The sequence below is a fragment of the Pholcus phalangioides genome, unplaced genomic scaffold, assembly GCF_987345545.1.
Source record: "Pholcus phalangioides strain wild (caught in Gottingen) unplaced genomic scaffold, Ppha-v1.0 ptg000004l_1, whole genome shotgun sequence".
In the NCBI taxonomy this organism is placed as follows: domain Eukaryota; kingdom Metazoa; phylum Arthropoda; class Arachnida; order Araneae; family Pholcidae; genus Pholcus; species Pholcus phalangioides.
The window spans coordinates 29,332,766-29,827,325 of record NW_028301597.1 but is presented as its reverse complement, the minus strand read 5'-3'; the positions used below and the strand labels follow the sequence as shown (position 1 = coordinate 29,827,325).

The following is a 494,560-nucleotide window of genomic DNA, read 5'->3' as shown; positions in this document are numbered from 1 at the left end:
TTTATCAGAGCGCTAATGTGTTACGGGTAGCAAATTAGTCGATAAAGAGAGATACGAATCGATGGATGCGGGAAGTAGCCTTTTTCAATGTTCAGTTCTGTTACATCAAGTTTTTTATTTGTTCCTTTGAGCCCTTGGAGGTCTTATTTTTTTTTCTATTAAGAGAGATTCGGCATTCTGTAAAGCGTTAGTAGTCCATGCCAAAGTTTCTGCATACTTCATTGATCTTGCGCGCCAAAACAAACTAAATGATATACAAGGCTTACAACTCGGATTACAACCTTCTTGATGTCGATTTCATACGCCACGATGGTTATTTATTTACTAGCTATAATATCCTGCGCTGTGCTCGGGTTTTTCCTCCATATACTGGCAGCAATAAAGTGACAAACTATTACAACGGAACAGACATGTCTGAAAGGCATTGTTTGGGAACCGTGGTAACCAAAGTAAGCATTCTGAAAGTCATTGCTGGGCCCCAAAAACAATTGTAGCACGACAGTTTTCTGTCCATTTCGGTTGGGCATTTGCCCAACTCTGACGAACTTTTTAAAGTAGAGATCTGCCTAAAATTGCAGATTTGAATGGAGAAAATAAATACACACACACATAAAATCAATTTTTTTTTGCAGTATATAGATTTATTGAGAACTCGTGAATCACATCCTGGAATGCTCCTAAATTTTTTGGTTCCAGTGAACATAGCTTTCAGAGAGATAATCTATATATATCTATGATCGTCATTAATCTACAAAAATTATTTTATAAAGCTTGATATATCCAACCAATTAGCTAATCGGTTGCATTTTCTCGAATGCAACTCACACGCTTATTGGTTGGATTTTTCAAGTTTTGTAAAGTAATTTTTATAAACTTTTATTTTGTATAAGGCCGGGATTACATTATAAAAGTTTTTTTTTATAAAACTTGAAAAATTCAACTAATAAACTCATATAGGTTACATTCGAGTGAATGTAACCAATAGGTGTTGTTTTGATTGTATTGGTATTTGGTAGTATCAGTTGTTGTTTTTTTTGCAAGCTTTGTAAAAGGTCTTTTATTAAACTTTTACATAGTAGGCCAAAGCCGGGATTACACTATAAAATTTTGATAAAAGTTCTATTATAAAACTTGAAAAATGTAACATTGTTACATCCTAGTGTAACCGATACGCTTTTTAAATTGCATTTTTGAAGTCTCACCATTTGCCACTGTGGTAATCGAGTGGTTATAGTAATGGGCTCGCGATGCGAGGATCCGGGTTCGAACCCCACAGTGGTGGTCGGCTGAAGTTGGTTTTCTGTGGTTCTCAACTTCAAGGCGCAAATGCGAACCGATCTCCCCGTTAAAAAGTCTCGCCACAGAGAGCAACAGTCCTACAACGATAAATCATTCAATCATAACACTTCACTCATAGTTAGAAAAACTGGTGGCAGATGGCAGCACTACACATAACAAGCATTACACAGAAACAAACTTTACGTCAGGTTGCACTACACGCACATTCCCGCATGTACCGATTCGTTGGAGGGTTACGTGGGGGGGGGGGGGGGAGGGAGGTGTGGGCTCGAGGAAAAATGGTTCGGGGATCCATGATGTTCTTAAGTCAGCCACCTCGTTGGGCAATTTGCCTGTTGTGGCGTTGTATTTGTATAAGCTTTGTATAAAAGAACTTTTATCAGACTTTTATATTGTAATCTCGGCCTAAAGAATTTGCCGTCACATCAAGAAGCATCCAAAGTTTTCATCTTTATTCATTTAATATGTTCAATCAAATTCTTATTGGCAGCTCCATCTTAACTATATTATTATTACAACCTATATGTAGGATTATGTTTGTGGAAAATCCATCCCAGCAATTCACCGCCGCGCAATTAGCCGAAACGAAAATTTACCGCTGGAAAAATTCATCGCGACGTAATTCTCCGGCATGAAAATTCACCGACAAACAATTGTCAATGCTACTTTGTCATCACACAAATTGACGTTTACGGAAGAGTAGATGACTTTGCCTAATTGACCGCAAATAATTTGCGAACTACATCAGATGCCTCTGAGAGCCACATTTAGCCCGAGGGCCATGTATGATGTGGGTCATATCTCTGGATGAACCCACACGTTTAGATGCCTTGGTTTTATGAGTGGTTCTGTTTGATTCTGAAAGTAGTGGGCACTTTTTCCGTCTTTTCACTTTTCTATGATTTCACTTGAAAAAATTTCTTATACACAATTTGTACTTATCGTGTTGTGTGTATTCACACTTTCCTACCGGAGCACCTTTCGCGGGCCGGATGGGGCACCGTGGTGGGTCGCATTTGGTACGCGGGCAGGAGATTGTGCACGTTCGCACTAGGTAAAGGTTAAGAAAAAAAACAAATTTCTCTAGCGTTTTTAGGAAGTTTGAGCTTCAAAAAGTAAATTTACGTAGAAAAGCTCAAAAATACTAGCGGCTCACCGACGGAAGTAGAATCGTCACGTACATATCATGCCGACAAAAGCGTCAACTATTCTTACTTACACACATAGAACGTGCGATCGCAAGAACCACTTTCACAAGTCTCAACGGAATTAATGCTTTCATGCGGCCGACTTTTTTATGTACAATATGTATTTGGCATGCATTTGTGTGTATTTCTAACAGTTAAGCTACCGTTATGGCCAATGTGATCCGAATAAATAATTTTGAAAGTATTCACACACCTTTTCAAAATTTTAAAGAGTATTTAAGAGTATTTTTTGTTAAAAGAGGGTATTTTTCTTATCAAGTGAGAGAAATTTGAATCAGTTTTTTTCACTTCTCAACGAAATTTGGACGAGTAAAATTGAATTTTGATGCGTGAATCACACATCAGATGCGTATTGGCAAACATTGGCTATGGCGGTCTGATTCAAGTATATAATCAGTAAAATATAGAGTAAGGGTCTTCGACATGTGGCCGTCGACATATTTTGCTTTCCAGATTGACACTGCATTTGATACGTCACCAGGACCGTCTACGGTTTAGGGGGGCCGAGGCACAAAACTAAATTTTAGGCCCTTGATTGCACAAAAATTCTTCCTGAAGGACACCCCTCAGATGCGGTCACCCCCCTCTTTTACAGCTAAATAATAATTTATCTTTGTATAATAAAAGTGTGCATTTCAACCCCTTGATAAACCTTGATCAACCGTCTTTTACTGATGCATTTTTTGTCCCACTACCTCCTATATACATATATAGGAGGTAGTGGTAGTGCTGGTGCCCGCAAAATAGAGGTTTCACTGAATTTTTGCGGAGGTAAAAGTCGGCATCTGAAACTATCATACTATCATGAAGCTCCCTGGTCGTGGCTGGGTGAGCCCATGGTTTAAGACGGCACTTCCATTGAGACACAATTGTATATACCATTAATGTACAGTAAAACCCCTCTTTTATGGACACCAGTGGGACAAAAAATATCGCCAGGGGTTTGAAATATCCACTTTTATTGTATAACGGGAAATTATATCATTTGGCTGTAAAAGAGGGTGTGACCGCATCTGAGAAGGTATCCGTTACCAGGGGGTTTTACTGTACTGCATATCAAGTCATTGTGAACCTGTATTCGATCTTTTTTAGTCCTAAACGACTCAGTATGACTTGCTAGACGCTGACGTCATGGAAAGTTCAAATTTGGCCCGCAATATCTGAGAGGTTAACCCTTTAATTGGCAAAGCATTGAAACATCCAGAGGAGAAAAAAATTGAGGGTTATATATTAAGCAAATGAGGTACCCCGTGAATGCTGTTACGTGACAAAAAAAATGATTTGCAATGTTTAAAAAAATACGGGAAGTTGCACTTCAGCGAATACACTGTATTTCATGATTTACATAGATAGATTCAAATGCCATTAATTGTTTTGATTCATTTACAGTAAAATCTCTCTTTCGCGGACACCAGTGGGGCAAAAAAATTCGTCCGTAAAAGAGGGGTTACCGTTAATCAGGAGTGTTTCAAATGCATACTTTTATTTCTTCGACATGTTTTATTGTTCTTCGACATGTTTGTTACATGTTACAAACTTTATTCTTATATAAAGGGAAATTATATTATTTGGCAGCAAAAAAGAAAAAAAAAAAGAGGGGTGTCCGTTAAGAGGGGTTTTACTGTATTATTCGATCTTACTTTTCTATCATTATTGAACAATACACAGCAATATATCTGGTATATATATCTTATATAAATGCTCCCTCCAAAATGCAAGTGTCGAAAATCGTTCTTGCTTGGCTTGTCAAGCAATATGCAGACATCTGTACGTTTGGCTCATTCTGCTGGTAATTATAGAAACTTCATGAACAGCTCACAAGCGAAAATCCAATGTTTAGGAGTTGCTGAGAAGTATCAATTTCGGAACGAGCTCGAAGCATACAATGCCTTTATTTGATAAATATAAGAAACTCATGCGTTGCTTTTTTTGAGAGCAACACTGACAAATAAAGGGTCAAAGAACGCCTGCTATAGAGTTTCCATTGAAACGAATTTTATACTTCGTGCATTATTTTAAACACGATCGTGTAAACACCATATACATGTAAGTATGTATATTCTAAAGGAAATAAATATTAATACAAACATTTGTTTAAAAAGGGAGAAAACAGCAATAAGGAAAGAAATCACGTGATCTTCTTTTAACAGGTGTCGTGAGATTGACATTATTGTGACTCGGTATATCTCGGTTTGTATGTTTTCTTCTTGCGATTGCATTGAATTGAATGAGACAAATAAATAAGGAATTAAGATGCGGGTTTGTGATGAAATTATTATTATAATTTCCAAAAAAAAGAAAGAATTTGAGTAATAATCACTGACTTACGAAACAAACATTTTTGTAGCATTGCGTTGCCACATTGCCAAATGTTTGTCCCGATTTCCTCCATAAGCCTGCATGGACTGTGGATTTATCTGGACGGCTATTTAAAATCAACTCTAACCTCTAGGCTGTGGACTAGCTAACGCAGAACTTGTTAATTCGAACTTCTACGAACTTTTCCCCTTGAGTCTTCTATCTAATTTAATGTTGAAATTTCTTGTTTAATTTGAACTTTTTTCGATTTTCTGGATAATTTGAAGTTGAAGGGAGAAAAAAAATCATGATTTCCGTATGAGCGAATTCAGTTTTGAAAAATGCCAGAGTTTGTTATATTTAGTCAAATTGTTAAGTAATAAATTTTCAAAAACTCATAAAAACGTTTGAAAATTCTGTTTTTCTATACTGTTTTTTTTTTTTTTTTTGTGTGATAATTTAATGCTCATTACAACATTGTTCAGCTGGAATGCCACACATCGAGACTGTGTACCACTTAATACCGATTATGCTTTTCAACCCAAAAAGATCAAGGTACAACATCCAAAATCTGAATCTTTCGTCGTCATTAAGAGTATGGAAAGTATCAGAACGTTCGGATTGTGTAATACGTTAATGAAAGTATACTTTCTTGATAAGCAAAATTTCGGAAACAGTTTCATAACGGATGATCATGAACTGTTTCCATAAGAAATGCTAATTCCAGAACAGTTGAATAATGTAGCAGCTAAGATCAATTATTATTATTACAAATTATTGAAGTTTGGGAAACAGTTTCGCGTAACTGATGATAAAATTTTAATAATTGATAATTATTATCCCGTGCGAACGTTGAGAGTTGACTTGTAATTTGTAGTCATTTTACAGATACAAGATTGATTACTTGGATGATTCGAACTTTTTCCCAGTGACTTTGGACTTCGTATTAACCAAATTCGACTGTAGTTGATTAGGCAGACAAAAATTACCAAACTTGGTGTTACGATCACATAAAGTGACATCAGGGAGCATCGGAGGTTCTGCTTGAACTTCAAGGAGATTTTGATTTTTGAATAAAATCTGGAAGGGTGCTCGAGGCTCCAACACCACGCATTTATTATGACCTTACGCATTTATTATACATTAAGATGACCAACGATGACCACGTTAATGATCAACGATGAAAATAGAATGAAGTTTATAATAACCGGGGCTAAACATCGTGAAAGTTTCAACTATCCATAAGTCCGAACTTAACTGTGTCGTAATGAGTTTGGGAAGAAAATAATTTTTTTTTGGGGGGGGAGGGTTCCTATAGACAATTTATGTATTAAAAATCTTATTTATGCATATTTATAAAAGTTGTCTACAATTTTAGGGTTTCAGTTTCACTCAGGCCCTGTTGGTCAATCCGTTAAGACGCCACCCGGGTGTCGCGTATGTGGTTGGAAAAAAAAAAAAAAAATATATATATATATATATATATATATATATATATATATATATATATATATATATATATATATATATTAATTACCTCGTTCACCCGAGAGTTGCAAAAAAATTTCGTGGCTTCTTTAAACAAATTTTAATCATCAAAAATATTATTAAGTAAACCTCTCTTTTGCGGACACCGCTGACACAAAAAAATTCGTCCGTAAAAGAGAGGGTGTCCGTTATGGACACCGGATTCGTTCTGGATTAGTTCGTCTATAATTTTAGGCCCGCGTTGACTCAGACCCAGGGGTTTGAAATGGATACTTTATTATACAAGGGGAAATTATTATTTGGCCGAAAAAGAGGAGTAACCGCATCTCCTTGTTGTCCATTAAGAGGGGTTTTACTGTTTATGCATATAAAAAATATGCAAAAAAAAAACAACTTTAAAGTTCGTCTATAATTTTAGGCCCGTGTTTGACTCAGACCCCATTGTCCCATCCGTTAAGACGCCCAACCCCTGGCCGAACGAACCATTTTCTGGTTCATAATGCACACAATATCACTATAGCAAATAACCATAGAAACATGTATAGCATAGTTTCCCAAACTTTTTGTTCCATCGCACCCTTCTTCAAAATTTTTTTTCAGTCATCGCCCCCTCCGACAGAAGCGAGCCCATAGGATCCTATGTTATACTCGTAGCTTCTATCGCCCTCCTGGACTGTCCCATAGTCCACCGGGGCCGATATTACCCACTTTGGGAAACACTGATGTATTGCAATAATATTTCCAAGTAATATAATCTGAGAGAAGTTTGTAACGCGATTTCTTTCATTTCCTTGGGGAAGAAGAAGAAATTCTCTCAAAAATATTTAAAGCACGCAACAAGAAATATTTCATCAAGGTAAAAGCTGTAGAAGTAGTTTTCGAACAAATACAAATATTTTCATCTAAAAATGGGAGGGGGGGGGGAGAAGAATGCATGAATAAAAAGAAACAGATTTTTTCCCAGAGACAGATGTTACATTTTGACATTCAATGACGCAGTGCATATTGTTCTATAAACCAGTAAATGTGCGCGTGATTTTGCCTCATTATCCTCATGTTGAAACAATATGAGATTCCAAGAAAAAAGTTTGGAAAAAGATCACATTCTCATTCACTTATACGCACACACTTACGTCTTTTATACTTCGTGCATTTTGAAATCAAGAATTAAGATTATTTTCATGACTTATAAATTACATTACGATAATAATGACTCTAATTATCATGATTAATTATAGTCAGATAAATATATTTATCTCACATATTTGTCCAATATTTTTGGTTTTATTTAGTGAATTACCTTATGACTTGCATGATTTTTCGCGATTGGCAAATTTTTAAGCAATATTAGTGATAGTCGGAAAACTAACTTACCTTTGACAATTTTATTTATTTATGTATTTATCACACAACCTATTAGGCAAGATTGCACTTACACTGGTAATTGGCAACTTTACTAGCCTTTGACAATTTTTTGAGTTGTAAAGGGCAACCTTATTGCCTTTTTGCCTTTGACAATTTTTCGACTGTAACTGGCAGCTTTACTCACTTTTGACAGTTTTTTTTTACATTAATTTATATCTTTACTCGATTTTACAATTTTTTTTTGGCTGTAATTGATAACTTTGCTTGCATTTGACAAATTTTTCGGCTGTAAATGACAACTTCAATATACTTGAACTTGATGGGTAATGTCTTTTTAATTTCCGGATAATGTCTCTCACAAGCACTCGAGATAGCAAAGCCCGAAGCAATTCGAAGGACGGCACAGATTTATTTCACAGAACAGCTATGTACACGTACTTACAAGCAGTGATTTGACGAAACACGCTTACCAGAGTAATAGAGAGAATACCAGAATATTTAATGAGTCCCAAATTCGCGCGAGATTTGAATTTTGCGCCGTTTGTGCGATAAAGTGCTGCCAACGAGAAAAAAGACAGCGTGACAGCTGACAGTTCAGTGTTATTAAAAATGGATCGCTACGCGAAAGAACAACGCGTTTTCATTGTTGAGCAATATTTTAACAATAATGAAGGTTTGACAGCTACAGTTCGCAATTTTCGTACAAAATATGGTCGGAATAGTGATTTAACTTCATCAACTGTGAAGAGATTTATTAAAAAATGTAGGGAGACTGGATCAATTAGTGATCTTAAACACTCTGGCCGTCCTTCAACAAGTCGTTCAACACAAAACATCTCAGTTCGTGAGAGTGTTGCTGAGAGTCCAGGGGCATCAATTCTTTTTTCTTTTGGGGTTTTTTGAAATCTAAGGTTTATGCCAACAAGCCCACGAACACCCACACCTTGAGGAAGGAAATTGAACGCTGTATCAACGAAATTCAGCCACATTTACGCAAAACGGGCATGGAAAATTTCAACAAAAGAGTGAGTATGTGCCACCAAAGCCGTGGAAGCCATTTACCCGATATGCTATTCCATACATATAAACTGCATACTTTATGAATCAATAGAAACCAGTGTTTATATAAACCTGTGTTTTCTATCAAAATTACTTCTTGGGTGAATTTTTGGACACTCTTTATATAGGCGAATAAAGGTTTGAGAGTGTTCTATACCATATTCTCGCGGCATCTTTACGCTTCTCTTGTCACTATGGCATCGCCAGATCATTGGAGCTGTCACCAGACTTGCCAATTTTTTCGTCAATTTGGCGAGATTAACAGAGAAATGCAGTCATGGGCATCATTTTCTCAGCCACCTTGTTGGGCATTTTGCCTGTTGTGGCGTTGTATTTGTATTTGTATAATGGCTATTTACAGGCGAAAAATGACACAATAAATGATAAATACTGACTATTTACATAATTTTCTTAACATTGATATGCATGCGCATGCTAACATGACGTGCTTTAATAGCCACGTCGTGAACTGAATTTTGGCTCCCATCATCATCAGAATTAATGATCACTTGCGTCCGATTAACTTATGTCCACCTCGTAATCTTTTTCCAAATGTTTCTACACTTCTCTTTCTGAAAGTTTTTGAACCATTTCATGTAAAAATGAAAGACTCAACCAATAGTAAATGCAGTAAAGAAAAGGAGCCTATGTTTTTCAAAGCACTCGTTCTTTCAGTGAAAGACTCTGAGCATCGAACTGAACAATCTAGACGCTATAAGAGCTTATCTTTTCTATCTGCATGTATCAGACACAGAAATGAGCTGACCAAGTCACACATGAATAGGAAACCTACGAACTCAACACCGGCTTTGGTCTACAAAAGCAATGTTGATTATGTGTGTGTGTGTGTGTGTGTGTGTGCGCGCGCGCGCGCGCATACATTAGTGTATAAATAAAAAGATCTTCAATATCTCTCATCTTCCTGTAGAATTGTCATTTATCGCATTTTGAAGATGTTCATTTTAGCCTCCACTCAGTTTTTGTCTTTTTTATAGCGTTTCCCGATGGTTTAAAAACTTATCTTTAAATTTTGGGCATAACCTGTGGAAAAAATCAAATCATTCTCCATGGAAACCTATGAGAAATCACGTTTCGGCTTACGAAGGTATCGACTAACTAACTCGAATCATCTTCGCAAGCTGAGGTGTCACCGTACAGGGGTGTAAAAGAGCTTTTCTTTCTTTCTTTTCAAACTTAGAATGATAAGTATGGCTTTAAAATGCTTTAATAAGCTATCTTTTCTACTTAAACTGTGAAAGGAAGTAAGGTGCTTTGCATCAGTCCGGCGTTGTGAGTGGTTCTATCTATCTACTTAAACTGTGGCGCTGAACGGTGGTTTTTTTTTCTTCTTCCAAATGCGGCCCCAAAAAGGTTTGATCTCGATAATATCAAACATTCATTTCCTATGGGCATTCGGTTTTTCTCACAGCATATTTCCCTATTCTCTCCGCTTTAATGGTATCTACGATCTTTCTCATCGCACAGTCCTTGTAATCCAAGGGCATTTCTTCGTATACGTTATCATCCCATGTCTAGACTTTATATAATCCGATACGTTCTCATATTCCCAAGACAGTTTCAAGAGATTTCATTTACATGGTATGATTCAGATTTCCACTCGATAAATCCCTAATAACTAGTCTCGCTTATTGTCAGCATTACCTTCCTTCGAAATATCGAAGGAAAAACTTTAAGGTATTTCATTTTATTACAAACAGCATTTTTTGAATTCGACGGAATAAATCTAGATACGCCTCTACGTTTTAATTTAATGTCTACAATATTTCTGACATAACAGTCATTGAAGCGCATCATTGAGATTATGTGACTATTATGGAAGGTGAGTTTCAAGTTAAGTACGGCATTAAGAGAATGAAACCTCGTGAATGAGTCTATTTGTGAGCGGAAAGCTACATACGACAAATTTAGAGGTCACAAACTGAAGATCTAGTAAGGTTTCACATCTGGCCTATGCAACTGAACTATAGTACTTCTACTACTACTAAACCGTACATGCAGCTCGTACACGTTCCTCTGCGGAATTTCTAACGAATCGGTACAAGCCGGAATGGGCGTGTATCAGAGTGGCCTCTAACTCACATGTTTATGTTGTCAGAATTGTGCTTGTTTCGTGTTCTGCTCGTGCTGCCAGCTCGCTTTCATATTTTGAAGTCAGCATCATGTTACAGGTCTGCCTGCTGTTTGCGGAGAGACCGGTTCGCATTTGCACCTCGACGTTAGAAAACCTCAGAAAATCAATTTCAGCCTACCACCACTGTGTGACAATGGGGTTGGAACCTGGATCCTCACGATGAGAGTTCAACATAATGCTCATACAACCGCACATCAGTAATTATTATCATCTTCAGACAGTGGTTTGGAGTCTGACCAATGTGAGAAGTGTCCGGCTTTGGACTTTGTCCGTGACATGAACAGTCTCAAAATAAATTCGTAAATATGCTTTATTCTTCTACTTACTTTAAAATCCCCCCACCATGTTCAATTTTACAAACCACTCTTCAAGAACTCGACAAAAAGTAAATAGAGTATGTTAAATATCTTTTGAACCCTGAACATTTGTGATCCCCGGGAACGTGTCCCGTTTGTCCTTGCAAGAAAAGGACACTGTTTGTCAATGCGTAATTTTCCTATATAAAGAACATATATAGCATGTCAAGGGTTCCGCAAAGGGTAAGAAGGTCAAAAATCTCTGTTTCAATGGGCCGAACACTTAAAACGAGATCGTAACAAATCTCAAAAGTATTTCACACGGCCATAAAAACATCATCTACGATTCCTATTGATGCAATGATTGATTTATCGAGAGATATCCAGATGTATTTCAAAGTCGAGAAGAAAGATTCCGACATAGATAAATAAATCATCGACTGGAAGTCGTAAAAATTATGTACGATGAATGTTTTTAATTAAAAAAAATATTTTCGGGGTGCTTTCACATCATATTTATCTAAAAGAAATAAGAAATATAGCAAAGAACTTCACTTAAACCCATTTTCACTCAGTCCAAATACCGCCTACGATATTTTCTCTGCGACGGCGACGTTTCGATGAAAATGACCCGAACCCTTGAGTGTTACTCGATACGACGACGTTGATAGATTAAATCCATACATAGTTAGAACCTGAACTCTCTCTGACCTGCTGTAACTCTCGCTTCAATTACGTAAGCAACCTTTTAAAGAAAATAAGCTAAATGTATCTTGTATATATTTCCTTTCGGATGATAAGAAATAAATCGTAAGTAAATAGAAATAGAAAAAATTTACAATGAAAACCAATGCCTTTCCTTCCTACAGTAGAGCCTGGATATAACAATGCTCTATGGGAACGTGGAAAAACATCCGCAATATTCGATATTGTTATAACCGATATATATTCGAGTCAGTGAGAGGAATCAATTTGCACAAATATTAATGATATTCACCGAGACTTGAGTAAAATATTATAGACCAATACTATTCCATTTGTTGTGAACAAATGGAATAGCTCACCTCTGGCGCTCGTGAATTCTACCACAATCGATACGTTTGAAAATAAGTACGATAAATAGACATGGGGGATAAATCGAGAAGCTATTACTACATAATCGATATTACTATATAATCGATTTATGGGTAATGCATTATCAAGTCAGTAGTTCTCAAAGTCTGCGTCGGGGATGCTAGGGACGTCCCACAACCTATGTCGAGACAAACTGTCAATGTATGCCTGTTCAGTCATTTGAAGTGGTTGTTTACTGGGGACTGTTGTGGAAAGCCACGGATAAACGTTGACTGAGGCAAGGGAACAGAGAATGGCAAAAGTTTAAGAATCACTGCTGTAAGCAATCCGTCAAACTGTCACAGGCATTTCAATGGTCCTGGGGCATAGGCAGCAGGTCTACATCATGCAACAGGGCCCCAAAGCTTGTATCTTCCGCGTGCCTCAGGCCGAAATTTTCACGGGTCTCTCTACGGAGTGATTACTTAATCCCCCTTGCCACAACTTACTGGTGAACCGTTGATCCTAGAGACATACATCAGGGGAAAGTATACAAATTACGTTTAGAACTCAGATACGTCATTCGTGTTGCAAAGGGTTATATAGTTATTAAAATACAAAAACTAACTTTGTATACGGACACCCTGTCCTAAAAAAACGTAATTAGAAAGTTGCCCTGTTTCTCCTGAGGCCAACAGAACCAATACAACTTTTCTAAGAGCAATATTCACTGAGATACTTTTAAATTTAAAAAAATCGGAGGAAAGTTATTTAGTATTTTGATCACATACCGTAAACACGGGTTACTTTGGACTACTTTTACAAAACTTTCTGCTAATTTTAATCTTATGCTAGAAAAAATAACGAATAATAAATACTGAGAACTAAGGCAACTTTTAGATAGTTCAAACCTTTCTCCAGGATTACACTATAAAAGTTTGATAAAATTATTTTTGTAAAACTTGAAAAATCCAACCAATAAAGCTCATAGGTTACATCCGAGCAAATGCAACCGATAATCTTTACTAATTGAATTTTTCAAATTTTATAAAAGAACTTTTAGAAAACTTTTACAGTGTAATCCCGGCCTAAAAGACTGTGATATAAAAAAAATCCACTCTCTCTCTTTTTCTGTAATATTTTTATGAAACTAATTTATGAATTTTTATTTTTTGTCAAAGTTGCCCCATACGTAAGGGCAACTCTTAGTCCCACATTAAATATTTCTATTTAAAAGCACTGTAAAATAAATTTTGTCGCTCGGTTGCAATAGAGAAGCTTTTATCATGAATATTTTCTTTCGACATCACGTCCCCCAAACGATTTTCTACAGAGCTAATCTGTTCACATTTATATATTTCTCGGAATTCCAGCGTTAATAAGAAAGATCAGTTTGTGTGTCGAAGAGACTTTGGTAATGTTTCGAGACCGATACAGCCAGTTGTTTGAGAAAACCGGTGGCTATGATTTATTGCCGCACCTGATCAAATAACGCTGTCTAAACTCAGAGCTATTCCCGAAGATTTTTGTGTTTTCTATCACGTATGAGGAAAAATTGTCGATTTTTTGTTGGAGCCCTTTCGTAACGAAGTGTCGAAAACGGGAAATAAAATGAAGTTTCCTCGCACTTAAAGAGGGCCGTAACTAGGATTTTTGTCGCACGGAGAAAACATTATTTTGCCGCTCCCACCAAGAATTGAGCAGTCTCCCAAATAATTGAAAACTTCATTCTTTCTGACTTTTTGTTATATATATTTTTTATTTTTCACTGTGATATTTCATTTCGCCTCTGTTAGCGAGCAGTAGAATGCGTTGTTTTACCACCACTAAAAGACAACTTTTACAAAAATTGGAAAATTCTTCGAAAATGTTCCGTCGCCCCGGACCTCTAATTTGTTGGGTACAAACTAGATGAATGTCATCAAATAATATTTTTATATTATGCCGTCATAGACAGGGTCGGTGGAAGTGTTTCGAACCTGTGAGTGCTCGCCTTGAGATTCATGTAGGAAATTATGAATTCTGAATCAATTCTGGGTTGCTCACGGACCCATTCCAAAAAATTTCCGTGGATGCTCGAGCACCCACAGCACCCCTGGCTCAATCGCCACTGGTCATATAAGTGGCGATATTTTATTTTACAATTATTTAATAATTACAGTGTAACAAAATAGTGTCTTACCGGAAGGCCTAACGGGGCATAAATCTGGGGCCATAGCTAGATGCTTCGTCACTCGGGGTCACTCGAACCCCAGGAGTTGAAAAATGGGACATACTTGCGGGAGTGGCCATTTTTAATCTTCTTTGTGTCTCTCTCTCGTTCCTATTTCAGTATACATATTGCCAAAACAAGTACGGAAAATGAGAAGCAAAAATGTTTGGGACTTTGAATTCTCTAAGACGACCAACGAAAAGAAAAACGATCAGAATCTTCCATTTGCATCATGCTAGCCGTACCAAATTCAGATCTCCGATTCCGAAACCCAGTTCTGTACTATGCACAGAATGTGCATGAATGTACCATTCATGCAAAGAATACAAAAGTATCAATTTTGTCCAACTCAACTGATTTACATCAATAGAAAAAGCAAACAAACGAATGTTTTACTTTGGCTTTCGCAATCATTATTCAAGAGAGACAACCACTGGCCGCTACTGGTACGATTCTGATTACGTCACTGAATTTTTTTTCGATATATCTACACGTCTCTAAAGAGAGGGAGAGAGAGAGAGAGAGAGAGAGAATTACTTTTGAGGATTATACCGATTCACTTCGCCGCTTATTCAGGAAGGAACCATGCTATGATGTGGGGGGAATCCCAGAGTAATCCATCTGTCCTTACTCTCATTTTTCAATGAACGGTGCTCCAGGCACCGTCCTATTAAACAAAAAAGGAAAACCGGTAATAATAATGGGTGCTTTTTAGTGTAATACTTCGGTCATCATCTGTGGTTTTTTTTTCTTGAGGAAGAAGTAACGTAAGTTAATATTTGGAAGTTGTGTTTAGAATTTGCCGCTACACAGGGAAATGGTGAAGCAAGAAAGACGTACAAATTTCAGACAGATGATGATGGTTTTTTTTTTAAAGTACATTTTCGAGCGCTTCCTCATCTGATAAAGGTTACAGTGAGAATTTGAGTACGTTATATAAGTTGTAAGTTTTTGGAAATACTTCATATGCGTGTATACGATATGATTTATTAAAAAAGAAAAAGAAACTGTTATGCTCTGGTGCTTATGTACTACGTCTTCCTGCTGTGTAATCCAAGATGTTAGTGTTCTCAATAACCTGTATAGAAATCATCATTTTGCGGTTTTTTTTTAAACATTTTTCCATGGGTGCTCAAAGCCACAAAAGGACGGAGAGCATAGTTGAGTTCGGGGAGAAAGATTATTGCCACTTGCGGAGGTGGAAATTCGCCCCCGTTCAACATGCACACCCTCGGTGATTCGCCTCCCCCTCATTCGATGAGCCTGAATCTGCATGTTTGGGGGGGGGCAGAATATATAGGGGGCAGGACAGACGGTCATATATATATATATAGCAATTATAAAAGAGTAACCGACAGAAACCAGATTTACTTGGAAAATTTCAAAAGTCAGCGCCAAAATAGCAGCTTTATACACATAACTCGAAATTATAACATTAGAGCTAAAATGAGGAGACGTAAAAAAACAAATTAGAAGAGATTGAAAAATTGGAAAAATATGGATCAATGAGGAGGTCGTTCTCAAGGGGGAACCCCCCACATTGCTCCAAACTGCAAAAATGTTTCTAATGATTTTTCATTTTTTCAATGATCATCTCATTTTTAACCGATCGCCACCCCCCCCCCCCAGTTGTCGCCCCGTTTAATGCCTAGCACTCACACTAGCTGGGAACTAAAACAGTGGTTTTTAACGTGACATCTGTGAAAACCACAATCAGCAACAGCTATGTCAAATTGATGGGATGGATGAGTCCAGGCCCCCCGGTAGTCCGACGGCCGCAAGAAGCACGCTGCTCCCTCCAGGGGGCACACGCAAAACCCACCTTTCGGAGGGCCAGGGCAATACCTTCTAGAGCAGAATACCTTCTGCTCTAGACGGTATTGGTTTAGGCCGGAGTGTTATGACGTCACAGCATCGAAAATATCGCGGGCGAAGGCTTTCTGCTCTAGACGGTATTGGCCAGGGGCGTACGCAGAACTGACCTTTGGTGGCGGCACACCAGGCTTGAGAGGAGCGCAATGAATTTATTCCAGAGAATTTTCGTTTGTGTATCTTTTTTCAAAAGCATTTTGAATTAACAGAAATTGATTCACATAGCACCTATTCATTCCACATAGCCTATATATATAGGTGAAATATTTTTTTTATTCCCCCTACCTTCTGCTTATGCTTCTTGCTCCCTCTAGTTGCGGGCCTCAAAAAATTCACAGCTTCAGACCGAGTCAGTTCACCACCCTTCAACAAGGACCGTCTAAACCAGCCATCTTTGACCTGTAGCGTGCCCACGAGCGATATTGTGCTCTGAAGCAGTGAGAGTGCCAAGTGTTGGTATCTGATTTCGTGTGTGCTCGCAAGCACTTGATCAACGCTTCAATTACACACCATGTAAAATATGCATTCAAGAATTACAATAACGCAGATTTCAGGCATACGTATGTCAACGTTGCCGCGGTACTTACTCGTTGTTTGATGATAAGTATGTATGGGCAATGCTCGCGACAAAGGTTGAAGACTCCTGGTCTAAACGAATGGGCAGAACACAGAGCCGCAATCTAGGGAGTGCAGGTGTGTCTGTCGCCCCGGGCGCTGGAACTAGTAGAAAGACGCTGAGTGAATTTTGACCCCACAGAATTTTGTGGGATAGGTTTGAGCACCCCAGAAATAAGTCAGAAATGACAATTTCCTGTTGAGAATAAAGTTTCGTTTCTGGTTGAGGTCCTGGCAGTCCCGTAAATAGGCTGTTGCGACTGGGGTTTGCACCGGTGTTCTGAGGTGAATGCATGGGCGGAGATACGGGGGGGGGAGGCGTGGGAGACATTGCCCCCCCCCCCTGAGTCAAACGTGGAGTCGACTGATCTAATGTATATATGTGTAGATGAATTGACATCATCATCATCGTGCCCCCCAGCAATAATGTCCTTGCCCCCCCCCCCAGACTTCCAAGTCAATCTCCACCTATGGGTGAATGGGGAGCGGGCGGGGGAGCTCAATAAAAAAATAGGCATTTATTTTGCACAATAATAACACAGGGTCCCGAAAAAGCACGCTACGGTCCTGGGCGGATTTATGGTTTTACCTCCTGTGGACTGTATAATTTTGCCGTTCCTGATACCCAAGTCTGTCTAGTATAGGTTTATCTGTAGGTTTTCTTGACCCCCCCGATTTCTTAAATTTGCCTACCTTATGGTTGTTTGCACGCCCTCTAGGACCACTTTTCTTTTTCGGTCGTTCACGTGATCTCTCGCTCTCTATACAAAGACGGATTTTTGATTTTGCTACCTTTCACACATTCCAGTCTAGTTTTCTCGACCACTCATTCTTCAAATATGCCGCTCTTCAGAACTTGCCCTCGGCTAGTCCCCCCTCCCCATAAATATGCTTATACGGATGGGCCCACCCAGGGGCACAACTAGGGGAGGGTCACTGCCATCTTGAAGCATGGGTCCACTCAGGCACGGCCCGGGGGGCCTCAGGTGCAGATGGGACCTCATGATAATGAGATATGATTAACATTTTCGAGATTAAGCACGCAAATTGGTCAACAGGCATTTCTATAGTCAGTTATTGGGGGGAGGGGCACAGAAAAACCATTTTGTCAGGGACCCGAGGACGCTTCTAAGACAGTATTGGGGGATGTCTGAAGCCCAGGAGCTGAATCGGTGAAGGCTCCAAGTTTAAATTGTTTTTTCCATTCAAAATTACGGGGGGCGGGGGGGGGGGGGGTTGTCAAAATGGACACCTGCCCTAAGCGACATAATAAATCTTCGTTTCTAATTGTGGCCCTGGGCCTACACGGGTTAGTTATTTGAGACAGTCTGGCCCTTGCACCAGTGCCGCCTTAGCACCTCAGCCCCACCCGGACAAGACCAATGGGTCTGAAGCCAGGACCGTGCATCAGGGGGAAGGGGGTGCCCAGTGCCGTCTTAACGCATGGGCCCACCCGGGCACGGCCCTGGGGCCTCAAGAGAAAAGTGGGGCCTCACAAAAGTGAGATCTGGTTGAAATTTTCCAGAATTTGCCAGTAGGGCCTCGGAAAAACCACTTGGCCCGGGGGGGGCCCCCCTGATCCTCTTAAGACGGCCCCTCCGGGGGGGGGGCCCGAAGAAAGAGATTTTACTGAATCTTCCTGCCTGGTCAGAAATGCCTCCACTTACAAATTTTCATGCATAATCTCTAAAATCTTATTCAGATCTCATTATCGGGAAGGCCCCCCTCTACCCTTGAGCCCGGGTGGGTCCATGCGTTGGAGACGGCACTGCCTCAAGTGCAGGGGGGGGGGGCTGTGATAATAATGCGACCTGGTGATTAAGCACGTGAATTGGTAGGCGAGCATTCCTACTCAGATAGGGTGGCCCCCAAAAAAAATCGATTTCCCCGCGGGCCCCCGGGATGCTCTTCCACACACTCCGACGATTCAGTAACCGCTGACAAAACGACACGTCCACACAGACAAGACCCTGAGATGAGAAACACCTCCTCATCAATTTTACGATTTTTCCAGTCATTATTTGTCTTAAATAGCAACGACCGATTGATTTTCCCCTATGGAATAATACGATGCGGATCGTAAAGATCCGATATGTATTTCTCGTAAATGTACGATTATCTTCTTACAAACATTACACATTTGTTTCCTCCTCCGTTACCACTGCGATTGCCGGAACCCGACGGCCGCGTCAAACACATGTAACGTATCTCAAGGATTTTTTCTTTTATTCATTTCCTCGTAGGGATTTAGAAAAAAAACAAAAATGGTGAAAAAGAAACAGAGAAGCATTTTGTGTAATGACAGATGTAACGACACTGTCTTTAGTTGATGCGGCCGTTGTTGCGGGATGTCTCTCTCGTCTCGAGGAAATAGCTCACCATCAGCTGCTGCTGTCCTCCAGCTGACGCTGCTGGTCCTCCATCTAGCAGCATGGGCTGAATCTTCGTCCCTGTACGAAGTCGACGACCCTCTCTGGGAGCTGGACCCCAACAATTTCCAGAGGATCGTCTACGGCAAGAGCAACGCGTGGATCGTCGAGTTCTACAGCTCCTGGTGTGGACACTGCATCCGCTTCGCTCCCGAGTGGAGACACTTCGCCAGAGACATCGAGAGTGAGACATTCTTTTGATTTTGAAAATTTTCGGTTTCTGCCCCCCCCCCTCCGCCTGTGTGTTACCTTAATTTTGTCGCCCTTCACCCATTCTGGTTTAATTTTCTTGACCGGTCACTCATTGAATTCGCCGCCCCCTTCCCCCCCCCACCCTGTAAGTACGCCCATGTCTAAGTCCTCCTTTTGGTCACTCACGTGCTAGTCATGTAATGCTGTCTCAACATTATGGGATGCTTAGAAAAATGAGAAATAGTTGAATTTTTCAAGAATTTGTCAGGTATGCCCTCAGAAAAATCACTTGGTCCGGGGGGGGGGGGGGCTAGGATGCTCATGAAACTGCCCTGTGCTTGTGTACTCTTTTGATCACTTACATGCATGCCCCCTCCCAAAGGTGGGACTGACAGGACTCTGGGATAATTACCATCATTTGTTTTTTCATTATAAATTTACTACAGAAGGGCCCGTGAAAAGTCTGGATGGAGACCCACTGAATGTCCCGGCCTAGGGGCCCTGTGCCAGCATGTGGAAGCCATGTTTACATGCTTAAGTACTCTTTTTGGTCACTCACATGCTTGCTGACTCTTTTGGTCACTCCTATACTCACAAACCCTCTAGATCACTCTTTTGACCAATAGCCGTCAAAATTCCCATAATTTTTTCTGTTTTAGTTGTGGCTGGTTTTATTGGTCAAAATAGTGGCACCATCTATTGTAAAAATTGGAAAAGTGATGTTACTAAATGTGCCTGCACCGGTGTCTTCCTTTCTCAGTTTCAAATCTGGTAACCATAAAGGAGGCAGATAGCTTTAGATGCGAATGGAAGTTAGGCTGGGATCTTCAACTGTAAATGAAGCCGAGGTAGACATCTTCGGCTGTGAGTGGAGCTGAGGCGCACATCTTCAGTACAAATGAAGAAGAGAAAGACATCTTCAGCTTAAAATGAAGCAATGAGATAGATTTTTAGCTGTGAATGGAGCAAAGACATATTTACATCTGCGATTGGAGAAGGACATGCGCAGATCCAAAGTGGTGACTTTTTGCATAGGTTCTTTGGATAATCCCATATTTTATGGGACAGACAAATCTCCTCCATAGTATTTGGCTCTTGGGAGGGGTGATTATCCCTTCACTACCCCCCACTGGATCCACGCCTGGAATCAGACAATTGACTTTACTGGGGGACTACATAAATTTTGCCACCCCTTTGCCCATTCTAATCATGCTTCCCCCCTCCCACCATCTCTAAGGCCCTCATATGGTCATATGCATCCTTGCACACTTTCTGAGTCAATGTTTTGGTTGCTCACTGATCTGGTGCATCATTCTTTTGGTAGCTCATGAACATGGTTCCTTACTCTTTAGGGCACTCACATGCTTTCAAACTCTAGCATGTACATTCCCAACCTATGGCTGGGGGGGGGGGGGTAAATGTGTTTTCAGAGTCATCTGATGTGGCCCATCTGAACTCATTTTGTTAAAACCAGCACATTTACAGATCACCATAAAGTGACCTACTGTGCAGTTGCACGTAATTTTTACAAAATTAAGTTTGTCCCGGAGGCCAAGGTTGAGCATATAGGCCTATGCTGTAAGAAAATATGGTTTGCTCCGAAAAAATTATTTGGTGTTTGTAATGCAGCTTAAATTGGCCCATGTGCTTTGTTAAACTATCAAATTTTGCCTATGCTGTATCTAAAGTTCTCGAGGTACCCACCGTAACAATCGGCAAGTACTTGGGTTTATGGTAATTGATAAATAGTTAATATAAATATCAATTTATTTCTTTTATTTACAGACTGGAAGAATGTTGTTGAAATAGGCGTAGTAAATTGTGCCGATTCAGATAACACAAATCTATGCAGGACATATGATGTACCCGGCTATCCAACAATAAAGGTAAAATTTAATTTTTGCTGCTCCGTAAATTATTTCTCTTATCTATTCATTTTTTTGCCAGTTTGCTAATTATTCCTCTTATTTATGAATTTTTTGCTGGTCTGCAAATACTTTCTCTACTTCAGCGGTTCTCAACTGGTGCTCCGTGTGCAACTCCCAGGGGCTCCGTGGCGACTCTAGGAAAATTAAATGAATCAGTAGATTTGATAGATAAGTAACTAAGAGAGGCCTACAAGGTTCTGCCATAAAAATTATTTATTAAGTTATTTTCGCTGGCCCAGTTTTAAAAAGGTGAAAACAATAATAAATAACTGATTAACCTATAAACTTAACTGCTAACCTATATAACTATGCTTTCTATAATGTAGTTTATTCCTACTCCCGACAGACCAGACACGACCCAGGCTCTGTCCCTCCCGGGATATAAGCCTTTTACCCATGAGGGTTGGATCGCACTGGGCGAAACAACTATTCCTACTCCTGGCACATATTCAGTCTTGTAACGTAAAATCCTGTATAATGGTACTTTTCTCTGGTTGTTAGAGTATCACTTTATGCAGGAGTTTCACTGTGCAGTTAAAGCATCCCAAAACAGTTTTGAATTTGACTTGTTTCTGAATTTTTTATTTTGTCTATGTTCTTTGTACGAACTTTTCCTTCTTTTGCAAACAGTTATTTCCTAGTCAAGTCGGTTCCGGAGATAGAGGTACAAGAATTGAAGGTGGCCGTGAGATGTCACACATTAAGCACTCTTTGATTGAATTCCTCCAAGAGAATGGAAATAGAACTATACCTTCTCACTGGCCTAATTTGAGAGAAATCGAGTAAGTATTCAGTTTTAATTACTGTCAGGTCACGGTTGAATGATTTCCTTGGTTCAATCAATTTTTTTTTTCTCAAGTGCCTTTGTGAATATTTATGGTCATATCTCATGTAAGAACAAAACTCCCCTATCCGTTGGTTAAATTGTGTTTAGACAGTACATTGACCTACGTTAGTTGATAGCAAAGTCTGGATGTTTCACAAGGTGTCTCAAAACTTATCTACCTCCAAAATCAGAGGGGCTACAGCGCACATCTTGGATCACAAATGAATTTTCTGGGTAATTTAAAGTGCGCCCAACGGTGCCAAAAAAGGGGAGAAAAAAAATCCAAAAGTGACCTAGAAGCGAGAGAGGAAAAATATCTCTTGTGCACATAATACTGTTAGTGAGGGGAAAAAAAAACTCTTTTTTTTTGTTTTTTCTTCCGTAATTGCTTGTGACTAGAAGGGGGAAAAATTTCCCTTTTGCTCCTCATGATGTGATCAAGGTTGTCATATTTTGGAGATCTCTCAACATGGAGATTGCACACACACACACACACATATATATATTCCCTCAATAACTGGATTTTGACCTTGGGTTCCCATTGCAAAAATTGTTTGTCTTGATGTATACTATCACCTCTCTCATTTTAATGGTGGAGTTCTGGGACACTCATGCACATAAATATTTGTCTTTATATTTATATTCATTTGTTGGCTTTTAACTGAGGAATCAAGGTATTCTTATAAAATCAGTTCCATGCACATATTCGCTTTTGATTTATACTTGAGAATGATCCTAATTAAACTGACAACTTTCTTGCAGGAGCTTCAGTTTGACAGATTTTTGGAAAGAAGTTCAACCCACAGCAAACACAGCATATATTATCATCGAAAATCCAGATTCCTATCTGGGAAGAGAAGTAGGTTTTCCCTTATCTGATGCTACTTCAGATTTAATTAATTTACATTTGGTTGTAAGTTCATTTACCAATGGTGCAAAAAAATGTGAAGAGCAATTTAGATATTTAAAAAAGTTACCAATTTAGCTGCGACAGAGGTTCAACACTTACTAATTGGTATTAGAAAACATGTACAACAAAAAATCAGGACATATAGATGAATGAAGGGGTAGAGAAGACATGAAGTAATAGTTCAGTGATGTAAAATTATATCATTAATTTTGGGAGGGAGGGGGAATATATAAAGGGTTGAGAATCGGTGATCTAAGTCACTAGAGTGAAATTTTTCATAGCAGAGCGTTCTTTCTAAAAACGTCCCAAAAATCAATTTTTCTTGAAATACTTTTTTGCTCATAAGACACTTTAGAGAATTAAGTGTCTTACAAACAGAAACCATTAAAAAAAAACATGCAAAAATCTTTGGAAGCTTTCAGGGAAGAAAGCTAGCTTTTTTTATGAAAAGTTACACTCTAGTGGCTTAGACCGTTTTGGTTCTGAACCCTCCACATGATCCAAACATTTTTGCATCATTTAAAATATTTCTTTTGTCTGGATCTTCAGAAACAACTCCTTGTGCACCACAGAGTATGTCATGAGGCTTACAAACGTAAATAAGAAACATTATATGATTCAGAGAAAAACTTGACATTGCAATACAGCTTAATGCAGAAAATAAAAGATAAATCATATCATCTATATATATGTGCAATAAAAACATGATGCCAATTCAGAAGCACAATGTGCTACCAACAGATGTCATAGCATATCAATGTGAATAGAGAAAAAAATTACACAATATACACACACATCAAGATTGTGTAAATTTTTTTTCCTATTCACACTATCTTATGGCGTCTATGGCAGCATATTGCACTTCTGAACTAGCATCGTGCCATACAATTACATGGTTTAGTTTATATAGACAGGATGCCAGCACTAACCCCATTTCACTGGCAAACCATTGATCTTGGAGGTATACTTCCAATAAGAAAAAGTATCTAAACATTTAGACCTCAGATGCATTATTTAGGTTTCAAGGGATTCTATAGTTATTAAAGTAAAATTAAAAATTAACTTTTTATACGGACACCCTGTGCCCAAAAATTCAATTATAAAGTTATTGCCCTGTCTCTCATAATTTTCTCTCCAAGAAAAGAAGTTCCATGTTTTTAAGAGGCAATATTCGCTGAGATATTTGAATTTGAAAAACTGAAAAAAGGTGGAAGGGGAAAACAGCATAAACGAGGGTAAAAAGTTTTCTTGTTATGTTTTACTATTTTTTCCGAACTTTCTCCTTTTTCAAATTTAAATATCACAGTGTATATTGTATTTAGAAACCTGACATTTTTTTAACTGGCATCAAGAGAGAAATCAAAAATATTTTTAAATTGGGTTTTTTAGGGATAGTATTAAAAGTTCATTTTTTTAATAACTATAATCCCTTGCAACATGAATGATGCACCTGAGTTAAACATATTATTCGGATACTTTTTCTAATTTGAAGTATGTATGCCTCTACAATCAACGGTTCACCAGTAAAATGTGGTGCATGCTGGTAGATAGGCACCCTGTATATCTTTTATTTTTTGTATTAAGCTTTATTGTAATGTCAAGTTTTTCTCTGAATCATGTAATTTTTGTTACTTACGTTTGCAAGCCCCGTAGCATACTCTATGGTACATGAGGAGTTGTTTCTGTGGATCCAATTAAAAAACATGGTTCAAAAATGTTTGGATCATAAATTTCCAAAATCAATGACGTTACTACCATTGACCTATTACTTCTCTACCTTCATCCTTCTGTCTGTTCATCTCCTTTATTATACATGTGTTCTAATAGTAATTATTACTTGTTGAACATCTGTCATAGCTAAATTGATAATTAATTAAATATTTAAATTGCTTTTCACATTTAATTTCCATACACATATTTTTATATGCTTAAACTCAACCATAAATAGTTTATGTTTATCTTCAAATTCTTCAACATTTGTTGAATTAGTGTTTAAAATCATTCTTTTATGCAATATTAGGTTATCTTGGATTTGTCCATCGAAAGAAATGTCATTGTTCGTAGAACGCTGAACACGAACAATCAGTTATTGGCTGAGCTGGATCCAGATTATTCTAATACCTCACTTGTTTTCATTAGTGTGGACAAAAATGGCCATAAAGAGGTTCTATACAGGTAAGTATAACTGAATATTTATAGTTCTTATTTACAAATCTTGATCTTTATAAACACATTTTATCCTATTCAGTGTTAAGCCTTCCTCACGCTGGAATACTCTAATTGATCTTGGAGTAGTATTTAGCTATATTTAGTATTTACCGCAATACTGGTTGACTAAATGAATAGAGTGCCCCCATTCATCCTCACATGGCATAAAAACTTAGCAGACAGAAGAAATTTAATTTTTTTTCCAGTTCGCCACCTTCACATGATTACAAGAAAATTTGGCAATTTTGGCATTATTTGATGACATTTATTGATAACTCGACTATTTATTAGTGTATATATGTTACTGCCAAAGCCAGAATTGTGGCCAATATGCAACAGGGCCAGCCACTTTGCGAGTTGGCTAAGAGTTTTGGCTGAAGTCAGTCTCTTACCAGTGATATTTTCCCTAACGAACTCGAGGCGACCACCGATAGACAGCGCCTTCACTTCCAACCCATCTCACTAATAGCAGTAAATTGCAATATAGCGATATGGCCAGAGTTGGTGTTTGGCGAAGTAGTAGTCTCTTACCAGTAGTGCAGAAAATCGTCTTGTATTTGAGAGGAATGTATGAGTGAGAAATCACTTTTCACTGCAAATTTAATACTGTTGTCTTGTTAAAAAGTTGTGAAAACAGTGTTTCCCATAACATACTTAGTATAAGTGAGATGCAAATGTGGTTATTCAGATCAGTGGAAAATTCAATTTTTCTGTTTTAGATCAATCAACAACATAAATGGTTCAAAGGTACGGGACAGCATATTTGAAATGGTTACTGGAAATGAACGGGTTAAGAAACCGCCTGAGGTATCAACACCAGATCCTGATAGTGACACGTAAGCATTACCTGTATTTATAACATTAATGAATTTCAGTTTTACGTGGTTGCATAAATAACAATTTAGAAATAATTCAAAAACTTAATTACACAATCATGTTACCATAAATGTGATAAATCAAAATGAAATAAATAAATAATAAATATAAATAAATATTATATATAAATCAAAAAATAAAAATGTGTTACCATAAATGTTATGCATAATAACCAGATTGATCATATGTACGGCAATAACCACATCAGAGAGGAAAGACACATAATTATAATATTTATTTTCAAGATCTTGAATATTTGCTTCTTTAATGTATTTTAATTAATGAAAATTTTATTTTATTTCCAAAACAGTCCTGTGTAAGTATTTTCAATTTTTTTTTTTTAATGCAGTGTTACATCAAAAAATAATAAAACTCATGAATCATTATTGATAAACTTGTTTATATATTTGTTGAAATCATAAATCTTGTTTTAATGCTTAGGGTTTCTCATAACCATATATTCATGGTGGACATAGAGAATGCTGTACGATACGCACTGTACCAGGAAGTGTCTGCTCATGAACTCATCAGTGGTGAAAAATTATCTGCTTTAAAGTCATTCATCGCAGCAATTAAAAAGGTATAGATTACAAATATTAATCTTAAATATGCTAATAATGCAGTATTTACATCTTTTTTGTATATATATATATCTTAAAAAAAGGAAGTAGCATTTAAAAGTTAATACAGAAATTGGACTTTATAATTTGGCTGTGTGCTAGTCCAGCCCATTCAATAATCTAGCGTTTTTTTAGGCGGGTTTTCTTCGAGTACAAAAGAGGAAAACATGTTACTGTATATCTTTGCGCAGAAGTTTATATTATTTAAATGGTCTTTTTCAATTGACTTCCAGTAATCCTGCACACCCTGGTCAGATATGTGCTGGATTAGTGAGAGTCTACTGTAGTTTCAAAAGAACAAGGGGAAAAAAAAATAAATTTTAGAAGCATGTACTGATAAAACTTTAAGATACATATGCCTCACAAAGTAGGATGTTTTGTATTGTTCTGCAAGGAACCTTCAACTGACTGAAAATATGGCACTGAAAATTTTTCCTTAAAATTTAACGTGGAGAAAAAAGTTAACCATTATGAATTTTACTTATCTATTTTTATGATAAAGAAATATTCCATCTCTATGTGTCATCATTGACTTTTACTCCATTTTTGCTCATTAGTCTAAACTGTACTACCCATTTTTACACAATTTATTTTTACTTTCAGTATTTTCCTGGAACAGTAAATGTGAAATCCTATTTGACCAAACTCAATGAATGGATCAGTAATCACAGAGGTAATATTACTGGAGCACGATTTGCACAGAAGTTGGATCAAATAACGGTAATTTTGTAATATTTGCTTGTTTCTTTGTGGTTTTTTGTGTAGATAATTTGATCGGAGTATCAAATATATTCCATAGTTCAGGGGTTCTCAAACTGTGTGCCTCCCTGTGTGATGACCCTGATAAAGGTTTTTCAAAAATATTTTCCATTAAAAAGCTCTGGGGAGCCAACAGATCTCATGGATAAGCATGGAATAGGGAAAAGGGGTGCCTTGAGTGGAAAAAATTTGAAAACCCCTGTCATAATATGAAAATTTTGAAGTTTTTCCTTTAATGAACATCACATAGTAGTCTAGTGTAGTACACGAAATGCAGAAAATAAGTCTGTTAACCCTTTCACACTACTAAATTATAAAAAAAAAAGAATTATCATGTAAATTCTTTAGTAGGTCATTTTAGTAATCATCTAATTAAGGCCTAAAAACAACAAAAAAATTATTTAGTACACAATGATTTAATTAACCTGGTACTTGAAAGTTTTGTTATCACTATACTGCATTACACAAAAGTGTGATGCAGTAAACACATTTACAGAGGGGGTGAAACATGTAATGGAATTTTATCAAGTAACATACTATAGAGTATTAATTATAGAGATGGCTATGAAGTGGTTAGAACAACAATAAGAATGTGATGCTGTCCGATTGCTCTCTTTAAAATGCTTGCGAGATTTAGCAGTAAAATTGAGTGTCTCTCAACTCTAAAGGAAAAAAACATTTACTTTTCTTAAACTCTACTTTAATGGACATTTTGAACTTGTCAAACTAGGCCAGTCAGTTCTGTTATTTGTAAGATGCGTGATACAAAATGTATACAGTTTTGTGTTTAATATCACCATGCCTTTGTTTCATATTGCTCCTATGACACTGGTACAATTTTTTTTTTTCTGTGAACGATCAGTTATCCGAACACCCCCAGTCCCCAATTGTTTCAGATAATCAATGCCCTACTGTATTATTGAACATAAACCAATATTCCCACACTTGTGCTGTCATTTGGTAATTGGAAGGAATTACACAGCCTTCATACTTCAAAATACCAATATCCAATAACGTATGTATGGGATTAAAAAGTTAATGTTACTTTAAAATACTATCAGTAGTAAAAAACGTAAAGATTTAAAAAATATATATGAAACTGTTTTATTTTTATGCGATGTCTCATTCATTTTGCTTTAAATTGGAGATACGATTAATTTCTGTCGATTAATTTATCATTTACCTACAATTTTTGCATTTCTTGCATTTTTCAGACCGAAACTGATTACTTGCCAAAAATGCGTCCATATGTTGGCTGTAAAGGGAGTAAACCAAACTATCGAGGGTATCCGTGTTCATTGTGGACTTTATTCCATACCTTGACTATTGAAGCGTATGAGGAATACCAAGATAATGCAATGTGTAAATGTTTTGCAAATTTTCCAATACTTATAGTGATGTTAATGTTGAAAAATTCTATATTCCATCATCTACTGTTACAAAATGTTTTGATCTGCAATTTTCTATGAAAAGCTTATGTATTGAGAATAATCCCCAATTTGGTGAAAAAATAATATTTTGATTGCCGAAAGATCTGTTATTTTTGAATGAGCAGTGCAATTGTGAAAAATAACTTTCCTCGTCACTTGGAACCTTTCAATCTAACTTTCTGCACCATCTCTTGCTCAAAAATTTCAGAAAATCATTCGTATCTATCTGGTTTTTGTAGTCCACGGGTGTAGTTTTAGATTAAAACAGAGGAATAAAAAAGTAATCCTACCCAAAGGTGTGGAGGAAAATCTTCAATGCATATTATCAATAAACAAGCGGCAGAGGAAAATGAAACATAGAATTTTTGAAACACAAGAGTAATGCAAAATTTTCCAAACTCATGAACACAAAGGAGATTTCTGAAAATGAGTTACGGTAACGCAGTGTAAATCATAGTTGACTTGGTCATCATGTGACAAGTTAAAAAGGTTTCCCTCCATTGAATTTGGTATTGCACTAATTACAGGAATGATAATTAAGTTATCAAGGTCGCACTGTACTCTGAAAGAAAAAAAGCTTTGGGTTATAAATGAAGCAGGGATTGACTAATGTCAGGCACCAGGTCGCCATGGTGACTATAAAATCTGTATTATCTAAAATTTTCTATATCTAATCACTAAATCAGTCTAAGAATGTCAGAAAATTTTCTGATTTCATAATGACATGTCTTCCAACATGAAAAGAGGATCATGTTAAATTTCAGGAAAGTTGAAAAAATATTGACTGTTTTTCTTGGGGGGAGGGGGGAACCAACTATTGTTTAGTCCTGAGAAATTTGTCTGGCACCTAAATTTTGTTTTGCTGATTTGTCAAGCCCTGGTTTGAAGTATCGAAAAATTAGGTAATTTGCATATTAAAACTTCATAAATTTACCCTGTAGTAACATAGAAAATACCAAAGGAAAGATATAGATATAGATAATTAAAATTGACTGAAAATTGAAAATCTCAATACACATTTTGATTGCCTAGGTAAAAAGCTATCATTTTGTTTTGTGGAATATTTCTTAGATAAAAAATAGTCAGTGGCAATATTCCACCCAGCCAAAATTACATTCACATGAATGCCGAAATTGCATATTACTTTCCACAACTTTGTACTTTTTACCTGGGTACTTGAAGCATTATTTCTTGAAGGGATATGATTGCCTATGGACATGTAGTTGTTATTCTTTAATATTTATATTAATAACTTTAACTGAAATGAATGAATTTGTTTTGTAGTGATAAAAGATTCCCCGCAGAAGATCCTACATGACATTCGAGGCTACGTCAAGCATTTCTTTTCTTGCCAGCACTGCTCAGAACATTTCCAGAAAATGTCTTCAAACCTCGAATTGGAAGCAGCTTTTCCAAGAGACAGTGTGATATGGTTGTGGCAAGCCCACAACAGAGTGAACAAGAGGCTTGCGGGTGATGTGACTGAAGATCCCAAGAACAAGAAAATCCAATTTCCATCGGAGGACTCTTGTAAGAAGTGCAGGATGGGCCCAGATGTCACATTGAGTGATATTCCATGGGACCAGAGTGCAGTGCTCAGATATTTGCGCTATTTCTACAAAAGGGAGCGCATTGAAATCATCAATGAGACAGATGACACAGAGAATGAGATAGCTGGTAACCAACCTATTGGTGGCTTCACCATGGATAATAGTGCTTTGGTAATGTCATTTAATAACTCTTATAATAATAAGCCACAGTGGAATTTTCGCATTTTCACTAACATTGATGTCAGTTTGTGCTTTTCTTTATACCTCGTATCTGCTTTACTGTTGATTGTGATATACCTGCTGTTTTATCGTTTAAGCAGGCGCAGAAAAGTTCGCTATAGAAATTATGTTATGGTATATCCTTAGGTTTAAAAAAATATTGTTATGGACATCAGAGATATTTAATATATGTGATATATACAAGGATCATTTTCACGAAATAGAACGAACTGGTGTCAGCAATTTACATAAAATTTATTGAGTTTTAGAACTTTTTTTTTTAGTTATTTCCTACTGGTATTTACCATATTCTAAAGTGTATAAAGAACCCTTTTCTGCCAAAAAAAGGGGTTAAAAAAATAGGGTGTTTCTCATACATGAATAAGAATATAGACATTAACAAATTCTTCACAATTTACAATGAGAGTGACTCTGAGGATGATAATGAACTACCTGATGTGGCTGATGGTGATGTATTACATGAGGAATTTAATGGTTTTAATGATGAATGAAAAACATTCTTTTTATTTTAAGATATAAAAATCTTCGAAAACTTTTTCCGAATTTTATATAATCTAAACAAATCAGGGGATTTCTTATACATGTTGAAATACAATAACCTACATTTTAAATGCATGCCCATCTCTATTATTTTCTCATCTATAGAATTTTGTGATAAGTTAAACCAAATTCGTTTTTTTTCCCCCACAAAATGTTTTTCCTCCTAAAATTCCTAATTTGTTGCTAAAATTTGCTAATAAGAGGAAATTGGATGCTTCTATAAACCTCATGTTAAACTTTTTCATGAAATCATTTTAACAAACGATAAATTACATAAATGTCCAGCAAATATCAAATTCAAGGAAGCATCTTCGAAAAAAAAAAACTGCTTTAGAATAGTCGGACAGCATATGGTAATTAAAAATACAGAAATGTCCAGTGAAATATAAGTAATATGGTCACCTTATGTATTACTTCTTATCAGGGTTTAAGCTACGGCCACATTTTTTGCAAAATGCGAAAGAAAATTGTGGAATGGGAAAGAAGTAGTAGCCACTTTTGCAAAAATGCGTACAAGAGGTACAAAATGATTAGAAATCCAACCTTCAATCATTAGCATTGTACCATTTTCCTAAAGCTTCCCTCCCCCCATTTCCGCTTTTTTGCTAAAGAAATTTTTTATCTAGCTCAAACCCTGCCTCTTAGGCTAGTTCTTATCATTGGCCGTAAAAAAAATGTCATGCAAAAGTATGTTTGCCAGATTTTTAAGTGGGTTACAGGTATTTTTACCTATTGGGGGGGGGGAAGACATGATTCCCAAATATCCAGGAGTGAGACCCTTTCTACTTCTTGAACTTGTAGAATGATTTTGATCAACAGTAACTCTATTAAATTTATAGGATATAAAATTTCATGAGTAAGGTGGATTTTTGTAACTCTGGGCTGGATACCCATTAGCTTTCCTCTCTTATGGATTGGGGAGGGGGTTTCTATAGGCTCTACTGGGTTCTGAAATGTCATGTTTTTGCTTTGCTCACCATAATTTCACTTGAATGTTTCACATCTGTATGTTTTCACTTGTTTGTGTCCCCCCTTTAATCACTTTGTTGTGCCCTAGCATTGAATAACCCCTAGAAGGGTTTCACTATGAGGTTGGAGGTGATAAATATTGAAGAAAATGCAGATCTCTTGGTTGCAACATTATATCGTGGTAATCTCTGATCTAAAGACTTCATGTTCTGATGAAACATTAAGTTATAAATCCCCAGGTCTATGTAATATAAGACCTGTTTCGTGATGCGCCAGAGTTGGTACAAGCTGACATCATGTGTAACATCATTGCTCAAACAGAACCGAGTGGGCCCCGGTTTGTTACCTTGTTAATCAAGATAGTTCGCAGTCGCTGAACTGTTCATTTTAATTAATTATTTCCAAAATTATCTTTTCGATTATTGCCAATAGTATCTGTTTATTTATTAGCTTGCTTCGTTTAGCCATTTTTACATTTGTATTAAGTTTTGCCAGGACCGTCTTAAGAGCATCATAGGCCAAGTGGTTTTCCTGAGGCTCTACCTGGCAAATTCTCGAAAAATTCAACTACTTCTCATTTTTATGAGGCCCCCGGGCTGTGCCCATGCGTTAAGACTGCACTGAGTTTTGCATATCCATTTCAGTTGAATCACATATGTTAACTTTTATTGGGTTGATTGAAAGCCAGCTCGAGACCAATAATTTAAATTATATTTTTAACTTTCTGATAATTTTTGATTAGCTTTTTGTTTTTATTTGAATTGGGTGTAGCTTTTAGAAGCCTTGGAATTCATTATTACCAATACAACAGCAACATAAAAACATGGGAAGCAGATATAAAAAAAATCTTAATATATAATGCTTGAAGTTTTTATTTTGAATGCTAATATCAAAAGATATATTACTTTCCAATTATTTTTTGGATTTAACAGCCATTTCTTAGCTTATAGAATATAAAAAAGATTTCAAAAATACCTACCACACATCTACTTGTGACATTAAAACAACACCATGAATGAGATAACTCACTTAAAAACAGTAAAATAAGCAACTAAAATGTGAAAAGCCACTTCAGTTCAGCTGTCTCGAGTGCTGATGTTGTCGTCTGCTGAAAAAGTGTTTGAGCTGTGACGTCACACAACTCAAATCATATATACGTCACATAGCTCTAACACCACACCCACTGAGCCAAGTCATCAAGCGCGACTTCAAAGGGATGTGCAACAGCTCATTGTTCAGGGAGGTGATCTGGCTTCAATAATTTAAGACATAATTTCTTAATTTAAAAAATAATTTTTTATTGACATTGTTAGATATTAACGGCACACAGGCCTAATTGACTTTTACATGCTTTGGTGTTTAGCGATTGACTGATTCTTCTATTTTCCCTCCTGCACACACACACACAGATCGTCCATGATGTCACAGTGCTCAGTTCTTATTTGTTGGAGGTGGCACTGCAGATGAAACAGGTCTTATACTATATAGCCCTGATAAATCCCACCACAGAATTGACAAAAATTGAAGTAAGAAAGGCAGAAAAAAAAAGAGTGTGGGGGAAAAAAATAGTTTGAAACATGAGTGACTGCCTCTCTCTCTCCAAGTTGAAAATCAGCTAGCGAAATATATAGAACATGTGAATGTTAAGCATCAGTATCTAGTCATTAGTGCTGAAATATCAAACTCAAATTTGCCTATCTCTCAACATACTCTGGAATGAAATTAAATTCATTCCGTGAATTTTGAACAAACTCAACTATATTTTGTGTATGGACAGGCAAAAAAATGTCACCAAGATTTTTTGTGCGTTCCAATTTTGTCCTATTTCGTGAGAATGACCCAAAAATATTTTTATGTTGAAAAGATCTGTATATATATATTTTAATCACGTGGGAAAGCTTGTCGAAATTATTCGTCAAAGTGGAGAGACTAATATATTTCTTTTTTCTTGTTCTAGTATTTTTAATCTATATTTTTATCAATCATCCAATAAAAATTTTTGTGCAGTGTTTTGAAAATTTTGATTGTACGGATTGAGCTGAAATTGATATTTATGAGCTTCAAAAGCTCGCAAACAGCTGATCTGATTGTTATTCATGCAGCATTATTGGTGTTGCAAAAATTTATTTTATGGGTTCACACCTGATAAGGTTTGGGGAAAAAAATGCTATTAAATTTATGATAGCAATTGTTTGTTGATGAGAATTTTTTAGTAAACATAATGAGAATTTTTGTCAGAAAATATTTAAAGCAAGGGATGACTGCCTTTGTTTTTTCCAGAGATACAAAAATTTGTATGTTTGAGAGTACCGAAGGCATTAGTCGTTGTGATCAAGAATGATTTGTTGGCCAAAATATTATGTTGACTTCCCAGTCTTGTTATCCTTGTTTTGTTTGTGATTATAATTGTTTGTACAGTAAGTTATTTTTATCTCGCACTCAAAATTACATCAACATATTTATATAAAGAATAGATGTGACGTATGCAACGAAATTTAAATTGGATTCTTCCCATACGTTTTTGTGAAATGTTTTTAGCTTAATTAGTAAGTATGCAAGTCATTGTTGTAAGTTGTTATTGTAGCAAAAGAAAGTTTTAAAGCATGATTTATCTTTATCCTCCCATTTAAGAAAGATACAGGGCTCCCACTCAAAAAATTAGGAAAAGGTGCCCCATTCAGACCAAAACATAATCACAGCACAGTAAAAAAACATCGCTCAAGAAATTTTTTTTTTTCATAGCATTATTTCAGGATTATATAAATCTAAAAAAAAAAGTGACAAAAATGACTTGGTAACAAAAACCGGAACACTTTACTGTGCTGTCCCATCCTTTTTTTAAAGGGATTTGCTTACATTTTTTACTGTTCATTTTTGGAAAATGAAGCCTTTTAATTTCTAGCTCTTTGCAGAGTTTTGTAATGCCTCTGCATGTTGTAAAAATACAGAAGACAATTGAATGCTACTGGGCAACATCAGAAGCACAAAACCTAGAATAGGTCTATGTATCCAACTGTTTTGTTGTGCAACCTGTATATAGAATGTGCACCATAATTTTGAATAATAGTGTTAGTTACTGTTCAGTTGGCCCAGGTCTTTGACCCACCTGCTCTCCTCATTGAGACACTGCCACGATCTGGTAAGAAGGCCATACCATACAATGAATAGTCAGAGACCATGGAGTAGTAAATACAAAATTACTTTTTCCATCCAGACAAATGTTTGACTACTCAAAACATTGACACAAAATGAGTATTTGAATCCTCAAACTAAGCAAAAGAAAAATTAATAAACCAAATGGTCCACACAGATTCCTTAATAATCCAGGGCCATCATTTCAGCTTTTTCCGGGGGGGGGGGGGGAGCAAAGCACATGTACTCAATGTATGTATATATATTTGTATATATATACCATTTTTAGTGTGTTTTTGAAAGCCACCCCCCCCCCCCTAAATGACGGGCCTGAAATAATCTGAAAAAACAATATATAACTTTTGCTTTGGCATAATCATTAATTGCAATCTACTGCATTTGTATTATTTGGCAATATATCTGATTCCCCCTCTTCATTTAAAAAAAATTACTCAAATTTTGTTGACAGAATTTGATAAAAAGGTAGGATAAAAAAAAATCTAGAAAGTAGGACAAACACATGAAGTTGCACAGGATTGAATGCACAGGAAAAGGGAAATTCATAATTTGACAGAGAAGATGTCACTTCTGATTTTTTTTCAGGGAGGGGGGATATTTTTAATAAACACTATCTGATGTTTTTTAGATGAAATAACATTTTTTTCAAACAACCCTTTCACATTGGAAAAATTCTAGATCAGTGTTTTCAAAATTGGGTGATATTGTCTCTTTGATGGAGCAGATTAGGAAGGGGGGGGGGGATAGAAACTATATATTACACATGGATACAATAAGGATTACCATTTGACTTTGAAGGCCAGACCTTGATACCATTTTAATCACAGGCCTTTTGGGATCCACAGTGAAAGAGCGTAATGTGTGGTAACTGCTGTTTGACCAAACAGCACTTGTATGAACAATAATTTATTTCATTTTAAAAAAATTAGGTTTGAGATCATGGGCCACATAACGAATAATGGTTTCCATAAATATTGTAGGTTTGCTGAATCCTCTGAGAGAGTAAATATTTGAATAGCAATTCTTCTGGTGCTTTATATTGTCATAATGAGGTTGTTTTTTTTTAAAGCTTTTTGGGTGATATTTAAAATAGATTTGATTCCAAAAAAATCCCATACGTTAGGATGGCATAGAATATTAACGTTGTTATAATAAGTTTCTCGTCAGTAAAATTTTATTTTGCATGTTTTTTCACAGTAAAGATCTCGTTATCTCCTAATATGTGGTTATTGTCATTTCAGAACGACGGGACTCGAGATATTCCCCAAGTTCTATTCCAATTGCTCAGTGTGTTACCCATTTTAAGATATGCAAACAGTTTGTGAGTACATGGATATGTATAATATAATATCGTATAACTTGCATTTTTTCTTAACACAAACCTGTTTTAATTTCCTTATTAGAATTTTTTGAATGTTATAAAAAACACCTTTTTAAACAATGTTTTTTCATGCACAGATTCCTACATGTGAACTTGAAATATTACTATGCGAATACTCATTAAATGTTTGTGGACAAAAAATTGTTTTCATTTTTAATTTTGTTGATTTCATATTTTTTAATAAAGATTTAAGCATTAGTTTTGTTGTTCATGTTGTAGTTTTGAAACTCAAAGTTAAGAAGATTATGAAATGTATCTACGACTTCATGTTCTGCCATGGTTTGGGAAATTCTCTTCACCTTTTGGCCTCATCTGTGATGTTCATCTTCAGAGTTGGTATTTTTCCCTGCATAACTTCATCTTCTGATGCTTATAAAGAGAATCACCAGAAATACAAGAACCAGCTATTAATGATCATTTTATGGGCAATGGTTAAAAATCATGTGTGTCGATACTTGAGACCATGTGATATGAGAGGGGAGAAATAATTTTTCCTCTGTACCTTATCATCTGGACAATTATGGCATACATTTAAGATATTTTTCTTTTTCGTGGCGCTGACATCAAGCTCTTATTTTATTATTTGTTTTACTGCACTTGTGCAGGATATCGGAGGTTCCTGAAAAAGTGCAGAACAATTGGAATTATGCTCGCTTCCCCCTCGACTTTGGTTATTTGTATACACACACGCACACACACATGGTAGTTAAATTATTCAGTTTTCTGGGACACACTATTATTAATCAAGGTCAGCAGTTCCAAAAATTTTACTAATTATACCTCACATCTTGTTCATATTTTTCTTCCAAAACTATGTGTAACACCTTATGACAGTGGTTCTGTGGTTTTCAACTTCAAGGTGCGAATGCAAGCTGATAGTTCCATTGAAAAGTCTCGTCACAAAGAGCAACAGGCCTACAATGGTACAAATATTCTAACATTATACTTCACTCCTTTCACTTCTGAAATATAGATGAAAAAATATGTATTCTGAAAAGCGAAACAACACTGTATATGCACTGACTGTTAGGTACACCCATTCACACTTCCAGCACAACTCACTTGGTAGTAAATTGTCTATGGGGATAGACCAAAGTTGTGCTTGGTTTGAAAGAAAAACAGTGGTTCTCAAACTTTCGTCACCTGTGGCTCCCTTACTGAGTTCATGGCTCATCTTTGGCTTCCCAGAATAGTTTGGTAAATATTTTTTCCATATAAAAGAACCATTTCAAAGCATAAGTAGGCATAAATCAATGGGTGGACATGGGTGTTCAGGTGTGAGAATAGTGGGGGAAGGAGGTTCTGTAAAAGAATAAAGAAATTCAGTTCTATGAAATAGAAATGTGTGTTTTCATCTCAACCTTCACAAAATCTTACATATTACAAATTGGAAAAAAAAAACCACGTATAAAGGAACTGAACATGAAATTAAGATTGAAATTGTCGTGGCACAGTTTATCTGAGCACGAATAATCAGGGTTCTACTGTATTTTGACATCTGAATTTTAAATTGAATTTGATTGTGATGAATTCCTTATTCAATGAGAAAATTATCATTTGCATATTTTTTTCCGCAAGAAAAATTTACTGTTTGTATAATAAAATTATGGCATTCAATATTTTTATTTCATTGGGATTATTAAAACACAAATGTACAAACGCAACTCCATCCCAAGTGTAAAATACCAAGATCCAGATCTCAATGTCCCACTTGTCTCCATACACATGGAGTGAAAACGATGTTTCATTGAGCCTGTACCAAAAATTTTTCCCTTTCCATATGCAACACGGAAAAGGAACATCTCTTGGATTATTCTTTATAAGCATTAGAAGATGGTAGTCCTCTTAGGGATATTGAAGCAAGTGAGAGAAGTATGTCTGATTGCACCAAGCTGTTCCTTATGTTTGACAGGCTTCAGTTAAGAGAATCAGACATGACTTGTCATTTGCTGTAGAAAGACGTGTCTGCTAAGACAGCAGTTCTCAATATTTTTTTAAAGCCCAGAGCTTTTTTGGTATACAATTTCAATGGTGGAGCACCATAGGTCTCTTTTGTTTATTAAAATTTACTGATTTTTTTATTTTTCTCGAGTGGTTGCAGAGTTGCTAGAAAGTCCACACCAAGTCCCAGTTCTCAACTGGGCACTAAGATACGGGTAGACCATGACTTAAAGTCCCTGTAGCTGTACATATTTCATCAAACATCTGCCAGGGAAAGCATAAGACATTATTTGCAGTTTCAAGTCATTTCCGTACAACTGAAAACACATTACAAATTTCTACAATCAGTGTAATGGTGTCAATGAGCTGATAAAAGAAATAGAATCACAGTGACATGATGATTGTCTGCATTTTAATTGTTCAGTCAAGTTTTTCTGTATTTTTCCAGTTATTTTGTGAGCTGTCATTGTAATTGACTTTTACTGTATGCATAAAACAAGTGTTTTGATCTGAAATTCAAAAAAAACATGCATAAAGCTACAGCAATTTATTATCCTTAAAATATATTTACAGTTTGTATACAGCGTCTTCATACAGTGCTTTTGGAAAATTAAATTATTGCACACGTCAAGGTGAATACATAAATACATGGCACGAACAAAAGTATGAGTAATTTTTTAAAATATGAATCAGTTCACCCCACAATGTTCACCGGAATAAATTAACATAAATTAAAAATATATTTGATCAACACAATATATTTAGCCTTCATCAAAAAATATCACATAGCGAAGGTGGTAAATTTAAAATATTCATTTCTCTTGAAAAATTAACGGATCTGTATATTTTCATTATGTGTTGTCTATTTATCAGATGCACATTTTCTCATAATTGACGAGATTTCTATGCAAGCATCAATTTTATATACATGAAATCTCTGAATTTAAAAGAATATACAGGGCGATTCCATATTTCCCCTTGTCGCATTTTACTGGTGAACCGTTGATCCTAGAGAGGCATACTTCCAATTAGAAAAAGTTCCCAAATGTGTCTAACTCAGATACGTCATTCACGTTGCGAGGGGTTGTAGTTATTAAAATAAAGTTTACTTTCTATGCGGACATCCTGTCCTCTAAATACCCAATTAGAAAGTTTTTGCATTATCTTTCCTGAGGTCAACGAAAGAACTTCCACATTTCTATGTGAAATATTTGCAGACATATTTTAATTCAAAAATTGGAAATAAGAGAAAGAAGCATTGTCCGTTAGTTTTTGCTGTTTTCAATTTTTCTCCAATTTTTGAATTCAAATATCTCTATGAATATTACGCCTAGAAATGTGGAATTTCTGTTGTTGGTCTCGGGAGAGAAAATGCAACAATTTTATAATTGGGTATTTTGAAGACGGCACAGAAAGTTAACCATTTTAATAATTGTACAACCTCTTACAACATGAATGACATACAAGTGCTACATATTATTTGGAAACTTGAAGGCATGCGTCCAGGATCAATGGCTCGCCAGTAAAATGTGGTAAAAGGAATTATGAAGAGAATCACCCTGTATATTATTTTTCTTAGTGATATAAGATATTTCTTAAGCAAAATATAAGTGATACAGTAAAACTTGCTCTACCTTATTATTTACTCATTTTGTTCAGAAAGAAAACATGATTATTGATCAATATACTATATAAGGTGGTGAAACAAGATTTCTCAACCAATATGAGCACTCTTAAATTTGTCAGGTTAGTGCATGTGCTCTTGAGTTGAAGAAATAAGCTTCATTTTTTCACAGAAGGAAAATGGCCTGGAATAACTATTTTTTACCAGTGGATCTTAGAAACCCAACAGAATATTAGTAACACATGAAAGCTTTTATTCACCATAGATGTAGACAATTTTAGGTAACTCCAAGAGGTTAAAAAAAACCAAGACAAGGAGAACAGAAAATTGTAGATAAGTCAGTCTAGGATTTCAAGAAGTCCCACAACACTAGTTGTCATCGTCATTAGATGGTGTTTAAGTTATGCCACTGAATACACTGAATTTTATTTCTAGTTACAAGTCCAAAACTTTTCAGTAGCTGGTCACTGATAACCAATCATAGTGCTTTGTTAGAATGTGTTTGGATAAGAGGTACAGATGGGGCATCAATTTAAAATTCACAATGACACATAGGACTGTAACTATGATTTTTGTCGGGGAGGGGGGGGGGTTAAACATGCTTTTCCAATCCCCACCACAGTAAAATTCAATTATTTCATTCTGGTATTTTTATTATCTTTTAAAAGTTGCCCCCTCCATAGTTCCAGCCCTGATGACAAAGCAGTGCCCCATACACTAAAAGTATCAACACATGCTGGGATCATTGGTGAGTCAGCTGTTGAAAATTCTTGGACTTGTAGCTAAGAACGAATTACTGAATTTTAATATCCAGTAATGGAACTTGCATTACTGGCTTAGTGTAAGGAAAATGAACTTGTGCCAAGGATCCTTGGCCGTGAAGTGACCCTTCACACCTCTCAGAACCTCTTTCAACTGACAATGACCACAAAAGCCTTACCAATTACTTACATTAGGTATAACTGTTCCTTTTTATTTGCTGTAAATAGGAATGTAAGAAAAATTTCTGGGGTGATTCTCTCCCCAGTTGTGCTTTTATTTAAATAAATGGGTGTTATGGAAAAACATTTCCCCACCGGCCCCCTCACAGGTTAATTTGTTTTTTTCCCAATAAAATATCTGGTTACCAAATTTAACTACCAGTGCATCATACAATTGTCTATAGCTATTGAATTATATCTACCAGAAATCAATCATAGAATAACAATTATACATAAAAAAATATACATTGACAGCAAAATCTTGAGCAAAATGGAACAATTATTTAACAAATTAATTGCCTGCAATAGATTACAGTACTAGTTTATACACAATAGAATTTTGTGTAATTTAGTAGAGTTTCTATAATATCTGAGGTGAATTGAGCTGAGACCACCTTAGCCTGAAAAATTGATTTTCCAAAAAGCAATATAATATTCTTTCTTATAATAGTGACCATGTTGTAAAAATATACTCATATGCAGGGTGGATACTGTAGACCGCCCAATAATTATGTACGTGATTCCTTGTGAAAAACCAACGTGGGAAAAGTGTTTTCATTTCTTTTTATTTGACCGATAATTGTGGAGTTATAACACATTAAAAATTGACGTCACTTTCGAATCCTACCAAATTCATCGAACTTGCACCAAACGTTTAACTTGCTGTTTTTAAGCAGATAGCAATGATAGTAATCAAGACAGCCAAAGCTGTGCAAACCAGTTTTTTCTGTGCCTTTTTTCTCACAAAATTTGGTTGAAAAGGGAGTTGATTTTGGGGAAGCAATTTTTCCAATAAATCTCTCATTTGGCTAACACTTTACATATCTGGTGATAAATTTGCCAATATAGGGAGTGGGAGGTAACACATAATATAACAAGGCTAACATCACTACACAAAGAGGAAAAAGCACCAATTATGAAAGAAAATAACCAAACTTGGCTTTTAACAGGATTGAATATTTCAGTTCATTTTTAATTAGCAGCAACCCGCTGCATGGGAAAACCTTTTTTCCCCCATCAGGTGTTTGGCATTAGAAAACTGAAATATCACAAGATTTCAAAACCCTTAATTATTCATCTGATCCTAAAATAAAAAAACACTTTTCCGTATTAGTTTTTCGCAAGGAATCATGTGTGTAATTATTAAGTGGTCGATAGTATCCATCCTGTACACACACATTTAGAGACACCCTAGACAATTTTTTTTCAAGTTTGCATCGAAAACAATATCATTGTTCAGAGTTGTTTTCTTTGGATCACTGCATAATCCTCCAAGCATGAGTTGCAGTTTGGCTATGCCACATAAAGTGATATTAGCCAATTCTTTTCTTTTAGGTAACATTTAACTTTTCTCAAATTATCTGGGACTAGGGCTGGATAAATATTGCCCAACGTGTCTGGGGTATGTATTTTTTCCACCAAACTGCTCACATGCTGATTCACACATTTTTTGGCAAATTTAACCCCTTTACACAAGGGTGCTGACATGAAGAAAACATTCGGAGGGGGCTAATAGTTGCCAGTTTTCCCTTATATACGAGACTCAAGCATGTACGCGGGAGGAGGTGTATTGCATTGCACATTCATTAATTCATTATTTGGGGGGGGGGGTGACTGAAATAGCCCAAGCCTCCAGATTCCGGAACCTGTGCCTTCACATACAGGCTTTTGGCAAGAAATTTGGATGATCTGTATTTTGAGCATTCATGATAAATCCCAAAAAAACTGGGTTTTCTTGTCTGCATGTCAAAAATGTTGGGAAAAAAACAATGGATTTCTCTTTCAGCCCCTCAGCTTTTCCCTATATGTTCCATTTCTCTTATATATATGTGTGTGTATAGTAGAAAGATACATTATATATATATATATGGGGGGGGGGTGTCCGGATCCATTAAACATGAGTATAGAAAGAGGTAAAGAAAAAAACCAGGGTGAGCTGGAATGAATTTCTACCATTTGCATTTGAACAAGATATCTAGTCCCTGCTCATTAAGGATGTGAAGTAAGGAAGGCCTGGTGAGGGATTTGTAAATTTTTGAAAAATTTTCCAGATTTGCCCAAAATTCTGAATTTTTTAGAGACTACTGAAAAATTAAATTTCCAGGGGTCGCTTAAATAATCCAGGCAACTTTAAACCACTTCAATAAACATTAAAAAAACAAATCAGTCAAGTGTTAGCACACCAACATTTATAGTGTAATCCTGCTTGAGCAGGATACACACATACCCATGTGTGTCAAAGCATTTCGAATCAACTTCAAACAGGTCTCATCAGAGTACATAAAATGGTCGTAGAGTGCAACAGAATGGAGATTGCCAAATGGCGATTTTAATCATATTTGTTTCAGCAAGCTGTTTTTGCTACAAATGATAGTTATTCAGGTTTATATATATATTTTTAGATAATATGTGAGAACTGAACATACAATTTTCATTTAGCATTGAAAAATAGTTTAAATTTTTCAATGAAACAATCTTCGCTATTAGCCAGAGGAAAATTATTAACATGCCAGCATGTAATTGTTATGGTTGTGCATCAGTAAAACTGTTCGAAGTAGCAATAACATATAACAAGAAACTTACAGATTATATAAAATATCGTGAAATGATTCGGTTTGCGTTGCGATTCGCCTAGAAAAATTCATAATCTAAATAATTTTTTTTCAAAGCATAGCAATTCATACAATTAGAATCTTAATTATTCCGAATTAAAGCAATCAATGATTTTATATTTTTCTTGTGCAAAGCATTCGTTTCTAACAATTCCTAATCCAACAAAAAAAGTTTTTCAGAAGAATAAATATTTTTTTCTGGAATGTATTGCAGTGATTTAATTTGCATGCGTGATGTATAGCATACATCATGCACATTTACGTCTCTTACGGAAACAATTAAGGGGGAATGTGTTGAGATACACTCTCTCTTGTCATGTGCAGCAATGTCGGTTTTTCCCATTGCTCATGATGAGTCTTTTTCTTTGCTTTCGTGACTGCTCTCTTTCTTGGTCACGTCCTTCAATGATGACCATGTCTTGTGGAGCCAGGTGTTTTTTGATGCTTGGATCTCTGCATTGGCACTATTCAGGCGATGGGTGAGGTCCTATTATCAAACACACAATGATGAGCAGTTAGGCTAGTAGTTCTAATTGATGAAATTTCTTATATGAAATTCCACAATCAAGTTTCAACACACACAAAAAAATCTATTGGGTTTGATTACCTTATGCAGATTTATTAGTGATTATATATATATTATAGGTAATGATTATACTGAGACAAGTTTAAGGCCATCTAAATGTATGTGACTTCTGGGAGTGTACAGGTGCTTAGAAGGCCTCAGGATAAAAGAGCATAGCTGCCAAGTCTCCTGGATTTTCTGGTAGGCTCCCAAAATGGAAAGAAACTCTCTTGAATTGTGACCATGATTGAAAAACCTTACTTTTAGGTAGCATGAGCGATTTATTTCTAAGACTTACCCAGAGAAAGTCTGTTGCTTCATTCCCCCCCCCCCCAAAAAAAAAAAAAAAACATAGCATGCATATATTGTTGCCTTGTGTCAAATCACATAGAAATGCATCATTTTGATGAAGAAATAATGAATTTAGCTGAATGACATAGACCATACATCCCTTTTTGAAGCCCAATGGCGATTTTTTTGTTGATGCATTTTTTATTTGAGTGTAGCAATGAATGATAATTTAACTTACTATTGGACAATAATTGGCATTTTTGTGGTAATAAGTGATGACCAGCAAAGTGTCACATTTTACCAATTTTAAAAATCCCTATGATTCTATTTTCACTTTAATGAAATACCCCTATTTTTGAAAATTTAAAAAAAAATTCAAAATGCCAAGCATTGCTATCAAGGAAAATTGCTATCAATGCAAAAAATTGTAGGTCCCAGTCCAATTGGCCTTTGCATACAGAGAATGACTGTAATGTAACAAAAATTATCAAATGATCAAAAGTTCATTTTACTTTTGCCTGTGAATAGTTTTTGTAAGCGATTCGGATCTTCATGAAAATCTACCTAATTCTCATACTCCAAGGTTTTCAGCTATGAAAGAGGCCTACGATTTTTAAAGAGCGAATATATAAATTGCTAGGTAGCTCTCACAGAGAGAGGAGCAGGGTGGTCCTTGATGCTGTTACGACCACCCTGGACAGGAGAGGTTTTCCTGTGTATTCATAAAGTATATACTAAAGTTTTATTGAACCATAATATGATGTACCTGGTTTTTGCATTCCACTTCTACTAATGCAAGTTTAGTTTGTGCGAGTTCCAGCTCTAACTCTCGTATTTGCTTTTCAGCTTCCAGCAAATCATTGCTCTTTAGTTCATCTGTTTTAATGTTATTTTTCACCGTTGGAATAGAGTCTTGTTCTGCAAATAATTTCTTGGAACAATGTTCACATGAAGACACTTCGTTCTGAAAAATTAAAAATCATACAACTAATATGCAATTGGTACCAATGAAATAAAATAAACAGTATAAAAATATATTACACAATAACAATTACCGGATATACTCGTGTATAAGCCGACTCGTATATAAGCCGACCCCCACCCCCCCATTTCACGACCACCAAAATCGCAATAAATTTGGAACCCGTCTATAAGCCGACCCCAAAAATCCATGCATTTCAGAGAAAAAAAAATTCTTATATTTTCATGCAAAATTAATAGTTTACGGAAATTTACAATAGAAAACGATTCAAACTTTTTAATCCGTTTCTTCTGAGTCTCCAAGCTCATGGTAATCCATCAGATCATCACAGGGGGTGCGACATCTTCGTTTTCATCTTCATCTGGGCTGTCATCGCCATTGCCCCTTTAAAGAGGATATCATCTTCAGTTCCGCCCATCCCATTGCTGATGCTACACTTTTTGAAGGATCGGATGATAATTTCGGTGGAAACAGAATTCCACGCCTCATGTACTCATTGGCACACTAGGCCGATGCCAGGTTTCAAGGCACCACTTTTTGTAGTTTCTTTATCATCGGAACTCATCCATTTGATACACAAATTCCTCAAATAGTCTTTGACTTATTTATACTCACATAAGGCTTTCCAATCGACATTAGCCCACCTGGTATCAAAGCCAATGATGTTTTCGATTTCTTTGCCTCGTCTTTAACATTATCGGGGTTTTGAACATATCCCGTACTAATAATGCCGGTTTCGAACACTGCTACAAAAATGACTACTGATTATGGGGTCGAAATTTTCTCATCAAAAACTGACCCGAGTATAAGCCGACCGCCCTACTTGAGGAACGAGTTTTTCCACAAAAAAACTCGGCTTATACACAAGTATATACGGTAATTAGAAAATAATATAGTGTAAACTTTCTATAATGGATATACACAGGGGACCCAAAATTTTCTCAGTTAACTGAATTTTTCTATTGATAGATAGTGTAATACATTAAGAGCAGGATATAAAATTAAACTGTTTTTGAAGGTAGTTGGTCTATAAAAAATACATCAAAATGTTATATACCTTCACTCGCATCATGTATTCATGTAGAAGATTTTGCTCATTTTCCAACCTTCCATTCAGCTGACTGCATATCTAAATATTGAAAAATAATGCAAGACTTAATTCGACAAATACAATTTTTGATTTTTGCCATTTTCAGACCTGCCAACTTTCCAGATTTAGCCTGGCTATGCCGGATTTTAGAACATTTATAGAGTTTCCAGATTGCGAATTAGTATTGGTAGGCTTCAACAATTGCCATCAACATGGAAACAAATAAAAACTTGAAAAATGAAGAAAAGAAACAAGTGACTGGCCTGTTCACATTGAAAGTATTTTTTTCATACGTGTTTGATTGCAAGGCAGCTGGTAGAAAATTTAATAGGTATACTATGGTAATAGGTATTACTACGCCGGCCAATATTTTATAGTGGAAATGACAGAAAATCAAGATCTAAATACCAGATTTCACTAGTTGGGGGCGAAATTCCTAATTTATTTCTAAAAACTGTCTCTGGCTTCTATAAATTTATGATTATTAGAATGATTTCACGTAAAAAAAACTTTAACACAACAAAAATGTGCAATAAATGTCATTCAAGGAAGCGGCATTAAAAAAATTGACATTCTTTTAGATTAGTCGGACAAAAATACAGGAATGTCCCGCAAAATATGGTCACATTATGTATTACTTATGTTGGTTCTTATTATGGCCATAAAAAAAAAAAAAAAAATTTGCATGTAAATGTATACTTGCCAGATTTTTAAGTAAATTGCCAGATTTTTGTAAGGAAGTTTCAGGATTTTAACTTTCTGAAGGTTGGCAGGCCTGCATTTTTTAGTAATTTTTGCACTTAAAATTAAAGATGTTCAAAAATCTTGAGACTTAGCAACTTTGGTCCCATGTATATCTGAAAATACATGGCAAATACATGACCAAAAAACCCCCTTATACCCTATTTCTGTTCTCAATTTTTTTTAGTATTTCAGAAAGCACATTTTTAGTGTAATTTTAGTATAAAATACAGCCGTATATAATTACAATAGTTTTTTTTCTAGAAGGAGTTGATTTCTTGTCTGTGTGATTTTCTGAGAGCTGTTGAAATTTTTTAATGTTCAGAGATTTATAAAATCACATAAAATTGAGAATCGAAAATAAAATTCAATGAAAACTATTCAACTTTGCTAAGCAAGAATTTATCAGTTTGTAACTAATATTAAAATCAACAAAAACTGTATATTTTATTCTTAATTAACCATTTTAGCTAATTAAAAAAATCACTATATTTAAATAACTGCGGCGATGTATTGTTTCAATTAAAAATACGCCAACAGCACCCATTTGCATTCATATCTAAAAAAATATATTTTTATGTAGGTGAACCATGGAGGGTTAAGCAAGTAAAAAATGATTAAAATCAATAATTTCAATCAGCGAATTGTGATAAATTTCTTTTGAGACAATAAACAATGACATGTTTCACTAATTGACATATTTGAGGCTGCACAATAATCTAAATTTCTATATCTCTTCTATAATCATTATTATTTTATGGAAGTGCTATTTTCTCGGATGAATTTCCCTGAATTTGAAGAACACATTTTTTTTAAAATATATTTTAGTGCAACTTTAGAATCAGTGTTAGGGGTTTTTCATTCTTTTCTGACACTCTTCATGAAACACTCCGTGTATTTAATTAACAAAAACATTAACATTTTCATACTTGTTTATATTCTGAAATAATGGAAGTATTCCTGCTGATTTCAATCTCTGCTTGTTGAAGCTCTCGTCTGCATAGTTCCTTGAGCTAAAAATAAATCAATGTGAAAATGACGACTGATAAAACTTGATCTATTTCACTGATACAAAGAAATGAAATATTTCTGTAGCTTCTATTGAAATACAGTGAAACCTGTCCGATTTGGGCACCTACGATTCCATTAGTATCTGTCCATATTAGAGAGGTTATCAAGATATGGTAGTTCAAGATAAAGTAGTATTTTGAGGTACAGTATTGTGGACATTCTTTGTTTCTGAATTATGACCGGTTCCGTTCAAAACCATCCCATGCAGAGAGAAGTCCAATTGACAAATTTTACTATATTTTATTTTAGTATAAAACCCATATATATATATATAGTCGAACCTGATAACGAACTCCAATTCAACTAATTCCATGATTTAACAAATTTTCTGACATTCTGATGGAAATAAATACCAGACTAACATAATTATCAAACTTCTGATAGAAATAAAATTGTCTGTTTCTTACAATTTGCTAAATCTGGGTTCAATTGTATACAGTCAAATCTTGATAAGTTGAATGCGCAACGGCCGACAAAAACTTGGAGTTATCGTTAATTTGACTTATCAGAAATTGAGATTTCAGAATGGGAAAAAGAAAGATTTATTTTAAAATAATGGCGCTATTTATGAATATCGTATCAATAAAACATGTCAAACTACTGGAGATGAAGAAATTCAAGAAGATAAGTTATTCAATCTTAATCATATTTAATTATTGAATGAGAATAAATTTAGAAATAAACTCGAGATGCACATACTACTACTACTACTAAACCACACACATACATCTGGTACACATTCCTTGATGTAATGCCTAACAAACTGGTAAATGTCAGAATGTGCATGTATGTGTTTCTGTGTAATGCTTGTTATGTCTAATACTGCCATCAGCCATCAATGTTTCTAACTATGAGTGAAGTGTAATGATTAAACATTGTACATAATGTATTATGGAAATGGATGTATACACAACAGTCATATAAATGGAACAAATTTTAAATAAAGTGTATACATTACTTTCTGTCAAAAAATGTATTGAATTTTTTTAGTCGCTGTGGTGGTCGAGTGGTCATAGAGACAGTCTTGCATTGCGAGGACCTGAGTTCGAATCCCACAGTTGCCACAGTGGTGGTCGACTGAAGTTGGTTTTCTGTGGTTCCCAACTTTGAGGCGCGAATGCAAGCCGATCTCACCTTTAAAAAGTCTCGCCACAGAGAGCAACTGGCCCACAACAGTAAAATCTTCTATCATTACACTTCCCTCATATTTAGAAAAATTGATGATAGATGGCAGCACACTACATATAACAAGCATTACACAGAAACAACTTTACATTAGGTTCACAACATGGACATATACATTCCAACATGAACTAATTCGTTAGAAGTTCCGCAGAGGAATATGGACGAGGTGCATGCGTGGTTTAGTAGTAGTAGTGATTTTTTTAACTGCATTTTTTTCTTTCTTGTGAGAAAGCCATTCACTTTTTGCAAACAGATAAATGAATCTGCTAAATTATATATATATATATATATATATATATAATATTGCTATTGCTAAATTCTATTTTTTAAATTTCCTCTCACTCCCAAAAACTTTGACTGAAAGGAAGAAAACTTTGAGTAAAGGGAAAATTTTAACACTAAAATATGGAAAAGTTCTGGGGCCAAGTGAAAACTTTGAAACAGATACAGAGTTATCAGAGTTCGACTTATCATAGATTGACTGTATATATTTTCATGAGAACAGGCAGATTATTTTTATTCAGTATAACAGGGTCTTTTCGCATTGCAATATATATATATAAATTGTTTATATCCAACATCAGGGGAAGAACATCCATATGGCAATCTTACAGTCCACACTCATTTTTCAAACTTGAAAAATTAGTTCTTAACCACTTACCCGTGTCGCCCAAACTGGGTTCAATCAATTGAGAAGTACAATGTCATTATTTTGATTTTTTTGTTAGGAAAATATTAGTTTTCTTTTCACTTTGAAAGCCATATTAAGTTCTTTAATCTTTCTTATTGATGTAATGCACAAAATTAAACAGGGGAAAAAAGATACCATCCACTAAAGCTGGAGCTGTTTGGTCACATGTTCATAAGAAAACCAGCTTTTGCACTGGTTTTGATAGAAAACACCCTCTAGTGGTGAATGTATAAGCTATTTTGTTTTTGATGTCAATTTCTTTCTCCCTCTCTTCATCAAGATGTGAATTCATTGCTTTCTGACGAGTAGTAAAGGCTGAGGTTGTAGATAGTTTGGATAATGCTAACTTTAATTATGAACACCCAGTATTCATTACACTTCACGTAAAATAATTAAACTTAGTTATTAATTAATTACCTGGCTGACTTCAGTTTCCAATCTTCGCTTCTCATCTTCTACTTCAGCTTTACCCTTCTTAGTTATCTCAAGCTCTTTGCAATATAAGTCTGCTTTATCTTGAACCTTTCATTCCGAAAGAAAATTATTATTATACTGCTATTAACACTCAAAAATTTAATTATCAAAATAGAATTAAATAATGATTAAAGAAAATTATGATAAACTTGATAGGCAGAGCCAGTCATGACAACTGACTCTAGACAATCTATCCATCATTTAAAAAATGATAATTTAATTCTGAAAAATGTGAAACATATCAACACGAACTGCTATCAAATGAATGACTGATTACCGTTTTCAGGTCTTTACTGAGTTGTAATTTGACAGTAATTAACTCATTGGCTAATTCATCATTTTCATGTTCTAACCTCATATTACTCATCTGGTATCGATTGTTTTCACGCTGAAATGAAAATAATATCAAATACAATGAAACCTTTATATTCACGAGAGAAGTCCAAAGAAAAGGCAAATACACTGAAAAAATATGAAATTCCTCATGCGTTTTGACGCACTATAAGTGCCGTCTTCAGAGGAAATTTATAATAACCACAATCATGCTGATCAGAGATCCCACTTGAATTGGATACCAAAATTTAACTCCCTCTTGTTCAGCAGAAAAAATATATGTCTGTACAAGTCAAGTATTGTGGTCAGAATAAAGATGAGCTCCTGCTTGGTAATTATTTTATTGGCTTGTATTTGAATTTTCTTACAATTCCTGCTCGTAATGAACCTAAGCCATTGCGCTGTGATCAGTGGTGTTCTAATCAAATAACTATTTCACAAACAACCAATCAGAACATTGCATTAGACTTACATGCAGGCACTCAGCTTCATTCTGACCATGACAGTTGACTTGTACACAGAGGCAAGAAAACATTCAGGTAGCTGAAAGTTGCTGGTCGTCCAGTATATACGGGACTCAAGCACATATGCGAGAGGGGAAAGGTGTATTGCATTGTTTTTTCACAAATAATTTATTGGGAGTGGGGCTCAAATGGCCTGAGCTCTTATGTTCCAGTACCTAGTGTACAGAAGTATATTTTTTTTGCCGGGCAACCAGGAATGAAGTTTTGGTACCCAGTCCAAGTAGGATCCCAGGTCAGCATAATAGTGGTTATTATATTCATCCTCTAAAAACAATACCTGTAGTGTGTAGGAATTCATGAGGAACTTCATATTTTTTCAGTGTATTTGCCTTTTCGTTGGTCTTCTTTTGTGATTATATCAGGCAAAGGATTATTTATTCTTCTGAATCTCTATATGCCTCACAATTTCATGGTCCAACAATTCAACATCAGTTTGCTGATGGTATTGAATTTTTGTGTGGCACTACCATAATTATTTTCAAGATAACATAAAAATTGTCATTGATAAGATTTAATAGAATAGATGTTATAGTTATAAGAAATCTCCCAAGACCAAAGAGTAATATCATTCAAGAGATTATTTTTATATAAAGCAGAGGTTCTTAATCTTTTTGCGTTTCCCAGACAACCTGTGATAATAAAATGAAGGCCATAGACCTGCTTACAAAAGAGAATATTCAATATATATACCAATGTAAAAGTCAAGATTGTTTTTCCATCCAAGCTCTTCCTGAAATCCCTCTAAGGATATCGAACGGGTCTGTGGAACCCAGACTATGAACATCTGCTTTTGAGAATACCTTACAGTGAAACTTTGATGTATCACTTTTAATATAACATACTTCAGAAATGAAAATGACTTTCAAGAACATAACAGAAGTATAGAGAGAGCATCTGGCAATATACAGGATGGTTCAGATGTCCTGATCTGTTTTGAAAAAAAATATATAAAAAGCTGTTAAAGATAGAGACACAAATGCCTTAAAAATTTTTTCAAAGTTTTTATTTACTTCCATCCTTACTTCTATTCTTTGTGACACCCATGTTACAAATAACATGGCAAGAAATGCTGTATAGGCTTGACGTTTTCCACGACACAAAAAGTAGGCATGTAGATATTTTGTAGTAAGTAAAAAAACTTTAGAACCTTTTCTTTCAAATTCTTTAAACCATTTTTTATGATCTCTCTCTCTCTCTCTTTAACAGCTTTTTTTAAATATTTTTTCAAGAAAGGTCGGGACTTCTGGACCACTATGTATATTATTACTTTTTAATGCATGCTCTTGATGTGATATTAAAAATAAAACTTATTTCAATAATTAACAAGGTTTGCACACTCCTTAAAAATAATTGAAAAAAAAAATTACAATCATTTTTTCAAATGATTGTAACCATTTTTTGTGTGTAAATCTCTTCCATCAAGTTTTATCTTTCTCCTTCTAAACTATGGTCCGCTGAGGCGAAAACAAGCAGAGCAACAACGAGTTACAGGACAATGTTCAAAATAGGGGCATATGATCATGCATACCAGAGGAATTGCTGTGTTTAAAAAAGTATACCCCTAAAAAAAATCTGGCAGCAAAACACTGCCCTTAAAATACTTCTTCATAATATTTCAAACTATTAAATAAAAGTCAGTTGCACATATGACTGTGCTTTCTGATTTTTTTCTATTGAGTATGAATTTCGATACTGTTCTAAACATTAAATGATTTCTGCTTAGATATCATTTGCATGCTAAATGGCAAGGTGCATGTCATAAAAAAATTTAAAAATGCTGGTACAGCAAAAAATACTTTATTCTATGTCAAAGTATCTTCCCTTAGATGATAATGCAATGGTCCCATTGTTCAGTCCACTTTTTTAAAGCATGTACAGAAGGTTTTTCTGGAAGTTCAGTGAACCCTACATTGCTGAAATAACTAATTCTCCCACAGGGCTTCTCCTTCAATGTTGAAAACTGCTATAAATTGCATGATGCAAAATCTGGACTGTAAGGGGGTTGTGTTTCAGTTTAAAAAAGTTTGTGACAGCACATATCAAGAAAACAATGTGAACTAGTTTCAGTTTTGCAAACTTTATTGAGATAGCCTACTAAGGCTAAAAGCCTTTTCTACTTATTTCGAAAGTGGATTGAATGATGAGACCATTGCATTATTCATTTGAGGTAAGATATTTAAAAAAAAAGAATTATTTATTATTTTCTATGCATATATATATATATATATATTGATTTCACTCGAAGTTCTTATGGAACGCACCTTATGCAATGGTTGGTTTTTTTTAAAGACCTTTAGAACTTGATATTGTCTGCATGTTAAAATGGGAACTACAACTGTTCTTAAAAGTTATATACTGTATCTTAAATAAATTAATATTTCAAACTCAAATTAAGCATGAATAAATATTGAATATGAGTAAAAAAAATTTAAAATTGAGATTTTTTTCAACTGTGATATTAATGCCCTTGAAATTTTAAATGTTGCCTGGAAAGTGCTTGAATAGCCCTTAAATTTTTTTACTTTCAAAGACTATGAACCGCAATTGATTATGGAAAATAAAAATCAAGAAATTAATGTTTACCTGAAGTTTTTCAACGGGGCTTTCATGCATTCGTTCATGTTCTTTCATTGACATGAATTCCCTGGAAAACTTCTTCAGGTTTTTAATCTGCAACAAATGAGAATATAGGCAAATATATGCCAATATTTTTTGGCGATATTCATTAATAAAAATCAGAAAATTTCCAATATCACCAATAAATGTAACCTTTAGTTAGATCATTTGAAACAATTTTCACACCAAAATTCTCAAAAGACCAAAAAATATATGATTAAAGAGAATTACCTTCAGACTGTTTGCAGTAGCCATCAATAACCTTGCATTATCTTCTAACCTATACTTTTTGGGAAGCGATACCCTAAAATACTTGAGTACACCTTCAAAATCTAAGGCAAGTAAATCCCTTTTTGATAACTGCAAATTATAAGGAGATATATTCAGAAAAAAAAACTTGAAATATATGATACTGAATAAAAGAATATACAAAGTTGAAATTTCAAGTAATATTACAGAGCATAAATGCAAACAAGAGAAAAAGTATCATACATTTTCATTATAAAATTTGATGTAAATAACTATTTGTATAACTTGAATAACTTACTGCCATATTCGCCCACAGCGTTTAAACTACAATCGCAGGTAAAAGATTTAGAGATAGACACAGATTGGTAAATATCTTGAATTTGACCAATCCTTTCAACTGCAGTGTAATTTAAACTCTGTCAGTGAATACGGCTGTTGCTTTTTTTAATAAAAGAGAAACAAATATTGAATGCACCTCTCTCTTTCCATAAATCCTTGAATTTTTCACTCCATTAGAAACTATAAATTTCTACTCCATACAGACGAATGCCATTATAGCGGAAAAAAATCTCATTTTAACAAAAACTTTTCTAATCTCCCACATAAGTTTTCAAAGGAACAATTTAAAAATCTGGAATTCCTTTATAACAAAATTTCGTTACTACGAAGTAATTTCTCGGGTCTCCTGGAATTCGTTATAACAGGATTCGACTGTATAATAACAATGTTTTGGTAGCACTGGATATTTGTCTTGACTTTTCAAGATAATAACATAAACTTACCATCAAAAGTGCAAGGGCTACTTGAAATAATATATTTATACCCTGTAAAAAAAAAAGAAGTCCACAATCAAGTTGCTTTATATATAAAAAAAAATTAATACAGATATTCTATATATATACATAATTGATTTTATGTCTGTCTGATCTCTATACCAATATACAACTTTAGACTGATCTCTGTAAAATTTTGTGTATATACCAAACAGCACTCAACTTGAACAATAGGCTACTTTAGACTTATAACCCCATCATCCCGATCCCGGGTTCGAATCCCTGCATGTTCAAGTTTGTTACTTCTCCTTAACAATTGCACAAATCAGAGCAATTTCCAATATTCCAAATATCCTCAAAGTCTTAAGGATATTTGAAATATTAACAGAGCTGGGGAAAAAAACTGTGACAGCAGTGGGTCTCTACAATTACTTTTAGAACGTTTACTTTGGTTATTGTAGTTCCCGAACAATGCTTTTCAGACATAGTTATTCCTTTACAACAGTTTGTCACTTTTTTAATGCTGCCAAGTATATGGAGAAAACCTGGGCAGAGCCAGGTATTATAGCTAGTAACCAATAAATCTACTATGTTTAAAAAAAGCAGAATAGCCCCCCCCCCCTTCATGAATCAAGTTGATACATTGATATGGACTACTACTACTTTAGCGTGCATGCACCTTGTACACATTCCTTCGCGGAATCTCCAACGAATCGGTTCATGTTGGAACATGTTGTGTGAGTGAATGTAAATGCATGGTCCTAATGTGTTTATGTTTTTAGAATTCTGCTTGTTTCATGTTCTTCCTAGTGCTGCCATCTGTGTTCCTGTATTTTAAATTCTTGAACTTTCGTAAGTACAATGTTGTAGGTCTGCCTGCTCTCAGCTGAGAGACTTTTTCAAATGGAAGACCAGCTTGCATTCACATGCGCCCGAGTAGTGTGGTAGTAAGATGCTTGTCTACCACCATGAAGGTTGCTGTCATGGTCCTGGGTTCAAACCTGAGTGAGGATATAGATAAGATATTTCCCTTAACAAACTTGAGGCGACCACAAATAGACAGTGCCTTCATTTCCAACCTATCACATTAATGGCATTAAATTGCAATATAGCGATATGGCCAAAGTTGGTGTTTGGTGAAGTAGCTTGCATTCACACCTTGAAGTTGGAAAACTGCAGAAAACCATCATTAATATGGACTACATTCCCATGTAACTTTTTTTCCTACCATTTTCAAACCTTCAAAAATTGTAACACATTACAAACTATTGGAACTAAAGAAATATAGAAAATATATTCAAATCCACCAGTAGCCTTTTTGCCCAAGACTCTGCCAAAAAGCTGAGCTGGAAGATATCTCATCAACGAGATAAGTCCAGTGGCAGAGTTCTGGCATTCATTCAGCCTTTTTAGCTCAAGAAACCGATCTTTGACAACATCATTAGTTTATGTGCATACAAATGCAGACCTTGAACAAATACTTACATCCAACAGGAAGATGTCAAGGATATAGAAGACGACAAAAAGAGGGAACTTGGCAGTAAATAAAGTCAAGAACCATTGAGAAGCAAACATGTGAGCCTCTATGCCGAGGTCGAGGAAATGTGCATAAAGTTCAGGTAGATGAGCCTATAAAAAAATCAATTTTCGTAAATTACAAGATTTAAAATTACTTCTATATTATTTGGGTTCTGAAAAATAATTTTCTACTTTGAATTTTGATTACCTCTATGGACTTTTCCAGTTGGTAAAGCTTCAAATGTAGCTCCTCAAAACCATTCTTGAAGAAATCTCTCAACTTATAGTCATACATTATTTTTACAAGAACACTAAATGCTTGCTCTTCTGGCATCTTAAAATATGAAAAATAACAACACAGAATAACTTATGATGGAGATTTATAGAAATACATACATACACAACAGAACTCATTGATTATGATATCATGTCTAAATTAAGTATGGAATCATTTTTGGAGCTACTGTGTTTGCTGTTTATAAGATGCTTGATAAGATGTTAATATAATAATGAATCATATGGTTTGGAAAGGTTTTTTTTTTAACTGCTTAGGAAAGGGTCCAAAGGTGCCGTCCACAAAAATTATGAAAAATTAAAGTACATTCATCTCACCAAGGAAAACATAAAAACAAAAAAATTAGTGGTAGAATGCAATTATTAAAACTGCAAAAAATTATTAAAAATTACAACAGTTGGCTACTCATTGCCTCTAATGCTTCTTGGCGATTTACCTATAAAAAATTTTCTTTTTACCCTTTTTTCTCTACACCCTCTATGAAAAACCTCTCATTTTTCTTCCTTTTTTGTTTCCTCTTCCTTTTTCTGTGCTGTACCTGGTCATGTGTTGTTTGAATGACGTCACTCTAGGGTTGCAGAATTTTAAATTCATTCTTAGCCTCTATTGCCATTCAGTATATTAATATTTAAAAAATTTTTTGGGTGGCCCATAATAATTCAGCAGAATTTTTTTAATGTTTCTGTGCATATTTAAATGAGCAGAATCAGTACTAGGTTTTTGGCTCAGAGTAGAGCAGCTTACTTTTTCAATCTCTGATTAAATTTGAATTTAAACACAAAACTTTCTGTGCACCAAACTCCAGTGTTAAATTAGGGGTTATCTTTGACTAAGTGTAGCTTGTTGGATGAAACCCACTTCATTTGTAAAAAACACTGCATTTCTCAGTGCGATTTTCGTCAATGAATGATTCTAGCCATCGGCAATAACTTAAATGTTTAATTGGATCAGAAGCTTTTCTTGAACATCACAAATATGGTAGGTGTTAAACTTTGATTTGTATGACATTTGATATTTTTTTACTTTGATTTCTTCAAGTCTCCGTGAGCAGTCCATATGAAAAATCCATCTGTAATGCCAGCTTTCTAACACTCTTTAAAAGTGAGTTCAACATTTTGTCCTTTGCTTTGTGCATTTTTTGCTGGCCTAGCAGAGATGGATATCCACTTCTCTTCCAGTCTCCACCATTTCCAGTTTTTGGGAAACAGGATTCTAATCAGAAGATTGTTGTCTTGCTGCATGCAGAAACATTAGAAAATTCATTTCTGAGCTCCGTGATAATGGCTTCAAATGAGAGTTGAAAAATATTGCTCAGTCATAGAAAAATTATTTTCTCCCGCAAAAAAAAAAACCGATTGCGTCACACAGCAAACTAAGAGCTGCTGAGAGTATCAGTGTGTATGAAATGTGGGAAAAAAATCACTTTTGATTTAGAAGTGCTGCCATTTATCAATTTGCATTTACAATTAGTAAAATTTGAAAAATTAAATACTTCACAGCAGATTCCGTGACTTTTGGAACACCCGGTATAATAAGTATAAACTTATAATTTTATGAAGAAAGGGTTATGATAGCTATGAATGTTAATTTTAAAAATGCAAAAAAAAAAAATTGTCCCATTACAATGACTCTCAATAATTATGAATTATAAAAATATATTTTTCAAAATTAATTGTAGAAGAATGATTGAAATCACTCACATGTAGCAGAAGAGCGGCAGCAAGGTATGATTGGCCTTGACAGTATCCAATTTCTGAGTCATATATTGCATATGCCTAAAACAATAGATTTCCACTTTCATTACCATGGTAGAAGTTCATTATATGATTTATGAAAAACATTTTTAAGACCAAATAATCAAAATCATAATCCTCATTTCATTATTTATAGTACACAATGGTGAAAAAGTTTTCAACATATATAATTGGCGAGTTGAAGATCTGGTTTTCCCATGCATAAAGGCACCTATGCAATCAATACTCATTTCAAAAAATATTTTGAAACACGTTTCATGTGGGCCTATGTAAAACTCCTCTTTTGCAGACACCAGTGGGACAAAAAGAACTTGTCAATAAAAGAGGGGGTATGCATTAATCAGGGATTTGAAATAATTATTTGGCTATAAAAGAGGGGGGTGACCATTAAGAGGGGTTTTAATGCATTTAAATCGTGCAAGTTATAAAATACGTGAATAATTGGATTTCTAATGAGAATTCTTGTCACCCAATGTTGAAACTAAAAGAAATAAAAGGTTTTTATTGATCAGAGTTTGAAGGTTTACCTTGCAGATTTTATACAACGAGTCTTGACCAACGCTTCCACTTTCTCGGAAATGTTCATGGGCTGGAAAAGTTCTGTTTATATCTCTTTGAATCACATTACCAGCAGCACATTCCTGTATCAAATATCCAAATCAAATGAAGTTTTTAACAAGATTAATATTATTTTCAATACAAATATATTTCCTGACATTATTTAAACCATTTAAATTATTTAACCATTTATTTATTTAAACCATAAACAAGATTAATATTATTTTCAATACAAATATATTTCCTGGCGTTATTTAAACCATTACTGACTCTTAACTTGTCATCGATATAAAAAATATTAAGAGCGTACACTAACCTGCCCAATCAGTGTCCTATATGTTTCAATAATCTCTTTATCATCTGAGCAGCCAGCCAAAAGTGGCCAAATCTCTCCTCTGAGTGCTTCTGGGATTCCCCTTCGCACAAGAACAGGCAACTGCTTTGGCCTTTGTTTGAGATTTTGCCTCCACTTGGACAAAACATCACTCCAACCCTCAAGTTCATATTCCGAGCATTCCTTGCTAACTTCTCCAGTTCCACTCAACAGTGGCTCATCATTATCTAGAATAGAGCCATGACAAAAACTGATATGAATGATATGAAGAAAATAAAAAAAAAATTTTTTTTACAGCACACATAAAATTTTGAAGCTACAAAATATTTTTTTATAAAAGGAGTTATTTTTTGCACCTGATTCGGTTTCTTGTTCAAGTTGAGACGTGATAGAATGAGAACTTCCTCTATGGTTCAGATTCCAGAGATGAGGATTCTTTCTCTGGTTTGAACTTTGTAAACTCATCACTTCATAAAGAGGATCTGGTCCATTCTCATTTTCTACCTGTAGTGGCAGGAAAAAATAATATTTCTTTTTTGCCATCAAGTTTGTGGGTGGGGGGGGGGGAAGATTAAAGTCAGAATGGTGTAAGTTTCATTTTCAACAATTCTGACCGAGTCCAGAAATGCAACTTGGAGGTGCTAAGTTATTGAAAGAAATGAATTAAGTCTTAGCTTCAACATTTTACCATTATAGATTGTGAAATCACAAAATTTTTATCATGGGACTCTATGAAAACAATTCTAGTAAAAAAAAAAAAAAACCCTTCTTTTTCTCAAAATGAGGATTAATTGACTTACGCCACTGACTTTAACCCCCTCCTCCTTATATGTGTCAAGTAATGTGAAATGAATAATTATTTCTATTATCTAAATTACTGTAAAGCAGTGGTTCCTCAAAGTGTGTGTCAATCAACTAGGAAGAGGGGTTGCGAGAGATTCTCCAAAATGAAAATATTCAAATCAGAAATTGATTTTTATTTCAAAAATATGTCAAAACTAAATAAATGCCTTTATTCAGCTGAGCTACTTACTATGTATCATACAATGTAATTTTATCTACTCGTACAATAATCAATATATCAAGTTAATACTTATACAGGGTGTCTCAGAAGCCCAGTTTACATGGGAAATACAAAAAGTGGGTTTAAAACCTGCTTCAAGAATTTTCACCAATGACTGCTCTTCATTTCTTTCCTTACGAAGGAAAAAATTCGTCCAGCGGGTGCGAGAACTCCCAATGCTACCACAATATTTGCACATGTGAATGTGGCTAGAGAGAATCACCCAATTTCAAAATTTTATATTATTAAAAACACATAATAAGTAATACATGTAAATATAAGGAGAAAAATGTCTGTTTTATAGATCAGAAAAAATAATTTAAGGGTTGATTTCATATGCAGAATCATTTTAAAATCGGTTGATTCTTTCTTAAATCACCCTGTATACGAAAATCAAGAAGCATACACCTCACACACTACACTTCAATCTTACATAAAGAACACTAATTACATAAAAAAACAAAATAAATATTTATATGATATTAAAAAAATCTTTGAAATCAATATCACCTAATTAAAATTGAAACAAGTGTTCTGAAAAGGGTTTTCAGGACAGCATGCTTACTGGCAAAAAATCGGAATGGCTTGGAGAACAGGGACATACGGTCAGCCTATGGAAGGGGGTCACCGATAAATCTTTTGGTCAAAACGGGGTCAGGCTTCAAAAAGTTTGGAAACCCCACTGCTATAAAGGATTCCCAAAATTTTCTTTTGTTTAAAAGAAAATTTCCCATTTAATGCCGAGAATTTTCATTGAAACTAGTTTGCGGATATTGCATATATAATTCAGCTATAGGTTTTTTTTTAAACTGTGCCTCCCTGTTCAGTTGCTTGAGCAAGATGTGAAATTGCGAAGGTACTCAGTGATACGCTTTTTCTATGCATTAGTTGGATAGAAATAGTGTACAGAGAGGTGAGTGTATAGCATTTGTGCAGCACAACAGGTTTTGGGATTGAATCCCTTCTCAAGCTGAGATTCTTGTACATTTTAATGGTAAAAGACTTAAAAAAACCTCTTGGGGAAAGGGGAAGTTGGACCCCCTCCCCTTTAAAGAAAAAATCCTGCGTATGCTACTGGGCAAGTGTATGTTATCAAAGCTCACGGAAGCTGCTACAGAAAGAACTTTAAAAAAACTCTGGGTCAAACAAAATTCTCTCTTAGACATTTTAGTGTCTTATAAATGTTATACAACTAACACAATTCACACAAATGATATATCCATGAATCTTTCCTGAAAGAGATATCAAATTTATAACTTCATACGTTGGCTAAACTTGTATAATTAAGTATTCATTTGTAAATGCTGGACAAAACTATTAAACCATAACAGCTGAACAACACGGACTGTTGAATGAAAATTACTCACTTCCTTTACCCTGAGATAGAACTGCTCGTGTAAAACTTTCCTAGTTAAATGCCAAAACCTTTCTGTAGGTAGGAAAATTTTGGCTTTGGTCTCTATCACAAATCGTACTGGCTCTTCGATTCCAGCAAAAACCAGGTCAACTGCAACTGTGAAGTAAACCTGATGATCTGAAAGATTAAAAAAACCTTGGTGTGATGCAGGAATTATTTTAAAAATAACTTTATCAGTCCAATACGCTATTTGCAATGCATTAAATGTTCTTCTACAAGCTAAAGAATAAGTTTATATAAATTTTCTTCTGATATTGTGTAATTTTGCAAGTTACATTTCATCAATTTTTTTAACATTTCATTTAAATATTATTTTCAGTGGCATTGGAGCTGTGGGTGATCAGCACCCATGGTAATTTGTGACCCCTGAAATTGAATCAGAAATCAAAACTTCCTACATAAAGCTTAAAGCAAACACCCACAAGTTTAAAACATTTCAAACACCTCTTGATTATTCTGATAGCAAAAAAACTGCATATCAGTTTGCATTCACGTCTGGATTGGAATAAATCAGCTACTGAAGTTTGATAATTTCTGATCATTAAACCACAGAAGCTTCATCAATATTCAGGAGTGAAGCTCCTCTGAAAATAAGTATTTATACCAAGAAAAATATGCATTAGGAATATTTTAATTATCACTAACAAAGCAAAACTGAACATGAAAAAAAATAAATAAAAGAAACTAAACTTCGTACCTCTTGGAGTCACTGTGTTAAGTATCTCAAAGGCAGGATCCATCGGGTTCCAACTGGCTGAGATATGGTATAATGCTTTCTCGCCACTAAGAACTCTGTTCATTACCACCTTTGAAACAAAGATTGAAATAAAGACTTGTACAACTTGAATATTTAGAGGTGACATACTGCATAAATAAATTCAATTGAAAAAATTCATTGATGACATTAGAACTTAAAGTTAAGGGTGTCATACGTTACAAAAATAAGTAAAACGTTCTCTTGGTCAACCAATATATTTTGAATTTTTCTTCTACCAGCATGTCTTCAATTCAGTGTTTCTTTCCTATGTACAGCTCACATAATGGAGTTTACTTTATCCCATATTAATTTTTTTTTTACAGAAAAATAACTTTTTGCGTATATAAAGTAAATTACCAAATATGTAAGCATCAAAATTTTGCTACATGTGAAAATTTGTTGTATGAAAGTTCATTAAATAGAGGCACACATTGTATTTAGCACCCATGTTTCATGGAAAAATTTAAAATGATTTAATGCAGAGCAAACATTAACTTCCGTTTTGGAATTGAAAGGTTTTGCTGCTACAAATAACAATAGCTTCCATTTATACATTTTTACTAAAAAAAAGTTTAAAATCTAGTTTTCATGCTGCACATCCCAACAAACATTTTCCCAGTTACTTATTATGATTTTTCACTTGGTTTGGCTTCATTAGCATATAAAAAATATCTTCGACAAGCTACAGAGGGAATTTTTAAATTTCAGTTACCTTCTTTTAGCTACAAAATTATGATTGATCACATTCTGGGGGAAGTATTTTGCATAAAAATCCATAGTACTGTTTCAGCAATGTGTTTTTTTGAGTTAAAAATTTTTTGATGACAAAATTATTATTTTTACTAGTCAAATTCATCCCGCAGAGAGCAGGCAGACCTACAACACGATACTGACATAATACAGAAATTCAAGCATGCATTTCCATCTTTCTTTCAGAAAATGGATGGTAGCGTGAACACGAAACAAGCGCAATTCAACAACATAAATAGATAAGGGCAGTGGTTCCCAACCTTGCATTTCAGACACATGTATATGCCTTTACAATGGTTTGTCACTTTTTTAATGCTGCCTGTATTATGTATAACAGTTTATTCTTTTGTAATGGTTTGTCACTTTTTTAATCCTCCCAGTAATTGAAGAAAACTCGGGCAGTGCCGGGAATTGTAGCTATTATTTATAAAATTGGATTTAGCACTCTGACTGACAGAGCTGTTTTTTTCTTCAAAAATGATTGTTGATGTTAACTATTGAGAAAAGATAATTTTTTAAACATTTTTTTCAGTAGCAATATGGAAGGGGGATATGTTTATGTTTTTCAGTAGCAAAGCATAAGTTAGTTTGCTATAAAATTTTGGAATAAGGTATGTAAAATGGGTTTCCTTCACTGTTTTATGTATTAAGGGAATATTGTTTTATTTAGAATGTTGTAGTATATATTTGATGTCCTTGATAAATTGAATACAAATACAAGGCCACAACAGACAAAATGCCCAACGAGGTGGCTGAGAAAAAGATGCCCATAACAAATATGGATAGCATATATTACTAAAATACAGCAACCCAATTAAAAATGCAATTACAAAAATTATAAACAATATTGGGTTGTGGGATTTCGAGATGGGTTTTCGATGGTCATTTCACTGGTGCAGCTTAAACACAGAAGGGATATCAAAACTGTTTTTTTTTTCTTTGCACAGGTGAGAATTTTGAACTGAACCACTCCGTTAGACCTTCCTAAAGCCACTGTACAGTCGTGTGGGCATCGTGCTAGACTCTCACCATGAAGATCTAGGTCCGAACCTTGTTGGCAGCACAGTGGTGGTTGATTGAAGCTAGTTTTCTGTGGTATTCTAACTTCGAGATATGAATACGAGCTGGTCTCCCATTTTGAAAAGGTCTCTCCCAGACAGCAAGAAAATCTTCAACATCAACATGGTACTTACATAACATGAAAATTCAAGCGCTTACCATCTTTACTTCAAAAATATGGAAGATAGATGGCAATACCAACAAGAACACAAAACAAGCACATCTCTCACAACATAAATACATTAGAGGTGTCACATACACTCAGGACATACAAGTACATTCCGACATGTACTGATTCATTAGGCATTCCCCAGAGGAATGTGTACAAGGTGCATGCATGATTGAGTAGTAGTAGCAGTCCTTCCTATAAAATCTCCTTTTATTCTGTCTGATGTATTTTCAGACCAGGTGGAATGTGTATTACTGTTGGGAAAAGAAAACAGCTCACAGGTCTGACACCTCAACGTGACACCCAAATTAAGTGTTAAGTAACTGGGAAACTGAAATCAGTATTTGATTTAGATTATTCTTGCACACCTTTTGAAATAACATTTCATTTTCCATATGATAGGATGTATAACTAATATTCACCCAAAAGTGGAGCTAACGCCTATCTGCATATGAAGAAGACCTGTCCCAAACAGTGTTTACTTAATTAAAAATGAATGAGAAAAAATAAAATGAAAATAAAAAATAAGAAAATTCATAAAATACCTTGATGAAATCAAGATATCAAAATATAAGAGGATTTAGTTTTTCATTTACCCCTTCCAAAGGATGGAGATCTGTGTATCCAAGATTGCGACCAGCAGATATCAAAAGTCCAAAACACCTATAATGGAACCAAACTATTAAATGAAGTGAGTAAAAAGAATAAGTTTGAAATATATTTTATGAATTTGTCATTCACACAGTAATGATTGCACTTTTTCTTTTCTCCGCAACCCACCTTTGTATTATAAGCTCCTCCTTGTTGTTGGAAATTTGATTGACAGTGACTGTGACCATTTTCTCAAGATCACACCTGAGCTTGAAACAGTCTTTGTCCATTGGACATGATACAAAATTTCCCTGAAATCGATAAAAGTTCATCACACATGAAAAAATTTGAAAAATCTGCTGCAAAAAATATAAAGAAGTATAATTGAACTGAAACAATAATACTTGGTTGTTTTCATATCAAAGAAAACATTGATACCTACAACATGGCTACAGGAATATAATGGGTATCAATGTTTTCTTTGATAAGAAAACAGCTACTGTTGGGAAGAGAAAGCAGCTTGCAAATCTGGCAAACGTCGCCAACATGATATCCAAATTAAATGTTAAGTAACTGGGAAACTGAAATTAGGATTTGATTAATTACATATAATTATAAAAGGACATACTTTAAGGTCCTCTTCCTTTAGGTCAAGCACAGTCTCGTAAACATATATCTGCTGATTATTTTTGATTGACATTCCAATAGGAGCTTTTTCTGAAATAATTGAATCAACCCTCATCATCTGCAATTTGGGAACTCTGCAGAAAGCTGCTCTAAATGTTTGAAGAAGCTTCACGACCTGAAAAATATTTAAAAAATGTAAAAATTTTTGACAGCACAAGTAGTTTTACAAATACAAATACAACGCCACAACAGGCAAATTGCCCAACGATGTGGCTGACTTAAGAACATCATGGATCACTGAGCCATTTTTTGGAGGCCCTACCTACTACTACTACACCACACATGCACCCCACCCACAACCCCCCCTCCCCTCCCCGCGGAACCCCCCAACGAATCGGTACATGCGGGAATGTGCGTGTACGTGTAGTGAAACCTGACGTGGAGTTTTGTTGTTTCTCTGTAATGCTTGTTATGTGTAGTGCTGCCATCTGTCACAAGTTTTTCAAACTATGAGTGAAGTGTTATGATTGAATGATTTATCGTTGTAGGACTGTTGCTCTCTGTGGCGAGACTTTTTAACGGGGAGATCGGCTCGCATTTGTGCCTTGAAGTTGGGAAACACAGAAAACCAACTTCAGCCGACCACCACTGTGGAGTTCGAACCCGGATCCTCGCATCGCGAGTCCGTCACTATAACCACTCAACCACCACAGCGGCAACAGTTACAAAACGAAAAGCATAAACTTATAGACTATATAAAAATCAATGACAAAGTTATTGAAAATTCTGCTGATTTTATATTTTGTCATTAAATTTCAATACATCAATGTAGAAATCTACTGGCATAGAGAACCATGTGATATTCTTAAACTCTGTAGATTAAAGTAACTACTCACGGTTTCAGGACTATCACATTTGAAAACATGGCACTGGAAAATGGCAGTTTCTGCACTACTGCCATGGCTGCATGCAAAAGCAAAACATTCTTTTTCTTTAGAATCTGGAAGACCTCTTGCGCAAAAAAGTATCCGATTAATTGCAAAGGTCGCTATTTCATTGGTGCTATCAGTCTCTAATAAGCTACAGAGAAAAAAGTTGACAAATCAACATATGTTACATATCCAGATTACGAAAAACTAACTGATAACATTCAAAATGTAATATCCACTGTGAAATATGTAAGTATGTATCAACAGCACATCTTCATACTTAAAAATAGTTGCGAGATAAATTCCAATATGCAAACTAGTGATTAAATCATATTTTGCACACGTTCACCTGAACATAGTTTTATGTTTATATTATACTCACATGACAGCCCCTTCAGAATGACTAGGAACTGACAGGGTGATTTGGATCGCTTGCTCCAGTGGCTGGTCATTAAGAATGGCCATATTACGCTGTATCTCTTTCTCGCTGCGTGGAGCATTTATTGCAGCACATCCTAGATACGTGACATGTGGAAACAATGTGCAGTCTGTGTCTACAAATTGTAACGACGATGACCTAGAAACACTGCCTGAAAACAAGCATTAAAGAAACTAAGTTTTATAATTGCGAGTGATAGCATGAATGAATGTCAGAACTCTGCCATCGAACTCATCCTGTTGTCGAGATCTCTTCCAGCCCAAGGCAGAGTCTGGAACACTTTATTATTAAGCCCCAAAAAAAGAAAAAATACAAACATATAACTGGTATATATATATATATATATAGTGGATCCTGCTTATGTTTTTCAAAAAACCATCATGGAAAACATTGTAAGTGGGAAAATGCTTTAAACAGGAAATATTAATAAGAATTTCTTATAGTTAAGACCACAAAAATTAGCCGTACTAAGTGGGAAAATGTTATAAGCAGGATTTATTTAATATAAAAAAAATATGCAAACCTATAAAAGTACGACAGTATATTTTCCTAGGCATTGGGTACTGCAGCGATTAACAGATTTTTACCATGATAACAGATGAAATGGAGTTGGAAATAGTTGGAGAATGTTCCAGAGTTTCGTTAAAAGAATGAATGTCTATTTTATTAGAAGTAATTAGAGTCACCCCAGTCATCTGTTATCTTACACACGTCATATACATAAAATAAATTTGATTATAAGCGAGTTATCTCGATTAACACCTTGTAGGCAAGCAAATACGATTGATGAGTGTTGTTAATTTCTGGACAAGAAGCCAGCAACTGGGTTGAGTTCATTCACTCTGATGAATCAGATGAAAATATAAAAAAGTATAGATTTTGTGGCGGGGGGGGGGGGGGGAAATATATACAATTAGGGACCACCCAAGCCATCTGACTTAGCACCTTCATTTGGTGAGCATTATACATCAATGCAAATGATAGCAGCAAATGTTGAAATTTTTTTGCTAATCATGACACAATGTTTAAAAAAATTAGACATTAAATAATTCAATTTTGTGCAACTTTGTGATGAATTTCTCAGGATGGTTGAAACTTAAAGAACATTACTAATGATTTTTACCATTGTCAATTGGACTGGGCGATGATGACTCTGTGGTACTATGTGGTAATTCATCTTGCACCGCATTCCCTTCTTTACCATCTTGGTCCTGAAATTTACCATCACCTTTAGCAACAAGTGATGCTGGTGAAGCAAGAGGATGGAACGTTACAATTTCTCCTTTTAGATGCCGATCCATACGTACTCCCGCTTTATCTGCTATTTTGTCCTCAGACAAAACTCTCCTGTCTTCCATCTAAAAATGCAATAAATTAAATTTACAAAAAATGAATCAGATAATATATAATATATAGGCCTAAATTGGGTTGAATTGAATAATATATAGGCCTATAGGGTTTTAAATTTGATAAATATACAGTGAAACCTCTCTTTATGGTCCCGCTCTTTTATGGCCAAATAATAATTTCCCCATGTATAGTAAAAGTATGCATTTCAAATCCCTGATCAAAGGTCATCTCTATTTTATGGACAAATATTTTTGTTCCATTGATATTCGCAATTTTAAAAATTTTAAAAATTTTACAAATTACCCAAATTTACTTTATATATATGCACAGAGCATAATTTTTGCATGTTCGGTAAATAAGGATGGGAAATAGTTTGTAATTGAATATTAGACATGATAATGTATTACTAGCTTACTTTTTCCAGTTGTAAGTCCAATGTGTCAGGTTTTTGAAGAGATGTCGCTTGTTGTGAGGTTTGATCAGTCTCACTTTCACCATTGCTAATGACTACGAATTCCTCACTGGTTGTGACTGAATCTGAACTTTGCTCCATGTCTTTAGCCATTTCTTATGTTTTCACTACCTTTGGGAGAAAAAGGGTAAAGAAAACTTTTGTATCAAAAGCAATAGAATAGTCCTTTTATTCATTAAAATATTTTTTAATCATGGTGACAAGGGGAAGTTTACAGAGTGTTCTAGTCTACTATAACTACTAAACAGTACATGAATCTCGTAAACATTCCTCTGGTGAATTTCTGAAGAATTGGTTCAGACTGGAATATGCTTGCGGCTTTTACATATTTATGATGTCTGAATTATTTGTGGTTCAAGAAGTGCTGACATCTGTCATCCATATTAGAATTTAAAATTTTAGATGCACTAATTTTCGAGTTTATGAAGTAAAGTATTATGTAAAAGGTCTGTTTGCTTTCAGTGGAGATGACAAGAATGGGAAAGAACCCTAGCCTGGAGATCAAAATAGTATTTAAAAAGATTTTGCGCTATAAATTTATTAGAAAATCAATAGGAGGACTTGTTAAATATCCTGACCTGGGGCCCCCCCCCGCTTAAGGATAGGGTGGGGAAAGGCATAATTAGATGATCAATAAAAATTAATTGGAGTTGGTGATTGACAAATGCCAGTATTCACTGACTGAGTTTAAACTACAATGGCAGGTTAAAGGATTAGAGATTGGCAAGGATTGATAAAAATCCCGAATTGAACCAATCTGCGTCTATCTCCTATCCTTTCACCTGCTATTGTAGTTTAAACTCTGTTGGTGAATGTGGCCAATAACAATTTTCTTACCAGGGTTGTCAAAAATAACTTGCTGATGATAGTAATTGAATATTCCAATGATATCTTTTGAAACATGGTGGTGAATTGATTCATTTTTAACATTGACATTTGGACAATGCTTGCACAGTAATGGTTCATTAAAAATTCTCTGCTAACAATTATGCAGGGCTTGACTAACCAGAGGCCCCAAGTTACAATGGTGATTATAAAATTGTATCGGTGCCTATAAAACTCTCTATATTTGATTGCAAATCAGTGCGCATTTGAATATGAAACAAAATTTTTTTGATTTCATAACGATGTGTTCAACAGTTTGGAAAAAGAAAAAAAATTACTTAATATTTCTTTTTTTTTTTGGAAAAGAAACTTGGCCTAGCTCCTAATAAATTTGACAACTACCAAACTAGTGCACCTCATCCGTATTCTTCTGCGGAACTTCTAACAAATTGGTACATGTTGGAATGTGTGTATCTGTGTTGTGAACCTAATGCAAAGTTTGTTTCTGTATAATGCTTGTTATGTGCAGTGCTGTCACATAACAAGCGTTACAGAAATTACAAGAAATTTGACTGGGGCGTCTAAATAATTTTTTTTTCAATTTGGCAAGCCGTGCAACAATATATAAACAATGGTCAACTCTAACACACATATATACGTTAGAGGTCACACATATACTCAGAACATTTTGGCATGCACCAATTTGTTAGAAATTCTGGAGAGGAATGTGTATGAGGTACATGTATGGTTAGGTAGTAGTTAACTTGAACACACGTCATGTGATTACAAAACATTCTTTTTTTCCTCATTTTTTTATATAATACACCAGTTGTAATAATTATGCAATAATTATGAACAATAATTTCTGAGAACAAATTTCAAAAATGTTTCAATGAAATTTGCAAACACATAAGTTTGCTTTTTTTTCACAAACTTACTGCTAACCATAGACTATGTTGATTGTAACAAATAAAACTCATCTCAAACAATATTGTTGTAACTATGAAAATTCTCTTCCCAACATGTAGATTGCAACTATGAAAATAAGAAAATTCTCTTCTAACAATGTTCATTGAAACTTGAAAATGAAAATTCCCTCGTAGTATTATTCATTTTTTTAACAATAAATTTTTTAATGATAATTTTCTTGGATGAAGTTGACATCACTGAAAATTCTCCTCTAACAATATGGATTGTAACAATGCACAGTTTTTAACAATATTATTATTTTCTTGAATGAAGTCTCATTATGATAATTCTTCTTGACAATATGGGGTTGTAACAATGAAGTGTTTTTAACAATGTCAACATAATCATGAAAATTTTCTTGGATGAACTAGATGTCGTTATGGAAATTCTTTTCTAACAATACAGATTGTAACAATGAATAGTTTTTTAACAATGTTAATATTTTCACGAATGAAGTCTCACTATGAAAGTTCTTATCAATATGGGGTTGTAACAATGAACTGTTTTTTTAACAACATTAATCTGGCAATGAAAATTTTCTCAGATGAAATTGATGCCACTAAATATTCTCTTCTAACAACAGTTTTTTTAACAATGCTGATTCGAAAATGAAAATTTTCTCAGATGAAGTTTATGTCCCTAATGAAAATTTTCTCAGATAAAGTTTACGTCACTAATGAAAATTATCTTCTAACAATATGGATTGTAACAAATGAACAGTTTTTTAACAATGCTAATGCGATAATGAAAATTTTCATGAAGTTGATGTTGCCTGAAAATTCTTTTTCAACAATGCTCAATGAAACTTGAAAATGAAAATTTTCTTCTAACATTGTTCATTTTTAACAATGTTAATATAGCAATGAAAACTTTCTCTAACAAAGTTGATGTAACAATGAAAATTCTCTTCTAACAAAGATGTTCGGACAAATAATAGCAACACAATTTTATTTACCTTGCCTAGTGGAATACTGATAAAAATCCCATCAAATTAATGACTTTGCATACATATTTTTTGCATACTATTTTTTCAAAAAGCTAGCACTTTTGTTGGTAATCAAAGGCAGCATATATTTAAGCAGCTTTAGAGAGCTTGACCTGATTATGCAGCTTCATAATAATAATGAAATAATCATTTCTCTTTGAATCGGATCCTTTAAAATTGTTGTTTTAGGGCTTTTCGATTTATTGAAAAAACTGTATTTGAAAAATTATTCAGTAAGGACAAAATTAGAATTTTTTCATTCTCCTGTAACAATTTCAAAATTATCATGATTAAATATGTTAAATGTTGTAAGCATTAAAAACGCTTTAAAATATTCAATTTCCCGCACAAAAATTTAATAATAAAAACCAACAAATTTCATGAAAACAATAATATGCACACTGGATGTAAATAACTCACATCTCGAGCATTAACATGTTTTCAACACGCTTTCACATGAATTATGCGCATGATTATGTGATGAAAATTTTACAAAATCATTTTGTAATGATAAAATTTTTTTACCAAGACACACCGATGTGGGTTTAAATGGACAAATTGTTGGCCATGTTTTGGTTTTTTCTTCTCTTCTCCTTTGGGAATCAAAACAAACATTTTTTAAACGACGGCGCATTTAGTTTTGAAGGTTTAAAGTCCGTCTTTATAAATAAAGGGGAAAAAAAACCAAAACTATAACGTATTTTTACGATTTTTCTTGTTTTGTTTTACGTGTTTTATCTCAACAAGTAAGAAATAAACATCTTCGCAGGTGTTTCTTGTGTATTATTTGACATCCATCCACACGGAGGATGAAAAAATATATAACAGGGAGTGCCGCAAAATGTGTCGTGCAGTCGCCGAACTACCACATTTGCAAGTTCATCTGTTATGCCCGATGTGACCATATGTCCCGTATTTCTCTAAATAGTCAGTAAAATAAAATACAGTTGTTTTGTTTTTCTGGATGTCCCAACTTTTTTTGGCAAAAATGTTCCACTTTTTCCCGTTTTTTGGTTGAAGTTTTCTTGAATATGTTATTTTCATAACAACTGGTGCAGGTAATTTTAATTACTCAATAGCTTGAGTTGCCGAGTTGACATTATTTCCAGTGATAGATATTTGTATTTTCTCTGAACAAGGTTGCCATCGCTAGGGCCAGGGCCGCAACTAGATATTTTGTTATCCGGGTCAAGCATGCATTTTTGCGACCCTGTGTTATAATAGAAGAAGCAGTTAAAGGGTGAATTCGGCGCCCCTCCCTAGTCCAGCGCCAGGAGCATCAGACCCGCCTGCTCTCCCCCACCCTATTGCAGCCCTGGTCCAGGGCCGTAGCGTGCTTTCTCGGGGACCCACGACAGAGTTTTTTGGGAGCTCTCTTCGAAGGGTTATATTCAGAAAAAATACGGGTTTGGGGTCCCCACATTCGGGTCAGGGTTCCGGAACGTTGCCCTCTTCAGAAAACGAGTCATTTTTACAAAAAAGTCGGGATGACCAAAAGGGGAATGTCCCGGGAAATACAGGATGTACGGTCACTCCACATTTTGGTAATTCGGACGGAAAATATGAATATGGTCATGTCAAACTTTTTTTTTTTCAGAATCATTTATTTATATCAAATTCGATTTGTTGCTGTACCTCATTTTCAGCCATTTCTCAACAACAATAATTATTGCTAAAATCAACAAAGAAATCCGAAAATTTGCAACATCGCTTTTTTTTTCTGTGTTGTTTTCGGGGCGACCCCAGTCATTATCCGAATTTATGAATATCCCGTATTTTTCTCGTGGGAATATGGTCAGAAGAGTGAAGAATGAATGGGATAGATGGTGGGAGGGGAGACGGCTTTTTTCGTTATAGCCAACCAGCGTTTTCCTAGTCGACCTTGCCGGCTCTTTCAAACATTTTCTTCCCACCTTACTTTGTATACACAGTTAAGCATTCGAGCAAAAATAATATAACGGTTACAAATATATATAGAAAAGCAATTCACACAACAATTCCTTATGTAAATTCAAGTATCCTACATCAAGTGTAAGAAAGAAGAATGAATATTTGAACAAATAATCAAATCCATCATCTTGAAATATCTCTTTTCTTTCCGTTACCGATGGCGAAGGTAAGTGTTTATAGTTGTAGTGACATTTAAATGGCGGAAAGGGGGGAATGTTTACCTGTTATAAAAAAAAAATGTTTTTAACACATTCGAGTTTAATTTGAGCGCATTTATCTTAGAATAATTTACAAAAATGTTTGTTTTTTTTAAACAAAATTTTTTTAATGTATATTATATAAAAGAAGCCGCTTACAGAAACAAATGTCGTAATTGTTCTTTTAAGGTTTGACAATTTCCTAGGGTTTATGGAATAATTATATGAAATTTCAATGAGAAAATTTGAATTATATTTAGTTTCAAGTTTTTTTTTATATTGATATAAATCATCATTATTTATTGGTTATTATTATATAAATTATATTCTAAATATTATATCAATCCTTTATCAGTTCATCTATGAATTATGTATTAGTTATTACTCAACAATAATTATTATAATTAATTTATGATATTTATATTAGAGTGAATAGCACTCATTGAAAGAATTTGAACTATAAAACAAGATATATATATTAAATTTGCAATTTCAGTGGCGTATCCAAAATATTATTTTAAAAAATATGAAAAGGTTGAAGAATTTGAATTTTGATTGAATAAATTTTTAATTTGTTAAGGGTATGTTTTAAAAGCTTATGGTGACAAATGTTGTGATTGTTTTTTTAAGGGTTGACAATTTCCTTGCCTTCGGTATATGAGACCATTAATAGAAAAATTTCAATGAAAAAATTTGAATTATGTGTAATTCAAGTTTTTAAGTTTTAAGTTGTTTTTTTAAATTTCCGTACAAAATCCTTAATTATATATTGGTTTTCATATGAATTATGTTTTATAATTGTGTAATAATTATTATATTAATTATTTTATTAATTATATATTAATTTTAAATTGATTTTGTTGTGTAGTAATTATTACATGTATATATTGTGATATATGATTCATATTGGTCATTAGTACTCCTTGAAAGAACATTTGCGAGTGATAAAAAAACATATTAAATTTGAAATTTCGGTGGTGTTCCCACAAATTATTTTGAAAAATATGAAAAGGGAGAGAGAGAGAGAGAGAGTGAAGAATTTTTGAATTTTGGTCAAAAAAATTAGAAAAGATTCTTATTTAATTATTATTCTTAGCCCCAAGTCTAGGGGCATGATGATGATAATGCAATTGATATATACACAAATACATTAGATCAGTCGGCTTTGTCCTTGACCCTGGGAGGGGGGGGGGCATTACCCCCCATCGTCAAAGGTGAAGTTGACTGATCTAATGCATATATGAATTGACATCATCATCATAGTGCCCCCTCCCCCAGACTTCCAAGTCTATCTCTGCCTATGCGCCGCACTTGTTCAAGTGTGGTAATTTTTTCATTACTTCTGAGAGATGGCAACACTATACAGGTTCAATATATTATGTTTGAAAATTTTTCCCCCACTTTTAATTTTTTCTAATACCTTTATCAAAGAAGTAATCAACAAATAACAATCAAAACATTTTTCGATAAAAGAGTTAAAAATTGGACAATCCAAATCAAATCTTTTATCAATAATGTAAAAACTTCTTTGTAATACTGTATAAAATTTTTTTCTTCATTTCTATATTTAACAGAAAGAAAGTTAAAAGCACTTTGTTTCCCTCAAAAAATAAATCATAATTTTTTATAGACTTTCAAGTCTAGGGGCATGATCTCTCTCCTATGCATTTATGTTTCAGTGGCGTACCCATAAAAATTATTTTGAATAATATCACACGAAAAGATTGAATAATTTGAATTTTTATTAAAAAAGCTTGAAAGGATTATCATTTCGAAAAAAATTGTTGAAAAATTATGATTTGGTTTTTGTGAGTAGAAAGAAGCCTATTTTAATTTTTTTTTGTTAATTAATGAAATGCAAAAAAGTGAAGCCATCAAAAAGTGTTTACATTTCTGACAACATTTTTGATTTTGATTATCCAATATGAATTGAAAACATGCTTTCTTTGTTATTTATTTACTTGCTTCTTGGTAAATACATTTATGTAAAAGAAATTAAAAGGGAAAAATATTTCTGTGCATATAAATATTGGATATGTACAGTGTCGCCCTCTTTCTTACACAAAAAAAGTAATGACTTTAATCAATGTAATTTTTTTTTAAAATGAAAGAATTAAAAGAAAGAAGCCCAAAAAGACAGAGAATTTTTTTAAACCAAAAAATAATTAAATATGTAGTTAAAATTTTTTTTTATTAAAAACTAATACAGTAAAACCCCCTTTTAACGGACACCCCTCAGCTCTCAGATGCGGTCATCTCTCTTGTACGGCCAAATAGTAATACACGGCCAAATACTGTAATAACTTCCCCTTGTACATATAATAAAAGTAAGCATTTCAAACCCCTAATTAACAGTCACCCCTCTTTTACGCACGAATTTTTTGGTCCCGCCGGTGACCGCAAAGGAGAGGTTTTATTGTATTATTATGTATTTCTTTTCTACTTTTTGTGAATAATCAGCAATCACACACGCACACATAATCCGTACCATTTTTAATTTATATTTTTATATATTTTTACATTTAATAATTAATTTTTTATGCACAAATGTGGAAATTATCGCTTACAAACATAAATAATTCAGAGATAGATGGCTTTTTCTCAGCCCAAGATATCAAGGAAATATTTTATTTTCTGTGTATTATGCTGAGGTGAACTGGGAAAGAAAAGGCATGGCCCAGAACCCAGGGCCTTGTTACTGTCCACTTTTATTGTATCATCGAGAACATAACATGTTGAATCAGCGTTATCTTCAGGTCTGTCTAGTCACAAAAAATTCTCTCGCGCAGTCCCCGCACTTGGCGACCGTTGGCCACAGTCTTTGGTGAGCCGCCGCACACTCCCCCCCCAGTAGCGAACTTACGGTTCGAAACGGTCCGGGAAATGGACAGTTCGTCCGGAACGTGTTTTTCTTGTCTGAGGAACGGGAGGCGTAGGTAAGGTAATTCTTGTTGGTGACGGACTGGAATCGTTCACGTCTGAAGCCAGGAAGGCGGGTTTCAGTCTGTCCAGAGAAACTGTTCTTTTTTTTCCACGGACATCGATGTCGAATGTCTTTTCACGTCGTTGAATCACTTGAAATGGTCCGTCATATGGAGCTTGAAGCGGCTTTCGCACTCCATCGTGCCGAATGAATACGTGTGAGCAGTCTTTCAAATGAGGGTGGACGAAAATACTTTGTGGTGCATGACAAGATGTTGGTCGCGGTCGTAATTTTGTAAAATGTTCTTTGATAGTCTCAATAAGTTCTTTTGATGATGTTTCCCTCGGAGTGGGATCGAATATTTCTCCGGGAAGTCTGAGACTAGTGCCGTATACCAATTCCGCGGTGGTAGCTTTCAGATCTTCTTTGAAGACGCTACGGAAACCGAGTAATATAGTGGGCAAAGCAGTACACCAGTGTTCTGTGTTATAGGCTTTGATGGCAGCTTTGAGGGGTCTGTGTAGCTCCTCTACGAGGCCATTTGCTTGCGGGTGATATGGTGAAGACCGTATTCGTTGAATTCCTAGTACTCTTGCCAGTGCTAGGAAGAGGGAGCTCTCGAATTGACGGCCTTGATCGGTTGTGATTTTGGATGGCACCCCAAAGCGAGATATCCATGTTGCGTAGAATGTGCGAGCTACAGTCTCGGCGCTGATGTCTGGAATCGGGACCGCCTCCGGCCAACGTGTGAACCTGTCGATCATAGTTAGACAATAGGCATTGCCACCAGAAGGAGGAAGAGGACCAATGATATCAAGATGGATGTGATCAAATCGCTCAGTTTGGTCAGGAAATAAACCTAATGGGGTTTTCGTGTGTCGTGTTATTTTGGACTTTTGACAAGGTATACATTGTCTGGACCAGTTATTACAATCTTTATTTAATGAAGACCAAATGAAGCGAGTCCGAATCAATTTAGTTGTAGCTTTAATTCCTGGATGGGAAATATTATGAATGGTCTCGAAAACCTGCTTACGAAACTGTTCTGGTATGTATGGTCTAGGTGTGCCAGTGGAGAGATCACAAAATAGTGAAGTATTTGAGTCTGGCAAAGTCACTTTTTTGAGCTGTAATCCTCGTGGATTTTGTAAAAGATCAGTTAAAGTTTGGTCGCGTTCTTGTGCTTTTGAAATTTCGTTATAGTCAATAGGATTGGGCATTGAAATTGATGTTATGCGGGAAAGTGCATCTGCGGGTATGTTTTCGCTACCTTTTATATAGTGTATGTCAGTAGTGAATTGGGCAATAAAATCTAATTGCCTGCATTGACGAGGGGAAGCCTTGTCTAATTTTTGCTTGAAGGCATATGTTAGTGGTCTATGGTCCGTGAGTAAAGAAAAGTCCCTAGCTTCTAACATATGCCGAAACTGCTTTATAGAAGCATATGCAGCCAGCAATTCACGGTCGTACGCGCTGTAGTTGCATTCCGCGGGAGATAATTTCCTAGAAAAAAATGCAAGAGGCTGAAGCTCGTTGTCAACCACCTGAAACAGTGCGCCGCCAATGGCAAAATCGGATGCATCTACCTGAAGTACGAGTTTGGCATCGGGTTTCGGATGTGCTAAAAGGGTTGCGTTGGACAATAGTGTTTTGGAATTTTGAAATTCCTTATTTGCTATGTCAGTCCAAGCAATTTCTCTGTTGTCGTTTTTTTTTTTTGACCCTTTCAAATAATTATTCAGTGTAGTTTGTGTATGTGCTGCGTGTGGTAAAAATCTACGAAAAAAATTGAGTAGTCCAAGGAAACGTCGTAGTTCTTTAATTGTTCTTGGTCTTGGATAATTGAGAATCGGCTCAACTTTTTCTGGCAAGGGTTTGGTGCCTTGTTTGGAAATGGAGTGGCCTAAGAATGATATCTCCGCAACACCGAAGACACATTTGGAAACATTAATTGTGAGGCCATAGTTATTGAGCCGCTGCAAAACAGTGCGTAAGTGAACCTTATGTTCAATTTCACTGTCACTGAAAATCAAAATGTCATCTAAATAGACATAACAAAATTTCAGATCACCAAGAATCTCATTCATAAATCGTTGGAAAGATTGGGCAGCATTACACAAGCCAAAATTCAGGTAAGGAAATTCAAATAAGCCGAAAGGTGTGCAAACAGCTGTTTTCGGAATGTGGTCGGAATGAACAGGAATGTGAAAATACGCGCGCACAATGTCAAGTTTTGAAAAACAACTTTTACCGTGTAATGCATTTGAAAAGTCCTGAATGTGAGGAATGGGGTACCTATCTGGGACCGTGCAGGCATTGAGTTTGCGGTAGTCACCCACTGGACGAATACTGCCTGAACTTTTTGATACGACATGTAATGGTGATGACCAGGGCGATTTAGAAGGCCTACATATTCCTTGATTCATCATAAATTGGAATTCCTCCTTAACAGCATCATAGAGCTTGGGATTTAATCGCCTGGGTTTGCTATGTATAGGCGGGCCGGTGGTTTCGATGTAATGTACAGTGTTATGCTGAACAGGCTTCACTTTGTGCGACACTTTTGTCAGTTCAGGAAATTCTGCCAAGATTTTGTGATATTCCGAAGTTTCGGATATTACCTTAATGGAATAGTTTTCAGAGTTATATTCAATTTTTCCAATTTGCGAAAGTTTCGTGACACTGTCCATTAATCTGCGGTGTTTGAGATCAATTAAAAGTCCAAAGTTGAGAAGAAAATCCGCGCCTATGATCGGTATTGGTACGCTTGTAATGAGAAACTTCCACTCAAAACAACGTCTTAATCCAAAGTCAACATTGAGAACTTTGGTGCCGTAAGTGTGTATCTTAGAGTTATTGGCAGCAAACAATTCAAATGAATCAGGAACTATTTTTGTGTAATGTTTTGTGAGTGGAATGCAAGAGACGTCAGATCCTGAATCAATTAAAAATCTCAAATGGGATCTTTTATCAAATACATAAAGGCGACAAGTTTTCACGGCCATCGGTGTTGACGTCGCCGATATATTATAGTCGACGGCCGTGTTTAGTTTCCCTGTTCCTTGGTTTGAAAAGAGCACGGTTGTTGACATCTGAAGGCGTTGTTGCCGAATCTAGCATGGTAATAGCAATAGCCGGTTGTTTGTGATGAGGGAGTGAAACGACGATAAGGAGATCTGAACCTCCGTCTAGTATAGTTTGTTTCTCTCTCTCTAGACAAGCGGTCGAGTTTTTTGCTAAGAGAAGCTATCTCCGCTCTCATGGCACTCATTTCTGTCAGAGGGGAGGGATTATTGGGTTCAACGTTGTTGACATGTAGCTGCGGGGTCCCTGTGCGTTCCGCTCTCCGAATGGCATAGATGCTGTTGTTGTATGTGTCTTTACTAACTTCTATTATTTTGTCGGCCATTTTCGCTAATGTCTCTAAGCTCTCTGAGCTAACTGATAGGATGGCCTGTGTTTCTGACGGCATACGTTGGAACCATAGAGTTTTTAGAAAATCGTCGCTTACAGATTTGCCGGCTAAATCTCTCATTTCCCTTAATAGGTGTGAAGGTTTTTTGTCCCCCAACTGTAGTTCGGACAACAACTTGCGTACTTGACAAGTGTTAGAATCAGAGAATTCTTCGATTATCCGTTGTTTAAGAGTCTCATACTTGTTTGTTTCGGGTGGGTTCAATAAAATATCTGAAACGGAAGCGAGCGTTTCTGGATCTATAACCGCAATCACGTTATTGTATTTGGTAGCGTCGTTAGTTATGGCGGATATTGAAAAACAACTTTCCACTTGAATGAACCATAACTTTATATTTTGCCGCCATATGGGCGGGAGTTTCAAGGCAACGCGACAAATTTGTAAGTTTTCTGGTGATGGGTCAGGTGGCGAAGGGTTAGGAGAGTTATCGTTAGGCATTTTTGGATACAGACTTTTATGCGAATCTAGTTATATAATTGCGAAAATAAAAATAAGAACATTTGTTATCCTGACCAAACAAAATAGAGCGATCACAAAAAGGTCCTACCCTGATCTTAATGGCATCGGCGGTGCTGCACACATTGGGCTTCGGCAGAGTAGATTCGTCATCTTTATGTCATCAGAAGGTTGCTTCGGTCTAGGTCACCACTGTTACTGTCCACTTTTATTGTATCATCGAGAACATAACATGTTGAATCAGCGTTATCTTCAGGTCTGTCTAGTCACAAAAAATTCTCTCGCGCAGTCCCCGCACTTGGCGACCGTTGGCCACAGTCTTTGGTGAGCCGCCGCAGCCTTAAGGCAAGAGGGCCTGGGTTCAAGTTCCGGTGGAGACAAGATGACTTTTCTTTCCAGGTTCACCTTAGCAAAATATCCAGAAAATAAAATGCTTCCATAAATAATTTAGTTACAGCCGAATCCCGTTTTAACGAATACCGTTATAGCGAAAATCTCCTTTTAACGAACACTTTTCTAATCCCCACATAAGTTTACATAGCAACAATAAAAAACCTGGAATTCCTTTATAACGAAATTTCGTTACAACGAAGTAATTTCTCCGGTCTTCTGGAGTTCGTTATACTGTAATAGTATCCGACTGTATCATTGACAAAAAAGTAATCGTAGCGAATTGTTTTTGTTAATTTAAAAGTGGTTTTGTATCTTTATTTGTGCTCGTATTTTCCTGCGCATAATCCGTGGATTGAACGTAAAAAAAAAAACCCACCAAAACAGGATGGAATAATAATAAATATTCTTATATAAAACTTAATTATAAACAATAATTTTTTAAAGATTTATAGCTGCAATTGAAACTCCACCAAAACGGGGCGAACATCAATTTCCATTCCTTCAGATTCATTATTGACGAATGAAAATTTTTTTGCGGACCTATACGATGATGTGTTTAGATTGAAGAGTAGATTATACGCTTTCGCTTGAAATTAAAACAGGGTTGTCACAGAGCGCATCGGGCAAAGAGATTTTTCTGAGGCCCCCACCTGGCTAGAAATACCTACTTATCTGTTCACATACTTACTCTCGATAATTGCAACCAAATCTCATTAGTATGAGCGCCCCCCCCCCTCGCATTTGAGGCATCCGGGCCGTACCCGGGTGGGCTCATGCGTCGAGACAGCACTGAAAACCAATGGGTAAAATGGGTAAAAATGGTTTCTCGACTTCAATAATAACTTTGTTCATTTACGCAGCCATGGTTCCAGAAAAATGAGTTTTTCAACTGTGTTAAGACATATTTAAAAGCTTCTTGATGTACTTCGTTTATAAACCCGGGCAACAACCCAGTGCTTCTGCTAGTTACGGTACAATAACTCAATTGTTAATGAATATTACACTCAAAAAAGGATAATAACTATTTTAAATGAGAAATGTAATGTAAAATTCTCCACGAAATATTTTGCAATATTTACGCTCATATTAAAAGTAAATCATTGAGTAAAATCATTGATAACGTGATCAAGATCTAATTTTTGGGTTATCTCAGCTTCAATACACAATCACGATAGAAATGACAGTTTTTCTTGTAGTAAAAGACTTGGATGAACTGATGATTTCATCATTTTTAATGAGAAGAATGATCTTTCTCTAGAACAGTTTGATATTGGTGATGTTGCTAATGATGATTGATTCAATGCTGTCTCAACATTTTTTTGGAACCGTCTCTTCTAAACCTCTAACGTTATTTAACATTGTTGGCATTGTGTCACCATCCTGAACCAAGGTTGAAAATTGTTGCAGTTCATCCGGAAATGTGTTTGCAAGATCAAAGGCATAAAGTTTTGCATAGAAAGAATACAGGATGTTCTGTTAATGGACAGATTCTGTTAATGGAGGCCAAGCAAAGGGGCCCGCGCGTCAAATCCACCTCGAGGTAATTACGTACCTCGCGGAAAAAATGTGCAAGGGCACCATCATGCATGAACCACATGCCTCCCTGCACTGCGGCCGGCACACTTTGCAGCAATTCCGGGAGGACGTATTGCAGAAAAACAAGGTACGTTGCCCCATTCAGGCGTTCGGGCGGAAAGTTTACCTCCCCAAGAGATAATAACCGGATTCCTGCGCACACGTTAACATTAGACCTGTGTTCAGATTTCCACGGTACACTGGCACGGGGATTATCCATCGCCCACATGTGTGCATTATGTGTGTTGACAATGCTTTCTCGCGTAAAGCTGGCCTCATCAGTAAATAAAACAGTGTCAGGAAATTGAGGATTAGAATGTGTGGTGACGTCAAGCATCCAGCGCAACTGCTCACGACGGGAGTAGTCATCTTTGGTTTGGAGTTGTAAAATTTTTTTAATTTTCTGAAATTTTACCAAATATAAAATTAATAAAAAACTGAATGGCTTAAAACATGGGACCCTGGACAAATGCCCATGCGAAAAGTGGGCGCTGCACAAAAGGGATCCAATCTTTCAGGTCCAATCAACAATGATTTGATTTTGAGCAGCGTTCTCTATCGACAAAAATTTAAACTAATTTTTTATTTGAAAAATCCCCCTTCGCGACAATAATTTTCTTGCAAATCGGATTCAATTATAATTTTATGCATTTCTAAATAATTTGCAAATTTATGAAACACATTATAATTAGTTTAAAAAATGTTTTACTTCTAAGTTAAATATAAATTAAATTGTGCAAAACAAATATTATATATTAATAGTTAGTGCGTTTTAATTTTCTGAAAATCCTCACTCTTGAAGATTATACGGTAATGTGAAGCAGAAGTATGCATGTGAAATGCATTTTATCACATACAAAAACACTAGCTATATGGCGCTTTGCCGGGTTCTAATCAGATCATGGCCAGCCTCCACCGCTTTGCCTCAATGAAGCGATTTTAGCAGGTGGGGTTGAAGAAGACCTGGGCCATGCTGGAAGCTGTGCATGTATGTTTTATGAACCTATCGTGAAGTCTGTTTCCGTGTAATGCTTATTATGTATAGTGCTGCCAGTTGCTGCCGATTTTTCCAGCTATGAGTGAAGTTTGATAATTGAAGTGTAATGATTGAACAATTGTACCGTTGTAAGATCTGTGGGAGATCAGCCAACAACTTCTATAGCAGAAAGCTTTTGCGCGAAGCTCATAACGTCACTGAAGTCGTCGATTTAAATTATAGTCATTGAATATACTGCAGAAAAGGTAAAGATTTCGCATACGGCGGCCTGCTTTATCCAATCGCTACAGGTGAAATGGACGACTTCAGTGACGTCAAAGCTTCGCGAGGAGGATTTCTGCTACAGAAGGTGTTGGATCAGCTCGTATTCGCGCCTCGAAGTTGGGAACCACAAAAAACCAACTTCAGCCGATCACGACTGTGGCACGGGTTTTCGAACAGGTTCTCGCGATGTGAGTCCGTCATTATGACCACTCAACCACTACAGCGGCTTCTCCATATACTGGCGTCATAGGAAAAGTGACGAACCGTTACAGAGGAATAAACGTGCTTGAAACGCATTCAAGCGTGTATATATATATACACACACACACACACACACACACACGGGTCATTTGCCTAGTTCTGTCGAACTAGTAAGGTCGACAACCGTTCAAGTGTGGTCCTGTTTAGTATATATGCAAAATTTAACAGTGGTCGGTTTAAAATTGTATATTTGTACAGAGAACATACAGACACACAGAAAATCAGTTTTATAAATATAGATTACAGATAAACGAGGTAATACAGTGTACAAAAATTTGTATAGTAGAGAGTAGGACTTTTGATTAATCTGAAAAAAGTAGGGCAGCTCCCCTTTCTCCACGAGAGAAACGGTCCAAAATTTTTTGTTCTTGGTAACACCTTTTTATGTTGACAGGCTGACATATATTTTGAAAACTTTTTGATCTTCACTCTTAAATTCACAGTAATTTTTCTTCAAAAATTTTAAATGCCAATACAATTTTTTAGTCGCCATGGGAGCTTTGCGCCTGGGATCTCTCAAACCTGGCTCATACACTTCGAAACAGAATACGCCGAAAACAGCGACATACGCTAATATAGTGGTACAAGTATTAACAAGTCCCAGGCGTCAGTTCGTCATGGCGACTGAAAAATTAGCATTGGCACCTTATTTTTTTATGAATGGAAACTAAATTAAAAAAAAAAGTTTGAGGACTGCACAAATCATCAGAAACTGTGTCAGCGAGGCTCCTAGCACTGAATGTGGTCGCTGAATTCCAGGCAGGCCGAACAATACTCGATTTTGGGCCGATTTCATCGGGGGGGGGGGGGGGAGAAATGCTTGGCGCCTAAATGCTTTTTGGATCTGTCAAGAACTGCAGTAGTACTGAAATATGTAACAAAATTAGAATACAACTGAAACCAATTGGTTTTGGCTGAACAAACCAGGGTTGGTAAAAAAACCGGTTTTTTTGAAAAAAACCACACTGATGCTGTGGAAGTACCGAAATGATGTGGTTGCACAAAATAGATTATACTGCTGGCCAAGTACAGCATCATCTACTTGCACATTTTGCACTTTTTTCTTTTGCGGAAGAAACTTCCATTGCTTCAGGAGTATCCATGCAAATTTTCAAGTCATTCTGATCGGTACTTATTGTATAATTTTGGAATCAAAACCTAAATTATAATCACCCTGCATATAGTTGATTATTTTTCATAAATCTGTTACTACTATACAGTAGAACCTTGATTAACTGGACTTAACTGTGTGTGTGTGAAAGTATAAAAAAAACAAATATTGAATATTAAGACTGGGAGATATACAGTAGGAGATGTGCTACTTCTTATGGGAAAGAAAATGAAAATGTATGTGAGGTAATGTAACAACTAGTACACTAGTCTTTGTCCTTTAAGGACAGCTGGTGTCTTTATTAGATTATAGAACCACCTGCCCCTAGCATGATGGTGTCACTACTGTAGCTGCTTCTTTGTGAAGGGAAAAAGAAACCCTGGGAGATAATACACTACATTTAGATGTGTGATGCAATCCTTATTCATGAATTTGCTAAAGATAGAGCATCAGAATGTAGCCAAAGGTTAGAAAATGCAAGAATGAGAAATTTTGGCTTTTATATATAACTTTAAATGAATAAGATACTTCATATGAAAAATATATATATATTCTGGCCAATTTTATGAGACTTTTTGAAAAAAACCACTTATAAAATCTTACGTCACTTAAAGATATAACATCAGAATATACCCCAAGGATATAAAATGTGGTAAAAATGAAACATTTTGGCTAATAATGAGCCAATATGATATTTTTCAAGGAAAAAAAATGATATTTAGGCAACTTTTATTTCATTTTTTGAAAAAATGTGGTGTAACCAAGTGGTTTTTTAAAAAAACCACTTGGTTAAAACCAAAAACAACCCTGGAACAAACTGAAGCGAACTGGCTAAAAATAATTTCGAAAGAAAATGAACAAGCTGCAGCATTTTGTCATGATTGATTTAGTATCAATAATTTAATTTATTCAAAAGAAAAATTCAAATAAAAAAAATTAAATTTGGAAGGTGGTCTTTTTAATTAACTGAAAGTTTTTTTTTTTTTGGGTGTTTTTAATTTTCTATTTTTAGTAATAGAAATTCTGTTTGCGTCACGGGATATCAGATGGAGATCGAATGGTTTACTACTCCTGATTCCCTTTGTATATATATATATATTAAGTGAGTGTCATACCGATCACGCCTTAGAAAGAGGGAGGATATATATATATATATATATATACGTATATAAAATTTACTATTTAACTTCAATCAAAAGCACAGAGTTAGATACAGCCCGTCTCAAAAGTTCAGACACTACAGATTTTTAACTGCGCCATGCATCCCGTTTCAAATTTTGATTTCTTTTTTTTTTTTTTTTTGCTTGTGATCAAAATGCAAGAAACTACTTTAAACTTCGGTCATTGTCAAGGAAAATAAGTTTTAGACTTTTTAAACTCAAAATTTCTAAAAACAGCTGTCTCAAAAGTTTAGAAAAACTTCCGATTAATTTCGAATATTGTGTCTATATGGTGTAATAGAGACGTGATAGTTTAAAAGTGGGAAGCTGTCGGATCGGTTTTCATTAAAAAATAATTCCCGAAGTGGTCACATAGTTCGTACGATGAAATCCTTTGAGCACTCAATTTGAAAGCAAAACGAAAGGCATTGCTTTGAGCAAGTCGAAAGGAAGTGTCCGACGTGTATTGACCCAACGTGTGTCCCGAAAGGCAATACCCGATTGTGGTAGGCAACGCTGTACAAGTTTACGTGAAAACAAAACCGTTGGAGAAGATTGGGTTCAACGTATAAAATGGCCTTGCGTGAAGTTATGAAAGACTCAGGAGGGAAAATTTCAACGGATACAGTTCGTAGACAGATCAGAGAAACTTGTATTTGATTCATAAAAGAGGGGTTAGTAAATCGCCTGTCACAAGGAAGCACCAAAGACAGAGAGATGGAGGAGAAAGAGTGAAATGTATGTGTGTGGGCACGAAATCATGTTTTATGGAGACAGATAACTTGGTATTCGCCCAGCGCGACTCAACCTGATTGGGTAAAAGGCTTATATCCCGAGAGGGACAGAGCCTGGGTCGTGTCTGGTTAGTAGTAGATAACTTGGTATCACATTAATAGAACCAAAATTTTGAATTCGCATGTTCCGGACGGATTTTTTTCAGCAGACAGTAACATAGAGCTCCGATAATAGTATGTGCAGCATTTGTTTCTAATGGTCAGGCTTCCTTAACTTTTGGAATGGGTCGCCAAAACTTTGAGGCTTAAAAGAGATCCTCTAGAACAATTTGCTACTCATTGGATTAAATTAAGGCGAACCAAACTTGACAATTCAATTATAACGTGTCTATTCAAAGATCTGCTTCCACAAAAAAGCTCTTTAATCGCTGAAATTTATCGGTTTCAGACTGGCCATCGATGAGTCCTGACTTGAATCCTATTAGTTAATGTATGGGACATACGATAAATGTGTTTGCTAATAAACTACAGTATTTGACTATTGATGACTTGAAGAGCTCTATCGAGGATGCATGTCACAGTTGTGATGGTGAAACACTACAGAATTTAATTAAATCCATAGAGGATAGTGTGTTTGAGGTTATTAGAAAAAGAAGGAAAAGTCTGGTAGTTATTAAAAGCTTGTAATTTTGGTAAATCTGAATTTTCTCTAAACTTTTGAGACAGAAATTTTTTATATTTTCAATACTATAAATATTCTCAGTGTTCTTTCGTAGATTCTTTTTTTTTTAAATTCTATAAATGCTTCAGGTATTACCCTTTAAAAAGGTGCTGATTTTACTCGCCGTATTTTTCTTGTTATTTTAAGAAAAGTGCATTATCTAAACTTTTGAGACGGACTTTGCTTTTCCTCATGTGAATTATCTTTTAGTACATTTAACATGAAATACGTAAATTCCTTTTTTTTATGAGCTGAAAATCTAATCAAGTTTCGAACATACGTCTAATTAATCTTATTAAACATACACGTGGAAAATCTTTTTTTTATTTTTCAGTTAAAATATCCAGTAAAAGAAGATCAAAGCTTTTAATGAGCTTCATCATCATTTAAGGATTTTTCTTATGCTATTAAAAGGCATTAAGTTAACTTGATTAGCTAAACAAGGAACAGAATATTTCAAAAAATTAACTTTTGCTTTAATAATGCTTATGATTTAAATAACATAGTTTTTGTACTCATTTTCCTAGCTTTGCTCTTGATTTTTGAAATTTTGGAGAATTATTGTGTGTGTGTGTGTATATATACTGTATATATACAAGTAATTCTCAACATACAATATAAAACATGCTAATACAGTCGAATCCCGTTTTAACGAATACCGTTATAGCGAAAATTTCGTTGCAACGAACACTTTTCTAAACCTCCACATAAGATTGCATAGGAACAAGAAAATTCCTTTATAGCGATTTCTCCGGTCTCTTGGATTCGACTGTAATAATAATAATTGAAAAAATTCTACGGGGCCTCAGGCCCATTACTTGAAGTGAATGAAGTGAAAATCTTGAGATGCATATAAGTAGTGGGAAAAGGGGGTTACTGGAACAAAGGACTTAGTACAGTCAAGGCTAGGACCGGAAAAAGGCGCAAAAGGCGTTCGATGTACGCATGCGCGTCAGGTGCTTCTTGGGGGGGATTATTCATAGGGTCCTTGAACTTCGGGAATATATTCTACAGGACTTTTTTTCATACGAAAATTATAATTGATCCGTTATAAAAGAATACCCAATATGATGTTCTCAAGAAAATCGCACCTGTCCCCTACTTTCACTTTCGGAGAAGATCGTTATGCACCTGTTCACCCGGGGGACGTTCTCAAGAAGGTGCACCTTGCTCGACCTACTTTTACTTTCGATATTGAACACCTGTTAACCTGTGGGAATATGGGATATACTTTTTTTTCAAGGGGGACGTTCTCAGAAGATGCACCTTGCTCGACCTACTTTTGCTGGCCTTTCCTTTGGATATAGAACACCTGTTAACCTGTGGGAATATAGCATATACTTTTTTTCCAAGAAAACTTTCACCGCTGACAAAAAGCCACTTTTACTTTCGGTCCGAACACCTGCTAACGCACTAGCATTCTCATATTAAATCACTGCATTTTCTTCCGCAAGCGGATAACGCCAACTACCTATTTATACAGGTGCTACCCTCATTTTCAGTTGCTTCATCTGCTGCTCCTGAAGTAGTTCCACGTCTTCACGAACTCTCGTGTAAGTAAAAATTTAATATTTCTTATATTCTATTTTATTTTCGTTTTAAATAATTATAGATAGACGATAAAATATTTTTCATTATATTTTCAGTTATCTGCCATGGAAACAACATCCAGCAAGGATACTATGAACGCCGTAAAACGTGTTCAGAAGGAAGATGAGACCAACTCGATGAAACGTCCGAAAATAGCACCCAGCGAAGTGAGCATGTTTCCCGTATGTGATGGCGTACACCTATCGGTAGTCATCTTCAAAAATACTTTAAAAGTTCACTTACGAATGTTTGAATCTGGTGGAGATGGATCCCTTATCCCTACAAAGAAAGGGATATCGATGACGCCCTACGTATTTGAGACCTTACGGGAGATGATGTCGAATGAACCCCGAAAAGTATTCTTTTTTGTGGTATGCGAAGATCTGTTGGTGAAGTCAGACGGAGAAAAGGTGTTGCTTCAACCGATTTACAAAAAAGAAGACGGTACATTCAATACGGCTAAGAACTATATAACAATCTACCGCGATTGTTTCATGAAGTTAGCTGATCCGGCAGCGAAGTGCTCGTCGTATTTAAGACGTGTGAAGTGCATCGACTTCATGCAGGATTGCATGAAGAAAAACGGATCATTTTCAGAGACCGCGGATCCTGAAATTGCATATGCTGAAAAACTCAGTGACATGCTCGAGGAATGTATCAACGACATCTTCCAATGTGATGGATGTGATCTTGATGCCCCGGGTCAGAGTTCTCATGATTGTTTAAGCCAATCTTTTGACATACGACTCGTGCGATATTTCAACCGGGCGTTCGCTAAAATTAACATGAAGAGTATTGCTAGGGATTTGAATGTTCATCCGAACTTTTTAAACAAGTTAGATTTTGAAAACTTTATTTTACGCGTGAAGGACCTCTATTCACGTAAAGATCCCCTACCCTGTTGGATGCTATGAGGGAAATAGCCCCATCAACTTTCTTCTCCCCCCCCCCCCCTTAGGTGAATAAAAACCCCATCCGCTTGATGAACTCTCCTCACTTGAAAGATGTCGGATCTTAACGAAGATTTTCTGGACTTTGGCATACCTCTTGACGAACTGAACGCGTTGTGCGACTTCTACGAAATCGAAGAACATTTTAGCGAAGTGCAACCAGACTTCTTCGATACACCGTCTTCTCCGAAAAAGCAGAAAGTTACTGTAAGTACTTTTGATATTATTACTTCAAATTTATTTTACAATTAATTCTAATTAGTATATATTATGTTTGGGTTTGAAGAAAGACTTGATTTTGAAATGTTTAAATTTTCCGGTTCAAATACAGGGATTTTTCTCTAATACTGGATTACACGTTACCCATATGGAAGACTGGTTGAACTCTAAACATTAGATCCAACCCAGTAACATTTTAACTTTCACAAATCAGAGTTCAAATAATAGGAAGAAAAAAAAATTTTCGTAGAATTTATGAAATTCTGTCATTGTGCATTTGAATCAAAATATTTTAATAGACAATGAATTCCCAAGTTTCTAGAACATTGCAAAGCATTGACGGTTACTATATTATGTATCCAACTGAGTATAAATTCTCTTATATTTTATTGAACAATAAATATTTATCAACACCGAAAAAAGGGTTTTATAATGGGGAGGGGGCTAGTTTTGATTCAAAATAATCATACTTTGGTCACATGAGATCTGAAGTATTTGGGGGGGATATCATTATATATAAATTGATTTTGTGTGTGTATATATTCTCTATGGAAATCTACAATTTTAGATCGATCGTCGTCAAATTTTGCATATGTACCAAATGGGACCCGACTTAAACAATAGGCTACTTTTGTCAGACCTGGGTAAATGGGTTAAAAACTGTCTGGCAACAAATGGGTTTTGGGTCTCAACAATTACTTTCAGAACGTTTACTTTGGTTACCGTGGTTCCCTAACAATACGTTTCAGATATGCCTTTATTAATGGTTTGTCACTTCTGTCAGTGTATGTATAATAGTTTATGCCTTTATAATGGTTTGCTACATTTTCAATACTCCCAGTAATGAGGCTTTTCGAATAGACGTTATAATCATCATCGCTTTGAGGACCTGGAAAATGGTGATCCTCATTGAAATCAGTGTTAAAATTGCTGATTTTACTATAGAAATGCAGAAATTTAGTGGGGTTTTTCACCACATAAATCATTTAAAAAATTGTATTGAATTCTCAAGTTTTGAAATATTGAGTCCGTTTAGAGATACGAAGCCCAAAAAAATTAAATACGAAGTAATTAGTCGGGACTATTTTCGAGTTGGATATTCATGCAATAACATTGCTTTCAACTTTTCATTTATATCTTCTCAAGCATGAAAATTAATGTCTCCGTTAATATTCAACTGCATAAATTCATATAGTTTAAGTTGTTTTTTAAATTAATTATGGACCCATAAAGTGCATCGAAGAAATTCCACAGCTTTAACCAAGCATTTGCGGAAGCTGAAATAGGCAGATGGATAACTTGAAGTTCAAAAAGAAGGGTCGAAATACCTAGCTCTCTTTAAGAAAGGAAAAAAAATATATATATACATTTCTACGTTTCTGAGTCATCATATTGGTTAACTTAGACACGGTTTGCATGTCCCTCAAAGAAAGAGGGAGATATCAAGTGATCCAAAAAGCTTCATTGAAGAAAACCCGGGCAACGTCGGGTATTATAGCTAGTATTTTATGAAGCGCAAAACTTTTCCGGATTGACGTTTGTTAGCGTTAGATTTTTCTACTCGTTTAATCAAATCTATTAGACATATTTTCAAAATTCGTATTTACCCATTAACGGAGAATAACAAAAATAATGAGGATACCACTTCAGCCATTTATTGACAAAGGAAAAAATTAAAATTTCGAATGACAAATTTCCATACCAACCGGCGTTAATGGGTTAAGAAACGAAGTAAAAGTTTTATAAAAAAGGACCGGTATTTTCTGGTAAACCAAGATCTGATCTTGGAGAATGAACTCCAATGTTTCCCTAAGAGTTTTCCTGTGAATATTACTTCAAAGTCGCTTATATACTCAGTGACTCAAATCGATATGCTATATGAGAGATGTGAACAACTTAAGAGTTACATTAATTGAGAACAGGTCAGAAATATTTTTTTCCCAGAAGAGAAAAAACTTAAAAACCATAAATCAAAATTCCACATTTTTATGCATATTAAACAGATAATAATTAACCATGTCTGCACAAGGCAACTTCAGTATGGATAGTGAATGATATGTCTGACATAAGAATCGATTGAGATAAAAATCACATAACGATAAAATTAATGTCTTTCTCCCATATCGTCAACCATGACCGTTTCTTTCATTATAGTGTTTGATGTTGCCATTTAATCTTATGGGTACCTGATGTTTACGTATTTTGTTTTTCCATAAGACAACTATTTTTATTTATATGAATAGTGTATTATTTCAGATAAAATGAATAGATTTTTTGTACCCACTTCGTCAGGTATTTTATCTGTTTGTATTATTATTTCTCAGACGTTGTTGCATTTCTACTTTCAGGATGCGCAATCGAACTCTCATGAACAAGATGGTTGCTTGCCAGACACATCGAAACAGACGGTAAGTAATCAAATTTATAGATTACTGAGGAAAAAACATAAACATATGAAAGGATTCGAGAATTTTATTATTATTTCTCAGACGTTGTTGCATTTCTGCTTTCAGGATGCGCAATCGAATTCTCATGAACAAGATGGTTGTTTGCCGGGCACATCGAAACAGACGGTAAGTAATCAAGTTTATAGATTACTGAGGGAAAAACTTAAACACATGAAAGGATTCGAGAATTTTATTATTATTTCTCAGACGTTGTTGCATTTCTGCTTTCAGGATGCGCAACCGAACTCTTGCAAGACTTGTGGTAAGGTGTTTAAAAGGTTACATGATTTACGTCGACATACAAGAATCCACTCAAAAGAAAAAATTTTTACTTGTAGAAAATGCAGCAGACGCTTTTCCCGAGGCGATAACAGACGAAATCACGAGCGGCAATGCTTTCATGGGGCGGGTGCTCCCCCAAACCAACAGGAAGATGCGTTGAACACTTTCACAGTTATAGTGATAGAACCAACTTCCGATAACGCATATGACCCCATTCTTTTCTTTAACGAGGTTCGAGTCGAAATACAAAACATCATACTCCGGGAAGTAGGTGTGAAAAAGGCTCTTAAATTTTATATTGTGCTGAACGTTCTCTTCTCAAGAAGAACAGAATCCAATGAAATTGAATTTATACAACCTTTTTTCCGCTCGAGAGTGGAACTCATACATTCTGAGGATGAACTCGGTGATAAGATAGATTCAGCTATCAAAAAAATTCTGTCTTCGCTCGACGAGTTTACAAGAATGGGCAGCGGGTGGGTCTTTGATAAGGTTTTAAAATTAGACCTGAATATAGCTGCCTACAACCCATTAGCAGCAGCTTCTTACTTACCCATACCTCCATCAATCGTGAACAGAAAAGCGATTATAAACATCTCAAACACGGATAATAAATGTTTTATTTGGAGTGTATTAGCAGCCCTTCACCCCCAAGACGAGAATCCGCAACGAGTATCAAAATATCTACAGTTCGAGCATGAGTTGAACATGGGTGGGATAGAGCTCCCAGTCAAAATAACCCAAATAAATCGCTTTGAAGAACAGAACCCACACATTTCTGTCAATGTCTATGGGTTAGCGGATAATGAAATCTTCACGATGAGGGTGACAGAGGCAACCCAACGTCTTCACCACGTTGACTTGCTATACATATGTAACGAAAATACCAGTCATTACAGTCTAATAAAAAACATGAGTAGGTTGTTATCCCCTCTAACTAAGCATAAAGGTGCTCGGTTCTATTGTCCTTACTGTCTACACAGGTTTTCTAGAGAAAATTTGTTGGTCGAACATAAAGAGTATTGCAAACCTCACGGTCTACAACGAATATGTATGCCTAATGAAGATGAAAAATGGCTTAGATTCACTCAGCACCAGTATCAGCTACGTGTTCCTTTCACGATTTACGCTGACTTTGAGTGTATCTTAGAGAAAATTTCTTGCTGTACTCCGAACCCAACACACTCATCCACTACCCACACAGAAAAACATGTACCAAGTGGTTTCAGTTATATTATAGTAGGCCCTGACACCACACTTTATAAACCCCCAGTGGTGTATAGAGGAGAAGATTGCGTGCAGGTATTCCTTCACATGCTGGTGAAGGAGAACGCTAGCATTCAAAACATTCTTAACACCGTGAAGCCCCTTAACATATCCCAAGAAGACGAGAAAAAATTTCAGGATGCTGTTGTATGTATGACGTGTGAGAAACCGTTGGGTGGTGATAGAGTTCGACACCATGACCACATATCGGGTGAGTTCGTTGCAGCGTTGCATAACGCGTGCAATTTACAGCTGAAATATTCTAACCATGTACCTGTAATAATACATAATTTGAGAGGGTATGACAGTCATCTAGTCATGCAGGCGGCAGGGCTCTTCAAAGATCAGGATATCTCAGTCATCCCTAATAATTTGGAGAAATACATTTCTTTCTCGATTGGGGATTTACGTTTCTTAGACTCATTTCAATTCCTACCGGCTTCTTTAGATAAGTTGGTTGGCAATCTTACCCGTTCAGATTTTCGATTGACTGACAGCATTTTCGAAGATGCTGACCTACTTGTGAGGAAAGGGGTGTACCCGTACGAGTACATCGACTCGTTCTCTCGATTTTCAGAGACTGAATTACCACCCCGCGAAGCTTTCTTCAGCAGTCTAACTGGAACCGATATAAGTGTGGATGATTACACTCATGCACAACTCGTATGGGAAAAATTCGGCATTCAACATCTCGGTGATTATCATGACCTTTACGTAAAATCAGACGTGCTTTTACTAGCAGACGTGTTCGAACGTTTCAGGAACCTTAGCATGAGCTATTACAAAATTGACCCTGCGCATATGTATACAGGCCCTGGTTTGGCTTTTTCGGCATGTCTGAGGATGACCGATATTAATTTGGAACTTCTCACAGACATAGACATGCATTTGTTTTTTGAATCCGGTATTAGAGGAGGTGTTTCTATGATCACCCATCGTTACGCTGAGGCTAACAGCCGATACAGCGAACAGTTTGAACCCAATCAACCGACCAAAGAAATAGTGTATTGGGATGCAAATAACCTTTATGGTTACGCTATGTCCCAATACCTACCATATTCAGGTTTCCGATGGTTGAGCACAGAGGAAATATCTAACATAGACATCGCAAACGTTCCCGAGGACTCTCCGAAAGGCTATGTCTTAGAAGTCGGGCTAGAATACCCCAAAGAACTTCACAATGACCATAACGATTATCCGCTAGCACCTGAAAACATGGTGATAACAGAAAAGTTGTTTTCAAACCATATGAAGAGCGTGTGGGGGAAAATTAACCCGGAGGGGAAACCGTCCGAATGCACAAAGCTAGTTCCCAATTTATACGACAAAGAAAACTATGTAGTACATTATCGCAACCTCCAACTCTACCTCACCCTCGGTCTCAAAATAAAATATATAAAAAGGGTTATAGAGTTCAATCAAAAACCGTGGCTGAAACCGTACATTGACTTTAATACCGAACGCCGTCAAGCAGCTTCGAACGATTTCGAAAAATCGTTCTTCAAACTGATGAACAATGCAGTATTCGGGAAAACCATGGAAAACCAGCGGAAGCATGTTAACGTAAAAATTGTGCATAAGGAGAAAAAAGCTAAAAAATTAATTGCATCCCCAGCCTTTGAAGCCTTCAGAATTTTTAGCAATGGATTGGTTGCCATAAAAATGAAAAGGTTAAAACTGAAATTAGTTCGTCCTATGTATGTGGGTTTCGTAGTTCTGGACGTGAGTAAAATCAAAATTTATGATTTTCACTATCGGTGGGTTAAATCACGGTTCGGAGAAAAAGCGCAACTTCTCTTCACCGACACAGATTCGTTAACGTATGCAATCGAAACCCAAAATCTACACCGCGTGATAAAATCCAACATGGACGAATTCGACACTTCCAATTTTCCTCCAAATCACACCCTTTACAACCCTCATAACAAAGCAGTGCTCGGGCTGATGAAGGACGAATGCCCCGGTGACCCCATTCTATCGTTTGTCGGTCTTCGTTCAAAAATGTACAGCATTGTTACGGCTAAGGAAAACAAGAAAACGGCCAAGGGAGTCAGCAAAACCGTTTCCTGCAATCAACTGCATCATGAGCTGTACAAGTCTTCGCTTTTCGATCAAGTGCGGTACAGACATACGATGGTAAAAATCACGAACACTAAGCACCAACTCCACACAACCATGGTACGAAAAGTAAGTCTTTGTCCCCTTGATGACAAACGCTATATATTAGATGATGGGGTTTCAACATTAGCTTATGGACACCACGCGATTAATCCCCACGGAGAAGAAGAAAGTTGATGTAACCAACAGAAAAATAAATGCTTATTGTACATGTTTCTAAACGATTGTGTGTGTGTGTTTTTTTTTTTTTAACAACAGGAGACACAATTCAGAGAAGAAAATCTTTATTTCCAGTACGTTTTTTACAACTCAAGCCATCTTTTCATATATTTTTTATTTCTTATGTAATAATGCGGTAAACTTATCTCGTATAAACCTTGAAGAAACTCTTTCTCACCCGGAACAGGTTTCTTTTTTTGAATGCTCACGACACTGGATAACAGTTCGGAAATATTTGTATTATCTATCTCCACCCCTTTATACACAAGCTGACCGCTCGGTGACCATTTGATAACATTTGGGTAATCTTTAAGGTGACTTATAATTTTTCCCGATATTTCACGGTGAGATTTCGGTAAATTTAACAATATATCAGATGTTGCACTTTTCTTCAACGGCGGTTTACTGAGATCGCGCATTTTAGGTTCTTCTTCTTCTTCATCGAAACGGTCGAGTGGCGAATTGTTTCCTAAGGCAGTATTCCTCTTGTTCAAAATCTGTTGATAAAACTTTATTTTAACCTCGTTCGGTAATTCACTGTTCAGTATCTTCGCCATTTCAGTATCTAGTTCCGTAAGCTGCGGCTCTTTAATAACATGGCGGTTCATTCTATCTTCTGGAACAAGTACCATAACTTTTTTAGCGAATTCCATGTCCTATCAGACTTGAAATCAAACCGATTGCAGCGGGTAAAAGAACTTGAAGGAAACCACCTTTTTGTATGAGGATCTTTCTCTTTTTATAAAGAGGTGTTTTCCTCTTTGCTAACGTACGGAGCAAACCTTTATACTTTTGAAGTTTAGCTTTTTGGAGGGTGGATATTGGGATATTACCATGCAGTAAATTCAATGCACATTCACAAACGGTTTTGATGTCAGAATTTGGTAACCGCTTCAATAATTCTTTACGTTGTCTTTGAGGACATCCGCTTAACAATCTCAGCACTTGTTGCTTCCTCGCGGACATATCGTTGAATAAATAGTGTCGCTGACGTACCCAGTCTTTTAACGTCTCGGTTGATAGACATACTGCGTTTGCGTGGGTAACACGTTGGTGCGTAAACGCATTTTTTCATCCGTTTCTTGCCTAAGATCGATCGATAAATATGAATACGGAGATTTCGTTGCATCTGCGTAACTTTCTTCGAAAAAATTTAATTTCGTAGGATACAACTGTCTCCCCAAATGGGTGATTTGGTTCAAATCCCTCCGGTTTTTAAACAGGAAAATATAATGCGCGTTTAGCGTTATTTCCCGCAGTTTCTTATGAAAGAAATTCTGAGTTACAAAGATAACCGATAAATTTCGATGGTGGCTATACTTAGTAAATAGCTTAACCATTTTCTCTTCTCCCGATAACTCTGACATAAAATCATCGAAAATCAGTAAGGCATTGGAGACTCCCTCGAAATTACAATCGTCTCGGAATTCAACATCTCTAATTTCCTCGTGCAGTGGCTGAGATTCTCCGTAAAACCATATCACGCGTTTCGGTAAAGGTTTGATAAGCCTTTCACGATGTTCGAGCAGACCCTTTAAAAAATATGTTTTCCCGCTACCGCTTGCACCTGCACAGACGGCAGTGAATGGATGGTGTAACGTTAACGGTTCCATCGTGAAAAATGATGAGACATGAGTTGTGCAAATCAATTTTATTAAAAAGAAAAGTATTTTCTTACAAAGTTAAACACACGTAAATCGTTGTTCACATTGAAGCGAGATACAATAGAATTCATACTTTCACCCATACATTTACAGTACACGTAATAAATAACATAATAGCCACAAACTTGGGTATCAGCTGACTGCAGCGCCACGTCATTGTAGGTGAGTCGTTGATATCTTCTCAGAAATTTCGTGATATTACCTTTCTGAAAGTTTGAAGGATGTCTTCCGAATGAGTCAAAAAACTCCGCGGTCAAATTGTCATGAAGATATATAGCCAACCAATGTGTTCCAGACTCTGCACTGGTATCTGTGTTAACGATCAGAGCTGTAGGATAATTTCGTATTCTCGAAGGCAACGCGTCACTAGCGTAAACGTTCCTGAAAACTTTTTTCGTTTTCGGGTCTCTGCGGAGTGCTCGACGAATCTGTTCGGAATCCATCAGCCAGAGAAATCGCACAATACACTTCTCGATTTTGTTATCTCTATAAGGTTCTGAAACTCACCATATATGATTACCGAGATGGTTTTAGGTAGTGCTTTCGCAAACTTTAGTTCCACACGTAGATTACTATGTTTCACCAAGTGTAAGTGTCCGCAGTCGCTCTGGTCGGGGAGTAGGGAGAAACAAAATAGAGTGTAACCACTATGAAATTCTTCTCTGGTTATGTCTATGCCACGATCTTCCTCGACTCGAAACAGGTTATTGTAGGCTCTTACGGTGTTTCCGGTCTCAAAGTTAGGCTCTAGGGGTTTGTGGGGGACTGGTCGACCATCAACATATACGGAGACGAAGTTGAGATCGTAATGCTTGAAATCGAACGGGTTGCTTCTAAATGTACCGTTGAAAGATTCATTGTCAACTAGGCCGATGATAACTCGTTGAGGCATTGCACCCAGATACACATTGTCTTGGACGAATGACATGCTTCCCTGTGCCACAGAGTAAACCTTACAAAGTACTCTATTGATAGGGTATTTCGCAGTGGTCTTCTCCAATGCTTTAGCATGCCCGATGGCAACAGCTGGGTTAACTCTCACCTTCCTTACAAAGAGGCTGGCATGATCTATGTGCACGTTATAATCAGCTGTCGAGGATATTAGAAAAAACGATGGCTTCGAACGCACTAATCTAAGTTTAACATCTACCAAGTTGAGTAACAGTCTTTGTTGAAAAAAAAGTGAACAGTGTACTCTTCCCAATAGGTCGTAAGATCTGCTGTTTGCAATGTGTTTTGACCGCTCTTTCATACCTTCGTTATTTTCGTGGTCGGCCATGGAACCTGCAGTGTCCTTGTGGAAACCTTCCATAGTGAGGGGACCCATCTTCGCATCTCGACCATAGTTCAGCAAAGTTTCGATATAGGCTCTGTAAGGGTAGGTGTGAGACGAATTCGTGATATTCCTACCATTGAGAGAGACGTCCACTTGGGAGAAGAGGGAATGTAGCGGTAGATTCGCAGGAGAAACTAGGTCGGTATCAAGAAGTGGTTTACCGTCCTTCTTTGTGACCCTCAACTTGACGTGTAGTTGTGTGGAAGATAGGTCTATGTAATCTTCGGTGCTACCTGTAATGTTGAACTCAATCGGACCGTCTTTAATACTGGAAAGTGGGAGAAATTCAATCCATTCTCCACCTTCTATGGCGGTTTGAGTAGGGGGTAAAGCGAACAAATCTACTTCGCTTTTGAGACACTCGGGTGAGTTTGTCATGATGAGAGCCATCTTCTCAATCGAAAATATCGGGTGCTGTTGCCTTCCTAGCTTTCTTACGAATGACGTTTTTTCTCGCTAAGCGTTTCCTTTTATGTCCTCCGAGCATTGTTTTAACTTTCGTAGAAGCTTTATCACTCAGCAAGCGACCAGCCTCTTTTGCTCTTTCCACCGCAGCTGTTTTCAAATCTCTACCTTGTACGACGTCATTGGCAAAATCTACACCTGACCTGAGAACCTGACGGCCAAGAGCCTTCGCTCCTTTTTTGAACAAAGGCATAGCCGATCGGAAAAGGGAGCTGAATATTGAACCGAAACCGTAACCCCGTTGCAGTGGTATACCCTGATAATATCCAAGACCTTGACCCGCTTGGTTGACGTAATAATCAGTTACGCTATCTATACAACAGCGATACGGGTGGTAAGACATCATAAATGTTTCAGTCGGAAGTGGAGTTTAACTATCACCTTCCCACGTTCAAATGACACGAGATGACCTGTGTGCGTCCTTATATGAATGTGAACTGTTTCAAAACTCCTTCGGGCTAGAGGGATGTAGTGACCCCTCTCGAAGGCTGCGTTGACGATGTCGCCATCGTGTCCTTCGGTTTTTACGATTCTTAATAACGGGGCAAAGGTGTTGCCGACAATCTGCGGTTCGACTATATCACAATAAACGTACAACAGATGAAAGTCTAGTTTCGGATCAGCCGTGAAAGGCCCCTCTATCATCATTCCTTTTATCTCACCGGGTTCAAAACCTAGATTCTCTGCTATTCCTGTATGTAGAATTAACTTAGCACCTTTCCTCGTAGCCACCTTCACTTTTTTCGTGGTTTTGTTGAAAATCAAATCAATATCTTCCTTTCTAAAATTTCTCGTCATCACCTTAATCAGGTCTGTGGTACTCTCGTAGAAACCACAAGGGATGACACCTTTTTTTATCACTCCATCTCCAGAATTAAATTCAAAGCTGTTAGACCGTTCCGTTATGTTGTGGAAAGAATGGGGAAATATCAGCTCTGATAGAGCTACTTCCATATCCGAATCAAACTCTAACGCGCTGGGGAGTTTTGTGACGAAGTTGGAAAGGGTGTTATCAGGAAAGAAATTCATGCTCGAATCGCTTGGGAGCGTTAAGTAGAACGAAGCCATCTTGTTGAAATGAGTAAAGATGGATTGAGTCGCTGTATTTATATCCATGATATAAACTTTTCTGGATAATGCATCCACTTTACGAGTAGCTCTGTTTTACCTTGCCTCTTCCTTTTTCTTAGAATTTTTTCTATAGGAAAGGTGTCTTCTAGTGTGGTCTTCGTCATTTCATGTTCGTAAAATGTCCCTTTAATTTTTTCACCCATCAAATCTTTTAGTCTGTAGACGGGTATCTCCCTCGGTATGTATTCATCCACCACGAAAACTTCATGTGTAAAATTAGACTCGTATCCCTTTTCAAAAGGGTGTTTCGTACGAGAAATACGAACCTGGTCACCGATAAAAAACCTTTGTTTTACTTTTTTAACCTTTTTCTTCCCATAGAGGTTGCCCCACACCCTCTTTTCGTTTTCTTTATTAACTTCGGTAGGACTCATCATTATACTCCTGTGAAACTTATTATTATACCCAAAAACCAGATCTTGTAACACGTCTATGTATCTATGCGTGTTATTTTCTGTGAAGTATCGCCACATCCTCGATTTCAGCGTTTTATTGAACCTTTCTGCTATCGCAGCCTTTGTGACGTCATCCTCTGTCGTAAAGAACTTGACCCCTTTTTCCTTCAGAAACTTTTGGAAGACCTTATTCTTGAATTCGGTGCCTTTATCCGTTTGCAGAACATGTGGTTGCCTTTCGACAAATATTTGATCAAACGCTTTCACCACGCTCCGCCCCGTTTTGTCTTTGAGCGGGATGGCCCAAGCATATTTAGACAACACATCAATACACGTTAAGATATACTGATAACCGTCGTTGTATTTTACCAGGTTTCTCATGTCAACTAAATCAGCCTGGAATTGTTGATTCATTGCACCAACTATAATACGGTTCCTGGGGAACTTTTTTCTTCTTTCACGATGGAGTGTGTAAGATTTTTCCCCTTCTAACCACTTTCTTATTTTTGTTCGAGAAAATTCCCCTTTTAGAGCTCGATATAATGGTTCGACACCACCATAACTACCCTCACTCTTCGGATTTCGGTATACATCTTCCATTTTTTTTTTTTAATCGGAGTGAAAGTGGAACACGGGTTCATTCCTCTTTTATAATGAGGGGGGGGATAAAACCGGGACCTCCTGACGCGCATGCGTACATCGAACGCCTTTTGCGCCTTTTTCCGGTCCTAGCCTTGACTGTACTAAGTCCTTTGTTCCAGTAACCCCCTTTTCCCACTACTCATATATTATAAAACCATGTCTAAAAAAAAATCTAAAATATTTTAAATTCTAATTGAAATATGTTAGCTATATGTACATCAGTGGAATAGGTTACGTGTGTCCCAGAGCTGCTCTCAGCGTCTGGGGCTGATACTCGAGATACCAATTAATACCCCTCAATTATTCAATCCTGTCCTCAGGTCGGAGTAAATTATTATTTATTTACAGCTATAACAAATAATGTATATATGAGGATGTATTTAAATTACATGCCTATAAATCAGTACATTTGTTTTATGCTACTACTCCTTGAGCGAGAGAGGAATGGAGAAAGCAATAGGTCAAGACTTACCCCAGACTTTCGTCATCTTCCGCTTCTTCCACTTTCCTCCAAAAAACCCCGGACCACCACCTCTGATCAAGACCTAGTTCCTTCTGTCTCTTTCAACCACCTTCTCTCGTCCAATTTCCTCCTGTTTCCCTCTCATTGGTTCCGTCTCCTAAACGCCACACCCCCTCCCCTTTGGGTCCCAGACTAGAATCCCTTACTGGAATCTCGCTGCTGCCCCGATGTCTACATACCAATGATAAATCCATCTGCCACTCCTTCTCAAGGTACCACTGCCCAAAAGGGCAGGGTCAATTCTGAGAATCTACAAAAGGCGTTGGAGGTAACACCTGTGCATATAGGTGCCTCACCTATTTCTATACACGATACCTGAATAAAAGTCCAACCCAGTTCCCAGACTGTCTGGCGTCGTAAATAAAATTATATTCTAAAAGGCTTCATTAAAATTTAACTACAAATTAATGTAACAAGTTAGCGAGTAGCTTGTTACACGTGTGTGTCATCTTCATTTAATACTACTACTACTTAATGGTACATGCATCTCGTAAACATTAATCAGGGAAATTTCTAACGAATTCGTACATGCCGGAACGTGTTCTGTGTGTACGTGGGCGTAAGACATTTATGTTGTGAGCGTTACGCTCGCTCCGTGTTCTATTGGTGAGGCCATCTTCTTGCACATTTTGAAGTGCAAATGGCTAGTGCGTGAATTTTTATGTCATGTAAATATCGTGCTGAAGGAGTGCCTGCAGAGAGACTTTCGCAAATGGGAGACCGGATCGCATTCAAACTTAGAAATTGATAAACCACTGAAAACCAACTTCATCAATCCACCACTGTGCCGCAAATGGGGTTGGAACTTGGTTCCTCGCGATAGGAGTCCAGCATGATACCCACTCACACGATGGCCACATTTCAGTTAACTCTTTAATGGGCGAGGCCGCATATATCCGGCCAAGAAAAATCTTTTTATTTTACCAATGACAAGCCCAGATATTTTATAAAGCTGACTCTATGGAGCACATTTTTTCACCCCCTTCACTTTGCACCTGTTGAAAATCGGAAGAAGGCCTACTTTATTGAAAAGCTGTGGCATTTTAGTGATTTTAGTGATTTCTGCTATGCCGTTTAGAGGGTTTAATTCTGATTCACACGAAATATATTCATCTATAAAATAATGTTTTCAACTCATAAAAGCTTAGCAATATTTGAAAGTTTACTATAATTTTTTTCCATTCAGTAGGTCTGTGACTGAGTTTTTTCTGAACCAAATTGAAAAGATGGAACCTCCGATTTCTGATAAGAGCTCCAAGAAACGGCGACGGTCTTCCTTTTGGATGAATATTCCAGGATTTTCTCGCAAAGGAAAAGTCGAACATAAGCCTGATCGGGAGGACGTAACTTTAATCTCTGCGAATAAGATATACGCTAGCTTTCGCGGCACGCAGAAGAAATCCCAGGAAGATTCCGACTGGCTATGGCCAGATAAGGATTACGTTACTTTCGAAGACGTTGACTTATCTAATTTTCTGCGTGAACGAGAAGCACTAAAATCGAGAAGCAACCAGACTCCCGAAAAAAACAACAAAGACCCCAAAAACAAACATGTTCAGTTCGCTCCGACGCCTCAGAACAAATACCACATATACCAGAAAACACCAAAGCCTCGCAAAGAAGACAAGGAGAACGTCTCGCCCGCTATCGCTCCATTCGAAGAAAGCAAATTGAAAAATTCTCTGGCGCATAGGTTCAGCATAGGAAAATCTAACAGTAGTTTGAAAGACGGAAATGATTCGAAGCAGAGCACGTTACCTAGGACATCGACGAAATCCAAACTAGGTGATGGCAAAGACTTGTCCTTACAACACGCGAACATTTCAAGCATTCGAGATAGTAATTCATCGACAAGATTTAACAGTTTGAGGAGGCTGTCCCGCAGATTCACGGGTAAAGAAATGCTTCCTCCACCATCTCCAAAGAAAAGTCAAAGCTTAAGCAGAGTAGATTTGCGTATGACGGCTGACCCTCCAATAACGACACGTGCCCCTAACGATAAGCCAGCGATACTCGACATAATCGAAAACCATGAAAACACGGGAAATGCTTTTCTCGATACCTGGAATAACGTATGCAGCAGTCGGAGCGAAGCGAAGCAATCGCAAACTTATGAAGTGGTGGAAATCGGCAAACAGTCTATGGTCCTTCACGACATGGAAATTATTGATAGTATAAGAGAATTAGATAGAAATCGTTCTGTTAGACCTAAAACTAATCACTTGAATAGCAACCCAGAGGTTTCGAATCAATTTTCGAATGAGAATCTCCCTAAGGGTCTCAATAACCACGATAATTATAATGATGAAAACATCTTTACTCCTCCCTTACTTACCAAAACCGCCGATAGAACTCTGCTTAATGACCAGGGAAGTAGCTCCGGAAGTTCCATCAACGGCTTACAGTATAATAATGAACACGTGGATGGCGTCAAGCAACGTCATTCCTATTCGTGGATTCCCCCGTTCGCTCCTTATCTTACGAATCAATGCCCCCAACATGAAAATGAAATTGGTATCAGGAATGAAAATTACAGGCAAGTCCATTCCGGAGCCGTGAGTCAAGATCATCAATTCAGCGGTCCTTTTTATGACGCCAACATGCGTCGAAGCGTAAGATCTTACCCTAACGTTCATCGAACGAATGTGTCGGAGGATTTATTCCGTGGTAGAAGTGGACGCATGTCTATGCGCGTTCCTATGACATCGAGCCCCAACCACCATCATCAAAGGATTAGATTGAATAGCTGTCGTTTGAAAAAATATGACGGGGTTTCTTCATTAGCGGACGACGAATGTAGTTTCATCTGCAACTGCTTGAATTGCAACAAGAAATACGGGTCCGGGGGAGCAGACTGTAATGCTTTTAAACGCCCGTCTTTCAGAGAAAAGCTTTTCTTTCCGTATCATATCCCAAATTCTGCTACTGGATACTCTAATGCGCATGGATCGGTTCCGACTGAGAGCGAATCAAGACAGACTGATGGTAGAAGGCAGTGGTTTGAATGCAATGACAGTATGTGTAGTTCCCCGCCCAACGAGAAATCAAGGACGGATAACGATCGGATCACGACATCATCTGAAAGAAATGAAGCGGCACTCGATGAAGTAGATCCAAGCAAATATGAGGACAACAGAAAGAGCTGCGGTCAAGTTTTGCCTGGGAAAGTCACCCCAGAACAGAATGGATCACTGGAACAGAAATTTGATGTTGGTGCTTCTAATTCTGCCACAAGTAGAATTAAAGAGTCCGTAGTAGAGATACCAAATGGTAAACAACCAATAGACGATTCCTGTATATCAGTTTTACAGGAGACTCTGAAGAGCTTGCTTCTGAGTACTAGTGGCAATACTTCCTCTTTCACCATAAGTGGTTACAAAACGACACCCACGAAGAGTAAGCTAAACAAGATAGTGATTCATATTGAGAATAATAACAATGACAGTAAACCTTTATATCATGGGAAAATCGAAAACGAGAAAGCAAGTCAACCTGCACCACACCAAGACTCAGAAGTTGAAGAAAACTCGGGTTCAACGGAAATTGTATCCACTCGAGAACAGTGTCGACAGTCATCTTCTTCTTTACCTGATGTCAATGCAAATCGCAGCAGGGACGGTACTTCGAGATCTAGAAGTTCTAGAAGTTTGACAACGACTGTAAGTTTACCAACCTTGAAAGAAGCCAACGATCCAAAATCCAAAAGAAAAGCCATTTACATTCCAGCTGAAGACTCCTCAGAAGCAGAGCAGAGTGGGAAGTGTTCGCCGAAGAATACAGCGCAGGTACAAAGCGTTGATAACAGAAAGGGTGAACCAGATGACTTGAAATCGTCTGAAGAGGTCGCTGATGAGAATAACAGCCTGAACGAATCGGAAGCTAAAGCACTTGTAGAAGAAGCGATCAGGCTCGGCATGCCGAAGAAAACTACTGTGAAAGGGCCGTCATTCAATGCAAAATCGCCCCAGAAGTTCAAGGCCAAAGAAGTGCTGAGCGGGAAAGGTATGTGTATAAACCATTATCATAATCTTTATTATTGTATGATTTTTCTTTTTCGTTGACTAAAAAAAATATATGAGCAAGTTTCTTTCAAAGTAACTCAACTAAGGGCAGTATTCACTGACATGGTTTAAACTGTAGTCACAATTTTTAGATAAGAGATCAACATAGATTGGTTAAAAACCTGAATTTAACCAATTCGTGTGGATCTCTTATCAAAAAATTGTGACTATAGTTTAAACCATGTCGGTGAATAACATCCTAAGCGTAATAAAATTTCCATGTAGGTCAGTGAGGCTCTTTTACCCTTGAGGCGGACCCATCATTCACAGATGATAAGCGTAGTAGTCTGCTCAATCATCCTATGATAAGTTGAAATGCTTTTCTTGCAGTTAAAAATGTTCAAAATGACGTATAGATGGCGTGCGTATTATATATATATATATATATATATATATATGCATATATATACATATATATGTTCTAGTTCATTTATTTTATTTATTTTTATTTATTTCTATCATTTCTCTAATCTCTGACAGGCTTGTTTGTACTGTAGGGGGGGGGGTCGTTCAAGTATTACGTCATCATAGGGGGGGGAGGGGGTTTCCGATTTTCTGACTTTTGATGACAAGGGGGGAGGAGGGGTTTGGATAATGCTTACGTCATCAACCACCCTTTATGAAAATATGAGTTAGGATTCAGAGGGGCAGAGCTGATGACGAAATTTTGAGGTGGGGGAGGGGCTCAGCGTTTTGCTGACTTTTGCTGACGGGGGGGGGGAAGGGGGTCAAAAATGGCTATAAATTTGCGTACGTAATACTTGAACGGCCCCATGGGATGTGCGCATGGGCTATTGTACTTGTAGAGGTTCTGCCCTCATTCATTAGTATGGTGTTGATAACGGGTTCGAGCCCTGATTTAGTGTTAGTATCAATCCCTTTTTTCGATTGCACTGAATTTACAATGTCTGAGTTTGTGATTGCCATCTATCTTTCACAGAAGGAAACTGAAAAAAATGTTTTTTTTTGCTTCCGCGGAGAGAGAAGCATTTCTCAGACTATTCCCGTAGAAACAAAGGGTTAAAAAGATTTTTCCTCAAACAATCACTGTCATCAAAACTCGACTTTCACATTTTAGAAATTGATACGGAACTCGTTTCAATGCATCAATACACTGAATACATCTGGGATCATTACTCTGTCAGTGTAAGGCCCCCCCCCCCCCACTATTCCCCAGTGAAGAACACCTTCATCTTTAATTATTTTTTACATAGGCGATGCTCGCGATTCCATCTCGAACATATCTGTCACACTAAATTCAGGCAAGAAAAACTTTTCACATAGAGACTAGTTTAGCGTCGGAACAGATTTCCAATTCCAATTGTAGATGTATTGCCTGCTGTCAAATATCATCTAGGCGCTAATGTACGTTATAGGTATAAATACGTTAAAGGTATCTAAAAGCCACGACTTATAGTAAGAGAATTACACATAATTAGCTATAAAATTAAGTTGTATTGCATAGGGCAACTCTTCAAGTATTATATATTTGCAAGTTATTTAAGTTCAATGTGAGCACTCTTAATGGGTGCTCAATTTGATAATCTTGGTGAGCGTCTCTCACCAAGTGTTATCAAATAAACTGCTGCAGACAGCGATGGTAACTCGTGAGAAATTTCCCATATTCGTGGGAAAAATTGGCCAGAATTGGTCAACGTGGAAATTTTCTTGGCATTTGAGGGGAAAATTTTTTTTTTTGAGAGTTCATCAAAAAAATTATTTTTTTGGTTGAAAAAAAAAATTAAATGCAGTGCAGATGCTTTTCTAGCGTTGAATACCTGATTACATATTTTTACCGGTAGGTGGCAGCAGATTTTTCGGAATGTAAGGGAAAATTTTTTCGAAAGGGAAAATTTTGAGGAAAGTTTTGCTCCACGAGGTTACCGTCACTGGCTGCAGACATACGCTGTTTCAAATCGTGTACTAGGCTTCACATATCACTCAGTTCGGGCAGTGTTCAATACGCGTTACTGATTTACACTAAGCGAACTCTCACTGAACCTAATGTGTTGCGGCGTGTTTTCACATACTTCTACTACTATACATTCTTCTCAGAATCTGCTGACGAATTGGTGCATGCCAGAATGTGCTGTGTATACTGTCATACATTTGTACCATCGTCAAGTTTGTTTCTTAGGAATTGCCTTTTCACGTGTTCCGGAAGTTCTGTCATCTGTCTTCCGAATTCGATAGCAAACAACTCGGCAGTCTATTTTATCTGTATCACGTGCTATGCGTGAATTTCAAACGTTGTAGGCCTGATCGTGTGCTTTCTGTTAAAAAACTTTTTTTTAATGGAAGGTCAGCTCATATTTGGCGCCTTGAAGTTGAAAAATCACAAAAAATCAACTTTAGCCTACCACGGCGCCCTAACGCTGGCAATCAGTGCAACTACAGCGAAAAGTATATCAAAGTAGTTGTCATCAGTGTGCATGCGCTTCCTTGGTGGAAAGCTTCGAGCAATCCTCTATCTACGGAGCAGCACTTTAATAATTAAATATGTGCTGTGTACCCTCAGTATATACCATTACTTGTGAATACCTTTTACCCATCCAGTATTTTAAACCGGACGGCTCGAGAAAAAAATCTCTACCCATGTGGGGTCCATTTTCGGCACTCCCCCCCCCTCCGACCACGTTTTTTCTGTTCGACAAAGATTTTTGTTTGCGTTTTCAACACGGATTTGACACCCCTCTTAGAGTGGCTCACGGGTCGCACGGCCCAAGAGTCGCCTTGTTTTAGAACGTGCGAAACTCTTGATGATGGTTTTAATATGGTTCCAAGGAACTTAAAAAAGATATGAACATCACTCTAATAGCGATGTATTTTCATTACAATGCTAGTGAAAATTTTTCCATCACGACCCTGAAATTCCGGTTCAGAACCTGTGTGTTTTTGGTTGGGGTTACACCATTAAAGTTTTAAGCAATTATTTTATAAAATTTGAAAATAAAAACCCAAATAAACCTGTTGGTTACATTCGCTCGAATGTAACTAACAGGATTATTGTTTTTTTTTTTTTCAAGTTTTATAAAAGAATTGAAATCAAACTTTTATAGCGTAATCCCGGCCCTAGACATTCATCTAAATTTCCCCCCTTTTCTAAACATCAGTCCAAATACAGAAGATTAAAATCAATGAAAAAGTAATAAAAATTAAATAATAAGTGTCTTCCGTGTACCGTTCTGTATATAGTAGCTGAATCCATACGGTTAATTAGTTTTTGTCTTACAATAATTACAGAGCAATGCTCTCTGATGGCAATACACAAACAAATAGTATAACCATTTTAAATATGAAAGCTAAACAAATAAGATATATAATCGGAGTAATTTAATGACTCTTTTTTTTATTTGATGATCCATTACAGCTGACGACGAATGATGAAAAAGTTAAATGATGATCAACTGATAAACGAAGAAAGAAAACGTTCATTTCACGTTTTTTTTGGCTTTCAGTGATGTCATTTTACATGATAACTTCGTGATGATACTAATGGATGCCCTCGAGATAAATAGAACCTAGAAGGAAAAAGTAAACGTTAGAAAAACGGATCAATTACAACAACTCCCACACAAAAAGTAGCATTCGATGTAGAAAAGAAAGATACATATTAACTTCGACGAGAAACGAGTATTAAAAGCCCACGTAAATTATATAATAAATACAAATAAAAGTTAAATACCGTGAAGGAAAGAAATATTAACGAGATTATTTATTTATTCAATTCAAGCAATAACAAAAAAAAAAAATGATTTTAAATAAATTACATTTGCATTTTTCTGCTTTTTCTTTCACTGTTAGGGCATTTTTATAAATTATGGGATACTTTTTTGGCATTTTTACGATATTTTCTAACATTTTAAATTTTTTTGACAACGGGAAGGATTGAAAAAGTAGTATGAATTGAGCACTTATATATGAAAAAATATGCTTGAATTTCTTGGAAAATAGCATAAAAGATGCTTTTAGGCTTCCTAACCATAGGCGTAAATAGAATTTTGTCAGGGCGAGGGAAGGGTTAATTTTTCGTTTTTTACTGCAAGAAAACCCTATTCCACCCCCCCCCCCAGTACGCCAGTCATGGGCCCCCATGTTTAGGAACAAGGCCGTCCGGTCGTATTTTTCACCTGCCTCTTAGTAGTGAATTTCTTTGGAAAAGAAAAAAGAAAAGAAAATCGTCTTAGGCCCCAAGCTGGAGTCCTGTCAGCCCCAAACTTCTACAGAGGGCATAATGCCAGTGTTCCTAACCGATTTATGAATTATAACTCGTTTATTAGAAAAATTGTTATTTTTAATGAAATCTAAACGAGAGAGAGGGGTGGGGAAAAGTTGAGAGAAAATTTACATATGATTTTGATGTTTTCAAAACTTTTTCTTTCGACATTTGAACACCGGTTTTCAAGAACAATTTGTTCTGTTATTTTCTTTTCATTTTTTTCTCCAATTTCTATGGCATTTTTTCAAGTTTCTAGGACATTTCTTAAAGTCATTTTCCAAGATTTTTTAGGGCAACAACATCCGGGTCTTGGTAACAACAACTCGAATCAAATTTAAATGAAATATAAAAGCATTTATTTATATTTATGATCTTTGAAAATAATTAAAGTTTAATAAGTTGTCCGACATCTTGTGGTTGTTATTTAACAACCGCAAGAAAATAAAATGATAATATTATATGATAATAATATCATTCTTTATTATTCATAATAAAGAAAAAAATGATACTTGTATGTGTCTGTGTATTCCCTTGTATGAAACTTGTGCCATAAAAGTTTGAATAAATGATAAATTATCTGGAATTATTCTTTCAGCGAAATTGAAACTGAACATATATCATAATAGCGGCATGGTGACAGTACACAGTGAGTATATGCATTTTATTACTATTATTTTTTTCTTTCAATTTCGTTCCATCGGTCATAAAATATTTCATTGCTTGTCGTGAAAGAAGAAACGCTGTCTTTTATTATTTCAAGACATGTCTTGGGTTGTAAAAAAAAGAAAAAAACGGATGGAGGGGTTCATAAATTTGAAGTTATTGCTTTCTTTTAAAGAAAAACTGGATTTTTTTCTTCTTTTCTTGAAACGAGAGTAACAGTCTGGAAATTCTAAGAGGAAATCCTGTCATACTCTTGTATGGTGAAATTATGATTGAAAATGCATTACGTTTCGGTTATTTGAATTATTTCAAGTTAAAGTCACACATGTATTGTAATCAGTCATTGATAGCAGTTTTATTTCAATGTGTAGAAACTTGTTCCTTAACAAGTAAGACTATTAACTAAGTGAAGACTACTAAAAAAAAAATCTTATTGGTCACTATATTGTTGCTTCCATTCCTTTGACAGTTCCTTCGCCCAACCCGTATTATTATGCATGATGAATACTGTTGAAAACCATTGTCTTTAATTACGATGCAGTAAAACCTCGATGTAACGATATTCTGCGGAGCAAGAAAAAATATAGTTGTAGAGGGTTACCCTTGTGTCGTGAGGTAGCATCATCCTCAGGCGTCATCAAATTTATGCTGTTATTTGCGTCCCTTCTGAATTGGCGTGCTTAGTACCGCGATAAAATGAATTTAATGGTATTTATTTTCCTAGTATAAGAAATTCCAATTGATTAAGTGATGATTAAAAATTCAGTTAGTTGTTTTACCCTGAAAATTAGCTTCTCGCACAACACTTTTGTGTACTACACAAAAAGTAGATTCACGAAACATTATCTATTTCAGTATCTTCATTAATTTTTTTTTCAGTGATTCATTAACTTCGTTAACATTTTCGGAGACCCTTCTATGGTGAGGAATTTAAGAATATATAGAAGGTGATTTTGAATGAATTATAAAAATATTGTTATAACGGTTTCGAAATATTCTCAAAAAAATATCGTTACAAAGAGGTTTTACGTAGTAAAGGACATCATTGTATCAAGAGAAGTATAACATTAGACTATAAGCAATTCTAAAGATGATTCGAAAAAAAAAACCAAAAAACATTGTAGAGGAATTTATCGTTGTATCGAGTATCGTTATAGCAAGGTTTTTCACTGTAGGCCTACTTGTTTCTAAGGTCATGCGTAATTCACGAGCACTCGTATTATTTATCCAAAAAAAAAAAAAAAATTGTTCCTTGAATGACTACGTTTCTTGAATTCTAATTAAGACCCATTTAACTTCCTTATGTCTGCTTTCATGAGGTAACTTTACAGTTTTTGATATCGCTACGATATTTATCTGCTGTCGGTATATATAGGTATAAACATTTTCCATAACCATCGGTAAACCCAGTCACGTACAGGATTTTGCCTGGTTTAGTTTATCTCTATTTGACGTATCCGCAATAAAATTGATAACCTTCTTCGCTCGTTTTAGAAAAAAAGAAGGGAGAAGAAGTAATTGAAAAAATAAATAAATAGAAAATGAAAAGAACGGTAGAATAGATAAGAGAGAAATTACAGTAGATTTCTCTTCCATTCTTACACTACAAGTTTTCTTTTGTAGAAAGATATATTATATGTGAGAGGAAAAATCATTGACAGGAGTATAGAAAAAACAGGGAAGGAAAAAAAACCAATTTGGGTTCATAGGGTTTCAATGAAGTTTCGCGACTGTGAGGAGAAAAAAAAGAAAACCACAGAAAACTGGATTCAATTCCTTCCAGCGTTTGGACAGAATTTTTCGTCCGTGACCGTAAAGGGATTGAACATGCGCGTATGAGATATTTTTTATTGTCGTAAGTTTGAACTATGTGTGAATTATCAGAAAATTCGCAAGTGTGCACTGAATTTAAAAATAAGAAAGAAAAAGTATTATAAGTGTTGATAATAAGCTTTCATACCCCTATAGGGCATGATTGATAAATAGCCGACATACACCATAACCCCCCCAACAGAGCATGAATTGTGAATTTAACTTTCCTCGGTTATTGTAATTCTTAAATGGAAATGCTTTGTTGGATTCGAGAGTGCTTGTTTCCGTTTTTTCTCATTTGAGACCTTGAGTTCAACAAGATTAAGTCGGAAGAGAAAATGCGTAGTTATTAGTGGAATTTCCTCTTAATTAGACTGTCGCGCTCCGGTTTTCCCAATTAAATTAAATTTACAAGGCCAAAGACAACGACACAACAGGAAAAGTTTTTTTTGGAAACTTAGTGATTAAAATCTGACACATTCCTTCTGGGATTTTGTTCAAAACGTGCAGCAGCTGCAGCATTTGGTAAACATACTCTTACGCTTTTCGAAAACATGAATATCTTGTTTTCTTTCAAAGTTATGATAAACACATGATATACGTACAGAATTTCAGTTTCCTGTTAAATAGAAACAATATATTCGGGTACTGTATGGAATAGCTAAAAAACACATTTTTATGTCAGTTTGCATAGATAACGCCGATTGAGGATAAGTAAATTGTGTGTGACATTTATTACATTCTTAATTATTAAAGATTGAAGTTGCAATCTCAAGAATTGACATTACTCCTTGTCATTAGTTCAAATCGGAATAAATTTATTTCGATCTGAACTGACGATAATGAGTAATAGTAATTCTTGAGATTGCAACTTGAATCTACAAGAGTTTAGAAAATGAGATAACGTAAAGATGAATTTTGGAAAGAAAATTTGACTGCCACTGCGGGAAATCGAACCATTGTCCCGTTGCGATCCGGGTGAATTCAAACACCAAACATGACCCCCGCTCTGTCCCTTGTGGGATATAAGCAAGTCACCTTACGGCTGGGCCATGTTGGAAAAAGGAAAGCCCCGCCGGGTGAATGGGCTAGACCAATGTTTCGTAACCTTTTTTCACTAAGTGGCTTCCTTTTGACTATATCTTTTCTTAGTGGCTCTCGTTTTATCCAGCGATTTCTCACCCTCGCCAAGGAGCGGGACCCTTTCTACTTAATAAATTGATTTTTTTGTCAGTCAATTTACAGTGAACAAAAAAAAGGAGGGGGATGTCGGTTTCCTGGCCGCTCGACAAGAATTCACAATTTACACTTTTTTTTCAATTTCACAATTTACTCTTGTCTTGGTTCTATGCAGGGTTGTCTCAACATCGTGGGTTCCCTGGGTAAAATCATGCTCTGGGAGGCTCCTTTATTTGGCTGAAAGAACAACAGAAAAGTAACAACCTACATTTTTACGTACTTACTTTCTAATATCACAGTACCAGATTATATTGTTTGGACCAGCCCGTAAGGACATGATTCACTCGTTTGGATAGGCCTAGTTCTATGAGCAGTTTTGTTGGAATGTAAAAGTAATTACACCTTCTTTCCACCCATTTAAAAACTTTGTTTCTTGAAATATGGATATTTATATAGCTTTCTGTGGCACTTTAATTACCTGTTATAACTCCTCTTCAATTTGATTTTCATCCTCGGAAAAGTCCTTTGGAATATCTCAAGACCACAAGGGAGCCGTATGACTTCAGTTCGAGAACCCCGGCACTACACCACTATCGATACAGAAGCGGCAAACATTTTTCGTTACGCATTTTCAACGGTCACTTTCAACGCACTTTCAATCATACAATGGACAGTCAGGCTTAACTCAGTTAATATGTATACTAATAAATAATATGCCACCAGTGGAGGCGCAACGTATTCCCTCGCATTAGCCGGCATGCCGTGAAACTCAAGGGACACAAACTTTTTTGAATGTTGTTGCTGGTCCGTTCTCGGCAAGCCGGAAAAAGTGAGGTTTTTTTTATGGATAACGACCACCACTATATAAATCTTCTCGCTAACTTTTCCCGACATAACTCTGCCTCTTTTGAGGTAACGGAAGTAAGGTGCTTTGCATTAGTCCGGGGTTGTGAGCGGTTCTATCTATCACAATAAGCATTTAGCTAATTCAATGGATTTTAAGAATGAGGATATTTAAGAATTTTCCAGAACGTGTTACTCGAATTTCCCGGCATGCCGGCAAATAGGGGAGAATGCAGTACATACTCTGGTGATTTCATTTTCTTATATTCTTATATGAGTCAATTCAGAAATACCTTTAAATTTGCATTTAATTTTTCTGGATGCGACTTTCACATCACAGCTGCTTACCAGAAAAATTATGGTGACTAATTAAAATTCATCTTAAGTGAAAGCAATAGTTTCAGAATACATAAGTCTTAAATAATTTGGGGATCATTTTTTACTTGGGCTTGTTAGCTCATATGCTAAGAGGCCACTTTACATTACATTGTCTTCGTGAGCCTGAATACCATTTTCTAATACTGTTTTTTTACTTGGGCCTATAAAAGTTTTATTAAAGTTCTTTTATAAAACTTGAAAATGCAACCAATAACGATATTGATTACGCTCGAGAGAATGTAACCAATAGGATTATTCATTGTTTTTTTTCAAGTTTTGTAAAATACATTTTATCAAATTTTTATAGTGCAATCTTGGCCTTCTTTAGCAGCGCTCGAGGTTTATCGAAAGTTTTAATTTGGCTCTCAATGCCCGAAAAGTTTGCAGAGTTCTGCTTAAAATCTACAAATGCAGATCAGCCCAATGGCGATGTTTGGTCTTTGCTTGTATTAGGAGAGCAGGCACGAATCCAAGGCGATGTACCGGAAGCGGCGATAGAATGTGTAGTTTCGTCCCCTATTTTACGGGACAGGCATATTCCTAAATATTATCCAGCTCTTGGGAAGGGCTATTGCTCCCATAGCACCCTCCCTCTGGATTCCCATTTTGAGGGAGAAAGCCATAAATAACCCGATTATCACATGAAGGAGCACACTCCAAAACTTCATCAACGGAGAGATATTCCAACTTAATCAAACGCGTTTTCCAATTGGAAATGAAAACGAAATTATAATATCAAGCCAACCATATTTCGCAATATAAACAGTCTGAAAGATCTTATCCTACGCGGAAGGGGGGGGGGGAAGGAAGGAAAAAAAAAAGATGGAACGTGCCGATTCCAGAGAGATATGGCTTCCTTACATATTTCTCTATAAGATACCTGTCAAGTTAAAAACTTTTTTCCCCGAGTTTTATTTCTTATTTACTCTGACCGACTTTTATATATCGGTATTATAAAGAAAACATTTCTTTTTGCCCTGTTCCGGAGTGAGGACTGGAAACCTTTGTTCTTCCCCCGCACATGTCTATCCTCCTTGACACGTGTTGCGAAAAAAAATAGTTTCCCATGTTCCTGTGTTTTTCCGGGCGTATCTTTTTCCCGTAGAAACCGATATCCGAGGATGAGAAAAGGGTTGGATGTAAGCACTGCATTTTTTCCATGTTTTTATACATACGGTATTCCGTAGGAGAAAAAAGCAAAGCCCATCATTTAAATCTCGCCCACATCTTTCGTGTCTCTCGGGATATATATATTGCTGTGTATTTTTTTAAAACTATGTATATATTCTTCCTCTGACGGAGGTTTTAAAAGGAAGGAGATACCTATCCTGTGTAATAGCCCCTCGAAACGTCCTATGTGCTGTCATGAATGCTAAAAATATTTTTCGATGAGCATTTTCGAATTTTGCATTCGAAGAAATCTCGGTACGTTTCAACGTTTTCATATACATGTACCGCATATTTTTTCCCCCTCCATTATACCCCTCTGCGTTTTTTATTTTTTACTTCACAGATAGTTTTGTTTCATCCTCGAGTTATTATCTTTGAGTTTTTTCCTTATTTTTAAACTCAAGACCGACAGATACGTACAGCACTTCCAGATATTAGTTTTCATGTTATTAAACGAGCTGTCGGAAAGTAGACGTTCGTATTGAAACTGTTGTCATATGCTGCCTCTATTAATTTTGAAATTGAAATTCTCGGTGCTGTCATATTGAAGTTGGTTTTGAATTTCAAGTCAAGGTCTAACTCGACATGGCGTGCGAAATACAGGGTGGTCCAGAAGTATGGGTCAGATAATGGTCCATTATTTACGTTTGCGGCAGAATTGCCTGATCTCTAGGAAATCCGATGACACCCCCCCCCCCCCATAAATTTCCGTGACACCAGGCCCGTCATTTAGGTTGAAAATACACTAAAAATGGTATATATATATATATACATACATTGAGTACATGTGCTTTGCCCCCCCCCCTCCCCCGAAAATGTTTGTCCCCCCCCCCGGAAAAAGTTGAAATGACGGCCCTGCGTGACACACCGCTTGGGAATCAAGCTCAATGACGATATAATGCAATCCTGAAGTACTTTACTGTACACCTGACTAACCTCATGGCATCGGTGCTAAGGTAATCAGTTTGGGAGTCATTGCTCAAGAATTTCAGAAGCAGTGAAAACACATGGGACGAATTGATAAATTTTATAATGATGATACACATCTTTAATGAAGTGATGACTTCTGCCTTACTTTTCACAAATGTTTGAAGAATCATGAGTATATCTATTTGATACGCTACGATCACGTTGATTTTTATGCATTTTTATAGGTATTGCAAAACGTTCATATGACTATACACGATATTGTGAGAAATATAGATTAGTTAGAGACACAAAGAACTATATCGTGGGTTCATGCAATAAAATTTACTGTTATCATACACACTGATAAATTTTGTTTTGTAATCTGTTTTTCAGTCATCAAAGCTGTTAAATTAACATCTGTGAGGACACTTGCTCTCAATCCTTACATAAAGGTAAGAAGAAACGAGAAAGAATTTCTTATAAGTAAATACCTGTATAAATATTATTATTGTTCATAGTTTATTTAAAATAATCTTTAATATCTTACATGATTATTTGCTCAGTTAAGAAAATGTAGAAATGAATATTTTATTCATTTCTCTGAACATAATCTTTAATATTTCAATCAGATTTAAGTAACCTTTATTCTTAATGGACTGGAACTAATCATGTATAATGTAATCATTTTACTGCTGCATGCCTTCATTTACTTGGTAGTGATTCGCATTCAGGATATGGAGGTAAACGGAAAAGTAGAAAAAGAAGGATTAGTCCGTTGAGAAATGAATTCCGTCTTCTTGACCCAAATAAATACTTCAATTGCGCATGATCAGTGAATTAATAAATTAAAGTTTATAGGGAATTTATGTTGTTTTCTCGACCGGAAATATACTCAGAAATATATTTTTCTGGTTGTTATGACGATTCGAACTTTTGGAAAGAGAAGTAAGTTGTGTCTCCTTGAATCGGACCAGGTTCTCTCGCATAACTGTCTTTTCATATAGAACGCATTACTAGCGTGATATGCTGCCTGATTGTGGGACCGAGAATCGGCCGTATCAGAGAAAATTCGATTCATCGCGCGATATTAAAAACTAATGCCAAATTAATTACGAATATATTGTATATTCAATCTGTTCGATATGCCTAAATTTGCTAATTCGAAAATTTGGCATATTTGCAATAAGCCTTGCAAAGAAGAGGCTTTTTGCAATAAAAGCCAAATTTTCCAATTCGTCTACGATGATACAACAGAGAGGGATAACTAACTAGAATACTACTTAAAATAAAGCAAAAAATTGCAATTAATAATAGAGTAATTCTTTTCACAGAGCCAATATAGAGCGGATTTGCACATGCATATACCCGTGCGCATTGGTACACAAACCTATGAGCAAATTCCTATTAGAGAATTTTGCCCACTCGTAAAAAAAATAAATATTTTTAGACATTAAAATTCAATACAGCACGTAGTTAATAACAAAAAGACTGTAGATATACAGTAACACGTGAGACATACTGAGCGAAATAATGTCCGAAAGTGAAAAAGTTTATGCACCAAAGACCAGGGTCATATCTAGGAATGAAGAAGGAGGGGTGGGGGGACGGGGATGAATGAAAATTTTCTACCTTCCTCACTGTGAAAGTCGATGGTATCATAACTGAAGTTTTTCCTTAAAATTTGTCACTTCCTTATGACTACCGCCTAGGGCAACTGCCCAATTTTCCTCACCTCTCGCTTCTTGCCCTGCTAAGGACTAAGAAGAAACGACATTTTTTAAGTCCGGATTGGAAAGATTCGATTTAAGACGGATCGCCGAGTGTGATAATTCTAATGTAATTTACGGTAATATTTTCTTTTAATAAGTACATGACTTGAATAACACATTTTCTTTTTATACGAAATTTTTATATGAATTCCAAAACCTACACATTCGATATTTCAGGTATCACTTCATCCCGACGATACCCGCAAAGCACATTGGAGGACTAGCGTCGTGAAGGAAGAAAACAATCCTGTCTTTGATCAGAAATTCTCTTTGTAAGCCAGTTTTGAAATAAAATTAGGCCTATATATTAATAATGCATTGATTTATACATAACGTCATAATGTGTAAAATATCGGTCCTCTCTATGGATAAATCTTAAAAATTAATTTATACACCATGTTTAAAATGGCAATTCTTTTTATAGTGAGATCACGGCCGAAGATTCCAAAAAACGCTTGATTTTCTCCGTATGGCACAGGGACCTAGACAAAAAGTACGAAAATAGGTTTTTCGGATTGTAGTTATTTCTCAATGATTTTTGTTGTTATAGTACTGTATAATAAGGACTTTTTTTAAATTGATGATTAAAATTAGTAGAGGTATAACAGTGTTGTCGTAATAACTTGAATACTTTTTCACAGGAGAAGTGAATTCCTTGGTTGCATGTCGTTTGGGATGCACCACGTTATGGACAGTAATCAAGTGAGTTTTGACAAGATAGTAGTTTACACGTTTGCTATATAATCACAATAACTCCTGAAAGGTCGAAAATACTAATTATGAATCAAAAGTTTTATGCAAAATAAAAATTTCGCCTCCTTATGACTCGAGTGTACCGAAAACTATTTTTGCCAACATAATTTCAAAACAACTTTGAATGGTTTTGAGACTTTTAATAATGTTTTCACTCATGCCTCTTAATTCTAAACTCTAAACTTAAATTATGTCTTGATTAAGGTTAATAAAATTAAAGAAGAACGATTTTTTAGCATGGAGATGTTTATAATACTACTTCTACTCAACCGCAAACACGCTCCTCGTAAACATTCCTATACGGTCGCATTGGCATACGCAAAGGGGGGGTTTGGGGTTATAACCCCCCCCCCTCCTTGAGCCAAGATTATAGTGTTATTTTGTAGGAAAAAACGTAAACACTCCCACAAGGAACAAAAAATCTGAAACTCCCCCTCGAGAAAATTATGCTTATGCCAATGTACGGTGGTACATGCTGAACGTGTTGTGTGCATGCATATGCGTAGCACTTATTTATGTCTTTAGAATTACGATTGTTTGAATTTTACTGGTGCTGCCATCTGTGTTACATGTTTACAAGTGAAAATGATGAAGACCTGGACTTTTATGTTACGTAAGTATCGTGTTGAAGGTTTTCCCATTCTCTGCGGAGAGGCTTTTCCAAAATGGATGACCGGCTTCCATTCACGCTTCAAAGTTAAAAAAATTGCAGAAAACCAACTTCAGCCAACTACCACTCTGCCCCCAACGGGTTCAGACTTTATCAAACAGTAACAAACGTTATCTTTGCGATGAGAACCCAGCACGATGCCTACATAGCCACTGCCTTTTATACTGCTGGATAGAATATTAGATTTTTCTTCCATCATATAAACTATTAAATGGTTTTTATAGGTCGGTAGATAATACCACGTAAATCATAGCCGTAACTAGGATTTTTTCCGCTCGGGGAAAACATTATTTTGCCACCCCCACAACTTTAAAATTAATTTTGTAATGGTGTTCTTTGTTCCCACTTATGACTGCTACCCCTTAAATTTTGCCTCCCGTAGCAGTTGCTTCCCTCCCCTGTCCATCCTGTACTTAAGGCTCCGCGTAAAGAATAACAATACAGCAACTTGTTATATCACGCATGTCAGGACACCAAAGAGAGCTTTTTTTTTTTTTTTTATATTTCATCTAGGTTCTAATATCAGTTGAGTTTTTAACAGCGGCAGCGGTTGTAACGAAAGGGAAGAAATATTCGAATGTAATAAATAGCGAGGAGTACAACATATGTCGAATAATAATAATAAGTAGGGTGTGATAATATGGCTTTTATTGGTATGCCAAAGCATACACTACTCATATCCTCGGTAGGATATGTGTAGCGTTTACGTCACGCGTCTTTAAGTTTTAACACCGCGCCCTTTATACTACTGGATATACGGCGTGGTTTTGAGTCGCGTCGATTTTTTTCGTCAATTTTCAAAGGACCTTGCCAGCACAGCTAGCCAATCATTATTCTTTATGAAAACCCACTTAGGAGAGAAGGCATTCTTATTTTTTCCTCCAGATGGTGACGCTATACCGGAGACTGACTATTTTTCAATAACAAATTCGCAGATTGTTTGAAATTAGTACATGAACATCTAGAATTATTTTGCTTTGTATAAGAAGAAAAGAACGAATCTTGAAATATTTATATTCGTATGTCATTAAAAGTGTAAAAAATGCATCAGTGAAGTCAATCTTAAAGTTGAACAAAACGAATATATACGCATAATATTGAGTAAAAGCATACGAAACTAATCCCACTTGATGAGGTATTACCAGTGAGCAGTGAACAAACGCCTTTTCTTCAAAACTTTAGTTAGTTTAATAATCTCACGTTGTACCGGAATGACAACGAAAACGCTTGATAATAATGCTCCCACGTGTATTTATATACTCCCACGTGTTTGGTATCATCTAAAGGCTCTAGGCACCTATGTTTCCATCCGGCATTCCGAAAGATAAACTGATTTCCATCGCTAAAAGTTAATTATGTCTGGTTTTGTGGCATTTATTGTTACAATATGCGTTCGCATGTTTGTTTGAACGTAAATATCCTTTTGATCAAATTCGATTGATCTAGCGAACAGTCATTCATTAGAAACCGTCTCTTTCCTCTCCGGATCGCGCAATTTACAGCATTTTTCGGAGAAATACGTGAATTTATTACTACTACTGCGTCTTCTCTTTATGCTTGAATTATTATAATATAGTTTTACGGCCATACAAGTTTTTTTTTCTGGTAATTGTTTAGAGCCTGAGTGGTTGGTACAGGTTGTTGAAGGAGGTTATCGGTACGAGGAAACATTTCGCCGCTCGTCATGGTTGCAGTATATCAAAGTTTATGGTAAGTTATTTATGTTTATATAAATTTCGTGAAAACTGTGTACGCAGGAAAATTTTAGTTGGCTTTCCGACTACGGTATTGTTTATTATATACTCTAAACGGAGTTTGTGCGTTTTCTGCCATGAAATTTCCTCGGAGATTTATGAGCTGTCCAAATAAGAAGGGTATCCGGTGTATTATACGGCATGTATCGTATTATTTTCCATACCGTTACTCCTTACGTTTAACCTGCATAAATTTGAAATTTTAACTGTATATTTTAAATGATGTTGAGAAAAATTCTCTCTTTATGTATAATGAATTTTTTTCAAGTTCGTAAAGGGAGAAATAGTATGGCACAGTTTCAGTGACGCAGAATAAATTCTTACTCAAGTGCATTTAATCTAAAAAGCATTTTTTTTTCTTCTAATACTTGAAAAGAAATACTATCTGTGGATGTCAGCACATTTAGAAATATGCAAATAGTTTTGATGTTAAAAATTTAAAAGTCATAGCTTTCCTCTTTCCAAGATCCGAAAAATAATCTGATAAAAATTCTTTTGTATTATTTGAATACCCTTTTCCACAGCTAAACAACGCTTTAAGAAAATGCACAATTTGGAACAACAACTGTTTGAAAGTCAAATTTATCTAACATGCTTCAATTATTTTATGTTTCATCTTCTATAATGATTAACAAATCTAACCTGTCAGTATTTGTCTCAACAATTAGTACGTAATTCCTGAGGAGAACAGGATAGTGATTTTATATAAAACTTTTTAACAATGTCTAATTGATTTTTCGTCTGACTGTATGTTCTGATTAGAGGTCTAAATTTTTCTTAAGATTTCCACCGAATTTTAGCACATCATATATAGTGTGACCACGTAAAGATACCTCTAACTTTGTATGGCTTTATGGTGAAAAGAGAGTGTTTATTGACTTACAAACGGTTTCCGGGTTATTAGGCCATGGTCTAGGAGATTTATTTGGAACTAAGTAGGATACTTGCTGTAGTAGGAGAGTTGCTGCTGAAGTTATTTCGACCCCCTCCCCCCCATTTCTCCCTATTGAAGCATGAACCTTCTCTTTTCGTGATGAAGGTCATAGAAAGTCACAACTAACACCAAACATGGCCCCCCACTCTGTCCCTTGCGAGATATAAGCATATACATGATATAAGATATATACATGAAATTTTTTTTTACATACACAGTTTAGTAGGTCTTGGTAATCCTAGGTGAATAGGACCGAAGCTACCTCGGATTACTGAAAATTCGGATTATCCAAAAAAAAGAAAAAAAAAAACCAAACAAAAACAAACAGAAATCGACTTTTGGAGGGCTATTCTCACCTATTTTAATCTTAATTAAATGGCTTAGTTCAGTGCTTCCAAAACATTTCCACTCATGGCTTCCTTGGTCTTATCATCATTTTTTTTTTAAAACGTGATCTTCACGTATTCCCAAGGGATCAGCATGATCCGTCCAGGGAATTTATCTGTGGCTCCAGAGGATAGTCTAGAAATAATCGCTTCAAAAAAGAACTGAACAGGCACAAGTCACTATACCAGGGGCATGGCCCCCACAAGGGGTGGGCTGACAAGGCTCCAGCCCTGGGGCCCGTGAGGATTTTAATCTTTTTTTTTTTTTCACGCTATAAATTCATCATAAAGGAGGCCCCGTGAAAGTCTGGTCGGGGGGCCCGTAAAAGATCCCAGCCTAGGGACCCTGCTTCAGGATGTGGGGGCCATGACCAGGGGTATTCGACATATGGCCCGCGGAATACTTGCTCCCGCCGAGCCTTTTTTGGCAACGTGTGCAGTATAGGTTGATGACCTACGGGCCTGGCTGTAACGTCAAATGTGGGTGACCAACGGTATGACAGCGATTGAAGACCTCTGCACTATACCAAGTACCCGCGACTCGAAAACTCATAGAAGCCGCTTCGCACACTTTCAGAATCACTGGCTTAGTTAATTAAGAATAGATCGGTCAAGACTGATGGATTCTTTATAACATAGGCTGACAAATGGCCGTCATATCCTTGGGGTCTGATATGAATGTTATTTTATTATTATTATTTTATACCTAAAATTTATTGTAAAAGGGGCTGTGGAAAATTCTGATGGGGAAGGTGGGGGAACCTAAGACTCCAACCTGGGGTTAAGACCCTTCCCTCTAAAAACTTAAATTACTTGCATTCGTTGAAATAATCGAACAAAAGAAATGCGCAAAGCTCTTTGAGAAGGAAATTTTGAAAAATTCCGTCGCATTTCGGATTATTTGGAACCTCGAATTATCGAGACTCCACTGTAGCAACTTTATTTATCTTTTTAATACGATTCTGAAAGTTCAACAAAAATCTTTTTCTACATAATTGGATTTTTACATCAGCAATATTTGTTTTTATTACTTATTATATGATATCCCATAATATTTGATGATCTAAATTAAAATTGCACGAACACTTATAAAAAGATTTTACCAGTGAATTCTCTTCCGAAATATGAATTTGAATATTGATTTAACATACTACTACTAATATAGCACTAATTTTTTCTCAGAAAAATAAAACTCCACGAACGAATAATATCTTCAATTCATATTAAAAAGGAATACATTTTTCGAAAAATATTCCACTTCAATGTTTGCTGTAAGAAAATAAACGGGGGCTTTGATTAGTAGAAATTCAATACAATTGGTAGAAGTGCGAAAAATTCAGTTGATAAAAAAAAATATATGTATAAAATGTGTTTTATTTTTAGGGATTAAATATCCAAGTAAGTGCTTTTGTTGATAAATTATTTTGATAAATTTTTGTTTACAGTTGAATTCTCAGAAATCCTTTGATTCAAAATCGAAGTGAAGAAGTTATGTATGAACGAGGGGGAAGAAACAAGACATAAGAAGCTTTTATATTAAGGATTTGTTGTAGTAGTTTTTTTTCATAATTTGTTACCGTATGTTCCGTTTTCATATTCACGGTGTTTGTTAGTTTCGTTGAGCGATTTTAATATTTCTTTTTATATCTAAAAATTCTGCATTAGTTTTTTTTTTTCGTATAAGTTTTATGTTTACAGCATAAATTTAGTATTAGTAAGATAGAATTCAACATTCCAAAAAATGAAGGATTTATTGTTAGTAGCTTATATGTGTTTAAAGTACAAATGATTTCATTTTGATGGCTTTTAATCATGTTGTACAATTTAAGTATTGGAATAAAATTTGTTGCTTTTTATGGCTTTTCTATATTTGCTGTTGTTTTGAAAATTGTTTAAGGGAGATAAAGATTTAGATTTGAAAGATACAGTAGATCATACACGATCAACTCATGGCCAGCGGGCCAAATGTGGTCCTCGGAGTCATCTGATGTCGCCCGCGATCACAAACCAAATTCTGTAAATATCAAATAAGTGGCACATTTATATACAGATAAATTTAGTGACCCTTCGTACACATTTCTAACACTTAAGGGACCCGCGGTGCAGTTCTACATCACATTTAAAGATCACTTAAGTGACCCGTGGCGTATTTACAAATCACTTGAGTGCCCGGCCGCACAGTTCCAGAGCACTCAAGTTGACTGCTTCACATTTAAATGACTTAAGTTAAGTGTCCCGCGGCACATTCCCAAACCCCTTAAGTGAACCGTGATATATTTACAGATCACTTGAGTGACTCGCGGCACATCCCCAGATCACTTGAGTAACCCGTGACACATTCTGAGATCACTTTAGTGCTCCGCGACACGTTTTCAAACCAACGAAATGGCAAGCATTCTCCTAAAAGTTGAACACTAGGGTGGGTCAAAAAAATGAAGGTTTTTTATTTCCAAATCACTATAGTGCGGAAAAGTTGCCTCCTTTAATAAGAACGACGAAAAAAAAATTTTTTTAATCGGTTCATATTTTCCGGTCACGCATCGTACTTAAAATTTACGGAAATTGAAGAAATCGAACATTTTTCTTAAATTTTTCAATATTAGTTAAAATTTTACGACCGATGCGTAAAAGTTTGTTACGCTTATTTCATGGTTCAATAAAGTAAAATATAATATATATATATATATATATATATATATATATATTTCAATGAATATTGGTCGCGCAACGGGTTTGAAAAATAAGAATTATTCAAATTTTTGCAACATTCATTGCTCAGATTTTCATCCGCTTTGTCAGGACAAAACGACCGAGGAGGTGGCTGCACGTCGAGACCCACTCACACCCTACCCAAACAACCATCCAAAGTATGTATGCGTGTGTGTGTGTGTAATTTACATTAAATTTCAAAACTAGTCACCAAAATTGACGCGTTCAAAATCGGACTTTTGGGAGAGATCAGGCATAACTAGTCTTGATAATAGCGTAGATCTGATGTATACATCTCTGGGGTTTCATGTCTACATACTTTAGTTGAGGCCTCAATAACAAGTTTGATATATTTCTCGACGGTCGGAGAAACTTTTCGATGCCTCTGATGTGGTTAGTGTAGGAATTGATGAATGATGTAATATCATCCCGTACTTTCCGTAGCACTGCCGGAAGGATACAACAGGCAAGTATTCCAGTTATTAATTCCAGTGTAATCGGTAGCTTCAAGATCTATCTTAGGTAGAACGAAGTATCGAATGGTTTTTCCTTTAGAGACGGACTATCTTGCTTTCAACCCTTTATACCCGACATTATGAAAAGTAGAATAAGAAGAAAATTATAATAAATAAAAATTATATAATAAAGTTTTTGAAACAATTAGTTAGTTCGAAACAAATTATCTAACCTGGTACTTTTAAGGACCGTCAAGGTATAAAGGGTTAATGTTCTATATCCAAGCTCTCTCGAATGTGTTCTCTGTCATCAACTATCATAGCCAACATTAAATTTTCAGGGTGTGCAAACAACACAATACGTTCAATTATTGGATCAAAAATTTTAAGTAAGTCGTCAAATAAATACCGCAATGTTCGAACTGCTGGGAAAAACATGTTAGCGCGTCACTGAAATGACTTTTCATGCAGAGTCACACAGGCATGTACGATTTCAAGATGAAGAGAACTTTAGGTTCTCAGAAGGATTTGGCTAAGTTATGTAAGCCTTACCACTCTATTGGCCGCATTTAGCCAACTTGAATGTGACAGACCGCCAGTATCTCGAATTGACAAATCCTTTGGACAATGTCCCGACTTTATTGCTTTGGATATGTTTAATAAATACAACATTCCAAGTCTTTGCTCAGCATCTTTCTGTCTTCTTCTAGAAATCAACAATCTACAGATTCATACTCCACCACAGAGAGCTTTCACATCCTGTAAGCTGTTATCCAATGAGCGCAGAAAAAGATTTTGGCCCTGTTGGATGCACCATCTATATCTGTGGTTTCCAACATCGAGGCGCGAATGCGAGCTTATCCTCCTGTTAAAAAGTATCTCAATAGAGAACAACAGGCCTACAACGGTACAAATATTCAATTATTTCACTTCACTCGCAATATAGATGGCAGCACTAAAAATTCCCCCACAGCACTGCGTAACGCTCAGACTGTCGCGCACACACATTTTGTTCCAGACTCCGTAACGAAGCTGAGCTGAGAGAGATAAGTAGGTGGTCCGGTGGCAGAGTCCTGGCGTTCATTGATTCATTGCACCATCTATATGCTAAAAAATATGACGGAGAGGGAGTTCGTTGAAACTGAGTAGATACAAAATTCCTTAAAAATTTTTAATCAGGTGTCATTATCTGTCATGCCAGGTTCAGTTTGTATCATTATCGTCTATGCTTATGTAATCCTTAGCATCAGGGCCGAAACTAAGAATTTTATTAGGAAAAGAGGGAGAGAGCAAAATCATGTTGCCGCCAAACCAAAATATTCGATGATTTTATACCGGTGTTGTTGTTCCCACCTAAAATTTATCCGCCGTGGGAGGGGGGATAGTTCCCCCCTTCACCCTCTCTAATTAATTCCGGCTTTGGTCAGCCTTTCGATCACGGAATCCATACAGCTTGTATACAGTTTTGTAAGTCTTGCATATCATTTGGAAATTCGACGCTTCACACCGATTTCTCTCTTGGATATTAAGCCTACTTTTCCAAGAAGTTTTGTATAAATTTCAGAAAGCAACCGCTTTACTATATGTGTCTTATCAAAACCACAGCCAATCTAGATTTTTTAATGTGTATTTTTTGGCATTTGGGGAGGGGGGGGGGATAACGGAACCACGATTTTTTTCCGTTGAAGACAGCTTTTACTGTATAATGTTAATTACACACACACACGCATAATTTGAATGGTTGTTTGGGTAGGGCGTGGGTGGAACTCGACCTCCTTGTGATGAATTCTGGGGTCGTCTTTGTTCTGAGAAATGAATGTTGCAAAAATTTGGTTAATTCTTGTTTTTCGAACACGTTGCGCAACCAATAAACATTGAAATATTAGTCATGTTTTAATTTACTTTACTTTATAGAACCATAAAATAAGCAGAATAAACTTTTGTGTGTCGATCGTAGAATTTACGCAACCAAAAAAATCTTTAATTTACGAAAAGCTGTTATTTTTGTGTGTGTGTGTGTGGACACAGCCCAATCCAGTTCAAAGTGTATCTGTTACGGTAAAAACCCGAAGACTAAGACGAAGACAAGTTGGTGAAAGCCCGAAATACTCTTGCAACGTTTCCATTTCAGATATTAACCAAGTCGAAGCCCGTTTTTGATGAATAAACCAACAATCATGAACTAATTAGTTCCTGAACTTATTATTTCTTTATTAATTGATAATTATAATTATTTAGTAATTATAACTAAATAATTAACATTAACTGGATTTTTGTCCCTCAGCAGTTTTTGTATAGCTTATGAGAGTTTTGTGCTGGCCAGCCGAATTCACAGGGCCTTACTACTATAAGATGCGGGTCTATGTCGAGGTGGAATCGACATAGGACCGCAAAAGGTTGAAGCAGTGGTTCTCAACGTGGGGCCAATGGCCTCCTGGTCGAATTGAGATATTCTAGGGGGGAAAGGGGTTGGCACGGGTGAGAATCAGGTGAAAGGGGAAAACCTCGAAAAGTGGCGAAGGTGGCCACAGACAGCAGCGAATAAATAAAGCTTTTTCAAGTGAAATACGGTGGGTAAAAAAATGTGACTACAGTCAGAATCCAGCAGAGCTGTTCGTAAAACCAGGGCTATCTTAACCATTTTTCCCATGTGCGCATGAAACGGGGCCTCGTATCCATAGAGGGCTTATACGCTGAGATCTGGTGCTACGATTTTCAAATGTAACGTAACTTACGTAAATATGTAATTGTTACTTCCAGCTAAGTATGGAACCTCCAAGAACATCACTTTGGCCGGGTACCCATGATGTTGAGAAGGCCATGCATAAACCTCTCATAAGAAGGAAGCTCACTGAATTCTAGCCCAGAGTGGGAGTGGGGTCCACGGTGACGTACCAGGAAATTCGATATATTGAGTTGGCTCATTGGATCGTCCCGTATTTTACACGCATTTAGTTTTTCCATATCATTCAGCACGAATAATATGGGAAAAGTAGGCAAAAATTCGGCTCTTAAGAGGAATGATCACCTTTCTTTGGAACTATGCCCAGGGTATTAAAGATCGATCTTATAATATTTTTGTTCATTATAATTTGATTTTTATTAAATTCAATTCGATATGTAGAAACGGTCTCGCTCTTGGAGAAGGGCAAAAGGTCTTGGATAGGACGGAGAGCCACGAGAAGAAAATATGGTCCAATGAGGTCCATGAGCTTGGAAAGGTTGAGAAACAATTCTTTAAAGCTTTCTGGGGATGATTTGTAAGGTCCACCTTTTTCCAAGCCATGCCATAATCAAGATTATTTTCGATGTGCATGCAACTCTACAAATTTTCGTAAGCAGGACCATATGTCCCGTTTTTATGAGCATTGTTTCCTTTCCTGCAAAAGTGTATGTACGTATATCGGTAAAAGTTCATCTACTTACACCATGTTAGGCATAGACACCGGAACCTGATGTAATTATATTATACAATGCACGTCCCACATGAGGACAATCCTAAATTTTGTGCATATGAGACGTCCAGCAAATACGTCCAAAGATGAAAAACTGAACAGAAAAGCATTGTATACAAAGTCATCAAATAGTTATAATTTCAAGAGTGCCTACCTTACTAAATATAGGTTTGGCAGCCTACAAGACCATCATTGACAGAAAAAAAAATTGCTTAAAAGTTCGAGAGAAATTCTTTTTGATTCAAAAAGGAATAGAATTTCTTCAATCTTTTGAAAATCGTTCGCGTGCCGCAGATTGGCCAGCCCTGTTGTATACACACATGCATTTGCTTATTCTCTTCACAATTCCTACAGTCTATGTAGCAAATCAAAAATCCATATAATATCAAAAACATGACTGAATTTCTTTTATGGTTTATACCTTAAAGAAATCGATTCAAATGTAAATAAAAAAAAATTATTTGTTTTAATGTATTGTGTTTTTCTCTTGATATTGTCTTAAAAGCTCATTTTACTTTGCTTGGAGGGATTTGAATTTGAATATCGCTTTAGAAGAACTAAAAGAAAAATGTCTCTGCATTTGGGAAATTAAGGCAATAAAAAATTGCAAAGGATCACTGAACTCCGGATATTCGACAATAATCAGATTTAGAATAACGCTTTGAAGCATCAGGAAATGAAGCTTCTACACTTTATATAAATGGGATGCCGTTTTGTTATGAAACATATCATGATCAAACGCGTACTCGAACTCTAGATCAAAGTCACCATAAGGATCGATAACGTCCTTCCGGCATAACAATAATAACAATGATCTACAGCGATTTTACAGGAGAGAGATGTGCACCTACACCGATGTTGGAACCGTGGCTAATTGAGATAAAGTGCCCTCTATTACAAATCATCCCACACTTTTCCTTTTGTTGTTTCCTCCGAGGCTGTTAGTAATTCATATATTTTGCATACCAATAGACCCGTTCGGAAATTAACGAGATGGTTCTGGATATAAAATATGTCGAGCGGTCGATGGGTGTTAATAAAACTGTCACTTCGCTGGAAAGAACCACCCCCCCCCCCTCCATAAGTACTTGAAGTTATTAACTAGGGAAACGAGACATTGTCAGTTCACGGATGTGCCTAGTTTTGTTAATGGTTATTGTGGTTTATTGAACGTTGATATATTGTGATTCAGAGTTATTATTTGATGAAGATGTTTGTGTTATTTTAAATAGAATGCGAATGCTACGGTAAATGTGATAAATCGGTTATTATGTATAATAACCGGTTATTATGCACATTTATCAATCGCCTTGGTAAGATCGATAAATTTATCATTTTACCGGCGAGTATGCATAATATCCAAGCCTCGTTGGTAAATTTGGTAAGTACTGAAAACACAAGCATTTTTACTGGTGATTATGTTTAATAACGAAGGGTCGTTGGTAAATTTGATAAACACTTGAAATTTATCGTCTGTAATATGATATCACGTATCTGTGATTATGCATAATACCCTACTTCAGTGGTTGTCAACCATTTTTGACAAACGGAGCCATTTTTAGTAGGCCTATACAATTTCTATGGGGGAGCCCTGTAGGTCTCTTTTTTTTCATTTATTTACTGTTTTGTTTTATATTTCTCGAGCGGCCGCGGAGCCCCTTGGTAGTTCACTGGGTAGTTCAAGGGCTCCATGGAGCACCGGTTGAGAACCGCTGTCCTAGTATAATTGGTGAAGTTGAAGAATATGAAAAAAAAATTCCAATTGAGTCTAGTATGCGTGATGAATATGAACAAATTTTACGATCGCACCCCTATATAATGTACTTATATGAACTATCTTGTATAGTTTATCACATAGTACGATTTATTATGTTTACGAAAGACGCGACGCTTGGGCAATGTGAATAATCGCCGGTAAAAGTGATAGATTTAGGGATATTTATCAAATTTACCAAAATGCTCAGTGATTATGCATAATGACCGGTTAATATGTATAATTATATTATCACATTTACCGTGTGACACATATATTTAATACCAGAAAAATAATTTCGCATAGCTTTTTTTTAAATAAAAAACTTGCTTTATGAAGTTAAATATTTTTCGAATTAGTCAAATGAGAGTTACAGAAAAATATTCATTACAGAAAATATTCATTACTTATTTTCATATTCAGAAACAAGTTAAAAGTTTTTTATGGTATTTTTTCAAATCGATTTCACCAAAAACTTCGCATAAAAGGTGCAAAGGGAAACACCTTTAACTCCTAAACAGATCAAAAAGCATGCTTCGTGTAAAACCTATTCAAACAACACGTAAATCTTGGACTATTTTACACGGTGATGCATATGTATTGTGAAAGAAAAAATATTTTTCATGCTGTCAACATAGTCCTCAGTTTATGTCTAGAAATATTTCTTCTATCATTAAATGAATCACACAGAAAAATATACATGTTTCAGAGAGAAATATACGCAGATATAAATTTCAAATCATGATTTTATGCATTTTCAATATATTTAAGTATATATATCGCTTAAATATATTTAAGCGATATATAGAGAATATAGAAGCGATATTTTAGAAATAATTTCTACTTTCGGAGACTAGAGAAGATATAAACAAAGTTAATTAAAGATTGTTTCAGATCTCTAAGTACATTTTAAAACCGTGAAATATATACGGTTTGAAGACTTTATTCATCCATGTAAAAGTCGAATGTGAACGTATACATATACAGTTATGAAGAACGTGAGTAGGTGGAGATTGGCAAATTTAGCATCAAAAGCATCAAATATTCCTTCTGAGGTACCTACTTGAAAAATATTAAATGTTTCAACTTGAGATATCTCCGTGAATATTCCACTCACGAACTAGAAACTTATTTTACCCATCAAATGCAGAAAAAATTATTTTAAAAATAAGTATGACTGCATAAATGTAATATAATAGGGACTGCAAAAGAAAAAAAAATAATTTTATTACATACAAAAAAAAAATTATACATATGCAGGGTGGTCTGTTGATGGACCGAAAAATTCAGAGAGCTGTTAGTAGGCATTAAGAGGAACCAAAATTTCAATGTAACATGGTGTCGCAAACAACGTTGAGAGGATGTGAAAATCGCGAAAAACACATGCAGGTTTCGACGTCACGCTGGACCGAAAAAAAATTACAATAATAACTACAAAAAGATTTATTTGATTAGTTATTAGAAGAGTTGTTGGAAGTGGTGGCCGCTGCAGTCATTGCACAGTCTACAACGACGTAAAAATGATTCCCGGACACGCTCGAAGATACCAGGTGTGCTTTTGATGTCTGCCGCAGTGACGACAATCCGCGCTAGGAGATACTTCGATTCTGTGGAGATCCTTCCACAGGCGTCGCATAAACGAGTGATTTAAGGTGATCCCGTAGGAAAAGGTTACACGCATTGAGATCCGGCGAACGTAGAGGCCAAGCAACGGGTCCCACGCGTCCAATCCACCTTCTTGGGTATGTAACAGGTGCGGACAACGCCTCATCGGATATTGCTGTTGGTACATCCGCTGTGCTGATCGCCCATTGCCATCTGCTCGACCATAAATCAGATGCATATCAGTGTATTTCTCGTTCGTGTAGTCAGCCATCAGTACGATACTCATTGAAACAGACAACTAACTGCTATCGCAATAGCGCTAATTTACGTCATCCGCAGCGCGTGATCCTACACCAGCGCATGCGTTTCACGACGCTGCTTACGTCAGATATGGTGAGCGAACCCACGAAAGCATTCAGCGATCAACTGACATCCACCTTTCATCTCCTCTGGACTCAGAGCCTGCATGCGTTTTTCGCGATTTTCACCCTCTCAACGGGGTTTGCGACACCATGTTTCATTGCAATTTTTGTTCCCCTTGATACCTACTAACAACCCTCTGAGTTTGTCGATCCATTAATAGAACACCGTGTATATTAGACATTATTTGAATAATTCGATTTTGAATGCGATTTGGAAAATATTTGAAAAATTTTATAGTTTAAAATATATTTCTATGATTTAATAAGTTGAAGGGTGAAAAGATTTATGAACATATTTGAGTTGGGGAGAGAAAAAAAAATTGTATTCCATTCTAACAGTTAAAATAACCAAATTATTTAATGTTAAAAATAAGATAAAATTGTTATGAACATAACTAAATCATGGGAATATACTGAAATTAATGTTGGATTCTAAATTCTGGGTTTGAGAAACAATTGTAGATTTTGCATCTTTTGACTTTACATTTCGAAAATGTTTAAACTAGGATATTAAAAAGAACATCAAGAACAATATATCAATCCTCAAGAGAAGAATTTAGCTTCGAGATGTCGTAGAATACAGCTTAAGATTTCTCTTGAGAAGAACTTTACGCGAATTCGAGGAAGAACTTTCTACATTTCAATACAAATACCCAAGAGCCAAAACCTACATTAGAGTTTCGATACGACTTTATGACGGCGAATTTATATATATTCAGCATCTCCGTTTCCTCTGCTAAAGAAACATTTCTTCGATAACATAGACGAAGATAAACCTATAAATACAATAGTATTGTAGAATACTTGATAACGGATCTTCAAGGGCTTTATGATGGTCTATGGCTCACATAATGTTGGCGATATGGAAGATATTTCGCGATTTTTGAGGAGACGTAAAACGGTACGATACAAATATCTCACAGTTTTACTTGAAGTTTTCTCCCGAATTGTTTTAAACGGAAAATCTTGAAAAATATATTTAAAGATCTGCATAAGAAAATTTCTTGAATTCATTTCATTCTTTTCTACAATACTATGGGCGAGACGTATAAATATTGATTACAAAAAAATGAAGATGAAAGAAAAAGCGAAACTAAAAGGAAAAAGACATTTTCTTTTTTTTTTTCTCCAGATGTAATGGCTAAAATGTGAAGATGTTAAGAATTTATTCAGGCAAATTTATTCAGAAACAAGGAAAGGTTTTTAACGATCGAAATCCTTAAAGCGAGATAAAAGCTCTCAAAACTACAATCTTAATGGTTTTTGTTTTCTTTCCAGCATTAAGATTATTTTTTTCATGGAAAAGAAACATGTTTAAATTGCATACCGTAATCTAGGGGGTGCACAACCTTTTCATTCCGCGGGCTAGATATGCGATATTTCTGCCGCTCAACGGGCCAGAAACCTGCACATATAATCCATGACCAGTATTTTCCGGGAAACCCGTTTATATCCCGTATTTTCCCTTATTTTCAACAAAGATGAAATTGAATTTTTGGAATAAGGATTATACAGGGTGGGCAAGAAGTCCGTAAAAACATTAAAAATTCATAAAAACCGGAAAAATAAATAACCGAAATAAAAAACGGTTTGCAGGGTTAGCATCGCTAGGTCACGGGAATGTTTTTAAGACAGGGAAAAAATAACTAAAAAACATCCGATAGGTGGCGCTGACGTAAACAAGTCAAAGAAAATATACTCAAATAACGAACAGAATGCCTCCAAAACGTTTATTACAGCAATATGTGTTCCGCTTGATCACCATCTCATTTGCATTTTTCCACCGAAGTCACTCGTAGCAGCGCCACCTATATGCTGTTTTCTGAGTTATTTTTTTTCCTGTTTTAAAAAAATTCCCGTGACCCAACAAAACTTTTTCATTTCATTTATTTTTCAGATTTTTTTGAATTTTTAAAGTATCTGTGGACTTTTGTCCACCCCGTATTTCATGACTGAAAATTACATTATTATAATTATGAGTCTATCGTAATTAATTATAGTCATATACATATGGGTATGATTATAATTAATTATTTATTCATCTTACATATTTGTGAAATATGTATTTTTTTTGTTGAATTGCATTTTTACTCAATTGCGACTTGCACAATAGCTTTCTATTATTATTCCACAGAGAGCAACAGGCCAACAACGGTACAATTATGCAATCATTACACTTCACTCATAGTTAGAAAAAACTGATGGCAGATGGCAGCACTACACTCAACAAACATTGCACAGAAACGACTTTACGTTAATTTCACAACACATACGCACACATTCCAGCATGTTCCAATGCGTTAGAAATTCCGTAAAGGAATACATGAGTGATAGCTTCCTACTTCCTTGTAGATTTTTCAGCAATTGATGGCAATTTTATTCGCCGTACACAATTTTCCAACAATTTTAATGATAGATGACAACTTGAGTTGCCAATTCCTGTTCGTTGTAATTGGCATAATTAGCAAGTATACTTGATTTAACAATCTTTTTGGTGGTAAATGGGAACCTAATTTGCCTTTGATAATTTTTGTTGGCTTTAATAGGGAACTTTAATTGCTTTTGACAACTTTTTTTTGGCTGTAACATTATGTGCATTTGACAATTTTTTGGCTGCAACTTTACTTGCCTTTGGCAATTTTATTTGGCTTTAATTCGCAAGTTTTACAATTTGACAGTTATTCTTTGCGATAATTGGCAATAATCTGTGTAGATCGCGATTTCCCGTATTTTTTATAAAGGAAATATGGCAGCCAAGGCATTTATCATGTTGTGCATATTGACAACACTACCGGAACACTTTCCAAGAGGCGGATGAAACCCCTTGGCGTACCTCATTTGGCCCGCGGGCCGTAGGTTCCTCACCCCTGCCGTAATCAGTCTTATGAAAGTCTCATTATTTTACAAATCCGAAAATTGGGAATATGAACGTCAATAAATTTTTTTACAAATTTAACACATCGCAAATAGGGGATGGGGGGGGGGGGCGGAGATATCAGTCCAACCTCGTCTAACTGATAAAACTCGTTCTTCAGCTGCAGAAAACTGCCGAGTATAGGGTCCTTTGGTTAATTTTTGAAAGATATGATGCTTGATCTTTTCCCTTCCCTTGTCTTTGTGTAATTTAAGTAGGTGATAACATTTTGAGCAATTCTAACATTGAAATCTTATCTCTATGACAACCAGTTCATGAGATAAATACTGCATCAGCACTTACAGTACACCTTGTATATAGTCGAACTCAGTTAAAACGACACCATAGATATAATGTCAATAATTGACGGTCGATTGATTTCCATAGGAAACGATGGCAATAAGACTTATTTTTCCTTATAACATGAATGAAAAAATAACGACCTCGGATATAACGACACTTCTTCGTCGCTTTCTCAACTACAAACACAAGACCACAACACGCAAAATGCCCAACGAGGTGGCTGAAGAGATCAAATGCAATTAGAGCTGAGCATATGGTGTTTATTTATCCTCTATTGTTCGATTGATATCTAGTGATGACAAAAAAAGATTTATTTTACATGCTTTGACAATTCAACTTGCTTATAGGTATGACCCATATACGGGTTTTATTCCCGTATTTTTCCGGACTTTTCAATAAAAATGTTCATTTTTCAATGATGTTTACTTTAATTCTTACTCTTTTACTGAAAAATGGTGTGATAGTTTACATATTTTAAGAATTGTATTTGATTAATATTCAATATATTTATATTCATATATTTAATATTAATTCATATTCATTTATATTCATAATAATATATTTAATATTAATTCATATTCATTTATATTCATAATAATATATTTAATATTAATTCATATTCATTTATATTCATAATAATATATTTAATATTAATTCATATTCATTTATATTCATAATAATATATTTAATATTAATTCATATTCATTTATATTCATAATAATATATTTAATATTAATTAATATTCATTTATATTCATAATAATATTCATTTCTTCATATTGTCATATGCCTATTATTATGAATATTCAATTATTTGTCATGTTCAATTTTTTTTTCTTTTCCGTGAAATACATTTTGTCATTGCATACTTGCTCTGTAGCACTTCATTTCTCGCCAAGGGCTATTTATGCGCAATAATTTCCAACTTCACCAACAACTGGTCAAACTTTTTGGCGATAAGTAGCAATAGCCAGTCGTTATATGTGATCCAAATTTCTGTTTTGTTCTCGTTCTCCCGCCCCCAATTTTCTCGCTAAAATATGTTCACCCTAATCATAACGACTTAAAAAACTTTGTATACAGGGTGTATTGTAAGTCAAAATTATCATTTTGATCAAAGTCCTAATTAAGACATTATCTCATTAACCGTTTTTATCGTAGCGTTACAATCTCGAAAAGCTTCTAGTTTAGAGAGAGAAAAAATACAGTGTGTCCCAAAATTAAAAAAAAAAAAAATCCAAATTTTTATATGGAGACCTTGTTTCAAAACCCCCCACTCAGAAAGTTGCTGCCTTGTCTCACCTGAGGCGCAAAAAAAACAAACATTTCTATGTGCAATATTCGTTGAGATATTAGAATTCAAAAATCTGAGAAAAGTTGGGGAAGAACACCAAATAGGGGGGGGGAGGAGGAGGGAGAAGCGTTGTTCGCTAGTTCATGCTGTTCTTTTCCACCGTTTCTCAGCTGTTTGAATTTAAATGTCTCAGTGAATATTGCACTCAGAAACGTGAATTTTTTTGTTGGTCTCAGAAGAGACAGGACAACAACTTTCTTATTTGGTTTTTAGGACAGGGGGTCCCCCTATTACAAATTAAAATGTTTCACTTTGTGACACATTGCATATTTTCACTCTCAAAATTGGTACGGGGTAATTCTAAACACATTTTGGGCATGTTTTGAATGGAACCATACCTCTACAATGAACGATTGATGAGATAAAGGAATAATTAGGACTTACAGGACATCCTGTATAGAATTTCATTGCATATCTTATAATATTTTTCCATACCTGAAAAGTCATGAAAACTTTAACCTCGGTGAAACGACATGAATATTTGTTTATTTATTTAATACAAATACAAATACAACGCCACAACAGGCAAATTGCCCAACGAGGTGGCTGACTTAAGAACATCATGGATCCCCGAGCCATTTTTTGGAGGTCCTACCTACTACTACTACTACACCACACATGTGCCCCGCCCACACCCCCCCGGAACCCCCCAACGAATCGGTAACATCGGTAACATAAGAACATTAATTTATCATCATTTCTTCATTATTTAATGACCACGAATATGTGTCGTTATAACGACAAGTATCCGTGGAATATTTATTATTCATAATATTTTGTCCCATATTCTATCTGACCAATTTTTTACTTAGGGGCCGTTCATGTATTACGTCAACAAAGTTTTAGCCATTTTCAACCCCCCCCCCCCCCCCGTCAGCAAAATTTCGTCAGCACTGCCCCCTACCTCCTAACGTATATTGGTGGGATCAGAGGCGTACGCGGGAAGGAGGTGTAGAGGACTCGTATGCGCCCCTCTCAAAAGAAAATTTATTTTTTTAATGTAAAAAGAGCACTTTTTTTAAATTAAAATTTCAAAGGAAAATCCCTTTTATATGTATAATCATAATCTTATAATCAATTTCTGTTAATTTCAATGCTATTTGAAGGCTAAGAACTAAAAATTTCTTTTTAAGAAATTCATTGTAACACACCATTTAAGACATATAATGATAAATCCTTGGCCCGTGGACCAAACGTGGCCCGGGAAGTTAACTGTTTTGGCCTGCCCCCTCAAACCTAATTTTGTGAAAATTAACTAAGCGGCGCATTTTTACAGATCGCTTAAACGACCCGTGGCCCAATTCCTGAACGTTTAACGGGCCCGTGGCGCATTTTCAGATCACCGGAGCAGGACCGTGGCACATTCACACGTCACTTAAGTAACCCGCGATACAGTCCCAGAACACATAAGCGATCCGTGGCACATTTAGAGATCCCTTGAGTGGCATGTGGCATAGTTTTAGAGCACTTAAGCGGCCCCAATGTAGTTCTACATCACTGAAGTTACCCCCACGGCACATTCCCTAACTATTTAGGTGATCCGCGGCATAATTACGGATCATTTGAGTGATGCGTGGCATAGTTCCAGAGCACTTAAGTGGCTCGGACACATTTCCAGAGCACTTGAAGGATCCGCCAGTCATTTAGAGATCACTAAAGTGGACCTGTAGGGAACTGATTAGGGAGAATATTAGTTCTGATGGCCACAAACTAACGAAAGGTTTTTCTCGTTTTTGGCACACAGAGTAAGATGGCATTAAGAATATTTCATATTTTGATAAAGTTTGTTTGATGACGTAAGCATCATCCACCCCCTTGTCATCAAAAGTCAGCAAATCGGAAATTCCCCCATCTATGCTGACGAAATACTTGAATGACCCCTTATACAGAATTCAATCGATATTGGAAAAAACAACAACAAACAAACTTTGAGATATGCTCTCCCATTCGATCTCGAATGATGATCGAAGCTTTTCGATGACTACTATGGCTTCAGGCATTGAGAGGATTATCACTGAACTTGTGGTGATTCATTCCGACTTATTCCGAAATTTCATCATTCACACTCTGGTGAATTCGTTCGCAACTCACTGTCCGGAAAATATTTACGATCATATTTATTTAAAAAGAGAAAAATATTGTTCGAAGTGTGTTTTTAAAAGAGCAAAATTCGTTGTTATTCGTAAAGAAATTAGAGCGTATATTTGCATTCTGATAAAGAGTCTTCAGCGAGAAATCTCAGAAAGACAGGTAATTTTTTCTCCTTTATGATAAATACGTGATAATTTGGAAAATTATCACGACTTAATTATCAGGATAATTATCCTTTTCCTGACTTGAATTGGGGGGGGGGGGAGTGCATAACCTTTTCAGGTTAGATCATGTGGGTCTGAAGTGCAGTGCCACTTGCAGCGTGAGCCAGAAATGTTTAAATGAAAGGGTGACCATAAGATCTGTATTTTAAGGGACATTCCCCCGTAGTTTTGACCGTTCAAAGCTTTTTGAACTAGCTTTTAAACTAGACTGATTAAATTTTTATTCGTGACTCGAATGTCGATGTCTCGATTCGTTCATCCTAAGGTGATAGCAACTTAACGGGGGGGGGGGGAGAAGGAAGACGTAGGATGGGGTGTCTCCACTTCAGGGTTAACGTGCCAACTGCCCATTGTCCATTCTACCTATTGTACTTGATGCTCAACGGCTAACTATCCAAAGTGAAAGAAAAAAAAATTACCTAAGTGACTTCAAAAGCGAAAAAGGACAAATCTTGCATAAGGAGTCATTCAAGTATTACGTCAGCATCGGAGCGGGTTTTGGATTTGCTGACTTTTGATGACAAGGAGGGAGGGGGGTTTGAAGGTTGCTTACGTCATCAATCACCCTTTTTGGAGATATGAAATATTCTAAGCTGCTGACGAAATTTTGCTGACAAGGGGGGGGGGGTCAAAAATGGCTAAAAATCTGCTTACGTAATACTTGAATGGCCCCTAACTCTCGGAAATAAAGATTTTTTTATGTAATTTCGTATAAATGTCACAGAGCTTATAAAAAGAAAAAAAAATGTTAATTTTTATAATTCTGATGATATTCTGAAATAAAGTAATTCTGCATTTTTCCGAATTGACGGTTTTATGTATGATGTCCGGTAAATCTGATTCATTCGATTATGACATCAAATTTACTAGGACTGGGAAAAGGTGATTCCGCTTAAACACCGGAAAAGTGATAAATTCGTACTGGCATTGTCATATAGCCTATATACTGCATATGTGAAACAGGGGGTGTTAAGTTAAAATGATTTTTTTTTTAAGCTAGGCAACTTTTTGAACTGAAGAAATAATTTTAAAGCTGCTATAACTTTTTCCAATGAATTAGAAAAAAAAAATGATTTCGATGGAAAGTTAACTTAATTGCGTAGTGTAATTTTTGTGCAAATATTTCATCAAAATAAATAAATAAATAAATATATATATCGTTATTATACGATACTATATATCGTCGTTATAGTATCTATAACGATGTATATAATTATATACATCGTATATATTAATTATATACGATGTATATATACATATATATATATAATAACATGTCCTGACTAGTTCACTCACTGAATGATTCATCATCGTCAAGCCAAAACGGCTGGAGCTATCTATATTTATGAAATTTGGTCAGTAGTTTTACTTCATGGCTTACGCCATGAAATAAAACTACTACTAAGAAAGAGTAACTACTAATAACACTAAGAAGGAGTTTTTCGAAATTCGGCCCTTAAAATGGTCAGGAGGGGGGGCTGAAAAGTTATATGGGGCGATCACCGCTGAGCTGAAATAGCTGAAGCTATAAATCTGATAATTTGGTCGAATGTTTTATTTTATAATTTAAAAAAAATCTCTAACGAGGGATTTTTCAAAACTCATACTGTAAGGGGTCATAAGGGGGAAAGGTGGATCAAAAGTTATATGGCGCATTCATCGCTGAGCCCAAAGCGCGGGAAGCTATGAATATGAAATTCGCTCAGTATTATGTGACTCGCCAATACGGGATTTCTGGAAATGCTACCCCACAAGGAGGTCATGAGAGATTCAAATATTATTGGAAGGAATCATCGTCGAACAAATTTTCAGATTACCAAACAGCTATAAATGAATTAATAAATGCAAAATTTTTTCATTAAAAGAAAAACTGTTTGCATACAAACGAACTCAACCGTAGCCATCCGTAGCATATTTTTGCCTATCCTACAAATTTCGTTTAAATCAGTTTTTATTTAAGACACTCGTATATAGTTTTGGAATTACCGAATTTTTTAAAAAAAGGTTTCGTTGTAACAGTGGTGGTATAGTGTTTGTTTTTTTTTTTCCACTACGCGATAGAAATCCGATGAGAAATAGACAAGGAATCGCGACCGCATCATAAAATACTTTAGTGATTGGGGTACTTAATATAGAGTGTATTTCTAGGAGCTCTATCTATGAGAAAGTTCTTGTTACGTCGATCAATCGTATTCCTTTTAGTGTTCAAACACGTGGGCATTTTATCCTGATTGGCAGTTGTACTCTACTTGACCGCACACCAACTCCGGTCATATATCGTTATACGGCAACTTCCAACCTGTGGAGTTGGGTGGGAAATGAAGGTTCCATCCATCGGTGGTCGCCCTAGGCTCGGTAGGTAAAGAACTTGCTTCTGATGTTCAATGCGTTGCACGCAGTTAAATTCTGTCGACTATTTTGATTTAAGGATGAATGGGAGGAAGAACGAAACGGTACCTATCCACTCGAATCATGAATTAAGATTATTTTCGTGACTTATAGATTAAATTACGGTAATTATTGTAGTCAATCAAGAACATCCGTGTCACGTATTTGTTAAACATATACGTTTACATAAACGTAAACAAATACAAATACAAATACAATTGTATTTGTATTTGTATTTGTTTACGTTTATATCCATTGCAAAACTCCAAGTGTAGCCCTCTATTTCCCGCCATTGGGGATATTTCCAGCAACTTTAACGCTAGTTGGAAACTTTAAAACCTTTCGCATTTTTTGGCTATAATTAGCAACTTTTCTTGTCTTTAACAAGTATTTCTAGTTTTAATTGGAAATTTTACTTCCCTTTGATAATTTGTTTTTTTGGTTGTACAGTATTAAATTGACAGTAAATTACAGTATTAAAGTTATTGACAGTAACAATTTTACTTGTCAATACTATGTATAGGTAATGTAGCCAAATACAGGCAAGTAAAGTTGGCTGTATTCGGAGACTTTACTTGCCTTTGACAATTGAAGGTAAAAAATGGTAACCAAAAACATTCAAACACTTTTTTTTTTTCACGTGTTTCAAATAAGAAATGCTTTATAATGTTGTCAACGTTAAAAGTACCTAGTAGTCCCCTTACTCAGTGGTTCTGAAACTTTTGTCATCCGCAGCTCCCTTCCCCTACGCGTGGTTCATCTGTGGCTCCTCTTCGTGGCGCTCTTGACAAAGGTTGGCGACACACACTTTGAGAAACACTGCTCTAAGTGGTTCAAAATAGAGCATGTAAAGAGATCACAAGTTTGAACGTCCATACGGGCTGCAAAAACAGCGATCGTTTTGAGATTTACCATTTTCTCTTTTGGCAATTGCAGTGTTTATCACTTTTACCCTTCAATTCATTTTACGTAATTGGCATTTTTATTTGCCTTTGACATAGTTTTTAGTGATAATTTGCGATGTTTCGATGGATCTCGATTATCTTTTATTTTTATGGAGAAAATCAGAACACCTTTGCCGACTGAATTTGACCCGCAGGCCGGAGATCGAGCGTCCCTGACCTTCAAGTCGGTTATTGTTTACTTAACGTAATAACTCTTGGCTACAAAATATGCTTTTAAAATTTAGTATTGTGCAGCCAAATGATAATAATTTTTACGCTTTGTTAACTCTTCTCAAACATCCTCTATTATAAGTCTACGATACTTTATGAAATACAATGACATTTCATTTTACTTATTATGATCTTGAACTTGGTTGCACAGATTGTTGACTAAATAAGCATCAATTAACCGCTTGATATGAGTCGAAAAAGAAAAAGCAATAATTTTAACTTCACTCCAAATAGAAATATCACGAGTTTCTATAGTTAAGTGGAGAGATAATATCTCCTAGGAAACAGGGAAAATTAAAAATTTGTTTTCTGAGCTCTTTCAATAAAGCTTACATAATAGCGCTATTTGTCCGTTCCAAAACTCATGGTATACAGTCCGTCTCAAAAGAATAGATAATGCATTTTTCTTAAAATGGGAAGAAAAATATGGCGACTAAAAATAGCATCTTTTAATGGATAATAACTGAAGCATTTATACACTTATAGAAGAAATATTCTACGGAAAAACATTTAGAATGCTCATAGTATTGAAACTGCAAGAAATTGCTGTCAATAGTTTGGAGAAAATTCAGATTTACAACAGTTGCAGGCTTTTAATAGCTAATAGAGTTTTCATTTTTTTTTCTAACAACCTCAAATACACTATCCTCCATGGATCTAATTAAATTCTGCAGTGTTTCACCATCAAAACTGTACTATGCTTCCTCGATAGAGCTCGTGAAGTCATCAATAATCGAATACTAGTTCATTAGCAAATAAATTGATCTAAGTATGCCCCATGCTTTCTAATAGGATTCGAGTTAGGACTCATCGATGGCCAGTTTAAAACCGATAAATTTTAGCGATTAAACAGCTTTTTTGTGGCAGCAGATCTTTGAGCAGACACGTTATAATGTTGAATTGTCAAGTTTTGTTCACCTTAATTTAATCCAATCAGTAGCAAATTGTTCTCGAGGATCTCTTTTAAGCCTCAGGGTTTTGACGACTCATTTCAGAAGCTAAGGAAGCCTGAACACCAGAAGCAAATGCTGTCAATACCATTATCGAAGCTCCATCTAACTATCTGCTGAAAAAAATCCGTCCGGAGCATGCGAATTCTAATTTTTTGCCCCACTAAATATGTTACCAAGTTATTTTATTATTATTATTTTTTTTAACGTGATCCTCACGTATTCCCAAGGGATCAGCATGATCCATCCAGGGAATTTGTTAGTGTTAGTAAACATCCATGCCCGAACCGGGATTTGTTTCCATAAAACACATATTTCGTACCCATTTCAGTCTCTCTTCTCCACCTCTCTTTGGTGCTTCCTTCCGGCAGGCAGTTTCGTAACCACTCTTTTATGAATCAAATACAAGCTTCTTTGATTTGTCTATGAACTGTATCTGTTGAAATTTTCAATCCGGGATCTTTCATAATTTCACGCGAGGTCATATTTTGCTTTGAAGCCAATCTTCCCACGGTTTTGTTTTCGCGTAAACTTGTAATGCGTCTGCCTACCACAACCAGGTTTTGGCTTTTGGCACAAACGTTGCTTCAATACACGTCAGACACTTCATTTCAAACCACCTGCTCAAACCAATAGCAATGCCTTTTACAGCCTTTCTTTTTACTTGCAAATGAAGTATTCCAAGAATTTCATTGTACAAAATATGCGACGACTTCGGCAATATTTTCTTTTTTAATGAAAACCAATCCGATAGCTTTCCACTTTTATACCATCACGTCTCTGATACGCCATATGGACGCACTCTCCGTGATTTGCATACAATCGAAAGGCTTTCTAAACCTTTGAGACATCAATTTTTCAAAATTTTGAGTTTTAAAAGTCCAAACCTTATTTTCCTTAACAATAACCGAAGTTGAAAGTAGGTTTTTGCGTTCTGATCACCAGAAAAAAAAAATTAAAAATCAAAATTCGAAACGGTATTCACATGGCGCAGACAAAAGTTTTTTTAGTCTCTAAACTTTTGGAACGGACTGTAATCGCCTCATTTAACAAGTTCAAATCCATCAAAAAATTAAATTCAATTAGTTCTGAGAACATCACAGGCTCTCAGAATTTTCTAGACGCTAATAATCTCGAATGTTTAAATTCTGAACAAACATGTACTTAATTCAAATGTATAATTGATCACTGTCTGTTATTATGCGTAATATGTATTGTATAAGATGCACATACGTATTGTAGAACAACAATATTACTCGAATGTATCCAGAACGCTCGTCAAGATGAAACCCCATTCTGTTTGACATGTTCGCATGTGAATAATGTGTGTATATAGCTTTAGGGATCAACTCGAGGATAATTACCCGAGCATTGAAGTTCACCCACTCTATATATTATATGTATCCAGGAATTGAGAAACACACACACGAACTTAATATTTCACTTACACGGAAATATTTATATCTTTGGCATTATGTAGTGTATTACGTTGCATATGTGATTATCAAAAGTGCGTATACAGGGTGTTTCAAATTGTTTGTATGCAAGACTATATTTGCAACCGTTGATTTGATTAGTATACTTCCAATTACAGAATAATTTTTGAATGATTCGCTGTTTCTGAAACGTCGTAATTTCTTTCAGAAGTTATGTACAAAAAACAATAAAAGAATTAATTTTTTATGCATTTCCCCCTGCTAAAAGAGTACGTATCCTATTAGTAATCTGCAGAACTTGCTCTGAAAATCGATATTTGCTAAAAAAACTTAAACGTTTTTAAATGAAATATTTAATTTATTCAGATATTAAAGATGGGAAATTGCCATGATTTGGTGATTCATTGGCTTGAAAATCTTGAGTTTTAGGGACCCTGCACAAGTGTTTTGATCACAACTATTAGTTATATTTTAACTATTAGTTATTTTTTTTAGATTATATAATTGTGTATTAAAGAGATGAATGCTCTTGCATCGCTCACTGTATCAAATAATTCTCCCCCCCCCTCTTTTGAGCAACCTATAAATTTCACTAAATTGAAGTTCTAGTACAAGGAGAATGAACAAAATTGATTTCTTTATATTTTTTATACATAACGCTCCCTGAAAAAATTACGACATTTTGAAAAACTGCATGTCCTTCAAAAACTATTTGTAGTTAGAAAAATATTTCTAATGCTAACAGTTTAAAAGATAGTCCTGCGGACAAACAGTTCGAACCAGCCTGTGTACATCGTGATAATTTGGATTCGAGTTGTTTGTGAGATTTTATAATCAAATATATGCAGGGTGCCCTGTAAGTGCTAATGCGACCTTCATCTCATCAATCGTTCGTCGTAGAAGTATTGTTTCAGTTTGAAAAATGCTCAAAATGTGTTAAAAAATAACCTTGTATAAATTTTCAGAATAGAGATAGGGTCACAAAATAAAACATCTAAATTTTTTAGGGCCCCCTCTAACTTCCAATTGGAAAGTTGTTGCCCTGTCTCTTCTGTGCCAAACAACAAAAATTCTATGTTTTTAAGAGCAATATTCGCAGCGATATTTGAATTCAAAAATCGGAGGAAAGTTGTTAAAGAACAACACATAATTTGGATTGAAGCGTTAGAGAATATTGCACTTAACATGTAGTATTTCCTGTTGACCTCAGGAGATACAGGACAACAGATTTCTTATTGGAAGTTAGAAGGCAGGGAGACCATACAAAAATTTAGATTTTTCATTTTGTGGCACACTGTATTTACACTCTCAAAACTGGTACAAGATAATTTTTGAACGCATTCTGGGAGAATTTCTAAAATTGAAATCATACCTCTACGACGAACGGTTCATGAGATAAAGACCGCATTAGCCCTTACAAGACACCCTGTATAAACGAACTAAAATTACGTATTAAAAAACGTAAAATAACTAGAAATTGAAATTTATTTTCCAGCTCATATCTAAGATCAAAGATCGTCGATAAATGATGGAAGGTGAGTTTGATTTGTCTTTATGTTTCCCCCCGTATCTTATCGAGCAAAACAGGAAACTTTTTTTGACCAATTACAAAATCCGTTTCAACTCGGGGAAGGAAGAACTTTACACTCAGACCGCGTTTCACACAAAGACGAGTAAAATGTCTGAAACAAATTGACAGACCACATTTGTCCCGTATTGCTTGCCCCAAAATTGCTTTAATTTTGGTTCCGATATTTTTAATATATTTCCCCGTTTTTTCCTCCACAATTTTTCCACAAATTTTAATAACAATTGGGTGTGCCCATTTCTGGCAACGCCTTCGATGACAATTGGCGATTTTACCTTACTTCCCACATACAGATCTCAGTTTAGCATATTTTTCTCAATGAAATATGATTATCTGATTATTTGATTATTATTTTCGTGAAATACATTTTTTACTGCGATTAGTAGCAGCCATTTATTCCCCCCCCCAGTAGTTTTATGAGTAGCAATCACCATTAGTATTAATTAGCAAACTGTATTTAAGGCAATAAATTGATTTTTTTGGAAAAAATTTGTGATATTCTGTACTCAGGATCGCATTTTCCTCAATGATGTATTGTGAACTTAACTATGAAGGTATAATTTGAACCCATATGGCTATTACTAATATCAATAACCATGGTTGAATGACTGTTCATTTAATTACAATTAAATTGCCAAGTCTGTGTTCGGACCACCTCTGGTCTTCGGACTACAGGTTGAGAAACGTATACATAGACTGTCTGAGGTGGTTTCAAACCCACTAGACTCTCCTTCTTTCTGGAGACGGATATTCTATCAACTTGGTTTTGACCCCCCCTTACGATTTTAATTAGCTCATTAATTGGATCATGATCAACACCATTGCGCTCATGATAACAAATGAATTTTATTTCTTAAAATTCTTTCGTTGAATTTCTATTTTAATGATAGAAATGACGGGAGTTAATTCATTTTGAAACAATCGATTTTTTTAATTCAAATACATTTGTTTCATTTCATTATCATGGAAAAAATTAATTAGTTTTTTTTCCTCTCTCAATTATTTGATAAAATAACGAGAGATTCTAGAAAATGGAAATTAAACAAAAGTTTTAAAAAAATATATAGAAGGTGGAGCAAGAAATTAGAAATATGTCGCTATAAAATTTGAGATAAAGTATAAAAAATATATAAAAGAGAATTCTTATTAAACTGAAACATCTTTCGCAAGAGGAGAAAAATTCATTTTAATTCTTAACAAAATTCTCGGAATCAAATTAAACGTGGTTCATTTTTTCTGTCTCCCAAGAGAAACCTGAAGAATTTGAATTAATTATTTCAGGACTGAGGAATTCATTTCGCTTGTCTGGTACAAAAGGAAAGCGTTTCACGGTGCGTATGTTTGTATTGCTTCAGTATTACAAACGTATAATTATATTTTCACAAAAAAATGCCAGTATTAGTTTCATTAAATTTTTATCATGTTGTTATGACAAACCTTGATGAGTTATTCAATTTTTTTCGCATTATTTTCCCATAAGTTTAAATAAAATGTCTTGAGAATGTGATTTCTAGGACTTAAAACTATATATTGATAAAATATTCGGTTTTATTTATTTAGACAGAACTAAACAAAGCAACGCAAAACAAAACAAGACAGAAATACAATAACAAAAACGAACACTATTTGATCCAGAGAGGTGATCCTTCCATGGGTCATTAAGAGTAACTTGTGACAAGATTTCAATATGAAAGTGTACAAAAAACAGTGATAATTAATAATCAGTTTAACACAATTTTGAAAGAAAAATCACGATGTTACCCCACCCATTGTCTTTATCCCATAATATTCATACAATACTTTCAAGAGAAAAAAGGAAAGATAGATTCAATGAACACAGTATTCCTGCAATGTTTCATGCAAGAACTCAGCAAAACTCCCTACAGGTTACCAAGGATCATTGTAAAAACCAATAATATTAAGTGAAGAGAAATAAACTTCATATATATTTTGAAATTTCATTCAACATATTTGTATAAAACACTATAATTAGACAAATACATATAGTAGACGTTAGATTTTGGTTCCTAACTTTAAAAATATGAATAGTAAAATATAATATGAAAATTTTCCAATGATACAAAAGTCAATAGATAATTTTATAAATCATACTTCATACTCAAATAAAATGTAAAAAAAAACATTCTTCGTAAAACGTGTTTAAAGTTTTTAGTCACAGATTACTTGATGCAAAAACGCAACATTAAAGTGGACGTAACTTCGGTTCCAAGCGTCGCTTAAACAAAGCAATTCCTGTTTTCTTTACAAGAAATTGGTCTTTCATAAAAAATGAAAATAAAAAAGTCGATAATTTTCTTTCGAAATGACATTTTAAACGTAGTCGAATACCTTAATTAATTCGAGTGAACTTTTTAATTTTTTTAAAATGGTTAATTATAGGTAAAATATACAAATTACATTGCTTTTAGTGTTATCTATAAACAGATAAAATCTTGCTTAACAAAGTTGAATAGTTGCTACCCTTAACTTAATTTGTAGTCCCCCCCTCAATTTGGTGTGGTTTCACTTTTGAACACTTAAAATTTCAGCTGCTCTCAAAAAAATGGCACCAACAAGGGATCAACTCTTTCTAGATAAAAAAGTATTCTACTTATATAGCCGTATTTTGCACTAAAATGACACTAAACGATATACTTTCTAAAATACTGAAATATTTGAGAATATAAATTGATGTGATGGTTCTTTTTACTGTGTATTTGCCTTGTACATATATATATTGAAATATACACGGGGTCGTGGAGAGTTGAATGTGCTTAATATGAATATACACACACACGTCATTAAAAAAATTTATTATTACCAATAATTATTGTAGATCGTATATATAACATAATTTACATTATTTTCCCATATTTCAAGATCGTTATCCCAAGATCACCGACGGGATTTGGATTCACAGTCGCTTGGACAAAACCCCCGCAAGTTAATCTTGTCAGTGAAGGTAAATCTGATCCAGATACATATACGCGGGATACCCAAAAGTAACCGGAATTTATTATTTACAAAAATTCTTCAATTTCTCTGAAACTACTCTCTTTTAGAGCTAATAACACTTGTCGAGTCTTTTCTTCCATTGTTCAAAACATTTTTTTAAATTTGTCTGTTGTGATGCTAGAGAGCGACTCCATCGTTTGCCGTTTCCATCTACCTCATCCATGTTGGCAAAACGCTTGGTCCTTTTTCATCCGCAGGAATAAAGAAAAGTCACACGGAGCTGAATAAGGTGAATAGAACGGGTGGGACACTGGAATCATACCGTTTTTTGTTAACAATCGGCGCATTGTGAAGGAAGTCTGAAACGAAGTATTATCATGATGCAGAAACCACTAGCCCGTCTCTCGCAAATCTGGCCTTTTTTGCTCGAATTGTCGTGCAATCTTCTTAGCCTTTGGCTTGGTCGTCAGTCAATATTTTCTCTTTGTTAAAACGCGAAACCATCCGTACACTTGAGTTTTATCCATACTAGCATCACCATATAAGCTGTTTCTGACACCCCAACAGTTACTGCTGCTTTTCCACCGAGCAAGATGAAAAGTTTCACTGCCCCGCACTGTTCACTTAAGTCTGTCATGACCATAAAACGAGGAACAAGCTAAAAAGCTTCCACGCAAAAAAAAAAAAAATTCATGGATTCCTAACACAACTTTTTCAAGCACCCAACTCTACTTGGCACACTGGTTTAGAATGTGTGACTTTACGCCGATCTAGTGGGAGAACCGCGTACTACGGATGCTCCACTTACGTAGGGCGATTCCGGTTACTTTAGGGTACGCTCCCGCACAGTGATATAATTTTCTGATGAGTGACTTGAGTAATTTTTGAAGCTTTCACAGAAAAAAGAGTCTGTGAAAAATGTTTTCACATCCAAAATAAATTTCATTTTTATGAGAAATTTCTTTCAGCTTAAGAAAGTGAATGGTTTCCAAAAAGGATTGAAATTTATGCGATAACTATTCTTCAGGTCTCAATTTACACCACTATCCTGTTGTAATGCAAGAAAGATTTTTGGAAACTCATTGCAACATAAAGACCCTATAGATTACTTTTATAAGGAATTTCATATTCTTTTATGGGGAAAAAAAATTCAAATCTACGTAAATTAAGAATTTTTTCTACGGTAAAGAAAAGTTGTTTTCCTTACAAATTAGTTATTCTTGCAAAGAAAACATACAACGATTAATATGCATTATGCAAATCAGTTATTATTAAAAAAATAATGTTTCGATGAATTCTCATGTATATACACCAATTCTTTTGAGTAATTTTCATTCATATTCATAGCGTATAATATATGCTCAATATATTATATGGCCAGAATATGTTTCGTGAATTTCTGCGATGAGACCTTACAATGGCTTACGATTCCTTTGAAAAACTTGATGTTTTTTTAGAATTCTTCCCTTTTCCTAATATATTGCATTACGGGTATTTCTAGAAGCTCATGTGCGTAACCTATTCCATATATTCATTTATTAAAAATTAATGAGCTTTTTTAAAGAAAATACGAATTGATATTTGGAAGTTTGAAGGATATTTCGAACTACAAAAGAACTCATATATTAAACTGTTTTACAAAAAATTAAAGAAAAATAAATACTTTTGCAATTTATATTAGAATTTTGAAATAATTTTTTTAGTAAATGATGGTGCTACGAAATTTTTGCTTTTCACAGGAGGTCAAGCGGCAAGACGAGGGCTTTTACCGGGAGACAAGCTTATATCTATCAACAAGACAAAAATCTCCAAAAAAGGGAAAGATGAAGTCACTGAAATTGTGAAGTAAAACTTTTTTATTCATTAAGTCTTGAACATTAAGTCTTAAAATCGAATCTCATGTCTAAAAGATCAATTTTTGAATTTTTCTGTAATTTATTATGATGATTTAAGTATTTGGAATATAATTTTTCGAATACAGAATTTCGAATATAATTTTTTAAATGTTTTGATATGATTTAAAGAAATATTTTGAATATGAATTTTTATATATTTTGAACGAATTATATTTTTGTATAAATTCCACTCACCAGTATCAGATGATAGCTCATTATTTAAATGATATTTGACAGCGAGTAATTTCGTAACATATATTATTCACACAATATTAAATAATGTGAGTAAAAATAATTACACATAAACCTCAAAAGTTAATTTTTTTAATCAATCTAATAAAAATGATATAACTTTGTAGAAAAGAAACAATATTGATTATATAGAAATTCTTTGAAGAATGAAAAGTTTCAGACATAACTATGAATAACAATTTAGTTTCTCACACTAGACAATCTTCTAAAATGGTGAGAACTTTTTCACACAAATCTCCTTGATTCTTAAACATCCTCTTAACAATGAATGAATGAATCTTAGAGCATATGTAAAAATAAAGACATTCAAAGAGATATTTGTGGTTTCAAAAATATATACATATACTTTTCAATATTTTTATTTTTGTAACTAGGAATGTGAGGAACGAGATGGAACTAGAAATTTATCGAGAGGAAAATAAAAACAGGAATGCTCGAAGATACGCAAGTATGAGAGAATCAAGAGACAACAGAAATATCCAATTTGTATACGCCAGGGTGAGCTTATTTATTTTATATACAAATAAATACAAATACAACGCCACAACAGGCAAAATGCCCAACGAGTTGGCTGAGAAAAAGATGCCCATAAAAACTATAAATTTCAAATTTAGCCTATTGCCATGAATTTTCATCTTTTAAATCAGTTTTTCAACCGCTGGTCCCGGACCGGCACAAATCCATGAGAATTTCCTGCTGGTCCACGCGAAATTTCGACCAATGCATATAGCGCAGGGGCTTCTTAACATATGGATGATGACCCAAACTTGGGTCAATGGTCTCCCGAGGTGGGACGTACGACTCCGCCTGAAATCCAGTTTTTTATCCATTTGTTGCACACGGTCGCTACATCTTACAACCGGAACCCTAGGCTGAAATCTTTGACACCTCCCTCATAGTGAATCTATAGTTTAAAAAACAAAAAAGTAAAGTTTTTTTCCCGGGCTGGCGTGCTATCAGCTCAACCCTTGTGGAAGTGGAGGATGTATTGCACCACATGTTTCAGACGCGTCTGGAAGATTTCGGCTGCCTGGGCTCGGACCCAGACCGGGCCCACTTCAACCATGATTTTATGTACAGTATTTTTGGAGACAGTTCGGCATCCAACATGGCATGACCCCTTATTACAGAAAATATTAACTTATAAAACTTAAATAAAGTTTATTCTCTAAATACGTGAAATTACGACATGAAACAACTATTATTTGAAATTCAGGAGTGATGGAATTGCAGAGTTAATGAAATTTTTTTCCAGAACTAACGAGAAAAATCTAAAATGAATGAAAAATAATTGGAAATTAGTGGGAGAAAAAAAATCTCAGAATCCTATATGAAAGAAATAACTTCAGAATTCGGGACAGCTTTCAACATTCTGGGGCACTCCTCGTTTAATTCTTGTCGCTGGATTCAGGTCCTGCTGACCCACCTGTTAAAACACCATGAACTTTGGTTTCACTTGCTGCCATCTACATTCCCAGTCCTCATGCGCCTAAAAAACATATGGCCCCGTAAACTGATTATTGTACTCCAAGACATCTTGTGGGTAGAACATTTCAAAAAAGAGCAACTAAAACATTAATTTGATACCAGTGTTACCTCCTTCTTCAGAATTTTTTTTTCTCCCAACGCAATCTAACCCATAGGATCCTGTGTTATACCCGTAGCTTCTACCGCCCCTCCCCCTAGAACTTTCAATCACCCCCATGAGGCGTTAACATCCATGTTGGGAACCACTGCTCTAAACGGCAGAGCTTTTACCGGGAGGTATGGTTCTAATTTAGGAAATATTCAAAATGTGTCCAAAAATCACTCCGTACCTGTTTCGAGTGTTAAAATACAGTGTGTCATAAAAATTCAAATTTCCATACAGCCCCCCCCCCCGTTTTCTATTTTCCCAAAATCGTTGCCCTGTCTCTCCTGAGGCCACAAAGAACGTTTTAAGAGCACGTTCCCACGTGTGCTCCATCACGTTGCATGCTTCTAAGTGCATTATTCGATGAAATATTTGAATTTAAAATTACGGAGAAAAGGCGGGGGAAAAACATTATAAACTAACGGACAATGGTTCTTTCCGTCATTTATTCTGTTATTTCCTCATATTTTCTCCGGGTTTTGAATTCAAATATCTCAGTGAATATTGCACTTATAACGTGGAATTTTTTTGTTGACCTCAGGGAGAGACGGGAATAACTTTCTACGTAATTGGAAAAATTATATCTAGAAGACAGAGGGACCGTATGATAATTTGGATATTACATGACACCCCTGTATTTTCACACTCGAAACAGGTACGGAATGATTTTTGGACACATTTTGAGTATTTTCTAAATTAGAACCATGTCTCTACGACGAACGGTTGATGATATATAAAGGCCAAACTATGGCTTACAAGACACGCTGTATGAAATGGTAAAAAAATAATTCCTCGAATCATCTTATTTCCAGCAGCCGTTCAATCGATCATATCAAAGAAATTTATGAAAATGAGTAATAAAAACTTGTAGATTTGCATATAAATTCCAAAAACTGCCTTTCTTCCCAAAGCTATTGCCAGGAAATTTTTTTATAATAGGATATATGAAAAATGGTAGTATTAAACACGTATCTATTCATAGCCATTTTTTTTTTTCGAATTCATCCTCTAGGAATTGAACACGGTCTCTTGGAAAAGGGAAAGAGTTCTATTGAAGATATTACAATGCGAAGAGAGTTTGCTTTCGACACTGAAGCTGGGTAAAGACATGTATATCATACCATTAAGGAGACAGAGCACTTTAACAACGCCATCCGAAATGGATCTGATGTTTGGAAATTTTCAAGAGGTAGCTTTCATTTAAATTTATTCAGTTATTCCTCCCGTTCAATTCGATTGTGATAATATAATGAATATGTGTATATAAATAGTAAAAATAAGAACCGACTTTATGCAGGTTTATTCGATCCACGAAAGGTTCTATGAGAAGTTGAAAGACGGTACGGAAAACGATTCTAGACAGGCTGGTGCAGTTTACAAAGAACAGGTTGTCTGATTAATTTTATTTTCTCATGAATAAATCATAGTTGAAGTAGAACAATTTAAATGCGTTTCAATTAATTAGAATTTTCTTTAGACGTATTTAAATGATCGTATCGTTCAATTCCTTTTTTCATGTAATCGAATTTTTTTTCCCTACTGACAAACAGCTGAATGAAAGACTGACATGTTTAGGAAAATACATGAGAGATCTCCCTTTGGCGAAAATTTTGTTGGAATATAAGCTCACGAATTTGAAGTTTTCTACTCTTCTGAAGGTATAATCTAGAAATACAAATATTTACAAAATCAAAGTCAAAACAAGCATTTTCTTTTACACCAGACTTTAACCCTTTGACTACCGCATTATGAAAAGGAAGATAACTAGGAAATGTTAATCAAATATATAAGGTAAACTTATATAAATGAGAACTGGGGGGGGGGGGGGTAAGTGGAACCACATATGATTTTTAAAATTCAGTTTGCTTCTGGGAATGGTCTCTTACAGAATATTTCTTTCGTCCTTACTCTATTTTGAAAAGGTAAAAATGTGAAAAGGTATTTGGCAGCCTCAGGTTGCCTACATTAAAAAATAAAATTAATAATGAAAATAATAATGAAAACCGAACACTGTGAAGTCAAAACACTAGCCCTAAAAAAGACTGATTCAAAAAAAAACCTGCTGTCAAATTTTCAAGAAGGTTCGTCGACATTTCCGACGTAGGTGCTAGATTGAACTTGAACTAATGAAAAAAGAGTGGTTCAACTTACCTCAGTTTGCCTGCCTTAATAGAAAAATATAACGACAATAATAAATATTTTTCATGTAAGTAATTTGATAGGTCATATTTGTTCAAAAAGTAACGAAAAAAAATCATTTTTTTAAACAATTAGTTATTTACATAACGAAGTATGTATCTAACCTGGCACTTTGAAGCATAATACAATTGAATAATCGACGTAGATTTACCCAAAATTCCAAAAAGAACCACGACTATACGCGTTTCGGAACGACATGAAGTTCCTTCATCAGTAGCAGAAACAAAAAAGAAAGAAAAAAATTGAAAAACTCCTTATAGCGGGAGTTTCTCGCTAATGTAGACAAGAGTCAAATTCAAAATGAACCGGCAACAAAAGAGTAGAGTAAGAGAACGGAAAAAAGAAAAATGGCGGAACCAATCGCAACCGAGAACGTGATAGTGATGCTGATGGAGAAGAATAATTATTGTAGAAACTGTTGCCAGATTTTTGAGAAGGGTAGGGTGCTAGATAGGTCGTTGACCAACTGGTTTGTGTTTTTGTTGATGTGGAATGATTCGAAGAAATCCAAGTCAGACGGTGAGGGACATTTTTTGATGATTTTGGCAGAAGAGCCAAATCATCAGAATGTGTAATCAATTAGAATTTGTAATATAGATGGCACACACTAAAAAAAATCATTCACACTATATATATGCATTCAGACTGTTAAGTGCACGTACTCACACTTCCGGCACAACCCAATCGGTAGTGAATTGCCCAAGGCGATAGACCGGTGTTGTGCTCGGTTTGAAAGAAAGAAAGTTTTTTTTAAATATTGGCTACATTTTATATTTTCTCCGAAAGATTAGTAAACTACCGGAAGAATGACTAAAAGACAAGAAAATTTGCCGGGAATTCTTAGAAAAGAGACACTTTGCAAATGATACCTGACACCAACTTCGAATTATGCAAAAAATTTGAAAAAAAATTGGAATTAAAGAAGTAAATTCGATATTAAATTAAATTAAAAACTCTTCATCTTAAAATTCGAATAATCCAAAAAAAAAATTGAATTAACCAAGTTCGATTATCCAAGTTCTACTATACCACGGTATTTCTGACCAAACTTAAATTGCTTCCATACAAAATTATTTGACAAAAATAAATTCGTAATCTTGATTGTGTTATCAGGGAAAAAAAAATTTCACATGCTTAAGTACGTTTTTTTTTTTTGCAGATTCTCAAGAAACAAAACGAATCATTAGACTTGCTGGATCTTATCGAAAAGCCATTCAAGGTAGGTAGGTCTATATAACTTCAGAAGAATTATGAATGATATGCAAACTTCATTCAGTGATATGCAAACGATATTTTGACGTGAATGCATAAAAATTGAGTATCTGGCATAAACTGCTAAAAGCAGAAGAACTTGAGCATTTCGTCACAGAAACTGGTGACGCTTAATTCGTGAATCATTCAATTGAATTCGATTTGAATTCATTCAAACGCTTAATATCTTGAATCCTGTGAGAATACGATATCGTACTGTTTTGTTGAGATCCAGGAAATTTCGTCCCCGGTACATTTCACCCGCCTGACCGTATGAGTGACTGAGTGAGTGAACAAGTAAGTGGCTGAGTGTGTGTGTGTGATCGAGTAAGTGACCAAGTAAGTGGCTGACTGTGTGAGTGATTGAGTGAGTGACGAAGTAAGTGGCTTACTGTGTGAGTGAACAAGTGATTGGGTAGTAATCGTATGAGTGATCAAGTTAGTGCTCATATGAGTGATCACACTCACTCGGTCTCTCATACGGTTACATACTGTCACTTACTCATACGATCACCCACACATTCACTTGGTCACTCAACACTCAGTCAATAATGTGGTCACTCAATCGCTCACATAGTAATTCATATGGTCGCTAACTTGGTCACTCCTACACCCAAGTACTTTGTACCTATCGGCCACTTGGTCTCTCATACAGTTACTCGGTCACTCACTTGTTCATTCACTTGGTGACTCATATGGTCAGTTTGCAACTCATACGGTCGCTCACCTGATCGCTCAAACAGTCACGCTCTTGGTCACTAACTTGATCACTATTATGGTCATTCATTGGTCACTCATACTGTCATTAAAACGCTCACCCACACAGTCACTCACTTGGTCATCAACCACTAACGTCATCAAATGTCAGAGGCGAAATGTCGGAATCGAAATTTCCGCAAACCGTTTGGTTGGACTGTTCCTTTCTTCAGACTTGCATAGCGGAACACCGATACAGTGCAATGGAGTAAAGTCGCGCAGTGTATTTCAAATCAATAAAAGTATGATACACCGAATTGCGAGCTACTGAAAAATTCATTTTTTCCCTAGAATAAGAAAGTCTTTAGACGCCCTTTATTATCTTTTGAACCGTACGTTATAGAGGTATACTTTCAATTAGAAAAGTGTCCAAATAACATGTCCATCTCAGATATGTCGTTTATTTCACTAGGGGTCGTATATGTACCAAGATACAAAATTTAATTTTTGTACGGTCCCCTCCGTCTTCTAACTTCTAATTAGAAAGATGTCTCTTCTGATCCCAACACAAAAAAACATTCCACGTTTCTAAGTGCAATATTCATTGAGATATTTGAATTCGAAAAACGGAGGAAATTTGGGGAAAAACAGCATTATAAATGCGGGTGAAACGGTTTTTCTGCATTTAATACCGTTTTTTTCCCCCAAATTGCAGTCGTTCTTTTTCCAAATTCGAATATCTCAATGAATATTACACTTAGAAACGTGGAATTTGTTTGGTTGGCATCAACAGAGACAGGACAACAACTTTCTTATCGGAAGTTAGAGGTACATATCAGTACCTCCTAGAAATAGAAGGCCTCTGCAGTGTTTGCCATAAACGTCATTCAGACTACCTAGCAAGTTTGCCACATTTTGAAACACAGCATCTTATTTCGTTTCTTCTTATTTTGGCGTAGAAAATATTTCTGATTGGCTCACAAATACCACATAGTGATTGGATGTGGGGCATAGAAATCGCCAATTCTGAGATCATTTCTTTTCCTCATAACGATGATGCTGGCACGAGCAGGGAATTTTTTCCCCCTGAATAATTTGAGGGAAAATGGACTACTAACTGACGTCACAAGCATACTACGGAGGCCTTCTATCTCTAGGAGGTGATGTACATATACGGCTCCTAGTGAAATAAATAACATATCTGAGATGTACATGATATTTGGGTACTTTTTCTTATTGAAAGTATGCTTCTATAACCAACGGTTCAAAAGATAAAGGGTATCTAAGGACTTTACTCCACACCCTGTACAAGGTGGGAGCATATACGTCACTTATTCAGAAATATATGACATACATATTTGCTATGGGCTTCTTTTTCCTCAGCCACCTTTTTGGGAATTAGCCTTGTATTAGCTTAAAAATTCTCCCTGTACACGAAATGATTATTTATGAAAATATGCATAGTGGATTTACCATAAAAACTTTTTTTTGACTGAAAATCTAACAAATCACACACAGTTACATTTTAGTTATTAATATTTATATCCATACCCAAAGCAAAATGGTGAGCAAGTGAAACTGTTTCTGAATGTACATTATCTGTTTTTTCTCCTGCTGAGATATTACCATAGACATCGAAACAACGTTGGAAGTATTATTATTATTTTTTTCGATTGTAAAATACATGACATCAATCTTCTTCAAGTGATTCATATTTTGACAGGCAGTCCTTTCTATATTTCTCATTGGAAAGAGCCACGAGACTGTGAAATATAGAAAAATAGTTTCGAATTATAAAATTGTAGAAAAGAAATCCAAATGTGAAGAAAAGTTTTTCGAAGGAATGGAAACGAGTTTCTCTAGAAGGCTTAACATTGAATTCTGTATCTCTGTAATATATTCTGCATTATTATTTCTCCAAAGATAATACTGGATAAAGAGTTGTATCAAATGTGACGTTAAACTGACTATTCATTCTTCTTGGAAATATTGAAAATAATGGAGATTTATCTTTGAAATACGTAAGTGAAATAAAAATATTATTTTCTCTTTGTCCGTGGGAAGATTTTCGATGAAACAAATTATCTAAGATTTTTTTTGTTAAACTGGAATTGCATTTTCGGTTACTTATTTTATTCATGACGTGCTTCAAATTGGGGATTCTCCTGGATAAAGGCCGTAGCTCTATGTTAGCATTTTTTTTGGTAAATTAAAAAAGTTTAAAATTTCAATTTTCGAATTGTGCTGAAAATTTTTTTCCCTTCTTTTTATGAGTTTTTCACTCATTTGAGTTTGTCAGTTTTAAAAATTTCTCCTGTAGACTATTGTTATATCGAATAAAACGATGACTCATGAAAGAAAAAATCAGTTAAATTTCAATACCATTTAATATTTAATCAAATGATCATATGAAAAGAGCGAGTTATATTTACACAAATAAAAAGTCAATTAAAAAAAACCATTTCCACGATACCAAAATCTGCAGAATACATAGACAGAATACTATATGTTCAATTATAATAATTTTAACTTGATGTTGGAATAACTCTCCTTTAATCACTCTTTATACCTAATTTCGCCATCTTCCCCCTGTTAATTCCTCATAATTTAGGTTTTAATTAAATCTCTATAATTTACTAAAAATGTGGTAAGAATTTCTTTCCTACCTTTCCTCCATCCCTTTCATCACGGATGATCGCCGCTCCTGATGCTAATCGATTGCAATGTGTAAAAACAAAAATCTAACTACATCGTTTTTTTCAATTTGATTTCTTGCACTAATCAATCTGCTTTAATTTTTCAAATATTCCAAAAAGTAAAGTTTTAAGGGGCACCAACCCCCTATTTCTAATTGGTAGTCCGGCTTCAAAGAAAGATCGATATAACACTATGGAGAGATTTTTTGCAATCTCGGAGCAATATCTTTTACAAGCATACTGCAGAACTATGAATAGGGCAAATTATTTTTTCAAAGAATTATTTTACATAAAAGAAATCATAATACTGTTTCAGCATTTCGTTTTTCAACAAGAAACGTAAAGTTGACATTTATTCGATGACAAAAATTACTGTTTTTACTTCTCAGATCCATCTTCAGTGATAACTGGGTACAGTGCCATAACTATCCGTTCCTGTGCAAGAATTTGCATTTAGGCCCCTTCTGGTCCATTCTTGGGCCAAGCAAAATTTTGTTTTGTCAACCCTAGGGGATAATGAGCAAGCCAGACGTCCGGAAAAGTATGCCGACTTCTCAAACATGAATTCATTGGTACTTATGACCCGAAATAGGGCCAGGCATCACCTTAAAATTCTGGTTTCTTAAAATTCTGTTCATTTAGGAATATTTTGAGCGTTTTTTTGGGTCCATTTTTGATTCTGATGCATTGCTTTTTGTTTTTTAGATCTTGCTATGAGTGGTTGGTTATGATACGAGTGTGTATGCTTACTTATATGTGCGAATACTTTATCAAGTATGTCTCTTCAGTTGAGTTGAGAACCGAATTATGTTTTGATTATAGAAGTTGATTTATAAACTAAATTTTATCAAGTATTATATTTGCCTGAGTAAGGGCCACGGTTTTTCTTGTATTTTTTTTAATGGTGACCCATAAAAATTCGCACAGTTAAAAAACTCATAAAAATTGAAGGAGAATTGGTGTATTTTTGAATGTGTTTTTTTTGTGAGTATGTAAGTTATTCTACGAAAGAGGATTTTTTTTTGCACAGAGGAAAAAAAAAAGTTCTTTCAAATTTTTGTCAATAGAGGGAACTACACGAAGATGAAACACCAGAAATATGCAAATCGGAGTGCTATAAATTTCAGAGTGTACGATTAACAGCTCCTTTCTGAATTTCCCTGTTACTGGCGCTTACATTATTAGGGTTTCCATTGTGATGTTCGCAGTAGTGAATTGGTGAAGTGGTTTTTATCTCAATCAGGAAGCGCTGGCTGAAGCTATAGGAACGTTTCGAACAAACAAGGGATTGAAGAGAGGTTCAGTTCTAATTACCCCTACCGGGCTGGTTTCTCTGACCCTCTATCGATAACAATTTAAACTAAATTTTTTTTTCTGTACCAAAGAAAGCCCTCTGTCGGGACAATAACTTTTTTGCAAGCTGCATTCAAATACACCAATTCGAAACAATATGCCTATTTATGATACACCCTGTTTTATGGTGTACATCAGTTTTGGGGCCTAATCCATGAAAGTGGCCCAGTGTACATGACCATAAAGCTTGAAAATCATTTTTCTTTCATTCTATTTTTAATTCAAAGTTTTATTTTGACTCTTATTTATTTTCTGTGAAATATCTATTTACGGAATTTATTTTTTGAATATATATATATATATATATATATAAATAATTTACCGTTCATAATAAACTTCATTCGATGAAGATATTTTTTATTTTGTTAATCAATTTGCCCAGCACCCGAATCAGCCAGTAGTATATGACGAGTACGTACATAAATATCGATGTCCTCAATTACACTAGCGAAGTCTGAAGAGAATAATACTTATTTTTGAGTGAATTGGAACTGAGCAAACACAGAAATAATTCTTTTGACACATAATCAAGGAAAACAGTTAAAATTTGTTACATAGTGTAGTGATGAATAATATGCATTTGATGAGGTGAAATCAATCGATTGCTTATCGTAAGAAGTAAATATTTATTCGTACAGGGTGCATAGGTAACATCACGCACGGTATTTTACTGGCGAGCCGTTGATAATAAAGGTATACTTCCAATTATAAAAAGTATCCAAATAACGTGCAAGACTCACATAGGTCATTAATGTTGGAGGGGTTGTATGGTTTTAATAGAATAAAAACTTTTTATACGTAGTACGCCCTGTCCTCAAAAACCTAATTAGAAAGTTGTTATGTTGAAACAGAAAAAACTGGATGTTGTGAAGATATTTATTTTTTGAGATGTTGATTTTTTAAGGAAGGGGAAAAAAAACTCATCTACCGGGAGTCGAACCCGGGTCTCTCGTTTGCCGGAAGAGTGCTCTCATTACGAAGCTACAGAGGAGATAGGGATTAGACTTCCCTTCATTGGACCATATACAGTATATGCCGCACGGAACCGTGCAATGGACTGACGATCAGCTAATAGCTCATGGACGACAAGCCAACAGATGGCTATATATATGGCATGATGTCGCTCTCCACTTGTTAATGCAAAAAATAATCAACATCTCAAAAAATAAATGTCTTCACAACATCCAGTTTTCTGTATATCTTGTATTAACAAGTGAAGAGCGATATCATGTCATAGAGAAAGAAAAGTTGAGGGGAAAACAGCATAAAGGAGGGAAAAGGCGTTTTTTTATAGTTTTTGCTACTTTTTATCGCCAACTTTTCCCCTATTTCTGAATTCAAAATTTCAGCGAATATTGCACTTACAAGAGTGGAATTTTTCTTGTTGGCTTCAGAAAATACAGGGTAACAATTTTCTAATTGGGGGTTTTTTGAGGACCGGGTGTCCGTATAAAAAAGTTAATTTTCTTTATTTTAATAACTAAGCAACTCCTTGCAACATGAATGAGTCCTCAACGTTATTTTGATATTTTTTTCTAATCGGAAGTATGCTTTCAACATCGACGGTTCACCAGTGAAATGACATGCTCCCTGTTACCTATGCACCCTGAATATTAAAAAAAAGCCAATTTGATGCGAGTTCACCTACAATACGCTTTCCTTTATAATTTCCGATAGTACCTGCAGCAAATTGTACAACTTTTGGAGTCACTTTTGTCATTCACTGCAGTTGGACATCAAGATTACATTGATCAAGAAGACGTTGTCAAAAGTAAATGATTTTTCTCTCTCTTTCATCGATCGATATTTTCTTTTGAGGCTGAATGTCATTCTATTAAGACAGCGTTCTTCAACAGCTGGTCCGCGAAACATTTCGCATAGGTACTGATTTTTATTTTTTTCCTTATATTCGCAGACCATTAAAATACGTACACCACAACGGGCGCTACATAGATCAGAGTAGTGTCAGTATAATTTAACTCGCCCGAGTGGCGTGGTGGTAATGATGCTCGTCTACCACAGTGAAGGTTGCTGTCACGGTCCTGGATTCGAACCCGAGAGAAGATGTAGATAAGATATTTTCCCTAACGAACTTGGGGCGACCGCGCCTTTTCCAACTCATCTCGTTAATGGCAGTTAATTGCAATATAGCGATATGGCCAGAGTTGGTGAAGTAGTAGCGGTAAAATTTAACTGAAACTGCCCAGTTTTTCATTGAAACTTGGCACATACGTTAATTGGACCATAGAGGAAAAAGATAACTGCCATAAAAAGCGACACTTTATCAACTGGTGGTCAAAAACTGAATTATTTCTCTTATCGAATCTTTCTTTTTCCCATGTGTGGTCCATGTATTCTACATATACGTACCAAGTTTAATCAAAATACCTTCATAATGGCCGCTACATACGTCTGAGTAGTGTCAGTTTATTTATAACCACCATGTATGTCTCTTATTTATTCATTTTGTGCCGGCCGTCAAATTATTTATCAATACATATTTATATTTATTTATCCTGATTTCTGCAGTTTCGTGAAACTGTTCAAACACTTCCCCCCTGTCCGCTGTTGTGAAAAAGGTTGAAGAGCGCTGTTTTCTAAGAGCATGGCACTAAGCACATTCATTATTAATTGTTTATTTTCCCTATAAGGATTCAGAAATTTCGAGAAGAGCATCACGGACAGCATCCAGAAAGAATCATACGTCGATGCCGATACTGATGGCCATTCTCTTCCCGATGCAAATGAGCCTTATCCGAACCTGGAAATTCTCCAGAAGAATGTCGTCTTCACTGCGGGTTTGAAAGTAAAAATTCATTCGTCTTATACTGTAACTTATTGTTATGAAACGTACCTGGAAATAATTTCTCACGTAGATCGTATTCTGACTAAAAATCTGAGAGATTGTAAGTTTTACTGATTCACAGTATCCATGGAATGTTTTTAGATACTTTAGATACTTTAGATACTTTAGAAGCACAGCAATTTTTTTGAGCTGTGAAAATGTGCGGATCAACTAAATCTGAATTGACACCATAATTTTAACGAGAAAATAAATTTTAAATTTTGTTACATTATTTGTTTTTATGTAATTTTAATTTTTCACGATCAACTTACCTAGACTGTTCAGATTTACAACGAGAAAAATGCATGTTTTTATTACATCACAAATGAGCAAAATCTAACAAGATAAATTTCGAATCTAAACAATAATCACTGTAAAAATATAACTAAAATTAGGTTAGTATAATATGGTTAAAAGTAAGAAAAATAATAAAAGGGGGGTATGATTTTACAGGGTGTCCTGTAAGTGCTAATGCGGTCTTTATCTCGTCAACCGTCAGTCGTAGAGGCATAGTTTCCGTTTAAAGAAATCTTCAAAAGGTGTTCAAAAATCGCCCCGTACCAGTTTTGAAAATGAACATGAAGTATGTCGCAAAATAAAAAAAAAAAAAATCTCAATTTATATACGGTCCCCCCTGTCCTCTAGCTTCCGATTATAAAATTGTTGCTCTGTGTCTGTGTTTTCTGAGCCGAACGAACTCCGGTCTCTCGGGCTTCGAGTCCCCGTGGGGGCAGTGATGAATTTTCTTCCTTGTAATCTTCATCTCCACAAATAACCAGTCTTTCGATGAATCTTGTATTGTAAATCTTATTTATATTTATCTAAATAGTGCGACTATATGCATTTTTTACACACAATCTGCTTAAAGCTTCAATAGAAATTATTACAAGTAAAAGCTCGCTTCGGACGAGTTAGTCACGGGCTTCTGCCAATTAATTTCCAGCGCAAGAGGTTAAATATGTAAAATAGATACAACACTATACTATCCATAAATTTTATCAAACGAAATTTCGCTGTGGGACCCATCAGAACTCATTCTAAAGACATTGACGAATAAAGAATCCGTGACGAATTTTTTTGGCCCTACTGTACTGAAAAAAAAATTTAATTTATCCGTGAAACTTTTCTCTTCTCAAATTTCTTCATACTTCAACATGAGACATTAAATTCCTCTTATGATACGACGTGCCCTGTCCACTCAGACCATAAAACAAAGACGGTATCTATTGCAGTCTTCCTGAAAAAAAAAGAAAAGAATAACAATACTGATAAGACATTTTTTTTTGGTGCCAAGGGGTTGCTTGTCACATAAATTTAAAAAAATTATGGCAGTGATTGGCTTTTTACCACACATTACGCGTTTTTTTATTCTTTTCGTAAGAAAAACTTCGAGAAGTAGTAAAGTGACCTCGATGAGGTTATTATTTCTTAACGACTTTCGATGATCGATATTGAAGAGTTGAGTTTAAAAAGACACCAATAAAAAAATGGCATCTTTAATAAAAATCTCGAAACTTGTTGAGAAAGTGAAGGTTTTATTTCGGGAGTTAATGAAGCCTTTTTTTATAGGTTTTTTTAATGATCTTTTTTATGTTTCTTTAGTGGTTTCATAAAATATATTAATTTCAATATACTGAACAGCTTTATTACCAAAAAATATGGCATTTTTTGATCGTTATAAAAGGAGCTTTTCTTTAGGAAGTATATGTATTAGTTTGTATTTAAATACAAGGAAACCTAGATATAACGATAGTCTGTGGACCAAGAAAAAATATCATTGTAGAGACGTTATCGCTATATCGAGAAGTAGTCTAGTAGTATTACTATCAGTCGCCATCAAATTTATGCTTTTGGCATCTCTTTGTAATTGGCGTTGTTGGTACTACTATGAAATGCATTTATAGAAACAAAAAGTTATAATTGACCAATTATAACTGTGGTGGTCGAGTGGTTATAGTGCCGGACTCGTGATGCGAGGATCCGGGTTCGAACCCCACAGTGGTGGTCGGCTGAAGTTGGTTTTCTGTGGTTCCCAACTTCAAGGCGCAAATGCGAGCCGATCTCCCCGTTAAAAAGTCTCGCCACAGAGAGCAACAGTCCTACAACGGTAAATCATTCAACCATAACACTTCACTCATAGTTAGTAAAACTGGGGGCAGATGACAGCACTGCACATAACAAGCATTACACGGAAACAAACTTTACGTCAGGTTGCACTACACGTACACTCCCGCATGCACCGATTCGTTAGGGGGTTACCGCGGAGGGGGGAGGGAGCATGTGTGGTGTAGCAGTAGTAGGTAGGGGCTCGGGGATCCATGATGTTCTTAAGTCAGTGCCACTTACTTTCGGAAGGTAGGTAATCCAAAACAGGGCCGCAACTAGGAGGGAGGGGGCAGGTGGGTTTGGTGCCCAAGGCGCTGGACGAGAAGGGGCGCCGAACTCACCCTTTAACTGCTTCTTCTACAAGGCAAGGAGCGTCAAAATGCTGGCTTGCCCCGGTGACAAACTATCTAGTTGCTGTCCTGGTGCAAAATACCGATGTCATAAACACCCTTGAAAGAACAAACACTAGTGAGGGATTCAAAAGTATATCAAAGATGACTTTGAGTGAAATATAAATAATATCGTTTGTAGGGGTTTATAAAAATATCGCCAAAAATATGTTATAGAGGGATTTATATGTAGTGAAGGATATCGTTGTATCGAGAGGAGTTCAACATTATACTATAGTCAATTCCAGATAAGATTTGAAAAAAAAAGAATCGTTGTAGAGGCATTTACCGTTATAATGATATGGTTGTAGCGAGGTTTCACTGTATGTCTGTTTTTCGGCTAGTTTATTCGTACCAATGATACGTTATAAATTCCAAAGCTGATTAGTCTGAGACACGTAAGCGTCTAGAACCAATTCCGGATAGACACACGAATGTATTAACGATTGACTTGAATCCAAATCTGCCAAGTCAGAAGCTCGAACAGGGTGCCAATCAATTTGGCAGCCACGTGGCGTTAAATCCTTATTCGTTCAGTCCTCCGGTGCTTTCTCTTCCTTTCGCAAGGAATTCTCTGGGAATTAATATCAGGGTCCAAGAGGATTTATAGTCTCTTAATACTTAATTATAGCTCCTTATATCCTTTCTTGCTACCGTAGGGAGATTCCGGTGGATGCCCACTAGTCTCCGTAAGTATCACCAGTCTTTTGTACAAGTTCATATCCTTTTTTGAGGAAAGATGGTGAATTTTTCGTATGTGTTGGAGTTCTGCAAAATAGCAAAACTATCACAGGGAAATTATATGTGTATCACATACGGGAATTCTGTGGATTTTTTTCATTGTCAAAGTGCAGACAGCTGATATTTTCACAGCAAATATAAATAAACTTTTATGCTTATTGGGTAATTTACGAAAAAAAAAGGTACAAATACAAATAAATACAAATAAAATGCCACAACAGGCAAAATGCCCAACGAGGTGGCTGAGAAAAAGATGCCTATTACAAACATGGACGTCATATATTTCAAAAACACAGCAACCCAATTAAAAACACAGTCAAAAATTAAAACACACTGGTAGTGTCCATGGTACCCACCCCAAGAGAGATTTTACTGCAATATCAAATTATACATATATATATACACAAAAGGAAAAGGAAAAAGAAATTGAATTTTAAGAGAGTGAAATAGAAGCTATGCAGTGGGTCTAGCAGAATTTCGTCAGCTCTGCTCCCTACCTCTTAACACATATTGGGATCACACACGTAAGCGGGGGGAGGGGGGGGGATCTCGTGAACAGACAATCAAAAATTAATTTTTTTGCTGCAAAAAAACTTTTTTTAAAAATTAAAATTTTGGAAGAAAATACCTTTATATGTCTTATTATAATCAATTTCTGTTAATTTCAATGCTATTTGAAGGTTAAGAACTCAACCCCCCATGGAGCTGACGTAATACTTGAATGACCCCTATGATGAATTTCTGGTTTTTCAACAGACATTTTGCACGCCCCCTCCCCCAGTATCACACCTAAAAGTTGCAAATAATAAACAAAACTTAGCGCACTACTACAACACACTTTATCGTTTCCAAAACGATCGCGGTTATGCAACTTAGGCTGTAAACACGACTACTGCATCTCGTCCGGCACTACATATAATTTCTGACAAGAACTTTGTTCCCACCTAATATATCCAAAGGAATTCAGTTCTTGTTTGTCTATGTTTTTCATGATAACTAATTAAATTATACAGTATGTTCTGTTAATGGACCGACAAACTCAGAGGGTTGTTAGTAGACATCAAGAGGAACAAAAATTGCAATGGAACATGGTGTCGCAAACAACGTTGAGAGGGTGAAAATAGCGAAAAACGCATGCAGTCTCTGAGTACAGAGGAGACGAAAGGTAGGTGTCAGTTGATCGCTGAATGCGTTTGTGGGTTCGCTCACCATATATGACGTCTCACCATATCCTATGGGGATCACTTTAAATCACTCGTTTTGTGATGCTTGTGGACAGATCTCATAGCACGGATCGTCGTCGCTGCGGCAGACATCAAAAGCATACTTGGTATCTTCGAGAGCATCCGGGAATCGTTTTTACGTTAGTTGTAGACTGTGCAATGATGTCAGCGGTAGATACTTCCAACAACACTTGTAATAATTAATCAAATAAATATTTTTGTAGTTATTATTGTACTTTTTGTCGTTCCAGCGTGACGTCGAAACCTGCATGTGTTTTTCACGATTTTCACCCTTTCAACGTGATTTGCGACAACATGTTCCATTGCAGTTTCTATTCCGCTTGATGCCTACTAACAACCCTCTGAGTTTGTCGGTCCATTAACAGAACACCCCGTATATACGTACACGCATACGTATACATAGTTTGTAACAAAAACTTTCCATCAATTTTATTTTCTCAGCAATTTCAACTCATTTATCCTGGGAGATATTGGATTTTTGTCGGCCAGCTGCTGAAAGTCGAGGGAAAATATTACGTTCAAGTGAGTTACATTTCACCTTCCTACCTTTTTATAAGACACTTTTTTTTGCATATGAATTTTTGTTATGAAACTTTCGATTGTTTCATCCTATCCTACTGTATCACAGTTAGTACGCAAATATGATAGAATTTCCATGTTATGTAAGTATCGTGTTGAAGGTCTGCCTGAAGGCCGATAGTCCACGTGAAGCGACTTGAAGCGATAATCAAGTCGCACGAAGTTGTCTGTATTCGTACGACTGATCCCATTGCACAGAGAAAATGAGAACGTCAATCATTAGCAACGATTTTCAGCTGGTGATTTCCGGCTACACCAGCAGACGACAGAAATTTCCGATTCAAATGGGATCTTGCGCTTCTTGCCGCATCTGCGCAGATGCAGTACAGTTGTTAAATCTTTTTCCGCTCCATTTCCTCTGTTGTTTTCATAGTCTCCTCGGTACTCTTTTTTTTCCCCTTTCCCGCGTGAGCATGGAAACTGAAAATTCATAATCACTGTTCATGGGTTGTGATGATAAGTTATAATCAATTAAATAACATTATTTGTTTATTTATAATCATAATGGTTTCTCCGAGTTTGTATGAAATGCTTCGTTAAGTATGAACGTTTCAGTATTTCCTCAAGATTATTTAACGAAGAAACTCGTCTGCATGGAGTGCAGTCGTGAACTGAGTAGAGTGTACAGTTCGCTCTTAGTGGGCGAACGACTTCAGACGCCCTTTGACAGCGGGCTCAATGTCAGCTGTTGCCACCAGCTCGCAGCTTGCTGTAGCTTTCAATTCCGGCCTAAGAAGTGTTCTTGCTACAAGGTTTGATAGCATTTGCAAAGCAAGGGGAGCCAATCATTCACTGAAGGCCGTATATGTGCTAAGATAAAAAATTAGTTTTTTTTATGTGGTTTCCTTGCTCTTTAACTTTTTTCCAATGGAAAAGTTATTGCCCTGTCTTATCTGAGCTCAACAAAAATAAGAATCCACGTTTGTAAGTGTAAATATAAACGGAGATATTTGAATTAAATAAAACTGAAAATGAGGGAAAGAACAGCATATTTTATGGGAAAGACTTGAGAAAAAACAAAACGAAAAATTGAAAAACAGAATGAAAAATTGAAAGATTCTTTCAAGTATGAGTTTATTAAATCATTTCTAAATTCCTAGATGCCTCCATCAACTTTCAATGAGCAATATCTCGGCGAATATTGCACTTAGAAACGTGGATTTCTTTTTGTGCTGACGACATAAAAAATTTCTCTTTAATAGAGTTATAAAGTTATGTTATGAAAGAGTGATTTTAAAAGCTAAATTAACTTTGTTATAAATAATGAAAATTATATCGTACGATTCAATATATCATAGTTTACAGGTAGTGATAAAATACGCGCACACTACCAGAAAAGTAGTGGAAACAAATCGTAGCTTAAGAAATATATGAAGGAACTCACATTTCTTTCAGTACTGGGCACTTCTTTTATCCGATTCTCTGATATTAACTCGAAGGACAAGACAAGGAGTGCTCCTCGTGCTCGAAAACCCCTTGATGTTAAACGAAGTGAGGCAGATATCATTCGATGTGCCCCGATGTGGTAAGAAAAAAAACACTTATTTCCTCTTGTAGACCGATTATAGACCGATTCCCCGCTATATTATATCTGCAGTTTTTGAATATTTTACATTGCTCAACATGGATTTTGTTCTCAAAGATATTTCAGCGATTTTTGGATGATTTTGGAAGGACGCTGATTTCGAATTTGGCATTGGTTTCGTGAGATTGGCTCTAGTTTTTGACATGAAGTGAAAATTAATTTTATTAATTTTCAACAGTAATACCTAAGCAGCATTCATAAGAATATTCATTATCTCAAAACCTGCAGGCAATTCGGCAACACCAGCACCAATTTTGAAATCATCAGCCTTAATATACCCTAAAACCATTGAACATGGAAATGTTTTTTTTCATTTATTGAGCAGTGTTATCAAACAAAAAGCTTCATTTATTGACTTCCAAACAGTCAAACATAATCAACAAATATTTCTGTTATTTACAGAAAAAGAGTTCCACATCACCTACCAGAATAAAAAAGTAAGTAGGAATAAAACTTCCATTCATTTTGAGTTTCTTTATTAATTTCGTGTAATTATCGTTGATAGAAAATCAAGCTTGAGAATAATCAATATTCAAAAAAAAATGCAAGTATATATTTTTATAATTAATTTATATACAATGTTTGGTAAAATGAATGTTGAAGTATAGTATCTCGTTATTAGGTGAAATGCTAAAAATTTTCTTGCTCCAGAATTTTTAGGCATTTCATTCTACGTCAAGTTTTCGAGAACTTTCTACTTTTGTATAAATGAGATGTTGTTTTGATAGTTTCTTCCGGGAAAAGTCTCAGGTGGAAGAAATTCGTTTCTCGAAATGGCGAGGAAAATAAAAAAAAGTAGAAATTCCTCTACCTGTAAACAGTCATTGGAAAAGAGAAATTCAATACTTCGTCCTAAAAGATCTTATCACACGTGAACAGAACGAGCTCAAAATACTCGACGTAATTTCGGTATTTTTCCGTCGGTCTCTCGAAGTTGTTATAAAGAGGCTCAAGTAATTTTCTATCATCTTAAGGATAAATTTTCACAAAGATTATCAAAAGTTATTTCTTTCTTCAAATTTCTATGTCTATTTTGAAAAGAGATTCCACAAAAGTCAAGAGAGTGAAAATTCAATGGGATGTTCAAGTATTAGATATTTATTTTTGGAATAATTCGTGTATGAGGTACTCGAGAAATTTTCCGAACTAAAGACCAAATAGAATGAAATTAATATCAACATCTACATGAAACCCATTTGTGATAAAACCAGAGTAAATGGTGCATATATTGTTTTTTAGGAACTAAGGTTGGTATGTATGAGTGACCATAAAACCCGTATTTAGTGGGCTAACACAACCACCCGACGTATTCGTATTTGTTTGACTGTTTTTATATTAATACCTCGATTTAGAGGGTGTCTCATAAATTAGTAAGTTTTTAAAAATCCATTAAAAAATGAAGCAATGCGTATAATTAAATGCAGATTGCTAAACACCCCGAGGAAGGGGGCGGGGTTGTTTGTGAACAGAAAAAAAATTGATCCGAATTTTTGTCGGTAAAGGGTCGTCTGCACGAAAGCAAATCACAGATTTCTGGACCTGAACCATTTCTTCAATCTCTTCTGTATCCGAGACGTTTGTAAAGCTTCAGTCGGGGATTCTGCCGCGGTGGTGGTCGGTTGAAGTTGCTTTTTTGTGGTTCTCAACTTCAAGGCGTGAATGTAAGCCGATCTCCCTTTTAAAAAGTTCCGCCACAGAGAGCAACAGACCAACAAACAATACAAATGTACAGTAATTCAATCATAACACATCACTCACTTCCCTTCTGAAATATAGATGACGACACTTAAAAATCTAACACAACACTACATACGCTCTCAGACTGTTAGGTACACACACACAGTTACACTTCTGGTACCACTCACTAGGTAGTAAATCGCCCATAGATGGTGATAGACCTGAGTTGTACTCGGTTTGAAAGAAAAGAAACTCGGGGATTCTCTTGGCTATGAGGTAAAACCACTTCACCTATAGTGCTTTATTCCCCGATGCCAACATCACTATGAAAACAGTATGTCAGCGCCAGCGTCAATCAAGAAAATTCAGAAAAAAAACGGTTAATTGTACACCCTGCATTTTTTATTGGACTCTGATTTGCATATTTTTTGTGTTTTGGTTTCTTGTAGCGCCCTCTATTTAAAAAGTTTTTGACTGTTTTCTCTCCCTTCGCCTAAGAATAAATTTTTTATCACAAAAATGAGAAACCTGCCTGGTTTTAATTTATACAAAAATTGCCACGTTTTTGACAAATAAATTCAATTGGTCGAATGGTCGACGCGTTTCGGCTCTTAAATGGAGAGCCGTCATCAGGAACCCTTCGGACGACCAGACGCGCGTGGACATCACCCCTCCACGACTCATTCGTGTGAATTCTGACCACGAGGTCCTGATGACGGCTCTCCATTGAAGAGCCGAAACTCGTCGACCATTCGACCAATTGAATTTATTTGTCTTAAAAACGTGGCAATTTTTGTATAAAATAATTTTTTAGCAAAATCCATTCAAAAGAAAACTACTTGAATTTTAATCAATTTGTAAACTATTTACAAATTTTTGGGACTCCTTGCATTTCATGTATGGTATTAACGAAGAAAATCATTATCGTTTGCTGAAATCGCCATAGATTATTTGCAGGATTTTTACGACTGTAAATGTAAACTCACTTAAGAAATGCATTTTAATTGAGTATGGATTTATTTCTCAATTTAAATGGATTTTTAGCCGTTTATTTATAACTTATTGCGCGATTTTTTTGTGATAATTAGCAAGTTTTGGTGGCACCAATCTGTGACCGTCGACGAAATATGGCCACCTTTCAGATCTTGTTAACAAGTCGTTATTATAGCAGTTTGACTTGACGTTGATCTGTATGGCCTTGTAGAAATGAGTTTTATGGACCGGCAGTTCTGGGTTAGAGGTCTATTAAAAGTACCGTCATTTTGTGATGGCTTGAAATCGTCGATCCCGGTGTAATTTACCACTGCGTTTTATTAAACCGTTCATCACGTCCAGAGAAAATTATTCTTGTTCGAAATAATCCAAAAAAAAAAATTCATTATTTTCAGGATGATATATTGAGTGAAGAAGTTGCTTCTTCAGGTCAGAAAATTTGTCATCAGCCAATGAAGACTTTGGTTTTTCGAGCTTCGTCTTTTGCTCTAAAACTCGTCTGGAGAAAGATGCTTACGAAACAGATACGGGAGTTGGCAGTGACTAGTCGTGCCGGAATCGAAATGCCGCTCACTCGTAGTGACGAGTCGTTGCTTCAAATGCGACAGGTAAGAATGGGTGATTTCTGAGGATTTTTTTGTATACGTGGGCGGATTGAATATAAACCGGGATTTCATTCCAGAAAAGTAGGGATAGGATGATATTCGTTGATGGAATTTTTGTATTGTAATGTAGAGACTTACTTTTAGAAGGGATTTTTCAAAAATCAACCCTTTAGGAGGGATTCCGATAGTGTTAAGGACCAATCATCACTGAAACGATAAATATGAAATTTATTCAGTATTATATTTTATAATGTAGATACCCACTAAGACGGGATTTCTGAAAATTTATCCCCCCAAGGGAAATCATGGGGGGGGGGGGATAATCATGAGCGTAAAGGCTACTTGTAGTTAGTGTAGATGTCTGCAGTGTCTTACCACATCTCGTCACCTGCAGCAGCTCGCATCTGTACTCAAGAGCACAGTGAGTGCGCATCAGCTGCGCAACGAATAATTAGAAAATTTCTGGCTAAAAAGGGAGGTGTTAAACCACCCTAAGAGGAGGTGTGAAGCGGGGGGGGGGGTGAGAGGAAAAAATATCCTCCAGCAGCAACCATTGAGGATGTTTTTTTTCTTTGTCTCACTCATTTCTCTGCTGAAGAATGAACACGCTCTTTCCATGATGAAGGCCACAGAGGATCATAAGCCATATTTACGTGGTCAGATAGTACAGCATTAGCTATGGGACAGCTCTGTCCATCATTGAGGTTGCCCTAGACCCCGGAGTACCAAAAGTGTCTGCTAGTGGGTGTTGCCGCTGTCGTGGTCGAGTGGTCAGTGAGGGAGTCACATCGCGAGGATCCGGGTTCGAACCCCACCGGCGCCACACTGGTGGTCGGCTGAAGTTGGTTTTCTGTGGTTCCCAACTCCAATGCGAGCCGATCTCCCCGTTAAAAAGTCTCGCCACAGAGAGTAACAGGCCTGCCACCTGACAACGCGATGAGTCCCTGGCGTTCATTCATGCTAGCGGGTGTTCATGCAATTCTCCACGACAATGCAAGGCCGATCACTGCTACATTAACAACGGAATAGCTGAAAGCGGTTGATTGATCAGCTTTGGAACATCCTATCTACAGTCCGGATTTATCTTATCCACCGACTTCATTTGTTTGGACCGCTTGAAAAAACATTGTGAGGACAGCGATTCGAAGATTATGCAGGAATGGAAGAGCACTTGTCGAATTGGCTGCACACATATTCTCTCATTTCTTGGAGGAAGGGATTTAAAATCTGCCAATTTGTTATGAAAAATGCACTTCAGAACTTAGAGATTATGTTGAATCTTTCTATTCCTTTTAAGAATTATAAAATAATTCCAGTTCATATTAATGTGCTGTCGAACTTATATGCCCTCATTTAATCATTATTTTTAACTTACACGTGTCTTTTTTTTCAATTAACATCATTTTACACATATTATTGCAGGACGATGGTATGTCTCTGACGAAATCCACATCACTGTCAGGTAACGAACTGAAAAACAAAAATCATTCAGATAGAAAGGGTATGAGTTTCAACTTGAAATACACAAAAAGCAGTTCAACAAAATGTGGTTCTAAGTTATGCGAGCACGGCAGAAAATTGTTATCCATCTGTGATTTGTGCGAAGATCAGGCTGATGTGGAAGCTGTTCTCAAAGAAACTTCGTTCAAAGGAGACGATGAAGACCAAAAGAAAGCTCCCATTTTGTACATAGACTCTTCGGAAGATATCAGTTCCGGTACAGAATCTAACATTTACGCCGAAGATAAGAGCTCTCTCCACAAGGCCACATCCGAAGATATGGCATTGGACGACGCCAGTGGATACGGGACCACCACCACCAAAGGTTATAATATCTCATCCTCAAGTCAAGTGAGAACGACCGATAAGATTACTCAAACAGATTTGGCCTGTTCCCCGTCTTGCGTATTGGTCAAGAAAGATAGAGTTTCAATAGCAAAAAGATGTGCCTTACCCAGATTCGGCACTTACGAAAAATTGGCGGAATCTGATCGTCACAATCGGAACAGCCAGTCTAAACTTCCACGCCTGAGAATGGGGACATCGTTCTGTCATAAGAAGAGCGAATCATTCAGCAATACCGTAGATACATCGCAAGAAAAGGCGATGTCTGTTTGTCCCAAAAAAGAAATTGGTCAGGCTTCTACTTCATCATCGTTACGTCATGAAGAGTCGCAAGAAGACATGTCAGCCACATCAAGTTTGCCTGAATTGTCATTGTTCCGCTTCAGAGTGAAAGGCGTGATGAAGCCGACTGCTCTTGCTAAAGACTCGCCAAAGGTAAGTCTCTTCTTTCATTTCAGTTTTGTTTTGCACAATGAATAGATCTATTTCATATACACATTCCAGGTTTTCAGTTACAACTAGTTTCCATACAATAGCGATTTTTTTTAAAGATTATTTTCGTCTATTCGTGCTTTCTGTAGTAAAAAATTTCCAAAGATTTTTGAGTAGAGACTGTTACTTTCCCGAAATCCTTGATTTTAATATAGAGAATGGTTACAAGTCTACTTTCGCAGAGGAAGATTTTTCGCAGCCACTTGTTATATTGAAAATGGAAATTTTGAATTCTGAAAACCTATACTGATTCCACACGAGTTTTGTGTTCAAATTCCTCACAATCAGGGAAATATCCTTATTATTACTATTATTATGACTTGAATGGAACACATTTTGTTTCCTCATTTTCTCCTCCTTCTAATGTTGTTTCCGTCACTTGTGGTTGTACCAGATGATAGAGAAATATTTCACAAACCCTCATCAAAAAAATTTCAAGTATATTCATCCAAAATTCTGTCGTAAAGCCGGCTTTTCCTCAGAGCCGTTTTTTTTTTTTTGCGCCGCATGGACCGAATATTGGTGAAATGGTTGAACCGCGTGAACCATTTCGCGTCGGCAGAAACGCGTAACTTCATCACGCTACGCGTGTTTGTTTTCCTAGCGTGGTGAATCATTTGTCCTGTCGTCTGCATATCCACGTATTTCTGCAACGGATCCGTTCATAATCCCGACAAGGTCGATTTTTGTACAATGAAAGAGGGAGACTGTAAGGAAGGGAAAGAAAACACAACAAAAGTGTAGAAAAGACGAAACGCGCGGCGCACGACGCATTTGACTCCTCCAGAAGCGGTTGCACATTAGTAAAATGCGTAGGAATAAAACTTATTATGTCGCCATGGCAGTTACTGCACAACTGCAAATACAATCGGCAGAGTAATGACGAAGAGGTTATAATGTGCCACAAGGGTACCTCGGTCAGATGTATTATGGCTTTGGCTTTAGACTTATTAGTTAACCCATTCTAGTTTACATATTACCGCACACAAGCACCAACTGTTAAATTTCTTAAGCAAACTTGGCAATTCAACTGATATTATTGCTGAAAAAATATTTACCAACATCATTCTATATTGACTTTTTCTATGCGGTGCATTAATCAAAAACCGGTCACCTCAATCGAAGAATCACAACAGTTGTATTTTATATTTGATAGGTGACAAAGCAGTAATTCTAGTTCAGTGATGTTTCTTTCATATAATATATGTTCAGGATTCCTCCTTACTGCATTTTACTGGCAAAATGTTTAATCTAGAGGCTTACTTCCAAAAAGGGAAAGGATCCAAATAACGTGTGGAACTCAGATACGTCATTCACGTTGCAAGGGGTTGTATAGTTATAAGAAAATATCTAACGTTTATACTTTTATACGAGCACCCTGTCTTCAAAAACCAAATAAGAAAATTGCTACCTTGTCTCTCCTGAGGCAGAAAAAAAAAATCAGCTTTTCTAAGTGCAACATTCGCTGAGATATTTTAATTCAAAATTATGGGGGGAAAACTGGGAAAACAGTCATAAACTAACGGACAATGTTCTACGGGTTCCGGGATGTTTAAGGGTTCCGTGGCGATTGATCATTCGGAACCCTAAGAAAGTTTTCCGCGGAACACCAGTTGAAAACCCATGCTGTAAAGGGCAATTTAGAATGAATAAAAAAATCTATTTTTTGAATGTTTCAAATGGTATGCGGCCCCCTTAAACAAATAGAAGAAACAAGATATTATAATACGAACACGACAGAGAGTTGCCACGAGAAAAACATATATTACATGCATTTTTTTTTAAATAGCGAGACGAGAGAACAACGTAATTATACGGAAAGAATAGAATTCCACGAAATTCCACTCGTTCGAGTGTCATTTGTTCCCGGCGGAGATGAAAATCTAAATGAGTTGCGGTTGCTCGTTCTCAACGTTAAATATGTTGTTGTGGATTAAACGGAACTCCGTAAATTGCATGCACACAACGAAACATCACACACGAAAAACTAAAAGACGCAGCTGCTATACTCTTTTCGTATTTTTACTGGAATAAGATGATTCCGGTCACTGAACTTCTGCAATGCAATTATTATTATGCAAATGAGATTAAACAGTATAAATAAATAAATAAATAAATTTACACTCCACACACGTGCCGACAATTTACTCAAATTCATCTGCTATTCAAATTTATTAAATGAGTTGTGACGAAAATAGCGATTGTTTTCGCAAATGTTCCGGAAGGAACGAGAAAATGTCATTAGAAGAGTCTTGATAATTGCTAGATATATAAGATAATTAAAAAAGTAAACTTATCTTCAGGACATTGACTTCTTTCTGCCTTTTTTTTTTTATTCCCAATCATCACGAAAAAAAGGGATAAAAACGTGCAAAAAGTTAGAACCATTTCAAGATGGGGGATTTCGGGCCGAAACTACAAGTTTGTTGATGAGTTTCTTCGAGAAAATATACCAACGGCCATTTTTTTGATGACCATTCCTTGGCTATTCTGTCTTGGAAGTGCTAAAGTGACCAAGCTACACTTATGAAAGTTATAAAAAATAACATTTTTTTGCAGTTTTTAATGACAGCAATTCAGTCGTTTGGTGGGAAAGTTTTATTGTTTTCTCAAAGTCCATTTATATATACAGTATATACCGGCAGTACAAAGAATACAAACGAGTGTCGTGGGTACCATGTGGAATGATAAGATTACAGCCGTGAGGGCATTGAACCTATTTCGTGTCCCCTATGACCATTTTTTTGGTAGGAATCTCGCGATCTAGGAATCACCACATCACGGTTAATGTTTCAGAAATGCTCATGTCTGGAGGCGTTTGTTAATCGTACAAGACTTTCATGTTCCCGTTTGCAGCACTTGAATGGAGAATAAGTCGATGCTTATTAGATATTCATTGAGAATGCACAGGGTGTTTCAGATAGGACTCACTTACTTTGAAATTGTACAACTTGGAAACAGGGATTGATAGAAAGATGAAACAAGAAGTTTATTTGATCGGGCAGATCTGATATTTTAAATACACCGGTTTGGTCCTTTCCATATTGAGCCATACTGCCTTTCGCAAAAATTTTTGAAATCACGTTGCAATGGATTTCTAATGGTTGAGTTGTCTGCAAGGACATGCAAAAGTGAAGAGTGGAGATTAAAGCAGCGTTCTTCAACCGCTGGTCCGTGGACCGGTGCCAGTCCTCCGCGAGAATTTCCTGCCGGTCTGCAAAGCATTTCGCCCGACATGTAGCCACTTTATCATTTTAGATTTAATAAATAAAATATAGTTTATAGAGTCGAATCCCGTTAAAATGAACTAGAGTCTGAAGAAATCACATCATTATAAAGGAATTTCTAATTTTACGATTTTCTGGAAAAGTTCTTACTTAACATAAGTTTGAGGTAAATAATATTTTTTTTTTATAAAAATAACGTGTGAAAGCCGAGGAAACAACAAATTCCTCTAAAAGCAGGGGTCTTCAACCTGTCTCGAGTCACTAGCACTACTCTAAGTCCATTATCAAACAAAAAGCACCCCTTACGGCAACTTTGACCTACTCATGCCTGAAATTTACATAACTACAATCCTTGAATGAAATTTCTACTTGATGTTTAATTGAAGCGTGGATCGAGTGCTGTCTGTCACAAAGTCTGTCATAAGTATTTTCAAAAATACTTATTTTCGCCATATTCATTTACTTTTTGGCAGGACGCAATATTTTTCTCCCATTTCCGCCAGTCCACCGTTGTAAAAAGATAGAAGAACATTAGTTTGAAGCCGCTTGAAAAGCTTAAATTGCGGTTAGTTTTCCAAACAGGCGTGTTTACAATTCCAGGCCCCTTTTCTGGCCATCAAACGTACTACTTGTGTAACATCTATCTCTGTTTGTAGTTGATTTTACACTGCTGGACAAAAAAAATTTTTTTTCATGTTCTTAAGGAAATTTTAAAATTTTAGGGATATATTGCGGCTGCTGATTCCGAGTCTGGCATTGATTTTGTCAGATCGGCTCTAGTTTTGAGATAATGCATAAGGCTACTCTAAAAAATGTGATTTGCGCGTTGTTTATGCATTAACATTGAAATTTAATTTTCCACTTTATGTCAAAAATTAAAGCTAATTTGACAAAACCAATGCGGATTCGGTATCAGTGCCCCAAAATCATCCTAAAATCACTGAAATATCTTTGTCAATGATTTTACCGTATTTATTTATTTATTTATAACGCACAGTTTCAATGGGATTTGTACGTTGCTTATGGTGTTGTTATTGAAATTTAATTTTCAGTTTATTTCAAAAACTAAAGCCAGTCTGACAAAACCAATCCCAGATTCGGAATCAGGACAAACTCATCTTAAAATAATTGAAATATCTGTGAGAACAAAATCAGTGTTTTATATACTATTATGTGATAATTTATATGATAATGTGATTCGTCTACAGTTTTGAAATGATATAGTAAAGCTCAGCCGTTGGCCGGCGAAGGATTGAATTGCTGAGGCTATATTCTATATTCCTTTTTCTCTATATGAAAACACCGCATGCGACAAATATTGCACAATTCGTGAAACTCAATTCAATGAATATTTCTCCATAATGGCATTAAGTTCTATAGAAACAAAAATTCTTCCGACATTGCGACTCGGAATTATCCATCTATTGTCTTCGTGTTAATCAAGTACATCAGTTAGTGGAACTGACATGGTATATAGTAAGAATAAATAGTGTACCGTTTGATTTCCGTCTCGCGAAGTGTCACCGATGAATCGAATTAATGAAGTGAATCGCCTGTTTTCTCGTTAGAATTTGTTTCAATATAAACCATGTTTAATTTTAATTGAACTTGAGCGTGAAGAGAAATTTTCCCGTTACACCAATCAAATTAGAGCTGTCCCGTATTTTCCTCTCCTTCACGTCCTTTGGAATTGAAATGCTTCTGGCGTGAGAATAATTAGCCGTGAAATTCCGGTCGGATGGATTTTTTGACAAGAGAACATTCAGGAATTTTTCACTCCCAGGAGAAATCCTTCGAGTTTTAATTCTCCCGGAAATTGCAATTTCTTTTTTCTCGAAATGCACTATTTTTCCTATGCTTAGGAATCAATTGCACATCTACTTATTTTTCAGAGTTTTTTTTGTTCGTGGAAATTTACATTTGACAGTCTCAAGAGCCAATGAAGATCCCTTCATTGCTTCCGGAAAATGTTTAGTCTAGAAATTATTTGAAAAATAAGTGTTTATATATATCTGTCGAAAATTTAAATTGTTGTCCCAGTTATGAATTCATACACGTGGACATGACACATCTCTTACGATATTTTAATAGGCGTCTACGTTTATAAGTTGTTGTTTTCGAAAGATTCGTTTAAAAACAGGAAGTGAATTGGACTTATTACGGCTACATTTTTGCTTTAAATGAAAGAGCAAAAATTATGGTTGTCACGGATGAGTTTTGTTTTTTTGTTTTCATATATGGAGGTATTTGTTCGACTCGGGACTTGGTACTTGAGAGGTTTCGGGCCAGATGGGACACGTGGGTAAATAATTCTTTGGTCATTGGACCATTCTGACCAAGGCTGCAACTGACATAAATTCCGTCTTAGGATAGTCCACTATAAGTGCCAAAACCGCAGGAAACTGTTTCTACTATGGACATTCCCCTCATCAATCCAGCTTCCAATAATGGTCAGAACATGATATCTCCAAAAAGAAGGTTTTTTTGATATAAAAGTAAGTCTTGTTAATTATAACTAATTAGAAGTAAGGTAAATGCACAAATACGAGTGTACGGCTAAACAATATGTTGATGTATGATGTCTTCATTGGTATTTGTGTGTATGATTTATTTTTGATTTTTTAAATGACAATGAAAATGCTTGTATCTCAAAACTGTGATTTTGGAGGTGTTATGTTCTGACCAAACATCATAGAATTATTATAATTGGATAAGAGAGTTTCTGATCCGAGATTCCTATTTAGGTATCGAATTATCCCGTGAAAATAGTAATACATTTTCGTCTTTCTCCTTTATATGCTTTAGATTCAAAATTTCAGGAAAAACATTTGGAGGTATCCGAAAATTTTGCCTCCGACATTTCGCCCCAGTACGTTTCGTCCCCCGAAATTTCGGTCCTGACATTTCGCCTTCCCTGATCGTATGAGTGACTCAGTGAGTGACCAAGTAAGTGAATAACTGTATGAGTGACGATATAAGTGAGTGAGTGGCCGTATGGGCGATGAGTGAGTTTATTTCTTTCAAACCGAGCACAACTCAGGCCTGACGCCATGGGAAATTTGCTACTAATTGAGTTGTGCCAGAAGTGTGAATGCGTGTATAGTGTTGTGTGTGAATTTTTAGTGATGCCATATCTATATTTAAAACTGTGATTGAAGTGTGTAATGATTGAATATTTGTGCCGTTGTGGATCTGTTGCTCTCTGTGGCGAAACTTTTCACGGAGAGATCAGCTCTCGCATTCGCACCTCAAAGTGAGCGACTGCATGAGTGACCGAGTGAGTGCGTTACTGAGTAGATGAGCGATTTTATGACTAACCGAGTGAATGTGTTACTGAGTAGATGGGTGATTTTATGACTAACCGAGTGAGTGTGTCACTGAGTGGATGAGTGATTTTATGACTAACCGAGTGAGTGTGTTACTGAGTAGATGAGTGATTTTATGACTAACCGAGTGAGTGTGTTACTGAGTAGATGAGTGATTTTATGACTAACCGAGTGAGTGTGTTACTGAGTGGATGAGTGATCTAGTGATGACGTCTGGTGAACTTTTTTTGCCCTCGCACGGGACAATTTCCAGCTGGATTGTTGAGGGGAATGTCCATAGTAGAAACAGTTTCCTGCGGTTTTGGCACTTATAGTGGACTCTCCTAAGACGGAATTTATGTCAGTTGCAGCCCTGGAAGCACTAAGTTTGGATTTTCAGTGGAACCAAATGATGTGACGAATTTTAGAATTTTAAACAGACATTTCACACGTCCCGTATTACACCTAAAAACTGCAAACAACAAACAAAATTTTGCGCACTACTAGAACACACTTTATCGTTTCCAAAACGATCGCGATTACTTAAATTAGGCTGTAAACACGATTACCGCAGCTCGTCTGGCGCTATGCTATCTATCATTTCTGGCAAAAAGAACTCTTCTCTCCACCTATAATGTGCAAAAAAGAGACACATAAGTTTGACGGCGATCCTAAGTTCTGAAACAGTTTGAATTGAATCATATATTTTTTTCAGAAAAATCTTATAAAAAATCGTTTCGTCAAGTCGTAAACCTTGCGAGGAATCAAACGATCCGATGACCGAGGATAAAGCTTCCAAGCTGAAGGATGCACAAAAGAGCTTCTCAAAAACTCACGCGACCGGGAAATATTCCCAATATATGACTGCAGAGCTTTTTTTTTTCAAAAATCCCGCAGACTATTTCTACAAAAAAAATCTGAAGAAAATGTTTCCGTTACATAACTCTCTTCTCAGGTTTTGAACTTTTAGTGGGAAAAAGTCAGACGCAAAATAATTGAAGTAGAGAAACGCAAAAAAAAAGGAATAACTTCTTTACCCGATGGGGAATCAAATCGTAAAAAAATACCGGAGATGAACTTTTAGCTGCGGGCATATTTCACTGGAATGATACGATTCCAGAATCAATGCCTGTATCCTATAAAAATATGCGTATATCCTGGATTCTTATTTCTTTTTTTTATGGTATGAGAGCAACGCACTGACTTTACATCAAGCAGGAATATATAAATAAACGTGAAGTATCTGAGAGATGGTTCAGCAATGCTTTAAATAATTTCTTCGGAATAAGAGAGGTCTTCTGAAAAACCATTAAAACACATAATGCATACATAACTGATGTAGTATTTTTCATGCTATATAGGATTGTGCCTGAACAGAAAATTCAGTCTATTGAAGAGGATTTTGCATTGCGTAATCATAATAACGCTAAATAATTTGAGCTTTATTGTTCCCGTTATAAGCAATGTGAATTTTTTATTCGGATGATTTAATCATTTTGTCGACCGACCAACTCGCGAGCAAGAAATCAAACCGAAGCATTGATCACTACTAGTACTACTTGAGCGTACAATGCACCTCGGTAAGCATTCTTACGTCGAATTTCTAACGAATCAATACATGTGGGAATGTGTGTTCTGAATATTTATGTTTTGTTATTGAATCTGTTCGAGTATGCTTGTTATCTGAAATTACAGTAGACTCCTGGCGGGCTGCTTATAAACAATCCCTGCATTTCTAGCTATTGTAGAAATTTATCGCATCGTGATTGGACACATTTAATTGCGTTCGAATAAGACATCCACCATTGGAATAATGGTTATAGTACGAGACTCACGTACCGCGAAGGTTGTATGTTCAATTCGGTCTGAAACCCATCCAAATTTTTTCCCATCCTCCCATCTTTGTTGTCATTTACTGATTCACTATATATATATATATATATATAATGTTTCTGTTTCTGATTTAATCAAATGCGGTTTACGTGCATCGAGAAGACAATAATAACGGCTCGCGAAGCGAATGCCCAGTAAAGCTGGGCCGAGCTATCATTTACTTATTCAATTAAAAAAATGCTTTTATTTTCCGTTAGTGAACTTTTGAAATTCAGTTTCACCCAAAACTTTGACTCTCGTGATGTCTTGCTAACTTTTGCTCGCAGTAACCATCACCGGCGTGCTAATGCTTCCTGTGTTAATAAGAAAGTAGAAACTATAATTACGCCTCCGGGCTATCCGGCCTAATAATGGAAGTGTGTGGGCCGGAGTTCTATAAACACTCACTTCCTACAAGATTCTTCGAAAGACTGGTTATATTTTTGGAGATGATGATTACAGGAAGAAAATTCATCTCTGCCCCTCGAGGACCCGAACCCCGGTCTCTCGTTTACCAACTAAGCTATGGAAACAGAACATTTCTCTTGTGGAGAAATATTCACATTTTCATTTGCCGGAAGAGTGCTCTACTAAGCACTCGTCCGGACCCACAAGAGACTGGGCTTCGTATGCCCGTGGGGGCAGACATGAATTTTCTTTAGGTAATCATCATCTCCAAAAATATAACCAATATTGAATCTTGTATTAACAGGTGGTGGAGAGGACATTTCTACATACTCCCTTCCTACCCACACCCATACCATCAAAAACATTTTTTTTATACAAAAATGTTTTTATTATTAATCCACTCTTATTTCATATTTTCTGACCTCGAACTACACACGTTAAGTACATAATAAATGTTTGTTATGTACTTCTGTGTGAACAGTTCTGTTTTCAAAATTTACTACAGAAAAAGGAAGTCCTAGAATAAAAATATTGCACTTATTTCAAGACAACAGTGATTTTCACCCTCGTGTGGGATCATTTTCATTTACTATTATTGAATGAAGGACCCATTAAGTGTTTTAAAATTGTAATTTATTACTCCAATTTTATGTGGTATGCAAATTATGAAAAAACAACACAATTTGAATTTCATGGGGTGGCAGCGTAGAAATTGACCTTCACTGGAGGTTGTCCATTACATCAAAAAGGGTTAGAAAACACTGTTGTACAGTACAAATGCATACACTTTCGAAATGAACAAAGCATAATTGTAGAACGTAGGGGTTATTTAAACTCGTACTTTTCACTGTAAAATGATTACACAAATGTGAACAGGCAATACTGTAATTCATTAATGTATTATTATTTTTAAACTAGGCAGGATATAGTCGAGAGTTTATTGTACTCCCAAATGTATCGGAGCATACAAATTATTTCGCTATTCCTACTACAATATACAATACACAAAAGGTGCTCACTACCATGCTGGACATGCACCTCGCATAGCTTTCTCTGGGAGTTTTTAACGACTCAGCACAAGCCGAAACTTGTGTTCTGAGTGAATGTTGGAACCAACTTAATGTTGTCAGATTTATGCGTTTCGCGTTCTAGCGGTGCTGTCATGCTTTCAGTATTTTGAAATGAAGACGGTAAATGCGATATACATATGTAAAATTCAAACACACAGACCACAACAGGCAAAATGCCCAAATAGTTGGCGTATAGAGATTTCCATAAAAAATATGGATACCAAAATATAAGAAAAATACAGAAACCCAAAGTAAGAGCAATTATCACGAGAAAACGAATACACACTAAAATAAAACTAATGATTATATGATAAAACACAGTGCTCATAAAAAATTATGTTTGTCTTATCTTAGTATATATTGATGGCTTCTCAATTCATTCCAATATTCTTATCGTATTTCTTTTTAAACGTGCCAATTGCGTCAGAATTCATGAGCCCCGGAGGTAAAGTATTCCATTTATTCATAGGAAGCTGGCACGTGGAGGCCTCTATTAGTTCTTTATAAAACTTTTACCTTTTTCTAAACATCATATGACAGTGGTTCTCAAACTTTTGTTACCAATGGCTCCTTTGCCATGGTTCATCTGAGGCTCCCCATAATAGTTCAGTGGATATTTAAACTTATAAAAAAAACACCTCAAAGCATAAATAGGTGCGAAAATGAATATCTCCAGCTCGCCGCAACGCCCCCGACAAAGGATGGTGACGCTTTTAGTAGCCACGACGCACACTGAGAGAAACACTGTAGGTCGTAGGGAAAGAGAACCTTTAGGTGCCAATAGCCCTCGTAATTTTTTAAGACTGAGATTATGTTCCAGAGATTTTCCAGCGTCTGAAAATGCAATAAAAAAACAACAGATATGTTGTTTCAATATGCTCAAAAAAAACTGACTTCATTCAACTAAACGGCATGAAAAAATAAATTTGAATCTATTTTTGAGAAGCAAAGTGTTCGATATTCTCGAATCATCACAAGCGAACTGTTTCTTATTAAAATCTTTTCAAACTTGGGGGGGAAGGGGTGGAGTTGGTCCCAAACAGATATTTGGCGTGTTTTGAAATCCTTGTGACATAATTCGCAATTTCTCCGTGATTTGCCAATAATTGGCGATGTCTCGTATTTTCTCGTATTTGCGAACCGATTTTCCCGTATTTTTCTCAAGGAAATATGGTCAGACTATTTAGTGACAAATAAATTTAGGCACAAATAAATTATTTTTTAATTAATTGTATTTTTTTGCAACAAAAAGTTATTTTTCCGATTCGTATATAATTGATTTATCGTTAAAAAGTCATTTAATTCCCTTGAGCGAAGTAATTAAAAATTTTTTATCTTAACCCATTTTTGACCGCTCCTCAAATTCATGAAGAAATTGCACAATTTTTTACACGTGGTAACTGGTTACTTAAATAACATTAAGAAACATGAGAAGTTTCAAGAATTAATTAGGATATTAATTTAGCACGTTTTTTTTTGTAGTTAAAGTAAATTTACAAGTAATAAAAGTTAATTAAAATAATTAGTGTTTATGATATTGGGAAACCTCATATATCATGTGACAAAAAAAATTTGAGAAAAAATTATTTTTTCTTATTTTTAAAAAATTAATTTGTTCATGATCATGGGAAGAAAAAAATTTCCAGATCAAAAAAATCAGGATAAAATTTCCAAAACTTTCATTTTTGAAAACTCTAAATTAATATTTATATGAATAAAAAATTGAATTTCTTTGTAAACAAATTTAAAAAAAAATATGGCGCACTCATCGAACCTTTCAATTTCCAAAAATCGTTCGAAAATTTGAATAAAAATGAGTTGGAAATTTTTTTTTTAACAAAGTGTTGCGCAATTGTAACGTCAGTCAAGAAAAGAAAAAAAGGGTTAAAAATATCAAACATATTCCCAAATAATTTAAGAGAACATTTAAATATACGAATCGTTGAACTCAATACAATATCAATATACCTTTTCTTTTGTTTAAAAAACTAATTTAAATGCAAATGTAAGTAGCGTATATGAATGACGCTCGTTATCAAGCTCCAGTAATAAAATAATTAAGCGAACTGCTTCAATTAATATCAAAGAGCAAAAACACGATTCTTCACGACTTCAAAATAATACGATTTATTACATTATATAAACCAACCATAAATCATGATTGCTAGTCTTTTCTGGCGCGGAAACGAAATTATGTGTCTATCCCTATAATCTGATGAAATTTTGATTATAATTTCAATAGTGAACCCAGTATATACTTACCAGAACGCATATTTCGATTTGTAATTAAAAGAATCAGCGGATTAGAAGAAATTCCGTTGAGCTATAATATGTACTAAATTAATTTACTGCCTGAAGTTTTTTTTTTCCTAAATGTCATCAAATTTGAATAATCATATAAAAATCAGAATTTTTTATAGATATAAAATTTATACGGGAAAGAACTGTGTTTCAATTTCAGATAAAATATATACGGGAGTAGTATAACCCTGAGGTTTTCTGGCTTCAATTTCAAACCCTGAGGGTAATAAACATTAGAAATTAATGATCACTGGAATGAAGTAATTAAAATATTTTATCCAAGAAATATCAAACATATTTCGCAATAATTCAAAAGAATACTTTAATACGGATCATTGCATCCAATGATTTAATACTTTCATTTACTGGCAAAATTAATTTAAATATAAATTTAAGTAGCTTACAAATTACACTACTATACGATTAATTCAATTATTAAAGTGATTAATATATATTAATTAATTATTAATTATAATAATTGTTAAGTAATTATTACTACAGTAATTCAATTATTGTCTCAATTAATATCAGAAGGTAACGACACGACTTTTTAGGACTTCCAAATGCGCTCGATATTCCTGATTTCTGGCATCGAAAGCTCATGTTTGATGTCTTTTTACTCTTTATGTTAGTCCACGCATAAAATTCAACATGGAATAAGGTAGATTGACATAGAAAAGGTATTTATTACATTATGCGATCCATAACTAGATCCATAACTACTGCGAGTGTTTTCAGACATAGGCATGCTCAAACTGTTTTGATACCAATTTTTACGACAAATCATTATTTTTTAATTAACCACATCAATGTCAAGGAGAGATACGAGTACTATCATAATAATTATGATCTGTATTTGATCATATTTCAATATTGAATTCACTTTTGTGTTTAAACGTACATAATTTGATTTTTAACTAATTACTACATCAAATTTATTCTGGAAACAACATTCAGAATACTTTTTTTATCATTGACATAGTCCATCTTTCATTGCAGTAGTTTATGTTATAATTTCCGTACTTGGTGAATCGGAGAAAAATCATTCGTATTTGAAGTCCTATAATCCGATTTCTTTGCAGACATAAAATTTACAAGTAAAATAATTTTTTTCGAATTTGTATAAAATATATGAATAATAAACATTAAATGATCATTTAATTCACTTCAATAAAATAATTCAAATCTTTTTAACTTACAAATATTAAACATGTTTTTCCTAATAATTTAAAAGAATATTTAAATACGAACCATTAAACTCAATATATAATATTAATATACTTTTTTTTGTTTGAAAAAATTAATTTTAATACAAATGTAAGTAACTTAAGAATGACGCTCATAATCAAGTTCCAGTAATAAAATCATTAAGCGAACTATTTCAATTAAAATCAGAGGGCAAGGACACTATTCTTCACGACTTCAAAATAACATCGAAATGCAATTTATTACATCACACGAACCATATATGAATGAACCATAATGAACTATATGAACCAGAAATCATGATTAATGGTAGGTTTTTCTGGTAAGGAACTGGAATTATGTATCTATCCTTATGCTAATCAAACTGATTTATTTGAATGATGAGTTTTTAAAAGCATATTTTAATTCTTAATTATAAAGAATTCATTCCGTTTAATTAATCAGTGTTAAATTGAGAGATTTATTGTTTGAAAAAAAATCTATTCAAAATATTTTTTCATCATTGTTATAAATAGCGTCATTTAAATTCGAATAATCGTATAATCCGATTTCTTTACATGCAAAATTTACACGTGAAAAAATTATTTCGAATTTATACAAAATATATGAATAATAAAAGTTAAAAAATCATTTAATTCACTTGAACGAAGTAATCAAAACCTTTTATTTAAAACATATTCCCGAATAATTTGAAAGCACGTTTAAGTACGAATCATTGAACTCAATATAATACGAAAAAATTCAGTAAATGTAAGTAGCTTATGTGAATTACACCATCATGTGAAGCTTGAGTAATAAAATCACTGTGTTTCAATTAATATCAGAGGGCAAAGACACGACTTTTTTACGACTTCAAAGCAATATCAATATTCCTGATTTCTAGCATCAAAAGCTTATGGTTGATGTCTTTTTCACTCCTTATGTTAGTCCACGCATAAAATTCAATATGGAATAAGGTAGATTAACATCGGAATGCGATTTATTACATTGTATGAACCATAAATCACGATTAATGCTAGGCTTTTCTGATACGGAAATGAAGTTATGTGTCGTATCCTTATGCTGATCAAATTCTGAATATAAGTTTTTTTATTACGTATTGAAACGTCTTTTATTGATACCCTTTTATCGAAGGCTTCAAAAGACTTATTCTTATGTTTTTCTTTAACATTTTCTTTTCCCCGCATTCTTAAGAAATTATTTTTCTTTCGATAATTTCTCAGGTCGTAGACCCCCCCCCCCTCACCATTCACAGAGAGATATACATTCCTTTTTTTCATTGATGCATTTTTTCTTTCTAAAGGTAACATTAACTGAATATTTTCTTTTCAAAGAACTTTTTAATGGGAATTTCCTTTTACTTTTTTTTGGTTGATGGCAATGCTTTGAAAATTTCTATAGAATCATGGTTTTGTTTTTTTTTTTCGCGTGAATTTAATTGAAATTGAGTTTCATTTTGGATTTCAAAAGAAAAATTATGTTCACAAGTGATTTAGGGGAAATCTAAGATCCTAATAATGACTTAATTGGCAGAACAAAAAAGAAATACAAGTTACCTCGTCTGCTAAGAGGAGAAATTTTTTCCTGGAAATTACACTTTTTTTTTCAACATTACCTAATTGAATTTTATCAAATTAATCGATTGGATAGATGTTTTAATGTTAACTTTTATCAAGTTCTTTTTTGTGGAATTTTATCCAATTTTATGACATTTTATCAAATTGTGTGAGATTTTATCAAAATAATAGTACCGGAACGTTATTTCACATCTAAAATGTATAATGAAAAAAAATGTTGTGTGTATACAATACGTACAATATGTAAAAGTCCCACAAGCCTATTTAGAAGGTTACTTAATCCTTAAAGTGGCTGGCGATGACGAGATATCTTGCCTCGAAAAAGCCTCCTTATTTTGAAAAATTTTCCCTACACCACTTAGTTTGCACGTGCTGAAAATTTGAGGAAAATCTACTTGGATAAAAAAAATATATTGCATTTTTAGGGGGGTTTAGTGATTTCTAATTGTCGCTTAAAGGGTCAAACATTAAGATTTTATCTACCATATTACGAAAAAAAAGAAAAAGAAATAACAATGTCGTAGTTTTTGGTAGGTCATTTCAATTCTAACTAAAACCCAAAAAGAAAAAAAATCAGAAAGTTAGTAAATAACAAATTACTCAATCTAGTAATTTAATCCCTTCATCTACACTCTTTTGACAAAAAATGAGGATGAACTCTATTTGACTTATCGGAGATAAATCTGGTAACTTTGTCCTAACATAACCACACGTTAGAAAAAGAAAGAGAAAGAAAAGATATAAGAAAAGGGAAGGAAAAATTATTAGAAAAGAAAAAAAATATAATAGATAAGAGAGTAGTTTAGATTGTAATTTATAGATTTGAGTATTCTCACTGACGAGCGGCTTAAGCTTTCTGGTTTTCAGCAGTGGTAGAAAAAAAATCGAATAGAATGCTCGGTTTCATTATTGAAAAGGTCTCTTCACGTTCTTCTAAAGTCATTCTTTGTTCCTCCTACTCTGGAGTCTGTCGTGCCATGGTCGCAATTTCCTCTTTTAAAATATTTAAACTTCTGAAACTGCATAGGCAGAATTATTCTCACTTTAATAATAATCACACTTTTCTTTCACATGCTCTCTTGCTTACCGCTTTTTGATGTGCATGAGTAAAACTGGTGCGGCCACGACTTTAGTTTATATTGGTTGGCACCCAAACATTAAAACATAAATGTAGATATCATTCCATTTCCCCTCTTCGATTAACCAATAAAATTAGAGCTTTTAGTAGACGTATCTCGCAGATACACTCACTTTCTTTGTGTGTGTGTGTGTAAGGGTTCGCGTATAAGTAGCTCCCTGGGCTACTCATAATTCTTGAGCAGGGGACCCCCTTTAAAATGTTGAAAAGGTCGTTAGGTTTTGGTGACCGTACCTACAGAGGAACATAGACTTAGTTGAGACGGGTATGGAGAAGAGCTACGCGTGCTCTTGTTGGCACACACAAGGCTTGAGCTATGAAAAAAAGATTTGATTTCTTGAATATGTTTACATCGGAGGAATGCAGGCGTCGGGGGGGGGGGGGTGGGGATATGGTCGAAGCGTTTAAAATTTTTAATGGGATCATAGAATGCACCCCACGAGTCATTAATTCACCGTCAATCCATTGCTTCGACAAGGGGACTCTAGTGTAATTTAGTAAGGGACAATTTGAGGTTGTGGTGTTACAGGGAGTTTTTAACTAATATGGCTGTTAATAAATGGAATAGTTTTTCGCCGGGGGGTCGTGAATTCTAACACACTAGATGCGTTTAAAAAGAAGTACGATATAGTGAGGCAAATTAAGAAGCTGTTCATGCTTAAATAAGACAATCATAATCTTTTTTATGGGTAGTGTATTCATCATATATTATTAATTATTATTATTAATTTCTTTTGGTGACATATGCAGTTATATTGGGGTACTTTGATGATATTTGACACCCATATTTTTTATGGACATGATTTTTTAGCCACCTTTTTTTGCAATTTCACTGTTGTGGCCGGTGAAAACCGGGTATTTGTATTTCTCTTTGCACCCTCACCCTTTGTGTTTTCTCTCGCTCTTAGGCCGTAATTACATTATAAAAGTTCCATAAAAAGCCTTTTATAAAACTTGAAAATTGCAACCAATAATCTTATCAGTTACATTCAAGCGAATCCAACCAATACTTATTGGTAGCCAATAAGCCAAGTTCTATGAAGAACTTTTAAGAAAGTTTTATAGAGTAATCTCGGCCTTATATGAATATAGCATAAAATGACGGGAAAAAATCATTGAGAGGAGCATAGAAAAAACGGGGAGGGAAAAAAAAACAACTTCGGTTCATAGAGTTGCAATATAGCTTCGTGGTGAAGAGAGAGGAAAGAGAACATAGAGAACTGTGTGTGTGTGTGTGTGTGGATTGAATTTATTCCACTAGCGTTCGGACGAAATATTTCGTCTGTGATCGTAAAGGGGTAAAAGTAAAGCAATTAAAAAAAAAATACCAATTCAAATATGGTGAATAATGCAGTGGCGTGAATATTTATTCATTCTACAAATTAATGAAACCACTCGTTCAAATTGCAAAAGAGTTCAGTTCAACAATGTTTACATACAATCCACAACTCAAAATATACTGACCATATACTCACAAACACCTGTCGCAAATTTCCTTCGTATTTGAAACATAGGTATTAGTAGACAAAAATGCTAATATCAACTAAAATCTAGACCAATAATAAGCACTGAGAAAAATACTTTGTATTCAAACTATTTCCTTAGTTTTACGCCTTTGGTAAAGTATCAACTGCTTACAATGGCGACCACGAAAGTGACTTTTTATGTTCTTACTGAAAAAACTAAATGTCTTGCACTTGTGCTATCATCTGGTAATCGTAAAGATGTTATACATCAAAGTACAAGCACCCAACAACGTATCTAAGGAATGTTATGCGGTTAACTCTACAATGCATGTGATTATTTTATTATTTTCGAGCTGATGATTTTTTCCATAATTAATGAAGAGTACAGAAAACCGAGGAATATATTTTTAAAAAATCTATTCCGAATTGTACTCCTCATACAGGATCTTAAAGAGGACGTAAAATCGCATATAAAATAAATGTATTGAAATATTATTACTTTCCAAATATATAAATACTTTCTTTGTGATTTAAACTATAGAAAGAAAAGAAAAAAGAAACTGGGTTGCAAACTTCAACGTAAAGAAATGCAAATAAACCATTTGGACCCTGCAGTGCACGATTTACTTTTCCGACAGGCTCTAAAGAAGATTTACATTTCTTTTTTTGAATTGAGGAGTTTTACTGAAAACCCTGAATGACTTTCGAACGAAAATGAAAAATAGGAAAAATGAATCTCTTAAACTTGAAGTTGCCAATTGACAACGGCAAAAAAAACCATTTAAAGTAGATGATGCCAATCGGCAACAGTATGCACTGTAAGGTTAAAAAAAGAGTACACCATCAGTAGTTAAAAGGTTTAAGTTGGGAAATCCCTGACAAAGATTGATTAAAAACTGTTACACAGTCGTTAACACAACGCGCGCAATTTTCCGTTCAAAAGACACACCACTGTATATTCATGAGTGAATGCTTTGATTTCCCAAAGGACGTACACACTCTCTCAAATTAGGTACGGGATAGTCATGAAAATTTCATTGCCAGGTAATTGCAAAGTCAGCGACGTCTTTCAGAAGCTACCGAGATGAAGGACCTAAGACTCGATGCTTCTCAATACTGAATTTTACTCGATTCGATCTGTCCTATTCGATTAATAATGTGTACTTCAAAAAGATACCTGCAACTACCTAGAAATCCGGAAGCGATGTATGCAAACCACTTTACTAGTGAAATTAAAGTTTTAATTAACTCCTAAATATGAATACGGATTTTCTCTCTCTCGCAAGACTTGATCGATACTGTTTCACACTGATTCGTTCGAAAAATCGCTTTCTGTAACTAATTACGGTGTTGCAAAGATTCTCTAGGCGAATCACTAATTGAAAATGGCAGAGTTGAATCTCTCAGTTGTTTCGACTCGAAGATATAGAGACACTAACAGAGATGCGTATTTATAGGGGGAGGGGTCTCAGGTCAGTGAGTGACCAAGAAAGTGACCCAGAGAGTTTTTAAGCATGTTAGTAACTAAAAGAGTGACCTAGATAGTTTGCAAGCTGCCAGTATTCGAAAGAGTGACCTAGAGAGTTTGGAAACATGTTAGTGACCAAAAGAGAGTTCTCTAGAGAGCGGGGGATCAGCTCAGTGAGCGACCAAAAGAGTGATCTAGAGAAGTGTTCTTCACCATTTTTATAGCTGCGGAGTGAACAAAATAGTAAGAAAAATTTGCAGATCAGAGTAGAAATGAGAGAAATAATTTCCGGACATTCAAAAATTGACTATGGAAAATAATTCGCGAACTGCCAAAAATAAAATAAATAGGAAAAAACAATTTGCGTACCAGTTAAAAGAACATGGAAAATAGTTTTCGAACTGGCAATACACATACATATTTTGAAAACCAATGATGATTATATTTCAGCGAATTTTTTGGAATTGAAAATCAAAATTCTCAACAGCACAGCTTTCATTGGTGAAACAGCACAGCTTTCATGACAAAAGGAATGACTTCCAATTCAGAGTCAATTTTTTGACTTATTTTAATTCTAATATAAACAAAAATTTGTTTAAAAAATATAATTTTCTCTCAACTCAGCAGAATAATCTTCATTTGTAACAACATTGGGGATTATTTTGATGCGATAGACAACTTTAAGAAATCCGTAGTTGGCAACAGCGCTAGCCGTGTCTTCACTTACAAATATTTTCCACAGAAACAGCACCGCGTGAGTTTTTTCATCAACTAACAAGAATAATTTTTGCTGTTTGCAAAGGGGTGAGCTTATTTTACATGTTGTATTTTCAATTATTTTCCTACATCTCTAGTTTATTGTTCACACTTTATTCATGTTAAAAGTGTGTTTGTACGGAGTGATTCGATTTTCGCTGTAGATTTCGTTTAGTCTTCTGATGAGGATTTGCATTGGTAAAAACGTAGGAGCACAAGCACTTTTGTTAAAGGCTCAGGCCTAAAGTCATTTCAGAAACGTTTCTGCTATTTCAGCCATTCTCTATGGTGTTTCCCCCGAAGATGAATCCAGAGATAGCTTTGTTTCCCCAAATCATTTTTCCACTTTGTTTCGACTGAATATTTTAAATTACTTTCTGAATTCGTTTCTGCACTAAGCTATTTGCTTTCAAATTTCATTTCCGTTGCTATTTTAGCACATTATATATTCAGGCTGCCTTAGGCGCTAATTATTAGTATGTTATTTTTTTTGTTTATTTCGTTTAAAAAAATTCTAATCTGATTTAAAATTTTATAATATATACAGGGTGGTAACTATCGACCGCCCAATAATTACACGTGATTCCTTGTGAAAAACTAATACAGAAATTTTTTTTCCGTTTTTTGATCGGACGAATATTAAGTGAGTTATAAGTTTTTAAATTTTGCGACGTGCCCTTTTTGTAACGGCAAGTTATGTGCCAAACTCCGAACGAAAGTACATTTCTTCGCCAGCAGCGGGTTGTCACTTCTTGAAAATTAACTGAAATATTCAATCCCATTAGAAGCCAAGTTCTGCCTTCTTCCTTCACGGTTGGCGTTTTTTCCCTCCATGCATTGCGATATTATAACCTTGTTATTGCGTATAACTTACGTATTAGCTTCGTCTCCTATGTTGGCAAATTTATCACCAGATTTGTAAAGTGTTAGCAAAATGAGATCTGTTTGAAATTTTTTTAGCCAAATCAACACTTTTTTGCCAAAATTTGCGGTAATTTACAATACAATAAAAAAATTATACAGAACTTTTGGCTAAATGTGGCAATTTGTTTCTATTCAATATCAAGTCAAATTTTTTGAGGGAAGGTGCATACAGTGCGTACGTGTTTGCTGCGTGATCGTTATTTTACGTTGTCATTTTAATCATATTACATGTTGATCAATGAAACGGCAATATTTCTTCTGATTTTTTGAACTTTCATCGAAATTGTTACGCGTAAAGGGCTTCAATGCAGGATGTAAAAATTATAGCTTGACGAATGTGTGACTAGTGAAAACAGTAAAAAATATAATAACGATTCAATCGGAAACTTTTAATCAAACTTATTATGTTATGAATTGATATATTCAAAACAATTTCTGGTTTCGGATTTTTTCTATTAGTTACACTGCTCAATATTGATTTTGTTCTAAAAGAAATTTCAGTGATTTTAGGGTTATTTCGGGGCACTTGATTTCGAATCTGACATCGGTTTTGTAAGATCGGCTCTAGTTTTTCGGATAAGGTGAAAGTTGAATTTTAGTGGTAATACCATAAGCCTGGAGCGCATCTACTGGGAGGGGTGGGCGATGATCGGTGTGATCACCCCTCCCCAAGTAGAACGTGATAACTCATGAAACTTTCGGAACTTTTATATGATAATATTCCATTCAATCAATCCGTTGAAAATTACCTGTATGATTTTGTGTGATTAAATAACAAATTCAAGAAAACTTCGACTAAAAATTCGGGACGGAGAAAAACAGAAAAAATCGGGACTACTCCGGGAAATACTGGACAAAATGAAGGATGTATGGTCACCTTATTTACAATGTATAACTCATTTTATTTATTTATTATTATTATTTTGTAAAATCACTCTCCCAAAAGAGCGCTTGATCCGCTCATGCCTTAAGCATTGACATATGCAAATCACATTGAAACTGCGAAATGCCAAGGTGCGAAATGCATTTAATAAACCTAGTATCAGTACCTAAAGGTCACTGATGTCTGGTAATGATGTGTTGAATAAAATAGGAAAGTAAATAAAAAGTTGAAAGAAAAATTTCCACGCAAAAATTAGTGACTGCAGACTATATTGAAATATTAATATTATGCATTATATTTCAAAAACTAGAGCAGATTCTGCAAAACCAACACCAGTTTCGAAATTAGCAGCCCCAATATACCCTAAAACCATTAAAATTTCCTTTGGGAACATGAAAATAGTTTTTTTTCTGGTCTAAAATTTTGCTGTTTTTATCTATTAGGGACAGTATTATTCGGAAAAATAATTTTGAAGAATAACTTCAGCCCTCTCAAAATTTTTTAAGGGCAGTTCACACAACATACAATATTCTTATATGCAGAATGCCATCAAATTAGAAATTATAACCATAAAATATTTATAAAAAAATTAATAAAAATAAATAAAAAATAGACTCTGTATTTTCTGGAGAACAAAACAAAGTGACTAACCTTATCTATAACCTCTGCAAAGGTGGCGTTGTGAGATGTAAAGAACATATTATACAATATCGCTTTCCTGAAAAGTGTGAGGAAAAAAACTTGTTCTTATATCTCTTTCGTTTTCTGGATTTCTGTGTGCGGGTTGATATATTTTTAGCATTTCCAAAAACGCCAAGTTATACGTTTGGTGTACGATTGATGAATTTGGCAGAATTTTGTAGTGATGTCATCAATTTTTAAATCGTTATAACTCATTAATTATGGTTCAGATCAAAAAACTGAAGAAACTTTTCCATATTAGTTTTTGACAAGGAATCACGTGTGTAATTATTGGGCGGTCGATGGTTACCACCCTGTATACCTATATATATATACAGGGTGTTCTGTTAATGGGCCAACAAACTAAGAGGGTTGTTAGTAGAAATCAAGAGGAACAAAAATTGCAATGAAACATGGTGTCGCAAACCACGTTTAGAGGGTGAAAATCGTGAAAAACGCATGCAGGTTTCGACGTCATGCTGGATACAATAATAACTACAAAAAGATTTATCGATTAATTATTACAAGAGCTGTTGGAAGTGGCGGCCGCTGCAACGACGTAAAAATGATTCCCGGACGTGCTCGTAGATATCAGGTATGTTTTTGATGTCTGCCGCAGCGAAGACAATCCCTATGGTATAATGTCTCATCGTATATTGCTTCTGGTACATCCGCTGTGCTAACCGCCCATTGCCATCTGCTCGACCGTAAATCAGATGCATATCAGCGTATTCCTCGTTCGTGTTGTCAGCCATCATGGTCATTGAAACAGACAACTAACTGCTACACGTGCTTACTATCGTAATAGCGCTAATTTACGTCAACCATTGTGACGCTGCTTACGTCAGATATGGTGAGCGAACCCACGAACGCATTCAGCGATCAACTGACATCCACCTTTCGTCTTCTTTGCTTCCTTTCGTCTCAGAGTTTGCATGCGTTTTTCGCGATTTTCACCTCAATGTGGTTTGCGACACCATGTTCCATTGCTATTTTTGTTCCTCTTGATGTCTACTAAGAACCCTCTGCGTTTGTGGGTCCATTAACTGAACACCCTCTATATTTAAATCTGAATTATCTAGCGGCCAGAATAGTGGACAAATTTTTTTGCGGACTGGCATTGGTCCGGCGAACCAGCGGTTGAAGAACATTGATCTAAAGAATGAGAATCTAGGTAGGTGAGCGATCAAAACAGTGACCTGGAGAGTGTGCAAGCTTGTGAGTGAGAGAGAGAGAGAGAAAATAAATGACAAACAGTATGCGAGCGACCAAAAGAGTATATGGCCCCGATGGTATCCCAAACAATATTCTCAAATTTGGCACTGATGAAATCTCAACGATATCTTCAACGTCTCATTAAACTCATCAATCTTGAACTCCTTAAACACCGAAGTTTCTAATTATAAATATTTGGGTGTAATTATTTCTGCCGACCTCCGTTGGAATCTCCATGTTGATTACGTTTTTCATAAGTGTCTCCAAAAACTCTTTTTTTTTCTTCGCCGAAACCTCAAAAACTCCACCCGTCACCTCAGATATCTCTGCTTCCAAACCGATATACTTTCTGTACTCTCATATGCCTGTGAAATCTGGGACCCCCATACTCTCTCCAAAACAGACAAATTAGAATCTATTCAAAATCAATCCGCCCGCTTCATTTTAAACTGTTGGTCATCCTCTGCCACGTCACTGAACTCAAGCGCCAACTCAATATGCAACCGCTTTTTACCCGTAGATATATCTATCGATTATATTTCTTTTTCAAAATCCTTCACGGCCATTTTCATTTTCTAACTCCAGCTTCATACTTTTCAAAAAGAATTAACCATTCACAAAAATTGAAACCCATCTTTGCGAAGAATATGCAAGTGACTAAAAGATTGACCTCAAGTATATGTGAGTTTTTAAGTGGCCACATAAATGACATAAATGATTTAGAAAGTGTGTATATGCATGGGAATGACCAAAAGAATAACCTCAAGTGCGAGAGACCAGGCCGGTGAGCGATCAAAAGAGTGACCAAAACCGTTTGCAAGCAAATGCGTATATTAATACAGTGTCTAAGTACGTGAGCGACCAAACAGTGGCTAAGTATGTGAATGACCAAAAGAGTGACTTAGACAGCCAGGGAGTGAGGGACTAGGTCAGTGAGCTACCAAGAAAGTAGCTAAGGAGTATGTGCACTGTGGTTCCCAACTTCAAGGCACAAATGCGAGCCGATCTCCCCGTTAAAAAGTCTCGCCACAGAGAGCAACAGTCCTACAACGATAAATCATTCAATCATAACACTTCACTCATAGTTAGAAAAACTGGTGGCAGATGGCAGCACTACACGTACACGCGCATTCCCGCATGTACCGATTCGTTGGGGGGGGGTGCATGTGTGGTGTAGCAGTAGTAGGTAGGGCCTCCAAAAAATGGCTCGGGGATCCATGATGTTCTTAAGTCAGCCACCTCGTTGGGCAATTGGCCTGTTGTGGCGTTGTATTTGTATTTGTATGAGTGACAAAAAAGTAATCTAAAGAGTGTGTATATGCAAGAGAATGAGAAAAACGAATAACAGAGAGCGAGGTTGTTTACTGTCATACCAGGTCCGTGAACAACGAAAAGACTCACCAAAAAAGCCACCAAGAAAGTGTAAAAGCTAAAAGAGTGTAACTTAGAAATAGTGGCGGGAGTTAAAAAAAACGGGCTGTATAGCCGAGGGCGAGAAATTGAGGAATAAATGGTCCAGAAAATTGAACTAGAATGGGAGAAGGGAGGGAACCATAAATTCACCTCTAGACACTAACCCTTTCCAATGTAAGTAAAGTCTAAAATCTACGTGATACCTTCCATAATACTCGATATACAATACTCTTATTTTCTGGAACTGGAATTAAAAAAAAAGGAGCAAGTTCCTCCTACTCTTTCATTTTCGAGAATTTTCGTTCAAGTAACTTCAAGATCTTCAAATACGCCGATAAGGGACCGTTCAAGTATTACGTCAGCAGATTTTTAGATATTTTTGATCCAGTCAGCAAAATTTCATCAGCTCTGTCCCCTACCTCAAATAGGAGGGCATAGGAGGGATTGTCGTGCCCCCTCCCCCAAACGATCAAAAATTCATTTTTTGATAAAAAAAAAAATAGTTGAAGAGAAAACTTAAAATTTCGGTAGAAAATACCTTTATATATTATTGCAATCAATTTATATTAATTTCAATGCTATTTGAAGGCTAAGAACACAAAATTTATTTTTAAGAAATTCATTGCGACCCACCCTCTACGCCATAAATGCTAAACCAATATCCCGCGGACCAAATGTGTCCCTCGGGGATGTGTGATGTAACCCACCACCTCAAACCTAACTTTATAAAAATGAACTAAGCGGCGCATTTACAGATCCCTTAAGTGGCATAATTCCAGAGCATTTGAGTTGTCCATGGGACACTCACAGATCACTTAGCTGACCCGCGACACAGTTCCAGAACACTTAAGTGGTCCGTAGCACATTTAGAGAGCCCCCCTCCCTGAGTGACACGTGGCATGGCTTTAGAGCACTTAGGTGGCCTCCAGTGAAGTTCTACATCACCCAGGTTACCCGCGCACATTCCCAGATTACTTAAGTGATCCGTGGCATAATTACGGATGACTTGAATAACGCGCGGCACTGTTCCAGAGCACTTGAGCGTCCCACGACGCTTTTTTAGCGCACTTTAGCGACCCGAACATATGTCTAGATCTTTTGAAGGATCCACAGAATATCAAGAGATCACTCACTAAAGTGACTCTGTAGAGCACTTATCAATAGGAAGAATGCTAGTTCAAGTGCCCATAAACTAGCGAAAGTTTTTCTTATTTTTGGCACACCGAGTAAGATGACATTAAGAATATTTCATATTTTTGTAACGGGTTGTTGTAAACGTAAGCATCATCCAAACCCCTCCCACCCCCGTCATCAAAGTCGGCAAACCCGGACCCCCCCCCCCCCCCCCGCCATCGATGCTGACGGAATATTTGAATGACTCCTAAGGACAAATGAAAATATAATGTTAAAAATATTTTAAAGTTGAGAGAGAAGGTTGTCGAACCCTTCTACGATTATTAGATTTTAAAATTTATTCCTCAAATTTGACGTGCAACGAAATTTATGACCTGGATAACTTCGTAATAATTTTATTACGAAGCATAGCATCTGTTCTGTTCTCATAGTGCTCGGAGTTTGGTTGAAGTGGTGGTAACCGGCTGATGTATGAATAATCAATAGTTTCGCGTAAAAATTGATGATTTTTCTCTTTATAGAAAATACAATTTTCCCCTGAAGAAATCATTGACGTAATTTCCCAATATCCGATGTTTTGGAAATTCTGCTTCATATTGTTGGACTTACAAAGTATATTCGGTCAATATTTTTACATACAGGGTGTTCCATAAATTTGTAAATAGTTTAAAAATTCATAAAAATTGTTGAACGAATTGGTACATTCGAATGTGGTTATTATTACGACGGGTATTTGTTTGGTGTGGAAAAAAAAAATTTAGTTTACATTTTGTCGGTAAAGGGCGCTTCATGGAAGCAAATCGCCGGAAAGGTGCAAAGTTCCGAAATCCAATGCAAATCTATATAGACGTCAAAACTCTCAATCATTCATGAATGCAGTTCATTTCTGAATTTTCCGGTTACTGACGCTGACATGAGGTGTGATGTTGGGCCATTGGTGGATAATACACTGTTGGTGAAGTTGTTTTACCTCAGCCGCAACTGCCAGCTGAAGCTTTACGAATGTTCCGAACACAAAAAAGATTGAAAGTGCCAGAATTCTGGGATTCACTTTCGTGCAGAGCCCTCTATCAACAAAAATGTGAACTACTTTTTTGCAACAAAGGAAAGATTCCCTTTTTGAGAACGATTTTTCTGGCAAATCGCATTCAAAAATACATCAACTCCTTCCGTTTTTATGAATTTTTAAACCATTTAGAATTTATAAGAACACCCTGTAGTTCTTCTCTAAGAGTATTTTCAAAAATTTCCGAATACTTCGGATTGGTTATCTATAAATGAATGAATGAAGGAGATTTTTTCTACTTACATCATAAAATATTTTCTGGCCATTTTGTGGGAGTGACTATTTCCTTACGTAGATAAAATGAAGGCAATTTTACGCTAGAATTTCAGGAAATATTTGTGGTGATTGTGTACATCACTTTTTTTTTACATTTATTGTCTGATAAAAACCAATATAGAACCTTGTTTTGGAAAACATGTTTTTTCCCTCGATGTTTTCCCATACCAAACATGTTTACGACAGTAATAATGTGATATTTTTTCCAATCGCAATTTTTCGCTTACAGATAGATGTTCATTATGTTGTATATATCTCAAGTTTCAATCATTTCAGGAACGCTTATCTCGAGCCATTCATTTCGACGAATTTATTTCTGTATCAGATAATGATGTGCGTTCGTTCTTTTGTTTTGTTGTGGCTCAGAGATGGCCTAATGATCGAAGCGTGAGTTTCAGATTCCCGGTTCCAAACAAAATGGATGGAATAAAACGAGAAAATGAAGCAAGTTTAGTTTCCCAGACTAAATAGTTAACGAATGAACTTTATTCCTGCCATTTACTGCGCGCAAATCATCATTACATTATTCCAAACAAAGTACAACTTTTATCGATGGAAAAAAAAAAGTGATGTCTAGACTCATTTTCGATAACTAGAATTCATTAAAGGAACATGGTGACATCAAATTATATATATCCCTTCGCATACCATCTATTGACAACAAATTTGGTTGATTTGTATTTAATGAATCGCCGATAAATCTGGTAACCTTGTTCTAACGTCTAATCTAACCGCATGTTAGAAAATAGACGATGAAGGGTAAAGCAAAAAAGAAAAGGAAGAAAAAAAAAAGATTCATGGAAAACAGTATATAATAGATAAGTAGATAAGAGAAGTATACAGTAGATTTTTCTCTTTTCACCCTCACCCTATGTTTTCTCTTTCGCTCTTACATGTAAATAGTACAAAGATACATGATATGTGGGGTGGGGAGAAATCACTAACAGGCGTATAGAAAAAACAGGGAGGAAATAAACAACTTTGGCTCATAAACTGACAATAAAGCTTAGCGGTGATGAGGAGAGAGAAAAGAAAACACAGAGAACTGGATTGAGTTCATTCAGCACCTCCTAGAGTTAGAAGGCCTCTGCACTGTTTGCCATAAACGTCACTCAGACTACCTGCAAGATTGCTCCATTTTACAACACAGCATCCTATTCCGATTCTTCTTATTTTGGCGCAGAATCTTCCTGATTGCCTCACAAATACCGCATAGTGATTGGATGTGGGGCATAGAAATCGCCAATTCTGAACCCGATCATTTCTTTTCCGCACAACGATGATACTGGCACGAGCAGCGAATTTTTTCCCTGAATACTCTGAGGGAAAATGGACTACTTACTGACGTCACAAGCAGACTGCGGAGGCCTTCTGTCTCTAGGAGGCGCAGGTTTATTCCGCTGGCGTTTGGGCGAATGCGTACAATTCGAATCCGACCGAATATACATGCCTATGAATGGAGCTCAAATACATGTCACCCACGACGCACTGGTAATAACTCTTCCCCCTCCCCTTCCCCGGGTTTTTGAATCCGTATTAGATAGAAGCTCAAACCATTTATCTGTCAAGCGGATTATATTTGAAAAGAAAAACACAAGTTTTTTCTCAGCCACCTCGTTGGGCATTTTGCCTGTTTAGTGTTGTATTTGCATAAAACAAGAAAAAAGATTGACGATGTGACTAATGCACAAAACAGTTGGCACCCGGCTGGAAAAACATCCGAAAACTTACATGCAAGCCGTGTAACACAAAATAATAGATGACTGAATCAATATTCTGTATGCTTATATAGGAAAATATCATCACTGGATTTACTTATTTAAAAGAAAATGAAAGCAAATTTATTTATTTGCATGAGAAAATCAAGTGATATATATTTTCTTAAATTGAAATTTGAGAGAAATACGAAAATTCAAATGTGGTAATCAATTACAAATTTAAATGAGTGAAACTGATAATTATATAATTTTTCGCACTGTACTGGCATCGTAAAAGAAGTCACCGTGTAACAATCCACCTCGCTTGTAGAGTCATAGCCCATTTACGGTACTGGACCGGACTTTGGGCAGACCCAGACCAAGCGTAGTGTGGGGCAGATCATGCGATTGAGGAAACCGGAACAGATCCTGATAAAAACCGGAAAATAACGCAAATTTACTGACAAAAACATGTTGTAAAAGTTAAGGCATTATAGTGTCGAATTGTAAGGCAATGGATAAAATCACCTACTGGCAATAAAAGCCTTGACCTTACACGGTGCAACTCGATGTAATTGAACCTTTTTCTCATTGAAGACCGCTGAAATTAAGAGAACATTTTCGTAACCGACATTATCGGGAGAAATAATTTTCTAACCGGCGAAAAAAAAAATTATGAGGAAAATTTCTTCTTACCTTCTGACTCATTTCCTATTTATAATTTCCTATTATAAATACAGTCGAACCCTGTCATAACGAACTCCAAGAGACCGGAGAAATCACTTCGTTATACCGAAAAATTTCGTTATAAAGGAATTCCGGGTTTTTGCTTTGTTCCAAACTCATCTGAGGGATTAGAAAAGTGTTCGTTAGAACGAGGTTTTTTTCCTATAACGGTATTTGACTGTATGTAGAACCACGTTAAGGTAAAATCTCAACTGTCACCTATTGAATAAGAACAAAATTATCTGTTATAATCCTCAAAATAAAATAGATGCTCGTTATAAACCAATGTTTAGCATTAAAATATACAATATATAGTACGAAACTATAATTTTTTTACGCTTCATATCGATGTAAATTTTGTGTGCCAAAATATGTCCTCCCCAAAGACTTTCGAGTATATCTTCGTCTGGTGAAAAACTGTGGCCGTGAGAAAGCCTGCACAAGTGTCAAATGTATATATGTACATATTTTTTCCCTACTGAATTTTGAGTTATTGCCCTTGAAATAGCATTGAAATTAACAGAAATTGATTACAATAACAAAGGTACTTTCATTCGAAATTTTGATATCTTAAAAAAAAAAAATTTTTTCGCCTGGGGGAAGTCATACGAGCCCCCTATGCGCCCCTCCTGCGTACGTTTCTGATCCCACCAATATGCGTTAGGAGGTCGGGGCAGTGCTGACGAAATTTTGCTGACGGGGGGGGGGGGGGGCAGAGTTTTGCTGGCAAGGAGTGGGGATCAAAAATGGCTAAAAATTTTCTTACGTAATACTTGAACGGCCCCAATCGCTATGGTTTCAGGCAACACTATCATAAAGATATTAATTAATTAATAATAACATTGATACATAATCTAGTTCAGTTACATAATCTATCTAAAAACAAGTCCGGGGGTTGTGAGCGATTCTATCTAAAAACTAGATTACAGTATTTATATTCTTCCCAAAAAAAAAATTCAATTTTTTTTGAAACTTTGTAAAAAAAACTTTGTAAATTTTTTTTCAAAAGAAGGTAATAAGTGAATCAAAATTTTGATATTTTTTTTAAATTGAAAAAAAAAATAATTTTAGTATGATTTTCTGTAGTTGTCTGTTATTCCTAATAATAGACATTTGAATAGAATGAAAAAAAACCTGTTAAAACCCATCACAGGCAAAAGTGGTTAAAGTGCCTCCAGGAAGAAAAACAAAGCATCTCGTTGTCACAACTTTTCAAATCACCGCTTGAAGATCAAAAGAGTGTTGTCACTGTGACTCCGGCATTGAAATCTTGCACGTGTCAGCAACAGTCGGCGATGATTTTTCCTCCACACAAAAGTTCGATCTCTTTTCTGTGAAGTTTCTTTTGTTCGAAGCATTTCACAAATTCGTTCATTTCAAAGAAAGGAATAACTTCGCATCGCTATATATAACACACACAATCTAAAAATTCCCCCCCGTTTCCACCGCAGCAGTTTTTGCAAGAAATAAGAGAAATTCCCTCTTCGGGAGGGAAAAATAATGAGAAACGATTTATTTTCTTATATAAAAACATCATGAAGTTTAGGATTCTTGTACTTTAACGACAGTTTTATTTCTTTGTTTTTGTTCCGTTTCGAAAATAGTGTTTTTTTTCTTTTTTTTTTAATTTCATTCTCCCTCAAGATCACGGTTTTCTTGGAGAAACATCGATTTTATTTATTTATTTTTTTCTACCGCGTTTTAACTGCGAACAAATTGCAACGTCTCCTCAAATATTCATGGTGTTGTTAAGTATTGCGATAGAGACCAACTGGAAAAGAACTTTCTATTTCACCCGTAAATCCTACTCCTTTATTCTAGTGTCCATAAGAGAATAGTTAGAGATAAAGTTATCTTCTTTTTTTCTTCCAGAGAATGTGGTCCAAGTACGTGAACAGTGAACTCCGAATTTTTCTTCATAACTCTATAAATTAAAGCAATTTTTTTTTAAATAAATTTTTACATTTGTTTTTTGTAAATTACATTAATAGTTACGTAAAAAATATTAATTTTTCCGGAAGCAAAATATTAGTTTTCCATTAATAAAATCGTAATTCGGCTATTTTGTGCAAACTAGGTTCTAGATCGGGGGTGCACAACTGGGGCCCTCCAGATGCGGCCTGTTAAAGGACTTCATCCGGCACGTGAAAGTTGTTCCCTGTAGAAAAATTACACGTATACACAACATGATAAATATCTGGGCTGACTATATTTTCTTCATAACAATACGAAATATCTCTACTCTCCGCCCCCCCCCCCCCCGAACCAAATGGGATCACAAACCCTGCTTTTTCTGAGCATCACCCTTTCGGGTAAGGGCCAAAAAATCACGCTTCGGACCTATTGACAAATAAGTGACATGTCATATATGACTAATAATGACTTATAAATGACTAATTAATTGTGATAATCATCAAAATATAATTTCTAATTCATGAAAATAATCTGAATTCTTGATTTTCGAAACTTCAAGTAATCCTTGTTGAAAATAAGGGGGAAAAACGGAACATTTCATAAAAAAGAGTTGGAACGGCCAAGATTATGGGATTACTGTATGCCGTAATATACAAGTTTCTGGCCGGCCCGGGAGTGAAAGAAATACCGCATATGTGGCCCGTGGACTAATAACGTTGTGCACCCTTGTTATAGATGATACATAATATTATAATTTAAGTGAATGCTCTTATGTTTTTAGAAAGTTATTTTTATTGAGAAGGTATAATTCAGTGGGATTATATGAGACCCTTGGCACCAAGGGTCCATCTTGGCATATTCATCAGTTTCTTGGCAGAGTGTTTTACTAACTTGCTGAAATTTTGTTGATTGAAATGAATGTTTGTAACACAGCGGGTCTTATATGAAAATGATGAGAGACATCATTAATGCATTGTGATGATTGACGCTCAGCTATGAGGCCGATAATTAACTTATCTGTACACAGGTCCTATACTTTATTTTTTACTGCTCTTTCAGGCAATTCCGGTGCCCCCATAAGGGCCGTATCGTACTCTTTGGAAAACACTGATTCAAAAGTATTTAAACTGTGAAATGATTGACTCTGTTTTTGAAATAAATGATTTGTATTTTTTTAATATAATTCTGGTGTTGTATTAGTGGTTATAAAGACACTCCCAAATTGTTTAATTGTTACCGCAAGGAGCCCCCCATCGAGGTGTTAGCGCACCAACCCCTCGACGAGTATAAAAAACAAACCTGTCGTTCGGAATCGGCAATAAATTGTAGGTCCCGGTCTAATTATCCCTCGTGTGCAGAAGATGACCGTGGTACGACAAAAATGATCAATGATCAAATGACCCAAATTGTTTGCACAGCAGATGTCTCAGCAACAGTTGACATTATAGAAACATACTTTCAACTACAAAAACGTTTTCAAAAAAGGCGGGCAGTTACTTGAAATCTCAAAATTTGTTTGAGGGGGGTCGTATACTTAAAAAATAAAGAAATTAACTTTTTATACATTTCTTGTTCTGAAAAACTTGAAGTGTACATCCCAGTCTGAAAAGCTATTTGCAAAAGCACTCCATATTTTTAAATGCAATACTTATCAAGGTATTAAACATATCACTGCATTGGCAAGTTTTCATTTGCTCATTAGTTGCCATTTTTAGTGAGCTGTACACCGATAAAATGGACTCAACAATTTTATTATTGTTCACCATAAATAACAATTACATATTTTGACACTTATTCTGACAATTACAGAATTTTTACAACTTTGAATTTAATTAACGTTTCGCAATTTCTAGAACCCACCCTCAATCACTGGTGATAAATGCTGAAAACTTCAAAGTCAAATATCTCCGTTAATATTACGCTTTAAAATATGCAATTTTATGTAAATGCCGCATTTACATCTCACTAATGGGAGGTTTTAGCATATAAGGGTCTATATAAAATGTTAATTTTCTTTTTTTTTATGCATATGACCCCTTGGGGAATTCAAGACATTTTGAGTAACCACACATCATCTAAAAATTTTTTCGTAATTGAAAGTATGTTTCTCTAAAGTCAATGATTGCATAGATTGCTGTGCAAACAATTTGGGATAGTCTGTATAAGATAAGTATTAAATATTTCTCAACTTGCCTTTCCATAATGCAATGGATGCATTGGGATAGCAATAAAGACCTCTCGAGCACAAAATTCGACAGGAGCATTTGGTTATTTTCGGATTTAATATGTCCGAATTACAGCATTGACATTTGGTTATTAGGGAAGCTTCAAATTTTCTTCATGTTGTAAATGCATGTCTTGATGTAAAGAAAATGCTAACACGAGTAATGCATTTCGGGATAATGAATAAAGATGTTAATGATTTATTTTTGTTTTCTAAATGCTGTTTTGAAAGAAACAAATTACAACGATGGTTGCATACTGAAATGTTCGAAAATTTCCGAAATCTTATCATATCCATTTTATCTTCATACACCATGAATGATGCATTTCTTGAGAATTTTTATAAAAATTTGTATTTTCTTCTTTGTCTACACACGAGTGAAATTTCGAATTATTCCGGGGAAACTACGTAAGGGATGTAGCGCTTAATTTGAAGGGAAAACTCGGGAAAATCTAAAATCTCTTAAGACACGCAAAATCTCAGAAATGAGTCTTAAAATAAAATACTAATAGTTAGAGGAAAGAAAAAGAGTTCCCAGAAAATGGTTCATACTTCGTTTCGTGACATTGTTTAATACTGTATTCTCGGCAAGAAGTTCCGCGAAAATGCTTTCATCTTTCCATTCGAGTGAATAAAATTAATGAGCTTTATTTTTTTTCTGCTCTTGAAACTTAAAAATTCTGAGAAATTAATTGGGAACGAAAAAAAAAAAAGAAATCTATGTCTAAATACACTAATTTTTTAATGGTACGGAAGATCTCTATGGCAGGATTAAAAAAAAAATTCCGAAAATTCCCAGTGTTCTTCTTGTTAATGAAGAGAGAGTGTGATGTATGCAATCGGTTACGTGCTAAGGTCAGCGTTTATCATGCATTTTTACGAGGAAAACACTGAAGATTAACGAAACACACACACACACACAGGCAAGCCATTACACAAGAGATTTTATAAACTTGCGTAATCACTTGCTGATTGCATAACCTACATGAATAAATTTTTGTACATAAATTTTCCTCACCATTAGTAACACCGCGTGAGGTTAATCCTAACGACTACTACTTCTGAACCCCACATGCACCTCGTTAATATTCTTCTGCGGAATTTCTAACGAATTGGTATATGTTTGAATGTGTGTGTACGTGTAGTGAACCTAACGTGAAGTTTGTTTCCGTGTGATACCGTCATCTGTGCCATCAAATTTTCTAACTATGAGTGAAGTATAGTGACTGAATAATTATAGAAATGTAGGGCTGTTGCTCTCTGTGGCGAGATTTTTTTTAACGGGGGAGATAGGCTCGCGTTCATGACTCGAAGTTGGCAACCATGGAAAAGCAACTTCAGCGGACCACCACTGCGGCGACGGTGAGGTTCGAAACGGGGGCCTTGGTTGATCCTGACTATAGATTTGCTTTCCTTGACGTCTATTGCAAAGTATTATAATGAGTCACAGACCAGACCAGGTTTGAACGTTTCCGTCGCTGTCTAGCGACTTACAGAAAGGTCTGACGAACCCTGCCCCCGAGAATTATTGAACTTTCCTATGATGAGCTAAGGCGATACTTCGAGATTGCAGACTGTTTGACATAAACTGCTTTTCATACTTATCAGCAAACGTTTCAACAATCTCTTCGTTTGTATACCACAGTTGGTATTGCCCCTTTGTAATTTTGTTTACCACTGGACATTTCCGTTTACAGAGTTTCCACATCTTCCAAAGTGGAACACCAGATGTGCCGTGGCTTCCGCAATGAAGTTGACGAATCTTTCATTGACATATTCAGTTGTTTTTCTTGTCTTATATTTCTTTTTCTAATCTGTTTAAAGTGGTTTAGACATTTTCTTCTAGATCATTGCCAGAGTTTTCGGAACCCGTTTTTTAGTCAGATTTTGTCCCGCAATTCTTCAGAAATGTCAAATCTGTTCTCTTTTGATTTGATCTTTCTGATGGAGACATGTATAGCTGCTTTAATTTGTTCAGTCACTTCAGCTACTACATTTTAAATATTGTTTGTCGTCAATTCTGCAGAGTTCCACTGGTAATGTTTCGGCGTGGAGAGAAAAATTCTCCAGTTGATATGGGATATATATCCTTTGGTCTAGTTTTATCAATGGTGAAAATAACAGGGTTTTGATTGTAATTTGTGATTTTTCCACTGTTTCATTAGTAAATTTAAGACGTACAAACTGAATGTGCAGACACATCAGTGACGTCAGTTTCATCAGCGGCAATGTAAGATTCTGGCATTTGTTTGTTTACAGAATCATTATACGATTTGGAAAGCTCAGATGGCTTGATAGTCGTCGAGAGGATCATCAGGATTATAAACTTGTTTGTTCAGTTTCTGTATAACAAGCCATGTAATTTGCATATATTACAAGTACAAAATAGTTTGGAGAAATGTGCAGGGTATCACATAAAAAATGAAAGAATTTTGAATACATTTCGTGAATAAATTACTTTCAAGAAGAAACCGGTGCAATAGGAGTGATTGGACTGAACCTTTCTTCATTCTATTCTGTGTCCGAAACGTTCGAAAAGCTTCAGCTAACGAGTCATGGTTGAGGTAAACTGGCGTCACCACTTGTGCGTCAAACACCGGTGTTAAATAGCACAACGAAAACCTTATGTAAGCGCCAATAACAAAAAAACTTTCTTCACTTGAGTGGCGTGGTGGTAAGGTGCTCATGTACCACCGTGAAGGTTGCCGTCAGATCCCAGGTTGGATCCGGGGTAATGATCCATGGGTGGCCAGCTTCTTCTCTCTGCTCGAGGGCCAACATAATGGGCAGACGCAGTGTTGCGGGCCGCATTGGGGGGAAAACTCAGGTATATAAGCCGCGTAAACAAAAGGAAGTCAACTCCGGTGTATAAGCTACACCCAGTATGATTGCTTGCTATGGCATCGGGAGGTCACAAACATTTTGACGGGATTTATCAACAAATTAACTAAACTCTTCATTTGATTAAATAGTAATTATAAATAATTAATAATGAATTATTAACTGAACTCTCTTCATTTTTTTTTTGGAAAAGAGTATTTATAGTTATCTCACAGACAGTGAAATCAGCGCAGAAGGAAACTGTGCAAATAGCTACAGCGTGGACTGCGATTTCTTACCAGATCAGACTCAAATGCGTTCCCGCATACTCAGCTCTTAGGGCTGATGGTGGGATTGTAGACGTACGTGTGTGTGTTTTGTTATTTTTAAAGAGGTTTTGTGTGTTGAATTTCAACTTTCACTTGCATATCGAGGTGCCGTAGATGAGCCTTTTTAATAGCTCGCACCCACTTCATCATCGGTCTGCCAATTAAATACAGTAGTGCATTGAAGCCATGGTTGGTATAAGAGAATAGGGATGATGGCAATTTTCAAGAGTCATCTCACACCAGCTCTAAGATGGGAAAAATATTTAGAAATGTGGCTGGAATACATCTTTACCCTGGCAATTGACAGCCACCTCCAGAAGAACTAATGGATATCATATAACATACGATATATATTACATATAAAACAGCATCAATATAATCATATTGATGCTAACTAATTATATGTGATTATATGATGTAATATGAATAAATGACTATAGAATCGCCATACAATGAGTAAGATGATAGAGATGCAACATGTCAATAGTGATGTCTTTAATGCTATATGAATATGATGATGTAGATAAAAATAATAATGGATATTTTAACTTGAGATAAAATAGGGAATATAGTGTCTGTAAGAGAGTCAGAAGTATTTGCGATAACATATGCAGTGTATGAATTCTGACTGTACCAGAAGGTATGTAACTTGCATTATATGGCTAATTTCTCATTAGCCATATAATACAAGTGCATGTCAGAGACTCATTTTGGGTCTGGACATCGAGAAAACTTTTAGGCTCTTTGAGACTAAAAGCATCAGTACTATTACAATTGGAGATTTCACGAAGATGCTCTTTCATAGTCGGAGTTGTGATGAAAATCATGACAGCTTTTTGGAGAGCATTTTGACATGTAAGATGAGACATTTATTGTTTCAATCTTGGTATCTCTGCGTATATGTCTATTTCTGATGAACCCGGTGAAACTTCGGATTGTTAAGTTTTGGAAACGTTCTAAAGCAATAATAATTCCATCATACATCCAGGCAAGAGCTGCGTAAAGTAATGTAGCAACTATGATCAATTTATACAAAATGAGTTTGTTGTTGATAAAAAGATCCCTTATTACGTTTGCAATTTTTTTTATGAATATCTGTGGCTTGTTTGGCCTTTTTTTAAATAATTTCAGAGCAGTTGACAAGCGAACGAAAAACATTTATCGAAAATTACACCAAGGTATTTATGTGTATCTCAGATGGGTGTGAATAATGTTTCCTTGCACGTTTATAAATGCATACGGGGTAAGTTCAATTTCTCCAGTTGCCCATGGAAACAGTTCTTCTAGTATTAAATTGGGGCCCCGTCTTGGAAGGAAGTCAGGATGCACCAGTACATACAGGAAGTTAGGTGAAATGCGATAAAAAATTGTTTTTATCAAATAAAAAATAACTTTTTATCTCCATTAACCGTGATTTTGTCAGTTCAAACTGATATAAAAAATATAATAGTTAATAGTTTTTTTTTAATGTGAACGATTTATGTGATAGATGTTGGCCACTTCTAATATAGATAACACTATATTTTGCTTAACGAGCTTGAAGTGATCACTGATAGGTGACGCTTTCATTTTTAACACAACTCGTTAATGGCAGTAAATTGCAATATAGCGATATGGCCGGAGTTGGTGTTTGGTGAAATAAATTAAGAAAAATTAAGGAGAATGAGCTGCTATATATATATAAATCGTACACGATGCATTATATAGGACTCTGATTTGCATATCTCTCTAGTGATTTTCTTTTGTGCGGCACCTTCAATTCATAAAATATTTGAACTGATTTTGTTTTGCAGTACTACAAAAAAATCCTCCTTTGTGAGAATAACATTTTTTGCAAACCGCATTCAAATATTACAAATTCCATCAACTTTTACGAATTTTTAAACTATTTACGAATTTAAGGGGCACCCTGTACGTCAATTGGACGTCAACGAGTAGAGAGAACAGGGTGAGTGAACAGGCTGACGCTTTTAAAAAATAAATATCAGATTACAGATCAGAATACGAGTGTTTTCCGGTTCCTGGCTAAGTCAAAACTTGGCGTAAAAAGTGGCTCTTAAGATCCCTGTGAACATCAGGAACCCACTTGGTGTAAAAAAATTGATTCTTCATTAAGGGACGGCCAAAAGTTTTAGTTCATAAGTTGTCGATATTTTTAGAACAAAATCTAACGGACAGATGGCACGTGAGATTAGCAATTGAGAATATATATAATAGAATAAATGGAAATTATAACACAATATTCTTGAAATATCCCCCGTTAGCCGCAATCACGTGCTGCATACGACCTAAAAGGTTGAGAAACGCTGTACTAAGGGAAATGAAATCTTTAGTTGTCCTCCGAAGACTTGCGCCATCTTGCATGGCTCCGGAATGTCTAGGACCAGGGTGATTAGACCGAAATTCGACGAATTGAAGGTGACTCAGTCAAAGAGCTATCTGTCTGACGTAATATTTTTTTCTGACACTCAATGGGAAACTTCCTAAATGAACTTCGCGGCCTATTCCATAAATTTTCGGCCAGAATTTTTAATACTGTATTTGCTTATCCTGAAATTGCTTATCAAAAAGATCATTTGATTTTAGAATATGTACATGCAGGGTGATTCAAACTCAATGTACAAACATTTAGGGGAGGTAGAAAAACACGAAACAAAATCACATAGGAATATGTGACCGGAAACCCCTACCTGATCAGCTGGAAGGTAAACGAAGATGCAGAAACGACAAGCCAAAAATGGGTGGAAAAATTCTTTATTAAGCGATCCGTTTTAGCATCGTTCGGTCACGGGAATTATTTTAAGATAGGGAACCCCCCCCCCCCAAAAACAGCCGATAGATGGTGGTGGTACAAGCGATTTCGGTGGAAATATGCGAATGAGACGGTTATAAGAACTTGCGCTCCTAATCCACAATCAGTTCACCGTTAAACCGTGTATATGAGCATGCATGCTGAGGGCGAAGGATAAAGCTTTGTTGGTGAAGTTGTTCTACGTGAACCAGGAATCGGCGACCATTGCCTTGCGTAAATGCCGAGTTCAGAAGAATGTGGGAACTGGAATAGGGCCTTTAACAGCAACAGGCTTCATGAAGCTTGTTCAGTGGTTTGGGGAAACTGGAACGCTAGAGTGTAAGAGCCTTACGACCATGTTTAAGGATGGCACGTTCGCCGCCTGTTGCAGCCAAAATGGAAGCGTTAGCGTCCGAATCAGCTGCAGGGACCAGCAGTGCTCGTGCCACTGCCAGACGCTAGGGCTTACCACCAAACTCGGTACGCAATATTCTTCATGGAATCCTTGATCTGTACCCATACAAATTGCAGTCGTGCCATGAACATTTACCATCGGATACCGTACAGAGGGAAGTATATGGGCTTTCTCTAAAATCGAACAAAATCCCAACTGGGTCTTAACATCTTGTGGACAGATGAAGCTCATTTTTCTCTTCATGGCGACGTTAATACCCATAACTGTCGCATCGGGGAGACATATAATCGACGTGAGTAAACGCAGGAGCCATTAAATTCCCCAAAAGTGACAGTGTCGTGTGGGTTCACAGGTTCGTTCATCATAGGACCTTTCTTCTTTGAAACACTGCCTCCAGTAAATTGGTGGAAAACGACTACTGTGAATGCGCAGCGTTATTTAACGTTTCTGCGCGAGAAGATCGTGCCATGTTTGTGTGAAAGAGATGCGCTTTCTACCGTCACGTATTACGCAAAATAGAGCAACTAGTCACACTGCTATTCCGGTCAAGGCATTTCTGATACAGACGTTCGGGGAAGACAAAATCATTTGCAGACGTTGGGGGTTCCCATGGCCTCCTCGGTCTCCAGATTCGACACCGGCTGACTTCTGGTTATGGGGATATTTGAAATCCCGGGTGTATCGATCCGGTCCATCCAATCTGTAGGAACTGAAAGATACGATCCGCCGAGAGGTGGCACGTATACATCCGGACCTGCTGCACTCCGCCATTGCTGTATTTGTGACTCGCCTGCAATGTGTTATCCACTGTGGTGGTAGTCAAGTGGAACACATACTGCTGTAATAAACGATTTGGAGGCATTCTGTTCATTATTCGCGTTTCTTTTCTTTGACTTGTGTACGTCATCGGCTGTTTTTTGAGGATTTTTTCCCGTCTTAAAAAAATTCCTGTGACCTAGCGATGCTAACCCTGCAAACCGTTTTTTATTTCAGTTATTTTTCCAATTTTCATGAATTTTTGAAGTTCCTACGGACTTTTTGCCCACCCTGTATATAAAATTTTTCTTTCTCTCTGTCTGTCTGTGTATGTATCTATGCAAATCTATAATTTTAGATCTATTGTCGCCAAAGTTTGCATATATATATATACCACACGGCACCCGACTTTAACGATAGGCTACTTTAAAAGTTTGTCAGAGCTGGGAAAATGCCCGAAATGGGCAAAAACTGTCGGACTACAGTGATTTCTGGGCGTCAACAATCACTTTCGGAATGTTTGCTTTGGTTACCGTGGTTCCCTAACAATGCGTTTCAGACATGCATGTGCCTTTACAATGCTTTTTCCACTTCTTTAATACCACCAGTATTACGTTTAATAGTTAATTTCTTTATTCACTTTTTCAATCACACTTTTCCTTAGTGACTTTTTCAATCTTCCCAGCAATTGAAGAAAACCTAGGTGGCGCCGGGTATTATAGCTAGTTTTATATACTATATATATAGATGGACATTTCATTCTGCTCTGAGAATTACTGGCAAGATGCGGAAATTCCCCGTAAGAAAAGTGATGAGAAAAATATAAAAATATGTGATTTTTTTTTTATACTTCCGGAAAGTTCAAGGTACTCCGAAACGGAAACAGGAAGAAAAGGCAACGATAAGAAAGACATCGGACAAAATTTTACAGTTGAGACGCATCTTATATTTTTCCAGTAGTGTCATCATCAATCTCCATGCTGCAGATGCGACAAAAGTACACGTACATAGATTTCCTTTTTCTTATCCGAATGAATGCTTTAACTTGAACAATGAGGAAACTGTAGCCGAGACAATGAGAAGGGATATCTGAAAATATCGGACTGCGTAGTGAAAAGATCATCTATGAGAGAGTTGATTGCTTTTCAGTAGTTACAGAGAGAGGGTGGAAAAATCCTCTCGGCAGTGATAACGGAAATATCGAACGGAATACTTCAAACCCAATCAACATCTACGTTCGATTAACTTTAAACTTTTCTAGTTTTGAGATATGGTATTTGTATTGATTCTGATCCGTATCTTGTTCTAATCCAAAGGTAGAGATATCGAATATTGTACCTTCAGAGTTCAGTATACAATGCGTCTTACTTTAAAATAGAAATCTGAGTCCATTATATATATGTTCAGGGTTACTTATGGGAAAGTATTCATTCCAATCGGTGATTGTCGGTGCTTTTAATTTCTATAGTTAGATTTGGTAAAAACTTGGTCGACGTGTGCACTGTACAGTTGGAATATTAGAGATAACCCTCTCAAAAACTGGTATCTTTGTGTACTCATGGGAAATGAAGGGGAAAAAAAGGTATTTGAGAGCACGGGTTCCTATTCCAGCTAATTTTTCCCTATTAATGTTATACAGTCGAATCCGTTTTAACGAATACCGTTATAGCGAAAAAAAAATCTCGTTTTAACAAACACTTTTCGAATTTCCCAGATAAGTTTACATAAGAATAATGCAGAAAACATGGAACTCCTTTATAATGAAATTTGGTTAGAACGAAGTGAATTTTCCAGTCCCTTGGAGCTCGGAACAAACCATACCGAGGGAGAAAAGGTAAGAATATAATAGTGAGTTAAAGGAAAAAAATGTTCTTTTTAATGGTTACCTCCTTCTCCTAACCAGAACATGGCCCGCCGCTCTGTCTCAACGAAGACATATAAGTAGGTGATCAAAGACCTGCGTAATTCGAAGTCCGAAGACACCGAAAAAAAGTTCGAATTATCCAATTAATCTCTCCTGGATCTGTGAAATGACTACTAGTTGAAATTTAATCATCAACATTCACATAGGATAAGAATTATCAATTATTAAAATTTTATCATCGGTTACGAAACTGTTTCCCAAAGTTTAATAATTTATTATATATATTGTTGAAGTTCCATTTTTTATATATGAAAAACTAAAAACAAATTAATTATGCGAACTGGAAAGAGAAAGCAAAATATATAAACACTGAAAATTTCAAAAAGAAATTAATCGAAGAATTCAAAAATGAAAAATTCAAATAATAATTGAAATTTCAATGCTCTTGCTTTTTGCTTTCTCTTTCCAGTTCACATAACTAATTTGTTTTCAGTTTTTCATATACAAAAAAAATGGAATTTTAACGATGCTTTTTCACTACACTGCATATTACAGCTGGCGCTGGTATTGGTGGGTTTCGACAAAAATAAAATTTTCATAATGTACATATATATATATTTATTTATTTATTATTATTATTATTTCCACTGTTCTGGAATCAGCATCACTGGAGAATTTCATGAACATGTTCAACCAGCCTGATTTATGGAAACAATTCATGATCATTCGTTATGAAACTATTTCCCAAATTTGCTTATTATTCTTATGATATCGAGGTAACACACTTTCACTAACGTATTACAATCTAAACTTTATCATACTTTCTACTCTTAATGACGACAAAAAGATTAATATTTTGATTACACCTTGATCGATATAGTTTGAAAATCATGATCGATGCACTCCAGCTGAAAAATGTTGAAATGGGCATTGGATTGCCACAAAAATGAGTAGAGAGAGAAAAAAACAGAATCTTAAAACTTTTATAAGTCTTTAAAAATTTGTTGTTTAACAACTTGATTCAGAAAAGCACAAAGCCTGGCTTCTTGTAGAATTTTTCCGAACTAAATTTTGCTCATACAAAAAAATCATGTTTTTTTCTCACCAACTTCGAGTTGTCCAAAAAATTCGAGAAAAAGTTCGAATTAAACAAGAAATTTTTGACATTACATTAAATAGAAAACTCGAAGGGGGAGTTCGTAAAAGTTCGAATTATCCAAAATTCGAATTTACCAAGTTCTACTGTATCACTGTTTCAGAGTTATTTCATTTGAAAGTTATTTATCGTCTGTGGCATACGCAATACATAACCCGTGAAAATTCCCCCACACATTATAGTAAATTTTTTTGGGATGCTTAGGACCGGCCATCTTTCAAAATCAGAAACAATAAATATGTAAGAAAAAAAATATAATTAATGAAATCAGCATCTATGCCGACAGAGAACAAATCAGAAGAGTGTCATTCGAATAATTGTTGCTTTCAACATTAATAAATCAAAAAATTTTGAATTTCATGCTTTAGCAGCCTGAAATTGCCCAAAGGTAGAATTTTAGTCCATGTGTGCTGAAAGGATGGTAAAATTGCATTAGAAACCACCGAAAAATACTACTACAGTACGAATTGAATTAATTCATCACGATTTTACTCGTCCACACTCTCGGACAAATTCAATGATTGATGTCATTACTAGGCGAGAAAAGCGCCTGGAAAACACCCATTGATTAGAATAGCCGCTGATGATCGTTATGTTTCTGGGCGTGTTTTCGACGAATCTGAAGAAGATTCTCACAGTTTGGGACTGATTAAGCGACTGATTCATTAGCGGCATTCCACGAATATTAAACCTACAACCACTGTGTGTGTGAGGATATCACCTTTACCCTTTTGAGTTCCAGTTAATTCCAGTAATTTAAATATTTGGTACGAATACATTGCATCTTGTTGAAGTTTTAACGAAATCTACAATGATTGAAAAAAAGTTATATCAATATTGAAAAAAAATGTCTATCTCTTATAGAAAAGGTCCGATCCTCGTTTGAAAAAATTGTAGATGAATTTTTTGAGAAATTGGATAGGATTTTATGCTAGGATATAGTCAATAGTAACATATGGAATAATTGCTTTAGGAAGTGCTTGTCAAACAAATATAAAGAAACTAGATAATATACATGTTACGGTAAATGTGGCAAATCCAAAATGAATAATCGCCAGCATTTAAATAAATTTGGTAAATTCCTCTAAATTTTTATCGCCTTTATCTGTGATTATGCATAATACCCTAGTGTAATTGTTGAATTTGATGAAATGAAAAAAAAAATTAATAAGTACTGAATATTTAAGAAGGTAAATTTAATAAATAGTAAAAAAAAAATTCACTTTTACCGGCGATTATGCAAAATACGCAAGCGTTGCGTCATTGGTAAACATGATAATTCGTAGTATATGATATACTATACATGATAATTCATTACATCGGGGTGCAATTGTAACATTTGTTATCATTGTCTCGGGATCCAAATTTATCCATCGCACATACTAGATCTATTTGGAATTTTTTCCATATTCAAATTTACCAAAAACACTAGGGTATTATGCATAATCACCGATAAAGGCGATGAATTTCAAGTATGTATCAAATTTACCACCGGCACTTGTTTATTATACATATTCACCGGAAAAAGTAATAAATTTATCAAACTTACCAAAACGAATGGTTAGTATGCTTAATAACCGGTTATTATGCATAATAACCGAATTACAACATATACAATAAAATATGATCCAGGCACAACAGCACACAATGATAGAATGTCATAAACTTAATTCTGAGATGAAACTATAATTTATAGGACAATTTCATCCTTAAATAGTAAGTGAAAGAAACGAAGCACAATAGAATCTCATCTAGATTAAATAACTTCGAACCGATGATCTAGATTAAATAACCGAAATCTACCGAAAACAAAATAAAACGTCATTATTCCGAAAGATCACCCGTGGATTTTCTTAGGCTTTCAACTCGGTTTTGTGGAAGAATAATTTCCAAAGTTGTGATTTTGTTGTTGTGATGTCTCCCGAAGAAACTTTAAAGTTTATAGGACTTACCCACTACAAGTCGCTAAATTTATTATGGGACATCGGAAACAAGGATTATACGAACGAAACCAAGAGAAACGATGCATATACGATTTTGTCTACGAAATACGGCATGAATGTTAACGATGTGAAAGACAAGATCCTGTTTGATCCAAAAAAAAAGTCATTCAAAAATAATAGTTAAAAATAATTATTTTGGTCATGCATGGGATAAGCTGCTAGTAATTAAAAAAGTACGGAATAAATTTTAATGTATTTTCATTTCAGTATATACACTGAGTTTATACAAAGATCTTGGTTTGGGGGGCTACTTCACTACGCCACTCGGACGCGAGGGAGGCTAGTTCAGGATGTGAAATTAGTGATTATTCTTTTGAAATAAAATATTTATACAGGAATAACTTACAAAATGCAAAACTGATAAAAGAAATGTTTGTGTTCAGAGGCGTATTTACGGGGGGAGGGAGCTATAGACCAGGACGGAGATTTTAGAGGTGCAGAAAATTTTATCAATTGATTGTTAAGAAATATCAAGGTCAGTCAGATAAATTTGAAAAATATGAGAAAAATCGCGAATGGTCTAGTATGTGTGATGAATATAGTCGGATCCCGATGTAATGATAAAGAATGTTACATTCATACCCCCGATATAATGAATTATCATGTATAGTATATTATATAGCACGGCTTATCATTACCTATGACGCAAGTATCGGGGATTTTTCATAATCACCGGTAAAGTGATAAAATTTATGGAAATTTATCAAACTTACCGAAATTCTCGGCGATTATGCATAATAACCGGATTTATTATATTTTTCGTAACATCTATATGGATTGGGTGAAACGCGGATCGGTAGGAGATTCCCAAGGACCGACTCCTGCCCGGAGGAATGGTTGAAGAAGACTGATATAAACTATCTTCATTATAAATTATCTGCTGATATAAACATAAATGCTGATATAAACAAAATAAATGACAATATGATCAACAAGAATTACTTCAAAGAGTTGATTACTATTTCTCGTTAGTGATTCACTTAATATATTGGTCAAAATGTCAAGTAAATTTAGAAAATTTCCATCCCACACGTGTGTTTAATGACATTTAAAAGTTAAATTAGGGAAAAGTTCGGTGTAATCACACACACACACACGCTGTACCAATCAATGTGATTGAAAACCAAAACCGTGAGCAAATTTGTCTCGAAACCTGAAAAGTGTGGGAAAATTAATTAAAACGAGACTCGCGTGAAAGAGCTACTTATTCGGGTAATGAACTATAGAAAGGGGAATATATATTGGAATTCATTCTGTGTTATGAGAGTATTCATCACACAGCATATTCCGTATACACGGGCAAAAGCTTCGTAGAAGTAGCAATGAAACACTCGTGTCGTGTTCGTTCACTACAAAGTAAAAAAAAAAAGGAGAAAAAATCTGATATGTGTGTGTGGTTGCAAACACGTGGGCATAAAAAAAATGTATTTCGTAGCTCAAATAATTGCATTTACTCATATATGTACCATGAAAAAAAGTTTTTATTTTCTAAAAGTAATAGTATGTATGAAGTTTATACAAGATTCCTCGAGAAACTGCTTGTATTTTGGAGATGAAGATTTTTTAAGGAAGGAAATTGAGCTTTACCTCCCCGGGGACTCGAACCAGCACCTCCTAGAGATAGAAGGCCTCCGCAGTTTGCTTGTGACGTCAGTAAGTAGTCCATTTTCCCTCGGAATATTCAGGAAAAAACATTTTCCTGCTCGTGCCAGTATCATCGTCGTGAGGAAAAGAAATGATCGGGCTCAGAATTGACAATTTCTATGCCCCACATCCAATCAGTATGCGGTATTTGTTCCGCAGAGGAATATGGACGAGGTACATGTGTGGTGTAGTAGTAGTGGTGGTATTTGTGAGCCAATCAGGAAGATTCTACGCCAAAATAAGAAGAAACGAAATAGGATGCTGTTTTTCAAAATGTTGCAAACTTGCTAGGTAGTCCGAATGACGTTTATGGCAAACCGTGCAGAGGCCTTCTATCTCTGGGAGGTGCTGCTCGAACCCCGTTCTTTCGTTTGATGGACGAGTGCTCTACCCTTAATCTATGGAAACCGATGGAACGTTTTTCTTTCTTGGAGCGTATGCATGTGTTGAATGGTTCCATGCGTTGACGGCGGCAGCAATCAACTAATAGCTCGTGAATGACATAGGCCACGAGATAGCGACATGTATGTAGAGATTCCTCGGCGCTTGTTAAAACAAGATTCCTCGTAAGACCGGTTATACATTGGGCATCTCTACATACATGTCGCCATCTGGTGGCTTATGTTATTCACATGGCCTATGTCGTATTTACCGTAACATCTATATGAATTGGGTGAAACGCGCATCTGTAGGAGATTCCCACGGACCAGCGGTTGAATGAAGAACAAGGCAAGGGCTAATTACACATACTACATCACCAAACACCAACTCTGGCCATATCGCTATATTGCAATTTACTGCCATTAGTGAGATGGGTTGGAAGTGAAGGCGCTGACTGTCGGTGGTCGCCTCGAGTTCGTTAGGGAAAATATCTTCTCTATTGCCGCTCTCTCTTTGCCGCTGTGGTGGTCGAGTGGTTATAGTGCCGGACTCGTGATGCGAGGATCCGGGTTCGAACCCCACAGTGGTGGTCGGCTGAAGTTGGTTTTCTGTGGTTCCCAACTTCAACGATAAATCATTCAACCATAACACTTCACACATAGTTAGTAAAACTGGGGGCAGATGACAGCACTACACATAACAAGCATTACACAGAAACAAACTATACGTCAGGTTGCACTACACGTACACGCACATTCCCGCATTTACCGATTCGTTGGGGGGTTCCGCGGGGGGGGGGGTGCATGTGTGGTGTAGCAGTAGTAGGTAGGGGCTCGGGGATCCATGATGTTCTTAAGTCAGCCGCCTCGTTGGGCAATTTGCCTGTTGTGGCGTTGTATTTGTATATCCTCCCTTGGGTTCGAACCCGGGATCCTGACAACAACCTTCACGATGGTAGACGAGCATCTTACCACCATGCCACTCGGACTAATTACACCTCCTGACAACCAATTAACGAGATTAGTGATCATAGTTAAAGCAATTTTCACAGTCGTGTATAATGGCATATCGGTAAGATGCTCGTCTTCCGCTATGAAAGTTTCCGTCAAATTCCACGGTTTCGAATCCGGGCATAGAACGTCAGAGACTAATTCTTTACCTGCCGAGCCTGGGGCGACCACCGATAGATGGTGTCTTCATTTCCCAACTTCACTGGTTGGAAATTGCCGTATGGCGATCTATGACCCCGGAGTTGATGCATGATAAAATAATCATATATTTAATGCACAATATTAATAATAAACATGGAACGGCATTTTTAATCCAAGTACAGTATTCGCATCATCCCATGATGTACATTTAAAAATAGTCTTCAAGTCTCAGTGATAGCAGCAATGTAACGAAAAAAATAATTCCTAATTTTTTTTTTAAATGTTGAATTTAGATTTTTGAAATTTAAATAATTTTTCATACTTTAAAAATTCATAAAATTCCAACGAGTTGTCAGATATTTAAGTTCGAAGTCTCTTTTACCAACACGTGTCGAATAAACATTTCTGCAGAGAATTTTTGGTGAAATATTTATATATTTTTTGTAAATCTTAGGGGATGAGCTCAAAAACTGCAATCTGAGAAAATCGCGTTAAAATTGTTTCTTATATATTTTTACGCTATAATTCATAATTTATTTCTTTTATTATGAAAGAACAAATCGATTGACACAAAGTTTCCAGTATTTCATTTGCATATTAATGAAATATTTTTGAAGTCATTTTTTAATAATTTGATTATAAGGGTAGTCGGACCCCTTAAACATTCTATATGATTGCTGAATAATATTTGAAAACAAATTAAAAAAATATTAATGTTGAATTCCATTACGGTATCCGCCTACCTTTCTTGTCACTTTTGAATAAAATGGTGCTGGAGTAAACTTTAATAACATTTCTTACAGAAAGTGTCTTGAATTGGTGAAAACAATAATAAATTTTGGACTACGTGTGTCATTTCCTATGCAAAAGTAATTTTTATACGAAATTTTAAGAAAAATTCATGTAATATTCGAAATACGATTGTGAAAACTTCTGTCAATGAAATATTTTATTATTTTCACGGTAGATTCAGCTAATGATGATGCAGATTATAATTAAAATTTAATGATGTGATTAATGTATGGTATGCTCGTAAATTACACCCAAAATGATAAAAGGGTGATTTTTTTGAAATTTCGTTCAACATTATCGTGTATAAAACACTGTAGTCAGATCATGCTCTAAATGCGGAAATTTTTTTAATTAGATTTTGAGACATTTGGGGAACTATATAAAAATTTATTCTTTAATTGTAATAACTTTACAACCCCTTGAAACATGAATGACATATTTGAGTACAACACACGTTATTTGGAAACTTTTTCTAATTGGAAGTATAACTCTAAATTCAATGGCCCGCCAGTAAAATGCCATACCCCCCCCCCCTCCCCTGTTTGCTATGCACCCTGTATATTCGAGCAGAAAACGTACACATAATAATACACATAGTAGCATTCCAATATTAGCCCCAAAGGCAGCTAGAATACATAGTGCGTTATAAAAACGACGAAGATAAAGTTGAAGGTATATTGCTTAGTGCTAAAAGAAATCAATAAAACAATAAAATGAAATTTGAACATACGAAACTGAAAGAAGTGAGGAAATTGATAACATGAAAATACAAATCCATCTGTGGGAGGAAACACCACAGAGATTAGCGGAAATAGCAAAAACGTTTCTGATTGCACTTTCAGCATAAGCCTAAACGAAAGCACGCCCCCCTACGTTTTGTAATGTAGCGCATCAGATGTTAGCCCAACTAACAAGAATTAATTTTGGTAGACGAATAATACAATCAACAACGACCTTTCAAATATATAACATAAATAAAAACTATGAATAATAAACAACAGATGAACAAAATAGTTGAAATACCGCGTGCAATAAATTCTTACCCAGCGAGAAAACTTAGTCTTATTCATCCATTTATAAACTCTCAAGTGTTTCCTCCGATGTAGATATTTGAAAATGAAGAAGGGGAAAAAGCCGCGTTGCCAAAAACTATGGTTCTCTTAAAGTTGTTAATCAAAATAATCTTCAGTGCTGTTGCAAATATACTTAATTTTATTCAATTGACGGAAAATGATATTTTTTGGAATATTTTTGCTTATATATATTATAATTGTAATTAGTCACAAAATTGACTCTAAATTTTAATTTCGTTCCTGTTGTCGTAAATACCAATGAAGGCTGTTTTATTATGAATTATAATTTTCCAAGAAATATGCTGAATTATGATAATTTTTCGTTTTCTTCAGGTTAAGAGCGTTCAGATATATCTTACTACTGATTACATGAAAATTCCGAAAATTTAAAATGATCGAGTCATCTCATATATATTTAAAATCATTAATTTTTTATTTAATAATATGAATTTTCCGCATATTAGTGTAGAAAAATAATCTACATATAAATACAGGGTGAGCAAAAAGTCCGTAGAAACTTTAAAAATGAATAAAAACCGAAGAAAATAACCGAAATAAAAAACAGTTTGCATCGTTAGGTCACGGGAATTTTTTTTGACAGAAGAAGAAATAACTCAAAAACAGCAGATAGGTGGCGCTGGTACAAGTGATTTCGGTGGAAATATGCAAATGAGACGGTTATAAGGACTCGCGCTCCTAATCCACAATCAGTTCACCGTTGTACACCGTGTATGTGAAACTGCTGCACTCTGCCGTTGCTGGATTTGTGACTCGCCTGCAATGTATTATTCCCTGTAGTGTTGATGGTGGTCATGTGGAACACATACTGCTGTAATAAATCATTTGGAGGCATTCTGTTCGTAATTTGCTGAATAAACCCGTAAACATGGGTTAATTATAATTTAAGTTCCCGTACTCTCTTGAGTAGTTTTTCCTAAAAAATACTACTCATCCGAATACAGTGAAATTTCAGGATACCTCAATTGGAGCATGAGGGAAGAGATTTATACAAAAAGTTCAATTTTTGACCATCAGGTGAATATGTGGAGCTTTTTTTATTGAATTTTTTTTTTTTGCATTGTCCATATAGCATATACAGTCAAACCTCGTTAATGAGTCACTCTTGGGAGAGCAAAAATATGACTTGATAAGCGGAGTGACTCGTTAAACGGAGTAAGCCATAGTTGTTCCAATTCCTGCATGAGGATGATTGGGACTTCCAAAAAAAGGATCCGGTAGGCGGAGTGACGTGTTAACCGGGTGACACACTAACGAGGTTTGACTGTATATCAAGTTTCAATGGAAAACCTCCATCAGAACGGGTGCTTCGTAGGTGTGAGTAGTGGCAGTATACTATAAATATGGGTCTAAATAGTTTTAGTACTGCTAAAACTATTTAGACCCATACTAGCACTAACTATATTTGTACTGACACTACTCCGACCTATTTAGCACCCATTCTGGAGCACGTATTTCATTGAAACTTGTTATATACGCTATATGGATCATGGAGAGGAAAAAAAATGGAAATTCAATGTAAAAAAAAAAGGATAACTCAGTGATTCACCTAGTGATCAAATATTAAACTATTTCACATTTTGATTTATAAATCTTTCTCCCATAGTATCATCAAGATATCCTGAAAATATTTCTGTATGAGTGGTTTTTGAGAAAAACTACTCAGACTGCAGGAACTTAAATTATAATCACCCTGTACATCGATTTTTCGCATTTTATCCTGGAGGTACACTGAAAATGTGGGACAGGAAAGTAAACATGTACCTTTAGTATACTTGTAGTGGAAGAAGTATGAGTGAAACATTTTCCGAACTTCATGAAAAACAAGCTCAATAAATTTCAGCTATAAAATCCAGATGTTCGAAGGGGAAAGAAATTCTCATAGAGCCGCAAGTCATGGCCCCCGAACATTACAGAACCATTTGACTTACGTTGTTAAGAAATAATGGGATATTCTCCTCACTATTCACTTTATATAGCCAAGCATCGGCTCGTTTATTTTCTAAGACAGGTAAATGGAACTTTTCAACTATCTTTTCACTTTCTTATAGTATCGTTAAAAATGAAAAAAAAAAAAATTGATGTGTGAGACTAAACATAATCAATAAGAGATGATGTTGGGAGACGCGGAAAGACATTTGGAAAAGTAAAGAGAGACGTTAGGAGAAAATGTAGGGAAGAGGAAAGGGGGGGGGGCTTCTAAACTGTGCTATCCAAAAATGTCCATTCACGCATCTCCTCCTGACCAATCCATACCTGCGCAGGTTGGAGCTCAAATGTGGCTCTGTCTGCGCAGCTTGTAATCATCTCACCTGGATCTATCCTTGGGTGTTTTTTTTTACTCTTTTGATTCCCCGCACCAGTCACTTGAGGATTTTTTCATATATACAAACACACATACCTTGTATATAGAACATTCTTAAAGAATGAGATTTGGAAAGATATTCTAGAGCGTCAAAATATTAAGAAAAGATATTTCTCCATTTCTTTCTCTGGAGATGGAATCTTTTTTCCCCCGTAGACTCAGAGATTTTTATTTCAACAAGTCGACGCGATCTCTGGACTTTTTATTGCTAGCGTTTCAAGTTATTCTCCGAGCGTTGCATAGTGTATGGTGGTGATTATAATTAAAGTTCCCGTACTCTCTGCGGTTTTTTTTGCTGAATTTTTCTTTTTTCCCATGGACCATATAGCGAATATACCAAGCTTCAATGGGATACATCCTCCAGAACGGGCGCTACATACATATGCCGGAGTAGTGTCAGTATACTGACGGGTGCTACATTGGTCTGAGCAATGCCAGTGCAGTAGAATCTCGATTATTCTGCTCGCGACTATCCTCGTATTATTTGGCCTAGTCTTTTGGCGCCATGACGTTGCCAAATAATCGGAGCTGTCACCAAACTTCACTAAGTTTGTTGTCAATTTTGGCGAGATTTGCAAAACAATGCGTTAATTTTCACTTTTATATAAGATTATATGACTATTTATAGGAGAAAAATGACATATTCAATGATAAAAGAACTATTTATAAAATTTCCGTAACAATATTTATATATTCTTGGACTTCCTTTTCTGCGAATAAATTTTTAAATCGTACAGTACGTAACATTTACATTATGTGTACATTTATGACACATTTACTGACCTGTACCAAGAGATGAAAAAATATGAATAGGGGTGATTTTTGTATTAAAATGATGTTTTTGATGGCATGGGAGGGGGGGGAGTAGGAAGAAGTGAGCATATTTATAGAATTCCGGCCTATCCGACCTTTCTGTTATCTGGCCCGACCTTCCGCCACATTAGGCCGGATACTACGGATTCTACTATACATACACTGAAACTATTCCGACCTATGTAGCGCCCGTTCTGGGAGAGGTATTTCATTGAAACTTAGTAAAATAAATTAAAATGGGCCACCTTTTCACATGGTGGTTGAAAATTAAACAACCGGGGCGATGGGAGAAATAAAAATTGAAGAAGGCGATGGGACAAAAAAGGTTGGGAAACATTGTTGAGCTACAAAGAGAGCTCAAATTGAAATTCGGTATTTTCTATAACTAGTTTTCGTGAACTCCACTCGTTGCCTGCAGGCGATGTGCATCTCTGCACCTGCCCATGGTTCCCCCATATCTTTCTATTGATATATCACTCATGACTTGGTGTGGGTGGTTTGCTGGTCTTAGATGCCGTTGGATTTTTCCACCGTGGCCCACGTCTCATGAGACAGAACAGCTTATATGCCCTAATGGGACAGAGCGGGGGTCACGGTTGGCCTGGTGGTATTTTCTAGCAACTCAAATCGGAAAAAAAAAGTTTAACTACACAAACTGTTTGCGCAGCATTTAGGGGCCATTCAAGTATTACGTCAGCATCGAGGGGGGGGGGGTTTCGGATTTTCTGACTTTTGATGACAAGGGGGGGGGGAGGAGGGATTTGAAGGTTGCTTACGTCATCAACCACCCCTTTTTGATATGAAATATTCTAAGCTGCTGACAGGGGGGGGGGCGGGGGTCAGTGTTTTGCTGACAAAGGGGGGGGGGGCAAAAATGGCTGAAAATCTCCTTACGTAATACTGAAAGGGCCCCTTACTGTCGAGTTTTCCCTTTTTTTCATAATACAGTGCCATCTGTGGTTGGAATTTTGAATTACATATTTTCTAATTTAGCAAAAAGAATTAAAACACGACGCCAACATAAACTATTTTAATGAAATTCGCACTTCTTTTTTACGTCGATAGGTTGACTTTTAAAATGTGCTACGCACTTTTCACCCATCCTTCACTGTGTAGCCTATACTTTGGAAACAGGATGTTTCGAAGAAAAAAAAGCTAGAGATAGGTTTTTGTGTGTGCGTAAATGGTTGAATCTTGCCTTCGACAGGTTTGTAACAAAGTATAGCGCTAGGGTTGCGCCAAGAAAAGAAGATGAAATCCTTTAACAGCTGAAACTTGCCGGTAAGAGAAGGGTTAATATTTCGGAATAGCAGTTCAAAAGGACAAATCAATGAGTGGAAGAGACCGCAAAGTCAGTGAATGACTAAATTAGAATGTGCCGTGAAGCAGGAGCACTTCGTCGAACAAAAGATTCGGATTCTCGAAGAGATTAGATATAGACCATATCCGAATTATCGTGTATAAACTATTTGGCGTGTTTTCGGACCTCGTAGTTTGCGTTGAAAGTTTAAGGGAAACGATGGCATTTGAACTCGGAACGGATGTCGCTGAGAAATTCATCGGAGACGGCGAATACGAAGTGATCGTCAAAGAAAAATGCAGCTACGAATGGCGGTTCCAAGAGGCTCTCTCTGCAACAGGAAGAGACCGCGGCCGGAATTTACCCAGAAACAGCCCGATATTTCACGCCAGCGATCCAACTTGCACATGGTACCTTGTGTATCTAGCTGGTGAACGTGGGGAGAACTTCACGTTTTCCTTGGTTTTGAACTCGGCCGAAAGATTAAACGTTGTCACAGCAGATTACGAAGTGGAACTGATTACTTATCAAAACTGTATACACAGCTTGTTAACCGGGCGGAGCATGTTTTCCCCCGGACTGGCATCGCCCACGATCGTCTTGAACATGATTCCCAATCACGAAGACAGATTCTACGTGAAGGTGAGGGTGAATGCAGAAATAGAAAAGGTGGAAATCAAGCCAGGAGACTTGATCCATAAGAGCGCACAGTGCAAACTCATCAATGACTTCCGTACCATGCTCGACAAAGAGACCCTCAGTGACACCACCATCAAGTTCCTCGTCAACGGGACTCTGGTTGACGAGGTGAAAGCTCACCGGAACATCCTGGCCGCCAGATCACCGGTATTTGCTGCTATGATGGAACAGGACGTGCCCGTGGAACAAGGCAGGGTCATCCAGATCGCCGACTTCAGTCCGAACGTAATCAGGGAGATGTTGGTGTTCATGTACACCGGTCGGATGCAACACGAGACCGTCAGACTGGTGTCGGACTTGCTCAGGGCCGCGGATCGGTACGACGTGTCCGATCTCAAAAACATTTGCGAGTTCATCCTCGTGAACAAGCTACGAGTAGGAAACGCCATTGAGATGCTGGTACTCGCGGACGATTGCAATGCTAAACGACTCGGAGAGAAGTCGATGTCGATGATATGCGAGAACATGCAAACCATCGGTTGTCTCCCGCAATTCGCCGCTCTGGCCATCGAGCGACCTCATCTGGCTAGTCAGGTGCACGCTAAGATGGCTTCCATCAAAAACACCAATCCGTAGCTGTGTGCCACTTTTTTATTTTGTGAATACACCTGGGAGAAAATTTTCCGTTGCAAATTTTACCGTTGTAAAAAGCTTTAGTGATGTCAGCAATGATCAGACAACATTTGGCAATGTTTATGCAAATTTACAACATAAAAAAGTTAGAGAAAATAAAATCAGTTTATATTACATGACGTCTGATGTATTATGAATATGCTGCTGACGGTATATATAATAATGAGGTGCAGTAATACCTCGGCTTAACAATTTTTCGAGAACAAGTTTTCGTGCTAATCAAAATTAGTCCAATGAGTTACTGTTACTTGAGCAAAAGTAATTTATTACACCTAGGGGAATCGCTCTCCAGATACACCTCCGTTTCTCTTTCAGGAAGATTTTGAGCCGTTTCATGTAAAATGCATGATTATAAGCTTGGAGAAAATGCACTTTAAAAGAAAAAACGATTTATATAGACTATTTCATAGACTATTTTCTTTAGAATGGTTTTAGTGTATTGTTCAAGTGGCTCTCTCTTAATACCAAACTGAACAATCTGGACATTCTAGGCACTGAACTTTTCACTCTGCATTGTGTATGAGAGAAATTCTGTAAGACTAAATGAATGAACGTCAAGACTTTACCACTGGACTTATCCCGTTGCCGAGATCTCTTCCAGCTCAGCTTCGTGGCAGAGTCTGTAACACTTTTTTTGTGTCAAAAAAGGAAAACAGTCAAAATTTTTACAACATAATTTCCCCGGACAACTGGGGTTCTGTCGCGATTAACAAATTTTGTGGTGATTACAGACGAGATGGGGTTGGGAGTTGGAGAGAAGTTTCGGGGTTTCGTTAAGACGGATGAATGTACGTTTATTAGGATGGGGGTATATTTTAAAAGCAATTTGGGGGGGGCCCCTAGCATCACCTCCTAGAGATAAAATGCCTCCGCACTCTGCCTGTGACGTCAGTAAGTAGTCTATTTTCCCTCAGAATATTCAGGGAAAAAAAATTCCCTGCTCGTGCCAGTATCAATGTTGTGAGGAAAAGAAATGATCGAGCTCAGAATTGGCGATTTCTATGCCCCACATCCAATCACTATGCATCTTTTGTGAGGCAATCAGGAAGATTCGACGCCAAAATAAGAAGAAACAAAATACGATGCTGTGTGGCAAACTTGCTAGGTAGTCTGAATGACGTTTATGGCAAACACTGCAGAAGCCTTCTATCTCTAGGAGGTGATGCCGCATGCCATCTCATCTGTTATCTTACACTTGCCATATTATATAAACAGGATCCAAAAAAAAAAAAAACACGAAATGACAATCTTATTGTGAAATATAAAATATCCATCGGAGCGAGTCATCTCACTTAACTCCTTATTGGTGAGCAAATGGGTTTGATAACTTGCGGACTAGAAGAATTCTGTAAGACTGAAATTTTACTGTTTTCTTAAGCAAATTAGACACATTTTTATCGCTTCCCGTTCCTGTTCACAAGAAAACTTACTAATAATAAGGAGAAGTTAATAATAAGAACTTTTCAAATGGGCCAGTAGTTTTTTTCAAATTCACAACACATAATACTGTAAATTCATAACAGGTTTCATACTCATGTAAATTTCATAACAGGCTTCATACTCATGTAAATTTCATAACAGGCTTCATACTCATGTAAATTTCATAACAGGCTTCATACTCATGTAAATTTCATAACAGGCTTCATACTCATGTAAATTTCATAACAGGCTTCATACTCATGTAAATTTCATAACAGGCTTCATACTCATGTAAATTTCATAACAGGCTTCATACTCATGTAAATTTCATAACAGGCTTCATACTCATGTAAATTTCATAACAGGCTTTAGCTTATATCATTGCTAGTTGACCGTACATACGCACCTGGTTCACATTTTTCTGAGGAATTTCTAACGAATCGGGTCATCAATGTTGTGAGTTTATGTGTGGCCCCTGACGAATTTATGTTGTCAGAGTTTTGCTTGTTTCGTGTTCTTGCTGGTGCTCGTAGTTTGAAGCAAAGATTGTAAATATTTTAATTTCCGTGTTATGTAATCTCGATATAACGTTACTCTGTTAACCGAGAAAAAATATCGTAGGTAGAAGGTTTGTCGTTTAATCGAGAGGCAGCAGTATAACATTAGACTGCAGGCGTTCCCAAAAAATGTTTGAAAAAATATCGTTGTAGATGGATTTAGAGTTATATCGAGTATCTTTGTAGCGAGGTTTCACCGTATTTTGTTGAAGGTCTGGCTGTTGTCTGCAGAGAGACTTTTCAAATGGAGGGGGGGGGGGCGGATCGCATTCGGTCCTTGAAGTTGGAAGAAAAACCGCAGAAAATCAACTTCAGCCGGCTCCCACTGCGCTCGAACTCTGATCCCAACACTGAGAGTCCAGCACGACACCCACAACAGCTACGGGTGGCGCAGTGGTACATAGATGCTCGTCTATCACCAGGGAGGCTACCACCAGATCCTCAGGTTCGATCCTGGGTAAATCTGCACACCTAGAATATAAATTACATTCTTAGTCTCTCAAGTGGAGAGAACAATATGCCGATTATATCACATATAGCGCGTCACCTCGTGCACTTTTCTCACATTACAGTTCATGAACCCGACTGCATAGCGTACTTCAGTTTTTCATCTTCCTTTGAATTCTCCATCATCCCATTGTGAACTTTATCTCAGCCTTCACTCGGTATTCATATTTTTTACACAGCTTCTTAGTGTTTTATGAAACTTATCTTCAAATTCCGGGTCGTTTCTGGAACGAATTAAACGATTTCACATAGAAACCTTTGGAAAATCGCGTTTCGGGTAACGAATGTGATTCCGGAACGAATCATCTTCATTAGCTGAGGTATCGCTGTAAGTGTAAATATCATTCTTATACGGAAGTAGATGAATAAATGGAACATAAAAACAATAATTTTAACGTAATTAGATGGGGATATGCATCGAGTTATAATTGCTTGTTTGCGATAGGAATGTTTATAATCCATAGTGTGAATGTGAGTATGCAATTAATTAACTAGAAAGACGAAAGTTTTTATTATCATCTCCTTGTTTACAAACACTTCGTTGTATTTGATGATGTCTTTTTAGAAAACGCTTCAGATCATAAATTTTTCTTCTCGTTATTCTTACGAGAAAAATTATTGCACCTATAAATGTAAGGGATATCTTCACGACACGTGCCGGAAGTTTCCGTCAATTTATTCAAGGAAATATTTATGTTTTTATGAATAAAAATTTGTTTTCTTGAAAGTAAATTCGATAGAAAGGAATCCAGATGACTGATAGTGATAGCGCCAGGCCGAGAGACACCCAGGTTCTGTGACAATAGCTCAACTCATGACCCGCGCGCCAATTGTGGCCCTCGGGGGTCATCTGATGTGTCCCCCCCCCCACCCGTCTTCAAAATTAATTTTGTAAAAATCAACTAAGCGGCGTATTTGCAGATCGCTTAAGTGACATACAGCAGTGGTTCTCAACATTTTCAAGCCCGTGGCCTGATTTTATTCATTTTTGTGAATTGAGGCCCGGTAAAACACACGACCAACGTAAAATGAACGAGAAAAAATAGAATGGCAAAAAAATCACTCGCGGCCCGGTATGAATGATATCAGGGCCCGGCGGTTGAGAAACACTACCTACAGCGCAGTTCCACATCATTCAAGTGACCCGCGGCACACTTCTACAGCACTTAGGAGGTCCGTGGCACATTTACACAGATCATACATCTTCAGTACATTACAGATTTACAGTGAAAATTGTAGATCTTTATAGATCTTGACGATAGTATTCACTGTCCACTCACAAAATATTAAATAACACTATAATACTATACTTTTTATAGACTCAATACTATTTCATGCATTTTCCAAAGGGGACCTTTTTCTAACATTCAAAGTCAGCCATACCTGGTTGATATTTGTATCAATTAAAAATTCAGATCGTAGTCACGGAGGCCTTATTGGATGACTTCAATATTTGGAGACATTGTGTTGCGTTCTTTTGCCAAGGGGTGCACAACTTTCTCGGTACTCGGGCCAGATAACCAGTATTTCGTATTCAGATGTAAACAAATGTCACGAAACAAATATCACCTCAAGGTGCACCAAACATTTCTCTACACACCCATATGGTTTTTTTCTCCGAAGCAAAAACTTCATTTTTTATTTTTTTTTCAGCTAATTTCCCGATTTGGACCACTGTGCGCCGCCACGGTGGTGATCTGCTGAAGTTGGTTTGGCTGTGGCTCCCAACTTCGAGCCGTGAATGCGAGTCGATCTCCCCGTTAAAAAAAAGTCTCGTCACAGAGAGCAACAGCCTCACAACGCTACAAATGTTCAATCGTTACACTTCACTCCCAATTTTAAATATAGATGGAAGCACTAAAAATTCACACGCAATACCATTAAAACGCGCTCAGATTGTTATGTCACACTGACACTTCCGGCACAACGCAACGGTAATAAATTGCCAATATTGACTGACCAGATTCGTTGTCATAAGAAAAAAAAAGAAAGAATAAATATATTGCAAGAATTTTCTTCTTCTTTGACCTCCAGTTAATATAATGACTGGTTCATTACGCTAAAGAAATTTGTTTTGCTATTTAAATAGCATTTTTTGTAATTTTTGGGGAATTTCTCTTTTTGTTTTTGACTTTTTTCCAAATTTTTAGTGACATTTTTTTGTTTCTGGTTATTTTTGAGGATTTTGGATTTGATTATCACTGTAGCCAATCGTAGAGCCTCTCTGAAATACCAAGCAGAAACATCAGCGAATATTACCATGGAAACATGGAATTTTGTTTTGTTGGATTCAAGAAAGACAAGCAACAACTTGTAATTGGAAGCTACAGGATGGGAAGGACAATAAATTAAATTGTATATGTTACGACCCTTAGTAAAATAAATGATGACATGTCTAAAATAGAATATTTTATTTGGATATCAAGGAAACAGTTATTTTTCCAGATATTTTCAAAATATCCGGAAAAATAACTGTTTCGTTGATATCTCGGGCTGAGAAAAAGCCATCATTCTCACTCTAAACCAGTGATTCCCAACGCGGGCGTTAATGCCCCCTGGGGGGCGATGGAATGTTCCAGGGGGGCGGTAGAAGCTACTGGTTTAACATAGGATCCTATGGGTTAGATTGCGTTGGGGTGGCGATGGGAGAAAAAAATTTCTGAAGAAGGGGGCGATGGGACAAAAACGGTTGGGAAACTATGCTCTAAACCGTCCCACCCGGGGGCCATTTCCTGAAGTTAAGAGAGGCTACTAATGCCTCTACTTCAGCACCTCACGCCACAGTGCGTGAAATAAGGAAGGCAGGGTCATGTCTCCAGTGGTGTAGATGGTAGCATGCTTGTCCGGTATGCGGGAGGGCATGGGTTCGAGTCCCGGCGGAGACGTGATGATTTTTCTTTCCGAGTTCACCTCATCAAAATATCCGGAAAAAAACTGTTTTCTTGATATCTCGGGCTGAGAAAAAAACCATCTTTCTCACTTTATTTGGATACTTTTCCTAATTAAAAGTGGTATTGTGTATAACCATCGATTCAGAGTGTACCAGGATGGGACTTGACACCCTATATGTCAAGGGTGCTCACCATGGGAGGAGATATGGAGGGGGGGGGGGAGGTGTGGTGAGCGTCAAAGGTGAAGTTGACTGATCTAATGTATATATGCATATATGAATTGGCATCAACATCATCGTGCCCCCCCCCAGACTTCCAAGTCTATCTCCGCCTATGGTGCTCACTCAACCTTTAGGAGAGTGCGGGCCATTCTTTTAAAGGTTTGGGTATGAACTCGAGTCGCTTGACACTCAAGTAATCTATAAATGTTCCACAGATAACTCAAATGATATGTAAATATGTTGCAGGTCACTTAAATGATCTGGAACTGTGCCGCGGCGTAACTTGAATCATTGTAGAACTGTGTCGCAGGGTAATTTGAGTAACGTAAAACTGCACTTCGGGTAGGTTAATTGCTCTGGAACTGCGCCATGCGGCACTTGAGAAGTATGTCGCGGGTCACTAAAGTGATCTCGAAAAGTGTTGCGAGCCCCTTGAGGGTTCCGTGGGTCACTCACACAATGATTTGTAAATATGCTGTCACTTTAGATGTGTAACTGCACCACAGGTCGCTCAAGTGATCTGGAAATGCGCCTCGGACAGCTTGAGTGATCAAGTTCTCTGAAACTGTGGCACTTAAGTGCTCTGACACTGTTCCGTGTGCCACTCAAGTGCTCTGACACCGTTCCGTGTGCCACTCAAGTGCTCTGATAGTGTTCCGTGTGCCACTCAAGTGCTCTGAAACTGTTCCGTGTGCCACTCAAGTGATCTTCTAATACATCGCGGGTCATTTATGTGATTGGGAGATGCGCCGCGGGTCGCTCGATGATCTGTGAATATGACGTGGGTCACTTTAGTGCAGTGGAAATGTGCCGTGGGTCACTTTAGTGCAGTGCAAATGTGCCGTGGGTCATTTGAGTGATTTGTAAATATGTCACGGTTCCCTTAAAAGTTATCTGTTTATTTCCCCGTTACTTCATTTTTATCAAATTAGGTTTGCGGTCGCTTGCCACATGTGGTCAATCTGAGAGCCGCATTTTTGTCCGCTAGTCATGCGTTGATCATACGTGATATATATTATCACGTACGCATTTGTATTCGGTATTTTCAGGCGTCTGATTCTACAATTCCCGCATTAATTATCCTCTGTAAACTCGCGAAAGTTCTAATCGCGAGTTCAGCATCAGCGAATGAAAAGCACGTTAAGATAAAGGGCAGCTTTGATAAATGAAGGCAATACGCATTTTTCATTTATTTTTAGTGGTACTTATTTATACGGTTGTTTTCTTCAATTTCCCAAAGAGCAAGTGAGAAATGATGATGCTGCTTATTATCTTGCTTTTGCGCCGTTTTCAAGTCATTAATTTTACTCAGCCTCCTTTTAAGCAGTTGCGCAAACGTATTACCAGAGGAATTTTATTTACGCCTAGGCTTTGAATGATGAGGGGGGGAAGAGGGAGAGCATTTGGATTTTCAAGTGCTTGGGAATAATGCAGCAGTAACATGCAGAGGGTGCGTTTATGTGGTTTTGCCGCTTTCCTCCCATTGTATTCTGATATTTTCTTGACTAATCTGCCCTCGAATTTGCCACTCTGTGTATAACCCAATTTGCCTCACCCCAGCACTGTCTGTAACTTATCTAAGTTAATATTTTGATCGCTCTCATGCTCATACACTCTCTAAGTCACTTTGTTATTCGTTCACATGCTTGCACACGGATTTGGTCATCCACATGCTTGCACGCTGTTTTGGTCACTGGCATGCATGCACACTGCTTTGGTCATCCACATGCTTGCACGCTATTTTGGTCACTGGCATGCATGCACACTGCTTTGGTCACTTGCATAGTTGAACACGCTTTAAGCCACTCTTTTGGTCACTCAGTGAGTTGGTTCTTTGCTTTATAGGCCACTATTTTGATCGTTTATGCATGCTTTATGCCGTTGTTCTTTTGTTTTGGTCACTCACATGCTTGCACACCACTTTCGATGCATGCTCACTGTTTTGGATATCCTAAACATACTTGCACACGATTTTGGTCACTCACATGCTTGCACGCTGATTTTGACACACAGATGCATGCACGCTGTTTAGGTCACTGGCATGCTTGTACACTGTTCTGGCCATTCGCATGCACGCACATTGTTTTGGTCATTCACATACTTTCAGTTTGGCTAGCTCTGAATTCAACTCTTTAATACCCAGAGAGAATAATTGGGAGATTCGTGAAAATCACGAGTAATTTGTGTTGGAAGTGGACACACACGCACGCGCACGCAAACACACACACACACACACACACAGAGGGAGAGTACGGTGCTATCATTAGAATTTAGTAGCCTGCAAATAATTATGAGCAGTTGTGCTTTTTAATAATACTAAATTTGCTTTTGAAAACGTTTATCCCGTACACTCTACATATAGAATTTATTTTCTGTACTCCTGCCTGCGTATATTCTTGATACAAATCTACAATACCTGAAATGGTAAAAAAAACTGTCTGACAATAATGGTTCCCAGGCCTCAACAATGGCTTTAGGGATATTGACTTTACCTGTATATCGTGGTTCCCAAGCATTGTGTTTCAGGTACACTTATAAATTTGCAATTGTTTGTTTGCCTTCCAGCATATGGAGAAAACCCAGTGCGGTGCGGATATTATTGCTGGCTTCTTATATCTCAATGCATTGTTACTCAACAATAAAGTTTGGTAGAATGAGTTATCTAAGTAAAAATACACTGTGAATAGACAACAATTAACAGTGATACTAGTATCTGATTGGACAGGTTTTTTTCAGTTTTTTTTTTTTTTTTTTGTATATAAACGAGTGCTGATTGTTAGGTTCGGGCTCATTCATCGTTTATTTAGAAACTTCAAATAAGGGTGGGTTTCTCTAAATGTCAATTAATTTTGTTGGTTTTCTTCATCTATAGAGATTGTGGTTTCGAAAAGAATAGTTGTGGTTATGGAACTTTTTGATCCTTCGAGAGTGGAATGGTTCAATTGGGGTTTTCGGGAAAAAGTATGAATTTCATTTTCTTTGTAGATACGACGATTAATGAATGTCGGAGGTGGAGGGATTCTCTAACATGGAGCCATTAGATCATCAGTTTGTTTCGGAATGAACAGTCTACATCGATATTAGTTTAGCGGTGTGGAGAATTGGAGTTGGCGTGGCGAGTGAGCTCCCACGAGGCTAAGGCGAATATTTGACACTTTTGTGGCGGGAAGGAACTGGTGCCACCAGGATGAATAGGCAATGAAGGAGGTATTTTATAACGCTCGGGTCTGAGTCAGACCAGAGAAGTCGCATCCATAAGTTTGAACTAACAAAATACCGCGAAGGATTAAAGAAATACATTGATGATTGCAAAAATCCCTTGAATTTTGTGAAAAAATTCGCTCGTACTGCGTACTCTACCGGAGGGTGTCGAGAATCGTGCCAGGTGTGGCAGAATTAGTATGCTTTGGTCTTATTGTTGCCTTTGCAAAGTGAGCTTCCACGAAGAGAAGCATTGCCTTCGAACGTTAAACAGCGAGATAATTCGAATAAAAAAGCAGATATAGCAGTAGTATGGATGGAAAGAATTTAAGAATTCAGAATTACTTTAGAAAGGAATAAGAATTCCTTTAGAAAGGAATAAGAATTCCTTTAGAAAGGAATAAGAATTCCTTTCTAAAAAGGAGACTCCTTATAAAAACACGAAGCATTCATCATGACACTGAAATTCACGTTAAAATCCATAGCTGTCACCCACAGGAACAACATACCTGTAATTGTGAACTCATAGAAAGAGTTTACGAGTATGAATATCTAGGAATAAACATTCAAGATGACCTAAAATGGAGTGCTCATTGCAACAAACTTGTCAAAAAACTTAGATTACACACAGTCCTGATATATAGATTGAAGTACCTAATAGATGCAGACTTTCTAAAAGATATTTTCTATGCTTGAGTTTTCTCGATAATAACCTATGCCTTATGTGCTTGGGGAGGTGCATACCAAACCAACATTGAAAAACTAAGCAACATATATAATAAAATAAGAAGTATGATAATGGACACATATCGTGAAAACAATAATAATATAAATAGCTATATTTTTAACATCAGACAGCTATATATTTACAGAATGATTAACTTCTTAACAAGAAACAACGAATGGTTACAGAGAAAAACAAATAGAACCTCGGTAAGACTTAAAAACGAATATCAAATACCAAAAACTAAAAAAAACATCTCTTCCAGAGAAGTTTCTCTTTCAATGCACCTAAAATAATGAATTTTTTCCAATCGGAGTACCAAACAACTAACAAAAATTATGAAATATATCAATATGTAAAAACGTCGAAATAATGAAAATGATATTTTCCTAGCATTATGAAATGTTTTGATTGCTCTATTTCATTTTCACATGTCCTGCCAATAGCATATCTATATAGACACTATTACATAAATTATGTCTTGCACACTGAATCACCTACAATATATATAATTCTCGAATTTTTTGCGAAACCTTCACAATTGTGAAATTACAATCGTCTATTTTATATTTTTTTCTCTGATAAACTTTATCCCATTGCTTTATGTCTTCATGCAAATAGAAAACCTAACATTGTAATGTACTTTGGTTCAAATTGGCGGCTAAACAAATAGAAATATTCAAAGGAAGAGAGAAAGAAAAAATATATATACACTCATTGCCATAAAAATTTGCGCACCCAGAAGAAGTCGTCAAAATGAAACGAAATTTCACACATGTAAGTACTACGTTGATATAAGTAAGTGATTAGAAAATCCAAGAAAAAGGATCATTTATTGCAGAAAAAAGTACAGATGAACAGAAGTTTTAGTACTCTCTTGGACCCCCTCTAGCGCGAATGCACGATGCGATACGAGCGGGCATTGAGGCATACACGTTCCGTATGATGTCCTGAGACATCTCGTTCCACAGTTGCTGTAAATGCGCCTCTAGTTCGACCAACCTCGTAGGGTGTCCAACTTGCCGTCCCAAATGATCCCAGATATGCTCGATTGGTGACAAATCTGGGGATAGAGCAGGCCAGGGAAGGGTGGTAATGTGGCGGAGGCAGTCTTGTGACATCCTTGCTGTGTGTGGCCTAGCATTGTCTTGTTGAAAAATGGCTTCTGGGAGCCCTGCCATGAGTGGCAACACATGTGGCTGAAGGATGTTATGGACGTACCGCTGGGCTGTCATTGTGCCATGGATCAATATTAGGGGTGACCGTGTATCGTAAGCAATGGCACCCCATACCATGACACCAGCTGTGGGAGCGGTGTGTCGCTGTAAAGCGAAGGCAGGAGTGAAGCGTTCACCACGGGGCCTCCACACACGAACACGATTGTCATCACTGCTCAAGTTGAATCTCGATTCGTCGCTGAAGACGACCTGGTTCCATTCCGTTGCAGTCCAATCCCGTCGTGCTCGACACCACTCCAAACGGAGGCGTTGGTGGGTGTCATTGGCAGCACACGTAATGGGCGCCGTGATACCAGATGTCCTTCAGCCAGGCGCCTTGCGATGGTTCGGGAAGACACAGGGGCCCGTAGTGAAGCTGCTGCCTGTGTCTGGATAGCGGCCAATGAGGCAGTTGGCTCTACGCGTGCGTTTCGGATGATGTGACGGTCTTCTCGATGACTGGTCTGTCGAGGGCGTCCTGAACCTGGTCGCCGTGTAAATGACGTCTCTTCTGTCTACTGGTCCCAACACCTCCTCACAGTAAAATCAGAATGGCCTAGTTGACGAGCTACTCGCCGAGCTGACCATCCAGCTTCCATCATCCCGATGATTCTTCCCCTATCGAACTCTGACAACTGCTCACAAGGTCTTCGACGGCGGCGTAACGGCATGTCTACCTCAGCATTTCCTTTGCAAACGATTAAATACACTCCAGCAAGCTCTGCTTACCTGTTTTATATACTCCAAGGAGAACGAAGTTCAACGCCCTTTAGTGGCATTACGCAATGCGCAATCACGCCAATGCATTTCTAATCATTTGCATATCTGCCCGACATGTATCTTCAGGCCAACTTTCGTTTCGATCCCACAATTATTTCTTGGTGCGCAAATTTTTATGCAATGAGTGTATATGTATCACTCATTGCATTACTTTTACTATTATTTTTTGTCTCTTATTTCTTATTTAATTATTTTTTGTCTCTTATTTTGATTGTGTAAACAGAGAAGACATAAATCTTATAGGCTTCCTGGAAGGACAATTGTCCCTTGGGGCCACACAGATGTCTTTATTGTTTGTGCGCGCGCTCAATTTCATATTTATATTTGTGCATTGTTGAATTAGTAAAATTAAAAAAGCACTAGCAATTATCTGTATCTGAATACGTGGTCGAACCCTGCATTAAATCAAGTATGGCGTGTGTCAAACATCCAATTTAAACCTACACAGCTAGGCTATAATGTACAGTACCAACGTAAACATTCCAAAAGTCCACGAAATCGTTGTTGCCTGACAGTTTTTCGACCGTTTCAGACATTTGCCCAGTTCTGACGAACTTTCAAAATAGCCAATCTCTCAAGTCAGGCTGCTTTGTATTAATGCAAAATTTGGCGGGGATTGAACCAAATTTATAGATTTGTATTGACAAAATACACTCATCAACACAGACAAAAAATCAGTTTCATAAACAGTCGGCCCCGCTTAATCGGATAACGGAATAAGGGATACCCCGCTTATACGGATGAATCCTCCGGCACCAAAACTTCTCCTAGAGACAATGTTAAAGTTCTATGCTTAATGTATGATAATTTCAACGAATTTACCCGTTTAATCACTTGCCTGTGTCAGATACGGGCATCCGGTTCTTCCCGAAATTTACTCGGCCTTGCTTAGCACGAGCATCGAAATGTTTACCTCTAGAGGGCGTAAACGAGAAGTAAACATTTGACTAAATCTGCGTAAACGGTATATGGTTTCATGCAAGAGCAATATAATGATATCTAGATACATAATCTTGTAATCTAATTACGTAGATAGATAGATAGAACCGCTCACAACCCCGGACTGGTGCAAAAAGCACCTTACTTCCGTTACCTAAAAAAAAGGCAGACTAGTGTCGGAAAAAGTAAGCAAAGATTTTTAGCGGTGGCTACCCTTGCCCCGAGCTCGCAAGTATCGAATCACACGCGTCGTTCTCCCCATGAAGACAGCCATCAACTCATTGCAACGTACAAGTCATTTCACTAAAATGGATAACTGAACCCAATGACTGGGGAGAAAAATTGCACGAGCGCCCAGTGACACATAAGGGCCGGAGACCTCAGCCTGGGATTTCAAAGAAGTGTGAAAAAGACTTGTGGGTCAAGTAAGAAGACGCTGACATGTTGAAGTGGGAGAGATTCGAGAATGGTCTAAAAATACATAAAATATATATATAAAATATATATACTGCGCCTCTCCGTCCACAGTGCTGGACAGATTTGTTTCCCCTTCCTTTTACGGAAAATGCAATATAAACACACAGAACCTCCACTACGACGGGAATAATCAAACAGAGCCTCCGTTGTCAGTGCTGGGCATCAACATTTGATTTACTCACATATATTATTTTACATTACAAAAATTTCCCTTTTTTATACTATTGGGAATTCACATAAACATTACTATGAAGGAAACAGTTATTTTCCGGATATTATGCTGAGGTGAGCTCGGAAAGAAAAGTCATCACGTCTCCGCCGGGACTCGAACCCAGGCCCTCTTGCATACCGGGCAAGCATGCTACCATCTACACCACTGGAGACACATGAATCTGCCTTCCTAATTTCACGCACTGTGGCGTGAGGAGCTGAAGTAGAGGCATTAGTAGCCTCTCTTAACTTCAGGAAATGGCCCCCGGGTGGGACGGTATTTCCGAGCTCACCTCAGCATAATATCCGGAAAATAACTGTTTCCTTGATATCTCTGGCTGAGAAAAAAGCCATCTATATCTCTCTAATTACTATGAAGGTAATACATATTCACTATGAGCTCATACAAATATTCAAGGTTAGAAAATTATTATCGTACTATGAATGCGATCTAATTACGTAGATACATAATCTCGTTCAGTTACATAATCTATCTAAAAATTAGATTATTTATATCCCATGAAAAAAAAGTTCAAGTAAGAGCTCTTCAAATTCTTTTTAATTTCCAAAAAAAAGCAATAAGTCAATCAAAATTTTAAGATTTTTAAATTAAAAAATGAAGTATGATATTCTGTAATTGTCTGTTATTCCTAGTCATAGACTTATGAATGGAATGAAAAAAACAATAAATAAAAGAAGAAACTAGACATTTTCTGTGCTGAAAAAAATTTAAAACCTATCAATCAGGCAAGTTGTGTGTTAATCGAATATTACGCTTCATACGTCAACCTCTAATACAGATCAACCAATATATGCACACATAATGTTTTTGAGTGAAACATTTGGAATTAATGGAAAATATGTTACTAAGATTAAAAAAAAATTCGTAGAGGTACGATTTCCATTTAGAAAATACTCAAAAAGCATTCGAAAAGCATCAGTTTTGAGAGTGAAAATACAGTGTATCACTAAATGAACTATTAAATTTTTTATACATTCCCATTGCTCTCTAACTTCCAAGTAGAAAGTTGTTGCCCCGTCTCTCCTGAGGCCAACAAACAAAAATTTCACGTTTCTAAGTGAAATATTCGCTAAGACATTCGAATTATACAAAATCGGAGAAAAGAACGGCAAAAATCAAACAGCCAACGCTCCTTTCCCTCATTTTTATGCTGTCCTTTCCCAACTTTTCACCAATTTTTTTGAATTCGAATACCTCAGCGAATATCGCACTAACGGCCGTATTCACCGACAGAGTTTAAACTACAATCACAGATTAAAGGATTAGAGATCGACACACGGATTGGTTAAAATCCTGAATTTAACGAATCCGTGTCGATCTCCAATCCTTTCACCTGCGACTGCGATTTTAGTTTAAACTTTGTCGGTGAATACGGCCGTAAGAAACTTGGAATTTTTTCTGATGGCCTCACTACAAGCGGGGCAACAACTTTCTAATTGGAAGTTAGTGGACAGAGAGACCATTAGATTTTTTCTATTTTGTAACACACAGTGTTCTCACTCTCAAAACTGGTACAGGGTAATTTTTCAACGCCTTTTGAGCATTTTTTAAATTGAAACTATGCCTCTACGACGGATGGTCCGCATTAGCACTTACAGGACACCCTGTATATACGATTTTGGCTATTTTTCCAAACAAATCCCACGTAATTTTCTCATCCACGTAACGCATAAAAGATGGAGTTCCCCTTTAAGGAATTCTTTTCTTTAGCTTCGAACATTTGACACAAGTCCTCCCTGACTTAGATTGATTAGTTTAGTATTTCTCTCTGTGAGATGTCGTGCTCTTGAGGCAAGAATACGGAAAGAAGAAGTACTAATAGGATTTTGGTTCCATGTACTGCAAGGAAAAAGACATATCGCATGGAAATAGTTTTCCGAGAGAAAACCTAGTTCAAAATTTGCGTCAAACATAATCTGGTTCTCTTCGACAGTTACTTTAGTTTAGATAAAGTCTTTAAAATAAATAGAAACAACAACTTCCCGATTTTAGTTTCGTGACAGGTTTCAATGTTGAACATGGTAGTTTCTTTTTGGAAAGAGTTTTAATTTTTCGTGAAATAGTTTAGCGGTAGGTGCTACAGAATTTGCATTTGAAATGTAAAAATTCTGTTGGAGAAAGAAAAAAAATTATCAAAACAAATATGTAGAAAATGTGAATAATAACCAAGAAAATGTGATTATTCATTCAGCTGCGATAGTTTCACTTCCATTTAAATACTCATCAGGCACCAATGACGACAAATGCCAATTAAACTTGCAGCTCTCTATATTGCACGGGAAAAAATTTACCCGTTATATTTTGATAAAAGTTCACCGAGATATCGGTGAGTCAAATTCGTGATTTTTACCGTGTTTTTTAGAAGTTTTAATAATTCATAATATAGTAATTTTAATTCGTTAAGAAAGTTACAAAAATGGTAAAAAAAGATTCAATCACTAATGTTCCGGTGAATGCTCATTGCAATAATTAAGAATTAAATTTTATTTTTGATACGGTAAAAAGGTGCGGAAATTTTGTATATTTTATATAACTTTTATTTTGAAATCAACATACAGGGTGTCCCGTAAGTCCTAATTCTTCTACCTTCTCCTCATCAGCCGTTCGTCCAATATAAAACTATGTTTCATATTTAAGAAATGCTTCAAATGTGTTCAAAAATCATTTTGCACCAGTTTCATCAGTAAAAATACAGTGTGCCATAAAAGAAAAAATTCAAATTTTTATAAGGTATCCCCGTTCTCTAACTTCCAATTAGAAAGTTGTGGCTTCGTCTCTCCAGAGGTCATCAGACAAAAATTCCGTGTTTCTAAGTACTTCGAGGAATATATGAATGCTCATATACTCATATATACGTGCTATATTCGCTGAGATATTTGAATTAAAAAATCGGAGAAAAGTTGCGGAAGAATACCATAAATGAGAGAATACTGTTCTTTCTCAACTGTTCTATATTTTTGAATTCAAATATCTCAGCGAATGTTGCACTAAGAAATATGTTATTTTTGTCCTTAGGAGAGACAGGACGACTTTCTACTTGGGGTTTTGAAGATAGAGTGTCTGTATAACAAGTTAATTTTTTTATTTTATTTTATGACACACTGTATTTTCACTCTCGTAGTTGATGCAGGGTGATTCTTGAACAAATTTTGAGCATTTTTAAAATAGAACCATACCTTTATGACGAACGGTTGGTAGACAAGCATCTTACCACCACGCCTCTCGGGCGCTAATTATCTAATTAACTGTAATTTAGAAGGAATGACTGATGGAAATTATGTTGTTCCTTCCAAAATGAGTTGCCTTGAATCACTTTACCCGAGGCCCCGTTCTTCCACACAAAGATGTTGTAAAAATTAAATGCCTTCAGAACAGGGGGGGGGGCAGTGTTGTGACCGTTGAACGTTATACAGAGCGCCGAGGTCAAAAGAGCCCTATTCTCCTTCATCGTGGAGTAACACAATATTACTGTTCCGGATAATTTTCCACAAGACTTCGAGATTGCAAAACAAGAAGCAGTTCGACGGACAAACACAGATTTATTGCCCCTTACACGTATTTTACAACGTAATCAGAGAGCTAACAACTTTTTCGCAAAGTTAAATCGCAACTGACTTTTCATCCAGTCTCTCTCTATTAGAGACTGCCATCTCGTGAGCGCCACACTATTTGTAGCCATGGTGGAAACTTCGAGAAAAAGAATGTTCTACAAAATTCTATTTTACAGTCTCCAAGTCGGCGGCGCCACCGTACGGACTGTCTGGAGGGCCGGGACCTTCTAGAATGTTCTTCCAGCCCTCCGCTAGTTCTCAGCCGATCTCATCATTTTCCGATGAACCGAAACCCTGGTATCAATTCTCGTTGCCAACGGAAGATTTTCAGATACATATTTTGTATGGAGGAGATCTCTCTCAGATGTTGGTGACACGAACTTTCTTGTTTTTCGAAGTAGTTTCGAGATAGTTCCTTGATGTGGGAATACATAGACGACAACTTTAAATCTTTGCTCAGATCGGTGAGGCGGAAAACTTTTGGTGCTCCAGAGCGAATCGCCGGAGGACGCGATTCTGGAATCGTTGTAGTTTGTACATGTGACATTTAGATAGTAAGGTGCTTTGCATCAGTCCGGGTTTGTGAGCGGTTCTATCTATCTATCTATTCCCCCATTAATTGCACTGTGTTCCTATCATTGCTGACAGCTGACATAAGCGGGTACTGGCTCCTCGTATCCGGGGGGAGGTTGCACCAGGGGGTGTGTACAGTGGACGGGGAGGATGTCTACCTCCTCCTTTCCGCTATTATGTATGGACATACATATAGTTTTTTCATTGAACGAGGGGGGGGGGCGTGTGATCGCCCTCCTCCTTCCCCCTGTTTCTGCCTATGATATATGAATTTCCTCTTGTTGCTGAGTTTACAGAAACTTGGGCCACCGATATTATTTCACGCCTAGCACGTTTCGTTCCCAGTACATTCTGTTGGTGCCTCTTTGCTCACGCAAGTCATGAAAGCACGTGTGCTGTGGTCGCTCGCCGTCTTCGAATGAGTCAATTGTGATTTATCTGTACTATTGTGCAATATCAACACGTGTTGTCCGTTTAGTGGCAATAGAGGCGATCTATCTCCTGCAATGAAATCCTATGTTTAAACCGAAACATCAAATTAGTCCCCTAACAGTACATTTGGCTCTCGGATGTTTCATCCTCCATCCCCTGGCTTTTCTGACTCATTCTTATGGTTACACTCACTCATTCATACGTTTCCTCACTCGATCGCTCTTTCTCAGTCGGTAACTCAACCACTCACTCGGTCATTCATACTGTCGTTTACTCACGCACTTGGTCACTCATAAGGTCACTGACTCGCTTAATCGCTCACTCACCCGGCCATTCACCCATTCAGTGGTTCTCTCACACGGCCACCCCCCCCCCTCTCATTTGGTCACTCATAAATTCACTCACCCGCTCACTTGGGCACTCATACAGTCAGCATGACTCGTTCACTTCCTCATAACGTCACTCACTTATACAGTCACTAAAGGCCGAAACGCACTACACTGACGTGGCATAATCATCACGTGACGTCAGTGTAGTGTGTTTCGGACTTAGCCAATTGCTCACTCACTCAGTTGGGACGCAATCGAAGAGCGAAACGTCGAAATCGAATTTTTCGGATCCCTTTCGATCTTACCATCCATCTCATTTCTTTTTATTATATATATATATATATCTCATATCTTCCTATACAAAATCTATGATATCTTTCATTATTTTATTTTTAGAATCACCCATAAAATTAAACATTTCTTTCGAAATATTCTTCCTGTAAAACCTAGTATATTTTAATAGGGGCTGTAACCAAGTCCAATGACACATGTATTTTCTTTTACTTTGGTATATAGCCTCAAACATATATAAACATGAATTTGTTTTTCACTTTAAGTAGAAAAAAAATTTAATAAAATACTTACACAAGACCGTATTCCTCAGATATGTTCCATCAACATCCAATGAAAGACTTTCTCTTATCGGAAAAATCTTATCTTTCACCAATAAAAAAATTTCTCAAGTAGAGGTATCTTAGTTTTACTTCAAAGAAAATTTAACTAGTAGCATTCTATTTGTAAAATGATAAAAAAGAAATAGACCAAATAAAAAAGTTTGTCGTTTGGGTTATACGTACAGTATGTATTGACTTGTAGCTAGAGAGAGAGAGAGAGAAAGAAAGAGAGCAGTTTCATGCGCATCGAAGTTTTCTGGAAAAAACCAGGAGTTTTTGAGTTTGTTTGAATCCGGAAGTGAATAGAATCTATGAGCAAACACGAGAAAACTCTTGTTCGATTGAGCCAATATTACATTTTCTTCTTTCATCACAAGGGAATGAAGAAGCAAAAATAGATAAGGCTATTTCTGGGAACGGACTTCTCTCCTACGGATGGTTTAAATAAAAAAAATTACAAGAAGGGTACTTGAAAAAAATTGCTGAAATGTGATTAGGCTCTACAAACAGAAGGAACAATGGGTGAAGAAAGAAGGACAGGATTGAGAACTTTGTGTAAAGTACACACACACATATTCAGTCTGTACGAGATTAAATGTGTAATCCTATATATTTGGGAAGCAGAGCCAAGTCTGTATTATTAACACATTTTTGTGCGTTAAGGCTGAAAGTCCGCTTATTTTACACAAACCACGCCGCTTAATGTGATCACATCGGGATCCGGATTTTCTAATGGCAATAACCGAATGATAACTATAAGAGTGGATCAAATGGAAACAGAACAGTTAATATAATTTGGTTCATTTTTGTATGAGTGTGGCGAGGTTGTGTAGAGGTAGAGCGGGAGGTAAGGAAGGCAATCCCTGCTGCGGAATGGACTTGCCCTAGGCAGTCACGCGGGATCACGTGATATGTACTGGTGGTCGGCCGACGGTATCATCCAATAGGCAAACGGTTGTTCTTTCATTTGCGTCTGGGGAATGCTTGCTAGTACAGGAGAGCAATGTGGTGTTACTCGTTTTTTCAGAAGGGACTCATGTGTAGGCCAGACCAGACCAGAATGAAATTTTTCTTCCCGGGCCTGGCCCATAAGGGCCATCTGCGGGTTTACAAATTGTAGCCTCGGGGGCTTCGTATGAAGGGAAAGACGAGATCGTATATGTACGTGTAAAAGTGAGTGCATGTATGTGGAAGGAAAGGGTTTTTGTCAAAATCGGTACTTCCCTTGGTAAATCCAAGTCCCTCATTTAAATTTAAATTCGAATTTTTGCAGATAAAATGCCGGCAGCAACCTTCTTGTGTTAGTACGATTACGATTATGTTTTGCTGTGAAGAAAGCGCGGATGCGACAAGGTTCGCTTCGCTTCTGCTCGCACGGGATTGGTCGGTGCGGTTCTGCTCCGTGGTTGGCTGGACCTGTAATCGATATCGTTAGTTACAAGAAGGTAAAAAATAGAGATAGAATTATGGTGTTTTATTTCAAAGTTCAGAAATTAGTAGGAGAAGTCAAAAATAAAATAAAAATGACTTTTTTTTAAAAGAATATTTCGACAAAATTTTTTTGGAGAAGGATTTTTTTTTGAATTTTTTATAGAAAAAGATGGGTGAAAGGAAATGAAGAACAGTTGAGAAAATCCGAATAAATAAAATTTCCTGGAATAAAATAAAGTTCAGTGAGAGCTCACTCACTGAGTGAGAGCTCGCGTCAGTCTTTCACCAAAATATTTCCCGCCTCGACGAGAAATCTGTCGATTATAGCTCTCCTATCTTTTCCAGAGTTCATCTTCATGATGTCTTCGAAGCAAGACTTCGCGAATTCATACATTTCAAACGTAGAATTGTAACTGACCGCCGAGTCAGAGTCAGAAGTTCCCGTCGTGTCGTCTGCGGGTGTTACTGTAGGGGGTCTCGGCATTGACTTCTGCAACCTTCTCGTCGAGCGGGATGCTGGTGGCTGTCGGCTTCGAAGAAATCTCTTCGAAGTTTTCCCTCAAGTCCGTAGACTGTCGGAGGTCCGTAGATTGAAAAATTGTTTTCGTGCAACTCGGTAGACTGACTGCTGAAGTCCGTAGAGCTAGACTTTCTACCTCTATGGCCTTTTCGTCGCCTTTTTTGGGCGATTTTCACCAGAGTTTTTCTTGGTGTCAGCACGGTTTTCAGTCTTTGTTGGCGGACTCGAACTGTTGGACTTGTCGTTTCCATCACTCGTGCATGGTGAATTCCGTCTCTTGTTGTAATTTTCCCAAACTTCACGGGGCAGAATAGTGGTCTCGCCGTAATTTTTTGTCGATTTCGTCACGGTTAGTGTTGGGATATTAACCTTGGGCGCCGGTTGACTGCGCTTAGGTGCCGGGCGTTTATTTTCGGCCCTCAATTTCTTGGTAGCTTCCTTGAAGGCGTCACACTTCCTGTACTAAGCTGGGTGGTTTTTTCCACAGTTCACGTACACCGGGGGAATCTTTTCCTGTGACATTTCCGCACGGCGAGTCGGGATGGGAATTCACACATTTAATGCACCTTGGGGGAAAAACACAGTCACTTGCTTTGTGCGACCATCGCTGGCATCGTATGCGCCTTGTGGGCTGCATGTTGTTAGGCCTTTTTTTGTAAGGCGCGATACTGATGACGACGTGTCTTAGACGGCAAAGTTCAGCAAATTTGCTGGTTTTTTCGTCTTTAGGGATAGTAATTTTCCACATAGCGAGACGTTGATGCCTTAAACTTCGGCGTTTAGATGTAATTTGGAAGATGTCCAATTTGGTGAGTTCATTTTGAATGTCTTGTGCACTTGTAATTGCCATCGAGACCTCTGAGTACGAAGTTGGCTTACTTTTCGCTTCTTTTGCGAAGTTCAAGACTTCAATGTTTTCGCTACGGCACAATTTAAGTACTGCGTCATGGTCACGGGGGCTTTGAAGCAAAATTCTGTAACTATTCGCAAGATGTTTCACTTCGAAATTACTGTTGCACACCCTTTCAATGGAGGGGGCGAGCTTAAACCAGCCGCCCTCTTTTCGGATTTCGATGGGAAAAAAATTCTTTTCTTGTTTGCTTTCCTCCGGAGTTCGGATTGAGGTTTCGTTGGAGCACTTAGGATGCGATTTGTCGGTTTGAATCATCTGGAGTGTGGGGGCGGAGCTTCTCTGGGCTTCTCCGTGCTCGCGCCGCGGCCTCCGACGTTCTTCGCCATCCGCTGCAAGTCCCGGTACCGCCAGGCTAGGAACGACTCGAACATCAGGAGTAGGCGGAGTCTTTTTCAGAGCAGACGCGTATTGATTGGTCGCTTGGGTGCATTGCTTTTGAAGGTGCAATGCTGTCGTGAGAAGGTTGTGTCTCTTCTCGTGGCTTTTCCTGTTTTCCTAGTGTCTTTTTCCTTGGATTTGATGCCTGAATTTTCAGGAACTCTTTGCAGGACAGAGCATCGGTCTCGCTGATCTGAGATTTTGCAAAAATCAGACCACAGCTGTCGACTTCTAACAGATCCATGAAGCTTTCCCATTGAATTTCGTTGATGTCAATCGGATATGAACCTATGATTTTTCTCTTGCGTAACTCGAAGATATTATGCAGGACGGCGTCCCCTCTGCATGTGCGATGGAGATTAGCACTCTTCTTCATTCTCTGGAATGAGTAGAATTGCCGTTCTGAAAACTTGAGCAGTTCTCTTGCAGTTTCGGCTCGTTTTGAGACATCGGCTTTAGTGTCCTCAGAGAGTTGGACGACTTCAGTCCATCTCCAGTTTTGGGGGTCCATCATAATATCGTGGAGAAAACAGCGAAATTTAATTTTACTTGACATCTTAAGTTACTAGTTAAGCTTAGAATTTTGATTAAGTTTCAATTATGAGTTAGGCTCTGACTGGGTACGGGCCGTAGATGACTAAGTCAGTCTAGCATGTGAGAGCAAAAAGTTTTGCGACCGTCCCCTACGAAATCTGGGGGTCTTGTGTGTATTGAGACTTGTGTGTAGGACTGTCTCAAGCGTTTCCGCGAGGGACGGGGAATCTTGAATGATGATACGTGATCTGGTGAAAGTCCCCTCGTCATCACGGACGCTTTGAATAAAGAAGTTATCCTTATAATCAACCCAAACAGACGACGCACCATAAGAGACATCAGCAAGAACATGGGAGTGCGTTTTGGTTCCGTTCATGCCATCATTATAAACTCCATTGCAGGAAAGGAAGAGCACAATCCAATTGGAAATCCTTGTGAAAGCCATGCACACGGGTCAATGACACATTGCATATTCACCGTACACTGCTTCGTTCACCGATATACTTCGTGAACTCCAACTTCTTCTGCCACTAAAAAAAAAAACTAATAACACCACATTGCTATTCTTTACTCTCAAACATTCAGCAGACACGGATGAGCGCTTCACTCATATTTGGAAAAACTGATGGGAGATAGCGGCACTACACATAACAAGCTTTACACAGAAACAAGCTCCACTCCAGGTTCACTATATGTTCAAGCACATTTCATCATGTACCGATTGGTTACAAGTTCTGCAGAGGAATGTGGACGAGGTGCATGTGTGGTTTAGTAGTAGTAGTGGTATAGACTCAGATGAAAAACAACGGATTACCTGTAGGATGACACTGTTGGCCGACCACCAGTACATATCACGTGATTCCGCGTGACTATCTAGGACAAGTCTATTCCGCAGTAGGAGTCGATTTCCTGACCTTCTGCTCTAGCTCTACATAAATTTTCGCCAGAATCATAAAAAGAAAACCAAATTATAACAACTGTTCTGTTTTCATTTGATGCCTTATATATTTGAAAAAAGTTCTGTTAGCAAGTTCATCATAACAGGTATCGGTGAAACGGGACAACTGAGTTTTTCTTTCCTACATTGTTGGTTGCTAATTGTTCAACAATTTCATTTTATTATATCCTAAAACTGGATTTTTTTTCTTTTGAGCTAAAATCTTGCATACTACTGGTTCAAATTACTGGTGAACCGTTCATCCTAGGGACATACTTCCGATTAGCAAAAGTATCCAAATAATTTCTGGACCTCGAATAAGCTACTCGTATTGCAAGGTGTTCTATAAAAATGAAAATTATCAAAATAAAATGAAAAAAGTATTAAAATAAAAAAAGGTATTTTTACACGGACACCCTGTGCTCAAAAACCTAATTAGAAAGTTGCTTCCCTGTCTCTCCTGAGGCAAAGAAAACAAAAAAAACAATGTTTCCAAGAGCAATATTCGTAGAGATATTAGAATTGCAAAAACGGAGAAAGTTTGGGAAAGACAGGATAAATGCGAGTAAAATGCGTTTTACCGGCATACGTTCTAGTAGTTGTTGTTATACTAAATGCCTAACCGATAAAGATACGTTTGTTACGCATAATAACCAATTTATCACATTTATTGTAACATAAGCATTTTATATCAAGGAAACCTATCAGACTGTGCAGTTAGTAATGGTAATCGACTCGCATACCACAGTTGCTCTATCTCCTATTTCTTTTAACATCAGTGTATTGTAAAAATTTATGTAGCGACTATTTTAATATAGAAAATGGATGGAAAATAAAAATATAGTACACATCTTTATGTAAAATGAACTTGGTCATTGAGAAAATATTATTAAATATTAATGACCATCCGAACAATTATATTAGTACAGTAGAATCCAGACTATCCGGCCTAGTGTGGTGGAAGGGCTGGCCGGTCGCAGTGCAGGCTCTGTGTGTATTCGGTGTGTGTGCATATTGCATATTCTGTAATAGGAAAGGCAAACAAAACTGCTCAGCACTGTAGATGGAGGCTTTGTTTCTTCGTTTCCCGTCACAGTCGAGGCGCTGTATATATGTAATTTGTATACATTGCGTATTTTGACCATTCTTAAAGCTCTCCCACTTGAACATATACCAGCTTCTTTTTCTTTCTTGCCCACAAGTCTTTTCCACACTTCTTTCGAAATCCCTGGCTGCGGTCTCCCACCCTTATGTGCCACTAGGCGCACGTGCAATTTTTCTCCCTATCATTGGATTCAGTCACCCATTTTTGTCAAATGGCTTGTACGTTGCATCGAGTTGATGGCTGTCTTCATGGGGAGAACGACGCGAGTGATTCGAAACTTGCGAGCACGGGGCAAGGGGAGCAACCACTATAAATCTTTGATAACTTTTCCAATACAACTCTGCCTCTTTTGAGGTAACGGAAGTAAGGTGCTTTGCATCAGTCGGGGTTGTGAGCGGTTCTATCTATCTATCTAACATTATAAGTGCTCATTTCCTGCTCCCACCATACCATCAAAACATCATTTTAATGCCAAAAACCACTCCTACCCATATTTTATGATCTCTTGGTACAGGTCAGTACTTTATGCATAAATTTATATATTACTGCCAAAGCCCGAAATTGGCCAATTCGCGAAGTGGCCGGAGATGCCTGGCCAAAGTCCGATAGCAACGACATGATTCGAAGTTATCGCCAAGTTTGCGTTCTTTTTCGCGATATAACTATGGCAACCCATCAAACCGCAGCCACGATGTGGTGACCGTTTTTTTTTGCCTCAAAATTTGACAAAAACACCTACACGTCTATATTGTTATTTTTATAGCTTCCTCTGAAATTTCTCTTTTTTTTCTCCCGTTACGGGAAGCAATTCCGATACACCTACTCTATATATGCATAGCTATGTATCACACGTTGGCGATTAAAAAAAAATAGATTGGTCCCTACGAAACCGATGGGTGGTAGAGGATCAAGAAATCGAACGTTCGTCAGGGATCTTCGGCCACTTCGCGAATTGGCCGGCCAAAGCTTGAATAAGTTCTGAAAATCTGACTTTGACCAAAACTGTCTGCCAATTCGCGAAATAGCCGCAATTCGGTCTTTGGCATTAACATATACATGATGTAAATGTTTGTTATATACTGTGTACTGTACGTTTTAAAAATTTATTACAGAAAGCAAATAATATAAATATTGTTACGAACATTATTTAAATAATTCTTATTTATCATTTATAATTTCGTTTTTCGCCTGTTATTATCTTGTGTAAAAATGATAATTAACACATTCTTCTGTATTCCCGATTATTTGGCGACGACATGGCGCCAAGAGATTAGGCCGGATAGTCGAGATTCTACTGTATTTAGAATTATAATGTACATCTTATCTCAGATAGCAACAAAATAAAATGATTCTAATTCCATAGAGACATAATATTTCGCATAAAAGTATTGATATTCCACAATATTGCTTTTTGGAAATAAATTATTAAAAAAATTAGGAGCTAAAGAAATTTTATACTTAATCCAATGAACAAAGACGTTTCCTTATTTGTAAAAAAAAAAATAACATACTTAAAACATTTAATTATCTCATGTTATTATATGGGTTTATCTTCTCTATACTTTTGTATTTCGAAAGCATCTTTCATATTTAGCTATAGTAAACAATTGGTTTTTGTTTTTTTGTTTTCAAATGAATCTGACGCTGATACTTAATTTCGGAAAGAAACATTTGAAAAAACTTACTTTTGAAAAATTATATTTGCAATTTTTTTTGTCAATTCATTAGATTATATACACGGGGACACATTTTCTCAATTCTAAATGAAAATTCACAAATTTTTTTTAAACGAGGTTTGTTTGAATTTCATTCAAATTTACTGGTACTAAAATATTCAATTTATTAGAGGGATTATGCATATTTCTTATATGTATATATTCATTATTTCTTACAATTATATGTATATATATATATATATATAATTAAATATAATATTTTGAGTTTTTCAACTTTTTTTTTTGCATTTTTATTTTCAGTATTTCTTAATATACAGGGTGATTATAAAAAAACTATTCCGACATATGGGCCCCTAACTATCATACCATTCACAGAAACTGAATGAAATTTTGGCATAAGGTATTTTGATGTATGCGCTCAAGAATGATATGGAAAACAACAGCGTCACTCTAACAGTTACGGTTACAGTGAGAAAATTTCGAAAATATCAAATGGCAACAACAAGTTTTTTGTATTGGAATGTGATCTCCATTGCGAAAAACCCTAAATAGCGTTCGAACGGCAACTGTAGCATGAAAATCACCGGCGGTAGATAGGCTAAAAGTGAGGACAACCAATAAGGACAGAGAAGCAGCATAAAATAAAGCATTTTATTGTGTTTTCCACATGACCTTGTGGAGGACTAATCAGGCTGGGATCTCAGCCGAAGAAACGGTGTGACGAATGAAACGAACATTAATGCTCTGGTGCACGGCAAAGTCCTTTTTCCTTGCCTAGCTCCGGGGATTTCCGTGCTACAGGTGCCATTCCAACGCTATTTAGTGTTTTTCAGTATGAGATCGCATTCCAATACAAAAAACTTGGTGTTGCCATTTGATATTTTCGAAAGTTTCTCACTGTAACCGTAACTGTTAGAGTGACACTGTTGTTTTCCATATCATTCTTGAGCGCAAACCTCAAAATACCTTATGCCAAAATTTCATTTAGTTTCTGTGAATGGTATGATAGTTAGGGGCCCATATGTCGGGATAGTTTTTTTATAATCACCCCGTATATATATATATATATTATAAGAGAATAACTTCATAAAGCATGTATTAGTATATGAAGTTGTATGTGTGTAGCGTACACTTTTATATTATTTTTAATTATTTTTATTTATTGTAATTTAATTAGTTAAGTTAACAATGAACAATTGATATAAAATTATATTAGTAAATATTATATTAATTAATTTCTAATTATTTCTCTATTAACATTATCTCTTCATTGACTTTAGAGATAGATGCCAGTTGAATATTTTCTGGGTGCTAATTATCGTTTTTTCCTATAAAATAAATATGAAATGTATTTAACATTGCCATACAGTCAAACTTCACTAAGGAGTCACTTGGGAAATTTGAAATATGACCATTGCAATAATGTAAGCGGAGTGACCCGAGATAAACCCATGTTCTTTCTACTGCCTATTCCTGCATTCATGCTCATGAAACCACCATTTTTTAATTCAATTATTCTGTCATGGGGGAGATTATTCGTTTAAGTTCATTATATTAATTTATATTATGTCCTTTAATTTTGCCCTTTATGGGGTCATTTCTACTGCAGTAGACTTTTTTAAATGTTATGTGCTGAAACCTACTCCATTAATGTAAAAATATATATGCATTCAAATTTGGTGGTACGAATTTGAATCCGAATTATTTGTCATCAAAATGTATTCTAATGAATAAAAATTACATTTATTCGATAAGTAATTAATAGTTATTAGTTAGGTAATTAATTATGGTGATTAATTAATGACTAATTAATAAATTAATTAGATATTATTTTACGAGACTTAGTTCGTCCTGCCTTGGAGTGTGCCGTAAAATTTTGGAGACCGTACATACATGAGACAAAATTTCCACCGGTTGGATGGAATGGACCATGAATTATTAATACACCGTCAATCAACTGCTTCGGCAAGATGACACCAGTACCGTTTAGTAAGAAACAATTCCAGGTTGTGGTGTCTCAGGAAGTTTTTTTTCCTAATAGAGAGAGAGGAATATTAATAAATGGAATGGCTTACCTCTGGGGTTTGTGAATTCCCCACCCCCAAATTAAACACAATTGATATGTTTAAAAAGAAGTACGGTAGACATATTGGGATAAATTGAGAAGCTATCAATACTTAGATAAGACAACCATAATCTCTCTTTTGTTCTGGGCAGTGTATTATAATATTATTTATTTATTTATTTTAATTTTTTTTAATGCTATATGCTTTTATATTGGGTTGCTGTATTTTGGTTGCATTTGTGTGTGTGTGACAACCATATTTTTAGGGGCATAATTCTTTCAGCAGAGCTCATTGGGCAATTTGCCAATTTTGACCTTTGTATTTGTAATTAAAATTACAATTGAAGCAAGTATTGACGTTTACTAAAAAGTATAAAAAGAGTTTTAAAAGTTATTTGTGTTCATTTATCGAAGATTTTACGTCATAAAGGGGGAGGGAGTGAAATCTCACTTTGGCTTCAAATTGGCTTTTCTCGCTGGGCCACCTTAACGCATGCGCACACCTACGTATGACCTGGATGTCCAAGGTGCATACACGGTCCTCGTATTAATGAATACCAAAATTGAAATCAAATAATTTTCTGTTACATGTTGAGTTTCATGATGCGGCTAGATAAGACACAAAACGATGTAGCATATATGTAACATCCATGTATACGCAATAGATATACACACATAACCATCCTTCACGCGTTCCTCAAGGATCTTGGTAGTTCTTGTGACCTAAATACGTTTGTATAAGCGCGGTCTGTCTATGACAAACGGTTTGCGTAATGAAGTTGTGGACAGAACAACGAGACGGGAATTCCGTTTCAGACAAGTATGTTCATAATATTTCATGTCAGAACCAATGTCTCAAGGGACATGGCAACAAAATCTCTCTCTCCCTTCTGACAAAGTACAAAAGTGCGTGATGTGGACGGGGACATCTCTTACCTACTCCTCATTTTCCCACAAGGAAATCGCTTCTTATCACCATCCGTGTTTCGAATCCTCTTCCTCCCGGTTTGGTTCTGCTTCAAATCGAATTCCCGATAATTCACTTTCCAAACGTGGTTTTCCTCTCCACGTCTGTGGCAATAGCTTTTACCTGAAGATAAATAGTATAATTTTTTTTTCTTTCCATCTTCTCTGAAGAAACATATTTCTTATTTAGAAGAATCCAATGCTTTTTCTTTCCTAGTCGTTATCTGGAATCCAAAATCAGACACCATTCTTCACTTCTGAAGAAAGCAATAAGACAGCTGGGAAATATTGGTATTCGCAAGTAGGAGAGTACAGTATATTCCTTATCTATCTGTATTTCACGTGATATTTTTTCGGATAAAGTAGTAATATTCTGCTTAACTCCATTACGAGGGCACCATTTCATTCTCTACTATAGATTAGAAAAAATATATATTACCGGAAGAAATCAGATGTGAGATAGAAAACTCTCTCCTGAAGTAATTAATTTTACTGAATTATCTCTGGAGATATATACATAATTTATAATAAGATAAACTAATCAAGTTTGGTTCGTGAAATTTTTTATTTAATTGGTGTTATCAAATTATAATCATCATTGCATACGTTTTAACGCAATGGCGCTCAACGTTCAAATTTTCCAATAAAAGGTGTTAATGTTGAAAATGAATTTCTGGGGCATTTCCATATGGTAATATGAAAAATATATGGTAATATATGGTAATGAGAGAATTGAGAAGGTACAGTGATTTGATGATATACAGTGTATGTTTAATAATTGACAGGACACTAGCAGAATAATTATTGAACAAAGATACATTTCAGTAACCAGTGTTTCTTTGATGTGTAATAATTAGTTGAGATGTGATTTTCAAAAGGCTTAAATTCGTTACCAGAGGATGGTGAATTCGAGTTTTCCAATAACCTCTATTAAAACTCGCTTAGATTATCTTCTTTTACAGTGAAAAAAGCCCCCGATATAGAATTTTCGAGGTCATTTATAGGTTGCGATTTATATGACGAATATTTGACTCTAGGGTTCGAAAAAATAATGGAGCCTTTTGATAGCTCAAGGTTAATTAATAATTGGAATAGATGAGAGTAAGCACGTTGTTTCTAAACTAGCTGTCCATGGGCCAACACAACTAAGGAAACCTACGTTCTACTAAGTTGATGCAAATATCCAATATTGCCGTATGGCATTGTTACCTGTGGCATAAGATCATAAAAGTAGCCTATGTATTTGTGAATCCACTTGGATGAACCTGAATCCACAGTCCATTTTTATATTTACTGTGATTTTCTGGGGTAAAACTTTTCATAGTTTCGTAAGAAAAGAACCATGTCTCAAAGTTCCTAACCCGGGCCATCGAGTTTGATAGGGATTTTAAATATTTTTGTGAGCGATTTGTCACTTTCTCAACGTTTCTCAACGTCAAGTTTAGTTTGATTGACAGCACGTTTACATAAGAAAAATGTGCGGATGATTCATTTAACCTCTATTGTTCAGTGTATATATGAGTATGCATGGCAAATACATGGTCGAAGAAACTCTTTTATACCGAAAGAGGGTTTTCGGCCATTTCTGTTTTTCTCAGTTGTTTTGGTATTTCAGTGTAATTTCAGAACAAAATACGGCTATATAAGCACAAGAATATTTTAGCCAGAAAGAGATGATACCTTGTCAATGTCCTTTTTTTGATAGCTAAGTAAGATTCTATCTGTTTATAGGCAATATTGAAAAATGTAGGCAAACCAGGGCCGTAATTTCAACTTTTTCCGACGGGGGGGGGAACTTTTGCTGGGGGGGGGGGGGCAAAGAGCATGCACTAAAGGTACGCATATATATATATATACCATTTGTAGTGTATTTTCAAAAGCCCCCTAAATGACGGGCCTAAGGCAAACTATATGTTTTAGTCTGAATTAACCATTTTACCTAATCAAAAAAAACCATTTTAGCTATATAATCAAACAATAACACAATGAAAATGTAAATAGTTGAAATATTTACTTATAGCAGTGAAAAAAACAACACCCGTTCTTCTATACGGCACCTTTCTTCTCAGCTATTACTCGTGTATAAATGGGGTTTCCTTTCCATGTAGAGCATTTCATTTCTCCACAACTCGACTTTTGTAAAATAAAAACTAGCGCTAATTGTTAGTTTTTTCTGACATTTTCATTTTTTGCAGCAGCATCAGATCCATTCAAATTGGCTACTTTTGTTCAATTTAAAATTTTTTTTGTTTAACAGGGTGAATGCTCAGGGCGAAGAGCATTCACCCTGAATCGTACGCATTTCGATTTGCATCGAATGTGTGTGATTTTGAATTTTCGTTCGATATCGAATACAAGTTGTTATTGCATTTTGGGTGATCCTTCTCTCTCTCTCAAATCTTCGGAAATCCACATTCCTGATAAACACGAATAAAAAATGGTAGTTTTCCTCTCAGTCAGGAGATCAACGAACTTGCTCGATATACCCATAAAAAAAACCTAATTCATCATTTCTTTACTGTGGAAAGTTTTTTTCCTCTTTCACCGATCCTACTGTTTGTATTTACTCAGAATCCAGATCAATCCGAATCCGAATTCCAATCTTCTCCATATATGAGGTTGAGGTTTTTTTACTTTTATTATTTTTTTATCTCATACTGTGTGTGAAACAGCATTAATAAATACTGTACGTATAGCAGCGGCTGTTGACCTTCCATGAAATAGACTATATGAGATAGAAAAAAAATAGTAAAAAAACCCAGATATTTACACACATTTGTATATGGGAAAGAGGAAAAGTGTAAGATTTCCGAAACTATTTCCTTCGATATGGCTGCTGAATATTTGGCGAATGGAAAACAGAAGCAACAAAATAAAACTCGGAACCTCGTTTATGCGACGTTCGGAAGCTCTGGTTAAAACGTCGTATAAATGCGTGAAGCATACAACTGAGACTTCTTTGAAAAAAATGAACCCCCCTCTAATAGACGTACAAAATATTACAAAATTCAATGTGTTTAAGGAGGGTTGAAGTTTTTGTGCGCAAATTTTCCGCACAAAAACATATTTTCGATTTTTTAGTTTTCAAATAATATGAAATTTTCTGCATCTAACTGTGTTCAAGTTTTTGTTCTATCTGTAATAGAAATATATATTTTTAAAATAGTTTAATATAAACTGCTTGGTAGGCATTATATATTCTAATATTTTCAACGAAAAATGTTCTTTTCTCGAAACTAAGTTTTTTGTTAGATAACGAACCTTTTTTCGAACACCACTCATTCAAATGTCTTGTTTTTTTTGTCTCTCAACACTATGGTGTTGTATACTTTAATTCAGCGGTTCTCAACAGGTGCTCCGCGGCCGCACGAGGAAACTAAAAAGAATCGGTAAAATTAAAAAAACAATACTTATAAATATTTTTAAATAGTAAGAACAAGTCAATAACTTCGATGAATAATTAAAAAAAATTGTTGATGGGGCTCCAGCATAGAATTTTTTTTACTTGAAAGGGCTCCGCGAGTCAAAAAGGTTGAGAACCGCTGCTTTAATTAATATAAAATTATTTAAAAAAAATTTATGGCCCAAATTTTGGTGGTTTTTGGAAACGTTGCGTGCTGTTGATGTTAAAATTCGAGAAAAAACAACTAGTAATTAAAATCCTAAATGCTCGTGTTAAATAATATTAAATTCAATAGAATCAAAATTAAATAGTATAAGATTCATTAACAAACGAGATATTTTATGGAAAAGGAACGGCTAAAATTACGGGAATTTACCGTATAATACGGGTCATATGGTCACCTTATATATCCCAGTTCCTTTCCCGCGAGCAGCAGAAATTACTCTAGACATCTGGCCCGCAAATGTTTGTGACCCCCTGGTCTATAGTTATCGCGCGCATATGAGATGGATATAAATGATGTTTTCTTGAAAGCTTCTGAGTTCGATTCGAAGTGAAAACATCGAATAATTGAGGTTATGCTTCGAATAAATGAATTATTTTAGCATGAAAGTGTGTGTAAGGCCGGGATTGCAATATAAAAGTTTTATAAGTCTTTTACAAAACTTGAAAAAAAAAAAGCGACCAATAAATGCCGATTACTTTCACTCGAATCTATACTGATACGCTTATTGGCTGTTTTTTAAAGTTTTGTAAAAGAATTTTTATAAAACTTTTATAGTGCAATCCCGGTATAAGAACCAATTGCGACGGAAGTCACACGTCGTATAAATGCGAAAGGCGTATAACTGCGGCGACGTATAAACGGGGTTCCATTGCACATATATTTAGACGAGTTTGCGTATGGGAACTTTTGACATGTAAGCAAAATCCCGGAGAAAAATATGTTTATCCTCCTAAGATCCTATAATATAGGAAGTTTTTGTATATTCTTGTTTTCGAGGAATATTCGTCCAACCAGGACGGAAAAAAAGGACAAATGATGGTTGTTTTTTGCCGCCCTCCATCTAGAATTACTATAGAGGGAATGGAATAAACAAGCTGCGTATATTTGTTGAGGTTTAGTTGATGGAATCCTTCAAGGAGGAAAATAAAAACTACTACTACTATACCACTTCTTGTGTACCGACACTATTTATTGCTTTCCACTTACCCGGATGGAGGATTTAAAAAGATTGTTGTTTCGCTTTCGGGAAAGAGACGTCCTGAATATTCCAGGATGTTTAAGGGTACCTATAAATTTAGGCTTTACATATACGGCCATTCTTTTGGTTATAAATTTTAGGGCAGGATATTTTCATTTTGAAAACGAGATTCTGCGAGATTGCGGGTCCAGTTGATTGTGTTGATGATTCATGGGACTTTCAAAATGGAATTATACCAACATTTTTTATGAGCGCGTGCCACTTTCCGGCTTCGTTACGGGGTCACTTAAATACACGGTTTCTTATAAAATCGTAAAATTTCAAGGAATTTGTATATTTGAATGCGGTTTGCGATAAGGTTGTTCCACCAGGGGGGGGGGGGTGCATCTTTCTTGGTACGGAAAAAAATCTTTTTGGTACAGTTTCTTGGTACAGTTCAAATTTACGTCGATAGAGAGCGCTGCACGAACGCAAATCAGTGGATATACAGTCGGATCCCGTTATAACGAACGCCCAGAGGAATCACTTCGTTAAAACGAAATTTCGTTATAAAGGAATTCCAGGTTACCTAGCATTGTTTCTATGTAAACTTACTTGGGGGAATAGAAAAGTGTTTATTAAAACGAAATTTTCGCTATAACGGTATTCGTTAAAACGGGATTCGACTGTAATTGCAAATCAGAGTCCTATAAAATGCAAGGTGTACGGTCAATGGCTCATTTCTGAATTTTCCTGTTTTAATGGCGCTTACATAATTTTTTCATTGCGATTTCGTTTTCATTGTGATGTTGACATTGGCAGATGAAGCATTATTGGTGAAGTTGTTTCAGCTCAGCCACGAATAGTCTACTGAAGCTTCACGTATGTTATCGAACACAGAAGAGATTGAAGAAAGGTTTTCAGGTCCAATCACTCCTGCCGGAATAGTTTCTCTGGCCCTCTATCGGCAAGAATATAAACTAAATTTTTATCTGTGAAAAAAAAAAAAAAACCATCGTAAGAAAATAATTTTTTTTGCAAACTGCATTCAAATATACCAGTGCCTTTAATTTTCATAAATATTTAAACCGATTACAAATTTATGGGACACCTTGTACTACAAAACTGTCTATTAAATACCACAATGTTAAAAAAGAAATTTCAAAATAGTACTAAAGATCAATACCGTTGGTTGCTGGCCCCAAGTTAAACAGGAGCCCCCGCCCCTAATCGTTGAATATTATTTTCCATTAGAAATTTTGTAGATAATTTTTGTTTAATTTCATTTTCATACTGGTAATTTTGATTATTGTTTTACTGTGAAAATCCAGTATTTACAGAAGAAGCTGCAAAAAGGCACAAAATATTTTCATGATTAGAATCTCCGACAGCCCTGAATTAGGATTATCATTTTTCGGTGGTAATAATCTCCCGGGAAGGAAATAATTTGGAACAAATTTTGAATATATTCATATTTTTTCTCTAACTAATGCTCATTAAGATCTAGTATCAATTTTAGCTTCGTGGGCCACATCAGATGACTTCAGGAGTCGAGCATGTCTGGTTTGTACAGTGATTTGCAAATTTTTATCAGGCCGTATTATTGGCATTTTTGGAGAAACTTATCGTTATGAATGCAGTTAAAATTCCTTTCTCATTACACATACCATTAAATTTTAATTAAAAAAATTCAAACAAAATAGTACACCGTATTTACTCGCGTATAGAACGACGTTTTTATTCAATTTTCACTGCTTCAAAAAACTTGAGTCGTTCTATATGAGCGAGCTAAGTTGTGTTACTTAATTCGTTGTGTTATTTTAGTACAATGTAAGCCGCTTAATGTGATCACATCGGGGCTTGGGGATTTCTGATAACAATAACCAATTTATTGCCAGATGTGTGGAATAATATGCTTTTAGAGCTGATATCTCAAAGTCATTCAGGAAATGCTACTACTAAACCACACATACACATCGTCCATATTCCCCTGGGGAACTTCTAACGAATTGGAACATGTTGGAATGTGCGTATCCGTGTCGTGAACCTAACGTGAAGTTTGTTTCTATGTAATGCTTTTTGTAGTGCTGCCACCTGCCGTCTATTTATTCGAACATTCAGGATATGATGCATTTCAAATGCATTTGACGGGTTGGAGGATGATGTTTCGTTGCAGCGAGAGTGAGAAAAAGAGGAGAGCTGCAGCAAAGTTTCCGTGTAGAGTAAAAGGAGAGAGAGTTCGATCGCACAAATAAATCTTTTTCTAGTCGCGAGCACTGCCTGTCACTATCATCAAGAGAATACGGCAAGTATACGACAAGTTAGACATACGAAATCATGAAATCAGAAGGTGACTTAAGGTGTCTAATTGGAACTTCGATGAAGTGCTCGCGAGCACGAAATCAGGCATGGACATATAGAGCACTACGGGTCTTTAGAGAGCACCATGGTGCTCGCGAACAACATTCTGAATATGCCTCGAGTAGACGAAAGATGATAGCGTTACACAAACGTGTTTTTTTACTTTAATACGTGCATTTTCATGTCGTTTTCTGAGAATAAACGAAATAAGGAGTTGCATTAATACATCTATGTCTCCTTACTTTGATCTCTAAAATCGTATCTCGTCGAATACGCAAGTAAACACGGAGCATTCACAATTTCTCAATTTTCTTCTCGACTTATATCACGAAAATTCGATTCGATTTGCATTCACAGAACCGTCCAAAAAATCAATTTATATGGAATCAATAACTCGTAGAATATTTTTAACCCCCCTTTCCTCCAGGGCTCAGCGCAGGTTGGTAAAGAAACATTAAATGCATCCATTGACCGTATTATTTTAAGTACTAACAGAAATATTCACGCGGATATATTCAAATATAATATAATATATACATAATTCAAATGTTTAGCGAAAATTGAGCTAAAAAAATTCGAAAAGTGTCTCATTAAACCGAGTGTTTCCATTTGATATACAACTTGCCGAAGAAAACTATTTCGCTTCAAGGGTAATGAACATATTATTTATCTTTTTCCTTTTTATGCCCTGGATTGCAGATACCGTATTAGATACCTATACACATACATCGATTGCGTTATCATGTCTGGGATATAATTATGATGCCAAGGCCATACTACATAATCACGTTTATTCAGCTCACAAGATATGAAGATATTTTTTGGTTGATTTTGATTGGGGGGGGATATTAATTATGAATCTTATCTTTTGAATATATAGGCCATTGATATTCAGGAAAATTGTAATTTTCCAAAGGGATTATAAAGTTGTTTCTACACTTTACACCAGACATCTTTAACGTTGCTTGCGAGTGCCACGGTGCTTGCTCCCTCAGGCACCCAGCATGCTCGATGCTCGTGTCCGATTTCGTGCTCGCGAGCACTTCAGAGATTTTATATATATATATAACACACACACACACACACACACACACACACACACACACACACACACACACACACACACACACACACACACACACACACACACTCTCTCTCTCTCCAATTAAACACCTTGTACGAATTACTTTCACGGATTAAAACAAAGATTTTGATTTCATGCATTCGTATGTTAACCTTGCCGTAAGGGTGCTCTTTTTATTTGATGATAGGTACAGGCAGTGCTCGCGACTGGGAAAAGGTTGAAGACATCTGCTTCACACCAAAAGTTGCTCAAACTTTTAAAGAGCGCGGGCCATTTCATAGTTTTGAAAACGTTTTCGAGAGCCACTGTAAATGTACTGCAGGTCACTTATGCTGTTTGGGATGTCTCACATGCCTTTTAAGTGATCTGGAAACGTGCCGCGGGCCACTTAAGTGTATAATAATGTGGCGCTAGCCAAGTGATCGAGAACAGTGCCCCAAGTCACTTAATTGGTCTGTAAATGTACCACAGGTCACCTAAGCGGTCTGATAATGTACTGTGGGTCACTTAAGTGGTCTGCAAATTAATAGCGGGTCATCGAATTTATCTGAAAACGTACCACGGGTCATGTAAGATAAGAATGTGCCTCGAACCAAGTGATTAGAACAGTGTGCCAAGCCATTTAATCGGTCTGTAAATGTGTCGCCGGCCACTTAAGTGGTCTGGAATTATGTCGCGGGCCACTTAAGTGGTCTGAAAATATGTCGCGGGTCACTTAAGTTTGAGTACAGTGAATATGTCGCGGGCCAATTAAGTGATCTGGAAATATTCCGTGATTCATTTAACTGATCTGCAAGTGTTCCTCGGGTCACTTAAACGGTCTGTGAATGTGCCGCTGGTCACTCAAGTGGTCTGCAAATGTGCCGTGAGTCACTTAAAGGGCTATGTGGCGAGTTCTTTTTTTAGAAAATTAAATTTGAGTTCACTGGCCCACATCAGATGACTCATAGGGCCACATTTGGCCCCCCGGGTCATGGGCTAAGCATGTATGCTTTATACTGAAAAATCCTTTGAGCTGGATATCTACAATGTTTTTCCTTAACAATCTTGAGAATAAATCTTAGATAGCTTAATATTAGATTGCTTACCATGTTCTTATAGCTTACTTTGTATAACAAAGCCCATTCATTCTATAATTTATAATAAATTGAACACGGAATTTAATCGAAATTCAAAATGCGTGAAAAGTATAATCATTAATTAATGATTAAATTGTTATCCATTAAAAGCAATTTCCTTTTATTCAGAAACACAAATTTTATTGCGTATTTATTTTCATTTGGGAAATTATTACCACAAAAAAGTGAATATAATAAAATTTAATATTCCAAAGAAATAAAACATAAAATAATGGGAATATTTTTGTAGTTCCAATCAAAGGGAATCAATCATTTAAATAGAATACATGCAATATGTTGCCAATACAAAGATTATAAAAGCAATTAACTATTTAATTTTCGTTCTAATTCTTAGTTAAAAAATCGAATAAACTTGTTTCTTTAGTAAGATAAATTTTTTTGTGCTTAAAAATCATCTGAAATTATTTGAAAAATAATATTTATTTTTACACGCAATTTTTTTGGCGATAAGTAGTGTAACACGCATTTATTTTGATTCAAAAATTAACACCATAAAAGCAAATTATAAATAATAAAATTTATAATTTGAAAGAAGTAAAACTTGATAAAAGAATCGCAATATTTTAGATAAAGAATCACATATGTGATTCATAAGAAGATTATTAGACAATTTATCAATGAAATCTTGTACAGATTCATAAAATACAAATACAAATACAACGCCACAACAGGCAAAATGCCCAACGAGAGAGGATAATAAAAATAAAAAATCTAACAAATTTATTTTTCAAAAATAAAAGAAAATTTTTAAATCAAATAATTAATTTATCAAACTTATTTCAAAAATTATTTCAGAGTATTTTTTTCCCCTCAAAAATCAAAAAAAGTACAAAATATATCCAGATTCTAGAAATAGAACTGATAAATTTGTTGATTTTTTCATCCAAAATGGTTGACTTTTTTTATAGATTTGCTCTGAGATCATGTTTCCGAAAAAAGTTTTATGTTTCTTGAGCTTTATTCCCTATTTAGGAAGAATTCAGAGTAGTGGATGCTTAAATTTGGGAGAAATTTTTCTGAAGTACTTCTTTTACACATAGTTTAATACAAAAAATTATCAATTCACACCGATTTCTTTGTTTCTTTTAAAAGACAAGCGGTATTACAAATTTACCGAATTTACTATAAAAGCAAAGCGAATGCATTAAAATTTGAAAGAAATAAACATAAGAAATTATTTTAGAACATTTTAGTAGTTCCAATCTTAGTGAATCGATCATGTTAATAAAATACGTAAAGTATGTGATAAATATAAGCATTATTAAAGCATTCAAATAATTAATTTTTATACCAATTCGTGATAATCAAAAATCTGCCAAATTTCTAGGAAAAAAAAGAGAAAAATTTGTTCCTCAAACACATTTAAAAAATGATATTCTAGAGATAACTTTAAAAAGAAAAAAAAATAATTAATGCATTTTTTGTACAATTCCAATCAAAGGCATTTAATGAAATGAATAGAATACATATGCGATTAATCAGAAAAATTAGTAAAGGAATTGATTAATTAATTCTCACATAACAAATCATCATAATTAAATTCCACTGGGTTTATTTCCAGGTAAGTAAAAGTGAAAATTTATTTTTCTCCAAAAATTGATTAAGTACAGTATATTTCGAAAATAATTAAAATTGCTTCATGTGTTAACCCCCCCCCCCGTATCAAAAATCGGGAAAATTCTATTGAAATCTAGAATTTTAAGATTAGAACTTTTAGATTCTAGAAATAGGCTCAATAAGTTTTTCATTTTTTCGTTCTAAGTGACCGATCTATTGCTCGTTCTTAATTAAACTTTATTATTGCAAAATTTTTACTATGATACATGTCCACGAGTTGAGTTCTATTTTTGATTCACGGAAACATGAGTGTAGAGCGAATGCTGAAATTTGACAAAGTATTTTCAAGTATTTCTTTTGTATATGTGTTACAGTGAATGCGATATGTAATAGTGTTATGCTTATTTGCGAATCGTATTGGTAAGTTTGATAAATTTACAACTTTTAAAGGTGAATGTGCATAACACCCAATCCCGTTGGTAAATTTCACAAATACTGAAAACGTTAACACTTTTATCAGCGATTATGCATAACCAAGTGTCAGTAGTAAATTTAATAAATAATTGAAATTTTTTTTGTCTACTTTATATCATCATATATCTGTGATTATACAAAATACCCTAGTGTAATCGGTGAATTTGATAAACATGAAAAAAATTCCAAAGGAGGAAAAAACCATAAAACGCAGTAAAATTTATAATTTGAAAGAGAAAACAAAAACATTTGAGTAAATTTATAGAGTTGAATAGAAAGTTGTTTTGTACAGAAAGTGAATTATTTATATAAAATAGAATACATGTGATTGATAGAAAATTAGTGAAAAAATTGATTAATTGCTTCTCCTAGCAAATCATGATAAGCAAAAACTAGTAAGTGTATTTCCAAGAAGTAAGAAAAGAAAATTTATCTTCCCGAAACATTGATTAAAGCAGAGAAATAAAATAATAAAAATTATTTCAGATGTATTTAAAATAAATTCAAAAGTCAAGAAAACTCTGTTAAATTTTTGAACTTCAAGATCCGAATTAGGGTTCTAGAAATAGCCTGAATAAATTTTTTATTGATTTTCTCGTTGAAAGTGACCGATTTATTTATAAACTTTCTCTTATATAATATGTTTCCGAGTGGAGTTTTATTTGTTCTTGAGTTTTATTTCTGAAAACTTGAAAGCAGTGGAGTCTTAATTAAGTTTTATAGGTACGTGCCTGTGAGTTAGTCTGTGAATTTTGGTGAATTTCAGTGACAAGCCAACGCCTACGCGTAACTTAACAATGACGTCGAAAGCGCGCAAGAATTAAATTTAGAATTTCACACTGGAACATTGATCGAAACCCACGCGTTATTCCTGTATCACAATGATCGATTCCGAAACTGTTTTAATCTCAACGTTGATAGTAATTAAAACATAGATTAAAATGTCTCAAGAGCTTAAGAATACAAAAGATTCTTAGACTTCGAAATTCCCAGAAGAACAATACAAGCTTGAAAATAAACTAATTTACCATTGTTAAAATTAATTTTTTTATGTGTGTGTGTGTGTGTGAAATTTTTTTCAAATTCCCATTGTTTAATCACTTTTTTATACAATGAAATTATAATATTTAAGGAAAAAGTATTCAAGGTTAAGATATAATTCCAAAAATTAAACAAAGAACTTCCTGAAACAGAAGCAAAATCCTTCGCCTGTTTCCATGTTCAATGACAATAGAAAATATAATATCACGATTCAAAACTTTTCCCATGAATGTCATATTCAAAGAAATTGCTTCTGAATGGAAATGCAATGATAAAATAGAATTTTAAATTGAAAATGAAAAATATTACATTTTTTCTTCATTTTTTGGAACGGTTTTCCTTTTGTCGGAAATATCTTCACGATTGAAAATATTCAGTCCGACATGAAGACGTAAATAATAAGGATGTGGTGAGATAAAATATGTAAATAGATATTTAGAACTGTTTGTCTGTGGCTCACGATTTCACTCATAAGACTATAAGACCACAAAAAAGAATGTAAAAGTTTCTTTGTTATGACTTTTGTTTCGTATCGTAGTAAATAAAAACCGTGCACATTTTGTTATTTTATAAAAAATCATTGGAATCATATCGAATTGAAATTTAGCAGTTGAGTAAAAATCGGTTTTTTTAACAAAAATGATGAAAAGTTGTAATAGCGTAAAAGGATATTTTAACTTAACTAGTTCGAATTTACATGCACGGTACTTATCTCATAGATTGAAATACATTGTTGTGAACAGTGCATAATTATTTTCTTTGTTATATACATTTTCTTCAGTGTGTATAATGAGTAGCTCGTTTATAAATCGGTTCTCCAAGTAGAGAACCAATTTTTTTTTTTTTTAGAAAAAGGCATTCGAGTGAACTGTCTGAGATGGTTTGGAACCTATGAAACCACCGAATACTAGTCTTCGAACGTTTTCTATCATTTGGTTCTCTGTATATTCTTCCGTTATTAAGTTGCATTGGTTGATATTGAGGAATTGTATCGAATTATTTTGAAAACTATATAAACGAAAGCATTTTTGAAATAAATAGTCATAACTCTTGAAAATATGTAATGTGTATGATCTGATAGATTTTTTTCAGAAAGGATTGAAAGAAAATCTCCGTAAATTACAAGGAAAGAAATAAACCGATCAAGAGATAATAAAAGTAAATTAATCGAAAAGAAATCCAAAATAAATTGATAACAAAGCATAATTACTCATTTAAAAAAAAATAACACAAAAACAAAATGAATAAAATAAATTATTGGAGAAACTAAAAAAAATTAAACAGTTATATATATAAATATAAATAAGACGCCACAACAGGCAAGATGCCCAACGAGGTGGTTGAGAAAAAGTTGCCCATAAAAAGTTGAGAAATAGTTGCCATTATGAATGTCACATACATTAGAACCTTTCGATAACGGACACCCATGGGACTAAAAATTTTGTCCGCTAACGGAGTGCGTTCGGTAATGGGGAGATACAATGTACAGAAAAACCTCGCGTTTATACGATTTTCACATTTATACGACGTTTGTCTTTGGTCACAATTAGTTCCAATAAATGTTAATGGTTAAAATGTATGTTACTGTGTATATATAAAAAGTGACATCGTGAATATCGATGCGGTAGTTATGCATAATCACCAATTTGCTCAAAAAGGAAAGCTTGATTTGAAATTTCATTACATTTATCACTTTCACCGGCGATTATGCGTAATTCCCAAATAAAAATGGAAAGTGCTATAAATATGGAAAAATTTGTAACCGTTCATCCCTTCATTAAACCCATTAATTATTTTTACGTGCACTACACGTATTTTGCATTACTGAATTAAATTTAAAAAAGTGTGAAGAAGATAAAAAACATTCATAACATTACCAATTTTGTAATGTTCGTTTTCTTCACACGTATCAACATGTGCAAACAAACCCAACATCACCATTCGGAATAAACTTCCTGGACCATAGTTTTGTTCCGTTAACCAAGTTATTAATTGCCGGATTATCACATTTAGCAATACGAACTTGGGATTATACATAATCACCGCTGAATATGATAAATTCTTGATTAATGGACAATAAATTGATAAAAGAAATCAAGGTAAACAACAGCTACATTTTTGCTCTTACTCAAAGCCTTAAGGCCCGTCCACACGAGGCAAGCGCTCCTCGTGTGAAGTGAATTATTCAAAAATAATAGAAAAAATTTAAAAAAATAATAGAGAAAAATCTTCGAAAATAATTTAAAAAAGTTCTCATAAAGAATAGAAAAAAAAATCAAATATACTGAATTAATCAAAAAATAAAAATTAATTAATCAGAATGAATATCGATGAAAAATCAGTAAATAGGAAATGAAAATGTGAATTGAGATTTTTCTATGAAAAAAGAAACCTATTGCATTGCATTAATTAACTAGTTAATTTATTTAAATATTCTCATTTCAAAATAAAATAACGAAATATACATTTTGCGCAAATTCTAATTAATATTGCTTCAAACATTTTCATTAGTTCTCATTTTATTCTTCAATTCTAAAATTAAAGAATAATCCTAATGAACGACCTCAATTTCCTCACACGTAACAAAAGAATAAACTTTGATTTGATTCTTGAACACGATTAACCACAACGAACATAAAATTGGAAATATCTCTCTAAAAAGGATTCTAAAAATAGACCTCAGATACCAAGCCCAGAAAAAAAAAAGACAGTATTTTTTCATTCTTGTTTCCTGATTTTGTAGGCTTCCATGATTTAATATACGCTTCCAAACAATCTTTCATAAAGGCAAAGAAAAACTATTCTGAAAATGAAAAATTCTATTAACTTCAGCCTGGTTATTATGCAAATTTTTCTTAGTAGACGTCGCGCATAACATTTTAGAGTTTATGGGGGAAAAATCTAAAATTAACTGTCGGCAGCTCGCAAGAAGCTGAATGTTAGGCAATGTTTTCCCGGATATGAAAAAAAGCTTTATGCCTAACATTGGGGACGTGTCTGAATTTTTAGAATAAAAAGAGTTTGAGAGAATGATTTACTTAAAAAACAGCTCTCTAAGCCTTCTTTAAGTTGAATGTAAGGATAATGTAAGCTTTTTTTCGTGTTGCATCAAATAAACATAATAAAAAGCTTTGTATTAAAGGTTTTTCAGAGAATAAGTTTTTTGTATGAAACGCAATTGCTCACTAATCACCAAAATCATATCTAAACACATATCTAGCCATGTGTTGTTTCTTCAAGATTAATGCGAACAGATGACAGACTTTTGGTTGATTTTTAACGTAGATTAAGAATGAATCATGGATGGCATTCTTTTTTGGAATTGCTCCTGCAAAAGCGAGGTCGTAGAATTAGTTTAATTTATAAGTTAGAAGTTATATGAATTATTAGAATTAAATAATAATTGCAATTTTAAATAATATAATTATTATCGATGGAAACTTGAACTAATTTTTAATTCATATAATTTCAAATAATAAATATGATTTAGAATTATATGAATTGAAAAAAAATTAGTTCAAGTTTTCGTCGATAGTGGGTGCTGAACGAAATAAATAAACTCAAATTCAAATAAACTGATTTCTTCAATTTTTATGAATTTTTAAACTATTTACAAATTTATGGGACACCCTTTTACATCAATGATGGAAACTAATAAACGGTTATCTATACCGCTATGAGAACTATGAAAAATTTCTATATTGCATCTTATACAAGTTTTCTTAGAGATTATTAACAATAATGATGAAATACAGGAGATGATATCAGTTTATGTGTAAGGACTAATACGATTTTTTGGGAGGGACTGGAAACACACACAGCAAGAGTAGGTATCAATGAGGAAAATGAAAAAATTCACCCCTCCGGTGCAAAATTGAAGATGAAGAATGTGTCATGGGATTTACGAAATACCAGACTCTACATGATTGATTTCCTAGACTTTAGTGTGAGATATTGATTGACACTTGGGTACTTTTTTTCTCGCTTCGGAGTTTCTTGGTTGATGGAGATTGAAGAGAGTCCAGTATATTGCAATGGGTATAGTACAGTCAGGAATACGCGCATATATTGTCCACAGGGTCAATGCCTCGAATCAGAGGGCATCGCTGATTAAATTATACGAGATCTGAGAAGACGCTGCAAAACAGATGAAGGGAGTTTTCTAATGGAGGTAGGAAATGGGTAATTCATTACTTTAATCCGAAAATATGACACCTCCACTAACGGACGCTTTTTTGAATCACATCGACGGGACTCAATGTATTTTGCTATCCATTAATGGACACTCCTCGTTAGAGGACACGATTTTCGGTCCCATGGGTGTCTGTTATCGAGAGGTTCTACATAGAATACGACTTTGAAAGAGAGTCTGAAAAAATACCGTTTCGAAAAGAAAAAAAACTTAATACTAATAGAGCAACCGCATTGTTGTGTTCCCGTTTGGTGATCGGTAGCTCCGTCGATAAGATACTTGCCTGAAGTACCAAAGGATGTTTAGAGGTGTCGCGAGTTCGATGCCCATTCTTGACAGCAACTTTCCTGACACAGCGGTACAACAGAAACAGCGGCATGACCACAGGAAAGGATTTCTACCGCAGAGAGTCCCACGCCGAATGGTTAGCGCAGCAGCCTCTCGGTGAGTACAAAAAAAACGATGCCGTTCGGAATTGGCAATAAATTGTTGGTTCTGGTTTAATTAGCCCTCGTGTGCAGAAAATGACCGTTTTTGAATGATGAATGCTCAAAAAATGTGTGTGCGCGACAAAAATGATCGAATGTTCCCGTTTGAATGAAAAATACCGAAGAAATGAACAAGGTGGGTGTTCCCCCTTTCTTTAGAAACGACCTAACTTTACATTGTAATTTCTAGCAAAAATATTCCCTTTTGAATAAACCCTGTTGTATCCGGTAGAGCTCATCCCAAAGATTCAGAAACCGTTGGAATAGTGCATTGGGAAAAAAATGGAAATATTCCCTTGAAAATAAGCTCTTGAAATACACGCAGCAGTTATAGACGCAACTGTATTGGGTCTGGTGGTAGAGACACTGATATTTCGTGGATAGTACACGCTATTCTGGAAGAAAAGCTCCTTTGGTTTTAAGAACAATCAATCCTTCACGATGCCTTTCACCTCAGCGTCAGAGGTAACTGCGTCTTGTCCTATCAGATGCTCTTAGAGGGAGCCAATGAATGGAAACCGCAATACGTCTAGTCCAGTCTGTCGGGTGGTTGTTCCAGCACTTTCCAAGGAAATTTGATGAGAACGACACGTGACCAAACATTATCGTGCAATAACTCAATACCTGTTCTCAACAGTAAGCGTTAGAACAGGCACTTACCGCTTGTGGTGCTACATCCATGACGCGATTGGCGATGTCAGTCGTGTAAGATAAAATGCATGTCTGTCTCGAATTGAAACTATACGCAACTGTCACATACGCCCCAACACGTCCTTATGGTACTACGCAGATACTGTAACGTCTGACGGTTGTTGGTGGTTTCATAACGTAACATAAATAAACTTGATCCGCGTCGTACCCTGGCCATCAAGATGGTCAACGGACGTTAACGCTTTTAGTCCTGCTTTGAATGTCTTCGGATTCTGTTGGAGTTCCTGCTTCTGTTTCTATGGACCCTGTTGGAGCTTTTCATTTCTCGCGATCCTTTGGGGGTTCCTGCTTTGATGTCTTTGGATCCTGCTGGAGTTCCCGTTTCTTGCCCTGCTTCGAATTTCTTTGAAAAATCTATTGGAATTCTTGATTTAATTTCTTTGGAACCCGTTGAAGTTCTTACTTTAATCTCTTTGGACCATATTGGAGCTCTTGCTTTAATTTTTTTGAATCATGTAGGAGTTATTGCTCAATTTCTTAGGATCCTATTGGAGTTCTTACTTTCTCTAAATTTTGTCTGGGTCCCTGCTTTAAGGTGTTCGGATACTGTTGGAGTTCCCGTTTTTTGTCTTGCTTCCAATTTCTGTTGATTCTTCTGGAGTTCTTATTTTAATTTCTTTGGATCCTATTGAAGTTCTTACTTTAATTTCTTTGGATCATTGTTGGGGATTTAAGCAGAGATATCGTTTGAAAACATGAGCTACTCATCGTTTCAACAATAACGAAATAACTATTTAATGTAAAGCAGAGATATTAACATGACTTACACAGAAACATAACACGACCATCACACTACAGCAACCAACAAGCAACTAGCCAAAGCGTATTAAAGACGCTTTGCAACTAACTCAGGTGGGAAAACATCGTGACCTACTTTCACTGCTGTAGTAGCGCCACCACAAATGAATTACAGAGGAGCAATGAGGGTGAAGGAAACCTTACAAGTAAACTTAGGATCATGTATGGAGTTGTTGCTTCAATTTCTTTGGATCCTGTTGAAGTTTTTGCTTTAATGTCTCTGAATCAATGGAGATCTTGCTTCAATTTCTTTGGGTTCAGTTGGAGTTTCAGCTGTAATTTCTTTGAATTTGGTTGGAGTTTCTGATTCAGGTTCTTTGGATCCTGTTGGAGTTCCCATTTTTAGTCCTGCTTTGAATTTCTTCGGATCCTCTTGGTACCACATTAAATACTGGTGTGATAGGTTGACTGGACAGCCAGCCAATTTGTACGGTTCTTATTTAACCGGATTTCTTTAACCGAACGTATAACGTCATGCTGATTCATATTCAATGTGCATGTAGCATTTTTTCACCAGTCCTAGTCATATTTTGATCGCACTATAAACACATAATTAGGAGTTTATTTGATATAAATCATTGATGATCTTTCCGACCATTAGATAACACACACGAGGAATTTTGATGGAACTATAATGGTTGGGAAACAAATAATATTAACTACTTTTAATTCCACGAGCACAGCTAGTAGCTTTCCCTAAAGTTCCCTTCTTGATAAATTACTTCCATTCTCGTTATCCATATTCTACATGCATTAAAATTATTTTGAAATGTCTGGAATTTCGTATTTCAATGATAAGTGGAACATTAGACAATGGCCTGATCTTCCCGGACGTGAAAACTCACAAAAAATTCGCGTCGATGGGGAAAATTTCTACGAAATAATAATATAAATAACGTTATCCGGAAGAGACTTCAATCTGCTGAAACAAATATAGCGGACGTTCCACAGGAAAAGTGAATTTTTTTTTCAATCTATCGGAAAGTTCCTGAGAAAGGAAAGACTGGGGGAAAAAATATATAAAATCGCCGGAAAAGAGATGCTTGGAGCTAAACCAGAGGAAAAAAGTACAGTATTTGGCTGATCTGACAAAAAAAAAAAAGAAGAGATACTCAATGGGGTGTGTGTCTTTTTTCTAGGAAACTCATAATATGCTTCTTTCATCGTTATTTCTCTTCAGGAACTTTCATTCTTCAGAAAAGATAGCTTCGAAAACGAGACTGATGACAAAACAGCCAGAAAAACAGATGATTCTCTTCTCAGAACCAACTGACGAATCGATATCGCGAAACTTTTTTAATGGACTGATACGAGCCTCTACTCGAAGTTTCGCTGGACTTTTTATTCTCTAATAGGAAATCCAGCGAGATCGACTTGAACACCAACCAGATTTCTGTTAAACATTTACGACTAAACCTCACCTCGGATTCATTAAAGCTGAAAATAAATGGCATTGGAATTATCCAATAACGATCATTTTATTCGGTACGATGGGCCTTTGCAAAAAGGTTTTTTTTATGACAATCAATAAGTACTTCCATTGAAAAAGGGTCATGTAATTTCTGGGAAAATAATTGATGCATGATACTCAAAAAAATGTTTTATAAGGTGTTACTTTTACCCCTTTTCCCTTCATAAATATTTTCACTGAACCACATTAGAAATAGCATTGTAGAAAAATCACTAGATTCCTGGTAAAATGTCGCATTTGTTTTTTCAAAAGGTAAGGATTTTATTAGATTTTCAGTAAATGTAAATGGCTTTCCCATAGGAAAAAACGTAAGTCGAGAAGTCAACCTTCAAAATTCTTTGACCTCGTTATTACCAAAATAAAATACCTTTATTTTGGTAATGATCATGACCGCTTTTCTCAAATTTTGATCGCTATTTGTAACTATATTTTTCAAAATTGGAAAATTTTCCTCCGTGACTTTCGTCCAATTTGTTGAGAGGAATCCTTTGGAGCAAAAACGAAAATTTTGAGTCAATCCGTTCATTTTTAAAAATAAATTCTACCTAGCTGCCATTTTGCCTGCTGTTGAAAATTTCGTTGCTCAACCGGAATTTAAGTATACTATCAATGAATGTTTTGGAAAAAAATAAATCATCCATTTTTTTCTCTTTTAAAACCAGGTTTTTCGTATTACATTTCAGGCGTAAGCAAATATACGGGGTGCTTCAAAAGATGAGTAAGTTTCTGAAATGTGATAGAATGCACAGAAATTATCTATTTTTTGTCTTAAAAATACTTAGTGGAAAATGGGGGTGCAAAGTTGCTAGAGTACCATTGAGCGTAAAGCCAAGGAGGTGAACCTTATTTAATTTTGGACCATGCATTTTGCGGCCGCAGCTTTAGCGGGTGATGCATGGCTGAGGTAGAACAACTTCACTTATAGTGAACATGAACAGGAATTTTCAAAAATGGCTGTTACTGAACTGAATTCGTGTACACTGAATGGGACCGTACATGGACGGTCAGAATTAACTCAGGCCAAGTTCAGTGCGCACGAGCTCCAAGGAAAGATTGAGACATTTGTTGTCTCTGTAGTCTAGTGGTCTAGGGCATTCACCCGGAAAGTGAGAGGACGTGGGTTCGATTTCCCGTAGGCGCAGTTGAATTTTCTCACTTTCCGAAATATATCTTCGCATAAACCAGCTGTTGAAAACCTTATGTTAATCGTATACCCTGCATTTTATAGGATTCAAGATTCGCATATTTTCAGTGCTTTTCTTTTGCGCAGCGCCTTCTATCGAAAAATATACAAATATACAATATACAAAAAAATACAAACAACGCATATACAAATACCACGCCACAACAGGCAAATTGCCCAACGAGGTGGCTGACTTAAGAACATCATGGATCCCCGAGCCATTTTTTGGAGGCCCTACCTACTACTGCTACACCCCCCCCCCCCCCCGCGGAACCCCCAACGAATCGGTACATGCGGGAATGTGCGTGTACGTGTAGTGAAACCTGACGTGAAGTTTTTTTGTTTCTCTGTAATGCTTGTTATGCGTAGTGCTGCCATCTGCCACCAGTTTTTCTAACTATGAGTGAAGTGTTATGATTGAATGATTTATCGTTGTAGGACCGTTGCTCTCTGTGGCGAGACTTTTTAACGGGGAGATCGGCTCGCATTTGCGCCTTGAAGTTGGGAACCACAGAAAACCAACTTCAGCCGACCACCACTGTGGGGTTCGAACCCGGATCCTCGCATCGCGAGTCCGTCACTATAACCACTCGACCACCACAGCGGCAAAATATTTGAGCTGAATTATTTTCTGTACAAAAAAAAACCCCTACCAGATAATACAATTTTTTTTTTTTGCAAACTGCATTGAAATAGACCAATTACTTCAATTTTTATGAATTTCTAAACTATTTACAAATTTATGGAACACCCTGTACAAAGATGTGAATCGAAGATTATGAAATTAGCCACTTTAGATCAATGTTCTAATTTTCGTTAGTAGCGATGTCTTCGAATTTTTCTTTTAAAAGTTTTCATTAGAAATGCTGATGAAATCTGAAAGATCGATATTTTTATTTCACAATACTTTAATGAATTTTGTCAATGTCGCGACATTTTTTTCCTCCCCATGTGCATTAATTAACTAAAATGCACATAATCAGTGGAAATGCTGAGATTTGTTCAAAAAGTATTGAAAATTAGAATTCTTTCTCTTGAGTTCAGAAAAAATAGGAAAATGAGATTCATATGGGATAGCAGGTAGAGGTACATTTTGTACGTTGCCAATCCGGTATATCGACATTAGAGTTTCCAAATTACCGACATTTTGAAACCTTCGAGAATCGGGAAATCGTATTTCCCAAGAATTCTCGGCAATTCCCGAAATCCCTAATTTACAGTTGAACCCCGTTTACACGACTCCCGTCATTTGTACGTTATTTTTGGACTCGATTGCTCTTCATACTTTTTAAAGTTAAAATATTTCATTTATGTGCCACAACAGGCGTCAATTACACGACGTTTTCACGACATAAATCCCATATTTATAATTAATTGATTATTACTATTATGTTTATATATTATACTATAAATATAATAATAATAATTATTATTATCTGCATACGAAATTCAAAATGAACCTTTTGGTAAATAATATTTTCAATGATCGTTCTACCACAGCAGCGGTTCTCAACTTTTTCCGACTCTCACGGAACAATTTTCAGTGTAAAATTTCTATGGCGGAGCCTTTCAGGTCCTTTTTTTTTAAATTTCTTTATGAAATTTATTTTATTTGCCTCTAACGGCTGCGGAGCCCCTGGGAAGTGCACACGGAGGTTGAGAACCGTTCTATATACAAATACAAATACAACGCTACAACAGGCAAAATGCCCAACGAGGCGGCTGAGAAAAAGATGCCCATAACAAATATGGATGTCATATACACTCATGTCCGTAAATTAAGGATAATACCAGCTCCGGCAAATAAAGGTTCAGAAACAAAACAAACGTTACTTATTCATAAAGCCCATTTATTAAACAAAAGATAAAGAACAAAAACGATGGTGTATGTATGATACCATTCACAAAAACTACGATTTTTGCTCCCTGGAGCAATTGAAAGAAATATCTCCTTTACAAAAACTTTCTATTACATGGTTGGTATGAGGGTTAATACATTGTATGTCTCCCATGCGATGAAATACAGTACGTACAACGCCTAGGCATGCTGAGTATCAAATTATCGATCTGATCTTGGGGAAGATCACTCCACTCAGCAAGCAATGCTCTCCGAAGTTCCGGTACACATGTAGGAGGTGGTTGACGGGCTGCAACTCGTCGGCCAAGCATGTCCCACACATGCTCTATCGGATTCAAGTCAGGTGAGAATGCTGGCCATTCCATACGGGTTATATCCTCAGATTCAAGGCATTCGTTTACGATGTTTGCTCGGTGAGGTCACCCATAAACACAAATTCTGCGCCCATGGCACCCCTAAACAAACGTACATGTTGTTCCACAATGATGTCCCGATAAATTTGGGCTTTCATGGTTCCGGTTTGAACACGCAGATCTGTTCTGGAACCCAGTATAATTCCACCCCCAAACGAGCAATGCTGCACTACCGTAACGGTGTCGTTCAATGATGTTGTCTTGGTGGTAACGGGTACTTGGCGTTCTCCATGTGAAAGTCCGACGTGAATCAGATTGCAAGCTAAACCTGGACTCGTCGGAAAACATCACAAAGCCCACTGTGACGATGTCCACATTGCATGTTCTCTACTCCAGGCTAATCGCTGCCGACTGTGAGTTGCCGTGAGCGGAACACATCTGACAGGCCTGCGTGGCTGCAGATAGCTGACGAGACAGGTCGGATCCTCTGCTCCGTCTGCTTCTTTTGGCATTTACTGTCGAATACCGGTCTTCATTCGGCGTTGTAACTCGGGGGCGACCTGTACTGTAACGTCTACTGACATTTCCGTTATCTTGGAATCGTTGCTAAAGACTAGAGATGACATTAAACAGTTATTTTCCGGATATTATGCTGAGGTGAGCTCGGAAAGAAAAGTCATCACGTCTCCGCCGGGACTCGAACCCAGGCCCTCTTGCATACCGGGCAAGCATGCTACCATCTACACCACTGGAGACACATGAATCTGCCTTCCTAATTTCACGCACTGTGTCGTGAGGCGCTGAAGTAGAGGCATTAGTAGCCTCTCTTAACTTCAGGAAATGGCCCCCGGGTGGGACGGCCATTTCCACCAAAAAAGCCATCTATATCTCTCTAAACCGTCCCACCCGGGGGCCATTTCCTGAAGTTAAGAGAGGCTACTAATGCCTCTACTTCAGCGCCTCACGACACAGTGCGTGAAATTAGGAAGGCAGATTCATGTGTCTCCAGTGGTGTAGATGGTAGCATGCTTGCCCGGTATGCAAGAGGGCCTGGGTTCGAGTCCCGGCGGAGACGTGATGACTTTTCTTTCCGAGCTCACCTCAGCATAATATCCGGAAAATAACTGTTTCCTTGATATCTCTGGCTGAGAAAAAAGCCATCTATATCTCACTAGAGATGACACTTTGGGCAATTCCAAGTTCCTTCCATCTGCGTACGCCCACATTCCAGGCGGCCGATAATTCTACCACGTAAAAACTCATCCACATGCGTCCTCTGTGTCATAACTATTCGCTTATGGCACTGAGCACCTTACAGAACTCTTGTGAACAATTTTACTTCTTTGCCACCATTCCTTATATACCCCCCTCTTACACTCTCGTCATTGTGACGTACTATCGGCATCATCTGGTGGCTTCCTGAAATTTGCATATCATTCTTGCAGATGTGTGTGATAATTCTACAGGTGAAATTTTTACTTTAGATTTCGATTTCCGTGTGATTCTGAATTATCCTTAATTTATGGACATGAGTGTATTTCAAAAATACAGCAACCCAATTAAAAACTAAAATTATAAACAATATATACACATGATAAAATACTATACAATGCCCATTATGTATTTATGGTTGTCTTATTCTAAGTATGGATAGCTTCTCGATATACCCCATCTACTGAAGCATGGTTTTTTCACTTTTTTTTGCAGAAAAAAATATCTACAAAAAAATTGAAAAATTGAAAAGAAATTTCAATTAAGATAATTATGACACAAAAATCAAATTATCATGCATGGCACGTTCTAATAAATAAAGTCATTTAATGAACAATTAAATGTTTAAAAACCCCAATTTTTCTGTGGGTAATTAAAATAAAAAAAAAATCTAAACATCTCTAAATTGTGTTTAAAATTGTTTGCGAAATATTTGAAATATACAGAAAATGACTCATTTTGAAATTTAATGATTGTTCCTGTCCCTTCTTTCAATTTATATGCATATAAATATATGTAATATTAATCAGCGACTCCTATAGAAAATCATTCTTTTATTCAAATTCTTTTTAATCAAATAAGTTCATGAAAGGAATATAACTGAATTTTTTTGTGACTTCCAAAAAATTTGAAAACCATTTTTTTACATCATTATCGCTATGAAATTAATAAGTTTTTTTTATTATTAAATATTTCCGAAATTATTGTGCGCGTGTGAACGGTTTTTTCTTCTTCCTTTATCATTTATTGTAACAATCATTGCATTTCAGAGATAAAACACCAATGAAAAAGAATGCATTTTTTTGTGTCTTCGGGTGGAATTAAATTTAATGAAACAAATATATACAGTGAGTTAGTAACTGATAGAGCGATTTCTTTGTAACTTTTTACCAAACGGTCTTTCCACGAATTTCGTCCATTAAATACAAAAATACTAAGGGACTCAGAATTTAATGTTTGGGAATAAGACATTTATAAAATCAATATTCAAATTTTCTATCTTCAATTTTTTAAATCCCTAATAATTACTAACTACAGAGTCTCCCCATATACTTATAAATAATTTAAATTCATAAAAATTGCAGAAATCGGTATATTTGAATAGTTTGCGGAAAAAATTACTCTGACGAAAGGGATTCTTTTCTTTGAACAAAAAGAATAATTTCCAATTTTTGTCTATAGAAGGCGATGTACTAAGTTCCGGCAAGGGACCTGGACCTTTCTTCAATCTCTTTTGTGTCCGAAACGTCAGCACAGCTTTGGCCGGCGATTCGGAGCTGAAATAAATCAACTTCACCAATAGTGGTTTTCCCATCAATGTCAACATCACATTTAAAACATTGCGTTTGAGCCAGTAACAGGAAAATTTTGAAATGAGTTGTTAGTCGTACATCCTGCATTTTATAGAACTTTGATTTACATGGTTCCTGTGATTTGCTTCCGTGCAGCGTTCTCTACCGACAAAAATTTGAACTGATTTCTTTCCCCTATACCAAAAAAAAAAAAAAAATACCCTTTCGTAAAAATAACACCCTTTTGGTTAACTGCATTCAAATATACCAATTTCTTCAATTTTTATGTATTTTTTAAAAAGATTATGAATTCATGAGGCATCCTGTACTACGATTTATAGCTAAAATTAAAGTAGAGGGTAACAGAAAAAGTCCATGTTTCTAAGTAAATATTCGCTAAGCTATTTGAATTCAAAAATTGGAGAAAAGTTATGAAAGGAATTAAAGGAAAATTAACGGACACAACGTCCCTCACAGGGACACAACTTTCCAATTAGAAGTTAGAGGAAAGGAAGGACTGTATAAAAATTTAAATTTCTAATTTTCTTGGCACAATGACAGAGAACTTACTGTACTCACAATGATACAAATATCATTCAATGTGATTATGCTATAACTTGGTCATATTTTTTTATATTTTGCGCATTTTATGTTTTCAAATTTCTATTTTATGTGTTTCTACGGGGGTTTTTTTTTTTGTTTCTTTTTTCAAAAATGTATTAATAAATGTGGTACGTAATACCGATGTAATAAAGATGAATGATTAATAATGATTATCTAATAAAGGTTCATAAATAATAAACAAAATGAAAATAGAATACAGGGTGGGCAAAAAGCCCGCAGAAACATTAAAAATTCATAAAAACCGGGAAAAATAACCGAAGTAAAAAACGGTTTGCAGGGTTAGCATCGCTAGGTCACGGGAATTTTTTGACAGGAAAAAACCAAAACAAACAGCCAAAAACAGCCGATAGGTGGTGCTGACGTACAAAAGTCAAAGAAAAGATGCGCAAATAACGAACAGAAAGCCTCCAAATCGCTTATTATACAAATACAAATACAAATACAAATACAACGCCACAACAGGCAAAATGCCCAACGAGGTGGCTGATAAAAAGATGCCCATAAAAATATGGTTGTCATATGTTTCAAAAATACAGCAACCCAATTAAAAATGCAATTAACACAAATTACAAACAATATATACACATGATAAAATATTATACGATGCCCATAAAGATTACTTATGGTTGTCTTATTCTAAGAATGGATAGCTTCTCGATTTACCCCAACATGTTTATCGTATTTCTTTTTAAACGTGTCAATTGTGTTACAATTTACTACCTCCGGGGGTAAGCTATTCCATTTATTAACAACCCTATTGGAGAAAAATTCCCTGCGACACCATAACCTTGCATTGTCCCTCACCAATCGATACTGGTGTCCCCTTGTAAAAGCAGTCGATTGGCGGTGTACTAAAAGTTCATGGTCCATCCTATCCATCCCATTGAAAATTTTGAACACTTCGATCATATCTCCTCGACACCTGCGTTCATCCAATGTAAACATATTCAAAAAATGAAGTCTTTCTTCATAACTCAAGCCCTGTGTGCCAATAAGGACACGCGTAGCTCTTCTCTGCACCCCTTCAACCAAGTCTATGTCCCTCTGTAGGTATGGTCTCCAAAACCTTACAGCATACTCCAGTCCAGGACGAACTAAGCCTCGAAAAAGAGGAAGAATGACTTTAGGAGAACGCGAAGAGACCTTTTTGAAAATGAGACCAAGCATTCTATTCGATTTTTTGACAACCGCTGAACAATGTTCAGAAAACTTAAGTCGCTCGTCAATGAGAATTCCCAAATCGGTGACTCTAGTTGCATCCGGGATAGTGACACCATTCAACTCGTAAGAGAACCGTGGGTTGTTCGAACCAAAATGAGCGACCATGCACTTATCTACGCTAAACGTCATGCTCCATTCATTTGCCCATGCTGCAATCTTGTTTAAGTTGGTCTGGAGCAACTCCCTATCGCTTTCATTCCCGATTACCCCCATTAGCTTCACATCATCTGCGAATTTGCTAGTAATTCCATCGATACCCTGATCGAGTTTATCGATAAAAAGTGAAAAAAGTATGGGGCCAAGGACACTTCCCTGAGGAACTCCACTTGTGACGTCTGTCCAACCAGAGAATTCCCCGTTCACCATAACTCGTTGCGACCTATCTCTTAACCACGATTCTATCCAATTCAGCAAGTTGCCCCCTATTCCAATCTCGTGTAAACGCTTCAAGAGTTTGCCATGTTGGACCCGATCGAATGCCTTCTGGAAATCAAGGTAAACAACGTCGACATTTTTGCTCTTACCCAAAGCCTTAGTCACGTAATCATAGAAGCAAAGGAGGTTAGTTACACATGATTTCCCCTTCCTGAACCCATGCTGATTATCCGACAATACATTATTCTCGTCTATCCACTTCACAAACTGCCTTTTGATGATAATTTCCAAAATTTTCGAGAGGGAGCTCGTCAAACTCACTGGACGATAATTAGACACCACTTCTCTACTACCCTTCTTAAATATCGGAACAACGTTAGCCAGTTTCCAATCTCTCGGGACGATACCCTCAGCAACACTACTCCTGTATATCTGTGCGACTGGCCCCAACAATTCATTAGCACCTTCCCTGAGAACCCTGGGATAGATATCATCTGGTCCTGGTGCTTTGCTTGCACATACATTTCTTAGAAGATTTAGGACCTCCACGTCTTCCACTTGAATATCGTTGAGCGTTTTATTACCCCATGCAACACCCGTATATCGAATATCATTATCTCCATTAAAAACCGACGCGAAAAAGTCATTGAAAGCACTACACATGCCTACATTGCTCTCTACTTTTGAGCCTCCTATCGAGAGGGGGCCAACTGTCCCCTTACATCCATTATTGACGTATCGAAAAAATGATTTTGGGTCAGAGCCAATGTTATCTGCCAACCTAGATTCAACTTGCTTTTTACTATCCCTTATCGCTTTCTTCAACAGTCTTCTTTTATCAGTAAACAATGATAGGTCACCTCGTCCACTTTTATACTCTCTGAATGCTCTTTTCTTTTCAAGATAAAGGTTCCGCACGCTATCCGTGAACCATAGAGGGTGTGATGTACAAACACGCTTTTTTCGAACAAAGGGTATGACGTCGTGCAAAACAGAGGACAGCTTCGTACTAAATTCTTCCCATTGACTTACCACCCCTACTGATTCCAACCGGTCTTTGAAAACTTCCGCTAACCTTCTTCGCAAAACATCAAAGTTAGTTCTCCGAAAACAAGGAACCAATCTTTTGTTATCAACCTTACCCGAGGAAAAGTTACAGTGAAATCTGACGATACGATGATCACTGGAAGAAAACTCTTCCCCCACCGAAACATGTTCAACTAGATCCTCAGAACTAGTAAGAACTAAATCCAAAATAGCAGTACCCCTAGTGGCTTCTGATACATGCTGATACAAAAAATTTTCGAGCACCAACTTAAGAAAGTCTCTTTCATACTGATTTCCAGATGAAAGGAGCAGCAGTATGTGTTCCACGCAGCAGTATGTAAAGGATTATTGCAGCAGTATGTGTTCCACGTGACCACCAAATCAGAACATGGCTCCCACTTTGTCTCAAACAGGGATATAAGCGGTTAACGAAGCCACGTTGGAGAATAAGAGGAGGAGGAAAAAAATCTAAAAGAAAAAAATAAATAAATAAAAATAATAATAACAATAAAGAAAAAATAATAATAACAATAAAGAAAAAATAATAATAACAATAAAGAAAAATAAAACATGACAAACAAACAAGAATAATTACAAGATCATTATCAATAATAATAAGACCATTATCAATAATAATAAGATCATTATCAATAATAATAAGATCATTTATCAAATTTACCAACTTCGCTTGATTATTATGCATATTTACCGCTAAAAGTGATAAAGTTAGAGAAATTTTTCAAACTTACCAAAATGTTCGGTGATTATGAAGAATAGCCGGATTTATTACCTTTAACGTAACATATAGATGACAAAAACATAGGCGTATGCAGAATTTTCTCGAGGGGAAGGGTTTTAAATTTTTTTTAACGTTTTCTCCTGCAAAATAACACTATAATCTTGGGTTGAGAGGGTTTGTTAGAACCCCCTCCCCACCCTCGCGTTCATCAGTGGGCAAAATAATATATTTTCTTGTTTTCTTTCTCTTTTTTTTTGTTCATTAGGAAATTCCCCACGAAACCCTGTAATATTAGGACGAAAAGTTAGATTTTTATGGGCGAAAATCTGGAGTTCGGAAGCTAGTGAAACACCTCGTGTGAAATTTTTATAATAAAATATACTCTTTAGATTATTTCGCAATTTCCTCTGCACAGATTATAGCTATAGAAGTTTTAATCTACCAAAATAACATTCAAATGTGTGTGTATGTGTGTGGGCCGCATGATTAGTTTTAATGAAGCTTTACTAAAGCCAAAGCTTTATCGCTAATAGAGAACTTGCTTTTCGAAATTTTAATTAACGCAGTGAGAAAACTTTCGCGGGGATAATTAAATGTCATTCGGGGACGTCGATGGAGCGATACAAAAATAGCGCCAGTTTTACTATGATAAATTGGAATCCGCTAAAGATTACTTAGTTAACTAACAGTCTTTGTATATCTGCGTGTGCTTCCGTGTAGTTCAACACGATAATAAGTCTTTTCTGTGGAGACCTTGACAGCTCTTGAGAATTATATACAAATAGTGGCCACAATGAATCACTATTTCCTGGAAAATGCCAACCCCCTCTTATTACGGTTGCGTCGCACTGACCGAATTCACGAGATGCAGTAGAGAGTTCACCTTCGGATGATTTCACAATTTCAGGGAATTACTACTAGGAATCGCGAAACGCTTTACCCCATCATTTTATGAATTTGACCGCTCGAGATATGGAATTTGGAGAATCTAAATGAGAGACACAGATGATGATAATCTTGGGGTTGTTTCTAGAAAATTTAGGCTACATATTAGATTAGTTCGAGTGATTGATGCCTGTTCATGTTTGAACTTGTTCATCGAGTAAATGTTCTTGCCTGAATGTATCTCAACCCTTCATTTCCATTCATCGAAGACAGATAATAACTAGAATATCTGCGATTATACGGAGAACAAATTTTGTTTGTTATGTACACGAATTATGGGATAGAAACCAAATGTCAATTTTACTCTAGAACCGCGGAAGCGGCCATTTTAACCGCGAAACTACTTTGACATGCTTTTACACGCAAGTGAATGAATATATTCTAGATTTCTTAGTTCAGTGGTAAAATGAACAACTGTAGCGGTCATTTTGACTATATGATTGCAAAACATGCTGAAATGGATAATCTTTTTTACGCAAACCTTATACTGAGGGGGGGACAGATACTCTATTACGTCGTTTGCTTTTCCCGGCACCTATTTTGTACCATTCAAAGGTACGTTTTTGAGGAAGCTCGTTGTCGTGTGTTATCTACTAGTTCACTTAACGCTTCTACGGATGTTTGCGTCTCTACTGCATTGGCTGCGCTGGCACAATGTCGCACGATGAAATGAATCTTCATTTTTTTATGATTTTACCCATGGACGATTCTTATCACATTTTTTGTTTCTTCACAATTTAAATTCCCTACAGAGGTGGAATCCCACTAAAGATCCCAGTCAAGTGACCCTGCTGGATGATGTTGGGACCCACAAAATGAATTCATTCAGTGCACATCGAAAAGCTGTCTTGCGTATGTATTTTACCTCGGTATTTGGCAGCTATTCACGGTTTTTTCCATTTTATTCATGCAATCATTTCGCAAATTCGGCAAATACTAGTTATACTTCAAACCTTGACAGTGAACTGCGAAGTGAAAATGAAGCCACAAATTACAAGAGCTCAAAAAATATTATATTAAAAACCTCTTTTTAAAGTAACAAAATATGGGATCATAACAAGTCCTTTTGTGCAAAATTCCAAACAAAATGGTGCGTAAACAATAATTTATTGCAGAAATAAGTCAAAAAGACTGAATAGACACTTTTTTGAGAAGTTCCGGTAAAGAAAAATAATTTATGATCTTTCTACTGCGGTTAAAATAAATGACCGCTACCATTGTTCTAGTGTTAAAGACGAATTTTTCAACTGAAAATAGTCCGAATTATGTTACCATGTGCTGGTTGGTTGGTTTGATCCAGAACTAACTGTCACTGATTGAACTGAAAACTCCTTTTTGGGAAATTTAAAAAAAAAATATATATATATATATATATAGGGCACTGCACGAAAGCAAACCACTAGAAATATGAAAATAAGAGTCCTATATGAAATGCACAGGCATTAAACAGCCCATTCTGAATTTTCCTGTTACTGGCGATTACATAAATTTTTTATTGTGATGTTGATATGGTAGATAAAGCACTATTGGTGAAATTGTTTTACCTCAGTTACGAATCACCTGTTGAAGCTTTACGAATGTTTCTGGCACAGAAAATATTGAAGAATTCCACAGAATTCTGTGACTTACTCTCATGCAGACAAAAAAATTGAACTTTTTTTTTCTTTTCCTAAAATAAAAACTCTCCCTATATATAAATAACTTCTTCGCCAAACTCATTCAAATCTACCAATTCCTTCAATTTTCATGACTTTTTGAACTTTTTGCAAATTTCTAGGGCACCCTGTATATTGTGAAAACTTTTTAACATTTCATCAGAAGTTTTTTTTCACTCTCAAAGGAAATATAGAATTGTATTTCTCTCTTTCTCTCTTTTAGACGAGAAATCAAGTAATTTAAATCTTTATTTCCAATTCTATCTACCATATTCTGAAATTAAACTTTCGCAGCGCCATGAATGAATTTTATGTATCTGGATTATAATCATCAAACATTTTAGAGAAATTGCTTGAAATGAATTCAAAGGAATATCCGGCAAATTGTGCCGAATCTAAATTTCTCTCCTCTTGTGATCTTGAATTAATGAACTCCCTCCTCTAATTCTCAGTATCCTGACTGATTTAGATGGCTCATTAAATAGTCATTACTCGAATGCCATTCGGTATCATACGACGGATAGAATATGATGGATAATAATAATAAGCAATTAATAATTGATTTCATTCCGGCAACGTGAGCGTTAAATACGGAACGGAATTAAGATTTTTCTTGGAAGAATTCATGAATATTGTATATTTATAAACACACGTACACCACAGCAATTAACTTATCGGGATAGATTATAATTAGGCGTGAAACGTATTTCTCTGACGCAACACTCGAGACTTTGTATTCTTTGGATGAGATCCACTTTTCTGGAGATTGGGGTAGAATTTTCCCGAGAACTGTACACACTAACGTACTTGTAGGAATATCATGTTAATAAATCAGCGGAACGGATCGGAAAGAGAAAAGAAACATCTACACCGGTTTCTCATTTCCAATGTCGAATCGCGTGCGATGTTCTGAAAGTAGTGGATTACAAATTACAATAAGGGGGGTGCGGGAAACGGTAATTAAAATCCAAGTTTTGTGTGCTCCGAGACTGTTAGTAATGAGCAACGGTTGTTACGGGCAACAGCTGGTATCAGAAAGATTCAGTATATAAATGAGCTGAATAGAGGGTGATTCCATAATTCCCATTGCAGCATTTTACTGCCGCATCTCGTTGTATCTAGATGCATACTTCCAATTAAGAAAACAATTTAAATAACGTGTAGACTTCGGATACGTCATTCATGTTGTAAAGGGTTGTATAATTATCCAAATGAAATGAAAAATTAACTTTTTTATACGGACACCCTGTCCTAAAAAGATTTTGCCCTGTCTTTCCTGAAGCTAAAAAAAAATCCGTATTTTTAAGTGCAATTCGCTTGAATGAAATAGAATTCACAAATTAGAGAAAATTTGGAGAAACAGCATAAGAATGAGGAAGAAAGCATTTTCCGTTAATTTTTACTTTTTCTCAATTTTCTCCATTTTTTATGAATTCAAATATTTCACTTTTTAAAACCGTGGATTTTGTTTTGTTGGAATTAAAAGAAACAGCTCAACAACTTTGTAATTGGGTTTTGAGCACCGGGTGTCCACGTAAAAAGTTATTTCTTTATTTTAATAAATACTGTCGAATCCCGTTTTAACGAATACTGTTATTGCGAAAATCTCACTTTAACGAACACTTTTTTAATCCACCGGATAAATTTACATAGGAACAATGGAAAACCTTGGAATTCCTTTATAACGAAATTTTGTTGTAACGAAGTGATTTCTCTATAACGGGATTAGACTGTATATAATCCCTTGCAGTATTAATGACGAATTCGAAGTCTACACGTTGTTTAAATACTTTTGTAATTGGAAATATGCCGCTGGGACCAACGATTCACCATAATGTGCGGTACAAGGTGTTAGATATGTACCTTGTGTATAGCTATACAAGCTGTCCCAAATTCTTTGCTCAACAAATATCTCTGCAACCGTTGACTATACAAACATACTTTCAGTTATAAAAAGTTTTCAAATGAGGTGTAGTCAGTTAAAATCCCAAACTTTGTTTACATAGCATACAATAAAATGAAGTTATTTTCGCTTTTATTGTTGGTTTTTAAGGTTGGTAGTACGATTACCCGAGGAGGAATGCTACTTTTCTTTCCGAAGTCATCTTTGCTTTGTATCCAGTCATCTGTATTTAGTACAAGTTTTTATTTCAGTCTTTTCCATATGATTAGTCTTTGTTGTCCGGACTATAGCTAGTAAGCTATTGTTTACCACCTATTCATCATCCTGTAAATACAGAGGAGGGAAGATGTGCTAAGCTGATTAAATCCAAGGGAGACTTAATGCACCATCTTTTACATTCACATTATCTTATATATAAATGTGGAAGTATGTCTGTTATTTATATACAAATCTTCAATTTTAGACCGATCATCGCCAAATTTGGCATATATACCAAACATGGCCCGGATTCAACCACAGGCTGCTTTAAAAGTTCTTCAGAGCTGGGCAAGTGCCCCGAATGGGCAAAAACTGTCGTGCAACAATGGTTTCTGGGCCTCAACAATCCCTTTCGGAATGTTTACTTTGGTTACCGTGGTTCCTTAACAATGCGTTTCAGACATGTATATGCCTTTACAATGGTTTGCCACTTCTTTTATGCTGCCAGTATTATGTATAATAGTTTATTATAATGGTCTGTCACTTTTTCAACGCTCCCAGTAATTGAAGAAAACCCGGGCATTGCCGGGTATTTTTGCTTAAACTATAAACTCTCACCTTCATTTTGTTCTGAGATTTAACCTCGAATGTGTGCTCAATTTTTTTCCAGCTGATGATTTTGTGTTATAGTTAAGGAAGGCTTTCACGTATTGAAAGCCGAAAAAAATAATTAAAAAAAATCTATTTCAAATTATATTGCTTATAAAGGGCCGTATTTAAGACGTTAAGACGTGCAAAGCCTCAAAAGTCACACATAAAATGTATGTATTGAGTAATATTATTTTCAAAATGTACAGGGTGTCCTGTAAGTGCTAATGCGGCCTTCTTCTCATCAACCGTCCGTCGTTGACGCATAGGCCCAATTTAAAATTTACTGAGGCGGCGTTCAAAAATGATCATTTACCAAATCTGAGAGCGAAAATACAGTCTAACAAAATGAGAAATCTAAGTTTTTATACGGCCCATCTGTCCTCAAACTTCCAATTAAAAAGTTATTGCCCTGTCTCAACTGAGGCCAAAAAAAAAAAAAACACCACTTAAAGTTTCTAAGTGCAATATTCGCTGATTTATTCGATTTCAAAAATTGGAGAAAAGATAGGGAAAAGAGCTCTGTCCGTTAGTTTTTGCTGTTTTTTCCAAACTTTTCACCGATTTTTCGAATTCAATCATAGGGATTATTGCATTTAGAAACATCAAATCTATGTGTCCTCAAGAGATACAGAGCAACAACTTTCTAATTGGATGTTAGAAAACAGGGGCACCGTACAAAAATTTGGATTTTTTTCATTTTGCGACATACTGTATATTTTTACTCTCAAAATTGGTACAAGGTAATTTTTGAACGTCTTTTGAGCATTTTTTTTTAATTTGAACTATATCTCTACGACGGACGGTTGATGAAATAAGGGTCACATCAGCACTTACAGGACACCCTGTATAACTATATTCTTTGTGATTCAAAAAAGGGAAAAAAACTGTAGAAAGAAAAACAATTAAAGATTACAAACGTCAAGATAAAACCAAAAAAAACTGTAAAAGAGTGAGAATTCAATCTCAGATGCACTGCAACAAACGAAGGGGGTTGTTGTCATTAATTGTGACATAAAAGGAAATTCAAAATATGAAATTGGAACAATATGGATGGCCTCACCTTATGCGCAAACATAATTCTGAATTTTTATCTTTAAACTGGCTGCAGTAATGAACAATTAAAGAACCCTTTGCACATATGCAAAGCTACGCATTTAAGGGTTAAGACGCACATATTTTTTAAATAGACAAAGAATCGCATTTTTTGCCTAGATCTGACATTTAGATCAGCGTCTTGAGTTTCATTAGACCTCCCAGTTGGTTGTGATTGTTTAATATTGTTTGATGCAAGTTCTTTTTTCAAGTCGTTTTTTCCAAGTTCTTATTGTAAAACATTTCAAAGCCAAATCTGCTAATTGTCATTGTTTAAAATACACCCTATTTATCATTTGGAAAATAATAAAGCTATGTGGTGAGATTAAATGAGACTGGGTGATTTCTTTGAGGAAAAAAAATTAGGTAAAGTTATATATATAAAATCTTTAGATTTGCAACAACGAATTCACAAGGCTTTGAGTTTGAGAAATTTCTTCAGTGTCTCCAAGCTCATGAACAGAGAACAGAGAGAGAGAGAGAGAATATCTTCAGTACAGTCCGGAAATCAATACTGATTAAGCAAACGAAGTGTAAAAGACTGTCGTGATAAGAGAAAATTACCTGCTTAACGACCAAATACTGTCGAATGTCGAATTACTATTACATTTTCCACGGAAAAGTTTTCCCAGTAAAAGACAGGGAGTCTTTGCTTCTACAGAGAACTTAATTAAAAACTGTCCAGAGATCGATGTCCAAGAATTGGAAAAAGACGAAGAATTGAAGCATGAGGTGGATCCCATATTCTACGATTTAGCTAATTAAACGAAATAATTCCCATGCACGTAATTTCCTGTCTATGTCTTGATCGAATTGTCCAAGCAAATTATCGAGGAAATAATCATCCCAGCACGGTGAACCTCACGAAAATCACAAAACGCACGGCTCATTTTCGGTATCGATACACGACAACCAATACTATGCAAATTTAGATGAAAGTTATATCTTGGGTCACGCTAATATTTTAACTTTAACTTCACTGCGTAAGTACATGAACTCTATTAACTAAAATATGTGCAGATTCATATTAAAATATGTTCGGGTTATTATAAAAATGTGTTTATCCGTAACTCTATTAAATTTATAAATAATTTTGAAGAGGGAGAGCAAAAAAAAATTCTTCGATAGTGTGGCAGGTGTAAAAAAACTTGCACAAAACTGTAATTTGAACTTGAAAAATATTCTGTCAGGAGATGCAAAACTAAATGTCTCTAATTAAACGTGAAATAGTTTTTTTGGTTCAAAAGGATACGTAAAGTTCATAAATTGTCTGTAAAATGTCTGGATTGCACTGAAATTCATGAAGTTTATAATTTGGAATATAGTAACAAACTTTTATATAGTTTCTATCAAATGTATATATTTTTTTTATGTTTTATTGATTTTCTTAAAATTCTACGAAGTTCATTCAATATACGTTTTCATGCGCATAAATCCAAATACATAGATACATGCATAAAGAATTTAAATCCTTTATCTATAATTACAAAATTAGTTTTCCATCTTGTGTGTGTTCGCTATACAAATCTATAATTTCCGACTGATCATCGGTCTAATTCTGCATATGCATGTTACTGTAAACGCGATAAATTGGTAATTATGCACAATAACCGGTCATTATGCGTATTTACCAATGTTCTTGGAGAGTTTGATAAATTTATCACCTTATCCGGCGAATATGCGTTACACCCAAGAGTCGTTTGTGAATTTGATTAGCACTAAAAAAACTATTACTTTTACTGGAGATTATGCATAATAATCAAGTGTCGTTGAAAATTTTTATAAATACTTGAAACGTATTACCTTTATCTGTGATTATGCATATTACCCTAGTACAGTTGGTGAATTCGATAAATATGAACAAAATTACAAATAAGTGCAATATGTGTGACTAATATGATTTTACCATCGTAGCCTGATGTAATACATGTACGAATTATCATGTACAATAAAACCTTATCGTTCGCGGCCGCCGGTGGGACAAAAAATTCGTCTGTAAAAGAGGAGTGACCGTTAATCAGGGGTTTAAAAAACAGATTTTTATTATACACGGGGAAATTATTATTTGGCCGTCGAAGAGAAGTGACTGCATCTGAGGAGTGTCCGTTAAGGGAGGTGTTACTCTATAGTGCATCGTACAGTACGATTTATTATGTTTACCAGCGACGCGCCGCTGTGGTGGTCGAGTGGTCATAATGACGAGCTCGCATTGCGAGGATCCGATCCGGGTTCCAACCCCACCGTCGCCATAGTGGTGGTCGGCTGAAGTTGGTTTCCTGTGCTTCCCAACTTGAGCAACAGGCCTACAACGATTAATTATTCAATCATTACACTTCACTCATAGTTAGAAAAACTGGTGGCAGGTGGCAGCACTACACATAACAAGCATTACGCAGAAACAAACTTCACGTCAGGTTTCACTACACGTACACACACATTCCCGCATGTACCAATTCGTTAGAGGTTTCGCAGAGGAATATGGAAAAGGTACATGTGTGGTTTAGTAGTAGTAGTAGCGACGCGACGCGACGCTTGGGTGTTATGCATAATTGCCAGTTAAAGTGATAATTCTTTTAGTACTTATTATCAACGACGCATGGGTACTATGCATGATTGCCAGTTAAAGTGATAATTCTTTTAGTACTTATTATCAACGACGCATGGGTACTATGCATAATCGCTGGTAAAAGTTATTAATCTAGGGAAATTTGTCAAAGTTACCAACTGCGCTTGGGTACTATGCATGTTCGCCGGTAAAAGTGACTGATTTAGAGAAATTTATCAAATTTACCAACGACACTTATGTAATATGTATAATCGCCGGTAAAAAAAAGCAAAATTTAAGGACAGTTTTTAAACTTACTAAAAGGTTCGACGTTTATAAATAATAACTGGTTATTATTCATTATAACCAGATTTATCACATTTACCCTTTATACAATGGTACTTTTTACATCACTTTTCTTATGCTCCCGTATAAGCAGAAAACCTATGCAGCGCCAGGCACACTATCATAGCTAGCTTTTAATAATAGTAATACATTTTAAAGTGCAAAATAAATTTTTTATTTCGAATTAAAATAAATATGTAATGTTGAATTTTTCAGGGTTTTTTTTCAGAATCACCAAAAACAAATTATTCTACATTTTATCAGAGTAGTTTTAACATGTTCGAATTCTTCGAAGAATAAAGTGAAAGTGCTTTTAAAGGTTTATTCAAGTGAAGATTCAGTATTGGTCTATAGACATAGTGGAAATAAAAAGAAAGACTTTTGCATATGTATCACTTTACATACGCCAGAGGTATAGGAAATACATTGGAAGAATCTATGATATTCCCATCTATTGCCCGAAAAGGATTCGTAACGAAAATAGACGGAGAAATACGACACTTTCTAGAAAATTCTAATCCTCTTCTCTCTCTTCCGATTCTCCGCTTCTTCAAAAAATAAGCACAGTGCTATTTGATTTCCATGAATTCCATTGAAAAGCGAAAATGCTGCGTCAAGCTATGCAAAAATATCATACCGTACTACCACTAAACCGTACATGCACTTCGTGCACATTCCCTTACGGAATTTCTAACGAATCGGCACATACCGTAATGTGGGTTCTGAGTGTATGTGTGGCCCCCCTAACGTATTTATGTTGTCCAGTCCCGCTTTTTTCGTGTTCGTGCTGTCATCTGTCTACCATTTTCGGAAGCAAAGATGGAAATGCTTGAATTTTTCATTTATTATCAGTATCGTGTTGTGAATCACGATACTGACTATACATGATTATACTGTATATAATACATTGTATATCATACCGTACTGCATTTCAAAGGTGGAAAAAATGCCTTTGACGTCAGGAGATAGGATTGTTAGTTTCTTACGAATTATGAATATTTCCAGTACAAAACACTAATGTTTCCAAACACAGTCGAACACGGTTATAACGTCCTCGGTTGCAATGACAGCCGCTGTGGTGGTCGAGTGGACGTAGTGACGGACTCGTATTCAAACCTCACCATCACCGCAGTAGTGGTCAGCTGAAGATGGTTCCCAACTTTGAGACACGAATATGAGCCGATCTATCAGTTAAAAAGTTCCTCCACAGAGCGCAACAGGCCTACACCGATACAATTATTCATTACACTTCACTCATAGTTTCAAAAATTTATGGCAGATGGCAGCAATACGTAAAACAAACATTACACAGAAACAAGCTTCACGATAGGTTCACAACACACACACACACACACACACACACACACATTTCCCTGCATGGCCCAGGTCTTTGGCAGCCTGCTAAAATCTCTTCATTGAGACGGCGCACCATGATCAGGTTAGGAAGAGAAAGAGGTTGCAATGATACCACAAATATATATACAGCCTCTGTGATTGGAAATTCATTTTGATTTTCATAGAGAATAGTGTTGATGAATATTTGGGTTAATACATAATTATATAAATATGTAATATTAATAATATGTATGTATTATGTATTTATACATAATATTCAAATATACAGGATGATTCCATAATTCCCCACTACCGGATTTTACTGGCGAACAGTAGATACTAGAAGCATACTTCCCATTAAAAAAATTATCCAGATAACGTGTAGAAATCAGGTACATCATTCATGTTGCAAGGGATTGTATATTTATTAAAATAAAACAAAAAACTGGTATACGCGGACACCCTTGTCCTCTAAAAACAAAGTTAGAAAGTTGTTGCTCGGTCACTTCTGAGGCCAACAGGCCATTAATAAGCCCCATGTTTCTAAGTGCAATATTGACAGAGACATTCGAATTCTATGGGGGAACACCCTTTGCCTTACCCTCAAAGTGATGCTGATGATGGTGTCTATTCAAAAAGCTCTCATTACTGGGAGAATTGATTAAAGTGGCAAACCATTATACAAATACAAATACAACGCCACAACAGGCAAAATGCCCAACGAGGTGGCTGAGAAAAAGATGCCCATAAAAATATGGATGTCATATATTTCAAAAATACAGCAACCCAATTAAAAATGCAATTACAAAAACTATAGACAATTATATACACATGACAAAATATTATACAATGCCCACCCATAAAGAATACTTATGGTTGTCTGATAAACCATATGCCATTATAAAGGCATAAATATACATATACTGACAGCGTTGAAGAAATGACAAACCATTGTAAAGGCATATACACGTCTTAAACGCATTGCTAGGGAACCACGGTAACCAAAGTTAACGTTCGGAAAGTGATTGTTGAGGCCCAAAAACCATTGTTGCCCGACAGTTTTTTTGCCCATTTGGGGCACTTGCCCTGCTCTGACGAAATTTTATAGTAGCCTATCGTTCAAGTCAGGTCCCATTTGGTATATATGAAAAATTTGGTGACGATCGATCTAAAATTGTAGATTAGTATGGAGAACATACATACATACACACAGACAGACAGACAGACAGACAGAAAATAAATTTTATATATGTACTACCTATAATACCCGGCGCTGCCCGGGTTTTCTTCAATGAGGCTTTTTTGGATCACGTGTTATCTCCCTTTCTTTTTCTTGAGGGACATACAAACCGTGTCCAAGTTAACCAATATGGCGACCAGCGCGATTCATGAAATAAACAAATCTAGATTTACACAGAAACGTAGAAATGAATATATATTTTTCTTTTTTTAAGGGGCGCTAGGTATTTCGACCCCCCCCCCCCCATCCTGAACTTCAAGTTATCCATCTGTCTGTTCCAGCTTCCAAAAATCCTTAGTTAAAGCTGTGGAATTTTTTCGATGCACTTTTCACGGGCTCATAACTAATTTTAAAATAGCCTAACCCTCATGAATTTATGCAAATAAATATCAAAAGAGACAATATGGAGACATTAATTTTCATACTTGAGAAGATATAAATGAAATCAATGATATTGCTCGAATATCCAACTCAAAAGTATAGGTTTGGCTAATTACTTCGTATTTAATCTCCTGGGCTTCGTATATCTCTAAGCGACCCCAATATTTCAAAAATCGAGATTTCAATACAATTTTTAAAATTATTGATGGGGCGGAAAATCCCACTAATTTCCGCATTTCTACAGTAAAATCGACAATTTTAGCACTTATTTCTATGAGGATCACCCTTTTCCTGACTCTCAAAGCGATGCTGATGATGATTATGACGTCTATTCAAAAAGCCTCATTACTGAGAGTATATTGAAAATGTGGCAAACCATGATAAAGGCATAAACTATTATACATATACTAACAGGATTAAAGAAGTGACAAACCGTTGTAAAGGCATATACACGTCTGAAACGCATTGCTAGGGAACCACGGTAACCAAAGTAAACGTTCGGAAAGTGATTGTTGAGGCCCAAAAACCATTGTTGCCCGACAGTTTTTTGCCCGTTTGGGGCACTTGCCCTGCTCTGACGAAATTTTAAAGTAGCCTATCGTTCAAGTCGGGTCCCATTTGGTATATATGCAAAATTTGGCGGCGATCGATCTAAAATTGTAGATTTGTCTAGAGAACACACACACACCCACACACAGAAAATCAATTTTATATACGGGGTGATTATAAAAAAACTATCCCGACATATATGCCCCTAACTATCATACCATTCACAGAAACTGAATGAAATTTTGGCATAAGGTATTTTGAGGTATGCGCTCAAGAATGATATGGAAAACAACAGTGTCACTCAAACAGTTATGGTTACAGTGAGAAAATTTCGAAAATATCAAATGGCAACACCAAGTTTTTTGTATTGGAATGCGATCTCCATACTGAAAAACACTAAATAGCGTTGGAATGGCACCTGTAGCACGAAAATCCCCGGAGCTAGGCAAGGAAAAAGGACTTTGCCGTGCACCAGAGCATTAATGTTCGTTTCATTCGTCACACCGTTTCTTCGGCTGAGATCCCAGCCTGATTAGTCCTCCACAAAACGAGAAGAAGAAACCAAGAAATGCGAATTTCGGGTTCTACGTAAGACACAGTCATGACTGACGTCGTCACGCTAGGTGAAAGAAAAGGCGCTGCGAAATGCGAGCCACGTATGTTGCTTTCTGCCATTCCGAACAAGATGCCGCTTTCAGGGAAAGAACGTGGAGAAATCGTAAAGATTTATTACCTGAATGGACAAAATGCCGCAGAGACATTGCGTGTTTACCGCAGAAACCATGGATTACGGCGAGGCCCGTGCACTGTCAAAGCTGTACGGGACTTGATTCATAAATTTGAAGAAACTGGTTGCACATGCGATCGACCTCGGTCTGGACGACCTTCCGTTCCCGTGGAAGCTGTTGTAGAAGTTCATCAGACGATAAGCACAGTTCGTCCCGCAAGTGCACGCGGTGTTTCACGTGTTCTAAATCTGCCGAATTCAACTGTCCGCAAGATTCTGCGCTCTGTTCTAAACATGTTTCCGTATCGATTCCAACGTGTCCAGATGTTGGAAGCGGGAGACTATCAATTACGGCTGGATTTTGCGAATCAATTCCTTATCCGGTACGATGAAGATAGCAGCTGGCCTTTAAGCATTCTGTGGACAGATGAGGCGCATTTCTCGTTAACTGGTAACGTGAATTCGAAAAATTGTGTGCACTGAGCAGACAATAATCCACATGATGTGCTTGCACGTCCATTACTCGAGGAAAAAGTGACTGTGTGGTGTGGTATAACGAGTACGTTCATCCTCGGCCCTTACTTTTTTGAAGAGGCTACTGCCGGTGATCTGCAAACATGTACAGTAACGAGTGCTCGCTATCTGGACATGTTAACTCGTTATGCGATTCCCGCATTGCAACGGCAAAATGCTCTATCTGAAGTTGTGTGGATGCAAGATGGCGCTCCTCCACATGTAGGGTCTTCAGTCAAACGTTTCTTAAGTCAAACGTGTCTTAAGTCAACAGTTTGGTGACAGAGTTATCTCCCGTCATTTCCCGTCTCCGGGTCCACCAAGATCTCCTGATCTCACACCAATGGATTTCTGGCTGTGGGGATATCTGAAATCCAAAGTGTATCAGTTTCGTCCGCAAACTGCATCTGATTTGAAAGATGCCATCAGAACTGCGATTCAAGAGATTCCTATTGCCATGGTACGTGCTGCAGTGCTATCCACCATCTGCCGCATGCAAAGTGTCATCGTGTGTGAAGGAGGTCATGTGGAAAATTTGTGAAACCCAATAAAATGCTTTATTTTATGCTGCTTCTCTGTCCTTATTGGTTGTCCTCACTTTTAGCCTATCTACCGCCGGTGATTTTCATGCTACAGTTGCCTATTTGGGGTTTTTCACAATGGAGATCACATTCCAATACAAAAAACTTGGTGTTGCCATTTGATATTTTCGAAATTCTCTCACTGTAACCGTAACTGTTAGAGTGACACTGTTGTTTTCCATATCATTCTTGAGCGCATACATCAAAGTACCTTATGCCAAAATTTCATTCAGTTTCTGTGAATCGTATGATAGTTAGGGGCCCGTATGTCGGGATAGTTTTTTTATAATCACCCCGTATATAGATTTATCGCTATTATTTTCTAAATTTTCCAGTTTTGGAATTAGAATTTCTTTGTGAATATTGCACTTAGAAACATGAAATTTATTTTGTTGGCCTGAGAAGTGAACGGGCAACAACTTTTTAGATGGAAGTTAGAGCATGGGGGGACCGTATGAAAATTTAGATTTTTATTTTGTTTCACACTGTATTTTCACTGTCAAATCTGGTATGGGGTAATTTTTGAATGCCTTTTGAGCATTTTTTAAATTGGAATTATGCCTCTAAGACGAACGGTTGATGAGATAAAGGCCGTGCCTTCACTTACTGGACATCCTGTATACTGTCGCTTCGTAATGACAAGATTAGACATATTTAAAACGTAAAATTTATTAGTTATATATTAAGGAGGAAGTATAACAAGAAGAAAGGATTCAGAGGGGCAGAGCTGATGACGAAATTTTGCTGACAAGGGGGGGGGGGGTCAAAAATGGCTAAAAATTTGCTTACGTAATACTTGAACGGCCTCTAAGGAGAAGATTTTGTGTTCCACTTTCAGAAATTTACTCATTGAAGTTTTGAAAAATGTTTAGTAATTACTGGAAATGTACCCAATAATTTTAAACTAAGAACAAGATGTGCATCACAAGTGTTGCATTTTATTGTGCTGTGCTCGCTTTAAATACGATGCACTGGGCAATGCATAGACAAGAAACAAATATATCATAAACAAACAATCTATAAAACAAAGTTTTATAGAAATACTGGTTTTAGGTTTCTACCATGTTTCAAATTGGAATAATCGAAAAAATAAAAGTCGTTTTCCGTATTACCCGAATGTACTATACGTTCCGAGTCCGAAGTCTATCAATTAGTGGCGACTAATATGTAATAATGTCAGTCATACATTGTCAAGTTTTATCAACACTATTTCCTTATGTGCATGCCACAAAAGTTAGGTAGATTAGACCCAATTATTTTATGATCACTTTTTAGTATTAAATCCCTCATTTATATATTGCTCGTCATATAATCTATGAGTAATATTTGGCCATTCAATTTGCAAATTTTAAAAGAATTGTACAAAAAAAGAAATAATATTGGGAACGGTTTCATCACATAGTGCTCATACCATCATGAAATAAAGATAATTCGAGCAGTTTATGTAGACAATAAATAAAAAACTGACAAGAGTTGTATTACCCGATTGTAACTTGATATAATTAATTAACGGATCGATATACTTATCATATTATATATTCCAAAAGAAACATTTTTTTAAAAATTTCTATGCTTTGAATTGATATAGAACCTTAATTGATAAAACCAAATTAGCAGGCTTCAGAAAATGAAAGGAAAAAATATATAAAGGGAGGAGGAAAATTAAGCAGATGTCATTAGAGTTTTTCAGATAACTATTATGTTTGATTAATGATGATAGTTTGGCCTGGGTATAAGAAAAATTAGCAAACTGCATTAACGATACGAGAAATTAAATCGAGGAAGAAATAGGATCAAGAGAGAGACAAGCAATATCCGGTTTAAATCCCTAGAGGAGTAATAAAACAGGAACTTTTTCCCCCTTTAAACTCTTGATTCATTATTCAAAGTTCACTTGATTTTTGCATCATTTCAACTAATTGAAGTTTTCCCAGCTTCAAGATAAGGGAAAAGAAATCAAATAAAACAGTATATATAAATATATATAAATTTGACTTTTTTCCCGCCGAAGAGTTGATTCAGCTTGAACGATCGATCGATCAATGTCTAATCGATCGATTTAAGAAGATTGGTTCGAGTTGTTTGACAGGAAAGAGATCGAAATGATAGATTGCAGTAAGTAAAGGAAAATAATATTTAAGAGTGTGGTTACTCAGTTTTTTTAGTATACAATATACACTTTAACTCGGTTGTGATTATATCCAAGGAACTACAGAATCATGACGTCTAACCGGACAGTGTTATCAGAGATAATGAATACAAAGAGTAGAGTCAGAGATACCGATTCGTGGAATAAAATGTAATTTCTTTTATAGTTATGATTTTCACGTATTCCCAAGGGTAAAGCATGATCCGTCCAGGGAATTTGTTGGTGTTAGTAAACATCCATGCCCGAATCGGGATTCTAACCCAGACCTGCACGGTGAGAGGATAGCTCCCTAACCACTCGACTGTCAGGCAGCAATACTTTTGGATCCTAAGTTGTCGTCCTCGAAGAATTATGACAATTTAAGTGCATCTCAGCCAGGAACGAATAAAAACAAAAATCAGCGACGGAATACAATTATTAAAGCCACAAAAATTATTAAAAAATGATAACAGTCGGCTGCTCATCGCCTCCGCACTTTTCTTGGCTGATACTTATAAAAGAACTTTTTTTCACTGTCTTCTCCTCTCTCTCTCTTCCAGCTTCTCTGTTCTACAAACTAATTATTCCTCTTTCTTCTCCCCTTTCTATGTCTATGCTGTGCCTGATCATGTTTTTTGAATGACGAAGCTTTAACACTCTAGACTTGCGGGATTTTTAAATTCATTCTTGGCCTCTATTGGCATTCAAAAAATATTAATATTAATTTTCTTTTGAGTAACCCATAATAATTCCACCCGGATTTTTGATACTTTGATTTAAACGAATAGAATCAGCGCTAATTTTTTCAAGTCAGACCTAAGTTTCTCCCGTTATAGTGGACGTGTTCCATTGAAACTTGGGATATGTACCATGAGAAAAAGAAAAATGCGGCGAAAGCGCCACTTTTTTTCTCTTGGTGGTCAAAAATTGTATAAATTGTATTTATTACATAGATGTCCTGTGGTCTCATTAAGATATCCTGAAAGTTTTGCTGTATTCGGATGAGTTAGTTTTTCTTGAGCAAAAGCTAATCCAATGTGAAAAAGCTTGTACCTCTTAAACATTGTTTCAATAAGGGAAAAAAAATTCCAATTTATTTTAAATTTCCCTAGACATACACAAGAAGAAAGAAAAAAATTCTAAAAGAATTGATCATTTACATAATATTACTCGTACGAAACAGGTCATACGTGAAGAAACACAAACAGTGAAGTTACGGTATCGAGAGATAAAACCTTTTACTGCTTTTTTTATGATATAAGATTCAATGATATATATATCTATTTATTTGTAGAATTTTATACCGGGTGTGAAGTGTGTTTATCCGAAACCAATCTGAGATTGCAAAACTGTTTTCTAAGCATTCGGATGTTGCAAAAATTCTAATTTGAGAGCTTGAATTGTGTGCCTCCGTTTTTTTACTACCGTCGAATGTCTGCTTGGTGTCTGGAATCGACAGGATTCGGAAGGAATACGTTTTTCCCACGACGTTAGGTTGACACTTATTACTTTCGCAGTGAATTTACAGTCCCTAGATATACTTTTTTTTTTACCGTCCTGGAACAATTTCCGATACTGTAAACGGTTTCTCTCGGATCTTACGTAATTCTGTTACATTTTAGAAGTGGGTTTCCAAGTTATTGGAACTTTTCAGTGTCGTCAAGGTCAGGGTTGTGGACGTAATTATGATGCCGCCACGTGCCGGCCTTTTCCCGAACGACGACCTCTTTGAGAAAGTCGAGTGAAAGTGCCACTGACTCTCCATAAATTTATAGCTCAACTTTTTTAATAAAGGTCTGCCGTGAAAATCGTTTTATTCAAGCGTTAATGGAGTGAGATCCGTTATCGGACGATATTGTTTTCATTCTTAAGAGGATGATGTTCTCGTGGTTAAATGACCCGAGAAGATAGCTATAACACGTGCCGGGTACTCCATCAAAAGTTGTATACTCGTAGGGTATAGAAATATTTGAATAATTTAGTCTTCCTGGTGATTTTGTTTGCCTGACATTTTCATGGCCGTGTTGAAAATTTACATTCCGACCGTCTTGGTGTATTTGATCATCAAAATTCAATGGCCTAAAAATTTGATACGAAAAATATTGTATACGTTTACCCCCCAAGAGTTGTACATTTAGCCCCTCTAAAACAGAAACCTTTTAAAAATTCAGAATACAGTGTTAGCGAAAAGTCCTCGACTCATTTAAAATAATAATAAAAAATCGCCCAACTGACATAAAAAAGTTCGGTTTCTACCGTAATACTTATCATTGCTTAGAGGTTCATTCCAACTCTCACTCACAGGGGGTGCGTCATGACAAAACAGTCGACAGAACACATAAATTGCAACACAAACAGTGCATAATTCTACAAGTTATTTGGATAATTTTTCTGATTGGAAGAATGCCTCTAGGATTAACGGTTCGTAAGTAAAATGTGGTGAAGGGGAATTCAGTAAGCACCCGGTATAGCCATCGGTTTAAAAGTTATTTGAGGTTAAACAGACTCAAGTACAATGGAAAAGACTCCCTGTAAAATGGAAAAATTTCAAAAAAATAATTTGAATTTTTATGTTGATAACTCCGTTAATATGGGGAGTGGGTCCTAATATACCATTCTTTCTATAATTTCTGGAATTTTACCAATAATTATATATATATATATATATACAGGGTGTCCTGTAAGTGCTAACTGCCAGCACGGCCTTTTATCTCATCAACCATCCGTCGTAGAGGTATGATTCCAATTTAAAAAATTTTCAACAAATTTTCGAAATTTTGTACAAGTTTTGGGAGTGAAAATATAATGTGCCACAGAACAAAATAAAAAATCTAAATATTTATACGATCCCTCTTTTCTTCTAACTTCCAATCAGAAAATTGTTGCCCTGTCTCTCCTGATGCCAACAAAAAATGTCATGTTTCTAAATGATATACGAGTCACAGAGATATGCGAGTTATGAAAACAGAGTAAATTTTGGAAAGAATAGTGTTAAACGAGGGTGAAACGGTTTTTCCGGAGTTTATAGCTGTTTTTCCCCAGAACCTTCATCCGTTTTGCGAATTTGAATATCCCTGTGAATTATTGCACATAAAAAGGATTTTTTTTTTTGGCATCAAGATGGCAGGTCAACAACATTTGGCAGGATCAATCAATCATTTGGCAATCAATCAATCAATCATTTGGCAGGTCAACAACTTAGTAGTTAGAGAGCAAAATAGGACCGTATAAAAATTTAGATTTTTTTCATTTTGTGACATACTTCATTTTCACTCTCAAAACTGGTACGGGATAATTTTTGAACGCCTGTTGAATATTTTTTAAATTGGAATCATACGTCTACGACAGACGGTTGATGAGATAAAGGCCGTGCTAGCACTTACAGGACACCCTATATATAGGTATATATATTTTATGTATTTCGGGAAACATGGTGTTAGTATCGACGACTAATTACTTTAATATTGAAAAAAATTATCTCGATTTGAAAACACTTTTTACTATGATGTAAAAGAAAACACATTTAAAAAGACACTGAATAATAAATTAACAAGAAATGTTTCAAAGTTGAATGAAAATCACATATTTCAATTTTTAAATTACCACGATATGATATTGATTTGATGCGGAAAACATATTTACGGTGGCATCTGAGAATTTATAACAATAATATAAACAATACATAATATAAAACACTATTAATAACTGTTATTTTATGCAATAGATATTAATTTTTTTTTAAATCAAATATATCAAATTTTTAACAATGTGAAATTAAAACACCACAAAAATCAATAAGTATCTGCAGAAGAGAGTTTTGTTTTAAAATCTTTTGAAATATTTTTTAGCTATGGGTGAACTTTGAATGCCCTCTTGAGAACAAAACCGCAAGTATATCGAAGCGAAAAACCCTCTCCATTATTCAATGAATCGTTCATGAGTACTCCTAATGAGGAAATTTCAGCATTTAATTGAAATTCAATGATAAACGCCGCTTTTGAAGGAAAGTGAAAATAATAATAATAAGCGCACTATGCACTTATTTCCAAGTGGCGTAAGTAAAACAATTAAAACAAGCGAAAATTTTTCCTCGAGAGCATGTTTTCGAAATGTCCGAGTGTTGCATTACTGATAGCGTAAAGAATTATGATTCTTCAAACAGGACAAATGCATTAACGTTTAAAATCCTCGACGACAATCCCTTTAGGGATGGGGGGGGGGTGTGTTTGAAAGAGAAAAGAAGGGTATTGTTACTACTGATAATAACTACGGTTGAGTCGGATTACTTTTTGGTAGGCAAACAGTGATTATTACGATTCAGAACTCTTTGGATAGCTTAAAGGGATTCAAACATTTTAAAATTTGCTGAAAACTATCGGCAACGCGTGAAGACCTGTAATTTTGCTGTGATTATCATTAATCTTTCGAAAAAAACTTAACACGAAGGGTAATTCTATTCTTTTCCTCCCTCGATTGCTGCGATTGCTGGAATTCTGAAAATGTTGTAATCCACTTCTAGTAATTGGAAGCAGTTACTGTTTAATGGCCACTTCTATTTTCTATCATTTTATAATTTAAAAAAAAAATGTTATTTATTACTAGGGCTGGTCTTTCTTCCTTTCAAACCGAGCAAAACTCAGGTCTGTCACCTAGTGAGTTGTTGTGGAAGTGTAACTGTGTGTGTGTACCTAACAGTTTGAGTGTGTGTGTAATGCAGTGTTTGATTTTTCCGTGCTGCCATCTATATTTCAGAAGTGAAGTGAGTGATGTGTTATGATTGAATTAAATTTGCGCTGTTTGCAGGTCTGTTGCTCTCCTTGGCGAGACTTTTTAAATGGGAGATCGGCTCGCATTCGCGCCTTGAATTTGGGAACCACAGGAAACAAACTTCAGCCGACCACCACTGTGGCCACGGTGGAGTTCGAACCCGGAACTTCTGGACGCTAGTCCACTCGACTACCACAGCGGCAATCAGACTAGGGCTGGTCTGATCAATCGATTAATCGTTTCGGTCTATTGTTTTGATAGCAGTTAAAAATTTCTTTGAGCTAATTGGCTTGATTTATATCCGATTAAAATTCAATTGGAATTTTTATTAAAAGTTTATAACTTAACCTGATTTATTTGGCTAAACCGATTGAGTGTATTGAATTATGTTCCTACACGTAACATTTCAGATATGTAACCATATTTAAAAATATTTTGATCACATTTTTCGATATGGCTAAATACAATTCGATTCAACAAAAAACTGGTGATATTGTAATTTCGGTTTCAAATTGAGTTTGCAGAAAGTTTCAGCAGATAGGACCAAAATTTATATTCTCTCCACTGTGAACAGCTCTTTAGTTATTCTGGAAACATCAGCTCCCTTTCCGCCAACGATTTGAGAGCAGTTTCGCAAGGGAAAGAAGTAACGGAATGAAAATCAAAATTAGTTTCGAAATCAATGAATAACCTAAAATAACTCTGATTTAAAAAAAATCCAAGTTGAGAATCTGCAGTATATGTGTGACAAGTGTGTTCAGCATAATAAATAGCTTCAAGCTTGCGGCCTCCATTTCTTAATCTATCTCTATATTTGTTTACATTCACACATAATTAGCGGAGAGAGACATCGTGTTTTTTATAGATTTTAATAGACTCTCCAATAACTCTATAGACAACTGGTGATTTCAAGTTCCAGTGGGCATAAAACTACTCTCATATATAGCAATAATCCAGTGTGAACCAATCTGTTAGATATTCCTCATGGGATTGTTTACAAGTTTCGTGTATGGTTAGTTAGTTAGGGTCAAGAAGAGTTTACGCCGAAACAGACTACACACTGACGTGACGTGAAATTAATTCTGAACGTCAAATGATTTCCACGAATCAGAATTCATAACATCTATGACGTGATTTCGGCCTAAAAAAGAATCTAGTACATAGTTTCCCAAACTTTTTTGTCCCATCTACCCCGCCGCTGTGGTGGTCGAGTAGTTAGAGTGACGGACTCGCGATGCGAGGATCCGGGTTCGAACCCCACAGTGGTGGTCGGCTGAAGTTGGTTTTCTGTGGTTCCCAACTTCAAGGCGCGAATGTGAGCCGATCTCCCCGTTAAAAAGTCTCGCCACAGAGAGCAGCAGGCCTACAACGTTACAAATATTCAATCATTACACTTCACTCACAATTTGAAGTATAGATGGCAGCACTGAAATATCATACACAACACTAGCTACACACTCAGACTGTTAGGTGCACTCACTTTGTTCCAGACTCTGCCACGAAGCTGGGCTGGAAGAGATCTCGGCAACGGGATAAGTCCGGTGGCAGAGACCCTGGCGTTCATTCATTCATTCATTGTCCCATCTACCCCTTCTTCAGAAATTTTTTTCTCCTATCGCTCCCCAGCACAATCTAACCCACAGGATCCTATGTTGTACCCGTAGCTTCTACGGCCCCCTTCGAACATTCCGTCGCTGCCCAGGGGGCGTTAATGCCCACGTTGGGAATCACTGATCTAGTAGATTATTAATAGCGACTTGTGCTTGAACCATCCCAATGCAAGAATGGTGTCCAGCTGAAATTGTTTTTCTGTGGTTCCCAACGTCATGGATCGTACGCAAGCTAATTACAGCCCCGTTAAAAGCCCCAGCGCAGAGAGCAAAATGCCTATAACAGTACAAATATTCAATTGAACTTCGCGTACACTTTGAAATATAGATGGCGGCACTGGAAAAATCAAACGCAACACTAGATATGTACTCAGACTGTTAGCTGTTAGATACATACTCTCACTCTTCTGCAGTGAGAGTATGCAATTGAGCATGGTGACAGGCCCGGAGTTGCGCCAGATTAAAAAAACAAGATTTTCCATGTTAAAAACAAAACTTGCAGAGATAAAGTTTCAAATATTCATATATTTTATGCAATAAATTAAAAATAAATTTACAAAGACAAAATCGCGTTGAGACTGTTCGAGCTAGACCTGATTTCTGCATGGGCCCCACTAATTTAGCACTTTAAATTTAAACACAATATCTTTGTTGAAAAATCACTTTTTTTCCAAAGTTGAGGTCTTTAACGTGTGCTTTTTTCCCTACCCAAGGCCCCTCACAAGCGAAAAGTAGGATGAGTCTAAATTAAAAATTACTAGTATAAATCAAAGTGTATACCAGTTTATTTTACTAGAATAAGCTAAGTAAAATAAAAGCTCAAAAAAGATAAACATTTCTATTTTTGCAATCCATAAATTTTATTAATACTGTAATTTTCCTTCATATTATAATATGTAAATGTTACATTACTTTAAATTTATTCGATTTTCACAGTATTGCATATTGAAACTGACAGCACTTCGGTTAAGAGTCGTCACTCCGCTTAAGCTGTCATAATTTTTCGATAACATGAGGTGATGACTTATCAAGGTTTGCTGTAGTTGGATTCTAACGTCGCCACGTTTTTCGGCAGAGAACGTTCTACATAATAAATTAAACCTTGGAAGCTTTCATCAATCTTCTATCCACAAGTTTATTCTTCATAGTCTATCTCCAGGTTTTCTTCTCAGACATAATAAAATCACATTGTGCCTAATAAATTGCGGGGGGCGGGGCGCATGAAGGGTGTTCTCAATAACGGTGGTTCCATGAGAGAGACCAAAGCACACGAGTTAAATTTGTCCTAGTCACTTTTGCTACCCTTTTTGCACAAAGCCAAAACAAAAAAAAAAATTTCATGCGTTTTCTCTTACCCTCCTTTCCCATAGTACGACATATACATACTATATTGGGTACGCAGGAAAGTCCCTTTGTCCTGGAATAACTCGCGAACCGTTGACCCTGGAAGCGTACTTCCATTGGAAAAAAATCCACACAAATAACATATAGACTTCAGATATACCATTCATATTGCAAAGGGTTAGTACGAGGATGATGTGTCACTCTCCGCTGTCCATACGAATGTTTTTAACCGCTAGCTGAAGCGAAGATGAATTTAGGAGAGAAAGAAAATTCAACTGCCTATGCGGAATCCATATCCACGCGCGGGCCGGGTGAGCTCACTAGACTACGAAGGTAACGAAGCTCGATCGTTCCATAGAGTTCGTGTGCATCGAACGGGACCGTGCATGGACGATCAGACCAAACTCAGTACTAAGCTCACAATTGCTGACACTGCCACCTTCGTGTGGATAGCGGAGAGTGACATCATCCGGTCCGACCGTCCATGTACGGCCCTGTTCAGCGCACACGAGCTCTATGGAAAGAATGAGATTCGTTGCCTTTGTAGACTCGTCCGGCAAGCGAGAGACCGGGGTTCGAGTCCCCGTGGGGGCATTGATGAATTTTCTTCCTTGTAATCTTCATCTCCACAAATAACCAGTCTTTCGATGAATCTTGTATTGACAAGTGGAGAGTACGCTTCATATGCTGTTCTTTCTCTCATTGCTAGCGATTTTCAAATGCAAATATATCAATGAATATTGTACTCAAAAATAACGAATTCGTTTTGTTTGTGGCTCAGGAGAGACAAGGCAACTACTTTCCAATTTGATTTTTTAGGACAAGATCACCAAATAAAAAGTTAATTTTTTATTTTAATAAATATATAACCAATTGCAATATGAATGGCGTTCTGAAGGGCTACACGTTACATGGATAATTTTTTTTCGAATTTGAAATATACTTGTAGGGTCAATGGTTCACCAGATATTTCAGGATAAAGGGACTTCCATATGTACCCTGCATGTGTAAGCTAAATAATTCTTAAACTCCATACATCAATTTCCCAATTATCTTTCACAATACAGAAATTTCTGTAGACAACATTGCACCTACGAAAACCTCTTTTGTTCATAAAAACGAAATATTTTTCGATTTTACTCATCTATTCCGCTTTCATAACACAATACATGGAAAAAAAAATCCATGTCTATTCTCTCATCGATAAATACAAAAAAAAATGTATTTTAGTTTGATATTTTCTACTGTATAAACCGATATATAAAGTCCACTTTAGTGTATTCTTTTATATAAATCCGATCAAAAGCTGCAATATTTACTGTATTTTTTTCCCACATTGTTATATCGAACACCAGACTTCAGCCAACCAATATTTTTGAAGTATTTTCGTAACAAAACGTCTTAAACTCGCAAAAAGAAAATAGTGCGAGTAAATACGCATTCATCTCCAAATGTCATAATACGTAGTAGATATTTTCTAGGGGGTGGGGGGAATCTTTTATATTGTCTTAGAATTTTTATAAAAGTTCCATTTTGTTTTTCTCGAGCTTTAATATAAGCTAAACCGAAATAATACTTTTTCGTATGCACGTGTCCACGTGTTTTTCTATCGAGTTTTGTTTTGAACGAGAAATTCGATTATCATATTGACCCACTTTGTCGTATTATTTAGCAAACAAGAAGCCCCGTTTTTTTTAGATAGATTTATTTATACAATGTTTATCCTATTCGTATCGTTCGCATTTCTCTCGGAATCGATACTATTCAATTCCGGAATGGATCCGTTACAAAAGCTTTATTGCACACTCATTGGTGTGTTAAGCTAAGAAGTATCTGGAGCAATTCACTTGATTGTTTTCGGACGAAATCTGGGGACCTTGCAACGTGTTACGAGCTATACCGCTGAGTGTTAAGGACGAATAGGGGGAAAAGAAATAATAAAGTGATACGAAAATAGATTCCATTTATCTTGGTACAATTTTGAATTGAAGCACGGTAATTATATTATTGTCGTGTAATATTATTCCCATTTCTTAAATTGTTGATACAGAAATGTTGATTAAGATATTCGTATTTCATCCGAATGGTGGCTTTTATAGGAAAGCTGTATTTTTTTGGTATCTTTAGAAGCGCGGAATTTTTCCGGTAAATAAGTCGCTGTGAAATTTTCGTGACAATGTATTAGTTTTGTATACGCGGCACCGTTTTTAATTTAACAAACGTGAAAAAACATTTAAAATTTTAATAAAACTAAATTTTGTTGAAAAAAGGGGAAAAAATGGCTTTATTCCAGGATAATGTCTAATATATTCACTCAGCAATATTACGAAATTCCCAAAATATTATATCTAATATTTTAGGGGTTTCTTTTTTTGGGATGGGGGGAATTTCGTAATATTGCTGAGTGAATATATTAGACATTATCCTGGAATAAAATAATTTTTTTTTTCTCCTAACTGTATTTGAAAGAATTATGTAAAAAATTAATAATAAAAATTCATTTTAATTTCTTGAAAATAAACACCATTTATTAAATCGTGGATTTTGTATTAGCCGCGCAAGAGCTGAAAGTTATGTTTAGAGGCAAAATATAAGCCACGGCATCATTTGAATATTCAGCAGAAAAACATTCTAACGAATTAAATACACGAAATTGGAAAAATGCAATTTTTACATATACAGTCGAATCCCGTTATAACGAACGCCCAGAGGAATCACTTCGTTAAAACGAAATTGCGTTATAAAGGAATTCCAGGTTACCTAGCATTGTTCCTATGCAAACTTATTTGAGGGATTAGAAAAGTGTTCGCTAAAACGAGATTTTCGCTATAACGGTATTCGTAAAAACGGGATTCGATTGTAGGAATAGAAAATTTGAGCATTTTATACGTACGGACAGTTGAAACCAAGAAACTGTGCATTTACGCTAAAATCTAGACCATATTTTGTTAGAGATTGTTTAAGATGGGATTCTAAAAATCTTTTCAAGGCACAAGCATCCCTAATACCTATGTCACAAGATTCACCCATATCCAAGTCCAAAATATGCTAAAATTCAATTGACCATATGTTCAATTGAGGTGTAGATCAATACCTCCTGGATAGATAATCGGGCACAAGTACCAAATACTCGAATGCATCAATGAACTTGACAGCACGTCGGTGCTTCGAGAGCGGGGCCATAACTGGGGGGGGGGCAAAATTTAGGGAGCACTTTTGGATGGGATCAAAGAACACCGTGTTAAAATTATTTAATTTTGAAGTGGTGGAGCGGCAAAATAATGTTCGCCCCGGAAGGAAAAATCGTAGTTACGGTCCTGCTTGAGAGCAATAGGTTGAAATCGAATTTGTTGGTTGCAGGTGATGTAGTATCCAGTTTGTTGTTTATTAAGGCTTTTCGTCATAAGTTTGGCAAATTAAACTTGATGAAGGCAATTAAAAAAAAATTGATTCCTAGTATCATCAGTCTGTGTGTCATGGAAAACAGATGGCACCACCATCAATACACAAAACAAGCGCAATTCTGTCAACATACATAGTCCGGGCCACACATACACCCAAAACACACATTCTGGTGTGTACCGATTCGTCAGAAATTCCGCAGAGGAATGTGTACGAGGTGCATGTACAGCTTAAAAGTAGTAGTATTGTGTGTGTCAATGGGTGATGCTGTATTTATTTAAATTTCTTTATTCTTATATATTTCTGATGTAGACGCATTATCATGGTTGTTCACCGAAACACATATTTGTGTAACACGGTGACATATTTTTGAATACACAATATCGTTTTCGAAAATCGATGTAATTTGATGGCGTTTTCTTCACTAGCTACACGCAAACTCGTCCTACCAACTGCCTTTTTTCACCACACGAAGAAGTGTGCTATCTTAGAATTATTTTAGAAAAAACCCCAATTTGGATATGTGTACGTTATGTGTTTAAAAGAGGGAGAGAGAGAGAAGTATTGGCATCTATCAAACCATCTAAACGACAAACTGATAAATGAGTGAATATTTCTCTTATTCGAATATAATGCTGTGGGGGTACTTATGTTTGACTGTTGAATGAAGTTCAAGTGTTCAGTTTTTCTGGAAAATAGAATTCTGTTTTAAAACTTGCAAAACTAAGCATTGCTTGAACCATTTTATGCAACTAATTAGTTCCAAAGAAAGTAAAAGATAAATAAATTTTAGGTTATTTTACGGTAATATGTACAAAAGAGCAATTTTCAGTATTTCCGATATCGTGAATTCTATTCTTTAGTAACAGATGCAGACTGAACTATTTCAAAAAATCTGTAAACATCTATAAAACGACGAATTTTAGCATTTTTCAAAAAAATGAATTTACCAGTTATTTTAAAAAACTTTTTTTTTATTATTATAGCGAATCTTAGAATTACCTCAATTTCTGAGTGTACGTTTTCTTCTATTTCGAAATAATTTCGTGAAGTTGTAAATTACGAAAAAGGAAGCATCTTGAAAATAGTCGCAGCCCGAACGTACACACATCTCATCTCAAACTATTAAAGGAATTGGGATGGGGGAGCCCCCCTAATGGCAGTAAATACTAGAAAAAGAAAGTATTTCAAGGGCAATGGTAATATTTCTAGAGAAGCAATTAATGTTTCTGAGTAATCATAAATAGCAAACATCGTCGTCGTGGAAGAAGAAGAAGATTGAAAAGAAGAGTTCGTTCCGATCAAAAATAAGAAAAGAAAACTATTTTGCGATATAAAAATAAGAAAATTGTCTCGTAAGTGTTTTCGTTTCTACGAAAATAATCTGAAGTTTATTGGTCGTAACGAAAAACATTTTTTTTTATTATTATGACTTTCCATCGTAAATACTTATTTGGTATTTCCTTCGATACTAAGTACGTTTCTTCTTCGCTGAAAAATAAAATAAAATAAATGTATCCTGAGACATAAAGTTTACGTTTTACAAAAAAATTATTTGGTAAAAACGTAAAATCATCTTGTACTAGTGGAAAATTTTTTTTACCAGAGTTTCAATGTATATTTTAGTTTTATTGGGGCTCTCAAACAAAAAAGCTGGAAAAAAATTTTCATGGTTACGTTTTTACAGTTTAACATTTTCTTTATGAACATCTATTTTGTACATGAGACATGTACTTGTGCAATGGAGTAATATCCGGATTGTAAATGTAGTACAGTGAAACCTAGCTTTTTGTGGACATCAGTGAGACGAATACATTCGTCCGTAAAAGAGGGATAACCGTTAATCAGGGGTTTGAAATGAATACTTTTATTACACGAGGGGAGAATATTGTTTGGCCTTATAAGATGGGTGACCTCATCTGAGGGGTGTTGTCTGAGGGTGCCTCATTGCCCGTAAAGAGGGGTTTTACTGTACATGATAATAAATACAAGCTGTCCCAAATGGTTTGCATAGCGCACATCTCTGCAACCTTTGGCTTTAAAAACACACATACTTTTAATCACAAAATTTTTCAAATGACGTGCGGTTGCTGCACATATCTTAAATTTCCCATCGGGTCGTATATGTAAAAAAATAGAAAATTAACTTTTTATATACTCAACTGTGATCAACATCCAAGCAGTGAAATGTAAATGCTGCTCAGAGAAATCATTTACAAAAAATTGAATATTTTTAAATACAAAAGCAACGCCACAACAGGCAAAATGCCAAACGAGGTGGCTGAGAAAAGGATGTCCATAACAAATATGGATATCATATACGCTGTAATTACAGCAACCCAATTAAAGATGCAATCATAAAAACTAAAGACCATATTATACACATACATACACATGATAACATATAATACTTTGTCCATAAATAAATATTTATGGTTGTCTTATCCAAGAATGGATAGCTTCTCGATTTACCACATGTTTATCGTATTTATTTTTAAACGTGTCAGTTGTAACGTAATATTAACTGAGATATTTGAAGTCATCAGCATTGGTCGCCAATGATTGAGGGTGTGGTTCAGAAATCGTGAAGCGTAAATTAAAATCAAAGTTGAAAAAATTCAGTAATTGTCAAAATAGTTGTCAAAAATGTTACTGTTATTTATTGTGAATAAAAATATAAAATGATTGAGCTCATTCTATTTGTATAGTTTCTAAGAATGATAATTTTTGAGCTAAGAAAAATTGCCAACCAATGGTAGGTATATATTTGATATCTCGAGCACGATAGAGCACGCATTTAAAAACATGAAATTTTAAACGACTTTTTATAGAGGGAATCTACATTTCAATAATTGGTAATTTTAGTGCACGGGGACTGTATAAAAAGTTAATTTCTTGATTTTTTATTCATACTACCCCTCAAACAAATTTTGAGGTTTCAGTAACTGCACGCCATATTTAAAAAACATTTTGTAACTGAAAGTATGTTCTCTAAAGTCAACGGTTGCAAATATATCCACTGTGCAACGTGCAAACAATTTGGGACAGCCCGTAGAGCAATGTTTCTTAATCTTTTTTCGCCCATGGCCTTCTTTGAACCATATTTTTTTCTCGTGGTCCCCTTGACTATCCGAGCCAATTATCAAAGCATTGTTGGAAAATAGTATCGTCAAGACTATTGCTGTAAAGTGGTATTATCAAAGTTGGAAAGTAGTCATATTAAGAGTATTATAAGAAAGAGAAACTCTAATATATTCTCAACGCTGATTTTAACAATAGCACTGTGCGAAGTTATTGTCACCAAGAATATTTTTGGAAGCTGTTTGTTACTAGGAGCATTGGTTGAAGCTAAAATCATAAAAATCATTATTGAAAGCTAACGTCATCAAGAGCATTGTTGGAAAGTAATATTATCAAGAGCTGATCCTGTTATTATATGACAATAGCATTGTGTTAAGATATTGTTACTAAAAATATTTTTCATTCTGTTGTTGCTAAGAATATTTTTGGAGGCTATTGTTACTTAAGAATGTTTTTGATTCTATTGTTATTTAGAATATTTTTGGACACCATTGTTTATTTGGGCATTGTTGGAAGTTTATGTTAATAAAAAATTTCTGGAAGCTTATTTTACAAAGAGCATTGTTGGAAAGTGTTATATCACAGAGAACATTGTTAGAAAGTGTTATATCACAGAGAACATTGTTAGAAAGTGTAATAATAGCAAGAGCATTGCTAGAGAAACATATCAAGATTATTGTTGGAAATTTTTCAAAAACATTGTTGGAAATTGATCAAGAACATTGTTGGAAATTAATCAAGAACATTGTTGGAAATTAATCAAGAACATTGTTGGAAATTAATCAAGAACATTGTTGGAAATTAATCAAGAACATTGTTGGAAATTAGTCAGGAGCATTGTTGGAAATTAATCAAGAACATTGTTAGAAACCATTCTTACTAAGAACATTATTGGGAGCTAATATCACAAATACCATTGTTAGAAGCTACTGTGACAAGAGGAATTTTTTGGAGATACTTTTTTTTTAAGATGATTTATGCGTACGATTATTCAACATTGTTGCAATCGTTACACTGTATTAAATATAAGGCTGACAGAGATTCCAACTACAGTAGCATCAACATAATGCCGATAAATGAGGAAATTTCTAAGAAAAATGACCTGACCAGAGCCACCGTTAGCGGACGCTGGGCCTGCTGCAAAAATATTTTCGGGCTCCTTAGCCCCGATTTTTATAAATTTCGTGGAGAAGGAGAATTTTTCATCCAAAGATTTATTCATTGTCACAGAAGATACGGGAATGCCGGAAAATAAAAGTTCTCAAAAGAAAGTCCTGAATTAATAGTATAAAAAATCCCCAGAATTGATGAGAAACCAGTATTTATGGGAGAAAAATGATCCGAGAATTGATGAAAATTCAGAATAAACGAGAGAAAAGATCCTAGAATTGATGAAAACTCAGAATTCATGAGCGAATTAATGAAATTAATGAGAATTAATGGAAATTCAAAATTTATGAGAGAAATAATACCAGAATTGATGAAAATTCCAGAATTAAAGCAGTTGGAGCTCAGACACCCTTTTCACTACGAAAAAAGTGTTTTTTTTATGTATGTATATTTTTTTCACTTCTATTACAGTAAGAAAAGAGCCCCACAAACTGCTGGGTCCGTGGGACCGCATCTGTCGCACACCCCCTAAGGACGGCTCTGGACCAGACACGGTGTTACATAAATCTAACTAGAAGAAACACACACACATACAAGGGCTGTCCCGTTCAATCCTAGGATTTACATTCTCCCAGAGATCGATGTCTCCACGCAGTTATCAGTATAAATAAACACAGCATCACTGCAATTAAGTGTCTTCGCTCCCACGAGAAGTTAAACCTCATACAAGGCGAGAAATATGGTCGTCTTCAATAACTGACAAACTACTGTGTAATTTGGTTGTGCTTGGACATCACCGAAGGAATTCCAGGATGTTCTCAAACATCGACCGCTTAAACAATCAAACAGCATAAGGTCGATGTCCTCAAACTCCAGGGCTACAAACGTCTAAGACACAGCCGTGCAATTTCGCATGATATATACACTCATTGCGTTAGTGAGCTCTGGTCGAGATGAATTTAAATATTTGCGTGTCGGTTGTAGCGAGGGGAAAATAATTGGACTGTCTGAGCATTTACAAACTCAATTACACTAGAATTTCTCGACGTTATTGTCATGAATTACAGCTTTTTTTATACAGGGTGGGCAAAAAGTCCGTAGGAACTTCAAAAATGAACAAAAACCGGGAAAAAAAACCGTTTGTAGGGTTAGCATCGCTAGGTCACGGAAAGTTTTTTTAAGACGGGGAAAAAATCATAAAACAGCCGATAGATGGCACTGGTGCAAAGGACTTCGGTGGAAATATGCAAATGAGATGGTTATAAGAACTTGAACGCTCCTAATCCATAATCAGTTCACCGTTGTAAACCGCGCGTGTGGGCCTGCTGCACTCTGCTGTTGCTGGATTTGTGACTCGCCTGGAATGCGTTATTCCCTGTGGGGGTGGTCATGTGAAACACATACTGCTGTAATAAACGATTTGGAGGCATTCCGTTCGTTATTTGCATATCTTTCTTAGAATTGTGTACGTCAGCGCACCTATCGGCTGTTTTGAGGGGTTTTTTTTTTGCTTGTCTTAAAAAAATTCCCGTGACCTAGCGATGCTAACCCTGCAAACCGTTGTTTATTTCGGTTAATTTTCCAATTTTTATGAATTTTTAAAGTTTCTATGGACTTTTTGCCCACCCAGTATAGTTTTTATTAGTTCTCTTATTATTTTTTTTTACCTTTACGGAATAATTGGGAGATATGTGACTACTTTAAGTTAATAATACACATGCATATAGCGTTACTTCAGACCGAATTCCGCCGAGGTATGTTTACGACTTGCATATACAGTTAAGTAATAGTGGGTATCTTAAACCGCCACACAAGTGTCTCGACTTGCGAGTCATCGGAGTTACGAGCAAAAATTGACCACTGCAAAATGCTGCAACCTGTAGGTAAACAATCGATTTAAACCTCTATAGTCAAGTGGATTATTTAAACATATAGTACATGACAAATACATAGTCAAAAATATGGAATTTTTTTGGTATTTTAGAAACCACATCTTTTAGTATCATTTCAGTGGAAATATGACCATATTAACCCATTTGTGCTCACGGGTATGTTTTTTTGAAAACGTTTCCAGCACACACCTTTTCTTGTTTAGTTGTACTCAACTGGGTCCACAAATGGGTCAAGTACAATACTTTTTTAATTTAGAAATAGTAGATTCTTTGTTGGTGTCATTTTTTGAAAGCTGCTGAAATTTTACGTGTTCAGAGATCTATAAAATCGCACCAAATTGACGGAATTGGAAATAAAATTCAAGTTAACGACTGTTCAACGCTAAACTGGATAAGCCAAACGAATTGGCAGAGGCAAATAAAGTTGCCAACTACCGCTGAAATTGCTGAAAAATCGTCACCCATGGAAAACGATGGGTACTGAAAGTCAAAATCTAATTCATAAAAGAAAAGTTTATGCTTGACAGATATGTGTGAGGTGAATGTATTTATTTAACTATAATTAATTATGATAAAGTCATAGTTTATAGTCATGAAAATAACCTTAAACCTTGATTTTAAAAATTCAACTAAATTCCCGGTAATGTACCAATGCAGAATGTCCAATTAATGTCCAATTCAGATAGTTTCTAGTTTAATATTCTAATTGTTATTCGATTGCGTGATTTTACATATCAATATCTCCACTTGGCCGCGACGCATACTTTGAGAAACATTGTCCCAGTCTGCAATGGTTTCTCAAACACTGTTCTGAACTATATTGGTTTCTTAAGCAACGTCAGAGCAAAAATAAATATTTAGCAATATTCAGGGCAACAAAGAATGTTCTAGTGAACAATTAATCAACATGAACGGCTAACAATTCAACCAGTATTGTCCAGAGTTGTTAGTGCTCTGGCTAAACTCTCGAGCAACTACAGTGCATTGTAGTACAGCTCGAGCATTCCCAGAGAATCGATTCCGAAATTACAATTCCCCACATAACATTTTACGAACATAATGCAAGCTGGTGGTAAAAATTGCAAAACGTCCCATTGATGTTTTCTAAGATATTTATAAACAATGCAGTTGAGTATTCCCATAACACAATTGTCTGCTGGCGCTTTTCACGGTCATTCGCGTAATTACTCGTTATTTAATGCCAGGCTAATGCTTCACACATTCAGCTCGCACCAGCACCAATTATGTTAGTAAAACTCTCCTTTGCATAAAGCAAGATTTGATTAATGAATGTTCTGCAAACTGACACTACGTTGTACACATTATCCTCTCCAAAACCACTCTTCGAGTGGAGGAAAGTGTTCCAGCTCTGATAAACACAAGGTACTTGTGCGACTGCACGCGTGCAATTGGATCTCGCTGATTAAATTCACTAGACTAAGGAAAAAAAGCTCCCAAACAGTAAACACGCCCCTGTCCACACGCACGCAGCCCGATTTCCGCTAGTTTGGTCCCGGGGTTTATGCCACGCGCGTTTATGCAACCCGCCACGAGCGATCGAACAAATTGTTGCTTCTGTTCCATCCAAAGATTGAACTTGACCTCAGCTACATCATAGAACGAGAGGGAGAAAACTTCTCTGCGGCGTCCACATCACAAAAAAAAAACAGCTTCTCCAGGGCAAAATAAAATAAAAACAAACAAAATTCCTGTTTGTTTTGGCTACTGCCCTGGAAAACCCGATTCCGGACGGTTTTCGCGAAGCGCGCAGGTCATGACGTCACTCGTTTTCTAAGCATTCACCCACGTCCTGTCCCTCCCTCGTTAGAGCCCTTAGCTGTTGTTATATCCGGGGAAGTCCTGGATCAAAACTGGAGCCGGGAAAGCAGAACTCCGTCAGAACCGCTGTTGCGATCGGCCCGGAACAACCGCTCCGAGTGAAGTCGTTCCTTTCGTATCGACTTGCGCGTGTGATGATGATGTGGTGATGGTGGTGCTGCTGATGCTCATAACAACTTTGCTGCTCCGTGCTATCCCTCGCTAATTTTGTTGGTTGGAAAGTGACTTCGGTGAGCAATTGGTATTTTTGATAATTTTACCATGGTTTCTCTTCACCGTGGGAACTGAAAAAAAAATTGTAGAATTTTTCACCATAGAATTTCTGACAGAGTCGGACTTTTACACCAAAAACTATTTTCTCGATCAAAATACTTTCCTTACAACAACTTGATGAAATAACTGTAAACATTGCTACCTGAAAACGGACCTAATAACCTAGAAAATGGCTTCTACTTCCTGGTACCTCATCGCCAGCTTACCATCCGAAAAAGTAAGTTTATAAAGTTTTTTTTACGATATTTTTGATTCCTTCACATCAATTTCCGAGGTCATATTTCTTTTGAACTGAATGAGTTTGCCATTAAATTTTTAGACATGCGCATATTTCTAGTTTTCACAAAAAATTATGCAATTCAAGTTTTGAGATAAAAATCACAGAAAAAATTACTTTTAAGGGGGTTAGTGCACGATCCGTCGCTTCCCATGCTTTCCTACGGGAAAAATCTCTTTCCTTTCAGGAGGATTTTAAAAATTTTCTATCTACTTTACACACTCAATTTTTTTCACAAATACTATGAATATTTTTATGCAATTTAACACGAGCTTTTAAGATTTTAGTTGTTGGTTATCTTTTTTATCGAATTTTAACTTCAACAACTTGCAACTTTTTCAAAAATCACCAAATTTTATCCATATTTTGGGCCATAAAAGTTTTTAAAATAATTTTGTTTAAAAACCCTCGCGTTAAAGTATGTAACACCATAGCGTTAAGAGACAAAGTTTCAAGATATTTGAATGAGAGGTGTTGGGAAAAAAGTTTCCTTATCTAACGAAAAACGTAAGAAACGCCAGCCGTAAGAAGCCAGCAGTTTATATTAAAATATTTTTAAAATATTTCTTTTACATGTAGAACTAAAAGTTGAGCACAGTTGGGCGCAAAAAATTTCATAGTGCTTGAAAAATCAAAAATTCAAAAAAGTGTTTTTTGGAAGAATTGCGTGCACCAGCTCCCTTAAAAACTATAGAAATGAATAATATAAAATTCAAAATTCCCTAAAATTTTATTGTTCTTACTTTTTTAATATGAACTACCATAATTTTAATTTTTTTTTTACTCGAATGAACATTATAAAGTCGATAACATTATTTTAATCCTACATTGAGATTATATATAATTTATTTTTTTCTTTAAATGGAATTTTATTGCTTGCAAATTCCATTTGCTTCTTATCTACCGTCGGTACTTTAAAGTATTTTTAGATATTTTTTAGTACTTTTAGATTAAATAGCAAGTAAATATTTGAAAATCAAGTATTATTTTTGTATTTAATTAGAACTAGTATGACCTACCAAATAATTTATATAATAATTATTTAATATCATCATTATAAGTATGTTTTTATTCATTATCTTATTTTACTTTTCATAATGTGGTAGAAAAGGGTAAATTCGAACATCACTTAAAAAATGACGATTTATTTTATTAATGAGTACAATAAAATCCCTCTTAACAGACACCCAATAAGATGCGGCCTCACAACGTTTACTTTCAAATTATTATTTCTCCCGTACAATAAAAGAATGCATTTCAAACTCCTGATTAATGATCACCCCTCTTTTATGGACCTTTTTATTGTCCCATCGGTGTCCGTTAAAAAATGGTTTTGCCGTATTTTTTTAATTGAAATAAACTGAATTTTTCCAACTTCAATAAACAAAAATGGTTTGCATAAACTGATACTTGAACTTAAAAAGAATTAACCTGATAAAGAATGAATAAATTTTTTAAACCAAATATAAATAATTCCAAAATTAATTGAATCAGTTATGCATATTTTCCCTGAATGAACTATACAGATGATATTTCAAGGTGAAACATTATCTGTGGTTATTATATTTAACATATATTATATTAACATGTATTACGAAACATTATATTACGATGATGTGATTAGGAAGGAATGAAATAGAGAAATTACAAAATAAACAAAAAAAGACCAAACAAAATTTCAAAAGCAAAAACTAGCAATAAATTTTGAATTAAAAATAAAACTATAAAGAATCATTGAAAATATATACACCGATTCCTCCCCCTCTAATTTCATTATTCTTCACCTTTTATGTGAAATACCATAATTTTCACTTATTGTTTTACGCTAACGGACACAAAAAAGTCGGTAGCATTATTTATTTTAATCCCCATATTGAGGCGTATAATGTGTTTGTTTTTTAGATTGCAATTTTATTACTTAAAAAGTCCATTCTATCTATCGATGGTACTTGAAAATGCCAGATTAGAGATAATTTGTTATGTAGTAACTGTTTGAAAATTAATATTTTTTTTTGTCTTTAATTACAACTAGAGCGCCGTATTAAATAATTTACATGGTAGTTATTTATTTTCATCATTATAAATACATTTTTATTCATTCTCATTTCCTAATTCTACTTTTTATAATGTGGTAGATAGAGTTAATTCAAAATTTATTTCTTCCAAAATCCCGATTTATTTCGTATAAATAAGAATTTAATTTATATAAAATCATTTTTTTACTAACTTCAATAAGAAAAAATAATTGTCATAAACTGATAATTTAACTTAAAAAGAATTAAGTGTAAGAAAGAATGAAGATATTTTCTAAATCAAACATAAGTAATTCTAGAATTATTGCAATAGATTATGCACATGTCTCTTGAATAAACTAAAATCTTATCTTGATGTTTCAGTACAAAACATTTTCTGTAGTTATTATATCACGAATGTTTGCCTCACGTGAAGAAGGAATTCAATACAGAAATTTGGAAAAAAATTAGCGGAAAAAATTAAAGATACAGTGAGTCTGGAATAGAAAATCAATGAAATTACCATGAAATAATATTTAAGAACATTTATCAAGTTTGAATCCAATTTGAAACGAAAGGATAATTCTGATATTCTCGATTAGTTTTTCATTTGTCATCACCAAATTCTTATCATATGATAATTTGTAGTGAAAAAACACGATTGTCTTTCAGTCGTTCACAATGAATTATACAGTATAATTCAGCAGCTCTTAACCAGGTACTCGAGAGTACTCGGGAACGACAATAAAAGTGCCATGCAACAATGGTAACAACTTTGTTACAGTAAAAGAAAAAGACGTTTTGACAATAAACATGCACTTTTGCTCCTTTCATACGCACGAGAAATTGTGCATGTGCACCCAGACACATTTGAATTAGAATAAAATCGGATTTCACTATGAAAATATAAGAAAAATTTTAAATTTTCACACAGCTACTTCCATTTATATCCATAAATATAAATGGAAGTAGCTCTGAAAATTCAAGATTTTTCTTATATTTTTGAAGAAAATCTTCTGGAGATAGACGGCTTTTTCTCAGTCCAATATATCAAGGATTACAGATATTTTCTGAATTTTATGCAGAAAGAGAAATCCGTTTCCTTGATATATTGGACCGAGAAAAAAGCCGTCTATCTCTGCCGTCCCACCTGGGGGCTATTCGCCGAAGTTAAGAGAGGCTACTAATGCCTCTACTTCAGCGCTTCACGCCACAGTGAGCAAAATAAGGAAGGAAGGGTCGTGTCTCCAGTGGTGTTGATGGTAGCATGGTAATTTACATGAAGTTACGCGAAAATTTTTTTTCAACTTTTAACAATGCTTTTGCAAAACATGATTCATTCGTGAATAATTTTTTTTCTCTTTTTAACAACAATAATAACATCAAATTTATTACACATAGAAAAATTTCTTAGCAGAACGGTATTTGTTGTGAATAACGAATAGCTTTCTTGAAACTTCGATAAAATATTAGTTGAAAAAATTATAAAGCTACTAAACATAATTATATGAAACTGCATTAAAAAATTATGTGCACCTCTTTTTCGAGAATGCACCAGCTCATTTTTTCCATGAAAGAATTAATTAATTAACAGAGTCCTATTTTTCATCTTGGGCCAATAATGAAAAGACAATTTTTTCGGAAATTTTTCTTCAAAGAAATTTGAAAGAAATTCAAATTTCTGTTTTTATATTGTTGATAGCATTGAGGAGAACTAGTCAAATGTTTTTTTTCATTTTTGCGATTGTTCTTGGATTGCTGTTGTTGAAATTCCGATGGGTTTTTTTCAAATTTCATCGACTTTTGAAAAATATTATTATCATTTATAGTGAATAAATGTTATTACCATAAAACTATTTGTTATGGACAGAATTTTTATTGCTCTGACTAAAGCTGAGAAATACTCAGCATTTTCTTTAACCCAAGCAATTGAAAACGGGAAATTATCAAAAATTCATAAACTACAGTTATTTGAAATAATTGTAGAATTTAATTGCTTTCTTACATTGAAAATCGGAATTGTGCATTGCCGTCTTTGAAGCGTTTAATCGTTTATCTACGGATGATTTTTTCAAGTACTGTACCAGGTAAAATAATTTGTTATACAATGAATGTACTATGTGATTGTTTGAAAAAAAAAGAAGTAATTGTTATTTTTTTGTCTTTGAACTAAAATGACCAACAAAATAGTATACATGGTAATCATGTCATCATCCATTATATTTTTATTTATTATCATATTGTGTCTTTTTACTCTATTCTTCATAATGTGGTGTAAACTTCACTGTAGACTGCTCTAATTCTAATCGACAGTATGTATGATATACTGTATGTATATCAGTGTTTCCTAAAGTGGGCAATATCACCCCCTGGTGTGCGATGGAATAATCCGGGGGCGATAGAATCTTCGGGTATAGCATAGGATCCCATCGGTTCGCTTGATTTCGGGGGCGATGAGAGAGAAAAAAATTTCTGAAGAAGGGGGCGATGGAGCAAATAGTTTTGGAAATTATGCTATACGCATGGATCATACAGGTTGTCCGCTCCCATCGTTATCTGATGACCAATTCCTTGAGTGTCAGTCTTAGAGGAAATTTCCAACAACAAGAAATGTTTCAAACGGTTTTACTCGTCATCTTAGAAACTGTGTAAAACAAAAAAAAATTTCTTGAATGATTACAAAATTTTAATTTTTCATGTGGTCCATGGGTCCTATTATTTTCATTCAGTAAAAAAAATCTTGATGCGCTTGTATGCAGAGCAAAAAAGTAAAAATCGTTATTTTTACGATGAAAACTGGCCGGCTGATTAGAGTTGCAGCACCTTTTCCGATGAGAAGTGGTAATAAAAATTTATCTTGACAAGTAAGTTTTATTCATTCAAAAATTTTTTCTTCAGGAGCAGCCCTAACGAAACGTTGTGAAATCGAATAGGATCTAAATAAAACTATTTCAGTATAATTAGATGTAGATTTTTATACGGCCCTATAAATATTGGCTCTTGCGTTTTCTGATACGGAAACATGCTTCAGATTTATAAAATTCCAGGTTCCATAATTTGGTGAATTTTGGCGATAATAATATGTATTTTTTTTTAAATTTAATAAACAAATAATGCTTATAAGCATTAATTTTTTTTTCTCTGAAACTGATTTAGAAGACCCCGGCACCTTATAAAAATTTAAAAAAACAGACAAATCGTTTCTTTTTTTCACGTAAGCAAACTTCTAGGATGATAGGTTGAAATGGCAACATATATATACTTGTATAACTAGTTTACGCGGGCCCCACTCGTGGCCTGCAGGCGATGTGCGTCTCTGCACCTGCCTATGTTCCCCCATATCTTTCTATTGATATATCATTTAATGTACAAAAAGTGGGAAAGTGTGTGTTTGGGGGTGAAGTTGTATGAGGGATCCTGCTGCTGGTTGGCTTGTGGCTTGGTGTGGGTGGTTTGCTGGTCTAGGATGTCATTGGATTTTTCCACCGTGGCCCACGTCTCCTGAGACGGACCAGCTTATATCCCCTAGTGGGACAGAGCGGGGGGTCACGGTTGGTCTGGTGGTGATTGAAATAGCATTAACAACCAGATAACATGATAACAGATAACACGATAACAGATAGTATGATAACAGATAACATGAAAACAGATAACATGATAACATAGTTGAAATGGCTTGACTGTTCAGTCGGGTTTTAGAATTTCACTGATCCGCTTTATAACTGAAAATCACTAAACTCTCTGCAAAATGCCTCCTTTCTCCAAGAAGAATTTTTTCCCGATTTTGTGCAGCTGCCAAGTGCTTTCCCCACCAATACCTATAATGGAATCAATTATTTTCCGGATATTATGCTGAGGTGAGCTCGGAAAGAAAAGTCATCACGTCTCCGCCGGGACTCGAACCCAGGCCCTCTTGCATACCGGGCAAGCATGCTACCATCTACACCACTGGAGACACATGAATCTGCCTTCCAAATTTCACGCACTGTGTCGTGAGGCGCTGAAGTAGAGGCATTAGTAGCCTCTCTTACCTATAATAATAATACCTATAATAATGATAATAAAACGATAATGATAGGAAGAGAAATACTCTATATTTTTTCTATTATTTATACTACGACCAAACCACACATGCACCTCGTTCACATTTCTCTGCGGAATTTTTAGCGAATTGGTACCTGTTGGAATGTGCGTGTAAGTGTTGTGAATCTTAACGTTAAGTTTATTACAGTGTAGTGCTTGTTTTCTGTAATGCTGCCATCAATATTTCTAACTATGAATGAAGTGCAATGATCGAATAATTGTACCGTTGTAGGCTTGTTGCTCAGTTAGGCGAGGTATTTTTATGGGGAGATAGGCTCGCATTCACGCCTCGAAGTTGGTAACCAAGAAAACCAACCTCGGCCTTTTTATTATTTATACTGCACTCCTATGCCTATACTATCCCGTAGTGAAAGAGAAAAAGAACACCGTCTCTTTCCTTCTGTTATCGAAATTTGAACCATAGCTGACTCCACCTACGGGCAGTTGACCTGACAGGATTGGGGATGTGCAAAACACGTATCTAAAAAAGACACTACGTAGTATCTGGGCTCGTCATTGCCGAAATAAGAGGGTTTAACAACTCCCGTGACCTAGCGATGCTAACCCTGCAAACCGTTTTTTTATTTCGAGTGTTTTTCCAGTTTTTATTCAGTTTTAAAGTTTCTACTGACTTTTTGCCCACCCTGTATAATGTCTTTCTAATAAAGATGAGTCCTGCAATTTCAGAAATTTTAGATTGAACCACGCAAATAAAATGAGCCGTGAGATAAAAATCATTGAAAATTATTTTCCATGTTATTTCATGTGATTCCGTATCTGAAACATTTTCATCAATGGTAATAGAAATACAAGGTGGACGTCCTGGACACATTTTAAAAATTAATAACACATTGCAGCTGCGCAGACATAAAAAGGTGCGCTTTGCGCTAATATACTTATCATTGGGCCTAGAAGTATTTTTTGTTGTTGATAAATTGAAATTGAACCACTCGCAGATGGCGCTGTAAAACGAAAAACTCCAAACAACACGTAAAATGCAACACAGTATATAATTATTGTTTATGACAATTTGTATTCCGAGAAACTATCACAACTATCGAACTTTTTAGATCGGGTTACATCTGAACTGATGAAAGGCTGACTCATGTTGAAATGTGGTAGTTTTAATGAACGCAAATTCTCAAACATTAACTATGCTCACCTGTGAGAGAAATTCGAACTTTTCTTTTAATTTATCAAAATTTCTAGATCATGATAAGTATTTTAGTGCAAACTTCACTTTTTTTGGGTCAGTTGGTTGATTCGTTATGAATTTTCAAAATGTGTCCAGGACTTCTCGTTCATTCTGTATATTCTGATCCATATGTGAAGATTTATCAATTTACTTACCTTTATATATTTACATTTTTTAGTACTATTGCTATATGTGTCGAAACAAAAGTCCCATTCAATATATAGGGGCACTGTTGCAGTTTTCACTTTCGATAAACAGTTTTCTTCGCTGTAATTTTATACTTAAATAATGACTTTGTAGAGTAATTTCGTCTTTCAGACGTCTCCTTTTAGAGCAGCACTAGAAAGATTTTTCTCCGTAATAGACGATAGACAACAGATAGAAAATATCTCGGTTACTACTTCAGTGAAACTCCCAAATCGAAACGACTGCGGTGGTCCATTTTTCACTCGAATAGACCACCAGTGACCCTAATGACCAAGACATATCGAGACGAAATCCCTGCGATTTGGTATCATTGAAAGAAAAAGTGAAAAGCATAGATTCTTTTTTTGTACTTGAAAAATGTCTAGAAAATCAGGAACATATAAAAATAATACTTGATATTTAATAAAAAAAAAATCTAGTAAAAGTTCGTTATAACGACATTTCACAATCAGAAAGGAAATTGTCGCTGTCACGAACTTCTCGTTACAAACGAATTTCGTTTTTTCCCTGTAGAAACATATAAATAGGGAAAAAAACAAATTAGACAAATTTGCCTTCCTTTTTTTACTTTAATTTGGAAACACTTTTGCTGAAATATGCATACAGAGTTAACTGCTTATGCGTATGCAATGTTGATTGTATAACTGAATTTTGTTCTTTGTGGAATTCAGCAGTTGCACTACAAAAGTGTTCAATAACAAGAAAATGATTTTGACCTGCTTACCCTTTGTCCAGTTTTGGAAGATTCCTAAAAATAGAATTCAAAGAAGGAGAGAGTGGGAAAGGGAAGGATTCTCAAGGGAAATAACAACAAATGTCAAAACCCTGGGTCGTGTCCCACCTGCCCAACCAACACACCCATTGATAAAATGATGGGTTTTCCATCTCTTCTCTAGATAGACAAAAAGAAGATAAGATAAAGCATGGGGGTCTTCTTATCTATAGGGAGGTACTCATATGCCTCGTTTATAAACACGTATAAAAAGTGTGTGAGGAGATTTAAAATAAAATGCTACTCTTTGCAGTCTCTCCATTTTATGCATAATTCTGGAAGGTAGAGAAGTGAAAGAATGCTTTTTTCAAGAATTTCCGTTGTCGTTATAGCGATTGTGTTTCGATTTCCATTCATTCATAAATTACTCGCTGTAAGCGAATATGTTTTGCATCTTTAACATTAGCTCTTTGATAATCCTTCGTGAATTACTCGTAATAGTGAGATTCTCGTTATAAGCCGTACCCGTTATATCGAACTTTTACTGTTCGTTATAACGGGTTATGACGAACTGTTATTTTGAAATCCAAATATTAAATATGCCTGACCTTAAACCGAATTTGTGGTAGAAAAAGTATTCTGCGTTATTATTTTTTCGCATAACTGCACATCACTGATATATTAAAGATATAAATCTCTTTATGTGGCCTTGCTGTTTGACTTCTATGTACGTATCGAATGTGTCCCCGAGGAACTATTAATTCCTATATACTCACATAATAACGTCTATATGGAATTCGCGTAACATCTAGTCGCATTGTGGAGATTTCAGCGCTACGATGTAGCAATATATCTTGATTTAATCTTTCATATGTATTCATTGTTATTAATGTTATCCATAATGTATTTGGCTTCATTGAATTTACTGAATATACGAGGACATACGTGGATAAAAAATTTGATTGCTATTGCAACTCTCTCAATATATTAGGCATTATTAATCTTACGCATTATCTCTTACATACGCTTATTCAAATAGTTCGTTCATAAGGCAGTATTTTCCAATTACAAAGAAGGTTTCAAATAACATGTTGTTTCTCAAAATTTCATGATTTTTTTAGGGGGAAATATATAAAAAAAATAAATATACGGGTAAAATCTGTGTCTTTAACTGATACTATATTAAGCGAAAACCTGTCTTCAATGGAAAAAAATCGTGGACCCGTGATATCAATGCTAAAATACACATTAAAAAACCTGCATTAAACGGAACCTGTCTAACGCGGAAACGGAAAGGAAAATTTCACACATACACTTTGAATATTTGGCGACCAATAGACCAAAGGATCACACAAAATGTTAAAGTGTTCCACTAAAGCTTTTTACACAATCTATGCTTGCAATGTGTGTCTGTACTTGATATTGTGGTTTTGATAAGCCAATATGTAGTATGTAAAGCAGTTGCTTTCATAAATTGTAACAAAATTTTTCGGAAAAGCAGGCTTTTTCACAGGAGAAATCAGTACAAGGGTTGAATTTCCAAATGATATTCAATACTTACAAAATTATATGCAAGTTGTGTACATTCCGTGATCGCAATCCTCAGCAGGGCTGGAATTAATTAAAGAGAGGCAAAGGGCAACTGCCCTGGCAGTAAAATGCATCAGTGGAAAATTTTAGGTGGTGACAAAAACACACCGTTATAAAATCATCGAATTTTAAGGTGATAGGGGCGACCAAATCATGTTGCTCTCACAAAATCCTAGTTACGGCCCTGATGTTGAGGATTACATAGACGATAATGTACAAACCGAACCTGACACGACAGATATTGACACACTAATTAAAAACTTTCAGGAAGTTAAAAAAACATAAATATGTCGTTATTATAGAAGAAAACCGGTCAAAATTTTATATGGATGCTGTCGAAACCTAAATACGGTATTTAGTAATTATAGACTAATTATTTATTTATTTATTTTATCTATATATAAATTATTTACTTTATCTTCAATTAACTTGTTTTCATTTTATTTCAATCCCACATGAGATCGTTACATAATTTTACACATTATATCAATTGAACCTTTATTGAGTGGAAACCTGTGTTCAACTGATAAAAATCTCGGTCCCTTTCGATTCCATTGAAAGCACAGGGTTTACTGTATTTACTTTTTATATAGTTCCCTTGTACTAAACTTCCAACTAGTGAAATGTGGAGCCGGCTTTTGAAAAGGCATTTTCGGAAAATTTCCTGTTTTTAAATCCAACATTCATCGTGATATTGAAAATGAAAAATTACAATGTTTTGGTGATTTATAACTGTGTTGGCGTGTCTGTATCGACTTGAAAATTTTCATTTTTAGCGATTGCAAGCAAATCAAATGACCTCAAATATTGGTTATTTTAATCATATCATTTCATTGGGCATTTAAAATAAAATGCTTTTCACTGATTACTCCTTCAAATACTTTTCATCCCTTCCCCTGGACAAAAATATAATAAAATGATTATTTTATTGAATAATTATACACTGAAGAGCCAAAAAAACTGGTGATTATCCTGTCTAATATCGTGTAGGGCCCCCGCGAGCCCGCAGAAGTGCCGCAACACGACGTGGCGTGGACTCGACTAATGTCGGAAGTAGTGCTGGAGGTAATTGACACCATGAATCCTGCAGGGCTGTCCATAAATCCGTAAGAGTAAGAGGGGGTGGAGATCTCTTCTGAACAGCACGTTACAAGGTATCCCAGATATGTTCAATAATGTTCATGTCTGGGGATTTAGGTGGCCAGCGGAAGTGTCTAAAGTCAGAAGAGTGTTCCTGGAGCCAATTTGTAGCAATTCTGGACGTGTGGGGTGTCGTACTGTCCTGCTGAAATTGTCCAAGTCCGTCGGAATGCACAATGGACATGAATGGGTGCAGGTGATCAGACAGGATGCTTACGTATCTGTCACCTGTCAGAGTAGTATCTAGACGTATCAGGGGTCCCATATCACGCCAACTGCACACGCCCCATACCATGACAGAGCCTCCACCAGCTTGAACAGTCCCCTGCTGACATGTAGGGTCCATGGATTCATGAGGTTGTCTCCATACCCATACACCGTCCATCAGCTCGAAGCAATTGGAACCGAGATTCGTCAGACCAGGCAACGTGTTTCCAGTCCTCAACAGTCCAATGTCGGTGTTGTCGGGCCCAGGCGAGGCGTAAAGCTTTGTGTCGTGCAATCATCAAGGGTACACGAGTGGGCCTTCGGCTCCGAAAGCCCATATCGATGATGTTTCGTTGAATGGTTCGCACGCTGACACTTGTTGATGGCCCAGCATTGAAATCTGCAGCAGTTTGCGGAAGGGTTGCACGTCTGTCCCGTTTAATGATTCTCGTCAGTCGTCGTTGGTCCCGTTCTTGCATGATCTTTTTCCGGCCGCAGCGATGTCGTAGATTTAATTTCTTACCGGATTCCCGATACACTCGTGAAATGGTCGTACGTGAAAACCCAAATTTCATCGCTACCTCGGAGGTGCTATGTCCCATCTCTCGTGCGCCGACTATAAAACCACGTTCAAACTCACTTAAATCTCGATAACCTGCCATTGTAGCAGCAGTAACCGATCTAACCACTATGCCAGACACTTGTTGTGTTATATAGGCGTTGCCGACCGAAGCGCCGTACTCTGATTGGTTTCATATCTCTTTATTTGCATACGCATGCCTGTTACAGTTTTTTTTGGCTCTTCAGTTTATATATTCCATGCGTTTTGGGGACCAGGAAATTAATTAATTTATTTATTCGTATAATTAAATCATGATGGGAAACTTATAATGCAGCACTCGCATCGGGATATGGAAATGTTCAAATAAAATGAAACGACAACAAAAACACCAAGTATTGTAAATGTCTCTTCTCGACAGATAGAATAAAATCGCTTCAACGCTGGTTCCAACTTCAAACCACTGGTGATCGTGGTTCTGGGGGGGGGGGATCGCCACTCCCGAAAGCCGGATATCATCGGAAAAATCAGCGTGTCCCGTAAAATATCCTGGGCGATAACATATAACGAACCTACGTAATAAATACTTCCCTCCAGCACATTGCCTTGGATCGGCGCCTGACCACTGGTCACATAAGAAACGCAAATGGAAAGATGGTTTCCGCTGACGTCATTGCACAGTCTACAACGACGTAAAAACGATTCCCGGACGCTGTCGAAGATACCAGGTAAGCTTTTGATGTCTGCCGCAACGACGATAATCCGCGCTATGAGATTCCCCGGGTGTGTCTGTCCACAGGCGTCGCATATCAAGTGATTTAAGGTGGCCCCATAGGATATGGTCAGCAAACCCATGAACGCATTCAGCGATCAACTGACCTCCACCTTTCGTCTCCTCTAGACTCAGAGACTGCATGCGTTTTTCGTTATTTTCACCCTCTCAACGTGGTTTGCGACACCATGTTCCATTGCAATTTTTGTTCCTCTTGATGTCTACTGACAACCCTCCGAGTTTGTCGGTCCATTAACAGAATACACCTGTATACTAAAAGCTCAAAAATTGTAGAAAATTCTTTTTTTTTCTTTTGTAACCTATAAATTTTGTTAATTTGCTGTAATTTTAATTCATCGTTTACTGATTGTTGTATTACTTTAAATTTATACAATTTTTTCAGTATTGCACATCGAAACTTACGGCACTTCGTCAAATTCGTCACTCCGCTTAATCCGGCATAATTTCTAAATAACGTAAGTGACGACTTATCGTGGTTCTACTGAGATAGATTTCCATTTATAATTTACGTATATTTGGTATCGAAAAAATTTCGCCATTGGCTAAAACTGTTTTTGAGTAATGTTTCTTTTTTAACTTTGAAAGACATAATTCCTTAAGGGAAAGAATGTATTTTATTGTAAGTTCATACAATAAACGTATCATTGTGTGACGATAAATAATCAACAACCAGACCTCAAAGGAATATCATAACAAAAGGAACCGGAAACGAAATGTCAAACATTCAATGCGTTGACATTCGTTTATGACGTACTATTTACTTTCGATGGGTGTGGTGTCACGCGCGTGAGAAATTCATAACAAAGTCGTGACATTTGAGAAAATTGGTAGATCCATTTCTTAAAGGGATTAGCCTTAATACTGGACAACCATTTCGAGCGAGCAAGTAATTCAATAATGACAGTTTTTCACCTTCAGATCCACTGCTGCGGGAAATTGTAAACAACTCGGTATGTTTTCCCGAATACCATCTACTGTTTTTGAGGAAATAATGGAATATTTGATTGACAGTGAAAATTAACATTTTTAGGCAATTTTCACTACCAAAAATTAAGTTTCAAGCGGAATGTTTTCCTTCGAAACTAGCGGACGAAAATTTAATATTTTGAGTATTTTTTCCAGTATATGGTTTGAGTTCGTAAATGACGATTTAATTTACAGGGAAAAATATAAATGCTGTAGTTTAAAATTGGAGAAACGCTAATTTCCGCAATTTCATGTTATGTTCAAACATTAGACAAATAATGCTATTGCTCTAGAATATTAGCGGAACGGAAATTTTACATAGCATTTCGTAATTTGAAACTCTTTTCATTAAATTCTCACCGTTAATATTTAATTCTTACTCACATATGCACAAAAATATTACTGGAAAAGCTCGTAGTAATGGAAATATACCGAGTGTCCCACAATCGACTGACGGTTTTCAAAATGGGATAGGAAGAAAACGGTGACAGATACAGGGTGGGCAAGAAGTCCGTAAAAACTTTGAAAATTCATAAAAACCGGAAAAATAACCGAAATAAAAAACGGTTTGCTGGGTTAGCATCGCTAGGTCACGAGAATTTCTTTTAAAACGGGGGAAAATAACTAAAAAAAGCCTATAGGTGGCGCTGGTACGAGCGTCTTCGGTGAAAATATGCAAATGAGACGGTTATAAGAACTTCGCTCCTAACCCACGACCAGTTCACCGTTGTAAACCGTGTATGCAGACCTGCTGCACTCTGCCGTTGCTGGATTTCTGACTCGCCTGCAATTTGTTATACACTGTGGTGGTGGTGGTGGTGGTCACGTGGAACACATACTGCTGTAATAAATAAACCATTTGGAGGCATTCTGTTTGTTATTTGCGTATCTTTTCTTCTACTAGTGTACGTCAACGCTACCTATCGGCTGTTTTTTGAGTTTTTTTCCTGTCTTAAAAAAATTCCTGTGACCTAATTTTGCGAAGTTAACCCTGCAAACCGTTTTTTACGCTGCACATGCGTAGCGGCAGGTGTTGACCATCTGCCGCCACCGTTGTTCATTTGAGCGTCGTTTGTGTTCCGTGAAAGACTTGTTTTACAAAGTGCTTGCTTAGTGCGTTGGTTCTTAACTGAGAACAGGAAAATGAACGAACAAAAGATCAATTTAAAGTACCTGAGGGAACGACGATGAATGCTGCAAGGTACATTGAAATTTTGACCCGTTTCATGAAACGTCTACGCAGGGTACGACCTCAGTACGCACAACATGGTAGCATGGTATGCACAACAGGCGCATTTATCGTTTTATCGCCTGTGTGCGAATTTTGCCGCCCTTAACCCATTCTAATTCTCTTGACTTCTCTTTATTCGCTGTGTGCTCAATTCGCTTACCCTGTGCTACAACCCACTTGGCCTCCCACTAACCCCAATCCTACAAGTACACCGTGTCTCTAAATTTTGTCTTTTAATCATTCCCATGCTCGCACACTTGCACACGCTCTAAAGTCATTCACTGACCTGGTTCCTCGCTCTTTAGCTCACTCGTTTGGCCATTTACATGCATGCTCATGCTCTAAGTCACTCCTTTGCTCACTCTCGTGGTTTCAAACTGTATACGTCACTGTTTTGGTCACTCACTGAACTGGTCCTTTTCTCCGTTGGTCAGTCGTTTGGTGATTCACATGCTTGCTCACACACGTTCTTGCATATTCTCTAGGTCACTCTTTTGGCCATTCACTGACATAGTCCCTTGCTTTCTGAGCAGAGTCGGATTTATTAAGGCTTGTATAAATTTCGCCACCCTTTCCCCATTCTACTAATTTTCTTAGCCACTCATTCCTCAAATTTTCCGCCACTCTGAACTTGTTGCCCTGAGCTAAAGCCCGCTAAGCCCCCCACCCTCCCACCCCTGTAAATAATATCTGTCACCGTTTTCTTGCTATCCCATTTTCGAAACCGGCAATCGATTGTGGGAAAATCTGTAGAAACATCCTAATTGCACAGCAAACTAAAATTACATGGTTTATATATCTATATAGGCTTTATGTTCTCAAAATTAGACTGATTAACATGAAATAACAACACGCAAGACAGCAAAAAGGAGTCCGGTAAGCAAACACGAAGCTTGAAAGAATAAGAAATTCTGCACCGGGAGAGAAGAATGAAATTTCTCCTCGCATATGTTAATTAAAAGCTTAGATTCTTCTCGAAGATTAACGTCAGAAACAAAAGATTGGGGCATCAAATACTTACCTTGGGTAGTTTAATAACATGATAATAACAAGCTGGAGCGAGAGATTTCGGGTTTTTCTTTGCGCCTTTCGTAATTTTTCTCCGTTAGCGCCAATTTTAGGGTTTAATTTTTTTTTTTCCCGTTAACAAATCCATTATAATAATGGTTAATCGCACCTTAAAAGAAATTTACCCAGATACGAATTTTAGGATAATGTAATTTTCGGGCTTGAAAAAAAAATGCATGCTTTTAAATTGACTTATCCGTTTTCTAAAAAATTCAAGGACACATAAAAAAGAATGATTACTCTCCTACAATTTCGCGTTATAACATATGTTGCGTAGTTTTACAACATACATGAGCTAACTGCTGTCGTACTTGGATAATGGGTTTAGAAGGGAGGAAATTAATCAAAATTATGTCCTGAAGAGAATTTGAAAAATATGAAATTTTTTCCCCTGTTGTACATTAATAATTTAATGCAGGGATTTGTGTTGTACGTTTAGGAATGATAATATCGAAAAAAAAAACCATTGCTAATGTTTCAACTTTTATTCATGAGTTTATCGTATTTTCTTTGATATGCGAGGTATAAGAATTTTTCGGTTTAAAACCTCCTAAAAAATTACCATTAATAACTGAGTTATTAATGGTGATTATGGAAAATTGTCTCAATGTAGTTAATTAAGAGATTTATTAAGATTTTTAATTAAATATTTAAAGAACGTGTTGTTATATGAATGTTCTATTTTAAGTGAGATAAATAAGCCACACGGTAGGTTTTTATATGCATTAATTTTTTTAAATGGTGAAGGTGGTAAAAGAGAAAACTTTTTAATGGTTCGATTGCCACCTACATCGATACTTAACTGGGAGGTTTCATGAAGTTAGTCTGTAAGGAATGATAATTTTACGGTTGATTCAAAAATTAAAGTAAAATATGTAAACATGCCAGCAAAATTATCGAAAATGAGCTTTGAAATGATAATTTAAAAATATAAAAATTAAAATCTAAGGCTCTCTGTCAGCAAAAAAGACGCCGACTAAAGTGATTTCAGCCCTTCTTTATTATAACAGCAAAATTCAACCCAAAATACATGAATGGAAATTAGTTTAGACATCAGTAGTTTAAATTAAGCATTTTCATCTTTTTTTTCGTTTAAAGCAGCAAAAATCAAAAATTTCAAATATGTACAGTATATCTCGACTAATTTTAATTCAAACTTCAAGTGTTGTCTCAAACTATTGCAGCAATACAATCCCAAATTTTTGACTTCATCTGTAGAGGAAAAGCTCTTTTTTTATTTTCAGTCCTTGGGAATTCAACTGAATTAGACATTTAATAAATGGAATAGCTTACCCGCGGAGGTAGTAAATTGTAACACAATTGACACGTTTAAAAATAAATACAACAAACATGTTGGGGTAAATCGAGAAACTATCCATTCTTAGAATAAGACAACCATAAGTATTCTTTATGGGCGTTGTATAATATTTTATCATGTATATATATTGTTTATAATTTGTGTTAATTGCATTTTTAATTGTGTTGCTGTATTTTTGAAATATATGACATCCATATTTTTATGGGCATCTTTTTATCAGCCACCTCGTTGGGCATTTTGCCTGTTGTGGCGTTGTATTTGTATTTGTATTTTTTGACAGAAGACAAAAATTCTATTCGAAAGATATTTATAACATGCTTTAAAGACAGATCATTTTTTTTCTTCTTTCACTGATTTAAGAAAAAAATAATTTTTGTTCAAAACGCGTAAAAAAAATATTTCTTTGTATTGAAACCAGGGAAAGTTTTAATTCATTTCTTTAAAAATATTTCATACAATTCAAAATTTCGCAAATATATTCACAGCTGTTCACTCTTATGGGAACTGTCACCACGCCCAATGACGAATTTCTAAATTGACAGTCTTATAGGTGACTTTCCTAATGATAAATCATCTTATAAGGTGTTTACGATAAAAACTCTCTACACTCTCTCTCTTTCTCTGAAGAATTGCAAAAATTTAAATTTCTGTATCAAAGTTTTCTGGTTTCTATACGTTAAATCCCCTTAAAAAAAATACGACCATCATGTATTAGCATGTCAAACAAAAAGAATCCTTTATTTTATGACCAAAACTGTGTGACGGTTAGTCATTCAATTGTGTTATTAAATTTGATGCATCTTTTTTAAATTAAAAATTTGGTTTATACACAAAATCATTTCGATGATATATAATTAAACTCATTCAAACTTCAACAACTCCTAGGCAAATCAACAAAATGATATCAGTCAAATGAGAACCGAAGAAAACAATATTAGTTTTTGATACATATTTCGAAAACGTTTGTTTACCCGTTCACATGCAGGATTTTGGAAAAACATTTGGGTTATCTTTGGTTGAAGTATCGGCGACAAAACTTAAGAAACTGGTTTCCTTGTTCACATGTTAGAAATAGAAGGAGAAAAGAGATTAGAATGCAGTAGATTTGATGAATGAGTTTTGCAGTTACTATACTATGTTGAAATAAATGTGAATATCATTTATTGTGTAAAAGAAAGAAAAATTGAGGAGATACAATATTTTTCAAGAAATATAAACGAAAATTCATGTGCTTATTTTGTTACTAATTGCAGTTGCAATGAGAGTTCTATTTCATATTTTTGTTTTTATAGGGACTAATAAATATTTAAACTCATCAGTTCCTGAAACAATTGGGCAGAAATGTTGTTCATCAGAACATCCCAATTCATGGCACTGAATTATAGGGTTTCACTATTTCTATTATATAATTGAAAATTCATATATTTAGTTTCGTTGAGATTCAAGGTTAACTTATTATGCCTCAAGCAAGTGTAAATTTTTGTTAAATATTCTTCAATATCAGATTTCAGCACAGTATGTCTGTGTGGACAAAATAATAGCTGTGTCATCAGCATAGCTAATTAAATCGCCATGTAGATCCAGATTATTGATATCATTAACAAAGATTAAAAGTAAAATTGGTCCTAGAACAGGACCCTGTGGGACGCTGTTTTTAATAACCCTATATGCACTTATATTGTATCATTTATTTTAACCGCTTGCATTCTATTTGATAGATACCTTTTAAATCACTGATATGTGTTGTCTCTTGGACCCGAACAATATAACTTAGGCATACGCATTGGATGATCGACACTATCAAAGGCTTTTTTTAAGTCTAAAAATATAGCAAGTGTTCTATTTCTGTCATTATAGATTAATACACTTTTTCTGAAAATTTCAAAATTTCCATCTTGGTATATTTCATCCAATTCAAGAAATCCAAACTGGTTTTTCGAAAAAAAGGAAATTGATTTAGAAAATTCATGATTTGATGTTTCATGATTTTTTTTCCACAATTTTCGAGAAAAAAAAAACAGGTGAAATCGAAATCTAATGATAATTTTTTAAATCGTTCCCGTCACCTGATTTATGAATGTGTATGCAAGAGCATATTTTAATTTATCAATGAAAACTCTTCTAAGAATTGTAGAGTTTATGACGGGGGTTATAAACTTTTAATGGAATTAACACAGTTTTTAATAATTTTGGTGTAATTCCATCATATATACCAACAGCTTTGCTATTTTGAACTTTATGTATTAAATTCTATATACATTCCTTTCCTCTATCTCAGTAACGACTATGGAATAATACAGGGGTTTGGCACTAAAATGGCTTTTTCGTCTATTAAATTCCGAATCTTCAGTTTTAGCAGAAAATTATGCTGACGTAAAATTTTTTAATGGACACCACATCCATACCTGCATAAATACTTCTGAATTGTGAGAACTTTACGACGAATTTGTTATTTTTTAGAATGAAAACCACAAAGTTATAAACAGTGATTTAAATTAAACGTCGAGTTTTCAAATTCATTTTAAACGTGAAGGATACGCAGAAATGAAATTCAAGCCTCTTCTATTCAATATACATCTCATCTCTTCCCACGCGTGGAAATCGGTTGCAGTAAACTCGAAAACACATCAGCGTTAATTTCAAAGGTCTGATGCTCTAAACAACGTTGAATCATGTAATCAAGATTCTCGTCTCTTGTTTCCTGAAGCATCTCGTATTATCAACTGCAATAATGATGAGTTACTGGCATTGACCTTGTGAATTCTTCCTTCAAATACTAGACAGAAATTAATTCAAGGTTCTTAGCCTCCACTCTATCAATAGTGATTATTAGATGAACCAAAAATAAACAACATTAGCTCCTGTTTTGAATCTAATAATAATTCTTGAAAATTTCTGAAATATCTCAAGGGAATTTTCAATAAAATTCCATGCAGTTCAGTGATAGAAACTACTAATCAACCGTGCATGCATTTTATAAACATTGAACCATGATTTGTGGTGAATTAAAAAAAGGTTCATTATTATATGCATTATTCAACTCATCTCTGAACTGCTATTTTTATTTTTATTGTAAGCGTATAGTGCGGACAAAATTTCAAGTACCAGGTTAATTAAACCATGGTCTCGTTGAATATTTCAAAGGGACACCGTAAACTCCAAGTTCAAAACCATTGGTTTACATTGGACAAAGCAAATCTTTGAAAACGCATATTCCCAGAAAGCAGATTGGAAGAGCAGGGAGAGTCTTAATAAAATAGTTTGGCCAATTATCACCAAGAACGACCTGAGATTCGTCAGTAGCACCGAATATAGGTGCTTTTGGCGATTTCCAGGTTTTCAACCTGAAGCCTACGGCCTCACTTAAACATATTGAGCTGTTCGTAAAACCAGCAAGCTCGTTAGTCGGGACTGACTGTAATGGATTGGCCCAATATGAAACGAAGAACTTTGTCAAATTTTAGATTTAAACTCACAACTCCTTGCTTTGAAATTGAAATATTGAAGTTTTTATATTCGAACTGAATTTTGTAGAGACTTAACCATTTCACGTGTAAATGGTCGTCGTCGTAAGTCATTAAAAGTTTTATGAGAGTATGAGAGCGTAAATGACTGGACATAAAAGTGTGGAAAAGGAATTTGAAACGTATCATTTTCCAAGAATAGGATCAGACACGTGAAGAATTTGGATTGTTTTGCAAGTGAAGAAATTGGCATAACACCAACTCATACTGTTTTGTTGGCTATGGTATCTGAGTTTGGCATCGCTCCCAATGGGTCAAGTTTTACCTATTTGAATATAAATAGGATTAAAAAGACCAGTAATTAGTTTCAAGATAAATGGTCGAAGAAGATAACATCCATAGCATTCTGGTGTGTTCAATGGAACACATTAATCTTTTATTAAAGTACTAGCTATAATACCCGGCGCTGCCCGGGTTTTCTTCAATTACTGGGAGGATTGAAAAAGTAACAAACCATTGTAAAGGCATATATACGTCTGAAACGCATTGCTAGGGAACCACGGAAACCAAAGTAAACGTTCCGAAGTGATTGTTGAAGCCCAAAAACCATTCTTGCTCGCCAGTTTTTCCCCATTTGTGGCATTTGCCAAGCTCTGACGAACTTTTAAAGTAGCCTATCGTTTAAGTCGGGTCCCATTTGGTACATAGGCAAAATTTGACAGCGATTGATAGAATATTATAGATTTGCATAGAGAACACACACACAGAAAATCAATTTTATATACATATAGATAAGCTGAGTTTAATCCATTTTCTGAACCGACCGAAAAAATTGATGAAATAAAAGCGTTTTGAAGGGTTAGCATCACTAGGTCAAAGGAATTTTTTGACAGGAAAAAAAAAACTCAAAAACAGAACAGCCGACAGGTGTCACTGACGTACACAAATCAAAGAAAAGATACGCAAATAACGAACAGAATGTTCGTTAATCTAAATCGTTTATTACAGCAGTATGTGTTCCGCACGACCACCACCACTACAGGGAATAATACATTGCAAGCGAATCACAAATCCAGCAACGGTATAGTGCAGCAGATCCACATACACGGTTTAAAACGGTGAAGTGATTGTGGATTAGGAGCGCAAGTTCTTATAACAGTTTTATTTGCAAATTTCCATGGAAGTCACTCGTACCAGCACCACCTATCGGCTGTTTTTTAGTTATCCCCCCCCCCCCGTTTTAAAAGAAATACCTAGCGATGCTAACCTAGCAAACCGTTTTTTATTTCGGTTATTTTTCTGATTTTTATGAATTTTCAAAGTTTTTACGGAATTATTGACAACCCTGTATGTGTCACCGTTTTCTTCCTATCCCATTTTGAAAACCGTCAGTCGATTGTGGGACACTCGGTATATTTCCGTTAGTACGTGCTTTTCCAGTCAATAATAATATTTTTGTGCATATGTGAGTAAGAATTAAATATTAACGGTGAGAATTTAATGAAAAGAGCTTCAAATTGCGAAATGCTATGTAAAATTTCCGTTCCGCTAATATTCTAGAGCAATAACATTCTTTGTCTAATGTTTGAACATAACATGAAATTGCGGAAATTAGCGTTTCTCCAATTTTAAACTACAGCATTTATATTTTTCCCTGTAAATTAAATCGTCATTTACGAACTCAAACCATATACTGGAAAAAATACTCAAAATATTAAATTTTCATCCGCTAGTTTCGAAGGGAAACATTCCGCTTGAAACTTAATTTTCGGTACAGAAAATTGCCTAAAAAAGTTAATTTTCACTGTCAATTAAATATTCCATTATTTCCTCAAAAATATTAGATGGTATTCGGGAAAACATACGGAGTTGTTTACAATTTCCCACAGCAATGGATCTAAAGGTGAAAAACTGTCATTAGTGAATTACTTGCTCGCTCGAAATGGTTGTCTAGTATTAATCCGGTCAAAAAAATTTCCGTGGCCTAGCGATGCTAACCCTGCAAACCGTTTTTATTTCGGTTGTTTTTCCGGTTTTTATTCATTTTTAAAGTTTCTACGGACTTTCTTGCCCACCCTATAGAAGCATTTCATTTTATGAAAATGACTTTGTGGTACAACAATATGTTTTATTTTGCATTATTCATTTTGTTATCTCTTTCATTTCTTTCCTGTGACCTTCGTGACCACATGATAGTAAAATCGTCCATTGACTGTTTCTGCGTATGTGTTTGTGTTCAATGTCGCATTTCACCAATCGCCCATTAGAATGGCTACAGGCTTGACGTTCGTCTGAAAATGTAAACGAATCTCTACCTTCTTGAATGAGATGAAGATCGGTCTTTAATTATACTTTATAAGGAATGAGGTCCGTTTGAGTTCACGCCCGCTGTCGGGTATCCTATGATGAAAGACATCGTTCGTAAACTTTAACAAAGCATGCAACTGAGGAATCTGTATAGTTTGGCGGATTAGGTTCGACTTCCACATTTCCAATGGGAGTATTTGTCCCACACTCCATATTTTTTTTAAGGGAAACATTATCAAATAAAAATCCTGTCAAATAAAAATCAGGATCAATCCTCCGATTTTAGGACTTTTCAAAGGACTTCCTAAAAAGATACCTTTTCGTTAATCTTTCCAGCCGATCTCTGGGTTCGTTTTCTGAACCCTTCACAAAAATAAAATTACGAAACCAAAAACTTGGCATTTCATTTCTTTTGTGATAAATTAGCTAGATTTTTTGCTTTCTCTTAAATTAATTACTTCTCACAAAATTAATGACAATTTTTACAAAAATAAGGAAAATTTTCATAAAAATAGGACCCTATTAAAAAATAGTTTGGACAGACTCTTAGTCATATCAACGTCTGAGAATTACCAAGTGTTCGAATCTTGCGTAGAATGCCTAAACTATCAGAAAGTACCAGCTTGAAACATGGCGGTATTCGTGATCATGCCGATTGAACTTGGAAAATAATCGACTGATCGTTTTTAAATGTATTTTTATCAAAATTCATTTTATAAACAGCTTTTTAAACGAAACATATACCGCATTAGCCGGCAAGTCGTAAAAAGTCGGGGGAAACCAGCTCTATTAAGTTCGCAGTCTGGTCTATTCTCGGTATACTGAGAAAAGTGAGATTTAATACGATTCATATAAAACTCGTGCATTCAAAAGACTGCCATCATTCGACATTTAATACTGAATAAATACGTGAATTTGAATAAGGTAATAGTTTTCACTGTAGGAAACGTGTTTTGCCCAGAAATTTGATAACAGTAATGAAACTGAACATTTACTTATCGCTCTTACCTAATAATCGCTTTATCGCCAGCCGAATACAAAATACAGAATTCGTGTTCTGCTTGTTTTTTTTTTTTTTTTGCATGTTCATTGATTGAAGAAATATGCTATTTCTCTATACTACATATTTTGCAGTGAAATTTTTTACAATTTTCTGCCGTGTGTATAGTATATCATAGACATGCGAAAAAATAAAAATTACTTCACAGTCTATACGAATTTTTCCATTTAGCTTGTATAATGCATGACAACTAATATACTGACCATCCGGCATTTGCAATAAACCAAGATTTAAGGGAGCGAAAACAAATCTGAAATTTTCTTCAAAGCAGTTCGTTAAAACACAAAATATCTTAAAATTCAGATAACAAAGAAGCTAAAAATCATCCAATTCAATCGTTTTAGAGTCCAAATATTTAAGATATTTCCCGGAATCTGTGACTCAAATTTCCTGGCATATGTCGGCTAATGTGGAGAAATACAATAATAATAACAATACATTGTAAATAATACCTAATTAAAGCACATAGTTTAATAACAGAAAATAGGAATAACAATTGAGGATTTTTGGGGGGGGGGGGAATAAGACAAATTTTTCCGATATAGCTGAAAAATACTGCAAAAAGACGTTCATCTCTATGAAAAAATATTATATATACAGTATATAACAAACAATTAGGCGATGACTGACACCTGAATTAATCAATGACTACATATTAAAGACTATTAAAAATTTAGCCGAACCGTAAGTCTACCATTTCTCTATTCATTAAATATTTATTTACAAAATATTCTGTTGTTAAACTACATAATTTTAAGTAATGGTATTTTTTTCGGGCCGAAATATACTGAGAAACTGAATTTTCTGGATGTTATGCCGAAACGAATATTTGGAAAGAAAAGTGATTTGTGTGTTTTTCCTCCGAGAAATCGAACGGAGGAGACAAATCGCTTTTCTTTCCAAATATTCGTTTCGGCATAACATCCAGGAAATTCAATTTCTCAGTACATAATTTTAGTTCATCATTTCGATCATAGGCGCCTATTAAAAAAAATCTATCTAATCAAAAATCTGGTCAGCATTGTCTATTTTTAGAAGTTCTAAGACACTCTCCGAGCTTCAGAATGATGAATTCTCACCTCCAAAAATCAATTGACCCCTGACCTTAACCTGTATCCGATTCTCATGTACCATCTGGGACGTTCCCAACTCCAAAAGAAAAAAAAATACAAAATTAAATACAATGGGGAGAAAGAAGTGAAGAAGTATTCGTTCACATTTTGATGGGAAAAATGTTATTCCTGAATAGAATAGTCCATGGTATCGATCAAACAACGGCATCCCGCTAACCTGTTCCATTGAGTGTTGCAGTCAAGCGGAATGCGAGAGAGAAAGAGAGACAGAGAGGGAGAGACTCTCGCTATATCTAAAAATAGCTCTCCTATACCTTCAAGTTCCTTCGAGGAGATTCCGTGCATTAAGACACCTTATTTCGATCCGATTCATCCATATCTATCCATACAGCAACATATATTTCTCTATTTTTCATTGCGTACCACCTACATCTTTTGTTTTGGAGAGAGAGCATACAAAGAGCATTCATTTGGTTTCTGCTGTACATCAAGTTATATAAAATACAGGAAAATCGAGATGATCGAATATACAGTGTGTCCCGTAAGGCCTAATGCGGCAGTTATCTCAACAACCTTCGTCATAAAAGTATAGATCTAATTTTAAAAAATGCCCGAAATGCGTTTAGAAATCACTCCGTGACCTCACCCACCACTTTTTTGACCTCAGGATCCACTTGAGGCCTATTGTGTGTATGACATACTGTATGAAAAAAACCTGTTTTTTTTAAAAATAATGAATAGATTATGTAAATTATTTATTATCAAATAATAAGTTCAGAAATTAATTATTTGCAGAATCTATTCATTAGTTTTAATGAAACAGAAAAAAACAGATTTTTTTTAAATTGAACTGCCGGAGATGAGATGCGCATAGCTGCTTTATTTAATAATGCTTTAATAATTATGACTATAATTGTGAATAACTATGCTGTGTTTTTAGACATTTGTAGTTATTATAAGCATTCGGTATACCGATGTTGTTGTTTTTTTTTAAACTTCTGTATCGGAAGATTGACCATTGTTTAGAGAAGTCCCGCTTAATCGGATAAATGAATATCCCACATGAACGGAAAAATCCTCCATGCACCAAAATTTCCCCCATGAAAACAACGTTACTGTTCCCCGCTTAATATGATAATTTCAATTTATCGAATATTACGCTTCCTACGTCAACTGTTAATACACATTAACCACTATACACACATAATGTTTTTATTGAATGAAACATTTGGAATTAATGGTAAATATAGTAATAAATTAAGATTCTAAAAAAAATACATCTGAGAATAAGTACTATCCTTCAAGTCAGCGGTTCTCAACCGGTGCTCTACGCAGCCCTTGGGGCTCCATGTGAACTCCTCAAGGACTCCTCGGCAGCTTCAGAAATATACAAAAAAAAACCAGTAAATTCGGAAAAAATAATTATAAGTACTATTGAATATTAATAATAAATCAGTAGCTTTGATGAATGAATGAAATATAGTCCTACGAGGCTCCTCTACAGAAATTATATACAACAAAGGTCTCCGCGAGTCAAAACAGGTTGAGAACCGCTGCTCTAAGTATTCAAGTTGCCTTCAGTACGTTCAATTAATTAGTACGTATTTTATTTTTGTTGTCTATTGAGCCAATAGAGGGCGCTTACTTCCTGAAGAAAAGTATTAATCTTAGGTATTGTGATCATTGTAATTAAACATAATTTTCATTTCATTTTTGGTGTCTGATTTGTTCGAAAAGCTCTATTAACATTGATCCTTCAGTTTCAGTACACAAACTATATCAACGTTGTAAAATGGCAATTGAATTGTTGTCCTTATAATCGGAAATCCCACTTAATCGAATATCGTGTGCTTGAATCGTTGATATCCGATTAATATCCCGGGCCGACTGCATATTATGTGGTAACAATAGTATGGGCTTAAAGTGTTCTTATTCGGTGTTTAATTTCTTTTTTCAACTTTGCAGTCCAATTGATTTCCAGTTTGCAATCTGAATGTTGTTTTATATAATTTGCACTTCTAGTTTGTATTCACCCTTCTATTCTAGTTTGCAATCACTATTCGAGTTTGTAGTCTATTTGTATTCACTTTGCAAATCAGTTGCTGCACCGATGTACAATTTTTATTCCCATTTCCACCAACTCGATTGAGGATGCAACCATTTTATTTCAAAAAATCTTTTACATTTTAACATTTTTTGAATTGTTGTAGTTATGGTCAACATTCAGTGAAATTAAGCATTTCACCTGAGAAATATTTGGAAGACACGAAGAAGTTTTGAGAATTTCATCGCTTTCCTTCTTTGTCACAAGCCATGTTTCCTTACTCTATTTACACAAGTCTACTGTCTGGTAAAACAGTCTTCTTGAAAGGCATTTAATGTACTTTCAGACACGAAAGTGTTTCTCCAAGCATATTCATTCTTTTTTTTTCACTTTTGAAAATAAAAACATAACGATGAGAAAAAATTCCTTGACGTTTTTAACATTCTTGAGTTGGATTTCGAAATGCAAAAGAGACTAATTACATTAAGGAGTTAATTAACTACAGAATAATAAATTAATTTTTTTTTCATCTTGTGCTCATGTTGTGGATGTACAGCAAAATAATTTAATAGTTGGTATATGTTTTTTTCTTCTAATGTACTAAAGTTTCGGAATAAAGTTACATGAATTGCTATTAATTCTTGGGTTTTTTCACCTTAGTACCCTAATTTAATTAGCTGAAGTTTAGATTCCTCTTTCCAAATATTTTACTTAATATGTATCTTACTTGTATATATATATGTACAAGGAAAGCATCCAAAGGTGTTGTCTGTCTTCAAAAAAATTGTGAAAGAAATCACAAGTACATTCATCTCACCCAGAAGCACATAAAAATGAAAAAAAAAATGGGACAGTGTAATTATTATACACTCAAAAAATTATTAAATATGACAGCATTAAGTTACTGTGCCCGAGTGGCATGGTAGTAAGATGCTCGTCTACCATCGTGAAGGTTGTTGTCAGGGTTCCGGGTTCGAACCCAAGGGAGGATATAGATAAGATATTTTCCCTAACGAACTCGAGGCGACCACCGATAGACAGCGCCTTTACTTCCAACCCATCTCACTAATGGCAGTAAATAGCGATATGGCCAGAGTTGGTGTTTGGTGAAATAGCATTAAGCTACTCATCGCCTCTCGCGCTTCTTGGCGATATATATAAAATAAGTCTTTTTTTCACTCTCCCGCCAGCTTTTTTCCTTCTGGGAAACGAATTATTTCTCTTTTTTCTCTCTCTCTTTATTTGTTCTGCGCTGTGCCTGATCACGTGTTGTTTAAATGAAGTCACTCTAACACTCTAAGGAAACGGGGTTTTTTAATTAATTTTTGGCTCCGTATTGCCGTTCAAAATATTAATATTCACTATTTTTCTTAGTGACCCATAATAATTCTGCCGGATTTTTGTGTATATTTCAATGAGTAGAATCAGTGGTAGTTGTTTTAAGGCTTTTTGAAGACGTCATCTTGGGACTTTTTCCTTGTAAGATTTATATTTCCTGAGTCACAGTTATGAAATCGCAGTTAGAAATCCTTCTGTGAGACGCAAATAACCCTTGTTAATCACTGAACCGGCCACGGCCCACCACGGTCCCGGTTTGCGGCTCCTTCCAGAAGCCTGTGGTGATACATGCAAGACAATATGGGCATTAGTTCCATCCATTGGTTTTCCACCTTCGCGGCGCGAATGTGAGCCGGCTTCTCATTAGGAAAAGTGCGTCCGCAGTGAGTAGACAGACCCACGACACGATAAATACATGACAGGAAAATTCGAGCATCTGCATCTTTTAATATTGAAGACAGATGGCAGCACACTAAATCATGAAACAGGCATAATTCTGACGACAACATAGAACCACAGTGGGGATCAGCTAAAGTTACGTTTGCAGAAGTTTTTCTCAAATTTCGAGTTGGTCCGCCTTTTTGAAAAATTTGGCCACAGCGAGTAACAGATTTTGTAACAAACAATCGCACACATTAGAATAATTTTCACTGCCAGTTTCGTCCTCGGACGATACATTGAACATTGAAGAATCAATCACACCCCGCTTTTCATCTCAGAGAGATATCGATATAACATCTATTGTGATGCATGTATAATTGTATATATATAACAGCTGCATTGGATTAGTTCCATGTGACCAGAGGGGAAAAAAGTGAAATCTGAGAGGAAAAACTATAAATTAAACATATAATTTTTCCCGCCAAACTTAGGAGGAAACAAATGATTAAGGCATCGTGACTGCAGTTTGATGAGTTTCCATAATTAACATGGACATAATTATCAAGAAAAAATACTCCAATTTGACGATGATCCCGAATCATGTCTTTTGTAATCGGACTTACATCCGCCCATCGAGCTTTGGCCAGAGATCTCAAGCCACTTCGCGAAATAGCCGGCAAAAGTCAGAATCATTTTTGCAATTCAGCCTTTGGATACGTGGCCGCACTTCGAGCTTTGGCATTGACATATGCAAAGCAAGACATATACGGGAAGGTGGGGGGGGGGTCCGTAATAATGAATTCCGAAGTAACCATTTGCCATTCGAAATTTTAATTATTTTTCTTTGCCAATAAATGGTGGCAAGTGGTTCCACTCAGTATTTTTTTGTTTTTCAAAAAATTAAAGTCGTCGTTAATGGGCTAAATTGTCTATGTTACGATAGGTTCAGAGCTGTGTAGGGAGGGCTTGAAGGTTAAGTTCTAAACGGAGGTAGACACTTTTTCCTCGTTATATTTTATTTGAGCGCCAACAAAAGAAGATATCGGCGTATCATTAGAATTATGAATTTGCCGAACATTTGGCCAAATATGACGAGGGAGGAGGAAGCACGTGGACACTTGGAGAGGTTACAGATCCTTATGGTCATTAAAACGAAAGATCATTAGAACGTAATGGAGATCATTAGCTCCTTCCGACTCCAAGAGCAAGGTTATCATCCGTGTTGCAAGAGATAGGGAGTAATACCGAACTGAAATTGAATCGCCCAAATGAGCACCGAGCATTTCCTTTACGAATGCATTAATGAATGTTTTGCCTAGAATTTCAGCGCAAGAAAATGATAGGAAGAGCCCTTCAGTAAGTTATCCGTGTCTCCGAGCTCTTTACACGCTTTCCGTTAAAAACATAAATGCAAGTTGCCACCTCGGAGCCCTGCTCGGGCTCGTTTTGGAAAAGAGGTCGAGAAAATCTCTCAAATCTGCCAATTCGCGTGATTCTATCATAAAATCAAGTCGATGAGTTTGGATCTCAATCTAATTTGGCATCAAGATTATTGAGGATGCGTGAATCGCTCAGAGAGATCACTTGTTCAATTCAATGTAATTTCGAGAGATGCTTGTCTGGTTTAGCATCACAGTTTAAACTATGTCACATAATCACACCTCGGTTATAATGTCAATAATTGGCAATCTGTTGGGCTGACATCGCGCTCCCCCCCCCCCTTTTGTAATGTTAATGATCCTTGGGTATAACGTTGATGAAAATGCCACGATCGTGAATACAAAGATATTTACTCATTTTTCGTCGTTAAGAAGTTTAGAGGGTCCCGACGTGCTCTTAATTTACATGTCCCATATACGGGACACATTACAGTATTTTATTATTTTCCACTTCAAAAATGTACCGTTTTTCCCGGTTTTTCTGGGTGAATGATTTCTTCAATTATTAATCTTACATCAGAGATAAAGGTATTTTGCATTGCTTATACTGTGGGTGAAAATGAATATGGACTATAAATATTCATCTCACTTATTTGCCATCTTTAACGATATTTCTAAAGAAATTTTGAAATCGCTACAAAAATTATGTGTTTACTTTTATATATATTTCGTTCGAAATCATCTTGAATCTAATTTTAACTTCGCGTCACTTGTTTTCTTTCTTCCAAGGGCGTCTAATAACATCAGTATTTTACACCACGTTATCACCGAATGTAATTATCAAGTTGTTGGCATTTGCTATTTTTTGTGTAGACCTAAGTCAAAATACTGCAATACGGTAAACTTCCTTATAAAGAGGCAACGCTTGGGACTGAATTATATAAACTGACTAATCAATTGTAATTTTTTGCTGTTGATAAATACTTAAAAGGGCATTTTCTGGTGGTATTAATGTCGATTTAAGAAAAGATATCAACAACAGCATAAATAAACGTGTTTTTGTAGCCTCTCGATATTACGATAATCCCTCTACAACGATATTTTTTCGTGGGCCGCAGAGTATCGTTACATCGAGGTTTCAATGTTTTCAGCCACAGGACTCTTAATTGGGCGGTGACTGTACGATATTCATCCCCATTGCGATTAACAGTATTTGTACCAGGAACGTAGTTCATTTCTTTATCCAGGAGTCCGCGACTCCCACAGCTCCCTCCTTGCCCAAGCTGTTTGGATTCAGTGATTTTGTTTAGACCATCGAATTAGCGGGATTCTGTTGCTAAGTCTCGCCAGAGAGAGCAACTGGCCTACAATAGCACAGTTATTCAATCATTACGCTTCACTCATAATTTGAAAAACTGATAAATTGATGCAGATGGCAGCACTGTAATAAGAATTACACAGAAACTAACTTCACGTCAGGTTCACTACACATACATTTTCCAGCATGGACCAGGTCTTCTTCGACCACCTGCTAAAATTTCTTCATTTGGACAGAGCGGCAGATCTGGTTAAGAGGAGGAACATTCTGTCGCAATAAATAAAGTACTATACAGGATATTTAAAAAAAGAATCACCCGATTCGAAATGCAAATATTAGGGGCCATTCAAGTATTACGTCAGCATCGAGGGGGGAGGGGGATTTGCTGACTTTTGATGACAGGGGGGAGAGGGTTTGATGGTTGCTTACGTCATCAACTACCCCTTTTTAAAGATATGAAATATTCTAAGGTGCTGACGGGGGGGGGGGGTTCAGTTTTGCTGACAAGGAGAGAGGGGTCAAAAATGGCTGAAAATCTGCTTACGTAATACTTGAACAGCCCCTTTCGAAAAATATTGAACATAGACACTTAATATTAATTTTATATTACACGTGCTAGACATGAAGTTTTTCAACAAACCAAATTGAAGGTGCTCAATATGTCCACCTTGGGATGCACGTCATATGTCTATAGGGTAGTCGAATTCCTCCCAAACTTTTACGAGCATGTTTGCATTCACTGCTTTTACTGCTGCTGTTATGCGTATCTCCAGTTCGGCTATTGTAGACAGAACGGGAGGAACATAAACGTACTCTTTTGTAAACCCCACAAGAAGAAATCGCACACTGTGAGGCCCGGCGATCTTGGAGGCCATCGATGTTTGACTGAATCGTCAGATCCCGTACGGGGCCGATCCATCGTTTAGTAATGCGATTGTTCAAAAATTTTCGAGCGCCCAAGCTCCACTGAGGTGGTGCACCACCCTGCTGGAAAATTAAGTCATCCGAATCGGTTTCTAACTGTGGGAAAAGCAAATATTGACAAACACTGAAGTGGCGGCCGAAAGAAGAGCGTTAGCGCTACCGGTCGCCAACTACGTGAAACTCGAGATTTCCCTCTTTCTACCTATACATTATTCCATCAAAACGAATTAAAAGCTGAATAGTTAAGATTTTTTTTAATCGAATGGTTCTTTTTCGAAACACCCTGTACATTAATGACGGCTAACAATGACAAGCAATGGTATTAGCAAACATGCTGTGCAGGGTGTCCCATTAAGAGCGCCCAAACTCTGTACAGTCAGATTCCTCGCTTGGAATACATAAAAAATGCCCAAAGAACTGTACCAGTACGGCCATAGTTTTCTAGAAAAACGCAAAAGAAAAGTATGATGTCGTATCTGGTGCTATATCAAACGACGGCTTGACGTCATTTGACTGCGCGCATGCATGCCTTGATATGCTGGGTGGACATTTTGAACATCTTCCTATGTAAACATATTCGAATACCGATGTTCATGTTTCCAATAAAGTTTTTTCCGCCCTTGCATCGGATATGACGTCATAATTTATTCTTTCGCATTTTCCTCGAAAAATATGGGTCGTACAGGTACAGTTCTTTGGCCATTTTTTGTGAATTCCAAGCGAGGAATCTAGCTGTGCAGAGTTTGGGCGATCTTGATGAGACACCCTATATATCCAACTTTGAAGTGCGAATTTAAGCGCGTCTCCCATTTGAAAAAGTTTCTCCACAGAGAGGTTCATCGAGACTTCTTTCATCATCATACTTGCATAACCAGAAAATTCAAGCATTTACCATCTTCAGTTCAGCATATGGAAGACAGATGGCGGCACGAACAGTGACTGAATGATCAGGTGAGCAAATGATCGATAGAGTGAGTCCCTCATACAGTCACTAACTCGCTCAATCTCTCGCTTACCCATTCACTGATTCCCTCATACAGTCACACAATCACTCACTTTGGTAGCTCACCCATTCATTAGATCATAGATCATAAATATGGTTAATCTCACTAGCCCGGTCACTCACCCATTCACTTGACCACTCATACGCTCAGTCACCCACTCATTGGATTACTCTTGCGGTCACTCACTCGGTGATATATACAAATACAATACCACAACAGGCAAAATGCCCAACGAGGTGGCCGAGAATGGTCAATCACTCGATTACTTATGCGGTCACTCACTCAGTCATTCATACAATCACTCACTTGGTCATTCATACTGTCAGTCACTCACGTGATTACTCATGTGGTCACTCACTCACTTGATTGCTCATGTGGTCACTCACTCAATTGATTGCTCATACGGTCAATCACGCTGACATTCATACGGTCAATCATCCACTTGATTACTTATGTGGTCACTCACTTGATCATTCATACGGTCACTCATCCACTTGATTACTTATGGGGTCTCTCACTTGATCATTCATATGGTCACTCACACGAATATACATATGGTCACTCACACGAATATACATATGGTCACTCACACGAATATACATATGGTCACTCACACGAATATACATATGGTCACTCACACGAATATACATATGGTCACTCACTCACATAATTATACCTATAGTCAATCACTCTGACATTCATACGGTGACTCATCCACTTGATTACTCATGCGGTCACTCATCCACTTGATTACTTATGCGGTTACTCATCCACTTGATTACTTATGCGGTCACTCATCCACTTGATTACTTATGCGGTCACTCCTCCACTTTATTACTTATGCGGTCACTCATCCACTTGATTACTTATGCGGTCACTTACTTGATCATTCATACAGTCATTCACAGGAATATACATATGGTCACTCACTCACATGATTATCATACGGTCACTCACTCACATGATTATCATACGGTCACTCACTCACATGATTATCATACGGTCACTCACTCACATGATTATCATACGGTCACTCACTCACATGATTATCATACGGTCACTCACTCACATGATTATCATACGGTCACTCACTCACATGATTATCATACGGTCACTCACTCAATTATCATACGGTCACTCACTCGATCATCGTACGGTCACTCACTAGCTCATTCGTTAGCTAAATCACTGGATGACTTACTAGTGACAAAATGCTGTCTGAATTTTCCAAGCGGTGATTTTTTTCGTCGGTGAATTTTTCCGTAGAGCTTGATGAATTGTATGTTTGAAACAAATACAGCAAAAGAAGGCAAGTTTCCAAATTCCGCCTTTCTTATTCCTTGTGCAATATTCAGATATAAAAATCGGATCAATAACTATTCACACTTAAAGAGTTTTTCCATGTCTATGTGAATCAATATTGGAAATAGCGCTTATAGAAGAGTATGGAAGCGATCGAGAAAATTCTGTTTTTCTGGAACAGCGGCGATAAGATCTAGTATATTCCAGTGAAAACTCGTCACTGCTGTTGTCCAGTTTTTAAATAAAAGGAAAAACAAAAACTCTTACGCGAACGATACGTATATATTCGACATTTCTGTCTGCTGCATTATTCATAAACGCGATAGTATTATCAGGCAAAGCACATCAAGGATGCAATACGCGTAAAGCACGTGCTTCTTCGACAAGCATCTAAATCGGCAGTTTATGTCGATCGACAACGCCGAATGGATTTCAGATATCTACGCTCGATTTGCTTGCTTGTGACACGAATGTTTCGAAATACACCGAAGCATTTGCATAATGTCACGTTTCAAAATCGTTTAGGACAGTGCTCAGTGCTCTTCAATCGCTGGTGCGAGGGTCAGTGGGAATCTCCTGCCCTCAAAACTCATGTTGCCGATGCATAATTTTAGATTTAATAAATGAAATACTGTCTCTCTGTATCGATTTTTATTTGTGTCTTAGCGGTCAGAAAGGCTACGAATTATTTATAGTCCATAGATTCATCCATATCCATTTCTCATAGTCCATAGATTATTTTTTCTCATTTTTTTTACTAGTCGTAAAATTATTTCGCTTATTTTTTTACTGGTTCGGCCGGTTTTGGTATATTGGCTGATTTCGGCCGTGCATAAAATTATTTCTCGTACTCATTCATATTTTTCCCGTTCTCAAATTATTTCTCCCATTTACTAATTTTTTTTGGCGGTCCAAAGATTATTTATCAAATTTATTAATTTTTTTAACGGTCCGCAAATTATTTATCGTTATATATATTTTTTTTTCCGGTCTGCAAATTGTTTCTCTTATGTACGGTATCTTTTTGCTAGTCCACAAATTATTTTTAACCGATCCGCAAATTATTATTTTACTGCTCCGAAAATTGTTTCTCCATTTTATTTTAGCTGGTCCGTAAATTCATTCACCAATTTATTTCTGCTGATGCATAAATTATTTGTCGTATTCATTCATATTTTGCACATTCTCAAATTATTCGCCTCGCCCCCGTTTATTCCTCTTAATGCCTAATATCACCCCTCTGAGTTTGTGGCCACTTCAAGGCAACACTCTATATGATACACATATGAGGTATTAAAGGTTCTTATTAAGGTATTATAGATTCTTACTGTTGAGCACGAAAGTGAAAGTGCGGGGATGCTCCTCTGCAGGTGTCGGTCCATCATTACATTCTCCAAAAGACACTCTAGGGGCAGGTTCCGTTACATAAACGTATTTCATAACTACATGTCGTCCTTTACGACGTAACACAACACATGCCGCTATTACTCATAATCCAGCGAAGCCAACGAACGCAAATATCGTTTAAAAATTAGACATTATTTGAAAGGCAACAAAATGAGAGTTCTATGGGTGGTGAAGTCAGAGCCATAACTTCAATACCAGCAATAATTAGTGGATTGAGTTCAATAGACGAGTCGGAGCCAGAAATTATCTGAACTCGATGATTTCTTCAATTGCGGGGAAAAAAGAATGGGAAAAATGCTCAATCGCCATGTGACAAGCTCATTGAGTCCATGCGCCCAAGCCATGCCAATTAGTTATACAATCTAAAGGTTATTCAATGAAGATTTCACTCATTCTTCTTTATTATAATGCCCGTGACGATGCAATTGACGATGCTTATTAGTGGTTTGCATTCTTCTTTTTTTTGTGTCAAAAGACTTGACAGGTGATTAATTTTTTTTTCTAATTTTACAGTATAGATAAGCAATTTTTTGGTCATAACAGTTTGTGATGAAACTCAGTATTTATGTTTCATAGAGTAGATTCCATTAAAAAATTTGACCCACCATGGTCAGATTTCATCAAAAAATTCAAATACGAAATTCGTAGATAAATTCCTTGTTGTCAAAAGACTTTTGTGCGCTACTGTACTTTCTCCTAAAAAAAAAAACTAGTAAATAAATAATAAATTTCGAAATTCCTTAAAATTTATTTTTCGAATGACGTCAGTGTCCTGTACACGGTTTTCAATATTTTAGACTCGTGTAGGGGGATTGATAAAACATGGCGTGTTTCATAATAAAGTCCTGTAAGTACATACTGCAATTATTGAAGATCGAGTGTGAGTTTAGCGACAGGTATTGAATTTCAAATCGAGAGATACGTGAGTCGAAAGTGGATATGTTTTTTCTTTGAATATGTAGAAGATAATGTTAGTGAAGAAGAGAGAGAGAGAGAGAGAGAGAAAGAGTCACCATGATAAAACCTTGTTTGACCTCGAATATCTCTGGTGTCGAATTGACGTCTACTGGCAGCTGCTGATTAATTTGTTTCCCAGGATGCCCCAGTCACGAACTTTGACGTCAATCCTTCGTATAACGAAAACCATGCTTAGGCTTTTATGGAATAGAAAAATACAACGTGCCGCTCATAATACATGCTAATGCTTTCCATTTATTTATTTATATATTTTTTTTGAATATGTGACAATCGTTTAGCCATTCATAACTATCTGTGAGTTTGTTGATAGAAGAACATGCTTACCGTTGAGTCTTTGGTTGTATAGAGAAATTTTCGTTTCGTGGGATGCAACTGACCATAATATTAGGGACTTGACCCATCATCAAGTCAACGTCTTATCATCGAGTCTGTGCTATTACAATCGCGAGAAAAAAAAAATGTTGTTGAACCCTGTCCTTTCTCCGAGATGTGGTCATGATATGGTAATTATATGGCTCATATTTTAATGCCGTTTTTAACATGGTATTAAATTTTTTAATATATATGTTATAGTTAAAATGTGATGAATGCGATTATTATGCATAATTGCCGATCATTTTGGTAAGTTCTATAAATGTCTATAAATTTATGAATTTTACCGGTGATTATGTACAATACCCAAGCGTTGTTGGTGAACATGATAAATTGTTCTAATTTCATCAAACTTTCGTTATTAAGTGTAATCACCATCTCGTATTCGTTTGCGCGATGAATAGGTCGCCTTGCCTTGATGAGATTTATTATTTAGATGGCCACACTTGTGAGCCAGAGTCTGAAGCGGATATAATGAACCCTGATTCAACTCATTCTGAAATCAAACCTTTTTAACGAATTTTACGATCGTACCCGGATCGGGGTCCGACTACATTCATCAAACACTGGATTCATTTGAGGGTTTTTTTTCATATTCGTCAAATTCACCTATAGCACCAGGCTATTATGCATAACTACAGGTAAAAGCGATAAATTTCAAGTATTTATCAAATTTCCCAATAGCGCTTGATATATTGTGTATAATCACCAGAAAGAGTTAAATTTTTTTAGGAGTTATCGAATTTACCACCGACAGCTTGGGTATTATGAACAGCCATCGGCAGAAGTGATAAGTTTATCAAACTTAACTAGACGATTGACGATTATGGATTAATAACCTGCGATTATACGTAATAACAGGTTATTATGCAAACTTATCAATCGTCTTGATAAGTTTGATAAATTTCTCGCTTTTACCGGTGAATATGCGTACTACCCAATCGTTGTTGGTAAATTTTATAAATACTGAAAGACTATCAGTCTTATCGGCATTTATGCACAATAGTCAAGTGTCATTGGTAAATTTGACTAATACCGATGTTATTATTAAAATATTATTATTAAAAGTTTATCGCCTTTATCTGTGATTATGCATAATATTCTAGTGTAATTGATAAACTTGATACTTATGAAAAAAACTTCAAATGAACATGCGTGATGAATACAGTCGGACCCCGATATAATGATACAATATGTGTATGAATTACCATGTACAGTATATCGCATATTGCGATTTATCATGATTACTAACGACACGACGCTTGGGTATTATGCTAATAGCCGGTAAAAGTAATTAATTCAGGGAAATTTATCTGGAAGTTTGATAAATTCATCACTTTCGCCTTTGGATATGCATACTACCCAAGCGTCGTTGGTAAATTTTATAAATACTGAAAACACTATTCATCTTATCGGCGTTTATGTATAATAACCAAGTGTAATTGGTAAATTTGACAAATAATTGAAATTTATCGCCTTTAACTTTTAATTTATTTTTTCACATAAAAAAATGATTGGTGGTTATGTATAATAACCGCATTTATCACATTTACCGCGCGTAACATATATATATAAAAATGTTCCACGTTTGTAAGTGCAACAGTAGCAGACATATTTGAATTCAAATATTGGAGGAATGTTGGAAAAGAATAGCAAAAATTAACGCGGACAACTCTTCTTTCCCTCATTTATGCTGTTCTTTCCCAAGTTTCCACCGTTTTCGGAATTCAAAAAAATATCTCTGCTAATATTGCACTTAGAAACATGGAACTTCATTTTTTGCTGCTGTTGGTCTCAGAAGAGACAGGGCAACAACTTCGTAATTGGATGTTTTAGAACAGGGGTGTCCGTATATAAAGTTGATTTTATACTTTAATAACCACACAATCCTTTACAACATGAATGACATGTCTGCGTTCTACACATTATTTGCATACTTTTTCTAAAGTGTGCCTTTACGATCAACGGCCCGCCAGTAAAATGCTGTGCGTGCTGTTTGCTATGCGCCCTATATATGATGTCTCACAAAAAATACTTATGTTGCTGTATTATTAAATATCGTTATGCTCACATTAGATGTATCGAGATTCTGTCAAGAACAGTATTCAATTACGGTGAAACCTAGCTACAACGATAGTCTCGATATAACAATAAATCCCTCTACAACGATATTTTTCGAATCTTGTTTAGAATTGTCTTTAAATGTCTTTGAAAGTTGAACTTCTCTGGATACAACGATATCCTTTACTACGATAAATTTCTCTATAACGATATGTTCAAAGAGATTTTTGAAACTGCTATATATAAAAAACATTTTTTTTTACATTTTATCAAAAATCATTTTTAATTTTAACCTCGTCACTTGTTTTCGTTCAATAACATCGAGATTCTGCACTAAAAGATCACAGAGAGCTCTAAAAAACTTATTGGCATTTGCTACCTTCTGTGTGAGACGCAAGAGTGCAGTGCGATAAAATCATTACGTGACCAATACGTTTAACTGGATTTTATTAATCAACTTGTCAATTAAAATTCTTTGCGATGAATAAACTCAAAAATGCGCATTTTCTGGTGGCATTAAGAATGCCGATGCAGAAAAGATGACAAGAGCATAAAATCGATCCCACGTAAGGGTATTGTTGCCTTCCGATATAACGATATTCCTTATACAACGATATCTTTTCCTCCTAGTCCCCAGAATATCGTTATATCGGGGTTTCACTGTACTATAATAATCAGCCGAGTTACCTTAGTTTTCCTTTATATTACATCAGTGATCATTATTAGGGCTAGAGCTTTTATGACCAAAATATTTCTAGAAAATGCTAAATTGAAGAATATGCCCTATAAAGAAAAAAAAAACTAAATTGTTTTCCTTTATGGTAACATTAATTTTTAGTAAAATAATGTAGCAGTTGTGCTAGGGGTATCGATGCAATTAAAACTATTTTAAACCATCAGTTGCTGTTTAACACGTTCAGGCCAGCGCCAATTTTCATGTTTTTCGCTGTCAGACGGTGCTCGAATTCATGTTTCACTTCATCTGGCGGCGATGTACACAAAGATGTAAAGAATGTTACAAATGTTTATGTAAAAGAAAGGGTAGACAGTATGCCACGAAGAAAACCAGAAAAGTAACGACGTATAGTAGCAATTGTAAAGGATAGCCACCACTCTGTTTACAATGTTTCAAAAATTGCATCGAAACAAATAAACAGTTATGTTAAGTTTATAATATTGAATTGTTACGTTTTTACTAACAATTTTTATTTTATAAGTTATGTTTATATAACGTTGAGATAAAATAAAATAAATCCGACATTTTTTTTTCAATTAGTATACGTTTTGAATTTCCATTATGTAGTACATCTTCAACTATATGGCAGTTCTTGTCTAGTTACTAAACGAACTACATTTTTTATGGTACGCAGCGTCTGGTCGAATATTCAAGTGTGACCCACCGGTGGTGCACGCCGTCCGATGGGACAGTCGAGTTCGACCCACCGGTGATGCACGCCAGCATGAACGTGTTAAAGTGAAATCCTCTTTAGTTTACTAACTACGAACATGTGTATATCTCAGACTCAGTAAGATATATAGCTTTAAAATATATATAACAGTTTACAGTACTAAACTGAACAGATAACAGTTTCTCTACCAAACTGAAAATTTATTACCTAAAACCATGCCAGTAAAAAAAAAATGCAAGTAATTGAAAATATGAATTCATCTACAGTTGAGGGGGCGACTTCATCACGTGATAAACTTGCTTAATCCTTTCAGACCAAAACTTTCATTTATTGGAATTTTCAAATTTTTGGCATTTTGATACTCAAAAAATGCATTAAAAAGAAAAACATGTCAGCTAATATTTATTTAAAAAAATGTTTTCTTTTAATTTTCAATTTTTTTTTGTGAAGAAAAAATTCACTTCATTTAAATTTTTTCAGTCAAGATCATGCAGGTTATATTCATCCTCACAGACAATTTTTTTCCTGAATGATATTGTTAAAATATGTAATAAAATCACACTTTATGTGCTGCTCTCTGATGGAAAACCCCCTAAAGTTCATATTAAGCACATTTCTAACTCAAAACTTCCACAATCCTTCAAGTCTAAAGCTTAACTCACTTAAGGTGAAGGAAAAAAAAATTCAGAGTGAGAAAGAACTGCTCACACGTTTGTCGCACCAGTATCTAAAAAGGTTAATGAGATTTTAACGTAATGCAAATTGAATATTTCTCACGTTATTATAAATTAAATATAGTTGTTCAGCTAAAAATTTCATTAGTGCGTGTAATACAGAATATCGTTACGCATTTGGTATAAAGATGTGTGAAACTAGTTTAATGGTTCAATCCCATACACACACATTCGTGCCATTGCAATTCTTTATCTTTTACAAACACGGATGAAATAGTGTTTGTAAGAGATACAGTATATAGTGCTGTTAGTATATTACTGATTGAAACAATTCATCAACTCGGCAATTTAATTAATTAGAGTGAATTTTTAATAGGCTAAAATGGTCGATTAAGGGTAAAATATCCAGTTCGAATCGAGTTTAATATAATCTAATAAATTTAATGTAATCTTTTAATCATCTAAAAACTGATGAAATCTTGCTTGGCAAAGTTGAATAGTTTTACCTTTTTTACATTTATTTTTCAAATGCCATCAATTTCGTGCGACTTCAGAAATCTTTGAACACCTGAAATTTCAGAAGCTCTCAAAAATGACAATGAAAGGGAATAGACTCTTTCTTAATAATTTATATACAAATACAACGCCACAACAGGCAAAATGCCCAACGAGGTGGCTGAGAAGAAAAAATGACAATCGATTTTGCAATATATATTGCATTTATATAACGCTATCTTGTACTGAAATCGGGTAGGGATCTTGAATCTTACGAACAACGCTGCCGTAGAAGGCGCCAACTGAAGGAAGGGGGCGATTTTTTCCCCCACCAAAATATTATTCGCTTATACTTGAAATATGATCAGAACAGACCCTGCCTGAAATGACACTAAAATACGTAATTTTCAAAATACCAAGATATTGAGAAAAGAAATTGGTATAATGTGGTTGTTGTTTTCTTCTTGTTTTTTAGCATGTATATTCAAATATACACGGGACCATAGAGGGTCAAGTATTCATTCGGATATTAACCAATTTACATACAAGCGTTTTGCAAGAAATTAGTATTACCTGTATTTAACGAATCGGCGATAAATATGGTAACCTTGCCCTAACGTAAATGGAGGGGGGGGGGGAAAGAAAAATATATAGAAAGAAAAAGTAATAGATAAGCGAGTTATTTAAGAGGTCTCTTTTCACCCTCACCCTACGTGTTCTCTTTCGCTCATACATGTATATAGTAGAAAGATACATTATATGTGTGCGAAAAAAAAATCTTCCGTAGATAACAGAGGGCTGCTATAAAGCCTCGCGATGGTGAGGAGAGAGGAAAGAAAACACAGAAAACTTATTTGAATTTATTCACTGGAGTTTGGACCTAACATTACGCCAGTGATCGTAAAGGTGGTCAAGCTTTAACAGCTCTGTGGGTATTTAAGAACAAAATAAGTTATATCTAAGTAGTTATCTTAATGTCGAAAAGAGAGATAACATATATAGATACACAACCGCACGCGAAGGTAGGAAAAATGATTTATAGCTCTGTGTCATGATTCGGTATACGGAAAAGATGGAGACAATGATCAAGGGTATAAGGATAGATTATTCTTGGGAGTTTGACAGTTCAGTTTTCTTTTCATACGAAGAATCAAAGATTGGATGGCATTACGGTCACTGCTAATCAAATGTGTTTCGGGTGCTCATTAATCACTGCAGAAAACACACGGGAAATCTATTGTGTATCACTCTATGAGGAAATGCTTCCGGATGACGAGTTTATTGCTGGGAATGTATTGGTTGTTTTGATTTCTTCATGAAGTAAAATACAGTATCCTGATTTAAATATGGATGAACTTGATAACAATATGCAGATTGCATGAATTGAGTTAGGCTACTCGAAACAATTCTACAGCTTTAACCAATGGTCAGACCGATAAAAATTTGTATCACTCAAAAGAACCTCGAACCTTCATTTGCACATCGGGATGCCGTATATGGACTATAACAGTTCACATCCTCTTCGCCATTGTTCTGCCAGTTAAATGCAGTAGTGGACTAAAGACCTGGTTGGTGTAAGAGAATAGGGATGTTGACAATTTAGGAGTCGTCTCACACCACCTCCAAGATGGCGAAATTTTTGGAAAATAGATGTGTAGCTGGAAGTACACATCTTTACCACATATCACTCAAAAGATGCGCTCTACTCTTTCGTAATGATAAAAATTAAATACGCAATCAACCGACAGAGTGTGCCTTTACACTAACATTCACTAAGAACAGAAATAGCATCACAAAAATTAAAATCATCTTCTTCACATTGATTTTTTTTCCATTTGATATTGCTCAATACGTTTTGAAAAAATTGAGTTATTTGAATGTGACGCATGGTATGGTTTTGATGCGTCGGGGGTTGTCAATCTCCCAGACATGGGGAGGGGAGTCTATAAATAAATTTAAAACAAGAAAATACCGGACAAGAACTTTTATAAAATCTTTATAGTGTGATGCCGGGAGACCGTATGCGGCCCTCGACAAGGTAAAAATACTATGTATCAAATTTCAGGTTACTATTTGAGTTACTACCTTCATTCATTGTTTCTAGTGATGGAAAATAATTTACTATGTTCTCATACGCTAGAGATATCTCTAATATGGTATTGGTTGAAGGAGATGCTCTCGTAAAAGCGATATATGCGTCACAATTCTGTTTCCGTGTGATTTTGTGGACGTACAGGAGCACCAGGTGCGCAAGCATCTTTTCACATCTAATAGGTAGTGTGCCGTATCCATGTGTGCCTTGGATTTTTTTTTTTTTTGATACCATACTTTGATCTTTTCTTGGTACCATCACGTATTTACCCATTCTGGACAACCTCGTAGCGGATGGTCAATACGAACCTTGTGACTGGGTACACTTTTTATCGCGATAATAATGTCCCGTCTATTCGATGAGAGCAGCCGCTATGGGAAGAAGGCGCCAAATCACTGGTAAGGTAAATAAATAATTGCAGAAACTTTTGACAAAAATGTTTTGTCGGTTGAAATTCCAACTATGAATGTATTATGGAATTATGAATGTATTGTGCCAAAGAAAGTGCAATTTTTGATGCATCGCATCTAGCTAGGAACGCAGAAAGATAAACACACACACAATAATGTCCGAAGTCGTTGCGCTTCCATCGACGTTATGAGCAAGCTTCATTAACATTATTCTCTATGAGAATCAGTCCAGACAGCCAACTTTTAACGTTATGACCGAGTTTGACTATATTTTCCGGCTTTGTATCAAAACTAGTTTCATACGCATAACACTGATGTCAATGATGCATTTTAATTTTTCTGTGTCAGGATCAAAGTCACTGAAATATTAATTAATTAGAGAGATATGAAAGGTATTAATGATATGAATGTCGTTGGAGAACACTAACTAGAATTATCTGAAGGCTGATTTGTTACGATATTCTGATTGGTCAATTTATAGACTTGTTTCATTTTTTCCTACCTACACTATATCTCGTGCTCATTTAATGTTGATTTTTATTTTTAGAGAGTGGTGGTTGATGAAGGTGAGAACAACAACCCGAAATGGACCCTAGCAGATATGGAGAAGTATATGCTGGATGAAGAAGAAACAACAATGGCCTTGGGATTGATGCCACGGCACCTGAAACACGGGCCGTCGGAAACGAGAAGCCCGAAAGAAACCGAATCAAAATCCCAGAAAGGCAAATTGGAACGCGTCGACACCACGACCGTCGAACCGACCCAACAACAGCTCCAACACCATAACGGCAACGTCCACGAGAGCGCCGGAGAAGAGAGCAGCCCGTCTTGGGCTTCTAGTAGCGCTGGGAACACCCCTTCTTACGGAAGCGCGGGCACCGCCTTCGAGTTCGACAAGCCCAAGGTGGCCGATTACGCGGATAAACTGAAGACGAGCGCAACGGCTCCAGTCATAACTACTACCACCTGCACTCCGACCTCGACACCCGTCAACCCGCGGCAGAGGCACTTGTTAACCAGGTCCTGCCTGTCGAAAGAACCGAAGTGCTCCTTGGACCCGTCTCTGACCAAAGACCTGTTGGAGGCGCTCGATTCAGACCAAGACGACCGACATGATTCGTTCTTCAAGAGGAAGTCCAGGAAAGGTTCGTCGGGCAGTGTGCAGGACTGTTCCGGTAGTCATTCGGGAACACCGAGCAGGGGCAGCCGCCTCAGTAGGCTCCTGAGGCGCACGCATAGTGCCGGATGCTCTAAGGAAATTCCTCCTCATAACTCTTACAACATGTCGAAGGTGGTAAGTACTCAATCATTCTTTGTCAATAGATTATTAATAGCACATTTTAATATTTTTGTTATTATCATCCACCAATAAGTTTTTAAGACTAACAAACGGGTCGAACATGTTATATTTAAACACTGACTGAGACATGACTGATGATGATGCTTCCAAGATGAAGGCTGACAGAACACTAGTCTTCTCAATTGGCGAGAAACCTCATACAGTGAAACTTCTCAATTACAGACGCTGGGGTAAGAGGATTTTTTCCCCCAACGGAAAGTGTTCGCTTATGGGTAGTAAAATACATTGAAGTGTCCGTTGACGTAATTAAAAAATGTTTGCTAACGGGAGTTGTCCACAAACGGTGAGTGTCCGTTAAGAGACAACAAGTCAAAGTCGGATACCTAGGGTTCCATTAAAGATGTTGAAGTTAGACATCAAAACTAACCATGACCCCTGTTCTGTCAGGATCCAGGTTCGAACCCCGTTGGCGGCTCAGTGATGGTCGGCTGAAGTTGGTTTTCTGCGGTTTTAAAATCTCAAGGTTAAAATTCGATGTGGTCTCCCATTTACCAAGTCTCTCCGTAGAGAGCAGGGGGGCCTTCAACATGATACTTACATAACATGAAAATTCAAGCATTTACCATCTTCAACTCGAAACATGGAAGCCAGATGGCAGCAACAACAACAACAATACACGAAACAAGCACAACGCTAACAACATAAATTCGTTAGGGCCACGCCGGCTTCGCACTTACAAACCCACGTTCCTGCATGTAACCAATTCGTTAGAAATCTCCGGTGCATTGCGGTTGGACGCAGCCATTTGGACTGAGCTGTTTTTACGCGGGACATTTGAGCCCGTGCCGTTTAGACAACGACTGATTTGACTCCTACGTTTCGACGCAACAATTCTCAATAATAAATTCTCGTATAATAAAATCCGCCACGGTCTAGCCCCATTGGGGATATGCTAAAATTTCGCGACGGGCGATAGAGCACGGACCGTGTTCAGTTTGAAAGGAAGAAAGAATTCTTAATATCATGAGAGTTTGAGTAATCGAGTACGTACTGTGCTCACATCTTTATGCTATAACTTAATGTGGTTATGCTATATTGCTACATTTGGTACCGCCTGTTAGCTATTCCAATGATAAATCCGATGATGCCAGTTCCATTATGTCAGTACCTAACACGTAAAGGTAGGCTCTAAGAACGTATCCACTTTAAAACTTGAGGCCGTGACACGTCAAGACTATGACACAGTATACCCCATTTTTTTCCCAGCAATAATTAAAATGAAAAAAGTAATAACGACTAAATTAATAAGACGTTACATAACGATCCAGCTGATTGGACGCAGAAACGGTATGGGTCCAAATGTCTGGTGTCCAAACGTCCTGTTCCGAGATATTTTGATCTCAAAGGAATGTGCACGAGGTGCATGAACGGTTAAATAGTAGTAGTATTGTGGCCATTCTGTACTATAGGAGTATGTATATGTTTTAATATATACATATATAGTAAGACGCGCTAACCAATCAATACTAACTATATCGGCTTCCAATAACATTCGATAAAACGCATCCACAGAGGCAGTAGTGATCTAGTTTTCCGGCAACAACTGATTAAACACCGATCAATCACGATGGGTTCTGAACCAGCAACAATTCACAGATACGCTTTTGCCGATAAATTAGTGTCTCGACATAGAAATCGTAGCTACAAACAATATAGCGCGTGTTATATATTGGATGAATTCACGGCAGCGTGTATTACATAGTATGTTATATCAATCTTTGCTAGGCAAAAAACCGGAAGGTGTGAAAGGAAAAAAAAACCATGGAATCTTTGTATTGATTTCCGGGGTCTCCTGACTAATTGAGGAAGCGGGCATTTTATCTTTTCAATTAACTAGGTGAAGGACATCGTTTTAGCGGAAAAAGTTTTTCAAGGATATTTTCTTCAATGACCTTTATCTTTTGAAGTCAATGTAACTCCGTAGAATAGTCCAAGCTGCCTTAAATTCCGACAAGAATCATGGGTCTGATTTCGTGTGAGCAAGTGGATCTACTAGTTCGAGTTCCATGTGCTCGGTTGGTTTCGCCACCCTTTTTTCCTAAATCAGAAGTGTGGTCATTTGATCATTTTTGTCGCAACACGGTCATTTCTGCACACGACGGCTAACTAGACCGGGACCGCATTGGCAACCTTTTTATACTGACCGAGACGTTGGTGCGCTAACACAGGTCATGTCACCATTTCTGATGTACCCCTGCGTCATTAAAGTTTCTGACAAGGACGAACTGGGCATTGAACTCACGACACCTTTAAACATCCTTTGGTACTTTAGGCGAGTATTTTATCGACCTGGGCTACTACGCCGGAATCAGAAGTGAGAGGCTGTTGGATTGAGTGAATATAGTATTATGTGAATACGTATTTGGGGCCATTCCAGTGTTACGTCAGCAGATTTTTAGCCATTTTTTACCCTTCCCCTCCCCGTCAGCAGAACTCCGACCCCCCCCCCCCCTTGTCAGAAAAATTTCGCCGGCTCTGTCACCTATACCCTAACGCACATCAGAGACGTTCGCGGAAGGGGGGAGGGCACGAGCCCCTCTATGCCCCCCGAGAGACGATCAAAAATTCAATTTTTTAATGCAAAAAAATTTTTTATTAAATTAAAATTCCGGAAGAGAAAGTACCTTTATATGTTATTATTCCATCAATTTTTATGTCAATTTCAATGCTATTTCAAGGCTAAGAACTCAAAATTCATTTCCAAGAAATGCATTGTAAACCACCCTCTAAGCCAGTGATTCCCAACGTGGGCGTTAACGCCCCCTGTGGGGGGGCGATGGAAGTTCCAGGGGGTGGTAAAAGTTACGGGTTTAACATAGGATCCTATGGGTTATATTGCGTTGAGGGGCGATGGGAGAAAAAAATTTCTGTAGAAGGGGGCGATGTGGGACAAAAAAGATTGGGAAACTATGCTCTAAGCCATAGTTTCATAACCATTTTTGTCCCATCGCCCCCTTCCTTAGAATTTTTTTTGTCCCAGCGCCCCTCAACGCAATCTCATCCATAGAATCCTATGCTATACCCGTAGCTTCTACCGCCCCCTGGAACATTCCATCGCCCCCCAGGGGGCGTTAACGCTCACGTTGGGAATCACTGCTCTAAACCATATATGCTAAACCCATGGCCCGCGTAATCCTATCTCAGTTTTCGAATCTGGTAGCCCTGTGCTGGGACGAAGATTTTTTAAAAATTTAGAAAAAATGTGAAATATTTTCAAATACACCAGTTTTTGAATTTTACCGCTATTGAAACCTATGAGAAAAGTATTGTTGCTGCAAATGGCTGATATATTTTGAAAATAGTCAATTTCCTTTTTCGTAGACAGCAGCGCCATCTATTTCCAAAGTCCACAACTACTTTTGAAATTTCGCCTGAAATTTTACCGCTTCCCCAAACATAATGCAGCCAGCTAACAATGAATTAGGAATATGGACGAGGTGCATGAGCGGTTTAGTAGTGAATTTCTATCGCTTTTTCAGTACCTATTTTTATTGATTTGTCCAGTGAAGTTTGGAACGCCCTGTACATTTAGTGAAATTCATTTCAAGAAAGACATGCACCCACGCCGATAATACTACCGGGGAAAAAAAAGATGCGTATGAATTTTCATTGCCATGACGTCATATTGGTTTTTGTTCCTCATCGGATAACGCATTTGAGAAATACAAAACTTGTTGCATTTGTTACCTTTACATCCTTTGATTTTTAGGACTCGGTCTAACACTAGCATATAAATAGAATGATTAAAAGCGTCTAAAGATAAGTAGGATGTTCGTCTGTGCTTATCGCGTGACATCTAGATGGAAACTGTGAATAACACATCGACGTGTTAACGAGTTATTCCCCCTTCCTCCTCCACAAATAATTTACCTTCCGTTTTAAATGAATGCTTCGTCCTCACACACAGAAAATGCCGAAAGCGTTTTCTGGCGAATGATCAAATTTTCAGCGTTGTATCTCCTATTCTCAGGGTCACCGCTGACGCAATACGGGTGACGTTATTTTATATATATTTTTTTTCAGTCCGTGACCCTGAGAATTACACACGTTTATTGCCATCCTGGAAGGAAGTAACTCATTTTTGTCTTCTATAGTTTTGTTAAATAGGCAATTATTGCGTGACCCGATGTGATATGTGTATTCAAGAGCGCGGTTGTAACACCTGATGAGATGGGGGAAAAATATCCATTCCGTGGATATTTTTTGCACGATACATGGCTTATGTTGAAGCACCTGGGAATCGTGTTTTGATTGTGGTCGCAGGCTGTGCACATGAAGTATCTTAACGCGTAACCCTCATTATAGTACGGACGGGCACTTATTATTTAGTCTCAGAGCCACACTTACGGGGGTGTGCCGCACAGGGTGCCATTACTTGCAATAAAAGAAACGTTAAATCTCCGTTAAAAAATCTCGCCACAAAGAGCAACAGGTTTACAACGGTATACTATTCAGTTATTACACGTTATGTATAGTTAGAAAAATTGTTGGCAGATGGCAGCACTACACATGACAAACATTACACAGAAATAAATTTTACGGAAGGTTCACTACATGCACACACATTCCAACATGTACCAATTCGTTAGAAGTGGCGCAGAGGAATATGAACGAGGTGCATGTCTGGTTCATTAGTAGTAAAAGAAACGGAAAAACAAAGTTTGGGTGTGTTGGAATGCAACTATTATACAGAATACTATACACAGAAATTCTGAAAAATCTCTTTCCGAAAGTACGGAATAAACACAAAATTAGATGTAATTAATCAACAATCGCGTGAATTGATCAAGGATTAATGAAATTTATAATTCCGCTATTAATGAAAATTCTGAATTTATGAAAGAAATAACTTCAGGGTTTATGAAAGAAATTATTCCTGGAATTATGAAAAAAATAATATAATTTATGAAGTTATTTCAAAATTAGTGGTGGCCTTCAAGAACTTGATTTGATTCGGGGGTTCTGCTCTCGGGCCTTGTTCATCCTTCCGTTAAGAGGCAGAGGCTGGCCTTATCTAGGCTCACCATTTTCATCCAGAAAAATACGAGCACTAGGTATTTAAAAGACGAGGCATTTTTAATTCTAGCCAAACGTAAGAAAAATCGCCACTAAAAAAATATTACCAAAATAGTATTTAAATTTTTGTCATAATTATCATAAGTTATGAGAATTGTTCTGATCCTTGCTTTCAGAAAAAGAATAAAAAATTCAAGCATAAGTTCCGTTGAAAAACGGAAAAACTGTTGTTATATGACAGAAAACTGTCTATCCTAGAAATTAACACTGTCAGTTACCACTTGATGGCGACACGTGCGTTGATGCTACAGATAGCCGTCAACAGTCTTGATAGTCATCTCAGAAATTAATACTGCCGGTGGCCGCTTGATGGCGACACATACATTGATACACGGATTTTGGACAGGAGATTTTTCAGTCTCTGTCTGTCAAGATTTCATAAACTGATTTCTCAGCAAGTACTTGCGAAATTCCGAACAATTTTTCTAGTTCAAAGGCTAAAAAATATCATCTATATTTTTTAATACCAGAGAACAGTAACGGCAGCATTAGGGAATGCTTTTCGACGTATGGACTTTCGAGCGGAGCGAAATAGAATTAAAATTGTACGGATGAAATAGAATGAGCGTGTAGTGTGGACCATAGGCGGTATAGACTACATTAGATCAGTCGACTCCACCTTTGATTCTTGGGGGTCACGGTCACGGTCTTGGGGGGGGGCGTATCTCCGTCCATGGTGGGGTGATGTGTTAAAAAGAAATTCAGTTTCATCCGTGGAATTTGTCATGGGTGACCAGAAAATATAGGAGCCTCTTTCAGTAGTATGACGCACTCAAATGTTGTCCCATGTAGTTTCTTCACGAAATGTTTGTTATCCCCTTTAGGGCCATGTCGGTATTCACCGATCCCCTATTCACCGACATGGTTTAAACTGTAGTCACAATTTTTGAATAAAAGATCAACATAGATTTGTTGAAAACCTGAATTTAACCAATCCGTGTCGATCTCTTATCAAAAAATTGCGACTATAGTTTAAATCATGTCGGTGAATAAATACGGCCCTTATTTGGCGTGCCACCATAGCTCAATGTTTAGAGCACTGGTCTTGTAGACCAGGGGTCGTGAGTTCAATCCTCACTGGTGGCTTGCGCTAAGTTTTCACCAGATTATATCCCCTAGTGGGACAGAGCGGGGGTCACGGTTAGTCTGGTGGTGGCCCTTATTTGGCATGCTCTCAAGCAGCATGAGTTTCGCATATTTTCAGCTCGTTTGAGCATTGATGTTTCTAAGCAATTCCTAAACATTCGATATTCACTTGAGAGCTGTTCATCAAGTTTCCATAACTACCAGCAAAATTGCTCATCGTTTTACACACGTCCCCTATTTCTTCACAAACTAAGCAAGAATGATTTTTGTACCTTGAATTTTTTGGAGGAGAAATACCATGTGTGGAGGAAATATATTACTGTACATTCTTCGACAATGGTAGCAAAGTAAGTTGGCAAATAAGAAATGACATTTTTAAACTATTAAAATTTAAGGAAATCGTATAAATACAGTATTTTCGCTGAAGTTCAACATCCCATATTTTTTTATATACTGACAATGATTTTTTTTGTCATGTAATAACATTCAGAGTACCTCATTTGATTGATACAGAAAAACTTGTCTATAACGGAACCTGTATTAAGCGGAAACCTGTCTTCAACTGAAAAAAATGTGGGCTCCAATGCCAAATTACACATTAAGAGACCTGAATTCAACGGAACATGAAAAAAAGTGGAAACGAGAAGGATAATTGTACCTTCTTAACGGGAAATTTCACACAAACACTACGAGTATTTTGCGATCAACAGACCAAGCGATCATACAAATTGTTAAAGTGCTCTACCGAAATGTTTCATGTATCTCTGCTAGCTAGTGTGAGTTCTACATCATCCAATCCTACATTAGCAAAAACTGTTTCCGTACATAATGATGTGGTTTTAATAAGTCATATGTACTGAAGCAGTTGCTTTCTGAAATTGAACAAAATTTCTCTGAAAAAAGCAGGCTTTTATACTGGAAATATCAGTGCAATGGTTGAATTTCCAAATGATATGCAAAAATTACAAAATCGAATGCACAAGCTGCTCTCCGTTATGGCAGTGCTGAACAGGTCCGGAATTAGAGGGCGAAGAGAGTAACTGCCACGGTAGCAAAATGTGGAACGCCAAAAAAGTTCTGGTTGCAACAAAAATTACCGTTATAAAATCAGGCTAAGAGAATCATGTTGCCTCTCATATGCATCCTAGTTATGAATCCTATCCTAGTCACAAAACCTAATCCTTACGTACAAACGGAATCTGACACGATAAATATTGACACCTTCATTGAAAATTTTTGAGAAATTCAAAAAGAACGTAAATTTTGTCAATTCACAAGAAGAACAATGTGGGGTGAGGTTTTAAAAGATGCTGTGAAAAACTAATTTTACAAATTATGTGAATTGAACATTTACCAAGTGGAAACCTGTGTTCAACCAGAAAAAAGGCTCAATCCCTCGCGATTCCTCCTAACTGGGAGACGAACAAAATTCATAGAAATAGCACTAAGATTCTACATCCACCCAAAAGAAAAACTAGCGATTAGATAGCATTATACACAAAACAAAATATACAAAAAGGGATCATTTACATAATAAGGACCTCTTGTTAGTCTGTTTCAATTTATTCGCGACAGCAAGTTTCTAATTAACATTAAGTTTAATAATTAATGTTTGTTTTCAATCGCGTTAGTTCTTTTTTGAAGAGCTCCACATACTCCTGAAGTGTCCAGCATCCCACTTGGCTTCTTTTTTTTCTGTTATTTAGTACATGATTCACTCCGCAGGAAGAAATTGCTACTGCAAGGAGTCCCCCATCGAGGAGTTAGCACACCAACCCCCTGGATGAGTATAAAAAACAAGCCTGCCGGTCGGAATCGGCAGTAAATTGTAGGTCCAGGTCTAGTTAGCCCTCGTGTGCAGAAAATGACCGTGGTGCGGCAAAAATGATCAAAACCGATCAACTGGATTTCACTGTCATAATCTTTCACCTTGTGTTCACTTTCTGAACATTTCTTGCACCTTTCGTCATTCTCACATACACGTGATTGATGACCGTATTGCCAGCAGCGAAAACACTGCAGAAGTCGCAAGTACTCTCTTACAGTGACCCGCTGCCAGCCCAAGTAAGCTGCTGCCTCTTGCGTCAACTTGAGAACGAATCGGGATCCAGCTGTAAAATCCAGCTTCTGCTCCGTTCTCTTGTTTCACAAACTTTGATACCAAGAGTAATGATCCCTGCTCTTCATTTATTCCACTCTCCCTCTGCACTGTCTGTTTCACCTCTTCTTCCTCAACGTCTTCGTCGACTACGTAAATAATAATTTTTTAGTCAAACTTAGTAGCTTCCGTCACATCAGAGGTAAAATGCACCATGTGCCAAAAGGTAAATTTTACATTGGAGAGCCGTTAAAAAAATTTTATCGGTACGCAGTTTTTAGTACGTTTCTCTGAAGTTTGCTTGTTTTATAAATCTCCGTTATTTATTGAAATAGGACTTAGTGTCTGTCCTATACCTATGTGTTGTGCAACGGTTCCCAACCTTTTGTTTTCATTCCCAGAACGATTTTAGTGTGTAATTTTTATGGCGAGGCCCCTAACCCAATTTTTTCTGAATACTTATTTCAATAATTAATAATAATAATTATTTTATATTCATCGAATTTACTAATTTATTTTATTTTTCGACCTCAAGCGGCCGAAGAGCCCCCGGGAAGTGGAGACGGATCCCCGGTTGAGAACCGATGGTGTAGTCTAACGAAAGTACTGCAAATTTACAGCGTAACTCAATATTTGTGCCCTTCACCTCCTTAATGAAGAAATAGACATTATTAATTACTAAAATATCCGCCTACCGAAAACGCTGATAGTTTTGTTTTCGTCCTACTGTATACTATATTTTTTCATGTTGGTGCTGCCATCTAGCAGCGTTCAGAGGAAATGCTATCATTCCCTAATGTATTGTAGTTCTTTTTTACCATACCAGAGGGCAGACAAACCGCTATTACGCGAAAAATTCAGCTGCTGTAATGTATTTATGTAGATAATTGAATCCAACGAAAAAAAATTGAACGTATTTTAGTAAATTTACATTTAGAATGATTGGACATAAATACTTTAACACAACAATAAATTTAATTGATAGCAGATGTTTCAGCATTTCTGTATATTGTGTAATAATGTATGGGTTTTCGGACACCGATATCCCAGAGCCGCAGAATGTATAAAATCGGGGCTAATTAACCCCGAAATTATCAAGACACCTCTAGTCCCTCTATTACAGTCGTACCGGGATCAGCTCTGAACGTCCCTGTTTCGAGATAGAGAGAGGTTTGACTGCATTACTAATTTTGCCACGGGCCTCCAGAAAATAGCGACTTAGAAACAGTCGGGGGGAAAACTCGTGGTACTGTAAACCTTCCCCGAAATAGCCTCCAAACGTTACTGAATCTGCTAAAATATTTTGAGTGCCATAAACTCTTTAAGACCGGAAATTTTTGAAAACACGAATGTTTGTTAAATATTTCACCCGCACGATGGATCGAGTTCGATCTTGAAAAGGGATAAGAAAATTCATTAGGAAAATCTTCCCAAGTGCCATTCAAATCCAAAAAAAACTGCACTTAATTAGGGTATATTAAAGAATAAATTAAATGTATTTTCCTTTTTAAGTTATAAAATTAAACAAATTATATGCTACCCCCAATATTTCAAATGATAACACTGATTTTGTTCTCAAAGATTTTGCGATGATTTTAGAATGATTTTGAGGTACCGATCCTGAATCTGGCATTGCTTTTGTCACATTGGCTGTAGTTTTTGAGATAAAGCGAAAGTTAAATTCCAATAGTAGTACATAAACAGGATACAAATCCCATTTGAAGTGTGCGCTATGAATTACAATAAATCATTGGCAAAGATATTTCAGAGATTTTAGGACGATTCTAGGGTAATCATTCGGAATTTGGCATTGGTTTTGTCAGATCGGCTCTAGTTTTTCAGATAGTTAAATTTCAATGGTAATACATAAGCATCATACAGATCACATTGAAGCAGCGCAAAATGTAAATGAATAACAAGCTTAATATCAATAAATAAAGACTACTGATGTCTGATCATGATATAAAGCAATAATATATCGTGATAATTACATTAAATAAATAAAAAAATTAAGTGAAAAATTAGTAGCTGCAAACTACAATGAAATGTTGAAAGTATACACTATGTCAAAAACTAGAGCCAATTTGGGGCAAAACCAACACCAGTTTCAAAATCAACAGTCCCAATATACCCTAAAACCGTCAAAATTTATTTATTAATTTTTTACTTTTTTTTAGTAGTGTAATAGATTCCAGTTGGCGTTGTTGGGAGATAAAATGACATTTTTAATCAGGAAACGGGGCGAATATATGTTTCTAAGTAAGATTTTCAATCGTTAGTTCCAATACCTATAGCAATAGCAATGAAACCATGTATCGATCAAAATTGCAACCCATTGTTTTAAAGACTTTTTTGAACCAACAGCGACTTAGTCAAGAGAGTACGGGGAAAAAGTCTAAAATGCCGCAACAGTAACTTTCCAGTACGGACAGACGCCAACGGGTCGTGAAAGCGATTGATTGTCCTTACGACGTTGAGACTAATATCGGAAAATAAAAGCGAACGTATCTACAGCGTCATCAACGCACAACAATTACTTTTACTTGTCCGCGATCCGAGAACAACGCCTGAGATGGAAGTATCAGGGCCAGGACCGGAGCCGAAACCCACGACGGGGCATTGCAGGATTTGCCTGAAGGAGTGTGACCTCCAGAAACTGGCGTCACCTTGCCATTGCAGCGGGTCCATGGCCTACGTCCATCGCTTCTGCGTCATGAGGTGGCTCATAACCTCGAAGACCCGCCGGTGTGCCATCTGCAAGGACAAGCTCCGTTGGAGAGTTCGCAAAGACAAGAACAAGAGGAAGAAATATTATAGAAAGCGGATGTGGTGAGATCAAAAGGACGATTCGACGAGTGAATTAACTTCACGTCACAACAGTCTTGAACCGACCACATACTAGTTTATCAATGTGAGAAAAATTGACTGAAATATGAGTAATGCCCGGTTGTATCAATTTCACTAAGAATTTGGAAAATTTCACAGTGAAAAGTTTAATAAAAACAGCGAAAGTGAAAATTATTTTGAATTTGTAATTTTTGTACCTCCCTCTATATATAGACATGCTTCAGTATTTTTTTTTTCTATAAACGAGGTTTCTTGAGAAAGCTATCAAATTTTTTGACGTAAATAAACTATTCGGCGTAAATAAATAGCTATAATTTATAGTAGTCAATTGCTGCACTTAGATGAGTCAAAAATAGCGTTCGGGTATTGTGGTCTCTTTTCCTTTCTACACTCCTAGTAATTATTTTTGCCTCATATATAAGGGGTGGTCAAATTCTACGCGCCAGGTCACAACGGTGACTAAAAAATTCGTCATTTGATCATTTGGTAATTTTTTGCACACGAGGGCTAACAGACCTTTAATTTATTGCCAAATCCGAACGGCAGGCTTTTTTTTATACTCTCACAGCTAAAAAATTGGTATTCTCTCCTAAACTTTTCTTTGTGTAGTTACTAAATTTCAGGCTGAGAGCAGCATAAAATGTTTGGAATTCATAGCAGCACATCGGACAGCATGAAAGAGGGTCACTATGATCTGAAAAAGTAGAAAATTCATTATTTTGGACCTTTTCTTCGGTTAAATATTTTTTGCACCTAAAAAAATTGTTCTGATGCCTAGATTTTTTTATCTAGTATCTTTCTGCTAAATGCGTGTAAAATTGAAAGGTAACACGTAGGGTGAGGTTGAGAGGAGACTCTATCTGAAAATGTTGGTGCGCCAACCTCTTGGGGGGGGGGGGTACTCCATGCGGTAGCAATCTCTTTCTGTGGTCAAATCCCAGTTTCTGCTGTACCCCTGTGTCATTAAAGTTTCTGACAACGACGAACCGGGTATCGAACTCGCGACACCTCTAAACATCCTTTGGTACTTCAGGGGCGATTATCTTATCCATAAGCAGTTCAACCATATATCCCGCTCTGCCTAGAGAGCGATGGTCCAAATCAGTGACTAACCAGACAAGTCACTGCTGCTGAGTTTGTAAGCATGTTAGTGACCAAAACAGCGATCTAGCGAGCAAAGAACCTGGTGAGTGAGTGACCACAAGTGATCCTGAAGCACCCAGGCTCTATCACACAAGGTGACAGCCACGTTGTCCTATGGGAACTCGAGTTCCTTCGGAGATGTATTGAACATCAAAATTATATCGCCGGCCATCACTGGCAGCAAATACATGTTTTTGCAACTTGGTAGGTGCAATCGTGCACATCGCCAGTGAGTTCCAGCTAGTATTATCAAATCAAAATAAAATGTATTAAATAAAGCCAATCACACGTATTAAATTAGTAATAAATAAATAAGAATCACAGCAGTAAATAAATAAAAATCGGTAGTAAATCAATAGAAATTACAGTTTTATTGATGATTTTCAACCAGATTCCTTAACCAGGGAATCTCTCTCTAGCGCATTCCCCCACATTTCTCTACGGGTAGTCTGCCTGGTCCACACGAATCTAGTCTATGTTATCTTGGCACAATTGCCTATCTGTATTTCTATTTGATAACCTTTAAAAAACATCCACATACAAGCAACCATTCACCATCTTTCTATTTCGATTCGAAGTTGGTAGATACAAGGTACTCCACCCTGCATAAGAAGGAAGTTGAGTATTGCATGCATGCAAACGGAAATATTTGAGTAATGTCACTATAAAACCGGGAAAAAGTAATATCCTTTATATATATATATATACACACATACATACACACACATATATATATATATATATATATGTACATATATAGAGATAGAGTAATATATTGTACAATATATTACTCTATCATACTTCCGCTTGCTATAATAGGAAAGTGTCCGATCACGCTGCTCAGTGCTTGCAATACACCAATAAATTTTCTATTTTTACCTCGTCGATAGGAATCGAATTGGGGGGAAAAAAATTGATACGTGGCCTTGAAACACGCAATTTCCTACATTTATTTTGTCTCTGAAACATACCGTAGGTCTATATGTGTTTTTTTCATATAAAATATATGTTTATATTCAATTTCCTTTTGATCTTGGGCGTAAAACACGGCATTGTCTTGCGCCAAATATTTGTAATGTGTGTCCACCGTTTCTCTCGAAGTGAATCGGTATCTTTGTATAGACTGTCCTACGCTGTTTTTTACGTTAGGCTTTCTCTGTTCAACCGTTGACTTTAGAAACATAATTACAATTAAAAAACCTCATTAAATGCCATGAATGATTTGGGGGGTAGGGGGTGTATGTGTGAAAAGATAAAATTTTATGTGCTACGACCTTCAATAAGTCACACTCCGGTTATATAAGTCGAATCCCGTTATAACGAACTCCAAGAGGCAGTAGAAATCGCTTCATTATAACGAAATTTCGTTATAAAGGAATTCCAGGTTATTTAAAAATGCCCCTATGTAAACTTATCTGGGGGATTAGAAAAGTGTTCGTTAAAACGAGATTTTCGCTATAACGGTATTCGTTAAAACGAGATTCAAACCCCAATCCCCCGCCCTTTTGCGTACGCCGATGTATATAATGACATGTCCTGACTGACTGATTCATCATCGCCGAGCCAAAACCACTGACAACCCACTAAGAGAGGGTTTTTCGAAATTCGATCCCTGAGGAGGGGGGGGGGGGACATAGGGGGTTTCGTTTTATCAATGAAAATATTCGTCTTTAATTTCTCCTGCTTATATTCCTTAATATAAGGGAGGCTAGATTTTTCATAAAACAAAGCCGAACATCCCTCCTCTTTCACTTATTTTTTACAAAAGTACCAATTTTGACCTGATTTTGCCTATTCAAGAATAGTTGCACACGCCTATTTACGTATATTAGAGTGCGTAAATAGAGTCTATTTATAGAATAATGCTTTTGCCACATTTTTAGGATTTCTAGAAAATGAAAAATTGCAGTGTTCGTGGGACAGATTCATTGCTCTCACACTTCTACAGCTTTATTTGGGTGGTTCGTTTCTACAGAGTTTTGCACAGCTCCCCATATTCCACACATCTCTCTAATCTCATTTTATGTGACAAAGACTCCTTATCTGTGGACGGTATCTCTTCCACAGATTAGATACCGTCCATAAACTTTTGCTGGTGCATGCAAAAGAGATCCATCACTTCATGTATCGTAATCTCCTAGACATTTTTCACCACTAGTTCTTGAATGCCATCCTCATGCATCCTCAGTCCATGGTCTTACCCAATCACACAATCTCTTCGACAAGTAGTGGCTTCTGTTCATGAGCTAGCCCTTCAAAGTCGCGTTCAATAATCAGTAAATATTCACACTCGCACGCGTGTTAATTTTCCGAATGAGGCACGCTTATCAGAGACTTTAGGGGGAGAATATTATCCGACTTCGATAACACGTGTGTGGGCGGAAGCAAAAAATCATCAGCTCAGTTGTGATAACGTGAAAATAAATGAGCGAAGCGCAAATTTTTTCTCGTAATGCGAATCATCACTCGTTAACCGAGTCAAAATCTATTCAAAATTTTTGCTCGTTATGCGAATTGCTTGTTAACTGAACCGCTCGTTAACCGAAGTTCCACAGTATAGGTGTTTCTTTTTATTTTTTACCTTTACGTCTCTGGTCACGTGTACATAAACTTCTGGGATTTTTCATCACATTAAAATTGAAATTAGACTTATAATTTTTCAAAGCTTAAATATTCGAGATCTCTACTGACTAACATGAAGTCTTTATGTATAATATTCTCCCAAAATATAAAAATTGTTGCACGGGCATTCCATAATATCGAAATGCATTGAGATATATTTCCCGTATATATATATATTTCCCCTTTGTCAAGAATTCACCACTGAATTCGGATAAGCGCTTTTCGATGTCAATACAAATCCATTAATAGTTCCTACCCTGCGCAAGAGAATAATAAATAGCCTCGATTACGTCAACGGAGTTTTGTCAACAGTCTTTCTTGAAACCTAACAGTCTTGCCCTGAACGGCAGTCTGTTTTTAGCCAGACGAAAAACAGGCCATTTCATTTGCATGAAGATGGAGGATGTGTATAATCGTATATTTTTCGTTCAAGCGCGAGACTTTCCTATTCAAAGCCAACGAATGATAATGACCCTCGCCGTTGATTAGCAAGGATGGGATGTTGAAGCCACTAATGAGCATTCCCACCATAACAACCGCGTTAACCTTTCCCAATGGAAATTTCCCCCCTGGTTGTGAAGCTTTCCAATACGCTTGACAAAACTCTGACGTCTCTAAAGACTGACTCACACTATTTCGTAATAATAATAATAATGGATCTAAAATCCGGGAAAAACATTGGTTAAAAAATATTACGTAAAAGAATTTCGAAAGAAATGAACTCGTGTACCGAGTTTTACGAGCTGAAATTTAAGAAAAAATTTCAACATTGAATTTTTTTTTTTTTCACATTATGTACAAAAACTTTTTGGAAACCATTTTTCGCAATGGATAAAATATAATAGGCATATAAAATATATTACGACAAAACAAACTTTTTACGCAACTGAATTTTCTCTCTTCAGTATTTGGAAAAGTCTTGTAAGAGAGGAAAAACTGATAAAATTGTGTGATATCGATAAATATTTTTGAGAATAAATTCTCTCTTTATAAAATTGAGGCTGTCTAAGGCCGGGATTACACTATAGAAGTTTTATTAAAATTCTTTTATAAAGTTTGCAAAATTTAAATTCTTTTATAAAATTTGAAAAATTATTTTAAAAAATTTGAAAAATTATTTTAAAAAATTTGAAAAATTATTTTAAAAAATTTGAAAAATTATTTTAAAAAATTTGAAAAATTCTTTTATAAAACTTGAAAAATGCAACCAATAAGCGTATAGGCTATATACGAGCGAATTGTGTGCCCTAAGACAGGGTTATACTATAAAATTTTGATAAAATACATTTTACGAAACTTTAAGTAAAAAACACCCAATAAGCCTGTTGGTTAAATTCACTCGAATGTAACCGATGCGCTTATTGGTTGCATTTTTCAAGTTTTATAAAGCATATTTTATCAAACATTCATAGTGTAATCGTGGCTTCATGCTGATGTAAATCGATAAAATAATACAGAAGTCGACGCCGCTTATTAGAATCACAGATAATATTATCATTCTGGTATTGTTAGCACTTCGGCAAAGAACAGAACGGAAGACCAATATCATTACATGGGAAAAAATTCGTTTGCAGTTATTGAAAGTACGGATACTGTTATCAATATATAATTTTTTTCCGTTGAAAGGTTTTTTTTCGAATTTTGAAGCTAAATTTTGACCAGACTAATATTTTTCTCTGTAAATTACCATTATCGGCCTCCAACACTATGTAACAATAGTTGCAAACATTTCCGTACTTAATACCGTAATTGATCCGTAGTATTCACTTAGATCCATATACGTGTGGAGCTGCTTTCACAATGATCTTCCTACAGTGAAAACAAATATATGAAAAGAAAAAGCCCTTTCCTTCATTTCTTTATAAGTTTCTTTCACTTGACCAGATTCAAATTTATTTTTCTGAGAGACTTTCTTAAGGGGGGGGGGGGGTCCATGAAAAGTATTTTAAAAAAACATATACAGTAGAATCCCGTTTTAACGAATACCGTCATAGCGAAAATCTCGTTTTAACGAACACTTTTCTAATCCTCTAAATAAGTTTACATAGGAGCAATGCTAGGTAACCAGGAATTCTTTTATAACGAAATTTTGTTTTAAAAAAAAAAAATCCCTTTTAGCATTAATGGATTATTGAATGATGAATATTGATAATTTTTGCCATAATTATAATAATATAGTTTATATTATGAGAACGCTGCGTGTATCCACGACTTTGACAAATATTACAAAATCCAAATAAGTGTCGTTGAAAAAACGGGACAAATGTATGAAAAAATATTAAAAAAAACCAAAATTACAAGAATGTCCCGCAATACGGAGCACAAGTGGTTCGTCAAATTGTTTCGGACATTTTACTGGTACTTGTTTTCAGAAAGGGTGAAAAACACTGTGTTAACATATTCTCCTCTATAACGATAAATTCTGAATAACAGTATTTTTTTTTCAGTGCATTAAGAATCATTATCTGAAATTTTAATTTTATAAAAAAAAAAAAAATAAATAAATCTCATAACGAGATCATAATTACCCGATAGCGTTTTTCCATAAAAATAAAATGTAAAACGCTTATTATAATATATATTTTATTAAAATAATAATGATTTTTATGTTGATGCATGTATAAATATTAAAAATGGCAAATTACATAATTACTGATTATTTTCCGCGCTCCAATTAATTCCTGAAATATTTGCAAGTATCCATGTTTTCGATCTTTAATCCTGTCACGAGGAAAATATTTCTTTTGACGCGTGATATTTGATAATAATATTTGTCTTGTCCTCATTGTCAAATAAGACCTTGCAGCTCATGAACAGTTCGTCCTGGGGATACTCTGGAACGAAAAATAATATAAAAATATTGGACAGAGAGAAAAGAAGTGGTTATTATATAACATCATTCTCTATATAGAGGAAAAAAAAGAGAAAAGTAATAAGAGAAACACAAGCGGAAAAGATAGATACAGCAGCACACACACACACACACTAACAGCATGTCATTTACTTGGATACCAAGGACGCTGTTGAACAGCTGTTTACAGCCTGAAACGTGCAGCTAAAAATATCCCAAACAAAAGCAACGCCTACAACATGTCCCTGTAGATTCTGGTGATGATTAATAATTTATTTCTTAATAGAATGACTTGTTTTTCTTCCATTTATTGAAAATCGATCCAAACGTCGTATATCTGACTACAATGTAAATAATATTTCCAGAAGTAATTTTCTTGTATCATTTCCTCACGATCATTCAATAATAATTAGTGGAAATTCAAGGTTTTTCTCTCTCCCCCCCCCCCATTTAAAATACTTCAACTCAGCGTTTCTCAACGCATGGTCCGCGACAAGGGCATAGGAGGTGTTCCGCAGGCATACTTGATAATTCGATTCTAACTGAATGAAAAATTATTCAATAGTTGCAATTTATATTACTAATATCCATACGGGTTCAAATAAAAATTATACCTTTGTACTTAGGTTCACCATACCTCATCAAGGAGAATGCGGTAAAATGCGATCGTGAATACGGAACGCAATAGAACCTCTCGATAATCCCTCTCGATAATCCCTCTCGATAATCCCTCTCGATAATCCCTCGAGAAAATTCAATTCCGAATTCGGAATTGAATTTTCTCGAGGGATACTTCATCAGAACATGCCAGAATTTCCTCGTTAATGATGGAAGAAACACACCACCTATTTCGTCAGCTTGGACAGGCTTTATTAACCTCAGTCGTGAAAAAACTTTCAACACTTTGCAACAGATGGCTCCCCAATTCGCATCCAAAGACCACTCGGACGCAGCAAATACAAAGGCGAACTCTTCGGACGACCAGACGTAAACATCACTCTTCATTCGTGTGAGTTCTGACCACGAGGTCCTGATGACGGCTCTCCATTGAAGAGCCGAAACGCGTCGACCATTCGACCAGTGTAATTTATTTGTCTTAAAAACGTGGCAATTTTTGTATAAATTAAAACCAGGCAAAGTTACTCATTTTTTTGTGATAATACATTTATCAGTTTCACCGGCGAGTATGTATAATTCTAAAAAAAAATTGAAATTCCGATAATTATGAAAAACATGTATCCTTCCTTCTCTTCAGTTAACCAATTAATTATTTTTACTCGTACATGATACAGGCACTACACATACTTTTGCAATGCATACTTACCAACACAAGATTGAGATTAAACATAATCTCAGGTGAATATAAGTTCTCATTTTATGACCAAAAGTGAATAAATTAGAGTTTGGAAAAAAATTAAATTGCCTGATTTTTTACTGTCCGCTATCGAGTGCGTGTACTAACGGGGAATGCATTAGAGCCATATTCCAAGGGACTGAGGATCAGAAAAGTGACCATGAACAGGAGGTGCCCGTTAACGGCGAGTGTGCGTTAGGGGGTGGGGGGAGATTGCACTGACTATTTCATTGATTTTAGCCAAAAGATGTAATTTGTGACAATATTGCTAATTGCTGCAAAAAAATGATGAAAGATGGGGGAAATAAAGGGCTGCTACAAATCGAAGTAAATAAAATATATATATATATATATATATATATATATATGACGAGAAAAACATTCAAATGAATAGATGACCATATTCATAGAGAAAAATAAGGAAACTTATCTTAAAAACTGTAAAATACTGGACGTCGCCAATCGTCATCATAAACGTTGCCATAAGTTCGCAAAATCCTTAATTATAATTAAAAAAGCTGAAAAATTGCGGAAAAACGTTAAATCTGACAAATACGTAAGCTGAATTATTGCATTTATCATAATAATTATGAAACGCTGTATATTCACGACTTTAGTAAACGCTACAAATTTCAATAAGCAGCGTTAATAGAAAAAATTGGACAAATGTATAAAACAATAGAGCAGTTTCACTGTATTTATATATATGTTTTTTTGCAAAATTACCTACAAACTTCCCAAGAAATAGAAATGCTATAGTTGTTTCGGATATTGAATTAAAATATTAAAAATGATCAACCAAGGGAGAAGGAAGTTTATGTAAAAAATATTAATTTTACTCCGATTAAATAATTATTGAAAACGTGAATTTTAAAAATTATTGAAATAAATTAATCAAAATCATAAAATTAAAATGATAAAATCAAAAAATAATTAGAAAAATTGAATTGGAAATTGTACGGCCCACAATAACAAAAATTCACTCCTGTAAAATAATAGTTGGGAAAAAATATTTAAATATGATCAAAATAAAAGAACTGAAATGATAAAATTCAAATGAATTAAATTAATAAAATAAATTAAAATGATAAAATTTTCTACATGTACAACAACTATTTACAGCCTGCAAAATGTAGCTAAAAATATCTCAAACAAAATAAACGCCTACAACATTCCATACAAAACAAATATTAATCTCTGTGATGATTAATACTTTGTTTCGTAATAGAATTGCTTGTTTTTCTTCTATCTTATTGAAAATATCATCATATATCTAATTACAATGCAAATAATGAGGAAAGAAGTAGTTTTCTTGTATCATTTTCTCGCGATTAGTCAATAAAATTAATGAGAATGCGAGTTCTTTTTGTATTTCGAATACCTTAACTCATTCTCGCGAGATTCATTTGTGTGAGAGTCATTTTTAGCTGATGATAAGATATCTGTTTTCATTGATGAAGGAGAAAAGTTATTTAATGGATAATGAGAGAGAGAGAGAGACTGCTATTTCTTACGGAATTGCATGGGAGATCTGTAGTTCAGAATTTGATAGTGAAGATAATTTACGATATTCTTGATTGATGAACGTTTTCTTTAGATAGAGATCTAACGGGTGTTCTGAATCATTTTTTTATATTATTGTTTTAATTACAACACACTAAAGATGAATTTGTTTTAAATAAGTTTGAACAAATTTGTTTTTATTTTGTATCCCATGAAATCAAAATAATTTTAATTTGCTTGTACCAATAGTTGCCAACAAATTTGTGGGTAGAATTTGTACAACCCAATTTAAGTTACGGGACATACAATAAAAGCCTACAAATATAAAGTTTAACGTTTGGGAAGTTTCTAAATAAACATTTTAAAGTTAAATGTTTTGGAAGTACACTAAAACACCTCTTTTAGTGTTACACTAAAACACACACCAGCCAGCGAGATAAAGTTTGCTATTGAAGCTTTTAAAATGAAACTAAATTATTGTAATTTGACCTTACAAAAGGGTTGACTGCATTTGTGGGGGAGATTGTTGAGAGGAGTTTCACTAGTTCTTAAAAAAGTTTTTGTTTCCAAAATTACCAACAACTGTCCTGAACAATGAAAATTAGACAGTTGTTTCGGATATTGAAGTAAAATATGAAAAATTATCAACCAAAATGATAAAATCAAAATGCATTAAAATGATAAAATCAAAATGCATTAAAATGATAAAATCAAAATGCATTAAAATGATAAAATCAAAATGCATTAAAATGATAAAATCAAAATGCATTAAAATGATAAAATCAAAATGCATTAAAATGATAAAATCAAAATGCATTAAAATGATAAAATCAAAATGCATTAAAATGATAAAATCAAAATGCATTAAAATGATAAAATCAAAATGCATTAAAATGATAAAATCAAAATGCATTAAAATGATAAAATCAAAATGCATTAAAATGATAAAATCAAAATGAATTAAAATGATAAAATCAAAATGCATTAAAATGATAAAATCAAAATGCATTAAAATGATAAAATCAAAATGCATTAAAATGATAACATCAAAATGCATTAAAATGATAACATCAAAATGCATTAAAATGATAACATCAAAATGCATTAAAATGATAACATCAAAATGCATTAAAATGATAACATCAAAATGCATTAAAATGATAACATCAAAATGCATTAAAATGATAACATCAAAATGCATTAAAATGATAAAATCAAAATGCATTAAAATGATGAAATCAAAATGCATTAAAATGATAGAATCAAAATGCATTAAAATGCCTCCTTCAAATTAAGAATAAACATTTTCTCTCCTTTTTTTTATATTTTTCGCTTTAATTTTGAAATAGAATTTTTGTTAGCCATAGAATTTTTATTTCTGTGCTTGAAACGTCGTTTACACCGAGAATGTTTCACATTCTTGTATATATCCAGAACCTTCACTCATATCTAAAATTCAGATTCTACTGTAGTGATTACTGCCATTCAAATAATTTTTTTCCCGTTATAGATGATCTTTGACAATTAAAATAAAGTGGAGAATTTGCTGATCTTCAAGAAATACGAAATTATTCATTACGCTATCAAAATGTTTTTAGAACTGCGCCAGATTGCTCAATCGGCTCCTTTATGCTTCCAATGTCATTGATAGTTACTGCAGAGAGTTCGAGGACGTTTCACAATGTTTTTGACAACCAAAAAGTTGTTTTACCGCGGAAATTGCCCTTTGATGTTCTAATACTTGAGACTAACAACGATATTTCTTGTCCTTGAAATCCATTTGAACTTTGCCGTAAACAGTTTAATGACTTTCATTTTGTAATAGTTATCAGTACTAAGAAAAAAATTAAATTCGCATTTTTCATTATTTTTCTGGAGATATGTCTACTATTACAGCAGTTATGAAGTTTCTTCAAATGAAGTAATTTTTCCTGTGAACTACCGATAACTTGAAAACCGATAACTAAGAAAATGAGTAACGATGTACTTTTGAGTGTTTAAAACGAGTTCATTGTATTGTCATGAAAAAATTAACATACATGGCGGAATAACTTTGAAAAACTAGTGCGTATATTTTTAAGGATAAGTAACTGTATTAAAAAGGATAAAAAGTAACTGTAAACCATTATTCGGAGATAATTATAAAGGAAACTTTAAACGCATTTAAAACTACTTAATTAATTAACATATATTTATCACATTGATATGGTTATAAATTTTTGTTATTTAATTCTAGAATTTGGTATTTATATAATACATACAAGGTGATTACTTTATTCCTCTTGTGGCTATTTACTGGTGAACCGAACCGTTGATAAGAGTACTAGATGCATACTTCCAATTAGGTAAATTATTCGAATAACGTGTAGAACTCATATATACCAATATATACGTCATTCACGTTGCAAGGTATTGCATAGTTATTAAAATACAAGAACTAACTTTTTATACGGACACGTTGCCCTCAAAAACCCAACTAGAACTTTTTTGCCCAGTCTCTCTTGAGGCCAACAAAAAGTTGAGATATTTAAATTAAAAAATCTGAGAAATTTGGAAAGAACAGTGAAAACTTACGCGTACAACGTTTCTTTCCCTTATTTATGCTGTTCTTTTCCAACTTTCCTCCTATATTTGAATTCGAATATCTCAGAGAATATTATACATAGAAACGTGGACTTTTCTTTGTTGGCTTCATGAGAGACAGAGCAACATTTTTGTAATGGGGTTTTCAAACACACTTGACAAAATAATTTCAACAAAACTAGTAGGAATACTTGAAAGGATAATAAGTAACTGTATTAATTGGAGACAATTATCTCAAGCACTAATGAAATTTTTAACCAATTTAAAACTGCTTAATAAACATATACTGATCATTGACATAGTTATACATTTTTATTATGTTATTCTGGGATTTTCAATTTATATTTTGTTCGCTTCAAGGAAATTAGAATATATTTTTATGCCATTTGAAAACAGAAAAAAGGCATGTATTTTTTTTTAATCAGTTATTATTATCATTTAGTCCCATTAGTAATTTCTATTATATTATTCATTTGAATTAAATTTCGCATATATCAATTAAATATAATTTCTTACCACCGTATGTTTTTGTTTTCAAACGCTTATGTCTGTCTAAATAACTGAATAAGATTCGATTGTAAAATACAAATAATACATCAATGTATTTTTTCCCAATAGTTTTTGAAATTTTTTCCTTCTCAGTGTAAAGTTTTATGTTTTCACATGCTTTAAATCAGGAAATTTTTAATTAACGTCAGTTACAGTTCATTCAACACTAAAAAAAATATCAGATAATTATCAGTAAAATTCAATTAAAATGTAATGAAATTTCAAAAGAATTTTTTTTTTAATTTCAAAATATTCAATGAAATGTGAATTCCTTGAAGATAGTTAATCAGTGGAAAAAGTAAAACAAGAAGTTTAGACACGTGTTACTAACTTTCATGGTTTTATTATTTTCTTCTGTCTAAAATTTATCGATAAGTATCTTTTTCTTTGAGGAAAGTGTCATTGCCCTTGCAATAATTTTTTTAAAAAACTTGTGTGTGGTATCCTTGAGTTTACACTCAAGGGAGTTCAAATACACACAAAAAAAGAAAAAATGCACACATGTTTAAAATATATTATAAGTTTTATTTCGCTAAGGTTTCCGTTGCGAGGGAGAGAGAGAGATCCTTGGTCTACGTTTTTACGCTCTCGTAAATTTCTTTTGAAACTTTTAGCGGGTTTTAAGGCTTCAGTTACATGCATATATTATTTAAGGCTTCAGTGCAATAATCGTAATTTTTCTTCTCTCACCCTAAAGAAAAAAAGATTATTCGAAATTTCGTTTTATGAACACCAAGAACTCAAGATATACGAGACATTTTAAACTGTTGTAAACGTTAATGAATTATTTATTCAAGTTTTAAATACAAAGTTACGTTTGTTTGAACTGAATAAACGAAACCTTTCCGTGCCTATAACTTGAAGAATTGTCTAGGATCTACGATAAAAAACAAAATAAGTATTACAGTGCTCGTAATTTTGAGAAGTTATTGAACTTTGGTATTTACATTTGGTTAGTTTTTAGTTTTTATATAAGAGCATAATTACTGCTATAGAATTCGAAATTACCATAGGTATAGGATAAAATTGTGAATAAAAGTAACTCATTGATACTGGTTAGTATCCGGTAACGTAATTATAGGTGAAACATATGAAACAATTATTGTGAACAATAATTCGTTCACAATGTCTTTTGAGAGAATTTTATTTGCGTTTCAAAATATTGCAATCAAGTATTTGCTAGGTAAATATTGAACTTTACTTATAATTATTATTGCACTTATACTGTATTGAACAATAACAGGGAATTCAAATATTCAAATAAAATTTTTCAAAAACGAAAAAAAATTTACTATAATATATATATATTTTCTGAACGTTTACTCTTTGATAATTTTCCTAAAACAAACAAATTTCTAGGATTATAAAATATTTACATTTCCATCAAGAATGTTTCAAGATTTAATTTGATTATATTTGTTCTTCCAACTAAATGTTAAATTTTTTTTATGAAAAGAAGAGATGAATATAGTAGAAAGGAATAATTCATAATTCAATAATCGGTATTTAAAATAAGATTTTTTTTGGAATTTCGTTTGTAAAATTTTAAATCTTGAAATAAGGAAGACATTTATTCGAATTATCATTTATATATAAGGTGATTTTATACCTGTTCACATGTAGGGAGAAGTGGGATTTTACGACTACATCCTAGGATACAGAATAATTTTAAAAATTCGATAGATTGGTAATTCATCAACAATCTTTCTAAATTAATTTCTTCACCAATCTTTTCTTTTCGACTAATTTGCCTCGAAAGTATCTATTTTAAGCACATATAATTGATGACCCCAGAAGCTCCTATTTTCGTCGAAAGAATATTTCCATTAGTCTCAATCTCATTTATGATAGATATACAGCAGAGGGAAACTGACCATTACGGGTTTTTGTAGTTCATTACGTAATTGAAGGGTTGTGTAGTTAAGGATTGACCTTTACATTTTTTCCATGCGTAAAGCTCGGGTCATTTTTAACCACAAATTTCTTCTTGTTTTATGTTAAAACTATGTGGTGAATTTTGTATAAGAAGAGTTCTTTTTTTCACGATGAATAAAAGTTCCATGCATCGTTAGGATTCATTTGTGCGCACATTTTTGCGTTTGTTTTTATATAAAACCATCGGTTCTCTACGCTTTTTGTCTTTTTCCACAGCATATACTACAATTTGACTCCATTACAAGATTGGATTTCAATATGTACCACGTAATCTTTTCTCGCCGTTTTCTCTGTCATTTTCGCGCATTATTTATTTCTGTTTTTTCAGCACAACATTCTTTTGTACTGACCAATTTTTTCCATTGTCACCACATTCTGAACCTGAATAAGTAATGAAGTATAAGTAATAAGTACTTCCATCAAAATATCTAAATTTACGTTCATGATGCATGTAATTAAAATCTGACAAAATTTCAGATTTCTTTTTATAATTGTCTATATTATATCGATAGAAATATATAAGTTTTTAAGATGTACTTTTTTGTATAAATCATTATCATTTTTAGAAAGGATTAGTATAAGTTACTGAATTCTACCAAATAAACAATTTGTTATACCTTCGAAATGTGAAGCTACATTCTTTCAAAGAGAATAAAAAGCTTACAATTTTGCGAAATGTCTGAATCGGCAATGAAGAAATCGGAAGAAAATAAAGGCAATGAAATAGGAAGAAAGTATGGAAACTACAGTGCTCATAATTTTTATAAATTGATTTTTGAAACTTTCATAAGACGCTAGTTATTAATGTCGTCAAATTTGTAGCATTGCAGAATCAGAATTTGGTAACATAATTTCGGGATAATTTTTATTCACGACTATATTTCTAAAATTTCACGATACAAAATTTCTTCTTGAGAAAGTTTTATTTCCAAATAGGTTATCACTAAATATTTGCACAGTATTTATGTATATATTTGCAGTTTCGAAATTTTATTTCGAAAAATTCGATAGAAAATTGAGTTGTCTATTCCAGTGTTTCTTAACCTTCGGACCGTATTGTATTCTTGTGTCTCCCCCCCCCCCCGCGCTCTGATTTAGGCATACTCTGATTCAGAAGCTTGGCTCGTTCTGTTCATATAGGTTTTTTCAAGTAAATTTACAGTGAACAAGAATTTTATAAACAATGTCTCCTTCGTTACGTCTGTACACACATGAAGGGTGATTTCAGAAAAACATCGCCATAAACGGAAAGGTGAATTCAAGCATACGATAACAATCCAAAATCGCGTAGGGGCATCACTTTTCCGATTAATCGATTAATAGAAAAGGTAATGTAACTAAGAGGTTATAAAATGATATCAAATCGCGAAATTTTAGAAAAATTCAGTATCTTTTGAAGACACGAAAATTCATTCATCTCTCAGTTTTCACTTCCAGATCAATCGTTGATCCAATTTTTTGGCATGGGGAAATGTAATTCGATTCCACTAAAGCTGATGACTTAGGTTTCGAATTAAGTTCGAAGACTAAAATTTATTGTCTCACTATGAAGAGTAGTTTTTCCTGTTCTAGGCACAGCATCAGCTTTACTCCTCACATGCACCATTTGAGGGAGTCTCTATTTGAGTAACTGAATTAAAATAACCGATTTTAAAAAAACGGCAAGATCCAAGGGAAGAAACTCCAGAATTTGCCACGAAATATGTTAAGCATTTCAAACTCTGCTCAAGTAGGCAATTAATTAATTTCTTAATCAACGTATCCCTTCATTTGTTTACATCTATTTTGTATAATAGATGGATAGAAGGATTAAAAACTATTTTTATAGCATCAGTTAATATTAGTATATAGTTTTAACAAAATATTTGACCAAAATTCGATTAATCGGTTGATTAACCGATTGAAAATTTTTAATCGATTCCCAGCCCTACTTCTCAATAACGTAAGGGTATAATGATGACAAGGACTGAAGTAACGCCTAGGTTTAGAAATAAGTTGTATACTATGTTGTTAGTTTGTTATTTTGTTATATTGAACACAGTAATAAAAGAAAATATGTTTTTTATTCCGATATCAAAACATGTTAAACTCGCAAGCATTTACATCGTATACAGAGATCACGGAAGACGGAACACACACATACATACATCCTACCTATTATCCTACCGTTTTCTCTTTCTATTTATTTATTCTTTGCTTAACCTTGTACCGAACTGTCATCTACAATATCTCGAAGGAATTCAACAGAATTCCACCTATTTGTAAAAAAAAAAAGAAATGGTAAGCAGCGTCGTTTCTGAAGCGTTTTATTCGTATGTATGCGTGTGAATGTGGCCTACGTCATGTGGGCAGGAAAATAATCGCGTGTAGGAAAGGAAAGGTTTGACGCATCCTCCCACCTGAAAGTGACGTCAGAATAAGTTAGTGCCACACGTGAGGGACGACTCACATGCTCGCTTTTTTACACTACGCAATACCGTATGAAAATTTCTCTTATAGGGAAGAAAACGTTTCCATTTTTTTGTTTATTTTTTTTTCTACACACCTATAGGAAATCGAAGCCTACACAGAAGAATGTTGGTATCCTGAGATATCATGGGAAATGGCCTCCCGCAAACTGTCATAGCATTCGGAAAACTACGTCTGATTGAGAAAGCGTTGGTTGTCGAGTTGGAATGGCTTTGTTTTCGAGAAACGTCCATTGACGCATACGATTGAGATGGCTTCTGAAATTCACGCAATGTTTCTCACCTACGTATCCCACGGGAATCGAACGTCAGACGCTACGTAACCAAGCATCATCGAAGTGTAATACTTATGGTGTTGGGTCATAATCAAGCTGTGCGAAGACATAACCGCAGTGAAAATTTTGCGTGATAATTACTCAACTGACAGAAACATTTGAGAACAGTCAATTTCTGTTGCAACGGAACGTTAATTATTGGTGTCCGGATCTGTATGATGACAGTGACTGAAGTAAAGTAGTAGTGAGATTAATGTTAATGGAGATTGCTTATAACGTGTCGATGTGTGTGTGAAACATAAGCGGATACGGGGTCTTCGAACGGGTGGGTGAATCACTGTTGGATGTGTATATAAAACGGGGGGAGGGATCTACATCACTCAAAATACCTGAGACGCAGTTCCAAATCACTGAAGCAGCCTGCAGCACGTTTCTAGATCACTTAAGTGATCTGCGGCATATTTCCACACACTTTTATATCCCTTAAGGACCATACGGCTCTGTTCAAGATCACTTAAATGGATCGCGACACGTGTTTTTTCAAACCAATGCCCTCACTCTTTCAAGGGTTGAGCTCCTTGATTTGTATGTAACGTTGAAAAAAAACTAAATTTATTACATATTTAAAGCCCTGACTTGCCAATTGACTTGTCTCGACACGCACGCGGGGCAGTATTCTCGAGCTTACTTCAATGTTTAATCTTTCCTTAAATCAAGAATGAAAATAATTTGCAAAACTTTGTTATAATTAATATAACTGTAAATATTCATCTTACACATATTTGCCATGTTCATTTTTCTCCTTGAGATATATATCAGCAGATTTGGTATAGCACTGCATTTCAAGCCAAGTTGTTATTTGTGGTGATCAGCATGTTTAGTGATTTCGTCGACAATCGACAGCATGTTTGATGATCCCTTGCTCTCTAGGTCATTCTTTTGGTCACTCCCATGCTCACACACACTCTGTAGCACACATCTTTTAATATCCGCATGCTTGAACACGCCATAGGTTACTCTTTTGGCCATTCACATGCTTGCATACACACTGTAGGTCACGTTTTATCTTTCATCCATTTAGTCCATCGCTCTCCGAACAGAAGTGAATCTATGGTGGGTTATACAAATTTTTCAGCTCTTTCCATTCTTCTAATCCGACCACTATTTCCTAAAATTTGTTGCCCTGGCCCGCTAATCCCCCCCCCCCCTATAAATACGTCACCATTCATAGATGCACAGGGTGTCCTGTAAGTCCTAATTCGGCCTTTATCTCATCAACCCTTCGTCGTAGAAATATGGTCATAATTTAAAAAAATGCTCGAAATGTATTCAACTTTCATTCTGTACTAGTTCCGATAGTGAAAATATAATGTCTCATAAAATAAAAAAATCCGAATTTTTACACGGTCCGCTTGTCCTCTAACTTCCAAAAGTTTTTGCCCTGTCTCTCTTGAGGCCAACAAAAAAAATCCCACCTTTTCAAGTGCAATATTGACAGATATTTGATTTGAAAAAATCGGAAGAAATTTTGGAGAAAACAGCACAAAAACATGCGGAGAACTTTTCATTCCCTCATTTATGCTGTTCTTTTCCAACTTCTCTCCAATTTTTGAATTCAAATATCTCAGTGAGTATTATAATTACGAACATGGATTTTTTTTGTTCGCCTAAGGAGAGACGGGGTAACAACTTTCTAGCTGGAAGTTAGAGGAAATGTGAACCGTATAAAAGTTTAGGTATATTATTTTATGGTGTACTATATTTTCACTCCCGAATGATGTACAGGATGATTTTCCAACATTTTACCAATTAAAACCGTACTTCTACGACGAACGGTTGATGAGATAAGGGCCAAATTGGGACTTAAACGACACCCTGTATATTACGGCATCTCTGAAACCTCATGACTCATAGTAAAAGAAATACTGATAACATAAATATGACTTAGGGATTTTTTGCATTGCCTAATTTACTAGCGACACTTTTTTGCAGCAAGCCTTGAAACCGCTGCCTCTTCTTTTTAGTATTTATCTTAATATTGGCCAAAAAAGGCATTTTGCGAAGGTTTATTATCTTATGGGTACGTACGCACGTACGATGAAGAAATGTAACATTAATTCATGGTCATTGTGTCAGACGTAATGTTCGATTTCACCGTATCCGGTAAACTTTACAGATGCTTTGAACATCGAATTGATGAACGGTGTCATATCGATTATATTTCCGCGAGGGGTTCAAAGCTGTTCGAAGCCGTTTACGCTCAAGATTTCGTAACGTTCATAGTTCCCTATACGTATTACAATAAATGACAAAAGACTATGTCTCAATAAACCTCGAGGACAGTTTCATAGCAATCGTGGTTACATATGCTTTAACAGAATACAATGTAATACAGGCATGTGTGTTCCCCACTTGCAACGTGTACAAAGAGACCGTATAATAATACTACATATGTAAGCGACTCATCATTGCTCCAGACAGTGACCAGACTGATAGATTGCGATAATATCACGCGAGATGGATACATGTACAGATGTGTAAATATACAGGCTATGTATGTGAAACGTTCACTCGTGGGGAATATCTCATAGCGGATACCATACATATTGATTGATACCATTTCATTTCCAGGAAATGATTGAACGCCTTTCGTAAATTGCTTTCACGAATAGAAGATTTTAAAAATATAAAAACCGAATTACATATTATATATATTATTATCATAATTTTTACCATTATTTATTTATTCATTTACATTTATACACATACTACAGGATAAAACTAGAAATCCCAGTTACAGATGTGAAATGCAAACAATTAGTCAAATAAGAGTAATGGCTACAAATGAATGGAAAAATTTAAAAATTATTGAAATTTAAATTTGAAAAAATTGATTAATATAATTTAAATTTTGATTAAATAATTTTAAAAAATTTAAATTTTGATTAAATAATTTTAAAAAATTTAAATTTTGATTAAATAATTTTAAAAAATTTAAATTTTGATTAAATAATTTTAAAAAATTTATATTTTATAAATATTTGAAATCATTATTTTTGCCATTGAAATTTAAATTTAAAAAAATACATTAAATGACGATGACTCTCATTGCAGCATAAGACTCTTAATATGTGGAGATCAAAATGTTAAAATCAAATGGCATATCATTACACATTTTACAAAATTTCTCTAAAGTGAAGGCAAACATGTTCAGCTGCGAATGAAGCAGAGACAGGCGGATCCAGGGCGATGTGTCGGAGAAGCGATTTAATATGTAGGTTAATCGGATCATCCCGTACTTTACGAGACAAACAAAATTTCCCCATATTAGTCGTCTCTTGGGAAGGGCGATCGCCCCCATCGCCCACTGCTGTATCCACTCTTGACGTAAGATCGATTGAAACATACATTACAAGGGATTCACCTTCGGAAAATGTCACAAGATCAAAAAGGGAATGTGGGAAAAACAATTTTCGGGGGATTTTATCCGAGCAGAAACGATGGTCAATCTACACAAAACCACAGTGGAGAAATTTCAGGACATCAGTTATTCACCATTCCCGAATAATAACGACAGCAGTGAGAATACCGTAAGAAAAAACAAAGAAACAGCCCCAAAATGGAATTTTTATATTACGCTCAGACATACGGATTTCCACCTCATCTATTCGTATCAAAAGCAATTTTGCCGAGCTCCATGGATTCAGTCGCATCGTACAGTTTAGTTGATTCTTCTTGCCTTAAAACTTGTCACAGTAGAAAATCATTCAGCTGTGATTTATTATGTAATTGAAGGAACACAGTCAAGGGTAGATTTCCTTTATTTTTATTTTATGGGGTTTTTTTTTTTCTGCATGGCAACCCGTAGTGATATTTTTAGTTTTAGCTTTCGGGAAGAGAGAAGTTCAAGTTACTAAAAAAAGCTACAGCAAATATAGGAGAGAAAAAAAAAAAAGAGTAGAGAAATAAACAAAATGTATGTATCGTGTGAAGAACGGCACTTAACGAGCAAAGTCGGAACACTATATCGTTATTGGATGGTGGTTGGTAGGTTCAGAGGAAAAAAAAGAGCTCTAACAACGACCATCAATTCCGCACGAGCCTTGGTTAGATAATACTACGTGCGTCACCTTTAACGTGCTCGTAGTGACGGATCATGATGTAAGAGAACGTGTTGAGAACGTGGAAATTGTGTTTTAGGCGAAGTTCTTTCCCCCCTCCCCCTCATGTCTTATCGTTTAAACATGTCATTAGACTTCAAGAAATTTATTCCCTGAATTCGGAATCAAGTAGGAATCAAGCTACGTACAGGGGGATTATTAGGGGGCATTCAAGTATTACATAAGCAGATTTTCAGCCATTTTTGACCCCCTCAGTCCCTTGTCAGCAAAAGTCAACAAAACACTGACCCCCCCCCCCCTTGTTAGCAAAATTTCGTCAGCAGCTTAAAATATTTCATATCTTCAAAAAGGGTGGTTGATGACGTAAGCAACCTGCAAACCCCCCCCCCCTTGTCATCAAAAGTCAGCGAATCCGAAACCCCTCCCCCCCCCCTCGATGCTGACGTAATACTTGAATCACCCTCTTAGCACTCCGATTTCGATTACTTTGTATTTTTTTTTATGATTTTGCATATATATTGCTAATTTTCTTTTTGTTAATTGTGGCATGACAAAGTAGTGCAAAAAGACCTAAACAGTAACACATAACAAATGTAAATAAGCCTACATGTATCAAAATAAACATTTGCAGCATAAAACTCTTAATATGTGCAGATCAAAATGTTAAAATCAAATGGTATATCATTATACATTTTGCAAAATTTCTCTAAAGCGAAGGCAAACATGTTCAGCTGCGAATGAAGCAGAGACAGGCGGATCCAGGGTGATGTGTCGTAATTCTCCGACGCATCGCCCTGGTTCCGCCTAAACACAAATGTATAAAAACTGAAATAAAAACGGTTTGCATCGCTGGGTCACGGGAATTTTTTTGACAGGAAAAATAATTCAATAAACAGCCGATAGGGGGCGCTGCTACAAGCGACTTCGGTGGAAATGCGCAAATGAAACTGTTATAACAACTTGTGCTCCTAATCCACAATCAGTTCACCGTTGTAAAGTGTGCATGTGGAACTGCTGCACTCTGCCGTTGATGGATTTGTGATTGGCCTGCAATGTGTTATCATCCCCTGTGGTGGTGGTGGTCATGTGGAACACATACTGCTGTAATAAACTAATTAGAGGCATTTTGTTCGTTATTTGCGTTTTTTTTTCGACTTGTGTACGTCAGTGCCACATATCGGCTGTTTTTTGAAATTTTTTTTTTCCTGTTTTAAAAAAACTGCCCGTGATCTAGCGATACTAACCCTGAAAACCATTTTTTATTCTGGTTATTTTTCCCGTTTTTATGAATTTTTAAAGTTTCTACACGAACGTTTTGCCCACCCTGTATAATTTACTGTTACAAACATTTTACGGGATAGAGCATTTTTCTGTGATTTTCAGTAATTTTAGATGATTTTCAAAATTAAAGGCATATTTTAATATTTCAGAGTATTATTCTGCATATTTTAGCAGAACAATGGAGAGGAATTTTATTCACCGAGCTCACACATCATCAGCTTCATCAACTAGTAATTTTTGAACGATATTAGCTAATGACGATATATACAGTCGACAATTTTACTTACCTTTGGCCTCGTTTTTTAGCATTGATTACTGATTTTTCGGCGATCCTACAACAATTGACAATTTTATTTTTGTACCGTTGGCATTATTTTGGACAAATATTAACAATTTACCCTCAATTTCCTCGAGCGAATATCGTCAGTCAATTGAAAAAAATGAATATTTTTACGTTTTTACGGCATATTTCAAGTTTTTTTAGAGCATAAACGCATTTTTTTATGGAGCATATTTGTTGTATTTTAGGTCATAAAATCCCTAGTGATTATAATTAAAGTCGTGATTTCGAAACATAGCGAGAAGCAGGAGTGCACAACCTTTTTTCCAGTCTGTGGGGGTAGAGATATGCGGTACTTCTACTGCGCCCGCTGATGGTCGAGTGGTCACAGTGAGGGATTCGCGCGGCTGAAGTCGGTTTTCTGTGGTTCCCAACTTCGAGTTACAAATGCGAGCCGATCTTTCCGTTAAAAGTCTCGCCACAACAGGCCTACAGTGGTACACTTACTCAATCATTTCACTTCACTCATATTTAGAAAAATCGATGGCAGATGGCAGCACTACACATGACAAGCATTACATAGAAACATACTTCATACACACACACGTTTTAGTTTCACAACATGTACACGAATATTCCAACAGGTACTAATGCATTAGAAGTTCCGCAGAGGAATGTGGATGAGGTGTTTGTTTGGTTCAGTAGTAGCAGTGGTATTTCTACTGCTCGCGGGTCAGGAACTTGTGTATGACAGGTGGCCATATGACCCCCGAACTTTACTGGACATTCCCGTTATTTTCGCCGTCCATATTTAAGAATTGTTTTTTTTTCTCTTTCCCGAAACAAAATTCTATTTTAGACATTTGAAGACCTATCTCAGTGCTTCCCAAAGTGAACGATATCGCCCCCTTCGGGGATGTAATATTCCGAGGGGGCGATAGAAGCTAAGGATTTAACCCTTAGACTACCGATGAGATCCATTGGACCCACCTCAATAATTAAACCTTAATTTGTAAAACATTCGTAAAAAATTAAGGAAAAAGTATAATTATTCAATGTGGGTCGAATGCACCCCATTGGTAGTAAAAGGTATAGAAGTTTTTCGGTAGTCTAAGGGTTAACACAACATCCTATGGGTTCACTTAAGTTGGGGCAATGAGAGAGAGAAAAGTTCTGATGATGGAATAAAAATTTTGGGAAGCTGATCTATCTGGTGAATCGAACCACACAAAATGTATCATTTCTGTACATTTTCCATGCACAAAAAATACCTTTTTTTGAATCTATTTTTAAACTCTCCATGTAATAGAAATACTAGTGCCCTATTTCGAAGCTTTTTAGAAATTCAACCAAGGGTGTATTTTGAGAAACATCCATGTTAAATATAAATCAAGACAATTTATTATGCTCCAGTAAATCACGAGATGACGAAGATAGATGAGAAACGAGTAGAAGATAGAATGGGAAATTGAAGAATCGAAAAATAGTAAACAATTTTTTTCTCGAAAAAGAAAAAAAAAATACACCGTCAGGGAAAATAAGGCAAAAAAACATTATAAAGAAGAAAATTTAATGTATATATGAATGGACAAAAACGTAACACAATATGCTCAGAATTTTTCGAGTTACACAGAGAACAAAAAAGAATCGACTGTTATTGCAGCACAAAGTAAATCATATCAAAGAAAAACGTAATTTTCTTTCAAAAAGTAATAACAAAGGAACAAGAATAACAATGGCTCTTCATGTTTTTGAGAGCCGGAAGCGGAAACTGCCCAGTGAAAACATTACAGAGACTGAAATCGAGAAACACCGAAAAATAAATTATCAACAAACACATAGCATATAGAAAAGGAAAATATACGTTTTTGTGTAAAACATACCAAAAAAGCTATATCTTTTTTTGAAAAAAAAGGGGAAAACATTAGTTGTTTTATTTTCCCTTGGTTTGAGAGGGAAAAACATTACAAAAGAATCACTGTACGTAGAGTTACCCTCTTCCTGATTTTGAGCACCTGCGGAAACGGTCGCTCGCAATATCAAATGGAACTGAAATATATACTGAATCCTGAAAATATGATACAGAATATAGACGCTTTGTTTCTTTTTTTTTTCTCTCTCTCTCTCTCTCAGCCCGATATATCAAGGAAACGGATATTTTCTGGATTTTATGTCGATGTGAATTCAGGAAAGAAGAGTCATCTGGTCTCCACCGGGGACTCATTTTGCCGAAGGTAATTAATCACGTTACGACCGAGGACGTAATATTGCGGCCAAACGCCTGTGGAATAAATTCAAACAAGCCCTCTCTTTGTTTTTCTTTCTTCTCACCTCATCATCGCAAGGCTTTGTTGTTCTACGCGAAGTTGTTCTTTTTTACCTTCCCTTATTTCTATACGATCAAAAATGCATTTTTGATGTAAGAAAAAATTTTAAGTGAAATGAAATATCGAAAGAGAATACCTTTTATTTTAATTTTTGTTAATTTCAATGATGTTTGAAGGCTAAGAACTCAAAATTTGTCTTTAAGAAGAATTCATTGCGACCCACCCCTAAACCTTTCGTGCCTGCCCCCTCGATCCTGCGCACGCCTCTTATTGGGATTGCCCTTTGAGAATATACATAGGGTGACAGGGCGAAAGTAGACAATTCCCCAGATCACCATGCACACCCTCGGTGAACCACACCTCCTCCCTCCTTCGGTTCGAAGAACATGCATCCGCTTATGTACGGGAAAGCAGTAAATCACTCAAGGACAACGCACACAAGGATGACGCACCGAGTCGACACAAAACCATTTAGCCGCCTACCCCCTCATGTCTGTCGCACTTAGGCCATTCCAGGACTTATCAATAGGGGGGGGAGGGGATGTTAGTTCAGGTGACCACAAACCAGGTAAAGGGGTTCTTCTCGTTTTTTGCATTCCCAGTAAAGCTACTTTTAAATCGATATTTCATATTTTTATGAAAAGTGGTTAATGACGCAAGCATCAGTCAAACCACCACCCCTCCCCCCGTTATCAAAAGTCAGCAAATTCCAAATATCCCCTTCCCATCGATGCTGACTTAAATCTTGAATGGCCCTTACACACGTAAAAATTATATTGAGAATAACATCACGAATATATTGAATGATATAATAATAGTACATCCCCCTTTCAACAAATGAGTGACTGTTTTTGTGATCATCTCTTTCAGAAAATTATTTATAGTCTTCTTCGAAGAGTCATCGTAAACGAAGCTTGGGGGTTCATCATACTTCTGTTGATAATAATGATCATACGACTTTGATATGATGTCATTCTAATGAATGGTTTTATAATAATATTCATATAATGATGATTGCGTAAGAAATGAATGCAAATGATCGCGCGCGTATTACTCAACAGGTCTCTCTCTCTCTCTCTCCAATGAAGAGACGCGTCAAATGACGACTGACAACTAACTCATTAAAGGACTGATAGTGTTTTGATGTTATCCGTTATATGGAATGATGTTTGTGAGTTTTTGAGGATATCTTATGATAGATATTTTTGACAGCAGCTGAAATGTTATTCAATACGAACTTGATTAGCCTTTTGAATGCCGTATTCAGTTTAGTCATTCCAACGGATTGCATAAAAGCGAACATCTCGATAACATCAATTATAAATTGGGCGTGTTATCACCGATTCATCGCTTCTGAGAATTCTCCATTTTTAGAATTTTTGTAGCGCTCGTAAATATCAATGTAATGACAAATAGCTTGTATTGGCTTTCTTTCTTTTTTTTCCAAAAGAAAACATTTCTTGAAAATAAAATGATAAATCTCGTCAAATTCATCAATTCGTCATTCATAAATTCATATTTTTATACTCTTCGTTGATTTATTTTGCAATTACTTGCTTAAACCAGTGGTTTTCAACCGGAGCTCCGTATGAACTTCCAGGGACTCCGCGGCCACTCGAGGAAAATAAAAAAAACCCCAGTAAATTTGAAAAAAATAATTATTAATATTTTTGAATAATAAAAATAAGTCGGCAATTTTGATGAATAAATAAAATATAGGCCTACGTGGCTCCGTCATAGAAGTTATATACCGGAAAGGGCTCCGCGGGTCAAAACAAATTGAGAACCGATGGCTTAAACTATAAGAAAATCAAGTAAGATAGGATTTAATTCGATTACACAGTTTCACCCGGTAACTTACTTAATAAGGAAAAAAAGCTCAAAGAGGCCACGAGATTGATTCTCTTTTTTTCTCAGTGTAGTCTCATTCCCGGACCGGGACAATCCCAACCCAAACAGAAAAAGAAGTATTCCCGACTCAAACCGCAGGGATCAGCCAAGAGAGCCCTTGGACCTCCTCGTCTTTCCGTTCTCAGGCATTTCCCCCCGTTGACAGATGACCAGCTGTAAATTCCGCTTTCGACGTCAGGAACAGGAAATGCTGAAAACACGGGTTTTTATGCGCAGTGCTGTGCGTAATAGCACCCTAGTTTAAAATTTTATAATTCAAATTAGTTTGGAAAATCATAAATTTTTTTTTGTTAAGTGCAGTTTGCTCAGAAAGAAAGGAGAGGGATAAAATAAAACTGAGAGATACATACATGAGATTCATTGCAATTAAGTGTAGGTAAAAGTGCCTACCACCCTGCGCCATTAATACTCCAAACCGAGGGTCTACCATTCCCTGAAATATGCAGGGTGATTATAATTAAAGTTCTCGTACTGTGAGTAGTTTTTCGAATAGCTTTTTATACAAACAGACAAAAGGTTGATTTTTGACCACCAGGTGAATAAGTGTGCGAGCCGATCTCCCCGTTAAAAAAGTTTCGCCACGGAGGAACAACAGTACAAATATTCAATCATTATACTTTACTTCTGAAATATAGATGGCAGCACTAAAAAATAAAATTCAGACAGAACACTATATACGCACTCAGACTTAAGTACCAACACATCCATTTCCGGCACAACTCACTGGGTAGTTGCGACGAGGCTTTTTCCTCAAAATAACTAGTTACTTATCCGAATACAGCAACATTTTCAGTATATCTTAATTAGACCATGGGAGAAAGATTTATGTAATAAAAGATAGTTCAATTTTTGATCACCAGGTGAATAAGTGGTGCTGTTTTATTGGATTTTCTTTTTTAACATGGTTCATATAGCGTATATACTAAGTTTCGATGGAATACCTCCCTCAAAACGGGTCATAGGTCCGAGTGGTGTGAGTACTAACCGTGTGAGTACTACTGGTGTGAGTACCGAGTGGTGGTACTACTAAACCAGACACGCACCTCGTCCATAATCCTCTGGGTCAGTATACTGACGAGCGTCGAGCGGCGTGGTGGTAAGATGCTGTCGCGGTCCCAGGTTCGAACCCGACGAACCCCAGGATATATAGATAAGATATTTTTTACCCTAACGAGCTTGAGGTGACCACCGATAGACAGCACCTTCATTTCCAAAGCATCTCATCAATGGCAGTAAATTGCGATATGGCCAGAGTTGGTGTTTGGGGAAGTAGTATACTGACGCGCGCTGCATAGGTCTGAGCAGTGTCAGTATACTGACGCTACTCAGATCCATATAGCGCCCGTTTCTGGTGGACGTATCCCATTGAAACTTAGTATACATGCTATATGGACTATGGAAAACAGGAAAATTGAATAAAAAAGCTCCACTCTTATTCACCTTTCTTTCTTTCCAACCGAACACAACTCTGGTCTATCGCCATGAACAATTTACTACCGAGTGAGTTGTGCCGGAAATGTGTGTGTTGGTACCTAACAGTCTGAGTGCGTATATAGTGTTCTGTCTGAATTTTATTTTTTAGTGTTTCCATCTATATTTCATTATAAGTACCATTATAAGCCTGTTGCTCTCAGTGGCGAAACTTTTTTAACGGTGAGATCGACTCACACACTTATCCACCTGATGGTCAAAAAGTGAACTATTTTTTTATATAATTTAACAAATATTTTTGAATGGATCTCGAATCTTTGTCATTTTATGAACTGAACATGAAAATTCATGCATGTATCTGCCATTTTCACTTCAAAATATTGAAGGTAGATGGCGGCAGTATTATAAGACAAAACATTCCCAACTCTGACAACATATATCCGTTAAGGCCACGCATGCACTATGAACACACACACATTTGGTCATATGTACCGATTCGTTAAGAAAATGAAACGGATCTACACCCGTAGCGCAACGTAGCTCCAACCCACGGAAAAACCGGTTTCAAGTTGTGGTTACCACAGCGGTGGCTATTTTGTTGGTCAATTTTACGTTGCCACCTCCCCCTCCAAAACCGGTTTTATGCAGCTTAGAATCGCGTCGTGTCTCAGGTGTGTACCCGGCTTCAGAAGATCCCCAGAGGAATGTTTACAAGGTGCATGTACGGTTTAGTGGGATCCGGAGAAATTTCCTCCGCCATTTTAGCCTTCGACGTTTCGTCCCCGATACATTTCGTATCCGACATTTCGCCTACCCTGAACGTATGAGTAGCTGACTGTGGGTGACCAAGTGAGTGACCGTATGAGTCACTAGGTCAGTATGCGATTGGCTGTATATGTGACCAAGTGAGTGTACGATTAACTGTATGAGTGTGAGTGAGTGACCGTATAAATGACCATGTGAGTGACTGCATGAGTGACCAAGTGGATTCGCAATTGACTGAATGAGTGAGTGACTGCATGAGTTACCAAGCGGGTGCGCAATTTAGTGAATGAGTGAGTGACCGTATTAATGATCAAATGATTGTACAATTGACTGTTTGAGTGAGTGAATGACCATATGAATGACCAAGTGAGTGACCAGATGAATAATCAAGTGAGTGACCGGATGAATGATCAAGTGTGTGACCGTGTGAATGACTGAGTGAGTGATCATATGAGTGGCCAAGTGAATGCCCTTATGCTTGACCAAGTGAGTGGCTACGAATGGCCGAGTGAATGACCTATCAATGACCAAGTGAGTCACCGTATGAGTATGGGAGCGTGAGTGACTGTATGCTTGAGTGAATCACCAAGTGAGTGACATAACTCACATAATATTTATACAAGGGGCGAAATGTCGGGTCTGTAATATCCGAGGCTGAATGTCCAACTCACTTAATCGCTCACTGGGTCGCTCATACCGTCACATTCGGAGATTCATATGGTCACTCATACGGTTGGGACATTTGGAATTGTCTGGGGTAAATGTCCAACTCACTTGATCACTCACACTTGGTCATTCACTCAAGCATACACTCATTCACGCTCACATACTCATACGGTGACTCACTTTGTCATTCATCCGGTGACTCACTTTGTCATTCATCCGGTCACTCACTTTGTCATTCATCCGGTCACTCACTCGGCCATTCGTAGTCACTCACTCTGATATTCATACGGTCACTCACCTGGTGACTCATACGTTCACGCGCTCGATCACACATAGAGGCACAAAATTCGTCACTCATACGGTCACTCACGTGGTCGCTCATACGGCCAAGACAGGCGAAATGTCTGGGCGAAATACACCGGAGACGAAACGTGTCAGAGGCGAAATTTACAAAATGTGGAGGCAATGTCGGGGCAAAGTTTCGGTAAACCCGGTTAAGTAGTAGTAGTTTCCATCCATTGTGTAATTCAGAGGAATACTGGCAGAGTCCATACACAAGCCGTAGAGCCCTCTTGATGTGTTTATGTCTCTAGTTATAACGTAGATACTAAAAATACAAGTAATCGCTCTGGGGATCGGGATCTTTCCTCTCAGTTTAATTCATACATTCGTTACCTTACTAAGCTTCGTCGTTTTTTTAAAGAACTCCTAAGAAGAATACGTCTGGGTCGAAAACCTCTTGTCTTTTTCCACCATCACTTCGTTCCACGTTCCATGGGTTTGTCCTTCCTCTTGCGCACCGATAACTATTCCTGCGTTATCTTGTATACTGTATGTATATTCCGTATATATATTGGGCCGGCATTACACTATAAAAGTTTTATAAAAGTTCTTTTCATAAAACTTGAAAAATTCAACCAATAAGCGCATCGGTTACATCATAGGCGGAGATGGACTTGGAAGTCTGGGGGTCATTATTGCTGGGGGGAAGGCACGATGATGATGATGATGTAAATTCATCTATAGATATATGCATTAGATCAGTCTAGTCGGCTTCACTATCGACGCTGGGGGGGGGGAGGCAACCCCCCCCCCCAGCGTCAATCGGACTCTAACTTGGTTAGGGGTCGTTCAAGTATTACGTAACCATCGATGGGGGGGGGGGGTTTCCGATTTGCTGACTTTTGATGACAAGGGGGGATTGGGGTTTTGGATAATGCTTACGTCATCAACCACCCTTTATGAAAACATGAGTTAGGATTCAGAGGGGGCAGAGCTGATGACGAAATTTTGCTGACAAAGTGGGGGGGGGGTCAGCGTTTTGCTGACGTTTGCTGAGAAGAGGGAGAGGGGGTCAAAAATGGCTAAAAATTTGTTTGCTTACGTAATACTTGAACGGCCCCTTACACATACAGTCAATCGCATACTGACCTGCTGACTCATACGGTCACTCACTCACACTCGTACAGTTAATAGCACTCTCACTTGGTCACACATAGTCACTTTCGCCCCCCGTATATCCGCCCATGGGTTACATTCGAGCGAATATAGCCAATAGGCTTATTAGTTTTAAACTATTCACCGATTTGTGAGACACCCCCTGTGTGACAGTTTTCTTTGTTCCCGCTTAAAATTCGCCGCTTCCCTTGAATAACCCCCCTCCTCCTTCGGGGCAGTTGCCCCATTTGCCCCTTCCCCAGTTCCTGCCCTGCATTAGCGCAGTGTTATTGGCTGTAAAAATTTTCACATCACCCTATCCAGCGTCTAAATGAAAAAAAGTAAAAGAACTCGACTCTCTCTCCAAACACACACACACACAGCGCTTTCCTTTCAAATACAGTGCTTGACTTTTTTTTCCATTTTTCAAGCCTTCCATCTTATTAGCCATATATCCTTCATAACGAGACAACCAGTGTTCCAAGAAACATTAAGTAAAAAAAAAAAGAGAAGACGATCCTTATACTCTTTTTCCCCCTGTCTTAGATTTTTCTTTACTGAAAATTTCTGGATCCATTCCGTGTCCCAGTTTTTCTTCCGGAAATTTGTCGTCACGGGGCATAAATGAGAAAATATAGGTACAAAAAAAATAATAATATATAAGAGCGACGAAATTTATGTTTGCCGACATGACGTAAAATAAGAATGGTTTTTTTTTTTTGCTTCGATCGTATCGCTTGGAGAGTTCAAACACGTGTTATTCGTACTTTTATATGCATCGAACGGGGATCAGGAAACAAGAGCAAACACACATACAGATGGGCAGGAAAATAGGATAAAGTCCTTAATCCCGATCCTTAGATGCAAGGTTTTCTTCCCCCGTTATTTGTCTGCTCCATTTTGCATCTAGTAAGCGCTGTTAATCCAGGGCGCAACTATCCAGGACCGTTGGAAAATAACATGATTCTATTTTGTATATTTTAATGCCAATAAACCTACTAAACTTTCCAATTTTTACGAGGGAGGAAATTTGTTTGTTTATCGAGGTGTGTGTGTGTGTTTTGTTATGGGTCTCTCCTACTTTTCCTGTTGATTGATTACGTGGGAAATAATGTCAGAGAACGAAAACAAGAGTGTTTTCCCTAATTTGATGTGTTTTTTGTGGGTACTTGTGGTTATTGGATCCGCTTGGAAACGAGTTGTGGTGAGTTATATGGTTCTGTAAGTGAACCGGATTCACGCAAATGAGGAACTAACAGTGATTTTGAAATTTGAATTTTTCTTGATAAAAGAATTTTTATGGAAAAATTACTTTTTTCTTGTTTTAAAAGTAACAGCAATTGATTTATGCGCTTGTTTTGGGGAATTTGTACTTAGCAATAAGAAGCCCTTGAAATTTCAATATCAAAAGATCTTGTAAATTCACTCCAAGTGCCTAAAATATTAATACATAACTCGTATTACACTTAAATTACGGTAATTTCATTCATTCTGGAAATCTGCCTTTTCCTTTAAAAATAAATAAATCTCTGGAGTTTGTGAATTTTGAAAAAAAATTGTGAATTTTCATCAATTTTGAGTTTTTATGGGTGCTGAAATTATTTCTTTCAATTATTTCTCTTATTTTCGATGTATGAATTTTTGGATGCTGGCTCCCCCCTCCCACATAATAGATAAAATCGGGGCTAAGGGGAGCCGAAATTGTTAAGACGCCACTAGCCCCGCAATTATTTTTGCACCGGGACCCCGCGTCTTATATTAAGGGTGGCCCTGCGTAGACTTAGAGGGATATAGTAAGTGAACTAATATGAAAAGATGGTATTTTTTCGTCCCGAAATGCACTGAGAAATTGAATTTTCTGGATGTTATGCCGAAACTGATATTTGGAACTCTCTAAATATCAGTTTCGGCATAACATCTAGAAAATTCAATTTCTCAGTGTATTTCGGGCCGGAAAAATATCATCTCTTCATACAAAAACGCGAACTGGGGCGAAAATTGCTGTGGTTAAGGGAGGCTGCTATGAGCACTGCTACTCAGCACTTCACGCTATCTGTGTCTCTGGTGTATTGGTTAGCGCACTTGCCCGGTATGCAAGAACTGAAATTATTAAGACGCCTCTAGCCTCACAATTATTTTTTGCACCGGGTCCCCCCCCCCACGTCTGGTAAGGGCGGCCCTGTGCGGACTTGGAGAAATATAGTAAGTGAACTAATAGTTAAGAAATCAGAAGAATTTCATGTACGACTATGATTCGAACATTTAATCCATAAGCTATTCGTAGGAGCAAGTGAAAATTTTTCGATTCGCAGATGAATATGCAGAAAAGATGGATCGTTGGTCGATGATCCCTATACCCATTTGCAATATTCATAAGAATCTTTCTTATAGATCGGAACAAAAGCGGAACTCGTGTTAGCGTAAGAAGTCATTGAACTCACTGTAATGAAAGGTGAGAAGATGCAGCATAATATGTGAAGGTCGTTATCACATAAAACGTTATTATTCCCATTTTTTCCCGGTCTATTCGGAAGCTTTTCCGATGACATCTTTCACAACCATGTTCAATTCAGAGTGGATAATGCAATCATCGAACTCGGTTTTCCGATACTATGTCAATCCTAATGCCACTGACCTCTAATTTTAAGACAAATAGCTCCGGATAGATGCTATCTTAAATGGATATCGACAAGTTTATAGAATCTCTACCTTAGTTTAACACATCATACCTCGCATCCTAAAAATTAAGTAAAAACTTTCAGCCATAAAAAAACTATTTGACTTGAAAATCAACGTGTTTTTTTCACACAACTTCTTTGAAGAAAACACATGATCATGTGTGTTCAGAATGTCTATGATTAAAATGGATATCGACATATTTGTCCAGAATCTCCGCCCTCAGTCATCATCTCGTATAAGTTAGTGGAAAATATGTTAAACTGAGCTGTTTGAGTTCATCCCTTTCAGACCCGGGAATGCATTTTTTGGGGTTTCCAAGATATTTTTGCATTTTTCATACTCAAAAAATACATTAAAAACATAAATGTCAGCAAATCTTTGCTTTTTTCAAATTTTCAATTTGCTTTATTTATTTATATTTTTTTTTGTGAAGAAATAATTCACTTCATTCAGCCAGTATCAGATGCAGGGTATATTCGTCTTCACATGCAATTTTTTTTCCAGAATTTTTTCACTGAATTTTATGAAATAAATCACATCTTTCCCGGATGGACTTCCTCCTGGAAGCGATCTTAAAAACTCCCTGAAAGTTCAACTTAAGTACTGCTCTTTGACGAAAGTCTCGAAGTTCATATTCACCATATATATTTCTAAATCAAAACTTACACTATCCTTCAAGTCAAGGCTCAACTCACTGAGGTTAAAAAAAACCCTACAGTGAGAAAAGCAATCACTTTTGTGCATGCAGGATCTGAAAGGATTTGCATATTTTTAGTTTTTTTTCTAAATTTTATAACTTTTAATATGAAAATTTCACAATTTATGGAAAAATGTAATTTTTCCTTGTGTGCTTAGAATGTCCGTGTTGCGACAAAAATAATCGAATAAAAGACCTTTGGACAATAATTTTCTTGATGATTATACTGTGTATATATAAGTAAGGCTGTTTCCATGTTATTTGTAAATTTTATTTTAAAATTATAAGTAAGGGTTATCAACATAATATGAACGGTTTTTATATAAAAGAACCAAGCGCCATTAAATCAAAATTGAGAAAGAAAACCAATTTAAAGTTACTTCGATTCAGTTTGGTAGTTGGTTCAAGTGCACACAAACAGCATCACAGCCTATTGTCACTTGGTTCTATTTAGATACGAAATCCCACCTCTTTCAATAGTTCAGATGTCGGTATACCTTCAAAATGTTAAAAATGGCGCTTGGTTCCTTTTATATAAAAGCCGTCCATATATGAATCAATTTTCCTCGTAAGAATCCCTTTATTCCAATATCATAAGTCACTGAAATTGATTTAACACTGGGAATAATTTTTAAAACATATAGGCCTAGTATAGGATTTATTATACAATGTGTGTGTGTGTTTCATGCACATATTCACTTGTACCAATATCAAAGTATATATTTTTTCCAAGTATTTTTCATTGGAGATAGCATATAATTAATAATCTCAATTCTGTCAAAGATTAAGGAAAAGGCAAAAGTTCTTTGGTATTTTGTCGAAAATTTTTCTTGATCAATTGCTTTTTCCTCAAAAAAACAAAATTACATTATTAAACTTTTGGAAAACCTTCATGAATTTGAATTTCCTGGAGGGTTTATTTCGATGTACATGTTAGAGACAAGAAGCGTCCTCTCGACATATTTTAAAAATTAATAAAAAATCAACCAATTGACATAAAAAGTTGCGGTTCATAATAAATACTTATTATGTTACCTTAGAGCCTTTCTCTTTTTTTGATAAATTTAGAAAAAGTTGAGATTTTTTTCCCCAGATGCAGCTTTATCGCAAAAAAACTTGACATAACACATAAAATGCAACGCAATACGTGCACGATTACTGTTTATGACAATTTACGTCACATAAAAAAGTGCCATATTCCAACATAATACCCTTTCATAAATTTTGGTGTAGCCTGAACTTAGGGTGCTCATGTTGAAATGTGAAGTTCTATGTGACAGAACTGTTATAAACATCACTGTTTGTGATGTGTATTTTATGTGTTATGTCGAGTTTTTAGTTTTACAGCGCCACCCTTGCGAAATTTGATTTTTTTTTCAAAACACAAACTAAAAAAAAAACTCCAGGCTATATATTATTAATTTGTGGGAACGTTTCCAGGCTTTCTTCACACGTGTCCACCCTGTATTTTCAAAATGTTATCATAAATTTTTGTTTTAGATGAAACCACATTTTCTGACGCTGGAAATGATTCCTATATTCGAGAGCATTAAGATGCGTCCTTTGATCGAAAATGTTTTAAAATGACATCCAATCTAAATACGGTGACCAGATTTTAATACGGCAAAACCAGGATATATAAGCATTTCTTTCCAAACGTCAGCCCTTTTCGCAAAATAAACCAGGGCCGTCAACACCGGTCATTCAAACTGGAACATCTCGTAAAACGCGCTAATCCACATCACAAAAAATCTTGGGCGGAAAAAGCATCTCAGCGGGTAATTGTGAGGTATTTTTAGAATTAGTAGAGATTCTTGGATTTTCTGCAGAAATCGAAAGTATGATATTATCTATACTTGAGACACCCAAACACAATTTTTGTTGTGAATTCCTTTGACGTAACCGAAAATCTCATTACAAAGGTAGGTCGCTGTGCTTTTTCTAATTTCCTCATGTTCAGCCTTACACTGATTTCCAGAAGTAGGCTGATTCAGGTTGCTTAGATACATAATAGTGGTCTAATGTTGACGAGTTGCTAGGATTCTAGAATTAGATAAGAGAAAAAAACAATTAGGACACACACACACACACACACCACATGCCCTTATCTTCGATTACATAAAAGATTCCCAAGAAAATATCTTGAACGTATCAAGAAATATTTTTCGAAAATTGAATTTGTGGTACTTGCTGTTGTTTTATTCCTAGAATCACATATAGTTAATTAAGTACCGGATATAAACCCGTTTCCTTCCATCTACGGAAGCTTTTCTCTTTCAAGTCCCTAATATATTGTGTTTTGGTACGGTTTCTCGTCTTACGAGATATTAAGGAGAAAATATCGTTCATAAAATATCGCACCTACCCTTGTTATTTCTGACGAATTTTTTTTTTTTTTCATAGCACTTCCGGCATTTTGATATCTTTTGATGTAGTATATTTTTTTATGAGAAAAATTGGCTTCATATGATTATTATTATTTGTTTTCATCTAGTAAGTTAATTAAGACCCGGTGGAAATTATATAGTTTTCGTAAGACTATAAAGAAATGAACGAGAGGTCAACGTCCTTTGTGTTTTTACAGAGTACCAAAAATATATAATTTAATTAATATTTCCTAGTTCAAACGAAGTTGTTATTTTGCCATTTGAATTTGATTAATAAGCATTTTCCTGTATGGTTAATATTGATTTTAGCGTACGGAAAATCAAAGTTTTATAAGTTTCATTTATTAATTAAATATTCTAATTTCATGTTCTAAGATCGCACGGTCTTATCTACGTCAATTTCCATTTTTCCCGATAGCAACGGCGTTTTTGTTAGTGAAAGTATTGGTAAATAGATTCTCTCTCTCTCTCTCTCTCTCTCTCTCTCCCCCCCGCCCCAGCCCCGTGAGAAAAACCGCTAAAAGAGAAGAGAAACGGATAAGAGAGAGAGAGAGAACGGTATCTTGAGGAAAATTATTGATTCTAAGAGTAATAAAAATGTATTAGCTAAAATTATAATACAGTATCTGCAAAATTTCTATTTATAAAAAACAATTAGCACACACACATTCATATACTATTGTTTTCGATTGCATAAAGATTTTCCAGAAATATAGAGGGTGATTCTGAATCCATGCGGCGAACTTTAAGAGATGATATAAGACTCCTAAGCAAGCATTTCTGTTCATAGAATGTGTGGGCAATTCATAATGGCAAAGGCAGTAGAGGGTTGTTTTTGGAGCACGGTAGAGGGTGGCAGAGGGGTGTTCATAGAGGGTGTGCTACAGCACTTCATCCATTGGCGTACGCAAAGGGGATGGGGTTCTAATCCCCCAAGCCGAGATTATATTGTTATTTTGCCAGAACAAACGTAAACCCCCCCCCCCCGAGAAAACTCTGGGAACGCCTATGACTTCATCAAAAGCAAATATCATATTTTTAGACGGATCTGTCACAATAAGTGCAATTAATCATTCGAGTGTGCAGGATATTGTAATGCCGCTGTGGTCATAATGACAGACTCGCATCGGGAGAACCCGTGTTCGAACCCAACCGTTGCCACAGTGGTAGTCGGCTGAAGTTGATTTTCTGTGTTTCCCAATTTTGAGGATTGAATGTGAGCTGATCTCCCCGTTAAAAGGTCTCGGCACTGACAGCAACAGGCCTACAGATATTTAATCATTATACTCCACTTCTGAAACATTGATGGCTGCACTGAAAAATCAGATACAACACTATATTTAGCTTTTTCCCAAGAACTATTATCGACTGGAACAACCTACCATCAAATATTGTAGATTGCCCTACGATCTCTGAATTTTCTCGTACCATCAATCGACACTTTTGCCATATATAATTCCGCATCCTCTTGTGTAGGCCTCCTCGGCCAAACAATATTGTATAAATAAATAAATAAACAAATATACGCACTCAGACTGTTAGGTACACACATGCACACTTACGGCACAACTCACTAGGCAGTAAATTGCCCATGACGATGTACCGGAGTTGTGCTCGGTTACAAAGAAAGGAATGGGATCGTAATGCAGCAGGCCTTCTCGAAGTGCAAAAAACCTGGGTAACCCAAATTTTACCACAAGTCATTGCACACTAGATCATTGTTTGGCGCAGAATAACCTTGACGGTCCTTGCACCAGATAAAAAACAAACTCCAATCCAATTCGAAGGTACATATGCACCCTCGAATGGTTGACAGCGCATATCGTAGCAAATCCGTCGGAAAAAATATATTTACTTTTGGTGAAGTGTTGCTGATCATTCTCCAAAACAGTGGTTCTTATCCGTTTTTCCTCCATCCTGAACCTCCCACCGCCCAGTGCGATAGGACTCATCTTCCCGCACCTCTTTGGATAATGCATTTTCTATATTTTTGGAAATTGAGTTTCTTGTAATTACACTAATTATGCATTAATTAACTTTTATAAATTATTTTAGGTATATTTAATTCTTTTTTCGGCTGTGGTTGATATTTAATTTTGGATTCTTGTTCTTTTTTCTCCTTTTTTCTTTTTTTTTTGAAAATTTATTCAAAAACGAACTGGCACTTTTTCAAACAAAAGGCACTGTTTTTCAAATTTTGCAAAAAAATTAAATCATGAATTCTTTTTACTTATCGATTGCAATTGTAATAACAATGTAATATAAATATTTGTTTAGCATGAATTTCATGTCACACCGATGTCAAAAGATCGGTGTGATTGATATATATATATATATATTTTTTTTTTTTTGAGAATTGAAAAATTAAACTTTTCATCAATTCAATTTTCCTCAATGATAAGGCAACATGTTGCATTTTTTTTTCTATCTGGCACCTTCAAAAATGTTCTCCCGCACCCTCGGACTCACTGCTCCAAAAACCTACCTCTACCTCTCGCCTTTGCTATCGCGATTCCACCTCACATTCTATTATCAAAAATGGTTGTTTAGGTATCATATCGCCTCTCAAAGTTTGTCCCATGAATTTAGAATCACTCTGTATTTTCCAAAATTGCATTCGCTATACAGTTCTTGCTGTTTTTTATTATGAAAATCAAATGAAATTAATTAAATTCCGGGTATTTCCAGTTTCTTTTATCTATGGGGGAGGTGGTATTCGTCTTTGAAGTCAATAATAATATTGTGTTTTGGTATGGTTTCTCGTCTTACGAGATATTAATGAGGAAAATACCGTACATACTCTTGTTATTTCCGACGAAGTTCTTCCATATCACTTCCGGCATTTGATATCTTTTGCTATAATATGTAATTTTTATGAGAAAAAATCGACTTAGCACGATCATTATTACTTGTTTTCGTCTTCTAAATTAATTTAGACTCGGTGGAAGTTTTATAGTTTTTCATATGATTATAAAGAAATGGCCGAGAGGTCAACGTCCGTTGTGTTTTAGTGCCGAAGCTATTTAATTAAGATTTCTTATATCAAATTTAATTTAAGAAATAAAAGTAGTTTCTTAGCCGTTTGAATTTGATTAATAAACTTTTTCCTCGTGATCAAATGTTGATGTTAGCGTACAGAAAGAAGTTTTATGAACTTTATTTTTTATCAAATATTGTAAGTGCATGCAGGGTCGCCTTTACCAGAAGCGGAGCCCGATGCGAAAACAGTAGTGGGACCCCTTAGCCCCGATGTTTTTCTTATGGGAGAGTGGAGGAATCGAAAATTCAAAAAAGTTAAATCACGATAATCCAGAATATGTAAAAGGAAGAATTTCAGAATAGGCGAAAACTCAGAATTCCAGAGTTGATGAAAAATTGAGAATTTATTTTTTAAAAAATCCCAGATATATGTGATGGAAATCCAGAATTTATATGAGACATAATTTCAGAATTAATCCTTTCTTGATGAAAATACAGATTTCCAGAATTAATGAAAATTTTGAATTTGTAAAATAAATTATTGTTACCGTAAATTTAGGCTCTCCAATACGTGGGGCCCGGTGCGGTCGCACACCCTCTAAGGGCGGCTCTGATTTGATGTAGTAAGATCGCATAGTGTTCGTGAATTGTCTTTTTTTTCCGATAACAACGAATTTTTGTTTTTGGTCAAATGTTGGAAAACGAATTCTGTTAGAAAAATATCTAAAGGTAATAAACGTATCAGTATATAGCATTTCTTCGAGAAATTAATTATCCTAAACATAATAAAAAATGTCTTGCATATATTTTAATATCTAAAATTTTGCATTATTTGAAAAGTTTTCCAATGCTATGAAACTGCAAGCATCAATGCATTTTGAATCAGAACTTGCTCAGAACGTTGTGAGAGTTGACGCAGAAACAACTGAATGACATTGTTTCCTCGCGTACTCGTGACATTAAGTATCCGGTGCTTCCACCATTTAATACGTCAACATCCACGATCATTGTCTAGTAAATATCCGTTCGTGTTAGAGCATAACATTACTTTTCTTACTTTTGTCCTTCAGATGTAGCCAACAAAACAACACGTTTTTGCATTTATCAAAACTTAAAATATAAAATTGATAAAAAAAAGAGGTTATTGAAATCCCTAAGGTAGTAGCAGCAAGCACACAAAAAATTACACTTTTACGCCCCCCCCCCCAACTAAAATGACTTGTTTTTCTCACAAGCATTTTTTTCATCACAAATAGGAAAATAAAAAAATCAGAATAAAAGAAACAAATAATTCCAGAATTGATGGAAATTCAAAATTTACGAAAAAAATAACTAGAATTAATTCTTTCAAAATTAATAATTAGTTTTTTCTTGATAAAAAGGCAGAAAATTCCAGAATTATTACTTTCTCTTCGGATGAAAATGCATATTTTCAGAATAGATGGATGGATATTCAAAATTTATAAAAGGAATTATTGTTAAAATTTTATTTTTATTTGAAGAATTTTTTTATTTCTTTTAAAATTTCTGGATTTTTTGATTAAAATAAAATAAAATATTGCAAATAAAAAGTTTTTAATAAAATTTGAAATTAAAAATAAAATTTTGTTTTAAATAAAATTCCAAAAAAAATTAAAAATTTTAAGTTTTAATTTCATTTTTCATCATTTAAATTTCATTTTCAATTTCATTAAAATAAAAAAGAAAAAAAGAAAACCTGAATTTATGAAAATCAAAACCACTAACCTTAAAAAAAAACAAAACCGCAAAATTCAGCAGGAAAAAAATTTAAAAACAATCGAAATAAAACAAAATTGAAAATAAAAATCGGTAGATCCACTTCGCGAATTTCCCAGACAGTTCCAAAATATACAGGGTGCATAGCATACAGGAAGCAAGGCATTTTACTGGTGTTGATCCTAGAAGTAAACTTGTAATTAGAAAAAGCATCCAAATAACGTGTAGTACTCAGATATGTTATTCATTCATGTTACAAGGTGTTGTATAGTTATTAAAATTAAAAAATAATTACTTTTTACACAGTCCCTCTGTTCTCCAAAAACCAATGAGGAGGTTGTTACCCTGTCTCTCCCGATGCCAACAACGAAAACAAAAAATTCCGCGTTTCTAAGTACAGTATTCGCTCAGATATTTGCATTCAAAAAACGGAAAAAACCGTATATAAATACAAATAATGTTTTTGAGACTTCACAACTGTTCTCAAAATCTTCATAGTACTTAACATATTTTTTAAATTTAATGAACATCAAATGCACGTATTTGATTACAAAAATATGTGTAGATGTATATTTTTTAATTCACTTAATATTTCTGAAATTTGAATCGAATAATTCAAGTCATCAATTTGTCCTAATTGTATGAGACATATGCAACGGGGTGGGGAGCTTCAAACTTTTTTTGACACGTTGGGCCAAATTGAAATTTTCCACGAAGCCTCGGGCCACCAGCTCATGTAATTTAGTCATCTTAAAATAGAGGAGGTCAATGTAGTCATCGAGTTGAACAGGGACAAAAACAATTGAAGACTTTTATTCATTCTGATATTATTTCTTTTATTAATTATCAATTTTGATTAATTCTTTTCACTAATTCTCAAAATGTTTTCGATTAATGGTTAAATTAATTTGATCATTTGATCATTTTTTGTCGCACCACGGTCATTTTCTGCACACGAGGGCTAATCAGACCGGGACCTACAATTTATTGCCGATTCCGAACGGCAGGCATGTTTTTTTATACTCGTCGACGGGTTGGTGCGCTAACCCCTAGATGGGGGATTCAATGCGGTAGCAATTTTTTCTGCTGTCAGGTCGCCGTTTTTGTTGTATCATTAAATTCATTAATCCTGAGATCAATATACATATATATTTGAATCTGAAATCACTTTAAATGGTTCTCTAGTTATCTATTTCGGTAATTCTGAAAAATTATTTTCCTTCTCATTATATGTCGTGAAATCATTTCTTCCAATAATTACACAATCATTATTTTATTGATTGTTAAAAATAATTTTCATCAGAAATTATGAAATTATTTCTTTCCTCAATTTTGGAATTACTTTAATGCTTTTTGGAATGCGTTTAAGAGACCCCCCCCCCTCCCCGCCGATACATTCTTATATCAAGGATATTCATAGGACTGACGAAAGACGACGATGCACAACAAAATATAGAAAATCAATATTTTCTTATTTTAAAAGTGTTTTAAAACTCAAAGCACGATAAGAGATCATTGCGTAATTTTTTAAGTACACGAATGACGTCGGAAACTCGGAAACTTGAAGTCAGTCTGAGTGAAACCAGACATTTTCCTTCTTCCAACACTTCTGAGAATCGAACCAATAAATTTTCTGAGTTGATAAATCCTGCCCACCATAATGTCTTTTTGTGGGGGGTATTTGTGAATTTATGTAACATTGAAACCCATAGAGAAAGTGAGAAAAGGGAAAAACAACACAAAAAAACACCGCATGTGGAAAAGAGATCGAGAGGAGCATGCGAACTGAGATCATAGATGGCGCAGCTGCTTTGACGTCACCTACTTCCTATTCCCACTTCCATCTAATAAGTAGCTGGCGACGCTTCCGAGCAGCATCATTCAATTCTGAGTCTGTGCTTCGAATACATTACAAGTCACTCTTGTCTTTGAAAATTAAATTCAATTCTAATCAGTGACCGAACTGTCTTAAAATTAAGTTTTTTGAGAGAGAGAAAGTTTTCTCTAGAGAAAAACTGGAGGGCAAACTTAGGCGGTCGTCGCTCATAAGTGACATCATGCTTCAATTTTTCATTGTGGTGAGTCCAATTTACACTTTAATTTCAATTCAGCATGTTGGAAAATGTTCTTTTCGAAAAACGAAACTAAAATTGTTTTCATGTCATACTATTGAAGAATGTTAAATTCATGACACTTTACTAAAAGTAAGGATGTAATTGATTTTAATTTTGTTAAAATTATTTTTATTTCGGTCGGATATTATAATTTGTATTTTGGTTATTAAAACATAGCAGAGAATGTCATAATACCGTTATAAATGCAATGACATCTTGTTCGTGAAACGTGTATAGATAAGATTGTATAGGTTAGAATACCATTAACTCGTGAAGTTGAAACGGAAAAACTGAAAATTATTTTAACATTCGATGAGAAAATAAGGGATTTATACTCAAAAAACTTGTCGATAAAATAGTGGTCGAAAAGTTCTTCATAAAATAATTGTCACGAAATTTATGGAATATGTATATTATTCATTAATATAAACATTAATGAAATGATTTTAAAAAATAGATGAGAAATAAATGAATAAATGTCATGAAATAGTTGTCAAAAAACTGTTTGTGATGGGTAAAAGACATTGCGGACGGATTGCTTGTGTCAAAACAGCTTATTGACAACCGACTACTAAATTCATTGTCAAAAAAATTATTCATGAATTAATTCACAAAATAAATTATTAATGAGTTAATTCTTAAAAAATTAATTATTGATGAGATCATCAAAAAATTAATTAATTAATTAATTAATTCAAAGGCCACGACAGGCAAACTGCCGAAACAGGTAGCTGAAAAAATTACGCCCATAAAAAAGTATGGATGTCAAACACTGATAAGTTAATTCTAAAAAAAATTGATTACCGTGAAACCTCTTGTATCGAACACTTCCCGTTAGTGGACACTTTTTGTGAACTACGTCAACAAAATTTTGCATTTTACATTAACAAGCATGCCTCGTTAGCGGACAAAAATTTCAGTCCCATGGATGTCCGTTATCGAGAGGTACTACTGCATTGATTAAATTAATTGTCAAAAAAAACCAATTCATGAATTGTTGAGAAAATCTTTAGTGAATTCTCAAAGAAATTATTGATACACCAAATATTCGGATGAATCTGAAAATTATAACTCTTTTTCAAATGGCAAATTCTTGGTTAAATAATATAGATTATATTTCCCGAAGATCTTACCTAATGTCATATGGTAAATCATTGATTTAATATCAGCTGGAGGCATTTAGAATAATGTTCCTATTATATGCATATAATGTATTCAAAGCTTAACAAAGCTGCTTGTCAATTTACGAGGATCAAGTCAATTGGGGATTCGTGTATATAATCCAAGGCCACATTTACGCCGGGTTAATAACCCGGGTAATGTCCCGGAGGCTGAAATTTCAACAGGGTTTACAGATGAGCTAATTATATGTATATAGAAATAGATCTGTCAGAGCTCCTGCAGAACGTGGTATGGCTTTGTAGATATAAAATCAAATCTAAAATTCTTAAAAGTTGAAACGCTTTTCCCTCAATTACTACATCGAGATAACATCATACCATGATTATAATTAAAAAATTGTCATCTCCATTATTGAGAGAGCTCCAACTATTTATTATAGTTTCTAATGAATTTTAATACCTAAAATTATGTTAATGAAAAAGCTGAACTATATCTATTCAAACATTGCGATGAAAAAAATAAAAATCAATCTACATGATTGATTTTTTCTTGCATGAAGAAAAAAAAATATTTAATAAGTCTATTGTATTTTCAATCCTCTAAGCGCCGATTGGAAATCACTAAACTCTCTTCAAAATATCATGTTTTTTTAATGAGGTATTCTTTCTGCCGATTTTCAGGGGTAAAGAGAAATGTTTTCCATTGGGAAATCAATTTCAAAATACAAAATATCTCTGGCCTTGACAATGCTAAAATAAGAGGGTTTTATGGAGGCTAGATATCTCGTCATTGCCGCTTAAAGTGATGAGGAGTCTCTTAAATTTTAACATGGTGAGAAACTATGCTGTAGTGGAAATAGTCAAAATATTATTTAACCATCTATTTATTTCACATATTTTAAACATGCGTTTGATTGTATATGCTTCCCTTTGCTAGTACAAAATTGTACATATCTCCAATGCTTATTTCGTTTGCGAATTTTCAAAAAATTAATTTTTAACAGCTCTCATATGCATGATAAAATAGCATGACGTCAATGTAATGGAATAAAAATTAATTCAAAATAATGGAAACTGATCAGTTCATAAAATGGCGAAAAAGATTTGAGATCCATTCTTAAATACTTGGGTTATGAACAAATTTTAATTTTTAAAATTTAATTTTAAAAATAAGATTGCCGATAAAATCTCAATCTTGTTCATCATGATTTGAACGGTCTCTTCTTCATTTTGAATCAATTTTTACTCAATTACATTGATATCAAGCTATTTTATCATGCACGCAAGCTGTTAAAAAAACGAATTTTTTTTAATTTTTCAAAAAATTGGTATAGACGATATCTAAAACTTTGTACTGGCATAGAATAGCATATACAATCAAATATGTGTGTAAAAAAAATCTGGAATAAATCAATGGTTAAGCACTCATAATATTTCTAATGACATTTCTCTAGAGCATAGTTTCCCAACCTTTTTTGTCCCATCGCCCCCTTCTTCAGAAATTTTTTCTCCCATCGCCCCCCCCCCCAACGCAATCTAACCCATAGCATGCTAAGTCATGCCCGTAGCTTCTACCGACACCCTGGAACATTCCATCGCACCTCAGAGGGCGTTAACGCCCACGTTGGGAATCACTGCTGTAGAGCATAGTTTCCACCATGTTAACAAGGAAGAAGACCCCTTAATTGGCTTAACTTTCTTAACTTCAGAAAATTTACATACAAATGCAAATAAACTTTCTGATTAATTACGCGGGTGTAATTAGACTCCGATAAATCAGGCTTTATGAGACTTTAGAGCTTGTATTTAGTGGGTCGCCGACTTTATTAGAGCAACTCGTTTCTAGTAAACCTTTCGGATAAAGCGAACGTAGCTAAAGATGTTTTTTTCTTTTCTCCCCATCACTGACAGATGTTTTCGTTCAAAAAATGCTAACTTAACAAGCACCACTATTAGCTGCATAACTTTCGTCGGTTCCGTTTTCAGAAAAAAAAAAGCTAACTTTAGTGTATGTGTTTCTCCATTTTGCTCTTCTTACTTCTAATTTTAGCTACTGTGAGACCTAAAAATTCACTCGACTGGTATTTTGTGCTCATTTTCGCCAGAATAGTATATTAGTATATACAAATTTTTTTTTTCCTTTCTGTGTATTTTGCAACTTCTGTTTCTGATTTACAGCGTAGGCCGTGGCCTTGCCCATTTTATTTCACTTCTTGCCTTCAAAAAAAAAAAAAAAGTTCAGTGTTCTCTATAAGCTTCTTTTTAAAAGAAGCATGGGAAATCGGAAATATACAAGTTCAGTATGGCAATTAAGTATAGGGAATTTGATAGGTTTAAGTTTCTAAAAAATTATATTAAAACTATTAATAGGTTAGATCAGGGATTCTCAAACTCTTTCCATCTGCGACGCCGCGTTCCCCAATCAACGCTTATCGAAGGCTCTCCAGAGCAGTTTAACACAGAGTATCTTCGGAAAAGCATTGTCAGGGTGGCAGCTCCACGGTGCACAATTTGAGAACCATTGAGTTAGATTATATTCCAGGAGGATTTAGATGCATGAAAAATAAGAATGTTACAGCTTTTATATTCTCGTTATATGAACGAATGCGGGCTGGTCAGGATCCAGATGAAAATATTCAAATGTTTCGTCTACATCTTCGATATCTAGGATAAAGTACGCCTTTTGTGTTTTACAGACACTCTGTGCCAATGACATGAAAGCCAAGGAGCTTTTATGACAATAACATAAATGCCAGGGACCACTTTTTGTAAATAGCATCAAGGCCAGTGATCCCTTATGCCAATAACATGAAAGTCACGGACCCCTTTTTGCCAAAAACATGAAGACCAGGGCTAAGCCGTCTTAAGAGAGTCATAGGTCTCCAGGCCGAATGATTTTCCTGAAGTCCTCTGCATTAGGAATATCCCCGTCCGAGAAACACCTGCCTACCAATTTACATACTTAGTGTCAAAATGTTGTTTTCTTGAAGTCCTTCTGCACTCGAGGCTGTCATGACTGTGAAAAATGCCACTACACATGATGACACTTGTCAGTATCGTATTTGGTTGTGTAGGAATCGTCTTGCATGCGAAGCTATCTTATATTCAAATACATACGATATGCGTATGTTTACAGCTTAATACCGGAGTTACCGGGAGCTGATCTAGAGCTCGCTGTTTGAAGGGGTTTTTTTTTACACTCGGAATATGGTGACCACACGTCCCGCATTATCCGGTATTTTTCCCGGACAGTCACGGTTTTTTCTCTGTTCCGACTTCTTTTTTTTTTTTAAATAATTTTTTTTCTATTTTTTGGTCAAAGTTTTCTTGAATTTAAGTATTTAATCAAAAATTGTAAGTATTTAATCAAAAATTGTAAGTATTTAATCAAAAATTTTAAGTATTTAATCCAAAACATTGATGCAAATAATTTTCAACGGATTTATTGAATGCAATATTATTATATTCGCATTTCTCTTAGGAGGGGAATGATCATCCCGATCACCCCCCCCCCCAGATCCGCGCCTGGGGGTTACAAATTTTCTGCTGTAGCTTTCAAAATTTTTATGCACCTGGATACAGGTGTGGAAGTGAACATTCACACCCCCCCCCCTTTCCCATTCGAGGAACCCGTATTCGCTTATTCCTCCACGAACTTCATTCCTATTAAGAAGGTACTTTGAAAACAAAATTATCGGTAAATAGTTTTGGAAATCTCATTCTCACGTCTCTCTCGAAAAGAAATTCACCACTCCCTAAAAAGGCATTCCTAACCGTTTCAAAAAAAATTTTCCGGGATTTATATATATATATATATATATATAAATCCCGGCATTATATATATATAAATCCCTTATTATATATAATTTATTAATATTTATACCTGTTAATTAAATTTCGGTAGTTTTGAAAAGTTTGAAATTTTTTTTTTTGGAAAATTTCCAGAGTTAATTCTCTTGCATGCATTGAGTACAGGGTGTCCTGTAAGTGCTAATGCGGCCTTTATCTCATCAACCGTCCGTCGTAAAGGTATGATTCCAATTCAAAAAATGCTCAAAAGACGTTCATAATTTTCCCTGTACCAGTTTTGAGAGTGAAAATGCAGTGTACGGTAAAGTAAAACCTCTAAATTTCTATACGTTCCCTTTATCCCCTAACTTCCGATTACAAAGTTGTTGCTCTGTATTTCCTGATGCCAACGGGAAAAATTCCCCGTTTTCCAATTGCTATATTCGCTGAGATATTTGAATTCAAAAAACGGAGAAAAGTTATGAAAGTACAGAAAAATGGACAACGCTCCTTTCCCTCATTTATGCTGTCCTTTCCCAACTTTTATCCGATTTTTGAATTCCAGTTAGAAACGTGAAATTATTTTTTTGTTGTCTCCAGGAGAGACAGGACAACAAGTTTCTAATTGGAAGTTAGAGGACAGAGAGAGAGAGAGAGAAGATGGACATTTTGTTATACGCTGTATTTTCTCTCTCAACACTGGTGCAGTGTAATTTTTCTACCCCTTTCGAGCATTTTTTTAATTGAAATTCGGTATATGGTTGATAAGATAAAGACCGCATTAGCAGGACATTATTACAGGACATCCTGTACATCTGCACGGGCCTGCTCAAATTTTTCATTTACGTAATACGCATAACACACACGAAACTTGAACCCACCACGGCTTTTCCATCAAGTGCATAAAAAGCAAAATACTCGCCTTTGTAGACCTTACTAGCCTAACATCATCATCTATTGAGATGGATCGTTTTTGAAGGCCACGCACGCTCTTGAAGCACGTGCCGTGGTTAGTTTGGCTCCTTTTCTTTTTGAAGTGGTAATAATACTTAAAAGGCCTCCGAATCTCATTGACGTGCTTTAGGTGCTCAACCTTCACTTTTCATGGGTTTTTTTTTTGTTTATGTCCAGACGATATTACATTAGCGATTGTGTCACTGCCATTAAGAAAGAAGACGAAGATAACTTGTCGTTTATGTGAAGAAGGTACAGAGGAATAGAGTGTTTTATTTCATGTGCGAGATAGATTAAATGCAGTCAAACTCGGTTATAACGGCATCGAAGATTCCACAAAATTTTGTCGCTTTAACCAACGTGTCGTTACAAACGAGGTTGATGACGTTTTTAAGACCTTTTTGGACGCAAAATATAAACAGGCAATCAAATACGGTTCCTGAACGTTTTATTTCTTTATGGTCAGGGGGGATCATATTTGCTCGAGATGAATACGGGAAATTGGGGTAATTTATACGGAACATCACTGATTCTCGCCAATCATGTTGCCAAATGTCGATGAAACTGCCAAAAATTGCTTATAAATACCCCTTGGTGAGAAATACGGTGACACAGCGAGTCTGCTAAAACGCATTCCACGAGGAAAAAAATAAAACTTCGCAAATATGTGAGAATCGGTCATTCATTATAACACAATTTACAAGCTATGAAAATTACCTTCAGCATGTCATGTTAGCGTGTGCATCAATGCCGACAAAAATCTTCGTTAGCCGAAAAATTCGTAAATCGGGGCTAACGTTAGCTGTACCTTACTGTACAGTTAAGCTCGGCTATAACAACCTCGGTTGTAACGCCACCTCTCCTATAACATCAATAAAAGGCAGTCTGGACCGATTCCCGTCTAGAGTAATGTTGCTTATATAACATCGATGAAAGGCAATAAGCTCGGATATAACGACAAATTTTTCGTGACTTCCGTTGCAAAGACATTTTTCCCCTCAAGAAATTTCTAAGATAAAAGCTGATCACATTCAGGGAAGGCCCGTCGGCATAACGTTGAAAAAGACCCTTCGAATGTTTGACCCTTCGACTTGCTCATTGAAATATATACAAAACATTTCCGGCCTTCCCTGCTATTCTTTATAAAAAAAATTTTATTTTTGCTTCATAATTCTTAATCTTTACTAGAATCAGGAATGAAGATAATTTGAATTTGGTATAGCTTTCAGAAAAAAACCAAAAAGGTAATTAAAAATTCTAGAAAATTTAAAAGATAATTGAAATTATCTTTCTCGAGTTGGCATTCCATCAACCGAATAAAAAGTAACTAACGTACGAGATTCAACTGTGAAACAGCTCCGAGAAAAATATTCTTAGTAGAAGTTACCTCGTATGCAAATGCAAAATTTCTTATTATAAATGCTAAAATGAAGCAATCTAATAAGTATATAGATACTGATGACAATAATCGAAAAGGAAATTTTGGAAATAATTCAGTAGAATGCAGTACATGGATTGTGCAATAACCACTACGTAATTAACAAGGCCGCAAAGCGGGCGCACCACACTCGGTTCTGTCAAAGTAGTGACGTCAATCATGACATTAGCTGGCACGGAATGTGGTGCGTCATGAAACAGCCCTTGTAACTAAAGCTCACGGTAAGCTTTGGTTAAGGTTGGGGCCTGAATTAGATCCGACCGTCCATGCACGGTCCCGTTCAGTGCACACGAGCTCTAAGGAAGATTTAGATATCCGCTGCCTTTATAGTCTAGTGGTCCAGGGCGCTCGGCCGGCAAACGAGAGGACGTGAGTTCGATTGCCCGCAAGGGCAGTTGAATTTTCTGTCTTTCCGAAACACATCTTTGCATCAGCCAGCTGTTAAAAACTGTATTTTCACCCCCAAAAGCGAGACAGAGTGATTTATGAATACAATTTTTTTTTTTACCTGTACGACGAACGGTTGATGAGATAAATGCCGAATTAGGACTTACAGGACACCCTGTATAGCCCTTGGTGTCACTAATACACAACAGAAGCAACGGATAAAAGAAAAGCAAATGGTTTTGAGTCATCGCCTAGGGGGGGAAAAAATGCTCAGTTTGGATCATCATCTTCGGATACGACAGCATTTCTTAGTGAAATCATAAACCCTTCTTTTCTTAACATTTATTACACGCCAAACAAAAAAGCTTGTATCTAGCTTGGAGCTGTCCTCATTTGGTCTCGTGCAAGAGAAGAGACTTTATGGCATTTTATCCTGTCACTGGGAATGTTTCGAAGCTGACGCTTTGTGGGAAATACATCTCGAACATTCTACGCATTCAAGAGATAGAGAGATAGAGTGTGAGAGAGTAGACTTGACGAAGCCGCCATCGCTCGTCGTCTAGTTTGTTTCTATTAGTTTGCTTTTCTCGTCCGGCACCAAGCAAATTATCGAAGTGAAATGTGTTTTCACGCACCCTGTCGTTTCGGGTTAGAATGTCTCCAAAGACGACTCAAAAATAACTTTTATCACAAAGATGCGAGGGATGAGAAAAAAATAAGATGAATAACATAGGAATAAATTTGACATTGCAGTGGTTATTCTGACAAGGACTTCGAAAGTAGGTTTATGACTGTGTTAACCCTATTCCGCAACTCTCTTTACCCACCATTTAGGAGCAGAGTTCTGGGGATTCCACGATAAATTTCGAGGTGTTTGCATGTGTGCAGCATCGCGTTATCTGGACTAGACATTCGTGTATTTCGTCTTTGTGGTCAATATATCATGAGATATCCGGGCTAAATCCATGTAAGTGAGCTGGAATTCCTAGAAAATGATACGAACTGAACTTAGGGGTAAAAAGGGCGAATTCATTTGGCCTTTATCTTTGCCTTGTAAGGGTTATTGACGAACATGTGCCAGTATGTCTCGACTGTGTGACATCTAGGTCAAAATGATGCTGGTGTGAGTAACCTGAACACACATGTTACGAGTCAAAAATGAGTAAAGGATACCTACTAAAAATCAATCTTATCTTACTTTCCCGCAAACATCAGATATCGGCACTTTTTATTGTTCATTAATACAGGGTGTCCCATAAATTCATAAATTGTTCAAAAATTCATAAAAGTCGAAGGAATAATATATGTGAATGCGGTTTGCTAAAAGTAATTCTCAGAAAATAACTGGCCTCGTGTTGCCTTCAGTACGTACATTTGATTCTTTTTAATTTGTTAAGCCAATAGAGGGTGGTAACTTTCATAATGATAAGAAAAACATTAGGTATTGTGGCCATCAGAGGTGGATTTAACGGCGAGGCGCAATGGGCGCGCGCCCAGGGCTCCGACTTCTAAAGGACCTCAAAATACCCTAACTTCACACTTTTTTCTAATTTAAGGGAGCCCCGATATTTCCTTTTGCACCCGGGGACTCGACCGACTTTAATCCGCCACCGGTGGCTATTACAATTAATTACAGTTTTCATTTCATTTTTGTTGTCTGATTTATTCTAGAAGCTTTATCAATATTGATCCTTCTTCAGTTTTCAGTATGGAAACTAAACTAACGTTGTAAAATAGCAATTGAATTGTTTCCCTCTTAATCTGATATTATGTGCTGAAGTCGTTGATATCCGATTAAGCGGGCCGACTGATACGCCGTAGTACAGGGGTGGCTCGAGAAATCTTTTGGTGTCCCTCTGGCGTATGAGCCGCACCAGCAAAATGACCCTGAAAACCAGCGGATTTATGTACATATGTATCCGCACTTGCATCAGAAATTAGTTTTTTTTTCGCATTGTTTTCCCTTAGCTCTGATTTGGTGCCACTCCCCAATTGTGACGCCCCTTGTGTTCGTTGCACAGTTCTAAATCCACCGCGAGTAAAACAATCATCGTCACCCCCCCTACTTGTCCAGAGTTTCCTAGCATTAGTGTAGCTCTCGTCCGTTTGAAGTTCGAAAGTCGAATATTTGGTCGAAAGTTGAGCGCGAATATATTTTGTTCGTAACTTGGATTTCGCGTTAGACTATCTACAACTGTATTGATCTTCATTTTTCATAGAAATTAATATCAACGCCCCTGCAATGCTATTATTCACAAAGGAACCAAACTTCAAATACTAAATTCATGAACGTCAAAAGTTTTGTTTTCGAATATTTCTCATTGGTTCTTATATAGAAAAAAAATATCCATTACCTCATCATATGCGAGGCATAACCTTTCTGATTGCGTATTCGAGTGATCAGTATAAAGACATCGTCAGAAAACATGAATGCATAGAGATGTCACAACGTTACGAGCATTCATTCTGTACAATGTATTTTCATAATTTCTGCCTATTACAGGATTGCGTAAGTTCGCCCTAAAAATAGTCCAGCCTATAAATTCTATGGGAATAAACAAAAACTGTCTGTAAAACATCCTCTGCTGAACACGTGGACAGTTTTATCTATTTTTATCTCGGACATTGTTCGAAATAACGGTAAGATAAACGAATATCGTGCCTGTCTAAGTCGACTTATATACGTATATCAGAACGGAGGAGGTTCTCACAATGGGCTCTTCGACAGCAGGGGCTAAAAGCAAAAAAGGATTCAAATAAACCTAATGCATGTTTTAAATCTAGATATTGCCATTGCGTACATTCGGAACTTGGAGATAACTCTGAGAGCTTTTTATTTACATTAATGGAATCGGTGGAGTCTTCTAATGGAATCAATTGTTTAGATATCCCAGGGCCTCTTGCATTATTTACTTAACTTTCCTAAAAATTTTATCGTTAATAGGCTTGACTGAAAATCTCTGTTAACGAAAAAAATACTTATGACCGATTATTTAATATTGATTATATTCGTCGTAAGGGGGAAAAGGAAGAAAGAGAGAAATGTCTTATCACAGGAAGGAAATGGAAATGTTTCTCGTATATTACATACATATATGTGTGTACGTGTATTAAATACGATTTACACATACAAATTCCGTTAATCGGATTGCGCATGTACAAACGCCCTTGATCAATCGGTTTACGCTGAATGAGATAGGAGCATATAATTCCTTGAAAGAAGATTTTGATTGAAGAGATGCGGTGTTTTAACTGTAATCATTTCATTCATAATCAATGATACTAATAACCTCCAAGAAACATCAACAAGTTTGTAGATGTGAGGAAAAAAAAAACAAGGAGTTACCGGCGATGGACATGGTGCAGAGCCTTAAGACGTTGACGTCATTCTCACCCGAAATGAGATTTTGTGAGCAGTTAAGGATCAATGTATATCGCTTCAAGTGACAAAATGGGATTTGGTTTCATGGTCTTAGTACTTGGAGGATTAGTTTTAAAGGCGTGGGGTTTTTATTTTATGGATAAAAGAAAAAAATAATGGTGCTACAAGCGTAGATACTGCCGCACGATGGTATTTGTTGACAAAATAAAATATTTTATGTTCAAGAGAAAATGTTAACAAGTCAGAGTACTTAAAACTTCCTCCAGTTTACAGTGTGAGTTAACCCTTGTTGGCCCCCTTTGCGGCCCTATGTCGAGGTGAAATCGATATCGAAGGGAAAAACAGTATTTCATTGTTATAATGGCCCCTTATGATTACAAGAAGCTTCTAAAAATAATAGATTATAATAGCTTATAAAATGCAGCAGCTAACATCTAGGGGGCCTTCCTGTAATTGTGATTGCGGGTGGTCGATAGAAACAAAGCTCTATAAAGTACCAATGAAGTGCCGAAAAAGAAACACCTGGACCGCAACAAAGTTATTATCGATGATTTCTGGTTTAGACTGTCACTAGATGAGTTGGCGAATTTGATTCAGATGGTTCAACTTGGCCGAGGCTGTCATGAACGCAAAGTTCATAACGTACGATTGAGAGAGACTTCTTTACTGGGGGTTCAGAACATGTATGTGCAGGGGCGGGGACACAGAAGATTTGTAAAAAAAAATATGATTTGGCTTCAGTCGATCAATTATCTTTAAAATCTGTTGCATAGAAGCAAGGGTGAGAACATAGTGTGTCCGTATTTTTGATTCTGGAAACCCGCATAGTCTCCGATTGGTTAAGAACCCGAATTTAAACTTTTTCAGCTTGAAAAATTCGGGTTTTTAACCAATCGGAGACGACGCGGGTTTCCAGAATCGGAAATACGGACGCAATATGTTCACACCTTAATTCCGGAATTCGGCGATTTGAAAGCAGGTGCGACAAAAAAATTTGAAGTCTTCTAAAAAAAATTATATTTTCCCGAACACGCTCATCCTTCGTAGAAGGGTTCAACGGTTCTTGTGGGAATGAGAACCCGGATGTGTTTTGGTTCGTGAGTATTCATCCTTTACAACTCTATGTGGCTTCCAGAACGGGAAGGCTGACTGGCTTTAGCCTAGAGCCCACGGAAATCGTCTTCATTTATTTAAATTTTTACGATATGAATTATGTTTAAATTCATTGGAAGTAGGGTTTGAAAATCCTGGTGTATGGGGGGAGGGGGCCAAAAAACCCTGATTTGCGTGGGGAGGGGTGCAAAAATGAATACATATTTTCCATGTGGAGTTTTTAGCTTTGATAGCATTTCAAGCAATGGTTTGGTGTGTGCATTCCGTCAAAATAAAATATGTTGTCCTAAAGATTTTAGTTCCCTTTTTACTCCCTTAATAATTCGTGGTTTGATGCGGTTGCTCCTTTCGTAATCAGACCCTGCAAATTATGTTAAGTTTGCGTAGAATTCCAGCTATAAATGCGTAAGACTGATTGGATGAGCTGAAATTTCACACCGACCATGTCTCGCAAATCAAGAACATGGAGGCTTTGAATTCGTCTCGGAATTATTTAGGGCTCTCATGTTCCGATCTCGTTTTGGTCCTCTTCACTAAACCTTACCAAAAAGTTCCATTATCGTCTAGAATATTCTTGTCTATCCCGTGAATATTAAAGATGTCAGTTAAACACACGGCGTGCATTACTTCCGAGTGCTTATCAAACGTGTCTCGCTAGTTTAACCGCACACATTTTTCAAATAATTTTTTTTCTAACTTTTCAGCGTTTTCATTTCTATATTTATATCGTTGCGAATTGCTTCTTAGAATATGGATGAAGAGGGTTTAGGGCGAAAATAAACGTCAAGTCCAATGAGATTTGACAAATGGAGTACCGCAACATCACATTTACCGCCTTCAACTGGATACATGACACTGAGTTTGAAATGGAAGCACGGAAAAGAACTCAATGGAGTTAAAAGGAAGATCTTGTGAAAGCCGGGAAGTTAAATTTTCTTTTATATATATATAGTCTCAGTGTCGGTGCATTCTTTTTGATGTAATGAAGTATAAAAGGAAGAGCAACAAAAAGTGCTCTTCCTTTTTATTTTTCCGGGCTACCGACCAAAAAACTGCGATTCTTCCCGTTGCTCAAATCAACTGTGTCTCTTATACGTGTGAGTTTACTCACTTCACGTTAATGCGCGTGTAATGTTATTTTTAATTTACTTTTTTTTTTATTCTGTACGTGTGTGTGTGTGTGTGTGTGTGTGTGTGTGTGTGTGTGTGTGTGTGTGTGTGTGTGTGTGCGCGGTTATGAATCACTCCAAATAAAGAAGGGCTCATCGCCAGACAGCGAGGCTTTTCAGGTGGTTGAAAAAATAGCATTTAAAAATAAATAAATGGAGCGCAACCACACGGAACTCATCAGACATCTTTCATAATCATTGCCCAAGCCTAACTCTCGTATAGCAAGCAGCATCAAGCACTTAATATATCATGATTTAGTAGACTGAATCATGTCGTTCTTTGCCGTTGGGGAAAATATTAGTCCCATTCGCAGTACCAAAATTTTAATCTTTAACAGAGGTTATTAACCTCATAGACAGCATGAGATAAATTAAAACAAGACGCTCATAATTGTTCAATTAAAAAAGATTTCCACACGAATTATATAATACAGTCGGCCCCGTCAAATCGGATATCAACGACTCTACCACGCAATATCCGATTATTCGGGAAACTGATAAAGAATCAATACCAATAAAGCTTCTCGAATAAATCAGGCATCAAAAAATTAAATGAAAATTATATTTAACTGCAATCATCCTAAGGTTTTACTTTTCATTACGAAAGTTAGCGTCCTCTATTGGCTCAACAGAGAACAAAACTAAAATAATTAAATGTACGTACTGAAGACAACTTGAAGGCCAGCGCTTACTCTCAAATGTATTTACCTCAACCTAGTAACATGTTCTCTATTAATTCTAAATGTTTCATCCAATAGAAACGTTATGTGCATAGTGGTTGATGTATATTAACAGTTGACGTGTGAAGCGTAATATTCAATTAAGTGGGGTCGGTTGTATACAATTATATAAGGGGGTAAACATTATTCATCTTAGAGGTCCCCATTTCACATGGAGCCAAACATCTTTGACATTAAACTTCTCGCCCCGGCATTGACAAGATAACTCGTCTGATAAGCCCAGATATTTGTAAAGTTGATTTCTCAATGCAACACCTTTCCCTATATCCTCTTTTCTGCACTTTCTGAACACATACCGATTGTGTCGGTAGACTCCCATAGAGATTGATGGTGATGAGACTCCGCTTTAACATCAATGAAATGCAACGGCATTTAAAATAACAAATTTTCCAATCAATCCTTTCGCTTTCAAGTAGTGTGTTGTTTGAAGAATTTCTAGAAAATTTGAGATCAATACACTGCCGCTGTGGTGGTCGAGTGGTTATAGTGCCGGACTCGTGATGCGAGGATCCGGGTTCGAACCCCACAGTGGTGGCCGGCTGAAGTTGGTTTTCTGTGGTTCCCAACTTCAAGGCGCAAATGCGAGCCGATCTCCCCTTTAAAAAGTCTCGCCACAGAGAGCAACAGTCCTACAACGATAAATCATTCAACCATAACACTTCACTCATAGTTAGAAAAACTGGGGGCAGATGACAGCACTACACATAACAAGCATTACACAGAAACAAACTTTATAGTCAGGTTGCACTACACGTACACGCACATTCCCGCATGTACCGATTCGTTGGGGGGTTCCGCGGGGGGGGGGTGCATGTGTGGTGTAGCAGTAGTAGGTAGGGCCTCCAAAAAAAAAAAAATGGCTCGGGGATCCATGATGTTCTTAAGTCAGTCACCTCGTTGGGCAATTTGCCTGTTGTGGCGTTGTATTTGTATTGTATTGTATTCCAAATAATAACCAAAATTGGTGGCATCTGAACGGGTTGGCCAATAGGGCCAGAAACCAGAGCTTCAAATCAAACAATTAGCCCCGGTGATCATTGAAAATCTTTTAATTCCATTTTTTGTATCTTCAAAATTTAATTTTTTTACAAACAATTTCATTCTAGTGAAAAACAGTTTTTACAAAAGTAAAAAAGTTCAAAATATGACCCCAAAATATTTAATGCCAGCAAAAGTTAGCAAAACACTGACCCCCCCCTCCCCCCCCCCCTTGTCAGCAAAATTTCGTCAGCAGCTTAGAATATTTCAGGGTGGTTGATGACGTAAGCAATCTTCAAACCCCCCCCTCCCCCCTTGTCATCAAAAGTCAGCAAATCCGAACCCCCCCCCCCCCCACTCTCGATGGTGACGTAATACTTGAATATGACCCTTAACTATTCATCAAGATCCGTTACCTATGTAGGTTTGATGTTAGAATTAGCTCCGCTGGTTACATCAGATAGCTTCCAAGGGTCACTGGTTCAGTATGTGTGCTGTATACGAAATCGTTTCCTTGTTGGGTGCTTGCTGCCAATTTTGTCCATTTCCGTATTATTTTCACAAGGGTTATAAAATAACCACTTCACCTCGTTATACTTATATTCCCCATATCAGAACGTTAACCCTAGTCCTAACGGTTCGCGGAATGTCGTTAATACCGAAGTCATCGAGAGTATCATTCGATCGGTTTTCTCGGAAATCAAAAATTCAATCTGATGTCCCATAATTGCCAGAAAAGCAGAAATAAAAAAAAGTACTAATTTTTTTTTATTTTATTTAACGTCCGAAACTTTTCTTAATTAGAAAATCTGTGAAAATAAACCACTTCTTTTTCCACATAAACTTATTCCATCAGCAGATTTCTTGGGAAATTTATTGGTGGACGTTCGCCGCATCACGTAGGCCAAAACGAAAGAAAAACAAAAAAAGCTCTTAAAAAATAACAGTGCTTTCTTTGAAAAATATAAAGAAACGTGAAATTATTGCTCTATCAGCTTTCAATCTTGTCTTTTTCCTTCGGAAAATAAGCAGGAAAGAGAAGAGTTTATCCGAGAGTCTCGCTACTCATCTTCGTTATATATATTTTGTATTCTTTATTTTATTATTTTCGCGGTTCCTTTTTAGAAAAACGAAGTACCAGCCTTATCAGTTTGTTAGTGACGTTCGGTTTCTGAAGCATGGCGTTTCAAAGCAGTAGCAATAGCGTTTCTCTTTTCCAAGAAAAAAAAAACAAAACGGACGACGTTTTCGAGAGGCCCGCAAAGATCTTTTTCGTATTATTATTTTCTTATCCCCTCTCTCGTTTTCTTTTTTTCTGGTAGTTGTGCGATCAATGACTTTGGTTAGGATGGGGTCCCAAGCTGTCTGGCGGTACCACAGCCAGCTGCTTTTGACCTAAACTTTTCTTTTTTCGTATTTTGCAAGGGTGTTGCTGGCGCTTTACTGCTATAAATAATAGTCCTACATAGAGGTTATATTGTCCTAAAGCCTGGAAGGGGGGTATCCTGTTGCTCATAAACCTCTCAGTACCTGCTGATGCCATTGCTTTGCTTTGCTTCTTTTCTCTTTTTTTTTTTTTTTTTCATCATTATTATTTCTGATATCCGTGAAGTCGTGACGGTTGTTGTTTAACTTCATGTCGTGTATAAGAAGCGGATGTTTTTTTCTGTCTGCTCTTGTCTTTTATACACTTGTTTATACATCCCTGACAGAAGAATTGACTGTTCTGCAAAATTGCTAGTAAACATTAATGTTGTGGGGCGGGGGGGAGGGGGGGGGTGAGTAAGTATAAACGGAGACATTTACGTCATCTTCCTGCTTTGTTTGATTTTAAATCCATGTTCAAAAGTAAATGTTTTTAAGAAACACGTTGATGTTGTTACAGACAGTATGCAAATTTGTTTTCAAAGAAATCCTGCATCAGTCACGGAAATTTAAACGGTATTTACGTTGAAGAGAGAGAGAGAGTTGGTAGTGTTTTTTAACATTTTGGACACCACGAAGTAATAATACTATTATGATACACTTATAATAATACAATGACACTCTATTCTAAGATGCATAATATCGTGGCGAGAAGACCTGAAAAATAAGATGATTCGGGTATTGTCTGGGAATAATTTCAAGTAAAAAAGTCAACTACGGAGTTGTTTTGACGGAAACAATTCCATTATTCATTCTGATTTGCATCTTTTGTTGGAATTGAAAAATGAGGGGATATCGATTCCCCATTTTCGTTAGATTATTCTTATTTCATTCTACACGAACTTTTAATTCTATAGAACGATTCAAGCTATAACACTTAATTCCAAAGATAATTAATTCATATCCCCTTTCAACATAGTCTGGCAGAGTATCCTGTTGCTCATAAATCTCTCGGTACCTGCTGATGTCATTGCTCGCTTCTTTTTTCATAACTATCATTTCCACTATCCGTGGTAGTCGTGACGGTTGTTGCTCAACTTATTGTCTTGTATGAGAAGCGGATGTCTTTCCGCCAGCCCTTGTCTTTCATACACTTGTTTATACATAATCGACAGAGGATTTGACTCTTCTGCAAAATGACTAGTAAACATTAATGTTGGAGGAAGAAGTACGAATGGGGAAATTGACGTCATCTTCCGGCTTTATTTGATTTTAAATCCATATTCAAAAGTAAATGTTTTTAAGAACCACATTGATGTTATTACAGAACGGAACGCAAATTTGTTTTCAAAGAAATGCTGCATCGGAGTCATTGAAATATTAATGATGTTTACGTCAACGAAAGAGCATTTGTCGGATTTAGGACACCATAAAGTAATACAAAATACACCGTGATGTTATTCTAACATCCATAAGAACGTGACATGGACCTGAAAAATGAAGTGATTCAGGTATAGTCTTAAAGTTAACAGCAGAGTAAAAAATCACAACTACAGAGTTGCTTCCACGAAAACAGTTCTGATGTCCATTCTGATATGCATCTTTTGTCGGAACTGCAAAATGAGATCCCTCATTGTCTTTAAATTATTCTTATTTTATTCTCGATAGAGCACACAACACACAATTCAAGCTAAAATAACTTAATTCCAAAATAAAGTAGCTCGTATCTTTTCATCTTAGATATTTAAAACTCAACAGCCAGGGCTTTTACGAATTTTTTTTTGTAAAAGCCCGAAATGGATATATTTTGACTCCAGTTAAACTTATGGTTTATAGGCTGAGAAAACTTCTAATAATAAACAAAATTACCAGTTTAAGACAATCATTATCATCAATATAAACACCAGCGCTAGAGGAAGATGAATGAAAAATTGACGTCATACCTTCCTTTTTTTTACTAGGACTTTTAATCCATAGTGAAAAGTAAATGCTTTTAAGAACGACATTAATGCTGTTACAGACAATATGCGAATTTGTTTTAAAAGAAATTATGCATCAGAAAGGAAAATTTTAACGATGTTTACGGAGTAATTTAGTAGTGTTTTATGTTTTGAACACCACGAAGTTATACATTATTCATATTTGAATGCAATGATGTTATTTTTAAGATCCATAGTAAAGTGACGAAGAACTGAAAAATAAAGTGATTCAGGTACAGTCTGGGAAAAAAAATGGCAAAGTACAGCTATAGAGTTGTTTTGACAAAAACAGTTCTATTATTTATTCATTCTGATTTGTATCTTTTTTTCGGAACTACAAAATACGAGGAATTCGATCGCCTACTCTTTTTCTTTAAATGCAATTAATCTATTGAAAATGTGAAACAAGAATAATCTACTAAACATAATTCCAAATTCAAATGGGTTATATCTCATTTCAACATCTTAGATCTTCCACCCACACTAGCTTGAGCTTTTATGAAATTTTATAAAAGTCCGAAATGGATATGTTTCGACTCCAATTGTATTTATAGTTCTTGTGCTGAAAAAGCTTCTAATAATAAAAAAAAATTACCAGCTTAGATTATGTTAGATTTTATGCTAAATAAAGATGAATGGATACATAACGTCATATTCCTGCTTTCTTTGATTTTAAATCGGTATTCAAAGTAAATGTTTTCAAGGACCACATTGATGTTGTTACAGACAGTATGCAAATTTGTTCTGAAAGAAATTCTGCGTCAGTCATGGAAATATTAACGATGTTGTTCTAAGATTCGTAATAAAACGTGACGAAGACCTGAAAATAAGGTGATTCAAGTTTAATCTGCGAATAATGACAAGTAAAAATACAACTACGGAGTTGTTTTGAGGAAAGTAGTTGCGTTATGTTGTTGTTGTGCACGCATCTTTCTTTGAAACTTTTTTGCGAAATACAAGGAATTAAATCCTCTCATTTTTTTCTAAATTATTCTCGTTTCATTCTCGATAGAACAGTTCAAGATAAAAAAAACTTGATTCTGACGTTAAATGACTTACATTTAAATTCAAGGCTCATTAGCACAAAATCACAATTTCAAGAAAGAACAAAATATTTACGGATTTACAGATTTTAAGCTAGAAACTTTTAATAACAATGCAAAATTAATAGCTATCAATGTTACGACGATTAATATTTATTTTAGAATAGTATAATTAATTATTATCATAATTAAAGCAGTTATTTACGTTAGCTAAAAATACACGCAAGAAAAATGGTATAAAATATGTATTTTGCGGCTAAAATGACTTCCAACCAATATTTGCTTTTCCGCAGCAATTTACAAATGAATAAATATAGGCCGCAAATTTACCGATATATTACGAACAAAAGATGAAAAGACCACAACAATATCATTTTCATGACTCCCGAATGGGTTGTAATTGGTCATTTCTGGAAATTAGATAAGAAAAGAAGTATAGAGAATTTTCAAAATTATATGAGAATCGCACAAAAAAAATCCGAGAAAAAATACACCTAAAAACTTTTCTTTTTTTTTCATTCACCTAATAATCTAATAAAAACTACTCTGTGGGGTAAAATTATATACATATATTCACCTTGGACTACTTATCTAAAGATTTCATCGTTAGATAACAACTATCCATAGGAAGTTCCCCAACTAGTCACACCTAAAGAACCGTAAATGAGTTGCTTTAGAACTTCAGACCCTACTTAAAATCCCGAAAATAATGTATTGTTCTTTAAACAGCGGTAGTGAAAGCCCAGTGTGCTTCGTTTACACCAAGTCCATATCGTAAGCATTTACAATCCTTGGGAGAAGTTTTGATCTTTCACGCCAAGTTATAGCTCAACTTACTCCCATAATGATCATTGTTTAACACGGTTTCCTCGTATAAATAATGTTTGTCCTGTCTCAACTAAAAGGTCAAAGTAAACTCTATGAAAAGATTATATCACATAAATGTAATTCATGAATGTTTTGATACATTTTTTTTAAGTGTTTGTAAATGAAAAAAACACACACACTCGTGTATTAGATACTTCCAAAATGTTTTTTCCCGTTTCATTTTCTTTGCATAATAAGGGATAGGTCGAAGGAAGGTGCAAGAGAGTTGTTGGTTTTTCCACCACTGTCTGCCAGAGGCTTACCTTTACGCGATTCGTCCGGATCCCCCTTGAACTTCAAGTTTCAGGTCCGATCAATATATTCGAGGTGTTTCGCTCTCCTATTCGTCCAAAGCTACACACACACACACAGAGAGAAAGACTAAGAAGCGCATAGGCAAGGATGAATGCATAGGTTGGACTTGTCCGACTGATATTCGCAGGGGTTGTTTCATCAGTCAATAAAAAGACAAAACTCATACTGATGGAAACTGAATCCCCTCGCTGGAATGGTTTCGGTTTTCATCCATATTTTACTACTAACAACATTGTAATCGTTCAAATACAATTTACGAAAATTTTTAAAAATCAGGTTCAAGTTTACATTGAAAAGTGATTATATATATCACTCGAATATTTAGAGAAATTGGCATCACATTATTAAGGATGGGAATCGATTAAAGTTTTCAACTGGTTAATCAAACATTTTTAATCGATTAATCGAATTTTACTCGAATATTTTACGTAGCCGTATGATAATCGATGCAATGAAAATATATTTTACTCATTTCATGCACCTATTTACTAGATATAAACAAACAAGGAAACGTACATTAAGAAATTAAGGCTGCTGCTCCCCTGAAGAAAAAACAATAAATTTTGGTTTTATCTTCTGAAACTCATCAAACTCAATTTGGAACTGAAATCCTCATTTGTATTTCCCCATTCCGAAAAAACTGATCAAAATATTGATCTACAAATATTATTAAATATGGTCAATTATCTAGAATGCTACATATAGGTACGTAATTCCAAACATCTAATTAGTTTCGTTGAACAAATCAAGTTTAATTACTAACTTTTTACGCAGATTTTAATCGATTTGATCAAGTCGATTAATTCAAGTAAAATTTGTAACTACGACTAACAATTGATCTATTATCCAACCCAATCAATCGGACCAGTTCTAATTATTATTTCCATTGGTTCATTTCTTATTTTCCCCACCATTTAATCTGAATGTGCCAGCAAAAAACCGTTTCTTTCTCCTGAAAAATGTCTAAAGATCAAGGTCAGAAACGTAAAAGTAAATCAAATAAGTAGTTACATATCATTCGCATTGATAAACATTTAAAATACGAACACAATAGCAGAAAGAAACTGCGCAATATGTATCGGCTAAAGATAAAACTTATAAAAAATGCAAAGAATATCTTTCGATGGAGTAAGGTCTATGCAAGATTACATATTTACTCTCACTTCAAGTGATATTCTACTTATTTTTTTTATGTAAAACAAGAAAACTGTGTACGAAATGACAATTTGTGGATGTTGGAATGAAAATAATATTTAAAAATTTAGGATAATATATGAACTCTTCGGGTAAAAACGTTCATTTTCGGCAATCGGAATTGGTCTAAATACAAAGAATAATTTTCGTGCTATATGGGATTGAGAAATTTCATCGATAATAGTGCTCTCTTTTTTTTCAAATTCTTTGTTCTTATTTTATTGAACAACATGGAAATCGAAAGAAATATTTTGTCGAATCCTTTTTTCGAATATAATATAATGTCTCGTGGCCGTGTAGATCTCGAACCATAATAATACAAGCTTTTACAGCATACGAGATAACGAATTGTCTTTTTTGTTGAGAACCTGTCCCCCCCTTTTCATTTCCAGAAAGATAATCAAAATTCGTTTAAACATTTCTTTTGGTGACAATAGTATCCGAATAATGCTTTTTTTTAAAACAATAATTTGTTAATAATACTTTTCCAAGAATGTTTCGTTAACAATGCTTTTTTTCAACAATAGTTTATGAACAATACTTTCCAGTACTGTAATGCAAAACACACGTTTCTGTGACATTTCTTAGGGGGAAAATTCTTTCCTTCGATATTTGTTTGCAAACAATGCTTTTCTGCCGTATTTGATAGCAAATAATGTTTTTTGTATCCATAATACAGATACAAAAAGCATATAACAACGTAAACAGTGGTTTTTCTTCTTAACAATGCTGATTGCAAACAATGCTTTTTGCATCTGTAGTTTCGAAAACGATGTTTTATGCATCTGCTGTTTCAGAAACAATGCTTTTCCTATTCATAGTTTGCAAACAATGATTTTCTATCTATAGTTTGTAACCCCCACTTGTCACATGCATAGTTTGTGGAAAATATTTCTTGTATCAGTACAAGAGTAAACATCCACAACAATAGTAGAAGAACAATACTTTTCACAACTATCTTTTGAAATATCTCCTAGGCAATATTGTATATTATATCGATGACGTGCGTTCTCCTTCTCTTCGCAACGATATATTCGTATTCCACTTTATCCTTTTTTATTTCAAAAAATACGAGATAGAAGTATGATTTTTATATAAAAAATCGATTCATCGCCCGGATTACTCCCAACCATCTCATTGGTATTGACGAGATATCTCGCCGTCTTAAAAGCCTTCTGTTTTAGCAATGGCTATATATAGCCCAGACATTTTGTAAAATTGATTTCCCAATGAAACACGCTTTCCAATCCTTCGTACTTCCCACCTGGTACTACAAAACCGTACATTCACCTCGTAATTTTTCTTGGTAATTTCCAACGAATTGGTACTTGCAGGAACTTGTGCCTGTGCGTGTGTTTATATGCATGGCCTAACGTATTTATGTCTCAGAGCTATGCTTGTTTTGTATTACACTAGTGATGCCATCTGGCTTTTACATTTTAAAGTTAAAAATAGCAAATGCATGAATTTTCATGTTATACAGTGCACGCCGCTCTATGTGATCACATCGAAACTCGGTTTCTGGTAACAATAACCAATTGATAAAAAGTTCCCGAAAAAATATCCTGGTTGAAGTATGATAACCATGTGTCCCGTTTGGTCGAACGAGATGTATGGAAACGGGAAAACGGGAATATAACGCGTTTCAAAATGTTAAGTCGTGCACTTTTTTTTCAATTGTTCTAAAACATAATTTTTTCTCCACTGTAAGCTAAAAAAAAATTTTTTATATAGAAAATGTTAGGAATTTGAATGGAACTGCCTGAGATGTATCACGAATTACTTTTCGTAATGTACGAACGGTACGTTTCATAGATTCCCTTGTGAAAGTCTTCTAGCCGAGGTACTGTGAATGCGGTTAGTTGAAAGAAACTGAAGAAAGGGGGACTTTTTTTTTTACCTTACATATGCCTTCACTATAGGAAAGAAAATAAGAAATAAGTTATTTTTTGGAGTGAGATAATAGTCATAAGAACAACAATGTAAGTAAACCCAGAATGTAGTGAAAACAACAGCTAGACGCGTTTGGGGATTGTATGAAGTTCTTTCTTCAGTAGCTACCAAAAGACAAAATGGAAAAAAAACCCTAAAATGCCTCATACAGCCGAGGTTACTTAATGTTCAGGATACAGAATCGTCGACTTCATGTTCAGAACGAGAAGAAGAAAAAAAAAAAGATAACTTAATCCGAAGTCCTGATAACAAAGAACGAATCCCCCCCCCCCTCCGTTACGAAATTAGTCCGTTCCGTGCTTATCGAAAGTGACAACAATACCCAAATGAAAATATTATCCGTTACAAGATATACGGAAGACTGGATGTTGTGAAGATATTTATTATTTGAGATGTTAATTTTTTAAGGAAGGAAAAAACTCATCTCTGCCTCTACCGGGAGTCGAACCCGGGTCCCTCGATTGCCGGACGAGTGCTCTGACCACTAAGCTACAGAGGAGATAGAGATTTTCCTTCGCTAGAGCGTATATGTGCCGAACGGAACCGTGCAATGGACGGTGAACCGATCAGCTAATAGCTCATGGACGACGAGCCACCACATGGCTATATATATGACATGAATGTCGCTCTCCACTTTTTAATACAAGATATACGGAAGACTGGATGTCCATGAGCTATTAGCTGATCGGTTCACCGTCCATTGCACGGTTCCGTTCGGCACATATACGCTCTAGCGAAGGAAAATCTCTATCTCCTCTGTAGCTTAGTGGTCAGAGCACTCGTCCGGCAATCGAGGGACCCGGGTTCGACTCCCGGTAGAGGGAGAGATGAGTTTTTTCCTTCCTTTAAAAAATTAACATCTCAAATAATAAATATCTTCACAACATCCAGTCTTCCGTATATCTTGTATTAAAAAGTGGAGAGCGACATTCATGTCATATTATCCGTTACTCTAATAAGCAGCATCTGTTGCATAAATATTTTACAAAGTAGCGCACTTTTTAAAAAGTGCAATGACTTTGCCCCTGCTGAAAACCGGGAGAAAGCCTCCTTCATAATAAAAGATATGGCGTTTTACGGGGAGGGGGGGGGGGTTAGTGATTGCTGCCACGTCAAGAAAATACATCAATACATTTTTTTTTTTCAATATAAATTTCCAAATCATCAGTAATATCAATCCAGATGATTCATCCAAATCAATTCACACACGTAATTAATCTCTACTAAATACGTAAATACTTCCGGCCATGAAACCCTGTTTACTACGACCACGCGCATACCACAAGTAAATAATTATATCCCGTAGAAAAATGGGAAATAGATTAAAAATAAAATCATTCAAAAAAACGAAATAGAAACACAAAAAAGAAATGGACTTTTTTATCAGATTTCCTTCTACACGATGGTATTGAGGACAGACAAGTGATTTGAAACAGAAAAAAATAAATTGTTTTTACAAATGAAATACGAGAAACATATCAAAAAAATATGCTGATGATGCTGCTGCTGCTGGTTGCCGGGATTCCTCTGGTATCTTCAGTTCACATTCCTCATCTAAGACCTTTACCAAAAAAAAAAAAAACTCCAAAAAATAAATATCTAAAATAATAACGATAATAATAAAAAAAAAGCCGAATCTGTTTCTTATCTTTGCGAAGCGAATGCTTTGGTTACTTCATCATCGTCTAAGGAATTTTGATGTGTATACATACAACCGAGAAGAGATGAAATGCTAAAAACAAAATGGAAAAAAAAAAATCATTGGATCTTAGCCAAGGATATACGAAAAGGAGAAGAATTCACTCTCTGGAAGTCGTCAGCAGCAGCCGCCGCAGCAACTACGATATAATCATCGGATGGACAATGATGATGGTTGATGGCCCGTTGGTAATAGAAGTTATCAGGATTTAGTTGTGTGGTATCTTTTCTCGCTCGCCCCGTGGTGCCTTCATCTATTAGTGATATAGTATGCAAGCTATAGTGTCCGTCGTCCAAGTCGATGGTGATAGAGATGTGAATTATTGTTGTGGAGAGGTTACGCAAAAGAGGAAAAGAAAGATGTTCAATGCTAGGAAGTTTTCTCTTGGGATGTTCGAACACAGGATATCTACCGAGACTCCGTCCGGTCCTTTCCGATATGCTTCCGATGATATCACTGTCTTTGGTTGGAATGAGGTAAAGATTTGAATTTATGACGGGCATTAACCCATATTTGACCAGGCATTTAAGAAAAAAAAATCAAGTTGTTTGCATGGAATTCTCATTTGATCATTCATGAACTTTTCATTTCATGAGAATTAAGTTTGATTTTGCTTAAAATTTGAATTGCTTTGATATTGCTTAAAATGTGGTATCGATGTATATCTTTAGTCTAAATTTTTAAATGTCAAAGTAAGAGAAATACTGCTGAATGCAATGTTGGTTTTCTTAAATGATTCTTGTTAATGCAATAAGCATAATAATGAATAAATCATAATGAAAAACGCGCTAGTAATAAATAAAACTTCTATTAAGAGCTTAAGGTATCCGACCTAAGCACTTTTCTATAAAATGGTTCTGGAATGAAATTTAATATCACTTTTTGATAGAAAGTGTCTTAAAATAGTGAAAACAATAATAAATTTTGTACTACTTATGTAGATTAATAAGTAGTAATGTGTAAGTTAGCGCAGTATTCGAAACACCATTACGGAAAATTCAATGAATGGAATGTTTTGTTATTTTCACAGTGCATTCAGATAATAATGGTGCAGGTCATTAATCAAACTTTAAAGGAATATATGGTATTCTCATAAGTTACACTCAAATCTATTCATGTCCGTGTGAATTTTTTGTGACATTGTATCCTACATACCGTCTATAAAACACTGTAATGAGACATATATAGGTGATAGATCTTAGATTTTGGTGCAAAACCTTGGAAATATATAGTAAAATATCATTAAAATTGTGTAATGATTCAATGAATAGATTTTTAAAAATCATGGTTCAAGCTGAAGTAAAGTGTCAAAAATAGAATTCTTCGTAAAACACGTTTAAATATTTTATTCGTGTATTACTCGTATGCAAAAATGAAACATTAAAGTGGACGTAAATTCGATTTTAAGCTTCGATTATAAGCAAAACCCACAAAAGGATTGGAATCACAAAAACGATAGGGCTTTCATAAAATGTAAAATAAATAAATAAAAATTGATATTTCCCTTCCAAAATTACCTTTTTGACGTCGTCGGATTCCTTAACACCAACATCTTTGAAAGTACTAAATTTTTATGGTCCGGGATTTTTCACTTTACATAATAATTACCTACTTAAGGGCATACTTCTTCATGAGTTTTTATTAATAACGGGAAATAGCTTTCTTGGACAGGTGTCAGTCACTCGCATAGTGATTTTACGGTATAATTAGAAAACAAAAACGAATGGAGTATAGAGAGAGAGAGAAAAATTCTCAAATAAATCGGGTTTTTTATGTCGATTTTTAAATAGAATTAAAATTTTATATTAATTATTAGGTTCTGAAATCTTCCGTTTTTGAAATCTCGATATATTTTTGATAATTAAGTTTCTCGAACTTCCTTGTATTCTTGAACCAAGTAAAATATTTTACGATTAATTAATATAGTTATCTTCGATACTTGTATTAGAGTCATTATCAGACTAACACCCCGTGAGTGTTACATTCATTTTTCTTCTTCTTTCTTTTTTAAAGAGGCAGACATTCATTTTGTTCCTACGTACGTGTCTATTATTTTCGCGAGCCCAGAATAGATTTTTATATTACGCGTTCACCTATGCGTTATAGGAGTTTTCACAGTGGCGTATGCCATCCTCGGAAAGAAAAATAAATCGTTACATAAATATTTTCACACGTCTTTGAAGTACTTGAAGTGGAATTTTCTCTTCCGACGTGACTTAAGAAAAAAATAGAAAAAGAACCAAGAAGTTTCTACTCGTATGATTGGCACACGTCCTATCATGGATGAGGACAAGGAGGACAGATCCTCTCTTTTTTTTCGCTTCCTTCAAGAAACTTTCTTCCTAGGAATAGGCTTTTGACCTTTGACATTTGAATTACTACGGATACATGTGTACTGCAGAAAAAAATTTGGTTGTAACGACACCTCAGTTATAACGTCAATAATTGATGGTTCTGACTAATTCCCCGTGGAGAATTAATGTAAGTAATTTGTAACGTTAACCCCCGTAATGTTAACGAGCCTTGTTTATAATGGCAATAAAAACGCAACGATCTATACGTTATAATGACATATTTTTATCGTTGTTCCGTATTATTCGTCAAATGTAAAGCAATAATATATCACGTAGACGGGGCATTTCATAATTTCGACTTTCTTGACAATTTTTATTTGAAAAGGACCTCTTCTCTACAACAAAGCATATTCATAACATCAAACTTGGTTATAACGACAAAATTTCGTGAAATCTCCGATGTCGTTATAACCGAGTTTCATTGTATATCCGTACATCAAAAATAAAAACATATTTTATGAAAGAAAGTAAGATTAATATTATGCAATTTATTATATAAGAAAAACAAATTCCAGCTCTTAGAAATAGACATCAAGTTCACCCCTTGTTTCTATTACATACTGAAAATAAGTTATAAATTTATATAAATTTAAAATAAGTCTTCTGTTTATAATGATATATAATACTTTTAGTAGATTCTGGATCACATTATCGGATCTGATTCACTATCGAAGGATTATTCCGGTTTTTGTTTCTGTTGCGGCACATGTACTTATTTTTGATATTTTGTAAATAATAGCTCAGTTCAAAAGTTCAATATCCCTTGAAACCAAGAAATTAAATTCAAACTAATTCAAACATTTCGAAACTACTTTTACTTATAAAAATATAAACATATTTTATGGAAGATAAACTAAAATCTTTATTATGCAATCCATTATAGAAGGAAAAACAAACTCGTTCTCGCAAATAAACATCAAATTTATCTCTCTTGTTATTCATACTTATAACTTAAAATAAGTCTTCCGTTTATAATGATGTATAATACTTTTTGTAGATTCTGGATTATCATATCTGATTCGCTATCGAAAAGGATTATTTCGATTTTTGTTTGTTTCTTAAAACTGTAGGATCTACTTTTTTTTTTTATTATGTTCTTTAAATATTAGTTCAATTCGGGAGTTCGGAATCCCTCTGCAAACCAAATAAAACCGTTTTTAAGAGATTGAAGTTAATATTTAAGTAGCTCTCCACGCAGAGAATCTTGTTACATGTTTTTCTTCGAAAAAGCCCCCGTATTATCCGAGTTGGTACCGATTCTATTACATCAGATTTTCGAGAATATACTGTAGTTCTCAGAACGGATTTCTCAATTCTCTAGGAATAGCGTAGAAGATAAATAACGGAATATGTTTTTCACCATTATTGGAATTAATTTTAATCCTATATTTCGGTTATTTTTCTTTCGAAAATGGAAAGAGGATCTTCTCGTCATTTCTTGCAGGTCACTGCACTTTTAATATAAAGCTTTCTCGTTGTTATTATTATTGTTATGCGATAGCTATAAATAAAACTAAAAGAATTCCATTTATTTTTGGTCTGTAAACGTTACGATGATAAACAAATGAAGTTCGTATTGGGAACGCAATTGGCACGTGATGAAGTTTCTCATTATTTTTGTGAGGCTTTTGTTTTCTTCTTCTTCACGGATTCAATCTTCAACTAATAAATGAATAACTTATTTTTTTTCCTCATTTCATGTAATACATATCAAATGATAATGCAAGAAATGAGATACATAGAACTCATTAAATACTTGCCGGAAGGGTTTCTAATTTTAGATGCTTTATTTGAATACTTCAGGTCCTGTTCAAATATGCTGAAAAAATTTTAATTAGATTTTATTTCTATTATGTTCCTCATTTGAAAGTATTCGTTTTTTTAATATTCGCGTTCTTCTGTAATTAATGGTTCATTCGTAGTATTAATAACATAATATGTGTATACACTTGATTATTTAGAAAAAAAAATTAATAATTCTTAATTAGACGGAATTTTTATGCTTCATTTGAAATTTTTTCCTCGACTGAATAAATGCGGTTTATATTTGTCACTAGTTTTTATATGAATAATGTAGAAACAATGCACTGTTTTATCTTCTTTTTTTTTTCGTGGTTGGAATACATTTAATAATGTGTTAATTACAATACAAATGTGTCATATTTTTCTCATATTCTTCGGTGTCACACATGAAAAATTAATTTTATAATTTGTATTATTGGCTATATTGTCCAAAATGGTCCGCACACAACCATATTTAATATATTTTTTATTAAAAAATTTAATTTAAAAATATTTTTCTTACAACATTCATCTGGTTTAAATATGTTTTTTTTAAATTATAATTGAATTATGAGAAATATTTTTCCTTGAATGGCAGCAAACGAAGAATGAAATTTCGTGATAAATTATCAAAAGTTTTTCCATCATAACGAATTAAAAATTTAATAGATATTTTAATAAATTAGATTTTTAAACGATTCAATTGTCATTGATTTTAATAACTAATAATTTTATCCATTTTAAGAATTATTTGAAATATAAAAAAATTATTGTTTCTAAAATCAAGAAAGTTTAGATCATTTTTGTTTCGAGAAATAGCCAGGATATGCTTATAAATTTTAAAATTGAAATTTGTTTCATTGATTTTCATAACTTATTTTAATTAATTGTTGTTGAAAATAGTTGATAACTATTATTGATAATTATGGGATGGGTACTAGTTATTGATAATTATTATTCATTTTATCGATTGATAATTATCATTGATTTTATTAATTATTTATTTTAATAACTTATATTCATTCAAATACATAAATTATTTGAAAATGTTAAAAAAATTCTAAACGATAATCGAAATAAATTCTTTCCCGAACATAATCAAAAAATGATAATCACAATTACATGATAATTCTGAATAAAAACAAAAAGGTAAATTCTAATTTTCCTAATTAATAGCACATGTTCCCAAGTCCATTCTCGAACGGATATTAAAATGGTTATTATGCATTTGAAATTAAACCACGGAAGTAGAGCTCCCATTAATCAAAGGAATCGCTCTTTCAAAGTTGCCACATGAGCATTTCCTTTCAGATCTATAAATGCACGCGCTCACATGGTATTCGGTTATGTGATAATCCTGGGAGTGAATAACAGTTTTACTCAGATTTCTTTTTTTTTTTATTATTCTTTTTCCAGCCTGTAACGAAGGCGAAATCTGCAGATGGGGCTCCATGCAGTCGAGAAGATGAAGACGTCAAAAAGAAAAACAGAAAAACTTTGTAAGCATCTTTTATTATATCTCTTCTTGTCTTCCCACTAACTGTCTCTAATTGCCTGCGAAAACATCTCTTTGACCTTCCCTGTAATTTTTCTTTTCCTTTCTTTTTTTTTTCCTTTATGTGTTTATTTCATTCCTTCTCTGATTTTATTTGTGATTGCAATGTACAGGGATACAATCCTCAACGAACGAACGAGATATTCCCAGGATAAATCATATTCCCCGTGTTCTTGGTATCATTCATCAGCTGATCGTTGATCATTTCCTCGCACGAGTGTGTTATTTAATACGTGCAATGGCGAAATTGGACCGAGACCTTTTGTTTGCAGACGATTTCAAACTGATATACAGGGTGTCCTGTAGCCGCTGTGGTGGTCGAGTGGTCACAGTGACGGACTCGCTTCACGAGGATCCGGGTTCAAACATCACCTCCTAGAGATAGGCCTCTGCACTGTTTGCCATAAACGTCATTCAGACTACCTAGCAAGTTTGCCAAATTTGGAAAACAACATCCTATTTCGTTTCTTCTTATTTTGGTGTTGAATCTTCCTGATTGGCTCAAAAATTCCGCGTAGTGATTGGATGTGGGGCATAGAAATCACCAATTCTGAACCTGATCATTTCTTTTCCTCGCAACGATAATACTGGCACGAGCAGGGAATTTTTTCCCCTGAATATTCTGAGGGAAAATGGACTGCTTACTGACGTCACAAGCTGAGTGCGGAGGCCTTCTATCTCTAGGAGGCTCTGGTTCAAACCCCACCGCCGCCGCAGTGGTGGTCGGCTGAAGTTGGTTTTCTGCGGTTCCCAACTTCGACGCTCGAATGCGAGCCGATCTCCCCGTTTAAAAGTCTCACCGCTGAGAACAGCAGGCCTACAACGTTACAATTATTCATTCATTACACTTCACTCACTCTGAGTTGAGAAAAAACTCATCTTTTAAAAAATTAATTGCAGATGGCAGCACTACACATAACAAGCATTACACAGAAACAAACTTCATAGAAGGTTCACTATACGTACACACACATTCCAACTTTTTACCAATTCGTTCGAAGTTCCGCAGAGGAATATGGACGGTGTTGCATGTCTGATTTAATTGTAGTAGGTTGTCCTGTAAGTGCTAATGCGGGCTTTATTCCATCAACCGTCCGTCGTTGAGGTATAATTTAAATTTAAAAAATGGTCAAAAGGTGTTCAAAATTACTTTATTTTCAGATTAAGAATACAATGTGTGACAAAATAAAAATAAAAATCTGAATCTTTATACGGTCCTCTTGTCTTCCGGAGAGGAATGTAGAGTAACGGTAAAGTAAAACCTTTCTTTTGCGACACAGACGGGACAAAAAAAATTGTCAGTAAAAGAAGGGTGGCCGTTAATCAGGAATTTGAAAAATGCATACTTTTATTGTACAAGGGAATTTATTATTTGGCCGTGAAAGAGGGCTCACCGGTAAGAAGGGTATAACACCATCAAAGCTTTATTCTTCGCACTCAGCATCCTCGTTCACATACACGGTTTACAACCGTGAACTGATTGTGGATTAGGAGCGCAGGGATTCTCAGTGTTCCCAAGCAGGAGTCCTGTCAACTCCACCTTTGGGGGGGGGGCATAACGTCAGTGTCCCTAGCCGACTCATGAATTATAACTCGTTTATTAGAAAAATTATTATTTGTAATGAAATTTAAACGAAAGAGGAAAAAAAAAAACTTAAGAAAAAAATTTATATATGATTTTGATACGATATTTTGATGGGGATTTTTTTTTTTCAATTTTTTAGGGGATTTTTTTTTTAAATTTTTTAGGGGATTTTTTTTTAAGTTTTTAGGGGATTTTTTTAAAATATTTTTAAAGATTTCTTAGGGCAATGACATCCGGGCCTTGATGGTGACTGTTTCAAGATAGATAAATTTTAAAATTTACCTTTAAAAAGAAGACCATGTAAAAAACAAAATTAAATATCACCCACGCCGAGCTTAAATATTGATGTCTGGTTCTGAGAATCGTGATAAATTACTTCCCCTTCGACAACAACAACAAATGTTTGAGAAGAATTTTCCAACATTACGAAGAGCTTAGCAATGTCTGTAATATTGAAAAGCAAGAGTGTAGATGATTGCACTGTACTTCCGGCAACGCCGAAAAGAGATTGAAACTGATCACGGAAGAAACCCAAAAATCAAATAAACATTCTCGAAGAATCCTTCGGCGATTTTCCGAAAACATCTTCCCCTTCTGAGGGCTCTTGACCTATTCATATCGACCTTGCTAAACTTCAAACTTACTGCTCGACACGAGGGACTCGGGTCGCTGAACTATCATATAAGTCTGTATTTTCACACTAGAGGACTCTCCTTAAACTTGATATTAGTTTCTGAAACACATTTATGTCTCAAGTTTTCAAGAATCTTATAAATCTTTCACTAGAAAACATTGTAAATTGCATTTTTAATTTTTTTTTTCCATGGTTACATTCACTAATACAGTCGAACACTCGTTAGTGCGTCAGCCGGTTAACACGTCACTCCGCTTACCGGGTCAGTTTTTGGAAGTCCCAATTGTCCTCAGGCAGGAATTGGCACACAGCTATGGCTTACTCCGTTTAACGAGTCACTCCGCCTACTAAGTCATATTTTTTGCTCTCCCAAGAGTGACTCATTAACGAGGTTTGACTGTATATCAAATATTAATGTTCATTTAAGTTCAATAATAGTGATTTTATTCTCATTAATTTTTTTAAAATCCTGGAAAAGGCTAAATACCATATTCAATTCATGCTGGGTCTGATTTTTACATAGGCTTTTGCCTCTAAATCTCTATTCGGAATATAATCGTCGATTAACTACACATCTTTGGGGGAAGGGGTTTCTAGTGCATGCTCAATCCGAGGATTCTCGTGTCATTTAATTATGAAATACAGGGTGTCCGAACTAAAGATATTCAAAAGCAATTGCTTACAACGGGAGAACCACATGCAAATGCAAAGGCCACAACGGGCAAATTACCCAACAAGGTGACTGAAAAAAGATGTCATAAAAAATATGGATGTCAAATGTAACACAAAAAAAAAAAAAAAAAAACAGCAACCGAATATACCCAACCACAGAAAACTAACTTCAGCCGACCGCAGCGTCCCGACGTGTCGGTTAGCCCAACATCTTCGGAAAGCGTATTGAAGCAGCTGTCGGCAGTGCGCATCCGTGACCTTTGTAGCGAGCTCTTATAAAAAATACCTGGAGCAATGCTTTTATCGATAGTGCATCAGCACTTTTTCATAACTAAGCATGTGTGGTTCTGCCAGTATAAGTAATTAATTTTTGACACCTTCAGTCAGGACACCCTGTATATTAACTTCTCGACCCAGAAATAAGTGTGCCAAAGGAGTTGGCTTGTTGGTCGAAATGTACAAACACACAGACGTTAGAAATGTGTTTCCTGCTGTCAGAGGATAATCCTAAATTGCAACTATTTTTCAATGAAGTCTTCCAGCTACACACACACACATATCATTTATCCCCTTTCGGTGTTCATTTCATGTCTATTCCAGAACAAGTAAAAAACACCACCACTCTTCTCATTCCTATTTGTTATATTATAACTATTTCTTATTATTTATATACTTACTTTTTTTTTATTCCCAATTCAGGGCTCAAGACATGAAGATGAGGCTGAGTTTTCTCCGACGAAGGCACACTGACAGCTCTCTTCAGCCGTCATCGGTGAGGCCATCGCCCGAGGAAGCTCACAAGTGGGCCGAGTCCTTCAACGAGCTTACGAACAGCAAATGTAAGAGACGTTTATACTGTTTTTTTCCCCCGTCTCGGTCAGTGTATCTTCGAGTGTATTTAACTCTTCTAATAGACGCATCATCTCAGCAACAGCTGCAACTTAATTTTTAATGGATGGATTAAGGACGGATGAATTAGGCTTTATTCTTAAGAACCCCGATGATGTAATTTCTTGAGAGAAGAGAAAGCTGTTTCTCTTGAGGAAAAATTAGGGTTGTTTGAATCGAAATGCTCTTTATTTCGCTTCCTATTCACGTAAATCTTATCACTTATCTGTAATTGAAAGGTGATTGAGATCTATTTATTTTTACATTTGCTTCTTCAAGCTATAGTGGTTCACTCCATGTACTGGGTGTTTCAATTGACTCCCTAACTTTGAAATGACAACTTCGAAACAGTTATAGATAGAAAGATGAAATATGCGGTATGTTTGATGGGCAGGCCTGGAACTTGAAACACACCGGTCTACGAAATTAATTATAATTTCAACTTTTTAGATTGCGCCACAGTCATTTTATTTCACTACTTCTTCCTGTAGACCCAGTTGAGGTCATTCTTACGGTGTGACTTCTCAAATGCTCTATCAGCTTGAATAGTTCATCTGTGAGGCATACGCATCCATTGCGGTAGCGACATTGCAGGGATGAAAAAAAAAAAGTGGCTTCAAACTCCATTCTTCACTTTTGTCATTGCTAAGCAAGGCTACTACCATTTCGAATCAATCGTTTTGTAATTTGACTCATGATTTTGAAGACAATATCACCCAGAAGTGTAAAAGATATTGATTGCACTGAGACTTTGATGCCATCAGTTATCCAAAGCTGTAACTATTTCCTCATACGGTTTGATAGAAATCTAGGCCTACCCATTAAACGAGCTACTTGTTTTATTTCTCTACCATGTCACGATATACAAGTTATGTTATTTAAAAGTGGGGGGGAGTCCTTTCTGAAACATCACGTATACAACTTCAGGTAAATCAGAGCCAAAATCCAAAACAAGAATAACATTTTGCTGATGAAATTTTCAAATTTTAAATAGCAATATCATGTCAGTGTGCAAGTTGTATATATTGCAGTGAATGAAAGATATACTAACAGTGGATATTATTTTTGTTTCTTGCACAGATGGTCTTTCCCTGTTCAGAGCTTTCCTTTCCAGAGAGTTCAGCGAGGAAAACATAGAATTTTGGCTCGCATGCGAAGACTTCAAACGCACGCGGGGCAACAAATTGTCTTCGAAAGCTCGCAAGATTTATGATGACTTTGTAGCTGTCCAATCACCAAAAGAGGTCAGTATCTCTCATAACTTACAATAATTTCTACTGCTCGGAAACATCAACTATTTAACATTTCGCAAACCCTATACTTACTTACACTGATCAAATAACATTCGTAAATTAAGTATCTTAGATATTCTCATATACACAGTGGTCAATATATAAAGTACGCAATATTCATGATGTGGCTATATCACGCATGCACGATGTCCTGAATTGGACAGACAGATTTTTAGAAAGCAATATCAGGAAAATTATTGGTTTTCAAAAAAGTAACTGTGGTAGCAGGCCAGAAAGTTTATTCGGGAAATACCTATCATCCTTAATGAAATTTTTTAAATTTCTTTAATTCTAAAAAAAATTGCATTAATTCATATACAGGGTGCATAGGTAACAAGGCGTATGGTATTTTACTGGCAAACCGTTGATGTTAGAGGCATACTTCCAATTAGAAAAAGTATCCAAATAACACGTAGTACAGTACTCTAGATATGTCATTCATGTTTCTAGGGGTTGTAGAGTTATGAAAATAAATACGTTAACTTTTTTATACGGTCATCCTGTGCTCAAGAACTCAATTGTAAAGTGTTTGCCCTGTCTCACCTGATGCCAACGAAAAAGCTTCCACGTTTCAAAAAACAGGGAAGAGAACAGCATTTAATGCGGGTAAAGCTGATGAAGAAAATTAGCATAATCTGTCTGGAGCGCTATCTGCATTTAGGATTTTGCAACAACAACTAGACAGCTTCCTAAAGCTGTTGCAGGTTTTTCTGAGGAATCTGTTGCAGGAATTTTTCTACTTTTAGGCCACAAGTGTTTTTCTCACGTGCTTTCTGAAATAATATCAATCAATTTTGGGACACCTCTTATATGTAGACATTTATATTTATCCCGTGTTTTTTTTTTTCTTTTGACTTATTGCAGGTGAACCTGGACTCGAACATGCGGACAGCGATCCAAGACCGACTAAACAACCCGGATCGTCACGCGTTCGATTCCGCCCAGCGCAGGATACAGGGCCTGATGGAACAGGACGCGTACATCCGTTTCCTCCAATCCGAACTTTACACGGAACTCTTACAGTGTAGCCAAGACATGAGTAGTAGATGAACTCGTCGGCGGTTTCATTAATTAATTAAATTGGGATTATAATTAGTTATGAACACCGCGGAAATTCATTAACTTCATCCATTCCTAAAGACATTTTGTTTGTTTTGTTTTTTTTTCTTTCACGTATGTCCTCCGTATAATTGTCTGCGTGTGATTATGTGTCTGTTGTGACGAATATTTGTCGATACAATTGCATGCATTAAGAAAATGCCTTCCTTTCAAAATCAAAATTTACTTATAATCGAATCGATTATTGAAAAATAAAACTGAATTCATTAGAGGTGCTAATAATTCCAATTGTTAATTCCAATGTTTAATCATAATAATTAATGAAATATCTCCGGAAATGTTCATTCAACTGGAAAAATTTACGTTTTCGGGATATGAAATTTCTTGCTGTACAACATATCATTTGGTTGTAACTTCGAAAGGAAGGCATTTCTTTGATATAATATAGTGAAGAGTTGCGAAAAAAAACATTTTTTTTTTCCAATAGCTAGAAATTTTGTGATAGATTTATGTTTCAGCTACTGGAAGCTGGAACAAATATTTTCAGCTTGATACAGCGTTGTCCTTTTTTTTTTAAAAGACGAAAAATCAATAAATGAACCGTTTGTAATTTTGTATATCGAGTGAACGTGAAAATTTTCAGAAACAATCCTCCACTTTTTTCTTACTTGATTCCACTGAAAACTTTAAAAAAATAATACTAAAAAAATTTCTATAATAATTTATTTGATCTTTTTTTAAATAAATCCTTGTAAATTTTAAAATTGGTAACATATAAGTAAACGTTTGATCACGTAACTTAAAATCGTAACGTATAGGTTTTCACTCTAATATACAGGGTGTCCCGAAAGTTCGTGAATAGTTTGAAAATTCATAAAATTGAAGGAATCATATATGTGAATGGGGTTTGTGGAACAGTTATTCTCACACAAAATGGATTTTTTTTTTTTTGTACAGAAAAAAATTAAGTTCCAGTTTTTGTCGATAGAGGATGCTGCACTCAAGTCCGGTAGGAACGATTGAACCTGAACTTTAATCTATTCTTTATCCGAAACGTTCGCAAGACTTCAGCTGGAAATCCGTGGCTTAGGTAAAACAACTTCATCAATAGTGATTTATCCATCACAATGAAAACCTTATGTTCGCACCAGCGACAGAAAATTTCATAAATGACCTATTAATCGTACACCCTGCATTTTAGGATTCTGCTTTGCCTATTTCCAGTGATTTGCTTTCGTGGAGCTCCCTCTGCAGAAAATATTTGAACTAAATTTTATTTCTGTACGAAAAAAAAATCGCCCTTTGTCGCAAACCGCATTAGAATTTACCATTTCCTTCAACTTTTATGAATTTTTAAACTATTTACGAAATTACGAGACAACCTGTACATTGCAGTTCATCACACGGCTTTTGAACCTTTCAAATCATGAGTAACTTCTACGCCAGTCATCATATGAAGAGCACTGACACGTGCATAAATTCAAATTAGCAGAAATGCTTGTTGAAAGTGCTGTTTGATTTGCGAGGAGAAAATCGCTTACAAGCATTAGTCTCGCTCTGGCGCTCCCGTGCTAACGAGCAATAGCTTGAAGACGACTACTAGGCCTACATGTAATCCAGATTTAACTGTGAATAATATGCATCAGTATCTCATAATACCAATGAAATTTAGAATTGAGAATTTCAGTTGTATTTAAGTTGTTTTCAAAATATCTTCTGGAACCAAAACTGATCAACGCTGTACATCCAGGTAACGAATCGAGTAATTAACTACGTGTGACACTACTGCCTGTGTAATACATCAAATTGGGCTTGTTCTTTTATATTTATTTATTGCATTTACTGTATTTTATACTCATTTCATCTTCAAATATCCACAGCATAAAGCACACAAAAAAAAATACCAGCTATAGAAATTCCATTATTTTTACCATTTTATATTCAAAAAGAATATTGTTGATTTTCTCTTACTTTTGTACAAAATTTGAAATTTTTACTCCCATTGTGGGAAAATTTCCGGAGAAACATTTTTAAAAATATATACATGTATAATAATGATAGTTGAAATATGTACCGCATTCGAACCCCGAATGACGATAATGTTAGAAAATTTCTATAAATTTCGAGAATTTATGTGATTTCTCTAAAAAAAAAATCAAATTTGATGTTAATGGGTAAAAAAAAAACAACAGTATTTTTATATTCGGTGTAATAACATTATTATATAAATACAATAAAATAATAATAATGGTAATATAATTGCTGATGAAAAAAAAAATTCCTTCAAACTTTAATAGTAAGAAGTAGTATTGAGTAGTGAGAGTCCAATCGAGTCTCGTGTATAAATATTACATGAAAGTGTATTTGTTGTATGTACATATTGTACGATATTGTCTCGTAAGTTATCGCTGTGTAACTATGTGTGTTGTGTGTGTGTGTATTGCATCTGTGAGCATTTGCACTCCCAATTTAATATTGAAACTTTTTCTTTTTGCACGCACTGTGAAACAGCATTGAAATACTATTACTACTATTGATTAGCAAAAATGGATGTGCAACTTTTTTTTTTCAATGTTATGGAAGCTAATTTGTGCAGTTTTCAAGTGCAATATGTGATCAGTTCGTAGTTTATATGTATTATAGTAGAAGTATTGGTTATAATAAATAGTATGTGTGCTAAAAGACGTTGTTTTCTCTCTTTTTTTTTCTGTCTTGTATGCATAATTATTTTGGATTATTATCATTTGTTTTGAATCCTGATAAAAAAAAATTCATTTGGCGGCTTTCTTCGATAATCGTATGATGATGTGTTTGTTTTTCCAAGTATAGCTTATATTTTTGATATGGTACTGTATATGCATCCGTAGATTCATGAAGAAATAATTAAGCTAGGAACTTGGATTACCTCAAGAAATTGAAGTCTAAATGAAATGATATATTAGCAGTTAATGTATTTGAACCGCTTTAACTCTCTCACCGGCATTCACGAGATATCTTGCCCTCTTAGAAGGCTTTAATTTTATACAAATACAAGACCACAACAGGCAGAATGCCCAACGTGGTGGCTGAGGAAAAGATGCACATAACAAATATGGATGTCATATATTTCTAAAATACACCAACCCCAAATTCAAAATGTCATCATAAAACTAAAAACTAGAAAACGCGAAGAGACTTTTTTGAGAATTAAATTGAGTATTTTCTTTTCAATTCTTTGACCACCGCTGAACAATGTTCAGAAAACCTAAGCCGCTCATCATTAAGAATACTTAGATCGGTGATGCTGGTTGCATCCAGAATAATAACGCTGTTCACCTCGTAAGTGAAACGAAGGTTGTTCGAACCGAAATGAGCGACCATGCACTTGTCAACGCTAAAAGACATGATCCATTCATTTGCCCACACTGCAATCCTGTTTAGGTTGGTCTGAAACTCTCTGCGACATCACAACCGGGAGTTGTCCCTTACTAATCGATACTGATGTCCCCTTTGTCGAAGCAGTCTATTTACGGAGTAATAATTCATGGTCCATCCTATCTATCCCGTTGAAAATTTTGAACGCCTCGATCATATCCCCCCCCCTCCCGATACCTACTTCCAATGCAAACATATTCAAAAAATTGAGTCTTTGTTCATAACTCAAGCCTCGTGTGCCAACAAGGACACGCGTAGCTCTTCTCTGTATCCCCTCAACCAAGTCTATGTCCCTCTGTAAGTATGGTCTGCAAAACCTTACTCCAAAATCTTGAAGTATACTCCTATTTTGGCCATGACGAACCCATTTTTTTTGTATCTGGATGTAACACATTCTCCTATACAACTTGACGCCTACTACTTTACCGCACACCAACCCCGATCATATATCGCCATGTTGCAATTCCAACACCTTCTAGAGCAAGCAAAAGGAGCTTCTCTCCTTCAGAAGTTCTTGGCAATTCCCAACCAGTGGAGTTGGGGGGGGGGGGGTGAAGGCGCCATCTATCGGTGGTCACCCAAGTATCCGTAAATAAATACAAATACAAATACAACGCCACAACAGGCAAATTGCCCAACGAGGTGGCTGACTTAAGAACATCATGGATCCCCGAGCCCTACCTACTACTGCTACACCACACATATACCCCCCCCCCCCGCGGAACTCTCAACGAATCGGTACATGCGGGAACGTGCGTGTACGTGTAGTGAAACCTGACGTGAAGATTTGTTTCTCTGTAATGCTTGTTATGTGTAGTGCTGCCATCTGCCACCAGTTTTTCTAACTATGAGTGAAGTGTTATGATTGAATGATTTATCGTTGTAGAACTGTTGCTCTCTGTGGCGAGACTTTTTAACGGGGAGATCGGCTCGCATTTGCGCCTTGAAGTTGGGAACCACAGAAAACCAACTTCAGCCGACCACCACTGTGGGGTTCGAACCCGGATCCTCGCATCGCGAGTCCGTCACTATAACCACTCGACCACCACAGAACTTGTTTTTACTTTGCACCTACTGAAAATCGGAAGAAAGCTTACCTCATTGAAAAAGAAATGGCGTTTTACAAGGGGTCTGATGATTTCTGCTATGCAGTTGAAAGAGTTAATGTTGTTTTGCTAATACTTTGCGGCTAAAATATGAAGTATTTTCACATTAATAAAACTGTTCAACAACAAAATTGTAAATTGAACAAAAGTAGCTAATTCGTATGGATTTGATGCTGCTAAAAATGAAAATGCAGACAAAATTGATAATTAGCTATAGTTTTTATTTTGCAAGTGTCGATTGTGGTACTTGAAATGCAGTAAATATAATGGAAAGGAAAATCCACTCCCACCAATAACATTGCTCAACAAAACTACTTTAATAAATAACATTTAGTTTTCATGGGTATATAGATCAGAAGACAAGAATTATAAATAAATAAATTTATGATTTTTTTATTAATATTCTGAATCCCCTCAAGTCTTTATTGCTTCATATATAGCGCATACTAATCATACTATCAGGTAATTATGATATTTATATCATATTTTAATAAATGAGGGGAGTTTAAGTCAGAGGGGTGTATAAGTCACATTTTCAAAAATTCTGACTAGACCAAAAATGCAATCTAGAAGTGCTAAATTGTTGAGAAAAAAAAAAAGTACCAGCTTTAATAGATCGGCCGCCACTGTACTCTTATGAAAATACAATTTGTTTTACATGGGACTTTACGGCAACAAAATTCTAGTAAAACCTTTTCCTTAAAATATGGGTAAATCGACTTACTCATATTTATCTGACTTTATATGACACTCTGATTTTAATTCCTCAATTATGATCGTCGATGATTCATTCTGTACATGAAATGAATCATTGAAGACGATCATAAACCATTGATGATTCATTCATCGTCTTCAGTGACGATGAATGAATCATCAATGGTTTATGATCGTCTTCAATGATTTATTTCATGTACAGATTCTCACTAAGGATTGGAAGTGAAAACGAATTTACTGTTACTTCTTTTGCAGAGCCCTGCATCGTGGAGTTAGGTCCCCCGACCAGAAATTCAGAGGACCCTCCCCCCCCCCCTCAACATTAATATTCTGGTGACTTTATAGCACAGAAATCTGAAAATCATATTGGTCCTCTGGCTAGAGCATTCTACTTCTTTTGGTGGGGGGAAGGCGATATATCATCATGTAAGATGCAATAGCATGCAATGCAAACATGAAACTATTTTAAAAAATTGCAAGTAAGGTTATTGCCTGCAATATTAACCCCCTCACACCTACAATATTAAGTAATATTGTAGGTGTAATGGTGGTGAGAAGTATTTCTAATAGTTTTTTTAATTTAACAAAAATAATGTGAATTTCAAGATTTGTAGTATGATAATTTAGCAAACACCGTTCCCGTATTCTCGGAATTGAAATCTGCGAATGATTGTGATAAGCAGTCACAGTCTACAATCATTTCAGAAAAAAATAATGGCTTTGTCTAAAAGTTTTACTCTCAATGAACCCACAAGTACTTCTTGACCACATAAGCAGCTGTTCATACTATGAAACGAATGTGTTTATTCTCTTTTATGTTCGGTCGAGTGGACCACAATAGAAAATAAGGCAGTACTTAATGTGTATTTTTCAAAGAACGAAAATGAAGTAGTTCAATGGATTCTTGTGGCGCTTTTTCAAAATAACGCAGGAATTGTTTATGACTCACCGCATTTTATACAAGATGTCCGGAACTGAACGGGATATATTCAGGATCTCTTGAGAACTGTTCCGTCCTTTTCCTTTGTATGAGGTTTTCTTATTTAAATGAAAAAAAGAAAATCGAGTGAAAAATACGTGAATGAAGTCGTTTCGTCTGAGATTGAATTTTATCTTATTTTTTGATAATTTATAATGATATTTAAAAAAAAATTTATTTTCATATTTAAGTTTAAGTGGGTAGGTGCACGCAAATTTGCCAAACGACACAATAAATTTTCTGCTTCCAACTTCGACCGAGTGTTCGTTCTACCTGCACTAAAAAAGTATTTTTAAAATACTTTAATATAGACTGCTAGCAGGCATTGTATATGATCATGCTTTTTACATTAAAATTATCTTTTCTCAAAACTGTTTTTTGTCGAACATAAGAAGCATTTTTTTTAAACACCAATTATTCAAATATTTTGAAACTTCGTGTCTCTCAGCACTGAGGCGTTACATGCTTTAAGGATAGGATTTCTCATTTAAAGTGACTTAAAGCAATTTTAAGACGCAAAATATATATGAGTAAAGAGAAACTTATGACTCATGACGGAAAACTAAAGGAGAAAGCAGATGCATACTTGATGATAGGGCCACCTTAAAAGCATCATGGGCCCCCGAGCCAAGTGGCTTTTCTGAGGCCCCACCTGGTAAATTTTAGAAAATTTCAACCGGATCTCATTTTTGTGAGGCCCTTCTTCTCTTGAGGGCCCATGCGTTAAGACGGCACTTCTTGATGCCCCAAACACCTAATTCAGAACTCCCCCCCCCCCCATCCGAAATCATTGTGTGGACCACAAAATATCTATTTTCTCCGGGGTGACTGAATACATTTTTCTATTGGGGCCCAAAGTGATCAAATGCTCCGAATCAAGCAGGGAGACCAATGTTTCCACCAATTCTTGAGTTATTGCTTCCAATGACTGTGAATTTTCTTTAATTCTGAAATTATTTCTTTCAATAATTTCGAGTTTCCAGCGATTCTGGAATTATTTTATTCAATTGTGTTTATTTATTTTTTTTCATCAATTCTAGATTTTCATTAGTTTCGGAAATACAAGTTTAGTAGTATGAGCATGACTATGGCGCTTTTTTCGGCACGCCCCCTGTGCTGTGGACCCTCCGTCTCAGGTGGGCGTGGTCCAAGGAGGGGGCGTGGCCATATTGGATGGTCGTGTTGTTGGACGGTGGTTTTCTTTATGTGCTGGCTGTCGTTGGGTCACGTGATGTGAACACTCCTGGGGGCGTGACGGCCATATTAGATGGTCGTGTTGTTGGACGGGATTTTTTTTTTGTGACGTCATGTTGTCGTTGGGTCACGTGATGTCCCTCTCCTCTAAAGGTGGCGTCTCTCTCCTACAGCGATCACGTGGCGCTCATGTTGATGGTAGCACTATGATGCCTCCAATTTTCTACGCTAGATGGCAGTACTACTGATGTATTTTCTCGGGGAAAAAAACTTTCCGCTAAATTGACATACCTGCAGCGAGTAAATCATCCCGGATCTTCTGGCTTCGGGCTTTGTTGGCCCTTGCCTTCGCTCGCCAGTCAGAGGGATACGAAAAATCCATGACAATGGTTCATGCTCGGTATGAACTCGCTATTTAAAGGATCCTGGACCCTAGGAAGCGATGTGATATGTCTGACTCCGCCCCCTTCCGCAATACAGTACGTACTGGCCTATCCTATTGGTTCTCCGCTCATGACTTGACTCGACTTGTGGGTTTTGAAAAGTTTAGAATTTGCGCGTTGGCAACACGTCAAAAGACGATTCTATTGGCTCTTTGTGACCACGTGACAACATTCGTCCAATCGCGAAGTTGTTTGGTCTGACTCCGCCCCTTGTGTACGCACTGGTATTGCATTTTGATTGACAGCTTGACCCCCTTTAAATAGCAAGATGTCCAGAGCTTCAGTCCGTTCAGTAGTATGACCAGTAGGATAGCACCTCTGGACGGCCTTGACCACAAGTGGGCGTGTCCCATAATCGTGTTGTTGGACGGAGGTAGTTTTGGAGGGGGGCGTGCCATCATGATGGCGGCCATATTGGGTTCGTGTTGTTGAAGAGGGGAATTCCCCCCCCTCCTGTGATCGATTCGTACTGTTCGACGATGTGTGTTTTTGGGTGTCACGTGACCACTGGGATAGTGTCCCAAAATCGTACTGTTCGACGAGGTGGTATTTTTGGTAGATGGCGCTGTAGTCATTCAAGATGGCTGCCATTGTCACATGACTATTTTTTCATGTTTTCCCACCAGGTGGCAGCACTACCGGGGAAAAAGTTTTCGTAATGTTCACCGGCCTGGTTTCGAACCCGGGACCTTGGGATCTCGGAGCGGAGATCCTCCCTCTCGACTATGACGTCGTTATGGAAACTCGAGTTAATTATCAATATAAAAAAAAAGGCTAGCAGTAGTTTTCTCCGATTTTTTTTTTTTTACGAAATATTTTTTAATTACTCAACTTACGATCACGTGACGTAGATGGTGCTACATGGCAATGATGTTATCATTCAAAATTGGTGTTCATAAACATGCAGGGACGTGTCGGAACAAAGCTGCATTAAGAGCTGCATAAAAGGAATTAATTTAAATTAAAAACAAATGTATAAACTTATCGAGCATGCGATCGATATCTTGATATGCATAAATATTTGGACTGAATAAACTAGTCTCATTTTTTGAACTACGCGTGAAGGTTTTTCATATAATATTTTAATAAAAGGAAAAAAAAAAAAAAATATATATATATATATATATATATATATATATATGTTTAAAAATATATATTATTTAAGAAATAAAAATCTTCAAACGACAAAAATAAACACTTTTAAGTGAATAAAAATATAATAATATAATAAATAAAAATCGAATGGTTACAAATATAATACAAATAAAATAACAAAGATAATGAAAAAACGATATAGATGAAATAGTAATGATAAAAAAATAACGAAAATAAAATGTTGACACAAAGGTAATAAAAATGAAATAGATAAACGATGAAACATTAAAAAATAAAATTTTGAATGATTGAAAAATAAACGAAATGAAAAGAATATGATGACACTGAGATAATAAAAATCAAATAGATAAAATAAAGAAAAATTAAAATTTTTGAATAAAAGTTTGAATAATTAATAAAAGTAAAATATAGAATAAGTTGGAAAGGCTTGAATTAAAAAAAAATAATATCAATGGAAATAAAGTGAAATAAATAATTTTTAAGTGGTTGAATGGAATATAAAAATAAATTAAATGAGAGAAAAAATAAGCTAACACTGAAAATAAAATGATGGCACTAAGATAATAAAATCAAATAGATAAAATAAAGAAAAAATTAAATTTTCGAATATAAGTTTGAATAATTTAATAGAGAATAAGTTGGAAAAAGTAAAATAAAGTGAAATAAATAAATTTTTAAGTGTTTGAAATGAATAAAAATAAATTTGTTAAAATAAAAGCATGAGTAAAGTGATATAATGAAAAACTAAAAGTAGGTTTACATTTAAAAAACAACAAAGATAGTGAAAAAACGATATAGATGAAATAATAACGATAAAAAATAAAGAAATGAAAAATAAATTGTTGACACAAAGATAATAAAAATCAAATAGATAAACGATGAAACATTAAAAAATAAAATTTTGAATGATTGAAAAATAAACGAAACGAAAATAATATGATGAAACTAAGATAATAAAAATTAAATAGAAAATATTAAAGTTTTTGAATAAAAGTTTGAATAATTAAATAGAGAATAAGTTGGATAAAATAAAATAAAGCGAAATAAATAAATTTTTAAGTGTTTGAAGTAAATAAAAATAAAATAAAATAAAAGTGGTAAAATAAAATAAAAGCCACGAATAAAGTGACATAATGAAACACTAAAAATATATTTAAATTAAAAAAATAATATCAATGAAAATAAAACAAGTGAAATAAATAATTTTTAAGTGGTTGAATGGAATATAGAAATAAAATAATAAAGTGCGGGAAGACACAATATGTTTCTTATTTATGTGGTATGAGAAGCAATATGCTTAAAGCATGCGTGTTTTATGGGTGTTGTTACAAATCTCGTTTCGTTATGGAAGTAAATATAAAAATGTTGACAATGAAAACTTTTATGTGTGTGTGTGTGCATATTCTCTTATTTTTGGTATTTAATTTCTTAAATATCCGAAGAAGAGGGGTAAAAATAATAATGCCCGGAAAGTGAGCGTTTTTTGGATCATGTTTGATTAACTTGAATATTTGTTTATAAAAAGGCTCTTCTCGAAGCAGCATAATTTGAACACTAGAGGTTAATTAGCATCATCAACCAAAAACGAACTATATCTTTTCAAACTTGGGGATTGAAAACAGCTAGAGAAAAATCTTGGTTAGTTTTGTGCCGTAATTTGGCGACTTAATTTTTTCTGTTTTAAATTCATTTCTAATACAGCAACTTCATGTGCAAAGAGAAAATCGGGACATTTGATAGAAGTTCTTTTATATAACGACGTAGTGAATAATTTTCACGAAATTTGTGTATCGGTAGTGCTGCAACCTAGTATCGTCATTAATGTGATCAACGTGGGTCACGTGATCAACCATCTTGAGAAAATTTTTTAAAATTTATTTAAAAAAAAAGTTTGTGGAAAATTAGTGTGAAAATAATTGAAAAAACAGTAGAGATGGTTCACGATATTCACCCTTTTCACCAATAACTCCATGGACGGGTGGTAGCCTCGATCATAGGCATATTTTGAGATCATCAAAATTAGGAGCGATGTGTTTGTTATAGGAGCGTTGTTTTTTTAATATACTTTTTTAAATGTGCTATACGTACTATTACTTTTATATTTTATATACTTATTTCACAAGGCCTAGCAAGTCTAATTGGTTCGGTGGCTAGCACAATAGCCTGGAGAACGAAAATATTCTTTATCAGCTGTCATGGATTCGATAGGTCTCTAAAATAGTTTTTTATTCCCAAATAAATAGGACCTACCGCGATTTTGAAAATATATCCGACATTTCTCCCAGACAGGTAGTCTGGTTTGCAAGGTGCGAGATCCAGAAAATATATCGGACATTTTCCAGGCGACAGGAAGTCTGGCTCGAAAGGTGCGAAATCCGGCAAAAAAAAGGAAGTCGGTCAAAAAACGCACGAAAAATAGGAAACATTTCCGGTGGCGCCATCTAGTGGCGGAAATGGGCATAACACTAGAGCGAAGCAGCATAATTTGTACACTAATGATTAATTAGCGTCATCAACGTAAGGAAAAGAAAAGGAGCATTATCATCATCCCCCCCACGAAGAGGAAGGAGGGGGGAGGAGCGATAACACCTGAAGGTCCATCACTCACAGATTCGTCATTTTCATCGTATGATGGAGATGACGAAGCCTCCACATGTTAAATGTGGAGGAGGTAAAAAAAAGGCCCTTTTCAGGACCACCCAAATATTTCTAATTAGGTAATTAATATTTCTTTTAGGTTAGGCCTATCGCATATATCCCTGCATGTTCAGAGGGAGATGCCATCTTGAATGATGATGTCATTCACACTACCTAGGTCACGTGATCATTCCGACACGTCCCTGCATGTTTATGAACACCAATTTTGAATGATAACATCATTGCCATGTAGCACCATCTACGTCACGTGATCGTAAGTTGAGTAATTAAAAAATATTTCGTAAAAAAAAAAAAATCGGAGAAAACTACTGCTAGCCTTTTTTTTATATTGATAATTAACTCGAGTTTCCATAACGACGTCATAGCCGAGAGGGAGGATCTCCGCTCCGAGATTCCAAGGTCCCGGGTTCGAAACCAGGCCGGTGAACATTACGAAAACTTTTTCCCCGGTAGTGCTGCCACCTGGTGGGAAAACATGAAAAAATAGTCATGTGACAATGGCAGCCATCTTGAATGACTACAGCGCCATCTACCAAAAATACCACCTCGTCGAACAGTACGATTTTGGGACACTATCCCAGTGGTCACGTGACACCCAAAAACACACATCGTCGAACAGTACGAATCGAGCCCCCTCCTTGGACCACGCCCACCTGAGACGGAGGGTCCACAGCACAGGGGGCGTGCCGAAAAAAAGCGCCATAGTCATGCTCATACTACTAAGTTTGTTTGTTTTTTTTTCATTCGTATTTTGGGCTTTGTTTCTTATATTAAATTTTTTTTAAAGTTCTGAGTTTCCATCAATTCAAAATTTTCATTAAATTCTGTGATAATTCAAATTTAATGAGTGTATTTATATTTCTTTAAATGTGGATATATATATTTTTTTTTTTTCAGTATTTTTCTTTTCTTTAAAAATATAGCAATAAATTCTTTTTACCGTATTCTCCCTCATTAGCCGGCCTGCCGGGGAAACATCGAGGGAGACCAGCATAACGGGAAATTCGAATCTCAGATTCTGGATAATTCTTAAATACCTTTATCAGTGATCCTTATTAAGCCTCGCTTTTTCCGGCATGATAGGAACGGACCAGAGCCCAACACTCAAAAATCTGTTGCCCCTCAAGTTTGGCGGCATGCTGGCTAATGCAGAGGAATACGATAATAATATTTAGTTACCAGAACTGTTTGACAGTGTTGATGGGAAATTACAAAGTACCCACAACTTTTTTAATTTCGATTCCATCGACACAGTCGCAAGTTTGGATGGAACGCGTATAGTAACGGTGCAAATGACCAACTTTGGTAATTGAACTCAGGGCTATACTCAGACGCAAAGCCTTTTTTTTTTCAAACCGAGCACAACTCAGGTCTATCGCCATAGGCAATTTACTACCTAGCGAGTTGTGGCGGAAGCGTAAGTGTGTGTACCTAACAGAGTCTGGAGTGCGCATCTAGTGTTGTGTGTGATTGTTCAGTGCTGCCATCTATATCTCAGAAGTGAAGTGAGTGATGTGTAGTGACTGAATATTTGTCTGAGACCAGTGGGCTTGGACTACTGATTAAGAAAAAAAATTGTATTATATTTTTTTGCGGGGCCCGGTGCAGATGCCACATCTGGCGGCTCTGCCCAAACTTGAACATGTATTCACAATATTGTGTAGTTGGATTTATTTCAATAATATACATCCGCCTATTCCAATGTTTTCAATAATATCATGCCCATGCAAATAATTACAATAATTTTTCTACCGTTTTGTAAGGTTGCAATTCGACACTGAGCTGAACAAACCGTGTAAGGCAGTGGTTCTCAAGCTGGGCCACATAGCCCCTTTGCAGTCCTGGTATATTATTCACCATTTGTCATGGCTCGCCCTTCAGATGAAGGGCGAGCCATGACAAATGGTAGAGGGGGCCATGAGCATGGCCTGGGCCTTAGTCCATAGGGACTTACATGATAAAATGTGGCACTGTGATTGTGCCCAGAACATCACTTTGCCCGAGGACCCATGATGTTTGGACAGCCATGCCCACAAGAATGAAGTTCACTGATCTCTATACCACAAGGGCGTAGCGGGGGGGGGGACTTGGGGGTCTGGTCCCCCCCCCCCCGAAGTGTGAGAAAATGACCGAAAAAAGGGAAAAAGATGGCCAAATCCATTGTTCTGTCACTTTGGTCCCCCCCCAAAATGAAAGTGGTCCCCCACCGAACGAAATTTCTGGCTACGCCCCTGCTATACCAGGGTATGCGCTGACCGAGGGAGGTGAATTTATTGTGTAGGTTCGTTGGATCGTCTTGTATTTTATCCAGGCCTACCAATGTTTCCCATAAAATTTGGCTCTTGGTAGCAATAATCATCGCCTTCCCCTTTTTGGATCCTTGCCTGGCCCAAGGTTCTGGGAAATCGATCTTATGTATCCAAATGTTTTCGTTCACTAAAAAATTCAGATTTGACTAAATTCAATTCAATAAGTTGAAAGGATCTCGCTCCTGGATGATGGTAGAGGAAACCGTGGATGATAGAGTGGGAGGGGGACACGAGCAGAGCTACAACAGAGAGGAGTAAGTGAGTCTGGTGACACGGCGCCCTACCAGAGGGGGGCGTGAGATTGACACTTTAATATTTCCATCAGCATTACAAGGGGGATTCCAAAATATGTGCTTGTCCCGGCTAACCAAGCATCTAGTTGCGGCTGTGGGAACGAGAATATAAAATATAATCGAAAGGGGGCCCATGGACTTCAAAAAAGGTTGAGGAAACACTGGTGTAAGGCTAACACCTCCTGTAGATCAGAGTGTTGATATGATGTCCGGTGTTTTATTGCAGTCCATGACGCTTAATGCGATCATATCGGGTCTCAGGGTTTCTGATAAAAATAACAAAATGATAACTATATTGGAAAATGTCCCGTTTGCAAGTACGATGACCATACATACCATCTCGTTGAACAGGACGCATAGTGAACAGGTATTGATAAAACGGAAGGACATTTCCCCCCCCCCCCCCATAAATGGTTGCAAAATGTTCAACCGTTTTCTTTTTTTATTCTATTCTAAAACGGGACTTTTTTCCCCCTTTGAAGTAAAATCTCGCATTTCTGTTATTCAGCAATTGTGAGGCGTTTGAATGAAACTGCCACTGCTACAAATTACGATATATTTCTCAGTGTGCAATACTGTTTTTCCGTTTCATAGACCCCTTGATCTCTAGAAAAAATAAATTTGAATCTGGTCAACTGAAAGAAACTGATCAAGAACTGAAGGAAAAGGGCTTTTTTTTTTGCCTACACTGTGGAAGTGCATTGAAAAACCAGCTTCACACATATAGCGAATACTACAGACCGATTACGACATTAAGTACGGAAATGTTTGTGAACAGGTAGGGGGGGGGGACGCATTGTCTTTTATGATCTTGCAGTCTGGTAAGGGGTCATTCAAGTATTACGTAAGCAGATTTTCAGCCATTTTTGACCCCCTCCCCACCCCGTCAGCAAAACACTGACACCCTCCCCCCTTGTCAGTAAAATTTCGTCAGCAGCTTAAAATATTTCATATCTTCAAAAAGGGGTGGTTGATGACGTAAGCAACCTTCAAACCCCCCTCTCCCCCTTGTCATCAAAAGTCAGCAAATCCGAAATCCCCTTCCCCCCCCCCCACACGATGCTGACGTAATACTTGAATGACCCCTAAACACAACTTAATGTATAATAAAGTTTTCTCCGTCACGGTCCCGCCCCTTCACAGGGGCAATAGCTAAGATTAGCTAAAACCGATAGAGCCTGGGCAGTGTTCGGTTTGAAAGAATAGAAAGAAAGGTAACGACAAAACTTTACGGGAGGAAAATAACTTTCGTTGAGCCCTAACTTCGGAATACGCAATGGATAACATTTTCCCAAGTCCCGATAACTGAAGACGAATTTCTTCCCATGCTATGGTATTTCCCCGTTCCTTTCTTCGCAAAAATGATAGCAATACCCGAATAATAATATTAACAATGATTCTAATAAGTGGCGCCGACTACACATGGAATTCAGAGATTTGTCCCGGTTTCTCGATTGAAGGATTTGGCATCCGCTTGATAACACACTCTTTGAGGAGTTTCTTTTTTGTCAGAAGACATATCCCCCCCCCCCTAGACATAGGCGTTTCAAAGGCCTTTCACCAAATGAGAAAATTCAGGAAAAAAGACCTCAGCAGCTAGTAGTCCTGGATAATAACGACTGAAGGACGTTCGTGTGTTTTCCGTGAGGTTTTGTAACTGAATTTTATTTCAAACCGTCGAGAAGAGAAAACGCGGGATCAGTTGCTGCTAATGATGAATTCCGTTCCAGTTCCCGAAGAACCGTTCGCTATAGGAGACGGAACCAAGACGAAGTCGATCGAAGATCTGCCGCCGGAATTGATAGCGGAAATTTTTTCGAATTACATGCGAACTGAAGGACCCAAGAAATTCCTGAGGAACGTGCCATTAGTGTGCCAGAGATGGAAGAAACTCTCGGCTACCCCTTCCTTGTGGAATGAAGTGAGTCTTCGATCACTCAACTATAACTTCGATCATTTATTGAAGTTAGGAGAAAAGGGACTTTTGTCCTCCACTCGATTCTTGAATTTGAATACCATCTTTGAGGACGAAATTGTTACATATGACTCCAGGATACCGGTTCCCGTGGAGATCGTCAGGGTGGCCCGATACTGCCATAACCTGAGGGCAATCGACATCTCACACTGCCAGATATCCGTAACTGCCATGGAGTATCTCTCCAGGAAGTGCCCGAACATCGACCGATTAGTCATGGATTCCGTTACCGGTTCAGTTTTCGACTACGACCACGGAGATCTATTAAATTATCAGAGGACAGTGTCCGCACGCCTGTTGGACCCGGTGTTCCGCGTCTGGGCGCCGAAATTGAAGCATTTGAACTTGGAGATGTGTTTCTTCAGTCACGACGACGAGCTGATTTCGAAAGTGGCCGATCTCTGTCCTGCTCTCGAAGAATTCAATATATTCAACGCGCGCGTTATCGGCAAGGAGATTCGTTTCCGGTGTCCGATCGGCAAACTTATGAGGGGATGTCCCAAGCTCCGGGTGGTGCAACTTTGCTTCTGTGACTTCGTGTTCCAGGACGATGAAGACTTCTCGGGATTCGGGGAACTGAAGGAATTCCTCGTATCATGTTGTGATTATCACGGTCTCGACGTCAGCCTCATGCTAAGGAATTCCACAGAGTTGGAGGTCCTGGATGTCAGCGGAAGTTACGAAGAAATGAGGAACATAGCGGAGATCCCATCCGAGAAGCTGAAGCATCTTGGAACCGGATACAGGGGAGGCCCGAAGGATCATCTCGTGAAGTCTGCCAGAAAATGGAAGCATACATTGGAAGCGCTCGTAATCGGTACGCCGTACGGGCAAGATATCGCTCCTGTTCTCGATGCTTTTCTGGAGAACAATCCGGATCCAGCGCTGAAGACCCTGTGTCTCAATGACTACGTGATGCCGATGCCGTACTTGAAGAAGCTCGTCCGAATCTGCCGGAACCTCAGCTTCCTGAAGTTGGGGGGTAAAGAGGAGGATGACGCACCGATAAAGTTCCGCAACCGGAAAGAAGTCGAGGGAATTCTGGATTTGGATAAGCCGTACTATCGTTGGCGAGGAGAACAATACCTGTCATTTTGACAAAAAAAAAGAAAGATTGTCGTCTGTACGAATTTGCTGTGTTGTATGACTTTTCTGTGAGTGCATTATCATTATAAGTTCTTTTTTGACTTTATTTTCACAACTTGTGCCAGACGACTTTTTTTTTTTTTCAGAACTCTTGTCGTCTGGCAATCAAGACGATATTTGATAACGCTTTCCAAATTGTTATAATGTATCTCCGAATATTTTTGGATGAAAGCAATTCCCTTCTCGGTTGTACATTCACTCAATAAAATAAATTGGTACCGATAATGGTTTGTCAAAACGGTTCGGTGAAAGCATTTGAATGTGTGAAATGTGGCATATATCAGTTTTGTACTATGTGATAAATTTGGTTATTATACATGATAGCCTAGCATTTTTGTAAATTTGATAAATTTATCACTTTTACCAGCGGTTATGCATAGTGTCTAAACGTCATTGGTAATTGTAATAAGCACTACAAAAAAAGATCTCCACTTTTATCGGCGATTATATTTAATACCCAAGAATCGTGTCTTTAGTAAACATGTTAAATCTTACCGTATGATTTATACATATATTGTGACATTATATCGGGGTACGATCGTAAAATTCGTTGTCGTAGTATCGGGGGCCGATTATATTCATCACACACAATAGACTCATTTCAATTTTTTTTTTTTTTATGTTTATCAAATTCAATTATACTAGGCCATAATCACGGATAAAGGCGATAAATTTCAAGTAGGTCTGTTTATCAAACTTACCAAGATGATTGGTAAGTATACATAATATTATTAATACGATTTTACCATATTTAACCAGACATGCACCTCGTACATATTCCTTTACGGAATTTCTAACAAATCTACACATACCAGAATATGCATCTGTGGCCCTAACTTATTTATGTTGTCGAGTTGTGCTTGTTTCGTGTCGTGCACCATCTGTCTTCCAATTTCTGAAGTGCTAGAATTTTCATGTTATGTGTCAGTATCGTGTTGTAGGCCTGCTTGTTCTTTCTCTGCGGTGAGACTGTTTTAAATGGAAGACCGACTCGCAAGGCCGGAACTAGCGGAGGGGGAGACAACTTACCCGGGTGACAAAATTTACGGTGTGTGGCAGAGAGTTTTTTTTTCATCAACAGTAGTCGAGGGGGGTCAGTACTTGGAATAAATTTGCTGAGGAATTTACTAATTCCACGATAAAAGTTTATTTTTTTCCTTTAAACATCAGCCTATACTACTATTAAACTAGACATACACCTCGTCCACATTCCTCTGCAGAACGAATTGGTACATGTTGGAATGTGTGAACGTATAGTGAACCTTCCGTGAAATTTGCTTCTGTGTAATGCTGCCATCTGCAATCATAGTGATTGAAGTGTAATTATACCATAGTGTTATTATACCGTTGTAGGTCTGTTGCTCTCTGCGGCGAGACTTTTTAACGGGGAGATCGGTTCGCATTCGTTCCTCGAAGTTGGGAACCGAAATAAACATCAGGCTGATAGCCCTGGGATTTATTATTGGACATTATCTAAATTTGCCAACTTAATAAACCCTGAGTTAGGATTTGGTAATCAATGCAAGTGGGATCCTCGGTCATTTCGACACCCACAGCGTGTCGAAATGAATAAGGAGTTTTGATTTTTCCTTGCATTTGGGTTTTTGTTGATTTTTCTGAGTAATAAACAATCACCTAATAATTTACATTAATTAATAACAGATAATTCTAATTTATTTATATATAGGTTATAATATTTTTTGTGAAATAAATTCACAAATTTTGCAATAAATCGTAATTTTTTTAATTGCTTTTTCACCAAAAAACGGGGGCACCCAACCCCGCTAATTCACCCCCTCCCATTTAATGTGGCCCGCGTAACTTTACGAATCTATTGATGTGGCCCCCCTCTGATGCAAAACGTTGAAAAAAAAACCCTATTCTAGAGAGATTATCGTTATACCGAGAGGGAGTAGTTCAACATCAGAGTACAAGGATTTCCAAACAAGTCTTGAAAAAATATATCATTGGGTGGGATTTATATTTATATAATGTTTTCTTATAGTTTACAGTATCGGCATAGGCGGAGATAGACTTGGAAGTCTGGGGGGGGGCGCGATGATGATGTCAATTCATCTATACATATACACATTAGATCAGTCGACTCCACGTTTGACTCTGGGGGGGGGGGAGCAATGCCCCCCGTATCTCGGCCCATGAGTATCGGTGTAGCCAGGTTTCGCCGTAGAGTAAAATACGCCGTGATGCCCTAGATGCCCGATTTTGTAGGTGACCCTACAGTTAACGTTTTAAATTGTTGTAACTAGATGGCAGCACGATAGAAATCCTGTGAGGGAGATGTTTATTTTTCAAAATTCATCATCAGTTCACCATATCAAAGCCACACACATCAATCGCGAAAATAGAGCTTTGTAATTTTTATTTGATCTAAATATTTTTTCTTACAAACAACAAAGATATTCCCAAGATAATAAACATTTCCGGGAAGCATGGTATGTTTTTGTTTTGGCAATTTGGAAATCTCTAACAAGGCCGTTGTAAATAATAAACAGCATCATGGACCCCCAGGCCAAGCGATTTTTCTGAGGCCCTGCATGGCATGTTTTCAAAAATTTCAACCAGATCTTATTTTTGTGAGGCCATCTTGACCCCCAGGCACTGTTTATCTTCCCACCCCTTGAGAAAGAAATGCATCTGGACCAAGGGCCGTCTTAAGAGCATCATGCCCCCCGGGCCCAAGTGATTCTTTTGAGGCCCTACCTGGCAAATTCGTGAAAATTTCAACCATTTCATTTTTGTGAGGCCCTCCGGGCCCATGCGTTCAGACGGCACTGTCTGGATCATCTTATTTTCAGTACCTTTCAAGGTAATATTGTTTACACGTGTCTGACAGTTTCATGTTTTTCTACTTTTCCTCCCTCTTTATCAGCGGTTCTCAACCGTTCCCTGTATGCACTTCCCAGGAGCTCCGCGGCATACAAGTTTTACTGGGTTCCACAATAGAAATAATCTTCTTGAAAGCGAGTTAATAAAGATTGAGAACTACTACTGTTTTGGTTACTCACGTGCTTGCACAGTCTCTTGGTCATTCCTCTGAGCACTCGCTGCCCCAGTCCTTCGCTCTTCAGGTCACTCCCACTTTCACACATTTTGTAGATCATTCTTTTGACCGCTGTGGTGATCGAGTGGTCATAGTAATGGACTCGCATCGCGAGGATCTGGGTTCGAACCCTACCCTCACCACAGTGGTGGTCGGCTGAAGTTGGTTTCCTGTGGTTCCCAACTTTGAGGCACAAATGCGAGCCGATCTCCCCATGAAAAAGTCTTGCCACAGAGAGCAACAGGTTACTTGAAAATTTTCCGCTATTTGTTAAAATGGGATTTGACTGTATTATTATCCCCTCTAATTTTCTCTAAACAGGTTGACAAGATTTATGATAAAGAAACAAGTCTAATTCAAATTTAGCTTAATTCAACGATGAGTGATATCAGGCACATCTTTGTAAATAGTCTCTTATTTCAATATGAAAAATAAAATCCGAAGCTGATATTCTGTTTCATGACACATTAATATAAATCTTTCTGTTTGCATATTTTCCATATTCTTACGTGAAGCTGCATTTTTCTTCTAGTCTGTGACTTTGCATACAGATGTCGGTGACTTGAAGATTGAATTATTTTGCGAGAAATGTCCGAAAGCCTGTGAAGTGAGTAATTTTTTCAACAAAGTATATTCAGATTTATTTTGTTCTATCAAGTTATTTTCTTTCTTCATTCTTTTCATCATATATTATTAGAGCCCGGAAGTTCAGGCACTGAAAATGATCAAAATAGGCAGGCAAAAAGGCACTAAAAATGCCTAAAATAAGAACTAAAAAATGCATTTATTAATAAATAAAATAAAAAATAAATGAAAAGCTAAATTTGCAATGAAATCTGTGGCCCTGTCTTCTCTTACTCTGTGTGAGCCATGATGTGAACTGATGACCTCTTGGGACAGTCATCGGCCAAATAAAGCTGATCAAGTATATAAAAAAAACAATTTTGGAGCCATTTGCCTATGCGAGAAACGGGCACTGCAAACACACTACCATATTTTGCTGCACATAATCTGTGGGAGCATATATTCTGCAAATGATGCAAAATTTTGCTATTCTGAGAAAATATATCAGTGTACAGTTTGCAGCAGCATGTAATTCATGTGCAAAAACTTCATTCATTAATAACGAAATCTCAACAAGTGGAAGGAGTTGTATGAGCGACATCGGTGGAAATATGCAAATGAGACGGTTGTAAGAAATTGCTCTCCTAATCCACAATCAGTTCACCGTTGTAAACCGTGTATGTGAACAAGGATGGTGAGTGCGAAGGATAAAGTTGGTGTTATCCCCTGTGGGAGTGGTCATGTGGAACATATACTGCTGTAATAAACGATTTGGAGGCACTCTGTTTGTTATTTGCATATATTTTCTTTGACTTGTGTATGACAGTGCCACCTATCGGCTGTTTTTTATTGTTTTTTCCTATCTTAAAAAAATTCCAGTGACCTAGCGATGCTAACCCTGCAAACCATTTTTTATTTTGGTTATTTTTCCAGTTTTTATGTATTTTTAAAGTTGCTACTGACTTTTTGCCCACCCTGTACATAATTCTCTCTGGAAAATTCTAATGTTGCTTCAATGTATAATTCAAAAACAGGAAATTATGGTATTGCAATATCTTGTATGTATTTTTCTTTATCACGATATGCATTCCAAGAGACCTTTTTTCTCCCAAGGTAGAATTTCTTGGCGTTGTGTGCAAGCGGTTATTATAATGGATGTCTCTTTCACAGAAATATCAAGGGGTTCATGGTACAGACTGGTGATCCTTTAGGTATTTGAACATTTTGAGATTTTTAGTTTGATGTTATGTAGCATAATATTTGGTGCAAGTCAAAAGAATTATTTTTAGTATCGCATATGAATACAGCTCAAAATATTATGTCTTTTAAAATGATTTGTGGTGGATACAATATTTCTGAAAGTCACAGCATCCTTAAGACGTGATAACTGATAAGATATCATCATGATCCACCAAAGAATGTTTTAAGGCAGGCATCTTCAAACCGTTGCTCCCTGAAGTACTCGATGAGTGTGCTCGCTGTTTGCCTCAGATTTAGTGCTCACGAGCACTTGATCTATGTTTTCATTAAACATCGTGGAGGAATTACATTCAAGGATTGAAATCATCGTCATCTCATGCATTCGTATGTTAAACTTGCCATAAGGGTGCTCTTCTTTTGATGATGGGTACAGGCAGTGCTCACGACTGGAAAAAGATTGAGGACCTCTGTTTCAAGATTTTGTGAGCTCAAAACCAGTACTTTCACAGTGTTGGAATCATCTCTGACCTGAGGTTCTATTTCTTAAAGGAATATAAATGAGACTAAGATGATATGTTAAAGCAGTTGTTTTTAACCAGGGGTGTGAGATGAAAGAAAAATTACAACATATTGAGGAAAATTGACATGAAAAAAATTGAATTTTTCCATTCCTTACAAAATATGAATCGTACCAATATTTCGGCACCTCGTCTCTTAACTCTTGCTTGAAGAAATATGTCAAAAGAAATTTGCATTTTAAAAGTTGAAAATGACTTTCATTTCTTCTTTTTATTATTTTCCAATTAGTAATCATACTTGTTTTCCATTTCAGTTGAGGAAAAAAATATCATTATATCTTTATTTACCTAAACTATTTCACGGTTTGTTTACATTGGTACCTCGTGTTATTAGCATGTGGTGCTTAGATTTGATACTGTCATGAACACGATTCAAGCAAAATGTCAGAAAATTTAGTTCATGCAACACGTGT

The 494,560-nt window shown here is 35.9% G+C and overlaps 8 protein-coding genes and 1 non-coding gene across 14 annotated transcripts in view; 6 read left to right on the top strand and 3 right to left on the bottom strand.

The window, feature by feature from the left end:
- Positions 1-19,071: 19,071 nt before the first annotated feature.
- Positions 19,072-37,123, top strand: LOC149087065 (sulfhydryl oxidase 2-like). Its single transcript, XM_089231293.1, has 11 exons — positions 19,072-19,530; positions 21,324-21,424; positions 22,097-22,248; positions 23,055-23,151; positions 25,223-25,377; positions 26,130-26,246; positions 26,728-26,866; positions 27,510-27,626; positions 28,880-29,027; positions 30,380-30,816; positions 36,786-37,123. The coding sequence occupies exons 1-11, from the start codon at positions 19,266-19,268 to the stop codon at positions 36,867-36,869; spliced, it is 1,812 nt and encodes a 603-aa protein (XP_089087419.1). The 5' UTR covers positions 19,072-19,265; the 3' UTR covers positions 36,870-37,123.
- Positions 37,124-39,398: 2,275 nt separating this feature from the next.
- LOC149087064 (rab GTPase-activating protein 1-like) lies at positions 39,399-73,325 on the bottom strand. 2 transcript variants are annotated; one of them, XM_089231291.1, is made up of 25 exons: positions 73,054-73,325; positions 69,693-69,860; positions 69,051-69,285; positions 67,871-68,078; positions 67,456-67,639; positions 66,561-66,734; positions 66,122-66,243; positions 65,938-66,004; positions 63,304-63,412; positions 62,557-62,723; positions 60,483-60,630; positions 60,109-60,353; positions 59,762-59,875; positions 59,181-59,255; positions 57,394-57,519; positions 57,153-57,296; positions 55,677-55,718; positions 54,877-55,005; positions 54,613-54,699; positions 51,450-51,560; positions 51,116-51,220; positions 48,681-48,764; positions 46,978-47,049; positions 45,705-45,902; positions 39,399-44,569 (listed from the first exon to the last, which is right to left on the bottom strand). In XM_089231291.1, exons 2-25 carry the CDS (start codon positions 69,840-69,842, stop codon positions 44,429-44,431), a joined length of 3,237 nt encoding a protein of 1,078 aa, XP_089087417.1. In that variant the 5' UTR covers positions 69,843-69,860; positions 73,054-73,325; the 3' UTR covers positions 39,399-44,428. The 2 variants fall into 2 exon arrangements, with proteins under 2 accessions (XP_089087417.1, XP_089087418.1); XM_089231292.1 differs by having other exon boundaries at positions 73,064-73,325.
- Positions 73,326-74,449: 1,124 nt separating this feature from the next.
- Positions 74,450-127,358, top strand: LOC149087060 (uncharacterized). Of its 2 annotated transcripts, none has more exons than XM_089231289.1 (9): positions 74,450-74,644; positions 105,179-107,994; positions 112,868-112,918; positions 119,620-119,678; positions 121,173-121,267; positions 121,420-121,488; positions 121,637-121,697; positions 124,036-124,128; positions 126,938-127,358. In XM_089231289.1, the coding sequence occupies exons 2-9, from the start codon at positions 105,219-105,221 to the stop codon at positions 126,974-126,976; spliced, it is 3,243 nt and encodes a 1,080-aa protein (XP_089087415.1). In that variant the 5' UTR covers positions 74,450-74,644; positions 105,179-105,218; the 3' UTR covers positions 126,977-127,358. The 2 variants fall into 2 exon arrangements, with proteins under 2 accessions (XP_089087415.1, XP_089087416.1); XM_089231290.1 differs by having other exon boundaries at positions 74,451-74,644; positions 105,182-107,994.
- LOC149087063 (uncharacterized) lies at positions 80,645-81,511 on the bottom strand. Its single transcript, XM_089231900.1, has one exon. The coding sequence runs from the start codon at positions 81,509-81,511 to the stop codon at positions 80,645-80,647; it is 867 nt and encodes a 288-aa protein (XP_089088026.1).
- Positions 89,624-97,794, top strand: LOC149087062 (uncharacterized). Its single transcript, XM_089231288.1, has 5 exons — positions 89,624-90,298; positions 90,392-91,492; positions 93,853-93,912; positions 94,018-94,077; positions 94,183-97,794. Exons 2-5 carry the CDS (start codon positions 91,340-91,342, stop codon positions 97,792-97,794), a joined length of 3,885 nt encoding a protein of 1,294 aa, XP_089087414.1. The 5' UTR covers positions 89,624-90,298; positions 90,392-91,339.
- On the bottom strand, positions 99,943-101,226 carry LOC149087061 (uncharacterized protein F54H12.2-like). Its single transcript, XM_089231899.1, has one exon. It carries the CDS (start codon positions 101,224-101,226, stop codon positions 99,943-99,945), a length of 1,284 nt encoding a protein of 427 aa, XP_089088025.1.
- Positions 127,359-179,990: 52,632 nt separating the features above from the next.
- On the top strand, positions 179,991-472,347 carry LOC149087058 (uncharacterized). Of its 3 annotated transcripts, none has more exons than XM_089231284.1 (6): positions 179,991-180,287; positions 378,073-378,822; positions 465,129-465,211; positions 468,858-468,997; positions 470,127-470,290; positions 471,203-472,347. In XM_089231284.1, exons 1-6 carry the CDS (start codon positions 180,042-180,044, stop codon positions 471,386-471,388), a joined length of 1,569 nt encoding a protein of 522 aa, XP_089087410.1. In that variant the 5' UTR covers positions 179,991-180,041; the 3' UTR covers positions 471,389-472,347. The 3 variants fall into 3 exon arrangements, with proteins under 3 accessions (XP_089087410.1, XP_089087411.1, XP_089087413.1); XM_089231285.1 differs by lacking the exon at positions 179,991-180,287 and adding an exon at positions 332,423-332,892; XM_089231287.1 differs by lacking the exon at positions 179,991-180,287 and adding an exon at positions 370,371-370,515.
- TRNAT-UGU (transfer RNA threonine (anticodon UGU)) lies at positions 384,978-385,050 on the top strand. Its single transcript has one exon. It is a non-coding gene; the product is annotated as a tRNA-Thr (tRNA).
- An 18,686-nt stretch (positions 472,348-491,033) lies between the features above and the next one.
- LOC149087057 (peptidyl-prolyl cis-trans isomerase-like 3) overlaps positions 491,034-494,560 on the top strand; it is a 19,427-nt gene continuing 15,900 nt past the window's right edge. The window contains exons 1-3 of one of the 2 annotated variants that reach the window (XM_089231283.1): positions 491,034-491,197; positions 492,338-492,412; positions 493,483-493,580. In XM_089231283.1, the coding sequence (XP_089087409.1) occupies positions 493,556-493,580 (25 nt within the window). In that variant the 5' untranslated portion in view covers positions 491,034-491,197; positions 492,338-492,412; positions 493,483-493,555. The remainder of the gene's footprint in view (positions 491,198-492,337; positions 492,413-493,482; positions 493,581-494,560) is intronic. The other variant, XM_089231282.1, reaches the window with a different exon arrangement.

Bases quoted from the DNA above. Each gene is read 5' to 3' on its own strand.
- LOC149087065 (XM_089231293.1), top strand. From the start codon at position 19,266: ATGTCTCTCTCGTCTCGAGGAAATAGCTCACCATCAGCTGCTGCTGTC. The intron at 19,531-21,323 runs GTGAGACATTCT...TTTTATTTACAG, and splicing joins CTTCGCCAGAGACATCGAGA to ACTGGAAGAATGTTGTTGAA. The intron at 21,425-22,096 runs GTAAAATTTAAT...TTTTGCAAACAG, and splicing joins CCGGCTATCCAACAATAAAG to TTATTTCCTAGTCAAGTCGG.
- LOC149087064 (XM_089231291.1), bottom strand. From the start codon at position 69,842: ATGGCTAAAGACATGGAGCAAAGTTCAGATTCAGTCACAACCAGTGAG. The intron at 59,256-59,761 runs GTAAACCTTCAA...CTATTGTTTTAG, and splicing joins CGTTGTATAAAATCTGCAAG to GCATATGCAATATATGACTC. The intron at 45,903-46,977 runs GTATATAACATT...TTAATTTTTCAG, and splicing joins AATACATGATGCGAGTGAAG to AACGAAGTGTCTTCATGTGA.
- LOC149087063 (XM_089231900.1), bottom strand. From the start codon at position 81,511: ATGCCTAACGATAACTCTCCTAACCCTTCGCCACCTGACCCATCACCA.
- LOC149087062 (XM_089231288.1), top strand. From the start codon at position 91,340: ATGTCGGATCTTAACGAAGATTTTCTGGACTTTGGCATACCTCTTGAC. The intron at 91,493-93,852 runs GTAAGTACTTTT...TTCTACTTTCAG, and splicing joins CGAAAAAGCAGAAAGTTACT to GATGCGCAATCGAACTCTCA. The intron at 94,078-94,182 runs GTAAGTAATCAA...TTCTGCTTTCAG, and splicing joins CGGGCACATCGAAACAGACG to GATGCGCAACCGAACTCTTG.
- LOC149087061 (XM_089231899.1), bottom strand. From the start codon at position 101,226: ATGGCTCTCATCATGACAAACTCACCCGAGTGTCTCAAAAGCGAAGTA.
- LOC149087060 (XM_089231289.1), top strand. From the start codon at position 105,219: ATGGAACCTCCGATTTCTGATAAGAGCTCCAAGAAACGGCGACGGTCT. The intron at 119,679-121,172 runs GTAAGAAGAAAC...TCGATATTTCAG, and splicing joins CTCTCAATCCTTACATAAAG to GTATCACTTCATCCCGACGA. The intron at 121,698-124,035 runs GTGAGTTTTGAC...GTAATTGTTTAG, and splicing joins ACGTTATGGACAGTAATCAA to AGCCTGAGTGGTTGGTACAG.
- LOC149087058 (XM_089231284.1), top strand. From the start codon at position 180,042: ATGGGGACATCGTTCTGTCATAAGAAGAGCGAATCATTCAGCAATACC. The intron at 465,212-468,857 runs GTAAGCATCTTT...TTCCCAATTCAG, and splicing joins AAGAAAAACAGAAAAACTTT to GGCTCAAGACATGAAGATGA. The intron at 468,998-470,126 runs GTAAGAGACGTT...TTTCTTGCACAG, and splicing joins CGAGCTTACGAACAGCAAAT to ATGGTCTTTCCCTGTTCAGA.